The 494,327-nt window shown below is 48.3% G+C and overlaps 141 protein-coding genes across 141 annotated transcripts; 80 read left to right on the top strand and 61 right to left on the bottom strand.

Annotated features, from left to right (window-relative positions):
• Window positions 1-1,946: 1,946 nt before the first annotated feature.
• Window positions 1,947-3,115, top strand: PG994_011895 (tat pathway signal sequence; the record flags this gene model as incomplete). The annotated part of the gene is made up of 4 exons (XM_066863304.1): window positions 1,947-2,090; window positions 2,158-2,452; window positions 2,511-2,820; window positions 2,905-3,115. 4 exons carry the CDS (start codon window positions 1,947-1,949, stop codon window positions 3,113-3,115), a joined length of 960 nt encoding a protein of 319 aa, XP_066712414.1.
• A 2,272-nt stretch (window positions 3,116-5,387) lies between these two features.
• PG994_011894 (L-asparaginase 1) lies at window positions 5,388-6,488 on the bottom strand (the record flags this gene model as incomplete). The annotated part of the gene is made up of 1 exon (XM_066863303.1): window positions 5,388-6,488. One exon carries the CDS (start codon window positions 6,486-6,488, stop codon window positions 5,388-5,390), a length of 1,101 nt encoding a protein of 366 aa, XP_066712413.1.
• Window positions 6,489-7,857: 1,369 nt separating this feature from the next.
• On the top strand, window positions 7,858-8,646 carry PG994_011893 (uncharacterized protein; the record flags this gene model as incomplete). The annotated part of the gene is made up of 1 exon (XM_066863302.1): window positions 7,858-8,646. The coding sequence occupies one exon, from the start codon at window positions 7,858-7,860 to the stop codon at window positions 8,644-8,646; it is 789 nt and encodes a 262-aa protein (XP_066712412.1).
• An 826-nt stretch (window positions 8,647-9,472) lies between these two features.
• PG994_011892 (uncharacterized protein) lies at window positions 9,473-10,164 on the top strand (the record flags this gene model as incomplete). Its single annotated transcript, XM_066863301.1, has 2 exons — window positions 9,473-9,717; window positions 9,795-10,164. Coding segments are annotated over 2 exons (615 nt in total), but the record flags the coding sequence as incomplete, so codon positions are not given.
• Window positions 10,165-10,886: 722 nt separating this feature from the next.
• Window positions 10,887-11,923, top strand: PG994_011891 (uncharacterized protein; the record flags this gene model as incomplete). Its single annotated transcript, XM_066863300.1, has 6 exons — window positions 10,887-10,920; window positions 10,995-11,040; window positions 11,101-11,115; window positions 11,169-11,203; window positions 11,279-11,519; window positions 11,611-11,923. Coding segments are annotated over 6 exons (684 nt in total), but the record flags the coding sequence as incomplete, so codon positions are not given.
• Window positions 11,924-16,875: 4,952 nt separating this feature from the next.
• Window positions 16,876-18,343, top strand: PG994_011890 (uncharacterized protein; the record flags this gene model as incomplete). The annotated part of the gene is made up of 3 exons (XM_066863299.1): window positions 16,876-17,477; window positions 17,569-18,130; window positions 18,188-18,343. 3 exons carry the CDS (start codon window positions 16,876-16,878, stop codon window positions 18,341-18,343), a joined length of 1,320 nt encoding a protein of 439 aa, XP_066712409.1.
• Window positions 18,344-51,392: 33,049 nt separating this feature from the next.
• Window positions 51,393-51,719, top strand: PG994_011889 (uncharacterized protein; the record flags this gene model as incomplete). The annotated part of the gene is made up of 1 exon (XM_066863298.1): window positions 51,393-51,719. One exon carries the CDS (start codon window positions 51,393-51,395, stop codon window positions 51,717-51,719), a length of 327 nt encoding a protein of 108 aa, XP_066712408.1.
• Window positions 51,720-54,987: 3,268 nt separating this feature from the next.
• Window positions 54,988-55,668, top strand: PG994_011888 (uncharacterized protein; the record flags this gene model as incomplete). Its single annotated transcript, XM_066863297.1, has 2 exons — window positions 54,988-55,035; window positions 55,084-55,668. The coding sequence occupies 2 exons, from the start codon at window positions 54,988-54,990 to the stop codon at window positions 55,666-55,668; spliced, it is 633 nt and encodes a 210-aa protein (XP_066712407.1).
• Window positions 55,669-56,117: 449 nt separating this feature from the next.
• PG994_011887 (uncharacterized protein) lies at window positions 56,118-57,653 on the top strand (the record flags this gene model as incomplete). Its single annotated transcript, XM_066863296.1, has 1 exon — window positions 56,118-57,653. The coding sequence occupies one exon, from the start codon at window positions 56,118-56,120 to the stop codon at window positions 57,651-57,653; it is 1,536 nt and encodes a 511-aa protein (XP_066712406.1).
• A 1,092-nt stretch (window positions 57,654-58,745) lies between these two features.
• PG994_011886 (regulatory protein SUAPRGA1) lies at window positions 58,746-59,684 on the bottom strand (the record flags this gene model as incomplete). Its single annotated transcript, XM_066863295.1, has 2 exons — window positions 58,746-59,253; window positions 59,317-59,684. The coding sequence occupies 2 exons, from the start codon at window positions 59,682-59,684 to the stop codon at window positions 58,746-58,748; spliced, it is 876 nt and encodes a 291-aa protein (XP_066712405.1).
• A 3,935-nt stretch (window positions 59,685-63,619) lies between these two features.
• PG994_011885 (uncharacterized protein) lies at window positions 63,620-64,384 on the bottom strand (the record flags this gene model as incomplete). The annotated part of the gene is made up of 4 exons (XM_066863294.1): window positions 63,620-63,768; window positions 63,831-63,964; window positions 64,025-64,112; window positions 64,213-64,384. The coding sequence occupies 4 exons, from the start codon at window positions 64,382-64,384 to the stop codon at window positions 63,620-63,622; spliced, it is 543 nt and encodes a 180-aa protein (XP_066712404.1).
• Window positions 64,385-65,273: 889 nt separating this feature from the next.
• PG994_011884 (exo1 protein) lies at window positions 65,274-67,693 on the top strand (the record flags this gene model as incomplete). The annotated part of the gene is made up of 3 exons (XM_066863293.1): window positions 65,274-65,286; window positions 65,344-65,491; window positions 65,548-67,693. 3 exons carry the CDS (start codon window positions 65,274-65,276, stop codon window positions 67,691-67,693), a joined length of 2,307 nt encoding a protein of 768 aa, XP_066712403.1.
• Window positions 67,694-67,964: 271 nt separating this feature from the next.
• On the bottom strand, window positions 67,965-68,786 carry PG994_011883 (uncharacterized protein; the record flags this gene model as incomplete). The annotated part of the gene is made up of 1 exon (XM_066863292.1): window positions 67,965-68,786. The coding sequence occupies one exon, from the start codon at window positions 68,784-68,786 to the stop codon at window positions 67,965-67,967; it is 822 nt and encodes a 273-aa protein (XP_066712402.1).
• A 2,158-nt stretch (window positions 68,787-70,944) lies between these two features.
• Window positions 70,945-72,721, top strand: PG994_011882 (uncharacterized protein; the record flags this gene model as incomplete). Its single annotated transcript, XM_066863291.1, has 6 exons — window positions 70,945-71,008; window positions 71,076-71,285; window positions 71,351-71,612; window positions 71,664-72,256; window positions 72,309-72,539; window positions 72,606-72,721. 6 exons carry the CDS (start codon window positions 70,945-70,947, stop codon window positions 72,719-72,721), a joined length of 1,476 nt encoding a protein of 491 aa, XP_066712401.1.
• A 2,363-nt stretch (window positions 72,722-75,084) lies between these two features.
• PG994_011881 (IBR domain-containing protein) lies at window positions 75,085-76,858 on the top strand (the record flags this gene model as incomplete). The annotated part of the gene is made up of 4 exons (XM_066863290.1): window positions 75,085-75,178; window positions 75,403-76,061; window positions 76,228-76,752; window positions 76,811-76,858. The coding sequence occupies 4 exons, from the start codon at window positions 75,085-75,087 to the stop codon at window positions 76,856-76,858; spliced, it is 1,326 nt and encodes a 441-aa protein (XP_066712400.1).
• Window positions 76,859-77,553: 695 nt separating this feature from the next.
• Window positions 77,554-78,395, bottom strand: PG994_011880 (peroxiredoxin (alkyl hydroperoxide reductase subunit C); the record flags this gene model as incomplete). Its single annotated transcript, XM_066863289.1, has 4 exons — window positions 77,554-77,582; window positions 77,649-77,814; window positions 77,892-77,937; window positions 78,025-78,395. 4 exons carry the CDS (start codon window positions 78,393-78,395, stop codon window positions 77,554-77,556), a joined length of 612 nt encoding a protein of 203 aa, XP_066712399.1.
• Window positions 78,396-80,203: 1,808 nt separating this feature from the next.
• On the top strand, window positions 80,204-81,342 carry PG994_011879 (DRB0094 family RNA ligase; the record flags this gene model as incomplete). The annotated part of the gene is made up of 2 exons (XM_066863288.1): window positions 80,204-80,822; window positions 80,870-81,342. The coding sequence occupies 2 exons, from the start codon at window positions 80,204-80,206 to the stop codon at window positions 81,340-81,342; spliced, it is 1,092 nt and encodes a 363-aa protein (XP_066712398.1).
• A 955-nt stretch (window positions 81,343-82,297) lies between these two features.
• Window positions 82,298-83,354, top strand: PG994_011878 (uncharacterized protein; the record flags this gene model as incomplete). The annotated part of the gene is made up of 2 exons (XM_066863287.1): window positions 82,298-82,677; window positions 82,769-83,354. 2 exons carry the CDS (start codon window positions 82,298-82,300, stop codon window positions 83,352-83,354), a joined length of 966 nt encoding a protein of 321 aa, XP_066712397.1.
• Window positions 83,355-84,356: 1,002 nt separating this feature from the next.
• Window positions 84,357-85,491, top strand: PG994_011877 (uncharacterized protein; the record flags this gene model as incomplete). Its single annotated transcript, XM_066863286.1, has 3 exons — window positions 84,357-84,807; window positions 84,897-85,267; window positions 85,345-85,491. 3 exons carry the CDS (start codon window positions 84,357-84,359, stop codon window positions 85,489-85,491), a joined length of 969 nt encoding a protein of 322 aa, XP_066712396.1.
• A 447-nt stretch (window positions 85,492-85,938) lies between these two features.
• On the bottom strand, window positions 85,939-86,774 carry PG994_011876 (uncharacterized protein; the record flags this gene model as incomplete). The annotated part of the gene is made up of 2 exons (XM_066863285.1): window positions 85,939-86,302; window positions 86,410-86,774. 2 exons carry the CDS (start codon window positions 86,772-86,774, stop codon window positions 85,939-85,941), a joined length of 729 nt encoding a protein of 242 aa, XP_066712395.1.
• Window positions 86,775-88,968: 2,194 nt separating this feature from the next.
• PG994_011875 (glycoside hydrolase family 16 protein) lies at window positions 88,969-89,907 on the top strand (the record flags this gene model as incomplete). Its single annotated transcript, XM_066863284.1, has 3 exons — window positions 88,969-89,529; window positions 89,595-89,741; window positions 89,806-89,907. 3 exons carry the CDS (start codon window positions 88,969-88,971, stop codon window positions 89,905-89,907), a joined length of 810 nt encoding a protein of 269 aa, XP_066712394.1.
• An 883-nt stretch (window positions 89,908-90,790) lies between these two features.
• PG994_011874 (uncharacterized protein) lies at window positions 90,791-91,267 on the bottom strand (the record flags this gene model as incomplete). Its single annotated transcript, XM_066863283.1, has 2 exons — window positions 90,791-90,952; window positions 91,055-91,267. 2 exons carry the CDS (start codon window positions 91,265-91,267, stop codon window positions 90,791-90,793), a joined length of 375 nt encoding a protein of 124 aa, XP_066712393.1.
• Window positions 91,268-91,707: 440 nt separating this feature from the next.
• On the bottom strand, window positions 91,708-92,962 carry PG994_011873 (uncharacterized protein; the record flags this gene model as incomplete). Its single annotated transcript, XM_066863282.1, has 3 exons — window positions 91,708-92,529; window positions 92,609-92,849; window positions 92,907-92,962. 3 exons carry the CDS (start codon window positions 92,960-92,962, stop codon window positions 91,708-91,710), a joined length of 1,119 nt encoding a protein of 372 aa, XP_066712392.1.
• Window positions 92,963-94,014: 1,052 nt separating this feature from the next.
• Window positions 94,015-95,776, top strand: PG994_011872 (DNA primase small subunit; the record flags this gene model as incomplete). The annotated part of the gene is made up of 3 exons (XM_066863281.1): window positions 94,015-94,247; window positions 94,338-94,982; window positions 95,077-95,776. The coding sequence occupies 3 exons, from the start codon at window positions 94,015-94,017 to the stop codon at window positions 95,774-95,776; spliced, it is 1,578 nt and encodes a 525-aa protein (XP_066712391.1).
• A 592-nt stretch (window positions 95,777-96,368) lies between these two features.
• Window positions 96,369-97,790, bottom strand: PG994_011871 (uncharacterized protein; the record flags this gene model as incomplete). Its single annotated transcript, XM_066863280.1, has 1 exon — window positions 96,369-97,790. The coding sequence occupies one exon, from the start codon at window positions 97,788-97,790 to the stop codon at window positions 96,369-96,371; it is 1,422 nt and encodes a 473-aa protein (XP_066712390.1).
• Window positions 97,791-97,813: 23 nt separating this feature from the next.
• On the bottom strand, window positions 97,814-98,298 carry PG994_011870 (uncharacterized protein; the record flags this gene model as incomplete). Its single annotated transcript, XM_066863279.1, has 2 exons — window positions 97,814-98,067; window positions 98,139-98,298. 2 exons carry the CDS (start codon window positions 98,296-98,298, stop codon window positions 97,814-97,816), a joined length of 414 nt encoding a protein of 137 aa, XP_066712389.1.
• A 532-nt stretch (window positions 98,299-98,830) lies between these two features.
• Window positions 98,831-99,295, bottom strand: PG994_011869 (uncharacterized protein; the record flags this gene model as incomplete). Its single annotated transcript, XM_066863278.1, has 1 exon — window positions 98,831-99,295. One exon carries the CDS (start codon window positions 99,293-99,295, stop codon window positions 98,831-98,833), a length of 465 nt encoding a protein of 154 aa, XP_066712388.1.
• Window positions 99,296-99,856: 561 nt separating this feature from the next.
• On the bottom strand, window positions 99,857-100,560 carry PG994_011868 (uncharacterized protein; the record flags this gene model as incomplete). The annotated part of the gene is made up of 2 exons (XM_066863277.1): window positions 99,857-100,276; window positions 100,342-100,560. 2 exons carry the CDS (start codon window positions 100,558-100,560, stop codon window positions 99,857-99,859), a joined length of 639 nt encoding a protein of 212 aa, XP_066712387.1.
• Window positions 100,561-102,747: 2,187 nt separating this feature from the next.
• On the top strand, window positions 102,748-103,767 carry PG994_011867 (uncharacterized protein; the record flags this gene model as incomplete). The annotated part of the gene is made up of 1 exon (XM_066863276.1): window positions 102,748-103,767. One exon carries the CDS (start codon window positions 102,748-102,750, stop codon window positions 103,765-103,767), a length of 1,020 nt encoding a protein of 339 aa, XP_066712386.1.
• An 832-nt stretch (window positions 103,768-104,599) lies between these two features.
• Window positions 104,600-105,651, top strand: PG994_011866 (oxidoreductase; the record flags this gene model as incomplete). Its single annotated transcript, XM_066863275.1, has 4 exons — window positions 104,600-104,669; window positions 104,808-105,014; window positions 105,046-105,184; window positions 105,213-105,651. 4 exons carry the CDS (start codon window positions 104,600-104,602, stop codon window positions 105,649-105,651), a joined length of 855 nt encoding a protein of 284 aa, XP_066712385.1.
• A 174-nt stretch (window positions 105,652-105,825) lies between these two features.
• Window positions 105,826-108,608, bottom strand: PG994_011865 (homocitrate synthase; the record flags this gene model as incomplete). Its single annotated transcript, XM_066863274.1, has 14 exons — window positions 105,826-106,160; window positions 106,224-106,326; window positions 106,394-106,434; window positions 106,740-106,825; window positions 106,878-106,915; window positions 106,972-107,018; window positions 107,080-107,097; window positions 107,154-107,217; window positions 107,407-107,447; window positions 107,554-107,749; window positions 107,830-108,155; window positions 108,271-108,346; window positions 108,436-108,461; window positions 108,539-108,608. 14 exons carry the CDS (start codon window positions 108,606-108,608, stop codon window positions 105,826-105,828), a joined length of 1,467 nt encoding a protein of 488 aa, XP_066712384.1.
• Window positions 108,609-110,929: 2,321 nt separating this feature from the next.
• On the bottom strand, window positions 110,930-113,242 carry PG994_011864 (translation initiation factor eIF-2B subunit epsilon; the record flags this gene model as incomplete). Its single annotated transcript, XM_066863273.1, has 3 exons — window positions 110,930-112,951; window positions 113,009-113,065; window positions 113,144-113,242. The coding sequence occupies 3 exons, from the start codon at window positions 113,240-113,242 to the stop codon at window positions 110,930-110,932; spliced, it is 2,178 nt and encodes a 725-aa protein (XP_066712383.1).
• Window positions 113,243-117,085: 3,843 nt separating this feature from the next.
• PG994_011863 (uncharacterized protein) lies at window positions 117,086-120,511 on the top strand (the record flags this gene model as incomplete). The annotated part of the gene is made up of 6 exons (XM_066863272.1): window positions 117,086-117,971; window positions 118,030-118,059; window positions 118,126-118,437; window positions 118,482-118,636; window positions 118,708-120,297; window positions 120,356-120,511. The coding sequence occupies 6 exons, from the start codon at window positions 117,086-117,088 to the stop codon at window positions 120,509-120,511; spliced, it is 3,129 nt and encodes a 1,042-aa protein (XP_066712382.1).
• A 664-nt stretch (window positions 120,512-121,175) lies between these two features.
• PG994_011862 (ent-kaurene oxidase) lies at window positions 121,176-122,987 on the bottom strand (the record flags this gene model as incomplete). Its single annotated transcript, XM_066863271.1, has 7 exons — window positions 121,176-121,550; window positions 121,582-121,613; window positions 121,743-122,465; window positions 122,495-122,516; window positions 122,596-122,712; window positions 122,767-122,790; window positions 122,826-122,987. 7 exons carry the CDS (start codon window positions 122,985-122,987, stop codon window positions 121,176-121,178), a joined length of 1,455 nt encoding a protein of 484 aa, XP_066712381.1.
• Window positions 122,988-130,359: 7,372 nt separating this feature from the next.
• PG994_011861 (uncharacterized protein) lies at window positions 130,360-131,170 on the top strand (the record flags this gene model as incomplete). Its single annotated transcript, XM_066863270.1, has 2 exons — window positions 130,360-130,822; window positions 130,887-131,170. The coding sequence occupies 2 exons, from the start codon at window positions 130,360-130,362 to the stop codon at window positions 131,168-131,170; spliced, it is 747 nt and encodes a 248-aa protein (XP_066712380.1).
• Window positions 131,171-133,517: 2,347 nt separating this feature from the next.
• On the top strand, window positions 133,518-134,156 carry PG994_011860 (Nucleoporin NUP37; the record flags this gene model as incomplete). The annotated part of the gene is made up of 1 exon (XM_066863269.1): window positions 133,518-134,156. One exon carries the CDS (start codon window positions 133,518-133,520, stop codon window positions 134,154-134,156), a length of 639 nt encoding a protein of 212 aa, XP_066712379.1.
• A 508-nt stretch (window positions 134,157-134,664) lies between these two features.
• Window positions 134,665-135,423, top strand: PG994_011859 (uncharacterized protein; the record flags this gene model as incomplete). The annotated part of the gene is made up of 1 exon (XM_066863268.1): window positions 134,665-135,423. One exon carries the CDS (start codon window positions 134,665-134,667, stop codon window positions 135,421-135,423), a length of 759 nt encoding a protein of 252 aa, XP_066712378.1.
• Window positions 135,424-137,862: 2,439 nt separating this feature from the next.
• On the top strand, window positions 137,863-139,894 carry PG994_011858 (uncharacterized protein; the record flags this gene model as incomplete). Its single annotated transcript, XM_066863267.1, has 4 exons — window positions 137,863-138,138; window positions 138,217-139,169; window positions 139,253-139,766; window positions 139,808-139,894. The coding sequence occupies 4 exons, from the start codon at window positions 137,863-137,865 to the stop codon at window positions 139,892-139,894; spliced, it is 1,830 nt and encodes a 609-aa protein (XP_066712377.1).
• Window positions 139,895-140,481: 587 nt separating this feature from the next.
• On the top strand, window positions 140,482-141,732 carry PG994_011857 (uncharacterized protein; the record flags this gene model as incomplete). Its single annotated transcript, XM_066863266.1, has 1 exon — window positions 140,482-141,732. One exon carries the CDS (start codon window positions 140,482-140,484, stop codon window positions 141,730-141,732), a length of 1,251 nt encoding a protein of 416 aa, XP_066712376.1.
• A 4,416-nt stretch (window positions 141,733-146,148) lies between these two features.
• Window positions 146,149-150,949, top strand: PG994_011856 (Sec7 domain-containing protein; the record flags this gene model as incomplete). Its single annotated transcript, XM_066863265.1, has 4 exons — window positions 146,149-146,929; window positions 146,994-148,943; window positions 148,997-149,882; window positions 149,905-150,949. The coding sequence occupies 4 exons, from the start codon at window positions 146,149-146,151 to the stop codon at window positions 150,947-150,949; spliced, it is 4,662 nt and encodes a 1,553-aa protein (XP_066712375.1).
• A 617-nt stretch (window positions 150,950-151,566) lies between these two features.
• Window positions 151,567-152,414, bottom strand: PG994_011855 (Methyltransferase type 11; the record flags this gene model as incomplete). Its single annotated transcript, XM_066863264.1, has 2 exons — window positions 151,567-152,146; window positions 152,176-152,414. The coding sequence occupies 2 exons, from the start codon at window positions 152,412-152,414 to the stop codon at window positions 151,567-151,569; spliced, it is 819 nt and encodes a 272-aa protein (XP_066712374.1).
• Window positions 152,415-153,440: 1,026 nt separating this feature from the next.
• Window positions 153,441-155,236, top strand: PG994_011854 (uncharacterized protein; the record flags this gene model as incomplete). Its single annotated transcript, XM_066863263.1, has 4 exons — window positions 153,441-154,038; window positions 154,075-154,871; window positions 154,950-155,034; window positions 155,097-155,236. 4 exons carry the CDS (start codon window positions 153,441-153,443, stop codon window positions 155,234-155,236), a joined length of 1,620 nt encoding a protein of 539 aa, XP_066712373.1.
• A 346-nt stretch (window positions 155,237-155,582) lies between these two features.
• PG994_011853 (uncharacterized protein) lies at window positions 155,583-157,440 on the top strand (the record flags this gene model as incomplete). Its single annotated transcript, XM_066863262.1, has 5 exons — window positions 155,583-155,827; window positions 155,880-156,043; window positions 156,102-156,192; window positions 156,249-156,968; window positions 157,119-157,440. 5 exons carry the CDS (start codon window positions 155,583-155,585, stop codon window positions 157,438-157,440), a joined length of 1,542 nt encoding a protein of 513 aa, XP_066712372.1.
• Window positions 157,441-157,894: 454 nt separating this feature from the next.
• PG994_011852 (uncharacterized protein) lies at window positions 157,895-159,517 on the top strand (the record flags this gene model as incomplete). The annotated part of the gene is made up of 6 exons (XM_066863261.1): window positions 157,895-157,990; window positions 158,057-158,201; window positions 158,294-158,868; window positions 158,948-159,046; window positions 159,168-159,347; window positions 159,467-159,517. 6 exons carry the CDS (start codon window positions 157,895-157,897, stop codon window positions 159,515-159,517), a joined length of 1,146 nt encoding a protein of 381 aa, XP_066712371.1.
• A 498-nt stretch (window positions 159,518-160,015) lies between these two features.
• PG994_011851 (GNAT domain-containing protein) lies at window positions 160,016-160,888 on the top strand (the record flags this gene model as incomplete). The annotated part of the gene is made up of 1 exon (XM_066863260.1): window positions 160,016-160,888. The coding sequence occupies one exon, from the start codon at window positions 160,016-160,018 to the stop codon at window positions 160,886-160,888; it is 873 nt and encodes a 290-aa protein (XP_066712370.1).
• Window positions 160,889-161,941: 1,053 nt separating this feature from the next.
• Window positions 161,942-163,011, top strand: PG994_011850 (major facilitator superfamily domain-containing protein; the record flags this gene model as incomplete). Its single annotated transcript, XM_066863259.1, has 3 exons — window positions 161,942-162,088; window positions 162,165-162,188; window positions 162,244-163,011. 3 exons carry the CDS (start codon window positions 161,942-161,944, stop codon window positions 163,009-163,011), a joined length of 939 nt encoding a protein of 312 aa, XP_066712369.1.
• Window positions 163,012-166,554: 3,543 nt separating this feature from the next.
• On the top strand, window positions 166,555-170,537 carry PG994_011849 (Peroxide stress-activated histidine kinase mak1; the record flags this gene model as incomplete). The annotated part of the gene is made up of 5 exons (XM_066863258.1): window positions 166,555-166,567; window positions 166,786-169,600; window positions 169,656-170,013; window positions 170,072-170,186; window positions 170,320-170,537. The coding sequence occupies 5 exons, from the start codon at window positions 166,555-166,557 to the stop codon at window positions 170,535-170,537; spliced, it is 3,519 nt and encodes a 1,172-aa protein (XP_066712368.1).
• A 711-nt stretch (window positions 170,538-171,248) lies between these two features.
• On the bottom strand, window positions 171,249-172,237 carry PG994_011848 (uncharacterized protein; the record flags this gene model as incomplete). Its single annotated transcript, XM_066863257.1, has 2 exons — window positions 171,249-171,639; window positions 171,978-172,237. 2 exons carry the CDS (start codon window positions 172,235-172,237, stop codon window positions 171,249-171,251), a joined length of 651 nt encoding a protein of 216 aa, XP_066712367.1.
• A 1,361-nt stretch (window positions 172,238-173,598) lies between these two features.
• On the top strand, window positions 173,599-174,711 carry PG994_011847 (uncharacterized protein; the record flags this gene model as incomplete). Its single annotated transcript, XM_066863256.1, has 1 exon — window positions 173,599-174,711. The coding sequence occupies one exon, from the start codon at window positions 173,599-173,601 to the stop codon at window positions 174,709-174,711; it is 1,113 nt and encodes a 370-aa protein (XP_066712366.1).
• Window positions 174,712-175,123: 412 nt separating this feature from the next.
• On the top strand, window positions 175,124-176,346 carry PG994_011846 (uncharacterized protein; the record flags this gene model as incomplete). Its single annotated transcript, XM_066863255.1, has 2 exons — window positions 175,124-175,420; window positions 175,492-176,346. 2 exons carry the CDS (start codon window positions 175,124-175,126, stop codon window positions 176,344-176,346), a joined length of 1,152 nt encoding a protein of 383 aa, XP_066712365.1.
• Window positions 176,347-178,318: 1,972 nt separating this feature from the next.
• On the top strand, window positions 178,319-179,608 carry PG994_011845 (uncharacterized protein; the record flags this gene model as incomplete). Its single annotated transcript, XM_066863254.1, has 3 exons — window positions 178,319-178,322; window positions 178,522-179,128; window positions 179,602-179,608. The coding sequence occupies 3 exons, from the start codon at window positions 178,319-178,321 to the stop codon at window positions 179,606-179,608; spliced, it is 618 nt and encodes a 205-aa protein (XP_066712364.1).
• A 254-nt stretch (window positions 179,609-179,862) lies between these two features.
• PG994_011844 (glutamate-1-semialdehyde 2-1-aminomutase) lies at window positions 179,863-181,186 on the bottom strand (the record flags this gene model as incomplete). The annotated part of the gene is made up of 2 exons (XM_066863253.1): window positions 179,863-180,224; window positions 180,292-181,186. 2 exons carry the CDS (start codon window positions 181,184-181,186, stop codon window positions 179,863-179,865), a joined length of 1,257 nt encoding a protein of 418 aa, XP_066712363.1.
• A 1,476-nt stretch (window positions 181,187-182,662) lies between these two features.
• PG994_011843 (uncharacterized protein) lies at window positions 182,663-183,391 on the top strand (the record flags this gene model as incomplete). Its single annotated transcript, XM_066863252.1, has 3 exons — window positions 182,663-182,839; window positions 182,999-183,122; window positions 183,246-183,391. 3 exons carry the CDS (start codon window positions 182,663-182,665, stop codon window positions 183,389-183,391), a joined length of 447 nt encoding a protein of 148 aa, XP_066712362.1.
• Window positions 183,392-184,611: 1,220 nt separating this feature from the next.
• Window positions 184,612-185,232, top strand: PG994_011842 (acyl-CoA N-acyltransferase; the record flags this gene model as incomplete). The annotated part of the gene is made up of 1 exon (XM_066863251.1): window positions 184,612-185,232. One exon carries the CDS (start codon window positions 184,612-184,614, stop codon window positions 185,230-185,232), a length of 621 nt encoding a protein of 206 aa, XP_066712361.1.
• A 1,410-nt stretch (window positions 185,233-186,642) lies between these two features.
• On the top strand, window positions 186,643-190,497 carry PG994_011841 (NRPS-like enzyme; the record flags this gene model as incomplete). Its single annotated transcript, XM_066863250.1, has 3 exons — window positions 186,643-187,258; window positions 187,308-188,620; window positions 188,665-190,497. 3 exons carry the CDS (start codon window positions 186,643-186,645, stop codon window positions 190,495-190,497), a joined length of 3,762 nt encoding a protein of 1,253 aa, XP_066712360.1.
• Window positions 190,498-191,640: 1,143 nt separating this feature from the next.
• On the top strand, window positions 191,641-192,000 carry PG994_011840 (uncharacterized protein; the record flags this gene model as incomplete). The annotated part of the gene is made up of 1 exon (XM_066863249.1): window positions 191,641-192,000. The coding sequence occupies one exon, from the start codon at window positions 191,641-191,643 to the stop codon at window positions 191,998-192,000; it is 360 nt and encodes a 119-aa protein (XP_066712359.1).
• A 195-nt stretch (window positions 192,001-192,195) lies between these two features.
• Window positions 192,196-192,450, top strand: PG994_011839 (uncharacterized protein; the record flags this gene model as incomplete). Its single annotated transcript, XM_066863248.1, has 1 exon — window positions 192,196-192,450. One exon carries the CDS (start codon window positions 192,196-192,198, stop codon window positions 192,448-192,450), a length of 255 nt encoding a protein of 84 aa, XP_066712358.1.
• A 332-nt stretch (window positions 192,451-192,782) lies between these two features.
• PG994_011838 (uncharacterized protein) lies at window positions 192,783-194,154 on the bottom strand (the record flags this gene model as incomplete). The annotated part of the gene is made up of 2 exons (XM_066863247.1): window positions 192,783-193,864; window positions 193,938-194,154. The coding sequence occupies 2 exons, from the start codon at window positions 194,152-194,154 to the stop codon at window positions 192,783-192,785; spliced, it is 1,299 nt and encodes a 432-aa protein (XP_066712357.1).
• Window positions 194,155-194,707: 553 nt separating this feature from the next.
• On the bottom strand, window positions 194,708-195,665 carry PG994_011837 (uncharacterized protein; the record flags this gene model as incomplete). The annotated part of the gene is made up of 3 exons (XM_066863246.1): window positions 194,708-194,715; window positions 194,875-195,460; window positions 195,663-195,665. The coding sequence occupies 3 exons, from the start codon at window positions 195,663-195,665 to the stop codon at window positions 194,708-194,710; spliced, it is 597 nt and encodes a 198-aa protein (XP_066712356.1).
• A 958-nt stretch (window positions 195,666-196,623) lies between these two features.
• On the bottom strand, window positions 196,624-201,985 carry PG994_011836 (uncharacterized protein; the record flags this gene model as incomplete). Its single annotated transcript, XM_066863245.1, has 7 exons — window positions 196,624-196,852; window positions 196,888-197,600; window positions 197,717-197,802; window positions 197,876-198,230; window positions 198,273-198,353; window positions 198,411-199,357; window positions 199,423-201,985. The coding sequence occupies 7 exons, from the start codon at window positions 201,983-201,985 to the stop codon at window positions 196,624-196,626; spliced, it is 4,974 nt and encodes a 1,657-aa protein (XP_066712355.1).
• A 592-nt stretch (window positions 201,986-202,577) lies between these two features.
• Window positions 202,578-203,379, top strand: PG994_011835 (NADH:ubiquinone oxidoreductase 20.1kD subunit; the record flags this gene model as incomplete). The annotated part of the gene is made up of 4 exons (XM_066863244.1): window positions 202,578-202,660; window positions 202,717-202,893; window positions 202,962-203,273; window positions 203,329-203,379. Exons 1-4 carry the CDS (start codon window positions 202,652-202,654, stop codon window positions 203,377-203,379), a joined length of 549 nt encoding a protein of 182 aa, XP_066712354.1. The 5' UTR covers window positions 202,578-202,651.
• An 858-nt stretch (window positions 203,380-204,237) lies between these two features.
• On the top strand, window positions 204,238-206,295 carry PG994_011834 (uncharacterized protein; the record flags this gene model as incomplete). Its single annotated transcript, XM_066863243.1, has 4 exons — window positions 204,238-204,334; window positions 204,396-204,594; window positions 204,655-204,914; window positions 204,986-206,295. 4 exons carry the CDS (start codon window positions 204,238-204,240, stop codon window positions 206,293-206,295), a joined length of 1,866 nt encoding a protein of 621 aa, XP_066712353.1.
• A 1,091-nt stretch (window positions 206,296-207,386) lies between these two features.
• Window positions 207,387-209,704, top strand: PG994_011833 (uncharacterized protein; the record flags this gene model as incomplete). The annotated part of the gene is made up of 4 exons (XM_066863242.1): window positions 207,387-207,860; window positions 207,926-208,564; window positions 208,635-208,916; window positions 208,973-209,704. 4 exons carry the CDS (start codon window positions 207,387-207,389, stop codon window positions 209,702-209,704), a joined length of 2,127 nt encoding a protein of 708 aa, XP_066712352.1.
• Window positions 209,705-211,019: 1,315 nt separating this feature from the next.
• PG994_011832 (uncharacterized protein) lies at window positions 211,020-212,222 on the bottom strand (the record flags this gene model as incomplete). The annotated part of the gene is made up of 1 exon (XM_066863241.1): window positions 211,020-212,222. The coding sequence occupies one exon, from the start codon at window positions 212,220-212,222 to the stop codon at window positions 211,020-211,022; it is 1,203 nt and encodes a 400-aa protein (XP_066712351.1).
• A 2,745-nt stretch (window positions 212,223-214,967) lies between these two features.
• On the bottom strand, window positions 214,968-216,971 carry PG994_011831 (uncharacterized protein; the record flags this gene model as incomplete). Its single annotated transcript, XM_066863240.1, has 5 exons — window positions 214,968-215,127; window positions 215,211-215,531; window positions 215,615-216,433; window positions 216,528-216,655; window positions 216,708-216,971. 5 exons carry the CDS (start codon window positions 216,969-216,971, stop codon window positions 214,968-214,970), a joined length of 1,692 nt encoding a protein of 563 aa, XP_066712350.1.
• Window positions 216,972-218,484: 1,513 nt separating this feature from the next.
• On the bottom strand, window positions 218,485-219,459 carry PG994_011830 (uncharacterized protein; the record flags this gene model as incomplete). The annotated part of the gene is made up of 1 exon (XM_066863239.1): window positions 218,485-219,459. The coding sequence occupies one exon, from the start codon at window positions 219,457-219,459 to the stop codon at window positions 218,485-218,487; it is 975 nt and encodes a 324-aa protein (XP_066712349.1).
• A 578-nt stretch (window positions 219,460-220,037) lies between these two features.
• PG994_011829 (uncharacterized protein) lies at window positions 220,038-221,466 on the top strand (the record flags this gene model as incomplete). The annotated part of the gene is made up of 4 exons (XM_066863238.1): window positions 220,038-220,084; window positions 220,143-220,172; window positions 220,618-220,994; window positions 221,186-221,466. 4 exons carry the CDS (start codon window positions 220,038-220,040, stop codon window positions 221,464-221,466), a joined length of 735 nt encoding a protein of 244 aa, XP_066712348.1.
• Window positions 221,467-224,738: 3,272 nt separating this feature from the next.
• On the bottom strand, window positions 224,739-225,583 carry PG994_011828 (uncharacterized protein; the record flags this gene model as incomplete). Its single annotated transcript, XM_066863237.1, has 3 exons — window positions 224,739-225,035; window positions 225,117-225,368; window positions 225,428-225,583. 3 exons carry the CDS (start codon window positions 225,581-225,583, stop codon window positions 224,739-224,741), a joined length of 705 nt encoding a protein of 234 aa, XP_066712347.1.
• A 776-nt stretch (window positions 225,584-226,359) lies between these two features.
• On the bottom strand, window positions 226,360-226,587 carry PG994_011827 (esterase; the record flags this gene model as incomplete). Its single annotated transcript, XM_066863236.1, has 1 exon — window positions 226,360-226,587. The coding sequence occupies one exon, from the start codon at window positions 226,585-226,587 to the stop codon at window positions 226,360-226,362; it is 228 nt and encodes a 75-aa protein (XP_066712346.1).
• Window positions 226,588-226,763: 176 nt separating this feature from the next.
• Window positions 226,764-227,217, bottom strand: PG994_011826 (carbohydrate esterase family 3; the record flags this gene model as incomplete). Its single annotated transcript, XM_066863235.1, has 3 exons — window positions 226,764-226,908; window positions 226,930-227,072; window positions 227,137-227,217. 3 exons carry the CDS (start codon window positions 227,215-227,217, stop codon window positions 226,764-226,766), a joined length of 369 nt encoding a protein of 122 aa, XP_066712345.1.
• A 113-nt stretch (window positions 227,218-227,330) lies between these two features.
• On the bottom strand, window positions 227,331-229,014 carry PG994_011825 (uncharacterized protein; the record flags this gene model as incomplete). The annotated part of the gene is made up of 6 exons (XM_066863234.1): window positions 227,331-227,565; window positions 227,612-227,633; window positions 227,868-228,107; window positions 228,242-228,465; window positions 228,601-228,778; window positions 228,960-229,014. The coding sequence occupies 6 exons, from the start codon at window positions 229,012-229,014 to the stop codon at window positions 227,331-227,333; spliced, it is 954 nt and encodes a 317-aa protein (XP_066712344.1).
• A 2,126-nt stretch (window positions 229,015-231,140) lies between these two features.
• PG994_011824 (uncharacterized protein) lies at window positions 231,141-232,049 on the top strand (the record flags this gene model as incomplete). The annotated part of the gene is made up of 1 exon (XM_066863233.1): window positions 231,141-232,049. One exon carries the CDS (start codon window positions 231,141-231,143, stop codon window positions 232,047-232,049), a length of 909 nt encoding a protein of 302 aa, XP_066712343.1.
• A 28,339-nt stretch (window positions 232,050-260,388) lies between these two features.
• On the bottom strand, window positions 260,389-261,405 carry PG994_011823 (uncharacterized protein; the record flags this gene model as incomplete). The annotated part of the gene is made up of 1 exon (XM_066863232.1): window positions 260,389-261,405. One exon carries the CDS (start codon window positions 261,403-261,405, stop codon window positions 260,389-260,391), a length of 1,017 nt encoding a protein of 338 aa, XP_066712342.1.
• Window positions 261,406-262,623: 1,218 nt separating this feature from the next.
• PG994_011822 (uncharacterized protein) lies at window positions 262,624-262,960 on the top strand (the record flags this gene model as incomplete). The annotated part of the gene is made up of 2 exons (XM_066863231.1): window positions 262,624-262,800; window positions 262,880-262,960. 2 exons carry the CDS (start codon window positions 262,624-262,626, stop codon window positions 262,958-262,960), a joined length of 258 nt encoding a protein of 85 aa, XP_066712341.1.
• A 484-nt stretch (window positions 262,961-263,444) lies between these two features.
• PG994_011821 (uncharacterized protein) lies at window positions 263,445-264,539 on the top strand (the record flags this gene model as incomplete). The annotated part of the gene is made up of 1 exon (XM_066863230.1): window positions 263,445-264,539. The coding sequence occupies one exon, from the start codon at window positions 263,445-263,447 to the stop codon at window positions 264,537-264,539; it is 1,095 nt and encodes a 364-aa protein (XP_066712340.1).
• A 2,256-nt stretch (window positions 264,540-266,795) lies between these two features.
• Window positions 266,796-272,301, top strand: PG994_011820 (uncharacterized protein; the record flags this gene model as incomplete). The annotated part of the gene is made up of 8 exons (XM_066863229.1): window positions 266,796-266,843; window positions 266,937-266,965; window positions 267,027-267,156; window positions 267,214-267,361; window positions 267,414-267,490; window positions 267,545-269,668; window positions 270,665-270,994; window positions 271,753-272,301. 8 exons carry the CDS (start codon window positions 266,796-266,798, stop codon window positions 272,299-272,301), a joined length of 3,435 nt encoding a protein of 1,144 aa, XP_066712339.1.
• Window positions 272,302-272,326: 25 nt separating this feature from the next.
• On the top strand, window positions 272,327-273,232 carry PG994_011819 (uncharacterized protein; the record flags this gene model as incomplete). Its single annotated transcript, XM_066863228.1, has 3 exons — window positions 272,327-272,677; window positions 272,751-272,920; window positions 272,989-273,232. 3 exons carry the CDS (start codon window positions 272,327-272,329, stop codon window positions 273,230-273,232), a joined length of 765 nt encoding a protein of 254 aa, XP_066712338.1.
• A 580-nt stretch (window positions 273,233-273,812) lies between these two features.
• PG994_011818 (uncharacterized protein) lies at window positions 273,813-274,592 on the top strand (the record flags this gene model as incomplete). The annotated part of the gene is made up of 1 exon (XM_066863227.1): window positions 273,813-274,592. The coding sequence occupies one exon, from the start codon at window positions 273,813-273,815 to the stop codon at window positions 274,590-274,592; it is 780 nt and encodes a 259-aa protein (XP_066712337.1).
• Window positions 274,593-275,107: 515 nt separating this feature from the next.
• On the top strand, window positions 275,108-277,192 carry PG994_011817 (Peptidase M20 domain-containing protein; the record flags this gene model as incomplete). Its single annotated transcript, XM_066863226.1, has 2 exons — window positions 275,108-275,469; window positions 275,917-277,192. The coding sequence occupies 2 exons, from the start codon at window positions 275,108-275,110 to the stop codon at window positions 277,190-277,192; spliced, it is 1,638 nt and encodes a 545-aa protein (XP_066712336.1).
• A 201-nt stretch (window positions 277,193-277,393) lies between these two features.
• Window positions 277,394-278,449, bottom strand: PG994_011816 (uncharacterized protein; the record flags this gene model as incomplete). The annotated part of the gene is made up of 1 exon (XM_066863225.1): window positions 277,394-278,449. One exon carries the CDS (start codon window positions 278,447-278,449, stop codon window positions 277,394-277,396), a length of 1,056 nt encoding a protein of 351 aa, XP_066712335.1.
• Window positions 278,450-279,141: 692 nt separating this feature from the next.
• Window positions 279,142-283,937, top strand: PG994_011815 (Trafficking protein particle complex subunit 10; the record flags this gene model as incomplete). Its single annotated transcript, XM_066863224.1, is given in 5 exon segments — window positions 279,142-279,175; window positions 279,237-280,255; window positions 280,288-282,120; window positions 282,173-283,586; window positions 283,597-283,937. The coding sequence occupies 5 exon segments, from the start codon at window positions 279,142-279,144 to the stop codon at window positions 283,935-283,937; spliced, it is 4,641 nt and encodes a 1,546-aa protein (XP_066712334.1).
• Window positions 283,938-284,314: 377 nt separating this feature from the next.
• On the bottom strand, window positions 284,315-285,118 carry PG994_011814 (uncharacterized protein; the record flags this gene model as incomplete). Its single annotated transcript, XM_066863223.1, has 1 exon — window positions 284,315-285,118. The coding sequence occupies one exon, from the start codon at window positions 285,116-285,118 to the stop codon at window positions 284,315-284,317; it is 804 nt and encodes a 267-aa protein (XP_066712333.1).
• A 1,848-nt stretch (window positions 285,119-286,966) lies between these two features.
• Window positions 286,967-287,673, top strand: PG994_011813 (DNA-binding protein; the record flags this gene model as incomplete). Its single annotated transcript, XM_066863222.1, has 2 exons — window positions 286,967-287,082; window positions 287,133-287,673. The coding sequence occupies 2 exons, from the start codon at window positions 286,967-286,969 to the stop codon at window positions 287,671-287,673; spliced, it is 657 nt and encodes a 218-aa protein (XP_066712332.1).
• Window positions 287,674-288,108: 435 nt separating this feature from the next.
• PG994_011812 (uncharacterized protein) lies at window positions 288,109-288,735 on the bottom strand (the record flags this gene model as incomplete). The annotated part of the gene is made up of 1 exon (XM_066863221.1): window positions 288,109-288,735. One exon carries the CDS (start codon window positions 288,733-288,735, stop codon window positions 288,109-288,111), a length of 627 nt encoding a protein of 208 aa, XP_066712331.1.
• A 693-nt stretch (window positions 288,736-289,428) lies between these two features.
• PG994_011811 (uncharacterized protein) lies at window positions 289,429-290,430 on the top strand (the record flags this gene model as incomplete). Its single annotated transcript, XM_066863220.1, has 1 exon — window positions 289,429-290,430. The coding sequence occupies one exon, from the start codon at window positions 289,429-289,431 to the stop codon at window positions 290,428-290,430; it is 1,002 nt and encodes a 333-aa protein (XP_066712330.1).
• Window positions 290,431-291,469: 1,039 nt separating this feature from the next.
• Window positions 291,470-292,292, bottom strand: PG994_011810 (uncharacterized protein; the record flags this gene model as incomplete). Its single annotated transcript, XM_066863219.1, has 2 exons — window positions 291,470-292,087; window positions 292,230-292,292. The coding sequence occupies 2 exons, from the start codon at window positions 292,290-292,292 to the stop codon at window positions 291,470-291,472; spliced, it is 681 nt and encodes a 226-aa protein (XP_066712329.1).
• Window positions 292,293-294,597: 2,305 nt separating this feature from the next.
• PG994_011809 (type-1 proteins geranylgeranyltransferase subunit beta) lies at window positions 294,598-295,931 on the bottom strand (the record flags this gene model as incomplete). The annotated part of the gene is made up of 2 exons (XM_066863218.1): window positions 294,598-295,774; window positions 295,798-295,931. 2 exons carry the CDS (start codon window positions 295,929-295,931, stop codon window positions 294,598-294,600), a joined length of 1,311 nt encoding a protein of 436 aa, XP_066712328.1.
• Window positions 295,932-296,865: 934 nt separating this feature from the next.
• On the top strand, window positions 296,866-297,541 carry PG994_011808 (uncharacterized protein; the record flags this gene model as incomplete). The annotated part of the gene is made up of 2 exons (XM_066863217.1): window positions 296,866-297,003; window positions 297,107-297,541. 2 exons carry the CDS (start codon window positions 296,866-296,868, stop codon window positions 297,539-297,541), a joined length of 573 nt encoding a protein of 190 aa, XP_066712327.1.
• A 920-nt stretch (window positions 297,542-298,461) lies between these two features.
• On the bottom strand, window positions 298,462-302,585 carry PG994_011807 (N-acetyltransferase B complex non catalytic subunit; the record flags this gene model as incomplete). Its single annotated transcript, XM_066863216.1, has 9 exons — window positions 298,462-299,298; window positions 299,359-299,477; window positions 299,528-300,371; window positions 300,433-300,727; window positions 300,781-301,289; window positions 301,346-301,435; window positions 301,497-301,577; window positions 301,632-301,919; window positions 302,442-302,585. The coding sequence occupies 9 exons, from the start codon at window positions 302,583-302,585 to the stop codon at window positions 298,462-298,464; spliced, it is 3,207 nt and encodes a 1,068-aa protein (XP_066712326.1).
• A 744-nt stretch (window positions 302,586-303,329) lies between these two features.
• Window positions 303,330-303,843, bottom strand: PG994_011806 (Cytochrome c oxidase-assembly factor cox-23- mitochondrial; the record flags this gene model as incomplete). Its single annotated transcript, XM_066863215.1, has 3 exons — window positions 303,330-303,371; window positions 303,440-303,665; window positions 303,743-303,843. 3 exons carry the CDS (start codon window positions 303,841-303,843, stop codon window positions 303,330-303,332), a joined length of 369 nt encoding a protein of 122 aa, XP_066712325.1.
• Window positions 303,844-304,645: 802 nt separating this feature from the next.
• PG994_011805 (uncharacterized protein) lies at window positions 304,646-305,811 on the bottom strand (the record flags this gene model as incomplete). The annotated part of the gene is made up of 3 exons (XM_066863214.1): window positions 304,646-304,933; window positions 305,227-305,434; window positions 305,504-305,811. 3 exons carry the CDS (start codon window positions 305,809-305,811, stop codon window positions 304,646-304,648), a joined length of 804 nt encoding a protein of 267 aa, XP_066712324.1.
• Window positions 305,812-307,654: 1,843 nt separating this feature from the next.
• On the bottom strand, window positions 307,655-309,681 carry PG994_011804 (uncharacterized protein; the record flags this gene model as incomplete). The annotated part of the gene is made up of 3 exons (XM_066863213.1): window positions 307,655-307,769; window positions 307,866-308,182; window positions 308,353-309,681. 3 exons carry the CDS (start codon window positions 309,679-309,681, stop codon window positions 307,655-307,657), a joined length of 1,761 nt encoding a protein of 586 aa, XP_066712323.1.
• Window positions 309,682-310,407: 726 nt separating this feature from the next.
• On the bottom strand, window positions 310,408-312,140 carry PG994_011803 (MFS general substrate transporter; the record flags this gene model as incomplete). The annotated part of the gene is made up of 5 exons (XM_066863212.1): window positions 310,408-310,877; window positions 310,936-310,945; window positions 311,075-311,674; window positions 311,783-312,019; window positions 312,075-312,140. 5 exons carry the CDS (start codon window positions 312,138-312,140, stop codon window positions 310,408-310,410), a joined length of 1,383 nt encoding a protein of 460 aa, XP_066712322.1.
• A 1,880-nt stretch (window positions 312,141-314,020) lies between these two features.
• Window positions 314,021-314,588, top strand: PG994_011802 (uncharacterized protein; the record flags this gene model as incomplete). Its single annotated transcript, XM_066863211.1, has 2 exons — window positions 314,021-314,166; window positions 314,252-314,588. 2 exons carry the CDS (start codon window positions 314,021-314,023, stop codon window positions 314,586-314,588), a joined length of 483 nt encoding a protein of 160 aa, XP_066712321.1.
• A 649-nt stretch (window positions 314,589-315,237) lies between these two features.
• PG994_011801 (uncharacterized protein) lies at window positions 315,238-316,272 on the bottom strand (the record flags this gene model as incomplete). The annotated part of the gene is made up of 1 exon (XM_066863210.1): window positions 315,238-316,272. The coding sequence occupies one exon, from the start codon at window positions 316,270-316,272 to the stop codon at window positions 315,238-315,240; it is 1,035 nt and encodes a 344-aa protein (XP_066712320.1).
• Window positions 316,273-317,578: 1,306 nt separating this feature from the next.
• PG994_011800 (S-adenosyl-L-methionine-dependent methyltransferase) lies at window positions 317,579-318,874 on the bottom strand (the record flags this gene model as incomplete). Its single annotated transcript, XM_066863209.1, has 1 exon — window positions 317,579-318,874. The coding sequence occupies one exon, from the start codon at window positions 318,872-318,874 to the stop codon at window positions 317,579-317,581; it is 1,296 nt and encodes a 431-aa protein (XP_066712319.1).
• A 2,449-nt stretch (window positions 318,875-321,323) lies between these two features.
• PG994_011799 (uncharacterized protein) lies at window positions 321,324-322,739 on the bottom strand (the record flags this gene model as incomplete). Its single annotated transcript, XM_066863208.1, has 4 exons — window positions 321,324-322,039; window positions 322,168-322,370; window positions 322,455-322,491; window positions 322,541-322,739. 4 exons carry the CDS (start codon window positions 322,737-322,739, stop codon window positions 321,324-321,326), a joined length of 1,155 nt encoding a protein of 384 aa, XP_066712318.1.
• A 612-nt stretch (window positions 322,740-323,351) lies between these two features.
• On the bottom strand, window positions 323,352-326,036 carry PG994_011798 (uncharacterized protein; the record flags this gene model as incomplete). The annotated part of the gene is made up of 9 exons (XM_066863207.1): window positions 323,352-323,726; window positions 323,773-324,186; window positions 324,276-324,793; window positions 324,848-325,367; window positions 325,425-325,436; window positions 325,505-325,609; window positions 325,764-325,833; window positions 325,887-325,913; window positions 325,969-326,036. The coding sequence occupies 9 exons, from the start codon at window positions 326,034-326,036 to the stop codon at window positions 323,352-323,354; spliced, it is 2,109 nt and encodes a 702-aa protein (XP_066712317.1).
• A 2,585-nt stretch (window positions 326,037-328,621) lies between these two features.
• PG994_011797 (uncharacterized protein) lies at window positions 328,622-330,276 on the top strand (the record flags this gene model as incomplete). Its single annotated transcript, XM_066863206.1, has 5 exons — window positions 328,622-328,798; window positions 328,910-329,163; window positions 329,255-329,453; window positions 329,513-329,626; window positions 329,698-330,276. 5 exons carry the CDS (start codon window positions 328,622-328,624, stop codon window positions 330,274-330,276), a joined length of 1,323 nt encoding a protein of 440 aa, XP_066712316.1.
• Window positions 330,277-331,992: 1,716 nt separating this feature from the next.
• Window positions 331,993-333,609, top strand: PG994_011796 (transposase; the record flags this gene model as incomplete). Its single annotated transcript, XM_066863205.1, has 4 exons — window positions 331,993-332,238; window positions 332,653-332,866; window positions 332,927-332,997; window positions 333,034-333,609. The coding sequence occupies 4 exons, from the start codon at window positions 331,993-331,995 to the stop codon at window positions 333,607-333,609; spliced, it is 1,107 nt and encodes a 368-aa protein (XP_066712315.1).
• A 3,026-nt stretch (window positions 333,610-336,635) lies between these two features.
• PG994_011795 (tetracenomycin polyketide synthesis O-methyltransferase tcmP) lies at window positions 336,636-337,658 on the top strand (the record flags this gene model as incomplete). Its single annotated transcript, XM_066863204.1, has 1 exon — window positions 336,636-337,658. One exon carries the CDS (start codon window positions 336,636-336,638, stop codon window positions 337,656-337,658), a length of 1,023 nt encoding a protein of 340 aa, XP_066712314.1.
• A 1,142-nt stretch (window positions 337,659-338,800) lies between these two features.
• Window positions 338,801-339,444, top strand: PG994_011794 (uncharacterized protein; the record flags this gene model as incomplete). Its single annotated transcript, XM_066863203.1, has 2 exons — window positions 338,801-338,942; window positions 339,188-339,444. 2 exons carry the CDS (start codon window positions 338,801-338,803, stop codon window positions 339,442-339,444), a joined length of 399 nt encoding a protein of 132 aa, XP_066712313.1.
• Window positions 339,445-339,988: 544 nt separating this feature from the next.
• PG994_011793 (glycoside hydrolase family 10 protein) lies at window positions 339,989-341,200 on the bottom strand (the record flags this gene model as incomplete). The annotated part of the gene is made up of 3 exons (XM_066863202.1): window positions 339,989-340,081; window positions 340,170-340,610; window positions 340,847-341,200. The coding sequence occupies 3 exons, from the start codon at window positions 341,198-341,200 to the stop codon at window positions 339,989-339,991; spliced, it is 888 nt and encodes a 295-aa protein (XP_066712312.1).
• A 2,535-nt stretch (window positions 341,201-343,735) lies between these two features.
• Window positions 343,736-345,883, top strand: PG994_011792 (Autophagy- protein 22; the record flags this gene model as incomplete). The annotated part of the gene is made up of 3 exons (XM_066863201.1): window positions 343,736-343,968; window positions 344,027-344,067; window positions 344,211-345,883. 3 exons carry the CDS (start codon window positions 343,736-343,738, stop codon window positions 345,881-345,883), a joined length of 1,947 nt encoding a protein of 648 aa, XP_066712311.1.
• A 1,939-nt stretch (window positions 345,884-347,822) lies between these two features.
• PG994_011791 (uncharacterized protein) lies at window positions 347,823-349,298 on the top strand (the record flags this gene model as incomplete). The annotated part of the gene is made up of 4 exons (XM_066863200.1): window positions 347,823-348,111; window positions 348,179-348,466; window positions 348,517-348,647; window positions 348,708-349,298. The coding sequence occupies 4 exons, from the start codon at window positions 347,823-347,825 to the stop codon at window positions 349,296-349,298; spliced, it is 1,299 nt and encodes a 432-aa protein (XP_066712310.1).
• Window positions 349,299-354,547: 5,249 nt separating this feature from the next.
• Window positions 354,548-359,159, top strand: PG994_011790 (C2 domain-containing protein; the record flags this gene model as incomplete). The annotated part of the gene is made up of 3 exons (XM_066863199.1): window positions 354,548-354,739; window positions 354,806-357,769; window positions 357,822-359,159. The coding sequence occupies 3 exons, from the start codon at window positions 354,548-354,550 to the stop codon at window positions 359,157-359,159; spliced, it is 4,494 nt and encodes a 1,497-aa protein (XP_066712309.1).
• A 1,206-nt stretch (window positions 359,160-360,365) lies between these two features.
• PG994_011789 (uncharacterized protein) lies at window positions 360,366-360,819 on the top strand (the record flags this gene model as incomplete). The annotated part of the gene is made up of 2 exons (XM_066863198.1): window positions 360,366-360,651; window positions 360,731-360,819. The coding sequence occupies 2 exons, from the start codon at window positions 360,366-360,368 to the stop codon at window positions 360,817-360,819; spliced, it is 375 nt and encodes a 124-aa protein (XP_066712308.1).
• A 2,406-nt stretch (window positions 360,820-363,225) lies between these two features.
• On the bottom strand, window positions 363,226-364,629 carry PG994_011788 (uncharacterized protein; the record flags this gene model as incomplete). Its single annotated transcript, XM_066863197.1, has 1 exon — window positions 363,226-364,629. One exon carries the CDS (start codon window positions 364,627-364,629, stop codon window positions 363,226-363,228), a length of 1,404 nt encoding a protein of 467 aa, XP_066712307.1.
• A 1,460-nt stretch (window positions 364,630-366,089) lies between these two features.
• Window positions 366,090-366,805, bottom strand: PG994_011787 (60S ribosomal protein uL5). The gene is made up of 3 exons (XM_066863196.1): window positions 366,768-366,805; window positions 366,555-366,693; window positions 366,090-366,484 (listed from the first exon to the last, which is right to left on the bottom strand). The coding sequence occupies exons 1-3, from the start codon at window positions 366,768-366,770 to the stop codon at window positions 366,108-366,110; spliced, it is 519 nt and encodes a 172-aa protein (XP_066712306.1). The 5' UTR covers window positions 366,771-366,805; the 3' UTR covers window positions 366,090-366,107.
• A 517-nt stretch (window positions 366,806-367,322) lies between these two features.
• Window positions 367,323-368,238, top strand: PG994_011786 (small nuclear ribonucleoprotein B and B'; the record flags this gene model as incomplete). Its single annotated transcript, XM_066863195.1, has 4 exons — window positions 367,323-367,346; window positions 367,519-367,590; window positions 367,651-368,048; window positions 368,103-368,238. The coding sequence occupies 4 exons, from the start codon at window positions 367,323-367,325 to the stop codon at window positions 368,236-368,238; spliced, it is 630 nt and encodes a 209-aa protein (XP_066712305.1).
• A 1,454-nt stretch (window positions 368,239-369,692) lies between these two features.
• On the bottom strand, window positions 369,693-373,753 carry PG994_011785 (pyruvate carboxylase; the record flags this gene model as incomplete). Its single annotated transcript, XM_066863194.1, has 8 exons — window positions 369,693-369,986; window positions 370,043-371,052; window positions 371,105-371,239; window positions 371,390-372,200; window positions 372,221-373,099; window positions 373,167-373,228; window positions 373,301-373,420; window positions 373,486-373,753. 8 exons carry the CDS (start codon window positions 373,751-373,753, stop codon window positions 369,693-369,695), a joined length of 3,579 nt encoding a protein of 1,192 aa, XP_066712304.1.
• A 5,193-nt stretch (window positions 373,754-378,946) lies between these two features.
• Window positions 378,947-379,781, bottom strand: PG994_011784 (uncharacterized protein; the record flags this gene model as incomplete). Its single annotated transcript, XM_066863193.1, has 3 exons — window positions 378,947-379,208; window positions 379,294-379,366; window positions 379,709-379,781. The coding sequence occupies 3 exons, from the start codon at window positions 379,779-379,781 to the stop codon at window positions 378,947-378,949; spliced, it is 408 nt and encodes a 135-aa protein (XP_066712303.1).
• Window positions 379,782-380,675: 894 nt separating this feature from the next.
• Window positions 380,676-385,912, bottom strand: PG994_011783 (clathrin heavy chain; the record flags this gene model as incomplete). Its single annotated transcript, XM_066863192.1, has 6 exons — window positions 380,676-381,035; window positions 381,085-381,585; window positions 381,623-381,943; window positions 381,990-385,322; window positions 385,382-385,753; window positions 385,826-385,912. 6 exons carry the CDS (start codon window positions 385,910-385,912, stop codon window positions 380,676-380,678), a joined length of 4,974 nt encoding a protein of 1,657 aa, XP_066712302.1.
• Window positions 385,913-387,317: 1,405 nt separating this feature from the next.
• PG994_011782 (CBF/Mak21 family-domain-containing protein) lies at window positions 387,318-390,622 on the bottom strand (the record flags this gene model as incomplete). The annotated part of the gene is made up of 4 exons (XM_066863191.1): window positions 387,318-388,635; window positions 388,684-389,828; window positions 389,896-389,985; window positions 390,059-390,622. The coding sequence occupies 4 exons, from the start codon at window positions 390,620-390,622 to the stop codon at window positions 387,318-387,320; spliced, it is 3,117 nt and encodes a 1,038-aa protein (XP_066712301.1).
• An 815-nt stretch (window positions 390,623-391,437) lies between these two features.
• PG994_011781 (prolyl-tRNA synthetase) lies at window positions 391,438-392,766 on the top strand (the record flags this gene model as incomplete). The annotated part of the gene is made up of 1 exon (XM_066863190.1): window positions 391,438-392,766. The coding sequence occupies one exon, from the start codon at window positions 391,438-391,440 to the stop codon at window positions 392,764-392,766; it is 1,329 nt and encodes a 442-aa protein (XP_066712300.1).
• A 290-nt stretch (window positions 392,767-393,056) lies between these two features.
• PG994_011780 (uncharacterized protein) lies at window positions 393,057-395,029 on the bottom strand (the record flags this gene model as incomplete). Its single annotated transcript, XM_066863189.1, has 5 exons — window positions 393,057-393,839; window positions 393,941-394,114; window positions 394,167-394,247; window positions 394,302-394,581; window positions 394,659-395,029. 5 exons carry the CDS (start codon window positions 395,027-395,029, stop codon window positions 393,057-393,059), a joined length of 1,689 nt encoding a protein of 562 aa, XP_066712299.1.
• Window positions 395,030-396,473: 1,444 nt separating this feature from the next.
• Window positions 396,474-397,351, bottom strand: PG994_011779 (uncharacterized protein; the record flags this gene model as incomplete). The annotated part of the gene is made up of 2 exons (XM_066863188.1): window positions 396,474-396,903; window positions 396,960-397,351. 2 exons carry the CDS (start codon window positions 397,349-397,351, stop codon window positions 396,474-396,476), a joined length of 822 nt encoding a protein of 273 aa, XP_066712298.1.
• Window positions 397,352-398,088: 737 nt separating this feature from the next.
• On the bottom strand, window positions 398,089-398,535 carry PG994_011778 (uncharacterized protein; the record flags this gene model as incomplete). Its single annotated transcript, XM_066863187.1, has 1 exon — window positions 398,089-398,535. The coding sequence occupies one exon, from the start codon at window positions 398,533-398,535 to the stop codon at window positions 398,089-398,091; it is 447 nt and encodes a 148-aa protein (XP_066712297.1).
• Window positions 398,536-399,974: 1,439 nt separating this feature from the next.
• PG994_011777 (adenylylsulfate kinase) lies at window positions 399,975-400,680 on the top strand (the record flags this gene model as incomplete). Its single annotated transcript, XM_066863186.1, has 2 exons — window positions 399,975-400,598; window positions 400,651-400,680. 2 exons carry the CDS (start codon window positions 399,975-399,977, stop codon window positions 400,678-400,680), a joined length of 654 nt encoding a protein of 217 aa, XP_066712296.1.
• Window positions 400,681-401,490: 810 nt separating this feature from the next.
• Window positions 401,491-401,792, top strand: PG994_011776 (uncharacterized protein; the record flags this gene model as incomplete). Its single annotated transcript, XM_066863185.1, has 2 exons — window positions 401,491-401,508; window positions 401,598-401,792. 2 exons carry the CDS (start codon window positions 401,491-401,493, stop codon window positions 401,790-401,792), a joined length of 213 nt encoding a protein of 70 aa, XP_066712295.1.
• Window positions 401,793-402,594: 802 nt separating this feature from the next.
• PG994_011775 (uncharacterized protein) lies at window positions 402,595-403,527 on the top strand (the record flags this gene model as incomplete). The annotated part of the gene is made up of 3 exons (XM_066863184.1): window positions 402,595-402,602; window positions 402,804-403,056; window positions 403,156-403,527. 3 exons carry the CDS (start codon window positions 402,595-402,597, stop codon window positions 403,525-403,527), a joined length of 633 nt encoding a protein of 210 aa, XP_066712294.1.
• A 319-nt stretch (window positions 403,528-403,846) lies between these two features.
• PG994_011774 (uncharacterized protein) lies at window positions 403,847-405,184 on the bottom strand (the record flags this gene model as incomplete). Its single annotated transcript, XM_066863183.1, has 4 exons — window positions 403,847-404,543; window positions 404,603-404,694; window positions 404,754-404,848; window positions 404,908-405,184. 4 exons carry the CDS (start codon window positions 405,182-405,184, stop codon window positions 403,847-403,849), a joined length of 1,161 nt encoding a protein of 386 aa, XP_066712293.1.
• Window positions 405,185-407,323: 2,139 nt separating this feature from the next.
• Window positions 407,324-409,887, top strand: PG994_011773 (uncharacterized protein; the record flags this gene model as incomplete). Its single annotated transcript, XM_066863182.1, has 2 exons — window positions 407,324-408,450; window positions 408,495-409,887. The coding sequence occupies 2 exons, from the start codon at window positions 407,324-407,326 to the stop codon at window positions 409,885-409,887; spliced, it is 2,520 nt and encodes an 839-aa protein (XP_066712292.1).
• A 3,733-nt stretch (window positions 409,888-413,620) lies between these two features.
• Window positions 413,621-415,271, bottom strand: PG994_011772 (F-box domain-containing protein; the record flags this gene model as incomplete). The annotated part of the gene is made up of 2 exons (XM_066863181.1): window positions 413,621-414,828; window positions 414,983-415,271. 2 exons carry the CDS (start codon window positions 415,269-415,271, stop codon window positions 413,621-413,623), a joined length of 1,497 nt encoding a protein of 498 aa, XP_066712291.1.
• Window positions 415,272-422,165: 6,894 nt separating this feature from the next.
• PG994_011771 (uncharacterized protein) lies at window positions 422,166-423,408 on the top strand (the record flags this gene model as incomplete). Its single annotated transcript, XM_066863180.1, has 3 exons — window positions 422,166-422,632; window positions 422,785-423,062; window positions 423,164-423,408. The coding sequence occupies 3 exons, from the start codon at window positions 422,166-422,168 to the stop codon at window positions 423,406-423,408; spliced, it is 990 nt and encodes a 329-aa protein (XP_066712290.1).
• Window positions 423,409-424,682: 1,274 nt separating this feature from the next.
• On the bottom strand, window positions 424,683-425,595 carry PG994_011770 (uncharacterized protein; the record flags this gene model as incomplete). The annotated part of the gene is made up of 2 exons (XM_066863179.1): window positions 424,683-425,238; window positions 425,342-425,595. The coding sequence occupies 2 exons, from the start codon at window positions 425,593-425,595 to the stop codon at window positions 424,683-424,685; spliced, it is 810 nt and encodes a 269-aa protein (XP_066712289.1).
• A 765-nt stretch (window positions 425,596-426,360) lies between these two features.
• On the top strand, window positions 426,361-427,314 carry PG994_011769 (uncharacterized protein; the record flags this gene model as incomplete). Its single annotated transcript, XM_066863178.1, has 1 exon — window positions 426,361-427,314. The coding sequence occupies one exon, from the start codon at window positions 426,361-426,363 to the stop codon at window positions 427,312-427,314; it is 954 nt and encodes a 317-aa protein (XP_066712288.1).
• An 850-nt stretch (window positions 427,315-428,164) lies between these two features.
• PG994_011768 (chitin deacetylase) lies at window positions 428,165-429,967 on the bottom strand (the record flags this gene model as incomplete). The annotated part of the gene is made up of 5 exons (XM_066863177.1): window positions 428,165-428,259; window positions 428,316-429,186; window positions 429,284-429,497; window positions 429,558-429,734; window positions 429,798-429,967. 5 exons carry the CDS (start codon window positions 429,965-429,967, stop codon window positions 428,165-428,167), a joined length of 1,527 nt encoding a protein of 508 aa, XP_066712287.1.
• Window positions 429,968-433,223: 3,256 nt separating this feature from the next.
• Window positions 433,224-434,688, top strand: PG994_011767 (lipid phosphate phosphatase 4; the record flags this gene model as incomplete). Its single annotated transcript, XM_066863176.1, has 3 exons — window positions 433,224-433,417; window positions 433,522-434,430; window positions 434,490-434,688. 3 exons carry the CDS (start codon window positions 433,224-433,226, stop codon window positions 434,686-434,688), a joined length of 1,302 nt encoding a protein of 433 aa, XP_066712286.1.
• Window positions 434,689-435,960: 1,272 nt separating this feature from the next.
• PG994_011766 (casein kinase 2 regulatory subunit) lies at window positions 435,961-436,904 on the bottom strand (the record flags this gene model as incomplete). Its single annotated transcript, XM_066863175.1, has 3 exons — window positions 435,961-436,425; window positions 436,505-436,750; window positions 436,845-436,904. The coding sequence occupies 3 exons, from the start codon at window positions 436,902-436,904 to the stop codon at window positions 435,961-435,963; spliced, it is 771 nt and encodes a 256-aa protein (XP_066712285.1).
• Window positions 436,905-437,643: 739 nt separating this feature from the next.
• Window positions 437,644-441,064, bottom strand: PG994_011765 (uncharacterized protein; the record flags this gene model as incomplete). Its single annotated transcript, XM_066863174.1, has 3 exons — window positions 437,644-438,345; window positions 438,396-440,576; window positions 440,651-441,064. The coding sequence occupies 3 exons, from the start codon at window positions 441,062-441,064 to the stop codon at window positions 437,644-437,646; spliced, it is 3,297 nt and encodes a 1,098-aa protein (XP_066712284.1).
• Window positions 441,065-441,728: 664 nt separating this feature from the next.
• On the top strand, window positions 441,729-443,087 carry PG994_011764 (WD domain- g-beta repeat domain-containing protein; the record flags this gene model as incomplete). The annotated part of the gene is made up of 5 exons (XM_066863173.1): window positions 441,729-441,841; window positions 441,927-442,000; window positions 442,154-442,392; window positions 442,451-442,820; window positions 442,885-443,087. 5 exons carry the CDS (start codon window positions 441,729-441,731, stop codon window positions 443,085-443,087), a joined length of 999 nt encoding a protein of 332 aa, XP_066712283.1.
• Window positions 443,088-444,773: 1,686 nt separating this feature from the next.
• PG994_011763 (uncharacterized protein) lies at window positions 444,774-447,870 on the top strand (the record flags this gene model as incomplete). The annotated part of the gene is made up of 7 exons (XM_066863172.1): window positions 444,774-445,095; window positions 445,171-445,525; window positions 445,589-445,666; window positions 445,738-446,007; window positions 446,064-446,727; window positions 446,790-447,032; window positions 447,085-447,870. 7 exons carry the CDS (start codon window positions 444,774-444,776, stop codon window positions 447,868-447,870), a joined length of 2,718 nt encoding a protein of 905 aa, XP_066712282.1.
• A 1,299-nt stretch (window positions 447,871-449,169) lies between these two features.
• On the top strand, window positions 449,170-451,384 carry PG994_011762 (uncharacterized protein; the record flags this gene model as incomplete). The annotated part of the gene is made up of 5 exons (XM_066863171.1): window positions 449,170-450,524; window positions 450,575-450,752; window positions 450,814-450,894; window positions 450,959-451,084; window positions 451,136-451,384. The coding sequence occupies 5 exons, from the start codon at window positions 449,170-449,172 to the stop codon at window positions 451,382-451,384; spliced, it is 1,989 nt and encodes a 662-aa protein (XP_066712281.1).
• A 2,104-nt stretch (window positions 451,385-453,488) lies between these two features.
• PG994_011761 (uncharacterized protein) lies at window positions 453,489-455,666 on the top strand (the record flags this gene model as incomplete). Its single annotated transcript, XM_066863170.1, has 1 exon — window positions 453,489-455,666. One exon carries the CDS (start codon window positions 453,489-453,491, stop codon window positions 455,664-455,666), a length of 2,178 nt encoding a protein of 725 aa, XP_066712280.1.
• Window positions 455,667-458,097: 2,431 nt separating this feature from the next.
• Window positions 458,098-459,359, top strand: PG994_011760 (mitochondrial cation transporter; the record flags this gene model as incomplete). Its single annotated transcript, XM_066863169.1, has 4 exons — window positions 458,098-458,201; window positions 458,303-458,436; window positions 458,506-458,600; window positions 458,670-459,359. 4 exons carry the CDS (start codon window positions 458,098-458,100, stop codon window positions 459,357-459,359), a joined length of 1,023 nt encoding a protein of 340 aa, XP_066712279.1.
• A 5,704-nt stretch (window positions 459,360-465,063) lies between these two features.
• PG994_011759 (uncharacterized protein) lies at window positions 465,064-470,873 on the top strand (the record flags this gene model as incomplete). The annotated part of the gene is made up of 9 exons (XM_066863168.1): window positions 465,064-465,750; window positions 465,842-466,196; window positions 466,266-466,613; window positions 466,667-467,138; window positions 467,198-467,285; window positions 467,344-467,537; window positions 468,077-468,124; window positions 468,489-470,017; window positions 470,074-470,873. 9 exons carry the CDS (start codon window positions 465,064-465,066, stop codon window positions 470,871-470,873), a joined length of 4,521 nt encoding a protein of 1,506 aa, XP_066712278.1.
• Window positions 470,874-472,089: 1,216 nt separating this feature from the next.
• PG994_011758 (Lactonase- 7-bladed beta-propeller-domain-containing protein) lies at window positions 472,090-473,535 on the top strand (the record flags this gene model as incomplete). The annotated part of the gene is made up of 4 exons (XM_066863167.1): window positions 472,090-472,297; window positions 472,351-472,460; window positions 472,584-473,045; window positions 473,182-473,535. The coding sequence occupies 4 exons, from the start codon at window positions 472,090-472,092 to the stop codon at window positions 473,533-473,535; spliced, it is 1,134 nt and encodes a 377-aa protein (XP_066712277.1).
• Window positions 473,536-474,021: 486 nt separating this feature from the next.
• On the bottom strand, window positions 474,022-475,427 carry PG994_011757 (uncharacterized protein; the record flags this gene model as incomplete). The annotated part of the gene is made up of 2 exons (XM_066863166.1): window positions 474,022-475,110; window positions 475,149-475,427. 2 exons carry the CDS (start codon window positions 475,425-475,427, stop codon window positions 474,022-474,024), a joined length of 1,368 nt encoding a protein of 455 aa, XP_066712276.1.
• A 32-nt stretch (window positions 475,428-475,459) lies between these two features.
• PG994_011756 (tRNA processing endoribonuclease) lies at window positions 475,460-476,806 on the bottom strand (the record flags this gene model as incomplete). Its single annotated transcript, XM_066863165.1, has 1 exon — window positions 475,460-476,806. One exon carries the CDS (start codon window positions 476,804-476,806, stop codon window positions 475,460-475,462), a length of 1,347 nt encoding a protein of 448 aa, XP_066712275.1.
• Window positions 476,807-477,843: 1,037 nt separating this feature from the next.
• Window positions 477,844-479,454, top strand: PG994_011755 (uncharacterized protein; the record flags this gene model as incomplete). Its single annotated transcript, XM_066863164.1, has 1 exon — window positions 477,844-479,454. One exon carries the CDS (start codon window positions 477,844-477,846, stop codon window positions 479,452-479,454), a length of 1,611 nt encoding a protein of 536 aa, XP_066712274.1.
• Between the last annotated feature and the right edge of the window lie 14,873 nt (window positions 479,455-494,327).

Here is a 494,327-nt window from a genome sequence, read left to right as displayed (position 1 = left end):
CCATTTCCATGGCAAAAAACGTGTAGCGTGTTTCCCCAGACAGGCCGTTTCACACTTGACGCCCTTGGCCTCGACTCCTGTCCTGACTACTATCTTGGGCTTGTCTGGTTCTGGGCTAAATCGATCGCATCAATTGCTTGTCCTCGTGCTCGCGTTTGGAATGGCGCAATGTCGCGAGTACCTAATTGTCCTTGTCGTTCATCCTTCCCAAAGACTCGGGACCAACAATAACCGTCGGTTTGATGCGCCATTCCCGCACGCCGAATGTACCCGTATTACTTGTGTAAATGCACGTGGCCTAGGTGGCCCCTCCAAGTTCCAACATACCATCCGGACCTGACACCATCAGATACCATTAGGAAATACCAACAGCAACACTTGCTTGCGGCTGAGCAGGTCGTCAGTTTCAATCATTCCAAGCCAAACACACCGGCACTCATTCGTGCATTCGACAGGCCTGTCACACCAATGGTGGCTAAGGGAGGAGGTTGTGCCCAGACCTTCTGCCAAATTTGCCAAGCACACCTTTGGGTAAAATGGCATGATTTCTTCGTTGATTGCCTCCTGGCGCGTCGCATCTACACGCTTCGCCTTCTGCCATCTTACCTCGAAGGGGGCTCAATTGAATCCTGCCAAGTCGGCCAGGAGGTGTCAACCATGCGCTGCATTGGCTTACCTCACGCTTACTCTTGGCTCTTCCCACCTCTTTCTCTGCTAGCCAAGCGCCGAGACTCAACAGAGGCCCTGATCAGAAAAGAAAGAAAGACGTTATACCTTGGCGATGCCGGACCCAACGTTGCTGTATTGATGGGTCTGTTCAGCAAGACTGCTTCAAACCGCTTCTTGGCCCGGGTGGAGATTCTTCGCGCGTCTCCTCTCCGACTGGCTGTTGATATCCCGGTCAGCGACGACCGCTTCACACGTCGCCGCCGCCTTCTTATTCCTCTCCTTCTCCCCCGTTCTTTTGTGCTTTGGACTGAAAGGCTCAATTTTATGGTGTGTTGTTTCTTGGGACACATAGATGGCCAGTAGTTCTGCCATAGCCTCATGTTCCTCTCGTCTGCTCCTACACCAGTCTAGTCTGTTTCCCAAGCCTCGTTTCCGCAGTCTTGACATCACAGCTGCTTTGCCACGTTCGCGTTCGTCTAGTCATCCTACATACAGAACGTTTAGCATTAAACAGGATGTTCTGCTACCGCTTCCGGGCTATCTGAAAATGCCCAGCCTTGGCCAAGTAGGCGCGGTAGAAGGAGACCAATTCCATGGATGCCTCTCATCTCCCTCTTGCTCAGCAATTAGCTCATGATACTCCAGATGCATCTCAACGTCACTTGGCGTCCGTATACGGGTAGTTTTGAGGATCTCTCGCTGGGGGGAACCACTTATTTGCCTGCTTCTCTCTTCGGCAGGGGGTTTCGGCCTTTGCCGAGCCCTTTCTGCTCGCAGTCCGGGGTAGTATCTGGATCCATCAACCTTGTCGTGATTCGCTGCCCAGCCCCAACATCGGAACCAAACAGTGAGGGATACCACTTCACACCCTGGCTCGAGCCAGGCCCCTCGGTACACGATGCGTAGGTTTCAGGACGATTCACAGGCGACCCTTGCCAGCTCGCATGCGACCAGACCTCTTGAGTACTCCCCGTATCTTTGTTCGAGTAATGATGTGTCGCCAAGCACGGTACTATCGAATACATATATGTGAGATTACGTCTCTGGGTATCATGGTTCTTGACTTGTCGTCGTGGAGCGCATTCTGGGTCTGGATATTCATCTCTCTTTTCTAATCTCACTATTACTATAATACATACTCGCTCCGTGAGCTTGAGTCTTTCTTTTGGTTCTGTCTTATCATTCAACACTCATTCGCCATATCTCTATATCTTTTACGCTCGATCCTTCCCGTGTTCTCTTCTTTCACCCGATCGATCACTCTTATCTATTACACAATGGCCTCCAGACTATCTGCCTTTGCCTTGCTGGCTATCGCTGCGTCTCCCGTATTTGGTTTCTGTGGGTCACGGACACACCTCCATACACGGGCCGAGGGAGGAGGCGTTGAGGTTGGCAAGTTCGGTTACTTCGGCGAAACTGTAAGTCGGGTTTTTAGAAGAAGGAATACTAGTGCCCCCTTGGAGACAGAACTAATCCAGTACATAGGGGCCTTTCAAGTGGGCCACATTGGACGCTGCGAACTCGGCCTGTGCCATGGGCACGAATCAGTCGCCTATTAGCATGGTCGATGGTCAATTCAACGTCATTGGAGCTTCCGAGGTCAAGCTGGAGATTCCTGACGCGCCCCAAGGTATCGAGTTCGAGAATCTTGGTACGACGATCGAAGGTGTCATGGAAGGGACCGGTGCCAAGATCAATGTGGGAGGAAAGGAGTTTGAAATGAAACAATTCCATTTCCACCAGCCTAGTGAGCATCTGGACAACGGCACCAGCATGCCGAGTAAGTTTCCTCCACTCTGGCCAACTACAAGCAACATATTTCTGACGATGTTCTACAGTGGAGATGCACATGGTCTTCCAGAGCGCGGAGAAGGAGGTCTCTGTCATCGGCGTGTACATTGACATCGACACTGGCGCCAACACTGCTGCCCTCCAGGCTCGCCACAAGGCCTTGGCAAACAAGCGATTTGCTGCCGGCATGAAGGTGATGCCCACCACCGCCACCAACACCACGGCATCCGTGTCTACCATGCTGGAGACCCTGTTTTCGTCCATTGAGGAAATCAAGGCACCCGGCACCGTGACTAAGAGCAAGCCTCTGGTCATGTCCGAGCTTGTTGACACCATCAAGGCGGGCAACTTCCAGGCGTAAGTCCAAGAGCATACACTCATGTCCCCCCGGCTTCTCCATCACAAGTACAAATAAACTGACACGCCCTTTTGTTACTATAGTTACTCGGGATCCCTGACCACGCCCCCTTGCACTGAGGGTGTCAGCTGGATGGTCGCTACGCAAAAGCTGAAGATCTCCACGGCCAGCTACGAGAAGGTCCGCAACGTCGTCAAGTTCAACTCGCGCTTCCCCCAGAACACCTTGGGCCAGGTCAACATGCTTTCGATGGGTGCCGCGACGGTGGCCTCGGTTTCGAAACCCGCCACATAACTGCCTCCACCGGTAAAACGGGGCCGGTTGTGTTGTTAATGACGAAGCTAGACGAGAATACGGAGAAAGATTTCCTTAATTCTGCTTTTTTATACCACGCAATAATTCCTACCGGCTGAGGCAGGAATGCGCTTCATGTAGACATGTCCGTATTCGCATATACACAAGCACAGCCGAAGACTAGACGAATATAAAACCTATGCGCCACCAAAAAGTGTATTGCTATCATCTTTTCTCACAAGGACTTATCTCAATCTACTTGCACACGCACCCAAGATTTGCCTCTCTAACCTCATGCAGAACCTGCCTCAGATACATTCAACCGAGAGTCCGGGTAAAAGGCTGCATCTGCGCTCCGCCGGGTCACACAGCACCCCCTTAGTCATCCTCTGAAACATCTCCTACCGGGTTTCATGTAAACGCTAGAGGCTACTCTCCTTCAGCCTTTCGAGGTCTATGCCAAGAATCTGCATAAAGGATTTGGGGGTTTCCCGTTCAGAATAGTTCTTCATTCAATGGTCTGCATACTACCCAGATAGGATCAAGCGTGTGTGTGTCTGTGTGTGTGTTGGGTCTGAAACCTCTCTACCGACTCCCAGTCTGAAATGTCAAGGCTTGACAGCCGAGTGCCTCTTTATTATCGCTTTGTCCCTTCTACGTATACTCACCCACAAAATATTCTAAGACATTATTACCAAACAGAAAGAAACACCCATTGCGGATCCATCATAGGTCTAATTTTCGCTACAGTTATAGCTTACGCTTTGGGGGAACCATTGATTGCACTATATTAATTATATAGAAGCAAAGGTAGAAACCCACCTTACGAGAGTACATAATCTGTTCATGAGATGCCCGATAGGCTAGCAGAGTCAGCATGTAAAAGTAGGTTGGATGCACTGACCGGCACTAATGTTTGGGGAAATAGAAACGCTTTAATAGCTCCGTGCAACTTGAACGAAAAAAGGGTTACTTAGGGTTGGGTCACTTCAATCTTCACAAGAGCAGTTAGTATAAGACTCTCTGGGTGAGGGGGTTGCTCTTGTAACCAGGCTAGGTCGATCGAGTCAGTAAAAATTAGCGAGATACGAATTCACCAAAGTAGTGATCGAGGTAGGGATTTGCAAAAAAAAAAAAAAAAAAAAAGGCATGTATTATGGAGGAAGCCTTGGAGGCTCGAACTGTGTGTTGTATGCCACATCAATAGATAGAATGACGGAAAGCATTCTTGGTGGTACATGAAGGGCGAAATATAGAAGCTACCCCTATTTGAAGAGAATCGGGGTCAAATAGGGGTAGTTCCTATATTTCGAATTTGTATGCGGCCATCTTTCACCATGCACGGTATAGGGGCCCACAAGCGCTTGGCCTATTCACCAGCTAGCTAGTGGGGGCAGAACCACTTCCTCTTCTATCACACCTCTAAGGCTGTTACTATACCCAGGATCGTCCCTCTTTGCTTTTGTAGAAATGCAGGCCTCTCACCCTCCCTTACCCCCCGTTCATAGAAAACAGGATAATCTCCTATTTGCAGGGAGGGATACAGAAGTGAGCGAGCGTGTTCATGATAAGGATAGAAGCAGTGTGAGCCAGGAGAGTCAAATTAGTAGCACACGCAACCATGCTTCACCAGATCACATTTCTCAAGAGGGGTCGAACATCAAGCAAAGTCTCGGATAGGAGCAGCGGGCAAAGACCGGCCCAGTCTACAAAAGCAAACTCACTGGTGTAAAGATTAAGCCTGAATACGAACTCTGACGACTAACGTTGCCATTAAAATTATATATAGTTAGTGCTCGCCTACCTAGCTGGACTCTTTTACATATCTGGCATCTTCTCGTGTATAGCCACCTCACTCACGCCAGCAGTAATCGCTGGCTTTGAGCCCTGTAGGTGCTTATCACCACCAGAAACATATTACTTCTACCCCTGAATGTGGCAATACCAAGGCCAAGACAACGTCTGGAGACTCCAGTCTTGTTGGACCACGAGACGATGGTACGATTAGAAGATATACGGAGAATCAGAGTCCCTCGGTACAATGAAGCAGCTATCGTGTCTTTGCATTAACGGATAAGTTGAACAATGCTCAAGTTTATTCTAATCTAAGATTATTAATTACTCAATTACTTCTATCAAGGTAGTATATCGTCTTCATGAACATGTGTGTAACTCGTAACGGGCATAAACAGCATCACTGCTCCATCGTCCTTCTGCTGTCGACGGTTCCTCCGTTTCTCTCCCCAAGTGCGGACCGATAGCCTAGATCCCACTAGGACGGACTCTGGGACTCGAACAGAGCGTGCATCTTCTCATCATCATAGCCGGCATTCAGAGCGAGCATGAGCGTGTACCGCGCCTTCTGGGGGTTCAGGAAGCCGCCGCCGTACCCGACCGACCCGGACTCGACGAAGCCGTCCATGGTGCGGCGGGAGAAGACGACGGCGGTGCCGTTCTCCTTGGCCAGCTGTGCGAGGGCCTTCTGCCCCGGTCTCGTCCAGCTGCCGGCGCCCATGCCCGTGCAGACGAGGCCCTTGGCGCCGTTCGCGACGGCGGCCTCGGCCATCTTGGGGTCGAGCCCCTGGTAGCCGTACAGGATGTCGACCTGCGGCAGCGCCTCGGCGGCGGCCGCGGTGACGTTGAAGTAGGGCCGGCCGACGGGCAGGGCGGGCTGGAAGTAGAAGACGGGCTTGATGTCGAGCAGGTAGCCGAGGAAGCCCTGCTCGTAGGACTTGAAGGTGTCGGGCGCGTTCGCCTGCGTCTTGGTGGTGTAGTAGGCGCTGGCGATGCGGTCGTTGAGCACGACCATGACGCCCCGCCTCGCGGCCGCCGGCGCCGCGGCGACGGTCACGGCCTCGAGCAGGTTGATGGGGCCGTCGGCGCTGATGGCGGTGGCGGGCCGCATGGCGCCGACGACCACGACGGGCTTGTCGGTGCGGAGGGTGATGTCGAGGAAGAAGGCGGTCTCCTCCAGGGTGTCGGTCCCGTGGGTGACGACAACGCCCTGGCACTCGGGCTTGTCCAGTTCTCTCTGGACCATTTGCGTCAAGTTCAGCAGGATCTCCGGCGTGATCTCCGAGGAGCCGACGTTGGCGAACTGGATGCCGGACGGGTTGGAGACATTCCAGAGTTGGGGCACGGCATCGATCAAGACTTCAACACCCAAGGCGCCGGCCTCGTAGCCAGTGGTCTGGTCACTCGACCCTGCGCTGCCGGCGATGGTACCTCCGGTCGCGAAGATGGTGATGTTGGGTCGGCTAGCATTGAAGTGGCCCGTCTCACGGCCTATCAACACAGGGCTGGGCGGAGCAGGTACGGGGGACGCAAGTGCAAGGCTGGCCCCGACGGACAGGAGAAGCTTGATAGACATCATCATTGCTGTATGAGAGGATCTTGTCTTGACTCCGGCAGAAATGAGTTGGGAAAAGAGCCGGTGAGTTGCTTGATCTGGCCTTACAGTGAGTGCGGCTGTGTTACCTTATATACTTGGCATCTGACAAGCTGAAAAACATGCGTTGTCATCTTCAAGTCGTACTCGGCGATTCCCACCGGATAGCGGATATCTCACTTTTGCTTCATGGTGCTGACAAGCCGGGATGTGGTAAAGACGAGAACGGCCTTATCGGCCACTTGGCGACTTGGCTATGCTATCGTCGATGCGGACCGCCCGCTGATAAGCAGAGGCTATGCCAGACACGGGAACTCTTCGAGTCCAAGCGGAGTCGGCCGGGGCGGGGGCTAGATATCGCAGAGTGGGTTATCCGACCGGGTGGTACTCCGAAGCTAATAGTTTCTTATCTTTATTGGCGACAACTGAGTCGGTCAACTAAGAGCCCACATTGGGTCGACTGGATGTCGATCGGTCCGCAATTGCAGCGGACGATTAAGAAAGCCGATGTCGGTTATTACCTAATTCTCTTTGACATCTCCGGCCATGTCATGGAATAGATCATCTCGAGGCCATGGCAACCACCACGACTGCCAGTCGAAGATATGGACTGAGCTATAATCGCATATGATTGTGCTACGAGAGGGAGAATATCTTCGGGGCGTGCCAAGCCGCCAAGTGGAATGAATTATCAAAGTGTTGATGGAGGGTTGCTTTTTGCCAGACCGAAAGTCTATCTAGACTTGTAGCATGATACTACCTGCCCTGGCGAGACTGAGACAGACAGATACATATAGGTGTCTTCGGTACGATAGCAAGAATTCGAGTTGGAGACGGCACGGAATGCCTTATTTTCCATTCGTCTTGCTTCCCCACGTTCCCCTTCACACCCCTCATCCCCCGCATTATCACCCGCTATCTTCCTTACGCGCGTACGCGAGCTGAGAGCATGTGGTGAAAGGGGAGAATATGAACCAACCCGGACTGGACGATAGGCTATGCGGAGTTCACCCTTTCTATCGAATGTGGGTAGTTAAACCGGGACGGACCTGGATGGCCAACACATGTAAGCAGCATATAAGAAGGCATACGCGCAAACTGTTACCCAAGTCTATGCATCTCGCTCTTGGCTGCCTGGTCATGCGAGTATGATCTCGGGAAAACCTGATGATAGCCTCTCGGCAGGCTGTTGGTGGTATAAAAACATGCTGGGCTCCCCCTCGTTCTAGATCTGAGACTTTTGCTAGATAATAATACAGAGTAAAGGGACTGCACCTGGTGAATCACAAACAGCTGAGATTTTGCATGAACCCCGCCTTCTCCTGCGTGTACACACTGCTCCCCAGATCCCAAAATGGACAACTTTGCCACCTACCCGAGCCTGCGGAACAAAACAGTGCTCATCACCGGTGGCGCCGAGGGTATTGGTGCAGCCGCAGTCGAATTGTTCTGCAGGCAGGGTTCCAAAGTTATCTTCTTCGACTACTCGGAAACCTCGGCTGCGAAGTTACTAGAGCACGTCAAAGGCATCCCGGGTGCATCACAACCAAAGTTTCTGCACTGCGACGTAACCGACCTGGACCAGCTCAAGAAATGTACCGAGGCGACCCTGGCCGAGCATGACGCGGTTGACGTACTCGTCAACAATGCTGCTTCAGCCGGTGCCAGTGCTCGGGTGCCGACAGCGGGCGTCACTCCCGAGTCGTTCGACCAGGACATCAATGTTAACCTGCGCCACCAGTTCTTCCTGGCGCAGTACGTCGTGCCCTCGATGAAGAAGCAAGGGTCGGGCAGCATCATCAACATGGGATCCATCACGTGGCGGATCCCCGCCACCGACGTCCCGGTCTACACGACGTCCAAGGCGGCCATCATGGGGATGACGCGGATGCACAGCCGAGAGTTTGGGGAATTTGGCATCCGGGTAAACTCAATCATGCCGGGGTCCATCGCGACGCAGCGGCAGATCGAGGAGGTGCTCACGAAGGAGTACGAGGACTTCACGCTGAACGCCCAAAGCCTGAAACGGGTTCTGGTGCCCGCCGAGGTTGCCAGGCTGATGATGTTCCTGGCTGCGGATGATTCCAGCGCCATCACGGGAGGCAGCCATGTTGTCGACGGCGGATGGGTCGGTGATACTTAAGAGATATGGACTGTGGGAACCGCCATCATCGTGCCGTCATTATGTTGCATACATCTTGAATTTGGCTCGGGCTTTGAATGCGATTGAGAGACATTCACTTCAACCGGGGGGTCAGTGTTGCAGGCATATGCGGGCAGTTCGGCCGAACATTGAGGAGCCTCGTGCTAGCAATTGCAACACGGAAGAGATGGTTGAAAAGAGCCGTGATGTATGAGAAATACGAGAAATTCTATATTCTCCCAGTAGAACTGCAAAGGGGTAGGTTGCCTAATGTTTTCAAGGTGCACAAGTCAATATGTAGAACAGAGCTCAAAGGCGGTGAGGTCTGAATTGCCCTTTTTGTCCAAACGCCCCGGAAACCAGGTTGAGGCTGTTACCTCCCTGTAGCGCCTGGACCTCGGGAGGCTTAAGCAGTTAATTGCCCCATCATCAGCAGAGATCGACCGACCCATGGATGGCATTTCTTATTTTAGGGATCTTAGGGGGGCCGAGAGTCGAGATGAGACCCTGAAAGTTGACTTTAGGCTAGTGCCTGGCCATGGAATTTATTGTATGTAATACGAGATAGCTCAGACGATTGACTGCCGACAGGGACCCCACGAGCTGTTTCATCATGATGCCTCCTGCTCAATAAACTTTTGCTCCTTTCGCCGCGACACAAGCTTCACTCCTTTAATCATTTCTCTGTATCACTTGTCTCATTCACCTCACATTTTAACCCCACCGTCTCGGCGTTGCATCGCAAACTCTCCCACTCCTGCCAGGGAGTACAGTCCAGATCGACGCAACGAAGTGGCCCAACAGAATCAAACCCGCACTAGCCACGATGGCACGCCATATCTCCATGATCGTCATGTTGGCGGTCGCCGCATTCCTCGGCCTATCCTTTATGATGTCTTCGCGAGTCCGGACGGATAGTGTACCTCAAGTCTTCACCCCGTCACCCAACGGCGGAAAGGCAGAGCCAGCACCGGCAGCTCTGTCCGAATCCAAGATGGCAGGCATTGATCTGGCAAGCAGTGTTATCTCGGGCGGCGTTATTGCGCCGAAGCTCGAGAATGCGACAATCAAGTACGTGGCTATCTACTGCCCAGAGTTTTGATGATTTGGCAGCAGTCAGTTTTCTAACGGATCTCCATCTACTGCAGGGCGGAGCTTGGCCGTGCCTCGTGGAAACTGCTGCACACGATGATGGCGCGATTCCCGGAGAAGCCGACCGAAGACGACTCGCTGGCGCTCAAGACCTACATGCAGCTGTTCTCGCGCCTCTACCCCTGCGGCGACTGCGCGCGACACTTCCAGGGGCTCCTGAAGAAGTACCCGCCCCAGGTCAGCTCGCGCAACGCCGCCGCGGGCTGGGCGTGCTTCATGCACAACCAGGTCAACGAGCGGCTTCACAAGCCGCTCTTCGACTGCAACAACATCGGCGACTTCTACGACTGCGGCTGCGGCGACGAGGACAAGGACAAGGACAAGAAGAAGAAGGAGGGCGCCACCGAGCTGAAGCTGGAGAAGGACTCGTGAGTAGCCTCTCCCCAATTATTCGGCGCAGTATCTCCCCTACAGCAACTGACACATTCGCAGACCTAAGGCTTGATTGATGCAAGCAATATATACCAATTTGGTGCACACCATTAGAGCATGGCGAATGGCGTTAGATCTTTGGATATTTGACATTTATCAAGGGGGCCGCATTTACTAGTATTTCATTTGCTATTTCTTGGATACATAGAGTATTTTACTGGTAATTCAAGACTTCCTCAAAGCTTCCTGGAAGAGTCTTATACAAAAAGGTACGTGATGAATAACTGCTTCTGCCTTTGGCAAGATAAGAGATTACCAAGGCCGCCGTAGAAACTGTTCCCAACAACGACTTCAAGGCACATTCAATAGCTACATGTGAATAAGAAGAATAAAAGGCCGTATTCAATCGTACAATTGCATGTGAGTAGGATGCATGTACGGGAGTAGCCTCGTACTCTTAGTACGTAGCAGTGCACGGGCCATGAGCTGGCAGGGCTGCAGTGTCATAATTGGTGAGCTAACGCGTCTGGAGCTGCCTGAGCTCAACGACCGACCTCAAGCTTCCAGGTGGGCGAGGCAGGCTATTCGTTTCCCGCTTTCAAGAACATCCAACCACACATCCCCCACACATCGGCCTACGGACGACGGTTTGACGACAGACTAGATTCTCTTGAAAGGCAAACCCAGCAAGCAAAGTCATTTACGAACCGATCAAGATGGAGTTCGGCAACACAGGCGTCCTGAACGAAGGTATGATGCACACCCGGCTTGGTCAGCCTCGTGCAAGGGAAACTACAGAGTTGCTGATACAAGCCATGCAATAGATGGCATCCACGTCGATATGGATAGACTGAAGAAGGGAGAAGTCAAGTAAGTCTCAATCCTGTCCCCTAGATGCTGCAATTACCATGCTAATGTACTGCCTACCAGCCTCGGAACCTCCATGTGAGTCGTCGTGCCTGCAAACAGTCCAACGATGTGCACTGACAATTACGTAGCATGGCGGTCACATTCAAGGATGGCGTTATCCTTGGTAAGAATCCCACGCTGCTTGTCGCATGATGATTGTTTGTCCTTGGGGGGGTTTGTAGCTGACAGGACTTTCTAGGTGCCGATTCCAGAACCACGACCGGAGCATACATTGCGAACCGAGTAACAGACAAGCTTACCAGAGTTGCCGACACAATCTGGTGCTGCCGATCCGGCTCGGCGGCCGACACACAAGCTGTGGCCGATATTGTTCAGTACCAGCTGGGCATGTTCCACATGCGCAATGGCAAGCCCCCGACCACACAGACTGCGGCTGCCATCTTCCAGGAGATCTGCTACTCCAACAAGGACCGGCTGAGGTTGGTTCCCTGTTCCCTTTATACATGTCGATGACGGACGAGGAAGGACGAAGTGCAATCCCTTGGCAGGACTAACATATAAACAAAACAGTGCTGGACTTATCATCGCCGGATGGGACGAGCGACATGGTGGCCAGGTCTACTCCATCCCGCTGGGTGGCTCATTACACAAGCAATCATATGCTATCGGCGGTTCCGGCTCAACATACATCTACGGTTACTGCGATGCGAACTGGAGGGAAGGCATGGAGGAGGCGGATGCGGTTGCGTTCGTCAAGGGAGCGCTCTCCGAGGCCATCAAGTGGGACGGCAGCTCCGGCGGTGTCATTCGCATGGTTGTGCTCACCAAGGAGGGAGCCGACCGGCACTTGTATCTCCCCGATGAGAAGTACGAGGTGCGCCACCAGTAAGAGACGCAAACCCCGATTCATGAGGCTCGATTATGGGACAAATGCATGACGAGAAATGTCAACGTGTATAATATCTATCATGACAGCTTGTGCGCCAACGAAGGAGGTGTGACTCTATGCCCCTCGCCGCACATCTATGGAGATGACGAGACACAAATAGAATCGAGCTGATCAGAGAGATACGGATGGGTTTTGCTACCAATATTATTTGCACGTCGTACAGCTTTACAGGAGTGATTGGCATCCACTCATGCGCAGTCCGAAGGGCATGTGGCAGCATGAGACCGTGTTGCGGGCTTATCGGGTTTTGCAGGGGCCAGGGATTCGAGGCACACGCAACAAGCGGTGTATGTCTCTGCTGCGGGCAACCTTGCCTATACTCACGAGATGGTGCTGAATTTTTGTGCACCAACCCCCGTGCGCGCGGGATGTCAGGAAGGATGCAGCGTCGCGCCTGCGAATCGGATCTGATGGTAGCCTACGCTATCATCATAGTTTTGCCAGGAGGCGATCCGTGCCGCCGTCGATATGGACACGTTAGCGCTGTATGTGACGTGCATTGTATCTTCCTCAGCCTAGTCTTCTGCCGTTGAACAGCTTATATGAAGGTAGCAAGTATATACGGTCTTGGGGTTTTACGTCTATCTACCTTTGTGGCAAAATGGCGCCTTTGTCTGATGTTGAGCGATAATTTGTGTAGGCGCCGTAGCCGGCCAGGGCAGCGGGATTTGTTCCCACTATGCAGCCCTGCGATGACGAAGCTTGGGGTGGTTTTGAGATGAAGAATGGCCAGATGAGCCGATGTGACAGGTCGCGCCTGGGAGCCGGATTGCATGGGATGCTTGCCTTACAGACATATATAGTAGCATGCATATGTGCACGATGTTTCTTGAAATTTGGTCTTTTTTACCCGGACGAGGCTTTTTCAGGGCTTGCTATCGTCTCCGGCGCTGTTGCATTACTACGTTGAAACCTGACCGTTCAAGCGACCTTCTCTGCGGGTGAGATCTGATGCAATAATCAGTATAACGGGCAGGCACCCGGCCGGGAAACATTCAAGGGCCAAGAGCCAAGCAGGCCGACTCGTGTGCGCCGCATGGGCACTCATTGGTCAACGCCATGAGGGCGCTCGGGCCAGGAGGCCAGCGATTCAAGTTAAGCATGCCTAATTTTTACCTGATATTTTTTTGGTTTTCCAGGTCACTGTTTCGCAGACCTCGAGTAGTGGTGAGTGATGTGCGATTGGGGGGTTTTATTAAGTGTCAGACCGCATAACGGACAAGGCGTGGGAGAGATGCATATCGTGTATCGATGAGAGCGTGGGATGATTCAAGGAGGGGTTGCGCGGAGTGGGACTGGAAGGGACGTGGCGGCAAATGGGAACAGCACTGCCGCTTGCTTACGTACCTCTGAGGAGGGCCATCTCGAGCCAGCGAAGCAAGGAGTATACGACAAGAATTCTACCCTAGGAGGAGAGCCCAGGAACTAGGGATCTGGCGGTGGAGGCGCTGCCGGATACTGACAGGCTAGCAGGTCCCATGTGCGTGGGATGGTGGAACCGGTATCTCTGAGGCCATTCCGAATGCGATTTGGTGTCACCCCTCCAGGGTGCACAAGACGGTAAGGACATCCTTCTGGCCTGGCTGGAAACCCGCAACCACCCCTGTGGCGGCCATCCCGCGATGGTTTCTGTCGATGGATTGGGCGTTCGGTAAGCCGTTGGATTAATAAGGGACTTGTTACTGTAGGTAGGCTGAGGGGTCATTTTCCCACCTGGGAAAATAATAATGATGATGAGCCTGTATCGGACTCGGACGCTGCATTGGCTTGACAGCGCCCAGTAACAGCTGCACGTCTCTCTTTCCGGCATCTTGATTGACCCGGCGAACGGGCGTGTCAGTTGGATTGGGAGGCAATCTGCAATGGCACACCCTCCCATCAATGTTTCGATTTCCTCCGATGTCGACATAGGTCGCTTATGTAGCAGTACCATTACCTTGGGGCATGATACGATTTGCCAAAAGCGATGAAAGTCAGTCTGTCGTCCTATTCTAGAAGCCGTTTAAGAATGTGGCTGCTGTGCTTACCTAGATAAAGAGTAGGTAGGTAATACAAGAACCAGCGCTATCGTAGGTTAAATGTTTCTCTTATTGACCGTATCGCACCGTGACATACTTGTATTTACATTCAACCTACATCGAGACGCCAATATAGACGAGAGAGACCCTGACCCTTGCGCAGGAGGTATGGCGCAGTGTGGGATCTTCCATTGAATCCAAACACACATCAATACTATGCCAAATTGCCAGGTGACTGGAATATAAACAAGCAATGAGGCATTGTCTCAATGTCTCAATGACACGAGTCGAGGCCAGCGAATATGTATCGAGGTCAAAATCGATAGTGATCCAGGTTCGTGCAAGGTCTATTTTGCTTAGGCATGTAACGGCATGTAACAAACTTAGTGGTATATCGTCGTAATGCCCGTAGACTGGTTGGTAGAGTCTAGGTCCTACTCCGTGAGCTAGTTACTTCAGTTACCTGATGGTTCCCAACCTAGTTCACTCACACGAACCTCCCAACGTCGTAACAATACTGCCATAGATACATAACTGCAGTGGCAACGTTCTGGTCCGTGATGCTATTTCGTAGGATAGTCTCCTAGCCTCATCGATCATCCATCTAATGGGCGAGCAAGGGGATCGGCGCAGTGCTACACAGCCCTTAGCCCACACGCACAACCCAGGGTCTGGCTTGTTTGCTTCTGCTGCTATGTATTGTCTCTGATTTGCGGGCGAGCTAAATTCCACGTGCGGTGATAGCGGACAAGGTTGACTGACCCGCCTAGCAGCCTTAGGTTGGGTTGGGTTGCTATGTAGACGGGAGTCACAGAGGCACAGCGCAGAGAGCACAGGGCACAAGAGCACAGGCGATTGCGAAGTGGAAGTCTTCTGTAATAACCTCCTCATCTTGTTACTCCGGGTACCTCGATGTAATTCGTCCCGGGCAGGCAGGGCGGTCATTCAATATGTACAACAAAACAGCATGCAATCTTCTCCGATTCAACTTCCGGTTTATTCCTTTGCCTCAGGCGCGCAACACACACCGCATCGCAGTATTCTAGGTCGGCATGAAAGGATTCCCACCCCATCTCTTACGCGGTTGAGTCCAATTTTGCCGAGGGGGGTTTCAAGTGTTTTGTTTTGTCTATTTAAAAATCTCCCAGGAAGTAGACAGGTCTGGCAGGCAGGCCCGGGAGGTTCATTGAAGTGACTTGACGTACCCTTCCATTCATTTATCTATCAAACCGACAGCCATCGATATATAGGTATTACTCTTTGCGGCCCAATTCGAATTTCCCAATTTGAAGTACTTGTAATGAATGGAGGAGGATCTTGTTTTCCCTTCCCTTTTCCTCTCTCTCTCCCTCGCACCCTCAATTCTGCCGGAGCCCACTGGTCGCTACGCGATTCGCCCTCCTTTGTTGTTGCCTGTCGCATCACGGCCCGCAGGGTTTATGTCATAACAAGTGGCATCGGAGCGCATCGCATATTGCTTTGGTGAATGATTGATTTGCCCTGACGTACGTCGACCACCCTGATTCAAACAACCTTCGCCGCCACCGCCAGACGACGCTACCGCTACGCGACGCTACCTCATAAACTTGCCAGACCCAAGCAAGCATCCAGCATCCCAGATCTCCCTCCTTTTTGCTCCTCTTCTTGTCTTGCGCTTCGCCGCTCTCTCTCAGTGGTGTACTTATCTCCACCACCGTAGAAATTCGGGGTCCCCATCACTGGACGCTGGAATCCACCACCACCCGCCCCTACCCAAAACTTCCGAACAATCACAGTTCCAGTATTCGTCTTTCTTTGCAACAAAAAGGGCCCGGTCACCTCCTCCCGAAAACGCCCAACGTTGCCCCTCGAATTCGAATATTGGCCTCGTTCCATCTGTCGCGGAACCACTTGCCAAACCACCAACCTCCATACGTTTTATCTTTCGACTTGCGAAGAGTCGGTCTCTTCTCGTATTACGATCCTTTCCGGTCGCATCGGCGAAACCAAGTTTCGGTCTATTCTATCCCCAGCCGTCCTCCAAACTGTATTAGACGAGACTACCAGTTCAGCGGCTTGCTTGTGGCTTGAGATATGACGACTGTGCTTTGAAGTACACCACGACAATATACACACACACAGTAAGCTCTCGCATCCTTCCTTGTTTCTATCCAATTCAATGAGCCTGTTTTTCCCTCTGGCTGTAATCTGCTCTTCGCATCCCTTATCTCTCGTCGGTCTGTCATCCTGCACTCCTTTCCCCTTCCCGTCCTGCGTCGCCTTTGGCATCACCTCCGTTCCAGAAAGTGGGATACAACAGAGGCTATGTGAGAATTGAAACACGTGCATTCGCATAACACATGTGGAAGCTTGGTGCCAATAGAACCTGGGGGCGAGCATCGATGCCCATCGACCAGACTGTCGCTGTCGTTTCCTTCTGCCCTCATTCTTCCCCAGACCCGTGTGTGCGATGATATCGTTCGCCGTAAGGTGCGTTGTCATGTATGTGACTACTGTAAAACCAGCGAGTTGGCCAGTCGATGAGATATGCCATTCAACCTCGGTGTTGCGTTGGGCTCATGGACTTCGCAGCGTGATTGATTTGTTGGTGCCTTGCAGCTACTTTCGTTCCTGCGTTCGTGGTCTTATTATTCTATTTTCCTTCTTCATTTCGTTTTGGGTTCAACGACCTCACCTGGGCGTGTTGTGAAGACAATGGACAAACCAACTGACCGGCATCCTCTATCTCACAGATACATAATACCCTGCCCGCGAATAACGTTGCCGACCTCGTCTTCGAATTCTTAATCTATCACGCTGCGACAAATCAATGAGATGGCGGCTGTAATCGGCGACTACGCTGCGGATCATTCTCGTTTCCATAATATAATGGCTTCGGGCTTACAGCACGATCATTCCCATACTCGCGAGTCCTCTTACCGATCAGAATCAAGAAGCCGCCCCAGGGAGGTCGCGCCTCCCCTCTCGACTCGTCCCTCCACCTCTCCGAAATACAAAACCCCCACAGTACCGAGCGCCACCCCGTCGAAGCGAACCTGGGACACAGCCGCACCTGCCGTCGCTACCGAAACAGATAGTCTGCCTACACAGGAACCGGTATCTTCAAGTGGAGGCGCATCACGCTTTCCCTCCCCGCCCGATTCATCTTCGTCGACTGGGCAGAGGCCGCAGCATGGGAGCGATAACTCGGTCGCATCCATGGCATCCCAAACACAGACTGCTGCATCTTCTGCTACATCGAGGTCGTCTTCGCATCAGCAGCAGCCTTCCCCGGAATCAGATACCAATCCCTTGTCGGCTGGGCCTCGTGCCACGCCGTATAACGCCTCTTCCTCACAAGGCCATACCATTGTCGTGCGGGATCTGGCTCACATACGGGAACTTGCCCAAGCTGATCTGATGAATGGCGGCAATGGGCCAGGTATACTCCAGGACCCCCCCGCTACAAGCAATGAAATACGAAATCAGCGGTATGCCTATCGGTGATATCATTGAAATGGTTGCTGCGCTCCTGACGAAAATCACAACCACCAACGACCTCCAGCACGATGCCCTACACAGAAATGCTGCGCACCAACAAACGGCCGCCAGCCACAACAATGACGGCGCGACTATGAGTCCTCTAAGCAGCTCAGTGCTTGCGTTTCATGGCAAGAATGTGCCTGCCATCACAATCCTGAGTTATCTGAGCAGAATCCACAAGTACTGCCCAACAACGTACGAGGTTTTTCTGAGCTTGCTCGTCTACTTCGATCGTATGACCGAGCGGGTAAATAACATGGTTATGGAAGCCGAGGAAACCCGGCGTAAAACGGCGGCGCAACATACCTCTGCTGCTAAGACAGCGCAGCCCGACTCGGAGGCTGACACAGAAATGAATGACGTTGAGGGCGAGCAAAGTGACGAGACGGACTCCGATCTAGCCGATGACGAAGATGAGGGGGGAGAAACCAGCCTGAAGCCACAGAGAGTTCCATCCGCGACAAGTTCCACATCGGTCTCCTCGCCCGCAACATACTTCGTTGTGGACAGCTTCAATATTCATCGGCTGATTATCGCTGGAGTGACCTGCGCCAGTAAATTTTTCTCTGATGTGTTTTACACTAACTCAAGATACGCAAAGGTGCGGCTTCCTCTTGTGGTCTCCATTGAACTCCGATCAGATGCTAACAGTGCTTAGGTTGGCGGTTTGCCCCTTGCCGAGTTGAATCACCTGGAGCTCCAGTTCCTGCTTCTTAACGACTTCCGTCTCGCTGTCCCGGTGGAGGACCTAGAGGCTTATGCTACGATGCTGGTCGAATTTTACGCTCGAGAAGTTGTTGCACAAAGGTCCTGAAGACGACGCGGAACATCATACGTTGCACAGCTTCGGCTGGTGCATTCCTTTAACTCTGGCTCTGGAGCTGAAATTGATGCTCAGAGCCGTTGGCAAGATCATCTGCCAACATGAATCCAATGCTCTTACACGACTCGGATCCGGCTAGTCGTTTCTTGACGCCTCCCCGTCTTGGTCACGGGACTTCTGACGCCGATATGATTGTTCGAGATATGAGATGATTATTAGAAGATTGGAATATATCTTCGACTTAGGGGCAGGCCGAGGTCTCGTTCCTTGGGAGCTTGGGTGTGCTGCACGTGATAATGGTGGCATGATTTAGAGTCACCAATTTGACCAATATTAATGATACCCGGATAGAATTTCTTCGGGGCGATGAGACCGCTACAGAACTGGTAATATCGCCGCGAGAAGGGGCAAGAAACTACATCTTGAGTCTTGCGGGTTCTAATAACATAACAAAGTTCCCGAGATTACTGAATAGGTCCCTCGATGGAAATGGAAATCGAATCTGTTCGTTACATGTGCATGGCGTGTGGGGGCGGGCTTCGAATTGTACGGTGTGGTAGGTTGCGAGTCAGCGTTTCGTCGTGGGTAGTTCTCACAATTGGCGTTGGAGATTGGTTGCGCTTCAGTGGCAAGGCAAGGCAAGGCGAGGTTGATATTATATGGTATAGCGTCGTCATATCTCATGTATTGCGTATTGACGTGTGTGTGGTTGTTACGTCGTGGTGCTGCCACATATATCTGAGCCCCTTTATTTGTGGTATAAGACAGGCACTTTTGAGACTGCCACTCATAGCTTGGAACGCATCTATCTTTCTCTGCCGCTGCCTCCGAAGTTCAAGAACATCCCTTGCATATCTCCATGGTCTCGTGACTTCGCTGCAGCCTTTTTCATTATGTAGTGAGCTCCTGTCATAACTGACTGATGGTGGTCTTAGTTCTTTCTATCCTGTAGCCAGCATGGCTTACATTTGAGCACTTACGGCCCTCATCTCTGTCCACGCCACCGCTAGATAACGTATCTCATATAATGTAGTTAATTAAGCTTAACGTGGTTTATTACTAAGCGGATTATATTACTTTTTAAACCACTTTTTTAATTTTCTTATATATTTAAACTTTAATACGTAATAACTTTATAATTATAATACTTAACGTATTTTATAAGCGAATAATATATAAGCGAATGTTTTATTCTTTTACACCCTTTTTAATAAAATATAAATTAATTTTATTATAACGTATTTAATATATTAAAATTAATCGGAATCCTTATCTCTAGATACTTTTATATTATTTTAATAAGTACGCGTATTATACCCGGGCTTTCCGTAGATTTTATAGCGTTATAAGCGTGTTTTAAACGTTTTCGTACGATTATTCTTTCGACGCGATTCGTTTTATAACTATTTATTAACGTCCTTTTAAAATTATAGGTTTTTTTTAGCTTATATATAAAATAATCTTCTATTTTATAGCCGTTTTTTTTTCGTACGGCGGCGCCGGCTAAGTATTTTATTTACTTTTTAAAGTGTCGCGTTCTTACTTTTTAAAAGAGTAATTCGGTATATAATATACGTTATAGCTTTTATAATTTAGTTAAGGCTAATTAAAATAAACGTTAAAAAGCTATTTTAATGCCGTATAATACGTTTTTAAACGTATTTAGTTTAAGATTAAGTTTTAATCGAGTTATTTAAGGTTTTTAATTTTTAAAGAATAAGTAGGCCGAAAAACGTTCCCGGAGGTGTTAAAATATGTAACTTTATATTTAATTATAAAATAATATATTCTAAATTATATAAAACGAGTCCTATTTTTTAAAAGCTTTTTTATATATTTGAAACGATAAAAATCGCTTAGAACGTTTTTAAAAACGCTAATAGGAAGTCTTCCTTTAAAATGTGGGTAATATACGCCCGTATAAAACATTTAATTTCTTTTTCGTACGCCTTTTTTAATGTATAAAAACAGCCGATATTAAAAGGTTAAAGCTTATATAATAAATAAAAAGGTATATAGAGTATAATAATCGAGTTTTTTTTATAATAGAGCTCGAAAGTTATCGAATAGTAGCTTTCGTGGCCGTTTAAAACTAAGAGGTGATAACGACCTTTCGTATAAGACTTAATATATTAATTAAAGTATCGAATTTAATCCTCGCTTCTTTTATTTATAGTTTAATTATTTTTAATAATTACGATTACTTAGTTTTTTAATAATAAGTTATTTTTATATTAAAAAGAGGTACGTTTTCTTAATAAAGATAATATACGGAGGGATGGCGTAACCGTGTAGTTCGACGCCTTAAATAGTTATAACTTATTTTTAATTCTTTTATTATATTACTTTAAGCTTTCCGCGTCGATCGAAAGTAGTTATAATTATTTCGGACGAGATTTAACTTATAAAAAAGCCGGTCTTATTAAAATTATAAATATCCTCCTTTTAAATCTTATATTTATAAATTATATTTCGTACGAGGGTAAACTACGCGTGATATGCGTCGAGATCTTTATAAAAGATTTTTTAATAATCGATTCTTTAATTAAAACGCGTCCGGAGGTCTAATTATTATCGTATAAAGTTAAAGGCTTAGTTAACGCCGACGCGTCCCGCGTTACGTAAATTAAATAATCGATTCGCTATATCTTTTATACTACTTAACCGGGGAAAAAACGCTCGCGTATTTAAATTAATAATATATCGAATAATCGTATCTTTTTCGAAATTTAAAAGCTTTTAAGAATTTATAAGTATTTCGCGTCGTATAGGTTAGATATTTCGTTTACGCTATAAAGTTTTCGATAAGACGTAATAAATTAATATAGCCGTTTATACGCTTAAAGTTAAGTCTTTTTAAAGCGCTTAAAGCGTTAAAATTATATTACTCTTTTTTTAAAGTTATAATATTTTCGGACGTAAAAGAATATAAAAAAAAGTTAAGGCTATAAGGAAATTTATAAAAGTAGGATATTCGCTTATGTGAGATATTCGCTTGTGAGATACGTTATTTAATTTTAAAAAGATTTAATTATTTTAATAATTTAAATAATATAAGTTTTTATAAATCTTTTAAATAAAAAAGTTATTATAAAAATATATAACGTTTTTTTATATTATTAAATTAATAACTAAATATTAAAACGCGAAATTCGATATTTATAATATAAATTAAATATAATTAAAAAAGCATTTTATAATTATATAATTAATTTAAATATAATTAATTTTTTATTATATTATATAATAATAAACGTATTAATAGATATTAAATTAAACGCTTTATTAACTTTAATTTAAATTTAAAAACTTAAATAAATTATTAATATAATTATTAAAAAGGTTTTTATAAAAGTAGAAATATTATTTTTAATTAATTTAAATTAATAATATATATTAAAGCGAAATATAATATTTTTAATAAAACTAGCTTTATAATAAATATAATTAAATTAATACTTATTATAACACGTATTAATTAATATAAAAAAGTAAAGTTAATATAATTTAATATAAAAAAGATTTAACGGTTATTAAATATATTAATTTATAAAGTTAATATATCTCGTTATTTTTAATTATACGATAAAAGAAATCGTTTTATTAATATAATAAGTAATAGTATTTAATTTATAAAGTAATAATAAAAGCTAATTAAAATAAAAGTATTTATAATAAAGTTATTAAGGCTATTTACTATATTAATTAATTAAATTAATATTTAAATTAAATATTAAAATTAAATACATTTATATAAAATATATATAAAACGTTTATTATTATATATATTTAATCTCTTTTTCTATTAATTTAATTAAATTATAGATCGCGTATTTTTATTTATTTAATTTATAGTTTATTAATATATTAAATTATAGTTTTATATTTTATAATTTAATAATCTACTACGTAATTCTCGCTTTATTATTAATTTATTTCGCTATATTCTTTTCGTTATTATACGAGGTAATATTATTATAAACGTTACGCGTTATTATAAGATAAATAAGTTTATAATAATATAATTAATAATTATAATATTATAACTCAGTTAAAGTATTATAAATTTACGTTAAAGATTATAAGTTATAATATTATTCTTTTTTTAATTATTTTATTTTTAAAGCGTTAAGTTTTATAAATACTTTAATTATTTATTATATTAAATCGTGGTAAGTTTTTCCTCCTCTTTTATTTTTATTATAATATATATTTATTATAAATAATTATATTAAAAAATCTTTTAAATTATTATTTTATAATAAAAAAGCGGCTTAAGGTTTTATTTTTATTTATATAATTTCGTTAAGTTTTATTAAAAAAAATGCCCGCTTATTCTCGTTATAAACGTTATTAATTAATGTGTTAAGTATTAAAATAAAACTCTTCTCGTTACTAAGAATATGTTACTCGTAGTTTTGCGAAATGTAACGTGTTTAATTTATCCCTTTAAGATATACGGGCCCTGACGTTTTAGCATTCGAAGTTTAAGGCGGATTTAGACGCCCTGGAGGAGGAGCGAGAGTTATTAAACGCGAAGATCCGTCGGGCGCGCAAGTAGAAGAAGATGTGGCAAGACAAAATTGCTCGTGCGATCGCTCGTGGCTTGAAGAGCGTGGAGGAGCTGGACGAGCTAGAGCGCCGCGAGGCGTAAGAGGCTCCCTCTCCTCTGGTCCCTGCGCTATCCTCGCCTTTAGACGTTGGCTGGCCTTTCGCCCCTCTAGATTTTGACGTATCTCTAGAACTTCTAGCCTCGCTGGGTATAGATTTTGCCCTCCCCGCGACTCGAACCTTTAAATCTTCTCGGCGGCGTTCCCTAGGCGTTTTTTAAGTTTTTACGTATTATTTTCTAGCGGGTAACCTTTTTATTAATCTAATTAATAAAGGCTCTATTTTATTATTAATTATTTTTTAAACTTTATATTTATATTAGTTTATTTTAATTTTTAATTATATATTAATTCTTATATTTTTTAAAGTTAATTTAAATAATAAAACATAAAACATGAAATATAAAATATAAAACATATTTATATTATTTTAAATAATAATAACTAATAGTTAGTTTTTAAAATAAATTTTATAATTTTAAATAGTTTAGTCTTTTTAGAATTTAATTTTTTACTTAATTATTTAATATTTTATTATAGAAGATATACTTTTTAAAGAAAAGGTTAATCTTTTTAATTTAATTTAATCGGCGTATATTTTTATTTATTATTAAAAAACAGTAAGGTTTTATTATAAAGTAATTTAAAGTTTTTTTTTCTATTTAAATAATCGCGATTAACATTAATTCTTTTTAAAATTTTAAAATTTTATATCTTTTTAAATCGTATTTATAGTTTATATAAATAATTAACTTAATATAATAATTTTAATATAAAATAAAAGTATATTAAAGTTTTAAAAAGCCTTAACGTGGTTTACTATTAAATCGATTATAGTATTAAATCGACTACTCTTTTTTTAACTTATATAATTAAACTTTAATACGTAATATCTTTATAATTATAATATCGATTTAATTAAAAAAAAGATCGTATCGTTTTAATAATTTAAGTAACGCGAGAAGGTTCGAACCGAATTAATTAAAGAGCTATTACGAAGGTGTACGACGTCCCCCGAGCTACTTTAAGCGACCGACTCTACGGTATCGAACCTGGACGTAAAATTCGATATTTCTAATATAAATTCAATTTAATTAAATAAAAGTGCTCCGTAATTATATAATTAATTTAAAAATTTAAAAAATACCTCTTAATATTAATATTATAAGAGATATAGTTAATTTTTTTTAAAGTCGCGCGGCGGCGACCGCGTCGGTAAGTATTACGTTAAACGCTTTATTAATCGTAACCCGGACTCTAAGACTCGAATAAACTATAAATATAATTATTAAAGGGCTTTTTATAAAATTATAGGTATTATTTCCGGCTAGTTCGCGTTAATCGCGAATATTAAAACTAAATACAATATCTTAAATAAAAATATATAGAATTTTAACGAAACCGGCTTTATAATCGGTATAATCGGGTTAATACTTGTCGTAATACGCGCCGATTATTATAAAAAAGCGAAATTAATTTAGCTTAGTAATCGAGAATAATTAATAACTATTAAATATATTAATTCGTAAAGTTAATATATTCCGCTATTTTTAATTATTTAAAGCTAATATTATTTCGTAAATTAATTTCGCGAATACGATTTATAAGGCGATTAAGTAATTAAACCGGCTTTTAACGGCTAAATTAATAACGAAACGAGCTTAAATTAAATTTAATATCTTAATAAATATATTAAAGCGCGGAAAAAAAGCTTTTATAGATTTTTAATTTTAAATGGTTACGAAAACTATATTTCGGCCAATTTAAAAACTATTATAAAAATAATAGCATTAATACGTTTAATATACCTCTTTACTTTTTTTAATACTTATTTTAACCTTTAAATATAATACTTTATTCGCTATTAAAGCGTATTTATTTAAAAAAAAAATTCGAGCTATTTATTAAAACGTCGATAAATTATATTATAAAGTTAAAATTCTTTATGGCTTTTAAAGCCGCGCATTTTATTATTTTTACAAAAAATAATATTAAATTTAAATTTATCACATCTAGTTTAATATTTTATTACCTGGATAAAATAATTAATAAGCTAAATATATACTTTCGAACACTTATACTTAACTCGTCGCGTTTAAAAACGATTAATACTTATAATCTTTAAACGCCGTTTAACCTTTAATAAATAATTAAATATTTTATTTTTATTAAAAATAAGGATTTTATTTATTAAAAAAGCTCTTTAATATTAATTTTAAATATTATAAATTTAATACCGAAATATATATATGTAATAATATATAAAATAACCTTAATAAAACATTAAATACGTACTTTATAAAAACTTAATTTCACATTTTCTAAACGCCGAAGAGTTAAAAAATCGCGCGTTTAACTTAAAAAAGCCCTTACTATATAAAAATCTCAAGGGCTATAAAACGAGAAAGTAGAAAAAAGCGTCTAATAATTAATAAATACGGAACGGGGGGTCGATTAAAATAAAATGCGACCGGTAAAAGGCGCTATAATATCTACGGCGAAATAAGTTATAATATACGAATATATAAAAAAGATATAAAATTAAGTAACGAATTAAATAAAGAGTAATTTTAATTAATTTAAAACATTAAGGTTAAATTAATTTATATAAAAGTAATAAAATATAAAATAAATAGCCGACTTAATAATATAGCGGACTTAGTAATAAACCACGTTAATAACTTTTTTAAATCCGCTTAATATTATTTTTTTATATTTAGCGACGTTCGTTTTCTAACCGATATTTGTTTTAAATAAATAAGAAAATCTTACGATTAAGCGTCGCGTTATTATTATCCTTACCCTTTTTTTTAATAAAGTATTATTTAATAAGCCGGTAAAGGTATTTCTATACCCCTCTTCGTATAAAATATTAATTTTAATATTTAAAATTCGGGTTTATTAAAAAGTTTAAAGGTTTATTAAGTTTATTAAAATTTAAAGCTATTTTATAAGTTTTTAAATATAATAAGCGTTGTTTTTCGAGTATTAAATGCTTTTTTTTAAACGGTTATAAGCTTACGATTCTTTTAAACGTATTTAAAGTATTAATCTTTAAAATACTCCTTTTAATCTCCTTCTTTTAAATAGTATTATTATAACTATTATAAGTCTTTTTATATTACTAAATACGTTTAGTATTTATTTAATATAAACGTTTAGATTTGTTTAAAAATATAATTAAGGTATAAATACGAAATAAGTTATTTATTAATTCGTTAAAAAAAACTATTCGTTTTCGACTTTTTTCGTAAAGTATTTAATATAAACGTTATATATATACTATATTTATAAAAAAGTAAACTATACGTTATTTATAAGCGAAATATAAATATTATTACTTATAATATAATTTTTATTAACTTTTTAATTTAATCCTATTATAATAAATACTTAATGTAAACGTTTTAAGTTTAAAAAAAATACTTAAAATAATTAATTATTTATTAATTTCTAAGTTTTAAAACTTAATAATATTATATACGAGCTCTTTTATTAATATATTTATTAATAATTCGTAATTTATAATTTACTTTTATTAATTAATTATATTTTAATTATTATTAAAACTATTATACGTCGAGGTAAATTTATTATATATTATTATAACGCTTCGATTATAAATTTTTTAATTTTAAAAGCTTTAAATAATTATTTAATTCCTTCTTTACTTATTAAATACGCGATATATTTATTATTATAATAAGCTATTTAAACTAAACTATTATAATATTATAACCTGACCTAACCATGCGGCCAAAAGACCCTACTCACCGGCATAGAGATACGATAACCCGGTCCGGCTACGATACCACAGCCAGCAATCGCACCGTTAGCTACATTAACATATACGCAGCTATACTCTAGCCTCGAGCGACAAGATAAGTAGCCCCAGCCCGCGTAGCGACGAGACGGGTAAAGGTAGACATAATGACCAGGTGCGAGGAGTCACGTAACGGGCCCCCGGGGCGACGAGAACACGACGCCCGAAGTGAGCTAACCCAGGTCGGATCACCGTGAGCCAATAACGGGATCACCGTGAGCTATTAGTAATCCAAAAGATTAGTAAAGGAAGAGGTTAGATATATAACGATAGATATTCCCTATATATTTTATATAAATACTTTTTATTTTAATAATTAATTTAAATATTAATTTTAATTTATTAATAAAATAAATAGCTTTAATAAAATTATTATAAATACTTTTAAAATTTACGTACTTTAATTACTTTTATTCTTATAAATTATTACTTATTATATTAATAAAAGCGATTTTTATCGCACGTTTAAATACTCTTTTATATTATTAATATAAACCTTAGTACGTCTTATTAAGTTTCTTTTAAAACCTGGATAGCGTTCGTTATATATAATTAATTAAAACGTTGCTTTTATTAATAATTATTATAAAAGTACTTTCGACTCGAATAATATTAATATATTGTTTTTTGAGAGCCTTTTAAAAATCCTTTTTTAAAAATCGATATTTTTAAACGTTATATCTTTATCTTTAATAATTATAATAAATAAAATTCTTTTCTTATTATATTTAATAATATTAAAATTTATAAGTCTACTATATTAATTATATATAATAATATTTTTAAATTATATATTATTATATTAATATAAAAGTCTTATATTAATTTAAGCTCGACCCCTTTATTATTTTAAACCGCTTTACTTTTCGCGATAACTTTTATATAAATATATATTAATTTTAATAATAAACTTTATATATAAAATAAATTTAGTTTATCTTTAATTTCTTCTTTTAATTCTTAATAATATCTTATAATTTTTATAAATTTTTATATAATTTAACCGGGTTATAATACTATTATAACCTAACTTAACCATGCGACTTAAACCTACTCCCGGCACGGCTCTATAATACCCCGAAATATATACGAGACCCAGCATAAGCCAGCCCTACCTAGTCAGCGTTTACGACCTATTAATAATAACGGACCCACCCGCCGGGGACACTATGGCGGTTATCAGGGGAAAAACATGAGACCGACTAACGACGGCAGCACTAGGCGGCTAGCACGAACTAGACAGCCAGGTCTAAATAGCTAGAACGGCACGGCTAAAGATGGATAACTAATTTAGGTCACGTGATGGATCTAGAGATCTGGGGGAGATCCGTAGATCTAAGACGAGGAAGGATTTAGAGAATTTAGGCAGCTTCGACAGATCCTCGAAATCAGTAAAGGAGAGACGAGATATATAACGATGGATATCCCCTATATATTTTTATAAATACTCTCTATTTTAATAATTAATTTAAGTATTAATTTAAACTATTAATAAAGTAAATAGCTTTAATAACTCTATTATATAATTTTATTTACTCGATTACTTTTATTATTACTTTATAAATTAAAGTGTTATTATTTATTATATTAATAAGGCGTTTCTTTTATCGCACGTTTAAATACTCTCTCGTAGTATTAATATAAACTTGAGTATATTTTACTAGATCTCTTTTAAAACTTAAATAGCGTTTATTATAATTAAATTAGTAAAATAATAACGAAAAACTACACTTTATTATATTTTTTTAAAAAAGTTAAATAAGTTAAAACATAAAAAAATAAAGATATTATTAAAGTAAATTAATAAAACTAATAAAAAAAGATTTAATTATAAGAACTTTATAATATTTATTATTATTAAAAATTTAAATAAATAATAAATATAATGGTTTAAATTTCTTTTAAGATTTAACTTTATTATTATTTATTAAAAGGGTATTAAAAACGGTCGCGCCGATATATTAAGCTAATGATTTAATTATTAAAAAGAAATCTCGCTTAAATTTAAACTATTTTAATAAAAAACTAAAGCGAAAACTTAATATTATTATAATATATTTAAATTACGTATTATATATAATTCTATAAAAAATAAATTTAAAACTTTCCAGGAGCGAATAACGGCCTTAACTTTATTAATTAAATACGAAACTACTTATATAAAAAAACGTCCTCGCTTATTATTATAGTAAGATTTATATCTTTAAATAATATTAAAACGAGTTTATTAAAAACTTATATAAATACCTCGTGTATAAATATTTAAGTATATTTAAAACTTAAGAATAAATTATTAAATAATTCAATCATAAGAACTTTAAGATAATTAGAATTAAAATAATTAATAAATATAATTTCTATAATAAAATTAAAGCCGTTAAATATCGATTATATAAAGAATTATAATTAATTTCACCTTTAAATAAAACGTAAAAAACTATCGTACTTAATCTTATAATTAAACTACTTTATTAAGAAATATTTAATTAAAATAAATTATAATAACGTTTTAATAATTATAAGTAAACTTATAAAATATATCTACTTTTTATTATATAAAGAATTTAATAATATTAATAACTTAACTTATATACTCCTTCGTGTTATCTCTAATTAAAATAAACTATTTATTATTAAGTTTTAAAGGTTATTAATAACTTAACTCGACGTTAAATATAAACTATCTACGGCTTATTACTTTTAAACGAATAAATAAACCGAGTAATTAAATTAAACTTTAAAATATTATTTATATTATTATATTAATTGTAAATAAAATAATTAAATCTTATTATTACTTATAACGTAATTCGTTTATAATAACGCGGATAATAAAGCTATACGTATTTTATTATTTCGAATAAACTACGAATATAATTCGAAAATTATTAAAAAAAACCTTTAAAAAAAGAGCTAGTATTAATTATAATTATATAAATTAAGAAATTAAAAAAAATTTAAAAAACGAATAAAGATAAACGGTAATGAAATAAAATTAAAAAGATTAACTTTTTAAAAATTAGAAAAAAAGTTTACCTTTTATAATAAAATATTAAAACTAAATAATTAAGTAATAAATTAGATTTTAAAAAGATCGAATTATTTAAGATTATAAATATTATTTTAAAAATTAATTACTAATTATTATTATTTAAAATAATACGGATTTACTTTATATCTTATATTTTATTATTTAAATTAACGGTTAAAGAAACCTCGATTAATATATAATTAAAAGTCGAAATAAATTAATATAAGTATAAAATCGAAAGAATTATTAATTAAAAATAATAAAATAAAGCTTTTAATACTTTATTTAATAAAAAAACTAACGTGGTTTATTATAAAGTCGATTATATTATTAAGTCGGCCACTTTTTTCGATTTATATAATTAAACTTTAATACGTAATATTTTTATAATTATAATATCGTTTTAATAATCTAAGCGACGTGAGAAGATCCGAATTAAATTAATTAAAAAGCTGCTACGAAAGTGTACGACGTCCCCCGAACTACTCTAGGCGACCGACTTCGCGGTATTAAACCTTAACGCGAAAGTCGATATTTATAATATAAACTAAATTTAATAATAATAAAAAGTACTTCGTAATTATATAATTAATTTAAATACTCGAAGAATATTTTTTAATATTAATATTATAAAAGATAGTTAATTTCTTTTTAAAGTTATACGGCGGCGACCGCCTTAATAAGTATTATATTAAACGTTTTATTAACCGTAGCCCGTATTTTAAAACTCGAATAAGTCGTTAATATAATTATTAAAAAGCTTTTTATAAAGATATAAGTATTATTTTTTATTAATTTATATTAATTATAAATATTAAAACTAAATATAATATTTTAAATAAAAATATATAAAATTATAACGAGATTAATTTTATAATAAGTATAATCGAGTTAATATTTATTATTATACGCGCCGACTATTATAAAAAAGCGAAATTAATTTAACTTAATAGTTAATAATAATTAACGGTTATTATATATATTAATTTATAAAGTTAATATATTTCGCCGTTTTTAATCGTTTAAAATAAATATTACTTTATAAATTAATTTCGCGAATATAACCTACCGGGCGATTAAGTAATAAAACTAACTTTTAACGGTTAAATTAAAAACGAAACGAGCTTAAACTAGATTCGATATTTCGATAAATATATTAACGCGTAGACGAAAAGCTTTTATTATTTTTTAATTTCAAACGGTTACGAAAGCTATATTTCGGCCGAATTCGAGGAATATTATAAAAATAACGGTATTATTACGCTTAATATACCTCTTTACTTTTTTTACTTATTTTAATTTTTAAATATAATATTTTATTCGTTATTAAAGCGTGCTTATTTAAAAAAAGTCGAGTTATTTATTAAAGAGTTAATAGATTATATTATAAAGTAAAAGTTTTTTATCGCTTTAAACGCGAATAGTTTTTTAGTTTTATAAAAAATAATATTAAATCTAAATTTAGCGCATTTAGTTTAATATCTTACTATTTAAACGAAATAATTAATAAATTAAATATACGTTTTTGAATATTTATATTTAATTCGTCGCGTTTAAAAATAACTAATAGTTATAACCTTTAAATATTATTTAACCCTTAATAAACGATTAAATATTTTATTTTTCTTAAAAATATAGTTTTTATTTATTAAAAAAGCTTTTCGATATTAATTTCAAATGTTATAAATTAAATAATAATAAAAATATATATAATAATATATAAATATTATAATCGGCGGGTTAGTCCCCCGCGGGGTAGCATTTAAGGCGTAGAATTAGATAGAAATAACCCGAAGAGTTATTTCCGAAGCTTTTATTTTATAACGTAATAATTAATTTATATATACTATAATATAATAACTTTTCGCCCCTTTTAAATAAGAAACGTTAGTTCGATTCTTATACTTATTAAATAGGAGCTCTCTTTAACTACCTAGGCAAGATCGCTAATAAGTAGGCAAGGCCTTATACGGACTAGTTACTCGTATAAAAGCCTTGGAGTTTCTCTATACCGAGCTTAAATAAATTATATAATACTAAGGGTTTATCGCCCTAGGTATAAGGGTATACCTTTAGAAAAAGGGTATAGTATTACGATCGACGGGTTAGTCCCTCGCGGGGTAGCACTTAAAGCGTAGAATTGGACAGAAATAACCCGAAGAGTTATTTCCGAAGCTTTTGCTTTATAACGTAGTAGTTAGTCTACATATATTATAATATAATAGCCGGGTCGTAATATAATAATAAAGGGTCGGATAAAAATATTTATATAATAGAGTTACTAAAGGTATTTATTTTAGTAATAAGTTAAGATTAATATTTAAATTAATTATTAAAATAAAAAGTATTTATATAAAATATATAAAGAATGTTCGTCGTTATATATTTAATCCCTTTTTTATTAATCGCGTTTATTTAATAATCTTTATTAATTATAATTAATATTATTTATTAATTATAATTAAGTTATTTAATATTATCTTATTAAGTTATATTTAGTTTTATTATTACGTAATTTACTTTTAACTATATATATAATTTTACCCGTGCTTACTTATTTATAACTAAATAATCTCGTGGTATTATTATTATAATATTAATTATCGTGGTATTATAACGGTATAGTAGGGCTTATTATTATAAGTAGGTTCGTCGGTATTAACCGGTGGGGTAAGTCTTAATACTAGTTTTCGTAAACGCCTCGAGATATAGTATTTCCGTGCCGAGGGTAGGTCTAGCCGCATAATTAAGGTTAGGTTATAATATTATCTTCCCTCTTTTATTTACTTTATTTTTAAAATAATTAGTCGTTATAAATACTAAGTTTTATTATTTTCGTCGAGAATTTTAATAAGTTCTCCTTTTTTATTATTTATTATATAGATTTAATTAAAGCTTTTAATAAGTTTAATTTCGATATTATACTTTATAATCGTTATTTTTTAAAAAGGTGGTTATATATTATAATAAAAGGTACTAATAAATATAAAGAGTGTATTCGTACTAATTATATTTATAATAAAACCGGCGTTGTGTTATTTTCCCTTCGTTGAGTATAGGATAAATACGATCGTCTTTTTCCGCGAGGAGTCGGCTGCGGAGACGTATTTTCTCGAGCTATAGCGTTAAATTAACGAAACCGTAGCTCGCTTAATTCGCTTTAAAAAGTAGAAAGAAATGGCTTATACTTAAGGTATAAAGTTAGTGTAGCGGGGTTTTCGTTCTTTAAACGAACTAGAGGAGTAGGAGCGTTAAAAGTTTAAAGCTATTTTAATTATTTAAGCTTAAGGTGGCTTTAGCGTTATTAATTAAAATACGACGGATTTTTTTTTCGATTCGATATTTAAGGTTATTATTTAAATACTCGTAACTTTTTAACGGCGTTCGTTAAATATTTTTTAATAAGTGACGTTTTTATTAAACGAGTTATTAAAATCTTTATTTAGTTTTCTTTTTATTAATAATTGTATTTTATTTTATATTCGTATTAATCCGTTTTAACTTCTAGTTATATATTAATTAAGGTATTTTTAACCGCTAGTTTAAATAATAAAATATAAAATATAAGGAATATTCGTATTATTTTAAGTAATAATAATTAATAATTAGTTTTTAAAATAACTTTTACGATTTTAAATAATTCGATCTTTTTAAAATTTAATTTATTATTTAGTTTTAATATTTCGTTATAAAAGATATACTTTTCTTTCCCTTTTTTAAAATTAATGCCTTTAACTTAGTTTAATCGGCGTATCATTTTATTTATTATTAAAAAAAATTAAGGTAGTATTATAAATTAGTTTAAAGTTTTATTAATTTCTCGACTTATATAGTCGCGATTAGTGCTAGGTCTCCTTTTAGGGGTTTTCGGGTGATTTTTAAGTTAAACCCGTAATTCGTTTAAAATAATAATATATATATAATTTCGTTATCCGCGTTATTATAAACGAATTAAGTTATAAATAATAACTATACTTAATTATTTTATTAGTAATTAATATAATAATATAAGTATTATTTTAAAGTTTAATTTATCCGCTCGATTTATTTATTTATTTAAAGTAGTAAGTCGTAAATAGTTTATACTTAACGCCGAGTTATACTATAAGCGATTTCTAAAATTTAGCGGTAAAAGCTTATCTTTATCGGAAATAATTATTTCAAGTAGTCCGTATTAATTAACGATCGTTCGAAAGAATATGTAAGCTGGGTTATTAATATTATTAAACTCTTTATATAATAAGAAATAAGTATACTTTATAAGTTTATTTATAATTATTAAAATATTATTATAATTAACCTTAATTAAAGGTTCTTTTAATAGAGGTAACTTAATTATAAAGTTAAGTATAATTATTTTCCACGCTTTATTTAATAATAAAATCGGTTATAATTCTTTATATAGCCGATATCTAATAGCTTTAGCTTTATTATAGAGATTATATTAATTAATTACTTTAGCCACGGTTAATTTAAGGTTTTTATAATCGAATTACTTAATAATTCGTTTTTAAATCTTAATATTTTTTAAAATTTATATATAAAGTATTTATAAAGTTTTCGTAATATTATTTAAAGATATAAATCTTATCTTAATAAAAGTAAGACCGTTTCGGTTTTTAAAGTAATCTTTTATATAATTAATAAAATCGAGGGTTTAATTAAATTATTAAAACTTCATAACTTAGTTATTATTATATTAAACGTAGCTTATAACGTTTAATTATTATAATAATACGAGGTTACCGTTTTAATTCTAAATTAGAATAGTTCGCGTTTCGAGTAGGACTTTTTTTAATAGTGTAGTCGTCGGCTTAATACGTCGGCGCGACCGTTTTTGTTACCTTTTTAATAAATAATAATAAGGTTAAATCTTAAAAAAATTTAAACTATCGTATTTATTATTTATTTAACTCTTTAATAATAATAAAAATTATAAGGTTTTTATAATTAATATAGACTTTTATAAATTTTTTAATTCGTTAAAGTAATATTTTTATTTTTTATAAGCCTTAATAATAATTATTATTATTTTTTTATAAATTTAATAATTAAGTTCTAATTTATTAAGCTTTTTTAAAAAAATATATAATAAAATGCGACTTTCCGTTATCGCTTCGTTAATTTAATTACCTTTTAATCGCATAGTTTAATACGTCGGTCTTAATTTTAAAAGGTTTAATAAAGTTTATTACGCGAAGTATTAATTCGTTAAAAATTCGTTCCTTAATATTATAAAAAGCTTTAACTTTTTTTTCTATTTATTAGAATAATTCCTCCTTTTTTATTAAGTTCGTTAAAAATATCGCTATTTTATTAAATCCGGGGATGAAAATCTAGTAATAATTAAGTAATTTTAAAAAGGATTTAACTTTTATAGCGCTTATAGGCGTAGGCTACTTTTTAATTATTAAAATCTTTAAAGGTTTTATCCGAATTTCTCCGGGAAATACTACGTAATTTACGAATATAACGGACCGTTAATAAAATTCGCTCTTTTTTAAATTAATTAATAAGTTAGTATTTTATAGCTTTTAAAGTATTAACTTTATATACTCTTTATATTATTCTTTATTTTTAAAATAAATTAAGATATTATTAAGATATATTATAATAAACTTATCGAGATATTCGTATAAAACGTGGTTAATTATCGTTTAAAAATTAATTAATACATTAATTAAACTAAACGATATAGCTTAATATTCGAAATATTCGTACTTAGTTCGAAATATAGTTTTCTATTCTTTTCTCTTTTTAATTCGGATTAGATTATATATATTAAAGAGATTAAACGTTATAAAGATTTTAACGTATAGTAACTTATTTCGTAAGTCGTTAATTAAGAATAAAAGGTACTAGTTTTTAATTATAATTTTATTAAGCTTTTAATAATCGATATATGTACGTTACTTAAGTCTCTCGTCTTTACTCTTTTTTAAGACGAAGAGGATAAGGAAGCCTGCTAGTAATATAAATAGTCGTATAACTCTTTTTTTAAAGTTTTTTATAATATACTCTTTTAAAGCTTATTCGTGCTCTTAATTAAATTTATATATTTATATAAATAAGGGTTCCTTTTTATTTTTAAAGGGTATCTTATAATCTTATTATATATAAAGCGGTAAGCTTATTTTTAATTTCTTATTTAAAAAGGTTTCGAATTACCGGTACTTTTTTAATATAATTATTATAACGTTTAACTTAAGTTTTTTAATAATAATATATACTTTAAGTATTTTAAGTTTATTAAAAAGTTATTTTTTAAACCTTTACTTATTAATTAAACCTCTTTTTAATATATTTTATTAAAACTAACTAATTTTTTAATTAATTTTAAAATTATTTACTCGTAATTAAGATATCCGTAAAATTATATCGTATCTTATAACATCTGTAATATTATACGTAATTCGTTTATAACGTCTTTCGATATTAATCGAAAGGTTCGCGATTTTCTTTCGTACTTCTTTATTGTTATAAGTTATAAATTCTTTATTAATAGTTTTAAATTAATATAGGGCGTTTTTCTCTTTTTATTCGAATTTAAAGCAATTAACGATTCGTAATAAAATATAGTTTCTTTACGCTCCGCTATCGAGTAGCGCTTTAATATAAACTCTTTTTATACTTATTATTAATATAATATATTTATAAATAGCTCGATTATTTATAAACAGCTCGATTATTTATTATTTAATATAGAGACTTATTTTAGTCCGCTTATTATTATCTTTTTATAATAAGCGGCGTTTATTTCTCGAACGCTGCTTTTTATAAGTAATTAATAACTTTTTATAATTAATTATTATATCGTTACTATTATTCCTTTCGTTTTTTATAAAGCGCGTTTTAATACGTTAACGGAGATGTTTTTATACTCCTCCCTATATAAAATGCTGTCCCTAGTACTTAAAATTCGAGGTTTTCGAATAGTTTAAAGGTTTATTAAGTTCGTTGAAATTTATAAACGCTTTATAAATTCTTTAATATAATAAAGGGGTTTTTTTATTTAATATATACCTATACGTTTTAAAAGTATTAAACGCTTTCTTTTAAACGTTTATAAGCTCGCGATTTTTCCTAGTCGTATTTAAAGTATCGATTCTCGAAATACTCCTTTTAATCTCGTTTTTTTAAGTAGTATTATCGTAACTACCGTAAGTCTTTTTATATTAATAAATACGCGTGTTATTTATTAAAGATTAATATTTAAATCTTTTCGATAATATAATTAAGGTATAGTTATATAATTAATCGCTTATTAATTCTCTAAGGGAATTATTTATACTCGAGTTTTTCCGTGAGGTATTTTATATAAGCGTTATAAACGTACGAAATCTATAAAAGTATAAAGTATTCTTTATATATAAGAGAGATTCGAAGATTATTTTTTATAGCGTAATTATTATAAATTCTTTAATTAAACCGGCCGTAATAAGTACTTAATATAAGTATTTCGAATCGAGGTAAAGAATACTAAGGATAGCTAGCTATCTATTAGTCCTTAAATCTCTAAATTTAGCGATCTCGTTTACTAGCTCGTTTATTAATATACCGACTAAATATTTATAGTTTATTAATTACTTTAATTAGTTTATAATATCGTTTATTAAATTATTATTTTCGTTATATAAAAGGGGTTATTTATTTCGCATTATAGCGATGCTTTAGCTATAGTTATTCTTAGCCTTAAGGGTTTTAGGGAACTATCCGGTGCCTTCTTTATCCGCTAAGTAAGAGGTGTACCTATTATCGTAGCAGGCTATTTAAAATAGGCTGCCGTATTTAATAATAGCGCTGCTACTTTTAATAGTTATTATAAGAGTGTTTTCTACCTTAGTAGCGTTAATATATTATTCGTTTAAGACCTTTTAGAAGTCCTTCTTTAAAGCTCGATATTCTTAGGCGTAATATCCTTATTTTTAATAATTATAATAAGTAATATACTATTTTTTATTATGTTTATTATAATAATTATAAGCCGTAATATTTTTAAGCGGTATATTATTATAATAACGTGGTGGTTTTATATTAGTTTAAATCCCATTAATTTATCGTTATTATCCGCCTTACTTTTTATAACGTCGTTTATATATACGAGTATTAATTTTAATAATAAATTCTATATACGAAAAGAAATTATTAAAAGTATTAAGCCGGCTAAACTCGTTTTTAATATTTTCTTTTAATTTTTATAGCTTTAATATAGTTTAGTCGAGCTATAATACGTCGGAATTCGGCGGTATAAAAAGCGGTTAATCTTTTTTACTTAAGGGTTTCGAGTTCCCTTTTTATTTATCGCTTTTTATTAAGGTTTTAAAAAATTAATTTAAAAACTTATTTAAAGCCGTCGTAACTTTCGAAAATCCGTTATACCTCCGTGCGGTATAATTTAATTTATTAATCGTTTTTTACGAGTTTATTTAAATAAGGTTTAAACTAAGCGAGTACTTTATTTTTAAAAAATAAGGTAGCGTAAATAACTCGCTAGGTAGCGTTTTAAAATATTCTTTTATAAAATCGTTAATAAGCTTTAACTTAAACGAGAAAGCCTCGAAAGTTTCCACTTATTTTATTAAATAGTATCGGCGTATTAATCTTTATATTCTTTTTAAATATAATAAGGGTTTAAATATTATTAATAGTTATACGAAGGAGACGTACTTCCTCGCGTAGCTTATCAATATTATAAGGTATTTATCTTAAAGTGTTCTTAACTCGGAGCTCGTTATACTTTCTTTTAAGCTAGGCGTAGTAGTGTTAGTAATTAATACTCTTTTATTCGAGTTCTTTAATTCGCTTAACTAGCGTTTACCGGGTAGGGCTATCGTTATTATTATCGCTATTCACCTTTATAACAAGGCTTCGCTATAAGGTATTTATAATAATAACGAGAGCCTTCTTAAGGCGAGGATTATTATTTAGTCTAGGTGTAGATATAGTTTTTATAAAGCTATTATTTAAAGGTTTAAATAATAACTCGTAAGAATAAAAGTAATTAAAATATAATAAACGTTATTTAAGTTTTAAAAGAAACCTAGTAAAACGTACTAAGGTTTATATTAATAATACGAGAATATATTTAAACGTATAATAAAAGTAACGCTTTTATTAATATTATATATAATAATATAACGAACGCTATCTAAGTTCTAAAAGAAACCTAGTAAAACGTACTAGGGTTTATATTAGTAATACGAGAAAGTATCCGAACGTGCGATAAAAGTCGCTTTTATTAATATAATAAGTAATAGTTTATAAAAACGAAGGTAATTAAAGTATATAAGTTTAGAGCTATTTATAATAATTTCGTTAAAACTGTTTATTTTATTAATAAGTTAAAATTAATACTTAAATTAATTATTAAAATAAAGAGTATTTATATAAAATATATAAGGGAACGTTTATTATTATATATTTAATCCCTTTTTTAATTTATTATAACTTAATAATCTCTTTTAATTATATTCGATATTACTTAGTAGTCTCTCTTGATCACGTTCGGTATTATTTAGTAGTCTCTCTTGATTACGCTCTACGTTATTTAATAGTCTCGCTTGATCGTTTATTATGCCACGTGACTTGCTGACGGTCGCCGCTACTTTATAGGCATATTCGCCTTATCGCCGGGCGCGGTGGTGGGATTGCTTATTATTAAGGAAAACCTAGCTTCGTATTAGTATAGCTGGCGGTACGGTCCGTAGTTATAATATTATAACTTATTCGGGGTATAGTAGTTTTGTACCGGTAAATAAAGGTTTTTTAATTATATAATTAAGTCGGGTTATAATATTATCCTCCTTTTTTTAATTACTTTATCCTTAAAATATTAACTTTATAAATATTTTAATTATTTACTTATTATAGTTTATAATAAGTTTTTCCTTCTTTATTATTTTTATTATAATATATACTTATTATAAATAGTCGTATTAAAAATTTTTAAATTAAACTTAATCGTTTTTTCACCGTTTATTATATAAACTTTATCGAAGCCTTTTTTAAATTTAGTTTTAAAGTTATACTTTATAATCGTTATTTTATAAAAGGGTAGTTTTATATAATAATAAAAAGCGTTAATAAATATAAAAAATATATTCGTACTAGTTATATATATAATAATACCGGGGTCCTACTATTTTCTTTACGGCGTATATATGAATAAGCACAACCGCCTATCTCGGAAAGAGTCCGCCGTAGAGGCTTATTTCTTAGAGCTCTAACGCTAAATTAATGAGGCCATTACTCGTTTTATTCGTTTTTGTAAATAAAAGGAGATAGTTTATATTTAGGGGGTTAAGTTAGTATAGCGTGGCTTACGCTCTTTAAACGAGCTAGAGGAGTAGGAGTATCGGGAGTTTGAGGCCGTTATGGCCGTTCAGGCTTAAGGGGGTTTTGGTATTATTAATTAAAATATGACCGACTTCTCCTTTAAGCCGATTCCCGAGGTTATTATTTAAACGTCCGTAGCTCCTTAATAGTATTCGTTAGGTGTTTTTTAAGTTTTTAAGTATTATTTTTTAGTAAATAGTCTTTTTATTAAACGAGGTATCAAAAGCTCCGTTTTTTCTTTTTTTTATTAATAATTCTATCGATTTCGTACTCGTATTAATTTATTTTAATTTTTAATTATATATCGATTAAGGTTTTTTTAACCGTTAACTCGAGTAATAAAATATAAAATATAAGGTATATCCGTATTATTTTAAATAATAATAATCGGTAATTAGTTTTTAAAATAACTTTTACGATTTTAAATAGTCCGATCTTTTTAAAATCTAGTTTATCGCTTAGTCGCTTAGTTTTAATATTTCGTCGTAAGAAGTAAACTTTTTTTCTTTTTTTAAAGGTTAATCCTTTTAATTTTATCCGGTCGGCGTATCTTTTTATCCGCTATTAGAAGAAGGTAAGGTCTTATTATAATATAATTTAAAGTTCTTTTAATTTTTTAACTTATATGGTCGCGATTAGTACTAGCTTTTTTTTAAAGGTTTTTTAATAATTTTTAAGTTATATTTATAGTTCGTTCAAAATAATAAGATACGCGTAGCTTCGTTATTTACGCTATTATAAGCGAATTAAGTTATAAATAATAATTATATTTAATTATTTTATTCGTAATTAATATAATAACGTAGGTATTATTTTAAATTTTAATTTATTCGTTCGATTTATTTATTTATTTAAAAGTAGTAAGCCGTAAATAGTTTATATTTAATTCTAAGTTATATTATAAATAATTTTTAAAATTTAATAATAAATAGTTTATTTTTATTAGAAATAATTATTTCGGACAGTTCGTACTAATTAACGATTATTCGAAGGAACGTATATATTAAATTATTAGTATCGCTAAATTCTTTATACGGTAAAAAGTAGGTATATTTCGTAAATTTATTCGTAATTATTAAAATATTATTATAATCGATTTTAATTAAGGGTTTTTCTAATAGGGGCAGCTTAATAACGAAATTAAGTGTAATAGTTTTCTATACTTTATCTAGTAATAGGATCGGTTATAGCTCTCTATACGGCCGGTGTCGGGTAGCTTTTATTTTATTATAAAGGTTATATTTACCGATTACTTTAGCCACGATTAGCTTAAGGTTTTTATAATCGAATTATTTAGTAATCCTTTTTTAAGTTTTAAATATTTTTTAATATTTATATATAAAATGTTCGTAAAATTTTTAAATAAAGTCTTCGCGGTACTATTTAGAGATATAAATCTTATTTTAATAAAAGGCGAGACCGTCGCGGTTTTCGAAGTAATTTTTAAAGTAGTTCGCGAGGTTAGAGGTTTAATTAAATCGTTAAAACTTAATAACTTAATTATCGTTATATTAAACATAGTTTATAACGTTTAATTATTTTAACGATATAAAGTTGCTATTTTAATTATAAATAAGGATGGTTCGCGTTTCGGACGGGACTTTCTCCTAATAGTCTGGTTGTCGGTTTAGTATGTTAACGCGACCGTTCTTGTTACTTCTCCGGTAGATAATAGTAAGGTTAAATTTTAATAGGAATTTAAACTATCGTACTTATTATTTATTTAATTTTTTTATAATAATAAATATTATAAGGTTTTTATAATCGGTATAAACTTTAACCGGCTTTATTATTTTATTAAAATAATATTTCTATTTTTTATAAGCTTTAATAATAGTTATTAATTCTTTATTATAAATTTAATAATTAAGCTCTAATTTATTAAGTTTTTTCGAAAAAAATATAACCGGGTATATTTTCCCGTTATTATTTTATTAATTAAGCTGTCTTTCGATTATATAATTCGATACGTCGGTTTTAATTTTAAAAAGTTTAAACAGGTTTATTATACGAAATATTAATTCGTTAAAAATTCGTTCTTTAATATTATAAAAAGCTTTATTTTTTTTCTCCGTTTATTAAAATAATTCGTCCTTTTTTATCAAGTTCGTTAAGGGTATTATTATCTTATTAAATCCGAGGACGAAAATCCGGTAATAATTAACTAGTTTTAAGAAGGATCTAACTTCCGTAGCGCTTATAAGCGTAGGCTACTCTTTAATTATTAAGATTTTCGAAGGTTTTATTCAAATTTCGCTTAAAAATATTACATATCTTATAAAAGTAACGGATTATTAATAAAATTCGCTTTTTTTAAATTAATTAATAAATTAGCGTCCTATAGCTTTTAAAGTATTAATTTTATATACTTTCGGTACTACTCGTTATTCTCGGAGTAAATAAAGATATTATCGAGGTATATTACAATAAACTTATCGAGATATTCTTATAAAATATAATTAATTATAAATTAAAAATTAATTAATATATTAATGAAATTAAATAATATAGCTTAATATTCGAAATAACCGTATTTAATTCAAAACACGGTTTTCTATTTTTCTTTTTTTTTAATTCAAATTAGGTTATACACGTTAAGAAGGTCGAGTATTATAAAAATTTTAATATATAATAGCTTATTCCGTAAATCGCCGATTAAAAGTAGGGGGTACCGGTTTTTAATAATAATTTCGTTAAGCTTTCGGTAATCGATATATATACGCTACTTAGGTTTCCCGTCCTTGCTCTTCTTAGGGACGAAGAGGATAGGGAAGCCTATTAATAATATAAATAGTCATATAACTCTTTTCTCGAGATTTTCCGTAATATACTTTTTTAAAGCTTGTTTATATTCCTAATTAAATTTATATATAAGTATAAATAAAGGTTCCTTCTTATTTTTAAAAGATATTTTATAATTTTACCGTGTATAAAACGGTAAGCTTATTTTTAGTTTTTTATTAAAAAATGCTTCGAATTATTAATACTTTTTTAATATAGTTATTATAATATTCGGTTTAAGCTCTTTAATAATAATATATATTTTAAAAACTTTAAGTTTATTAAAGGGTCGTTTTTTAAACCGTTACTTATTAATTAAACTTTTTTTTAATATATTTTATTAAAGTTAGCCTATTTTTTAATTAATTTTAAAATTATTTACCCGTAATTAAAATATTTTTAAAATTATATTATGTCTTGTAACGTCCGTAATATTATAAATAATTCGTTTATAGCGTCTTTTAATATTAACTAGAAAGTTCGCGATTTCTTTCTATACTTCTTTATTATCGTACGTTATAAATCCTTTATCGACAGTTTTAAATCGGTATAAAGCGTTTTTCTCTTATTATTCGAATTTAAGGCAATTAATGATTCGTAGTAAAATATAGTTTCCTTATATTCCGTTATTAAGTAACGTTTTAATATAAGCTTTTTTTACGCTTAATATTAATATAATATATTTATGGATAGCTTAATTATCCATTGTTTAGTATAAGGACCTGTTTTAGTCCGCCTATTGTCGTCTTTTTATAATAAGCGGCGTCTATTTCTTAGACGCTGCGTTTATAAATTATTAACGATATTTTACGATCGATCCTCGTGTCGTCGTTATTATTCTCTCCGTTTTTTATAAGGCGCTTCTCGGTATGCCGGTAGGGTGTTTCTATATTCCTTTTTGTACAAAATATTATTTTTAATACTTAAAGTTCGGGTTTTTTTAATAATTTAAAGGTTTATTAAGTTCGTAATAATTTATAAACGTTTTATAAGTTTTTTAATATATTAAAGGGGTTTTTTTATCGGGTATATACTTATACGTTTTAAAAATATTAGGCGCTTTTTTTTAAACGTTTATAAGCTCGCGATTTTTTTAAACGTACTCGAGGTATTAGTTTTTAAAATATTCCCTTTAATCTCGTCTTTTTAAGTAATACTGTTATAACTACTATAAGTTTTTTTATATTAATAAATACGCGTGTCGTCCGTTTAGGATCAATATTCGGATTTTTTTAATAATATAGTCTAGGTGTGGTTACGTAATAGGTCGCTTACTAATCCTTCGGGGAAACTATTCGTACTCGAGTTTCTCCGCGAAGTATTCCGTATAAACGTCGTGTATATATAAAATTTATAAGAGCGTAAAATATCCTTTATATATAAAAGAGATTTATAAATCGTCCCTTATTATATAATTACTATAAATTTTTTAATTAAAACCGGCCGTAATAAATATTTAGCGTAAATATTTCGAGTCGGGGTAAGGAATACTAGGGATAACTAACCACCCGTTGGTTTTAAGGTTTTTAAATTTAATAATCTCGTTTATTAACTTGTTTATTAATATACTTATTAAATATTCGTAATTTATTAATTACTTTAACTAGCTTATAATATTATTTATTAAATTATTATTTTCGTTATAAAAGAAGGGTTATTCCTTTTATATTATTACAACGTTTCGGCTATAGTCCTCCTTATTTTTTAAAGCTTTAAAGAATTATCCGGTATTTTTTTTATTCACTAAATAAAAAGTGCACTTATTATTATAATAAGCTATTTAAAATAAACTACCGTATTTAATAATAACGTTATTATTTTTAATAACTATTATAAAAGCGTTTTTTACCTTAATAATATTAACGTATTATTTTTTTAAAACTCGTTAAAAATCCTTTTTTAATACTTAATATTTTCGAACATAATATCCTAGTTTTTAATAATTATAATAAGTATTACATAGTTTTTTATTTTATTTATTATATTTAATAATATTAAAGTTTATAAGCTTATTATAATAATTATACGCCGTAATATTCCTAGGCGGTATATAATTATATTATTATAATCGCCCCTTATTAATTTAAATTTAACTAGTTTATTATTAAAATCCGCCCTATTTTTTATAGCGTTACTCGTATATACGGGTATTAATTTTAATAATAAATTCTATATATAAAAAAAAATTATTAAAGGCATTAAGCCGGCTAAGTTTATTCTTAACGTTATCCTTTAATTTTTAATAATATATTATAATTTTTATAACTTTGGTATAATTTAATCAAATTATAATACGCTAGAACTCGGCTATATAAAAAGCGGCTAATCCTTTTTATTTAAAGGTTTTAAGTTCCTTCTTCGCCTATCGCTTTTTATCGGGGTCTTGGAAAAATAACTTAAAAGCTTATTCAAAACCGTCGTAACTTTCGAAAATACGTTATACCTTTATACGGTATAACTTAACTTACTAATCGTTTTTTATAAGTTCGTTTAAATAAAGTTCGAATTAAATAAATACCTTACTTTTAAAAAATAAGGCGGTATAGATAACTCGCTAAATAACGTTTTAAAACGTTTTTTTATAAAACCGTTAATAAGTTTTAACTTAAATAAAAAAGCTTCGGAAATTTTCGCTCGTTTTATTAAAAAGGGTTAGCATATTAATCTTTATACTTTTTTTAATATAATAAAGGTTTAAATAATATTAATAACGATACAAAAAAGACGTACCTCTTCGTATAGCTTATCGATATTATAAGGTATTTATTTTAAAATACCCTTAACTAAGAGCTCGTTACGCTCTTTTTTAAGCTTAACGTAATAATACTAATAATTAGCGCTCTTTTACTCGAGTTTTTTAATTCGCTTAACTAATACTTATCGTATAAGCTCATCGTCGCTATCGTCGTTATTAACGTTTATAATAAGGTCCCGTTAGGAGGTACTAGGGGTAGTAATAGGAGTCTTTCCTTATCGGACAGTGTTACTAGGGCTAGGTATAAACATAGTTTTTATAATATTATTACTTAAAGGTCTAAATAATAACTCGTAAAAATAAAAGTAATTAAAATATAACGAACACTATTTAAGTTTTAAAAAAAACTTAGTAAGACGTATTAAGGTTTATATTAATAATATAAAAAAGTATTTAAACGTGTAATAAAAATCGTTTTTATTAATATAATAAGTAATAACTTATAAAAATAAAAGTAATTAAAGTATATAAGCTTAAAAGTATTTATAATAGTTTTATTAAAGTTATTTATTTTATTAATAAATTAAAATTAATATTTAAATTAATTATTAAAATAAAAAGTATTTATATAAAATATATAAAAGAACGTTTATTATTATATATTTAATCCTTTTTTCTTTAATTTATTATAACTTAGTAATCTCTTTTAATTATACTCGGTATTACTTAATAATCTCTTTTAATTACGCTTAGTATTACTTAGTAGTTTCTTTTAATCACGCTTTATATTACTTAGTAGTCTCGCTTAATCGTTTATCGTGCTACGTAACTTACTAACGGTCGCCGCCACTTTATAGGCGTATTCGCCTTATCGCCAGGCGCGGTGGTAGGATTGCTCGTTATTAAAGAAAACCTAGCTTCGTATTAATATAGCTAGCAGTACGGTCCGTAGCTATAATATCGTAGCCTGTTCGGGGTATAGTAGTTCCGTGCCGGTAAATAGGGTCCTTTTAACCGCATAATTAGGTCGGGTTATAATAAATAGCCGGGTTATAACGTAATAATAAAAGGTTAAATAAAAGTATTTATATAATAAAATCGTTAAAATTATTTAGTTTATTAATAAATTAATTATTAAAATAAAAAAATATTTATATAAAATATATAAGGTATATTTATTATTATATATTTAATCCTTATTAATTATAATTTATATTATTTATTAACTATAATTAAACTATTTAATATTATTTTATTAAATTACGTCTAGCTTTATTATTACGTAATTTATTTCTAGTTATTTATATAATTTTACTTATATTTATTTATTTATAATTAAATAGTTTAGTCATGTTATTATTATAGTATTAATTATTATAATATTATAGCGGTATAATAAAGCTTATTATTATAAATAGGTTTATTAATATTAACCGGTAAGGTAAGTTTTAGTACTAGTTTTTATAAACGCCTCGAGATATAATATCTTTATACCGACGGTGAGTCTAGTCGTATAATTAAGTTAAGTCGTAACACTTAACTATACGACTTAAACCTACTTTCGACACGACTTTATAATACCTTAGAATATATACGAGATTTAATATAAACTAACTTTATTTAATTAACGTTTATAACTTATTAATTATAATAAACCCACTCGTTAAAAATATAATAACGATTATTAAAAAAAAGATATAAAACTAATTAACGGCGACAGCACTAAGCGGCTAGTACGAACTAAATAGCTAGGTTTAAATAACTAGAATGACACGGCTAAAAATAAATAATTAACTTAAGTCACGTGATAAATCTAGAGATCTAGGGGAGATCCGTAGATTTAAGACGAGGAAGGATTTAGAGAATTTAAGCAGATCTAATAAATCTTCGAATTAATAAAATAAAAACAAGATATATAATAATTTAACGTCGGGGGAGACATCTATAAGGTAGATGCCTCTAGTCTCCCAGGGGGTATATGGACATGCCGAGCTAGATATTTAATTAACAACCTCGTGCCACCGGGAACTCACTAGAAGTTCGTGATAGCGTACGCTACTACTACGTTCCCCCTTTGTCCGGTGGTAGAAGAATATTTGTGACAAGGCCCTACGGCCGGTTAAGAGACCTTAGATGAATCGGGGGTTGTCCGTTACAGGACAGATTAGAGACTAGATAATTGTAGTTATCTAAGGACAAGCCCTTTGTTTTAAGTTGTGTTTCTTGCTAATCTAATGCCTCTAACGTACCCCACAAGCGAGCTGCGTACATAAGCGAGCTGCGCAGTTTTTATTATTAAGCTTTATTAATTATAAATTAATTTAATTATAACGCTTATAATTATTTAAATATATTAATAATTATTATTTTTAAAGGTTTTTATATTATTTTAATAAGTATACGTATTATACTTAAGCTCTCCATAAATTTTATAACGTTATAAGCGTATTTTAAACGTCTTTATATAACTACTCTTTTAACGCGATTCGTTTTATAACTATTTATTAACGTCTTTTTAAAACTATAAGTCTTTTTTAGCTTATATATAAAATAATCTTTTATTTTATAATAGTTTTTTTTTTTCGTACGGCGGCGCCGGCTAAGCATCTTATTTACCTTTCGAAATATCGCGTTCTCACTTTCTAAAAAAGTAACTCGGTATATAACCTATTATTATAAACCGACCTAACCATGCGGCTAAAAGACCCTACCTACCGGCACGGAACTACTATACCCCGAACAGGCTACGATATTACAGCTACGGACCGCACCGCTAGCTATACTAATACGAAGTTAGACCTTCCTTAATAACAAGTAACGATAATACTACCACGCCCGGTAAAGGGACGAATACGCCTATAAAATAATAGCGATCGCTAACAGGTCACGTAGCACAGTAAACGCTTAAACGAGATCATTAAGTAGTGTAAAGTATAATTAAGGGAAATCACTAACTAGCGTAGAATATAATTAAAGGAGATTATCGAGCAGCGCGGAACACGTTTAAATAAGATTATTAAGTAATAACGGATTAATAAAAAAAGGATTAAATATATAACTACGAATATTCCTTATATATTTTATATAAATACTCTTTATTTTAATAATTAATTTAAATATTAATCTTAACTTATTAATAAAATAAATAACTTTAATAAAATTATTATAAATACTTTTAAATCTACGCACCTTAATTACTTTTATTTTTATAAGCTATTACTTATTATATCGATAAAAGCGATTTTTATCGCACATTTAAATACTTTTTCATATTATTAATATAAACCCCCAGTACGTCTTACTAGGGTTCTTTTAGGACCCGGATAGCGTTCGTTACACCTACGTTATAACCTTTATAATCTAATTAAAGCTAATTAAAATAAACGTCGAAAAGCTATTTTAATATCGTACGATACGGTTTTAAACGTATTTAGTTTAAAACTAAGCCTTAATCGAATTATTTAAAGTCTTTAATTTTTAAAGGATAAATAAGCTAAAAAACGTTCCCGGAAGTATTAAATTACGTAGCTTTATATTTAACTATAAAATAATATATTCCGGATTATACGAAACGAGTCCTGTCTCTTAAAAGCCTCTTTATATATTCGAAACGATAAAAATCGCCTAGAACGCTTTTAAAAACGCTAATAAAAAGTCCTCCTTAAAAATATAAATAATATACGCTCGTATAAAACCTTTAATTTCTTTCCTATACGCCTTTTTTAAAGTATAAAAACAGCTAATATTAAAAGGTTAAAGCTTATATAATAAATAAAAAAGTATATAAAATATAATAATCGAATTCTTTTTATAATAAAGCTCGAAAGTTATTAAGTAATAGCTTTTATAATCGTTTAAAACTAAAAGGCGATAACGACCCTTTATATAAAACTTAATATATTAATTAAAATATCGAATTTAATCCTCGCCTTTTTTATTTATAATTTAATTATTTTTAGTAATTATAACTACTTAGTTCTTTAATAATAAACTATTTTTATATTAAAAAAAGAAATACGTTTTCCCGGTAAAAATAATATATAAAAGGATAGCGTAACCGTTTAATCTAACGCCTTAAATAATTATAACCTATTCCTAGTTCTTTTATTATATTACCTTAAGCTTTCCGCGTCGATTAAAGGTAGTTACGATTATTTCGAACGAGATTTAACTTATAAAAAACCCGGTCTCGTCGAAATTATATATATCCTTCTTTTATATCTTATATTTATTAATTATATTTTATATAAAAATAAATTACGCGTAATACGCGTTAAAATCTTTATAAAAAACTTTTTAATAATCGATTCTTCGGTTAAAACGCGTCCGGAGGTCTAATTATCGTCGTATAAAATTAGAGGCTTAATTAATGCTAACACGTCTCGCGTCGCGTAAATTAAATAATTAATTCACTATATCTTTTATATTACTTAATTAAGGAAAAAACGATCGCGTATTTAAATTAATAATATATTAAATAATTAATTCCTTTTTAAAATTAAAAAGCTTTTAAAAGTTTATAGAGATTTTAAATCATGGTTAAATTTCGCGTCGTCGGCTACGTAACGTCGACTTTAAGATATAATATATCGCTATAGCTTTTTGTATACTTAATTTCGAGTTATTTTAAAACATTTAAAGCGTTAAATTAAACCTTTTTTTTTAATTCTATACTTATTAAAAGAAAAAAGTTAATTAAAAGTGCGCAGCTCGCTTATATACGCAGCTCGCTTATAAAGTACGTTACTAGAGTTAAAAACCATTTATCTTTATAGATTTAAATATAGAAAAAGGGTTAAATATATAGGTATAGTTAACTTAAGCTATGGCTGAGTCAACATTCACTGAATCGATAGCAATTATCATGACGTCAACTAATTATCCATAAATGACCATCGCTGACTATTAGCGGATACCGAGGGTCAAGACGCTGCTTAGGCACACATTCGTAGTATTAACCGAAACAATACAGTCCCTTGTCAATATCTCAACGAAGCTTTCAGTAAGCAGGAAGTGAATATAGCAGCGCCAGTTATGATTCATATTGGCCTACGGGTGTAATGTAGCCTGCATAGAAAATATAAGCAATTCGGAATATCGAAGCTGTATCGAGCCAGCTGTATAGATCATGTCTATATAGAAGATTACCAGTTAGTGGATCGTATCGCCAACATAATTTAAAGCATTCTTGGTACGTGGATGATATATGACACAACCTTGTAGTAGGACCCTGTCTCCTGATTACCTGTGTTGGCATCACCGCCTGACCGCTGCGGCTAAAGGAGGCGTGTATGACGAGCTCGATGCTGAATCTATGGCTTGTTAGTATGGGTAGCCCAGGCCCTGCTGTAAAAATTGAAACCCTGACAGGAGGTCCCTCATGTACACTAGGGAAGCTATAAGGAGAAAGGATGGCTACTAATTAAGAAAACAAGGTGGCAAAGAGGCCAGCTAAGCAAACAATGTAAACAAATACAGTCAAAGCACATTCTTAAATAAAACTCAAAGATATTTGCATGACAAAGACTGAGTAGGAAACAAGTACAACGTTCAGGGGTTCCTATGTAGGAAGCACGTGAGTCGATATTTGGCCGAACGTATAAATATTAGCCTCTATCGCCATCGTGTCATGATACAGGTATACAGGTAAGATCTCATCACCATTATTACCCACCTGAACTACCGAACTACTCACGAACTATTCTACCAACGACCAAATCTTTCATCCTTGCTATTCCAGCAGCAACTTGGAATTACTGGCCAAAATGTTTTCCAACGCAGATAACACTTCTGGCTCTCAGAGCTACAACATGTACAGCAAAGATTCCTTAATACAGCTAGAGGAAGAGGAAGTTCCCGACGCCTGCGGCGAGTCACCGGAGCAACAGCTGGAAGCCGACTTTCACGAGCGTCGTGAACACCCCAAGAATCAAGGTAAGGGCACTAAGAGTCGTAATGACGACAGACCCGGATTGGAGAACACGCTCCTGGAGCGACCTTGCAAGTACTCTGCGTGTAATTCTCAGCCCAATCACCATCCCCGCCGTCGTCGGCCTACTCCACAGGCTGAGCTTGAGTCGCTACCGTACTAGAAGACGAACAATCGGCCAACAGCGACTGAGTTTAAATCGAGCAAGAGGGAGCCGAGCTTTAGAACCAGCCGGTACATACGTACCGAATGCTGAGGTTCCTTCTTACCTGAAATGACTTGGTCGCTATCGATTGTGTGCTCGGCTTCTAGTACAGTAGCGGTTTGACTCGAGAAATGGTTCTATACCGTGAGTTGCCGCGGAACTTGAAAGTAGGAGTATTTCGTTAGGTAATTAGTGAATACAAATCGATCTTCGGAAATCCTTTGCATTGCTTACCTCGTGCGTGGCCTCGGACCACCGGCCTAACCGGAGTGGCAGCTCGCTCGGGCATAACATGTGTTTCTACCGAGGGCACCAGAGCACTCCTACCCCCCAAGTTCTTTTTGGCATAGAAGATTGAGTGACACCAACACCGAACGGGACAAAGTCGGCTGATCGATGGCTCGGCTGGCTATCGGCTCCTCTATATCTTCTCGGCCGGCTTTCGGCTGCTCTATAACTTCTCGGCCGGGAAACAAGCACCCCATTGTCTGCGGAAGCCGAAGCAAACAACATGGCTGTGGCTTTGTCCAAGGAGAACAACACCGAATTGTTTGTTCTTTCTCTCACCTTTGCGCTGGGTTAAGTTGAGCCTCTTCAAAGACAACGATACTGGAGAAAGATGGTGGGTTTCGTCCCTGTATTGTCGTTGGGAGCAGATACCATGAGTGTTCGTATTTTGTTAGTTCCAATATAGAGAACTGTCTTATTTCAAGTCAAAACACCATGTGAGAAACAAACACGTTGGTCAGGGAGGAGCGTTGGTGACTTTTGCTCTGCAGTAGACGAAAAGGGGTGGTTTGATTACGAGATGTTACGCATGACATTACAGCTGACCGCTTGGACGGTGTCGTACATGCTGTTTGTTTGATCGGCAATGGATTCCAAATGGTTATCAGAAAAACTCCGTTTGGGGGCTGATTGTCCCTTACTTGCTGTCGGTGCAAACAACGGCCCTTTTCTCCCATAGGCTATGCCAAGCACGACGGCATGGATGTGGGAGACCGCTTCATAGGGCTACTAAAATAAAGCGAAGACAGCTATCAAGGTCAGAGGTCTCATAGCATCTGCCATATACAAAATCCAAAGAATCAAATTGTCTTCGTCCACAACGGCTCGGAAAAACGTAGTCTATTAGGTCACATCATAAGATCCCCATGACATATTCGAGGATCAAAATTGGGGAACGAAACCAAACGAGGCCTTGATGACAACGAGAAGCTTGCTTTAATTACTCTGCGTTGTGTTGCTATACTTGCCAATCTGGCATATGCTAGACTGGACAGAACATGTATGTAAGCAAACGCCACACTGCGGGATGACTTCAGTTTCGTACGGCCTGCCCTCTTGGAAAGCATCGAGGACTGTGGGGCTGTCATGCCAGATGATCCAACGTCCATGTCGTACGGCCAATGTTAAGAAGTTCGCATACTGAGTTACTTACAGAGAGAGATTTTGTCTGACTGCTTGTTTAGGAAGTAATAGCGACAAAGGAGAAGCCGCATGAATCATACCAGTGGCGGACGATTTGCTCCGCTAGGCCGGACCACTCAGGTCTTGTCTTGCCATGATATAAGATACGTCCCGCATATATTTCCAGGTTAGTCTTCGAATCTGACAGCTTTGGTTGCCGCGAAACTACTCAACAGAAGTAACACATGCAACGGGGTTCGAGGGCCATGCACTGGAAACCCGAAAGGGCCCGAGGGTGTTGATCCCTTACTCGGGCCATCAAGTTCCAGGGCCGAGAGCTGACATATCCGATCCGTTAGCATATCGAAAGAAAATAGGGGCATCAGTGGAACAGGCAAGACCGACTCGTGTGTTTCCCCAAGGCCGCCTCATGCGCGAAACCCTGGGGGTTCCCCGGCGTGGGATTCAGGGTGCCCACGTATAGGATCAGTGCCGCCGTCGCCGCCGCCGCCGCTGCTGCGGCTGCTGTACGGTGAATCGAAGACGATCCTTCGAAAAGGGAACCCTGCAGGAAGCAAAGTACCTGATCTATCTATACCCAATTTTATCCTTCCTGTCAACAGCAGGTCACATGCAGCCCTAATGTCTGACGTGGTGCTAGGAGAACAACCAACGCATATCTACATGCATACCTACATAGCAGTGCACATCTCTGGCCGGTAATTACACGCACGTTTTGGCTTTAGCCTAATTACTATTGGCTGTTGAGTCTGAGAGAGACACTGGCCGCCGAGTGCCGATGACATATGTGAGACTCTGTAGCGCAAACACGTAGGGATGATGAAGCTATACTGGCGTTCGTGGGCTCCATGTGTCACGGTTGAAAGCGCGAGCCACCAGTCTCCATCCCGTGCGGCGCGACCAAATCTCAGAACCGAGAAGACGGCGGGAGAGGAACGAGAGGGGAAATGGGCTAGAGAGCCAGAAAAAAAATAGCCAATGCGGCCTCACTCACGATCATGCGTGCAATGCAAACGCATAGTGGCGGAGCGCAAGTAACAGCTCTGGTTATCGATCTCTTGTTCTCTTCTTTTTCTTTGCTCCAGGCAGAGCAGACAGACCGCTGCTTCGATTTCTTGTGACTGCAGGTGCGTACAAATACGTACATAACCGAGAATAAATAAGTACAGGGCTGTCCAGCTAATGGCACGTGCAGAAAGGCATCTTGGTCCTGAGGCGCCAGAGGCTGGTTACATCGAGTCGCTAGACTTGATCGACCCTGGTCACGATAACGAGGATTCATTGGCGGCCGGATACCATCCGCAGCCCGGCTGGCCAAGCCGTGCGTGCCGCGGAGGAGAGAGGACGCTAAGGAAGGGGAGGGAGGGAGCGAGAGTGAGGGACCAGAATTAAAAAAAAAAAAAAAAAAAAAAAAAAGGCAAGATGTTTGTGTATGATAATGCTGATCATCCACGATCCCCCTTGCGTTTGAACTCAATATGGGGCTACGGAAACCGGGGTGGCTTGATTTGTGTTCGCTGGCGGCGGCTCTTTTTATCTAAATGATTGTCAAGCAATGGAAAGACGATTGAATGAGCAAACTGGGCAAGAAAAAGAAACGACATGGAAGGAAAAGAAAGTTGAGTGATTCCCAGGTCTCCAGATACCTAGGTACCCTTGCTCTGCCCAAAAAGCTACTTACTTTGTAGCCGAGACACCAGAACTACCCAGAGAGACCCCCCCTGCCCACCTCTAATGGCACTCGCTTGCAGATCATATCATCAAACTTGGCCACCAACAAAGACACAAACATGCAATGTGCGGCCATGGCCCGAACCATCAGACAGACTGTGCCCCAGCCTATGTACAGATAAGGTCTTTAGTATTACGGATTACAACACTACAGTACTAGGACTGCAAGTATGTCGGTATGCAATCCACCCTTCGACTGCCTGCCGCTAATCCCAATGGAAACCAAGCCGATGAACAGGAAATCGAACACGCGGGGCCCCGGGGCAAGACACGCAGACACGCAGACACGCACCCAGACAGCGATCGCGCACTGCGCCAAAAGAAACCAGGACGAGCTCCAATTTGGGCAAAGGGGCCCCCCCAGCATGGAAGCATCCCGGCCTTCCCTAGGCGGCTGAAGATGGGCCAGCATGAGGTTGCAGCAAACCAAAGACGGCGCAAATGCAAAACCCGCCTCTGCCATCCCACCGATCCGTGTCCTTTCATATTTGCCCTTGCCCACTGCCTGCGCACGCACTGTAGGATAGCTACGTGGAATGACGAGAACCTGCATCTGCACGTCGCCCGTTCGGGTAGACACGACCAGCCCAACGTTGCGGGCTCCGCCAAGCCACCCTTCGCTGGTGCTGCTATCTCCATGGGCTCGGCATGCAATGTGCACCTCGAATACTCGGTGTGCGCTCGACAAGCACCTTCGCATTGGGCCTGCCGCCGCAGATGTCGATACATGTCATCTCCTCCCTGAAACACTTTTGTCTGCTTTGGCCGTCGTTTATTGCGAGCTTGGTCCCAAAGTCTCTCCTTTCTCTCTCTCTCTCTTTTCTCTGCTGACTCCCAGACCAAGGCTCACCACTGGGTCAAGCTACCGCGCGCGGCAGATCATGTGCCGGATCTCTCAGAGGATAACCCCAGGTGCGAGGCTGTTTGCGGCTGGTACGTCACCAGTGTTTGATAATCAGTGGCGAGTAAGCAGCGATGATAAGTTTGTTTGGACGTCGACCGCCCCGAGAGATGATTGTCTGTCTACACGATAAATCAGCATCCCTCGCCTTCACCCTCCAGCACCGCACTATATAAGACTTCTCTTGTCCGCTACCAGCACCTCTTCTTCGCTACCAGAGCACACGCAACCCGCTGTCTGTGAACACACATCTCGCCATCATGTTGGCCGGAAACCGTTCCCAACAGAACATAATGAGATGCCTCCCGGGCTCAAGGCGCGCACAAAACCGGCCCGCATCCACTCAAAGAGACTCTTCTCCTCACCGGAACGGCCGTCAAGATTGGACTCACACAAACTACTCCCCACCGATCTCGCCCCCTCCAGAGCGCGATGATATCGAAGGCTACGAATGGGGGCCGTTGTCCATCTGGAACCAACACGCACCTAGAGTGAACATCTCGGTGGTGCTTTGCTTCCCACATGACGGGCAATCCGCCCAGCATACTATGAGCCATCTGGAATCGCGATTGGCCGTCCTCGCCCGCGAGAGGCCGCTCTTCGCCGCCCGGCTTCGTGTCGACCCTAGCTCCGGAGTGATCCTGATATCACAGTCTCCACAGAACGAAATTCCACTCGAGTGGTCTGTGGGAAACGAAGGAGAAAGGTACGACGAGATGAAGTCAAAGGGGTTTCCCCCCGATCTCTTCCTGGGCCCATCGACAAAACCGTCTGTCGGGCTCGATGACACGGAAAAGTGTACCCCGGCATGCACTGTTCACGTCCGGTTCGTCCGCGGCGGCCTCTTCCTGGTCTCCAACTTGCAGCATGCAGTGTGCGACGGAGAAACTCTAAAAGAGTTTCTCGAGTGTTTTGCTGCCGAGACAAGGGGTGACGCTCTGCTCGGGCCTTCAAACCAAAGCTTTCCCAATCTCGCGCGCCAACAAACAACCTCAAGTGATGGATTTCGCGATCTCGTAGCAAAATGTCCCGAGTATACCACGTTGCCAGACATGAATGGCCCCACGCAACCGAGGTATCTCGAGGGCGAAACCCCATTGCAGGAAATCGACAAGGTCGGCAAGATCTTCACGTTCTCGGTCAAACGAATCAAATATCTCCAACGGCTCACCTGCCCCGAGCCGAGCGACAACGACGTGTCTACAACTTATGAATGTCTAGCAGCCCTCGCATTCACTCATATCGTCAGGGCTCGTATAGAAACTGAAGAGTTTATAGGTTCGGCCGAGGAGATGGACGTCGCGACGCTCTGGAACTCGGTCAACTGGAAGACCCGGGCCTTCATTGATCGGACCAAGGACTACCTCGGGAATGCTACGTTTCCGACCTTTGCCACAATGCCCAAGACGAGGCTGCTGGAGGCGACAGACGACACCGCGAAATTGGCCGAAATTATCCCTTTGATAACGCAATCAGTTTATGCGATCGATGACAAGTACGCGGAACAGCGCCTGGAGATGCTCATAGCTTGCCCAGACCCCCAAATGATAGGCGTCAACTCGGATCCGAGGCAGTCCAACTACCTGGCCTTCAACACTTGGCGGCACTTTGGCGCCGATGCCAAGTGGAAAATCCCCGGGGTCCCCGTCATGAAGCCCGATGCGATCAGGAGGGGCCTGCCCACCTGGACCCTAAACACCGCCCTCATCCTCCCTGCCGAGAAGGAACCAGAGAGCCAGGAGCTGTTCGTGTGCTTGTCCCGGGCGGCCATGGACCGCCTATGTGCAGACCGTACCTGGTTGTCGTGGGTCGATCGTGTCATAGGTTAGCGACTCGCTCCTTCATGGTTAACCGCAACCGCCACCCCCGGAGGAGTTCCAGTATTTATCATTTATCCCTTTCCTTTTTCTATGTTTATTCCTTTATTACCTAAATTTATGTTTAATACCACAACAATGGGGAAGAAAAAAAAAAAACGAGGGCCGCCAATCGATTGGCATCGACCTTCTCATGGCAGGACTGCCGGCTTTGTGTTTACTACGATGATGATGATGGCCGTACGACCGATTCATAATCTTACATGTCTATCCGACAATGTATTTATCAGAAGAGACCAGTTGCACATGCAAAATTTGAAAGATGTTCATAAATGATCCGCCGTGAGCTTTCCGCCTTCGCAGACCGATGATGTGTAATCCCCCGTCGTGCGGTACCCTTTTCGAAGCGTCCTTGCTAGGCATCTTCGGAAGAGACGATAAGTAACGTGAATCCGTCTGCTCTTCGTCACACACACCCCGAGGATGGTGTCTACCAACAGTGTGCTGGTATCATTTAGGGAGGAGAGTGGACGGCGGGAAAAGGCACCGGAATAAAATACAGGCAGGTCCTGGTTGGCACCACCCTGCTATGAGAGAACTAAGAACTAAAGCGATGACACACCGTGATTATGTGTACGCGTCCTGGTTTTGGTCATTCACAACTTTGATCTATTCCCTCTGCCCTGTCGAGGTGGCATTTACTGTCTGTCTGACTGGTTCCGAAGCCGCGAAGCCGGGGTCAAGTTGTGTTTGCACACGATGAGAGTGAGCCCATAGGATTCGAGGCTGTCGTTAGCCTGCGCTGCCACTGGCCGTTCACTTTTCATGGGAATAGGTGAATCATTGGAACGATATCATATGGGGAGACGTTGATGTTTTGATTATTTATCAGTTGCGTTCCAAACCCTTCCACGGAATCATTTGGTCCTTTTGTCGTAGTTTGTCGTAGGTATTATACATATACTGTCGTCATGAGTGGAAACTTGCACAAGAGATTTTCCCTTCCATCCTACACCCGCACGGCTCTTGCCACCAGCTTTGCGTGCTCGCCCCACTTCTACTTGATCATACATACCATTACATCCTCAATACTTCTTCTGGGCCTTAGGCATCGATGAAGGACTTGACCTCCTTCAACCAAGCGTGGTACTCGCGCTGCTCCTTGGAGTCCATGTAGTCGGGCACGAAGACGGCCAGGGCCTGGGTGACGCCGCGCTCCTCGAGGTAGCGCTCCATCAGGATCTGGAGATCCTCATCGAGGCTGCCGAAGGGCGGGCCGGGGTAGGTGTCCTGGGCGGTGTGGCTGGCCTCGGCGCTATCGCCGTGGGCCAGCTTGGCGTCTTTGAAGTAGTAGAAGTTCTCGACCATGATCTGGCCGTTCTGGGCGACGGCCTCGATGTTGAGGGCGCCCTTGCCGTCCTTCTCGACGACGACGTTCAGGCGGCAGGGAACGGCGGGCTCGTCCTCCTCGCCCTCCAGACCCTCCTCGCCCTCGCCCTCGGTCTCGGCGGCGCGCTCACCGGTCTCCTCTTCTGCGAGGGCACTGTCCTCGTTGTAGATGTCATCGGGCTCGTAGTTGGCAAGATCAGAAATGGAGAAGCTGACGGTGATGCTGGTGCGGGGGGACAATGGTTAGTTATGCAGAAAATTAACTTCCAGAGAGTCAATGGCTTACTTCTCGTTGCCGAACTTGCGCTTAAGAATGACGTCCTCCTTGCCGGGGTTATCGACCAGCTCGAAGGCGCTGTTATCCAGGAAGTCCTTGATGCTGGCGGGCAGCTGCTCGTTCTCCTTCATCTCGCTCTCGAACAGCAGTTCGCTTTCGAGCTTCTGCGACAGCTCCTCATCGACCTCGCCAGCGGGGCCTCTGCGGAACTGGGTCGTGGAGAAGCTGGAGGTGAACTGGGAGGAGCGGAGGGGAGCCCATGTGGCCGCCTTGAGAAGAGAGCTGGAGCGGGCGACTGTGGATTGCCGAAGGGCAGCCGAGCTGAGGCGGCCGATGGAACGGGGCGCAGAGCGCGCAACGGCTCTCATAGACATCATCTTGAGTTGCTTTGTGAAAATAAACTGAAGAGGATTGGAGGGATGTGAAGTCGTTGGGGGGGAGGAGACGTAAAGTGCAATGGATGTCCAGTTTTGGGATATCGTGGGAAAAAAGACGGATGGAGGAGCTTTCAACCTTCTTCCAATGATGCAGCTTTCCAATGGGGCTCCATGGAAATTTTTGGCGCCCGCTAGCCCCGAAAGTCCCTTCTCAATCGATTGCGGCACGGGCCACATTCCTTGCTGTTTGTGGACTAGTGGCAGTTGGTTCTATCAGCCCGGGTTCACGGCCTACGGAAAGTACGTACCTCACTGGCCTTCAAGAGGGAAACCACTTTCCGTGCCATCATTGATGCTGATTTTGCTTGGTACTACTCATAATCCATCATTGAAATGTTTGAGCTATATCCAATGCCTACCTCCATAGTCATGGCGGTGCCAAAGTTGGATAGGCGGACAGAGCTGCACCATGAGATGGTTTGGGATACTCAGTCTATGGCAGCGTAAGCCTTTGATGGGTATCGATCTGGGACGTCCCTATGGATTTACATTTATTTACCCAAAGATAGCTCTTGGGTTGCTTTCCTTAGTCTTGGCCCTGGTTTGTATGCCGGAAAGAACTCATGAAGACGGAGGAGTGTTGCCTGCGTGTTTAGGAGTTGCAAAAGCATCGGGTGCGTGGACTTGTTATATATATGTATGCGAATTTTTTTATTTTTTATCTGGGGGAAACTTGATTGCTGCGAGTGTTTTGTTTCTGCAGGCCTCACCTGGCTTTGAGTCGAGGTTGAGGAGATAGAAGATCAGAGCAGTACTTGCGCGTCATAAATATGGCGTTATACCCAGACCTCGTGAAGACCATGAAAGATAAAGAAATATAGATCGATTAATAGTACGAAATGTTCCTGTAGAGATCCAATGGGCAAGATGATTCATAATGGACCAGTACACCGGAACTGATGCTTGTCCGGAATTAGAGAACGAGACGACACTCATAGTACAACAAACGCGCAGATAATCTGACTGTATGTAGGACAGTGGATCAGAACATCATCAACACTAGGTTCGGAGTCCAGCACAGCCTGAACAGACGCACCATGGCAGTACTCGAGGAGCTAATATTATGAGACTGTCTCCTGGGGATATGCCTTGCGAACTCAACACATGGAGGCTCAGGTGTTCCCCTTCAAATGCCATGATGAACGCTAAGGCACATCCTTAACATCCCCTTAGACAACTTGATCACTGTGAACCAAATCAGTATCTCCAGCTATGGATTGAAATAGAGGAGTTCCAAAAATGCACTTTGGTAAGTGTAGCAAACTCTCGAATTCTGTCAGTACTGTACTCGTATAAAGGTCTCCCTCGTTAGCAATATCCAGATATATGTATATAATTCACAAGGGGTGATACTAATCGACAGCTGATATCACCAATTAAAGTCCAGGGTTCTGTTCTCATACACCCCTTTTGGTGCGCGACTAGTCGTCGGGCAAAACAGCCTTTGCTGCCCGAGCCCTTGGGAATGATTACTACTTGCGTTCTCAAGGTGGCTCAAGGCTTACACGCGGAACTAGTTCCCTTGAGGCGGCATATAGCTACACAGCTTTATACAAATTGGTGGAGTGGAGTAATCAAGTTGCGATAGTAACATCTGTCCCACAGGGGCAGGCAGATCCTATAGTCGTCAAGCGGTGTAACGTAGCCACGTGCGGGAACGCCCGGCTGCCAGCCGTTTCACACATCGAGCTTCTGCTGCAGTACCATCCTATTTTATGCGATATGGGTGGGCCGGCTTCGCTGATGATTCCCCCGCCATCATGCCGATCGCGGGGGGCCGGGCATGGCGGTTGGATGCAGGACTCGCGGGCTGGAACACGTGGAGAGCGATGGGGGCATTCGGTCGTCTTATTTGGCTGTAGGTGCCGATATCGATAGCCTCGACGGAGCTCCGAGGCGGAGATCCGTAGATTGAGGACGGCTCAACAGGTCTCCTGATCGAGCCCGGCGGTCCCATACCTCCGAGTGGTAAATTTTCTTGTTCTTCTTGCGGCCTTCTATTATTATTGTCTTGCTGTTCGGTCAGATTAATAAGGTACTTTCAATAATACTTGCAGTTTCGTCTAATCAGAGACTGCCGGTGAGTAAGAAGGCAAGGCATGCACCAGTGATCAGTAATCATAGAACCTTACCTCCAGGCGCTGTCATGTGCAGAATACCAAATCTCCGTGAGAAATAATGTGATAGAATATGATATGACAACGGCCCTGCTGTTGTGGATGACAGCCACTGTCTGGGCACTGAGTAAAGACGCCATAGGCACACAAAGACCACCCACCCAAACCCGAATAATCACCATCCTAGCCCCTGAACGCCCTTTCGTGAATCATGACGGGGGATACACGTTGCCCAGTCTCAGACTGTTGCGGCGGTGTGTACCATAGACCCAAACGTCGTCTTATCTAGTGTACATAGCCGGTGCAATGGGGTATTCTTTGCACTTCCAGCAGTGCTGAGGTGTGCTCTTGGTTGCATTGCTAATGCCCCTTCCGCAACTTCCGAACAAGCCACTGCGTCTGGCGCGAGAGCAGTGTTTCTCTGAGATCAGGACTGTGTCCTCATGCTTGCAGACGAAGCAGACTCTCGAGTGGGTGATGTACTGGCACATATCTGTCAAATATCAGTTTGATGATCATTCGAACACCGATGGGAGTAGATTGCATGCATACTTGATAGGCTCAGGGTAATGTTGGACAGTTTCAGGTTTCCTATATGCGGTCTTGAGAGCGAACATATTCAGTGAAGATCGTCATGGGGAAGTGGAGCAGATGAGACGCGACTCTCATATCATATTATATACCACGAGGATTCCTTGTTTGCCATCTCATCCATGCATGAGATCGACATTCTCCTCCTCCCAGTGCCACCCCTCTTGTAAGATGGTTTGGAGGCAGCGCCGAAAACCAATAGAATCATGGGAAGAGCAACGAGTAAGTACAGATGCAGTCAAATGATTACTCAAGCTGTCAGTAAATGCCCAAGTACAAGCTACATGCTAAGGCTGCGCAGCTGCCACACCGGACGCCGAGGAAACGGTCGTTCGCTGCCCAGAGAACATGAGGATGGATTCGACGGCAGTACTCTGCGCATCTAGCCGTCTTTGGGAACTGATGGTGGTGATTGACTGAGGAGGCCTTTGTGCCATGTTTCACTTTCAACCCGACGTTAGCAAGACGCCGAGCTTATGTATGGGAGACAGCGTTCATGCGGCCGTGGCGGTTGAGAAGGTCTCGAGTCCAGGCTGCCGGCGCCGCAGCCTGGATACTGGATCCGGGGGCGGAGGCAGTGCATGCGGGTGGCTGCTGATTCAAATAGACGACCTTTCATCCAAACAAACCAATGGGTGGATGCGGAGGGCCGACCGACAGCAGCCGCAACGCTCAACTCACGTGTCACAGCAGGCCCTCGTGGGCGAGACCCCCATGGCAAGACCGGGTTCAGGTTGCGGCCGGTGCAGGCAACGAAAATGCCTACATACGCCACGCAGCGTGAAGGTGAAGACGACATGAGATGCACATCACGCATGACCCCACCGACAGCGAGGCGGGGCAATCATTATGCTGTGGCCAAAATGCAGTGTGTTATCGTCCCCTATCGGCCCTATGACGATGCCATGACTGTGATGGGAAAGAAAAGATGATGGCCGTGATAACACATGATTCTTATGTACCTAACCGCTGCCAACAAATCATCGTGGGGAATTGACAAGAAACCGCCTTGACCTGTCTCAGAAACGCCCTACGCCGGATGCAGCAGGCCATATGCTGGCAATGAACTGGAAAGATCAGCCGACGCAACATCGAGTCGTCAGAAAATGAAAATAAATGGAAGCCGGGTTTCGGTAGCAAGACGAGACTGCACTCGCCGGGTTCCCCTTAGTGGTCTCCTTTCGGCGGGAAGCTCGACGGCTGAACTCTGCCGCCCTCTGAGAGCTTAACCCATTTGAGGTTGGTCAGGTATGACCACGATCCCTCGAATCGATCTAATAGCATCACATTCTCCTCCGAGGTCAATTCAGGGAGTACTGGAAGCCGATTAGCCAGGCTGGAAAGAAGGGGGGCGTGGTATCAAGTGTGTGTAACGTACAGAATCCGTTCTCATACTCCTTCTGGAGAGTACTGATCTTCACCTTTAACAGGTCTTCCTTTGTGCTTGCAGGACGACCAGGGCGCCGCGCCTTCTTGAGGTCACTGAGCTCTTCATCGTATTGGTGTATATATCTTGTAGTAGAAGTTAGTGAAGGGGGGAACGGATTTCAGGTGTCAGGCGGATTTGCTCACGTCTTGACCAGCTCTTCCACAACTGAAGGCTCCAAGGGCTTCAGGTCATTCTGCTTGACGGCTTCTTGAAAGAAGAAGGCTCGATCGACTGGATGAGATCCGTCAGTATCGTAGTCATGAGGTGAGGGTGCTCTGAGTGTGAGTGAAAGCAGGGGGGCTGGATGCTGGATTGGTGGGGGTGGACGAACGGTATGGCCGATCGGCTTTCCTCCTGGCAGATGCGATTTTGTCGAGTTTGTCGTCTCTGGCTGCGGCACGGTGGAGTCTCTTGGAGTCCCTAGAATACTGGTGAATGGCGTCGATTTGGCCCTTCTTCTTGACGATGGCCTTCCTCGTTTTCTCTAATGTAGATTTCGGCATTTTGAGGGTAACTGGCAAGGTTGGGTTCCAGACTGGTCGTTCTTCAGGTGATGCAGATTGGAAATCTCTTTTCTCTCGTTCCCTTCTGCCAGAGCCGCCTTGCACATGGATGGGCATGGTGGGGCAAATGCCCAAAACCCAACCAATTTTCGGTCGACCTGGCTTGCCTGGCTGTCAGCCCCTCTGAGCACTGACCGTTGTTAACCTTACCAGGTTCAAAGGTCAGTACATACGCAGTACAGTACTCCGTACGCGTAGCGTTGCTGTGGTATCCGCATCTGCCACTAGACCTAATTTGGCTTGGCGTGGCTTCCAATCTCGGCCGCCTAGCCGCCCTGTGCCCTGGGAAGTCGCGGTCAACGCGGTGAGGACTTTGGCTCATCGACCCGGGCCAATTTCAATTTAATAGGCGCGTTGACAGTTGAATGACGGTTTCCTCATTTGTCCATCTCATAAGCAGCAACAATCGTACTGCCACTGCACCACCCCTCGAAACCTGACCTGCATCCAACATCCTCCATATTCCAATCTTTCCGCAGTGTCCAATCCACCTTTGGCATCTGTTGCCTCCCGTTCCCGACTCTTGCTGTGAAGCTTGTGAGGCTCGGTGGCTATTGCCAAGCCCCTGTGTTTTGGCGTTCAGTGTTTACTTTCGGCGCGTGTACGGACGGAATCAAACAAGTCGATCTAGGCCCGGGCATCGAAACCCTCCGATTATCAGTTGGGCCTTTTCACCGCAGTCCAACCTCGCTTTCAAAAACAATTGCCCTTTGCTACAAACATCCAGTCGACTTTATTCGGCCTCGAAGTCTGGTTAGTTTCCAATGGCCGCCTGAGGCACGGGAGTATCTTAGTGGTTAGTGATATCTCAGGTCTGCTGGTCGACAGCATGGGTATCTCAGGTAATTCTCACATGTTTCGATAATGCAGATAAAATACACGCTAACATCTACCTATAGGCCTTCTCCCGCTGCTCAAGTCGATTCAAAAGCCTACTGAACTCAAAAAGTTCAAGGGTGAGACTCTGGGAGTGGATGGTTATGGTTGGCTACACAGAGGGGCCATTTCATGTGCCATCGAACTCGCTGAAGGCAAGCCCACGCGCAAGTTCGTTTACCCACCCCCCTCTCACTGTTTTGAGCATCAGCTGACTCGATTCGCAGATATGTATACTACGTGATGAACCGTGTCCGTATGATGCAGCACTTCGGTGTCAATCCATACATCGTCTTTGACGGCGACTTTCTGCCTAGCAAGGCAGGAGAGGAAGCGTCACGAGCCAAGAGACGAGAGGAGAGTAAGGCGTCGGGCCTGGCTCTTTTGAAGGCCGGGAAACCTTCACTCGCACACCGCGAGCTCCAGAAGGCCATTGATATCACCCCCGAAATGGCTCGTGCGGTCATCGAAGAACTGAAGAAAGTCGATGTTCCTTATATCGTGGCACCTTACGAAGCCGATCCGCAATTGGTATACCTCGAGCGCCAGGGCATCATCAATGGGATTCTTTCGGAGGATTCTGACTTGCTGGTATTCGGCGCCAAGCGACTCATCACCAAGCTGGACCAGCATGGGGCTTGTGTCGAAATCAACCGCCGGGATTTTGGAGCTTGCCGCGAGATTACTCTGACTGGATGGAGCGATGAACAGTTCAGACACATGGCGATCCTTCACGGTTGCGATTACCTTGGAGGCATCAAGGCTCTCGGCTTGAAGACAGCTTATCGCATGCTGCGCAAGCATAAAACGCCTGAAAAGGTTGTGAAGATGCTTCAGTTCGATGGCAAATACCGCATTCCGCCCGATTACCTTCAGCTTTTTCACCAGGCCGAATTGACATTCCTTTACCAGCGCGTCTACTGCCCTAAAGCTAAGGCATTGGTATTTTTCACACCTCCTTCGTCAGACATTGACACCAGTGCGATGCCATTCATTGGTGGTCCCGTGGAACCGGAAATGGCCCGGCGCATTGCCGATGGCTGCGTCAATCCGATGACGAAAGCAGAGATTGTTGTTGCAGTACAGTCGCCCGATGCGCGGAAACGTCGGGCTTCATCAATCGTCGGTCCTCGACCTCAGGCACCTCGTCTGGGCTCGCAAACCAGGCCCGCTCCGCAGCCCCCAGCGAAACCAATAGATTCCTATTTCAATGGGCACAGCCGTATACCCCTGGGGAACATGGATACAAACTGTTTCTCAACAGATACTCAGCGGACCGCCTCATTGACGAACAATGGACAGCGCCCCATCGTTTTTCCTTTGCCACGACCGTATATCGAAGACGAAGCATTACCGCCGTCGCAGCTACCGCGTCCGTATACGAACCAGCCTGTCAACTCTAGATCACAAGTGCTCCGGCGTCGTACTGAACCCATCTCGAATCTCCTGCTCAACGATGGTGCCACGCTGGGGTCAACTTCGCGCCGAGAAACTGTGAACATCGGCAGAGTTGCAGAGGGCCAGCCTTCGACAAGGCTTACAGCCACTGCGCGACCACCTAAGAAGACCAGGCTGTGTGATGATGCCGAAGCAGGTGATGACAAAGAACGGAGCAAATTCTTCCCAGCTCCCAAGAAGGAAGCCAAGAGGCGAAACAGTTATTTGATGTCTGACGACTCGGTGGAGGAAGCCATGAAGGAACTTCCCGATATTGATAGCTGGCACTCGGCCAAATCAGATAAGGGGATTATGGTGTTCAAGGAGAGCTCTGACAAGGACAATCGTGCTATCTCTAAGGATGACGAAAAGGATATGCGAAACACTGCATCAGCTCCAATTACAGGAAAACTGCCCTCGGCAACACCATTGAGGTCCGCCATCAGTCGCTTCACCTTCAACCAATCCCAACAGAGCAGCCGCCCTACACCAGCATCGACCGCCTCGGCGTCCTCAACTGACTCAACGCCAATGTCCTCCATGACGTCGAGTACCATGCCTTCCACCAACAGATCGACTCCTGCCACCCCTCTCATGACACCCCTGCAAAGGATTGGATCCCAGGCTCTGAATCGGGCGAAGGGCCCTGCTACACCTAGCTTCACAGCACCGCGACAGGTGAAAAGAAGCAGTAAAGGACGGAAAAGTCTTGATAACCTTCCTGTCAATGCTTCATTCGTACCCCTGCCCCCAGTTGACTTGGAAGAAGTCGAGTCTCTACACCAGACTGGGGGAAGTGAGGACATGATCATACCAGATAGCGAGAACGAAGAAGCGGATAACGACTTGGTGGGACAGGAGAACATGGGCAAGGTCGCAGGTCGGAGAACTGTGGACTTGTCTAGATTCTTGTATCTTGATATTTTTGCTCAGTGAATAGCGACATTCTATAGCAAGCATGCCATCGTATTTGGCTGGAGTTTGGCGTGTGGACCGTATATACATGGTTGTGATATGCATAGCCTAGGAGTTCGGTTCGGATTCACATGGGGGTATGGGCTTGTTTCTTATTTTTGTATTTGACCACCCGCGCATGGGGCGTGTCGCGTGCATTAAATGAGGGTCTTGTTGTTAGAGAAGTCAGCAGCCTCTCTATATTGTCATATATATGGTTATACCCATGCTTGTCCAAAAAATGCCCAATGGGCTATTGAAGGTCTTTCCACCTCCACACGCTCCATTCATGTAATGGCTCATCGTCCAGGCCCTCGAAATCGGCGTACTCTTGGCCTTCTTGGGCGACTACTAAGCCCCGTTCTTCCATCAAGCGCCAGAACTCACGCAGAGGCTCTAGATAACAGACGCGTTGTGGCCAGCAGGTTATGGCTCTGGCGTCTTTGCTACGAGACAAACAAGTCGCAATAGTGCAGGTCAGGAGCTCCGGGTGGTCCTCAGTGTACATGGTATCCGCAGCCATAACAATAGGGAACTTGTTATCCTCGGTGATGCCGACCTTGACCTCAGACGACGAGGCTGGGTCGTAGATGAAAAGGTCGGAAGGGGCATTCCAATCAAGGGTACCGCATCCAGCGCCAGCGCCTTGGGCTTGGAAGAGGGACGAGTTGGCATCGATGTTGGCCTGCAGTCCAGGCACTATCGTGGGCAGGTCCGTTAGCAAAGCACGCGAGCCCCATATGCAGGCAGCGCTCAGGCCCGTGAGACCTGTACCTGCGCCCAGTTCCAGGATTTTGTAGCCATGGTGGGCACCGGGAGGAGTAGCAACAGCAGTCTTGGTTTCCTGGGAAGCGTCGGCGCGCAGCTGGGCAAGAGGAACTCCTAGCTTGTGCAGGGTATTCGAGATGACCACCGACGAGGACCATGTGGTCAGGGTAAGATTCTCAGCTCGGCAGGCCGTCTCGACGATGACCAAGGGGATCTTGGTTGAGGCGGACTGAGGGATTTGATAAGTGGACCTCAGCTCAACCGGCTCCGAGGAGAAGGGATATTGCTCTACTGCAATGCTGCCCATCCTCCTTGACTGGCGAGGTTGACGGATGCAACCTCTGAAATGGCCGAAGGGGGTTTAGTAATTTGTGCAAGGTTGAAATCCTTCTTCGGGAGGTCTGGATGCATATGTTGGCGCTGTCTGAAGGCGTACTTTTTTTTTCACGTGGTTGGGGGTAAAATCCGATCACAGGCTGACAGGAGCTGGGGAAAAGAGGGGAAAAACGGAAAATTAGCGACATTGGCGGGGACTGGGCTACTGAAACCAAGCCAATCATAACGAGAAATAGAATACCCCGGATTGAAGATCATATGTTCTAGCTCACCCATCCGTTTTCATTCTCCATTAGTGGTCACAGAATCCTAAGATGACACCACACACTAAAGGTTAAACCACACGACAGGGCGGGCGTCGTTCCCAATCAATACCACCTCGCAACGTAGCACCACTACTGCAGCGAGAATACGGATCCCACCTCAGGCCGCGACCCTGCCTGCGGGCCTGTGTCGTTAAGACTTGAGAAACATAACATGCCTTGAGCCTTGAGGATTGAACGGAACAGTGTTACGGAGGAACGAAGATATTTCTTTGGGAAGTTTAGGACCGACGACGTAAAAAGCAGAGAGGTAAGCCAGTTCGAATACTAGATAACGGAAACCTCGGGCTGAGCCTCCTTGCTGCTGCTCATCGTCTTCGCCCGGCTGTTCCGTCTGGTTTTCTTGGCCATGGCGAAGGATCCGCCTGTGTGTTCCAAAGACGGCAACTCGGGAGCCATCCCCCTTTTGACATCTCACGGATTCGAGCCCTGTCTTATCCGTTGCCTGTTTGACCCGACCTTCTGACCCGACGCCTCTCAACCCGAGCTTGGTCTGGCCCGACCATTCTCACCGATGCCGCGTTTCTGGCTCCTGTGCCACCATTTCGGCCCTTGAACTATCACCATCGTTGGCGCCGGCAAGCCGACCTTTCATTGGCAAGCCCAGATGTGTCGCCAGCGCCAAATCTCGACCGACATTGGGCTAGTCCCTTGCAGCAAGGTACTGTAGCCGTCAAATTAGCTGATCTCGCTTGAACGGAACGCACTTAGCCTATAATGGACATATCTTACCGGAGCATCGTGTAAACACCTTGCGGCACATATACCCGTTATAGCATTCACCTCGCAGCATCTCTTCCAACACGCAGGTGCCAAGGTACGGGCATTTGCGAGGTCTCTTGACAGAAGGTGTACTACAACAACTTTGTCGCCTCACCGCCCAGTCGGTAGCCATCCCGGTCGCAATGACCAGGCAAAAGGAGTGGCAGGCGATATATAATTGATTGGTACAATCTACTTTTTGCGCGGCTGACAACAGCTCATTCCAGCATCGTTGGTCGGAGGATGATCGTTCTGCATGCTTTCTATGCAAGGGAGCTAGCAGATCCATGAACGCCCTTGGCAGTCCAGCATACATAATTGAGCCCGATTGGGACAACGCCCAGCCAAGCCGGGAGCTTCTCAGCCACCTAGAAAGCTCCGATCAACAGCACTGCCAACATCACGGGAGAAGGTTATGATTTTCTTTGCTTTGATTTGGCCGAGTGCCCGTTTGCGATAAAAGTTATCTTCTAGGACTTGACTTGGTTGACTATTCCTACTTTACCTGCTTATTCCAGACGATTCCTTCCACTCATTCTCCATGTTGGAACCCCAGATTGCGGTGTCGGCTGACGGCCCGCCCTTCAATTTACCCGGTCACTCGGAGCCAATCAACCTTCCCGCCGCCCATGGGGCAGCAGTCCTATTCACGGGGAAAACGTATAGATTTACTTCTGCATGTCTTGGCAAGACAGCAGGGGTAAGACAGAGTCTCGATAGGCACCTATCGTATGAGCTGCTGAGTCCGAGACCATGGCTATTCGGCATTCCAGCGGCTACTGACTTTATACATAACAAGCGCGATGGTTCGCTCCATATCTTCCTTCTGTAGTGTCGTCTGATACTCCCGTCTCTCGTATACCTCCTGGAGCACCGCTCAAACAACATACCAAGCGTTGACACGATAATGGCTGTTCTCAACAAGGGGCATGGGGCTGATCCCCTCATCGCGACCATCGTCGCGGGGATAAGACGCCATGGTACAAGAAGCCCAATTTGCGAATTCTATACCTCTGGCTCTTTATATGTTGTATGGGTGTTGAGATGACGTCGGGTTTCGACTCCCAACTCATCAACGCGCTGCAATTCTCTCCTCCCTTCAACACCTGTACATACAGCCCATGCCGCATGAAGCGGTGCCTCCTGCTAGTTGCGTGATTGCTGACAGTCCTCAGATTTCGGCGAGGGACACATGGATGATAAGGGAAAGCCCGCTATCAAGCCCGATATTCTGGGGTTTGTCAACGCTTGTTACCAACTCGGGTCCATCCTCGCGGTTCCAGTAGCCCCATGGCTCGCACAGCGCTTGGGTAGACGATGGTCGATCATGATAGGTTCCTTGATCCAAGCTGTTGGAGCTCTTCTCCAGGGGTTCGCTCAACACGGTAGGGATGATCCCTGGCCTGACCCTAAGGGAACAAGCCGCGATCTAACGCACGTCTTCTTGCAGTCGCCATGTACATCATCGCCCGTATGATCCTCGGTTTCGGTATCCTCTTCTGCATCATCTCCGGTTCGTCTCTCATCGGAGAGCTTGGTCACCCTAAAGAGCGTCCTACTCTGACTGCTTTCTTCAACGCATCATACTTCCTCGGTGCTATTGTCGCTGCGGCAATCACCATTGGAACCGTCGAGATTGTCGGCGATTGGAGTTGGCGGTTACCATCGTTATTGCAGATCGTCCCTTCTCTCCTCCAGATCTGCACTGTCTTGTAAGTCAACCTGCGATGCGCCTCCGCTTTCGAGTGCTGACTGGTGTCAAGTCTACTTCCCGAGAGTCCTCGATATCTCGTCAGCAAGGACCGAGACGATGAAGCGTTGGCCATCCTTGCCAAGTATCACGCCGAGGGCGACGTTCACTCTGAACTTGTCCAGGCCGAGATAGCTCAGATCAAGACGACGATCAAGCTTGAGATGGAGAATAGCAAACAGTCTTGGGCCCAGCTTTTCGCCACCGCCGGTATGCGACGCCGCGTGTTCCTCTCTGTGTTCATCGGTCTCTTCACCCAGATGTCTGGCAACACGCTGCTTTCATACTACTCCAACGTCTTATTCGAGAAAATGGGCTACACATCCAAATTCGCCAAAAGCAGAATCAACATCGCCAACCAGTGCTGGAGTCTTGCCAACGCCACCATCATCGCCGTCTTCGTTGCGAGGTTCCGTAGACGCTTCATGTTCTTGCTTTCCTCAGTTTCCATGTTGCTTGTCTTCTTGGCCATGACTGTCTCGTTCGAGAAGCTGCAAGAAGCCTCCGATAAAGGGTTTACCAACCACGCCGCGCAGATCTCTGCGTTGGTCTGGTACTTTGCTTACTCGCCTACCTACAACATCGGTAATAACTCGTTGACCTACAGTAAGTCTTCCTATTTCCAACGAAGCTTGGTCTATGCTAACAGTCCTTGCAGCTTACCTCGTGGAAATTTGGCCCTATGCTACCCGGTCTCGCGGTATCGGTGTCCAGCAGGTCTTCGGCAAACTTGGTGGCTTCTTCTCTACCTATGTCAACCCGCTTGCCATGGATGCCATCGGCTGGAAGTTCATGGCAGCTTATACTGGCTGGCTCGCATTCGAGAACATCTTCATCTTCCTGTTCTACCCCGAGACTTACGGCCGGACTCTCGAGGAACTTGCCTTCTGTATGTCCATACCCCTTCTACCATTATTGATTTCATGGTGGCCATACTAACACAACACTCTCACAGTGTTCGAATCCGACGCACTTGTGGCCCAGCAGACCGAGGCCGTCGAGAAGGTCGTCCACGATATTGAGCACGACGAGCCCAAGGGCGGATCGACCGTTGCTCACCACCAGGTTTAGAAAACACAATTTTTGGGCAGTGGCTCAAGGGGTTGTTAATTCGGTGGTAATGAACCGGTTGAATTAAAGTCTATCCATAATGTGGATGCCTTTATAAAAGGATAATCTTCGTTGTCGGCTTGGAGTGTGTGTCTATACATCTACGACTTTGATACAGACAAGCTCACATTAGTTGCTATCTTCGTATTCAAATACCAAGATGTTATCATGTCCACCTTGTGTTGCACACTATGTTGACTTGTTAAAGCCAGGGGCTGCAGTTGAAAGTTGTTGAGCGTTCTTTAGCAATGAATAAGCATGTACCTTGACTGCCAAGTCACCTGTCCGGACTTTTTTCTTTCCTTTTTCTCTTTCATTTTATTTTCCGATTCATAGCAGGTCAGCCCAGCAGAATCAAAAGACTCACAAAGAGCGAGTTGCCACCTCCGCTCTAGAACCTGCGCTCCCTCCTTGATCAGCAAATTGGTTTCCATGGTGATTTACCTCTCCTTTTCAGTCCCTCTTACTTTTTGCCAAGCCAAACCCCACAGAACATTGGAGGCTACTCATCCCAGATTTACCCCCGACAAAATCCACGGTTTGCAGTGTAAACGAAGATCTAAGTAAGCCCCCCCTCCCCCCAAGAACCATCAGAAGAGAGGACAGCGGTCTCCAGGGCACTCAAAGCTGTTCTCTGTATCGCAGATTATGGTTGAACAACGTCACATACTGCTCCAGCCGGGTCTGTGAATCAGCCTTCAAGGGAATAACACCCCAAAGCAGCTGACCTACACAAATCCAAGAAGAGAACACATGAAGACATTCTGACATCTCCAGTTGATTATGTCCTGAAATACACGCAAAAGCCAACCAGGCCTCAGCCCCAGACCTAACGAAAATCACAGACAGTTGGCCATGTACATACTATATGTGCCTTCTATGATGTACAAACTACGAATATAATACGTTTACTCAAAGGAGGCGGGTTTTTACTTTTATATAAGCCACAACGGCTTCAACGGGGTTGTGGCTTATCCAGTCACAAGTTTCACCCGCCGCGGTCACACAGCGATCGACATGGAGGGCACGGACTCTCAGATTGATGCTGTAGGTTACCTAGGTACCTAATGTACCAGATGTCTACCACCCGACTACCGAATCGACCTCATTACGTACATGTAGAGTCGGGTCGGGTCGCCTGGTATCGGATCTTCAAACTCGTCACCAACGCAACATTCAATGCAACCAACGATCAAACACAACAATACCGCACGCTGACTCGAGTTTTGGTGTTTCATTCGACTGTGTCCTGTCTTCGCTTCCCCCCCACTCAGCCAACCTCGGAGGGCATCGGGAGACACCCACTTATCGATCCATCTGGAATCTTTACGTACCTCAAGATTTGCACCACTTTACGGAGATACCTACAGAACTCGTGACCAGGCATTTGGGTTAAATGCTATTACAAGGCCTGTCGCCCCTGCCTGCCTGCCTGCGACTGCCTAATCGTGATAGCATCCTGCTCCATTCTGCCGGCGTCCATCACCCCCGTCAGATATTGCTGGCTACAAGCAGCCATCACCTGCTGCTTACCTGCTGCCTGCTTTACTAATCCAGCACGCCAGGTGAAAACAAGGGATCTGTGGTAGCTCGATCTGCCCTGCTTGCTCACTCAGCACTCCGATGCAAAACACACATCAACAAATTGAAAATCTGATACGTGCTTTTCAGGTACTTTAGGTAGCCCAAAGGTCACCTACATGTACCAGCCGAGTGATTACCTAAGCTAACCTGTGCCGCGTTGGGTTCCGGAGGGCTACGGTTCTGGTGCTGACAGAAGTTTGCCCCTCCCTGGCAAAGGCGGCCAAAGCCCACCTGCACCTGAGCCGCTCCAGGCGGTAGCCACCTAGCGCCAGGTTGCCTATCAGCACTATCGTTCTAAGGTCAGGTAACCATCAACTCCGGTGACGCATCCATCGCATCCTATCTCACCATCCATCCTCCATCACACGCTCCCTTTCCGCTTTCTGCAGCGTTACAAATCCTGTTACTCGCAAAAACCCTCGAGTTTCAGGCTTCTTCGCCAATTTGTCTTCCTCTTACAAACTCAAACCCAACTCAGCCCATCCTCTCAACCAACAACCCGACCCTTCCATTCCGCCGGTTGTCTTCACGGTATTTGCTCGTCGCTTGCTGACGGGCATCTTCCTGTGAGACCACCACCCTGTACCGCCGACAAGATTCCTCCCATCACGAGGAAACGGAAGGCGGCGGAGGCCAAGATAATAGACTCATCTTCCTCGTCGGCGCCAAACAACAAAAGGCGGGCTGCTACACTCAAGCACCAGAACCCAGACCCTGCACCACCCACTCCAGCCACCGGTATGGACTCCGACGAAGACTTTCTGTCCACTCTCAGTAGTGATGACGATATCATGCTCGACGACAGCGAAAACGATGATATGTCAAATGGCGATGGTAAGCATCATTTTTTATCCCTCCTTTCTTTCGCTTTGTTCGTTGTGCACCCCTTGCTCTGTTCCATCTCATTTCCCCGTCGCTGCCCGCTGCCGGTAGACCCGTCCTTGTTTGGGTGTCCAACGAGAGGGCCTTCCCAACTGGTTCCGCATACTTGAATGCAGCAACCGTGTCGTATTCTTTGCATACTTCTAACCACGATGACTAATGACTTCGGTTTACAGAATTCGATGACGCTTTCGACGAGGATCCCGATGACGAACCGGATCTAGGACTGCAGAAGCAGAAGACACCAGTCGCCTACGATATCGGCTTCAAAGTTTATAGTCCGGGCGACATCCAACAGCAACAAGAGGACATGATGAACGAGGTCAACATGATCCTGGAGATGTCCAAAGAGGATGCCGCCATCCTGCTCCGACACTTCCGCTGGAACAAGGAGCGCCTAATCGAAGACTTCATGGACAACTCGGATAAGGTAGTCGAAGCAGCTGGCATTGTAACAAGTGTTGCAAACCCCCCGCAACTCGAAACTCTGGATGGATTCATGTGCGACATTTGCTGCGACGACGACGAAGGGCTGAAGAGCTTTGCTATGAAGTGTGGGCATAGGTACTGCGTGAACTGCTACCGCCATTACTTGACTCAGAAAATCCGGGAAGAGGGTGAGGCCGCTCGAATCCAGTGTCCTGCTGAGGGATGTTCGCGAATCATCGACGCTCGATCTCTTGATCTGCTTGTCACGCCAGAACTCTCGGATAGGTACCAGGAGTTACTGAACCGGACTTACGTGGAGGACAAAGACACGTTGAAGTGGTGCCCCGCCCCCGATTGCGAAAATGCGGTCGAATGCGGCATCAAGAAGAAGGAACTCGACAAAGTGGTGCCGACCGTAGCATGCGCGTGTGGATACCGGTTCTGTTTCGGATGCATCTTGAGCGATCACCAGCCTGCCCCTTGCGAGTTGGTGAAGCGCTGGCTCAAGAAATGTGCAGACGATAGCGAAAACGGCAAATTGGATCTCCGCTAACACGAAAGAGTGTCCCAAGTGCAATTCGACTATAGAGAAGAACGGCGGATGCAACCACATGACTTGCCGCAAGTGCAAACACGAGTTCTGCTGGATGTGCATGGGCCTGTGGTCAGAACACGGAACGAGCTGGTACAACTGCAACCGGTTCGAAGAGAAGAGCGGAACGGACGCTCGCGATGCCCAGGCTAAGTCGCGTGTGTCTCTCGAGCGCTATCTGCATTACTACAACCGGTACGCCAATCACGAGCAATCCGCACGCTTGGACAAGGACATGTATACCAAGACGGAGAAGAAGATGGTGCAGCTTCAGTCCGCCTCGGGCATGTCTTGGATCGAAGTCCAGTACCTCAACTCGGCATCCCAAGCGCTGCAGACGTGTCGTCAGACTCTTAAGTGGACGTACGCCTTTGCTTTCTACCTAGCCCGGAATAACCTTACAGAGATATTCGAGGATAACCAGAAAGACCTTGAGCTCGCGGTGGAGAACCTGTCCGAGATGTTCGAGAAGCCCATCTCGGAACTGGCCGACTCCAAGTTGAAGGTCGATATCATGGACAAGACTTCGTACTGCAACAAGCGCAGATTAATTCTGCCTGCAGGATACAGCAGAAAACCTCGCCAATGGTATGTCGCCAAACAAACTATGAGCTGGGAGAAAGTGCTCCAGGCGATTCGAATTTCGTTCAGTCATTTTCGACTACCCCTCCCTTACCTCCTGTGCTTTGATAGAAATTTGATGGTTTTCTTTTGTATGGTTCCCCCTATCTTCTGCTGTCTTCCGCTCCTCCCTTGGCGTAATTGTCAACTGTTGTAGCCAGTGCCAGTGCATTGATAAATCGCTCCGCCCAATAACTTATGCTCATGTGCACTAACTTTCCATGCCCCTCAGGCCGGTGGACTTTCAATGTTGATCTGAAAAATGGGCAAGGTGGACGACAGTAAAGCCTGGCCAGAACATAACACACTGCTAGAAACGCCTCGAAACGGAGGATCTCGAATTGACTATGCCTGTAGCGGGCAAGGCTCCTTAGCTGGGGGAGCATACATTGGTAGCGGGCCATGATAGATTTTGTTCAGGCATCGAAGTCCCCTACATGTTTGAGTGAGCAACTCATGAGCATGCAAGGTTCGCACATGGGTTTAGCGGGGTTACGGAGAATTATGGGCGTCCTGGGCGTTGTAGCTATCATTCGCTTCCTGTACTATGTGCGCATTTTCACACTTGACCGGTAGCATGCAGCTTTGCCAGCTGGGGATGGCTTCATGATAGAAATCTCATTTGCATGCGTTGCTTCTCATTTTACACTGTAATCTATGCTCTTTGTGGGCTTGATTGACTAAATCAGCCCAGAACCTTCTCCGCCAGGGAAACTACAACTCAACATTAGCAAACCCATTTTCTAATTACGGTGTAATACCGAGGAAGTGATATGTTACCATTGGTTCCGGTGTTGTCGGGCTCGACGTGGGCCTCCTTGACCTTGCCATCCTCAATGGCCAAGGCGTATCGCTTACCACGCATGCCACCAAAGATGGCGGGAGCGTCGAAGCCCAAGTCCAGAGCGCGAGTGAAGTCACCTGTAGGGTCGCCCAGGAAGCGGATCTATGGAAAATGGGCGGGTTGGATTAGCATGACGATGAAGAAAGGTATGATCAGCGCACGGAACAACATGAACTTACACCAGACTCCTTGATGGGATCCATCTGCTCGTGCCATGCGTTCATGCTGTTTGGGGAGTGATATCGTCAGTTTTCGTTTGCTCCTTGGGTTGGTGATATAATAGTAGCGAGCCGATCGTTAGTTAGTACTCACACGAAGGCGTCGTTGACGCTGACAACGACGACCTTGCCGCCCAGGCCGAGGATCTCCTTGGTCTTGGGGTGGCGGATGTAGCCGGGGACGTGCTGCTGGCTGCAGGCGCCCGAAAAGGCGGCGGGGACGCCGATGACGAGGCCCTTGGTGGTCTTGAACTCGTCCAGCAGGTTCACCTTGTTGCCCGGCGACCCCTCGCACAGCACCTCGAGGTTCGGCAGCGAGTCGCCCACCTTGACCAGCGAGCGCCGCGTCGCGTGGAAGCTGCGGGCCGTCGCGGGGGCCCGGGCGGCGGCGGCGGTGGTGGCCATGCTGGCGCTGGCGCTGGCGCGGGCGCTGGTGGTCAGGGGGCGGAGGGCGCGGAAAGCCATGGTGGTTTTCTTGGTTTGCTGGTGATTGATGAGTGGGCGTGTGAGCTAAGATTGATTACAGTGGTGGCAGAAACTCAATCGAGTACAGGTAGTCAATGAATGGTTGGGATGTATGTTGAGCTTGACGCCCGGAGCTCTCTCAGCTGGTCTCGGACCTAAATTGAATTGAATGGGGCATGACGACATAGCAGTGCAATTGGTCCGGGGGCCAGGGCAGAGATACATACACACACTGTGTTTCGAGTATTCAACGGTATTGTCTGGACAGTGAGCAATCCAGAGCACTGTGTGTTTGGTTACTTTACGTGGGGTGGGCTACCCTGTCAGGTACATCACTGCCAATTTGAATTTCACTCCATGATGAGATCTGAGATAGATGAAATGCGTCGTGAAGACAGTCTTAGGAGAAAAGATTTAGAAAAAATAAAAACATAAAACAAGAGACAGAGATATGACTAATAAATTCTGGTTGAGAATTGCTAATACTCGTGGCCGACTGACAACGAAACCCCAGCGGCAGATCTATAACTGACCCTTCTCTACAACGAAGCGTGTCCTCCCACACCGAACTGTTCTATCTATCCCCCGGTTCCATCGGTTCGGCACACTATCACTGGTAAGTCTCGCCGTCTCCCAATAGTTGTGCATGGAGAGTGCTGGAAGCAGTGTTTGGCACAATATCAATACGCACCGGAGGCTTCATATCGGAAAACACTGGACAGTACTACTCATGGTGCGTGTCTACATAAACATACGCATTGGTATGCTTCGTATTCCAAGTACTTCCTAGCATCAGCAGTATCACTCAAGAAGCCTTCTCGCCCACTTACACTCGCTAGTACGCTGCCTTCCTCGTACATTATGTCATGGCCAGGGTCCCCTTTGTATCTCGTTAAAGGAGAGAAAATGAAAACGCAAGCGAAGAATGACAAGGACCCCGTTCCATCACTAAGGAGAGATTCCAAGGGGAGCTGTGACTGGAGGCATAGATTGGGCCTGATCTAACAGTGAGCTATGTAGGTATAGCCACTGAAACACCAAAGAGCAGAGGAGTAGGGCCATTGACTACAGGCCCCTTTTCGAGCATTGGAAAACACAAAACGACAGAAACAATACTCACAGCCTATGGGCTGACCGAAGCACCAAGGGAATCACATCCCTCACACTGTACAAACATCACACATTCAAACACCGCTAAAGGTGAGGCCGGATTTACGAAAAGGGGCGTATGAAGGTTACAGAACTGAGCCAGAAAGCAAAAGATGTATCTCTGATCCAATGATCACATGCATATTATTAAGTTGAGAACTAGCTAGATGGATAGATGGATAGATAGCACGTCCCATACCCCTAGCGGGATTGGAGCGGCTTCGCCGCTTCCCAGACGTTAAACAATACAACAACAACAGCCCCTTTCGAGCACAAATCTGCATACTTTCAACTAGACTTCAGCCGATATATATTTGTAGTGCGTAGTGTAGGCTAAGTGTCAATGTTCCCTCAACCCTTTCATTCCATCTCATGTATGTGCGAATGCGGTCCCGATTCACGGGGTAGGTTGTTTCCTTGAACCCACCGCTGCGCCCAGATTATCGTCAGGGCGACTCATCCATCCTTTTAAGTACTTATCTCCTTCTTTATCAGTGCATTACTGCTGCCTTAGGCTTGCCATCACTCTTTTCCATTCACTGATCTGAAGGAACACTTTATTCATCTTCCCCAACATTCGTGTTCGTCCGAGTGAATAATATTGTCAGCCATCCTACCTACTTTTTTTGAACGACTTGCAAACCTTCCACACACTCAACATGACACGGAATTTGGTCAGTGTTCGACAAATCTCTCACTTGGAGCCAACCTCGAGAGAAAGCAATACTTTGCTTCTGGCCCATGTTGATGGCTGGAAATGCGCCGTGAAGCCGGGCACCGCCGAGGTCGGTGCTTACATCGTCTACTTCGAGATCAATTCCTTCCTGCTTGCCAAAGACACCCGTTTTGCTGAACTTGGCAAATCCAACAGCCACAATGGCAACCTCATCACATGGAATGGCCAATTTGGCTTCCATGTCAGGTCAACCAAGCAAGAAGTCGCCCTTTCACAAGGCTTGATCATGCCGCTCGCCTCCTTCCCCGAGATCACCAAGGTCATTGCCGAGTTGGAGGAGAACAACACAAAGGAGAAAGCCATGCAGAAGGTCATGGGCATGTCGTTCGAAGCCGAACTGAAGGTGCTGAAGTGGGAGCATGCCCCCGCCACAGAGAACTCACTCGGTCAGCCCCCGTCTTTCTTTCCGGCGACCAAAATCAAGCGAGTACAGAACTGCCCCAACCTATTCACCCCAAAGTACAAGGATGCTGTCTACCAGGAATCCGTCAAGCTGAACGGTTCCGCCAAACCATCTACTTCGTCAATCGTGCCTCTCCCTGGTACAGAACGCTTCGCCCCTTGGACGGCCGTGCCGACATGCCCGAAGGCCGCTTCGGCGTCTGCACCAGCAACAATGACCTCCCGGAGAAACCCGGCTGTCACTTCTGGGAGGCCGCCTTGTTCTACGGTCTCCCAAAGAAGCTCGCATCTTTGGGCCAGAACCTCGCCATCCAGGGCGAGCTGTGCGGATTCAGCATCTGCCAGAACCGTGAGGGATTTGCCGTGGGCAAGTATGACTTCTACGTCTACAGAATCTTCGACATCGATACACAGGCAGCCTTGGGCCCACGCGAGACCGAACAGAAAGCCCAGCAGCTGGGCCTCAAGCATGTCCCGGTGAACGGTTACTTCCGGCTGCACGACATTGCCACGAGCCGCGAGGACCTTCTGCAACGGGCCGAGGGAGCCGGGATCTTTGGCAAGCCGAGGGAGGGGCTTGTATACAAGAACTTGAACTTGGAGGATGGACGTTCCTTCAAGGTGATTTCGAATGCCTATTTGATCGGAAATGGAGAGTAGAAGTAAGCCGGAGAAGAGTTCATCGTCCGCAGCTTGGCAAGTGGCTTGGGCTGCAGCTTGGGAAATGGCCACCAAAGTAGTGCGAGCTCTTCGGGGACCCAAGGATAATTACATGTACATTACAAAGGGAAGATCAAGTTAAAGGTGTCAATACTTGGTCACGACAGAATATGAACCCCAAGATCAACAGATTGCTATACCCCTGTGCACATTTTGTGAAGGATACTGCCGTGCGTTAATACACTTGTGATTGATCCAATATGCTGGCTTTTGCTTTGTTCTCCCTGTCACGGAGGCTTGGTTGTTCTGGGCAGTTCAATCTCCTCATTGTCGTCCGCTAAGTTTCGCTTCTGTGAATATTTTGTATGAGAACCTTGTTCATATCGTGCAGTCTTGTATTAAGTCGCCATGATACCAATTTTGTTTTTAATAGCCCCAACCTGGTCCATGTAAACTGAAGACCATGTTTTGACATTAGCACTTGGTGCAATGAAAGATTTGTTTAACAGGAGTCAGAAGTTGCAGCTGTGAATAGAGGAATTGTTGGATATGTTCTGCTTTTGCAACACAGGCCTCTTGTTTCCTAAGTGTTACCTACCAGGATACCAATTTTCAAGAAATAAGCTTTCCTGGCCTTGAATCCAGTGCATGGAAAATGTTTATATTCACTCCTGTGAGACTGTGTTGGGGAATGAAAGTTATCTCCCGCGTAATGTAGCAGTAAAGTAAAAAGGGGGCGGCGAGCCCTGAGCTGGGCTTGTCAGTCAAGCCCCCATTTTAATGGGAGGACACAGAAAAACAATCGACCCCCGGATGCTTCTACTCATTTGGCATGCACAAACTTGTTACACTTCTTTTTTGTCGCGCCCTTTACTCATCTTTGGGGGTCTGTGAGAATCAAAGCCGCAGTTTACAACAAATCTGGCCTGCATTATTACAACAGAAGGCCGTGACCATGACGCAAGCCATCCTGCCCGCTTTTGCCGTAATCGAGCAGAACTCTGCTCAAATGGACAGCTGGAACATCGTTGGTCTGTCGATCGACCAAGATATTTTGAACATCTTGTCGCCTGGCGGGGATGGCGCGTTTAGTGGGTTTAGCAGTCGAGTCGGCAAAGCTCAGCCGGACCATGACTACCTCTCTAGGCACAACAGGGGGGGGACGGCCGAGCCACAGAGAAGCCCAGCAGATGAGATCGAGTTCGTCGACATCGACTCTGAACTGCAATGCGAAGACTACCCCCTACTTGGCTACGTCCTGCACCAAGAACCCCTCGTCATGTACATCCCCTCGTTCGTCAAACCATCTGAGGCGGCGCACATTATAGGAATCAGGTATGTCAGTCAGGTCCCACCAGACTCCTCTCCTCTCCCCCTCCCCTCCCCTCCCCGCCACCGTTTCCGTCTGCTGACAGCTTTGCTGTAGCGAGCCCGGCTTCGGACCAGCCTACGTGGAAGACGCCGGCAAGATCGTACCGGACCAGAAGGCGCGCCGCTCTGAGACCGCGATGCCGCCGCGCGACGAGACGATCCGGTGCATCGAGCAGCGGGTCCGCAACATCCAGCCATGGGACGACGACCACCACCACCAGGGACGCCAGAAGCAGCAGCAGCTGAAGCTGGAGGCCCTGGGCACGCAGCGGTACCAGGCCGGCGGCTTCTTCACGCTCCACTACAACTACTTTGCGCAGCCGGGCAAGCCTGACCGGGCCTCGACGCTCAACTTCTACCTTGCGGCCAACTGCACGGGTGGGGGCACGCACTTCCCGCGCCTGCCGCGGCCGCGCGACCCGGCTTGGTGCGAGTTCATCGAGTGCGACGACGACACGACCGAGGAGGAGGAGGCGGCGGCGGCGGACGGCGTGGTCTTCAAACCCATCCCCGGCAACGCCATCTACTGGGAGAATTTGCGGGAGGACGGGACCGGGTACGAACAGACTCTCCATCAGGGGCTGCCCATTAAGTCCGGGGTCAAGATAGGGATGAACGCTTGGTCTTGGATCTTCCCCTAGGAGCAAGATAATCTGCTAGTCCATGTGGTATTATATCCTCTCAGCCGATATGCTAACAACTGTCCTGATTCTCTCATACTAATATGAAATATATCAAATATGTGTATAATAAGTAGGGCGAGAATCCTAGAGTTGCTGTTTCAACACGACATGTTTTCGTGCGCTTGGAAAATCATATAAGGGAATTTTTCGCTACAAGCCTTGAGTTTTCACGTTCTTCCCCTTCATTTGAGTAAGAACAGGCTTAGATTATTCTTCTAGGATTAAATCACCTCACAAAGTGGCCATGTTTTATCTCTTCAAACAATAGGGGTATTTCTGGTGAAAAGTTACCTACCTTACCCCTTTCAACTTTTCCCCCGCTTCCCCAAAGGCCACTTTGTTAGAGTGAAAGAGATAAAATAATCCTGGCTGCATAGTAGATTCATCATCATGGTTCATTAACATGGTTCATTAATGCATCCGGGTGACCTCAGACTTGGTAAGGCTGAAAAGAACTCGGTGCCTGCCGACTTCCTTCACTGAATGACAGCATTTTCAAGGGTAATCAAGCCTCCCCGAAAAAGGTTTCAGGATGACCGCAGACTTACAGGTTGCACAACGCCTAATTATTACAGGTTTGAAATACAAAGCTTGAGGTTAACCTAGCATTGTTTCGTCATTGCTACGTCTCGACAATAGACAGGAATCTTTTTATGTGGTAATTAGATAGTGATCGCGAAGTTATAACTCTTCACGTATCCCACTCTAGCTATAGACAATCCCTCCTAGTTAGTCAGTCTTCACCTCTTCTACTTAATCTTTATTTTTGTTGCCACGGAAAATGGTACGTTCATCTGCGCGAGTAGGCATTGCCCTTGCCATCGCGGCTCAAGCCGTCGTTGGGCAATTCAACCCTAACGTATACGCTGCCGGGCAAGGCGCTATGCCAGCCGCCCCGGCCCCGGGCGCCGGCGGTTACTTCAAAGACAACCCCTTTGCTCCCGGGGTGGACAAGACCAGATGCCCCCGGCCGGCCCTCCTGCCGCTGGTGGGGCCGGTGGAGGTTTCTTCCAGGACAATCCATTTGCTAGTGGCGGTGGGCAGAACCAAATGCCAGGAACTGCACCACCCATGGATGGTGGTATCCCTCCTATGGATGGCGGTACTCGTCCCATGACTGGTGTTGGTGGTGGTGGTCTACCTCCCATGCCTGGTGCTGGCGGCGGCGGTGGCTTCTACAACGATTACCCGTTCGAGAACCCCGGACATCGATGCAGTCTGGAGGCAACCAAGGGGGATATCCAATTCCGGGCAGCTCCGGGGCCGTCCCCGGCCTCGGTGGTTGTCCTGAACACGTTCCCTAGCGAGGTGGAGATCCTGAAGGACAAACCCGGCTGCCCAGCCACCCGGGCGTCCGAGTCAGTCAGAATCGAAGACCTAAGCTTCGAGCTTGCTCCTATCTGCCCTGACCGTAAGCACGCAAACATATCCACTCAGGCCCAGTCGCCTGCTAGAGAGGAGGATATAACTAACGACTGACCATTCTTTGAAAAAACTTAGACGATGGAAAGCTCTACCAGAGCCGAGGCGGTGCCACGTTCATGGTGCAGTGCTGCTCCCATGGCGGCGGCGAGCGCATCCGTACCGTCATGGCCGAGGACTTCCGCCGGTGCATGGGCAACTGCCCGGCCACGGACGACTGCCACAGCGTCCAGTACACGGCCCGAGACTACGGCGAGCCGGTCGGCACGTGCATCATGAACAAGAAGGGCGGCTTGGCCAAGGCGGCTTGCGGCGTCCCAGACCAGCACACCTACGCGTTCGTCGTGGACCCGCCCGCCATCGAGCCTGCCAACCAGCATCTAACCGTCAAATGCTCGACCGAATGCCCCTCTGGTCACGGCCAGCCCTTCAAGACCGAGTCCGGCGAAGTAAGTTCTCTCTTTCATCTCGATGCGTGCATTGGCGGACCAGTGGAAAAAACTAACGTACGTCGCCAAAACTACAGATCTTCCAGCTCACGTGCGGCAAGCGCCACGGCACCAAGATGATCCATCGCGACAACCAGCCGACCATGATGGACTGCATGAACAGCTGCGGCAGGCTGATGCAGTGCGACAGCGTCGACTACGACATGCACCGGAACATCTCCTAATCGGATTCGACGTCCGTTGTAATTACTGGTACTGTCTTGGGGCAACAGTAAGAGGATTCATACGAGAGACTAGGTACAAATAAGAAAGCACGACTGCTATGGCCTGTCATCCTGACTTTTCACCTCTGGTACACTGTCAGACTTACTATTAGACCTGGCTAAAGAATGTACAGGAAGCACATGGGATGTATATCCAGACACTAGACACTTGAGAAAATCACCAAAGTATCACCTGATATATCCCGTAGAGGCTGTATGCAAGTAAAACAGGAGTAAAACCAAGAGTGACATCGGCCCTCTAAACTAGGACCCAGGCCCCAAGCAGCTACAAAACTGTTCCGATACCCAATTTTCCTTCCTCGCACAAATGGAAAAGAAGGATGGTGGGGAATACTCATGAGGCGAGTCGTCACAGGTCAGACACTTTTACTATAGCAGCTCTCCTTTTTACTCAACGCATTCCTCCTCTCTCTCCGCCTCTTCTTCTTCTTCTTCTTCTCGTTCTCGTTCTTCTTCTTCCTCCTCCTCTTGCTGCTCTCTCAGGACACGGAAAGCTTTCTGGATAATCCACCGCAGTGCGGGCGCGTGGAAGTCGAGGGCCGTCTTGTCACGGCCGTATTTCTCTTCGTTCACTTCCTCCACGGTAACCCACGCAAAAGATTGGTAGATCTCCAGCCACAACGCGACCTCTTCTTCTTCGGGATGGTCCACCTCGGCAACGAAACAGTAGCGCCGGCATGGCGGCCAGGGCGGACTGGACTCGTACTCGTAGTATCCGACTCCCCGGGTGATTTTCCGAACGATCTGTCCCCTATAAATATCACACGCGTGTTAATTACCTCACTCTTCATTATTTGCAATGGGGAGTGCCTAGTATTATTATATTATGGGGTAGGTAGATCAGCGTGATGAACGTACGAGCACTGATGTACCGTGCGGACGACAGCGTGGAGCGCACTCTTCTCCCCTTCGAATATGCTGAAGCTGGGCACCTCCCATGTGTTTGGCTCGTGGATCCGTTGTAGGAGGAGGACCTTGTCTCGTTGTGCGTTGAAGACGAGGGCCGAGACCTCGAGGGGCCTCCTGGTCCCTGGATTCAGCAGGTTCAGGGTCGGGATGGGCATTGTGAAGGCTGAGAGGCTCTGGTCAAAACTCGCCCTGATGTGGAGGAACTGGGGCCGGTAAGTGTAGCTTCGGACTTCCACCGTGTTGTTGTTGATGTCTTCATTGCTAGTACTGGCGCCCTTTGACCTCGGCTTCGTGGGAGTCGACTGTGTAAACATTGCGAGGAGAAGGATGACGATGAGGAAGGAACCGAACGTAGGTAATTGGGCTGTAGTTGAGGAGTCGTTGTCGTTGAGATTACGTTTCGTGAAATCCTGATATTAAAAATTGGCCAACAGATAAAGCTCACAGTCTGCCCACACAAGGGGTAGAAGACAATTTGGCGTGAGCCTTTTGCTTATTAGTATCATGTGGGAAATGCGTTGCTGCTTTGTTGGTGATCCTTTTGTGCCGTGTCAGTCATCATAAACGAAAACAAATTACTCCTAATCTCTGACATCCAGCTCGTGTGACCACGCATGAGAGATATGTAGTAAACAGATAACAAAAATAGCATACGTGTTTCCCATATGAATGTGTAAGCATATTTCTAGTCAGACCCAGCCACCCGCCAGTGGATAGAAAGCTGATAACTTAGTCACCTTTGGAATATCCTACTACGACACAAAAGCTCACATTCATGAGCATTGGTTTATAAGCATGGACATCATGATGACTCAAGTAGCCCATGTCCTCATCAGTCTACAGCTTCACCATTGTCTTACATGACCGCCAGAGCCGTATGATTCCTGATATTAACCGAGAACCTTCTGTAAATAAAGACCATCGTTCATTATAGATAGACAACGTAGACCCCTTGATCAGATAAGTTGATTCTCTTTGCACTTGTGATTGTATACATGGGTGTGCGCAAGTTCAAACAAAATGTCTGCAAGCGGGAGCCCAGAACCTGGCAGTTTTGTTCACATTCATCAAGCTTGAATTCCAGAGTCCAAAGAATATACTGATTTGAAACCACATCAGATAATCCCGTCTGATTCTGACTGCTGCGACTTGGATGAGATGGGGATGAATAAGAAACCACCAGATTACTACTACATGGACCCTTGAGTACCAGGGGTAGAGTAGGTATTCCCCAGAACTCATGGTAAGAGTGTTATCAGAGCGTAGGCACCTAAGCAATGTACATCAGTGCCAGTGCCAGTGACCCGTGGAGTTATTAGAAGTTTGCTAATGCCACCTTTGATCTGGAAGCATTCGTTGTGATGGTGATAGACCGTGTCGTGTATCCTTCTGCTCACCACCACAGTCAGTAAAAACTGCTGGCAATTTTGTTAACCAAAATTGGGCACAAGAGTTACTGGACATCAAAAGGCCGAAATAAACCATGGTAAGCGATGAGCCTGGATATAGGGATCATTGCGGCTACGTTCAGAATGAAATGGCGGGTGGCGAGTATCACAGCTCTGCCACCGGTGCCAGTGTAAGTGCCGAGCGGCGGGATTGCAGCGCCTTCTTTAGGCGGCAAGCCCCCGAAAATTGAGTGGAAGGAGCTTACGAGTGGCCGCTACAGCAGGCCGTCCGGCAGGGTCGCCTGCTCCGGAAACAAGGCCAGTCTAACAATCATCGTCTAAAAACAGGCGAGTACAACTCAACTCGGTGGTGCAACTTGTCGATCTAGATAGAACCGACGAAGGTTTCTCACCCCGTCGCATATTGAACGTTTGCATTGAAAGGTAACACAGACCCTCGATCCACACCCCGCTAGATAAACAGCTCATGACGTTCAAACTGCCGGGAGTGACCTGGCCTGCCTTCTTTTCTCGTCTTCGCGTCGATAAATCCGCGAATCAAAGACAAGGCTGCATAAACCACCGTGTTCCTGCCCCTGTGTGTATCCGGTATCTGCACCCGCTTTAGGCAAGTAGAATGATAACAGTTGATTGCGATGCGCCCTGGAGATGTTTATTCGTATTTCGGAACAGCCCGGACCATCCTCCTCGACCCATCATCAGCCGCTAGACCTGCAGAACCTCAAACAAACGACAGCATGCGGCAGTTGGCATCACCCCTGGCCCAGAGTTGCATCGTGCTTTGTTTCTCCTCTTGGGCACCATGCCATCCATGGTCCTATCAATTTCCCACCACCCACACGTCGAAACACCTCCGTTTCCATTGGGACGCTTGTGAATGCTATGGTTGTAGTGTCCCAATTAGCCGACTGCTACAGCAGAGTATGGAGTCAATCTATCATATATATAATGCGGCCATGATCATCGTCCCGTGCCTCATTGCCCTTCTACCCTCAAGGGCTTGCACCTGTCTTTCGCTTCATTTGACTCGACTGTGTTTCTCTTCTTTTGCTATATTGCCATCAGCCTCATATCATCGTGGTTGTTGTTGCTACTGATTATGCGCGGTTTCTCGCTCCTCGCCTCGGCGCTGCCGCTCGCCGGCGTCGCCACGGCGTACCCCCGAGTCGACGGACCCGGCGCGCAGTTCGTAAGCCGGGCGGCCGGCAAGACGGTGATCCCCAAGGACTCGTTCGGTGCGTTCGACACGTACTGGAGCCACAACTACCCGTGGGGGACGGACCACAACGGCGGGGCGCGCATGAACCCGTCGAAAGTGTCAACCGCCAACGACGTGCTCACGCTGACGGCGTCGCCCGCCAGCGGCGAGCCGCCCGCCACCAACGGCGGCACGCAGTACCCCGTGCACTACCTGTCCGGCACCGTGTTCGCGAAGCAGCAGCTCACAGTCAAACCCGGCGGCGGCTACGATCTCGAGGCCGATTTCAAGGCGCCCGTCGCGAGGGGCACCTGGCCCGCCTTTTGGCTCACCGCCGTCAAGGGCTGGCCGCCGGAGATCAACGTCGCCGAGTGGAAGGGCTCCGGCAAGATCTCCTTCAACACCTTCAACACCAGCAGCCAGGTCGCCGCCCACGACGTCACCTACCCCAGCCCCGACAACGTGAGTCGAGAATAGCAGCCCCCACCCGTTTCACACGTTTTACTTCATTTTGCCATTGGGACTAGATCGCTGACTCTAAACTTCAAGTGGCACACCATCAAGGCCCAGATCCGAACCGCCTCTGCGACGGACGTATGGGTCAAGTTCTTCATGGACGGTGGCGAGATCACCACTCAGTATGGCAGAACTATGTCAATAGCGCATTCTACCTGGTGAGTTGCCTAGATGACCCCCTCATCTTCGGTTGTTTCCTCATCTCCTAACAATCTTTCGCAGATCATTGACCTGCAAATGGAGGGCTCGTCGGGCAGCCCCGGTCCTAGCGCTGGGACGACGTTCCAGATTCGCAATGTTCAAGTTACTGGCTACAACCCTTGAAAAAGGGTGGTGATTGAATGATCTTGAGAGCAATCGAGATATGTTCTTGTATATAATTCAGAACGCGGTATATATGAATCAAGAATCGTTGGATCCGGTAGATTCTTTACCTTTGATCACCGGTACCCCTATACCTTTCTTTTGCATCCTGAGATGACTTATCCTTAGCAACACATGCATAAAGCCTTGCGGTCTCGCGCGGTGAAACACACCTCAGTGGCCCTAGGTGAAACCCCTTACTTCCATGATTTCCAGGTCTCCAAAGTAAACCCGTGCCACAACTTAAAAATGTCCCCAGGGGTGTCCATCCATACCAGACTCAGGGCCCCCATTCGCATCCATGCCATGTGCCCAAACCACAAGTGCAGGCTGTAGGCACTCCATGTCCAACTCCAGGTGGAAGTTTCCCATTCAGGCCCCAAGACGATAATTCGCGAGAGGAAAAAAGGCCAAACTCTTGACGGATGTCCAAATCATGACTGGCGTTGCCACTCAGGCCTACATCCGGCAGTACGCGTCATAGCACAGTAGAACCAGCGGAGGTCAGCCGCGGTCCTCGAAGCGCTTGGAGCCGTAATTCATTTCACATTCAACACCAGATTGCTCCAGGTAGTAGCTGGGCGCCCATAGGCAGTTGTAGAGCCTGAACAAGGCGATGGACAATATGAGTATCTTGCAGTACATGGTGCCGATTCCTTTGCGCAGGCGCGTCACCGCTCTACAATGTGCGCCGTGGACAAATGTGTTGTGGGAAGTAATGTTGAAAGCGGCGGAGCAGTGCAGCAGGACGCAGGGGTGGTTTGGTATGCCTGCTTGCTTGGGCGTCAACACGCAAAGCTGCGCCGATCAGCAGCCAGTATATATATATATATATCAGGGCTCCCTAGTCTGTCTCCTCTTGGAGACGCTTCCGGATGGCAGAGATAGCCTCCTGCTGTTTGGCCTCACCAGCCGCCTGGAACGACGGAGAAGAGAGCTCGATGGTCTTGTCCCTCGACTTCAAGCCCTGGACGATGCGGAGATCCATCTTGGGGATCTTCAGAGCCTGACGAGCCACGTAAGTCGGTACTCAACAGAAAACGACACAAAATCATAATGAAGGGTATTTTTATGTGCTACTACGTTTCTAACAATTGGCAAAACTTACATTGCTCAAGACTTGCACGACGGCTTTGTTGGACTCGCCATTGCGTGGGGCCGCCGCGACGCACAGTTCGACGGCGTCGTCCGACACGGCCAGGACACCCTCGCGCACTTTATCGGCTCCAGGCTTGACATGGCACCGAATGTGCAATGACGAAGGGGCATTGCGTTTGCCCTTGACAAGATATATGACAGGAATAGGCGCACGCGCTGCCATTGTTGACGATGCTGTAGAAAGATGTATGTAGGGTGGTCTGATACGTTAGGTCGTTCGCCTAAATTCTACAGAAGTTTAGTTGTGGGTCAACCACATCATCATCACATGCGTACAGATTTATCCCTATCCACACAACCCCTGGAATCATCTATCACGAACTGCTGCGCTTATGCCAAGTGAATGAATTACATGTATCGAGAAACACGCTTAATTGATTTACTTACGCCAGAATTCTGTACCAAAGGTCTTCTGGCCGCTGAAGTATCCATCTCTCCAAGTCTAAACATGGAGTCCGCCGAAGCGTGTCGCAACTAGGCTCGACACTCAAACAACCATTTCATCCTAACCTGCTCAACATAGGCTTCTTCTTGTAGGCTCAGCGTAAATCGTACATCCAGTCAGACCTCTCAAATCCTGAGGGTCACTCCTTGGCGATATCACTAGACTCGATACTGAGCCTCCTTGGTATGTAGGGGGGATTCCTCGTGGCTTAGGAATGCAGCGACGATGGTCATATCCTTCCTTCTTGCTCTAGTTACACCAGGAACAAATAGGCGACCTTCTTCTCTCAATTTTGTGTCGTTGAGAAATCTCGGGAACTTGGTGAAAAGCTGCTGATAGGCTGTAAGGTGCCCATGCTTAAGACTCGTAAAGTACGCATAGTCGGCCATGAATTGTAGTGTGATTGACTCATTAGGCATAAGCCGAGCAGCCGCGATGGTAGAGTACGCGAGGTCAATGTGGTCGTGATTGAGGGTTTCCCGCTTGATATGGATTTCACCATGGCGGTAGTTGTCGAGAGCATCGCTGAAACATTGTTTCCATCCTGCCATCTCTGCAAGTAGCATGAGTTTCAAAAGATTTGTTTGAGTACGCTCATCCATTGCTTCCGTCAAAGGTTTTGCAGGAAGAGGGTTATCAGGAACAGTATCATCCTTCTTGGCCGTGGTGTTCTGCTGTGATGCTTGTCGGGCATTGGGAGACTCAGCGGTAGCTTTTTCCTGACGGGGCTGAAGAGTCATGTTCGTCAAAGCTCCAGATAGCATATCCTCCCTAGGGGAAACGTGACTCTCAGGAGGGCTCTTTGCATCCGTCGTGGAGCTTGTGCTGGTGCGGGCAGCTGAAAATCTGAGCATATCTGCCAGGCGAATCTCCTCGGCCGAGAACTTGCGGTATGGACCATGGAACGCAATGTGATTGAAGCTAGATTTCGCCGAACTAACCTCGCTCTTCTCGACCCAGGGTTTGAGAGCACCAGAACTCTGGAGTTGGGCAGGCACTGGCACTTCACTCAGGTGACCATCATTCAGGCCAAGGGGGCTGTGGCCAATTGAGCGGGACCCGAGGAAGCTCGATGCCGTACAGCCATTGTGCGAAGAGATTGAAGGCTTCAGGGTCGACTGCATCCAACCGAAACTTCAAAAGCTCGTCGGCAAGATCAGCATAATCTTGTTGGAAAGCACCGCACCTCTTAAAGAGTAGGTTCCACTTGATGGACTTCTTGTTAAGCACTTGGCCGAGAATAATGAACTGGCGGCGCTCTGGCCCGACGTAGACGCTGACTGAAGACACGGGGGAATCACTACGAGACGTTACTATGAGAAGGCAGCGGAGTCTTAACAGAGGAAGCTGGACTTACGATCCAATAGACATATCCACAACAGCTTGCGTCGAACCAGAAGGATGACTGGTCATGTTGATGCGAGAAATGTAACGAGCCGTCCGCAGGGAAGTTATTCGTCGTGCTGGCAGTGCCGGCCTTGTGTGGACTGTAGGTCGGGGCTCTATTGCGGCCAGGCTTTTTTTGCTATGCCTACTGAATTATTGGAGTAGAAGCGCAGCAGGAATGGTCGTGGCCCCTAGTGTTGATACCGCACAGCGTGAGCCTCCGATGAGGATGAAGTTATTTGCGGGCGATAAACAAATGTATTAATGGATACCAGTCTGCCAGATATCGGGTAGAGGTGCTGTGTCTGGTGGGCTTCCCTACCTGTCTGCTGCCTCAGCAACTCATTCACAAAAGCCTGCTGCCTGAGCAAGTTGAGCCAACTCGTACAAACGGCCCTGTAAGTACGGCTGCTAGGAAAGTGTATTGAGGGTGACTCTCTTCTACCAGACCTACTTCACTTCATGTACACCAATGAATAACCCTAGTACCTTCTAGGAATAATCCAGCTGGTTCAATCTTTCCATGTGCCCAGATCTTTCATAGTCGTCACTTCTCACTTAACTCACTTGTAGGATCCCACATCCTAAGTTCTCCTCTGCAAGACTGCTCCAAATGAGTGGCCTTTATGAGGATGCCATTTTGCGAACTCATCCCTCAGTCACCGGCCACTGAAACTTCCTGCAGACTTCCTACATCAAGTCAGTCAATTTTTGATGAGATCCAGGTACCCTGGAGAGCCGCCTGGATAGTATGGCGGGGTCGAGGATCATTTGAGGTCACCTGCAGCTCTTGCCTCTGTATGCAAGAGAGGTGAAGTTGGTGATGTCGTCTTGATGGCGGGTGTGGAATTGTGGAGTCGTTTATTGGAAGCATAGGGTACGTACCTCGAAAGTGCCCATTTACGCGCGACGCGTCTCTCAGCTTCGGGCGCGTCTCGATTTCTTAGATGTCACACCCCACCATGAAGTAGATCCATGCATGCCACACTCTCCCGAGATCGACGACAGCCAATTCATATAAACCCATGCCGTATAACCAGTGACCGAAGGCACCGCAATCAAGCCCAAGACATCATATCATGGCCGACGAATCCATACAGAATGGCGATAGCCAGGCCTCCAACAACGACATCACCATGGCCGAGCCAGCACCCTTGCCCAGCGCATCAAATGGTGGCGATGTCGAGGTGAAGGAGGTGAAGCTTGAAGACCTGTTCGCAGATGTAGACTCGGAAGACGAGGAGTTTCCCAGCTCTCGGCCACAAGAAACACAACCATCCAGTTCGCCCACCGCGGCGCCGGGCTCTCCATTGTGCGCATCCAACCACACTCCCGCAGCAGCAGCAGCAGCAAGCAGCCCGAGCAACAGCCATCGATGCTAACCTTGTCTTCAACACAACAGAGAAATCGGCATATCACTAAAAGCCTCCGACCCCGAAATCCTCCGCTCCTTCTACCAGCGCCTCTTCCCCTGGCGGCACCTGTTCCAATGGCTGAACCACAGCCCGACGCCGACCAACGACTTCGCGCACCGCGAGTTCGCCCTGACGCTGCAGAACGACGTGTGGCGGCGCTATATGTCCTACCCGACGTCGGACCTGATGCGCAAGGAGATGCTGAACCTGCTGCCCTCGCGCATCGAGATCGGCCCCGTCTACACGACGAACCCGCGCGACCGCAAGACGGTGCGCAACGCGAGCGCCTTCAAGCCCGTCGCCAAGGAGCTGTGCTTCGACATCGATCTGACCGACTACGACGAGATCCGCACGTGCTGCGACAAGGCCAACATCTGCCAGAAGTGCTGGCGCTTCATGGTCATGGCCGTCAAGGTTGTCGACGCCGCCCTGCGCGAGGACTTTGGCTTCAAGCATATCATGTGGGTCTACTCGGGCCGGCGCGGTATACACGCCTGGGTGTGCGACAAGAAGGTGCGGACCATGGACGACCAGAAGCGGAGGGCTGTGGCAAACTACCTCGAGGTTATCAAGGGCGGCGCACAGGGCGGGAAGAAGGTGAACCTGAGGAGGCCACTACACCCTCATATCAGGTATGACGACCCGACCCCCATCACCACCACCACCACGTCCTTGATAGTAGTTTGTTCGCGGAAGAAGCTAACCTATACAACGCACACAAAACAGCCGTTCCCTAGACCTCTTAGCCCCCTACTTCCAGACCGACGTCCTGGCGACCCAGGACCCCTGGCTCGACGCGGACCGCGCGGCACACCTCCTGACGCTGCTGCCGGACCGCCCCCTGACGACGGCGCTGCAGAACAAGTGGGACGCGTCGCCGGGCCGCTCGTCGGCCGCCAAGTGGGCCGACATCGACGCCGTGGCCAAGTCGGGCGCCTCCAAGTCGCTCGATGCGCGCCAGCTGCTCGAGGCCAAGCAGGACGTCGTGCTCGAGTACACGTACCCGCGCCTCGACATCGAGGTCTCCAAGAAGCTCAACCACCTGCTCAAGAGCCCCTTCGTCATCCACCCGGGCACGGGCCGCGTCTGCGTCCCCATCGACCCGCGCCGCCTCGAGGAGTTCGACCCCCTCGCCGTCCCCACGGTCCAGGAGCTGCTGGCCGAGATCGACGAGTGGAAGGAGGAGGCGGAGGGGGGCGGCAGCGGCAGCGAGGACCATCATACTGTCAAGGAGGAGAACGCGCCGGAAATCAAGAAAGAAGACGGGGGCCCGGCCGCCAAGAGGACGAATATCCAGGACTGGGAGAAGACGAGTTTGAGGCCTTATGTCGAGTACTTCCGGAGTTTTGTCCTGACACTTATGAAGGATGAGCGTGACGCTAGAGTCAAGAGGGAACGAGAAGAAGCCGACGGGATGGAGTTCTAGATAGGGGAGCGGTGAGACGAATCACGAAACTACCTAATGGCACGAAATCAAAACTACCGACTCGTATGAAGCCATCTGATCGCCCCCCAATGCTGTCAAAGAGTGAAGGTCGATACTTACAATTGACAACCGTAATCATGAATAATATCGCCAATCAATGGTACACTGAGAAGCTGGGGGTGGTGGTTTGTGAGAATTATCAAGTATCATTCTTTGTCATATCCGAGACTGATTGAAGAAGCACTCGTACACTCATACAGATAATATCCATGCTGTGAACAAATCGACATTTTGTGTCATGGGTTTGCAGCCATCCATGAGTTTTCTTCCAGCCAAAATAACGCCTCGCGTACATGCGCCTCAGATGCGCAATGGGTATGTCGCTCAATCTATCGTACACATAGTCCATGTTTGCCACTGGTTTGCCACTGCCTTTAGATAACATTCATATCCGATTGGAATGATGACCAGATGTAAGAATACCCACAAGTAAGATAGAGACGCGATCGCTGGCAAAATGATTCTTCTACGCATGCAGGTGCTGCTCGCTGACTGCGCTTATAGACAGACTGAGGTCTCAAGTAGGTTCTGGTCAGTAAAGGTTCTGCAGGTCGGGGCCTCCAAATCCACTGGGTCCAGCCCCCGTAGGACGGCCCTGTGAAGGAGCAGCAGGTTGCCAGTTTGGTTGTTGGTAACCCATGCTCTGCGGGCCAGTAGGCGGTTGAACCTGGAAGCCGGTCCCGGGTTGACCACCCTGCGGCAAGGTGGGAAACTGATCATCATACGACACAGCCGGACCTTGGCCGTATCCTCCACCAGTCGAGAAGTCACGGCCGCCAAGGTCATCCAGCGATTTATAGCCGTGACCTCCGCCTCTGCCCCCACGACCGCCTCCGCGGTAACCTCCGCCTCGAGGACCGCCGCGATGTCCACGATTAGGCGTGCCGCTTCTAGCGCCGCCTCGAAATCCTCCGCGACCACGGCCCCCGTATCCTCCCGAATGGAAATTGCGGTCTCCATGCGAGTTAGCATGCGGACCACCATGTTGCCCGTCTGTCTCACTGTGTTTTCGCTTATTAGATGATCTGTTAAATGAGTTTTCGTAGTCATGTTCGTTCGAGTCTTCCGGTTCAATCCGCAGTAGAACCTTTTCGCCCACCGTCGTTTCAAACTCGAAGGCTTCATCTGGAGAGACGGGTTGCCAGTTCTGGATTTTGCCAGCATCCATGGGACGCGCTCCCTTACGCAGGGCAAGGACAACCAGTGGCCTGGGGTTGTCGGTGTGGTATTTGGCTGTTGGCGGCACAGGCGCGACCGAGGCTGCCCAGATACTATTCTCAAAGCATGCCGTGCCGGTTACCTTCCACTTCATCTTGGTGCCCATACCACCCACCTTCTCCATGACGCTCTCCGGGCACGGGCGAGGACAAATCATTATGTTGTTAGCATGGAATTTGAGCTCGGAGTGCGAGAGCTTGGGCAGGTGTACAAGCTTGAGTAACCGCTTGGAGTCCGCCTTGCCAATCATATAGCTAGTGAAAAAGACGGTCTTTTTCACCATCAGGCGCTCGTTTCGCTTGCCTCCAGGCGGCCGAGGACCTGGTTGGTCGAGCATTGCATTGTGGGCATTAATCAAATGCTGAATCTCGGCAACCTCGACCACGGGATCCAGGTTTGTGGAGATGTCGGCAACCTGAATGACCTCGGCGTGGATGGGACCGCGTGTCTTCTGGCCGTTGTGTCCCTCTTGTCGCCGGTTGAAATCGGCCATGAAATCGCGGAAGCCCTGCACGTGCTTTACACGGTCTTCGTATATCCGAATCTCCTCGGCGTTCTTGTAGGTTTCCATGAGTGACTCGAGGAACACCTGCTTGAACTTCATGGTACTGGAGAACCGTTCGTTATTCGGTCCAATGGCGGGCTTCAAGCCGGCCATGTCGAAGTCCAGACCCTTGCTGGCAAGAATGCGCTTCATTAGCTCGGAGAAGCCACGTTCAGATCTCCCGGTCAACATGACGCTCAAGGCATCCTCCTGCTTCATGCTGAGATGCACCAGCTCGACAATCTTCTCGTTCCACCATCCCTTCCATCCCCGTTTTCTTCGTGTTCGACGCCCTCGCCCGTAGCCGCTAGGATGCGCGAGTCGTGCCACCAGCCGCCATTAATGAAGATATCGGGAGAGCCCAAGGCACCAGTGGTTCGGCCGTTCCACAGTTTCTGGTTGGGTAGTGGCGTCTTGAACAAGGTGTTGTCGAAGTCGTAGACATGGATAGCCTTGATCTGCTCAACGGCTAAAAGTGAAGACAGAGATATATCAGCTGGTGTACGACAAGCTATTAGCATTTTCAGGCAGTTGACTTACGAGGTAACTTCTTATCCAGAATGGACCACCTGCTCAAAGCAGTGACGGTATGCGTGTTGGTGGCAGGGCCATTCTGGGTCCCATTGGGGTGTCTTGACGCCATCATCAGGCGTTGCAAAAGATCGCGCACAAACGAAAGTCGGTAGCTGGACACATGCATCCAATTACATTGACATGGTAAAGGTTCCAGGCTAGATGGGTATTGCGTAAGAGGTTGCGAGTCTCTGCTAGTTGATAATCGCGTGTCCCCTCGGTGCATTTGCTTCCTTGGATGTCGAAGACGAGTCGCGATTCCCAGGGCCAGTCACTTTTTGGCAGGCATTAGGTTAGATTAGTCTAGGTTGGTCGATCGGAAAGTTGCAGCGCAGCATCATCATTTATGGTCCGAGCTCCTTTCACTGGAAATTCCATGGTGGGCCCGTCACCTTCTATTATGAGTTCGGCATGTCCCCAAATCCCCTATTGTCGGTATTTCACAGCAGCACAGGTGCTACTGTACGTTTTTACTCACCATGTTGGACTTGATTCGGACTTACAAACGCCAGAATGATATATCAAAGACTGCCTTAGATAAGCATTTTTTTATGGAGTTCAGAAACACCGTACCCGCCTTGGTTCTACCACCTTTGGCTTGTCTCTGTCATGCGAACTTCTTTTAAGGCACTACCAATGTACAGTAGCAATGCCGTTCTCTAGTACCCCGCCAACAGGCACAACACGCTCGTAGCGCACCACGAGAACATCAGCCTCTCCAGCACCTGCGCCAGGTCCTCCGTCTGCTTCTGCGCGTCGTTGTAGCTGCCCATCTTGGGCAGCGGCACGCGCTTGCCGCCGCCCCAGTAGTCCTGGACGTACTGGCGGGCGAGGAAGAGGCAGCCGGCCATGAACGGTGACGCCAGCGTGCGCACCAGGAAGCCGTACGAGTGGCCCCGGAACGCAAGCAGCACCGACGCCACCAGCGACATGATGAGCGCGATGGCGCCCGCCGCCTGCGTCGCCCGCGTCTTCTGCAGCTGCCGGTCGGCCTCGTTCGAGTACTTGGCCAGCTTCTGCGTTGCCTCCTCGTACTTCAGCAGGTTCTGGATGGCGTGGAAGGACTGCTGTCCGCCGTAGGCCGCCAGGGCGGCTTGCGCGATGTGCAGAACTTGTAGAAGCATGATATGATCGAGGTGGTGGGGACTGACGAATAAGTCCGGAATGTTATTGAAGTGTCTACTTGTACCTTGTGAAACAAGGTCGGTATTGTGGATTGCGCGAATTGCGTGCAAGAGACAGTAAGTAATGATTGTTGCAATGCGAGTAGAATGCGGTCTCTTTCTCTCTATATTTGATTTGTTCCAGGTGATGACGTAGTTCAGCTCAGTCTTTGCCAAGGATATGTGTTAGCCTCTCTGGTGGTTCACTCATGACGCACATCGCATTGCGGCTGAACCTAGATCGAACTATAGCAAAGAGCATTTCGATAATTCATAATTGTGAGGCCTCAGGGTCTTCTAGGCCGTTTCGTAAGTCTACTCCGCAAGTCAAAGCCCTCCAGGCAGCTTGGTTGTCGACTATGGTGCATCGAACTGTGGCTTGCATTGTTACGAACACGCAACCTAACTCTATTTCCCCTGAAACCTATCCATGTATGAGCTGAACCAGTTCGTTGGCCAGCAGGGCGATAAAGTAGCAGTATACGATACATTCTCGGACGGCTATCGGACCATCTGCCGACATCACTCGTCATAATTGACACTTCTCAGGGGCCAGCTTCCCAACTGGATCACCGCCTCGCCCAGACTTCCCTCGCCTCCCCAGTACTCTCGCACAAAGGCGACCATGAGGTCCTGGCCGTTGAGCAAGACGCCACTGGTCCAGACCTTGCCGTCGCGCGCCCAGCGCTTCTCAACCCAGTTCGTCTCCGGGGCCTTCTCCCGCAGCATGGGGAGCATCGCCTGTGGCGCCGTGCACGTGAGGCCCTTCAGGATCCCGGCCTGGAGCGGCACCATCATGCCGGCGCAGATGGTCAGGAAGGCTGAGCAGTCTTCGTGGCACTTGCGAACGAAGGCCAGCTCAGCCTCGGTCGGCTGATAGCCTTCCTGGAGAACTGCCCCCATCAGGACAATATCCAAAGGTGGGCAAGTCGCGAAGGAGTCCTGTTTATCATAGGTAACATAGTCAGCCCAGATACACGTAGAAAGTGCATTGGTAAAGTACCTACCGTTGGTACGACGGACAGGCCGCTGGTCAAGCGGCTGGTCCTTTGACCAGTCTCGGACACCCAATGGAATCCGATATCAAGGGCTTTGGTCTTGAAGTCGGCTGGGGAAAACTCTGCCGGGACGTTGTCGAGAACCGCCTTGGTCATGCCATTGAGGAGGTCGATAGGTGCGACATCCAATATTTCGGTCATGCTCATAAACACCGTGTAAGTCTCCATCGCGATGTGCTCAAGGCTAGAGTGGTACCGACCCATTCATCAACAAGACGCCTACCTCGATGCGGCGGTTGGGGTTGGAGAGATCGATTGAGGAAGGCATTGCGTGAGAGTAATTCCTGTGAGAAGTAGAGGAAGGTAGGCGAGAAGTGACAAAGTGTAGTGTGCTAAGAGTCGATAACCGGTGTTGATAGTAGAGATCAGTGCGGATAACACTCTCAGCTGGTTCTGGCAGAATACTACCCGTATTTATATTTCATTCCAGCCTGTATACTTGAGATGTCAGCTTACACATGCCAATGTAATTGACCGTGGAACTCCGAACGCCACCGGAGTTATACAAGCAACGCCTCACCTAGAAACCACCGTATCGCCGTGTTTCAACGGTCCTCGAGGACTGAATGGTCAATCGCAGGGCTGGACGCTCCCAAGGCATGACATGTTGTGTGTGAAGCGCCGGAAAAGGAATATGAAGCATCACTGCCTGCATCGGGGCACATTCTGAAGCGGACTTACACCAAGTCATTACGTGCGTCGCCTGGGATTGCAGCTGCATTGGATGTCCGAATTGTAATGATTCTGATGAGTATCGTCAAAGAGGTATCAAAAACTCGGACTGCATAGAGGAAGGAAAACAACGCCATCTCATCGAAGTGATGCCGCAGCTACTTGGCCAAATGTCACAGTACATAACACGTGTAACACTGTTATGCGATTTTAGATAGTGACAGAAAGATTAAAATGTGCTGTATAACCTAGGACAAGTTCCGTCCATGTGCCTTCACTTGAACATTTGGTCGGCTCCGGATCTAGCAAACCCCCTTTTCGGGGGACACATGCCGGCGCGGCAGGTTACCTCTGCTCCCAGCCCTGGGAGATACGTGTGTCCGGTGGCCTTTCAGTGCTTTGTAATCACATTGCACTTGTTTTATCTACAAACCCTAGATAAGGGAGCGAAGGTCTATGGGAAACCTGCTTCTACATGTATCCTACATGGTTTTTATGATATCTAAATCCATGGGGCTAGCTCGCCACATACAAACCCACCGTCGCCAACTCGAACAAAATCCCTTACGAGACGGTATGTACCATTAGTGAGCCTTCAGACTCGACTTGCTCTGTGTTGCTATCACTGCCACGATATACAGATTATAGTAGGATGGCGTTGTCCATGGGTCAGGCCTTGGGGGTAAGTCTGCCAAGGAACAGTGCTTGTTACGGCTTGACAGCACGATCAAATCTGACCGTTGCTAGGTTATCCACTCCTATCATAATTTTTCTTTGCATTCTAGACCTTGTTCGAACGCTCAGCACGACTCCAGTCGAGATTATGTGTTGCCGACGAACTACCTGGAGCTTTTAGAGTTTGTTGACCCTGACTTGTGTCGCTCAACAGTGTATAACTGTGAAGCCTCTGCTTCGAAGGATCATTCCTGACGCAAACCATGCCACTCCTCAGGAGATATTGTACTGCCATGGAAGCTCTGCGCTGTTCTCTGCAAGGTTGGCACGTTGAAAAGATATGCGATGTTGAGGTCAACATGTCTTCACACATGGTTCTTCCCCCTAATTTTTACATGCCCGCATTTTGAGGCTAATCAGATAAGCATCGTGTGGTCTGTCATTTTGAGACATTGGGAGTCGTTCGCACATGACGTCGTTGCTTTCCCTTTAGGGTCCCATCGCTAACAAAAGTCCGAGACAATCTGTGTGTAAGACATCGACGCGGCCGCGGCTCTCGACCGGGCAGCCGGATCTCGCTGTTTCGGGGCTTTTGCTAAGATCCAACTCCAATGATGGCCAATGTTTGAGCTCTGCTCGTATTTCTCAATCCATCCGTAAAGCTTCTCTATTCGCTCCTACGCTGGATGGACTTAATCAGAGTATACTTTGTCGTTGGCCATGTTCATCAGATGGATACAATGGACCGTGATTTTTTGGGAAACAGACCCGGCCAAGACATGGCCAAATAATAATACTATGGCTAACTGATTATTTAAACGTACAAGAATCCATCGTTATTGACCGGTATCTTGCCCATCATCACTCGAACTAGGCACGCAATCTTGCCTTTATTCGCTTCTCTCCCTGGAAACTCCACAGAATCCTGGACTATCCTGTTCTGAAAGGGTATCCCTCTTCATTCCTTGACCACCGGTACAACTATATTACATTCTTTCATATTTCAGAATGCTTTGCCAGAAGGCCATCGTTCTGGCGCTCTTCGGAGGAGTAGCCGCTGCCCGAATCCAGCAACATGCACGGGATTTCGGTGCAGGAGGTGGTGCCGGCGGAGTGCACGGAGGCTATGGCGGCAATTCCCAGAGCGGAGGAGCTCAGGGAGGCTGGGGAAGCGACTCTGGAAGCAGCGACTATGCCAGTAGCATTCCTCACGACTGGAACACTGGTAGCCACGGGTCGCATGGTGGCTCCTCTCACGGCGACTACATGACCACCACCACGTCGACTGCCGATTACAGCATGCCTGCATGGACAGAGACTACGTCTAGTGCCGACTACACCACGACTACATGGTTGGAGGAGGCCACGTCTACTACCTTTACCGAGGGCTGGGGTCACAGTCACGGTAACGGACACCCTACTTACAGTGAGGCGGAGACTACCACTTCGGCTACATGGTCCGCAGCGTACCCTACGGCAACCTTCGCGGAGACTTCCACCTACGCAGAGACCACAGCTACCTACGGAGGAGAGGGAGCCCAGCCCACGTACTCGGCGGGTGATGCGCCATCTTACACCCAGGCAGAGACCACTGCTACCTACGGAGGAGAGGGAGCACAGCCGACGTATTCGGAGGGCAGTGCGCCCACTGGAGGTGAGGGCTACTCAGCCACTGCAACTGCTACGTACGGAGCCGAGACTGGATTCGGGTCCTCCGCGGATACGGAACTGCCTCTGGATACGGAAGTGCTTCCGGATACGGAACTGCCTCGGAATACGGGACTGCCTCGGGATATGCTACTTCCAATGGGTTCGGTACTTCCACAGGATACGGGGCTTCCAACACAGGATACGGGGCTTCCAACACTGGGTACGGGACTGCCTCGGGATATGCCACTTCCACAGGATATGGGGCTGCCTCAGGATATTTTACTTCCACGGGATACGGGACTGCCTCGGGTGATCAGCCTCTGGCCAGCAACTACGCTACCACGCTGGCGACTAGCTATGGGCCACGCTAAGCCATAAAATTCACACCAAGACGACAATATGGCGAGGGAGGGGATGCGGAAACGGATGGGGGCTGCGTAGTAAGGTCTAGTGAGAAGGGGATGGTGATTAGGTGGAGGGAGTATTGCGCACGGAATTGTGAGCGGAAAGTGTTTTACATTTGTTATAATATTTGGTTCTTTCGAGTTTGATTCCAATTCACTTCTTTCATTTGTATTAATATAATCTTGAACCTGTAGATTGGGCGAACGTACCGAAAAGATCTTGGAGCAATGCGGCGCCGTTCATTGTGGTGTGATTGGATATCATGCATAATTGGTACTGATAGCAACCAGACCAGGGTAAAATAAAGTAGGCAGCGTACTCGGATGCGCGTCGTGGAATTAGGCTACCATTTCACCGCGCTCGCCTGCCGGCCTCTCATTACTTACTACTGCTTACGTTCTTACGATTGGATGCCTGGTTGGGACTGACTGGTTAGTGGTGGCTTAGCCATGTTTTGCGGGCGTGACCCCTGAGCATCTAGATGTATGAGATGCTCCGTAGTCCGAACATACACACATATTCCCCCTTACATGCACCGCGCACACAGCGTTTAGTATCCGAGTGCTGCGTATACGCATCGACCAAAATGAGTATCGGGACCTCCATCAAGCCGTGAGCCCGGCAGGCCTTTCGTATAAAATGAAACGGTCCTTTTCTATTATGGGTGCTGTTGATGATTCAGTTCTGGGTGTTCACACTCTACCTTCACACACACACACACACATCCCTAAACGCTTGCACAGCTTCAACTGTTTGCCTAAGCAATTGAACCGCTATCGAAACTCGACGTCAACGGCTAACAGTCATGTCGGGCATCAAGTTCGACAAGTCAACAATACCCGACCTGAGCGGCCGCGTACTGCTCATCACCGGAGGTACGTCGTAAGAGAGTGGAGGGAGTGATATCCCGCACAGATTTGCTTGCCGACCAATGAAACCACCGTGGCGTGTCCCAGCTGCTGAAACCCACCACCCCCTCAATCTGACCCTCGCTCCTCCTCCTCTTCTTCTAGGTACCAGCGGCATCGGCGCCGAGCTCACAGTCGAGCTCGCCCAGAAGAACCCGGCCCGCCTCCTATTCACAGGCCGCAACGCCGCCGCCGCCGCGAAAACCCTCGAGCGCGTCCGGCAAACTGCCCCCACCGCCGAAGCCGTCGTAACCTTCGTCCCCTGCGACCTGGCGAGCCTCGCGTCCGTCCGCGCGGCGGCCGCCTGGACGTGTTCCTGGCCAACGCGGGCATCATGGCCAAGCCCGCGGGCCTGTCGCCGACGGCTACGAGGTGCACTTCGCGACGAACCACCTGGGCCACGCGCTGCTGACCCAGAAGCTGCTGCCGCTGCTGGAGCGGACGGCCGCCCTGCCGCCCCTGCCCCGGGGGCGGCGCCGCCGGTCCTCCGCGCATCATCTACACCACCAGCGTGGGCTGGAAGGGCGGCAGCCTCGACTTCTCGGGCGGTCTCCGGACCACCCAGGAGTCCGCCCTGCTGGGCCGCTGGGTCCGCTACTGCAACAGCAAGCTGGCCAACATGCTCTACGCCCGCGAGTTGGCAAAGCGCCACCCGACACTGCTCTGCTTCAGCATCCATCCTGGCGTCGTGTCCACGGGCCTGGTCACCGACCTCAAAACGAGCGACCGACTATTTATTCAGATGACGAACGTCGGCAAGATCATCACAACGGAGCAGGGCGCTTTCAATCATCTGTGGGCTGTCAGCGCTCCTCACGACTCTATCGAACAGGGTGGCTTCTATGAGCCAGTTGGAGTGCTGTCCTCAGAGAAAGGGTTAAGGCCAGAGATGCGAAATATGCCAGCCAGCTTTGGGACTACAGAAAAGGAACTGGAAAGGTTCATGTAAAAGATACCGTTGATGTTCACGACATTATGTGTGAGTGATGCCCTAGGTGAGTCGTTATGTTAAAAAAGAAAAACACGCTGTTTTAAGACCTTAATTGCATTGCCTTTTTAGTATGTACATGTGTGGCAATTGCCTCATTCTTTTTTTGTCCTAACTCCAGACCCTGATTGCATTTTACGCCTGAACACTGCCGTTCGTTTCCTGGACCACCGTCTTGTCTAATGACTTCTGCTCAGGCTCACCAGCAAGCTCCTTCTCAGCCTTCTCGAACTTGGCCTGCTCCTCGGACGTCATGTTGGGAAGCAGTGGCTTCTCCTGGTCCGCTGTGAGGTTCAGGTGGAAAGTACGGATGACCGAATCAGCATCGTCGATGGCGAGTGGCCTCACGTCAGCCATAGCCTTGACTTTCTGGGTGCAGAGTTTGACCTGAGCATCAGTCATGGTGAGACCGAGCTGCTCGACACGGCTCTTAATGGCATTCCAGCCGGTCAACCGGGAGGCAAAGTGGACTGAATGAGAAACAGTTCGTTAGCACCGATACCAACTGATGGATCGTTTCTTTGGGAACATACCATAGCGAGATAGACCGTAGTCTTCGGGCTTGAGAATCTCATATGTAGTCGGGTTGTTAAGGATAGCCTTGGCGTGGATGCCGGCCTTGTGGGTGAAGGCACACTTTAGACTATGTCAGCTGCAATCCACACGTGGGAGTCATCGGGAGCAAAAGAAGAGAGTTACGTACGAAGCCGGTGATGGGGTTGTTGAAAGGGATGTTGATTTGCACTGCACTCGTTAGCTGCTTTCCCAAAATGATCAACGTGATAAAAGTGGGAAGTTGGAGGGGTCGGTCTGGGGTATGCTGGGGTTCAACATCGTGGGTCTGAGGGTCGCTTGGAAAATTCCACCCAGTCTCCATTGTATGATGGTCATTGGAGCGGAATAATCCGTCATCTGATGAGAAAGCTGAAACTTCAGATTCCTCGACACGGCAGTATCCGATTCTCGAAAGTGAGAATGAAAATAGGCGCCGATAAGCTGCAACGCCATGGGAAAAGTCCCAAATTTGTCGATGTGAACCCAACACACACCAACACCGCCGCGGAAGATAGCGGAAGGGGACATACCGGCATCGGCCACGAGGTTTTCAAGGTCCTTGAGCTTGTGGAGTTTGTACCTGGGTTTCGTTAGAATGCGAATAATCAACAAGATAGCAACCCATAACCTACTTGCTCATGACGTAGTCGCGATCGGCAACCATCATTCTCTATATGAGATTGTCAGTATGCTGCAATAAACACATGTGCGCTGTGGGGGACATACCGCCATCAGGCCACCAAGAGTGGTGATACCATTGCGCTCACCAATACCTGACAACTCGGATCAGTAAGGCTGTCCACGAACAACCGACTTTGCGCAACAGCGACATACCAAGAACGGAGGTGTCCACTAATGAAGAGTTAATACAGCATTCTCCCAAGAGAAGGGACAGTGAGGTGACATACCATGTGTGGCACCAGCTTCGAGAGCGCAATAAGCGTTTGCTACGGCACAGCTGGTATCGTCGTGCTGATAAAATAGCCAACGAGTCAGTCACATAAAAGGCATAAGTCATAGGCAGCCCGATGCAGCTCGGGGACGTGGTTTTGATTGGCACTCATATCCCCATGGGGCCAGAAATAGTATGCTCCAAACTCGAGACTCGCTGACCCAATGAAATACAAGTCTGCATGAGCACGTGCAAAGAGGTGTACTTACGAAATGGGTTTCAATATCGCAGTTTACGACACCACGCAGAGCTGTGCAAGTTCAATCAGATTAGTCATTGGTTCCCCGTTTCAGCTCGTGAAGCAGAAGCAAAAAAAAAAAGGTGATGAGCAGCGATCATTGCACGCGAAAACTTACTTCTAACAAGATCGTAGACCTGTCTGGGCGAGGCGCATCCAACCGTATCAGCGATGCCGACGCGTGTCACTCCCACCTTGTCGACGGCACTGTATACGGAGAGGAGATCGACGAGGTTGGATCGGAAAGAGTCTTCGCTGGAGAAGCAAATCTCGAGACCCTTGGACTTGACGAATTCAATGACCTCAATCGCAGTCTGTCTACTCGTTAATATGGTGTCCGATATCGGCCGAGGATTTTGAAGAAAAAAAGGCCCCGCTTCACCAGTGCACTCACGTTGATGATGTAGGTCATGTCCTTGCCATGTGAATGCTCGCGAAGATACGACGATGTACCAATGACAACATCGAGACCGTCAACACCGGTCTCTACGGCCATGCGAGCATCGTCCATGTGGCAGCGGACATGGGTCAAGATCTTGGCCTTGAGGCCGAGCTTGCAGATGGCCTCGCAATCCTTTCGGGACTGCTCAGAGGCAGCCGGTGAGGTAAGCTCGATGTAGTCGACGCCAAAGTCATCGAGGGCCCGGGCGATCTGGATCTTGGTCTCGGTATCGAAGAAGGCATTGGCAAACTGCTCGCCCTCGCGGAGAGTTGACTCGACTAGCGTTAGGTAATTGTGTTAGCGAGAATCCGATATTGTCGACGCAGAGTTTGTGGTCGGAAGAAGTATAACTGGGGAGGATATCTTGCTATCTTGCTGTTCGGGTCGACTCACTGATCTTGAACCTGGAGACGTTGCTCAGGAAATCGCCGACGGGCTGGTAGGGGCTGGAGCGATGCGTACGCTGGGTCTATAGCGATTGCGATTAGAATATTCATTGAACTATTACCGGCCAAGAGGTTTTCGCCCGATCAATTGAGGATTAAGGTATAAACTCACAGCAATGCCAGTGAAGCCCGGGTGAGCTGAGACAAACACTCAAGTTAGCACGAAGTTTCTGCAGGCCAACGAGACGAGAGACAAATCAAAGGCAATGACCAACATGGATCAGAGGTATCGGTGCCATTAGCACGGCCATTCGTGGCCGGAGCGGCGTCTGGAGTAGGACACATTGTGAATAGTGGACTGTTGGTAAGGATGTATCAACAGTTGTCGGTTGGTCGGGTGGTGAGAATCAAGTATTCAGTTCGAATAGTGAAGAGTACCAATTTTTTTTATAGTAGATTTTTCCCTTGGTTACCGTTCATGTCAATTGAGTCACCACAAGCGGCCTGCGGAAGACCTGGAAAAAGATGTGGGTGAAGGGGTCTGTGGCTACTACACTGGGTGTGTAAGGCGGGGTAGTTGCAGGGTGCGTTTATGTGCTGTAACATTGGCTGGACGCAGTGGGCATAGCCAGATCCCCAATCCACAGTGACGTCCAGTCACGTAAATTGCCCAAGCTGGTAAATCCAATGCCCAGCCCACTGCAAAATTCGCTTGTCCCTTGTAGCACAGCCTGTAGGTTAGGCACTAAGACGCAGGCTTGCCAGGATCTTGACTCTTCACTCACCCGAAGCCGGCTTCAGGCTTCAGTACTGTTCAGGGCAACATTTGCCAATTCAATAATCACCATGTATATCGGAGGCTGTTCGTGTCTTGATCAAATGTCATGTTCCAAAGCAACTTGTAACGTATTGTTTGTGAACCCTACGGCACACCATTGGTTACCATACAAGAAGCCTTGCGTATTATTATATTATGTAGCACTTACATAATTTGCAGGTGTATGAGTGCAGGCTCTCCGGTTATAGCGGCCTCAAGAAAAAAAAGGATTGATGCCATGCCTGATACTAATAGGCCATTGCCTGTTCCGAGCATCTGGATCACTTCACGTTATTCTGGTGCTTTTGGGGGAGTCTGAGTGAAGATGAATAAACAACACTATACACAGCATCCGGTGTAGTACGCAGTACTGCAAGCAACTCAGTGGACGACCTGAGATCGCATCGCCAAACAGCGCATGGATTGCGTCATACTGTGGCGATCTGCTTACATCGCAGACGAGGGCAACAGATCAATTGCAGTTGAGTGGTATTAACATGTATTATCGCCATGCTAGCTTATTGGCCGGTCAGATGGGAAACCAAGAGATGGCCTAGCATACAAGCGCAAGTATGCGGCATCCGCCCTGGGCTGCTGGGCGCGCTTTATGCACCGTTTGTCCAAGCACATGCATTTCGCTGCAATGCTTATCTCAGCAGACATGGAATAGAACCTGCAACATGACTAATAAGAGCAGCTGCCGGCTGGAGATGCGGCTCAACCGCACGGCGATGCTCTACCTATCTCAGCACGTCGCTCCAAATGACCTAGGTTGATCTATAACTTCACGGAGGGACCGTTTTACTGCTAAATCTGAAAGCACGGAATCAGGGGCTGGCCATGAATCCTCCCGATATTGGTATCATGTGCTTCATCAGTGTCGTGTCGAGCTGACCACTGCTACAGACAAACGTGTGATACTTTAATACACACGTACGCAGGTACAGGAGTTATTTGCTATGAGAAATCACTGTTGATGGGTCATCGCAACGTACGGATCTCAGAGCCAGTTGGGAACTGTTCAACACTTGGCAGGAGTAGTTCCTGGTGGTCATGGAGTCACTGCGCCTAGTTTAGACGCGGCACGCGGGTCAGATACCGTGTGGTTTACTCTGGTCGGGTATACGAAAATATAGGCGGAAGGAATCGTTACAGGTAATATAACACCTCGATGGCGCTATCATGGCTCTATAGCAAGAACAGGGCGCATCTTAAAGTACGTGTTGGCTGTGTCACCACTTGCATGCTGGGAAGATAATGATGCGCGAAACCGATATGTGTGCCTATCTACCTGTTAGTTCGTCGCGAAAGCCCCATCACTGGAGCAACAACTAACTCCGAACAAAGAGCGCATTTGACTTCGCCAAAGGTCTCGCCAATTTTCTCGATTTACGAGCAAGCATAGTACAACAATCTTAGAAGGCCCATAGTTGAGATGAGTATCGGCTTTATGTACGCTCTTGAAATGGCTGTCTACTCGCTTCCGCGTGGCATTACTCGCGGCTAATCTGAAGGCCCGGCCGGCCGCCCCCCCCCCCGGCACAGGCAACCCTCCTCCCGCAAAAACGCAATGAGTTGTGGCTAAGGCGGATGCTGGTAGGGAGTTTCAAGGCCTACAAGAAGTGTCACGAGTGATATCTCTGAGCTTAGGCATCCCAATATCGTTGGTGTAGTCAGCTGGGTAATTGCCGCGCTCTGATGCGACATACATTCCAGAAAGGGGTACCCGTGGCGTGAGCCCCTTGAATATGGGCAAAGTTGATGTCTCACTTGTCGATTAGGATCCTTCCGCAGCTAACGGTATTCATTCATTGTCTACTACTAGGTAGTTCTAGGGTATATGATGTGCTTAGTCTTCATCACTTTCCTCATCACTATCCTCTTCTTCGGCTTCTTCTAGCCAATCGACGAGGGCCTTGCACTTTTCCCGAACCTGTTCCATCGCTTCCCCGCCCTCCTTAGCTCGAGCATCTTCCCACCATTTCAGGATGCCCTCTTCTTCTAAGATGTCCTCGCTATACATCTGCTGGAACAGAGCTGAGCACAGGGCTCCTGCTTTCTGGACCTCGATGACTCGGGAGATGCTAACGCAAGCTCGCTGGACAGCCAGGATGAAGTCAACTTGCTCAGGAACACTGTCTCCCCCAACGCCGACCTCAGACACAAATTCTTTGGCACCCTTGCGTTCGGTCAAAACGCACTTAGCAGCTTTGCTCGTCTCCATTCCGCCGCTTTCGGCGTTGATCAGCTCAACTGCCCGACGTACGAGTGCCGTCGCAACTGCCCGGCGGACAGCGCTATCCGAAGCGTCATTGGCCAATCGAAGCGATGTGAACTCGAGTTTCTCGGAGTCGAAATCGCCAGATTCGCCCCGCAACACCTCCAATAGACCAAGTACGGCTTCCGTCACGAAGTTGGAAGCGCCAGCGGTAGACGAATCATCGGAGGCGAATGACGTGGTACGGCCGCTTCTTACTGTGTCCCGTGCTTCGTCATCCGACAAAACCTCCTCGTCGCCTGAGGCTAGTGTGGAAACAGACGAAGCATATAATTCGTAGCCCTCGAGTGAGTAACCTAGTGACAACTGAAGCCGCTCAGGGTCATCTTCTCCCATATCCTCAATGTCTGGGTCAATAAAGAGAGTACCCTTGCCTCGAGGACCAAGCAGCTCAGTATTGGGTGTTGCCGAGGTGCCCATTGCAGAGAGCACAGAAATGATGCTGGATTTGGCAACAGCGATACCATCTCCCACAACAACACCAGAGCCTAGCAGACAGCCTGAGCTCACTTGAGAGTTCTTCCCGACAGTGCTGAATTCGGCAATTATTGAATGTTCGACAACAGCATAATCGTCTATGGTGACGTCTTCCCAGATAATGCTGTCTTTGATGACCACACCCTTGCCAATCTTGCAATTGCGCCCGATTATGCTATTCTCTATGCTACTTTCAAGGCCGACAGCAGTGTCTTGGCCAAGAGCAGCGTTAGAGATATCGCAGCCATCGTTGATTGTTACTTCGTCCTCCCGGTATACATTGTTATCCCGCAACTGATATGTGTGCTTCTTGATCAGATTGCTGTCTGGGGTAAATGGATGCGTCCATCCGTCTAGCACATCACGACCGATTGCTTCATACATCTGAAAGTTTGTCGCCCGTGCAGCGTAACCGTCTGACACAATTTCAGTGTGAATCATCTTGCCGTTAAGCTCATAGTCTTTGAGGACGCCATGTAGATAGTTCGCGCGTGGCAACTCATAATCGAAACTTTCGGACCACAACGCGAGCACATCGGGAGTGCAGATGTCAATCTGGGCATCGATCAAATCCGCTCTGATCTCGAGCTCTGGCTGCTTCAGCATATCGGAGTCTAGTTCGACGTGGTGATCCGACTGCAATGGGTTCATCTCCTCGTAGTGTAAGCAGCGCTTTGCTTGCGGGTCGACAGCGAATACGGGAGAGATGCCGTTGACTTTGGCCCGATGCTCGTCCTCGCCGCCTTCTCTCAGTACCATGGTCATTATGGAGTCCCGGTTGGCCTCTTTCCGCGCCCGATGCGCCGCCAGCGCGCCATCCAGGGAGATGTTGGACACTAGGTCGCCGTGTACTAGAATAAAATCGCTCTCGATCAAGCCGCGCTTGTCAAGATCACGCAGGAAATCGCCGATTGATCGAGCGTCCGAGACTCGAATGAAATCGACGGTGGAGAATGGGCATGACCTGGCTATCGGTGTCCATCGCGACTGGCGTATGTAGCTTTCGATCTGTTCTTGGAACGACGATGCGTAGATGAAGACCTCCTGGACACCGTTCATGGCAAGGAATTCGAGGGTGTACTCGAGCAACGGCGTGTTGGCCAGCGGAAGGAGGCACTACGACATCAGTCAGCGAACGAAAAGCCCTCGAGTCAAGAAAAATTGTAATCTCACTCTTGGCTTTTCTAAAGTGAAAGGTCGGAAGCGAGTTTGGAACGAATCGGCTATGATCTATAGGGGGTGAGGCATCACATGGTTAGTCAAGCATCGTAAACGCAATAAATTGCCCCGCGGTCGATCAAGACGTACAACTGCCTGCAACACATCCTCTCGTTTGTCCTCTGCACCTGGCTTAGTAGGCTTCTTGGCCTTGCCCGAAGCACCGGCCTTGGCGCCTTTGCTCGACATGTCTTGCCTGTTGATATGCGAAAGCGGTATATCGCGAGCAGTAAAGAAGTTGCTGCCGGCTCACGACCTCCGTGACGTTGACAAAGTACGAGCCCTGTGACTCAATGGCTGGATCGGCGCGGGCTGAGCCTGGAAAGCTCCAATGACTTTTTGGAGGGGCAGTTGTGGCACACGGACCGGACCTTATCAATTATCAATTCGTCATAATTCATAAGGTGTCTTATCTCATGCAAGCATAAAACCCTAGTCTAAAGTAAGTTGAGTATTCATAACTTCAACATTATGCATGTTTAGGAGATTGAGTCTGGCCCCGAGGCAAACACCAGTCGCATCTCCGGTCTGCGTACCTACAGCAGAGAATCGGAAATCTTGAAATGCTTCGAGTGACGAGAGTGTCTGCGGATCCAGGGGTGTGTGTATGGGGAGGCGGACGGACACGGCAATGACTGCATCGTGAAGCAGGTCACACCACCAAGCACTTTTTGGAGGCTGTAGTCAACTCGACAACTAGTCTTACACTCGAGGAATTGTCTGCTTCTTTCCTCTCGAAGAGAGACTGTGAAGACAAGGGCATGTAGACCGTCCGAGTCGGCTCCAATCCATGTCCAAGTGGAATGTGTCTTCGTTAACACGGCTTCTCTGACTGAGTATCACGCAATTCCCATCCCTATCCAGAGTGATGAAAGGGGTTGTTGAGTCTCGCTTTGAGCTCGGGGTCATCAAAACGTCATGGGCCATTGGCCCGGCATTTGACAGTCTTCAGAGTCTCAACAGTATGGTCTTTTTGCCCAATCAGTTACAGTGGCCTCAATGTCTGGAAAGACTACCAGATCAATCAAGATGCTTTCGACTGGTGGTTGGCACATATGCTAGAAGTTATTGTATGTATATCTTTGCTGTCTTTCCGTTCCTTTTCTTATCAAAGTCAAGCGCAGCAAACCTTCTTCCCGGAACATGGATGTGAGATGACGGGGCAAGAACGCGAACGATACTGAGAAAGTGCAATGTCTTTTCGCAGTGGTTTCCTTTGGCCCGAGAGGGCCGGCCACAAGCAACATATCATGCAAAGAGATGGGCCATAACGTCTGCATCGATAGTGTCGGAGGTCGACGTTTCATCGTCACTGGAAAGGACGCTATCATCCAAGTATGCATCTTGCCCAGTCCCCGTTTAATAAAACTGGCATATCAAGCTCGTTCGTATATGATATATCTCATATGGATATGCAATGACTCTCTCATGATCCTACTTGGTGGTTCCGAACCTAACGATTGCAATTATCAGCGCGACTCCGCATAGCTCCGTTATGGTTCAGCCGACCAGCGAATGTCTTATTGGGCAAACATATGTTCAGGGTAGGCATATGTGTTCAAGGTAGGCAGGATGTTATTTGCGTCGAACGATACTCATAATCCCTCAGGCATGCGCAATGATATACTTGCATCATATCATGTATTCCAGATTCAGTCGGGAATCAGTACTCGTTGAAGAGACCACGGCATCCTTGTTCCCACCATCCGCGTTCTAACCCATAAAGAAAAGAGAACAGCACGTTCAATATTTACGCGTCTTCTCAGACCAGACAATATAATGGTGCTACTGTGTACTTGTATTTGGGTGTGTAATGGTGTCAAAATAATCCATCATGGGTCCCCAAAAAGCCAGGAAAAGGGGCTGGCTCACGGATTCCCCATTGGCAAATTGACTCTACAGCCTTTTTCAGCCACCAGGAATTTGTTTCCAGGCCGACTCCGATATCTGCACGCAGACAACGGTTTGAAGCCCGGCTCAGTACCTACTGTAAACGACTTCGGCGCGACATCTGGACTCGCCTGCACGACGAGCTCAAGGCTACCCTTTACCTGCCCCCCCCCCCCCCCTTGGGCCAAGAACGAGCATCTAGACTCTCATCCATTGACCGGTGCTCCATGTCCGTCTGACAACTGCGCAGAGCTTGGTAATGTATATTGAGATTCAGCCGCCCAGCTCAACCACTATGTTTGTATGAGATACATATGTACCTACAGTAGACCGTGGGACAAAACCAGCGGATAAGGTTAAAACGAAACCAATGGCGAGTTTTTGTCGGTAAGCAGCTAGGCACGGCGGGAATCGAGAACGATGGAACATTCTGAAACCATCATCTTACCATGACTGACGTATGCACGTAGTACTGTGAGGGACAGTTAATACGATATAACCTCGAGGTCCGATCATTGCTACACAGGACGGAGGACGGAGCGGAGCAAAAACAGGAAGAAGAAATACCCATGGCGTGTAAATGTATCGAAGCCCATCATTGTCAATATCTGTCCAATGACCTTTCCCGGTAGTCTTTGATTGGCACAGCGCAAGACCTGAAAAGAAAATTAAAAAGCACTTGAACACAACAGCCAGGGTTTGGGGAAAGCTACATAAACAGGCCGCGAGGGGTTCAAAACAGGCCACCAGCAACCTCCACCTCTGCAAGCGGAATTCTTTCCCGTCAGTTGTATGGGTTCGCATGGATACATACAGGTAAAAAAGAGCAGCCAGGGGTTTTGACTCGACTCCGACACGACATGGCCCGAGGTCGTATTGAGACTTCACCATAGTGGGGGGTCAAAATGAGAACAGACGATCATCGCAGGGCTTCGGCTTCGGCAGAACTACCCGTCGTCACCAGTTACAGGGCAGTGACAGGTGCCCAACCGACTGGGCTGCAGCAGCAAACCCTTGAACAAAGACGAAGCCTTATTTCTGTTTCTTTCAGCTTGGAACACGATGCCGCAGCTAGAAGACTCGACGATCAACTGTTGGTGGTGGTGGTGGTGGTGCTAGGGAAATGATAGGTCAATTGATTGAGAAGACTGGTCCTGTCGCATGTCGGTAGGTCTGCCAGGTCCAGTACATTTACATGCCGGCCTCGCGCGCTACTGGCAATTATTAGGGCCTCTTGGTTACGTCCCCGCTCTATTAGTAGAAGCCGGATCCTCCAGTAACCCGTATCGATTGGATAGGGACGACGTGTTAGGCCCATCTCTTGCCGCATTCAGGCTTGTCTCCCTAGAATTTCTGGGCTGCCCGCGCCCGGATGGCTTCCCCGGCCATGATACGCAGGGTCGCTGTCTCCTGTTGATCCAACGACTCTCTCGTGGTGCGTGGGCCAAATGAGGGAGAGAAAAAACTTTGTTCATATTCCTTGCATGGATTGTTCAAGTTGTTGGAGAATGGCGCACACACCGCTTTACCGCTACGTACTTACCTCATACCGTCATGTCCCGTCTCGATTGACGATTGTACAGCAGGTAGCGGAAATAGGGCAAAAGTTATGCCTCCTTGAATCCACCTTTTTCCGCGGCCCCAGTATGGGAACCTGATGTTCCTCCGACAGCAACACAAAACTCACTTCCGCGGCAAGCCAGGAGCCATATAGCTCAACGGCGTGGAGAATGTCATTCGAATATCAAACCACGACTGGCTCGTTTCAACTTGGCAGCCGCTCCAGCAATATACACAAGCGTGACCAGAATGGCCCGGTGGTTCCCCTAGGCAATACCCTGGGTAGGGATGGTGTCCTGAAACGGATACGGGCCCAACTCAATGCAGGGATTCTGATTTATGACGGATCGGCCCACGACCACCCCGCGCGGCGTGGGATTGAGGATTCTTCGGGCAAATGCGAAGAGGAAAAAACACACACGGCTGCCATGGAGCGTACTGCTCACAAATAACCCTCCATCTTGCTCATGCCGCTTGTGGTAGAGAAGAGACGACACATACGAAATGAAGCGAGTCCGAGATACTTTGGTCAGGCTCAAGAGGGGGGCCTCCTCCGCCTCCCGGCCACGGCACCAGGAGGAAATGTCGGATTCGAGGGATTCCTTGTCGATCGGCTCGGAAAAGGTCGGTCGGGCCCCGAGCAGCAGCAGGCGAGTCCTCACCGGCGACGGGACGGCCTCGGGTGCAGGGCCAATGGTACTTTACAACGGCGTTGAGCCGGGTGAAGAAGGAATCGACATTGTCTTCGTGCACGGTCTGAATGGGCATCGCGTTGGGTCTTGGTCCAAGGATTCTATCTGCTGGCCGCGAGAACTGTTGGGCGCCGATGTAGAGCACGCAAGAATCATTACCTGGGGCTACGCCAGCATCTTAGGGGAGGGTAATGACATGTTCGCGGACCTGGCCGAATCTCTGCTTGTCGACCTTTCTCGGGTCCGAGAAGGCATCTTCCGCCCTGTTTTTTTCGTGGCGCACGGAATCGGAGGCATCATCGTTAAGGAGGCTCTGACCACAGCTGCCATGTCTCGCATCTACGGGAGCCACAACGACTTGGGCGACATATATCCCAAGACTAAGGGTATCATTTTCCTCGGCACGCCTCACCAACGCACCGGGAAAAGAAGCCTGGGGGAATGCGTTGCTTTAACAGCTCAGATTTCCTTACGGTCGCCGAACGACCCGTTACTGCGCTCGTTGGCGGAAAACTCAGGGTTCTTTGAGAACCAACATGGGACATTCCAAATGATATCTAGGGATATCCGGATCGTATGTATGCGCGAACAGTTTACTACTGGCTCGTCCCGGATCGTCCCCAAGGACTCGGCATCATATGAAGGATTTTGCGTCACGCGCGACGACATGGCCACGAGCCATATGGGTCTTGCTCGCTTTTCGACCAAAGATGACATGGGCTACAAGCAGATGGTCTCGCATTTAGCGAGCCTATCGGCCGGTCCCACGCAGGAAGGTAACAAGACGAATGTGCAGGCCTATCTTGAAAAGGTGCATGGCTGACTTATTTATAGAACTGGCCGCGATCGATACACGCACTAGAGGTAAGATCACCTCATTCTCGATAATGACGATTACCGAGTCCTTGCTTACTCACAGTTCGTGTACAGAAATACTAGCAATGCTGTACTTCGATCAGCTGCACGAGAAAGAGAACCGAATTGAAGATGCGCACGACGACACGTGCGATTGGCTGATGGCAGAAGACTCGTCCTTCCGCGAATTTCTGAGAAGCAAGGATGATGCCATCTTTTGGCTCAGCGGATGCGCAAGCTCTGGCAAGTCGACGCTCATGAAATGGGCTTTCCATAACGAACAAGTCAGGGAAGAACTTGAAAGTACCTGGGCCAAAGACGGCGACCTCATTTTCTGTTCCTTCTACATGTACGAAGGCGGCAACCAGTTGCAGAAGTCTGAACTCGGTCTGTTGAGATCCAACCTCTATCAGATTCTTGCCCCCCGCCAGAGCTCGTCCGAGTGGCTTTCCCTTCTTATTTTGGTGGGGAGTGGCCTCCGGAGAGACCGTTCTTGACTGCGACATCCTTGACCCAATCGATTTACAATCTCTTCGCCAACTTTTCCAATAAGTTACGGTTCGTTGTATTTGTTGACGGTCTCAATGTAAGTCTTATCTTGGCGCCATGTTGCCAATCTGCCAAGTCTTTGCATGAAGCTAACAGCGCAATGTGTAGGAGTTCCGTATTGTCAACCGGGAGCATCACTACTCACTCGCAGACACTGAAATATCAAGTGTAGGTGAGAATGGGGACGAGATGTGGGGGAGCAGCAAATTGGCCAGGGACTCCTACTCCGAGATATCCAAGATTTGCATGAGCTATGCGAACAAGGATTCCATGAAGATAATCGTTAGCAGTCGTGAATTGCCGGCTTTCGAGAAAGGCTTGAAAGGTGTTCCCCGGCTCAGGGTTCAAGAGCACACGGAGGAGGCCATGGCCAAGTATCTCCAGGACATTCTAGAGCAGGACGTCCCGGGCCTTCCAGATTCTCAAAACCTATGCAAAGAACTGGCACGACGGTCATGCGGCGACGTGTTATGGGCTCGGCTGGCCATGAAGACACTTCTCGAAGGCTCCCTGAGGACTTTACGACAGACACTTGACTCCCTGCCACCGCGGCTTGGGGGCAACGATGGCCTTTATATGCAGCTTCTGCGCAATATGCCACTAAGCGACATACAGCTGTGTTTCAGAATATGGCAGCTTGTACTGAGAGCACGGCAGCCGCCTTCCCTAATAACTCTATCCTTCGCCCTACAAGGTTACTGGGACTCTTCGTCGGGCAAGTTGATGGCTACACAGCCAGATCTTCAACCGAAAACACTGGAGGATTTGGACGCGCTTACACGGGATCTTCGGGAAAGTTTACAAAGGTTCGCTACAGGCTTCCTGGAGACTGAATCCGAAGGAAATCAAGCAACGGCAGCCGAGCAGCGCATTGTCTTCTGCCAAACAACTGGAAAAGAATGGGCATCCAGGAAAGACTTCTGGCAAGAGGTACCTGGGGTCCCACCTTCCGACCCATTAGAGATCGACTTAGCACTACTGAGCGGTTGCATTCGCCACTTGAAGTGTTTCGAGCTGATGCGGCCGCCCGTCTCGGCGTGGCCCGATGTACGCTTCCGACCTGAGGCGTGGCTTCTTGTTGCCAACGCGCTGCGCCTTTGCGCGCAAGTTGACGACAAGGTGCCAAATCTCGAAGCTTATCGCGAACTGCTTGACGATCTCGACAACACTTGCCAACGCGCCTGGGTCAAATCATTACAGAGCCATAAGCCTCTGTACGAAGACCCCGATTGGTATGAGAGGAAGTGCCCGACGCTATGCCGAAAGCACTGGGCAGGCTACGAGCCCATGGAAACCGGAAAACCCCCGAAGCGCAAGGATTTCCTCTCCCTGGCAATCCAGGCTAGTCTTACAAGCTACGTGTCGGTGAAGCTGAAGTCGCTCAAGGGCGATATGCGGCGGCGCAAGGCGGAAGAGCTTCTGGTCTACGTGGTCAACCCCAAGCCCGACGGCGTGTCCGCCTGCGGGACGCTGGTGGGCGACTACGTCGACTTCCACCACGACATGCCCGACCCGAAGGTGCTGGACGTGCTGTTCGACGCCGGCGCCACGGCACGGCCGTCCGAGGAAGGGGAGCCCAACAAGGTGTGGACCAAGGCTCTCAAGGCCGGGCGCCGCTTCTTCACGCACCAGAACGAGGTGACGCACATGCTCGAGACCAGCGCCAGCCACCGCCTGCTCCAGAACCGCGAGCGGTGGGTTTGCCGCGGTCAAGGCGCTGCTGGCCCATGGTGCCGACCCCTTCGCCCACATTGAGCTCAAGTCGGGCACCGCCGAGAACCAGTCCCTACGGCACTACTCGGCCCTCGAGCTGATCCGCGAGACCCTCGAGGGCGAGCCCGAGTACGCCATCGACCTCAACGCCATGGAGTCCGTCGTCCGGCGCGACAGCGAAGTGGGAGCTGCGATGTGAAGAAAGGAAAACAAAAAAGAAGAACAAGTAAAAGAGAAAGAAAAAAAACGAACGGAAAGATCAAGTTCGGCGGTCGTTCGGTCGGTCGACCGTCAAATCTGATGATGAAAAGAGAAAACGGAGAAACGAAGGAGGTTTGAGCTGGGAAGTTTCTGCGTTTCTTCCCATCGTTATTTTATTATGTATTTTTTTGGCAAGATACCCAAGCAAGTACCTCATTGATGTAAAAAGAAAGGAGAAAGTCAAACTGGCCCCCCGGGTTGTTGGTCAGCGTGGGAGGATGATATATATATATGGCGTTCATACATAATTAATGGCTGACGGACTGATGTGATGAGATGGCATTGAGTACTTTAGGTAGACTGAAAGATATAACCTACTTTGGTATTTGGCAAAGAGATCGGTTGTTATGTTACGACGTGAGACCATTGACGGTCAAGTGATCATACATGAACGCAATTCGAAGGAATTGCCCGGTCTTACAAGTTATATCTACTTTTTGACCGTGCGTCATTCAAACTACGTATGTACTCCATGGGACTTCACTCTACTTTACCATTCAAGATATATTTTTTATCCAATTAATCATATGCTTTAACAAGATATTTCAGACACTTCTTTCCATTCATTTTATCAGAACTCATGGTTTGTGTAGCTGGCCAAGTTACTCCAGATCCAGCTCGATCTCCTCCCGCCGCCTCCGGAACTGCACCTGGCCAGTGCGGCTGCCGCTGAAGCCGGTCTCGAAGTGGTCAGGCGCAGGGAAGCGGCCGTCGGGCCCGGGCACGAAGCGCCAGTCGTACTTGAGCAGCAGGTGGCACAGGGCGACCTTGTCGAGGTGGGCGGCGAAGAAGCGGCCCGGGCAGGCGTGCTCGCCGTGGCCGAAGTGCAGGTGCTGCGGGTTCGTTGTCACGAACTGCCACGCGTGCTCCTGCCTGGGCTCCTGCCGCCGCCGCAGGAACCGCGCAGCGTCGAACGTCGCGGGCGACGGGTACGCGGCCGCGTCCGCGAAGTTGGCCGCTACCATGATGCGGCTGCCCTGGGGCAGCACCGTGCCGTCCCGAGAGGACGACTTCTTGGTCGACGTAGCGGTTCATGCTGGCTACACGTGGGGGCGCGATGGTCGGGTTAGCGTTTTTAGTTCTTTCTGTGTCTTCGGCGTACCATATTTCTCCTGGAGTTGGATTACGAGGTGGGGGTTGGGGTGGTAGTGACAGAAAAGGGGACTTACTCAGGTTTAGTGGGTGAACCCGCGATGACTCCTTCAAGAAGCTGTCCATGAGCCTGAGCTTGGTCACGCTGTTCTTGGACCAGCCGTGCTCGCCGATGACCTGGATGATCTCCTCGCGCAGCTGCTGGGCGACATCGGGGTGCTCGCAGATGTCCAGCATGGCCTGGCTCGTCGTCTCGGTCGTGGTGTGGATGGCGGCCATGGTCAGCGAGAGCTGCGAGGCCGGGTAGTCGACGGCGCGGCCGCGGGCGACCTCGTACATCCAGCCGAGGCTGTCGGCCGTCTTGGGCGGCTTGCGGCCCGCGGCGCGGGCGCCGTCGACGGCGGCGATGCGCCGCGCCACCTCGGGCCCGATGATCTGGCGCGCGTCGCGCACGGCCTGGCGGATCGACCGGCCCTGCGGCACGAACCAGTAGACCAGAGGCCGCAGCAGCGTCGGCGCCAGCCGCATGAGGTACGCCGCGATGAAGGAGTCGACCGTGTACGTCTTGGCGATCTGCAGCCAGCGCTCGTTGCGGCAGACGTCCTGGCCGAGGAAGACGCGCGAGGCCAGGCGCGCGACGAGGTCGGTGACGCCGTCCTTCAGCACGGCCGTCGTCCACTCCGGGCTCTCGCCGTAGATGTCTCTCAGCGAGGCCGTGGTCTCGTCGACCAGGTCGTCGGTCACGAGACCGAGGGACTGCGTCAGCTTCACGCGTACGGTCTCTTGTATCATGTTATCGCCTGTCAGCCCTTGGCGGTGAGGGAGAAACCCTCATACTCGGTGAAGAAGTCCTAATGTCGACGCGTTAGTCCTAGGGCATTCCAAGGTACGCCATGACGACGTGCTCGTCTCCATTCGAGGCCATCGCACCTTTAGGAAAGCCTTCTGGAAATTGAGCGAAGGGTTGTTGCGAATTTCATCTGCGAATCGGTTGGGCAAGACGATCTTGGGGCCGGTTCCGGTCATGACCTGGAAAGGGCCGGAGTACTATCGGCTGTGTCAGCGGCATGCTTGGGCTCGACGACGATCTGATGAGCATACTTTGGCCAGCGCCTCGGTGATAGTCTGGGGGCCGTGTGACAGCCAGCTCTTCTTGGGACTTTGGCCTTGGATGACGGCCAAGGGAAGCCAGCAAGAGGTCGTTCCTTGGCCAGGACGCTGTAGATGATGCCTATCACAACAGTGGCTACGACACCGACCAACGAGAGCGGCAGTCCATCGGGGAGGATGCTTGCATACTGCAAGTCAGAGATGGACGGCATTGTCTCGGTCGTATGATCAGACTCGATCAATCGTGCGCAACATCAACAACAACAAGATAGCACGGCAGTCCGTACCGATGCGATGGCCTCGCTTTATAAAGGACATCATTATGAAGGGCGAACCGGCTTCTATGGCTCCGTTGTTCGAATTTTATCCGCAGGCTCCATCTCAACCCTTAGACTACGGTGCATATGTGTGCTGTTACATTTACTCGGTGCGGAGATGAGTGGTGACGCCGCTGGTGGTCATGTCATGTCTATTGCAAGCTGAACCGGCCAAGTCGAGCTAAAGAGAAGCTTCGTCGAAAACGGCAGTGCATAAAGGGGGAAGTGCCTCCACTACGCTACGTTAGTTAGGATTCGCCAGGGTTCGTAGTTGCAATTAAAGAGAAACGAAAACCGGGGGGTCCGCCCCGATATCTACGCTAAGGTGCGAATACGGTTACGGTTACGGTATTTGCGAAAACGGCCCAATGCCGACGAGACTGGGTTGAGTGCATTTCCGAATCATGAACCATCGTGACCTGGCGTGGGGATATAAAGGGTAGATAGATTGAGATCTCTCACTCCGTACGGTTGGTACTTTAGGTATCCATTGAAGATTCCATGGTTCCACACATATGTATGAGGGCAGAGTTACGCTTTATCCGTCCGTCCAAGCCTCCCATGCGTACCTGCACAATTATATCAAATGAACTTTCCGAATGGCAGTAATCTTCCGTCTAAAGGCAAGACTAGACGAACCTTCGTTATAAATTCACAGCTAAAAAGATGTCTACCTCGCGGTCAATGTCGAGCAGTAAGCAACATGCTGCTAGTGAATGAGTGCCAATCTGCGAGATTTCGTCTCCTGCTACTCAGTACATGTACATACTAGTTTACTGACTTATCGAGGGCACCTAAAGCATCAATATTGAGGCCAGCCTGCTGAGGATCACAGACTGAGTGAGCAGATTTATACAATGTCTTATGAAAGTAGGCGAGTCCGTGTTCATGCTAGGTGCCGGAACGTACGCTTGGAATTAATAATCTCCATATCTGTGTAATGGTCTTAACTTATTCTCGAAGACAACGGCAACTGACAGTGCGATATGCGGCACTTGTGTCGGATTCAACTTGGATTCTTGAGCACATTTGACCTCTCAACAAAGGCAACTTGGACACATCATGGCAGGTCCCAGCCGCGTATAAGGGGTAATTATAATATAGCTTTGCTCGCCTCTTCACGCTGTCTGTTTGTACCATATAACCCATTCGAGTTCTAGCCGGGATAGAGAGAAAATAAAGAAGCAGAGGACAGAAGAAAGTATACACACACACACACTGGGCTGGCTTAGAGAGTAGAGCTAATCTTGTAAGCTCGATATAGACACCATAACAGTATTAAACCCGTATTAGATATAAAGCTCACTATATATCAGTATCAAATGTATAAATAAATCGGTAAATAGATACAGAGTTTTGGTTCATAGAGGCCGCAAGCAGGTGAATAGGCACCTCATCAGGAAACACTCAGTTCGACACACTGATGAGCTCTTATATGGGCATGCAAGTCCCGGCTTTACTTGCAAATATACTACCCACTCTGAGGGTTTATAGCTATGCTGCGAACAGAGCACCTATCTGATATTCCCACCATTACCATTATGCAAAAACTTCATTCGAGGGATAACGCTAGCAGTGGTTATGGAGTCCTGAACCATTATAACCTACTGCTTGATGTTACTAACCCAGCCACGATGGCAGATGACACAAACCTCCATACCAGCTGGGGGCAGTTTCTGGAGGAGCCGGGGCGGTTTCGAAATCCCCAAGTCGGCGAGTTCTATCGGTGACAAGCAAGGGCAAACAGCTGCCAGGACTACTATAGTAGTCGACTGAGTGGAAGGGAATCATCTCCATACACAGTACACCACAACTCCCTGGGAGCTTAGTTGTGGAAAACAGACTCGTACTTGGCGTTGGGTAGACCAGGCTGGCAAATCTCTCAGGCTATACTGCTGCAGACTGAAGCAGCGAAACCAGGCACTTAGACCTAGGGTGATTTCAAAAACCGGAGGATAGGCTAGGTAGATACAAGGCAGCACTCAGGAAAATACAGGTTCTCCCCCCTTTCCCCCTTTCCTTTGGAGAAATGCAGAGGAAGGGACAGTGATACTGGTCTTAGCACACACAGGATTCCCGACTCTCTATCAGACCCAGGGAGATGCTGAAGCCACATATAACGCACCATCTACTCGGTTCTCGCGATGGGACGTCCTTCAGACACCATCCAACTTAGTACCATATCGAGTGCGATCCTCACTCTGGCTTGTTATAAGTGGTATGCATCTGACGGGAACAAAGAACGCAACCGACACATGGCACTGAGAGACCATGGAGTGCCACGTGAACCACAGAGGATCTCACGGTGTGCTATAACCCCAAACAGCACAGATTATCCAGCCGGTACATCGAGTAAAGATATACTCCTTTCTCAAGACGGACAGTGCAAGGTCTAAAGTAGAGTAGAGTAGCGCGTCTCGTCGAAAAGTCGATTGGTTAAGGGAGTCGGTGCATTCGGAAGCTCCTACGAAAAGGGGCAGAGAGAGCACACATAGCAAGCCAGAATACCCCCAACACGTAAGTATATAGACGAAGTCATTTCAAAAGTAGGGCGGTAATTATGCCGCCGTGTCCCGGAAAACCCCCACATAGGAGATCCCGGAGTCCACGACAGGCTGCATGGAGTCTATCTGCCAGTGCACGACACGCAGTGGGTTCGGGAGGCCGGGCTGACTCCGAAAGCTAGCGGGACGGAACGTGGAATGTTAATACATAATGCATCAATCGTGAAAAGCCAGCCTAACTGAAGTGAAAAAGTGTCCCTCAAGAGATGTACCATTTGCAGGACACATACAAGTACATGTTAAGAGTGTGAGAGACGAAAGTCGTGCCTCTTACTAAGACCTGGACCAGAAAGAGCTCTCTGAGCCGGCACTCTCCCACGTCGCCTTCTAAGGCTATTCTTGTACGTTGATGATCTGAATAAATCTCTGTCCTCCCCAAACTAGAGCATATGGCCCCCGCGGTTGTTGCCCGTGTTTCGTGTCTAACGCTCACGGGAGGTTCAAATAACTCTGATCAGGTAAGCCTGTGACTCCGGGCAAATGGAGAGGCGCTTCTAATCAACGCCAAGGAGCCAGATGATACACTGGCAGACGAGATTCAACGGCTTGGCTTCACGCCAGCAAGCTTATGTTGTTCGGTAGATTTCCCCGTGGTTAGACGACCTCGAATAGGTGGACTTGATGTGTTGTACAACAGGACCCTGATGCCCAGCTTAGATGAGAAGCATAGTGAAGCTGGCTAGCAGCATCTACTACTGCGAACTAGACGCGGAGGCCTCGACGGCAGACCCCTAAAAACAGTAAGCAGTGTACGAGAGCATTACTCGCTCGAGAGTCGAGGTGCATCTTGGAAAGCCACCTTTATTAGCCCCAGTGGAGTAACGATGAAGCGTAGTACTGCATGTACTGTACGATGTAGGGGTGGAGGCTGAAGAGGGAACGCCGCGTGTCCCTTGGCAAGCCCCCCGTCATTTCGACCCGAGGAAACGGGTCTGCGGGCGCCAGCCAATCTGTGGATTCGAGGGGGGCGGCCTGTTCGGCTTCTTCCCTTCACGCTTCAATGCTTGATTTCTTTTTTGTTTTGGGCTGGCCAACTGCGGGAATGACGGGAAAACAAGAAGAAAGATCTTTGCAAGCCTCTAACACGCCCGACATGAGCATGTGGCGTTTTTTGTCTTATCGTCTTCGTCCCCTCGGCGAAGAGCAATACGAAGATTTCTCACACCAAACGCAAGACGGTAACATAACATGCTGCACTCTCCCTAGATGCGCGCCGTACACATAACCAAAGACAAATTTAGAAACAATTTGGAGGATTGAGTTCCGATTGATTGATTGACTGATTGATGTCAGTAAGGATACTACTCTAAATATGATATGATGTGTAGTATGTTGGTGCGCCGTACGACGTGCCGCGTGCGAGCAGGCGTACATAGGGTAGGGTAGGGTGCAAATAACCAAACAAGGCTTTTCAAGAGGGGAGGGGTTCCTGGCATGGATTTCCTCCGTTGAGAACACAGAGACAGACCCAAAAAGATCTCTTTAGAAACCACCGGAACCACAGACAGCGAAGCGAAGCGAGATAGGGAGGGAAATCCGGGCGGCGGAGATGGCGAGCAAGGAACGAGAAGCGTCGTCAGCGTCACATTTGGAGCATTTGTCCGAAGGCCGGCGTGTCGATCAACGGCCGGTCGCTGCGGACGGAACCTGCCCTCCAGCTACCTAAGCTATTAATTGCTTATCGCACAGGCTATTGGCAAATTCTCGAAGCTTTCAATTCTAAATCTCGTGTCGGTAATGGGCAATCCAATATGCATGGCTACGATGAACGCCGGGGTCATTTTTTAATTGGATCTCTCCAGGCATTCCTGGAGAAAAGTCTTGTCGAGGGTGTCACTAATAGTAACGTGATCGAGGCTGTGCTGCCTTGACGTGTTCCGTCGTGCATGAAATACATGAAATACACGGACGCCAGCCAACATCGATATGGGGGCGGTGGCGCCGCGGCTCCAGTTTGGCCCATCCCACCCTTCTTATTAGGGAAAACAGAATCTTGGATTCAGTGGCAGGATCTTGCAAGGAATGGATTTGTTGTATGTATGGCCATGAGTCGGTCGTTGCTCTGTCCTGGTCCTCCTGTTCTGGTGAACGAAACATAGGTAGGCAATCATACTTGGCGGACAGCTTTGATTGAAGCTTCCAAGCTCAGACAGAGTCAATGCCATGTACTCCGTAATTACCTCTTGTTGAAGGAAGCTGGGTATTTATGCAAGCCACCTCCTAAACATATGTTATGTATGCCCGCATGCACAAGAAAGGAGGACGACAAGTAATATACGGGGTACGGTAGTCAGTCCGCGTATCATATCATGCATGCGGCCGCGGGATCTTGGAAGGGATACGAAAAACAAACGAAATCCCCGATTGTGTCTAGGCCAAACCTCGAGGTGGTCGGTCTCGATGGATGTCAAACGCGATCTTCACTCCTCCCGGATTGGCGTACTAACAGAGCTGGACGGGGTTTCATGTTTCGCGTTTGACTCGATTTGGAGACTGGCTGCTTTACTTGTGCTGTTATGTCGCGCGACGTTCAACAGGTCATCGTTCAGCTGGGTTGGATAAACCTTTTTTCTACGTCCGGCATCGAACCAGTCAGTCACTAGGCCAGTGACCGCATGCGCCGCTTTCGTTGGCGACCGCTTCCGTTAGCTCTTCGAGATAAGGAGTTGGCTTTGGCACCTGTGAAAGACATTTGCAAATACACTGGCAGTGGTCTTGTCAAATGTCACAAAAGATGTCGAGGTTCAACCACGACGGCAGGTCTGAGCGGACGGGGACCATCTTGGTTATGAATGTCTCGAATGCAACGCCTGTGCCTTGGTTTGTGCCCCCGAAATTGCTTGAGAAAGGCAATTGTTCCTGACGATCGCGAGGGCTCAGCATGTATTGGTGCAAGGTCTCCCGGTCGCAGCGATACGCATGAGGGCTTGGGCTCTTGGGTTTGTGCAAGTGCAGGATGCGGCCCATGGACCGACACCGTGCTGGACACTGTACGATGCCGGGCACTTTGTTTTCTTTACAGCCAAGGATGCCGCCTCCCTTTTTCCCAGGGTCTCACACCAAATTGATTGTACGGCCAATCAGGCGGCCGCCGGTGGATAGACATCTTATGATTTATCTTTTCAGTTACGACCCGTCTCGACCGTTAACCACAAACGGAAATGGTGGTGGGCACTACTGCAAGGGGTGGCATTTACCATACACGATTACAACCTAACCACGACCAGCTAAAAATGCCTCCGCTAAAATAAACCGCAGTGTGCCTGGGGATGCTGCCGCGGGCTGAGCTTAGTAGGGCCTGGATAGCCTGACTGCAGACTCTCACATACTCCCCCGGATGGCTAGCAGTGAGTACATAATCAATACTGTGCTGCTGTACTTGCATTGGCCCAAGCCGGGCTAGAAAAAAAAAGGAAGGATATGCACCTGACCCCCTGGTCGGTGTAATTTCCCGTCTCTTTCGCTTGTCGCTCTGGACCAGTCAAACCAGCCAGACCAGAGCCAGGCGGCGTGACGGCCCTCCACAGAGTTCCCACTTGTACTCTCGGGGCCTTGTTCTCGTCTGGCGACGTGGAGTGATGAGCGAGAATTAGGTGCTAGATGTGATTTGCCAGCTGGGAGTCGCTCTGTACAAAGCAATAAGTGCGTGGGGAGGAGGCGGTAGTCAGTAGTGGTGGTGGTGGTGGTGGGAGAAGCCAGACAAGTGAGCAGAGACAGCAAAGCCGCCTCCTCTCATCACTGCCCACCCACCCACACCCATGTCGGTCCTCTCTGGCCTGGGCCCCATCTCCCATCCTCCCATGTCCCAAGTCCCCTCCGTGCGCTCTCATCTTTCTCTCCCTTTCCCCCCAAGTCCCTCTTCTTGCGCTTTGCCGAGAATCCACTCACTCTTCTCGTCTGATCTCACCTGCCTGTCTCTCGTTTCGGCCACTTTAGATCTCTCCTTCCTTTCCTAACCCCGACAAAAACACCTCACAACTATCGTGTGTGTCAGCAGTCTTGTCTCCATTCCCACGCCAGACAACGTCAAAGGCTTCTCGTCGTGCCTTCCGCTCTCTCACCATACGACCTGCCATCTGCTCGTCGTTAAACCGCCAGGGCCATCGATTCATGAACCCGTCAACTACCCAGGCCTAGACAAGAGACCACCGTCGTCACCCAGCCATCGAATATCTGTACACGACCCGCCGAAGAAGACGTTGCACCATCAGGTTAGAGGACATTTGTTGAATGCAAAGGTTAGTGCCAATACCCCTTCAGCCAGAAGGGTTACCTTTGTCGGGAACGAGGACAATGAGTTATCCAATGGGTGCATTGTTATACTCTCGGCCCTTTCTTTCGAAATCTATCGTCTATCCAGCACAAAGGGTCGACGACGAATAAGCGTTGCCTTCATCTCACGTCCCCTCTTGTTTTTTTGACTCGAAGGCTCGGTCAAGGAAGGATCGGCTGGACACCCCATATCAACACGCCAACATATTTCATACGATCGGACCACGCCAGCCACCAGATATCTCATCGGGCCAATTAACTAACGCATCATAGAAACTTATCAAATTTCATTCAACAACCCTCTCCCCCAGCGGAGCCGACATTTGGTCACTTCGATATTTTATCGTTCTCGAGTCGCTGAGCGGTTTGAGAGCCTTTCATACCACATTCGCTAAATCCTATATTGAACTCGCCGTTCAATTCCCTTCAATATGTTGTTCAAATCTTTCGTCCTAGCCGCCGTGTTTGCGGCGTCGGCCGCAGCAGACGTAGGAGTGCAGAAGCCGGCACAAGAACCTTCGGTTGGACCCGATACCGTTCATGGGTGCTACTCTTCCAAGGGCTCATTGGAATCAGCCGGCAGCAGCCAGTTCCAGTCGCAAGGAGAGTGCGCCGCAACTTGTCGCAAGTTGCAGAAACCAGTTGGTGCCTCGCAAGTAGACCAGTGCTGGTGCGGAGACACATACCCACCCAAGTCCTCATTAACCAAAGACTCGGCTTGTGGAGAGCCATGCCCGGGTTTCGATGCCGACGCCTGCGGTGGTCTGAATGCCTGGACGGTTTACAACATCGGCATTCGTAGACAAGTAGCGGACGACCCCGACCCATCGACATCTTCGTCAAAACCGCCTACTAAGGCTACATCCACCGCTCCTGCAGCTGTTACGAGTTCTGGTAAGTGTCCCGCGGTCTTCCACATCCGGTTTTTTGGATTTTTGTCAGGTATTAACCTAGTTAGCTGCGGCTTCTTCAGCTACCTCGTCCCAAGATGCAGACTCCGGCAACAAGACGAACACTGTAGGAATTGCCGTTGGTGTTGTCGTCGGCCTCGTTGCTGTGTGCGCCATCGGTGGCGGTGCCTTCTTCTTCTACCGCCGTAAGAGAAACGCCGAGATCGAGGAGGAGCATAGGCGAAACGCCGCTGTCAACGCCTTCATCGCGGGCGGCAAGCCTCCATCCAGCAGCGGAGGCCTCTCCTTTCCGATCAGCGTCTCGACCCGGTTATGGCACAGCGCAGAATGAGCGACGGAAGCATTGCAGACAACGAAGATTACTCTCGCAGAATCCTCCGAGTACGTACCCCGAAATCCCACCTGTCGGCCGTTGTGAATCGTTCCCACTAACACGCCAGCAGGTCACCAATGCTTGAGCGACTCGTCAAGACGCATTCTTGAAGCATCAACTCATGACGAACGAATGACTTCGGCTTGTACCTACTTGTTCCACATTGGCATATTTGACGGCGTTCTCTGGTGTGGTGTCTGTTGTCGTTGGATGATCTCCTATCATACCCGACGATCCTTTGGCGTTATGTAGTGTCTTGCGGGCTGTTGGATAACAGCAATACATTGGGCGCACGAACCGGTACTCGACGCATCACCCTTCACCTACTACTACTCCGCCGATCACACAATGCCGTTCCCTCCTTACCTCTTATCTTCTGCTCGGACCCGAGCGTAAGCGCAGAGGCGCCTTACGACCAGCGCGAATCATTCGAACACATACACTTTTTTAAATTATTCACAGCGAGCACTACAACGAAGGCGGTGATGTCCTTCTGAGCAAAATGTCATAGATGGGGGGTCCTCCGGGATACATCAACCACGCGACTGGCTGTCTCGTATCAGTGATCTATCTATACACTGATGGGCCGTACTGCCTGGGGATTCTGCGATGTTCGAAGGGTATGCCCCTGAACCGGGATCTAGGACTGTAGGCAGCGTGAAAAGGTACTGGCATTGAGGCACTTTTTGTATATTTATCTGGATAGCAACATATCTGAACCTACGTTCACAAAACTAATACCCTTGTGCATACACCTCAAACGTCTTTCCGTACTTGTTAGTTTACGTCCTATCTGATGCACCAAGGATGACAATACGCAGTATCATATTCCCGGTTGAACATTTTGCCTATGGATCAATCGTTTTCCACCAGCAGCAAGGGTGGGTAGCACTCTCGAATAAGAAGTCTCTGGCTGGTGGCTATCCTGATTCGCAATGAGACAACCCGGCTCGGGTTCTGAGTGAGAGAAGTCATGATAAGATGATCAGACTAGTTGCATTCTCCCTAGCAACGGTTAGAGATGTTTCGCGATCAAGATTGTGATACAACGGCCTCATCGAAGGACAGACGATCACCATACATCCTGATTGCTGTGGTCGAGGACACAGCTGCACAGCTTATTGGAGCGCCTAAGCAGATTCAAGGCACAGAGATTAGGAGCTTCCACATGCCCACTTTTGGAGAAGCAGCCCGGTAACGTAGGACAGGCTGATAAGAGTCAGCAAAGTGACTGGTAACTGAGTGAGAACCGCCCCGGCAATGGACTCGCGGCTCGTTATAGACATGACGTGAGGATCGGCTAGTCTGAAACGTGGCACAGAGTAAGGGTTGTCTCGTCGTGTATTGATGCATTTACTTATCCTCTGTCTGCCTACAGCCACACAGCACGTGACAAAGATTTAATTATCTAAGGGGCATGAGGCATGGGAATTGACTTAATAAGAGTTAGACCCATTGCATGAATACCCAGTACTGAAAAGAGCAGCAGCGACCGACGATTCCGTTTGAATGGGGTAAAAGTAACGATGATGATAACGACGACGGGACGATAACCTATCTCTTCCAAGTGTTTTTTGCAAAAGTCTTGATACTTGACCCAAGTACGGAGTAGGTACTTACCTAGGTACCTATTGAAGGTTCGTTCATTGCCCCGGGTCGGGCTACAGCGTGTTTGTGTTGGTCCTTGCGCTGGGTCACATGACTTCGAGAGCTGAGAGCTTAGCTCGCTCTGGACATGGATCGCGTCAAGCTCCACATTCGACATTCATTCTGCGTGTTTGGGTGACGATGAACTTCTTACAGTAAAAGCGACTCTTTGCGACGAGAGAAGTCAAGCGTGACGGTATCCGCTTTCAAATCCAACGCCGCATCACAATCTCACCTGACAACGGTCACAATTTGCGGGTTCCTTCACGAGCCGAGATCTACAACAGCATCGCACTTTGTCAAGGTTCTCGCCGAACCAGAGCTGCTGCAATGGCAGTCAGCCTCGGGCCTCGAGTGCGCCGTACTGCGCAGAATACCCAGACCACGTAAGCTACGCTGAAGATACAAGCTCATTGATGTTTACTTATTGGCTAATCGACTTTGTGTCGTGTTCAGATACAATTTGACTCGCCGAGTACATACCATACAAACATACCCTGTCCTCTCTCCCCAGGGAGCCACCATCGTCCTTTACGGTCACGAGGATGGCGTTTCGATAATCTGGCGCGGAGGGCGTCCCTTCAAGGCCTCTGCCTATGAAGATGCTGGCCATGGAAAAAAGGGCAAACAGAATGGAAACGCACCCGAAGATTCCGTCATGGTCATTGACTCTGACGACGACGATGCTACGGCTCAAGACGGCGCTGCCTTCATGGACAAGCCACAATTCGAAGACGGAAATATGGACGAGTTCCCTCAGACTGATATTACGCAAACGCTGGACCTATCTATGGGAACGGCCGTCTTCCACATTGCCGCCTTACCTATGACACCATGTGCTGCCGAGGATGCTGCCTGGAACGGTGCCGATTTGCTTAAGGAGAAAATCGTCTTCTCTGTTTCTTGTGCAACGCGCGAGGTTTACTTAATTACTTTGCCTCTGACACCACCCTCGCCTCTGAGCAAGTCCCGGGAAGAGCTCCGTGTGAACTTGCTGGCCGGAAAGGCTGGCAACGGAAAATGGGGCGAGTCGATGACCCTATTGATGGGTCAGGAAAAGCATAGTGATGGGTTGGCCATGACCCTGATCCAGCCAAAGCCTTCGGCAGAGCGTAGCAAGTCTTCAGAGCGCTCGCAATCAACTGGCAGAGCCGCACCCCGGGCTGTGATAGCAGCACATTCAAAAGAGGCATCAGGACCCTTCGCCTCTGGGATATTCCGCTCGAGAAGACAACGAAAGATCGGCCAGTTGAGCCTTTCCAGACAGAATTCCTCACATCACCGCTCTCGTCCGTAGCATTCAACTCCACGCACTCAACCCAACTTCTGTGCAACACTTCTCAGGCCATCAGGGTCTATGACTACGCACAAGCATCCATGCCACTTGATGATTTCTCAGATACCCCTTTTCCTCCCAAGGCTCGTGGCTCATCTCTCTCTACCCCACTTTCGCTCGCCCCTCGTCATCACGTAAACCCATCATAGCAGCCTCTTGGATAGCTCATGGTAGAGCTGTTCTGGCCTTATTGGCAGATGGACAGTGGGGTATCTGGGACGTGGACGGCGTTTCACCACAAGGACCTGTCCTAGGCAAACAGGGCTCTGGCATTCGTGGTGCTGCTCTCACTTCTTTTAGCGTAACGGGATTTGTCGAAGGTACGAGCCCTCTGCGCAATCCCGGAACCCAGCGGACACCTGGTGCAGGCAGCGAGTTCGTGCCCATGACTCCACATTCCCGACGTGAAGCGTTGTCTACATTCTCCGGCCCCGACCGACTATTCTCTGTCAGAGGAGGTATCGCTGTTATGCCAATACCTGCACAAGCGACGACCACCGCAGATGAAAGTGCAGTCCTCTGGATTGGTGGCTTAGAACATGTCCTTGTGATTCCTGGCATTCTCAAGTTTTGGGACGCACAGCTGCGAAAAGGTGTCGGTGGAGGTGTGAACCTCTTCAGTGGCGCACAGCCCACGCGAATGTTCCGCCTGAGTGATCTTACCGTTGGCCTCATGGGCGAGCGCTGTACTGATGTTGCGGCTATCCCGAGGTTTGGAGGACCTCAAGCAGCAACCAACGAAGGTCTTCCCATCGATGTCGCTGTGTGTGGCGAGAGCCGGATTGTGGTGGTACGCGAGAGTGAGACAGTCGTCGGCCAACGGATTGGCGGTATAATGGGCCGCCGCAAGGGCTTGAGCGAACGCGCCAGAGAAAGCAGTGCTATTGTTGTACACCCGCGGCCGGAGCAGCCTGCCAGCCAGGCCTACAACCTCTCCATCAACCCGAGAAGAAGGTTTTCAAGCCATTCGGCCCATCGCGAACCCGAAAACAAGGCCGATCGAGTCTTGCCTTCAACCGAGACGGATGGAACGGCATTTGTGCCTAAGTCGACCAGCGGTTTTGCCTTTGCGGATAGCTTAAACGCAGCGGCCGATGTCATGCAGGACGAGGAGATAGAGCGAGACGTCGAGGTCGAAATGCTAGACCTCATGGAAATTGACCGGTCACTGGACGACATGAGTGATGGAAGAGGAAGGGGTCGGAAGAAAGTCGTTTTCGACTCATAGGACAGCTTGGTATCCGAGCTGGCCCACGATTGCTGAGGAAAGCCGATGCATATCCCAGCAAATACTAATGTACAATTCTGGCGCTGACACGGGGGCATATAGGAATGCTTCACGAATAAGATGACGAGGTGTGCCCGTTGCTATTGTTGCTTGTGGTACCACTGAAGTAACTTTCGCCAGTATATCGCACCCAGCCGAGACTTTGGCAAACTCTATCCAGCACTCTGCTGTGAACACCCACTGTTTCTCCGTTTGCTCAGTATGGCTACCCTTAAAAGCCTGGGCTGCTCTCAGCTGTTGAATGTATTTTTTACAAAACTCCTCATCCGCGCGGCAAGGTGGAGCACAAGGCGAGATCATTCCTTGCTGTTCTGTAATCCACGCGGTATATCAACTGGCCTCCGTGCCACGTGTCGCAACCTCTTTCTCCCCCTTTGCTCTGTCCATTTTCTCTGGAAGCCTCCGGCGAAAGTCGGTAGGCGGAAAGAAGAAAAAAAACGAGGCAGACCAATAGAAAAGGGACGGAGGGGGTTACGTCGTTCTTTAGACGGACACGCGCCAAGTTCTCTCGCCTCCTGCGTTCTCTGAACAAAGGAGGTTACTCACCATAGACCTGATGCTCTCCTGGCTTACGCTAGCCATCCTGTCTCGCCTATCCCTCGCGAGGGGGTTTCGGTAGGCAGGCTTAACTGGCTTCGTTTCTCACGTGGGCTGGGTGGTGAGACTACTTGGTACATTTTCCTCCTTGGTGACATTTTGAGAAAGATGCATGCGTGCGGCGGGTTCGGCATTCTACATATGCTGGAACTGATGTGCCTCTGTATAATCGAGACAGACCCCCTGCTGCTTCTCTTGGTCGCGGATAGGTGCTTCTTGTAATGAGGACTCTTGCTAGCTGCACCGGGACTCGTACTCTGATGCCCAATTGCTGCTGTGTATCTTATTGGATGCAGACAGCTTCGTATTTGCTACTACCTTGAACATTCTAGCTAAGGCAACACGGAGAATTGTCATGCCGCAACGATTGTGGACTACAGGGAGGGTTGACTCGGCTTCTTCAAGTTCCAGGTTTTAGTTCGAGGTTTAGCAAAATTGACTGAATGAATATACATACTTATCCCAGCTTGGCAATATCGGGTATGGGTCCATGGTTTGCTTTTTTTATGACTTTGAACTTTCTTAAGATGAGTATGAGGACATCCAAACTGGAAGCATGGCGCCAGGGCCAAGCAGTTGGCTCGTGGGTGTCCTTCGTTGGTGGTGGGTTCTTTTGCCCAAACTGGTAAACAATTGTAGCTGCTTACATCATTTCCTTAAGACTTGATCCCACCATGGCTAGCCCAACTGTGAAGATCATGACGATGGAATCAATCGCCCAAGCCGGAATACTAATTCCCCACGCTTGTGCAACTTACCTACCAGTAACTCGACATCGATACCAAGCGGTATGTCGGTCTGGCTTGACTCGGAAGTAGCACAATCTCAAGGTTTAGTCTTCATGTGCGTCATGACACGAACACGAGGTGGTGCTCGGTAGCTGGCTACGCTGAACGTGTCTGCCATGCACTCACTGCTTCTCATAATAGAACACAACTCTTCGGTTTCCGATGCTCTGTTTCTCTCGCGGCTGGTCGGATTGACGGGAACGAAGCTTCATCGCCTCTATTTGCTGTAAATGGATGATCTGTCAGGGCCCGATTGCATATTTGCATGCAGAGGATGCAGAGGATGGGTGCATGGCCTCATGGCCTGACTGAGCCTTTACTAGCCCGCCAATAAGACCACCTGGGATCGACAAGCTGCAGATACATGCCCGCAAATGGAGGATTCCTACATAATCTTACCCACCCCTCAACCCCAGAAAGCTCAGCTCCAGGGTCCAGGGTCCAGGGATAATCAACAGTTTTAATCATTGGATGAAGTATCTAGGCCTAGGCCATTAGTGCGCTGAGATCAGGTTCTAGAGCGCCTGTGGCCAACAATAGTCTCATATCTGGTATGCAATATTTGACTGACTGTTTCCTAGGCAGACGACAGGATGGAAGGGTCCTCTCTATTGGTGGTCAATTCGGGCTGCTGGGTGTAGGCTGGTATTTCTATCCGGCTGTGCCACCACAAGTCCCTTTGCAACCTTACGTTCCCGCTGCGGTCTGTAGGGGCCCGTATCACGCGTATTGCCTGAGATGATCTGCACGGCTGACATTACGGGGCTATATCAAGTGCTTACGGCCGTGGATATCTCGATTCGTGAGGAGGCAGAGTAGTAATCCGTTGCCCTGTTTCCTTTATAAACCCCCTTACTATTCGTCACTTCGCGGTCTGCCGTGGCGGTGATGCGAGCGTTGTTGACCACGACGAGAGCAACCACTGCCGCTAACATACGTGCCAACACACGTGCCGCTCAACGACGACGTTTCACTTACAGCTAAGCCGATCAGTATGGGCTGGTTAAAAGGGGGACTTCTACTGTCCGGCTTTATTGCCGGGCTGCTCCAAACATGCGCTGCCGCGGCTCAGGGTCCAGTCTCCCACGGCGGCTCGTGGGAGCCCGAGTATATACTCGTCGCGACAGCACAAAACATAACCATCAACTGTGAGTCGCGGTACTCGGTGGTCTTCAACGGCACATCGCCTGGCCCTGTCCTGCGCCTCCAGGAAGGAAAGACCACGTGGGTGAGAGTCTATAACCAGATGATGGACAAGAATATCACCACAGTACGATTCACTTCACCCTTGGATGGCGGCATCACGCCACGTTACTATGAACCAACGGATCGCTGACTGAACTGCTAGCACTGGCATGGCCTCAGCCAAAGGACAGCACCCTTCTCTGATGGGACCCCGCTCGTCTCGCAATGGCCGATAGCGCCTGGAATGTACTTTGATTACGAGATACATCCCGAGGTGGGAGACGCAGGGACCTACTTCTACCACTCCCACGTCGGCTTCCAAGCCGTTACGGCGCACGGCGCCCTCATCGTTGATGCGGCCAACGAGACCAAGCCGTACGACTATTACGACGATATTCCCATCTTAATTAGCGACTACTACAGAAAGCTGGATGACGTTATCGAAGCGGGCCTCGTCGCGAACCCCTTTCAGTGGTCAGGGGAGCCGGATGCCGTCCTCTTCAATGGCCGCTCAGGGAACGCCTCCTTCACTAGCGCCGCGGATGACTCCTGCAAGCCCTACATCATCACCGCCGAGCCGGGCAAGACGTACAGGCTGCGGTTCACAAGCGGTGCCGCCCTGTCCTTCGTGATGCTGGGAATAGAGGACCATGAAGAGTTGACCATTATCGAGGCGGACGGACAGTACACGAAGCCGGCCGCGACTGATCGTATCCAGCTGGGCAGTGGCCAACGCTTCAGTGTTCTCCTGAAGACCAAGACCGAGGAGCAACTGAAGACGAACGGCAAGTCGTCTTATTGGATCCGATACGAGACTCGGGATCGGCCAACCCTGCTCAGTGGCTACGCTCTCCTGCAGTACAAGAGCAAGTCCACCGGGTACAAGACGGTCGAGCAGCAAAACCTTCCGGCCGATTTGCCGGTCACGTCGCCAGTCAAGTTACCGACGGATCTGGTGGACTATACCACTTGGATGGAGTATACCTTGGAGGCTCTCGCACCACTGAGGAAGTTTCCAACGCTCGAGGAGGTTACACGGACAGTAGTCATTACGATGAACCAAGTCGTAGTTGATGGATTCTATAATGGCAGCATCAACGGAGTCTTGCAATGGGAGTGAGTTACCACCCGGGTCCAGCGACTTACAACTACGGAGACCGATCATCCACACTGACACAATTTTCCTTTTCTTTGCGCAGCGCGAACAATCTGTCGTGGCAAGAAACCCATCTCGCGGCCCAGAACTACGAGCCGTACCTCGTGAAGGCGTACAAAACGGGCGAGACGCCCGACTACGACGCCGCGCAGGCCAACGGCGGGTGGGACCCGGCGACCAAGGCGTTCCCGGCTAAGGTGGGCGAGGTGCTGGACATCGTGTGGCAGAGCAACTCCGGGCCAACGGGCGGGTGGGACGTCCACCCGATGCACGCGCACGGCGAGCACTACTGGGACCTCGGGTCCGGGAACGGGACGTACGACGCGGCGGCCAACGAGCGGGCCCATTTTGGGACGGGGGCGGGGACCGGCGGCAACAAATACGTGCCGGCGCTGCGCGACACTACGATGCTCTACCGGTACGCGGCCAAGGGCCGCGCGCGGCAGACGGCGGGCTGGCGGGCGTGGCGCCTCCGCGTCACCGAGGACAACGTCGGGGCGTGGATGATGCACTGCCACGTGCTCGGGCACATGGTCATGGGCATGCAGACCGTCTGGGTCTTTGGGGGCGCGGCCGACATGCTCGCGGGCATCCCCAGCCGTACGTCGGCGGCTACCTCGACTACGGCGGCAGCGCGTACGGCAACGACAGCTACGACCCGCTGGTGGTCCCGTGGTTCGGATGATTGGCGGGTGATGGAGTGGCAGATTGGTGCTCCATACCGCCGTGGCTTATATGTACTAGAAATTTAAATCGATAATATAGAGTTGCTAATATTCGAATGGCGTTGAGTAATTTACTGTCACTTTGAACCTCAGGGGTGCGAGACCATAGCAAATTAATAATACATTACACTCCATCTTGATCATATTTGAAGCTCATAAAGGTTCGATGTGGTTCTTGACGTAGAGATGCATCCCAACGTACATGGTCAGTCAGTCAGCTACTGGTTGCCCCATCAAGGGAGGTAGGTGCAGTAGGGACATGGAGGAGTCTTCTCAAAAGCACGTCTGGTTAGGTGAACCGATCGGTGTAAGGTGTCGGCTTTGTGAAACGCACTTGATTGAATCTGCATCAGTGCCGCATCGAAATCAGCAGCCATCACGGTGACGTCATATGCGACTGCCCGGAAGTAATGCTCCTACCTGGCCCTCTTACACATGTCGTAGAACAGCGACTTTCATATGGAACATAGAATAGCCCTCTCACTACATACAACTCAAGCCTACATCGTGAGAAACGAAGACTAAAATCGGAATTAACACCGCAGAGATGGGTAAACGCGAAAACCAGATCGCCAAATCCATCATCTACGTAATCATCAACAACGATGAAGATGGCCACCCCATTCAGCGCCAAACAGTTCTGGGCCGGATATGGAGCATCTTCAATCTATACTGGTTGACTTTCCAGCTGGTCCGCGAGGATCTCTTCCGAGATCTGCGCGAGTTCTGGGCCATCAAGTCGTCTGATTACAAGGACAGCTTCACGCCCGCGTCTGCGGCCAGCAGAAACAGCGACAAAGCGCCGCCGTTGCAGCCGATGGGCGACATGGGCTACAGCGGATCGACCTTCTTCCGCACAGCCGACGGTGCCTACCTGGTCAAGTCGGTGCCGCGCTCCTTTGAGCACAACTTCTTCAAGAACGACATGCTACTACCCTACGCTGATCACATGCGCGCCAACCCGGGGAGCTTGCTTGTGCGCATCACCGATTTCCTAGAATGTTCCCAGGGCAGTTTGGGTACACTGTTCGGCCTGGCGCCCAGTCATCACATCGTGATGGAGAACATTCTGTATGGTCAGGACGAAAAGAAGTCTTCTTCATCGACGTCGGAAGGATCTGGAAGCGGCCAAGATCTCGAGGGAGAGGAGCCGAAGAAGAAGTGGGAGTCTTGGGACCTCAAGCCCGTCTCATATTTCTTCCCGGAGCGTGACATCGCCGGTGGCAGGCTGACGTCGGAGGCCACCAAGTCGAAGCTCGCCGACGAGTTCCACGGCAAGCTGTACCTGACCCTGGACCAAGCCGAGGATTTCAAAGCGCAGCTCCAAAAGGACACGAAGTTGCTGGCCGACTGCAATGCGGTGGATTACTCCCTGTTCCTCGTGCGCATCTCGGTAGACGTCGATGAGGACGACCAAGAGGCCAGCTCCGTAGACATCCAGGCCCAGGCCCAGGCCGACAGCGAGACCCCCGTCGTCCCGCCCTCGCAGCCACCCTTCGCACCGCCCGGCCCGCCGAGCTGGTGCACCGGCGTCACGTCGAGCAACGGGAAGGAAGTCTACCGCGCCGCCGTGCTCGACTTCTTTTGGGCCAAGCACACGGTCCACGCCAAGGCCATGACGGGCCTCATCAACACGTACAACCTGGTCGACGAGCAGGGCCCCATGAGCGTCACGGCCGAGGCCGATGAGTACCGGCAGCGGTTCATGAAGATGTGCCTCGACATGATCGAAGTCGACGGGCGCATGTGGAATTTCGAGGGAGCCGAGGTGGTTGGGCCCGAGGCGTCTGGTTCTTGATCCGCGGCTTTACTCGTTATCTATCACAGCAGACAGGATCGGAGACGGAGCGATGTGACAATGGGGACAGAAGCTCGGGAATAACTGTTAGGGAGGCTTACGAGGTTGTATGATCAGTTTAAGATACCCAACACTGTTAATGAATCGCCTTGTGAATACAAGTCGCAATTCAGTCTACTCATGATCCAACTACGCGTCATGACCTACGTCGGTTCACTCTCTAAGAATTCATGGTCCCTTCCTCCTTGGGTGTTAACCCGGTCTGTAAGCACCCTGAGCCGTACTGATCAACATTGGCCCAGCACCAACGTATGTTGTTCTAGTTCCAAACACGAGGAGCTCGGGTTTCCTCAACATCTACAACAAAGTTGAGCGGAAGACAAGTCAACAAGACATGTACCCCCACGCTGCACTTGCCGGATTCTGGATAGTAGAGTCGTAGACGGATACACATTGGGAAAAAGAAAACCTGCGCACGCGGCATACACATAAGGATAAAGCCGACTGGTGCCGAGTCCCGTTTACTACGCAGCACTGAGGGAACTCCGGATGAGAAACATAAGACGGTGGTGATTCACGCACTCGGACTAGCCACATGTGATGTATGGAAATAGAACGCACTATGTGGAATGGACGGCTCGAATGAGCCGGGGGCGGAAAAAGCAACGTAAATAGACACACGGAAGGAGGCGAAGAACATATAAGTATCAATGACATTGTCTCTGTTTTAAGTGGCACCAGCACGAAGCATGGAAGGTGGCCGGCAAGGCGCATAGAATGTATCTAGATTAGCCTCCCAGGGAGGTTGTGGCCATCCTACTGGTGGGATGAGCCATGTGTTGTTACTTGAAATACAACAATAGCAACCATTCATATATCCACAAACAAACCTGGAGGGCCTTGAACGAGACATGCATGTAGTCCTGCGTGCCGCTCGTGTCTGCTGTCCAAGCGCTGCCAACTGTGCAGGATATGGAGAGTACCTTCATACGAGTGAGAGAGGATTGCAAGGTTGGATGTGGGAGACGCTGCTTGGGCGTCCATTCCGCAATCAATCAACACCAGCATTCTTCCTGCTGCATAACAGTGAACCAATAGTTTGAATAGAGAGCGTCTTGCGGCATGCACAGTAAAGGGGGGGTTGGCAGCAGACTAATAACAGACAGACTACATACATACTGACTGGCCGATGGGCACGAACCCGAACTTGTCCCCACAGATCACAGAAGCGCGGGGACGTTCGTGGCTCCAGGGGGGAATGTTAGCATCTTGGCATCTGCAAAGCCCCCCAGAAGCAGAAGGCCCAGCGGCTCCGACTACGCTGTGGAGGAGTTGCGACACCAGCGAATCACTCCCCAAATAAAGCTCCGTGGCAAAAGGAGGCGACTCTTGGAGTCTTGTTCGATTGTTTGTTCGAGAACGTGGTAGTAGGGTGGTACCCGGGTTTTCAAGGCCCCTCCGCTTCCCAATTTGCCCGCCGTGGATCCTACCGTAAGTCAGAAGAAGTGGCCGACGCCTAAACACTAAAACACCATCAGTGTCATTTGTCGCGGGCTGGTAGCGCAGAGGCAAAGCCCGACAAGACAACCAGCCTCTTACGAAATGGAGGCTTCGGGAGGAAAGCTAGCCGGTGAAGCAAGTGTGGGCGATCTCACAAAGATCCCAAGTAGTCGTCCGAGATCGAGATTCAAAGCGTCTGCCCGATTGTGATATGTACGTGTAGTTGTGTGTAGACGGGCATCCAATGGGAAGACATCCACGTTGAACAGAGCCCTTGTCCTGAGACTGCCCAGATATCTTTTCTCCTCTAGATAGTTCACAGATAGATCAGATGCACACCAGATCGTCTGACAAGCTGACAGCTGGGACTTGTAATACTTCGGATTGTTGCTACGTCCATACGTCCATGCTCCGGCTACTATGTACAACTTCGCCTGCCGCTGACATGAGGTCGACACGTTAAAACCTCCTGTCGCGAATGGACAAAAGGCAACAATGGCGCACTATTTCGCACTCCCCAGGTCGCTTAAGCCGTAAGAGCGCCACGAGTCATGATGGATAATCGCTAATTACCACACACGAGTGATGCTTGTTCTTCAATCGTGGCTGCTCTGACGTGTCACCTGCATGCTCACTTAGGTAGACTGGCTGGGCCTGGCTAAATTGTGATGAGTTGCTGCGCTGCTGCAGCTTACAGTCGAGATCCGCAAGTCCATGTGGCATCAAATTATCCGAAAGGTTGGCCCATCGAGGCATTGGTTACAAGTGTGTGTGCGTGTGATGGGAGGTTGTCGAACGATGACCCGGCGAGAGAGGGGGCGCTCTCAAATAGGTGGTTTAATATTAGTGGCTATAGGAAAGCAGCAGCTACAGGATTCAGTACGTAGGCAGAGGGTTGTTATCGCATTCATACAGGCCCAACGCTGCCATTTTTAATGCATCTGACCTGTCGTGTCATGTTATCCTATCAACGTACGTTCGTGTAGGAAGATCCCAGCAATTTCACCTCTCAAGTTACATATGCACTTATTAGGGTGAACAGCCGTTGAACCATTTAATAAGGGTGGTACAGTACAGAGTATGTGTGACGGGTAACGGCCTACAAGGCTGATGCTGTATCGTCATATCTCAGATGATAGGGCGTCCGTTACAATCCTAGGATTTCGAGATGCCATGTATGTACCTAATATCGATAGTGACAACGCTTATCCCATAGTAAACGCCATGAACAAAACAAATAGAAAGACACACATACCGGGGAGGACTGCCTGTCTTACCGTCTGTCAGTGGGACAGGCCTATCAACTGCAGGTAATGGCTGCATGTGATGGGGAAGGCTTCTGGCCCAAGATGTTCTACCTACATTTACCTACATGCACAGAATGAGCAGTGCAATGATGGCCTTGTGCAACAGAACTACGTAGAGCCCATCTCAACAGTCTCGCGGCTGTAGAAACAATGACTGCCTTTATTCCAGTCCTGTGGGTTAGACAGGGACATAGGGGTATGTATGTTCAATTCATCCCAAGGCTAATAGGTAATTTTCTTTCCGACCAGGACGAATTGCTTTTGACGATCCTACGGAATCCAATTAGGCTAGGCATGTACATAATTTGCCGCCTCCCCCGCCCTTGTACCTGCAGAACTTACTCGAAAAGTAGGGATCTCAATTACGATCGGACGGCCTACTTCCCAAGCCGATGGGCCTCCGACCACGATGGCGCGAATATCAGTGGGGACGCTTGGGACGGTGAGCCGGACTGCCACGAATTTGTACAGATAGTTTGGCCTCACCAATACGATGAGAGAGGTACATGCTCTTATCAACCATCTTCTGGCTGGCTACGTTCTTGTGTGTGTTGCATTTACATACCCAGTGTTTCAGGAGTATTCTGAGGTGTGGATTGACTTTTAGTAAGACAAAGATACTTTAGAGGGAAGCACGCCCGGACCCTGAGACAGTTGTCCATCTGCAGGTGAGAAAAAAGGGTATTGGCTGCTGGCCAGGGTTCATCTTAGTGGGCAGCGAACCCCGGCCATACGTGGCGTCCAGATTTGACGTGTACAACACAACCTGCTTCTGTCGACGGCTGTATGCACAGCGCACAACGGCGGCAGACGACATTATCCTATCGTTCCTAACGGTTTAGGCATTGGTTCGAATTGCATACTACATGCATGTACATACCTACCTCCCAAGGCCTACTGCTATGTCTCATTTTTTCTCTTCTAATACTGCCTGACTGCCTGTCATGGGCAACCTAGCATGCCAGTTTAGTTGATATGGACAATCTGCTTTTACTGGCCCAATTCGAGCAAGCCTCCGACGTTACAGACTTTAGTCCCCGTACGACCTCCATTTGAGACTCTCTCTCTAGGCAGGTACCCGCAGCTTACTTACATTCGTGGTGGACAAGATTTCTGTGGACAGTGGACACAGGCCTGCTTCATGCGCATTCGCGGCGACCGACAGCTCTTTTTAGTAGTACTAGTATCCGTACTCTCTGCCGCTGCCATTTCCGCCATTAATAAAACCAAGTTCACCAAGTAGTGAATGATAGACTCTTCCCTTTCCCGACTCCTGGCTGGGCGCGACAAACCAGGCACGCGCCGTTCGACCACGAACACCCCGACTGACTGATGGTGTGAAGGCAGTGTGTGCCAAGGAAAGTAATCATAATTGCGTGCACATACCCTACATTGCATTACATTACATTACATTACATTACATTACACATGTATGTATGTGCAAATTAGCGAACCAGGCTTTCTCCTATTGGATTAGGGACTTGCTCGCTTGTACGGCGGCGCCGTCTCTCGGCATTAGTGCTTCGCTACCATTTCTCGAGCTATTGGCAGCTCGGCTACGATTCGTTCCACGGTTTGCCCGTCCAGCCCAAGATCGTCGGGCTAAGCCATGTATCCCTCACCAGAGGGCAGCCGCCGCTCCCACAGGCGCCGGCCTGAACTGAATATCGATACCTTGTCATCATCTCCGCCACAGATCCGCGACACGAGACCTTCCACGCCGCCTTCCCTGCGAAGACCGCCTGTGCCTCCCAAGGGCAAGCCACCAGTGTCCGGCCGGGCGCTTAGGATGCAGCAGCCTCCATCCATATCCAGCACAACTTCGAGCCGCGACCGAGACTTCGACGAATCTTTCCTCGACACATTCAGCAGTCCCGTGGACATGACGGCCAACAAGGAAAACGAGCCGGATTTTGTGGGCGACCGCCTGAGGAAGACCAATTACAGAGACTCCCACGACCTGTCCCTGCCCTCGCGACAGATCACTAGAGACTCGCTCGTGACCAACATGCTTGCATCTCTCGACCAGTTCAGTCTCGGCCAGATCCACACGCCGGCCACTCCACAGTCGCCCTTCGACGAGCCTAGCACCTATAGATCTATGTCCCTGGGCGGGAGAAATCCGGCCAGAACCATCTCGAGTATCCCCCAACGGAATCGGACGCACAGCTCGTATAACAATCACGGCCACCACTACACCTACAGCTCCGACTTCGAAGGCACGGACGATGCCGGCAGTAGGATATCGAGCCCTTACTCACGCGGGCACCGGAGCAATAGTAGCTCGGGCTTCCAACCAGGGGTAGGACGGCTCAATAGCATGCGCGAATCCCCAACGCAACAAAGGGGAAACCAGATGGCGGGCGGTCGTGTTCTTCACTCGAGGGGTGGTAAGACGAGCAGGGGCAGCAGCACCAATAGTTTCGATGGGAGCTATGCACAAGTGCTGGGCAGTCAGCGAATTGCACACGGCATTGGGAATCGCTCGTCCAGCTTCGACATGGGCCAAAAACACTCTCCCTTATCCCCAACCTATGCAGCTGCACCCCGCCCCCAACAACGTTGCCGGCAGCAGCGCTTGTAATTTAGAGTTCTCCAACACTCTCTGGGCAGAAGATTATTATGAGCCCGCGCCTACGCCGACTGTGCATGGAGGTCCGCGTCGGCCAACCTTAACAAACGCCCCGACCGCCATCCCGCAGCCGCTCCCATTTCCCCAACAGCAGGAACATGAGCCAGAGCGCAAGAGTGTGTCGGCGTCGGATAGAAAGATGAGCATGCGCTCCAACAGGACGACTGGCACGGCGGGCCGAGGAGCTGCTTCATCCAACTATGAACTACCACCCCTACCACCACTTCCTACTACCGAGGACATGGACTCGGCACCGGCACCCCACGTTGGTTACGAAAAGGCGAAAGAGAAGGAGCTTGGGTTGGCAGGCGCGAACACCACAACACAACCCAACCAGCCTCGACCAGGGTTTTTCAAAAGGATGTTCGGTGGCTCATCCAAGGCTATTGCAAGTGCCTTTGACTCGGCCTCGACAAGCTCGAACCCGCCCCACGTTTCGCCAGCGGCAGTTGAAACGCAGCCGCGACCTAACACTTCTCGCCCACAGACGCAGCCGCCACAGCAGCAACAGAATGCCTATTCGGCTCCTCCATCCCGTGATTCGCAACAGGCCACTTCCTTCACGGGACAGCATGTCGTACAAAAGAAGTCGTCATTCTTCCGAAGACGTAAGAGATCTATTGCAGAGCCGCCTCCGCCCGTGCCCCAGGCGCCTGCAGCCCACATGTCGAGGTCCGCGGAGCATCCCGCCCAGAAGGCCAGACAAATGGACCCATCCGGTTACATGCCCGACCCGAGCCCGGTTAGTAGCCTGCGTCAAGTCATGAGCCCCTACCTGAAGGAGAGCGGTTCTGCATCCCCTCTGGGCCTTCTACCACCTCGGAATAAGCGTGACTCAGTCTCGCCACACTACAATGTCGAAGACCCTGAGGACGACCGAAGACGCAAGAGTAGAGGATTCTCCCCGGATTACGACCCCAGTCCAAAGGCGACAATACGGACCGTCAAGTCCCAATCTGCCTTGGTCACTCGCAGCCGTGATTCTGTCACTTCTCCCTCGAACCGTACACCCGTGGCAAGCCCTCCGATGCCGACACAAAGACCCAAGCTTACGCGCGATACCACCTTCTTCGAGGACAGCAGTGACACCGAAGGTGACAAGGCCAAACGATCCGGTAAAGCGAAGCGAAACCGACCTCGCAGGTCTACCAGTCCTACCGAGGATACATACAGAGACGATGGTGCTGCACGAAGCATACCCAAGCTTGCCCCGACCGATGGGGATGGTTCATACAGAGAGAATTCGTCTGCTAATGCGTCTCCGTACCTTGGCGGGTTTGAGGAGGAGAAGAAGGAACGGCCGGAAAGCCTGGGCCTTCCGATTCAAGACCAACCGAGCTCCGGGAGAGTGTCGGCCCTGAGCAGAAGTGGCCTCGAGCGGTCGACTGGCAGTCTGCCGAGCGTGCAAATCGATGGCGCGGAAGCGAATGCCAAACCCGTCGGTTCACCACTGGATGAGCCGGAAGTAACAGTAGGAGAGCCGACTGAGGACGACAGGTTGAAAGCTCAGCGCATTTTCGAGGGCAGAGAGGACTTTATTACAAAAGACCGGGCCGCTTCCTGGATGGGCGAAGAGGGCCCTGTGAGACAACGAACACTCAGGGCCTATATGGAGTTGTATGATTTCGCCGAGAAGAGCGTCCTCACCGCATTGCGAGAGGTTTGCGGTCGACTCATATTACGAGCAGAGACACAACAAGTGGACCGGATCCTGGTTTGTTTTTCCAACCGTTGGTGTGATTGCAATCCAAACCACGGCTTCAAGACCATGGGTAAGCTTACCCCTATTATGATGGCCGCGAGCTCTTACTGACAATAGGTGCAGACGTGATCCACACAATGTGTTACTCTATCATGCTGCTGAACACCGATCTTCACCTTGCCGACATTGAATCGAAAATGACGCGCTCTCAGTTCGTGAAGAACACCATGACCACCATCAAGCAAGCTGTAGAGGACTCGGCACCCGAAGCATTTGATCGGCCGAGCATTCTGCCCGGTAGAAATACATTGCTGAGCCCTACCGAATCCGAAATGCGTGCTGAGCCTGAGCAGAAAAGGGATTGGAGATCATCTTTCATCCCCCCAAGGGCTGAGTCGCGGCAAGGCGACCACGAGGAGAGCGAAGGCTGCGGTCCGTTGGTAAAAACGCCATTCCATGGTTCAATGCGCGCTTGGGAAAATCTGATGGAGGTTGTCCTGAAGGATATCTATAATTCTATTCGCGATGAAAAGCTCCCCTTATTCGGCGGAGGGCCAGAGGCAGCGCAGAGCTCACAACAGAACGGCAACCTCTCGGTGGTGAACATGCTGATGCGCACTCCCAGCGTTCTTAGCAAGGCGCCCTCCGAGTGTCCTTCCTCGAGAGGGCGAATGGATGGGCCCAACCGGCCCAACAACGGCCGGTGGAGCTCCAAGAGTCGGTCTCGCCCTCGACTCGGGACCAATGGGTTCTCGTCAAGCCGCACCAGTTTCGACGATGGGAATTCCCTATGGAGTCCTACCGTATCTTCTGCTACTTGGAGCCGATATTCGCTTGGTCGAACGCAGACTACTCCTTCCGTTGATTCACTGGGCTCCTCTTTCCTTCACGGCGATTATCAGCAGTCGATTGGTTTTGCCAACGCCCTTGCGCATGCCATCATTCGTGAGGATGGCCCTGCCACGAGCTCTCAATCCATTATGAGTGACGAACTTAACAGTGCTGCCCTGTTAGAAGATGAATCCCTTGAGCTTACAGGTCCGCCGTGGGCCAAGGAAGGGTATGGTGGTACATAAGCACCATCTGGACGGCGTCGATAAGAAGGCCAAAGATCGGAACTGGAGCGAAGTCTTCGCGGTCGTCCAGAAGGGTCAAATGAGCATCTTCTCCTTCTCTACCAAGTCCATGCGCCAGAAGGCACGTGGCAACCGCAAGCCAGCCCCAGGGGGTGTTGTTGGAGGAGGGAACTGGCAAGAAAATGCCACTAATCTTGGCACTTTCTCCCTCAGGCAAACCCTTGCCTCGGCACTCCCGGCTCCTGGATATTCGAGGACGCGCCCGCATGTCTGGGCTCTGAGTCTGCCTACCGGGGCCGTCCATCTCTTCCAAGTGGGGACGCCGGAGATCTGCAAGGAGTTTGTACTCACTGTGAACTACTGGTCTGCTCGGCTATCCACGCATCCGCTGGTTGGCGGTATTTCGAACATTGAGTATGGCTGGAGTGATGCCTGTATCAACAATGCTCTCGTTTCCGCCATCAACAACGAGAATACGTTGCCGCCCCGTCCCGGTTCGGCAACTGCAGGACGCCAGTCCGTGCATAGTCGGAGAGGTAGTCAAACAAATAGCTTGCGGTCCAGTTTTGATCTTGGGAGCTCCAGCAACCGGACGAAGCTTCCAGGTGACCGTATCCACATCGCCGAGTGGACGCCACCTGCGCAAAGCTTGCGTGCTTCTAATTGCACAGAGCCTGAGCAATTTGAGACACTGCTGGCTTATGTGCGCGGGATTGAAGAAGAGCTACAAAAGCACAATCAGCTGCGCTCGCCCATGCTACTGGCCTTCACACCTAGGGGGTCAAATGCGACGAAAGCCATGAACAACTGGGAGCGGAAGAGTAGTTATCTGCTCCGCGAAATAGTCAAGTTCAGAACCTACGTCGACTGCCTCCAATACGCCGAACAAAGACGGAAGGAGATCTACGATGAACGTCAGATCGCGCAACGCGCAGCACGAGGAGATGAGATATCTGACTCAGAAGACGAGCAAGGAGAGACGATGTATCGAGAGGAATAGAAGTGATGCCCCTTTTTGGCGTCGGTGATTCAGTGTTATTGTTGCACCGTTATTTTTTCAGGTAGCCTCTGCTGCTTGCATTATCTTGGGAAAAGCAATTGTTTTGGGGGTTTTAAACGGATTAGGGGTAGGGATTAAAGGGAAGGGCATACGACGCGAAGCGTCTGACACGGCATACGTCGCTTTTCCTTTCCGTCTTTTCTATCTCAGACATTAGGAAGAGGATTCATATGTGTTATTGATACCCGGGTTGGCGTATAACAATATTCTTCCAATGTCATCATCCTTTTCTTTGTTTTCCCCGGCGCTGTAGCAAGCGAGGAGCACCGAGTGCATGGAGCATATCCATCCTGTGGTACATATTGTGTTCGAGCGAGTATATATAAGTACCCACATGAATCGCACCTCTCTGCTGAGCCCCATCGTGCCTAAATCTGGTTCCTATTTTCCCAGTGATCGTACCGTACATAATCGATGCTTCGATGCCCTGGCATTTTGTGAGACTCCAAGTAAGAATACGCCACTAACTCTTTAACGAGTGACTGGTAGACGTTCTACCACACAGCCGGAAGGTACCCATCTATCCCATATCCTGCCCCTTACTCAGAGTGCACTGCTCAAGTTGGTGTAGTAGGGGGAACTCGATACAGTATCTCTGTACTCGGAACATTGAAGAACAGGTCCTCCTTCATGGCCCAGTCTGCCCAGGCCTTGGAAACCGCTTGCAGGCCCTCTTCCGTGCCCAACCCCTTGTCCTTGACCACCGTCGCAAAGCCGGAGTGCACGGCGCGGTCCGCCCACATCTCGCCCCACTGTCTCGCCCGCGCGCCCGTGTAGCACCAGGACGTGACGGTGGTCTGCGTGTGCTCCGGCGCGAAGCCGGCCCGCCGCGCCCACGCGTGCAGGCACCGCCCCGCGTTGGGCTCGCACCCGCTCGCCACCGCCTGCGCTTGGTAGAGCGCGCCCCAGCGGTCCAGCCCGGCGTCGGCCGGGTACCAGGCGAAGCCGCCGTAGTCGGCCTCGCGCGCGGCGACGAAGCTGCCGCCGCCGCCGCCGTCTCCGGGCTTGGCGACGCGCCGCATCTCGCGCAGGACGCCGACGGGGTCCCGCACGTGCTGCAGCACCTGGTGGCAGTAGACGACGTCGAAGGTGGCGTCGGCGTAGGCAGCGCGTTGGCGTCGGCGACGGCGAACTCGACTTTTTCTAGGTTGCGGTCGGCTGCGAACGCCCGGGCCTGGTCCAGCACCGACGCGACGGCGTCGACGCCCACGACGCGGCCCTCGGGGACCAGGGCCGCGAGGTCCGCCGTGATGCTGCCCGGGCCGCAGCCGACGTCGAGGATGTGGTGCGTGGGCTGGATGTGCGGGGCGAGGAAGGCGGCCGAGTCATGGACGGTGCGCCGGGCGTGGCTGCTGACGACGGACTGGTGGTGGCCGTGGGAGTAGGTCGCTTGCTCTTTAGACATGGTTCCTTTGACTGGACATCCAGAACGTGACGCTTTGGGTTTGTTTTAATTATAGTGTCTCTCGGTGAATTCAATTGGTGTTGCGGTCATGGGGGAACATATCTGAGAGTAGTACGAACATAGTTTGGGACGGTCAAGTAAAATCCGAGAACGACCCCAATGTCGGAGGAGTCAGTCCGAATCAACACAACATCATGTCGGATCATCAATTTGCGGGGTTGGGCATAGATATTTTAGGTACTCTCTGAATTATACTCGGTTACTTTCTAGTCGGGAATTTCTATTAAACATAGTTACTCTCACATCTATTACAGGTATAAGGGGGTAAGCAATCCCTCTACTACCTACCGTACTTGATTTCCACGTTCCGAAAAATGGCACTCATATCTAACTAAACTGCAATTCAGATTAATAGTAGGTAAAGTTAAGGATATACCATACAGTCGAGTGAATAGTATTCGAGCTTTTGATCTTGCTAAGATGCTGGTTAACCCCCCCTCCCCCCCCATATAATCGCATCGCCCCTATTCAAGTCGAGCCGAAGTGGCACCTACATAGAAGACTGAGCATTACCTTATGTAAGGATTCACTAGCATTAGCAGGTAAAACTGTACACACATTAGTTCAGAGACATACGACACGTATTGCCCGATCAGTGAAACCCGGAGCGACATAGCCCGAGCAACAAGCCCCGAAGCCTGCAGTCAAAAGGAACCAACCAGTGTGTCTCTGTGCGTGTAACGTAAGCTGCCACGGCATTGGCAAACTCTGATGCTTCGAATACTCGGCCTTTTGCCCGATCGAGACGGTTTGTCTCAGCTGATCAGTGTATCCGTTCTGAACCACGACGTTAGTACATCATCTCACGTAAGACGGAGATCCCCATGTCCTACAATTTTAGAAATAACAGTGAACTAGTCCCCGTACCCCCTGAACTTATGCTCTTAGATTACCCTATACATACTCCAAGCCTCATCGCCACTCTTGGAGAAATAAAGGAAAGAATAACAAGCAGAAGTCGTCGAAATGGGCTCCCACCAAGCTTGGCAAACACTGGCAACCGAGAAGCAAGCTGCACAGGCTAACAAGATACCAAAGGGATGGCGTCTCCCTTCCGAATATCTCGCGGGCGATGAGACTTCCGCACATGGTGTCATGGAAATACCTGCCAAGTGTGGTATCCTCAACGCGGAGGAGCTGCATATCACCCAGGATTTCAACGCCGTCACCTTGGCCATCGCCGTGCAGCGTGGTACCATCAAGGCAAAATCTGTGGCCACTGCATTCTGCAAGCGAGCCGCGATCGCGCAGCAACTGACCAACTGTCTGACTGAGACGATGTTCGACGATGCCATCAAACGGGGAGAGTTCCTGGATGAGTACCTGGAGCTGCACGGAAAGCCCATGGGGCCCCTTCACGGAGCCCCTATCAGTATGAAGGATACTTTCGACTATGCAGGTGTTCAATCAACCATGGGTATTGTGTCGTATTTGGGTAATCCCGTGCCTAGCGAGCATGGGACCTCGGCGGCCACACTCTTGGATCTCGGTGCCATCTTGCACTGCAAGACCAACGTTTCGCAGGCTTTGATGTCCTCAGACGACCACAACAATGTCTTTGGCCGTACTTTGAACCCCCACAAGCTTTAGCTGACTGCAGGCGGAAGCAGCGGCGGCGAAGGAGCTCTGGTAGCTCTCAGGGGCTCCCTACTCGGCGTGGGAACAGACATGGCCGGAAGCATACGCATCTCGGCACTGTGCAGTGGAACCTACGGCTTCAAGCCCTCAAGTGGACGTGGGCCTTTCTTTGGTTCGACATTCTGTCATCGTATGGGATCCCCTGGCTTCCCACCAGTCGCGGGCCCCCTTGCCTGCTCCTTTGACGACATGGCGTTCTTCCTGCAAGCCGTACTGGAATCGCACCCCTGGGACCGCGACCCAACTGTGCTCGCGATCCCCTGGCGTGCCGAGGTCGCTACCTCAACCCCCGAGAAGCTCCGTATCGGGTTCATCTTGGAAGACCCGAAATTCCCCGTTCACCCGCCGGTGTGCCGCACTATGGAGTCGTCGGCCCAGGTCCTCGCCCAAGCTGGACACGAGGTCATCCCGCTCCATGGATTCCCCTCCCTGGAGGTAGCCATGAATCTAGGACTGGATTCGTTCTCGTTTGTCAACACTGTCGAGTGGAGGAGGCACTTGGACGTGTCAGGCGAGCCCATCGTCCCGTCCCTTGTGGACAACATGCCCTTTATAACCCGCAGGATCGAGAAAGGGGGTTACTCTATCGATGAGATCTTCGCATTCAATCTCGCCTGTCTCCAGTACAAAGCTGCCTGGAATGCGGTGTTTGTTCGACACAAACTAGACTTCCTGATCTGCCCTGGAGCCGAAACCACCGCGATACCTCATGACACATGGGGCACACCGCCATACACTGTTGTGTGGAGTCTAACTGAGGTTTGTGGTTTTCTTCATGTCTAACTGTAATCGGTTTGATCCTTGTAAGAAGCCAAGTTATCTAACGCCCCCTGGCAGTGTCCGGCGGTTATATTGCCCGTGGGTCAAGCCATGAAGAACATGGATCGGAACGATCTAGCACCATCGGCAAGTCCTAGACCATGTAAGCTTCTCCAATATCCTCATCGAGCTGCCGGAATACTGACGAGACCGAAACCCGTGAAGACCAAAGCGAATTGGTTGATGGCGCTCCGACAGCTATCCAAGTTGTCGTTCGGCTCTACCAGGACGAGGAGCTTCTCGCAGCGGGTCGTGTGATAGACCGGTGCCTTAGAAAGGCCAACAACCTGAGGAGTCCGGAGTAACTGACCAAAGGCCTGTCGTCGTAATCTAGATCTTTAAGGTATTATCATGACTGCTCGCAATCACTCGAACCCTGCGTTTCTGGTAGATTTAGCTATGCAATAATGTGACCATACCATGTTTACCGTTGACATTATGCGGTGAAAAGCAACTTCTTCAAGAAGCTTGTAACCCCTGTAAGTTGCGGGGGTGGTCTCTTATCCGCGCCGAGAATCCGCGCCGCGCCTCTCAGCTGCAGATTGTCTTTACCCAGCGTAGGCATATATGTGCCCCGAGCAGCCTACGCGTGTCTCTGTAACATTAATAGCCCATTTTGCAACCCAAAGTCTTCACTGAATGTTTCTCAGCATGCAGTTGTACAGTCCATTCGCCGTGGCAGCCTCTCTGGGTGGCCTAGTGACAGCAGCGCTCGCCTCGCCAGCTCTGAGCCATGACGCGTCTCAGGCATCTCTTTTCTCGGCTGATGCGAAAAGGGATCTACCAAATTCCCTACGAGAGCAGAGTGATCAGGTCTGCGATGCCAGGAGCCGACAATGGACCGGCTGGATCAATGTGTCTGGAGGAGAAAAGGCTCTTCTTCTGTGGGTGATCACGTTCCCAACGTCTACGCAGTGTACCTAGGCTAAGATCAGTGACTTCCCTAAGGGTTTTTGGAGAGCCGATCCGCGCCACAGGACGACCCAGTCATGGTTTGGTTGAATGGGTACGTAACACAGGCCCCCTTCAATGCGTAAGCCTGGAAACTGACGTCCTCCAAAAGCGGTCCTGGCGGTCAATCCATGATGGGGCTATTCTCGGAGATCGGACCAGTGAGTGATAATGCCTGCCCCAAGCCGTACGTGCGGCAAGAAAAGATGGATAACTAAGGGTTCGGTAAGTGCCTGGCAGTGAAGGGAGGTAACGGAACGGTCCGCAACGAACACAGCTGGAATAACTTTGCAAACGTCCTCTTCATAGAGTAAGTGGTTTTCATCTACCCACAGAGAGATACTGTTAGTTGACATGAGCCGCTAGTCAGCCTGCCGGTGTGGGCTTCTCTTCGATGAACGGAGGGACGGAGGGAGGACCGGACAACATTGCAGAGGCGTCTGAGGACTTCGACAAGTTCTTATCGACCTTCTTCGCCAATATATTCCCGCAATACTCCCACCTCCCTTTCCACATCACAGGCGAGTCCTTCGGAGGGGTCTACGTGCCCTTTTTCGTGAACCACATTAGCAAAAGGCAGAAGCTGGGAGTCCCCGGTGTGTTCCAGACCCCTATCGCATCCATCGTTCTTGTGGATGCCGTCATCGACATGGCCAGCTCCAGCTATATCGGAATGTACGATCACATGTGCAAGTTCGGCCAAGACGGGAAGAACAAGCTGAAGCTCGGTTTCAACGAGATAACCTGCCGCGCCGTCGAGAAAGCCGTGCCGCGATGCGCGAGCCTCGGCTATCAGTGCGTGGAGACGTACAACCTCGATCTCTGCAGGGAGGCGGACGCGTTCTGCAACGAGGATATCGGGGTGTACCTCGACGTGCGCGTCGGAGGCCGCGTCCCCTACGACGACCGCGTCCTTCGCGAGAACGGAACGCTGCCCATGTGCGGCGCAGATCTCTACGCCGACTACATGAACCAGCCGCACCTCCAGGCGGCGCTGGGCCTGGAGGATTGGAACTTTACCTCGGTCAACATGGACCTCAACATGCGCTGGGAGGCAAGCGGGGGATATTTACACACCCTCTACCCGTGAGCTGAGCCATATTCTGGACGAGACGGACAAAAAAGTCCTGGTTATCAACGGCAACAACGATATTTCTGTGTATGTATATATACATTCCCACCTTTTGCGAGGAGCATTACTTCGCGCATACCGTACTAACAGGAGACTGCTGGCAGAACCACGGAGGGCAATAAAAGAGTCTACGATGAACTCGCATGGTCTCATCAGGCCTCGTTTTGGCTGGAGAAGTATGTCGACTGGGCGTGGCCCGACAAGTCCGGGGAGAAAACCCAAAAAGGGGGCGAGTTCAAGGCGGCCGACAAGCTGGCCTTCACGACCTTCGACGATGCGGGCCATGAAGCTGTCGGTCACCAGAGAGAGCCCGGTGCGTTTCTGGTGAAGTTTTGGTTGTCGAGCACCAGAGACGGTCCTTGCGCGTTCTTGGACCGCAGAACCGATACGATCTGGCCGTCTCCGGCCCAGAATATTGAGCTATGAAAGGGTCACATCTAGGTTACCGGTAAAGACCTGGGGAGCGAAATGTAGTTGCTCGTTAGTGTAGTCCACACAATATACGCTAACCGCCATTAACTAACTACATGGTATGGTGTTAATCGCTGTTGAACATCATCTCTGGGTCTTTCATCATATATCAAAAACGAAAGATTGAAGCTGCGAAGGGTCGACGATAGGAGTTGAACAGCTAATTGGAAGAATATGATAGGACTGACGTATTAGTGGTGTGCTCATGTGCTACCGCCACGACTTGCCTATCGGGGTAATGGTAGCCAGCAGCTAGACCGGCCCCGAGGCCGCAACGCTACCATAATCCGCGATCGGCATCTTCAGTTGGGTCCGCCTTTAGGTCCAGTCGCCAGAGCAGATGTACCATGGGAATTTACATTGTGATTTGAACAACTTCCCTGTTTGAACTCTGCAATAAGCTCACGATATGCTTCCCTCAATAGTTCTCGTGGCCCTTGTCCTACTCTGCGGGATAGGATGGACATTGCATGCTGTCCTCCAGAAGAGGGGAAGAAATGCTCCGGTGAGTATGACATATGTCCCGCCTTTGGCTATGAGCGTCAGGCTCTAACATGTATTGTACTTGCAGTTTCGAGATGTTGGCACTGAAAAGCAACATGGCGCAGTCAAGAAACCGGCGCTGACAGTCAACCCTGTGGCGGATGACTTCGACTGGGAGACCACCGAACCTCACAAATTCCGGCCGTTCAAGCCTATTTACCACATAACCATGGGTAACACACCACACGTGACCCCGTAGCAAGATGTTTCGTGCACCAGAATACCAATATAGATGACTGACGTGTGCGCGCCTCTTTGCTGCTAGCTCTACGGTCAAGCACACCTTCCGACTTGATCGCCATCGACAGCAACTACCTGTCGCGGATTCAGCTGCGCCAGGGCCTCATCCGCGACCACGCCCACCACGTCGTGGGCAGTCTCCCGTCCGGCGCCGACGCCGTGCGCGAGACGTACTCGTACATCCAGGACTTCCTGCTGGCGTGCTACCCGGCGCTCTTCTCGCGGGACGACGAGAAGGGACGGTTCCATAACCACGTCACGAAGCGGTCCCTGCCCCTGGAGCCGCCCGCGGACGACGGCGAAGATGCGGGCATCGCCACGCTCAAGCTGCTGGGCGAGATGGTCGAGGACGACCTGTTCCTGCTCCGAGCGACGCCCGAGGGCCATCTGTGCACTGCGTTCCTGTGCTGCTTCCCCTCGGGCTTCGACCCGGCCGAGAAGCTCGGCAAGGTGCTGAAGGACATCCACGGGCCGGTGCCCTCGTACGACAAGATCGGCGCGAGCATGGAGCGCTTCTTCAGCCGCCTCGAGGTCGGCAAGAGCGTGGCCCGGAACAACGTGAGCCGACCAGTCCAATTCGCAACCCCCGCTATATCCCGCGTGTGCTTGTTCGCTTACGACTACCAAATTTTTGCTTGTCACCATGGAATTTTGCTAACTATGTACATTGCTTCTCTAGTGGTCTGTCAATATGACACCAGAGCTATTCGTTGTCTCGGGAAACCACATAAATAAGGGCGACGCCTATGAGGAGGGCATGGACGTGGACATCTCAAAGGTTAGCATGCGCGCAGCACTCGCGACCCCCCTGAATCCTGAACCATTTACTTCGATTCATGAAAAGAACATTTACCCTATATCCTTGGGTCACTAACACCGGTGGAAAAAACCAATGACAGGCACAAATCCGCGTGGAGCTCCAGACCCTGACACGGCTCCCCAAGACGCAGGCGATTCTCTTCTCGTTCAAGACTTACCTGTATCCCGTAACCGACATCAAGGCCGAGGGATTGGGCCCAGAGGTCGCAGACGCCATCGAAGGGCTGCCAAGAGGAAACGCGCCAGGGATGTGGAAATACGTAAGTTGGTTCTCGTCGTCATCAGCCGAGTGGTGGATTGACATTATCTGTCTGTGTTTGCGCTTTCATCAACTCCTGGCTTTGATTTGTGCTCAGACTGATGTGATCGACCATTATAGAAAGGAGGTGTGCGCTGGGGCAAGAGTATCTGTGCATATCTGAGGTCGTGATGGGTAGTGTCAGGTCGTGGACGAGTTCCCGCAAAGATATAGGTAGTGATTTAATTCCAATGGTAAATGCGCATTTGGCGATCTGGCGATTTGGATGATGCTGCATCTTTCAGTGAGCGACCATCGACCATGTCGCGATTGAAAACTGAAACGTCAGTCATGCATAGTTCCCCTGTGAGCAATGGTTCAGCTCGCACAGAAATAAATAGCCCGATATAGGTGATGTATATTCTAACCTTGAGAGTCACAGAGCTGAGCGGCTGAGAAACCCCAAGCCTCATTGCTCACTAGTGGCACCCCATTACCGGCCTGAGTCACTATCCGACGTGGAGATTGAAGCTATCGCAAATCATCAAATCGACCAGTATAAATGCCCATAGTTTGGGATAATAATTGGAGCGTCTGGGAGTCAGTGCAGAATTAGTCTGTCCAGCGGCGCGCGGGCATTTATGATTCCTCACCCTTGTCATACTCACCGCCAGTCCCAATAAGACAACCATGGCAGCAGCAGCCGATGACAACACGAACACCATGACCGCCCCCGGCGCCACCGGCAACGACAACGACGACGGCGATGGAACCGTCCTTGTCCGCACCACTCTCCCCAGCCGCCCGCTCCCGGCCAACGACACGCGGCCCCACCACCGCACCGCACGTCTGCTGGTGCGGCCGCTGCGCCAATCGGACCTCGCGGGCCTGCACGCGCTGCGGACGCAGCCCGAGGCCATGACGGGGACGCGCCTGGGCCGCCCGGACCGGGACCTGGCCGAGACGCAGGTGGAGTTGGACTTCTTCCGGCATGGGGTCCGCGGCGGCAGCGGCGAGCCCCCGTACCTCTGGGGAGCCTTTCTATCGCCGCCGCAGCAGCAGCAGCGGTCAGCGACGACGTCGACGGGCGACGAGGAGGAGGGGGAGGAGGAGGTGGAGCTGCTGATCGGCGAGGGCGGCGTGCACACGCTGGCCACGGACGCAGTGGCGGCGTCGGGGTGGCCCGAGATCGGGTACAAGTTCCGGAGGGAGTACTGGGGCCAGGGCTACGCGACCGAGTTCGTCGAGGCCGTGCTGGGGGCCTGGTGGGGGCTGCCGCGGAGCACCGTGGAGATCCGGGTGAACAGGCGGGCGGTGGCGGCGGCGATGTCGGCGGCGGCTAATGATAGTGTTCCGGAGGATGGCGGCGAAGACGACGTGATTGAGGCCACGGAGCAGATGTATGCCAATGCCGAACCCAGCAACGCGGGCAGCTGCAGGGTGCTGGAGAAGCTGGGGTTCCGGCGCTACCACGAGTGGACGGAGCCAGACACGCAAGAGCACCGTGTCGGGAAGCCGCTTGATCTTGCGGGCTATCTACTTGCCAAGTCGGCTTGCCTATGACTTGGGGAGGTAATGCCCGAGAGACTGTTTTGACGTGTTTTCCCTTCATCTGATTTCACCTCTGTATATTTATTAGATGACGGGTGCGCTAAGAAGGGCCGGTCAATAGTCGAGACCACAGCTTGGAACCACATGGGATATATCTGTTGAGACCTGTTATTGACTCGCGTTGTTGTGCAAATAGCCTCCAGATTCGGAACATAATCCAGTCCAGCTAGATCACACCACTGATGACAAAATATGGCCTGTTTGGGAGATAACCATAAGAATGAATCTTTGTATAAGTTGTGAGCTTTCGATTTCTAGCGGATTACAGGTTTATTCACTGAAAGCACTGGAGCTCCAGCGGTTAGATAGCACTGAGGACTAGTAAGTAGCTCGCTAGCTCTAGGTTAGTTGAAGCAGGGGGTTTCACAAGAGAACCGGATTTGGACAGCGCCGAGCCTTACACATCGCGGTTATAATCGGTACTACTTCTCTGTCTTAGCTAGTAGAGAACTCATACCAACCTAAACCTATCCTGATGAATCGAATTCGAGAACGAAGACGTCTTATTAGTCGACCCGGCGATCGCTACGGAGTACGGAGGATCGCTAGGTTAAACCGAGCCCGGTTGTCGCTTACTTGGTGAGCCTAGCAGCAACAGTGGAGCAATCGCTGCAACTCGTTTGCGAAGCCGCGAAAAGCGCCGTGCATCATTGTAATGGGCAGTTGGCAGGAAAAGAAGCTACCTACTAAGTATTACTAACAAATACGCCGAACCGTAGGGCTACTGGGCAAGGGAGCGTTTATTAGTGCTGGCCAAGAGCTCCGGAGAGAAAACTGCTAGCTCTTGTCCAAGTTAGCAGCGTATCATCGAGCTTTTTGCTGAAGCGCGAAGATATGGACCTCCTTGACGACAAGTAAGAAGGGAAAATCCATCTCCATCTCTTTCTTTCCCTTTCTTTTCTCTCCGTTTGGTCGGCAAGGTCGCTTCCGTGATTGGTTATTGTTGCAGAAACTCTACTTTTTGAGGACAGTATCGTATAGTTCGCCGTACTCGATAGCGCAACGATGGCGACACCGGTAGCAGAACCTTCTGCTGAGAAGGATGTGGCTATTGAAATGGTCGGCGAACAGGTCTGCCCAATCGACCCCACCGTGGCAGCAAAAGCGGTTCGAAAGATTGACTGGTTCCTCATCCCAGCCATGACAGTTGGTGTAAGTACTCGCGTCTCCAAAGAGAAGAATACACCGGCCAAAATAATGTCTCCATTTCACTAACACGGGTTTACAGTATGTCCTGGTTTATTATGATAAGGTAGGAGCCCGTTTGACTACCAATTTTGCTGGGCCATGCAAGAGACTAATGATAGGGGGTGCAGGCCATTCTTGGTTCGGCAGCGCTATTTGGCATGACCTCGGACTTGAAGCTGAGCGTCCCTGACTCGCATATACCCTCGGTTGTCGATACCAGTCGCCTCTCCTGGGCCACCTCACTCTTCTACTTTGGTATGTTGGCCGGTCTCTATCCCATGTCATTCGCACTGCAGCGGTTCGACGTGGGCAGGGTCCTCGGCGCTATCGTATGCCTCTGGGCTTTGATCTGTATGCTCACGGCCGCCGTGACGACCTACGAGGGCCTCTACGCGCAGCGTTTCTGCCTTGGCTTCATCGAGAGCGTCATTCCGACTGCTTTTATGACCATCATCACCGGGTACTACACGCAACAGGAGCAGTCGCTGAGACAGAGTTGGTGGTTCTCCTCGACGGGGCTCTGGACCATTATCGGCGGCGCGCTCAACTACGGCTTCGCCCAGATCACTGGGGGCGGCCTCCATAGGTGGCAGTACATCTACCTCCTCGCTGGTTCTCTGACCTTTCTGTTTGGGCTGTGCTGCTTCGCCGTACCCAGCTCGCCAGTCTCTGCTTGGTTTCTTTCAAGGGACGAAAGGCTTGCGGCCGTGGAAAGGTTGCGTTTTGGTCAGACCGGAGTGCGATGCACCCAGTTCAAGTGGTCCCAGCTAAAGGAGGCATTGCTCGACGTAAAGATCTGGCTGATTGCCATCATGATGGCCTCTGCCTACACTGTCAATGGCGCAGTTAGCGGTTTTGGTCCCCTAATCGTTTCAACATTCGGATGAGCACCCTCGAATCCATCGTCTTCCAATTCCCCCTAGGCGGGCTCTGCCTCATAGCCATTCTCCTGACCGGTTGGCTTGGTTCACGATATCCTAACATCAGAATAATAATGCTGGTTGTGTGTTGCCTGCCGGTAATTGCCGGCTGCGCCTTGATTTGGCGGAGTGAATGGAGTCACCACGCAGCCGCAGCAGTAGTTGGCTATTCCATTACCGGTACCTTTGGGGGGGTAGTCAGTCTGATCATCACCCTGGGTATGTCCAACGTGGCTGGCCACACGAAGAAGAGCTTTACAGCCGCGACCATTTTTGTTGCTTACTGCGTCGGTCAGTAGTAGCCCCTGAAAGATCCAAGTCACACGTGTCCCAGTTCTGAGTAGTTGACCTGCCACACAGGAAACATCATTGGGCCACAACTGATCAAGTCGCAGACGAAGTCTGCCCATTATCCGGAGCTCTGGCTCGGTCTTATCATCTGGTGGGTTACGAATGCCCCTTCATGCTTGGTCCCTACTGACACTCCTCCAGTTACTGTATTACCATCGCGGCTGCCATCGCGCTGTATGTTGTACTATTGCGAGCAAACCGCAGCAAAGAGACGAAGTGCGAGGATGACATGGGCGAAAGGGCCAAGCTCGCATTCCAAGACTTGACGGATAAAGAGAACCCATATTTTAGATACGTGATGTAACGTTTGCGGTGGACCGCTCTGCACCGCAGAACTTTGTTGTTTGAATGAACCCATCATCTTCCCACCTGACCCAGCTACTAATCTATCACATTCTTGAAGAGAATTTGCTCAACGGCGTGATATTTGCAAACCGATCTTGCGTCAGAGCAGGCAAGAAATATCTGCTCAATGTATCAGGAGCCAAGGGACAGCACCAGCTGCTCCAACATTGTCGATGTGTGGCCACGAGCTCCTTGTGACACGTTGATGGTTTGGCACCATGATCATGGGTTTGGCCAAGTAACATCATCCCAAGTAAGAGGGAAAATACGAAGCGACCAGCGGGTTATATTTCAGAGTCTCGGTCTCGTCAGCCGCGGGCTCGCGAAGGTGTTCCATATTCGAGATCACCAGCTCCTGATGTCGTGGGTGTGCACGTTTCGAGTGCTTACCGAATGGATGGATCCTACATCATCTATGGCTTCGGTAACTAGGAATATCCATGGTACCCATGGTATCAACGCAATGGGCCGATGAAGCTCGATGGGAGGGGTTGAATCCAATGAGGCTCAGCAGAGAGTTGATGCGTCTTGCTCTGTCAAAGCCATCAATGCATACGTATGTACTCAGCTCGGTGCGAGTTATCCCGGGTTTTCTATCGAGAGCCAAAAGAATACTCCGGTGATAAGAGGCCTGTTCGAGACGATAAGTCGAGTATTACTCATCGTGATTGGTTCTTGGCGCGGATTAGTGTTTATGCCAAGCACGAGTAGATCAAAAAGGAGGGGTGACGTTTCATGACCGTTTTTAGATGGAGGTTTGCCCTTGGGTTTGGAACAGCCATACCGAATGCCTTCTGTAATAAATCAATCTCGATGATCGGTGTTTCCTAGGCTGGGATACAGAGTTTATACAGATCGACGTGAGCCCCTGATACGATACAATTAGAGTTGAGCGAGGTGACTAGGATGTTTACGTTTCCTCGGATGACACCTTACTCAGGGCAACGAGAGCTGAATGACTGGTAGAGTGACCCGTGTGGACTGCCGTGTTTCCCCGAACAAGGCCCATTATGAGAGGACGATATCGTGCACTGCTTTCAGGATAACAACGGCGAGATTGTCGAGGTGCTTAGCTAATAAAGATTCACACAGACCATGTATTGGACCAGTTTGAGGCCCTTCTCCTGGTCGGGCCATAGGGCTATGAAGCCTCAATCGCCGTTGTCTTGCAACCGACTCGAGATGGGGCTAAAGTCACCAAGCTTTGCCCCAAAGCCGTGCAAAGGCCGTGGGAGGTCGGACCAGACTAGGATCATGGCTGTCGGCAAGCCATCACGAGGGTTATGGCGAGCTGACTCCACCCGTCATTTGTGTGTATTGCTTCCGTTTCTTGCCATTGCCTAGCGAAGGGGAATCCTTTGCTGGTACGGGCCGGTGGCCGAGAAGAGGTGGCAATATCCGAAGCTGCTGGGTGTCTGAGTCTTGTTTCCCTCTGGTTCCGGCTATCAGCAGGCTATAGAGTTCTGCCCAACACGCGGCCGCAGGCGCCGAGACGAAGTTGAAATGCAGGCACGAACAAACTCGGTGGGTTCCAGGCCAGGCCATCGTGTGGATAACAGAGGAATCTTGCTGCAACTGTCTAATCCACCCGTTAGGTCTTGGAGCGATAATCCTAGTGTCGATGCAGATTTTAGATAGCAAATAAACTGGGAATAGCAAAGTGGGTTGTGGACGAGACGACAGCGAAATGGCTGTGTATGACATGAGCCGCAGATAAATTGTTTCGCCAAGCTGATGTGCCAATGGACGGGACGAGGCCGTCTGGGGTTGAACAGTGTCAAATTGTCAATTTGCAGGCGACAGAAGAAGAAAAGATGGTCCATATGGACACGCGTTGCAACTTGCTATGATCCATCCCGAACAGAGCAATTATTCATACGTTAGCAATGCCATTATCGAAAGATGCGTGCAGAAGAAAGCAGTGATTTGGGTTAGGTGAGCCAGGTGATGTTAGGTCCGTAGGGAGCCAATGCTCAGATGCTTTAGTTTAGTTTCCATGCTCCCATACTTCGGCTCTAGCTAGATAGAGGCTGACATGGCTTGGGAGCTGATGGCGGCGGTAGATGGTGGACTTTTAAGCACTGGCCAGTGCAGGCTAGTCCTGGATAGCGGCCCCCTAAAGCAGCTGGAACAGAGGCATTAGAGAGGGATTAGTGGCTGGCTTACGGGTATCCCACCCCTCTATGGGGGCAATGGGGGGCACCTATTCTAGGCCGCTCAATTCAAGGAGGGGTCCTCTCTTCTAGCGCTCCTTGGTCGTCAAACCACCATCGCGACCTCTCCACCCCCCACTGAACCCACTTCCCTAGGTAAGTATGCGTGAGGGTGTCTATGTTCTTACATGAAATCACTTGATCACGGAAATTCGGAGCGAATCCGCCAGCTTCCTGGCTACCCGTTGACAGAAAGCCACTACCTGCCTGCTAGGTATGCTATCTATCTCGCACTGAATCGCCCATGTCCCTGCCCTGGTCCTTCTCGACATATCCCTATGTTACGTTACCGCACAATGCTTCATAATCATATCTTTCCCCTACACTTAGTTCTCGTTTCCGTGAGAATCTGTGCCGCTGCCTGTCTTGATCTGCCTCTTACTTGGGGTATAGGCGTAGTAGGTGTCATGGACCGTATTTCATCCACTGCTCAGAGCTAGTATTCGTCATTACCTCGACCTAGGTCGCCTTCTCTACATCTACCCAAAGTCTTTCGCCTGATACGAGTAGGCTGCCTGTTCTTTTCTCTGAGCCGCTGGCGCTTTGCCTCAGAGGATGGGTAGACTGTCCGAGGTGGCCCGCGAGCGGGAGGTTGTCAGATATGCTTCGCATCTGTACGTAAGATTCTTGCTGGGCTTTCTGTTTGCCCTTTTCGGCCGTTTCCTTCCCTTTCCCAGCGCGTTCGTGATATGTAGCATGGGCTGCTTGATATGCGCCCCCTCCCCTCCAACCTCGACGTTTTACAACTAACAGGCAAAAAGCTATGAGATCGCACACAAACCACAGCTGGCGACTGACTCTCTTTGTGGACCACTCCCGACTACATGCGCAGATCCGGTCTTGACAGGACTTGCTCAGCTTGGCGCTCTCCGGTTAGACACCACACGCTGTTTGATATCCATCTTCGACAGAACACACCAATATGTTGTTGCCGAGGCTACGTCCAATTCTGTTCTCGCGCCTGGAAACAAGGGCCAAAACCTGTGGTTGGGGGGTACTGCGATTGCGAGGGAACAAGGCGTGTGTGAGCACGTATTAGTACCGGACTCTGATGTCAGGGAGACTAGCAGCGATCTGCCTATATCTTGTGTACCTGATCTGCAGGCCGATCGTCGATTCAAGAACCTCTCACACGTCGAGAATACGCCCCACAACCGATTCTACGCTGGCGTGCCGATCAAATCACCAAAGAACATCAATATAGGTGTTTACAGTGTCTATAGCGACCAGCCTCGAGGCTTATTGGACGATGCGCAGGCACAGTTTCTGCGGGATGTGTCACAAACCATATCGGGATACCTTGAGTCTAGGAGGTCTGACGAGAATCTGAAACGCAGTGATCGAATGGTGCGAGGGATTGGCAGTTTTGTCGACGGAAAGTCCACGATATCGAAGTGGTGGTTGGGGGCGAATACAGGACCTACCCCTGACATTGGCGCTCCCGCTACAACTCGACAACCGCAAAAGCGTCACGGCAGCGATGTTAGCCCCCATTCTCGCGAAAGTGCACCACTGCGGCCACACCCATCACCCTTGCAGCCAAGCTTTCCAGGCGCTCTGTTCGATGCTGCGAAATCCGATGACTCGATAATATCGAGTACCTCGTTCGGTGCAACGGCCACTATCACGAAGACGAAGTCGAATGTTCTTGTATCGAGTCCGATGGCCAAAGCACCAGCTGATGATGGGCACACTTTAGAAGTCAAAGATGTCTTTGCCGAGGCTGCATCAACAATACGAGATGCCCTGGAAGTAGAAGGGGTGGTCTTCCTTGATGCAGTTATCGGATCATTTGCTGGCCTTGTACCCGGTGGAAAGAAGCATTCTGCGAATTCTTCTATCGACTCGACCGTCACCACCCCAGGTGAAGAAGGCTTTTGGAAGATACTAGAGAACTACGAAGGCCAGTCCTGTAAGGTTTTGGGCTCGTCGACTGCATATGACCGCACTGGCGACAAGGTGTCTGACGGTATTCATCGTATCGATATCCCAGAACGATTCCTTAAGACGCTCTTGAAGAGATATGCTAGCGGCAAGATATTCAATCTTGAGGAAGACGGTTCTGTGCATGCTGGCGATTCGTCCGAGGGGGAATGGACCTGGTACGCAAGGCGTGACTCAGTAACCTTCCCCTCTCCCTTCGAACGGCCGTCGCACGGCGCTCATTTGCAGCAATACGAAGGCAAAACCCTCTCCACCATATTTACAGGAGCTAGGAGCGTTGCATTTATTCCACTTTGGGACTCTGGCAGGGAAAGATGGTCTTCTGGCTGTTTTGTCTGGACGAAAGATCCTGCTCGAGTATTTACGGTGGACGCTGAGCTCAGTTATCTACGTGCTTGTGGGATGACGATCATGTCAGGCCTTGCACGTGTCGACACGATGATGGCTGAGAAAGCCAAGTCTGACGTTCTCAATTCCCTGAGCCACGAACTGAGGTCTCCGCTCCATGGCATTGTCGCGGCGGTCGAGCTGCTGGACGGTACCGACTTGGACGCTTTCCAAGGTGAAGTCTTACACTCCATGGAATGTTGTGGACGCACCTTGCTTGATGTTATGGACCATTTGCTGGACTACAGTAAAATCAACAAGTTCATGAAGGATTCCAAGGAGCAGTATAAGAAGGGCGCTCAACTACCGAGCGTGAAGAATGAGATCCAAGAATCATTCGAGTCAATGAGCCGCAAGAAGAGTTTGTCTTTCAGCTCCAAGATGACCAACTTGTCTACAGACATCGATCTCAGTCTTCTCACTGAGCAAACCATCGAAAGTATCATGTCTGGTCACAACTTTCAGAAGATGTCCATCCCGACTGGGACTAGCAATATTGAAGCATTCGGGCAGCCTTCCAAACTGGCGAATCCAATGGACTTTGGTAGCGACACACCCTCTGTGTATCTTGACATCGACCCGATAAATGAGATCTCGTGCCGCACTGAAGCAGGAGCGCTTCGGCGGATTATCATGAATCTGCTCGGAAACTCTCTGAAATACACGACGAGCGGATATATTTATGTTTCTTTGAGGAAGCAAGATCCCAATAACGTACTGCTGGTTGTTGCTGACTCGGGGAAGGGAATAAGCGATGACTTCCTCCATCATCATCTGTTCAGTGCGTTCTCGCAGGAAGATGCCTTGAATCCCGGCACTGGTTTAGGTCTCAAATTGGTGCAGCAAATCACCAAAGTCTTGGGTGGCTCTATCCATGTCGAGAGTCAGGTGTCCCGAGGCACTGCTGTCTCTGTCACGCTACCTCTACTATCACCATATGGGACAGTAGAGAGGGACTCGGTATTCAAGGAACGCGTTGAGAAAATCAGGGGTCTTCGAGTCAGTCTCCGTGGCTTCAAAGACACTGTAGAAACCGTTGGGCTACCAGGAAGGACGCCGCCTTCTGAGATGTACTTGATGCATGCGCTATGCCTCCATTGGTTGCATCTGGATGTATTAGAGCCCGATTCGCGAGATATTCGACCTGATATCATCATGTGCACAGATCAGTCCCTGGGCGAGCTTGCAATCGAGGGTGCAAGTGTCACTCTCCCTCCTGTGGTTATCGTTTGCCGTGACTCACTAGCTGCCCACCAACATGCGATGATCCAAAGAATGGGGAAGGAGAAGAACGTCCTCGAGTTCATATCACAGCCGTAAGTCCTCATCTCCCATTAAAATTTCCGCGAGTTGGTGGCTAACCTACAACAGGGCGGGCCCTCGCAAGGTCGCTCAAGCGCTTGTCCTTGCTCTGAGCAGATGGAATGCCACTTTGCCTCCAAAACCCGACTTGCCCATTACTCCACCAGATTCTGCCTCTTGGGCTGAGCTGGGAAGTCGTTGCGGTAGCCTGCTTCATTCTAGCCCTTCAGCTCAGGTCTCGCGGACCGCGTCTTTCTCCGAAGAACGCCGCTTCTGCAGGGGACCGCAGCAGCTCGAGGTCCTCACTGAGCTCGAGATCTGCCGCACGTCCAGAAGTGTGTCCCCGACGAATGACCAGAATAATCCTCAAGCCGACGCGACCAGCGGAAAGTACCTGCTCGTTGACGACAACAAGATAAACTTGCAGGTCAGTTCACCATGGTGTTCGAAACCAAAATCCCACCATCGCTAACCCTAGAGTCTAGATCCTGGTCTCTTTCCTGAAGAAGCTTAAAAAGCCTTACGCAACGGCCAACAATGGATTGGAAGCGCTGGAAATGTACATGGCCAACCCTGGCCATTACCGTTGCGTATTGATGGGTAAGCACTTCTCCATCTCAAACCGGTTCCCCTACCCCTTTTCCACAATTCCCACCTTTGGTTGGCCGCTTTTCTCGCCACCCTCGGTGTTCCTCGCACCAATGGCCATTCTCTAACCCACCTGTTTGAATAGATATATCAATGCCCATCATGGACGGCCTGGAATCGACTCGTCGCATCAGAGAATTCGAGCACAATAAAGACCAACGTCCCGCCACCGTCATTGCGTTGACAGGCTTAGCAAGTGAAGACGTACAGCGCGAGGCCTATGCGAGCGGCATCGACGTGTTCATGACGAAACCTGTCCGCCTGAAGACCCTCCAGGACACAATCTCTAACATTGGAGTTTAGTTTTTCTTTTCCTTCTATTTATTCAAGCAGAGACGTCTTTCTTTCTCGACTTGACGCCCCATACCTTTTGTTTTCTGGTCATCTCATGCAAGTCGTTTGCACCCACATCTTGCTTCCAGTTTGGAGTCGGCGAAAACGCGATAGAAGGACCGGGTGCTTGGTGGCTTTCTACATTGGTTTTGGGTGCAGCACCTCGAGTTCCATCTTTTGACATGGCGTAGGTGGCTTCTGCGAAAGCATTTTGAGCTTATTCGACTGTTGATGTATGCGGAGTTCTTGGGAAAAGCATGTTCATTGTGCTAGATGGGATGTACCTGCGATGGTTCTCGTCGGTTTGGTGTTATTTTCTGACAAGCCCCTGATTTAAAAGTAAGCAGTTCACATTGACCCCTGTATTATACGAACCTAGAGTGGACTGTACGTAAAATGTATGAGAAATGAAAAGATCCCAAATATTTTTATCCATATCGAGAGTTTCCATTATGCAAGAATAGCCAGCTTGATGTTGCCAATTATTATATTACCGTCTATCTCGTCCCTGATTATCCCTTATCCAACCCGACACCGAAATAAAGTCACATAAACGGACATTAGATTATAGTGATTGTCGAATTGTAATCGCCTGGTGTCGCTGCATACATTATCCGTGAATATTAAAGTGTCTCAGGGATGTATTGCTACTGCCTGGCACTCGAGTAGTCCTGGTGACCCTTAGAGGGCCATGGCGCCTCCCATCAGCGCAGCAACTCCGGCCAACACGGCGTGCTGTGTGATCTGCGGCAAAGCAGCCCCGCCCGTGCTGGAACTCGTCGGCGCAGCACCACCGCTGCTGGGCGACGCCGCCGCCGAAGCAGCTCCAGAGGAGGGGGAGGGCGAGGAAGAAGACGCCACCGTCTGGGTGGGCTGCGAGGCGGCGCTGCCACCGGTGGCGGCGGCGAGCTTCTCCAGGCCGGCCGTGATGGTGACGGCCTGGAAGAACTCGTCCGTGTTGAAGTCGGTCATGGTCTCCGTCGCCGTGCCGGGCTCGTTGGCCTCGGGCCCGGCCGCCATGTGGGTGCAGACGGCGGTGTCCTGCTCGACTTCGCAGTTCACGCTCATGGTGCTGGGTCGGGGGGTGTTAGCGTGTGGTTTGGGTCCTAAGGCAAGGAAGGGGCTAAGAGCTAGCTAGGCTGGGAGGTGAGTGGGCTCAGGTGTTTGGGCGGTGACGACACCACTTTGCTAAGCCCTTAACTTGATACCAAACGGGATACATACAATATCCTGTAGGCAAGTGAAGGGGTAGCATGGAACCGCATACATGTGCGTACCAGTATTGTAGACATGACTCAACGTGTGGGAAGATGCAACAAAGCCTGCCCACCTACACGGAGCAACGAGACCAGGAGACGTGGAGCAAAAAGATTCAAAGAAAAGAAAGGAAAGAAAGAGGCGGCTCCTTACAACGCAGACCCTTCATTCAGCCCAAAGGCGTACGAGCCGGGGGCCATGGTGACGCTCGCGCCGGGCCCCAGTCCGCAGTCGTCAGCGTTCGGGGCGCACTTGACGAAGTACTCGATCATGGGGGGCTTGGTCATGGCGGAGATGACGGACGCCTGGAAGTTGTCGCCCTCTACGCCGGGGAGGAACAAGTTCATGCCGGTGGTCTGGGCCGCCGCGAGACCGGCAGCCGAGAAGAGCACGAGGGCGGTGATGGAGGACATGATGGTGCCGATGGTTTTCTATTAGTCCTTGGGGAATAATGATAGATGGAATGGCGTATCTCAAAGAACGGAATATAAGTAAGTACTTTATTAAACGAGTGTAAGTGATGGCTTTTTTTTTTTTTCCAAACGAGAGACTGGGATGAAGATATTTTCAAAATGATGAACGGGCGTATCCTGCTAGTTAAGTACAGCGAGTAGAGACTCGTGCGGGATCCGGAAGATGATAAAATAACGACTTAGGTCAGAAAAGTAGCCCTTGGCTCGTTTCATTTCTGCCTGCTACCGATATTAGCTCAGGATTGGAGGATACCCGTGCCGCAGCGCTGGCGCTGTCTTTGATGCTAGCGCACCTTTTCTGCCTCACGCAGAGCGAGATTGGGTGCTTTTTGGCTGCTTTCCCCCCCTGAAGCGGGCGGCGCTAATGCTCGTCGGAGATTCAAAACCACATGGGGGTCTCTTTAGCAGTGTTCCAATACAGCATCGTATCGTACCACAGCGCTGGGTCGTCGGGGTTCCCAGACCCCAGCGGCTGATCAACACTGGAGGGCATGCAAAACGGTCATTCTGAATATCATCAGTTAAGATCAAGCTCAAGATCAAGCTCATGCTTACATCAGGTGCTTCGTGGACAGCCATGTGGCACTCTTGCCTGATGCGTCCCGAGAATGGTCGGCATAAGTCCATTGCCGGGACCGGATCGGCCCTTGCGAGACTGCTGACTTTGGAAAGTCATGATCACGATTACTCAACCGGGTGTTGGAAGAAGATACCGCAAATAGAGTCTCAACTTACTATGATACTTATTGGCTATTTAACTAGAGCAACGCCTTCGAAGGGTTTGGCTCGAAACACGTACCTAGCATCGCCTATTATCGGAACTGTTCGGGAGCTATAATCCGGCTGCCTTCAAGATGGAAAACACGAGTTCTTGTGCCAGATCGAGCGGGCGAGGTATAAATGAACGCCCTGCAACACGCCTCGTCGTGATGCAAGGCTAGGGAAAACGCACGAATACACTGTTGCACTTACCAGACGCATTGTCCATGATCTGACCGATTTGGTCGTGTGTAACATCTTGTGCTGCAATTGGTTTGGTGTATGTAGTCGAGTCACCCGGCGAAGCTCACAGATCTTGGCGGCGTGGCTTGCAACGACGAGCCAATGAGCTTTGCGTGGCCGTCTGCTGCCTAAGTGACTCGGCACCGATGACTCGGAGTATCGAGGCATTGAGCAACAGTATAGCTAGTATATTTACATATATTATAGAATGTGGCAATTGGCCTCTGCCACAAGGCGGGTCGTTATTGATGGTGACTATAGCGGCAGCGACAGTATAATATACCCAGGCCCAGATCAAGATGACATCGATACAGCAGGCAATTCGGGACACCGCCGCCCGCACCAGCGAGCTCTTAATACAAATTGCCCAAACAGACTATGCGCCGTCAGCTCTGGAACAGCAGAAACGCCGAGTCGTCAAGTTGAGTGAGGCCTTGGACAAGCTGACTGCCCAGATCAAGTCACTCGACCAAGATAGGGGCACAGCTTTGATGGGTCACCAGCGATACCGAGACAGCATTGTCCGACGCCTCGTCTACCGGGCCGCATGGCAACACAACAGATACCAAGCCAAGGCTGCCTCGGTAACAGAAGAATACTACGAAGTACTTCAGCAAGGACACAAGGCCAAGGAAAAGAAGTGCATGCTCGGGAGGCAGTGCGAGGACGCCGTGGCTCTACTCGAAGACCTCGAGCATGTCGCTTCGCAGCATAACCAAGCCCAGGCAGAACTCGGCTGGCTCTGGGAGAGTGTTTTCTCACGTTCCGCTTCCAAGTACCAACAGGAGAGCGCGCTGCGGCAGAAGGTGGGTTCAGCGCAAGCAACCCACCGTCTGGCGCAAGAGCGATGCGATGAGTCGAACCACACCGTAGAGGCGCTGGCAGGAGCACTGAGCCGAATCGCAGCCGCCTTTGATGAAGCAAAAAAGGCACTCATACAAGGGCAAATGAGCGGTGATGGAGCAGAGACCAGGTTCTTGCAAAAGGCTCAAAGCCAGGTGGACTCAGCACAACATCTCCTGGGGCAAGCGAAGTGCGACCAAGAGTCGTCGGGGGCCATCGATGGTTTACGAATAGCCTCTAGGTCCCAAAAAGGGAGTCAATGGGGTGGGCCCTACTGCAAGACTATCTGGCGCGACAGGATTCGAGTGTCCAGGAAAGAGCTTGAGATGTGTCATGCGGTGCTTAAGCGAGGTCTGGATATGGCCAGGGTGCAACAAGAGGAGGCCGAGTTGGCCGTGGAGGTGTCTGATGAGGCATTGAGGGTCTCCAAAGAGAGTTTGCGTATGGCTAGGGCAGTGATATACCTCGAGGTTGCTGGGAACGAAGCGTTATCGATTGCCAGGTTGGAAGACATCAGCAGGGGATCGTCACCCATAGTTGAGGCTCCTCCGCCATACTTGACAGCATAGGTTAATTCGGTTGATTCTGCGGGGTATAGCATCTAATTAGATGCATGCACTGGCCAGTCGATCAATTACAGAAAGTATCTTGATATGGCAAGTGGCGGTTTCTTTATCGAGAGGTTATACGAATTCGTCTGTGGTTGTATTTGTTGAACTCAGCCCTTGATCGGTCGACGCTGAATTGATGGCGATGGACATGCCGGATGTTCCCGAGGTTTAGCCCGGCCATGATGCGAATTTAGCGGCGACCGAAGTTGTAACCGGGAGCTTGGGCCCACATAGACTGACCTCATCAAAATAATTATTAGACGGAATGGGAACCAAGCTCCAATTCTAGTCTGGATCGTACCAAGCGAGCAATCCGACTTCGATTCAACACCGCGGCCACTCGTGCCCTTGACACTGCCGACTTACCGCCATGCGCACTGCCTCTGCTTTGATCAGAAGAGGTCGGGCAAGCCAATTGGCCGGTCAGAGCAGCCACATCTGCCGGCAATGTAGGGCAATCCAGATCAGCTCATCGCCCACGACCGATTCGCCCCGGCTTGGCGGGGATGCCTTCGGCACCTCGCTCGACACCTCGAGAGACGTCGCAGATGCCCGCTTCGAGGTCCTCGGCTCGCCCTATTCCCTTCTGTCTGTCTCCCTAGCTGCCTCGCAACGGCTCTACACAAGACGGGGGACTCTGGTGGCCGTCTCGGGCAAGGCACAAAACGTAGGACAAACATCGCAAAAGTACATCCATGGTATATATCGCTCCTTGGGACTGACGTTTGACCGTAACAGGCTCAATCAACACTGTCTCTTCTCTCACCTCTAAGCCGCGCCGCGACAGGCGTGCCATTCCTTTACCAATGTATTACCTCTACGTCGCCCATAACGGCCCTCATCTCGACTAAGTCGCCGACCACAACTTTCACCGTCTTACATCTCGACGGAACGACAGACTGGATGGTTGCGCAGCGGTCCGCGCTGCTGGCATGGACTGGTCACACCCTGCAAGTCACGCCGCGCATCCAACACAGCCTCCCGCTGGCAAACTGGGGCTCGTCGGAGCTGACGGGTCGAGGTCTGGCAGCGCTGTCAGCGCCGGGTCACACCTACCAGCTCACCTTGGGGGAGGGCGAGGAGTTTGTCGCACATCCTTCCAACGTGGTGGCTTATACGATCACCCGCAACAAACCTCTGCCATTCCGATTCAAGAGCACCGGCATCACGTTCCAGATACCTTCTGTAACCAACTGGTTGGGTGATGCCAAGTTCTTCCGGACCATGCGGCAGACGGATTGGTACAAGCTGATGTCGCGGATATTCTTCAGTCTGCGCACGACGGCTCGACGAACGATCTGGGGCGATCGGCTGTTCTTGCAGTTCAAGGGCCCCATGACGATCCTCATGTCGAGCCGAGGCGCAAGAATTAGCGACGTGCTCACCAGGGACGACGTGAATGAGATTGCCGATTCCCCGGCGGGTTCAATTCCTGCTGCCGTCGATCTCACGACCAAGCCCAAGCTGGATATTGTAACGCCTAAAAAGGTCGTTGAGCCCACGGTCAAGGTCAATGTCGCGAGTGTTGGCCCAGATGGGAAGGTACACATTGCGGACGCCAAGAATCCCGAAAATTCCGAGAAATTGAAATAAACGGGATTGAAGATTTGTGTCAATAGCATCATTAACAAAACGACATGTAATGAAAAACACTTAAATAACAACCCCCTTGTCTCGTACCTAGGTCGAACAAGTGCTTCGCTTCCGGCTTGGCTGTAGGGGTTTACTACTATGTACGCGGATAACAGCGATAATTAATGAGAGTTCTCCCGAACTGCTTGCTCATGAACCGCACCAGGCGTACACCTTCATACTACGCGATGATGACACTATACATCAAGTTCGACGAGATCTTCCTGTCGTAAATTCATAACGGTGGCGGCAGGGGTCTGAGGGCTGTGCTTTCACGCTGGCTACCTTAGTGTATTGTTCAGATGTTCGACATATGTAGTCATGATGTCATTCTTGGATTCGCTATAGCCACTGCCAAATCGAATATCCATGAAAGTCTTCCACTATGACATCAACTATTTCCAAAAACATTGGACGTTATCCAAGTTGCCCCACATGACACCATTCCAAGTATACGCCACGTAGTCCCCCCTGACATTCATGTCCTGTGCGGAAATTCCAGGTGAGGATACCTGTAGACTGATCGCCGCCACAGTAGGTCTCCGAGGGTGGACAAATCCCTATGTGTGTGTGCTCTGTCAGTCTTGACATATGTCCGAGGGGGTAGCTGAGAAGAGACTCCTGTGCTCAATCTCGTACCGTAACTCAGGCTGCCCCACAGGCTGTTGCATGTTCCGGCAATGTCGGGGACGTAACCGCCTTCCAGATGGTATTCCATAGAGGCAGCATCACCAACTATGCTGCAGGATGAGTAGCCTTTTGCATATACGATGGAGGCGGCTGCCACGTGGAAAAAGAAGTCGGCAATCTTCATATTCGAAGATGAAGTGGCTGCTGCTGTGCACCTTTGCTTGATGGATCAAGTCTTTTGGTGGATTTCAAGGCAGTTCGCAGGTAAATATATAGAACTCTCATCCAGGCTAGTGTGACAGGAGTTTACAGAACTATCCCGAGTCATACTATTTACAGCTTCGCTTGCGCGGTTCTAGCATGTGTTAACTCGGCGTACACCTGAGTTGAGCCATGTGTGTATCACGGGCAGGGAAGAGAAAGCTAGATCAGGCTAATCGTTTGTCAAGTTGGACGATTGCTCTAGCGGTGGCGGGTCACAAAGGGGTAGTAAACAGCAACCTTGAGTGACCGGAATCTGGATAATATCATGGTGGTATACCATACTTTTATTGCCCACTGCTGATATATACTCAGTTAACAGGAGCATCGCATTCTTATTTTCCCTATATTACAGCAAAGGCATACAGAGATAAGGAAGAAAAAACTCACAGAATGGCGTATGATGACCACTGCAAGTCTGCTTTCCAGCTTAGAGGTGTCTATCCTTCGCGTTTGTTGCTCTTGACAGCCCCTGATAAGTAGCGGACTGGATTTGAATAAGGTGAGACAAGCTGTCATTCAAATTGAGTATTACCAAATTTCAAAGTTATGTATCATTGGTCAACGATACATTCCCTCCCGGGGCAAGGGGTTGCATATGACCGTGAGACGTGAGACAGTGTCTCACCACGACTCGAGTCTTACATAGTGCGAAGTGTCAACAGAATACGAGATAATTACTTAAGCGTTGTAAACGAACTAGTATATAAGCCATAGGCTGTGCAATTGATGCTTCTTTTTCTCTTCTTGCCAGGTTTTAGAGTGCTCTGGTTAAGGTGATATAGCAAGGTAAAATACAGATTCTATTTTTAGAAATATGGTTACAATGTATTACATAACAGAGTAGACTCAACGATCTTAAGAATACGAGACATTCATAATTCTTCGCACAGGCAATCTCAACGCTTATGCGACTTTTAAACTCAAACCACCTAACGACGAGACCGCACTGTCACCAAGTCTATCTAAACGGTCGGACTGCTCATCACCCCAGAAACAGAATGGTTAATAAACAACTGCAAACCTAGGGCATTAAAACCACATGGGTGAGTCGAAGGAGTTTCTAGTCAACTAATATAACCAAACGTGATAATAATGTCTTTTATCCTCTTCCGCGACACAGAATGTGGCCGCCCGTCGGCCAACCAGCCAACATATCTTCCACTAGGTAATGCTTTCCCCGTGCCACTCTCACTACTCACTCCTTGGCTAGTTTGTGGGGGTATAGTCGCTAACAAACACCAGGGACATGTCTCGATGTGCCGGTAGGGACGGGCTCCATCTTGGTGGGCGCGTTGCCTGGATGCCCGAACAGTGGATTGCCGACACTTTTCATATCGTCCAACCAAGGCTGCGCCTTTCCTACAGAGACATCGGGTAGTGGCAGCGGTAGCGGCAGCGGAAGCGGAAGCGGGAGTGGGAGTGGGAGTGGCGACGGCAGCACTTATAGCGGCAGTGGAGGCGTATCTGGAGGTGGCAATAGCTCGAGTAGTACCGGTGGTGGTACCGGCGGCAGTGGAAGCGGGGGAGGGGAGGGGAGTGGTGGAATCAGCAGTAGCAGCAGTAGCAGCGGCGAAGGTGGCGAAGGTGGTGGTGAGCACACCAGCCCGTCTTGGCAGCCCACTCCTTCCACCTTCACGCAGGGCCCTCGTGCTGCCGTGCGAGCCGATGCTTCTGCTGCAACAGAGGGTTTCACTGGGGTGAACATCACGGGGACTTGCACTCAGTTCAAGGGCCAGAGCATCGGCAGCGTGCAGTTTGCTTGCCCCGAGTTTGAGCGTCAGCCGGGCCCGACTGCGACGTCGACGACCAGTGGTGGCGAGAGCCTGCGGATACAAAGCCGTGGTTGGTCGTATGGGGCGATGTGGTGGACGCTGATTGGGAGCTGGGTCGTGCTTGGGTTACTCGGAGGAGGATCACTGTGACAAGGGCAGTGAGGGCTTGGTTCTGATTCAGCTAATAATTGACTATGGCACTTCTAGGGGCTCTGGTCTGTCTGTCCTTTCTTTTCTTTCGGGAAGGTGATTCGTCAGGCCTATATACACCTTGTCTGGTATCCTTCAGACGTCCTTTTATCCCTTAGCCGCTGTATCCTTCAGGAATGCAGTTATTCGTTGGGACGATATGCATGCCTCTGCTGGTATGCGTGTGACAATAACCCTATACCTGCCATGTTGTTGCTCGCTTGCCCTTTCAACCAACCGCTTTCATGGTCGTACCTAATGAGGATGTCACTGGAAAAGGGGGATATGATGATTTGCTTGCCTGCTGGCTTTCTTTGCACAACAAAGCTGATACCCAATACTTAATTATCTTTTTCGTAAGGAACTAAATTTTGTGAAAGGCCGTAGAGCGGCGCCGGACTCGCTGACTTTTCATCCTAGTTGTGAGGCATGGTATTGTCAATACAAACACTCCGTTCCATGTTTTGTTTGATCGTCTGCATACCATCTTTCTAGCGTTTTTGAATCATACGTCAGGCCTTCGACCTTACTTGGGGAAGTCAATAAGTTGGATATTGAGTTAACACCGCATTTGATACTTGTGCCTGTCTCGTGAATCCTACAACGATGCTATCTATCCGCCCTATTCGGATACAAGGCTGACATACTTGCGGAGGAACCTCTGTACAGCCTCTACAAACCCGTCAAGCTCCGTGGTCGTTAGTTCCAACGAAAGAGCAATGAATCCACGACGCGCTATGTAGAACCCTTGACAGAACATATACAGGTGCAATATATCAAACAGCAAAGTGTTTTGATCCTCAAGATCGCGAACGTTGTGTATCTTTTCGAGAGGTTTGGCAATGAAATGAAAAGTCATAATAGAGCCGCATCCTGTGACCCTCAGGGTAGTGCCTTTGGCGATAGCATTGAGCTTGCTTCGTAACTCATCACCACGAACGTGTAGGGCTCGGGCTGCATCAGGAGAGAAGACCTTCTCCAACCCTGTTGAGCCGGCAGCCATGGTGAGGACGTTGTTGTTGAATGTGCCGGCGTGAGGAAATAGAAGCACCTTTTCTCGCAGTGCTGGTCGCCCGGGGATCGTATATCGACATGATATCGGCTTTCCCGCCAAATGCGCCAAAAGACATGCCACCACCAATGTACTTGCCCAGCGTGGTGATGTCAGGGGTAATGCCAAATTCCGACTGGACACCGCCTCCGGAGTAAAGTCGCGAAGTCATGACTTCGTCGAAAACGAGAGTAGCCCCTATTTCAGTGGCCTTCTCTCGCAGATGAGCCAGGAATGCGAGTTCTCCTGGGATGCAACCCCCTGACCCTATCATGGGCTCAACAATAATAGCAGCTATGTCTTTTCTATTCGCTGCTATCAACTCATCGACCGAATCCGTATCGTTGTACTGCGCCGTCAAGTACTGGTGAGGTACATTGACAGGGTGTGGACCGGACTTGAACAAGAAGCCACCGCCATGATAACCACCTTCGAAAACCATGATCTTTGACCTGTTCGTGAAGATCTTGGCGGCGGCTAGGGCCATCATAGTCGCCTCCGTGCCAGAGTTGGTAAATCGTACCAGCTCTATGCTAGAGAAGCGATCCCGGATCAGCTGGGCGAGCCGTGCCTCGTCGGCATGATGACTTCCAAAACTGAGGCCGCGTTTCAGAGCAGCCTGGATCGCCTCCAAGATCACCGGGTTGGAGTGGCCGTACAGCCCTGCTGTGTACTCTCCTAGCAGGTCGACGTATCTGTGCCCGTCGACATCCCACAGATGACAACCCTCTGCCCTCTCAGTATAAAGTGGGAACGGCTCGTAGAAGAGGACTGTGCGAGTGTTTCCTCCTGGGAGGCTTTTGGTAGCAATTTCGTATGAGGCTTTGCTCTTGGGGTTGTCCGCAGCATAAACACTCGCCAACGCGTCATATGCTTCTTTAATTTGCTGTTGCATTGTGTGTATATAGCCGTTGTGAGTTATTGATGTATGGCACAGATACTAAGTAATTAGTGCATCATTTCGGTGCTTGGTATCAATAGCATTTAAGTACAATACTTGACGACGAGTTGGGGTTATCGGACCATCTCCGCTTCCTGCCCCTAGCGAGGTAGGTGGAGATAAAGTATCGAGTAAGCATATAGCCCATTCGCTACCCAAATCACAAGCCGCATATTCCTAAGGTACCTTCCTCAAACGCCGCCGGTTGTGTATCAATGCTAGGGCCCGATTCCGATATCGCAATCAACCCGGACGATCTGGCTTTACATCCACAACCGGCACCAGCCGGACCGGATTATCGGCTGTATTTAGTATCACGGGCCGAGTCGGGTAAATATTCAGGTCCGGAATCGGAAGGTATAAGTAATGTATTTTATTTTATTTTTATGTCTTACCTCAGTTGATGGAATACATAAGATATCTCGAGTGTATAACTCGCCATGGTTCTTGATACAAGGATGGGTGCTTCTTGTGCCCGCTTCTCTTGCTGTATATCTATCTGGTGGCTCTCTAAACAGCTTCTTTATTTCCTCTGATGCCTAGGCTCTCTTTCCCCAGTTTCTTTGTCTAGGCGTGACTCCAGATACCTACTACATACCGGTCTTGAACGTGGACTTTCCTGGTGCAGTTGTGACAATTAGAAGAGCAAGGCTGTCAAGTTTTGTTTGGATGTTACTGTTTGGGAACTTGGGGAAGAGCGAGCGATGGTTGGAAGCTGCTGGTCATCATCTGCACCTGCATTGGAGTCCCCAATTCAAGTACTGTTGCGTCATGGATGTATGACATACGCCTTGGTCAAGCATATCGAGCTATGCACATAATGTAATAACCTTGCTGTTCCCCTTCTTGCAATATGCCTGGAAAGGCTGGATACCGCCTCTAAGTCCCTAAGTAGATAAAAGGTGCAGCGAGAAGATGCATAGACGTAAGGAAGCAAGGCCACTTTGATTCCGTTAAACTCATCAGATGCGTATTTCTCGAGATCGTACATACATTGATCCTTCTGCGCTGCACGAGATTACCCCCAGCGGAGGTAGGTAAGTACCTCAGTGCTCTATTCCTCTACCAAGTGAGACTACAGGTCGTTTTCTGAAAGCCTCAAAGGGAAGGAACAACCAAAAGGCATCGTGGCAACTCATGTGACTCATAAGGGTTGCTGGTTTTCACATATTACTTGTAGGTATGTTGGAAGTCAGGAAGCAACAACCAGATACTAAGGTAACATTTTCAGGCACCCAGCATTTGGCCTTGACAGGAAGTATTTGAACATATGACTTTTCCATTCCGTACGGTCTCATATTCCGTACATAACATCTGCCTCCTACTCACAGCTTGAAACTCATCTGCACTTCTGCTTTATCCCAAGACACACATCAAGCAAGACAACAAACATTAAGCACTGTCCTCGAGGTCGGGCTACTTACACTCACGATGTCTACTGGTATCAAGCTTACCTCCAAGAATCATGAGGCTGCACATCTCATGATGCAAGTCCGGCCTTTGGACTGGCTTCGCCATGGTCCCATCGACCTTCGGGACCTGCAACTCATCAATGCCAATCCCGTCCCATTTGTTGAATACGGCAAGTCGAGCTTCGTTCGGAAGCTGGTACGTTGTAGTGAATGCTTTGTTCCATTTGTCATGCTAACTAGTACGTTCTACAGAATTACCGTAAGACGGGAGATCTGAAATTCTACGGTGTAAAGTGGTCTAATCCTACCTAGCGTCTGGCACCAGGTTCAACCGACTTATCTAACTGTAATTTAGTTGGAATGGTTCGTCGAGAACAACCAGGAATACATGAATATTGTCGCCCAAATGGGTGCTAATCTCGTCGGGTTCGACCCTGGTGCGGCAAACGGTGCTGTCACTGGCCTGGACTTCACTCTGGGTAAGTGTACCGATGCCTGTCAACTGCTCCATACTTGCTAACGGCGATGATTCACAGTGAATGTCAGCATCACGACTACACCTAACCAATGATTCTCTTGGGGTTCCTTGTCAACCAGAGCAGAGAATGTCCGCATCTTTCGTGGCCCACGCAATACGTGCCCCGACCACCCTTGGGATGCCATGATCTTGAGAGACTGCACTGCCAGCACCGAGGGCATGGTTGACAAAGAGGAGATCTCGTCGCGAAAGTGGGATATCTTGCCATGAAGATGTGCGAATATTACGATTGTAAGTCTCGTCATGATGTCGCTCGCAAAACTCGGCTAACAGACTATATATAGCTCCCTGGCTGGTCGTAGCTGTCTGCGACTCCGGCGCAGCAAGCGATGCATACAACCTTCCCCTGTCAGACTGCCTCTGCGCCTGCGGTGTTCATCCCAGTGTCTGCGTTAATCCCAGTGAGCATCGACGCACATCCTGTTAGACATCGGGGTTTCGCGAGGAGAGGCCAGCTTGTTATTACTTGTGATTTGCGCCGCTAAGTTTGCTATTTGCTGGGCCACAAGAGGAATGATACGAAAGAGAGATACTCGTTGCCATCAAGCGGTAATATGTTCGTTGGAGAAAACGTCTGTAGTCAATATAGCATATATGGTGCTCTGCCTTTTGTTGAATGCGTGATGCTTCAGGCCAGGTGGTGTCCCAAACCACATATAACTGTTCACTATGAAGACGTCCAGTTGGTCAAACTACTGGATGATTAAGTAAACTGACGAAAAAAGAGGCTTCTATGGTCGGCTAGATTGTTACATACATATCCCTCAATCGAAGTCCCTGCGAGTGGATAAGTAATGAGAAAGTACAATGTTTACGAGAAATATGAAGGTCGGGCAGGCAGGCAGGCAGGGGATGAAGCTGTGGGTTGATCCCAACTCTAGCCGATCCCGCGAGGGTGGACCTGCTTCTCCGCAACGCCGGTTTGGTCGCTGTTTTGGTCCGCGTCTGTTCAAAGGCTCGGTCGTATACTCCTCAATAAGCATTGGCAGCAGACGGCCACCCGGGAAGTATGAAAACCTGACCTTGGCCTGAATATTGTTGTCCTTCTGAAAGTCGAAATAGGAATGCTTCCTGGGAGACGCATGTTGCCAACGTTGAAGCTAAACCAGCGTTGGATAGAACTACGGCAGGCTGTGCGTAGGGCGTAGGGCGTAGGGCGTAGGGCGCGACAGGGCGTGATGTGTCAAATTACAGACATACAACATGGTCAATTGACACTCTGCACTGGCAAAACCCCCAAACCATTGAACCGTTAAGATCGTGCAATTCCACCTGGAGATATCGAGCATTGCGACACTTATGCAGAAACTGTTGAATATTGCGCATAGCGACAATCCTAAATACTTACCTACATACCTAAGCGACTTCATCCGGAGCACTCGGCGCTCTACCCTCTACAATAGTTCCCTCAACTTGGTTTATTCGCTGCTATGGCGGTATTGGCAGAAGAGGTTGAAGAGGTTGCCGACGTGAGTCGTTCCACAACGACCGTCGTACAGTCAAGTTCTAGAGAAAGGTCGCCGCACAACATCAAGGTCGAAATTGCGTCAATCAAGGACGCAAACGCTATGGCGGATGTAGGCGCGCGGTCCTTCGGCAGCATGATAGGTCAATCTGTGCCTGATGCTGACCTCGAGGTCTTCATGGTTGCGAACTACACGGCCACCGCCATGACTGCAGAGCTCCAAGACCCAGGCAAGCTCACCCTAGTCGCTCAAACTCAGGACGATGAAGCCATCGTGGGGATCGTCCAGCTCGTGCGTAAGCAGACTGATGCCTGCTTGCAAGGAGACGCAGCAGAGAAGTGCTGCTTGCAAAAGCTCTATGTCGACACTTCTGTACATGGAAAGGGCGTCGGCACAAGGCTTATCGGTGCTCTCGAGGGAAAAGCCCGCGCCGAGGGTTTCAAGGAGATATGGTTGACTGTGTGGGAGGAGAATTCCAAGGCACACATGTTATATGAGCGTCTTGGCTACAGGAAAGCAGGCGAGACGAGGTTCTCGCTGGGGACAGTTCACCAGATTGATTGGGTGTACCTGAAAGCTCTTTGAGGGCAAGCATTGGCTGGTCCCATCAAGGAACGCTGCTTTTATCATTTCTATTTTGGTGCTACGCAGATCCTTGGGCGATATGTCAAACTCAAGACTGATGCTACCTTGCAACAGAGATAAGCAAGACCACTAACGTGGGGCAATTGAGAGGGCTGGACTTTGACGGACATGTGCTTTGGAGGGGTTGAGGGGTTACATGCAATAAAAGATCCCGATCTGCCCACCGGTCGATACTGTAGTACAAACTTACAGCTGGGTTAGGACCAATGAACATGGTCCGAAATCAGCCTCCTTTGCTGCGCGGTTCTTGGAATTTCTTGCACTTTACGTACACCAGATCTTCCTATCTTCCAATCACAATACTGTCTATTTGCCGTCCACACCCTCTGCCTCCGTCGATGTGGGATGTTGCTGGAATGATGACACAAGGATGGAAGGATGAGCATTATCTAGATGCCGATGCAGGCACAAGAAGCGCAGTACTTCACTGCCCTACGAACCATGCCAAGGGGTTAGCTTACGTTTGCGGCACCCACTAATGGAACCAACCCGCTCCGGCCGTCGGCGGACCCAGTTGTTGGGAGAACGGATTCTGGAACGGATACTCCTAGTTGATCGTGGGCTTCGCTTAGACAAGGAAGTCAAGTTGCACGAATGATTGAAGCTGCCCTACATACATACAGTAGCCCGCACATCATGGGACACCTTCGGAAATGTCTCGCCTGGGGATGGCTTCCCCAGATTGTTCACTGTCAACGTCACTAGGTTCAATGTTGGTTGGTGAGTGCTGCCAGACCTTCTCCCTACGTAGGTAGTCAAGTAGTACACATCGTACTCGTACCTGCCCAGAACCACGTCATGCCTACCAACAAGCGGATAGTACATATATTTATTTTACTGACGTCAAAATCCCAGTAGCAAGAATATTTCATGTGCCTCCGGTCGCAACGTACCCAGCTACTTTAAAGAGGGCTTCCCTGTGTGCCTGGAAAGGTGAGCTTCTAGCTGGTGGAAAGGTCGATTTCCCAAATTGTACTAGCGGCCAGCGAAGAATCTCGAAGAATCTCAGCACACGGTTGTGAACCACACGGTGTGACTGCCCGTCTTCTTCTGTTTGTCCCTCTTGCCTATCTGAGTACGAGTTAAATCTTCTGACCCGGAGAAGCCTCTTTCTACTTATCTAGCCATCCCTTCGTTGTTGTTTGCTCAGCATATTGACTTTATATTTGTCACGGCTTTGGGGGTTCAGTAATCCGAGCAAGCCACGTGGGATATCGTGGGATATCGTGGGATCCTGACACGGCGTCCAAAACCGTTCGACACGATAAGAGAGCCTAAACCTTCCCTCGGCAATCCTGTTGCCCGGTTTAAAACTTTCTTTCCTCGATCTTCCTTCCTTTCGACGGAACCATGCCTATCCTCGATATCACCAAAGACCTGTCGGCGCTGTTTCGCCAACAGGCAGCTGCTACCCCTGACGCCCTCGCACTGGAGGATGAGACCACAAAATGGACTTATGCCGAGCTGGAGCGTGAGACGAGCGTTCTAGCTGACCGTCTACGCCATCTCGGAGTTGGCCGCGATAACCTTGTCGGTGTGCTCCTGGGCCGCAGTGCAGACTATATTATCGCCTGCCTGGCGGCTTTGCGTGCCGGCGGTGCTTTCCTTGTCTTGGAGCTCGCATACCCTCCTGGACTCCTTGCCGACGTAATTGACGATGCCAGTCCTGCTGTCGTGGTGACTCATCGAGCCTATGCTGGCTCAATCAAGCCCGAGATTCCGCTCATCCTCCTGGACGAGGCTAAGGCCCATACTAATGGCGCCCCGGAGCCTGAGGGACAGGCGAAAGAGCTTCCGCCGCTGCCTTCGGACGATGACCTTGATCGTCTCGCTTTTGTGTGTTACACTTCCGGTACTACGGGCCGTCCCAAGGGTATCGCGAATCCCCATAGAGCCTCGGTCCAGTCTTATGACCAGCGATTTCACTTGAGCGATCTGCAGCCTGGGGGACCGCGTCGCGTGCAATGTGTTCTTTATTTGGGAGATCTTGCGCCCGCTCCTGAGAGGCGCGACAGTTGTTGCTGTCCCTGACGAAACCAGCTACGACCCAGAGGCTCTTGTTGACTTGCTCGCTTCCCAAAAGATCACCGAGACTCTCATGACTCCGACACTTTTGGCCACGGTCTTGTCGAGACATTCAAAGCTTGGCGCACGGTTGCCGGACTTGCGCAGACTTTGGTTAAACGGTGAGGTTGTCACCGCCGATCTTGCCAAGAGAGCCCTCAACGCCTTGCCGAACACTCGGTTACTCAACTGTTACAGTGCAAGTGAGACTCACGAGATCGCCTGTGGCGATATCAAGGAAATGCTCACCGATGAGTCAACAATCTGTCCAGTGGGACCTCCCATGGATCCCAAGCATACCTACATCCTTGATGAAAACTTCAACAAGGTTGAAGACGGCTCGAGTGGCGAGTTGTTCCTCGGCGGTAATTTGCTGGCTCGCGAATATCTCAACCTGCCTGAAACGACGGCTAAATCTTTCCTCGCTGATGCCTTCGATAAAACGCCAGAAGCACGTATGTACAGGACTGGTGACCTGGCAAGAATGCTTCCATCTGGTCTTATGGAGATCACTGGTCGCGTTGGAGCCATGATCAAGGTCCGCGGCTACAGCGTGCAGCCAGGCGCTGTCGAGAGTATCATTATGAGACAGTTGGCTGTTCGTCACTGTGCGGTCATTTCATATGGTGAAGGCCTACGGCGTCAGCTTGTCGCGTACTTCGTCAGAGACAAGGAAGAACCAGGAGATAGAGTCATCCCGGTGGTGGAAGAGTCTGGTTACAGCCCGGTAGCTCGAAAGACTCTGTCAGCATACCTGGCTCACTATATGATTCCAGCTTTGTGGGTTGAGCTTAGTGAGCTTCCTACCCATCAAGTTTCTGGCAAGGTCGACTTGAAGAGATTACCTGGCCCTACCGGCACCAAATCACCTAATGGAAACGGTCAACAGACAGAAAAGGACAGAGAGATCAAGATAGAGGCCATCACTAAGGCGTGGGCTACTTCTTTGAGTCTTCCGATGAACGTTATCACACAGGAGCATGACTTCTTTGACCTCGGAGGTCACTCTCTGGCCCTTGCTGATCTGGCTCGTCGTTTGACCGACAACTTTGGCTTTCCAGTGCCTTTGGCCCGCTTAGCAGGGAACCCGACTCTTGAAGGACATCTGGAAGTCGTGCGGAACGCACGGGACGGTCACACTGCGAAAGTGCAGGCTGACCTCCCCGCCGTATTGCGCGCAGACTCTGCACTTCCTCAGGACATCATACCCACGAATACTTCGATGTGCTCGCTGAAAGACGCCAAGACGATCCTACTTACAGGTGTAACTGGGTACCTCGGTGCCTTCTTGTTGACGGAGCTGATCAGGTCAACCTCCGCGCGTATCCTTTGTCTGGTGCGTTTTACCCAGCCGGCACAATCTACCTCTCGTTCTGCCGGAATGGCGCGAATTCGCAAGAATCTTTTAGCTTTGGGATATGGGAACCGTCTATTTTGGATCGGATCGACGTCGTGCCTGGCAACCTGGGCAGGAAGCGACTGGGTCTGTCGGAGGAGGACTTCGAGGGATTAACTTCAAACCTCGATGTCATTGTCCATTCGGGCGCTACCGTCAATCTTGTCTATCCTTATGCTGCCATGCGTGGAGCTAATGTGGGCGGCACGAAGGAGATACTTCGCCTAGCTGGCCGAAGCGGTGCGACTGTGCACTATATCTCTACGAACGGCGTCCTGCCTCCATCATCGGAAGGCTGGAGTGAGGACACAGTTATTGATGCAGACTCTGTCCCTGAGAAGCTTGTCGACGGCTATGGCCAGACAAAGTGGGTAGCGGAACAGCTTGTTCTGGAGGCAGGCCAGCGTGGGTTGCCTGTCAGAATCTACAGACCCGGTACCATCAGTGGCCACAGTGTCTTGGGGTCTACGAACACCTATGACTTGCTCACTGCCTTGTTTGTCGAGTCAATCCATGTTGGATACGCACCTGAGATCCCTGCCTGGTTGGCAGAGATGACGCCTGTCGACTTTGTCACGCAGGCAGTCGTAACATTGGCGAACCATGTGGATACGGACCAGCGCATCTTCCATATCGGAGACCCTAAGCCCGTGACAGCCACCGCCCTCCTTGGCGATCTCACACAGCTCGGCTATCCCACGGATCTGCTTGGATGGGACGAATGGCTCGCGCTCTGGAATGAAAAGAGAGGCGCTCCCGGCACAAGCGGCGACGACTCGTTTACAGCGGGCATTTTACGCCGGGGCATGCCGACCGTCGACTTCTTGGAGGCTGTCACTGTACTGAATGATTCAAAGACCCAGGAGGTCCTCGATATCTATGGACTCCAGAGACCAAAGATTGACTGCGCGCTTCTCGAGATCTATTGCCGGGACTGGTATGCTCGCGGTTGGCTGTCTCATGCGCCTCGCCAGGGCGACGCATCGATACAAGCAAAGCCCAAAGGCCCTCTTGCTGGCCGTGTTGCTGTTGTGACTGGGGCCAGTTCTGGCATTGGCGCTGCAGTTGCAACGGCTCTGGCTCGAGAAGGTGCACATGTCGCTATCGCCGCACGCCGCACTGAGGCATTGGAGACTTTGAAGACCAAGCTTACTGGTGTAGGTAGTAAAGTCCTCGTCCATAAGACCGATGTGACAAACAAGGCGCAGGTCGAGTCACTTATGCGTACTGCTACCGAGGAACTAGGCCCTATCGATATTCTCGTTAGCTGCGCTGGTGTCATGTACTTCACCATGATGAAGAACATCCAGACCGAAGAATGGGACCGTACAGTTGATGTCAACTGCAAGGGCCTTCTTCACTGCCTGTCTTCTACTGTGCCAGAGATGCTTTCAAGGGGCAAAGGTCACATTGTTGCAATCTCGTCAGACGCAGGCCGAAAAGTCTTCCCTGGCCTCGGTGTCTACTCTGCTAGCAAGTTCTTTGTGGAAGCAACGCTCCAAAGTCTTCGATTGGAGACTGCCGGTACGGGTCTACGAGTCACCAGCATACAGCCAGGCAACGTTGCGACAGACCTCTTGGGCATGTCAACTGATACGGAGGCTCTTAAGCAATTCGGTGAACCATCTGGCGCCAAGGTTCTCGAACCCGAGAATGTGGCTAATGCGATCGTGTTTGCATTGAAGCAACCGGAGCATGTTTCTGTCAACGAAGTTCTGATTGAGCCACGGGATGAGCCAATTTAAAGGGATAGACGACTACATATGGGGAGGTATTCAAACAATCAACACGGCTTTTGGGGAATGGTGTAAGGACAAGCAAACGCAATTTTCCTCGAGCAGACGATCAAATCATGTTTTCTTTCTTTCCTACCAAAACACGAAATAGTGGCCAGGCAGCATGTCTCGGGCACACCGAAAGAGAGAGAGAGAGGAGGAGAGATGCATCACCTCGGGGAACGATATACATAAAACGCCCAGCACTCGACTAATGTCTTCCGTAGCATTCGTTTCTTATATCTCTCTCTTTTCTTGGCTTGAACTACAACAAACCTGGCTTTTCCTATTTAGGTACCGAAGCGGTCTCTACGTATTTGAGACTAGGCACGCAGCAGTGGCAAGCAGCTTTGTTGTCGATCCGCCTTTTTCCATGTGTCGATGGGGCCAGCCTTAGAGCATTGCCTACAATCCTATTCCGTGTACCCCCCTGATTATATGGCAAGAGACTCCAGCCCCAGGGTTCGCCATGGTAGGTTTGTATGTTCGACTCATAGCAACGAAGGTGGGCCTCGAGACGATGATTGAACCCGCCCTTGAGCCATGCTCCTCGAGTGTTAATACAGCGCTCGAGTCTTGTGGTCGCTAATCTGCAGGCTCTCGTCGTCTCTCGTTATCTTATTCCAATTCCACGAACTGTAACGAGTCCTGAAGTCGCCTCCTCAAGAGCCGTGAACTCGGCCGTTCAGGCATCCGCGGCGTGGATATAGCAGCTACACGGTAGGCTCCCTTGCTTTTACTTGATGATACATGGATATTCCACCTCGAATCAGAACAGAGGGCGAGTGATCAGGCATGCACTGTGATCAGCTGTGCATCAAGTATAGCGGGTACGTATGATGCACCGATAACCCCGTCCCTCCAATCGATCTAGGTAGATTGTACGATGGTGGGAATCGGGAGGGAAATGGCGGTGATTGAAGAGACGAATAATAAATAGGACAGTGTCGGGGGTAAGCAATATACCTATTGCACCTCCTCTAATTGGTGGGCCAAGTTGAAGGGACCGCTTCAGACTTCAGAACCCCGCAGCTGCTGACAGCTCGTCTTGTGCAAAGGCATATTCCAATGTTTGTGTTGTTTGAACGGCCTACTTCTAATCCTATACTGGTCATGACCGCCGCAGTAGAGTCTGAGAGCGGTAGTGATGAGGCTCGAGTCGCTGATCAGCTAAGCCACGATGCCACCAGTGACAGCAAATGGGCGCAGGCTGCCCAAAGCCTGAGCGCCGACGATCGCGAGCGATTTGGCATAGCTCAGTCATCGTCCGGCCAAGACCCTCTCCGGCTGCTTGAAGATATCCTCACAGCGACACAGGCGAAGAAAGAAGAGTCGCTAGAGAAGCGGTGGAAGGTCACACTCAAGGGCCGTACAATCATCGTCCGTGATGTATTGGAGAAGATGACACTCTGGATCAGCAAGTTCATGGCAAGTACCAGCCTGTATTGCCATGTTCATTCTTGTAAGTGCTAATCGAGACGCAACTTTAAGGCGATCGGCAACCTAGCACTTCAATACGACCCGACAGGCGCTGCTTTACCTTGCGTACGGCGCTGCATTATGCCGCGGAAAAGGGACACGCAAAAGTAGTGGCGGCGCTCCTGGAGAGAGGGGTTGCCGCGGAACGTATTCGATCGAAGCCGAAATACGCCGCTGCATCTTGCCACTATGCGGGGACGCGATGAGTGCGCAGCACTCTTGCTTTCCCACGGTGCCGACGTGTTGGCTGAGGACCAGGATGGGAACATTCTGCTAGACCTCGCCGAAAAGTATCATAACCCTTCCATGGAACGCATCATCCGGGAGCATATGGAATCTTTAATAGAAGAGCTTCGATCGAAGGCAGATGAGGAGCGCGGTCGATCACAGAGCGTTCCCGGGCAAGAGGGGATGGCGGTCCAGGTAGCAGTCCCCGTAGAATAGCCCCCTGACGCTGGCTCCCAAGATCGCAACGGCGATTGTGAGCTTGACAATGATAGAAGACACGAAACTTGAGTTTATATTCTGGAAAGGAATCAATGAAATTCAACAGCAGGTGGCGGGATTTGTTAGCCTTACGCTTACAAAAGGTGGTGAAATGCTAGATCACTTGGTACCGGGGTTGCAGGGTGGTAACGTAACAGGGGATTTGAGAGACTCCTATCTGATATCAAGCATCCTATATACGTAAAATAAGAACGTTTTCCAGTACGTGGGTAATCGCCTACTATGGGTATTTGATCTTCCTCGATTAGGCCAGTGGCGTGTCCGCCGCTTTAACCCTCCCAAACAAACTCCTGCTTGACCTCGCCCTCTCTCTTCAGACCCCTGAGCGCGAAACCGTAATCGCCAGCATTGGGCGTGCGCAGCAGCGTGTGGATGTGGAAGCGCTTGGGCTCCTGGTTGGTGAGGAAGACGCCGGAGTGGTGGTCGAACTCGACGACGACGACGGGGCTCTGGATGCGGAAGTAGAAGGGGTCCGCGGCGCCGTGGCCGCCGATCCACGAGAAGTACGTCTCGTGGTACCAGGCGCGGCAGTCCGCGAGCTTGAGCTCCCGCGCGCGCCGGGGCAGGTACAGGAGGTACTGCCCGAGGATCCGGGACACGGTCTCCTGCTGCTCGGGCGGCAGCGAGGCGACGACGACGCCCTCGTAGGGCACGACGCGGTTGTCGCGGTACGCGCCCAGCAGGTGGCGCTGGTCGTCGTGGTTCCAGCGGCCCTTGGGCATCCCGTCGTCCTTCATGTGCTCGTAGATGCGGGCCCGGGCCTGCTGCTCCGGCGCCAGGCTCTGCATGAGCTGCAGGCCCAGGCGCTCCTCCTCGTGCAGGATGCGGGTGCCCTGGTAGGGCCCGTCGTCGATGAGGTTGGGCTCGGCGCCGGTGAACCAGGGGCTCACGACGATCTGGGGCCCGCGCAGGAAGACAGAGAGGCAGAGGTGGTGGCCGTAGAAACTAAAACCCCAGGGCTGCTCGGAGGAGTCAGCGGGCTCGCCGAAGACGCAGAAGTTGTACGAGAACTCGTTCATGACGGCGGGCGCGCCGACCAGGGCGCCGAGGAAGTGGTTCACGCGCATGGCGGCGACGGCCTTGGCGTAGCCCTCGGGGCTCAGCGCGGCCGCGAGCACGGCCAGGACGTCGGCCCGCAGCGCCGGGCCCAGCTGGTCCAGGCGCACGCCCTTGTCCGACAAGAGGAACTCCGGGTTCGACCACGTGCGCCACTGCGGCGAGTCGATGTGGAACAGCGTCTTTTGCCGCTGGGCGTCCGTCAGCTGGTCCAGCACCTTGTTCGTAGCCTGGACGATGTCGGCGATGGGGACGCCCTCGTCGCGGGGCTGGAAGAGTCCGGGGCGGACCTTGCCTGTTTCATATTGTTAGACATCACAGTATGCATTTCTAGATGACAGTCAGGGGCGAGGGGGCGTTGAGAATACCGTCATTGGTCACGCCGCGAAATGGCTCTTTGAGGAGCTTTAGCCAGTGCTGGTACAGAGCATACAGCCACGGGGGCCGTCGATGGTCTACCAATTCGGCGGCATGAGAGTAAGCATCACACTCGGCTATACGGGTGAACCGGGGCGTGGCGAGGTCTGGAAGGTACTCCCGGAAGGTCTGCGATTCGGCGACGAGCTCTTCTTGTCCAGGCGCCATGATTAGGTCCTGTCGAATCCCCCGCCTTGTACGAACACGCTGGACAAAGTGTCAAAAGGGCTGGAATAACAGAAAGACACTGACCACTTGCAATTGATGGTTTCGGCAAGAGGAAAGAGATATGTAAATGTCGACTTACTTTACCTATGTATCAATCAATATATCGGCTCCCGAAGCGGTGGTTCGATCACGGCTATCTTCTTCGGCATGGCGGGGGTGATCTTCCAGGTGGGCCGCATCAATCTTTCTCCTACATACTTCTCCCCCACAAACCCAAAATCAAATAGCACCGACGCGGGGATGTCACTGTCACTACAGAATCGATCGGTTGTTCGATGGGAAGCGATGACATGACCAATCAAGAAGTCCCAAACCCCGTCTATAAGGTTAACAACGACGTCCTAGCTATCTTGAGGCACAGCCAAATGACACTATACGGAGTATGTCGTCGAGTGCCGGAGAATATTCGATTTGCTGCTGCCGGGCATAGTTTCGGCCCGCCTATTTTGCAATCGCTCCGCGTTCTGGCAATCACAGTTGATGCAACCACAAGTCAGTCGCCTTTACGAGAGAAATTCGTAAATAGAACAATACTTATACTTATACAAATCATTATTCCTATAAAACATATTGAAAAAGAAGAAGAAGACCTGCTCACCATTCGATTCACTACGCATTCTAGATGAGCTTTGTTATTCAAATGCACGTCGGCACACGAACGAAAGCCGCACTTGCCCAGCGCGCAAGTGAAGAAGACGCGGCCCGACGGCCTGCACCGCGTCGTCAGGTCCGCTCTCGACGGCAGCCCGCACAGGCAGGTAATATTGTCCTCGTAGATGCCCGTCGTGTCCGCCCACGAAATGAAGCTGCCGAAGCGGTTGTCTTGCCCGCACTCGGAGCAGGTGAACTGCAGGCGGCCTTCGTTGAACAGGTTGGAACGGGCGGCCGGGACGCGGCGCACCGTGTCGGTCTGCTCGCAGTGGCGGCATCGCACGGGCTGGTTCGGGAACGCCGGGTGGTAGTATCGTGGTGGCGACGGTGGTGGGGTAAGCAGGCTTTCGCGGCCGGCTTCACATATCGCTCCATCTTCTTCGTTCTTGACAGGAGACTTGTCTTGGGGATGTTCGGGAAGGGACAGTAATGCATTTTGATCATTGTCTGGTTCCTCTTTGATTACACGACGACAAGTACGCTTCCTCGATGCCCTTTCGTAGTCCTGGACGCTCGCATCGTCATCGTCGGTGTCATCACCAATCAGCTCCCGTTTTCTTTTAGAATCTGGGCCTGATCCATCGTTTTTACCAGTCTGCTGGGTTAAGAGTTCGTGAGTCCCAGCTAATAAGAGTTAGCAACAACAAAAGAGTATTGAGAGAGAACATGTAGTTATAGTGATTCAGTACGATATCTCTTCATGGGGGGCCGAGGGGTTTTATTTGCATGATTCAGTAGCTGTTTCGGACGGCGATTTGCATAGCCAGTGCAGTGACTGAAGGTCGAACCGAACGCACCATTTATCCCGGTTTGCTTGCTTCCAGTATTGCCCCTCCATCCCCTCACGATGCCGAAGAAATGCGCTCAGATCTTGTGGGACGTCCCGTTCTCAATGGTCAAGTGACCAAATGCGAGCATATCTTGCAGTACTGCGTGCCTAACATTAGGTTTATACAGTGGCACGGGTAAAGATACCGCACAGCTGAGTTGCGTGGGGCGAATCTGCCAGCAACACATTATCCTTGCTACATACGTACGAGGTAAGCAAGATGAAACACCAGGGAAACACTAAAGCTTCGAATGCCAGACTATTTTATACAGCGATGGAAACCGGTCCCTTTCTAACCGTTCGCGTGACCGACCGTCCGAAGTTGATATCTCGGCTCTCGCCCGCCTCCCCCGTACGTATGCTTCGTCCCAGAATGTGACTCCGAGTCCGAATACTTTGGTGATATCTGGCTTCCAATGGATAAACGCCCTTAATGATTGTACGCCCCCAATAGTTGTACGCCACTGATAGATATTTCGACACCGTGAAGGCATCCGATGCCGCTTGTGGCGGAGTGTTGCTAGTCCCTGGAGATTGAAATACGTTTCGTACAGCGCCTCGCGGAATTTCCAAACAGTCCAGCAGAAGTTGTACAGCAATCTGAATAGATAGGTCGCATGAGCTGCGTAATTGTCATTATTGGTGCTATGTACAGTACGGTTCTCCATTTTGTTATACGCCCATGGATGATAAGAGGCCATGCCGAACACACGCTCCCGAACACCTGTTCCCAATGCTGTTTAGTCTAGGGCTAAATTCTCTGCCCCTTTTCAGAGGGAGCCTCCCTTCCGTTTTCCCCCAAAGAAACTCGCCCATCTAAGGCGAGCACCACTGCTGCGGTTGAAAATGGAGCATACTTCAAAACAATACAAAACACGCTCCTCACTCCCCGTATAATACAGTCATCGTAATACCTCGGCCGCTGCCGTTTACCGTTTTCTCGTGTCTTTCCCCTTTTTGGCCTTCCCCTTTTTCTTGTCTTTCGGCAGCTCCAGGGCTGTGCCTTCTAGCATGCGTCCCATCGTCCCGAGCATGAAATCGTCGATATTCCGCATCTGCTCGCCCCATGCGTTGAGCTCAACCTCCACGGCGTCGTCGGCAGATTGCTCGTACAATCCAAGATTCGAACGACCGATGCCCGGGGCCGTCGACGCATCCCTGGTAGCCGGTGTGCCTTGTCTTGTGCTCGATGCCCCGAAGCGCTAGCAGTAGGCGCCTTGTCATCGAAGTCGGCCTCGTCTTCTTGGATCTCCTTTTCGGCTTCGTGGGCGGCTGCGACGTCTTCGCGGTCTTCGGCTTGTTCGAGAACTCGGCCAACAGCACGTTCGCCTCCTGTTTCGGCGCCTCCCAACACGCGATCCATGGCGTCTCCAACAACATCCTCTACAGCATCGTCCACGACATCTTTCATGACGTCTTGAACCCTCATTTTGTTAAAGTAGTCGGTAGTAAATCCTCCTTCCTGGATGACCACATCGTCCAGCATTTGCTTCTGTGACGCCTTGCGTAGAATATTGGCCTCGATGGTGTGTTCCGAGATCAGACGATAGATATGTACGTCGCGAGTTTGACCAATGCGATGGCACCGATCCTGGCACTGCTTGTCCATGGCTGGATTCCAGTCTTGGTCGTAAAAGATTACAGTATCAGCACCAGTCAAGTTGATGCCTAGTCCTCCTGATCGAGTAGACAGGATGAAAGCAAGAATGCGGTTGTCGTTGTTGAAGCGATCAGTCAAGATTTGGCGTTGCTCAACCTTGGTAGCACCATCCAGACGAAGATATTTATGGCCGTGTATGTTGAGGAACTGCTCCAGGATATCCAGCACCTTGGTCATTTGCGTGAAGATGAGAGCCCGGTGCCCGCCGGATTGGAGTTTACGCAGAAGACGGTCCAATGCCTGCAACTTGCCGCAGTCGTATTGTAGCAACCGCTTATCAGGAATTGGATACTTAAGCGCATGCGGGCCTCATGCCATGGGTCAATAGGCGCCTCCTTAGGCATGAAAGGCGCATGGCGAACGGGGGCCGCGAGCCGAAGGTTCTCCTCATCGAACACCTGGACACCCTTAGAGCCCAAGACAAATTGATCGGCATCTCGTGTGATGACTGCGGGTGTGATGCACGCGAATCTGGAGATAGTTCTCTTCATGCTTGCTGCACGCTGGTCTAGATCCAATACCATGGAGCCCAGGATGGGCGACTTCTTCAAACCAGCTCATGATCTTGGCCGGGACTTCGGGGCGTGGCTTGCGTGGCCGTTTATCAGTACCAATTGTTAAAAAGTCTCGCAGGTTTTTGCCATAGATTGGTCTCTGCTGTCGGCGAAGAGCGTTGATGTAGACGCAATGTTGTAATTCTTCGAATCTGCCCCAGCGAGCTGCACTCTCGAGGTAGACAATGTTGGACTCAACAGCAGAAGGGTCAAGATTTGAATAAGCAGACTGAGCTCGTGTCTTTTGAGCTTCCCTTAGGTCCATAAGCGAGCGGTGGAAGCTTAACTGAGAAACTCGGTCGCAAACAGCACCAGACAGGTCCTCAGAATGGGTCGGCAACAAGTTGAGAAAGCTTAGGCTTACGAGACTCATCGGCTTTTCCGCCAAGAGTTTGTCCTTCACCAGACGATTTGTGAACTCATAATCCGCAGCCACCGATCCGCGCTGCCGAAAGGATGTCATGATCGGTCGTTCAACGAACAAGTCTGGGTGATTACAGACTTTTCGAAGTTGCATGAGACAGTTGATGACGGATATGTAGTTGCCTGATGCCAGCGCTTCTCGCGTGTCAGTCCGGGCAAGAAACCCGTCATACAGCTCGCGCTGTCTTCGCGATAACCGACAGAACTCGACATGTTCGTATTTGGCAGGCATTTGCTTTTCGACATCGGCCTTCAGACGACGAAGCAGGTAAGGTCGGAGGACCTTGTGAAGCTTGGCAATGATGGCTCGAGCCTCGTCGTCCATCTGCTCCCTGCCACTCTCCAGAATCTGGGACTCTGGCTTGTGGAACCAGTCTTGAAATTCAGCAAGATCCGCGAAACCACCGACTCCATTCTCCGAAGGCATCAAGAAGAAAAGCAAGGACCAAAGCTCCGTCAGGTTGTTTTGTAGGGGCGTTCCGGTCAGCAAAAGGCGGGCTTGTGTGTTGAACGTCAGCAAAGTCTGCCATCGTTTGGACTTGAAGTTCTTGATGTTGTGAGCCTCGTCGAGAATCATGTAATGCCATCTTCGACGCTTAAAGACTTGCTGATCCTGGAGGACAATCTGATACGATGTGATGCAGACGTTCCACATGTCGTCCGTCTTCCATCCTTGACGCTTCCTTTTCCGCTCCTCTATACTACCGTAGTATGAGAGGACCTTGAAGCCGGGGCACCATTTCTTGAATTCCATTTCCCAATTCAGCATTACACTCGTTGGAACAATCACTAAGTGAGGACCCCAGACTTCGTGATGGCAAGCCAAGTGCGCCAACAGTGCAATTGTCTGGATCGTTTTGCCGAGACCCATTTCATCAGCGAGGATGCCGTTCGTCTTGTTACGATAAAGGCCCGCAAGCCAGTCCAGGCCATAATGTTGATACTCGCGAAGTGTCCCTCGGAGCAGGAAAGGTACTTCGGTCTTGGGTGTGCGGCCTGCTGGCGATGATGACCTACTAGGCCGGACTTGACTACCGATGAAGCCGTATCGGCATCTGTGACCTTCGTCTCGGATGTTCTGGGTGACTGACTAGGATCCCGACTCCCTGTGTTGGTTACTGCATCGGTGCCGGGGCTGACATTCGCAGCGACAGAAGTGGTGGTAGCTTCGACACTGCGGATTACTGGCGGCTCTTCACCGGCTTCGATCATAGTCAAATCGACATTGCTCTCCAGTTGTCCGTGTTTAACGGCGTCAACAATCTCATTACCGACAGTTTGGGCATTGAGAGGACCTGGTATTGTAGCCATGGCGTTTGGTGTATTGGCTTGGTACGGATTGTTGGGCGGGTCGACTTGCATTGGCTGTAGCTGCGACGTCTCAGCGTCCGTCGCTTGCTGAGAAGTCGGTCCCCTGTTCTCCGGTTCGACTGTAGCGTCGCCATGGCTTGGTTGCAGGGCAGGAGATATATCGCCCAATGTCTCGTCAATAGGCTCAATCCCGTTAGGTTGCTCCCCGGCCTCGCTGTGGTCCGGCGGCGGCGCATCTCCCATTTCAACGTCGTCGGCAGGTGGGTCTGGTTGTTCTCCGTTGGCATCAGTCTTCAGTTTCTCCAATTCAGACTTGCCAAAAAGCAATCCGAGAAGACCTGAGGGTTCTTCATCTTCCTCTTTATCTTCCTCATCCTCCGAACCATCATCGACATCGCTTTCTGAATTTTCATCACTTGAGCCAAGATCGTCGTCCATGTCGACGGATTCATCACTTGTTTCGTCTCCATCGATGACTCCAGCACGCGACTCCTCGTCGCCAGGGTCCTCCTCTGCGTCTACCTCATCACGTGGTAAATCAGGGACATTGGCGTACTTTGCTATCAGCTGCTCTTGAGTCAACTGAGCATCTGATATGTCCGACTTCGCGTCGTCTTCGTCGTCCGATGAGGTCATATTGTCCTCGTCTCCACCGAAGGTCCTATGAGTATCGGATCCATCATCTGATTGCAAGTCACCAGCAAGATCAGTAGCCGCAGCATCCTCTTCATCTTCGAAGTCTTCCTCATCCTCGTCGTCCTCATCTGTAGCATCGTCCTCTGCATCGCCATCCTCCTCAGATACAACTTCAGAGTCGAAATGAGCACGACGGGCTTGAAGCTTGAGCTCTGACATATTGACTGCTTCGTTCAGAGCTGCCTTCACCCGTTTTTGTTCGGCGGCCTCCCACTCTTCTAAACGCCTGCGGTTGATTTCGACCCGCACATTTTCCCAAGTACCAAACAGCACTTTTACCACAGTTTTGTATCGCGCTATCCAGGCCTCTCTTGCCTCAGCTTCGATTTGTTCGGCTGTTTTGGGTTGTCTCCGGAGCCATTCCTCTCGACAAGCCTCCGCTAGTTTCCGCGCTGTCGTTCTATGTCGGTGGTGCTCAATGACCATGAGTTTTCTGAAATTGGTCGCAGCCTTGAGCATGTGATCCATATGTGCCCATTGTCGAGGAGGCTCTTCAGCCGCTTCCGGAACAAATGCAGCGCAGGTGACTTCATCAAGCAGGCCACCAGGTCTAGCCTCCACTTCCACGCGCGCAAGGACCTTGGCCTCTCTCTCTGCCTGCTCATCGGTGTAAGACGGTCCATCGTCAACCAAGTCCCGCCACCCGCCTTCTTGGATATCTATGATTGGCGCCTTCTGCAGAAAGTCGGCAAAATCTTCACCCACTTTGGGCCGAGCTACAGTCTGGCCTGGTAGCACATTGACTTGGGCGGGGTGAACGATGGGTATAAACGCGGACTTAACGCGTAGTCGAATCTTTGTCGGACGCGCATTCGAACTATCCTCATCATCGTTAAGAGGTAACTCCAGGCTGTCGCGTCGGTTACGGGAGCTTCGTCGCGTCCTGGCTGAGGTACGTCTGGGTGTGGTTTGAGGCGGTGGTGAGGGGGATAGTCTCCTACGGCTCGTTGTTTTTGGCACAGACCGGGTGCCATTCGTAACCGGCTTCTTCGAAGCACTTTTGTTGGCAGAGACTGGAGTCTTGGAGGCTGCGGCTCTGCTGCCGGAAGCGGACCTTAGAGCCCCATTCAGGTGGCCATTTGCTCTAGGAGTGTTTGCTTGCTTGGCCTTGGCTGGTGGTGTGGCCTTCTGGTCCTGTAGAGCACCTCTAGTGAGCCTTGACTTGACTGCTGAAGGCGGCGGGCCTGAAGGTAGAATGTTGACGCGGCCAGATCTCCGTTTGCCATTGTCAATGATCGTAGTCGGGCCCTCAGCCTCGAATTTCTTCCAGGGCGGTGACACGGGATTGGATTTGCGCTGTTGGGAACCAGGAGGCGTCGACACTCTACGACGCTTAGACGGTCTTCCATCTTCTTCGGGCTCGGTGTTCGCTTCGTGGTTCAGACCATTCGGCGTGACCTGTGATAATGAGGGCTCGGCAAAAGGGTTTTCTTCGAATTCATCGTCCGACTTTATAGGAGTCAAATCGGAGTCGCTGCTATCGCCAGAAAGATTTTGAACTTTGGGCGGTATATTGGACGTGTCAATTTGCAGCCTCTCGTCCTTTACTGCAGCCGGATCGGTGTCGTGGTGATTTGAATTCGAAGTTGCATCGAGGTCGTGTGCGGGAGCAGGCGCATTTGCAGCAGTTGGAGAAGCATCGGCCATGACGCGGTGGTGCCCAGGGTCTCGGAGGGACAAGAGGGTCTCGAACTCGACGAATCTGGCATTTGGGGAGGCAAAAAATAGGTCTACGAATAGAGAAGAGCCGAGAGATTATCACTGCAAAGTCTGGACATGCTCAGGGAACCGTGCCGGTGGTTACGATGGAAAATGTGTTGAAAATGCTACTCTCCAGCTAAAAGTTTTGATGAGTGACCCCGTTGCTCTGGAAATTTTGCGCTTGCTGCCTTGTCGCGCGGATTAGAAGGGCAGAGAAAAGGCAGCAAAGTTACCAGACACGTCTTGGACTCTCGGGCGGTGCTGGAGCTAACTGCATCACTAGAAGGCGGGCGCTGTACAAGCAAGTACCTGGGCCTTCTGGGCCTTCCTGGGCGGGCCAGTGGCTAAAACTGAATTGAGAGTGGAAGCTTGGGCCTATGGGAATTCAAAGTTGGGGGCCCAACTGGGTGGCCCACAAAAGGCCTGCACGAGAATGCCGGGGGTAAGGTTGAGACAGCCAGACTCCAGAGCCCGGCCGAGGAAAAGTCGATGCCTGAGGCCACAAGTGAGCTCGACATCGAACCAAAGCTTGAACCACTCAATTGAATGACCTCAACCTGTTGGACAGCATAAACAACCGCAACGCAACTTGGCAGGCATTGAGGCTCGCAAATGGCCACGGTACGTTCCAATTGGGTTTCGAAGCCGATTCCCCGTACTAAACCTGTGTCTCGCAGATGCTCCCTCGTCGAATTGCGCAGGCTCCGGCCCTGCGATCTGCAGCACAGGCTTCCCGACGACTACCCATTATCCAGCGACGATGCTTTCTCCCCAACTCGATGAACAACAAGTCCATCATCGAGGAGAAATACCCCGACCCACCGCAGCTGACTGATGCTGAGGATCCGAACATGGTCAGTGATGCAGCCCACAGCGCACCCGTCTGGTTGCTTGTCGGCGGGAAACTGACTTGAGTGGGCAGAACGGCGGCTTCATTAACCCTCCTCGGGTCAAGAGGCAATTCCGCGACCCGCACGGCGACTGGTGGGACAAGCAGGAGCGACGAAACTTTGGCGAACCCGTGCACGAGGACCATGATGTGCTCGGCATGTTCAGCACGTACGAATACACTTGGGTCTCGCCCGCGAAGGGTGCTGCCCAGATTGGTGCCTTCATTGCCTTCTTCTTGGGTGTTTGCTGGGTGATTGGGCAAGTCTATCCCGATAAGCAGTCATATCCTCGGGAGTATGAGGGCGGATTGGAGCGGGAGCTGGGTGGCAAGGGCGCCGTCAGGGTAAGATCGACAATGCACTGATCATTAGATTCTTGAAGCTAACTGAAGAACATAGGCGAGAGCTCCTGGAGACCCCGAGCCCTACCAGGCTGCTGAGGAGGCCTAAATTGTACATATTGCCGAGTTTGGTGCAGTCACAGCGGAATTAGACAGAAAAACGTCAACATTAGGCTGCTGGACCGTCTTAGAAGATGGAGCTCTGCTTGGGGTTGCAATGTATGGCTCCGAGCCACATGTGATCTACATGTAGTATACTTTAGAGCCAGCCCCTTTCCTATGTGAAGAAAAACATGAAAAATCATAATCATCGCGATTGATCTTCGCCGGAGTCATGGTCCTATATGAGAACATGTTTGTTTAGCTCACATCAAATCGGATGGGTCAATGAAGCAGGAGCCTTTGGGGCTGGACTAATCATGCACGCTTGGCATCGTTCTTGTTGTCGAAGCCGGAGTGATATTCCGGGTACCCATTCATGCCCATTCGTAGGTATGTACCGATTTATTGGCCTCGATGGCAGTAATAAAGATTGGCGGGTCGGTCTTCCCATATTGGCCTACAAATCGCACCACCACTGGAACCTAAATGCACTGGGGTTTGCATACTTGAAGCAGGTGGTTTGTACCGACATACATGCTGAAAGAGGGATGTATGATGTAGAAGGGCTCTAGAAAAGGCAGTCCCAACTGGCAAGCGACGGAGCCCAGAAAGTCCGTGACTGCCATCAGCAACCATATTGCATATCCTGTGGGAAGGACTTTGGACTTGACCGAGAGCTTCGTTCAACCATACACCCTACTGCTCTGTTCTTTCTTCTACCATATCCCAATGTGCAGTATCCAGGCTCTTTGAGAAACGTCCCTGTCAAGCTTTTTGGGTCATCATACCCTCGTTCTATCATCCAGCTTCTTATTTTGCTTGTTTCTCCCTGTATCTCGACACGCAGTTTGGCCCGGTGATCACAATGCGTTACGAGGACTGGGATCTTCTTATCTTTCCTCAGGATTCCAAGATCCCTCTGAAGGAGTTCAAGACGCAATGCCATGTTGTTCACGATCCAGGTAAGGTTGAGAAAGATGTCGAGCATGCCTTACAATCCATATTAACACGTCGTGATCTCAGAGTTCGCCTTCACCTCTGGGTCGTATGGCCTGCCCACCCTAACCTGCTTCGTACCTGGCCTCGCTGGCGGTACTCCATTCCTCATATCACTTCACAACTGGCGAAAGCCTGAGATTAGCCCGTACACAAAAGGCTACAGCCAGCATCTGGATCTTGTCAAATGGGAGGCTCGTGTGACCATAGACGGGCGGCTCATAGCGTAAGCCATCAAGGTTGTGTGCTCGGGGCAATCTTGACTAACCAGTGTGTATTTGGTTAGATCATCTTCTTTCTCTCAAGATGCAACATGGCCCCAAATACTGAGTCGAAGCTTCGAATTCACCAAGAATGGAGAGCTCGAGCCTCTCAAGTTCCCTCGCTTCAGGGAAGAACTCCTCCAACAGGACTACTGGAACCCTTCTGACGAACTCGGACGCATCAAGATTGTCATCAGTGAGGGTTTTCCACGCGACTCACTTACAGTTCCAGTTGAGCGTGTGAAGAATCTCGTTACATTCTCCTTTCAGCATGCCCCCATGGGTAAGTCAGGGTGAGGTCGTGTCGTGATTGCGGTATTAAGAACTTTGCACTAATCAATCTCGATCTACTAGACATCCTCGAATCTTCGGGAATAGCCTGGCCAAACCAAAGCATGTGGTACCGCAGTCCTGTTCAGAACCAATCGATGCCCGTCCCAACACAACTTCACAAGGACGGTTCGGAGGCCCATGTACACTCCCCACGCCGTAGCAATGAACATGGGGTCTGCAAGTCGACGTCCTCAAGCCACGAAGCTTACATGCCCGGATGGACAGCTGCGCAGGCGAGCAGCTTCCTTGGGAATATGCCTCGCACGCAGTCTGTGCTACAACGTGGATCTAAGGGAGTGTTCAACAGCAGCGTCAGCTCTATGGATGCGTTCTGCCACCCCTACTCGGATTCAACGTCGTACCTTGGCGATTGGACGTTCCCAAACTTCGGTTCGATGGGCCAATCTCCAAGTACTCAGCAATCTAAGCTGAGTTCCCGACAGGCAGCAGGACAGAAAGCGTTCAGGAAATCTCGAATGCTTACGAGCTCAGACACCAGCATGCCTGACTATATAAGCAACCCAGGTAGTAGTTCTCAACACGTGGCAGAGATGCAGCAGACAGGGTCTCATGCTCACAACTCGAATATCAACATCGTTAATGGAGATCCTGAGAATGGCCTGCACCATGCGAAAGCGACAATCAATACTCCAAATTCACTGACTGGGCCGAGTCTTGTCGGAGATATGATGACAGAGGTGTCAAAGAAGTCGCCTCGCCTCGATCTATTTGCCAACGTGACCAAGACATCTCGCTTCGCACCGGAGCTGGCGACGCCTTTAACATACTCATTGTTGAATCAGCCTTGTCCACTTCCTACCCAAGCTGGTACCACGATGACAGTTCCAGCTGCCGAGATCAAATCTCGGAAAGAAACCCGGCTGGGAACTAATCGGCCAAATTACAACAACCCAAGTCTTCTTGACCACCTGGACATGCGTAAGGTGTCCCAAGCTGCTTTTGGAGGTCCGTCGGACAACTTTAGCCAGAGCCAGTTATTTGAGAATAAGGAGGGCAGCAGTCGCGAGGCAAGCTCTGGCGTTTCGCCTCAGCCGAGTTCACGTACTTTCTCGGGGGTCTTCAGCCAGCGTTCCAGCTCGACCGGAGACCTCGCCAAGAAGTTGAACGGCAGCAGTTGTTTCGCCCAGGCAAACCTGGAGGTCAGCACGCCCGCTAGTATGGGCGACATTGGTGATGTCGACCTGCCAGGCAGCGGCAAGGGGACCAAACGGACCAGACACTTGACTCCAACCGGATCCGATGCTGACCAAGACGAACCTCGCAGTACACCTCAAACCAGAGTTGGATTTGGAGATGCAATGGCAAACTAAGCACATTCGCGATTCACGGTTCATACCAAAGGGCTTCGAAAGCCCCCCAAGACGCTCCAATTTCCTCGCTTAGCCGTTCACTGACAGACCTGGCTGAGCTTCTCATTGCCGACATAAACTAACAACCACTAGTTGAAGGTTACGAGGTGTACATATATAAGTACGCATGGTCTAGGATTATTTCGATTGCTACACTCACTTGTGCAACATTACAGAAGATGAAAACATGGTGACTATGGTCTGAGTGTTGAACTATCCCTTTCTTCTGCATATGCATAAATCGAGGCGAAGTGCACTTGGTGTTTTTTTGGTTGTATAGAGAGGCTTTGTTGTGGTATGTTAGGCTCCAAATGGCGAAAACATGTCCTCCTTTTTCTGTCTATCTTAGGTGGCGTGTGTTCTTCGCGTCAATCAAACCATTAAAATCTTTCTTCAAGCACGACTCATCGCGTTCAGCCCGATTAAAAAAACTCAAGCCTGTATCGATTATTTTGTTTGGCTAACTTAGCCCTCATTAAGCGACTGAACGTCAACAACAAATCAGCCTGTCTGGTTTCAAGGGTTTCGGTCTTGTGGTTTAGTGGTATAATTCTCGCTTAGGGTTCACCCTGATGCTTCATGCGAGAGGTCCCGGGTTCGATCCCCGGCAAGACCCTTCATTTTGCCTTTTTCCATAACCCCAGATATGTATCCCTCTGTCGATTCTCAGTTGATACAATATCTTTTTGCAGATTTCGGTCTTTTCGTACTAATTGTCTCAGTATAACAGTCCTCCATATGAGTGGAGTCCCTCTTTGTGTCGGGTGCAGTCGCCATTTAGGTAGTAAGCTCGACCTCGCATAAGCTTATCCGGCAAGCGTCCGCGAATGGCGTTGCTTGACATCATTCTGGTTGGACAGAACGACGTAGCTCGTTGTGGGTTTATTACTATGGCCGCGCCTCTGGTGCACAATACCCATTGCTTTTACCCTACACACAGTGTTGTATAACTATTTGTTGGCCCCTCATCCGTATGGAAACGTGCAACTCGTTCTCACTGCCTGGCTTGTCTTCGCATAACCGCATAGTCGCGCCGTCACATCACTCTCTCGATGATGGCAGCGCCTGGACCGATCACCGGTGGTGATACACTACCAATATCAGCAGATGTCTCTGGTGGCCGGAACCTTCGCAGTTGCCAGTCCTGCCGAGCACGTAAGATCAAATGTGATCGTCAACAGCCATGCTCAAATTGTGCCAGAGTCGATGTCAACTGCGTCTATCCTTCGGGCCGGGGCAGAGCGCCCAAACGGCCCCGGAAGGCGACCGAAAGCTACGTGGCTGACAGACTATCGCGTTTAGAGGCCGTCATCCGGGAATTAGACAGTCGATCCCATTCGAGAGGCCAGGTAGCCGGAGAAGGTAACGGTCTTGGTAAGCCCGGAACCTCGGCGGCATCAGGCATAGGCCAAGGCCAGTCGGGCACGGATCAGTCCGCCAACGAAAGGTCCAGTCGGCTCATGGTTCGAGAGCAGACAAGTTATTACGTCAATAACAATGCTCTATGGGGTAACCTAGCCGACGAGGTGTGTCTTCCTAGCGCAATTGTCTGTAAACCCACGAGACTTGCTGATAACAAACAATACAACAGGTAGAAGAGCTCCGCGAAATGCTACTAGACCCGGGCTCTGGTGATGAAGTCTTGAGTCCATCCACGTTAGGGGGCTCGAGCTTGGCATCTTCATCGTTGGGGACGAATGCGGCAATCTTCGGGTACCGCTCAGTGGCACATTCTCTACACTCGCTGCACCCTTCGCTGGCCCAGGCCGTGGCGCTATTCAGAGTATTCACGGAGAACGTGGCGCCCATGGTTCGCATCTTCCATCTGCCTACCCTATCAAGAGACTATTGGGACGCCCTGGCCTCTCTCGATTCCATCGGCAAGGACACCGAGGCTGTCCTCTTCACAGTCTACTACACGGCAGTCATAAGTCTTTCTCCTCAGAAGTGCATGGAGGTCTTGAACATGCCACGGGAACAGGCGCTCGCACAGTTTCGGTTCGCGGTCGAACAGTCCCTGGCCCGGGCCAACCTTCTCAATACACAGAGCATGACTTTGCTCCAAGCAGCAACATGCTTCGTATTGGCGTTACGCAATGAGGATGACTCTCGCACGCCGTGGTCGCTGGCCTCTCTCATATACCATACTGCGCAGACAATGGGCTTGCAACGTGATGGCACACGGTTTGGGCTTAAACCGTTCGAGACCGAAATGCGCCGCCGGTTATGGGTAAGCCATTCTCCATGAGTCAGCCGTCAAGTCTTATGGAGTATTAGATGGCTAACGTGGGATATCACAGTGGCACATCTGTCTGTTAGACAATCGGTCATCCGAGTATCACGGTTTCGAGCCATTTGTGAACGACTTGGCGTTCGACACGAAACCACCTTTGAATATCAACGACAGTGATATTGACCCAAATACGCCGGAGTTTCCTCCTGAGCGGAACGGGGTTACGGAAATGACCTTTTGCCTGATCCGAATCGAAGTGATGGCGGCTGTATGGAAGATGTTTCGAAAACCTGACGCCGCATCCGATGCCAAGGGAATGCAGCAGAGGATGTGCTGTTGCTCGAGCAACGTGAGACAATGTTGAGGGAGCTCGAGGAGAGACTTCAGGACAAATACCTGCGCCAGTGCGATCTCTCTATTCCCTCCCAACTGATCGTTTCCTTGACGCCACATCTGATCCTCAAGCGTCTCTGGTTGATGATGCATGCCCCTCGCACCACAAAGGGGGACAGCAGTAGTCAGCTACAGACTTCTGGGTCGTATGACGCCAGGGTCCGAGACCAGCTCTTCCGCACATCCATCGAAATCTTGGAGCTGTCGGGCCGCCTGCTCTTGGACCCGCTTCTGTCTCCGTGGCATTGGCATTCTCACACGTACATCCAATGGTCCGCCGTCGCCCTGGTGCTTTCGGAACTGTGTGCGCGCCCGCCTTCTGCCGACTGCGATCGTGCGTGGGAGTGCGTGCAGAAGGCCTACGACATCTGGAAGCTCAACGAGCGTGCGCAGAGAGGCACGCTCTGGCGGCCCATCCGGAGGATGATGGCCAAGGCCCGGTACATGAGGGAGATGCAGCAGACGGAGCCGAAGAAGCGAGACCAAGACAGCTCAGCACAACTGAACGCTTCAGCAGCAGCAGCAGCAGTGGATCCTGCACTTCTGTCGGCGGCGAGCTCGACGCGACCGCTGGAACCGGGCTCGGACTCAACGCCTTCCTCCGCTTATACAGCGGGAGGGGACTCACAACTCGAGGCTCTTCCCTGCCCAGGAGATTTGGGTATTTTCGGGGACATGTTTGGGGACTTGTTCTCGATGGACTTTTCGGAAGACTTCTTCAATACTTTAAGAGGACTTACCTGAGCCAGTCCTGGTTCTGGAAAATCAATCACGAATCCATCAATGGAGGCTCCAGTGCTCTTTCTTATCTTGGCCCCTGTCTGAACCCCTAAAAAGAATAATACGAGCCATTATGACCCGCCCCGCTTCCTAACCTACCTACCATACAGTAAAGGAGGATCCCTGAAAGTTTGTCTATTTCGCATCCTTGTGTGAGAGCCCTTGTACAGGTATTTCATGCGTCTGTAATACCTCTATCGTGTAGAAACGTATAAAAGTTACCCAGTTATGGCATATTTTTAACGTGGTATTTCCCTAATATTTCTATATTTCGAACGGGACGTCGATATACTTCCTCTAGGAAAATGGCCTGCCCATACTTCATCTAAAGTCCGAAACGGTATCCGTCAATTAACAAACTTTCAGAAGGGCGTGTGTACTGTATTCTCGGGCTCGAAGCCTGACCCATTGGAACCATATCTCAATGACGGAAACGGACTGTAGAATGTTCTTCGGGAGACTGACTCGCGCATCTATTCCGGGCACGAGGCACTGGGGCCGAAACCGGTTGCTGCCGAATTCAGGGTTCTCTGGAGGTTTCGCGCAACCCGTAACCTCTACTGTCTGTGCCCTGGCGCCTTGTTCTCATGTTGGTCGACAAGAGGAAATGCGACTGAGAGGACTTCTCTTCGGCTGTGGATGGATTGCACGTGCCAAGTGCGTACGTGCTCAGCTGGAGGTTACATCAGCCCCATATTCCAATTGCAGAGACAGGGGGGCCAGCTGGAGCCTGGCCTCTGGCCTTCCAATTGGGCATTAATCGAACAGATCCTGGTCCCTAGACCCTGGCACGCCTGGCCGAACCATTTCAGAATGCAGAGTCGACCTAGCCATAGCCGTTATAATCTGCAACAGGCGAGATTGGGGACGAGCTGATCACCACCTGACTGCTTGGCTAACTGCTTACAACTCAAACCACTGATAATTAGCGCTTCTACTATGTTGCATGTTACCATAGCAGAGGCACGTCAATCTCGCTTGCTAACAGCCAATTCAGCTCACCACAAGCATCCATCTCCGCGTTCTTTCGATGCGGTCGGCGTGATTCAGGCTAGTCGCTTTCAGGAAAGGCATACTGTTAGGCTCAGATGTGTGCATTGATTTATCTCACTCACCAACTAGGTGCTGGTGCGTGAATGAAGTGTTTCAGAAAATCTGGTGTTTGCGTCTGGTACACTAGGGATTCTAGTCACACACAGGCGATGGAATTATATACACATAAAACAGAACCGAGCCCATCGTTTAATCATAACGCTCTCCATCTCTGTCCCCCTATCGCCTAGAATAACACGACAGCGAGAGCAGCAATGGCCAGGCCGAGCTTGGCGCCAGCGGCGTTGGCACCGCCCACGGGAACATGGGTGGGGTTGGTGGAGACTGCAGGCCCAGAAGCCGAAGCAACAGCAGGAATGGTGGCGGTGGCCGTGTTGGCGGGGATGGAGGACAGGGCCGCGGCGTCGGTGGTGGGCGCGGTGGCCTCGGGCAGGGGCGCGGTGTGGTAGTGCGAGTTGGTGTGGTAGTCGGCGGGCTTGGTCACGGTCGTCGGGTTGACAACGTACGACGAGGCCGGGTAAGCGGTGCCCTTGGAGCTGGCGGCGCTGGCGCTGGAAGTGACGGCATTCTCGGCCGACGAGGTGGGGGTGACGATCTTGGTCACGGCACCGCTCGTCACGGTCGTGACGACCGACTGGACGGTGGAGGTGGCGGGCGCCGAGGTCGAGGTGGTGCTGGGCTTACTGCTAGGGCTGCTGCCCTCGTGGTCCCGGATCTTGGCCTGCACGTACTCGGCCGCCTCGTTGGTGTAGAGGTCGAAGTAGTTCAGGTGGTCCTCGACGTTGTTGCCGCCGGCGCAGATGGGCTCGTCGCCGGCGCAGTAGTCGCGCCAGACCGAGGCGTAGTTGGCGGCGTTGGCCAGCTGCTGGCTGTCGCGCGGGTACAGGCCCCACTTGTCGGCACCGTCCAGGTAGTTGTAGGGCTGGAAGGCCGTGTGGCGGACGTCGCCGAAGGTCAGGATGGCGGCGATCTGCTTGCCGGCGGGGCTGTTGATGTCCAGGTTGGGGGTGGGCTGCTCGACGCAGCCGTTGAAGAAGGTGCCGCCGCCGCCGCCGAAGATGTCGCCGACGACCTGGGCGCCCTGGGAGTAGCCGCTGACGACGAGCTTGGAGGTGGGGCAGCGCTTGTTGTAGGCGACGATCTGGTTGACGCCGTTGGTCGACCCTTCCTGGACGGCGCCGCAGTACTCGTCCTCGAGCATGTTCTGCATCTGGATGTCCTCGTAGTCGCACGAGGACAGGCCGTTGCAGATGGCCGTCACCAGCTTGCCCTGGCGGCCCGGGTAGGGCTCGTTGTTGCCCTTGCCGAGGAAGATGTGCGTCTCGGCGCAGGTGGTGGTGGTCTGCTGGCGGGCGGCCAGGGGCAGGCTCGCGGCGCTGGCGACACCGGCCATGACGGCGGCGCGCAGGACAGATGTGGTGGAAGGCATTATTAAAGTAGTAGTAGGTAAATTAAGTAAGGAGTATAATAAATTGGTTGTGAGTGGGAAAAGCGAGTGTGATACGGCTGGCCAACTTGGGTATATATGGAAGCAAACGGGCGTGTTGGTGGATTAAGCGATTGTTGGTGGTTGGACCGTAAAAGATGAGGGTCGAGAGAATGGAGAAAACCAAAGTATTAGATACTTAGTATATAAAACTAACGACACTCGTATTAAGTCGACCGAGAACGGAAATAAGATACTGCTGCTGGAGTAAGAGAGAAGATCACGAGGAGGTCGACCCGAGGAACACGGCCCTTTTTCATTCAGCAGTGTTGACACAAGCAGTAACGCCGGCCAGCAACACGGTCTGACTGACAGGCCAAGACCGTAAAACCGTATGGGGGCTTCAGGGGTCATCGCTGTCGCTGTACGGGAGTGGATCTCTGCTCATTTCTGTCACGTCCACAATTGGTGAAGACAAGCCAGACCCGTTTATCTAATCCCCCCGGTTCCTACCCTTTTCGGTGCATGCTAAGCCAACGGTGTTCAAGGGCAGATTCGGGCACATGGCCGACAGTAAACACGATGCCCATCAAAGCCCGTTGGTCCGTCCTGCCGTTTGCGAACCCCCGGCCAGTCGCCTTAAAGACGGTGCTTTTGTCGATCTCGGGTTGTTTACCACTTTCGCCATTGAAAAAAAAAAAAAGAAAGAAAAAAAAAAAAGTCGGTTGATAAGAACCGCAGAAGCAGTCAAGCTGGTTGGCCCTACCGCACCTGGCCTCGTATCCAACCCCAGATCCACCTTCTATTTAAAATACATTTACAGTACATAGATCCCTCCGTGGTGTGAGAGGCAAGGCCACCAGTTGGACTAATCGCTTAACTCGCACGACACACACATACCCAATTTGCCAAATCCCTAACCCACAACATCCTGTGTCGATTGCGACGTTGCTGTGCCGTCGTGCCGGAAGGAGGGCCCTCGATTTGGCAGGTTGTGTAGTCAGATTGCCCACGACTGCTGCCGTTGCAACCCGTAAGAAGGAGAAGGTGGAGTGCAGTGTGGTTACAGACGTTCGATACCGCCTGGGGGTCCTCATGGGGACCATGAAGATCCCTATGTGCCTTTGCTTACAGCTAGAGGTGAATGCATTCATTCTGGTAGCTCTTGATCCGCAATTGTCACGACATTGCGGGTGCGTTCAGTCCCCTCAGGACCCTTTCAGCGCCACATGGGAGATTTCTGAATTTCGATGCATCTCATACAGCGGATCTACCGACCATGCATGCACAACACAGGAGAGATGTGTGTCAAGTGTGTGTGTGTGTGTGTGTGTGAGTGCAATCTGCCTCGGGTCAAGCTTCTTGATTGGCTGACGGCGTACATCTCCTCGCTAAAAGATAAACAACCCCTGGTGCCTGAGGGCTTTGCTGACTGCGCTGCGATGCGAGACTCCATGGACCGGCCAGTAGCCCGGTCAAGCTACTACTGCTGCGTGGTACTCCGTACCTGGCATTGGTTTTCTTTGAATATTTTCCTGGTGAACTCGCTTCTGTCGTTTCTTCTCCCGCTTCGCAGACTCCGCTTGGTCATGCATAACATGACGATGTTATGATTTGGTTAACATTCCCTACTTGCATACTGTGGCAACCGACATCAATCGGCCATCACGACTACCACAGCCACTTCGCATGGGGGAGAAGGCCCGTAAACTCGGTTCCCATAGCCGAGAGAAGGCTCTCGTGGCTGTTTGGTTTCTCGTCACTGACATCATGTGCCACTTCACGATGCTATTTGATAGTGAAAACCTCGTATACCTCGCTCGGCCCACCCGGATAACGCTTAGCTACATCTTACTAACTTTAGACTGTCAGTTATCTTCGGCTCCACCGGCTGTCTAGTAGGGATCCCCGAAAGCTTCGTCCAGGAACAAAGCTAAGGTCACCAATTCCCATAGACCGGGGCCCAAACTAGTAGTAGCAACGCTTCTATCGGCTAAGACGATTATTAATTCTGCCTCAGCAACAGACATACTTATATACTGAAAGCTAGTCAACGGCACAACCTGGACAATAAACCCAGAATCGCACCTCCTCTTAGGTACCGATGATAGATGTTCTCCGTGCCGTTGGTTTGCAGATGCCCTCTCTCTATACACACGACTCAGGATCTGCCCAGGTTCTATACGATTTCCCCAGTTCGGTGGACAGAAAACAAAGTCGTATTGATTCTAGACATTGGACCCGAACTTTCTGCCGGGCATGATATTTATAGACACTTGGGCGGGCAGAAGTGCGGCCGGCTACGAAGATACCAAGTCAGGGGCTAAGTAGACGCCACGAACTATTGCTCTCTAGCAGCATCTCGGGTGGTGAAGAGTCAGGCCAGCTACATCAGTAGCAGTCAACTGATTCAGGTCAGGCCATGGTAGGCTCACTAGTTCCTTCTATATCAAAATTGAACAATGGGGCTGAGGTGAGAATTCGCGGGATATACCAGTGTCCGTTCCCCTATCACGTGGAAGATATTACAATGGTCAGCTTGGCTTCATGAAACTTACGTAAACTGTTGTATGAATTATCCCTATTGGAAATTTCCTTTGGTAAAATCAGATTCGATACGCGTGAGGGGTGAGCTCTTGAGATACAGGCCCAACATGCTCAACTTCCAGGTCCGAATCTCGTATCGTGTGCTCATATTCCCAACACAGATTCTTGGCCCGTATTACGAGGGCCTTGTTTCCAGTCTTTTCACTTGTAGAATGTCGACATGCGGTACTTCGTTTCGCCCCTATACTGCTCCAGGTCCACTAGGGCTTGTCTGCCCTCACGTTGGATCGTCTCGGCGATCTCTGCTGAGCGGGGCGTGATGCTGCATTCAAACGGCTGTGGGCGCCAGTTCAGCCCGTTTCTACGTTTTGAATAAGATTGTTTGTCAGTATGTAGTCAGCTGCCACGGCGAGAGTTGTTATTTCGATCGTCCATCCAACTTACGTGTAGTCGTTGATATCCACCTCAACCACACTCCCGTCCGGGCGCCGCGCCTTCTGGACCCTGAAGCCCCAGAGGATGCGCGCAATGGTGATCCAGGTCCCCTGCTCGGCCAGGACTTGTCCCGAGCAGGCTCTGCGGCCCCATCCGAACGTCATGTACCCTCGCTGGCCGGGAAAGGGGCGGCTGTCGGGGCTGTCGGCCAGGAACCGCTTGGGGTTGAAGCGGTCAGGCTCGGGGAACTCCCGCTCGTTGTGGTGGATGGCCCACACGTTGCCCTGGATCCAGGCGCCCTTGGGGATCAGCCACCCTTGTAGTAGTCGTCTTCGGTCGGCGCGTGGGGCTGGCCCCCGATGATGGCCACCGAGCGCCAGCGGAAGACCTCTTTCACAAAGGCCTTCACGTACGGCAGGTTCTCCTCGTCCTCCCACGTCGGGCTCCGGTACGCTCCGACGACGCGGTCCAGCTCCTCCCACGCCGGGGCCAGCGTGTCGGGGAAGGCGCAGCACGCGAGGATGAAGGTGATGAGCGTGCTGCTGCTCGTGTCCGAGCCGGCGCCGAACAGGTTGCCAGTGAGCGACGAAATCTCCTCGATGCCCAGGCTCTGCTTCTCGCTTTCGGCAAAGATGTGCTTCACGAACGAGTCCTCGTGCCCCTCCTGCTCGCGCGCCTCGGCGGCGAGCGCGTAGAAGAAGTGCCGCCCGCGCTTCCGGCCCAGGCCGTGCTTCCAGGGCGCGACGGGGTTGGGGAAGCGCGCGAGCACCGGGAAGGTCTCCATGAGCATGGGGAAGGACTTGCCGGGCACGTTGAGGTCGGCGGCGACGTGCATGGCGGCGATGACCTCGGTGATGATGGGGTCGGCGCTGGTCTCGACGCGGCGGCCGAAGGCGATGATGGACACGACGCTCGTGGCGTAGCGCTCGAAGTGCGCGACGTAACCCGCCGGGTCCGCGAGCAGCGCGCGCGCTACCAGCCGGCTCTCGTCGTTCTGTAAGGCGCGGTACCGCCGCACCGCCTGCACGCCCACGCCGTGGTGCATCAGCTTGCGATGCGCGCGCCACCGCTCGCGCTGCGCGGGGGTCGTCGTGTACATGTTCAGGAAGTTGCTCTGGCCCGCGCCCAGCTCGGCGAAGACGACCATGCGCGGGCGCGATGAGTAGATGCCCGCCTTCTTCTCGAATAGGTCCGAGGCGGCCCAGGCGTCGCACACCCAAATGGTGGGGTTTCTAGTGATATCATGCGTCAAAAGGTCAGCCAGTCCCTGTCGTCGGTCCAGGATCGGGGGGGGGGCGGGAGAGTGTCCGCTTCTTCGGCACTTACCTTCCGATCCATATCGTAATCAGTGGCGCGTTGTGCTTCTTCGAGAGCTCTTCAAACCAGAACCATGGCTTGGTGTCGGGCAGCATGAAGGTGTTGCCCACGATGGGCCATGGCCGTGGCCCCGGGGGCTTCCCCAGGTCAGCGCGTGCAAGACAGCCGTTCCGGGGTTGTGCAACTCACCAACTTTGATCGTAGCCATAGCATATGCCCATAGTCCACAAAAAGGCCAAGCAATGCCAGCAGAATGGCGGCAGCAGCGTAATGAGCTAGGTCATGGCCGACTCTCGGCGGAGATATGGCCGAGCCACTGCCCAGGTAATCAAATAATTTGTCAAACAGCATTGTATGTAGCCTGGCAATTTGCTTCCAGTCCAATGTCTTGGATGATGCCAAAGTAAACATGAGTTCAAGGCGCAAGAACTCATCAGTGTTAGGATCGGACATATTTCTATGCTCTTACCCCGGCTTAACTACCCCAGATTCCCCCTGGTGGATTTCTCCTCACGAACTATGCATATGGCTGGGGTAATACAACGATCGGCATTTACCCTCTCGGGCTACTATTGGCTGCAGAATACGACCGCGTGATGTGGGGTATGCAACCGCTCTTATCGTCTTTTGTATAGTATGCATAAGGGCGGGCCGCGTCTTACAGCCACTTGGTATTCTATAGCGAGCACCCTTCCCTTCCTTATCTAGTCACATGAGATTGCCACTCCATATTTATTTAAGTAATTCGCTAGCTCACAGCCACTATAATAAGCAATCCTAAGGAAAAGGCATATAGTAAAGTAGGATAGGGGCTTGCTTGAGGTTATGGGTTTATATGGTGTTACCAGTTTCTACGTTAGCGATGGGATTTTTAGCAAGCGAGAAACTTGTCTATACACGTTTTTTCAGCCCACTATATAATCCGTGTTACGTCTTTGCGTGGCCGAACAATTGATATGCTGATTATCGTGTTGAGAAGGTCGAGAGTGGATCGTAAAACTCACAAAGCAGTTGACAACGCCTCAGAAAGATATCTGGGAGATAACCTCTTATATGGGAGGTATTCGCGAGATGCTTCCATCGAGAACGTGACTAGGCTAGGTGGCATGATTGATAACAGCGGCTTCATCTTCAAGGGACCAAAGGAGGCCCAGTTCAAGGGTGCCATACTAAAGCAACGGAGTGACGAACATTTGGTTCGATCATTGCCGCAGTTATGGAAGCCCATCTAGTGACAAAGTACGAGGCAAGGGTTGTACTTGGTACCTGTGCACAAGCACCTCAGTTTATTAGGTACGTAGGTACCTACCTACCTGTACACGTGCAGGTAGTCATAAGTCCAAATAACAGAGAAATTCCCGTGATATCATTTGTGTCGGATGGCGGACCTAGGCATTATATTGAGGTCAAAGCAACGGGGTATTTGGATCATTGATATCAGACAGACGACCTGAGTTCGAATCTGAATTTAGTCTCGGCATTGGGCAACGTATTAACCACACAACGCACCGCCCCAAATATCTCCAGTGATTCTGCTTTCTAGAGGCATCACTCCTTTTTATTATTATTCTTTTTTCTTTTTGCCCGGTTCAGGATGAGTTTGCTGGCTTCAGTGTCACGAAGTTCGAGCATAGGAAATAAGGGAGATGAAAAAAACAAGCCAGGCATAACCCTCCATAAATATAAACTTGAACACGTCGACAATTACGCTCTACGTGCCCCAAATGGGCTCTGGGTGCAAGTGATTGCTCTTGTTCATATTCATCATCTATAAACCGATCCCTATTATTACACGCCATGTTTGCTTTGCTGCTCTTCCTGGTTGCTGAGCGGTGCAGGTGTACCCCAGCCAACCTGGAATTCAACTCTAAGAATATGACTCCCAAGAGCCCCAAGTCCTACATGTTATCACATGATCCATGATGATTTTGGATCTCATAGATCTCGATCATCTCACAATTGCGCTCTACTGGCGGTTGAGCAATGCCCCCAGCGCTCCCCTCAAAGTTTGGACAATTGCGTTGTCATGGACGAACTGTTGAATCGTGGCATTTGCCTGCTCAAGCTCTTCCGCTTGCCGCTTGATTGTGCTCTCTGAATGCTGAATCAGAAGAGCCTGGCGCTGGTTTTCGTTAGCTTGCTCAGCGATCTCTTCTTCCTGAACCTCGATTTGGGGCTGGTACTCCGTGTTTTGGTCATGTTGCTCATCAAGTTCTGCAACCTTGCCTTCCAGCTGAGTGCTCTTCGCCACCAACTGCTCTTCCAGATCGCTGATACGCTTCTCTCTCTGTCGATCAATGGTAGGCGGGTCGGACTTAATTTTTGTAATCTCCCCTCGCAGCTGATGGATGGTCTTGGTGTTTTGCTCGTGTCGCTCGCCCAGTTCTGCAACTTTATTTTGGTGCAGAGCGTCCTTCGCCAATAACTGCTCCTCCAGATCTCTGACACGCTTGTTCTTCTTTTGGCCAATGGAAGTCTGGTCGGATTTGAGCTTTGCATTCTCCTCTTGCAACTGCTGGATGATCGTGACATTATCCGCATTGGCAGTCTGCTCGAGGTGATGAGGCAGCTGAGATTTTCGAAGCTCACTCGGAAGGGTCTTCTGAATAGCAATCTCCTCTTGGCAATCTTGGATCTGGATGAATGATTCATTTGCAAGATCGTCAAGCTCGCTTATTCCAGTCTTTATTCCCTTCCATGACTGTCGAAGGCGTTTGCTGCCTAGCTTGCTCACTCGATTGTCGAATTCGTTGCTTTCGAGCGATGCGATGACGTCCTTTCTGCATTTGTCAAGGTCGTGTGGAAAATGCTCATCCGCGTCGGAATTGTCATCGGGGCGTTTTCGCTTCTGGGGTATGACGGGCTCTGATCCACTGGATGCAGCAGGCATACCAGCGGCCGAGATGCCTTTAACAGAGCGTCGAGACTTGTGTTTCGGCATTGTCATCGAAAGTTGGCGATCACGATGACATGTGGTATTTGACCAAAGGAATGGCAAGTGACTTGGGTTAGGTCTGGTAACCGTTTTTTTTGTTTTCAATCCATAAATCCAAGGTGCCCAGGTGGTTGTTTTCAATTTTTATTTTGGTATTGAATACAGCAAGGGCTTATGTATTGAATGTAACAAAACTGGCTTACTTACTGCAAGGTCCCTCCCTATTGACTCAATAGAGCTTGAGAGACCTGTCAGAGGCAGCTGGTTTTCATGCCTCGAGCACAAGAAGTAGGGCCTAAAGTGGCAAAACCTGAATTGTTTTAATTATTTACTTCCCTCTTGATCCCTCACTGCTGTACGTTGTATCATAAGAGGTTATCTGGCTTGACCTTTTAGCTTGATCTCAGACTCAACCACGCTCACTCAACTTTGGGCTTGACTTACCACGTCCGCTGTTCACCTCTCTTCCACAATAGCATCATATCAAGGATAAACAAAATGTTATGTTACTCCGTTACTTTGGTGAGTCACCCTTGACCTGGGCCTCCTCTGGTGACTCGAAGATACAGTTGCTATTGTTAATCATGCCACCTAGCCCAGTCACCATATTAAAAGCGTGGGGTTTGGCTATGTCTACAAAGTGGCCTGGGACGAAGAGTCAGCATCAGATACACTAACAAATAATGTAGCAAGCAGGAGAGGATCGCCCGTATAGATAAGTATGTATTTAATCAAGTCCTTCTATTGGTAGCTTAAGACAGAAAGGTTCATCTGTATCTACCTTTAGTCGCAGGAAAATGGTGTCTATTTCTTCTGGTTATAATAATCATATTGTGTAACCAATGTGAAGTGATCCTATAGATATCGACCTAGATAAGGGGGATTTCAATTATCCTGTTTATACATTACTGATCTAGAGAGGGGGGGCAGCATTTCAGGCCTTCGGCTCCTTATCTGATCTTGTATTCAATTTCCTAGTAAACAAATTCAATCTAGGTAAAGGCTGGCTCTTTTTGCTTAGTAATTTGCTTACGAGTGAATTCTGTTCTGTTCACAACACTCAAAACTCCGATCAGCTTCCTTGAGGTATTTTATCGGAATTATAAGGAAACATCCAAAGAATCTGGTTACTTTTCTTCTCTTTGTACATTGAAGTCATCAAAGGTTATCAAACCCAGCCTTCCCACCATCCCCTCGACCAAGCTCCCATACCATCGTCCTGGCTACCATTCGACAGCAAAGACAATGGAGAATCGTGGTCAACACCTCTTCGGCCGCTGGTTTGCCAACTGCGTTCCGTGGACGATACACCACGGTTCCCCAGAAGCGGAATCGGCCCAGTACAGATGTTGATGGGAAGATAGAAGCATTCAAGCAGATCCAGCCAAGCCAACAGGAGGTTGCCGGTCAGCAGAGCTTGCCGAACGAACTTCAGAAAACTCAGCTGCCCCCTCACCTCCAGCAAGCCATAAGCGCAAATCAAGCCAGAACTATCCAGCAGCTGCGAGAAGAGATCCGGGAGCTCAAGAAGGACAACACCGGTTCGTCTGATAGTAACCTGGAGGCTTTGGTAGAGAAGAGGTCGAAGGCCTTAGTGAAGGAGCAATGTTCACGATACAAGGATCTAATTGGCCAACTCGATATGCAGTTGGGGGAGAAAACTGTTCAATCGAGCAGAAAACTGCAGATCTTGATGACCAAGATGAACAGAACACCAAACTTCGTTTACAAGTCCAGGTCAAAGATGATGAAATCAACCAGCTGGCCGGTAAGCTCGGGGAGCTAGGCAAGAGGAACCAGCGTCAAGCTCTTCAGATTCAACAGTTAGAGGATACAATCAAGCGACAAGCCGGTCATATCGAACAGTCAGACTCCAGAAATCAACAGCTCCTGAGAGATAGAACAAATCTCCAATCCTCAAACGAAGGGTTGCGGAGTTTGTTCAACCAGGAAGTCCTGGGCCGGCTCGGCGAGACCCTTGCTTCTGTTATCCCACGTCAATCTGGACGCTAGTGATTACATGAATCCTCGCCGCTTTTGCTCAGGCTTCGCTCAGGTCGGCTCAGATTCGGCTTGGATAGCCTTGGCATTGCTCACTCCTGCTCAGGTCCCTCCGGTTTATCCATTGCGACAACGGAGCTCCTGAAAGTGAACTGCCACAGTATACCAGGAGCCATTAACCACTTGGGCAGATATGGATACGAACAAAGCACTGCTTTCAGACTTGGGCGGAAAATGGAGTCAGGGGTAGTCCTACACGCAGTAGAAGCTCCGAATGTAGCTCCATGGAGCGGAAGATGGATGCTTATAAAAACCTTCTTCTAATGAACTTGCCCTGTTTTTCCCTCCTAGAATTCTTTATGTTGGAACAGCAGGAACTGAGGTTTTCCATATTACTCCAAAAGGGGTGCCACGTGCCTGCGCGCACGAACCCCTTTTCTGTTTCAACAAGAGGGGCATACGATGCCCCTCGCAGCTAGCATTGGAGATAGATATGAACAAGAATAACAGCAATTTAGTACCTATTGAACCTACTTGTACGTATGTACTAAAGCCTATTTAAAAATTATAGATTATCGCTTAATAGGCTTTAAGGCTTCTTTTAACGCACGCTTAAGTACGAGAATTCGTCGAGTATATCCTTCGAGCTTAAAGAGACTTTAATTTATTCGAGAAGAAATAATTCTAAGCCTTTATACGAAGGAATTTTATTATAAAGGTTTTAAAGGTTCGAGCTATTAATTTAAGACGTATTAATAGCGCTTTCGTTAAAATAATTCAGTCCTGCTTTTAACGGCTCGAATAACTTAATATCCGGGAAATTAAGTTAATTAATCGTTATAATATAAATAAAGTAGGGGTTTTCGAAGATATCGAATCGAACGGTCTAATACTCGAAAGTTTTAAAAACCGGTCTATTCGAAAAAAATAGCTTACTTTAAAAGCTTAGACTTTCTTTATCGAATATATATTAGCTTTAAAGCATACGATCCCTCCGTTAATTATTTTTAAAGGTAAAACCGTTTAATAATAATAGTTCCCTTTTAATTTAAGCCCTTTTAAAGATTAATAATTTACCGCGACGGAAAATAGATAAATAACGGATAAAACGGCCGTCGAATAGCTCGAAAAAATCTTTAGCCTAAATACCGCCTTAGAAGACCCTTTAGAATACCGTCTACTCGTTGTAAACGGCTACGGAAGCTATATAACGACCGATTTTATATATCTATACTTCTTTTATCGTATTCGTCTTTTTCTTTTACCCTTTTATATATCCTACGTCTTATAACCCTTTAAAGACGGCGTACTAAAAGGTACTCGAAAATATAAACCAGTTCTCGAATTTAACGGTAATCGATAAGCGATACTTCCTTTAATATTATTAAAAGGCCCGTTCGGAAATAATTTTAAGCCAGAATATCCGAAGTAGCTAGAGGGCAGCCGGCCTTTAGCTGTCAGATGGAAGTACTGGTACATTGTCCTGACTTGCCGATAATTAGCCGATCTAGCCCCACAGGTGCAGATTAGTACTGGAACAACCAGGCCAGACTAGAGACGTACAACTTCAACCAATACAAGCATCCACACGTCTGACATTAGCCGGTAAGTATAGCAAAACTACTATTAAGCTCGTGTAACGAACCAAGTTTCCGGGGAAACCAAGTAGACGTACTGGGTTTATACTAGCGAGTGAGTGCGTATCTGGACGTATTGCAGAACTCGGCTCTGCAATGCAGTGGGCAATAACCGTGGGTCGAATCGTAGGCTCAATGATGCAATCAAGTATTCACAAGGGTCGTCAAGGCGGTTTGCCTCACCAATGGGTAAGATTGATGCTTAAATTGATCACTGAAGTAGAGAGTGTCTATAGGAAATATATAGGGAAGCGTCTATCGTTATATAGCCAATCCCTCCTTCACTGATCCGTTGGATCACCGTGTTGGTTGGTGATCCATTCCAGTGGGCTCACTTGGAGCGTCGTGATCCCGTAGCTCCTGGCTCACGGGGAGCGCTGCGCTCCTGTCGCTCCTCGTCACGTGACCACCGTCGCCATGGTTATCTTCCCGTCGCCGCCTGTAGTGCCCTATTCTTGGGTACGCCTCGTCTCTGGAGCATAGGTGAGTTCATGTTGGTGTAGCTGGCGGTGCGGTCGCAGGCTGTGGTGTCGTAGCCTGGTCGGGGCATTATAAGCCCGCTCCGACGAGTGGGGTCTTTTGGCCGCATGGTTAGGTCGGGTTGTAATAGCCCGCTTCTAGTCGGAAATACCCTCCATACGATATCTGATCCGGCTCTTACGGAGCCTGAAGGGTCCAGTAGGGCCTTCTTTACGCCCCGGAATACAATTCGTGGTTCGGATATTATTTAATCGACCTTAAGGAAATCGGTTGAATTTAAGGAATAAGTCCGGCTTACTAACCTATTAGAAAAGAATATAGTTATATAACGGCAACTATTCCGGAAGGTCCGGAAAGTATTCGATAAGAAGGACGTACAAGTAGCCGTTCTAAAGAGGCAGGTTAAAGCACTCCAGGCTCAACTGGAGGCTGTAAAGCCGAGGAAATGGAGGTAGGTGGATTTGAGCCCGAATTCGAGGTTCGCTACAATCGAAGATATACAGCGTACGCAAATGGCCATTGGAGAAATTGAAATTGCTTCTGATAAAGAGAGCGATAGTGAAATTAATAAGGCTGGCTCTTGTATAGTTATTGCAGTACGGACGAGCTAGATAGGCGATGTTAAATTGAAGGGGTTGATTTGAACGAACTGGCTGAGAGGGGCTCCGAAGCAGGGGGGCGCCGAAGGTGGGTCTCCAACGTTAGTACGCGAATATGTCTCGCCTGAGAATTGCTTATCCTTAGTTCAATACAGTACATTTTGCTCTCGAACCAACGGTCGCACTGGAATTGTGACATATATATTTATAATAATGAGATAATATAGCTAGTGAAAGTAAATAAAACTCGCTTTAAGTACGATTCGATTCCAAGTTAAAAATAACTCGGCCTGGAACGACGAAAAGAAAAGAAAAATATAAGGGGAAAGCTTATAGTAAGAAATAAAACCGATGGGTTAAATGTAAGCATGGAGGCCTATAATACCCAGCTTAGACAGCCAAAAGACCGAGGGCACCAATCGCATCATTAAGGCCGGGGCCCGGCATACTCCTGGATCTTGGCCCAGATGGTATTGGCCTGGGCCAAGTGCCCCGCGGACTTGGGATACAGTCCCTTCATAAAGGCTCGCGGAACTACCGTCGTGGTATAGGGGTCTTGGTGCATGAATTAGCACAGCGCGCCTCGGTAGCTTCCCATGCCGGGGTTGCAGGTCTCGTAAAACGCTACGAGCTCGTGGGTCTCGTCCAAGTCGGCCGGGTCGAAGCCCAGATCGCCGCCCGGCGTGCAGTAGCCCCCCTCGTGTTCGGGGTCGTCGTCGTCGTCGCCATCGTCGTCTTTCCCGGGCTCGGCCCGCGGGCGGTCCGGGCCGCAAATCTCCAGGAACCAGCCCTGCGACCAGCGCCCCAGCGGGTCGCCCGGCTCGCAGTGACGGTTGCCCTCGAACAGGGCGTCGGAGTCGATGTACTGTGGAAGAAGAGTGAGTTAGCTGGAGTTTACTGGGAGGGGTTTGGTTATCGGAAAGCTCCAAACTTCGGCCCGACTTACTGTGTAGGACTGGGACCTCTTCTGCGTGTCAGGGACGTCGGGGTTGTCCCTATCTCTCGGATAGCTGCTCTGCTCTTGGACCCATGCGACCGAGTCTTTAATGATGCCGTTGAGCCTTTCGACCAAGGCATTCAGGCGCGCACGATGCGCCTTGCCCTTTTTACCATTCAAATCGAAATTGATCGCATCACCAATTGCAGGTATGCCTCGGATTCTGCACCTGTCTGTCTCGGTATTGAAGAATTTCTCGTACTGTGGTTATCCCTGTCAGCGCTTTTCAGAAATATTAGCGGGCTTAAGGGGCTTCTTACCCCTGTCACAAACAGCTCCATGTCATGCCAGACTTTCGTTTGGCAACTCTCCGTGCTTTCGTTGGGGACACAATTCGCTGCGCCTTTCTCGTCGATCATGCGGCCGGCCCTCCATAAGGTGTTCTTCAGCCTTTGCGCAAAGGCGGGATCATCCATGATCGCTTCGGCCTTGGCGATCCTCTTGTCGCACTGATCCTGCCCGTTCGAGTAGAGGCACCATATCGCAATGTCGGAGAACCCGACATCGTTGCCTGTAAAAGAGAAGGTGCCCCAGCCAACAGACCACACCTTGAGTGCGACCGTCTCGGTTTTCTACTGTAGTAGTTGCTCGGTCTCGGAGTTGGCGTTGTAGAACTGGTCGACGATGGCCCCCGTGCAGGCAACGTGATGCAGCGTTGAGCCCACTTTGTCGCCTCTTGCTAGATACTGGGCGTATGCTCCTCTAAACTTGTAATACTTGCCCGTTGAGTCGTACTCGTTAATGATGTCTGTTTCATCTGTCCCGGCTTTGGCTCCAATGCCCGCCGCGTACGAGTCGCCGAGGCTGACGAAATTGGGACGACCCCAATCGAACCAGTCTGGTCCATTTTGGTCAGGATAAAGATACTCATTATAGATGCAAAAGCAGTAGTAGCGGATGACTTACGAAAGTTGGACGCGACTTTGGGCAGGACAGGGTCGCTAATGGGGCCATCGTCGCCCTGGACATCCTCGCTGAGACTGCCTCCTCCGCATCGATTAAACCATGTCTCGGCCTGGTTGGTCCACGTCCCGAGAATCGAATAGTAGTCGGCCCTTCCGTCTCCATCCAGGTCGGGGTAGTAAACGCAGGTGCCGGCTGTGTGCCCGTCGAAGAGTGTGCCTTACGGGAGCCAGTGAAACGTAGACCCCGAACCCGGGTCGGCGCCGCCGGGGAACTCGTCGTTGTTGTACTACACGGTGCCATGGCCGTCGAACTTGTCGATCCAGATCATGTCGGCGCGGCCGTCCCCGTTGACGTCTTCCCATCGTATGTTGGCGCGGTCGGCACCCTCGGTCACCTTGACTTGACCATAGTTTACCCACCCCTGTGGGCCGTGGAGAAAGGCTGTGGTTCGTCCATCCTTGTCCATACAAAGATAGTCGTCGTACCCGTTCCCATCCAAGTCAGTAAAGCGCATAGAGATGTCGTGAATTCCGGGCCCGTCCCCGTTGTTACATCGCAGAGCCGAGTTCGGATTATCAAGATGCTCCCAATCCCAACTACTACCCTGCTAACTGAACCGATGTGTCAGTAATTAATTGTGGCATCGCGAGACTGACAAAGGAAAGAACCAAGCAGCCTGGCGATGATTACTCACCGGTTGAGCCAGACATGGGCCACCGTATTGAGCGAATTGCCATCCACAAAGATGATGTCGTTACGGCCGTCGCCATCCCAGTCAGCCAGGTGGAGGGTTTTCCGGTCCAAGTTATACGCAGATCCCGGCTCGAATATAATACTGCTCTCTCCCTAAAAGGACTCGTCTCCCGAGATACTCTTTTTACCTAGGTTCGGATAAAGGGTCATTCGACCGCCAGATAGTGTCCACACATAATCCATCGCGCTATCTAGGTGGCCGAGCATGTTACCGTACTTATTACCGTCGGCTAAGAAGAACGATAGCTGGTTAATCAAGACGCAAGCGATACGGGGATAACACCCTCCCATCGAAGGGCTTCCGACTCACCTTCAAGTTTGGTTGCGCCGCTCCCGGTATTGTACCATAACCGCATCCGGAAACGATGCTACCCGTTATCGAGGCGTTCATGTTCCATAAAGACGTAGTTAAGCAAGGGCCTCATACCAATCGAGGTTTGTAGGGAGAAGCCGCCCATGATCCGGGCGAAATGAATGCGATTTCGCAGACCAGCTAATGCCGAGTTAGCTTTTGGCAAGGGATGATTTGGGGATACTCACTGCTCGCAAATCCTCCCATGCCGCCGTGAGTCCATCCTTCATTAGGTTAGTCTTTATTATGTCCCTAGCGCCAGGCGATATTGAGACCGTCGCCATCACGCCCCTGGGCACAGCTTCGCGAGTTAGTCCAAGTCGTAATCCGACCATCATCTGCGACCCAGAGCCAGTCGTCCCGACCTTAAAATCACCCGTATTAGCTCTGCATTATTATTAATACTTGATTATAGTTCGAGAATTATACGAACATCTCCGTTAACGTTCTCGAATCTTACACCCCTAGTATAATATGGTTAATTAGCTCTTGTCCGATTAGTGAGTTTTTATTGCCATTCGTAATTACCTGAGATCATCAAAGCCTTTCCTAGTGAACCGTGTCCCGAGAGGTTACCAGAACTCCGGCTTGTCCTCTGTCAGATTTGACCAAGGTTAGTAGGTTATAATACTTTCAAAATACGAAAAGAATAACATAAAGAAACTTGAAGGAGTAGAAAGTTTACTCACTAGTTCCGCCGTTGCGCCAGCAATCTATGCTGCCGTTGTCCTTGAGGACGCAATAGTCCGTACGTCCATCGCCATCGATATCTGCAAGGCGGACATTGGCCTGCGGCCAACCTTCGTTTTGCTTGATCATGCTATGGGACGTGAAGGACGGCCACTTGTCATTCGTACCGTCTCCATTGTTGATAGAACAATAAAGATCTCTATTGCCGTAAATGCAGCAGAAGTCATCGCGGCCGTCGCCTGTACAGTTCTAAGAGTCAGCCATGTGTCGGAAACGCAGTGCTGGAAACTTACTATTCAAGTCCACCCAGCGAACGCCCCGGGGATGCAGTAGAATGGCGTAGGCATGTCGCCGAGCTTGGTGAAGTACTAACCTACCGGCCCGCTACCGAACGTGTTCTTCCACACTACATACGTGATGGGGCTGTCGTCTGTCTCCCTGAACCATCCAAGCAGATCGTCCTGTGCCGATGACCACAGCCGTGCAAACATCCACTGGTCGCGATCCCAGCCGCTGTCCTGCTCCCAGATGATGCCTTGCTCGACAGAGGAATGCATGTAAATGCCATCGCCTTGGCCCGAGCCCTTCTGTGTCAAGCTGCCTGCATTGGTTCCAGACCCGGGGCTCGGCCAATACGAGGTGTCGCCCCCCTAGCCGTCGCCGCTGCCCTCGTCCCAAGGCACAGGGTCTTTGATCAGTCCTTGGAACCAAGCCTCGTGAATAGCGAAGTACCACATGCGTGCCATCATGGCGTAGCCGTGGTCGTCAGGGTGCACGCCATCAGGGCCGATTCCGTCTTCGAGCTTCATCCAGCTCAGGTCTTTCCAGATGATCGGTCGACCCGCATTCTGGAGTTTGTCCACCAGAGCAGCGTACTGCCCATTAACCCCGGCCCGCTGAGGCTGGCACACTGTATTGATGGTTAGCAGCACGCTGGAGAGGATGATTACAGTATCTTGCATGTCGGGGGCCCCCAGAGGTCATTGATCATGGCTTCCATCCTGCTGCCAATCTGGCCGATGGTATTCCCCTGTTGGTTGCAATCGTTGGTACCAGCGTTAATGAGCACCACGTTTGGCTTGTAGGCGTACGAGTTCTTGGATCGCTGATGAACTTGGGCGACGAGATCTCCTCCTGTCCCTTCATGATTCTGCCATCGCTTGTTAGCTGCCTCCCTCGAGTTTAAGGAAATGCTTCATACGTTATCTTTCATAGACCCGTCAGCTTTGCTGCCCACCATGTTTAAATTCAACCCATTAAAACGAAGTTGATCTCGTAGCGGTTTACGGTAACTACGTGCCGCTTTATTAGTTGTGATCTCTACCGAATGGGAATTTGTTTAGGATACTTTAGAAAATGGAGCAACTTACCCGTTCATGGTGCTGGACTTCTCTCCTCTGGTGATGGATGCTCCAAGGGGCAGGATCCGAAGCTCCGGCATGTGTATGGCCGGTATAAGAGTTTCTTGTTGCCTTGTGAATATATGGTTGGCGGAGGCCACCTCTGGGGACGCGAGTACCTCAAGAAGAGACACATTATAATATATGAGCTCCTTACTATCCAAGTGGACTGGCCAAGCTGATACAAGGCTAAATGACCATAATAACACAAGCCAGGTAATAAAGGCCCAGTAGGGCTTCGGAATAGGCTCGAGATGCATTTTTATAACGGGCGTTGAAGAGGTCGCGCTCTTGCTATAGTATTATAATTTAACTCGATAGATTTTAAAAACTATCTAGCCCCTTATATATTTATTCGTTATATACGTATCGTTTCTTTTAACAATTTTCTTTATTAGAGTATCGTAATTTAGGGCCGGACCTTCCGTTAGGAGTAATATCCCTAAATATAAATCAGGTTATTAGATCACCAATAAAGCACTAATGTAGGCGAGGATATTGCGGATGGACGGCGTTATCGCCCGATAATTTAGGAGAGGGCCAACAGTACGTTCCTTCAACTCCTTGGTCAATCTCTCGAGATATGCAACTCAGCGGCGAGCTGTATTCCTGGTAGCTGTACAGCTCCTCCTCCTTCCCTTTCTGGCTTCCCCGATGTCTGAAAAGATATGGTAGGAATACCATATCGGACGATGGGGGCGGAAGATGGGCAGCCTCGAGTGTTCAAGCATGCAAGATAACCAGCGGCGCTTTCGTTCCTCTTAATACATGTGACTAGGTATCGGATTCCATGAGTGGAAGTCTGCTGTCTAGCCCCATATTAGCCCTAAAGAAGGATTCGAGATATCATATAACCAGACCCCGTGCCGCGGAGAGACATAGAGTCAAATCTTAAACGCGGTGTTCAGTTCCCCTTTTGTCCCTCGATGCATGGTAATACTTCTCGGAAAACTGGCAGCATTGTTCTCAACCGGCTGTTATTAATTACTTACCGAATGGATCAACAAGGTGTGGCTGCCTCGTTAGGCAAGAGCATACGTATGGCCTAGGATAGTTAACGAGAAGGCGAATCAATCCTCATTGCCAAGTCTCGGAGCGTCCCTTCATAAGTAGATCGTCCCCTCAGCGTTCTCGGGTCGGTTAGTCCTTCCAAATTCTGTGTTTCCGTGCCCTTGGAAGACGACTCGGCGGAACATCTAGATTAGGCTTTGCATGCAGGTCGTACCGAGCACCCCTACGTCCTGGATTCCCCGACAAGGCGCATGATTACGTCACATCGTCCCCTCTATGTAATTACAAAAGTATTGCCTCTGCAGAACCAACATCTCTGCAGAACCAACATCTCTCCAAAACCAACATCTTTGCAGAACCAACATCTCTGTAGAACCAACATCTCTGCAGAACTAACACACATAATCTCGCTTTTGCTAACCTACAACCACTTTCAGCCAATTTATTACCCCGACTATGTTGGTATTACTGCTTTGCCTCTTATCGTTCTTCGGAGCATTGTCTGAAGGCGGAATTTATACCAGCCCAATATGGCATGTTGATCAGGACTCTGGCGGTCGCCAACTCAATACTCGCGCTGAGCAGCTTGTCCTTTCTGGTAACTCGCCTTCAGCTAAAGATGCCGACATGTGGGTATGAAAATACTCCTTCTCCTTGTCCCACAACGGAACCATGCCGTCTTAACCATCTATGGCTCAATTATAATTTTACAGTACATCCCTGGCCCGTTCGGTCTGGCCACCGTCGCGGCGCTGGGCAACCCGCCGCAACCCTTCCGCCTCTACGTGGATCTCATCTGGGACACCTTGTTCGTGCCCAACGCCTCGCTGAGCACGCAATACTGCTCCCCCGGGCTTCGAGATGTTCCGCTACCGCGCCAACGAATCCTCGACCGCCGAGCCCAGCGACCTGGGCTGGTACTACATGAATCAGAACCTCGTCGTCTTCTCGGGCCCGGCGGCGCTGGACACTTTCCACATCGGCGGCGGCGGGCTCCGCGTCGAGCGCCAGCCGTTCGTGGCCGTCGAGCACGCCCAGCCCGCGTCCCTGCTACACCTCTGGCTCAACTACGACGGCGTCCTCGGCCTCAGCCCACGGTGGAACACGCCCGCCGAGCCCACGGCGTCGTACCTGCCCTCGCCCTGGCCCCGCATGGTACGGGATGGCGTGCTGGACGACAACGTCTTCGCTATCGAGGTGCCGCGCGCCGCCCGAGGGAGCTTCGACTACGACGGCAGCAACGGCGACGTGGGCCCGACGGCGGGGGCGATGACGTTCGGCGGCGTCGCGGACAAGTACCGGGACGCCAAGTTCGCCGCCCTGCCCCTCGCGCGGGACGACGACCGGGTCTGGGCCGTTGCGGCGCAGTCGGTCCGCTGGGCGAACCGGACGCAGCCCATCGACTACCGCTTCAACGCCTCGACCATTGCCGACTTCTCAACCCAGTGGATCATCGGCCTGCCCCGGCTCCTGGTGGCGAGAATTCACCGGTCCATCCCGGAATGGGCGGGGAAGCAATGCGGTATGGGGCTCTTATGTATAATCGACTGCGCGGCGAGGAGACACTTGCCCGACCTCGTTTTCGAGCTGGCTGGCCAGAGCTTTACCGTGACGGCGTTTCAGTACGCCTACCGAGTGATGAACCCAAAGGGAGGGGATCACTGCACCTTTAATATTTTCCCCACGTCAGGATTTATAGAGGGAGGGGGGCCGATCCCGGAAGACGCTCTTATTCTAGGGAGCCCTTTTCTAAATGCTTATTACAGGTAAGCTATATCTTTAACTTAAAAACGAATCGCCTTATTAAGAGAAGCTACTAACTAACTTTATTCTTTTTTATCTCAGCGTATACGATATAGATAATATGGAAATACGGTGTAAGAACTTTATATTTAATATCCTCCTTCTAGAAACGAACGCTAACGTACTTGGAGGGATAAGTAACAGGAGTCAAAGATTGAACTGTGGTAAACTGGCAATTGGTGATGGGGATGGAGCGCTGGGGGCCGAAGGGTTAGCGGCTTACGGCAAGCATCAACGTATGAGTTTTCGATCCGGGCTAGGAGTCTTGCAATGGATTCGTCGGCATGACTCCTGAAACTGTAGAGCCTGGCTTCTTACGCAGCTCGTTATGTAGCTCGTTACTCTTCGTTAAGGGGCCTCGGGGTTTTATATTCTATTTAAAGTAATATATAGATACATTAGGTACTACCTCGAAATAAGTTCGAAAGATCGAGACTTGCTTTACGTTAGTTATAAAGGCTTTAAGAACCCCTTTTTACGCCTTTATAATTTACGCTATATTATTAAATTCTTCGATTAATTCGTTTAGTTCTTTTAATAAATTTCTTACGTCGGAATTATAAGGAATTATAAAATTTATAAATTTCTCGTTAGTGTGGATAGTGAACTCGAATACGGCGACCTATGCTTAATATCGCTTGATTAGGACTAGCTGGCGCTTTCGCTAGAGTCTGTTAATACGCCTTTATTTAGAGAATAGACTAGTAAAGGAGTAGTTACGACTTATAAGCTTCTTTATTTTTAAAGAAAACATATCCGCTAACTTATATTAGTATAAGATTTATTACTATTATAAAATAAAAGGAGGACAGTGTGTTAACTTATATATTAGCGCTAATTCTTAATTAAGAAAAGAATAATTAAATAAAGTTATATAGGTTTTTAAAGGTGGTCTATATATACGTAGTGAGAGAATGTTCTCGAATAGGTATTACGCGTATAGTGCTTCTAGAGAGTTCTCTGGTAGGGATGTGCCCTAGTAGTGATTACGTGATCGTGTAAGTCCTTAAAATTTCATATACCCCTTTAATAAAGTTAATTTTTTAATTAAGTTTATTAGATTTAAAATAAATATATAAGAGTACTTTAAAGCTTGTTTTTTATATCGATTAAATTATATATTTAGATAAAGTCTTTATACCGTTAAAGAGGAAGTGCTTTTATAAGACCGTCTGCGATAAGCCGTTTAGTTAAGGTTTAAGAGACGTCTATATATCTTCGAGAGTAGGTTTCCCGGAGTTAGTAATTATAAATATCTATATATCGTAGCTTTATAATAAGTCGAGCTATTTTAGATTTAATTAATCGAATTATCTAGGTATTATTATACTCGATTATAAGCTTTTTATAAATATTAAGATATATTATAGTAAATATATAACGAACGCTATTTAAGTTTTAAAAAAAACCTAGTAAAGACGTACTAAGGTTTATATTAATAATATAAAAAAGTATTTAAACGTGCGATAAAAGCTAGTTTTTATTAATATAATAAGTAATAGCTTATAAAAACGAAGGTAATTAAAGTATATAGATTTAAAAGTATTCGTAATAGTTTTATTAAAACTATTTATTTTATTAATAAATTAAAATTAATATTTAAATTAAGTATTAAAGTAAAAAGTATTTATATAAAATATATAGGGAATATTTATCGTTATATATTTAATCTTTTTCTTTATTAATTCGTTAAATTACCGCGTTAATTAATAATCCGTTTTAATAGCTCGCTTAGAGCGTTATAATCCTATAACTCCTAGCTCGTTTAAAGCGTCGTGATCTCGTGGCTCCTAGCTTATTAAAAGCGTTGTAATCTACCCGCTCCGTGTTACGTGATTATTATTATCGGTTTTTTTTTACCGCTTATAATATTTTATACCGGGGCGTGTTTTATTTTTAAAGTATAAGTGAGTTCGTATTAATATCGCTAGCGGTACGGTTATATATTATAATGTCGTAGCTTAACCGGGGTATTATAATTCTATTCCGGTCGGCGGGGTTTTTTAGTTATATAATTAAGTCGGGTCGTAATACTATCCTCTTTTTTTAATTATTTTATTTTTAAAGCGCTACGCTGTATAAGTATTTTTATTTACCCGTTATATCGGTTTTTTATAGTAAGTATTTTCTTTCCCTCTTATCGCTTTTATTATAATATATATTTATTATAAATAGTCGTATTAAAAAGCCCTGGAAGACTTGCGAACGCTTTTTTTTATATAATTATATTTCTTTTAATAATTATACCGCCGATATACTTTATTCTTATTATTTTAAAAATAAAAAAGGTTATAAGATTTTAGATCGTTCTTTTAAGTATAAAAAGTGCGTAAGTCGAGGTTATCCTTATAACGGGCTCCTTATAGCGTTTTTTTTAAAGAGGGTTTTTATATAACAATATAAGTTAAATAATAATAAAGAGGAGGCAAGCGAGCGGTTATTATCGCGTTATTCCGAATTAACGAAACTCTAATCTTAGCTTACTAAGGCTGCGGGTCGCCTTTCCCGGATTCGAAAGATTCGTCGGAAGGTGAAAGAGCGGGGTGCCGATTTGTTCGAACGCGGTATATAGGAGCTTAACTAAGAGGATAAAACTCTTTTTATATTAAAAGGTTATAAAATTTATTTAGTAAATAACCTTTAATGTATAGGGGTTCTAAATAACGTGGACTGGTCTGCCCTAGGCCTAGCCGATTTTCCAGGTTTCGGTCCGTTAATCTTAACGAAAGGGGTTTCCTTTTAAATTTCTAGAGTTCTTTCGCAGCGTTCGCTAGGTGTTTTTTAGGTTTTTAAGTATTGTTTTTTAATAAGTATCTTTTTTAATTAACGAGGTATTCTTATTTTTATCCGTTTTTCCTTTTTTTAATAATCTTTTCTATTTCGTACTCGTGTTAATCTACTTCGACTTTTAGTTATATATCGATTAAGGTTTTTTTAACCGCCGGCTTAAATAATAAGATATAAAATATAAGGTGTATTTGTATTATTTTAAGTAGTAATAATCGGTAATTAGTTTTTAAAATAACTTTTACGATTTTAAATAACCCTTTTTTTAAGGTTAGTCTTTTTAATTTAGTTTAGTCGGCGTACTTTTTAATTCGCTATTAAAAGAAGGTAAGGTTTTATTATAACGTAATCTAGAGTTCCTTTAATTTCTCGACTTAGATGGTCGCGATTAGCGTTAGTTCTTTTTTTAAGGGTTTTTTTAGTAATTTCTAAATTATATCCGTAATTTATTCGAAATAGTAATATACGTATAATTTCGTTATTTATATTATTATAAACGAATTAAGCTATTAGTAATAGTTATATTTAATTATTTTATTTATAATTAATATAATAACGTAAGTATTATTTTAAAGTTTAATTTATTTACTTGGTTTATTTATTTATTTAAAGGTGGTAAGCTGTAAATAACTTATATTTAACGCCGAGTTATATTATAAGTAATTTTTAAAATTTAACGGTAAATAACTTATCTTTATTAGAAATAATCGTTTCGAGTAACTCGTGTTAATTAATAATTATTCGAAGAAATATATATATTAGGTTATTAGTATTACTAAACTTTTTATACGGTAAGAAGTAGGTATATTTCGTAAGTTTATTCGTAATTATTAAAATACTATCGTAACTAACTTTAATTAAGGGTTTTTTTTAATAGGGGTAGTTTAATAACGAAGTTAAGTGTAATAGTTTTTTATGCTTTATTTAATAGTAAAATCGGCTGTAATTCTTTGTATAGTCGGTGTCGAGCGGCCTTAGCTTTACTATAAAAGTTATATTCGTTAATTACTTTAGCCACGATTAGTTTAAAGTTTTTATAATCGAATTACCTAGTAATTTATTTTTAGGTTTTAAATATTTCTCAGTATCTATATATAAGGTACTTATAGAATTCCTTAATAAAGTCTTCGTAATATCGCTCGGAAATATAGATCTTATTCCGGTAAAAGGTAAGACCGTCGTAATTTTCGAAATGATTTTTAAAGTAGTTCGTAAAACCAGGAGTTTAATTAAATTATCGAAACTTAATAACTTATTTATTATTATATTAAACATAGTTTATAACGTTTAATTATTTTAACGGCGCGAGGTTGCCGTTTTAATTATAAGTGAGGATAGTTCGCGTTTCGAACGGAACCTCTTTTTAATAATCTAATCGTCGGCTTAATACATTAACGCGACCGTTCTCGTTACCCTTTCGATAAATAATAATAAGGTTAAATCTTAATAAGAATTTAAACTATCGTATTTATTATTTATTTAATTTTTTAATAATAGTAAACGTTATAAAGTTTTTATAATCGGTATAGATTTTAATTAGTTTTATTATTTCGTTAAAATAATATCTTTATTCTTTATAAACTTTAATAATAATTATTAATTTTTTATTATAAATTTAATAATTAAGTTTTAATTCGTTAAGTTTTTTTAAAAAAAATACAATAAGGTGTGATTTTCCGTCGTCGTTTTATTAGCTTAATTATTTTCTAATCGTATAGTCTAATATATCGGTCTCGATTTTAAAAGGTTTAAACGAATCTGTTACGCGAAGTACTAGTTCGTTAAGAATTCGCTTTTTAATATCATAAAAAGCTCTACTTTTTTTCTCTATTTATCGAAATAATTCGTCCTTTTTATTAAGTTTATTAAAGGTATTACTATTTTATTAAATCCGGGGATAAAAATTTAATAATAATTAATTAGTTTTAAAAAGGATTTAATTTCCGTAGCGCTTATAGGCGTAGACTACTTTTTAACTATTAAAATTTTCGAAGGTTTTATTCGGATTTCGCCTAAGGATATTACGTATCTTATAAAGGTAACGGACTGTTGGTAAAATTCGTTCTTTTTTAAGTTAATTAATAGGTTAACGTTTTATAACTTTTAAAGTATTAGTTTTACGTGTTCTCGGTATTATTTATTATTTTTAAAATAAATAAGGATATCGTTAAAATATATTATAATAAACTTATCGAAGTATTCTTATAAAGTATAATTAATTATAAATTAAAAACTAATTAATATATTAATTAAATTAAACGGTGTAATTTAATATTTAAAATAATCGTATTTAATTCGAAACGCGGTTTTTTATTTTTTTCCTTTTTTAATTCGAATTAAATTATATATATTAAAGAAGTCGAGTATTATAAAAATTTTAACGTATAATAATTTATTTCGTAGGTCGTTAATTAGAGGTAAGGGGTACCGGTTTTTAATAATAATTTCGTTAAGCTTTCGATAATTAATATATATATATTATTTAAGTTTCCCGTCCTTGCTTTGTTTTAGAACGAAGAGGATAGGGAAGCCTGCTAATAATATAAATGGTCGTATAACTCTTTTTCTAGGTTTTCTGTAATATACTTTTTTAAGGCTTATTTGTATTCTTTATTAAGTTTATATATAAATATAAATAAGGGTTCTTTTTTATTTTTAAAAGGTATTTTATAATCTTACCGTGTATAAATCGGTAAGCTTATTTTTAATTTTTTATTAAAAAAGGCTTCGAATTACCGATACTCCTTTAATATAATCGTTATAACGTTCAGCTTAAGCTTTTTAATAATAATATATACTTTTAAGATTTTAAGTTTATTAAAAGATTACTTCTTAAACCGTTATTTATTAATTAAACCTTTTTTTAATATATTTTATTAAAGTTAATTTATTTTTTAATTAATTTTAAAATTATTTACTTATAATTAAGATATTTTTAAAATTATATCGTATCCTGCAACGTCTGTGATATTATACGTAATTCGTTTATAACGTTTTCCGATATTAACGAGAAGGTTCGCGATTTCTTTCCGTGCTTTTTTATTATTATAAGTTATAAATCTTTTATTGATAGTTTTAAGTTAATATAAGGCGTTTTTCTCTTATTATTCGAATTTAAGGTAATTAACGATTTATAATAAAATATAGTTTCTTTATGTTCCGCTATCGAGTAGCGCTTTAATATAAACTTTTTTTACGTTTATTATTAATACGATATATTTATAAATAGCTCGATTATCCGTTATTTAATATAAGGACCTGTTTTAGTCCGTTAATTATCGTTTTTTTATAATAAGCGGCGTCTATTTTCCGAACGCTGCGCCTATAGGTAATTAATAATTCCTTACGATCGATCTTTATATTATTATTATCGTTCTTTCCGTTCTTTATAAGGCGTTTTTTAATATGCCGGTAAAAGTGTTTTTATACTTTTCTCTATACGAAATATTATCCCCCGTATTTAAGATTCGGGTTTTTTTAATAGTTTAAAAGTTTGTTAAGTTCGCGATAATTTATAAATACTTTATAAATTTTTTAATATATTAAAAAGGTTTTCTTATTAAATATATATTTATATATTTTAAAAGCGTTAGGCGCTCTCTTTTAAACCTCTATAAGCTCGCGATTTTTCCTAAGCGTATTTAAAGTATTAGTCTTTAAAACACTCCTTTTAATCTCGTTTTTTTAAGTAATATTATTATAACTATCGTAGGTCTTTTTATATTAATAAATATACGCGTTATTCGTTAGGGATTAATATTTAGGTTTTTTTAATAATATAATCCGGGTATAGTTATATAATAAATCGTTTATTAATTCTTTAAAGAAATTACTCGTACTTAAATTTCTTCGCGAGGTGTTTTATATAAACGTTGTATATATATAAAATCTATAAAAATATAAAGTATTTTTCGTATATAAAAGAAATCCGTAAGTTATCCCTTATTACGTAATTATTATAAATCCTTTAATTAAAACCGGCCGTAGTAAGTACTTGGCGTAAATATTTCGATTCGGGGTAAAGAATACTAAGGATAACTAGCTATCCGTCGGTCTTTAAATCTTTAAATTTAACGATCTTATTTATTAACTCGTTTATTAATATACTTATTAAGCGCTTATAGCTTATTAATTACTTTAATTAGCTTATAATATTATTTATTAAATTACTATTTTCGTTATAAAGAAGGGGTTATTCCCTTTATATTATTACGACGCTTCGGCTATAGCCCTCTTTATTTTTTAGAACTTTAAAGAACTATCCGGTACCTTCCTTATCCGCTAAGTAGGAAGTATACTTATTATCGTAATAAGCTATTTAAAATAAACTGCCGTATTTAATAATAATATTATTATTTTTAATAATTATTATAAAAGTGTTTTTTATTTTAATAATATTAATTTATTATTTTTTTAAAACTTATTAAAACTTATTCTTTAATATTTAATATTTTTAAACGTAATATCTTTATTTTTAATAAGTATAATAAATAATGCGTTATTTTTTATTTTGTTTATTATATTTAATAATATTAAAATTTATAAGTTTATTATAATAATTATACGCCGTAATATTTTTAAACGGTATATAATTATATTAATATAATCGCTTTATATTAGTTTAAGTTCGATTAATTTATTATTAAAGTCCGCTTTATTTTTTACGGCGTTATTTATATATATAAATATCGATCTTAATAATAAATTTTATATATAAAAACAAATCATTAAAAGCGTTAAGCCGGTTAAGTTTATTTTTAACGTTTTCTTTTAATTTTTAATAATATATTATAATTTTCATAGCTTCGGTATAATTTAGTCGAGCTATAATACATTAGAACTTAGTTATATAAAAAGCGGCTAATCTTTTTTATTTAAAGGTTTCGAGTTCCTTCTCTGCTTATCGTTTTTTGTCGGGGTTTAAAAAAAATGACCTAAAGGCTTATTTAAAGCCGTCGTAACTTTTGAAAATACGCTATACTTTTATGCGGTATAGTTTAATTTATTAGTTATTTTTTATAAATTTATTTAAATAAGGTTTAAATTAAGCGAGTACTTTATTTTTAAAAAACGTGGCGGCGTAAATAACTCGTTAAATAATATTTTACAACGTTTTTTTATAAAATTATTAATAAGTTTTAATTTAAATAAAAAAGTTTCGGAGGTTTCCACTTATTTTATTAAAAAGTATTAGCGTATTAATCTTTATACCGTTTTTTAATATAATAAAAGTTTAAATAATATTAATAACTATATAAAAAAAACGTATTTTTTCACGTAATTTATTAATATTATAAGGTATTTATTTTAAAGTGCCTTTAATTCGGAGCTCGTTATACTCTTTTTTAAGCCGGGTATAATAATATTAGTAATTAATACTCTTTTACTCGAGTTTTTTAATTCGCTTAATAAACGCTTAATAAGTAAGTTCGTTATCGTTATTATCGTTATTAATATCTATAGCGGGGTTTTATTAAGAGGTGTTAAAAGTAGTAATAAGGGTCTTCTTTTATTAAATAATATTATTAAAGCTAGGTATAAATATAGTTCTTATAAAGCTATTATTTAAAGGTTTAAATAATAACTCGTAAAAATAAAAGTAATTAAAATATAACGAACGTTATTTAAGTTTTAAATAAAACTTAGTAAGACGTATTAAAGTTTATATTAATAATACGAAAAAGTATTTAAATATATAATAAAAATCCGCTCTTATTAATATAATATATAATAGTTATAAAAATAAAAGTAATTAAAGTATATAAATTTAAAAATATTTATAATAGTTTCGTTAAAATTATTTACTTTATTAATAAATTAAGATTAATAATTAAATTAATTATTAAAATAAAAAGTATTTATATAAAATATATAAAGAATATTTATCGTTATATATTTAATCTCTTACTTTATTAATCCGTTAGATTACCGCGTTAATTAATAATCCGTTTTAATAGCTCGCTTAAAGCGTCGTGATCTCGTGGCTCTTAGCTCGCTTAAAGCGTCGTGATCCCGTGGCTCCTAGCTCGCTAAGAACGTCGTGATCCACCCGCTCCTTATTACGTGATCGTTATTATTAATTTTTTTTTCTATTACTCGTAAAACTTTATACCGGGGCGTGCTTTATTTTTAAAATATAAATAAGTTTATATTAATATCGCTAGCGGTACGGTCGCACATCGTAGTGTCGTAGCCTAACCGGGGTATTGTAGTTCTATTCTAGTTAGCGAGGTCTCTTAGCCACATGGTTAAGTCTAGTTATAATAATAAATTACGCGCGATACGCGTCGAAATCTTTATAAAGAACTCTTTAATAATCGATTCTTTAATTAAAACGCGTCCGAAGTATTACGACCTGACCTAATTAAACTTAAATTAATATAAGGCGATTACGTTAATATAATTATATATTACCTAAAAATATTATAACGTACGGCTATTATAATAAATTTATAAACCTCGACGCTATTAAATATAATAAATAGGATAAGAAGTTATACGGTATTTATTATAATTATTAAAAATTAAGATATTATGTTTGAAAATATTAAATATTAAAAAAAAATTTCCGACGAGTTTTAAACGGATAATAAATTAATATTATTAAAATAAAAAATACCCTTATAATAGTTATTAAAAATAATAGCGTTATTATTAAGTACGGCAGCTTGTTTTAAATAGTTTATTACGACGATAGGTATACCTTTTACTTAGCGGATAAGGAAGGTACTGGATAATTCTTTAAAGCCCCGGAAAGTAAGAAGGACTATAGCCGAAATATTGTAATAATACGAAAAGAACGATCTATACTTTATAACGGAAATAATAATTTAATAAATAATATTACGAACTAATTAGAATAACTTATAAATTATAAACGCTTAATAAATATATTAATAAACGAATTAATATACGAGATGGTTAAGTTTAAAAACTTAAAAACTAATAAATAATTAGTTATCTCTAATATTCCTTACCCCGACTCGAAATATTTACGCTAAATATTTATTACGGCCGGGTTTAATTAAAAGATTTACGGTAATTACGCCGTAAAGAATAACTTATAAATTTCTTTTACGTACGAAAGACACTTTACGCTCTTATAAATTTTATACGTATATAATATTTATATAAAATATTTCGCGGAAAAACTTAAATATAAATAATTTCCCTAAAAAATTAATAAACGATTTATTACGTAACTATACCCGGACTATATTATTAAAAAAATCCGAACGTTAATCCTTAATAAATAACGCGTATACCTATTAATATAAAAAGATTTATAATAACTATAATAATATTACTTAAAAAAACGAGATTAAAAGGAGTATTTCGAGGATTAATACCTTAAATACGTTTAAAAAAAATCGCGAGCTTATAAACGTTTAAAGGAAAGCGCCTAACGCTTTTAAAATATATATTTAATAAAAAAAACCCTTTAATATATTAAAAAATTTATAAAAAATTTATAAATTACCGCGAACTTAATAAACTTTTAAATTACTCGAAAAACCCGGATCTTAAGTATTAAGAATAGTACTTCGTATAAAAAAAAGTATAAAAATACCCTTATTAATATATTAAGAAACGCTTTATAAAAAACGAGGGGGAATAATAATAATAATACGAGGATCGATCGTAAGAAATTATTAATTACTTATAAGAGTAGCGTTTAAAAAACGAACGACGCTTATTATAAAAAAATAATAATAGGCGGACTAAAATAGGTCCTTATATTAAATAACGGATAATCGAGTTATTTATAAATATATTATATTAATAATAAATATAAAAAAAGTTTATATTAAAGCGCTATTTAATAACGGAACGTAAAAAAACTATATTTTATTATGAATTATTAATTACTTTAAACTCGAATAATAAGAAAAAAACGCCTTATATTAATTTAAAACCGTTAATAAAGGATTTATAACTTATAATAATAATAAAATACGGAAAAAAGTCGCGAACCTTTTAATTAATATCGAAAAACGTTATAAATAAATCACGTATAATATTACGGACGTTATAAAATATAATATAATTTTAAAAATACCTTAATTACGGGTAAATAATTCTAAAATTAATTAAAAAATAGGCTAATTTTAATAAAATATATTAAAAAAAGATTTAATTAATAAATAGCGGTTTAAGAAATAACCCTTTAATAAACTTAAAATCTTTAAAATATATATTATTATTAAAAAGCTTAAACTAAATATTATAATAATTATATTAAAAAAGTACTAGTAATTCGAAACTCTTTTTAATAAAAAACTAAAAATAGGCTTACCGTTTTATACATAATAAAATTATAAAATACCCCTTAAAAATAAAAAGGAACCCCTATTTATACCTATATATAAACTTAACTAAAAGTACAAATAAGCCCTAAAAAAATATATTATAAAAAATCTCGAAAAAAGAGTTATATAACCATCCATATCGCCAACGGGCTTCCCTATCCTCTTCGTTCCAAAAAAGAACAAGGATAAGAAACCTAAGTAGCGAATATATATCGATTACTGAAAGCTTAACGAAATTACTATTAAAAACCGGTACCCCTTACCTTTAATCGGCGATTTATAAAACAAGCTATTAAACGTTAAAATCTTTATAATACTCGATCTCTTTAACGTATATAATTTAATCCGAATTAAAAAAAGAAAAGAATAAAAAACCGCGTTTCGAACTAAGTACTACTATTTCGAATATTAAGCTATACCGTTTAACTTAATTAATATATTAACTAATTTTTAATTTATAATTAATTATATTTTACGAAAATACCTTAACAAGTTTATTATAATATACTTTAATAGTATCCTTATTTATTTTAAAAATAACGAGTAATATTGAAAACACGTAAAACTAATACTTTAAAAACTATAAAACGCTAATTTATTAATTAACTTAAAAAAGAACGAATTCTACCAATAATCCATCACCTTTATAAAATACGTAATATTTTTAAGCGAAATTTAAATAAAACTTTCGAAAATTTTAGTAATTAAAAAATAGCCCACGCCTATAAGCGTTACGGAAATCAGATCCTTCTTAAGATTAGCTAATTATTACTAGATTTTTATCCCCGAATTTAATAAAATAACGATACCCTTAACGAACTTAATAAAAAAAGACGAACTATTTTAATAAATAAAATAAAAAATAAAGCCTTTTATAATATTAAAAAATAAATCCTTAACGAACTAATACTTCGCGTAATAAACTTATTTAAACCTTTTAAAATTAAAACCGACGTATCGAACTATATAATTAAAAAATAATTTAATTAACGAAATAATAACGGAAAATTATATACGATCGTATTCTTTTTAAAAAAAACTTAATAAACTAGAGCTTAATTATTAAATTTATAATAAAAAATTAATAATTATTATTAAAACTTATAAAAAATAAAAACATTATTTTAATAAAATAATAAAACTAATTAGAATTTATACCGATTAAAAAAACCCTATACCGTTTATTATTATTAAAAAATTAAATAAATAATAAATATAATAGTTTAAATTCTTATTAAGATTTAACCTTATTATTATCTATTAAAAAAATAACGAGAACGGTCGCGTTAACGTACTAAGCTAATAACCGGACCACTAGGAGGAGGTTCCGCCCAAAACGCGGACTATCCTTACTTACGACTAAAACGGTAACCTTACACTGTCGAAATAATTAAATATTATAAACTACGTCCAGTATAATAATAATTAAGTTATTAAGTTTCGGCAACTTAACTAAACCCCCGACCCCGCGAGCTACTTTAAAGATTATTTTAAAAATTATAACGGTCTCACCTTCTACCGAAACAAGATCTATATCCCTAAGCAGTATTACGGAAACTTTATCAAAGAATTTCATAAACACCCTATACACGGACACTAAAGAGTATTTAAAACTTAAAAATAAATTACTAAATAATTCGGCTATAAAAACCTTAAGCTAATTATAATTAAAGTAATTAATAAATATAACCTTTATAATAAAATTAAAACTATTCGATACCGGCTATATTAAAATATTATAACTAATCTCACTATTAAATAAAATATAAAAAACTATCGCACTTAATTTTATCGTTAAGCTACCCTTATTAAAAAAACCCTTAATTAAAATTAATTACGATAGCATTTTAATAATTACGAATAAACTTATAAAATATATTTACTTCCTACCGTATAAAAAATTTAACGATATTAACGATTTAACGTATATATTTCTTTAAATAATTATTAATTAGCACGGGCTACCCGAAATAATTATTTCTAATAAAAATAAACTATTCACCGCTAAATTCTAAAAATCGCTTATAATATAACTTAATATTAAGTATAAATTATTTATAGCTTACTACCCTTAAATAAATAAATAAACCGAGCGAATAAATTAAACCTTAAAATAATACCTACGCTACTATATTAACTATAAATAAAATAATTAAATATAACTATTACTTATAACCTAATTTATTTATAATAACGTAAATAACGAAATTATACGTATTTTACTATTCTAAATAAACTACAGGTACGACCCGGAAATCACTAAGAAACCCCTAAAAAGAAATTAACACTAATCGCAACTATATAAATTAAAAAACTAAAAAAACTTTAAATTACATTATAATAAAACCTTACCTTCCTTTAATAATAAATAAAGGGATACGCCGACTAAACAAGATTAAAAAGACTAACCTTTAAAAAAAGAGAAAAAGTCTACCTCGTATAACGAAATATTAAAATAAAGCGACTAAATAATAAATTAAACTTTAAAAAAATCGGACTATTTAAAATTATAAAAGTTATTTTAAAAACTAACTATTAATTATTATTACTTAAAATAATACGAATATACCCTATATTTTATATTTTATTACTCGAGTTAATAAATAAAAAAACCCTAATTAATATATAACTAAAAGTCGAAATAGATTAATATAAGTATAAAATTAATAAAATTATTAATAAAAAAAAAAGGACGAAACTTTTAATACCTCGTTTAATAAAAAGGGTAACGTATTTTATAAGCGAATATCCTATATAAGCGAATATCTTATTTTTTTATACTTTTTTTAATAAAATATAAATTAATTTTATTATAACGTATTTAATATATTAAAATTAATCGGAATTTTTATTTTTAAATACTTTTATATTATTTTAATAAGTATACGTATTATGCCCGGGCTCTTTATAAATTCTATAGCGTTATAAGCATGTTTTAAACGTTTTTATATAATTACTCTTTCGATATAATTCGTTTTATAATTATTTATTAACGTCCTTTTAAAACTATAAATCTTTTTTAGTTTATATATAAAATAATCTTTTATTTTATAGCCCTTTCTTTTTTATACGGCGACGCCGGCTAAATATCTTATTTATTTTTTAAAGTGTTATATTTTTACTTTTTAAAAGAGTAACTCGGTATATAATATACGTTATAACTTTTATAATTTAATTAAAGTTAATTAAAATAGATATTAAAAAGTTATTTTAATATTATACGATACGGTTTTAAACATATTCGGTTTAGAATTAAGTTTTAATTAAATTATTTAAGGTTTTTAATTTTTAAGGAATAAATAGGCCGAATGATATCCCCGGAGGTATTAAAGTATATAGTTTTATATCTAATTATAAAATAATATATTCCGGATTATACGGGACAAGTCCTATCCTTCGAAAGCCTTTTCGTATATTCGAAACGGTGAAAGTCGCCTAGAACGCTATTAAAAACGTTAATAGGAAGTCCTTTTTTAAAATATAAATAATATACGCCCGTATAAAATATTTAATTTCTTTTTCGTACACTTTTTTTAATATACGAAAATAGCCGATATTAAAAGGTTAAAGCTTATATAATAAATAAAAAGGTATATAAAGTATAATAATCGAGTTCTTTTTATAATAAAGCTCGAAAACTATCAAGTAATAGCTTTTATAACTGTTTAGGATTAAAAAGCGATAACGACCTTTCGTATAAAACTTGGTATATTAATTAAAATATCGAATTTAGTCCTTACTTTTTTTATTCGTAGTTTAATTATTTTTTAGTAATTACGATTACCTAGTCCTTCGGTAATAAGTTATTTTCGTACTAAGAAGAAAGGTGCGTTTTTTTAATAAAAATAATATACGAAGGGATAGCGTAACCGTGTAATCTAACGCCTTAAATAATTATAACCTATTCTTAATTCTTTTATTATATTACCTTAAGTTTTCCGCGTTAATTAAAAATGGTTATAATTATTTTAAACGAAATTTAACTTATAAAAAAGCCGGTCTCATTAAAGTTATAAATATCCTTTTTTTAAATCCCGTATTTATAAATTATATTCCATACGAAAGTAAACTATACGTAATACGCGTCGAGATTTTTATAAAAAACTTTTTAATAATTAATTCTTCGATTAAAACGCGTCCGTAGGTCTAGTTATTATTATATAAAGTTAAAGGCTTAATTAATATCGACACGTTTTACGTCGCGTAAACTAAATAATCGATTCGCTATATCTTTTATACTATTTAATTAAGAAAAAAAAATGATCGCGTATTTAAATTAATAATATATCGAATAATTGTATTTTTTTAAAAATTTAAAAGCTTTCGAGAATTCGTAAATATTTTATATCGTATAAATTAATTATTTCATTTACGTTATAAAGTTTTTAATAAAACGTAATAAATTAATATAGCTTTTTATACGTTTAAAATTAAGTTTTTTTAAAGCGCTTAAAGCGTTAAAATTATATTTTTTTTTAAAGTTATAATATTTTTAGATATAAAAAAATGTAAAAAAAGGTTAAGGTTTTAAGGAAATTTGTAAAAGTGGGATATTCGCTTGTGTGGGATATTCGCTTGTAGGATACGTTACCTATTAAAAAACAATACTTAGAAATTTAAAAAACACTTAATAAACGCCGCGGAAGAACTTTAAAAGTTTAAAAAAGAACCCCCCTTATAAAAATTAACGGACTAAATTTTAAAAAGTTTACTAGATTAAAAAACAACTAATTAATATCCTTAAAAATACCTAAAGAACGCAGGTCGCCTAGAATAAAATTCTCTTAATTAATAATCGAAAAAGAAATACTATCCTCCTTATCTAGCTCCTATATTCCCCGACGAAACGCTTCCGAACGCTTTTCTACTATAACCTTCTTTATATAATAAAAGCGGGCTGGATAACCTAGGGCGGTAAATAGCTACGTCTATAATAGAAACAAGGCCTCCTCTACGTCCGATTCCTCCGCCTCTAGCTTCTTCTATCGAGCGGCCAGCTTCGTTAAAGCCGACGCAATAGAAATACTATTATAAAAACGACCAACCCGAATATACTCCGAGTAACGAAACGACTTCTCGTTTATACGATAAGCTAGGTTTTAACGAAAATAACGAGTATAAAATATATTAATTAAATCGCTTAAAGATTTTATATTAATAATAAAAACTAAACGCGTAATAATTTTTTTAAACCGAGGTTTTTTAATATAATTATTTATAATAAATATATATTATAATAAAAAATAATAAGGAAAAAAAACCTATTATAACCCGGCGTTATAAATAATTAAAATACTTATAAAATTAATACTTTAAAAATAAAATAATTAAAAAAAAAGAATAATGTTATAACCCGACCTAATTATACGGCTAAAAAACCCTACCTACCGGCACAAAGATATAATAACCCGATCTAGCTATAATATTATAACTAATAATCGCACTATTAATTATATCAATATATACGTAGCTATACTCCAGCTTCGAACGGTAAAATAAACAACCTTAACCCGCGTAATAACGAAACGGGCAAAGGCAGACATAACGATCAAATATAAAGAGTCACGTAACGGGCCCCCGGGGCGACGAGAACATAACGCTTAAAATAAACTAACCCAGGTTGGATTACCGTGATCTAAAAGATGGATCACCGTGAGCTAATAATAGGATTACCGTGAGCCACCGGTAATCTAACGGATTAATAAAGAAAGAAATTAAATATATAAATAATAAATATTTCTTATATATTTTATATAAATATTCTTTACTTTAAAAATTAATTTAAATATTAATCTTAATTTATTAATAAAGTAAATAATTTTAACGAAACTATTATAAATACCTTTAAAATTTACGCACTTTAATTACCTTTGTTCTTATAAACTATTACTTATTATATCGATAAAAGCGACTTTTATCGCACGTTTAAATACTCTCTCGTATTACTAATATAAACCCTAATACGTTTTACTAGGTTTCTTTTAAAACCTAGATAGCGTTCGTTATATTATATTAATAAAAGTAAGCTTTTATCGCACGTTTAAATACTTTTTCGTATTATTAATATAAACTTTAATACGTTTTTATTAAGTTTTTTTTAAAACTTAAATAATATTTATTATATTTTAATTATTTTTATTTTTATAAATTATTACTTAAACTTTTAAATAATAATACTATAAGAACTATATTTATATTTAGCCTTAGTAATACCGTCCGATAAAGGAAGACCCCTATCGCCACCCTTAATACTTTTTAACGAGACTTTATTATAGATGTCGATAGCGATAATAATAATAACGAACTTACCTAATAAGCGCTAGCTAAACGAATTAAGAAACTTGAGTAAAAAAGTACTAGTTATTAGTATTATTACGCCCGGTTCGAAAAGGAGTATAATAAACTCTGGATTAAAAGCACCTTAAAATAAATACCTTATAATATTAATAAGCTACGCAAAAAAATATATCTCTTTTATATAATTATTAATATTATTTAAACTTTTATTATATTAAAAAAGGGTATAAAAATTAATATATTAATACTTTTTAATAAAATAAGCGGAAATTTCCGAAGCTTTTTTATTTAAATTAAAACTTATTAATAATTTTATAATTTTTTTTAAAACACTATTTAATAAGTTATTTACGCCGCCTCGTTTTTTAAAAATAAAATATTCGCTTAATTCGAGCTTTATTTAAATAAACTTATAAAAAACGATTAATAAATTAAGCTATACCGTATAAAAGTATAACGTATTTTCGAAAATTATAACGGCTTTAAACAAGCTTTTAAATTATTTTTCTAAAACCCCGATAAAAAATAATAAGCAGAAAAAGAACTTAAAACCTTTAAATAAAAAAAATTAACCGTTTTTTATATAGCTAAGTTCTAACGTATTATAACTGGACTAAACTATACCGAAATTATAAAAATTATAATATACTATTAAGAATTAAAAAAAAATATTAAAAATAAACTTAGCCGGTTTAATACCCCCAATAATTTATATATATATATAAAGCTTATTATTAAGATCGATATTTATATATATAAATAACGCCGCGAGAAATAAAACGGACTTTAGTAATGAATTAATTAAATTTAAATTAATAAAAAACGACTATATTAATATAATTATATATTATTTAAAAATATTATAACGTATAGCTATTATAATAAACTTATAAAGTTTAACGCTATTAAATATAATAAATAAAATAAAAAATAACGCGTTATTTATTATAATTATTAAAAATAAGGATATTATATTTAAAAATATTAAATATTAAAAAAAAAAACTTTTAACGAGTTTTAAATAAATAATAAATTAATACTATTAAAATAAAAAATACCCCTATAATAATTATTAAAAATAGTAACGCTATTATTAAATACGGCAGCTTATTTTAAATAGCTTATTATAACGATAAGTATACCTCCTATTTAGCGGATAAAGAAGGTACCGGATAGTTTTTTAAAAGCTTGAAAAGTAAGAGGAACTATAGCCGAAGCGTCGCGATAATACGGAGGGAATAACCCCTCCCTTATAACGAAGATAATGATTTAATAAACGATATTACGAGCCAGTTAGAGTAGCTAATAGATCACGAGCGTTTAGTAAGTATGCTAATAAACGAGCTAGTAAATAAGATCGCTAAATTTAGAGACTTAAGGACCGACGAATGGTTAGCTATCCCTGGTATTCTTTATTCCGACTTAAAATACCTACGCTAAGTATTTATTACAGCCGGTTTTAACTAAAGAATTTATAATAATAATGTAATAAGAAACGATTTACGAATTTCCCTTATATACGAAAGGTATTTCACGCTTTTATAGATTTTATATATATATAACGCTTATATAGAACACCTCGTAAAAAAACTTAAATATAAATAGTTTTTTTAAAAAATTAATAAATAATTTATTACGTAACCATACCCGGATTATATTATTAAAAACATTCGAATATTAATCCCTAATAAACGACGCGTATACCTATTAATATAAGAAGACTTACGGTAATTATAATAATATTATTTAAAAAGACGAGATTAAAAAGAATATTTTAAAAATTAATATTTTAAATACGCTTAAAAAAAATCGCGAACTTATAAATATATAAAAAAAAACGCCTAACGCTTTTAAAATATATAAGTATATACCCGATAAAAAACCCCCCTTAATATATTAAAGAACTTATAAAGCGTTTATAAATTACCGCGAACTTAATAAACCTTTAAATTATCTAAAAAACTCGAATCTTAAGTATTAAGGATAATACTTCGTACGGGGAAAAGTATAGAAACACTCTTACCGATATATTAAAAAACGCCTTATAAAAAATAAAAAAAACGATAGCGATAATATGAAAAACGATCGTAAAAAATTATTAATTATTTATAAGCGTAACGCTTAAGAAATAGACGCCGCCTATTATAAAAGGATAATAATCGGCGGACTAAAACAGGTCTCTATATTAAATAATAAATAATTAAGCTATCTATAAATATATCGTATTAATAATAAGCGTAAAAAGAGTTTATATTAGAGCGCTACTCGATAGCGGAGCGTAAAAAAACTATATTTTACTACGAATCATTAATTACCTTAAACTCGAATAATAAGAAAAAAACGCCCTATACCGATTTAAAACCGTTAATAAAAGACTTATAACCTATAATAATAAAGAAGTATAAAGAAAAGTCGCGAACTTTTTAATCGATATTAAAAAACGTTATAAATAAATCACGTGTGATATTACGGACGTCGTAAAATATGATATAATTTTAAAAATACCTTAATTACGGGTAAATAATTTTAAAATTAATTAAAAAATAAGCTAACTTTAATAAAATATATTAAAAAAGGTTTAATTAATAGGTAACGGTTTAAAAAGCAACCTTTTAATAAACTTAAAGTTTTTAAAATATATATTATTATTAAAAAGCTTAAATTAAACGTTATAATAATTATATTAAAAGAGTATCGGTAATTCGAAGCCTTTTTTAATAAGAAATTAGAAATAGGTTTACCGTTTTATATAACGTATCCTATAAACAAATATCCTATATAAGCGAATATCTTATTTTTTTATACCCTTTTTAATAAAATATAAGTTAATTTTATTATAACGTATTTAATATATTAAAATTAATCGGAATTCTTATCTTTAAATACTTTTATATTATTTTAATAAGTACGCGTATTATACCCGGGCTCTCCGTAAATTCTATAACGTTATAAGCGTGTCTTAAACGTCCTCGTATAATTATTTTTCCAACGCGATTCGTTTTATAACTATTTATTAATATCTTTTTAAAACTATAGGTCTTTTTTAATTTATATACGAAATAATCCTCTATTTTATAGCCGTTTCTTTTTCGTACGGCGGCGCCGGTTAAATATTTTATTTATTTTTCGAAGTATCGCGTTTTTACTTTTTAAAAAAGTAACTCGGTATATAATATATATTATAACTTTTATAATTTAATTAAAACTAATTAAAATAAATATCGAAAAGTTATTTTAATACCGTATAATACGGTTTCGAACGTATTCGGTTTAAAATTAAGCTTTAATCGAATTATTTAAAGTTTTTAATTTTTAAGAAATAAATAGGCTAAAAAATATTCCTAAAGGTATTAAAATACATAGTTTTATATCTAATTATAAAATAATATATTCCGGATTATACAAAACGAGTCTTATTTTTTAAAAGCTTCCTCGTATATTTAAAACGGTAAAAATCGCTTAAAACGCTTTTAAAAACATTAATAAGAAGTCTTTCTTTAAAATATAAATAATATACGCTCGTATAAAATATTTAATTTCTTTCTCATACGCCCTTTTTAATATATAAAAACAGCCGATATTAAAAGGTTAAAGTTTATATAACGAATAAAAAAGTATATAAAATATAATAATCGAGTTCTTTTTATAATAGAGTTCGAAAGTTATCAAGTAATAACTTTCGTAGCCGTTTAAAACTAAAAAACGATAACGATTTTTTATATAAAACTTAATATATTAATTAAAGTATCGAATTTAGTCCTCGCCTCTTTTATTCGTAATTTAGTTATTTTTAATAACTACGATCACCTAGTCCTTCGATAATAGGCTGTTTTTATACTAGGAAAAGAGGTACGTTTTCCCGATAAAAATAATATACGGAGGGATAGCGTAACCATATAATCCGACGCTCTAAATAATTATAACCTATTCCTAATTCTTTTATTATATTACTTTAAGTTTTCCGTATCGATTAAAGGTGGTTACGATTATTTCGAACGAAATTTAACTTATAAAAAAACCGGTTTCGTCAAAGTTATAAATATCCTTTTTTTAAATCTCGTATTTATAAATTATATTCCGTATAAAAATAAACTACGCGCAATACGCGTCGAAATCTTTATAAAGAACTTTTTAATAATCGATTCTTCGGTTAAAACGCGTCCGGAGGTCTAATTATCGTTATACGAAATTAAAAGCCTAATTAACGCCGACACGTCCCGCGTCGCGTAAACTAAATAATCAATTCGCTATATCTTTTATACTACTTAACTAAGGAGGAAACGATCGCGTATTTAAATTAATAATATATCGAATAATCGCATTTTTTTAAAAATTTAAAAGCTTTCGAAAATTCGTAAATATTTCGCGTTATACAGGTTAACTATTTTATCTATACTATAAAGTTTTTAATAAAACGTAATAAATTAATATAGCTTTTTATATATTTAAAATTAAATCTTTTTAAAGCGCTAGAATTATATTATTCTCTTTTTAAAAGTATAACATTTTCGGACGTAAAAAAATATAAAAAAAGGTTAAGGCTATAAAGAAATTTATAAAAGTAGGATATTCGCTTATGGGATACGTTACGATAGGATTATAAAATACCCTTTAAGGATAAGAAAGAACCTTTATTTATATTTATATATAAACTTAATTAAGAGTATAAATAAGCTTTAATAAAATATATTACGGAAAATCTCGAAAAAAGAGTTATATAATTATTTATATTATTAATAAGTTTCTTCATCCTCTTCGTCTTAAAAAAAATAAAGACGGGAAACTTAAGTAGCATATATTTATTAATTATTAAAAGCTTAACGAAATTATTATTCAAAACCGGTACCCCTTACTTTTAATCGGCGATTTATAAAATAAACTATTATATATTAAAATTTTTATAATATTTAACCTTTTTAATATATATAACTTAAATTAAATTAAGAAAAGAAAGGAATAAAAAACCGCGTTCCGAACTAAATATAATTATTTCGAATATTAAGCTATATTATTTAATTCAATTAATATATTAACTAGTTTTTAATTTATAGTTAATTATATTTTATAAAAATACCTTAATAAGTTCGTTATAATATATCTCGACGATATCTTTATTTATTTCGAGAATAATAAATAATACCGAGAGTATATAAAATTAATACTTTAAAAGTTATAAGACGTTAACTTATTAATTAATTTAAAAAAGAGCGAATTTTACTAACGGTCCGTTATTTTCGTAAGATACGTAGTATTCCTAGGCGAAATCCGAATAGAACCTTCGAAAATTTTAGTAGTTAGAGAGTAGCCTACGCCTATAAGCGTTATAGAAATTAGATCTTTTTTAAGACTAGCTAATTATTACTAGATTTTTATCCCCGGATTTAATAAAATAGCGATACTTTGAACGAACTTAATAAAAAAAAACGAATTATTTCGATAAACGAAGAAAAAAGATAAGGCTTTTTATAATAATAAAAAGCGAATTTTTAACGAATTAATACTTTACGTAATAGATTTGTCTAGACTTTTTAAAATCGAAACGATGTATCGGACTATACGATTAAGGGGTAACTAAATTAACGAAACGATAACGGAAAATTATACCCTATCGTATTTTTTTCGAAAAAAATTTAACGGATTAAAACTTAATTACTAAATTTATAATAAAAAGTTAATAATTATTATTAAAACTTATAAAAAATAAAGATATTATTTTAACGAAATAATAAAATTAATTAAAATTTATACCGATTATAAGAACTTTATAATATTTATTATTATTAAAAAACTAAATAAATAATAAATATAATAGTTTAAATTCTTTTTCAAATTTAACCTTATTATTATTTATTAAAAAAATAACGAGAATAGTCGCGTTAACGTATTAAGCTAACGACTAAACTATTAAAAAAAGGTCCTACCCGAAACGCGAACTATCTTTATTTACGAGTAAAATAATAACCTCGCGTTATTAAAATAACTAAACGTTACGAGTTACGTTTAATATAATAATAAATAAGTTACTAAGTCTCGGCAATTTAATTAAACCCCCGATTTTACGGATTATTTTAAGGATTATTTCGAGGACTATAACGGCTTTATTTTTTACCGAGGTAAGATCTATATTTTTAAATAGTATCGTAAAGACTTTACTAAAGAAACTTATAAATACCTTGTATATAAATATCAAGGAGTATTTAAGACTTAGAAACGAATTACTAAATAATTCGATTATAAAAACCTTAAACTAATCGTAACTAAGGTAATCGACGAATACGACCTCTATAATAAGGCTAAGGCCGCTCGACATCGATTATACAGAGAACTATAACCGATTTTATTACTAGATAAAGCGTAAAAAATTATTATACTTAATCTCGTTATTAAACTACCTTTATTAAAAAAACTTTTAATTAAGGTTAATTACGATAATATTTTAATAATTATAAATAAACTTATAAAATATACTTACTTTTTATTATATAAAGAGTTTAATAATATTAATAACTTAATATATACATTTTTTCGAATAATCGTTAGCTAGTACGGGCTACTCGAAACGATTATCTCTAATAAAGATAAGTTATTTACCGTTAAATTTTAAAGATTATTTATAATATAACTTAGTATTAAATATAAGCTATTTATAACTTATTATTTTTAAATAAATAAATAAATCGAGCGGATAAATTAAACCTTAAAGTAATACCTACGTTATTATATTAATTATAAATAAAATAACTAAGTATAGTTATTATTAATAGTTTAATTTATTTATAATAACGCGAATAACGAAACTATACGTATATTATTATTTCGAATAAATTACGGATATAATTTAAAAATTATTAAAAAACCTTTAAAAAAAGAGCTAATATTAATCGTAACTATTTAAATTACGTTATAATAAAACCTTACCTTTTTTTAATAACGAATTAAAAGGTACGCCGATTAAATTAAATTAAAAGGCTTAATATTAAAAAAAGAAGGAAAAATATATTTCTTATAACGAAATATTAAAATTAAATAATTAAATAATAAATTAAACTTTAAAAAGATTAAATTATTTAAAATTATAAAAATTATTTTAAAAATTAATTATTAATTATTATTATTTTAAATAATACGAATATATTTTATATTTTATATTATTTTATTTAAATTAATTTTTAAAAATATTTTAATTAATATATAATTAAAAATTATAATAAATTAATATAAATATAAAATTAAAAAAATTATTAATAAAAACAAATTAAATAAAGCTTTTAATACTTTATTTAATAAAAAAATTACTTATTAAAAAATAATATTTAAAAATTTAAAAAATATTAAATAAATATTATAAAAAAATTACGGAAATTTAAAAAAAAATAAAGTTAAAATTTATTACGTTTTAATTTATTATTTTAAACGCCCCGAAAAACTACGCCTCGATAACTATCTCGGACTTAACGTGCTCGGCCGCCTCTAATTCGTTTAAAAAACGGAAACCACGCCTAGCTATCTCTACGCCACGCGTTACTAAAGAATTCCGCTGCTGCCGAATCCGCTCTAAGCGTTAAAAAGCCCTTTAAGCCTCCCGGTAAACCCTTTTTAAAGCCGCGCTCGCCTCGCGTAGAGAGTCGCTAGCCGCCTGCTCTTTAAAGCGTAGACGGCGGGACTCGTCGATAACCCGAGACATCGCGGAAATAAATAAATTAAAATTATCGTAAGACCGACTACGGCGAATATATTCCTTATAGCGAAAGATATTATTTAATATAATATACTTTTATTTTTTTTTAAATAAAAAGAGTACGGTATAGTTTTGAAATTAAATTCGTTAAAAAGGGTAATTAAATTATAACGTTATTTAATTTTTTTAAATTTTATATAAAGAATAAATTTTTTAACTCGATTTAATATAATAAATAAATATTATAATAAAATATAATAAAAAAAAAGAAAGAATTTATTAAGCTTCGATATAATAAACGAGTAAAAAATATTTAAAAAACTTAACGCTTCGAGAATAAAATAACTAAAAAAAAAGAATAATATTATAACCTAACCTAATTATACGGCTAAAACTTATAAATTACCGGGCCGGATTTACGATACCCCGCCTAGGCTATAATATTACGGCCACCGACCGCGCCGCTAACTATATTAATATAAACTTACCTATACTATAAAAACGCGCGATAACCACGACGACATCCCGAATAACAACGGGCTGGACACGACTCGAAGGAGCAGCAAAAACAACGTCACGTAATGGATCATTAGGATCACCAGGAGCGACTAAGTGAGCCGGTGATCTAACCGATAAGAGGATCACTAGGATTACTAAAGTATAAAGGTAAGCTAAGTAACTTAATAAATTAATAAAAAAAGAAATTAAATATATAATAATAAACGTCCCTTATATATTTTATATAAGTATTTTTTATTTTAATAATTAATTTAATATTAATTTTAATTTATTAATAAAATAAATAGTTTTAATAAAACTATTACGAATACCTTTAAATCTACGTACTTTAATTACCTTCGTTTTTACGAGCTATTACTTATTATATTAATAAAAGTAAGCTTTTATCGCACGTCTAGATACTCTTTCGTATTATTAATATAAACCCTAGTACGTCTTTATTAAGTTTCTTTTAAAACTTAAATAGCGTTCGTTACACGGAGGTCTAGTTATTATCGTATAAAATTAAAAGCTTAATTAATGCCGACGCGTTCCGCGTCGCGTAAATTAAATAATCGATTCGTTATATCTTTTATATTATTTAGCCGGGGAGGAAACGATCGCGTATTTAAATTAATAATATATCGAATAATCGCATCTTTTTTAAAATTTAAAAGCTTTCGAAAATTCGTAAGTATTTTACGTCGTATAGGTTAATTATTTCGTCTATATTATAAGGTTTTTAATAAAACGTAATAAATTAATATAGCCTTTTATACGTTTAAAGTTAAATTTTTTTAAAGCGTTTAAAGCGCTAGAATTATATTACTCTCTTTTTAAAGTTATAGTATTTTTAGACGTAAAAGAATATAAAAAAAAGTTAAGGCTATAAAGAAATTTATAAAAGTGGGACATTCGCTTATGTGAGACATTCGCTTATGAGATATATTAGTTAAAAAAGAATTAATACTCGATTTCCTTGCCGAATTAATTTTAATACTTATTAAAATACTTTTTAATAACTAAGAATTACGAAATAGCAGTTAAAAATTAATTATTACGAACCCTACTTTTAAATTATCCTCTTAACGGCTCTTTATTAAAAAGATTAATAAAGCTTTAAATTAAAATATTAATAAAATCGTGTATTTTAAAGCTTAAGTCGATTATTTTTAAACTAAACTTAATAATAAAACTATAAAAATACGTTAAAAAGTAAGAATTATATTAAGATAACGATTTATTCGTATAACTAATATACGCCGGGCTAAGCGGAGGCTAAAGAGTATGGTCGTATACGAGGACGAAGCTAGCGACGTCGAAGTGCTAAGAGGGCCTCGCAACGCTATAGAAGCTATAAAAGATGATAGCACAGAGGCGGAGGACTGTATTATTATTAAAAACAACGAAAGATAGTGTATTTACGTCAATTCTAGCCGTAGAAATAGCTTTAATTACAGGGGTAACGGTAGCTCAGTAAAGTGGCCCGTAAGGGGGTGGCCCGTGAGGGGGTGCTTTAGCTTATATGCATGTAGGACAAAGGGCTTTTTCTTTAAATCGGGCTCCCGTCTCGCTATAGTCCTCACTCCTATAGCTACAGTGAGAGGAAAGATGCGCACGGCGCAAAGTAATACAGATTCGTTTTGCAGTACTGAAAAGCAAGGAAAATACATGCACATACTCACTCCAGCTGCCTTGTATGTTTGGAGCGTGTGTGCTGGGCGTACTAGAGCCTCCCGACATCTTGAAGGGCGCTCCTCCTAAAGTCGTACTAATAATTGAAGCCCAGAGCTTGGCTACAATGATGCACTTTCCTGGTCACACTATTCAAGATCGAGTGGTGGAAGATCGGTGACTTGTGCAGAACAAACAAAGCACTTGAAGCTGTAAACGTTGCTGAGACCTCTTTTCTGGATGGCTTCTTGGAAGAGCCGGATTACTGTTAAGACCTTAGATTCTGAGCTTCGTGCGTTGGCAATCTGGCAGTACTGAAGATCGAGGGGATATGCGTTGAGCAGGGGAGTTTACAGTTCCCTATAAGCTGAGGTGCTTGTGCCTTGCTTTATAACCACTTACTACAATGTTTACTAAATTACTTACATTGTGGTCTTCGTCGACTGGCCACGTCATTTCTATCTGTTACACTCCATTCGGTAGGCCTGGAATTTGTACTCGGTGCTTGGGTGCTGTCTCAACACCGCGATGGGTTCTTGGTAGTTGTCTGAGAATGTCCCCTGGTGATAGTAAAGACAGCCAACCTCTTGACTACAGGCGACTGTTGAACTCAGAAGATGGCTGCTACTTGCTTGGATTAGAGATAAACATAAAAAGTAGATCTCGTATGTGGCCAAGATGAACATCTTCTTACATGAGTGTTTCTGGTCGAATAATCTACAGTGGACTATCGGCTATGTGTGAGTGTGCCACACGCGGTGTTGTTACCCTTGGACTTTGCGTGAAGGATAACTCAATCAACGTACCGACATCACCTCTGCAAACCACTGTAGCATCCTGTTGCGAAGATCAGTATAATCACGAGTTGCGAAGGAATAAGATTGAGGGCTCGTAGATGAACTAGAATTTCATGGTATCATATCAAAGGTAGAGCAACGTAAACACAACCAGCTGAGCTCATGACTGCTCTGGCACTATTTCCATCATATCTAACCATTCCAACGTAAAGGCCGTTACTATCTTGCACCAATCCCTCACAGTTGGCATATCTAAGTGCTCACCATCATCCTGGAGAGTATGCCAGACATCGGGGAAGCTCGAGGGGAATAAGATGTAAGATGGGAACACCACGTTTCATAAACGGTTCGTGGTCATCCCCGACGAAGCTTTTGGTGAATTGATTGGGCACTTTGCCCGCCTCGTAGAGGAACGGCCGTGCTGGTTTCGTCTCGAGTAGACCCAGCTTCCGCATCCGATCTTCGACACTCGCCATGTTCTTGTACGCCCAGTGCGTGGGGAGGAAGTAGGACGGGATCCGGGGGTTCGCGGACCCCAAGAGATCGAGCAGCACGAAAATGCTGATTTGGTTCAAAGGATCTCGGTAATTTGACAAGGCTGGATTCATTGTATGCTCCCACTCCTCAGCAAGAGACCTGGATCCGTAAAGAGAGTCGGTTGACGTCCAGGCCGGGCCGAACGCTTCTTCTCCGTCGAGGAAGATGATCTGCAGCCCCATATCCATTGGCACAGTGCCTCCCAGCTCGCCAAGAGCCACCATTTCCTCGTGCATCTGCTTCATGTACTTATCCACGAACCTCGCAATGTGCATGAGAATGGCGCACGGCACCGCGCTATCGATCGCGCCGATGAAGTTATCCGGCTTGAACTTGCTATCGTAATGCGCCACCAAGGTCAGATAGTTGGCCTGCCCCGGTTTCGTCCACGGCGGCTCTTTTCGAACGATCAGATTCGAGAAGGGGATCTGCCTGTCGCCAGTCACTGGCGTCGTCCCGGTGGAGTTCTGCCATAGTAGGGTCCAATCTGGCAGCTCCTTGCGGAAGAAGTTGACAAAGTGCTGCTGCGTCTTGGCCTGGCCGGGCGTACCGGAAACTCGGGGTATAAGGATAGGCGCGAGAAGGCCTTCTTGGTTATGGATATCGAAATCGGATTCGGCCAGTGTCAGGTTTCGCAGAAAATCGTCAGAGAGTGTCTGGTAGGCAATGGTGTAGGCGAAGAGCAGCTGAAGGACCAGCAAGTAGAGCAGATGCCCCCTTGAGGATGGGCGCTGTGAATGCTGCATTATTGTACAAGCTAGCTACCTCGAGCCAGCGAGGTTGTAAATGCGCAGTCGGCGCTTGAAAACGGGTATGATTTGAATGAGAGAATGAGTAAATTAGCTAGCAGCGCATAAGCTCGACATGTTGTGCCGACAAAGTTGAAAACCGACTTGCCATCGACCCCGTCTCCGAAACTGTCGCGCTGTTCGATTTAGCCATCTACCCAAGACACCGGGCCTCAATTGGTCTCGGTGGCTCATTCTGGAAGGAGTTTACTCCGGCAGAACCGCCCCATTCTCCGTGTGGCTGGACTCCATCAGTACTACCGGGTAGCTGAGCTTGGCACACCTGCAGATGGATGGCCAAAGCTCACCCGCATTCAGGTAAACTTATCGGCAGTCCACCATCAACACACGCACCAAAAGATATGGAGTGCTCCTGACATCTCATGATAACCTCGCCAGTATTGTCCTAGTCCTGATACCGACGCTGTATGATCGGCACTCGGAAGCGTGCTTCAAGACTTCCATAATCGCCACCGGGGAAGCCACTTTTTCGAACGCGCGGAATCCTATCAAATTGTAATGCGGCCTTGCAGACGTGCATATCGATGACTTGTTCTGGTATGAACTTGCCTCGACTTGTCCTACAACACTATGTCGTAGTATCTATCACTATGTCTATTATGGACCTGGATTGGCGATCCGGTAATCTGCTACCTCGGTATTAAAATGGCTAGAACCTTCATTTCACCCCTTTCACGTCCTGATGAGGTGATTGCGTCAAGCCGCACCGAATGATATTGCAGAGACATGAGCTGTAACACTGGTTGATAAGCAGTCAGGTGGTACATCTCTACGACTCTGGCAGATCTGGACTCGGGCGGTCTTCTCTTAACACTCGTTCTCTTCGTCGAGCTATCCCCTCGTGTTCTCCAATACTCCAACGGGATCAGCACCGCATGACGTCTGAATGAGCAGTTGGCTCACACCATCGACGAATTGGAACATCAGATCATGGCAGTACCATTACTCACGATCCAAATCCAAATTAAGTTGACGTAGGAGGGCTATGGGAACAGCCGAACAGGTCCTTCCTGAGGGGTATCAGCTGGTATATAGTCGCGCGAAGTACGCTGCTGAATTCCGCAGTCTCCATGACTGGTCTGCTTGAGTGAAATATCACCTTTCAAATCAGAAAACCCCTTCTATCAGATACGAAAGCTTCCAAAACCGTATACCATGTCGTCTCCAGACAGCCACGGTCTCCCTGACCCCGCCATCAAGGCCGCCCATGACGGGATGCATCATGTCGAACAGGAGCAGCAAGAACATGAGGCGGCTGCGAAGCGTGGCCTGCCTGATTCGGCCATTGATGCTGACCGAGAGTTCATGCAGGGCGTTGAGAGACGAGCATCAGTAATTCCTTCTGGGTGAACCTGATATTTCCAGGAGGTTGGAAGATGCCTAGTGCGGAGGACTAACAACGAACCCACAGGAGTCGTCTCAGACCAGCGCTACCAAGTCCGGGTCCAAGATCAAGAGGGCCATTGATAAACTGATGCCTGGAAAAAATTGATGATCTTGAAAGTCATTCTTGATGGATAATTGTACATTATTAGGAAGCAGTTTTTGCTACTCTGTACCAATGGAAGATTAAATGAAACCCTGATCTGGTGTCTGTCGCTTGCTTACTGTGTCGCACCTCCAAAAGTTGAGGAAACCCATCATTACTCCACGATCAGAGCCTGGAGTCACTACATTCTGCTAGCTATGCGTATTGTAAGCTGAGATGCTCCATGCAGTTGCTTGTTAACTGAGCCACCCTTGCGGCCAAGACCCTCCGCGAACCGCGAAATGACACTAACGGGATGATGCTCTTAGCTCGGCTCAGCCACCAAACCAAATATGTCTGCTACGCCGCCCGCCTACATATGGAGGTAATGACTTAAATTCCACGTTATTACAAGCAGAGCTCGAAATCACGTCTTCTTTCCTACAGTTTTAAGGCTTAGACTTCCAATTCATATTCATTGCCTTCCCTATTCTGTTTCGTCTATACCATGGCACCCGGCACGAAATCGAAAGAAGCGGAGGCCGCCGAGGAAGCCTTGCCGGCCTACGAGGCCGTCGCCAGACCTTCATCGGTCAGCGACCGAGCTGGCGCATCTTCTTTTGCCCATACCTCTTCGGGGCCAGCGGAGCTTCCTGCATATCACGGCGACCAAGATCGTGCCTCTTCTTCTGCCCAAGCTTCTACCAGTGCTGCGGAACTTGCTGGTTCGACGGTGTCAGATAGTGGGGGCCAAGGTCTTACACCATCGGAACCTTTCAATTTCCCCACGGGCGACGCGTTACCACCGTCATACAGTCCACCAACCCCTCCAGGCGGTCAGCGCCCCATTGCCATACCACAATCTTCCCCAGACAAAACAGCCCCTTTCCTACAGGCATACCCGCCATCACTTTTGAGCTATGGAATCCCCAATAACACATGGACGTCCTTCGTGAAAACCACCAACGCTTTCCTGACAGCCAAGGTGGGCGACCAGGCCATCCAGCATGCCGCGGATATGGGTCGCAAGATCAGTGACCTGCCGAAGCGGTACGGCAAGGAAACGGTCGCCCAGGCCAAGCAGATCGGCCGCAACGTCAGCGGCCAGGCCAAGAAGGGCAACTATATCTCCGCGGGCATGGGCGCCCTCGGCAGCGCCATCGCGCTCCCGGTCGGCACGGCGCTGCGCATCGTGGGGGCGGCCGTGACGCTGCCCTTCGCCATGGCGGGCAGCATCGCCGCCAAGCCCAAGACGCCGCGCGAGCGGGCCGCGGCCTACGTGGCGGCCGCCAACGGCAGGTGGTTCCACGGCCGCGGGCTCGACGCGCGGCTGCTGGACTCGGAGGAGCTGGCCGACGCGGTCGGCCTCGCGCCCGGGCGCATGGCGGACCTCGCGCGCGAGCACCGGAAGGGCGGCGCCCAGGCGCAGATGGCGGACCTGGGCGAGTGGATCGCGGACGTGGAGGTCGGCGCGGCGGAGAGCATCGTCACGCTCGACTGGGGCGCGAGGACGCTCTGGCTGGTCGTCTTCGCCGGCGTTCCTGTTACGGAGACGACGGAGACGACGAAGGGCAAAGGAAAGGGTCAAGCTTCAGCGACGTAGCATTGGCCGTGGCCCCCCCATGAGGGCTGTCTGTTACATACCTACCAATAACTGAGCTGTTTCAGCAAGTTCTACGCCGCAGGGCAGTACGATGCCATCCATCCACTTCGATGCGCAACAGGCCTTCTACCGTCCAACGAACCATCCATGCACCATGATGACATTGTGCCATCGGTTGCTCGCCGGGACATTATGTAAAACCCCCGATATATCTACTCGGCTCTTGCAGACGCCCACAAATCCTTATTCAATCTTCATGACGACCTACCGTATCCGTCCTAGTTTCCAGTGCCTATACCGACCTCATGACTCGGGGGCCAAATTTGGGTTGCTTTTGAGAAAAGGGTAGCAGTTAGTAGTAGTAGAAGAAGTGAAAAGGGGGATTCTGTTCAAAACCAAGCATCAAACGCGGTGCAGGGGGTTTCTTGGGGAGGCGAGGAGAGATGAGGTGACTGATTAAAGAGTCTAGGAAGTTATGAGATGCACAGACCTTTAAAACTTCCCGGGTGTCCACCTGGCGCAACGGTCCATTCATTTATTTGGCCCATCAAGCCTCCTTGTAGGTGCACATTTCGAGCGTCCAAGAACGTTCGGTACGGTACACACTTATTACGCGGGCAGGAGGCCGAGTTATGTAGCAGCTTGTCACGCAGTCTTGTCTCACTTTTCGATACATACTGTACACCAAGCAAGTCGTTACCAATGGACTGTAGCTGTTTCGGTTGCATACATTACCTAATACCTAGGTAATTTTAGGTACTTAAGTAGTAGTAACTGGATGCTCACAGACGGCCCGAGAAAGAGAGGTAGGCTGCAGAGAAAACAAAAGAAAACAAGAAAATATCACATACTACAGTACTATCCGTATAACGAACGAGATTGCCGTAGTTCGTCGATGCTAGCTACCTACATATCCGAGCTTGTGGAAGGATATTTTCCTTCTGCGCAAGCAAGCTCGCAAGCTCGGCATCCACTAACCTGCATAGCTCAAGTGCTACTCTTAGTTGCCAGGTTCAATCGGCTAGCGTGTACAGTGCAGCTGCGTAGCGTAACGACTCAGGCCAACCACCCGCAATTTGCAGAAACGCCTGAGGATCAGCAATCAGCTTACTGACCTCATTTATTATGTCAGATTGGTTACGGGGTTGCGCGCACATACCAACGTCCAATAGTTGTATTGGCAGGTAATAATCTAATCCAGACGTCGTTTTGGGTAGCTAATCTATGTGAGGCCATTGTATCTGCAATTACCCCCGTCTTTCTCGATACCTTCATCCTGAGGAAGGGGAGAAGAGTCAGTCAGGGTGAGGTGAGGGAGACAGCATGTGCCCTGTATCCAACCAGAAATCCAACGGAGGAGGTACATGCAGAGTACTGTGTGCTGCACACTGTATTCGACTGTCCCTCCTCCAATATCCGGTTGAAGCAGCCAGTGCAGGCTCCTACTTTCACGGCCCCTTGACCCCTGTCCTCCCGCTCTGGTCGCATTTCGTGGGACCATGATCCATTTGGTCTTTCCCAAGGAACATTGCCATGAACTCGGACTTGTCTTGGTGTCACGTCCAGTATGACATGTTTTCTATTTTCTCCCTATCCGTCTCTTGTCGTTTTCCTATTACCATGTCGTTTTTAGTTTTCTACTATTAATTCTTGCAATTTCGAACCATAGCAGGCCAGCGAGCGTCGAGTCTACCTACTCAATTCCTTTAGTTATCCTACCGATTCCCTTCCGAAAGCTCGAAAGCTTACCCCGAATCCTCTATATCCGAAAAATTCGATTCCCGGCGAGCGACCAAATGATTGGAGAGTGGTTGAGGCATCATACCACCCAGTGCTGTTAGCTGTCTGGTTCGGCACTATTTGGCTGTTGTTCTTCCTACAAACGAGATCACCAAGGCGACGATACGAGTCTGGAGCTGCACATGACATAGGCCACAGCTGCTTTGCGACACGGAATAGGGGCTGTTGCAGCAATCAGGGACATCTCAGCCGGACTACGTACGCTATCTATAACAGCGGTATAGATACCAAGGCCTGAACAAACCGCACGAAATCTGGCACAGCAACTGCTGCACGGCCTCGACGTTTCTCGAGAACACCCGCAACCAGGCACGAAGCGAACGCCAAGACGAAGAGTCGTGGTCCCTCGAGATTTTTGAATCTTCTATTCGAAGCGACTCGCTGTATCGATTGAGCCTCGTGGCAACCTGGGCGCGGCTGGAAGAAGTGGTCGCAGTGGCTGAGGCAAAATAGGACATGCAGACAAGCAAAGCCCGGGCCGAGGCTCTGGGACGAAAGGCCAAGGTCAGTCACGATCAGCCTGTACTAGGTTTCGCAGTCCAGCCTACTGTCCAGATCATCTTTACCGCTAAAAACTAACGTTTATGCAAATTGCAGCTCGCCAACTCGTACCAGGAACTTCTCGAGTAAGCTCCTTCGCTCTTAGCAAAGTAACCACCCCGACAGTGAAACTTTTGATGCTAACAGCTTGCTCTACAGCGAGTTCTCAAATGCCGATTTGAAGAACGTGGGCAACTACGGGCTTGGGAAACTGATAGGGAAGGGTTCCTTTGGCAAGGTTTATCTTGCGACGCATAAGCTCACCAATGGTTCCAAGGTTTGTTTGCTAGCGCCGTTGTCAGGTTTTGATGATACTGACTGGTGTTTGTATCAGGTTGTGCTCAAGTCGGCCAAGAAGGATGACTCGAACTTGGCTCGCGAAATTCATCATCACCGGCAGTTCGTCCACCCACACATCGCAAGACTCTACGAGGTGATAGTCACGGAATCCCTGGTGTGGTTGGTATTAGAATATTGCCCAGGTAAGAGCGACTGGCGTTATTCAACTGCTTCGGATAATCTAATGTGCGATAGGCGACGAATTATACAATTACCTCCTGAAGCATGGTCCATTGCCAGTTGAGAAAGTCCAGAAGACGTTCACACAGCTGGTAGGTGCGGTATCTTATGTGCATCAGCAATCATGCGTACACCGGGATCTCAAGCTCGAGAACATCCTGTTGGACAAGCACGAGAACGTAAAACTGGTCGACTTTGGTTTTACACGCGAGTATGAAGGCAAATCGAACTACCTGCAGACCTTCTGCGGGACGATTTGTTATTCAGCACCCGAAATGCTCAAGGGGGAGAAGTATGCTGGTGAGAAGGTTGACGTGTGGAGTTTGGGCGTCATATTGTACGCGTTGCTCTGCGGCGAGCTGCCTTTCGACGATGACGACGATAATGTGACGAGGAGACAGATCCTTTCAGAGGAGCCCAAATATCCCGAACATTTGTCTCCTGATGCGGTGTCACTTATCAAAGTCCTGCTTTCGAAACGGCCGTTGCTCAGGCCGACGCTTCCGGATATTCTGCAACACCCATTTCTGTTGGAGCATGCTCCGCAGCAACAAGCCATTCTGAAGCTACACCAGCCTGCCCCCTTTACCACGGCCTTGGAGAAGGATTGTCTCCATCGAATGCGAGGCGCCGGAGTTGATATAGACCAAGTCATTGAAAGCGTACTGGCACAAAAATGTGACGCATTAGCGGGTTGGTGGACACTGCTTTTGGAAAAGGAGGAGCGGAAAGCCAAGAGAAGAGAAAGGAGACGGAAAGAGAAGGAGGCTGAGAACAGAAATTCTCGTCGGTTTTCGGCAGCCTCGAGCAAGCTCGAGCGTATGGCACCAATAATGGACGAAGACGGTGTCTACAGACTTGGCGAACCCCCACTGCCACGGACTCGAGGGCGAGCAGAGAGGAGAAGTGCTCATTACACTGATCTCAACATCAGCGAGCTGCCTAATCTCCCAGAGTCATATGCTAGAGGCAATTTCAGCCCTGATAGCGATGTGCCCCCGCCGCCTTTGGAAAAGGATTCTATACGGTCAACCAGTACCTCGTTACAGCGGAGACCGGTGCCGCCACCAAAGGAGGGTATTATCCGCAGTGCAAGATCTAGAGGCTCGACTCTGCACCTGGTAACTACTCCGGATGTGCTCGGGGTCAACCACGACAACAACAACGACAAGTCGCAACAGGAGCCTCAACAGAAAATGCGCAAGAAGCCGTCGCAAGCCATCATACAGCACTGGAAGACTTGGAAGCACTGGATTGTGGACACTACTCGACGCCATACGCCCAGCAAACGACCAAGTTTGTCAACTCCGAATCTTAACGGCAAAAACGGCAATAAGAACAACAAAGATGTCAGCCCACGACCCCATACTAGCAAACACAGCACCTCTGGGAATGCCCAAGCTGAGACGGCGAACGAAACAGCACAGACCAATGGCCACGTGACGAGAAGTGCTGGTAACACCCGAGGCGGTAACGTCACTACGCCCACGATGTTATCTCACACCCACACGAACTCGGGACAAATGAGCAGACGTATGCCGTCTTCGGCATCCTCGTACAAGCGACATTCACTATCTCCCGCTCCTATTACCCCTCGAGCACGCCGACCCTCGGGTGGTCTTCGTGGCCGAAAGTCAACTTCGTCTTCACTAAGCTCCATACATACCATGCCCCGTCACCAGCATACTCATTCGAAGGCGAGCTCGACTTCTTCTACTGCGTCCATGTCGACTACGAAGACTCCACTAGCAACTGGACGGTCGCCGCATCGTTCCGTCAAAGTTCTTCCTGCCACGCCGACCAGCTCAGCCTTTCCATCCAATATCCGGTTGGTCAGGGGCCCTGCGCTCTCTCTCAACTTCAACGAGGGTATGCCGTCTGCTAATCAGAACCCACCACTTGGGAGCCCAAACCCTTTCGCATCCCCCAACATACTGTTTGCGAAGAGGAAGAAGAACATCTTCAAGGGGCCAATGCTCTCTCTCGGTGCCCAAGGCGGTGGAAATCGCAGCCGAGAGAACAGCCACAGTCGCAATGCTAGCGCTAACGGCCTCGGACGACGAAGTGGTGAAATGGCTATACAAGAAGAGGATGAGGAGGCCGATGTAGGGGCCGACTTGCAAAGCAAGGGAGACGGAGAGCACAGGGAGATGGATGAAGAAAGTATCGAAGAGGTCGAGCAATTCAGCCCCATCATTAGCGTGCCGGGCGAAAGGGTCGAGGAAATCTACGAAGAAGATGGTGGTGCAGCTGATTACTTCTCAACACCGGTAAGTGAGCCACAGAAGCTTGCAATGCCCTCGGCCGTTACCCCCGCGGCGGTCTAATGTGGTCTCGTCGGTGTTTTGCGCAATGCCCACTGGGCTGGCCATTTAAATGTGGTCTTTATAATCCAGATCGCACAATATTCTTGAGGGTTCTGATCAGCTTGGCGCAAGGTGCTTTGAAAGAACAATTTTCTTTTTACTCTTTTTACAATAAGATATCCATCTGTTATTTTGCTTTTGTACATAGTCTGGCGCGAGATAAAAGATTCGTTATAGTAGGCGTGCTGGTGCATGCCCGCAGTTCCATCTCGACTCCCTATGACCCTTGCCACTATTCCTTTCCACGTGCAGTTTACATTCAATGGGATCTTGCTCAAGCACTGAGTAGTGCCTCGACGAGCTATGTCAGTATGTGGGCACATATTGCGTTTACTTGCTGCACAAATGCCGTCATGTTCTTGTTGTCGAAAGTAAACACATGGCGTCTTTCAGTTATTATCATGACTCAGGGGGTCCTGTCGTCACTTCTTGAGCTGTCTCTAGTCCTACTCTAATGAACAATCATCTCGTGACCTACAAAATCCATCTTCCAATCTTCTTGAGGATTCTGTATCTTCCCTACTCTTCGAACTTGCATCATAACCTCCCAGCTGCTGTGTATCCCTGCCCCATTGGTACTCAGTACGATCCCGGTCAACCAGCAGAGACCATTCGGCCGCCTTTTTAAGGCGTACTGTCCGGGGACCGAAGCCAGAATGATGGTAACGTTGTGCCAAATATACTATAGAGTAATTGGTCGCTGATTTTGCCTCCAAAGCTATTGGCTTCCTTCATTGCATTACTGACTCCTTTCGTCGCCAGCCTGCCCGCCTGGAGACAGCGGGTAGTGTCGTCGACCAAGCTTCCCCCCTTCATTCCGATGTCTTCAACAAGACCAGCTCGCTTGGCCTTGTTAATCGCCCGGTTTCTCCCTCCATAAAGACATTCGATGACGACTAGCCTTACAACCCTAAGAAGCCAGATGGTACTCGTGACCCAAATGGAGATAGCACTAGCCCAGATACCTACAACTGCGACGCGTTTGCTGGCATACACAACAAGATACCGCCCCGTATTATGGTCACGCCCGAGGTCACGGGCGGCGTAATTCCTAATGGCTGGCTAGGTCCCCAGACCTACGAGGACGAAGAGATTTATATCACCTTCAGAAACTGCGCCATGAGGATGATGCAGATGAAGCAAGACCCGGATCACAGCGAAGATTACCAGATCGAATTTAACGGAGAAAGATTTCCTCGACAATATATTCATCGCCATGAAGCGGACAATGTGTGTATAGGTCTGGGAAATTGGCGACCCCTGCATCGAAACCGAAACCAACCATTCGAAAGAAGATGGACTGTAGTTTACCAGTATCCATTGATTGAGGGTGGCTACTATTCCTTCCCGGACCCCGCCAACCCCAACAATATAAACAGGTCGCCTGGATTTGACCGTGTCTTGTTCCAACTTGTTGAAGGCCGTCCACTGTATGTCGGCGTCGTCACTTCTCGCCTGGCTCACGTACCACCGCCCGGTGGACAGTTAACTAACGCCAAGCTGTAGCTGCGTGACCGGTAAGTCTGCTCTTGCCAAACACCTACCTTTCAGTCGTGCTGACTACTCTACCTACTAAAAGCTGGGGCTTCATCGTGAACGGGGCGAACTTGTTCCGAGATTAACAAGCGGTCAATAGCATGCTTTACCCAGGCTTTGACAACCCCCCCCTCCCCCCACCCTCGCAATCGTATGCCCGTATAAGTACCCAATACCGGCTGCGTACATTTCCTTGGTTGCACGATTTCTTCGAGTTACCATGGAGCTAGCTTAGCAGGCTACGAGGTACGATATAAAATATGGAGATAACTTCTGAGCATCTTTCTTAGGCCTGCCTCATCACCATCGTGATAACCCTCATCAACCTCGTGCGTTTTCCTTTGAAATCCTTGAGGCCTAGAGACTACCCTCCAGGCCCGCCGGCGCTTCCCTTTATTGGGAACGTCCATCACTTTGCCACACCCAAGCCATTCCTCAAATTCACGGAATAGCGATCCAAGTACGGAGACATCATCGGCCTTAAAACCGGCCCAGGCAACCTTGTCGTTCTGAACAGTGCCCGGCTGGTTCGCGACCTGCTGGACAAGCGGGGCTCGATCTATTCGGGCCGGCCAAACGACTACATTGTCAGGAATCATATCGTCTTCGGGGCCCAGCACATCCTCTTCCTCCCCTACGATAGCTACCTCAAGCAATGGCGCACCGCCGTGCTCCGGCACCTCCTCGGGCCCACCAGCGTCGAGCAAGCGCTGCCTGTCGTCGAGGCCACGGCTGCCCATCTCGCGTACCGGCTCGCCGTGGACCCGGGCCGGTTCGCCGACCACTTCCGGAACTGGGCCTTGGCGACCCCGCTGCTCGCCATCTGCGGCTACCGCGGCGAGCAGAAAGAAGCCGCGCTCGTCGACTTGTTCTACCGCAACCAGGAGAGCTGGCTGACGCTCCTCACGCTCGGGGTGGCGCCCCCCGTCGACATGTTCCCGGTCCTCAAGTGGGTGCCGGCGTTCCTGGCCAAGTGGAAGCGCGGCGCGGGACTTGCATAAGAACCAGCAAGGGTTCTATGGCATGATGCTGGACTCCGCGAAGGAGGAGCGTAGACAGAGGAAAGCTGTCGCCTCGCCATCGCAGAAGCCACCCAGGTACGAGTCGTTGATGGCGAGGATACTGCGAACGCAGAAGGAAAGCGGCAAGCCCGAGTTTGACGACGGACAACTGGCATACCTCGGAGGCGGTCTTCTGGATGCCGCAGTAGACACCACCTATTCGACCGCACTGACGTTTGTCAAAGTCCTCGCGGCGAGGCCTGAGATCATGAAGAAGGCGCAGGCCGAGGTTGAAAGCGTCTGCGGGTTGGAAAACAGACCCCCACAGCCCCAGGACATTAACAAACTGCCATATCTCCGAGCTTGCTATTCCGAAGTAAGTTCCCATTTGATTTTACTCTTGTTACAAGGATTCAATGACAGTAAATCTTATTTCGTCTGTATGACAGATCCTGCGCTGGAGACCGCCCGCCCCCAACAACCTGCCGCACGTCCTCGACGCAGATGACACCGTCGGTGGATATCACCTGCCCAAAGGGACCATATTACTACAGAACACGTGGGCTATCGAGCGGGACCCCGAAATCTACCACGAGCCCGACGTCTTCGATCCCGAGCGGTATCTGAGCAACGCCTTCGGGGGCAAGCCCAGCGCCGGGGCCGCAAGCCCAACTGCGCGTTCGGCAGCGGCCGGCGGCAGTGCCCCGGCGACCTGTTCGCGGTCAGCAGCGTCCTCATGGTGGCGGCCAAGCTGGTCTGGGGCTTCGAGCTCGAGCCTCGGGAGCCCCTGGACCTGAGCGTGGAGAGCGGCTTCCACGGGGGGCTCGTGATGGGGTCCGAGGATTTCGAGGTGGCTTTCGTGCCGAGGAGTGAGGAGCGCCGGAAGGCCATGGTGGAGGACTATGAGAGGACTCGAGGTCGTCTGCAGTAATGCAAGGGGTTAGGGGCCATACGATGGGTATTTTGTTAGGGGGGGGGGTGGTGCTATGTAGGGGTTGCCCATAAGCATTGTGTGTTACCTGCCAAGCAAGGGATATCTTTAACTACAGACTAACAGTTTTCTTGGCTCTATTCAGCAAGGGGTTACCGGAGAAGCTCGTAGCACCCTATACAGTAAGCAATCGTTCCATTAAACGAACCATGTGCACACTAGGGATGTTCTACTTATCTAGAACTGCAGACCCAACCACATTTGATCTAAATCCAACTGCATAAATCAAACGCGGTTGGGTCTGGCTGAGGTTACAATTGTGTTAGCTGTACTGCACAGGCTATGGTTGCCTGGAGAATACCCTCCATGAGTGCTGCCCCGCATGGTTTCACTCTCGGTTCATGAATATATTGAATGTATATAGCATTTTCTTTAGCATGACCCGAGACTCGTCTACACCGCACGGATGAGGCGCTCTTTATAACTCAAAATCAACCCTTTTCCAGTTGGATGTTCAATTTTTTCGGCCTCTGCCACGTACTCATCCTCATTGCTGCTCAGGTCTCTCCAGTCCGAGATCATGCCTATCACCATCAAAGTAGCCAAGCATGACGCGAGGAGTGTCGACACAGGCCGGGCGGTAGAGCCGATCAAGACTCGGACGCTCTTGCAAAAAGCAACACCCAGGAAAGTGTCCGAAATGGGACACATCATCCAAACCTCCTTAACCGACGACCTTCTGTCTCAAGGTCATGTCACGCCGTCCACGAATGGGTTTGTGGAGTCTACATGGAAGGCTTATTCATACCATCATAACCTTGTAATCCGACCCGAGGACGTTTGGTTTGCCATTTTGACCCAGTTCAGCTTCTACGTCAACGTAAATTCGGAGGAATTGCGCGGGCATTTCGTTTCCTTCGAAGGGAAACGGACTCTCCAGTTGAGCCAAGAGTTCATCGACAAACCCGACTTCGGGTCGATGTGTCGCAACATGACGAAGCTCATTGAGCAAAACATCGTGGACCCCAAGCTTCGGGCGTGGGTATTGCCGTCGTTCACGACGACCACGCCTACAGACGAAACGGTGGCTGCCGTCTTGATGATGGGCACCTTGCAGAAATACTTTGAGTACAGGTTCGACCCCTGTTCTTGTGGAACTCCTTCCGTGACGCTCCTGGGGGAAAAGTCGGATTACGAAGACATCCTCCAGCGCATCGAGAAGCTTAAAGAGTACGGGGAGCAGCCGACACGATGGTATGGGCTGCTTCGGCCAGTGCTCAAATACATGGCCGCGACCTTTACAAGAATCAGCAGACGATCTGGTCATTATCGACTTCTGGAGTCGCATCGTCCGGTATAACAGCGGCAGTGGTGCGGCCACCTTGAGTGGGTGGATGATGGCCTTCTGCTTTTGGGATGTAAGTTATCAAGTACCTAGCTGGTTAAACCCACTGCTAGCCTGACACCGAAATGAGGCCACGTCAACGGACAACTTTGGGAGAAGTAACATCGATACTAACGCCAAGAGAAAAGTAGGAGGATGGGAAGCTCATGGCTCGTGATATGCCAGAGTACATGGTCAACGTTCTGAAAACGGCCAGTACTACGCTACCCAAATCGCTTTCGAGTGAATTGGATGAGGTGTATTACCATGATATCGAGGTGGCAGAAATGCCTGCTGGTTGGGTGTCAGTGCCCGTCACCGTGTTAGGCGAAACTCAACCAGTGAGGACCCAACTGCTGGCGCGATCTGTTGGCGTTGCCGTCACGGACGGGCGAGGGTTCCAAAACACTACGCTTCAGCCATTGGCAAAGGGGAGTGCAACGGCATCGCCGCGAGGAGACACAGATTCATCAACGACTGAGCTCAACACCATGCAGTCGCTATCAGGCTGGTGGATGTACAGGGTCATTGACGGGGTAAGCGAGATGGCCAAAGCTGATTTTATTGCCAAGAAAGTAAACGAAGAGTGCCAGGCCGGGCTCCGTATAGGGCAAGTTGCTGGACCGGACGAAGAAGATACGAGCGTGCTGGTTTCGAAAGAAGAGGCTCCGAAGACGAAGGCCACGAACGGAGATGCCGCCTCTACGGTCGATAGGCCGGTTGAGTTGGATGTGAAAGACTCTGGTGACACTGGTCATGATCAAAGCGATATTGTCCATCCTGAGCGCACGAAAAAGGGAACGAAGCGGATTTCACTTCAGTTGCGACACTTCCTCGGTCGATTCCATTCTGGGTCGGGATAATTATGAGATTCATTCTGTCGAGGTGTTAAAGGTATCTAGGTTGATTTCCTAAGTAATCACCACCAACAGTTCATACAGAGTTACAGCGGCTGCGTCCACATTACGGATGGTATTAGGCAATCCAATCAAGGGAATAGATAAGACCCGCCGGTTGTCGCAGAAGCGACAGTGGGTCGCTTCGGGGGGCCACCGATCCTAAGCAGGCCCACTACGATGTACCTAGCGGCCGCCCCCGGCGTCATTCTTTAAGAGCATTGAAGCTATGTCAACATGCATATTTCCATCCCAGATTAATCTTCCAAAGACAGAGCAAATAAGAGACATTGGCACCCATTCAAGGTGTGCATTGTTCTGGCCCGTATGAAACTGGCTGATACTCGTGAAAACCAATTGACGGCCTGCTGAACGTACACCTCCACCATTTCTTCGCCATGAAGCTACCGCTCCTCCCCTGCATGGCTTCTCGGGAGCTCCGCAGCCTTCGCCAGCTCGTTGCAGAAGCCACTGAGCAACGGGTTTACCGCCGTCGACCGACCTGCCCACATCTCCTCGGAAGCTAAAGGGGCACCAAGCTACCGCGATGCGCTCCTGTCCCTCCACAAGAAGCTTATCGAGATCTCCTCGGTGAGCGGCGACGAGAATGCTGTCGGCACTTTTCTGGTCGACTACCTTACCGAACGCGACTTCCACGCTCAGCTCGAGTTCATTCCCCCATCCTTCAACTCTTCTTCTTCTGCGACGTTGGCCCATACCGATGCCTCAAAGCCTCGCTTCAACGTGCTGGCCTGGCCAGGCAAGACCCGCAGCCCAGAGCCCAAGCTGCTCGTCTCGAGCCACATCGACACCGTCCCGCCCTTCATCCCGTATTCCTCGTCCGATGCCGAGCCGAGTTCCGACACGGTGATAAGCGGGCGTGGCAGCGTCGACGCTAAGGCCGCGGTCGCGGCGCAGGTCATCGCGGTGCTCGAGCTGCTGGAGGCCGAGAAGGTGAAGGGGGAGGACGTGATGCTGCTGTACGTGGTGGGCGAGGAGGTGGGCGGCGACGGCATGCGGTACTTTAGCGCGACGCTCGACGAGCTGGAGCCGCCGCCCCGCTTCGAGGCCGCCATCTTCGGGGAGCCGACCGAGGGCAAGCTGGCGTGCGGCCACAAGGGCTTCCTGGGCTGCGACATTGTCGCCCGAGGCCACGCCGGCCACAGCGGCTACCCGTGGCTCGGAAAGAGCGCCACCGAGGTGCTCATGCGCGGCCTCGTCAAGGCCCTGGACACGGATCTGGGCAGCTCCGAGCGCTTCGGTAACACCACCGTTAATATTGGCCACATCGAAGGCGGCGTCGCGGCCAACGTGATCCCCGAGAAGGCCCAAGCCATGATTGCCCTGCGCGTGGCCATCGGACCTCAAGACGGAGGCGGCGTGATCGTCAAGGAGCGGCTCTGGGAGACCCTGAAGAGCGTCGATGACGAGGCATTCGAGATGACATGCCACAAGCCGTACGGAGCCGTCGACTGCGACTGTGAAGTTCCTGGTTTTGAGAACATTACCGTCAACTATGGTACTGATGTGCCGAACCTGAAGGGAGATCATACTCGGTACCTCTACGGACCTGGCTCGATCTTGGTAGCTCACGGTCCCGACGAGGCGATCAAGGTGAAAGAGCTGGAACAGGCTGTCGAGGACTACAAGAAGCTTGTGCTTCATGTTTTGGGAGACTGAAGCCTCGGCCATAACTCAAGGCATGGTTGGTTCAACATAGGTTGAGAGGCTTTGTACATTTGTATATTTGGTATATACCCTTGAATCACTAATTCGTTGTCATTAACCCGCGCTATGCAGTCCAAGAAGCTCCCACCCCTGCCCAGCTGAGATGCCGGCCTTTTTTGTGTGTATCCCCGTAGCCCAAAGTGTCCGTCTTCTTTAGTTTCCAACGACCTCGGCCCATCTCTCCGGCATAATCTCCTTGAAGTCAAATCGACCATCGGCACCCTTTGTGACGACACCACGCTCAGTGACTACGGCATCGATCAGCTCGGCAGGAGTCACGTCAAACGCCGGGTTCCAGACACCAATGGTCTGATCAGCTGTTGCCACTCTGACCGACTTGCTGGCATTCACCTTGCCGTCAACACCCACCACGGCGCCGCTGATTTGAGTCAGCTCCTCTGGCTTGCGCTCTTCGATCTTGATGCCTACACCGCTATCGGTGTGCAAGTCGATCGAAGTCGTAGGGGCAGCGACGATGAACTTGATTCCATGGTGCTGGGCCAACACGGCCAAGGCGTAGGTGCCAATCTTGTTGGCCGTGTCGCCGTTACGGACCACGCGGTCGGCGCCGACAATGACAGCCGCGATGGAGTCGCTTTGCTTTCTGGTGGCGAAGAGCGCACCGGCCATAGAGTCTGTGATCAGGGTAGAGGGGATCTTCTCGAAGGACAGCTCGAAGGCAGTAAGACGGCTGCCTTGGTTGTAGGGCCGGGTCTCGGTGCAGAAGGCATGGGACAGAGAGCCCTGCGAGTTGAGCGACCGGACGATGCCAAGAGCGGTGCCGTGCCCCGAAGTGGCCAGGGAACCCGTGTTGCAGTGTGTCAGGACCGCCACTTTGCCCTCGGCCGACTTGATCGGCGCATTCTCGAGGAGCCACTCGGCGCCGTGCGAGCCGATCTTCAGATTGGTCTCGGTGTCCTTCCGGAGGATCTCCTCGGCGGCCTCGATGTAGGCGTTCACGATGGCGGACCGCGCTGCATCCTGATCCAGGCTGGAGACGTCCACGCCCCTCACGACCTTCTTCAGATTCGTGATGGCGTTGCCCAAATCCACAGCCGTGGGCCGGGACTCGTACAGGTAGTCTAATCTCGAGTCGATGTAGGATATGGTGTCCGCCGCCGACGACGACGGCCCGGCGCCGTTCTGTAGCTCGACGGCGTGCGCCAAGGCGGCGACAATGGCGATGGCGGGCGCGCCACGCACGCGCATCGAGCGAATGCAATCAAATCCCTCCTCGGCTGTAGTTACCGGGTCATAGTGGTGCTCATGCGGGAGACGGAGCTGATCCAGGACCTGCAGGGAGCCCCGCGAGTAACGGATGGCTGTAAAGAAGCCATTTTCGCTCTTCACTCTTTTCCTTTTACAAATTGACGTACACCCAACGAAGAGTAAGAACCAAGATTTCACTCAAACGATCCGAAGCAATGGGCAGAAAAGTTGATTAAATATAATAGCAGCTTTTTTTTATGCCTGAATAAATATCTCTCTAAAAATATACCTACCCGTTAGCCGTTACAAGTATCCCACCTTTGGCAGGGGATCTTCAGCTTCTTCTGATTCTGCCGGGACCCCGCCATGAAAACGCAATGGCGACATGCCCGAAGATGACTCGCTTTAGCCAATCGGTAACGGGCGTGGCGTTCCACCGCCTTCCTCTATTTGAAATATAAAACAGGTAGCTCTGACCGTGCATGCATCGGTACCTGAAGTAGGTACCAGCCTAGTCAACAGAACAGCACAGGGATCAGTCAAGATCAAAGGCCCGACCACTCAGCAAGCAAGCAACGTAGCAACACCACCGATTTCCCAATTGACGCTACGAAGCTATCTACAACCCGTAGACAATTGCGTATCCTCCAGTCCAATAATGAAGTCATGATCCATAAGTAAAGCTGTTCACCATGGAACAGCCCTATTCTACATCCAAAGTAACCGGTATGTCCTCAGCATCACACCCATGAACAACCTGGCGCATCTATACTAAAGCACGCGACAGTCGAGTACTTTGACCCCCATGGCGTCTACAAGCTGCTGGCACCCGGCTTGATCCCCCGACTCCCACTACGCAACCTGCACTGGCAATCTCATGCTGGACCGCTTCGATCGATCGATACCTTGCACGTCGAGCTTGCGCCTGAAGGCTCTGTCGACCCGCGTCCTCTCTTCTCCCCCGACCCCTTTTTCCCGTCCCGCGAGCGATCGGAGAGCGCCGTTGCTCGCGATGATGGCTTCCAAACGCAGATTGGCAACGGAGGGGCTACCCAGTCAATAGACACTACGCTAGAAAAGACTGCCGGCCACCGGACCAATAAACCTGCCCGCCGACATCAGATCCCTGGACTGCGACGAACCCCTTATCTCAAGGTCCTATTCGTACGCTGCGATGACAACGACGCCTACAAGTACAAAGTGCGCCAAGAAGTTCGGGAATGGATCAAGACCCATACACCTGGAACGAGCACCAAGAAGAAAAACACGGCTGAGAACCATGACGCCTTCGAATGGATTGTCCTCCATGTCGTAATACCGAACACAGTTGCCGCCACTCAACCCCCTGTGACGGGGAAAGGCGATTCGGGGGTTGCCGAGAAAACATCTGCAGTTTCGAAATGGAGGCCAGGGTCTAGCACTCTCTTGGAGAAACTACGAAGCGACTTCAACTCGGGCAGCAAGAGTGATGTCGACCACATTGCCCAAATCCGTATTGGAATCAACGATGTTCCCTATGACAGCTTGCCGCGTGTCGTGCCTGCCGTGCCCAGCGGATACAAGGAGACTGCCGAAGACAATGAGGCCGCCTGGGAAGATCTTATGGTGAAGATGCGAAGCCTGATTCTGTCGAGCTTTGATATGCGCGTCACTCAATACGAAGATGATATCAAAGAAAAAGATAATCAGCGAAGCTTGCCAGGCTGGAACTTTTGCACTTTCTTCATCCTCAAAGAAGGGTTGGCTCGAGGATTCGAGAGTGTAGGCTTGGTCGAAGATGCTCTAGTCGGATATGATGAGTTGAGTGTTGGGCTTGACATGATTATCAAAGACCAAAGAACGGGGGCAGTCTGGGCACGACAGCTAGCGCATTACTGAGCTTCACAGACGAGCTCAAACAAAGTGCTCTTAAAGCTCAAAAGCTCATCTCTGAATCTCAAGAAGACGACGACGAGGTTGTGGATATGCAAGCCACAGGGGCCAAAGCCAGCCAAGCTGACGACACCTTCGATGAGATCCCGATCAACGCATCCAAGAAGCCGTATCGCGATCTCATTCTTGAAAACAACGTATCGGTGTTTGATTTTAGATGCTACATCTTTGCGCGACAAATTGCGCTTCTGCTGCGTCTCGGTAATGCGTGGTCTACTAGAGAGGAGCTTCTAGCTAAACTCAAGGAGCAACAAGATTCAGTAATCCAAGGTGTGGCACCGCGAGCACTGCCGCCGAAACACACAGAGAATGAAAGCGAAAATCTGTCCATGCTGGCAGAGATCTGCAGGCGGACGCTAGAGTTCATCCCTTCTGTATCGCAGGTTATGCGAAGCGACGTGCAAGCAGCTTTGGCAAAAGAGGCCAAACCTGAAGATGATTCCCAGGAAGCGCCATCCATAGATACCGCAACAGCCGAGGTCATAGATAACCTGGTCGCCTCATATGCTTTCTCTATCGCACAGCAGGTTCTTGCACAGACATCCACGAAGGCACTCCCAATTCCTCCCTCGACCTTGGCTACCCCTGACGGCCCTGAGCAAAAAGCAACTATACCGGAACCAAAGACGATGATGCACCCGGCCCGGGAATCGTCTTTGAGGGTAAGCACCAGTGGTGCTGGGTCAGGACGTCCGCCCCCGAGCCCGATTTACTTCCCTGGGCCAGGGGCAGGCAGGGCTCAATCGGAGCACGAAGTAGCGAAGCACAACGCGTTCTTGAAAGTCGGACTGGAAGAGCTGGCTGCTAGGAGAGCCGAGCTCCACACCCTATCTCGAAACATATTGGAGGAGTGTGGGAAAAAGCGAGGATGGAGCGATGGTTGGGCGTCTGTGCCTGTCGTCGGACAGTCTTCACTTGTAGACATGGTCGAAATTAATCTCGATGATGATTCTCCATCAGTACCGGAAGGTCAGCAAACATCGACGGAAACAGTGGTATCTCTTGCTGGTATCGAGAGCAAGCTTTTGCGGGCGGCGTTAGATAACAGTGAGGATTTCTACCGGCTTTACGAGTCTCTAACGGACAAGGCATTGCGGCATTACACCGTTTCCAACCATACACACTCGGTTCAGGCCAGTATGGCCGATCTGGCTGTACTGAAGTACCACATGCGCGATTATGCAGCGGCGGCGTCGTTCTTCTACAGGACCACTCCCTTTTTCGGAGAGAGCGGCTGGAGTCTTCTCGAGTTGTCAATGCTCGTCATGTACTCGGATTGCCTCAAGCAGTTACAGAGGAAAGACGAGTATATCAAAGTCGTATTGAAGCTGCTGTCCAAAGCAGCTTCAGCTGAGAGAGAGAGGCAGCATCAACGGTCCTCATTTCGGATTGGGAAGAAAGAAGACGAAAAACCGGAGTACCCCGACAGTGATGCCATCAAGGGATTTCTGGGTGACCTCCTACCTGAGACGAAAACAATAGCCAATGAAGCCCGTGTGCCGCTTGCGAATCTCTTCTATGGCATAGAGGTTGATGCGACGCCTGAATATCACGACGGTCGAGACAGCTTCTCTATTCTCGTCAAAGCTACTAGTCTGCTGGTAGATGAGCTGCCAATTGAGAAGGCTAAGATGCGAATGATTGGCCATGTGGGCGGTACACAGAGAGAGATCTGGCTCGAGCTAATTGATCCTGTCGTCATCAAGCCAGGGCGGAACCGGCTCAAGCTTGACAGCAAAGTAAGTTTACATACTCAATTGAGCAAAGACAGTATCACTAATCAGGTACCAGGTCGTCATTCCCGGCACATACGATGTCGATAAGATCGACTTCATAGCCAGCAATTTATTCCTTCACTATGAGCGAGATATCAGCCAGCCCCTCGCAAGCGGTGATTTCTTGAGATCGCCCAGGATTACAATCTACCATCGCGCCAACACACTCGATGCACGCCTTGCTGCAGCCAGCACCGTGCAACTGGATCGCAATAACAGTGTCGATGTCGAGTTTGATTCGGGCTGGAACGAACTGATCAAAGCCGAAGTTCGCGTCAAAGCTGCAACGAGTGGTCTGCGCCTTCTGACTGCTGAAGGAAAATGCATACAAAGCGCGGACACCGAGTACAAATTCGCCCAGAAACCTGAGGGTGGCTTATTCAAGTTTGACCAGTTACCCAAGCATGCTGCATTCAAGATTCAGTTTCCGTTTACTGTGGAACAGGAGGTTCTGAATGTATCCGTCAGGATCGAGGTCACTTACACCACTGAGCACGGGACCTACCTGTTCTCAGTAACACCTAGTGTTCCTGTCTCGTTGGCTCTGGGTGTTAATGTTCAAGACGTTTTCAAGCACAACACATTATTCTCTCGATTCACCGTGTCTACCGCCAGCCATAGCCCTTTGAGGTTGTTCAAGAGTGAGCTTGTTAACTCAGATATTTTCGAGTCGCACTTCGGGTTGCCGATGGACCAGGCAGTAGTCGTCTTCCCAAAACAGCCCGCCAGTCTATTATACAAAGTTATTCGGAAGACGGGCGTAAAGATAACCAAAACGACGTCAAAGACGCTGTACTTGAAGCTCCAGTACAGCATTATCCACGATGAGATCATCAATCTTGTAAAGGAGTCGATCACCCAATCGCTAGCGGACTCCCCTCTAGAGCCCTACAGTCGTCTTGTTTGCGACACTGTTATACCACGCGTGCGAAATCAACTAAACGCTCAAACGTTGGAGCGGGTTACACTCATTGGGGGTTTTCCCACGGACTTCCTCAGTGACGTCAATTGGGCAAGATCCTTCGCGGGCTTGGGGAAAGACTCCGAAGGGAAGGATCTCTCCGGGACCCTGGCCTCATGCATCCAGACGTGGCAATCGGCGCATCCTTCACTGGCTCTTCCCCAAGAAGCGCCGGCGGAACCTCGATCGATTTTGATTCCCGTGGATATTCCGCCGGTTACAATTGTGCATACCGCAGACATAAGCCTCCATCCGAATGACGCTGCAGCAGAGCTCCGCCAAGGACCGAGATCAGAGATTGCCGCTGTTGTGACCAACCAGCTAGTCCCGGCTACACTGCACCTGAAATGGACACGCATCTGGGACATTGCTACCCCCATAGCGAACATGTCAGATATGGAGTTTAGCTACGAGGTCTTGGCACCAGGCGACGCATGGCTCGTTGGCGGCCGCCGCAAGGGGGCATTTCGTCATCCCAGCGCCCACTAATGATGACGAGCTCAGCAGTACGGATGCTACTGAAGCGGACATTCCATTGCTCCTGATCCCGCAGCGTGAAGGGTGGCTGCCGTACCCTACCCTCGACATCAGGGAGGTCCGGTTGGTGCCAGGCGAAGCGGGTGGCAGTGGTGCTCTCACACCGGTTGACGGGCCAGGCGGGCAGCCCTGCGAAATTGACCTCCGAAATCTTGGCGAAACGGTCAGGGTCATCGATGACCGAGAGAGAGTTACTCTGAGTCTCGATGCCAGTGGCCCTGGCGGTGGCCCACTGATCCTCGAGACAGTTCGGAGGGGCTTGACGGAGCGAGTGGTGGCTTAAGATGAAACGTCGAAAGGGACAGGCAAGCAGGAAAAAGATATCTTGATGGTAGAAATTATTGTACAAACAAGACACTAATGGACATGGCACACGCTTGTCTTGTTCTCCTATTGTATGCTCTCCAAGAGAGGTGGAAATAACGCCGCCGCTAAAACGCCGCCGCTAAGAAAAGAAAGAAGAAAAGGAGAGAAAATGGATTTTTTAGCCAGACTTCAACATGGTACCGAGATCACTCAGATCACCACTGTCTGTAAACAGAGAAACTCCAGGGCCTGTGTAGCCGTTTGCATTCTTGGGCCGGGTGGCACCAAACCTTTCCGAACGTTACGTCAGTAAGATCTTTCGGCAACAGCTGCTGTTTTGGAAGGGGAAGTTACTCACCAAGCGTACGCCTCGACGTAGTCCTTGTTCTTGAATAAGGTGCGGGCCGTATCCAGGAGATTCTGGTTGTCGCCTTCGGTGCCCTTGCCCTCCTGGCCGGTCTTGGGGTCGCCCAGCTCGGTGAACCAGAACTTGAGGCTGCCGCCGCCGCTCTGCTGGTAGAAGTCGTGGAGGCTATCGACCCACTGCCCCAGGCCGCCGGCGGGCCCGTACCAGTGCACTGAGACGAAGTCGGCCGGGCACTCGGCCCCGCCGTTCTCCTGTTTACAGGCGTCTCGGAACTGCCGCAGCCAGCTCAGGCCGGGCGGCCCGGCCGACACGACCGGGTGGCTGATCTGCCACCCCTGCTGCCGCAGCGGCATGACGGCGTGCTTGTAGTACTTGGCCACGACGTCGGGGCTCAGCCCGATGCCGCCGTCGGATACCGGGATGTTGGGCTCGTTGAAGCACAGCAGCCGCTTCGAGCCGCCCTGCTGGAGGCTGCGAAGTGTGTTGGCACTGTCGGCCAGGAGGACCGGCTTGTCCGGGTTGCGGAAGTCGAGGTCCTTCGGGCCAACTTGGGGCAGGAACTCGGCGTCCGGGTTGGCGGCCTTGATCACGGGGCTTTCCTTGAGCTCCCACGTGTAGTACCAGTTCACCTTCGTCTGCCCGGTCACCAAGTTCTCGAGGAGGTCGAGCGTTTTGTCGGACACGGCTATGCCGACTCTCTGGCCGCCGCTTCCTCGCGGCTGGACGGCCGGGGCGGCTTGGGCTAGGCCGCTGAGCAGGGAGAGGCCTAGGATGCTGAGGAGGATGTGCATGGTGGCGAAGGGTGTCTCTGTGTGCTGGTGCTTGTGTGTTGGAGGATGCGTAGAGAGGTGAGGGTGGTATATCACAATCGTGGCTGGCCGACCAGCTGTTATAGAATATTATAGAGGCAAGGGGATGGATGGAGATCACTGAGCTGAGTATGAAGCGGAACGATGGATGGCAAGAGATGGAAAACGGGGGGGGGGTCTTAAAATCGGGGCCTGGAGACGAGGATTATATAGATAGATCTGGCGTGATAGTGATGAAGCGGCTAGGTTGATTAGTAGCAGTATACTTCGTCTTCTTATTACCTTACCTGCCTCTCTTTCATCTTCACTGGCGGAACACATGCCCAGGGCCAGCCTGGTCATATTTACCCTGTACGACAAAGGGGGACCACTACGTCAGGTGTGAAATACTGGGCCATCACCTAGTAAGCCCAGGAGGCACTCATTCTCCTACATAGGGGCCAGTCCCAAGAGCCATGGTTCGCCCGAGTCCTAAGCCAATGACGATGTGGAGGATGCATATATAATCTGCCCCCAACAAGGGTTGTACATTGGAAACCCGATGCTGATTTCTGAGGTCTGCATCCAAATATAGTACCAGAGCACCAGAGGGAAGGCAGGAGGTCTGGTACTACAGCGGCAGCGGCACAGGCATCATAGAGAGAGACAAAGGCGCCCTCGGCCTGTCGTTTTTCTCTGTACATGATCAGACCTGCTCGAGTTCTGCAGCGGATGACAATGGGAGCTAGCGGGACAAGCAAACGCTGATCAGCTGACAAGGGGGTTTGTTTCAGAGGATGGATTGGGCTCATCAGTTCCGATTGTTCGTTCATAGAAGGCTTAGCCCCAGGGGGGGGGGGAGGGGGGGGCATGATCCTTCGGGAGCAACAAAGGCGTTGTGGTTGATGATCCGTGGCCTTTGTCTGTGGTCGTGGGCGCCTGGCGGCAACAAAGGGCACACAAGCGGGTAAGGATTCGTACCCCTGTAAGCCATTACATAGGGGGCCCTAAATTTAGAGGACAGAGGCATCCCTGTGAGGTCACTGGGCTTACTGGTTGCTAAGTACATATCTGTTACCCTTTCTCTATTACTGTTCCTGAAATGTACGTCAGCTAAAGATGGTACTTACGTGGATCGGGTAAAAAAAAAGCCACGATATCCCGACAACACACATAAAACATCTAATAAAGGGCACCCAGGTCCCGCGGCACAGTACAATTCTCTTGTTTCTGCCAAGGTACACAGATGGATACTTCTTATCCAACAGCTTAGTGTAAGTAATGGAACATGTCCCCATAATGATTTTTAGCCGACCTCCAATCTATCATCATATAAGTAAGTGCTCGTGTTTAAAGATACGCCAAGATGCGCGTGCCTGGAGGCGTTATATTATAGTTGAGGCCAGGGTGCTCTAGCTTGCGAGATGAAGGCGACAACCACCTAATAAGAGGTATCCACCACAGCGCGTAGTGGAATTCTTCCATCGACATCAATTACCGGCCGGTCGTCTTCACACTTCATTGGTTGGAGCGTTTGGGACAAACAGGTTGGTTAGCATGGCAGGCTCACAATTGATGCCTGTCCAGTCAGTAAGAGACAATTGCCAAGCGCACGTGAGACCTACATGCATTTCATTTCTAACCTGTCGGACTCCCAATGTTCAGCAGAGAGATCTGCCATTCCGAATTCATCTATCCTCTACAGCCACATGGCACCTAAGGTACTCCGATACGAAACAGCCTGCCTTGTCCGGTCACACCTTACAACAGCTTCACTTTGAGAAAGCATCACCAGTCCCTCACCGAAAACCTGTTTCCTGGCAACAAGGGTCATACCATGCATGCGATGCGATGCGCCTTCGGCTTGGTTCGTGGTGGTCCACTTCACTACGAAGACAGAAACAAAACTCGAGTCCGAACTCTGGGCCTGCGTCCGGTGAGGAGGAGCAGTATGGGGCCGAAGATATGTTCGTACCTTGTGCCGATGACTACCCTGTGTTCCCGCCGCCCCACCAAGGATCATCCTCGAAGATCCAGCGCAGTACTTGTCTGTCATTTCAAGCCGGAAGTCTGCGGCGCCCCAAGGTATTCTCAAGGACAGCCCTTTGTTTGCTCTCTACCGCCTTTACGAATTCATCGTCCTTGACCGGGTGCTTGACTACCGGAACTGCCTCGAGGCATTTTGGCGAAGGCGTGATTGGCCCGTCAGTGGGATTGCCGATCCAGCAGATGATGACCCGGAGAGATATGCGTTCCTCGCTGGTTGCACATACCTCATGGCGAGGTCTTTCAACCAAAGAGTAAAGTTGGGCCTCAACCGCAATATGCCTACCTTGATGATCCCAGAGGAGGCCGAAGCTGCCCGGAACGTTCCAGAGCATCTACGTCAATGGGAGGAGGTGCCGCAATGGGCAAAGAGTGTGCCGCCGTTGAGCCAGCCTTACGCTCTGCCAACCGACGACGGAGAAGTGTTAGAGACCAGGCAAGATCCACGGGCTGACCCCGACTTCTTAGCAAAAAACACCGTACTCTGGACTCCCCATATCTTCTTCACTTGATGCTATATACAGAAGTTTTGACAATCGAAAAGGGGGCAACCTTTACTATTCAATCTATTTGGGACGCTCGGCCAGCGAGCACGACAACCTATCTATTGATACAATGATCGTACATATTACACAGTGCCGGGATCTTATGTCCTTACAGCTTCGCTCCCAATGACAACACATCATTCCAGCCTCGACACTGACACCGAACCTCACACTGCCCATTCCGCAAAGCCTTGCCTCTCTTCAGGGGTACTCATCATGTGGCTATTCATCGATCAAGTTAGGCAAAGGCAGATGTGCCATATCGAGATCTATATAACCGGTTAACGCGATCGCGCAGGATGTTCGCCGTGGCTTCATGATGGAATTGCCTGGCCCATTGAAGAACAGTGGCTATGGGAACCGGCCTGTTGCCGTGCGCACGAATGTACTCGTGTATGTATGTCAAAGCATCGTCCATATCATATGACCTAGCCTGGTTTCCCCCGTAAGGATGCGGCTGATCTTTGCGGTGAACGCATAGTGCCACGGGGCGGCATAGATGGTCAAGCCGGGCTTCTCGAAGATCTTGACGTTTTGGTTTTTGGCAACGCGGGTCAATTCGCCATGCAAGGGGCCCGGCATCCACATCTGGGTCTCGGTGTTGAGCCAGTCAGTCCCCAGAGCCGGGAATCTTTGTTGGGCGGCATGCATCGCCTGGTCCAGTAGCATGCGGGCGTCGTTGTTGAAGTCGGAGCCGAAAATGTCGATGTCGTGCGTTGTCCCGTGCGACCGCAGGTACAGCGTGTTGACGGCTCCACCGACGGCCACGACCGTGATCTGCGAGCGACGTTGGCTGATGTACTGTGCGATATACGCTAGGGCGGCAGCAAGTCCTGCGCGGCCAATCTCCCGAGAAACTTGCTGTAGGAGCTCGCCGTGCTGGTCAACCCGGTTTCGGGGGACGTGGATCATGACTTGTTGCGGTGCTCCGATATTGAGACGCCCCCCAGGCTGTTGCTGTGGACGGGGCGTTGGTCTTGGACCAGCTCCAGGGCTAGTCCTCGCTTGCTTGGACCCTCCACAGCCCATGATGCTGTCGTAAATGGAGATGGTATAGAACTATATGTTTCAACGAGACTGGGCAGAGGTGGTTATAGAATCGCTATAAGATTTTGAAGATGGAAGAGATGTTCTGGACTGTGATGTTTCCCTAGAGTCACCTTCTGTTTTAATAATATATATATAAACACGAAGAAACACAAGACAACCTCGCACGTAGCGTGTGCTATTCCTGTAAGCCATCATATTCATCTGTTGAGCATGCCGCCGAGAGCATCACCAAGTTGGGTTGATCGATATCTTATATTAGGCGCGCGCATTCATGGCAGTTCCCAGTGAATGAGAAGAGGCAGCAGCAATCTAGGTTAGTTTCTCTTGAAACCCCATTGCGTTATGGTCTCGGAAAAGGCCCCAGGATGAGAATAGTGGCCACTGGCATCGTCTTGTTGGTTGAGCTGAATAGGTAAGCCCAAGTTCAGGGGTACGTAAGTAGACCTCACGTTGGCCCAGTGCTTGGGTGGCTGAGGTGGGGTAGGCATGTTTTACAGGCATGTTTGCTGATCGGTATGCAGACATCCAACATCTACGCCATTGACAATCATTGAGTATCGTCATGTTTAGGTATCTATAATTATCGATAAACCCAGCTTTTCTCCTCTACTTGGATCCGTAGCGACTTTGTTTCTCAACCTCCAATTCTGGAATAAGCCTATTCTATTCTTCATGCCTGCTTCGGCACCTCTTACAAATATAAAATCCCGGGGCCGGCGCAAACGACAGGTCGCCCAGGCACGCTTGACATTCCATCGCAAGAGTCAAAACCCGTCAACCAAAACTGCATCTTCTTCGGCGCCGGTGCGGGTAGTATGCATCTCCGACACACATAACAAGCAGCCCTCCTTACCGCTCGGCGATGTTCTCATCCACGCGGGAGACTTGACGGAATCGGGCTCCTTTGATGAGATGCAGACTGGCCTAGCATGGCTCTCTTCCCAACCGCACAAGCACAAGATTTATGTCGCTGGAAACCATGATGTCCTCTTGGACGAGGAGTTTCTCACGAGATATCCCGAGAGGCGCTATGGCCAGACCAAAACCAAAGCAGACCTTGACTGGGGAGATGTTGTCTACCTACAGGACACGAGCGTCATTCTTGACATCGACACCGAGGGAGCAGCAGGTGACCAAAACGGTACTCCCAGCAGCAGCAGCAGCAACAGGGAAAGAAAGCTCACCGTTTTCGGTAGCCCGTGGACCCCTCAGTATGGCATATCCGCCTTTCAATACCGACCTGACGCCCTCGATCACTGGGAGGAGAAGATGGCTCTCATGGAGCAGCCTCCAGATATTCTTATCACACATGGTCCGCCGCGCCATTACCTCGACCAGCGGGATTTTCACCGAGCGGGATGCCCCTATCTAGCAGACATGGTACACCGATTACGACCCCGCTTGATGGTGTTCGGTCACATACATGCGGCTTACGGGCGCGATGACCTCATCTTAGATGCCGTGCAACGAGCGTTCGGCGGGGTCATGACGGGATGGGCTGGCTGGGGTATGCTGGCTTGGATGGCCATTTTGGTGGCTTGGGGCCGAATCAGCTACTATTTACGCAATTTCACGCCCCTGGGAGAGCATAAGATCACTACGTTCGTCAATGCCGCTGTAGTAGTGGGTCAGCAGAACGAGCTGCGCAACCCGCCAATCGTGGTAGAGATCTGACTACCAGCTTCGAGATCATGTTTCATGCGTCCAATTTGCAACAGGGAGCTGCTCTATGTTTCTAGGGTATCTATTGACAGACTAGTCTCTTTACTTGCCGGCGTCTTTGAAAGTAATCCCTCGTTAGAATGATTTCACTCATTGTCTCCATGAGCTGACCGGCATGATTGGAGGTTTGGATATCAGCCCGAAGGATTTATGCCTCGGTCTACATAATTCAGACCTCGTATCGCTGATAATTCGCGTAATATTAATATCATTAATCCTCGTAGGAAACCAATTTTCTCACCATTCATTATTCAAAGCGACCGAATTGCCGTCACGGAGACCCCGAGACCCCTTTTCTACCTCCAGACGAAAAGTTACTACAGAAGCGATATACCGAGCCATTTCTCCACCTGCATCATCGCCCACAGCGGCACCTGTTCACACCCGGGCGGGTACACGTCGCCGGCGTATCGGTGCCACTGCTTCGTGTCGGCGTAGTAGCCGTAGCGCGCCTTCTTGCGCGTGATGGCGTTGATCACGTCGGGCGGGGAAGGGGGGCCATAGTGTTTGTGTGTGTGTGTGTGTGTGTGTATGTTGCGGTACCCGAATTAATAAATCCTGCAGAATGTCAGAAATGCGATCTTCGGCTTCGGATCTTGAGCCCAGGAGATACTTTGTGCTGTTGAGGACTGAATGGCAATGGGGAAGTCGCGGAACAAGCGAGCCTCGAGCGCGAGCCGACTGAAGGATGCCCGGCTGTAGACTTATACGCATCCTGATCTCCCGCTTTCGCCTCTCAGAATTGTATTAGCCAAGCACGGAGGAACCCCTGCATACAATGCGACTGAAGCGTCCGTGTCGTCCAATAGGGGGCATGGACCGCGTTACACTACATATGTGGTGAGGGTAGGTGTGAAAGAAGCCGCCTCCTTTACCGTGTTTGTGTGTATTCATTCCCCTATATCATCTTCATAAGGTGATGCAAAAACATCGTGACTTATTCTTCATAACCCTCCTCTGCACTATTACTCCTGTGGCCCGTATGATACCTTCAGGCCCAACGGTAGTGCTCTCTCCCTTCCAAGACCCAGCCGGCCTTGGACATCGCATTTTCAACCCGCAGCTCGTCGTCCAGAAATGCGTCAAACTGCCTTCTCCAACTTTCATATGGGTTGACCCACACGGTGATCTTCTTCAGGGAAGGGATACTCTGAAGGTACGAGCTGAGTCGAAGAAAGGCCTCCAAAACCTGTTCGATCCCTCCCGACTGATAGTTGCTACCGCGGAGTCCGACATCGCCGAACTCGATCTCCTCGATGTGCGGGCAGTGCTGAACCAGAACACTAACCATGCCAAAGGTGCCGTCGTGGCTGCCGGGGTACGGGGGGTACTCTTCCCACTCAGGGAATGGCAGCGAAGCACGCCGGGTGAAGCTCACATTCTTGGCGCCGACCGTCGGGAGTATGTTCTCGGTGAGGTCCAGTGGGTGGCCGAGGTACAGGGTATTCTCGCGGTATAGGATACTTCTCGCCTCATCATATATGCGCTTGTTCGTGCGCAAGATAGAGATGCTATAGCCCCCGTTCTGCTCGGACGAGTTCTCGCCTGAAGTGTGAACGGGGCGGGACCAGCCTTCGGTATCATCTGGGGTGCTCAGCACCTCTAGGTACTGTGGGAGAGAAATGAGGTCAGCCAGGACTGGGACATGGAGTAAACACATTGCCGTAAGGGCAACCTTGTCAACTGGAACCGGATAGCTTGCTGGAAAAGGGGCTTCCGTATACTATCGTCGGGGGGGGGGGGTTGCTTACGATCTTGTTTCTGACCTCGCCAGGGAGGTCAAGCCATCCCAGTGGTTTCTCGGCCTCCGCCATCGCCGATAGGGGGAAATTGTTCGACAAGTGGGCTTCGATTTCTCTTCTGTAAAAAGGAGGCTTACAGCAATAGTAGCTCAATGCGAGGTGCAAGTCGATATAAAGGGACTGCAGGATGATTCACAAGAGCAGAAGGGGCCAGAGGTGAAAAGATGGGTTGCACCATCGAAGGTGGTCTGGTTTGCGGAGAGCGGAGCCAAATAAGTACTTAGGTAGAATTGCATAGTCGGCGACTATACAGTGAATACAATTGTCCTTGTTCAACTTGGAATAATCAGACATTCCATTCACATGCTCTTGCCCGTTCTAAATTTTACGGGACCCAGGTGTTGTATCATGTTAATCAAGTAACACTCCCTCTTTACATGGCTCTATATAACTTTTTCCACCAATTTCCGGTCATGGTTTTGATCACATTCAGTCCTTGGTAATCACAGGGTATAAAGACACAGGAGTTGATCAAGGCATGCCGAGTATTAATTCTCACTATTATATTGGTCATGACAGTTGCTATGAGGATAACAACGAATAGAGAACAGTCTTCCTCTAGAAATCTTCTGAAAGCTGTGGCAAAGCCTGCTCTCTAAGACGGCGACTAGGCGAATGGATGCACAGGCGTCCCGTTTCTGCTTCCCTTCAAGTAAGCTTCTGCCCCAGTGCCAAGTCTGTAAATACCAATACATACTTTTCCCCCTCGACAGGTCACAGTATCCTGCCATTCTCTTTCACCTTCTTGATGTTACGATAACCAGCTCAATGCGTCCATGGACTGGTTAAACCTTGCCAACGGGACGCCTGATAAATTATCCACAATGGCTTAAAGTTCAGACACGGAACTGGACATGTATAAGCTGTGGTGTTCAGTCAATTATCCCTACATCCTTCCTGTACTAATGGTTCCGACAGCGTATCTTTGAAGTTCAACGGCAGCACACAACTTTACCAACTCTGCTCTATCAGCCACAGAAGGCCTTGCTACGATTGACAAGGACGCTCTGCGCCCAACTCGGCCGTTTTCGAATCGCTTTTACCTGCTTCCTACATCTAGGATGGACGATGCCAAGGAGCCCAAGGGCTTGTTCGACCTGCCCCCCCCCCCCCGAAATAAGGAACATGATAGTATGTCATCAAGCCATGACTTGACTTGACTACTACCGTCACTCAGAGATATAAAATTTCAGAATGGCCCATGCCAAAAGAGCACTGGGTTGGTTAGAAGCCCATCCTGATATTCGGAACGCTCCGAGAAGTATTTCTTATGTTTTATCTTACGGGAAGAATCGATGCACTGAATAACCCTACGAAAGGAACCTTCCAACCCCTTCTTAGCTCGCGTTCTAAGGCCGCCTGATTAATCAAAAAGGATGGTGATATACCCGTATTGAATACCTAGCCTGCTTAACATCCATTGATCTGCTTCGTAGTTGAAGAATTTTACCGGCGTTCCTGGGTATTTGGCCAGCTGCGCCATCATTGCGCGGGGCTCCGGAGGGCGACAGGTGCGAATAATAGGATATCAATGACGGGAGGGACGACGATAATGGAGATTCTGGTAGCCCCTGAGATAGACTCCCTCCCACAGCATCAAAGCCGGTTCGAAGTACTCTAGATTATCAATAACAAGCATACACCAGCTGTTGGATATCGCTACTTTTCTCGTCACCGACAGTTAAGGAATTACTGCCGACTTGAGGAAATAGCTAAACTCATCTAGGAACCGAGGACAGAAGCCAGAAAACCGTATTCAATATACTAAGAATAAAATGAGATCATAGGAGATCACAGTAAGAGAGCTTGAACATGAAAAAGCATTTCGCTCAAGTGCACCACGGCTAGCTTCAAGTGCCGGACGAAAACGGGCGTGCTGGACCTGGAATTCGTCAGGTCGTATGGCTGTCCTAACAATGGACTGGGAGAGGTTACCGAACCCATCATGACAGCTTTAAAAGCGACAGGATTGGCATTTCTAACCGTCGAACCAAGCCTCAGAATCATTCCAACATGTTGGGAAGCAATAGTCAAAGCCAAAGGCATGACGTACAAAGAAGCAAGACCCCGCACCTCGGTCCAGACGTCTACAATCGACATTTGGATGTTCTCTGTCGCCTGAGACACGATGCTGATCGTATTCTCTCGGGGTACGGACCCGTCACAAAGGTTTGCACGAGTGGCCTACCTGGGCTAGTGCTGTATCTGTTTTCACTGGTGGACTGCATTAGCTACTAGACATGATTTATCGTGAGATATGACCTGGGACGAACAAGCATGTGCTTCGCCATTTCTTGTTCTCTTATTCCCTTCTATTCTAAGCGTATGTGGTATCATTTCCTGATGCTGGAGCCCAAAACTGCCTTGCTCGGTCTACTCTGGAGGCCGCCTCCTTTCCAAGACAGAGCCGAACATCAAATTGGCCTAAACCCTCTTCAGTCTTGTTCCCAGCCATCGTAGCGAGGGCCGCCAGTCCCAGGTATGAGTGGAACAGATCCGGCGGTGCCCCTGCGTCCTTTCCGAAGCCTCCATAGGCGTTCTGCGTTTTCTGCAGCAAGAATTCACGGCCAGACGCTCCGTTCAGACTTGCGGCTTCGGGCAGGGCATCGTTCAACACATGCAGCGCACCGGCTACCCACCAGGCGTAGCATGTATCTGCAACCTTGTTTGGGCGGCCGTTGAACCCGCCCAGTACCGGGCCCGTGACACTCAGCGATGCCATTTCCGAGGTCGGTACTGCGGTCATCTTATCTTCTGCTTCTTCTTCGCTATCACTTTCATCGCTGTCCGTAAAAACAATCTGCCGAGATACGAGCCAGCGTACCATGGCGGCTATGTTGGGTATTCCGGCCTCTAGATAGCGATTTGGCTTGTTTGCATCTGCTGCTGTAAGGTCCAGCATGGACAACGCGGCAACGGCGCAGTAGGCATAGCCTGCCTGACTCTCGCCCATGTGGCTCTCGGCAAACCCACCATCGTAAGCCTGGCTCTTTCTGATGTGCCGCACCATGCCGTCGATATCAATGTCCAGGTCCTTTCCCACTTCGTTCCCGCGTAGTACCCATCGTATTGTCGCCGCCATGTAGCAGTATCGCATATCCCGGCCTCCGGAGATGGAGCCGTCCGCATTGACAACCTCACCGAAGCTGCCGTCAGGTCTTTGGAGTCGCTTGATCCATCGTAACGTCCCTATCCTGTTCACGCCCCGAAACGCCGTTGCCACGCTGTTTGCGTCCTCATTTGCCAGCAGCCCCAAAGTGAGCAGCGCGAAGTATGTTCCGGGTAGGCTCACATTCTCGGTGTCGTTCACTGCCGGGTACGAAACTGCCTCATTCCAACCTCGTTTTATGATGTCGGGTTGCACGTGGCCGGGACTGCCGCAGAAGCCCCCCTTCCGGTGTTGTTGCGCCAGCACCCAGTCGCGCAGTCGCTGCCGATCCGCGGCCGGTATCAGAGACTGGGAGGGGCGGGTGTATTGTCTTCGTTGGTTGATGCTGAAGCAGAAGAAGGAGATGACAGAAGGTCGAGCCCGGCGAGGGTGAAGTAGCCTAGGAGCAGGCGATTGCTGTCCATAGATGTGTAGACGGATGGCAGGACTGTGGTGTAACAGCGCTGGAAATACTGCACATGTCTTGCTTTCTGGAGCTCCATTTTGGGCAGGATGAGGTCGTACAACAGGAGGAGAAAAAGGCCGAGTTTCTCTTAGAGCATGGCCAGCAGAATCTAGGCTTTAGCAGGTTCTGGTCATAACATGACTCGATTTGCGAATGTTTTTGTTGTTTCCTCAAGCAGCCAACCCTTATGCTGGAAGCCAATTGATTTGCGAACCCCCCACCTTTTGGGCTCAGATGAACTTCAGGTCTTTGACAGCAGCCATCCCGTCGGATTTCAGGGAAGAACCCCGCAGTACACAATATTACCTACTTTACACAAGTAGCTTCACGTAGCTTCGCGTTCCAAGCCAGAGAGTATTGGATAGAAAGGGGATCTTGGTGACATGTAAAGCAAGCGAAGACATGGAGCCTTGCAATTGGATTCTAGCTATTATGAGGACAATTGGGTCTGGTATGATCAGGATAAGTATTGGAGTATTGGATACTTAAGCTATCATGGTCAAGCTTCAAATTGGAGGGACCATGCTAGATTCTAGAAAGTTAGGGGCCAGTTACGCTTTAGCTCTCCCGCTTCCCGCGATAAACGATAAGCAAGGTTGAGCTGAAGCATTCATCATAGCGCAGCATCTGCTAATGCAGGGCCCCCCGAAAATTGGAACAGCGCCAGCTGCAGGGGCTCGCGATGGACATGCGTATCCATCAATCTTTTCGAGACACGGTCACCAGCACAGCCCCGAAGGCAACAGGACAGCCAATGTTTGTCAACGCCGCCATACACGGACATCCACGTACACACATACATCCCCTCCTGCATCATCTATATACCCAATATAGAATGCGCTGATCGATGAACCACAACCCTTCCCATCATCAACCATCTTCACTCCGGACGGAGACAAATGCGCCCCACGATCACTCACGACGATAGCTAAAAGTCCGCGCGACCCGAGAACAACCGGAGCACCGCAACCATGGCACTCATATCCGCCAAGACGATCCTGACCTCGCTGTCACTCTTCCACATCACCCTGGCCTACTTTTTCTTCACGAACCCGGAAACCATCGCAGAACAAGCGTTGGTCTATCTGCTGGGTGAAGCCATGGGCGTGGTAAGCTTTCCCTCTCCCTCCTCTCCCGCCAGCTCAGCCTATCCCCTTCTTTCTCTCTAAGCGAACAAGTCTGCTAACCTAGCCCTGTTCTCCCTCCATATAGCCCATGACGACCAAGTTCAGCTCGCCGACCCCCGTGACCTCCCTGCTCGCCATGATCCTGCTCCTTGTGGGCCTGTCCGACATCCTGTCGCTGTCGTTGCCCGAGGAGATCTGGCTGGTGCACCACTGGGGCGCGCAGGCGCCGCTGCGCTTCCTCTTCTTCGCCGTGGTGCTGGCGACGACGTGGTTCACGACGCCCACGATGCCCCGCCGCGCCGGCGCGGGCGGCAAGATCATGTCGCGGCCCATCGCCGTGCCCGGCACCGGCAGCGGCGGCGGCTGGGACGGCCTGCGCAACCGCGTCGTTTTCACCCTCGCCTTCATGGAGATGCTCAGCTGGTTCTGGGTCTGGGTCACCCTGCGCGAGGAGGCCCGCGCCCTTCAGGTCAAGAAGCAGCGGAGGCGCAACAGCTCCGGGGGCGACCGCCACATGTGAGAGGAGAAGAAGGAGAGAGACGAGAACACAACACGATAGAAGAAAAGAAAAGCAGAAAACTTGAAGTCGCGGGTGATCAAGAAGGGATGTGGGCTTCGTAAGACCTAGATCTGTAGCTAGAATTGAACATCATTTGCGCCCCGTACAAATTAAAGACCCGAGGATTGAAGTTCATGATTCTGACCTGGGGACGTATCGAGAAGAGAGAAAGCGTTCCTCCCGCCCCTTTTCGATAGAGGGATAGCATCTTAGCTGAGCATTCTTCATAAGGTACTAGGCGTGGCTGAACTTTATTCCTGGCTTAGAACTCATATGAGCATAGGAGCAGATGGGAAAGCGCGGGTGATCTGCTGCTCAGTATGGCAGATGCACGCTGCCCCTTTCTGTAGGGGTAAAATGATAACATCTCTGATTTGGTCCGACTACGATCACGGTGCACTGGTCTTACATTCAGTCCATCATCTCATATTACATGGCTTTCTTCGCCATGGATGAGCTATCTATTTTTCTCTCTCTTCTTTTTTTCTGGTTGCTTTCTGCCTTGTTCTTGGGCATCGAGTCCAGGCAAATGTAAACTCATCCTGGAGATGAGATAGGTCCGGGCTACCGTAAGCATGTAAAAGACATCCTTGCTGTCATCTTGAGAAGTTTGCAAAAGACCTAGACGAGCTGGAGATACCTCTTAAGAGACCCAATGTCTTGTCATTCCGTTCCCCTGTTTGTAGCGAGTCAAGACCACCATGATTCGAACGCGACGGTTTGTCAACCGTTACGCTTTTCGAATCCCTTATAATCTCTTGATATCCCTTAGAACCCTCGACCATTTGAGAGCGAGCGCCGCAACAGACATTTCGGCCAGTCCACCTTTGAGCAAGTAGCAGGGCGACAGCAAGAGCTAATGCGGTCATCGCGTTGGGAGTTTATTCGATGAGCTTGACTTTGCTCCAACCCCGGGCGGCGTCTCCCCACGAATGCACGATCAGGTCGATCGCCATCGTGAAGTTGCGCTTCGGGCCGATGGCCTTGTACAGCAGCATGTCGATATCGCTATTCTCATACGTCTCCTCGGGGTCGTCAGACACGCCGCGAGTGCCATTGGCCAGGTCACCGAATGCCCACTCGGCGATCCGATCGGCCCAGCCAGCCGGATTGACCGTCATCGAGAGTCTCTCGATACACTCCTTCAGGTGGTGGTTGACAGCCAAGGAGACTGTTCTTAGGATCTTCAGGTGTTCGATCATCCACTGAGGCATTGGGCTCTTAGCATCCGCGCCCCGTGTGCGCTCGAGGTAGCGGACCACATGAACAGTCACCAGTGCAGACTCGCGCAGCATTCCATTAGCGTGCAGCGCAGAGATGTCATAAAATACATCGCCTTTGGCGGCGTCTGCTTCCGTCGTCGTCTTTCTGCGAACCATGAGTCGTGCCAGCTGATTGATAAGTTCGGAGCGGATCATCTCGACAAGTTGGTCAGGCATACCGCCCTTTGGCTTCGTCAAAGATAAGACAACGTAGAAACCCAATGCTTGGACGTGGCAGTAGTATTCGTATTCTGGGAGAGTCAGCTTGTCCCGAACATCCATCCGTTGCATGATCATGTTCATCGACGTCATCATATCCCGGCAGGCCGGGACTACAATGTTACGGTCACGATCCTTAGCCAGAGCTGCATTGACGGGCTTGTACTCTTTCGGCTCCTTGTATGCGATGAGACTCAGGAAACGCTCCGAAAGGAGCGACAGGTGTGCTCGGTCCTCCTATTTGCCAGGTTAGTTGTAAAGAGCAGCAAGGCTTGGTCTCGGGCTCGGGAAACATACCGATAGACCAGGACCGATACTAAGAAAGTCTTGAATAGGACGATCCGGGTTTGCCTCAATGTTAGGGAAAGGGCCATAATCTGTAGTATCATACAGACGCATGCCCGGCTTGATGTGTTCTAAATGACTATTAGTGGGTGCTTTTCGTGGATGGAAGAGTTTCACTTACGAGAAAGTCGGTTCTGCCAGGTCTCCTGCATAACCTCGCCATCAACCGATCTGATGCCTCTGTAATGGTCGACTAGGGCCATCACCAAAGTACAGCTCTGCTTGTGTTTCGTCTTAGTGCTGAGATTGCCCAAAACACTCGCATAGTTGCCGTGGTCGAAAGACAAACGCAGGCTATTGGGGATATTCTTGTCGATCGCACTTCTGTAGTAATGTAAGTACTGCGACGTAGGCGTGTTACCGTGGACATGGCTTTGCCAGAGCCCAGGGGCCATGGTACCAAGACGATCCGCGAAAAGGGGTCCCAGGCAGTTGAGAGTCACGTTTTTGACTTCAAGGGTGTCCCAGATCGATTTGGCATGCGATGCCGCTCCAATAAGGATATACAGCTTGACCAGTAAAACAGAGAGATCCTGCCTCTTAACAGACTGCGAATGGTGCTGCGCATCCATCCAGAGGATCGCCTGCATTACGCGCTTGCGATCGGCCCACGCCAAGGGAGAACTGTCATTGCGCCCCCAAAGGCCATCAAGTCCAGCGAGCTTCAACAAGCACACTGACCCAATGATCGTCAAGTCGGTATAAGGGCTGGCACCTTCGATCTTTAGCTGCTCCAGGAGGGCTTCATGCTTGAAGCCCGCTTTCCAAGTCCAAATGCATGCCTTCGCGATCTCCTTCAAGCAAGCCTCGCATCTTTCAGGAACAGAGTCGGAGTTACAGATCCCACAAGTAGCCCCGCGGTTGGTAGAAGAAGGTTTGTAGCACTTCGAGAATGTGGTGAAGAAGTATCGCAATCGAAGACGGAATGTCAGTAACATGATATTTTGGAACTGCGATTCCTCGGACTGTATTGGTCAGCTTTGAGTCGTTCCCGAGTAGATGTTTCAACGTAGACGGCAGACTTACTTGGGAGCCATTAGTGCCCAAACGTTCAAGCAGAGCCTTGGCCTCGCTGATAGAAAGCAAACCGAAGAAGCGCCTGAGATTATCAAAGCAGCTCATGTCACGGTAATGCGAGCGAATGTAAGCCATAATTCCATCAATACGGGCTCCTGAGGCAAGCGACTCGTCCGACTCTGACTCGAGGGGCGTCTCGAACATGATTATCAGTCTTGCCATGTCCAGTTGGGTGCGGTAGATGGCATGCTGCGGGCCAAAGTTGGTTATCATCGTGAAGTACTCCTCCACCTCCTTCAGTGCCCTTCGATGAGTTTAGTATCATTCTTGGGGAAAGAAAACAATAGTGTTACTCACTTTTTGGCATTCGGTTGCTTGCTTGCAGCAACGATGAAGCTTTCCCACGTTTTCCAGTCCTTAACAACGGAACGTGTGGCGATAGACTCAGCAGCCAGTTTGGTCTTATGAAGCTCTTGGGGTGACTTGATGCTCAGGCGGCCCATAGCCGCCATCAGCTCTGCTGCTTTCTGTTCGAGCGACTTCTCTTCTGTTGGTTGCGCTTCCCGTTTGGCCTTTTCTTTGGCCTCGTGTTCTTCCACAAGCCAAAATGCAACACCATTCTCGAAGATCTCCTTGCAGATGGCATAGAACTCATCCCAGGCGCCCAGTCTCATCAATTGATCCATCATTGTGGAGCAAACGGTCTCGAATCCATCTTTGAGAGCACTAGGAGCATTGTACTTGGGATCTGCAAGGCACTTGACTAGGTCCTGTCCTTTTGTCTCCTTTATGGTCATCTCGAGCCAGAGCATCATCTCATCTTGGGTTGCAATAGCGCGAGGGGGCAAAGGCTCAGAGCTCGAGTCCTATGTTATGGGGTATTAGCACATAAACCACTTTCCAAATTTGATCCTTCAAGTACCTGATGGCGGGAAGCCTTGGCTTTCTCGATCTGCCGCAAAGCCAAAGTACGGAACATTGGCTTCTTAGCATCGTTGTCATCAAGCGAAGTCTATACCCAAGGTAAGTAAGAAAACCACATGAGTGAATGATTTGTTGATTCGAATTCTTACTGCATAGATATAAGTGGTAATGATGTTGCGGAAGTGGAAGCGTCGGTCAGCTGGGAAGTTCTTGTCCATGACGGCAGCAATCTGTCAGGGGAGTTAGTCGAAAGGGGTAAAAGGCCATGATAGTCGGAATCGTACCTGTTGAGCATGCTCCCAATCAGAGTTAGCAACACAAGAAAAGAAGCTCGTCTTCGCGATCTCCTTTAGCTTCGGGTTTGCCTTGACCACGTTGACGCGCATCGCACCGATGTACTTGGGATACTGATCATTGGTCATCCCGGTGCTGACGAGCGCCCAGTCATACAGATCTACGGTTGTAGGGTCTTTGACAACCGTCTTTTCATTGATGATCTTGTCAACAGCCTGCCAGACAGCTTGTCGGTCAATGGGAGTGTCAAGCTGTGATCGAGCAGCAAGTTCAAGGGCCTATATCCAGTCAGCAGCTTATTACCAACATTGATGATTTTCTCCCCCCTTGAATGAGACGGATTTTGGGAGTGACAATAATCATCGAAGATACATCGGGCAGTCCCATGCGCAGCAGGTGACCACTCATATGTTCCGCGTCATGATCTGAAGATCATCGCCCTTGACGCGAGTCTTTGGGTGAAAGGCCGTCTCATGGGGCTCGCCTAGCAAGCAAATCATAACATCTAGCAGTGAATTGAACAATACAACAACCCCGGAATGAATTGGGTTCTGGTATATGATGGAGGGGGGGGGGGGAAGTATGTGGTAGTGTGCTGGAGTTGTGCGGCGACTATGTGGCTTTCCAGCCCAAGTCTATGTAGAGACTCGGCGACTAACACAGAGTCCTCTTGAGCACTGCAAAGCCACCGAAACTCGCACACATATCTCACCAGAGTCAACCAGCCAACACATGGTTCCCAGTTTGTTTTCAATGGTGTTGGAAGATAAAATGAAAACCAAAAGACAGATGCAGCTTACCTCGAAGTAGGGATCCTTGGTGGCCTTGGACTTTGACTTGGCCATGTTGATGATAATAGCCCACAGTCCATCTTGCCAAGCACGTTGGATCTGCAGGCCGCAGTCATCACGAAGCGATGGCCGGTGGGCCTGGTAGCTGTTCATCGTGGGCGGTGTTGCGAAATATTAGACGCCGCCCGGTGTGGTGATGGAGTTGTTTGGTGAGACGGGGTTCGACAACAATCTCGGTGGGGGATCATGGCAGGTGGAAAATTCGAAACGGGTCGAGTCACACACAGATTAGATAAACCAGCTCACGAGGCGGCCGAAGCTTGAAATTCTCGGCGATTCTACTCATCAATGCATCGCGAGTCTCTACAGTGTCTCATTGTTCTAGAGTCTTGAATACTCCGTACCTATCGCATGTTTACAGCTGAGCGGCCTTGGTCGTGCCCCTCGACCATTTGGTGGGGTTATTCTCTTTCTGCCACCGTTGGAAACCCCCCTGCAGGGTGGTGAACTATAAACGTTGTACTCTGTACAGGTAGCCCATATATTGTGCACTTCCAAACTTCTAAGCCAGCCACACTTGGTAGGCGGTGACAATGTCCACAGCTGGACACAGGCTCAACACAGGCCTGTTCTTGGAGGCAGGTACGACTTAAATTATACCTACTTATATACATCAAATGTGTTCATTGATAAATTGGATTCGAAGTCAAAGCAGTGTTAGGTAAACGCGTTTGTCGTGCGCTCTCGTGATTCATTAGTTCTTCAATGTACAATATTCTACAACCGGCCACGAGGCAGTAGTCAGGGCTGTTTTCAGTGACTCTAGGTCGCTTTCGTCATGATAGGATTTCAGCAGCCCGCCCACCGCATGTTGTGGTCCGTCTAACAGCATGGTGGCTACCAGAGGATACCGGCGTTTTCTTTCCTTCGCCTCTCGGTCTTGGAGTTTGTCAGCCAAGTGATACTCTAAAGAAGGAGGATACCATTTATCATGATCTCGTACTCACCCAATCCTTCTTGCAGTTTCGGTATGCCCTGTCCCACGCCGTTAGTCCCTGATTTGTATATGTTATGGCTGAGGGCCAAGGAAGAGAGTATTGCGCTGCAACCCGTAGCTCCCGAAACTCACTCGAAATAGTCTGAACACATCTTTCGGTCGCCCCCGTTTCGGTTAAGGCATCGTATGCTTCGTTGGGCAGCTTCTTGGCAGGGATCGAAGTATTCGCTTCTGGACTTGCTGTGGCGGCGAAACAGGATTAGAGAGGCCTCAGAGGTGGGAGGGTACGGTAATGCGAAAATTGGAGGCTCACTTCTGGAATTTGTTCTTGTTCTCCTTGTTCCAAGGGCCCTTGCCGTCCTTGCCTTCCTGGCTGACCTTGGTATCCTTCACGGGTTCGCCTTGAGTTGACATCTTGACCGTTGCGATGCGCGACAAGATTATTGACGTGTTGATTGACTTGATGGGGAGTTGTTACGAATCGTGCGTGCTCTAGGCGGTTCGCGCTTAATCCCTGCTGTCCCGGGCATGCTAGGTGCAAGTAAGTATCATCGGCTGGTCGCAACATTAATGTGCCGACCGAGGCTCATTTAGTGGACTGGACTTACACGCCCGCCTAAGAAGAAACCTCGGAGTATTGGCGCAGTTCCCGTCCTGGATACAAGTCGGCATTCATCATTCATCCATGTTACTTATGGGAGGCTGATGATTGACGTCCGGCAATTCTCAATTCATGAATCGCATAGAGATGTCCAATACTGCTCAATTGTTGGCATGCCGCGAGCGCCAGAAGACTCCTCCGAATTACGAAGGCAATGGCATCTGCCATCGCATTCAGTTTACATTCATTCACCGGTAATACCCGTGTCTCCCAGCTCTCCTGCAAGGGTCGTTCAATGTTGAAGCCGAGCATACTGATGCCATATAATATACACACGTATTTATAGAGCATGATCCGAACATTGCATACTCACAATATTGCTGCCTAGTGGAAAAGTCGTCGAGGAATAAGATCCTTCTTTATCACATTTCCCATCTACAAGGAGTTGGTACGCATCCTATCAACGTCATCGCGATGCATGTCGTCTGACAAGCATAGTAATAATCATATCTGACAGCACACGTTGGACCTGGTCTCCCAACGGGTCGGTACAATCCCACGCTTGGAAGTTGGAATAGGATCTGACAACGGTGAACGTTGCGAGCAAGCACCCAGCTATGTCACCGTAAGCATGCATGACTGTTGCAAGTTGAGTTGCCACTGCACAGCTATTGTAGAATCTTGGGGGCGGGTGGCCGAGGTGGTGGTGTGGGCGATCCTTTGGCCCTCTGGTTCTGGGCCCTTGGCTACATGCCGTCCTGCAGGCCAGTTCTCGGCATGAACTCTATCCTGCTCGTTGTTGTTGTTGTTGTTCAGCTCCATGGGCCGCATTTTGGGATCTGACGCAACAAGAACGGCTGGATTGCAGCACGACTCGAGCACAACACGGATCAATCTCCCGGGCTCGTCAGTCTGGGTAGTGCATCATATTCAACAAGACTGATAGAACGACATCGGTTGTTTGACGTTTGTATATATTATCTCTGTGAAAGTATTTCGAGTATGTACATGAATTTTGGGTATCAGATCAGATGTATCGACCATTGTATATGAATCTTTTCCATCTCTAAAGCTCATGGGTTTCCTTCTCATTGCCGCACACCAAAAACCCAATTGGGCGCAGGCTGGCTGGATCCCAAATGCGACTTCAACCAGCAACGTGTGTTCCCCTGGTATACCCCCCATCCGGCACCTACGCAAGCGTCGTTTGCCGCACATGCATTCAGGCAATCTTCGAAAGTGGCCGTCTGGAAATCGTCCATGTCCTGTGTCCCGCGCCCGCTGTTGTAGTCGAGGTTACAAGCGACCCGGAAGCGCTTCTTGTTGTTGCCCTGGGAATCATAGAACGATCCATTGTTCGCCGGACATACTACAGACGTGACGACCGTCGGCGACGGTGTAGCGCTGTTCAGAGGATGTATGTTAGTATTTGAGTCAGGCTGCGGGGAGAAAATGTTTCTCGAGTGTCTTCACGAACCTTGAAGAGTCGTCGCTGCTGCCATGCTGTGTCCCCAGCCAACGCCCAAGCCGACGGCCACTCCGATGACGAATATGGCGATAAGGGGTCCGACGATGAGCCAGAACTTTTTCCTGCGTATCCCCATGATCGTCGGCTCGCGCGCTGCCCTCTCCGACGGCGATGTGCCAACCGTCCCGTTCCAATCCGACATGGCTCCCGGGTGGCTAGACTGAGGTGGTGGTTGTTGGTATGGCGAGTATGGAGATTGGTCATAGCCTTCGTGGACTGGCGATGCGGCCTGGTACTGCTGATGATACTGCATCGAGTTTGGTGACGGCTGATCCCATGGTTTCTGGTGACGTCGGCCACGACACGACTTGGGGCGCTTCCGGTTCGGGCACCACTTCAAGTCCCGGCTGAAGCTCCGGCTTCACCTCCAAGCCAGGTTGATCATCGTGAATAAAGGCCATGTCACCTTTCCTTTTTGCCGGGGTGCGCTCTCTGAGTGGGCGGCTGTTCGAAGGAACGAATGAGTTCTTGGGTATAGTATGCTTTCCGTGCCCTGCCAAGCGAGAAAAAGATGGTGAAGGAGTGTGCGTATGAAAGGAGAAGGGGAAAGTAGAAAGGTGCCTAAAGACTTAGCAAGACTTCGTTCGTTTTTCTCCATCCCGACTACTCTTACTAGTCGCCCGCAGCCCTCAAGCCCTGTACGTCCTATCTCATTTACAGACAGTGGCATGTCTCCGGCTCAGCTCGTTATGGGGCCGTGGGGGCTTGTAGAGCGCTGATTCGATTCTTCTTTGCAACAGAAGCCACAAAAAGCATATGACCCCTGCAAGTGCTTACCATTGCTCGAGACTGAGACCCATCCAGGCGTACACACCCATTGGCTGGGTATTGTCATCGAGGTGCATATTATTGCATTGCTCCCCTGCTGTTTGCAGTCTGCTGCCTATGTAAACGATTGCGAACGAGTACGGAGTATGCGCACCCCAGATCCGTCTGGTCTCTGCACGGAATTTGCAGCGCAGATGTCTTGGGGGCCGAGCTGCAGCCTGCAGATGCAGAGAAGAGACCATAACGATTTGTCAGGCCAGACCATTTCTAGTTCCTTGCATTACAAGAAAGGAACTGATTCGTCTTCCGAAATGTCAGCCTTCATAGTAAGCGCATTCCCCCATGTTTCCTATATAAATGGGTAATGTAACCTAAGTAGGTTTTCTGGTTCAGGGCCCCAGCAAAGATCGATCGGCACCACAGCCCGTGGGAATGGCACAGCAGTTCCCAGTACAGCTCTGGTTCGAGCGGACGTCACATCGGGTGGGCGCAGTGACTATTTATATCGCAATCATCCCATCCATGACATGGCCCACCCAACAGCCAGTTGCACTACATAAGAGGTGAATATACATCTTTACACCTATGACGCTCGCCACTCGCCATCTTCCTGAGCGACGAAAGGCCCGAAATGTTAGCAGTGGCCTGGGTTAGGGCGTTTCGTCGGTAGTGGGCAGCTCACCCGGTGTCCTGGCCAATTCCCCAAGGGCCTACCGTACTTCACACGCCACCACTAACTCTACAAGATGCCACTATGCCGGCCCTGACTAGGATTGGCTAGCAGCACCCTTAGGGGAAGGAATCGATTTCCATAGCCAGACGCCAGCCTCGAATTGTTTTACCTGTTCGCCGACCTTGAACTGTTCTAGTGCCCGAAGCTTTCCCGGTTGTTTCTGGGTGATGGCCTTACGGAGTACCGCCTGTAGACTTGCGTTCCCGCACAAACTCAAAGTTTTCGGGTAGCTGTGGCCATTGCGCCGTTCCTTTTCGAATGCGCTTTCTCCTGGCTATCACCCATGAGGTGTGTGTATCGCTGCTCCATACTCTATGTATTCCACGGATCAGAAAGTCCCCTGACCGAACGAGGGCCGTTTGGCTGTAGTACATACTCCGTAAAGTATAAGTATGTAAGCAATTCATCCTTGCAGTCTCTTTCGGGACACCGCGGAAACCGATTAGTGTCAATTGAGCTTTGAACACATGCGCCAAGTTACAAGATTCGGGGTCTTACGAGACAATGGGTCTATTATATCCAGAATATTACCGAAATTCTCCCACTTCGAACATCGAGCCAGCTTATACCTCCCATGTTTCACGAATTATTCACTTCAGAGGACGGCTGAAAGCGCCATTGACCCAAGTGCTCCCGCGGTGGCCCAGGAGTACCCGACAGACTTGGCAGCCACGCTTTTCGGGACTTCAGGACCGGTGGAGGCGTGACCCCTATTTTCGAGTAATCAGTACTCAGGATCCAGATCATATATCGTCGTTTTCATTTCATCATCGTGCAACGGAATTGAATATAGACAAGTGACTTACTCGCAGCGCCAACTCTCCGCGGCATTGACCTCGCCCTCCCCGTCCCAGCGCGCCGTCGCCGGGTACGGACACAGCGGCCGCTGCCTCCGCACGGGCGTCGACGCGTTGGCGGAGGCGTCCCACGTCGTGGCGACGACGGCGTCGACGGCGGTGCCGTTCTCAACCCAGCCCATGAGCGCGAGCAGGACGTCGTGCCTTGCGTCGCGGTAGCCCGGCACCGACCAGCTGTCGTTGCCGAGCGTGCCGGCCTGGAAGGGCGCCGCGAAGTTCCACGGCGCGTCCACCGCCGTGCCCCCGCAGTGGCCCATGCCGGGCACCTACCGACTCTCGGCGTTAGTATTACTCTCTTTGGAATAAACGGGATGTCTCAGGAGGGGATTAAGGTAACTCGTCGGAATAAACGGCGAGCCTATATCCCCCCTGAGACATTGGGATAACGAGGGATAACGACTGGAATAGGAAGGAATAGACCCCGAAAGTCGCTTACCGTGAAGTACCGGAAGAACTGCTGCGTCGCCGTCGCGTTCCCGCCGCCCGTCGCCGCCACGACCCGCTCCCAGTACAGGTCCGACCCCTTGGCCGGCAACAGCCCGTCGGCGAGGCCGTGGTACATGATCATCTTGCCGCCGCGGTCGCGGAAGGGCGCGAGGTCGTAGTCGTCGGCCGTCGCGCGGCCCGGGTCCGTCCGCGCCGCGTACGCGGGCGCGCTGTCGTTGTAGTCCTGCCACTGCCAGCCCGGGTCGTCGTACAGGAAGTAGCGCGCGTAGTTGAGCCCGTACAGGCTCGTCATGTTCTGGCCCAGGACCAGGGCCCACTGGTCCTCGCACCCGGGCGACAGGCCCGGGTACAGCAGCGCGCCGTCGGCGGCGCGGTAGTCGCCGTAGGCCTTCGCGGTCGTCGCGATTTGCGCCGCCGTCAGGCACGCCGACTGGTTGACGCCCGGCCGGTTGCACGCCATGACGGTGTAGTCCGGCGTGCAGGCGTCGGGCGCGCTGATGATGCCGTCCTCGACGCCGTCGAGGCGGTCGCACTGCCGGACCACCTCTTTGGCCATGGCGGGGAACAGGCTCGCGTTGATGTGGTTGGGCGCCGTGAGGGGCAGGTTGTAAGTGCCCACCTTGGAAACCCACGTGTTGAGGTGGCTTGTGTACCAGGCTGCCGACCCGACGAGCACGCCGTCGAAGCTTTCCGGGGAGATCTGGACCTCTTTCAGACCCTGGCGTCCGCCCGTGGAGCAGCCGCTGTAGTAAGAGTAGTCGATTTTCTTCTTGTAGTACGCCTCGACGACTTTCTTCCCAATTTCGACGGATCCGTGGATGGAACGCCAGCCCCAGTCCGTCTTCGTCTCGGGATTGTTCAGCGCCCACGATATGTCGCCCGAGGTGGAGTTGTGGCCTGTGTCCGTCGAGATTGCGGCAAATCCGTACTTGACTCCGGCTCCCATATCCAGCCAGTTGATGCCGCCGCCAAACCCGCCATTGCCGTAGGTGAGGATCCTGTTATTCCAGTCTACTGGCAGAAAGAGGCCGAAGCGATAGGCCGAAGCGGACGAAAACTTGACAAATATGGTCACGGCACACAGGTCTGGTAGGTTGGTGGGCTGGATGGGGTAATTGAGATTGCGCAGTCCTTCGCCATATGTGTTACCGCTCTCGACGAAAACCACCTTCTCTACCGAGACATTGGGCGGGAGTACATTCACAAAGCTATGGTCGTTGCAGGCCGGCGGCACATCACGACGCCCGACGGCCGTCACAAGGATCGGCACGAGAGCGACCCAAAGGAGAAGTCTCGTCGCCCAGGCTTTCCTTGACATTATGTGATGATGGTGTCGTCAAATGGGCGATCAATAAGGATAATATCGAGATGTTTAAACTGTAGTACCTACGAACGAGCACTCCAAGAATAAGGGGTGGGTCGTTCCCAAGCTCTCGGGAACGTAACCGGATCACATATTACTAACTCGTGGCAATGCTTTGACTCTTTGTAGTAGGATCTAGATACATCGTCGGGTTCATGCATAGTCATAGTCGGCCCAGAAGTCGGCCGATACGAACAGGAAGGTTACACAGAATTGCAACCAGCTGTCAGGTTTTGCAGATTTGCCGTTGACTTTGCCGTACTCGGATAGACGGGCTGCATTTGGCCGGGCAGCCGGGTAAACAAGGGTCGAGTATTACTTTTGGAACCAAGGCTCGCGGTATGCCGATTCCCCTTGCTTCCCCGCAGGAAACCCAGGAATAGGACCCAATGCAGGGTCCGTTACCCCAGATCGCAGGAGATGGATTTGAATCTAGTCTTGGTCTTCACACAGGGGGTGACAGCCACATCTCGGGCTACATGGGACGTAATACGGTGGTCTAGGGATGGGCGAGTGGTATTGCAAATTAAGTATTTGGATGCTCTCCCGTCCAGGATTACTCGTTTCTATGTGCCCAGGGTTCGACGCCATCTTGGTTACAGACCGGCTTCTTTAGAACAAGCGCTTGAGAGTCACACTGTTGCCTACGGCTACGGACGCTTCCACCCGCCGGGGGTGCACTTAGAGCTTGTACAGTCTAACCGCATCACCCTCAATCGCCGCTCTCTGGATGCGCTTGTTCTTACGCTGGTAGAAAATGACCAGTCCAACGGCCCCGATCGCCACCACAAACAGCATAGCACAGTTCACGCCGTGCCCAGTGGGGTAGCCTTTCTCGGCTTCATCTGCCTTATAGATCCAGACTCCGGGTATCTGGCCCAATCCGGCGCCAATACTTACGTTAATAGCGATGGCGAGCCCCGTCGAGGCCGTGGTCCATATGTTGGACGAGAGCCATCCCAGCATCGGCGGGACGCATGCAAAAGCCCCAGCAGAGCCAATAATGAGGGTGGCATAACGGCCGCCGTAGTTATCGGGAGGTAGCACGGCGGATACTAGGAAAGCGATAGCGCCAACGAAAGCAGCGCCTGCGCAGTGGTAACCACGGCGGTTAAAGTGGTCAGCGGACCAAGAGACGAGGATCTGTGCGACTGTATCCCCTTCTGTTAGTTTCGCATCAGAAAGGAGTCTTCGACGGATTATGTTTACCATAAGCTGCCTGTACAAATCGGTTAGCACCTCAACATATCATCGCTAGACTACGATTTGGCACTTACTACATAAGGCGGCACAGACATGAGCTGAGCCTCGAGATCTTTAAACCCCAGTCCTGTGTGATCGATGGCACGAACAGCGACAAGGAACTGAAAGGCAGGGAGACGGCAAAGTAGATGGCGTAGTGCCCGTACAGCCGCCAGTCCATGATGGTGGCCTTGGCGTCCTCCCACGTGACGCCCTTGCCCTCGCCCTTGCTGCCCTCGAGGTACAGCCGCTGGACGGCGAGGTCCTTCTCGGCCTCGGAGAGCCAGCTGGCGCGCTCCGGGAAGTCGGGCAGGAAGAAGAAGACGGCGACGGCGGAGAGGCACGAGGGGATGCCCTCGAGCCAGAAGAGCCAGCGCCAGGCGGCGTGGCCGGCGACGCCGTTCATGTGGCCGATGCCGTAGGCGATGGCGCCGCCAAAGGCGCCGGCCAGCGTCGCGCTCGCCAGGATGAAGGCCACGCGCACGCTGCGCTCGTCGCTCTTGTACCAGAAGGTCAGGTAGTACACCAGGCCCGGGAACAGGCCGGCCTCGGCGGCGCCCAGCAGGAACCGCACCACCGTCACCTCAGCGTACGTCTTGGTGCCGCCCAGGCCGATGGTGATGACGCCCCAGACGAGCATAATGATAGCCAGCCAGCGTGACGGGCGGAGCTTCTTGAGCATGATGTTGGATGGCACCTCGAAAAGCTAACGCAGAAGAAGGTCGGCTGTTAGAAATAATCGTTGACTCTTTACGGGGATGGGCTCTGTCTCTTCCACCCTTATCCTTATATATGCAATCTGGCGAGAACTTACGAAGTATCCAATGAGGAATATCATCAGGGCCACGTTGAACTGATAATTGGTCATGCCATTTTGGGTCTGCATATCATCGTGGCTTGTGTTGTTCAGGATCTTGGCGTTGCCAATGTTGGACCTGTCGAGGTAACAGAGGAAGTAGATGCCGGCCGAGAGCGGGATGATGCGCTTGTCCTGCCTCCAGAGTAGTTTGCGCTCAGCAGCGTCGGAGGCCAGAATAGTGCTGACGGCGGTCTGGTTGAGGATCAGTCTACCTCCAGCTCCCTAGCTGCCCACGTCTTTTACTTACATGTTTAGGATGATCCCCCTCGACATGAGTCCCAGTAGCTTCAAACTTCTCCCCACTGTCTGACATTGTGTCTTCTTCTGCCAGGCGTTCTGTGTTAGGTGGAAGGGAAACGATTGCTTGACAAAGAAGGACCAAGCGCAAAAGTCTAGAGAAGCTGGGGGCGGCAGGAAGAGACTATGCAGCCTTCAAATAGTCTTCGCGATGTTGATGTAAGCTTTTAGTCGCTACGCAACACAAGCTGCATGCCTTATCAAAACATGCCCTGATCCCCCAGACTCTCCATTTGGTGAGGGCGCGGGGAATACTCCTGGTCAAAAGTCTGGGGAAACAGCACATTGACCGCCAATCCGGTAGGAGGTAGGAGTTGTTGCATCTGGTCCCGTGGGCTTACAACTTTGGTGTCACCTTCCCGACGGAAACGTTATGCAAAGCGAACTCGGTGTGGGCGCGGCTTGAAGCTGTCAAATCAAGAACCCCTGAGTTCGCACCATAACCCAATCAGCGACAGGAAAACAGCCCGGAGCCTGAGGGCCTCCTGCACGAACTGCGGGGAAGCGGCATCAGCCCAGTCCTAGGGAGATGTTTTTGATGATGAGCCATTTCTAGCGAATGCAAGGGTGAACACTGAAGGGTGCTTACCTCGGGAGGCCGCGGCGAATGTCGGTTAATGGGAGGAGTTCTGTCGGTAGTTGCTTTTTGATAAGAAACGTGTATCGGCTGTGTCAGCCCGGTCAGGCGGCTTCAACAGCAACATCTGGTCGATGGAAGAACAAGAACAACGAAGAATTCTTTTCTTCCTGCGTATTATGAGCCGGGATTGCTGCAACTCTCTGCCTGCCTCCTGCAGCTGAACGTTCCGCCCTGCAGCCAACAAAAACCAACCCCCGATTGCGGTGCTAATCTGCAGGAACTAAAGAAGCCATTTCTTGTCAATCAAAACAAACAGTCTACATTATCAATCATATATAACTAACTGCCTTATGGTTTTGGCCTGAAGTCTAAACTTTGGGTTTGCCATTCCGTGACGTCTGATTGGTTCTTGGAGTAGCATGCCTGATCTTCCCGTTTCTGCCCGGTATCGATTCGGATGGCAATTGCGGTCAACCTCCGATCTCCTTGAATCTAAGCGTGGCTGTGTCCACAAGTGCATTCCGACAATGCAGTTGGCGCTATAGCCGCAGGATTACTCATTTGAGAGCTTGGGCTCCCTAATAAGGGAGAGCAGGGGACTGGGGCGACGTACCCCTTTGACGATACGAAGTCGTCCTAAAGGAGAGCCAACAAGATGACACGAGGATTCCGAGATTCTGCGCACGTACGAGATCACATTCGCCAATGAGGTGGGCATCTCATGATTTCTCGCCCTAATCAGGGAGACGGCCGACTCTGACGGATAAGGCGGAGCTGAAGGTCAGCTGCCTGCCGGGATGCCGTGAAACTCCAAGGGAAGGGTCCCGATTGGCCCCAGATGCTCGGGACTAGAAAACTAGAAAATCGATACATGTTCGTGCCTGCCAACCCGATGTCCATGCTGGCACGGCTGGGATGCACTATGTCAGCAGCCACCGCCTTCGCTCTCACTTGATACATATCCCAGCCGGGGCAGTCGAGGCCGCGTCAAGGCTTCCCTCCTTACATGGGACCGCGCCACCACCACAGGGACCGCAAGGACCAGAACGGAATGAACGATCATCAGTCATACGACGTTTCCTTTTGCCAAGGGAAATCACGAAGAACGCCGTGTATAAAAAAACGTTCAGCCTTCTCTCGAAACGGAAGCCTGAAGCTCAACTCTATTGCTAGTTCTTCCATCACTGTGATCGATTCATTTCTTCCAAACGTCTCCAGCAAAAGCCTTGTTCGAAACACTGCAAACCACTTGCATCTTTCCCACTAGTACTCGGAAACTCAAATTGTATACTGACAATTTCCAACTATCCAACAAGATGAAGGTCCCCGCAGCCATAATCGCTGTTCTCAGCACCAGCATCTCCTTCTCGGCCGCCGCACCACACCCACGGGCCGCCATCCCACCCGAGCTGGCCATCGCAGGGTTTGCTGCTTCCACCGAGTCTGCGAGACCGGCCGCACAGTAAGAAAGCCTTTTCCACTTTCCCACCGCATCCAACCCCATCGTCCCCCTCTTTTCACTAATGAAATTCCACTAATGATAATAGATTCACCTTCACCGTGAGCATCCCCGGCGAAGACGCCACCACCACCAGCTGCTCGTTCCACGGCCGCGCCGCCGAAGGCGGCCTCTTGCCCGACGTCGCCTGGCGGGCCTGCGACGACGCGGCCTTCCAGTGGCAGTTCCGGCACGAGCCCTCGCGGCCGGGCGCCAGCGGGCCCTACCTGCTCGTCGTGACGTACCAGGTCGACGCCCAGACGGGCCAGCGGGTCGGCGGGTTCAAGGAGTGGCAGGCGAGCGCGTTCCCGACCGAGGAGTCTACCGACGGGACTAGCCAGGCCTACCAGGGCGATTCGGACTTTTCCATCACCAATCTCTCGTAGAGTCAAGGGGGGGGGGGGCGAGGGAGTTGGCTGGCCATGGAAGGATGTAAACTGGGGGGCATGTGAGGCCAGTCGTCGGCGAAGCGGGCGCTGACTTGTGCTTTCTCAGTTTATGGCTAGGGTGAATATTTCTATAGGTGTTGAAAGTGAGGTGCAATTATCCAATATTTATACCAGTTGCTCTATCCTTACTCTACAGTGGCCCCTATTCCAAGCCCATTTGCTTCTTCAACTCCTTTATACGCGGAGACTCCAGCTCGCTGGGGCGTCTCGCTACCACTTTCTTGTCCTGGGGCTTGTACCTCAGCGGGCTGCGCTTTCGGTTATCCGAAAAGGATGAGAACGCCGAGACTGTGCGCCTGTGACTTCCGCCGCCTCCTCCTTCGCCGTCGTGGGGCCTCAGTACCAAGGGCCTCAGGTATAACTCTTTCCTAGCTATGGCCTTGGCCTGCTCCTGTACCAAATCGAGATAGGGGTCGAAACCCGTCGACTTATTGGTGGTACCTTCCGGGTGCTTTTCTTCTACTTCTTCTTCATTACCACCCTCTGTTGCTACTTCTGCATCCTGCGCTGCCCTTATCCGTTTCTCCTCTTTCTTCTTTCTTGGCACGCTCCAGGGCTTCCGCCCTCTCTCGAGAGCCCTCTGTCTCTACTCTTCGATCTGTTTGGCGCGGCGTGCCTCCGACGCCTCTGTCATGGCGGCTACCTTGAGTGCCTGCGCCTTCCTGCTATTTTCCCGCAGGTCCAGGTGAGCCTTGAGAAGCTCCAGAGGTGCCTTGCCGTAGTCGCATTTGGGCATGTTTCCCAGGAGCAGCTCCTTCCACTCCCGATGCGACGGCGAGTTGTACCCGATGCAGAGACCGAGATGCTCGGCCCAGACGGGCAGGTACGCGGCGCGGCTCCAGCCCACGATGGCGGTCACTTCCCCGTCTTCCACGAAGATGTGGTCCAGGTCCAAGTACCCGTGCGTCAGGGTGAAGGGCTTCGGCTCCGGCAACTGCTGGAGGGCCTCATCTACCTTCTTATGTTCCATTTTGTCTGTCCCGACTGCCATCAGCTCCTCTCGTAGCCTCTGCTTGTACTCTGCGGCGGTGTCGAACCTCATGGGGCGACTGTCGTCCAAACCGCCTCCCGGGATGTGCGCGGACTTAATGATGGTCCCCCCATCGATCCCCTCCATGCCCGGCGACCGCAGCGCCCGCCACCGCGCAACGCATCGCCCAACCTGCCGCGCATAGCGCTCGCGCTCCTCCCGCTTGAGCCCGTCCCACTCTTCAGCCAATGTGCGGCCGCGGGCGCGCTCCATGATAGTGATAGCGACCGGGCCTTCTCTCCACGCCGCGACGACCTCGGGGACGGGCACCCCTCTCACGCCGGCCGTCTCGGCCCTCCGCCGCAGCAGGCGCGCGGCCTCGGCCTCGGCCGGGAGGCGCGCCGGGTGCAGGGCCCAGTCCTGGCGCTCGCGGACGACGTAGCACCGGCCGAGCGACCAGGCGTAGTTCTCGACATCGCAGTACTGCAGCGTGAGGCTGCTGCTGAAGCCGAGGCCGGGCTCCAGCACCGTGTCGGCGAGGTCCGGCGGGCTGGCGTGGCACACGACGCAGGGGTCGTGGTCCGGCCCGAAGGCGCGGCTCGTGTTCGACGCGCGTCCGGCCGGCTGCAGACGCAGTGGCTTGTTGGGCATTGGTGATGGCTGCGGGCCCGCTCCTGGATGTCGAGGGCCTTCGTATTGGGATTGGCGCGGCCCGTGGCTGGGGAGTCTGGACGAATATCCCCTATTGAGTCTCGGTAATTAGCAATCGTCTTACTCTACAATAAGCCGAATCTTCAACCTTCCCCGAGGCACACTGGTGGGATCCGGTTCCGAAAGTCACTTACCAAATATCGAGTAGTACAGAATGCCATTATCCTCTCCTTGCCCGTTTGAGTATCTATCCCGGCTCTCTTGAAAATTGCTACCCGGAGTACTCGGGATTCTGAACTTGAAAGTCGGAGAACTCGCCCTTCCAGGGAAGTTGCTTATAGGTGACTGTCGATCAAGTCTTTTCTCCCGATTCTCTTTCCTCTGATCGTTCGACCTTTCTCGCCATTCCTCTATGTCAAGGCTTTGGGAAAGAGGATCCGAAGACCTTTGGACACCCGGCCAAGCGATGGTAGGCTCAACATGCTTAGCTATATCATCCAGCGACTTTCATATTGGTGGCAACACTATATCACTGTCCGTGTCATTCAATTCGTGATTGGGGTCCGAATAATGTGAACCGTCGGGATTCGTAAGTTCCATCTCGGACGTCCCAGAGTTGGCGAGGCAAACCTGAAAACATATTTAAGACCAATTACACCGAACAAGCGTAAAATGCAACAGCGTTCAAGGCCATTCAAACATTACGAGCAGATTGGGCCGGCCCGCATTATTGTGGCAGAAGTTAACAAAGATGCTGTCTGCAAACGGCGACCTCAGCCGATGGATCAGCACCAAATCATACAAGACAAAGCAGACAAGCCAACGTAGAGGATTGAGGATTTGATTCTTGACGACCTACGGAGGCCCCTTCCAGGTTACTTGGAAGATGGGATGGCTGTAAATGCATAGTGTCAACCTTGGGAGACATCTACAGACGTGATATATCCCCAATCCCTCCAAAGCAGTGCAACAACGTCGCTCACGATGCAGACCAACCGTATGAGCAGGGGAGTTTTGGTAAAAGCCTATCTGGTAGAAGTCATTGGCTTTTGCCACAGTCCAATTGTCGCCAGTAGCGTGACTGCATGACAAGCATCGTGAAAGTGCGGCGTAGTTAGCATGAGATATTATAATAATTGATCCAGACGCCGAGCTGCTGTATGATGCGAAAGAAGAAAGAAAGAGGAAGATGAGTCCCGCGTAAGGAGTCTTCCCCCCAAGCATTAAAATTAGACCAAGTCCACAACACACAGGACCTGACATTCCGAGAGAGCCTAGTGTAAATGGCTTGGGCGTCTTTGCCATTCTATGGCTTCTCCGCCACGATGCGGTATGTAGTCGTCGATAGGCGCATTCTGTCCATCTTCACGAAAGCTTGACCGTCGAGACAGAGTCGGTTGATGAGTGTCTTGAAGTGGTACGGCACCAGGTGGACCTTCACACCGGCCAGAATCGCTTGCCGCATGGCTCGGAAGTAGATATCCACCTTGTCGATCAGTGGAGCTTGGAGGTCGTCAATGCTGGGATTATCGGAGCGCGAGACGCTAAACCCGGCATTTCGTAGGGCTGCTTCGAAGCTGGTAGGGGTTGGGGTGCCGACAGCGCCAATCAACGGCTTCACCCGGCGCATGAGCTCGGCATGCTCGGCGTTCTGAGGGTCGTATGCCGGCAAGCTGACCCAGTCACAGAGGACGAACTTGGCACCTGGCTTCAGTATTCTGAAAATTTCCTTGAAGAGTGCTCGCGGGTCTTTGCACAGGCTCAAGGCTTGAATCTCGTAGAATGCATCGAATGATGCGTCGGCAAAGGGCAGAGGAAGATCGTTCTGATCATGCTCCACGAATTCGTTACTCAGCCCGAGTTCCTGATTGAAGCTGGTGGCTTGTGCGATCTGGTTGGGGTCAATGTTTAACCCCGTCACTTGGGCTCCAGTGTACTTGGCCATATGTGCCGCAACACGACCACGGCCACATCCCAGGTCCAAAACTCGGTTGCCTGCCTTCAGACCCAACTCTCTGGCAACGGACTCCTCAAAGAGCAGTTGATTGTCCAACACGGATGCTTGCTTGTCCATTTGCGGTGGAATGTACATCTTCTCTACATCGCCAAGGGGCGCACCTGATGTGCTGTTAGTAACTTGAGTCCCGCCTGACGCACTGAAACCTTGCGTCCAACGCAACAGGCAGCCCGCAATGAGCGCCAAGTAGAGGGGACTCACAGATGATTCATGATGCCATAGTAGGATTTGAGACAGTCGCCTACGCGTTGTTGGTAATCTGGGCCCAGGGCATCGATCATTTCTTTTCTCATTTTCCCAGTCTAGGTTATAAATGACATAAGAGTCCATGAATTCCTCGACCTCCTTGGGCGTCAAGTTCCAGAGGTGCTTGAAAGAAGCGCGAAACGTCTTCCATCGTTTCGTCGATGCCGAACGATCTACAGAAGCGGACTTCTTGTTTGACGGTGCAGGGCCAAGGGCAGGTGCTAACGCATCGACCTTTTCGTTACTGGTGTTGCTTGATCTGGGACTCTCGCTGCTGGATTTGGTGGCGACATCTAGAGGAGGCAACTGCTGTGGTCGCGTAGATGTGACAGCGGCCATGTTACCTGGTGCTGGAGGTCGAAAGGGGAGGAGAGAGATGGTGTGTGCAAGCGGGAAAGTAATGGGAGCGAGAGACTGGGTGGTATGCGTGGTGATTGGTGATGCAGTGTTACCTAGAACAGAGAAGGACAAGAGGATGTGCAGGAAAACTAGGTTTTACATTCAACATTGCCCGATCGTCCGAAGGAAATCCAAACAAGGGAAGGCCCGGTCACGGAAGTGTGTAAGTGCAGGTTATGTCATATAACTTGATCGCCCTAAGGCAAGGCCTGTTATGGATTGTCCTGGATTTCTTCGTGACTCGGATGTTGCGGGACCGCTGCTTACGAATGGAGGGCGTAGTGTCCGAAAAATGATATGATGGGCACAGAAGACACTCGAGCTCTTTATAAATACGCCCCAACGTCATGCACAGCACATATAATTACAAAGAACACACAGCAAGCCCAAGGGGGGTGGGAAACTTTTTGTATTCTACCCGGCAGGACCGGGGGAAACGCAGGGTAAAGTACATGTCTGGGAGTGTTAGATCAATTTGATGGAATGGAATCACAGGGACGACCGGTGACTCCCGTCGGTTTGCAGTTTCCTGTCTTCTACCGTGGAGCATTGGTGACTAATAGAAGCAATATGAAAGCTCGGTATTGAAACGAAGCATCATGCGGTCAGTTCATTTCAAGTTTGGTACGCCTCGTGTGTTTCCTGGAGATGACCCAATGCAGGTCGATAGGGCGTGGTTAGTTTGTTGCGAAGTACAGGTTGGGAGTGTGTCTGGTCTGGTGGGGGTGTGAGTGGGCGTGGACTAGAGCTGGTAGAACCGTCTGGTAGTAGAAGGCACGGCCGCAGCAGATAGGTGGACGTAGATGTTGTTTCAATGCGTTCAATGCGGGTGTTCCCCCATTGGCCCATTGGGTGTCAAAGACAATGGCGTCACTGAGGACGAGAACGAGCGAAAAGCTGCACGGCCAATACAGACAGCCCGAGAACCTTAGGAAGTAGAAAAAGCAACGCGTCAGGTGCGTGCAATTAAGATTGGAAGTCAATAACATGGACAAATAACATTGGGCCCAATCTTGGGAAGCACATGTTGTCATGTTGATGGTGCCACTTCATCATTCCTGCCCCTCCTAAACAACTGACAAGATCTGCAGGCACCCAGTTTCCCCTATTGATTCAATCAGGTTTTCCCTTGATTGATGTGCCCTTCGCCTTTCACTTCAGGCCGGTCCGATCCCCGGTACCCCAAGTTCTTTTCGCTTGCGCCCGGGGCATTAGTCAGAATTACGCTTTCCTCCCAAGTGAACTCTCACGCCTGCGACGCCTGGAATAACTGAACCTTCATGGTTGGGTGTCGCCGTTCTCAAGCTCGAGCGGGACCTCGTCCCAAACATGTCCTTGAAACAACAGGCCAGCCACAGGGCTACTTGCTTTCCAACGCACCTACGAGGTGCATACTAACATAGGGTGGACTATGCTCAGGGCAGCGCAATGACAAATCGTCAAGCCGGAACAGACTTGCGAAGGGGTGTCGTCTCGTGAACACGACTGCGCAATGCCAAATTGTATGACTTCCCACACGCTTGCTCTTGGTAGAGAAAGGCCTGTTTCGACTTTCGGTCCACGGTTCACGACAAGCACTGCTTGCAACAAACAGTACAACCGCAATTGGAGGGTTGCGGTTGGCCCAAGAGCCATGTGTTGTTAAAATAAGCTTCGAAGGAAGCCGTTTCAGTAGTCTAGGATTCGCTGCAAATGTCATCCAATACGAGCCTCTGGGCATGTAGGCTTTCTTGGCTTAGCTCAGCCGGCGCCATACGGAGAGAGAGAGAGACTGACTCGTACCTTTCAGGCCGAGAAGGATGAAAGCAAACCACGTGGTGGACGGCATCCCGCTTATGTACTATTCATGGGTATGGAAATGGGGCGACAGTGTCTTATCTCAGATGGTCTCCTGCCAGCTGCCACGCCTTGACATTCGACACCCGCCAACACTGGCGTGAACACAGATACATGTCTGGTACGATGACACGCAGCCGACTATCTGCATGCTAACAAAGTGTGCCTGTGTAACCACCGCAGCTTGTTTACTACAAGTACGAACCAACCATATCTGTGATTTGTTTTCGGGCTTAGGGGCAGCGAGTGTTCCAGTATGAGGTGGGATCGACAGATTACTTAGCTAGCCTCACTATCGATCGAAGTAGGCACCACATCTTATCTACATTTTCATTTGCCCATCTCGCCCGGATCATTCGGGGATTGGAACGACTCGTTGGGTGAAATAGTACCTATATGTACATCAATGCGCATTACCGATACCTCCGCAGGCCGGTTCGAAGTGAGTGTTGTTCGACAATGTATCATCGATATACGCTCGCCCCGGGATTGCTTGCGACATATAGCAAGGCGGCAAGGAACACCCAAGTGCTAAATCTTCCGACTGGAAGATTCATCTCTCTGCTCCCACCCGACTCTCCCATTCGACTGCAGTGGCGCCCGAGTGGCGTGTTCTCTTTCCACCCGCTTCATGGAATATGGCTTCCAGGACCCTTAGTTTGCGGGGCACGCTATCATGGTCCGTCTGGTTGACAGACTCAGCCGCGAAATCGAGGCAGTCTTCGAATTCACCGTCCTTTCCCGTCCAGCACTCTTCCATGTAGAGCTGGCCTCTTTGCCCAATCATCGCATCGGTCTCGGCAAAGTAAGCACGTATCTTGATCCGTGGCCTTCCTTCTCCGAGACCCCTGCTCCCCTCCAACTCGGCCAAATCTCGAATGAAGGATGGGTAATCGTCACACTTCCCCCACGTCCCACCGGCCCCTTTCTTCAAACACTGCAGCGCCTCACTATTTCCGCCTACTGTTTGCCCGCTGAACATAGCCTTGGGTATCAATTCATCTAATTCTAGTTGTAGATCGCGAGGCATCCCATACTTCTTCACTAATCTCCGAGAAGACGAATGGCCCTCATCATTGCTGATATCTGCTTTCCCAAGAATGGCGCTGGTGGCTTTGGTGAACACGGCTCCGCTTGAAGCAAAGGCGGGCTGCGCCTTGGTGACAACCAGTCGCGGGATATGATGCCAGGCACTGAAAGCTTGGGATGGTATCCACTGGGCCATCTGCAGAGATACGACCCGAGAGTGTGTAGGGTGCACGAATGGTGCTACATGGTGTTAGCACATACCAAATGATGGGTGCCGGGTAACTCGTCATTCTTTCAGGTTTGACCCAGACCAACTTGGCATGTTCGAGGTCTGGAAGGAACGCCAGTGGGTGTGGGCAGCAACCTACCAAGTAACGCGACGAATGGTTTGGTGGGACTCAAGATATCACGAAAGTGGTACAAGAGGTTCAGGCTGTAGATTGTACCAGCACTGTGTGACACGAGGGCGACGTGGTCGATGCCAAGGTGCTTCAGGAGTGCAGGCACTGTCTCGAGCCAGACCGCGAGCCTCTGTGGAAGTGGTACATTGGTAGAATAGCCCATACCAGGACTATACGGCGGCAGGGTGGTTGTTAGATTCGTGCCAACGACTCGGCAACATCAGTCTCGTTGCAGGTTGAGTAAGTACACATACCGGTCAATGGCTAGAACACGCACCCCTAGCTTCTGCCCTATTGCATGTAGGGGAAAGACTCCGAAGAGCCGCGGAGGAAAACATACCGGGCATATACAGCATGGTCGGCACCGCTTTGGGGTCGTCGCCAGCATCGCGTCCGGCGTCGGAATAACCCACCACTAGGGCATCGTGGTCAGCCGTGGCTGGCAAGGTGAATCGTTGGTGGAAGCGCTCATTCGCCAAGTAAGCAACGGCACGATCATGTGCCGAAGCCGCTGTGGCGTCGCCCGCAGACTCTGCCATGACTTTCCTGTCTGTTGGGAAACGGTCGAGTGAGAAAAAGACTCATATATTTGTGGTAAAGAGCAGTCGACTCGGCGAGTGCTGCCTATCGATGGTAGAAGTAAGATATGAGGTACGCAACCCCTGGACGCCCCACATCCCTGACGACCATCCAATCATGCCACGCCCTATCATGTCATTACTGTACTTACAGGCAGCTGCAGCGCTGTACTACTAAGTATCAACGGGATAAGGCGCACAAGGGTTGCACTGTTGACGCCAACTAACGCTGTCAGCAATCAGATTTAGCATTTCGGACGACCAGAAGAATTTCAACATCATGTATTCACATTGATCCTGAGACGCCACCATGTACGAAAAGGATGTAGCCCTTCTTGTGACATCAGGGCACTGATATTATTACATGCGGTTCTCACCCGTGATAAGACCAGGAGCGATATACAAAGTTCTACACTTAGTGAGGGGGGCCTTCGGAGGGACCTCCCGGGCGATCTTCTGTAAGTGGGTTCTTGTCGCAACGATGAAGACAAAAGATCGAAGTTGACTACCAGAATGGTGAAGCCAACATTTCCTTCTTCCTGTAGCGGTGCAATGACCTACCAGCGCAACAACTCATCGCACAGTAACGGAGATGCCGTCAGCAGCAGCCACACCCTCAGGGGCATTGACAGCGACGGATGAATCTACCCCGTTCGCATAATCCTGCAGCACGAGGCACCCTTCAAAGTACGCCTGCACCTCGCCGAAGTCCTCCAGATCCCCCACCCACGCGACGTACTGGTCCGGCCGGACGATGACGACGCAGCCACGCTCCTTGTCGACGCCGTAGTTCCTGTACGCGTCGCCGAAGCCCTCGTGGTAGCTGACGTCGTCCACGTAGACCTTGTCGTAACTCCAGCCCGTGGCCCGGCGGAACGGGTGGAGCACCTCGGGGAAGTCCCGCAGCAGCTCCGTGTCCCAGCGCTTGGCCGAGTGGACGGTCAGGATCTCCACCACGCTGTGGATCCTGTCGCGGCCACCGTCCCTCCCCCACGACACGGTGCAGGAAGCTGCTCGGCGCATCGAGCTTGGCGCAGAAAGCCTCGACGCGCGCTTTCTGCTGCGCGTGGTGGATGTCACCTGCGAACAGCACGACGCGGAACCGTCCGTCGGCCGGAAGCCGCTTCTGCAACTGCCACGGCCGCGCGTCCGACTGGTTCAGAACCTGAAAGCTGTTGAAGCGCATGCCGACGGGGATGCCCGTCGCTAGTGCCTGCTTCCGATCGAAATCCGCTTCCGACATGACCACCGCGGGTGGCGCCACGGCGCTGCCGTCGCCCTGCTCCCCGGCGTCACCGGGCTTGAAAACCAGGTTGCTGGGCCCATAGTTCACTGAGAGACCGCAGGCGAACATATTGCCCTGGACGAAAGCCTCCTTGAATTCATCCATAGAGACACCCTCGGCATCCTGTAAATGAGCGTGAGTTAGTGATTACGCTAGCTTCTACGAGTTGAACGAGGCGGGTTTGGGTGACAGAGGAGAAGTCGCTTTCTTACCATGATGTCCTTTGCTGGCCGCCCCGAGAAGAGGCGGGCGAAGCGGTTGTCGAACTCGATGAGGTCCCGAGCGATCCGCCGGCGCTCGCTTTGATATGTCTTGAGGATACTCGGCTGGGCGATACCCCGGCAGACCAGGCCAAGCTTCCATCCGAGGTTATAGCAATCCTGCATCGAGATGTTCATGCCCTGGCCTGCCTTAGGTGAATGCGTGTGCACTGCGTCGCCGGCCAAAAACACACGTTGGTGGGCGTCGAAATTCGTGCCTACGCGCTGCCCGATCTGGTACGCCGTCCACCAATCGCAGACCTCGTAATCGATCTTGTACGGGTCGAGAATCTTCTTGGCTGCGTCGAAGATCAATTCAGGGGTGATCTTGGATCGGTCCGCGCGCCCAGAGGCGTCCGGCTTTACCTCCACAAGTTGGATGTACAGCCGGACCAGGTTGTTCTCACGCGGGATACTCATGAGGCTACCATGAGTGGCAGAGTGGATCGCACATCGGCATCGAATATCAGCTTAGCAATCACGTGTCAGTATTAAACCCTTCGCTACAGGCTTGGTGTACTCACGGAAGTCGGTAAAAGGGATGACATCCATGACACCCCATATCATATCACTGGCTTCGCCCTCCAGTTCAAAGCCAAGGGCGGTCCGAGTCCAACTGCGCGCGCCGTCGCACCCGATTACGTACTTCACATGGACTGTCTCACCGGCTCCAGCCCTCTCGTACGTCTGCTTTATGAGGGCATCTTCATCCGCGTCTTGGAATAGATTACTTCGGAAGAGACCATCGGAGACCTTGCTGCCTCCATGCTGTTTCGGGGCTGCCTCTTCTTCTGTCAAGAACCGCAGCTTGACCGTGACGGGGTAGGCACTCTGGTCTTCGACCTTGCTCTGGTCAATCTCGAGAGATTCCGGGAGAACTCTTCGCTCGACTTTGATGGTGTCATTGGAATACTTCTTGATATTATCGAGGAAGAAGCGTTCAATGCGACCTTGGTGTAACGTGCTCTGTTGTAGCCGTGAGAGGCCAACAGGGGTATCGGGTACACGGTCTGAACGCCTAATTATGCCGTTCTCGTCCGGATTCTGGGGAGCAAGTCAGTTCCGGTACGTCACGATCGTGATATACGGGCCCAAACTTACCCATAGACATATCTGCATTGTAATAGCATCAGCATATGTGACTCAGTTGGCTGTGGGAGAGGCTTCAGTTCGGTACATACCTCGATCATATGATTAGCCTCCTTCCAGGCTCTGTCGCCAAATCCGAGACTATCGAGCATCTCAAGACTGCGCGCATTCAACCCATCCGCTTGGCCGCAGAAGACCTTGTTGTCCGTATAGTGTCAGTCAACTTTTTCACATCAATGCCGTGGACGACTCAGAGTAAGTCAGTGGAGATTCTTGGCCGTACGCCCTGATTGAATCGAGGGGCCAAGAATGAATTGTCCACGAGGGCCAAAGGGTCCTCTAAACCCTTACCTTGGTGTTCCTTTTATCGATGATGCGGGTCTTCAGACCCATACGGGCCATCCAGGCTGCAGCCATGATACTTCACGCAGTCAGTTACTGCGACTCGCCATATTCCAAGCCATGCAGTCTTACCCCGCAGGCCCTGCGCCGATGATCAGGCTGGGATAGTGTCAGCTCCAGAACAGCTCTGTCCAGTTCTCAAATATGTACTCACACGTCTACATTGGACGTAGTCTGGGCGCCGTTCATCGAGCCCGTAGCGGAAGTACCGTTCGTTGCCATGGTGTTTAGACGAGGTGTCTCTTTTTATCCCAAGAGGATGAGTTCTTACGAATCGTCCAAGGAGGTTTGGAGTTTATGGGAAGGAGAAGCTCGGGGAGCTGTCAGTTGGAGATGATGGCAACATCTACGAGTCGGAAGAGGTGCCCGTATACGTCGTATGCATGCCCACGCGACCAATAGAGATGCAGTGCAACCCTCCCTCGGTGTTGCTTCCATTGGGAGCTCGCGTTGGTAGCGAGGCCTTGCAGACACAAGTTTTTCACCATCACCCAGCATACACGGTTGGTGCGGTGGAGGGTTTGCGTTGTTGGTGCTGACCCAGATGATACGAGTCAATGATGGACCAGTAGCAACCCCGGTTCATACAACTGGAGTAGTTAGTCAGAAAATGTGCGACATCCGAGCCCCGGAAAGGGACCTTCTTGGCAAATCGAGCAATGGTTCACGCGAATGTGGCATAGGCCCAGTCGGGGTTTTCGAGATGGTCGCCATAAGAAGTCTAGGATGCCTTTGTTATCCAAGCTAATCTGCTTCCGAGGCGGAACGGTGCCAAAAGCATGCGTTGTCATATCAGTGCTCATTTGAAATGCGCATGCGCAAACTGAAAGAGCGGTGCGGCCGTCGTCGCAAGTACATGAATGTCTGATGGAACCAGTATGGAATGATATGTCCCGAGGCGAGGGAAGAGCAGACACAGCGATGCATCACACTACCCTTATGTACCCCCAAGTGAGGTAATTGCCAAAGTACCGAAGTCTTTGAATCAGCGAGCAGAGCCAAGCTTGTGTCCCCCATCTCCCCCAGCCCGTGTCGTAGCATCGGGTAACAGCCACTTATATCAATATAGCCAAGTAGCTGATGCTACTTCGTACACAATCCCGTGGGGGAGGGGCCATTTCGGCCCTCCTCTTCAAAGCTGGGCCTCTGCTTGGGTGCGGGGAAAGGCGGGCGGCCTGCAGCGATTTTCAATCTCGGCTGTTCTGGGCCTGCCAACTGCCTATCTTGTTGGGTCTGGGAATCGAAGGTGGCAGAGGCGCCACATAACGCCCCTTTGGGGGAGCTCGATTCGATAAGCGTTCTCGGACGCCGGCATGCGGTGAGTTAGGTAGGCTGACGGCACAGGGCGTGACCGTTGAGCTTTGTGACGTGGCGGGAGCCTACATGAACATCAAGGTAGGGAGGTTATTTTGGCAGTTTGACAGCTCTGCTGATTAAGTAAGGCGCTCAGGACATCTGAGACATACCTACTTTACTTGCAGTACCAAATTAGTATGTCTTATGTAATCAGTCGGCTGGCTTTCTGCGGATTGAATGGAACTGCAAGAGGACGTGGTATGAAACACGGCAAATTATATAATTTGGTGACTGTGCAAAGTGATACTAGACTCAGTCAATTTCGCTATATTACTGGTTACCCCTTGCTTACTCAAGTCAAACATGCGTTGCTTGATTCCAATGTTGGCTATCGTTTTCTGACTCTTGTCCCAGCCAAGACAAAGCATCTAATACGTATCACCGGGTAAGCCAGGGGGCCGGAGCCGTCGTCCGCGTCCGTGTCATGAATCTTCCGATAGGTCATTTTATCTGGCGGACATGATGGGTTCTTCTACCCAATTGCGATCTTCGGAATCTGGTTCTGATCTGTCCGTGTTACTAGACCGTATCGGACATCCCTGTAGATATAACTTCCTAGCCCACTGTCTGGCTGTTTCTCACAACCCTCTTTGCACGCCGTTTCACTAAGGTAGGAGGAGGAGGGAAAGGCTACGGCCAGAAAGACTTTGCTTTTGATGGATTGCCGTGGCCTATCGCAACGGCTTTTGGTCCAAGCAAGCACATTTACACACAATGCATTGTTATTGCTCCTACAGCATGTGTTGTGCAACGGTGATGAACCAGGGAAAAGCAAGGTTTGCTTCTTTGTACTGTCCAATATAACTACCGTTCCACCTAGGTGCCATCATGAACGCTGTTGGTGCCGAGTAAAGATTACCATATGAGAAGACTCCGCCCCTTGCTTTTGCCACCCCCGCCTTTGCCGCCCCGGCCTTTACCGCCCCTACATATCAATCTTATAGGTGTGACGGAACGTCTTTATTAGGTCCTATTCTTTTCTTGGAAGTCGTAAGTAGATGAAGCCCCAGGGACATACGATACGTCACTCCGGTTCTCTTGAACCCACATGCCTCTGATACTGGCGCCGGGAATGTGCCTTGTAAGGATCCGTCTCGACTACCCGACCAACACTCTGCTCACGGTATTTCTGATGCTTCACAAAACGGGGACTTGCAGGACGCTCAGAATGAGTGATAGCTTCTACCCTTACTATCAAGTCGTACCACGCTGGTCGGTATAATACGACTGATACGTCTATCCAACAACTTTGCCCGGCATCTTAAGATGACTTGACAACACAAGAGTTTGCAGCTCTGTATGGTGCTTGATGCAGAAGATTCGAGGATTTCGCTTTCAGTCGCGGTCCTTTAGCACAATTCTTGTTGGTATTTCAGGCAATCGACCTTCCCCTCCTCACCACTCTTCTCGGCCTTCCCCTTTCGACGCCGTATTTTCATTGAGTTGCCAAGATGGACCCAGCATCAGCAGCCGCTGCGAAGGAAAGAGAAGGAGAACTCTTCATCCGAGAAGTATGGGGTTTGACTGGAACAGCCATCTTCTTCGTTTTCCTACGCTACTACGCGCGCCTGAAAGCCGTGGGCCTTAAGGGGCTTACTGCAGATGACTACCTGATGTTCCCGGCCACTGTAAGTTGACTCCTGCCGCCTTTGTATTTCTTCTGGCCCTCTCGGGTAAGATGGCAAGGTTGAGTTTGAACGGTAGAGAGATGACAATGTTTGACCTTCTATATGTACTAGGTCGTCATGTCGATCGAGTCGATGGCGGGTTACGAGGTTGTGGCCTGGTGGAAGGGCTTCGCCAACAACGGCATCTCCGACTCAGACCGAGCCACTCTTGCGCAACAAGCAAGGATCGACCCAAATGGTGCAGCTGCCGAAGAGCTGCGATTACGAATAGGGGGCTCCAAGAACCACGTTGTTGGTCTCCTCATGTACACCACACTCATGTGGCTGCTCAAAGGATGCTGGGCATTGTACTATAACCGACTAACGTAAGTGATGGGCCCAAGACGATCCGAGGCTACTCTACTAAGACGATGATGTCCAGTGACGGTGTGCGGAACCGCCGATTACTGATCAAAGGCTCGGTTATCGTCTTGCCGGCTACCTACATCGGGTGTCTGCTAGTCGCCTTTCTCAAATGCATCCCTTTCCACCGCCATTGGCAGGTGTTCCCAATCCTGGCGTGAACTGTATGCCCGCCATCTCCCCTCTGCAGACTATATTCGTCATGGTAATGAATACGGTGACGGACTTCTACCTCATGGCGATTCCGATCCCAGTAAGTTCACACAGCCCTCCCGAACCAAACATTTCGCATACTCACCACCGCGGCTTAAGATGATCTGGAAATCCAAGCTCCCGCACAAGAAGAAGCTCATGATCATACTGATGTTCAGTGGCGCCATTTTGGAGATGATGTTCGGCATCCTCCGCGCCGTAGCCATCCTCAAGGTGATTAAAGTCCTCCAGCAAATTCAGAAGTAGTGGCACCCCTTTTTCATTACTAATCACCGACGTGGCAGGATGGCGACACCAACCCAGCCGAGTCCGGATACTGGTCGATCCGCGAGTCCTTCGTCTCCTTCGTGCTCACAAACCTGCCCATGGTGTACCCGCTCTTCCGCGAGTACTCCAACAATCTGCGCGGCAAGACCGGGTCCACGACCGGCAAGTCGACGGGCAAATCGTACCAGCTAGGTAGCTACCCTGTCAAGAGCAAGAGCAAGTACAACAACAACAACAATGGTAACAGCGATAGCCGGGACCCCCACGTGATCCCCAACGAGACCATCACGTTCGACTCCAAGGAGAACATCTGCGTCGACACCGCCGAGCATCCTCCAAGAGGCGACTCGGTGGGAGAGGACAGCTCATTGGATCTGCCTGAGCAGGAGGCAATCCAGGGGGTGCTGGTCGCGCTTACCGGTCTCGCGGTGACCCAGAGGCAGGGGCGAGGAGGCTATCAGCCGTCGTCGTCGAAGCGGCCCGTTGATCCCCGCCAGCAGAAGTCGAGCTCGACGCAGATTACCATCACTACTGAGTACACGATCTCCGACGGTGGGAAGAACAAGGCTCAGCCCGGCTCTGCATATGCTTTCTAGTCGCTTACCCACTTTTGTTGCTAATTTCCACGTTGGGGGTGGCCGGTGAACTTACCCCTTTACAGGTTATGGTCACCTTGGAGCAGCAGCAGCAGCAGCAGAAGCGGGCAAAAAGAACAGAAAAGAGCGAATGATCACCTCTTTAATTAATTACATACTTATTCACCTAGTTTGAGTATGCTACAACGGGGGGATACGTCTCTATGTAGCGGTACGACGTACATAAATAAGAGATATACTACACCGACTATGCTCTGTTAACAGCTGCCATGCACGGTCCTCACGCCACACCTATTTTTAGCTATGTACCTGAAGATTCACATTGCCATCCCTCACCACCAGCTAGGGTGCAGCACCAAAAGGGGTACAGCACCAAAAGGGTGCAACACCAAAAAAAACATCACCACAATACAATTCGCATCGATTACCCCTTACCACCAGCTAGGTTACAGCACCAACAAAAGGGGTGGAGGGCTAATCGATACGCTTGTCGGTACCGGCCAGGCGAATGTACTGAAAAACTTCGGGTACAAGGCAAAAAACAGGTGTGGCGTGAGGACCGTGTATGGCAGCTGCTGACAGGGCATAGTCGGTTTAAGCTAAAAATTTACATAGTCGGTGTAGTATATTTCATAAATAAGTGTGGCTGGCATTCATTTAAATAATATTAAATCTATAGTCACTGTGACCTTAGGCATGATGTGCCCATAATTCATCCTTCTATCTACTCTTAAGGATTACCTATATACTAGTATAAGATTGAGTCAGGGGTGGTAAGCTTGAGGGCCATCATGCTCTGTAGCTGTTCCCTTGTTTGCTATTTAATAACAGGAAATTACTATATTAATTTATAGTATCTAACACAGCATGCGTCTTATATAATGCCCGATAAAGAGCTTAATATTGAAATAAAATAAAGATAGTCCTCGTACCTGTCATATCCCATATCTTTTACTGCTTGTGGCATCTAAAGCTGGATGTGAAGAAGCTCTCATTTTCCATCTCTCCATCTTCTATTATGCTCCGGACAAGCTTGAAGGTACCTAATACACTCACGCTATTACAACGCCCAGTTTCAGCATATAATTAGTCAAGACATTGTTGTTGTCTTCGATTCTTTGGCTGACTAGTATCGCACAATATTCAGAAGAAAAATATATGGTATTCCCGGTTAGCAGACTCAAATTCGTGACATCTACTAGCCTCCCTGTCCCCTTCTTCTGCGTAGGGGTAGCAGATACAAAAAGGAGAAGGGAAAAAAGGGGGGGATACGGAAGTTAGACAAGTACAATCTCAACAGGTGTTTTTCGAGCTGAATGATTCAGATGCTGGGCGTGCAGATGTTAACCCCTGTTGAATACCTGCAGTTATCCGCATCGTCGTTTATATCTAGCTTAACGGGAACAATGGATGCCCTAATGTTATGGCCTGGACACGAAATACTACAAGGGTATCATTATTGCTAGTAAACAGTCCTTGGAGGGCTCCTTTGCATCGTTCTACTGGTCGTTTGCTTGGTCGTTTGCCATTTCTCCACCACACACACATACACACACTCTCTCTCTAACGTCAGGGACCCACCTTTCGCGCCCCCCCTGCTTTCGCGCCCCTGTTAACCAGCCACCGGATTTTTCAACCCCTTCAATTATTTCGATTTCCTCCACCAATTTTTTATCGTTTTCCTTCAAACTTCAAATACAGTGCCGATAACTAATTATGAAGCAGTATACCGAAAAAGAGCTCCAGGAAGCCTTAAATTATATCGCAAATAGTACTCCGATTAAACAGGCCGCTCGTGAATACGGTATTCCCGAGTCAACGCTCCGGAGCCGACTTCAGGGCCACCAGTCCAGATCGGAGGGTGCGGCAGATCTTCAGAGGCTCAGTCCTAACCAGGAGAAGCACTTGGTATCATGGATTATTGCTCAACAGGCTCTAGGGCTTCCTCCAACCCACGCCCAAGTACGAGAATTCGCCGAGCGCATCCTTCGAGCCCAAGGGGACCCTAACCCAGTCGGAAAGAAATGGCTCCAGGCCTTTATACGAAGGAATCCTGTTATTAAGGTCCTAAGGGCTCGAGCTATTGATTCAAAGCGTGTTAATGGTGCTTCTGTCGAGGTAATTCGGTCCTGGTTCCAGCGACTCGAACAACCCGACATCCGGGAGATTAAGCCAGCTAACCGTTACAATATGGATGAAGCAGGGGTCCTCGAGGGTATCGGATCGAATGGTTTGGTACTCGGAAGTACTGAAAACCGGTCTATTCGAAAGAAACAACCTGGTTCGAAGGCTTGGACCTCTTTTATCGAATGCATATCAGCTCTGGGGCGTACGATTGATCCATTAGTTATTTTTAAGGGTAAAACCGTTCAATAGCAATGGTTCCCTCTTGACTTAGCTCCTTTTAGGGGCTGGCAATTCACCGCGACGGAAAATGGATGGATAACGGATGAAACAGCCGTCGAATGGCTCGAGAAAGTCTTCATCCCGAATACCGCCCCGGAAGACCCTTCGGAGTACCGCCTACTTATCGTCGACGGCCACGGAAGCTATACGATAACTGATTTCATGTACCTATGCTTCAGTCATCGTATTCGTCTTCTTTTTTTACCCCCTTATACATCCCACGTCTTATAACCCCTCGATCTAGCCGTCTTTAGCCCTCTAAAGACGGCATACCGGAAAGTACTCGGAAATATAAACCAATACTCGAACTCAACGGTAATCGGCAAGCGATACTTCCTTCAGTGCTACTAGAAGGCCCGTTCGAAAGCACTTTCGGGCCAGAATATCCGAAGTGGCTGGAGGGCAGCCGGCCTTTGGCCGGTAAATGTAGCAAAACCACTACTGAGCCCGCTTCTAGTCGGAAATACCCTCTATACGACGTCCGATCCGGCTCGTACGGAGCCTAACGGGTCCAGTAGGGTCCTCTATACGCCCCGGAATACAATTCGTGGTTCGGATGTTATCTGGTCGACCCCAAGGAAGTCGGTTGAATTCAAGGAGCAAGTCCGGCTTGCCAACCTATTAGAAAAGAATACAGCTATACAACGGCAACTGTTTCGAAAGGTCCGGAAAGCATTTGATGAGAAGGACGTACAGGTGGCCATCCTGGAGAGGCAGGTTGAGGCACTCCAGGCTCAACTGGAGGCTGCAAGGCCGAGGAAACGGAAGAAGGTGGATTTGAGCCCGAATTCGAGGTTCGCTACAATCGAAGATATACAGCATACGCAAATGGCTGTTGGAGAAGCTGAAATTACTTCCAATGAAGAGAGCGATAGTGAAATTAGTGAGGCTGGCTCTTGTATAATTGTTGCTGTAAGGTCGAGCTAGATAGGCGACGTTGAATTGAAGGGGTAAATTTAAACGAACTGGTTGATAGGGGCGCGAAAGCAGGGGGGGCGCGAAAGGTGGGTCCCCGACGTTATCCCTCTCTTTCACACACATTCCTCCCTCTCCCTCTGCCTCCTCTGCCTCTCAATAAATCATCACATTACTACCAGCATCGAATATCACAGAATGCAAGCAAAATGAAGCTTCCTTTGACTCTTTTCATTTGTTTCGCCATTCTGGGCAACTGTTTCATGCAGCAGGCATAGGACGTCATTGTTCATATCCGACCCTTGTTGCTTGACCCCTTCCCATTCTTCACCAATGTAAACGTGCCTCATAACCAAGGCTTTTGACTTGATCTTCCGCAAGGAGCAGGTAGAATGTTACATAGGCTTCTCGATTTCGTCCAAGATGCCGAGCACTACACTGAATACACAGACTACGATGTGGACACTGAATACAATGAGGATCCGGAGCCCAAAACCGACGAAGATACCTGCTTCAGGAAATTCCGGGATTAGTGGGCAAATTCCTTGTAAAGATTTACAAGGAAGCTCTGGAGTGGATGAAATCAACCAAAGCAAAAGCTGGACGGTCTGGAGCGAATCAGATGAGACGTTTCCTCAGAAGCTTGGTACCATGGCGACAAGGATGGTTATCTAAGTTGTTGCGAAACATCCTCGAGATTACAGAAGACATCTCAAAGTGGCTGGAGCGCTTAGGCACTCGTCTTACTGCCCTGACAGAGCCTTTTTGCATATTCGGTGGCTTTTGCAAAATCCCGGAGCAGCTGTTGCAAAAAGTTGCACAATGGTTGCGGCAGCAAAGCAAGGACTTCCAGGAAGATACGGCGCAGGAATTTGTCGACGCAACTGTTTCTGCAGCTTGGTTGTTGTACACGACGGGGCTGATGTTCACACCGCAAGTGGTCTGGGGTCCGGCCTTGAGCAGTCTTGGTTAGGGGGCTGGAGGAGTGCGTCAAGGTAAGTAGGTAACTACTCTGGCACTTTTCTTTTCATACAAACTCCTACGATACGACGTACAATATAACTGATTGACAACTAGGTAGCGTAGCTGCAGCTATGCAGTCAAGACTCAAAGCCGTGGATGCCGGGAGCTGGTTTGCGATGTCACAAAGTGCAGCCCAGAATGGATATGGAAAAGTCGTCTTTGACTATATCGTTCGGGTGCCCACGGCAACCAAATGGGCTAGAGAGCAAGTTGACTGGGAGGATCTTGCAAGATGGCATGAAACCAACGTGGCTGAATGAGGCTATCACACCGTATATCTAGACGAGGCATAGCTTGCGCCTTGAAGACTGGCCAGCAAACCCATGCTTGTACATTCGGCTAGCGATCTCTATCATTAGTCGATAAGCATATGTATGTATTGCACGGGCTAGATAGTACACCCCAATTACATTTGCATTCTCCCGAGTCACATATGCTTGCAGGTGCTTGTTTCACCCCTATAATATAAGCCAAATTGCTCACCTCTTTCTAATCTCGGGCTTAGAAAAGGGGTTTTCAAGTCAAGGTAGCTTGCAAACTTTGAGTCTTTATAGAGGTACAGCGAGGGCTACCTAGGAATGGCTTGTAATAACCGAAAGATTGCAGTAGACAATAAGCAGCTGTTAAGGTTGAACTTGATTTAACCAAGTTCAAGGCCTTCTGTATAAGCAGAGCTTCCCCTGAGTGACTACATTCAGGGTAGCGCTTGAACTGTTTCCAGTTCGGTTCAATGGCAAAGTCAGCCCAGTTTGGAGGAGCATAAGTTGCTAAAATACATACTATGGAGACTGTGCTGACGTAGTGGGTTGTCTGATCTGCAGCCTTCATAAGATGTGCTTACTAAAATATGTATCCCATGTAGACCGTTGAAGCCCAAATGACGATGGCAGTGTCAGGCTAGCGCATGACCGACTGCTGCCCAGGATGGATACCTACGCGGACATCTTGAGTGATCGTTGAGCCCTGGATTGTGTCTAACAACAAATTCCAGTATGGGCCATGTCTTCACAACCGGAGAATGACTTTTGGACATGTAGACTTGGAGCCGAGTCCCCTTAAAACATGGGTCACTTGCGATCTGAGGAAAACGAAACCTTGATCTAATGGATGCGAGCTCCTATGGCAAGAAATGGGTTTCTGCCCCATGTCGAGGTGGCACTTGCGCCAAGGTTGTACATGGAATGGATTGATCCTTGTTGGGCTGATCTAACCAACCCAACGATCGGGTCTGAATTACTGTGGGAACGCGCTGTGTGCTATTTGAGGTCTTACTGAGAACCTACAAATGTAGACCAACATGAGGTCAACCAACAATTGGACGTTGTGATTGCTCAACCAAGAGTTACTTGAGTTGCAGAGCCAGGGGTTGAAGTAACCCTTCATCGATATGAGTCTCGCTAGTAGCAGTAAGTGTCAGCACTGCGGTCACGAGTAGGTAGCGACATGTGAAGACCATAAACGCGGAATGGCTCCGGAGGATCAATACCCACCTACCTGAAAAGTAAACACCGACAGGGAGAAACCCACAAATGACCCTGGCCAATCCGTTTTTATGTCCAAACAGGGCTGGCTTCTGAGCCGATTGTTGCGGATTAGAAATCACTGCCGTTGAGGTTTGCACGGAGATGGCAGTCCTTAGTGCAAGGAACAACGCTTCTGTTCTGGCTAGGTCCCGAGGAAGACCGCGGCTTGGTAAAACTACCATTGCCACAAAGGTATAATTGGCCGCTCGGCCTCCTTACCCTGGTGGATCTATGGATCTCGTTAGGAAGCCGAAACAGAAACAGCATAAGCGACTGGCCAGCACCGCTCATGCAGTTCAAGATTGTTCGGTTGAGAGAGAGCTCGCACCACCTGTCATTGGGTCGTGGTTGGGAGGGTGCTTAGCAGCGACCACGAGCTCGCTTCTGGCTTAAATCAGTAGAATCCTGCATCAAGTCAAGTCATTCGGACGATTTCTACATCAACCCAGATTCCGAAGCACCTGCACATCCTTGATTAAGTACTTAGTAATCATGCCTTTGACTCGCCAGGGAAGCAAGAGGCGTAGTGTCGACACATTTCGTACGTTTGCGTCGCGAAGGTCGACAGGTACGACGGATTCGCAGACGCCAGATGACGGACCCAGACCCAGGAGGAGCAATACTGGGAGCGGCACCAACAGCGAAATCAACATCAACGTCGTGCCAAGTCTGCCCAAAGAGAAGGTCATTCTCGCCGGATCGGAGCAAACATTGTTGCCGATGGTCATGTTCAAGCTTCGGGATGCCCAGAGCCCCAGTCCCATACTCGCCGACCCATACGCCAGGCAGCTGCTGGAAAGGTGCGACGTCGATATGGATGCAAGTCACTTCAAGTTCACGACGGACGAGCGATATGTGACTTGGATCGCTAACCGCGCCAAACGGCTCGATCAGTGGTGCCAGGACTTTCTGGACGCGCATTCCGAACCTGTCACGGTCGTGCACCTTGCCTGCGGCCTCGACTGCCGCTTCTTCCGCGTGACTAAGAGTTCGCGGGTGCGATGGATCGATATAGATCAGCCCCTGGTAGTGGACTTGCGGTCGCGCCTAATACCACAGCCCGAAGGCGACTACACGCTGCGCACGCTGGCAGTGGCGGCGCCGGGCTGGTATAGGGACATTCCGGCCGACCGGCCGACACTGATCATCGCCGAGGGTCTGACGCCATATCTCGAGCCAAAGGACGGCAAGGCCATGATGCGGGATTTGGTGGAATACTTCGGGGGCAACGGCCGCAGTGGGCAGCTGATCTTCGACTCGCTGGGCAGCCTCTCGGTGAACCTAACGACGTTCATCAAAGCGCTGCGCACCAGCGGATCGGCGTTCAAATGGGGAATCGATGACCCCGAAGAAATCGCTTTACTTCATCCCCGGCTGAGGATGCTGGATCGCGTCCAATGGCGCGAGTTCATGGATAGTCATCCGCCTTTCTTCGGGCCATACGGGACAACGATGGCATCGATTCTCCCTTCCTTTGAGAAGAACATCCAGATCTGGCGATTCGACTCCTCGTAGTTGCAATGCGCGAAACTGAAGGTCCGAGAGCGAAGGATTGGCGCACCATCAACTTGAAGAGATCTGGTCGTGTCAAGCAGACAGATGCTCTAAAATACCCCGTTGTGCGCCTCGCCAATCCTTGTGTTGCTCGATAGGCTGGGAAACATCAAGAAAACAGCGATTATCGCATCAGGAATATATAAATTTGTATGTAACATCTGTACATGCTCACTAGTTCAAGCGCAAAATGCACCTTGAACTTGGTATCTACAGTGTTAGATACCAGTGAATTAATTGACTTGTACTATCTAAACTGAAGTCGTGAAAGCCAGCGTTCGTCCGTCCGATTCAGGCCACTGAAGCTGTCGGCAGCCACCGGTCCTTGGCAGGCGGCCGCCCACCAGTGACAGCTCGCTATCTTATCATGCGATGAGCAGGCCAGAATTACGTCACGTCCCAGGAACCAAGGAGCTCTCCTACCTGAGAACGCCTTGGCTCTAAGACTGGCCGAATTGATGGTTTGACTTCCCGGTAAAGCCGAATCGAATCGTCTTAACCTTTATAGGCACAGTACCATGCGGGTGGATGGAAAACACAGTTGCGTCTGCTCTGTACTTGTGCTCTTATCATGAGCCGGTGGACCTGACAGACGTACAAGGATAGAGCTACTACGTTATGTCGTCTGTAATCTTGGGATGGCACGGCTGAGCAAGGTAAAAGACATCCCGATGAGAGACCGTCGGCAGGCTAATTGAGAAATCGTCTGATACTTGAATAGGTATTTATTGCATGCTGCATCTTATTACAGTATTGCTCGCGTAATATCAGGTACGTCTCTTGATTCGCCCACCGTCTTGGGGTTTATGGGATGCCGAGCCTTGGGGGTTCCATGTCACATACGGAGTACATCAACGTTCAGGTTCAGCTCCTCCCCCAATGACATGATGCAGGAGGTTCGACAAGGGTCTGTAGATGAAATCATTCCACACACACACTCGCCGGTCGCCGGGCTTGACTTTACTTTTGACCACGAAGCTTCTGCCAAAGTTGCAAAGTACTAATCGTTTTGTTGAGACCCGTCCAACCCCGTGTCTAATCGATATTCACTCTGCTCAGAGGTTTCCCTATCTATCTAATCACCTCCTCCGTAACCAGCAACTATGTCAGCTCCCGAAGTGTCGCACGGCCGTGGAGGCGCTGGTAACATCAACCCCGACTCTACCCCGTATGTCGACGGAGAGATCACTCGTCAGGGCGAAGAAGGCAGCCAGAATGCTGGACCGTACTCCACTGGTCGAGGAGGTAAGTCCAAGTGCTTTCAGATCCATTGATCTCACATGCGCCACGGTCCAATTGCGTAGTAGAGCACCCAAAAGAAAGCTCTCGAGTGTTGATGCTCTATTATGTCCAACCTCAAGCCCAATCTTCAACCTTACTCATTCGATCGCCCACCCTCAGTCAAAGCACCCATCAGTCACTCACACACTCTCTATATCTCTCCCACACAATGACTGCTGCTAATACTCCCTCTTTCCCACGTCATCCAGGCGGTGGCAATATAGGCGAGCCGGGCAAGGAGCCGGGGCTGAGGACCGACAAGGACGTGGTGCCCGTCGCGGCCACGCGCAAGTCCGAGGAGGAGCCCTTCCACACGGGCCGCGGGGGCGCCGCCAACGTGCACCTGACTGACGACGAGGAGGGCAGCATGAAGAAGGTGGCCGACTCGTCGCTGCCGGGTGCCAAGCCGCAAACCAGCACCGCCGACAAGCTCAAGCACAAGATATTTGGCATGTTCAAGAAGTGATAGAGAAAAGATAAGGAGCATATGCTTGTGCCTCTTAATTTGAGATGCATACAGCTTCATGTCGGATGTATTTTGCTTCTGCCTTTTGTTACTTCGGCGCTGGAAATTAATTATGATGAGGAGCCGGCGGCGGCGCTACTGTTGCTGTGGCTGCTGTGGTTGGTGTGGTTGCTTTCTGGAAATACCCTTGCTACCTAGCTTTCGTGGAGGTTAGGTGACTAGACTTTTACGCAGTTTTATTCACATCAGTCTCGAATGGAGACGTAGCACTACGGATATAGTCATGGTGCAGCTACTGTGTCAGGAGGGATGCTCACACAGTTGATGCGCTCAGATTCGTGATTGGGCTCAGTACTGGTTCATTCTTTAGGTGGTATCTTGAACTACCAACCGGTTTGATACAACCATTTCCACCATTCATTTTCGAAAAAGACTATCCTTCATGTGAGCTACTCATCGTTTTCCATCAGACAATGTGCCTCTCAATATCGGCAAGTTACAGCACGAGCTCTGACGAGCTCCCCCAGTCCCCCTGTCTAGATGCTTATTGCAAAGCATTGGCGACAGCAGTGTAGGCAGCCTTGGGTTGATACTGGGCGTTGAATAGAAGAGGGTTGTTCTGGGATCGCCACGAATCCTGAGGTTAATGAGCCGTTAGCACATATTCATGGGCATGTTCCCAACTCAAGCGAGAAGATAAAGCAACAAAGGGATTCCAAACGTACAGGATCACGGACACCCCAGACAGTTACGCCAACGCAGGCCTTCACATTCAAGCACCCGTTGACCACCGCAATGTAGTCGTTACTGCCAGCGTTCACGATGTCGAGCTCGGTGATGGCGACCTCCTTGACGCCGGTGGCGGCGAGCGCGGCGAGGGCCTGGGCGTTGGCGGACCCCTGGCCGGCTTGCAGGTGGCCCTGCGAGCCGATGCCGTCGATGGGGACGCCGGCGGCGAGCCACTTCTTGACGTGCGCAACCATGCCGTTGGTCAGCTTCGCGTAGCTGGGGCTGTCCAGGTTGTAGTCGTTGATGTAGAGGATGGCGTCGGGGTCGGCTTTGCGGGCGGCCTCGAAGGCGATGCGGACAAAGTCCTCTCCTAAGACCTGGGAGAACACCGACTGTCGAAGACCTCCGTTCTCGTCAAAGATCTCGTTCACGACGTCCTATTGATATGGTCTTAGTATTTCGAGAAGCCCTCGAGGAAGGAATCATGCTGAAACCTACCCAGGCTCGGATCTTTCCCCTTATATCGAGTGACAAGGTTTGTAACATCTTGAGAGTACCAGGTCAGCAGCTACTCCGATGAGAACATCTTCTACCTTGTCTGGAAGCCACGGGAGAAGGACTGACGGTTTTGAATGACGGTGGTCAGGGTCGATTTGTCCCTGATGTTGCTCACCCAGCCCGGAAGCTGCGAGTGCCACACGAGGGTGTGGCCTCGAACTGTCTTGTTGTTCTCCTGCGCCCAGTTGACGAGGTAATCAGCACCGCCGTAGCTCATGGAGCCTCGCGAGGGCTCGGTGGCGTCCCACTTCATGGAGTTCTCTGGGGTGAGCTGGCCAAAGTCGGGCTTGATCACGCCGGCATTCTGGGAGTTCGACAACGTGCGTTGGTCGGCGCACGTCCCGAAGTAGAGCTTTCCCTTGGCTTTGATCAGCTGGTCGATACTCGGGTGGGACTGGCGTTCGGCCAGCTCAGCGGGGGCCGCAAGGGCGGACAAGGGGGCCAGGAGCAGAACGAGTGCGGACTTCATCTTGATGGACCAAGTTGATCACCGAGCTATGTAGACAGTGTGAGGGTGCAGTTGCTTTTGGTAATGCATGATAGAAGGCCGGCTCTGGGCGTGGGCTTTATAGTTGGACGGCAGCCAGCACGGAAGATAATGCCCGAACCAGGGATGGCCATATTGTCCCATACCATAGCGCTCGTTCGGCCCATGTTCTTGGAGCCGGACTCAAGACGCTAGAGGGATGAGGACGAAGGTCCCATCAAGCAAAGTGCGGAGCCGGGAGCTTACTCCTGAGCGCCTCCTGGCCCGAAGGCAGGCTTATGTGTCCAACAGCATGGGGAAGCATCGGGGGCAGTTGACGGCAGCACCCAATGGGGAAAATGGGCATACAGATCCACGAATGAGATCTGATTTGCTTAGGCGACTTTTGGGATAGATGCGACCCAGGAACATGTCAACTGTGGGTGAAGATAATAGCCTGAAAGAATAGCATTTGGGTCAGGTGCCATAATATGTACCAGGACACACGGTAGTTGAAAAGGGTGGGAAATAGGCACCCCGGAATGATCGACGACAGGGTGTCGGTCTTGGCACCGATGGCCCCAACGACGGTCACCGTAATTAACATCGTCATTGTCCAGGTAGAACATGTGCCAAGTTGGGTCTTGTGCGGATGAATGGAGCTTATATCGACCTCTAGGGCGTTTCAGTTACCGGGTTCGGTATAATCCACGAATTCCATCATCTGGATTGACTCGCATGATAGGAGGGTCCAAAGTTGAATCCAGTATGGATTTGATGCTTCAACTTGTTCCCGTGTCGTTCAGGGTGCAAAAAGTACTTCCAGCAGGTCTATAACATCATCTCTCTTAAGCGACCTTGGCCCTGGTGTGGACTGATCTGTTGTGCGTTGCTGTTCCCCTAATATCGAGGATCGGTGAACGAACTCCCGACAACCGCAATCGTCGACCACAAACCAACTAGAATTTGTTTCCATATTGCTCGTAAATTAACGGTTACGGGGTGTTACAATATCGCGTGTTAGAAACCACCAGTGTTGCCATTGTTACTGATCTTGTCCAGTGGCCGTCTCATTGAGTTAATAATTCGAGGTGATCTTGGCATACGTAGCAGGCTCTGAGCCTCAGATCAAGCTGCCTCTAAAATAAGTATGCAGTACGGATACACATAGACAGACAGTGTGGTGAGAGGGACATAAGCTTTGTGACAAGTTAGGCGCTTGTTACGTAAGTAATATAGAGATGTGTGTCGGATTCACTCTTGCCCCAGGCGGAGTCTGACGGATACATTTCCGTCCCCGTTACTGGCTGTCGAGAGTTGCATCCTTATGGGTCACCTGCAAGCAAGAACCGTCCCGTGGTTATCAGATTCCATCTAACAAGATGGCATAAGGAGCTGAAGATACAAGGCCATCCGATGCTACGGGCTATTCGCATCAAGATTCAAGATCCCACCCTGAGAACAAGCACTAGAACGCGACAGTCCGATCAGCAATGCGATGTTCACGACTCGGCCTAGGAGTGGGATCACTGGGATAACTGTTCGGGAGCCACCATGACCCCGCGTTCTCGCCCTTTGCCTTTGGGGTGGAGTCGTCGCAGCAAAGCCAAGCTCAAGCTCCTTGCCTCTGCTGCGGGGAGAGCTTCAACTGGCGTTGGCCTTCTCTTCTCCAGGGTCTCAAGGGTTTGCATTAAGAGGATACGCTAAAGTGACCCAGTGAAAGAGAAAGGAATACTTGTTTGTACCTTACGAGTGTTTCGACGTTGCGGCCCATCATCCACATTAGGCACTCACAGGATGTTTCAAGAATGCTGCGCCTAGGAAACCACGATCGTCGTGTTGAGTGCGTGCCACAGATAAATTTGGCGGATGCGTCGCCTATGTAAAATCGATACGATATATCCGTACTCCGTACGCCGAGAAGAACTACTCACAAAGCCGGGTGCGACGAGATGAGCCCCCTCGAATCATTTCCTGCCAACTTCGACCCATAACAGCTTTTTCTGTCCTCTTTCATTGAATAACGGTGTCGTGGTCAACTCCATCCGCGGTAAAGCCTTGTTGGTCGTTGAGCCATTCGCCGCAGCCAGCACTCCAAAGAACCTGTCAACACTGCAGTTACCAGCTATTTCAAAGTATACTCAAGACACCCCCACCCGCCTGCACGTAACCGATTAACGCGCAACTTTGGATACTATGAAAGCAGCGCATACAACTCAGTAGGCCAACAAGCAACCAAGGAACTGTTCCCTCCGTCTTCCGCGCTGCTATCCTACACCTGCAGACCGGTGGTGGAAGGTTTTTGGTCGATCAACAATACTAATAATAGTAATAGAATCTCAAGCTAGCAGATGACGGGAGTCTGGCGCTGAGGTTGTTGCTTTTTGTCTTGCATACATACGACTTACTTAAAGTACAGAGAGTTCCGGTAGTGTGTGTGGCGTGGCGGTGTATGGGTGTGCAGTGAGCTGGACGGGACTATTGGTGGTGTTTATTGGTGGTGTGTGCGACAGCTCGGTTGCTGGCTCGGAACCCAATATGGCCCCGCGAAACGAAGAACGCTTACCTCCAAGACCTCCCTTCTTGTCCATACCATCGTTCGCCAAATCTTTTAGATCTCACACATCTTCCTTTGAAGCCGACGATGAACGATCGACATCCGAATCCGACGCTATGAGCCCTAGAGCGAGTATCGAGAATGGGGAGCGCGACGGGGGTCGCTATCCCGGGGAAGATACGCGCCCTACCACCGGCAAGGAGCTCGCTGGATGGTAAGCACAACATCATGGCTCTTGAACGCCGGAGATGCTAATCCCGAGGTCCAAAAAGGTACATGTACGCCTTTGCCGCAGAAACCTACATGATATGTGGTAAGTTCATCTTCCGGTGCCTGTGCGATACAGACAGCTAACGTGCCAATGCGACAGCCATTTGTAAGTTCGCCCGCGGTGCATGCACGCGACATTCTATGCGCAGCCTCGAATCGGTTGCGACTAACACCCAACTTCCACAGCGTCATTTATACCAATCCTACTCGAAAGTCTTGCAAGAGACAATGGCGTGCTATTGTCCGATCGAAAGACGCCATGCCCGAGCAGCGATACCAAACACCCCAAAGGGGAGGAGTCGCAGTGTATTGTCAACGTGATCGGCATCGAAATCAACACGGCGAGCTTCACCATGTACACTTTCAGTATCAGCGTGTTGCTCCAGGCCCTTCTGGTTGTCAGCATCAGCTGTGCGGCCGATCACGGAAATTACAGGAAGCGGCTGCTCCTGACGTTTGGCTGGGTCGGCAGTATTTGCGTTATGGCCTTTATCTTCGTCTTCAAGGAGATCTACGTCCTTGGGGCTCTGCTCGCCATCGTCTCCAACGTGTCGTTTGGCGCGTCGTTTGTCCTCCTGAACTCGTTTCTGCCCCTTTTGGTCCGTCATCATCCCAAGGTGCAAGAGGCAGCCGTCACCGATGTCCTCACATCTGACCCTCATGGGACGGAAGCCGAATTGCAGCGGCATGATCGCTCAACCACAGGCGAACAACCACAGGACGACTCAACCACAGCTTTATTGCCGCAAAGCGACACCGAGTCTGACTACAATGAATTGGTTAGGACCCCCACCCATTCAGAACTCACATCCATCGAATTGGAACTGTCTACCCAGATATCAGCCAAGGGTATAGGAATTGGATACGGCGCTGGCTTGTTCGTGCAGTGCGTGTCTATTCTCATACTCCTTGCGATGGGAAGCTCGACGTGGTCACAACGTGTGGTGCTCTTGGTCATCGGCTCTTGGTGGGCCATCTTCACCATACCTGCTGCTGTGTGGCTGAGACCCCGACCTGGGCCTCCGCTACCAAAAACAAACGGGAATGGCCGCTGGGCGTGGTTATCATATATCATGGATGCCTGGAAGAATCTTTATCGTACCGTCAAACTCGCCAGGCGCCTTCGCGACATCGTGCTCTTCTTGGCAGCGTGGTTTCTACTATCAGATGCCGTTGCCACCACATCCACTACGGCTATTCTATATGCGAAAACCGCATTAGGCATGAAGCCATGGGCGCTGGGCATGATTAATGTCATATCAACCACAACTGGTGTACTGGGCGCATTCTCCTGGTCGTTCGTCTCGCGATACTTCAAACTCGCGCCTCACCATACCATCCTGGCTTGTATAGCGTTGTTTGAAATCATTCCTATTTACGGTCTATTGGGCTACTTGCCGTTTGTAAAGCAATGGGAGGTTATCGGGCTACAACAGCCATGGGAAATGTATCCCTTGGCTGCCGTTTACGGGTTGGTGTTGGGCGGGCTCGGGGCGTACTGCCGGTCATTATATGGCGAGCTCATTCCTCCGGGGTCGGAAGCCGCATTCTACGCGCTCTATGCCATCACTGACAAGGGTTCCAGCGTTTTTGGGCCAGCCATTGTTGGTGCCATCATCGACGCCTCTGGCGAGATCCGGCCCGCTTTCTGGTTCCTGGCGGTGCTAGTCGGCCTTCCAGCGCCGCTCATCTATTTTGTGAATGTGGAAAGAGGCAAGATTGAAGGCGAGAAGTTGGCCGAGGTGATCGAAGGTTTTAAAAACCAGGGAGACGTATCTGATCTTCCCCACGCGGACGATGAATCCCGTGGAATGCTTGCCTCCTACAACGACGATGGCGTTGATGGAACAAGGACGTGACTCTGAGCGACAGGGTATTTCTGTATCTTGAATCCTTGGCTGCTCCTTTCTTGCATTTTTGCATAGCGGCGGTGTTGGTTTCCAAGACTACAACTTACGTACTTAATAAAGTAAACATATTTCCTTCCCTGTCGACCATAGTCGAACCACGTCGAGGACAACCATCAATTATAAACAAATAGTTTAGCATAGCTGATCAGATGCGCCCTGGCAAACCCAACAGGCAGCTTCCTAGCTCGGAACTGACGACGCACGCACAGTTATGCCGCGGTTAAACCCAATGGCATGCAAATTTAGCTTTTGGCATTCGTAGTATTGAACCAACAGCATTGGTTGCGTTGGGGTTCAACTGCTTGGAAAGTCACTACTACCGCACACTGTATTAGCTATTGCCTATACGCGTAGTGTTGGTCCTTTTTGTACGACGAACATGGATGTACATGGTAAACTGTGGAATGCGTTACACGTATGGATTGGCACGTTTTATACGATCAGTACAGGAGCTACTGGTATTACGGAATTGTAGTTGTAGTAACATACATCGCTACATGGATGTATGTACGTGTTAACTGTTTTCGGCAGTCACTCAAGGCTCTACGATATCTGCAGATGAGATAAAGCAAGATGAAGCTATGCAAATCACCAAACCACATGAATACATACATGCATGTTTATGGGGGGCTAGACTTGATCGGTGTTATGGCCAGGAGAAGAGAAGTACACCCGCGTCATCCATCGGCAGCCGTATGAGCCACATTTACTACTTCAAATGTTTCCGAGCCACTATCCGAGTAGGTAGGTTAGTCGCTAGTTCCCCCGTCCCCAGCCCCCCAATCAATGTCTGAAGCTGGCGTCTGTCTGGCTGTTCTGGGAGTCTCCAAATCACGTGCTGGTGCTTGTCGAGCAGCTAGGCAGGCATTTTTTCTCTTCCCCTTCCCTGTTCCTCCTCCGGGCTCCATCTAATAACGATTAGAGGGGGAAAAAAAAAAGCAGGTGGCTAGGAACTTTGGAGGTAGTCAGTCCACTGTCCAGCACTGTCAGCAATCCGCGATCGCGAAGACCGACCCGACCGATACCACCACAGCGCCCAATTGATCGACCTGCTACCGCTACCGCTACCTTGCCTACTGTGCTGGACTGTATCAGGCAGACGGGGATTGAGCGAGGTTGGCAGTTCCAGTTCCATCCTTCGACAGTGCGCATCCATCTTCTCCATCGCATCACAACCTTCACCATCGCATCCATTGCTCTTGCTTTCTCTCCACCGGCTCGGCAATTGGAACCCAACATCCGTTTCCCCAAATTATTAGTCGCGTCCTGTCAGAGCAGCTGTTGGTCTCCAAAACACCCCCCGAATCCGACATCTTCCCCTTCCCTCCATATCACTTGCGTTCCCCGTCAGCAAAAAAAAGATAGCTAGCTATCCTGGCTCTCTTTTGGCTGAGCGTGCTTGATTTGGATTGGTGATGACCTTCACCCGCCACCGAATTCTCCATTGAGCGACCGGCGGTTTCGATCGATATCACCACTCTTCTCTCCACTAGGCGCGCGACTTACAAATCCATCAAAGCTTTATACTATCGAACATCATTTATTATTTTGCTTTATCTTTTCTTTTCCGCCTGTCCGATCCAGTTGCTTTATTACCTTGTTGATTGAGGGTTGCTACTCGCAATCCTCACATCGTATCACACCACCTGCGCACACGCGCTCAAGGGATATACACCCACCTATCAGCTGGTTTTGCGACAAACTGTCTTCCTCGCCCCGGGCGCCTCCATTGGGATTTTCATCACACCTGCGCCTCAACCTCGCAAAACGCGCCACTCCTCCGTCTTGAGGACAAGCTGCCCATACCTGCTGTCACCTATCGAATCGACTGTTTTTCGCCCACGACTACTTTTTTCTCAAACGCGCCCACTGCACAGAGCCTCTGACCATGGCGACCGCACGCAAGCGACCAAGGGCCGAAAAGGACGAGAGTTGGGCAGAATGCCCCTTTAAGGTAGAGCATCCCACTCCGGGCGACAAGGAGAAGAAGCAGAAGAAGAGGAGGCGCCAGAATTCAGAAGACCATGCTCCTCAGCAGCCGCCCAAGATGCCTCTGCAGGTGTCGCCCTTTGCGCCCACGGGCAAGTTCAAGGATCCTAACAATACAATGGACCGGCATTTCCTCGTCACGCCGAACCAGGACTGGGTCGACATGACCAGATATAATAGCTTTGTCTGTACGTATAGCGGCAGCTTCTTTGCGCGTTCTTGCAGCCTCCAGACTAACGCGGCTACTTTTTATAGTGAACGGGATCAAGTACTACAGCGAAGGCTTCATCTTCGTCGCCAACAGCTCGACCATTCAGCGCCAGAAAAACCCAGACGAAGCGATGCAGCCGAGGAAGCGATCGGATGATGATTGGGTTGCTCGGATTCTTGAGATTCGTGCTAGTGACGAGCATCATGTATATGCAAGAGTATACTGGATGTATTGGCCCGATGAACTGCCCTCGGGCACCCAGGACGGGAAGAAATACGTCCAAGGCAGGCAGCCGTACCACGGGCGTAACGAGCTTATTGCTTCCAACCACAGTAAGTTTTGTATGAGTATACCTCTCGGCAGTCTTCTAACAAACCAATAGTGGACGTCATAAATGTTGTCAGTGTCACTGCTTCAGCCACGGTAAACCAATGGGACGAACAAAACGAGGAGGAGATCCAGTCAGCTTTGTACTGGCGACAGGCTATAGACGTGCGAACCATGGAGCTATCAGTAAGTTCGCAACTGCAAGCATCCAATGAAAGAACGCCCCGCTAACTTCCTCGACTACAGTCTGTGGAGCCTCGCTGCCGCTGCAATCAGCCCGAAAATCCCGACAAGACTCTGATTGGTTGCAACAGTGAAGGCTGCTCAAGCTGGCTACACGACGACTGTCTCCTTCGCGAAGCCTTGATGGCCACCTACGAACGCCTCGGTACCGATAAGTCCCACAGATCGAAGCCTGTGAAGGAAGAGGACGTGGATGGTGAAGGGCTCAAGCGACCTCTCAGCCCGAGCGAGTCTGGTGCTGCCCAGACAACCCAGCATTCGATTGACGTAAAGCCAGAAGACCAGAAGACCATCAAGCTTGCCGATGTGGAGAACGGCGAGAACATGGATGTTGGCGGCAAAGACAACACTACCATACCCGTGGCTTCCTCCAGCAATAAAAACGAGCCCAAGAAAAGGGGTCGTCCACGAAAATCAGACGCTGCTGAGTTAAGCGCATCCAAGCCCTACGAAGGTCTCTTCGAGGGCGTCATCAGAAATGATTTATCTCCGCCGGTAGTGGAGATCACAGACCTCCGGCAAGACGTTTCTGGCGGTGAAAAATCATGGACAGAGCCCATCAAATGCCTTCTGTGCTCAAGAGTCATCCAGTAACTGACGACCTCGCCTTTTATGGCACACGCCATAACCGCGCCGCTCCTACTACTGGGCCGATTATCAGACCTGGGCGATCCCACCCGCTAGCTTGACACTGGTCCCACATCTATATACCAGTATCAAGTTGTTATCCGTAATGTGCTGCGCAAATTGGGTTATGATTTTTTTCTTGCCTGGCGTTCGGGGATATTTGTTAGATACCCTGCAGTTTTTGTGGGGTGTCCTTGTTCGGAGGCATCTGGAGGCGTGGGATGAAGCTGATGAATTTTGGGGAGAACGAGACCGCAAGAATGGGTTGGAAAAGCATGGAGATAAGGGCAGTTGTGGTGGTGTTGGCAGCTTCCGAGGACCAGACCATACAAAATCTTTGGGCTCTTCGTGGAGGGAGCACTTGGCTGATGCAGAGAGAGGATTATGGCCCTCGCTGAGTATTAATACGGCAACATCCTTAAGCTGAAGAGGGCCACGAGCAGGTATTCCGAGCATCTGAACGAAATACTGCGGAATGTCCAGATCATTCTTAATTCAGGGGCGGACGCAAGCCGTGGTTAGGTCCGGGCGAATGGGAGTTTCACATCTTAGGCATATGCCCTTACATGTACATAGTTGACCAGTTAACTCTCGTATTTTTCTACTGTTGAGATTTGTCAGACGTGTTCGTTGTTTTGTAAGACGTATAATCGTATGCATTCTGTGATGGCAGTAGGTTATTCCCTTGAGCGCCAATTACAATAATACAAGTGGAGTACTTTTTGAACCAATCACACAGCGTGCATGCTGCTCAAAAAGGCCGTGAGCCGCCAGCACGTAGCACTAAGTGAGCTGTGCGACCAATCAATTCACACAGATTTTGGCCCACTTCTTTTGTTGTATATGGCGCTCAAGGGGATACAATCAAGTCGACTAGATAAACTATACAGGGGTGATACGAGACGGGATTTCGAATGCGTAAAAGCAAGTGTAGAGTAATACTCGTTGGAAGCGGTGATCTAATAAAGCAATTATACTGAAACGTTGAAATAATATCACAACGGTGATAGAAAGGGTTGGTACAACTTATATATTGCTACCGGTTCCCTGAGAGCATGAAGTGCAGCATTAGACATCCTCAGAAAAGAAGTATTGAGTTCATAGTTTGGGAAAAATAAAGCCTGTAAATAGTTTGAAGTAAGCTGTGTGTTTCAGGGGCTACCTGAAGCCACAACTTGCCACTCGCTGGCGTGCCTCATCCGTCGAACAAAGCCTTGTTTAATGCGTGTGAGATGCAGTCTCGTTAGCATTGCATTTGTAAGAGTGTGGGAGTTGTGATTCTCACCCTCCCTCTAGACGTAGCTATGTGGCCACCGCCCCCTATTTTTTTCACCCTCCCCCACGCTCGCGTGCATTGGCCGAAGCATCCCTGGGTGGAACGACCATAGCTAATTGGATGTCATCTCGGGCATAGTTTGGTCTGCTTACTGGCCTGCCTTATGCATATCTGAATAGGACTAACCTCCGGGAATCTCGTGCTGTATCTATTTTGTTTGATACGATTGTGTCAGTGTGAGGTACGGAAGTAACTTCTATTAGTTTTATAGAAGTGATGTCCCTAGAATAATAGTATATGATTCTCCTAATAAAACAATGGTCTCTAGTCCACCAGCAACATGGGATTCAATGGTGGTGTGCTACTGGGCCGGTCAGCGTAATTGGATATTGATATCAGGTCCGCCTTAAAGGGAACTGGGCAATACCTATAATTAGGGCCTTGGTATCAAGGCTAGTAGGGAGGAGGCGTTTAGGAAGAATGCGGCCAAACCATTTCGAAGATGGCCTAGGGGGTTAACAGTGGTGATTACATTTTCAACGTCAAGCGGGTTCAACATAGACGAAAGTCTGTTTAGGGGGTAGAAATGGGGGTCTTCGAGCATTTGTTTGTATGACCAGCTTCATATTTCAATACCGAGGGCCTTTAACTTGAAGGAAGACCGGGCAGAGCGCGTTGCATATCGAGATAATGGTGGTTGTCTCAGGGCTGCTCTGTCATGCATACATCTTAGTCTGCTCTCCCTTTTCTCTTATCCTCCAAAGTTTCGTAATCATTTCACTTGAGCTGAGTTGCTCTTGATGATGCAGCTCTTATTTCTTGTAGGGGCTGACAGCACCTGGACCCTCAACAAGTTGACCTGTCATGGCACCTGCTAGCCAGACGGGCAGTCATGAAAGGAATCTTCCAGCTGAATGTGCAAGGTTGGCAATATATCGTCTTGCGCCTTTGAACTTCTACATAGTCTGTTTCTGAGAATGTCAAGAATTGGTGATTGGAATTTTATGCCCCCATTTTCTATTACCCGACTATATCCTCTAGGACCTCACGTGACCTCCCTCTTCGCAGCCTCATTTCTAGTAGCTAGTTTTATATCAAGGCAAATGGGACTAGCTTAGAAAAAATAAACCCTATTAGCTAGGGTGGACTAAAGGTGTTAAATGCTAGCTAGTTAATAGCTATGGGAGCTTCGACGGACGCATGATCTCTATTAAGCTTTTGATCATAAACGCCTCTATTCAGGTACTATAGGTATTATCTACGAGTGCTGAATACGAAAGGTTTGATCTATAGCAGCAGCCTGCAGGTTGCTGAACCGAGTTCTACGAACGCTGAACGCCATGGCTGTAAGACAACGATGCCTCTTTCTCGGAGAATGGTGCGTAGCAGAGGGAGTGCGGATTCCCAGTTCATTGCTCTTGCAGTGCATATCACACACGCGAAAGCGTCGCACCGCGTGGGTTGAGCTGTCAAGCGTTGGTTTTGTACGCAAAAGCACACCCCTGAGGCTCCATGAACACGTACTCACTCCGACCGAAGCGTCCCAGCTGGGCGGGTTGTGTTTGTGCTACAGGGCAAATGATGCATCTCGCGAGCTGAAGGTGTTGTTGAAGTAGGATAATGGACGTCATGTCACGAATACCGATAAACCCTCCTCTGGTCTGAAGACCGACTGGGGGCAGTGTTTTGAGTGCTCGCACAGTAATTCCCAGGGCGGTTGTTCCCTCACGACCCTGGATTATCAGCCACGCCTGGAAGTGAGCGACTGGCGAGTGGCACAATACTTATAGACAGTCTGACCCTGAGACGCTCGGGGACGGATGCTGGGCTACACTTGTACTAATGGAACCCGATCGCCGGCGGGGGAGTGCGTAATTTAGTGCAGTCTACTTCGGCACAAGCTGGGTCCCTCGGGAACGGCTCTGTCAGTCTTAATTCACATGTGGAGCTGATAAAGGAGAGGCAGCCTAGTGCCACATGGCTCAGTATGGCATTGGACTGAAGAAAGAATAGCCGCCGTCGTCCTATCGTGCAGAGGAAGCGGGCGCGGAATGTTCAGCTGAGTCTCTCAACATGCAATGTACGACCGAAGCTAGTCGGCTGGGTGGCAGATATGTATGTGTGCCCGGTAAACAACATAAGACGTGCGTCAAGGGTGTTATTAGTGGGTTTGGAAGTACAACAAATAAAGCAAGGAAACAGGAAAGGAGGCATATATACATATACACACAGATGTGCTCCGTACATATGCGAGATATGCTAGAGGGGGCAACGATGGGCTGGTGCTACTAGCTTTTTGGTTAGGTCGCGATTTGGCTCAGATCATCTTCTTCCTTCGAGTTGGAAATTGGATCACTTCCAGCCGGTCCACAGGCACAGAAGCAAGCGGAGAATCGTAAGTTTGGAATGTCTCCAAGTGCCGTGTGCCGGGCGTCCGTTGGGTACGTAATCAGTCGGCCTCAGGTACGAGGATCCGGAAGGTTACATATCGAATATAACCTAATAGAACCGACCTTTTTATTTATTTATTTCTCTTTCGATAATCATTACCATCGAAACAAGCCGCGGACGGACGTGGACTCATAGGTGCCAATGACGCCGTCGCGTACCATTGGCTATGGAGCCACGCCGTCGCGTGTCGCTCTGTATGTGCCGGTGCCTTGGAAGTTATGTATGAGGATGGAATGAATGCAAGATATCCAACAAGAATGGGTCACGGCATGCTTGCTTATACCTGGACCAAGCCGTTGGGTCGGGTCTTGCCTTCTGCTGCTGCTTGATGCCATCGGATTCTACCTAGTCAGTCCACAATACCGGGAAGAAGTAGATGAAGAAAGAAGTAAATATCCTGGTACACAATTAATGTCGCTGGTATGGAGTGGACTAGCGACCCGGGTACTAGCCAATAGCCTGCTTAGGTTAGCCCACTACAGCAAGGTTAGGTTCAATTAGTAGGCACATTGTCCCTGGAGATATGGCCTGTCTAATACTCTTCTGCTGCTGTGATTGGAGCAAAATCGGGCTTTGGGTGGAAACTAGTAAGACTGAAGTGAAGCTGCTACGCGCGCACTGGAATTGAGGGAAAGACGCACGTACAAGTCCACCCCACCCGGCAAGCATTACGTAGTTGGGGGCTTGGAGCCCACGATCTGGATCTGGCAACTTCCCAATGAGGTAGCCGAGACCTCTGTGTGGTGCTATGTTGTAATGAGCTGGATTGTGCCGCGCTGTACCGTGCTGTACCGTGCTGTGCTGTGCTGTGCTTGTATGTGCTGTGCAGCGCAGTGTGCAAGTGTTGCGTCGTGCTACTTGGGTACCTCCTCCGTGGTCGTTGTAATTGGCCCCGGGGGGCTGTGTGTCGTGTTGCCTTGGATCTTGGAAAAGGACAGCTTCTGATCGCTTACCACCAAGGAGGCCGAATGTTGGCCATTTCGAAACCTCTCATTGACTCGTGGAACTTGTTTTTTTCTGCTTTGACTCTTCCACTACTTCTGCAGCTATCGCCAACCTCTACGCCTCTCGTTTACCAACCCCTCTTCTTCTTCCTTTCCTCTCTTCTCCTCTACTTCTGCCTCCCCTTCTATACGTGCTGTCCCGTCAAAGCTACCGGGGCAACCCGTGCAACTCGATTCACCCTGTCTTTTGGTCTTCTTCTCTTCTGTGTGACTTCGAGAAGAGCTTCTCCAGCTGTTGCCAAGGTGAATCTATCCATTGGCCTCCAATAGGACGACCCAAGGCAACAATTTGCAGGCGCCTCGCAGCATTACCGGAATAAGCTTACCACTAGCTCTACACTACCCAAGCTTACAGAGAGCAACGCACAGTATATGGCTTGAGCCACTGCCTGCCTCCAATCCCAGTCGATTCAGTATTTAGTTTTCCGAACACCAGCCCAGGGCCTGCGAAAGCGCTTTCTGCTTTGCACAAGCACATTGTCGCAATGGCGACCGAACAATCAGCCACCGAGCTCAAGCAGCAGGGCGCCATCGAGGCGGCCGGAAACCCGGACTCGAGTGTTACTGCCGAAGATGCCCAGAAGAAGATGGTGGAAGAGAGCAAGAATGCTGGGGTAGCTGCTTACACCTTCGACCCGGACGCCAGTCCCGAGGAGAAGCGGCGCCAAGCGAAAGCTGTGAGTCTCCCAGCCTCTCTCGCGACCGCTGACTGAGTTACTGACTTTGTCCTTCCCCACCCTCAGGCCGTGCCGGACGAGCTGCGGCGAAAACACAAGGCTGTGGCCGTGGTCACTGACGCCGACGACGGATCCAAAGCCGATTACGAACTGCCCTCACCCTCCCGAGCTGGTGCCATCGACGTTCCAAAAGACAAGGAGGGAAATCCATTTGCAGACGACGCAAAAGACGAGGAGAGGCCCGAGGACATCGCGGCCCGAGTAGGATGGCAGCAGCGGTACGGCTGGCCCCACGAGAGCCCCATGACTGGCGAGAGTTTGCTCGACCACCAGACATGGCTGGAGGGGAGAATACCCGCCCATCTGTACGGAGATTGGTACCACAATGCTGGCATTATCATCTTCGCCTGTCTCTCCTCTTGGCTGGTGGCCGTCGTTGGTGGCGGTCTAGCCTGGCTCTTTATCGTGATGGCGGTCTGCTCGACTTACTACCGCACTTCCATTCGAAGAGTTCGCCGCAATTTCCGAGACGATGTGACGAGGGAGATGTCCCTTATGAAGAAGACGGATATGGACGCCGAGTCCTTGGAATGGATCAATGCTTTCATGCTTAAATTCTGGCCCATCTACCAGCCAGTACTTGCTGAGACCATTATCAACTCGGTCGACCAAGTCTTGAGCTCGGCAACTCCGGCCTTTCTCGACAGCCTGAAGCTGAAAACTTTCACCTTGGGATCGAAGCCTCCGCGTATGGAACATGTCAAGACTTTGCAAGCCGAGGATGACATGGTCATCATGGATTGGAAGTTCAGCTTTACTCCTAATGATACCGCCGACATGACTGCGAAGCAAATCAAGAACAAGGTCAATCCTAAGGTTGTCCTGGAAATCCGAGTTGGGAAGGCCATGATAAGCAAAGGTCTCGATGTTATCGTTGAGGATATGGCATTTTCCGGCATTATGCGCCTCAAGCTCAAGCTGCAGTTTCCTTTCCCTCACATCGAGAAGATCGAGATGTGCTTCATGGGACGGCCCGAGATAGACTATGTTTGCAAGCCTCTGGGCGGAGAGACGTTCGGCTTTGATATCAACTTCATCCCGGGTCTTGAAAGCTTCATCCTCGAACAGATCCACGGAAACCTGCAGCCGATGATGTACCACCCCAACGTCTTCCCCATCGAAGTCGCCAAGATGCTGGCTGGCACGCCGGTCGACCAAGCAATCGGCGTCGTCGCGGTCACACTCCATGGAGCTCAAGGCCTAAAGAACCCCGACAACTTTGCTAACACTGTAGATCCATATGTCATCGTCTCGTTGAGCCGACGTGGAGAGCTTGCCCGGACCAAGACAGTCAGAGACACCTGTAATCCTCGTTGGAACGAAACCAAATATGTCATTATTAGTTCGTTCCATGATAGTCTTGATCTGGAGATTTTCGACTACAACGATATTCGGAAGGATAAGGAGCTTGGGATTGCTTCTTTCCAGCTGGATCAACTGGAAGAGATGAACGTATTTGAGAACGAACGCCTTGAGATCATGTCCAACGGAAAGGCTCGTGGTGTAGTCTCGGCCGATGTTCGCTTCTTCCCAGTTTTGGAGGAAACCACCTTGCCTGACGGGAAGGTGGAGCCGCCCCCTGAGACAAACACTGGTATTCTCCGCTTCACGCTTCACCAAGCAAAGGATCTTGACGCCAGCAAGAGCATGATCGGACTCCTGAACCCCTATGCTGCTCTGCTTCTCAACGGCAAGGAGATCCATCTCACCAAAAAGCTTAAGCGCACCAACAATCCCATTTGGGATGATGGCTATAAGGAGATTCTTATCTCCGACAGGAAGAACGCCAAGCTAGGTATCGCGATCAAGGATGACCGAGAGCTCGCCGGCGACCAGCTTGTCGGTACTTACCAAATCAAGCTGGAAGATCTGCTTGAGATGATGGAACAGGGCAAGGACTGGTACAACCTATCGAATGTCAGCTCTGGACGTATCAAGGTTACTGCCCAATGGAAGCCCGTTGCCGTGTCGGGCGACTTGGTCGGTACTGGTGGTTATCAGACGCCTATTGGTGTTATGCGTCTGCACTTCAAGCAGGCTCGCGAGCTTCGGAACTTCGAGACTATGGGCAAATCGGACCCTTATGTTCGCGTGGCCCTATCTGGCATTGAAAAGGGGCGGACCGTAACGCATCGCAACACGCTCAACCCCGAGTTCGACGAAGTCGTATACATCCCAATGCACTCGTCGCGGGACCGCCTCACTTTGGAAGTTATGGACGCCGAGAAAATGGGCAAGGATCGCAGCCTGGGACTCGTTGAGCTGATGGCTAGCGATTATATTCATCAGGACAATGGCGAATACCTCGTCAACGACAGAAAAGCACTGCTAGAGGATGGCCTCCGCTTGCACGGAAAGGGCGTCGCTAAAGGTGTCCTTTGCTATACTGCGTCGTTCTACCCTTGCTTGAACGTCGCTGATCCCGAGGATGAAGAGGAGGAGGAGGAAGCGGCTGCAGCCGAAGAATCGAAGAACTCTCTGGAGCTCACTCGCTCAGTGGACGCCGGGAAGATCACTTCGCTGGAGAGGAAACCGACGCAGAATGGCCAAGGCGCACCCTTGTCCTCATCCATGCCGCCGATAACGCCAACATCTCCAACATTCTCGGATCGCAAATCCCGTGATGCTCCCAGACAAGCCCCGAAGATCCGACTTACACCGGAGGAACTACTTAAACATGAGTCCGGCTTCCTCATCTTCCATTTCATGGAGGCGGAAATGCCCAAGAGTGGCTCTCACGTCGAGGTCTATGTCGACGACATGCTGTTCCCCTCATACGTATCGGGGTCAGCCAAGCACAAGTCACACAAGTTTGACGAGATTGGTGATTGCTTCATCCGTGAGCTCGACTTCTCGAGATTGACGCTCAAGGTTCGAGAAAAGAAAGAGAAACCAGGAGAAGAGCGTGATGAGGACCATACTATTTCCCGCCTCACCGGAAACACTCTAGATACGCTCAAGCAATGCCTGGTAAGTTGGAAATCGTCCATATATATGTTGCGCTGTCACTAACCCATAACAGAACAATCCTACGGTCTTGAAGTTCAAGGATGAGGAGAACAGAGGAACTTGGGTTAAGGTCAGCCTGAAGTACATCCCTGTGCAGATGGAACTCGATCCCAGCGAAAGTATCAACAATATGGGCAACCTCCGTGTCGACGTTCTGGACGCCTCTGGACTGCCTGCTGCTGATTCCAACGGCAAGAGTGACCCTTACGCCCGTTTCGAACTCAACGGTCAAGATATCTACAAGACCAAGGTACAAAAGAAGACGCTTGATCCGGTCTGGAATGAGTTCTTTGAAGTGGCCGTGCCATCTCGTACTGCTGCCAAGTTCCATGTCAATGTATACGACTATGACTTCGCAGACAAGCCCGACTTCCTCGGCGGAGCAGACATCAACCTGGAGCAACTTGATCCTTTTAAGGCAAAGGAAATGAAGCTTCTCCTCGACGGAAAGTCCGGCTCAATCCGCATCCGACTGCTCTTCCGACCCGATTATGTCACGCGCACACGCATGGGGACGGGCACCTTCTCCGGAACATTCGGTGCGCCCGGCAGGATCGTTACCGGAGTGGCAGGTGCTCCCATCAAAGGTGGCGTTGCGGTAGCTGGCGTCGTTGGACACGGTGTTGGCAAGGGTGCTTCGTTCCTCAGGCGGGGATTCCGTGGAAAGAAGGAGGAAGACACCAACGGTAGCCTAATGCCACCCAGCAATGCCGACGTCCCATCCATCGTTACCAATGGGGGAGAAGCAGCTACGCCTGCTCCGGGCCTGAGGCGATCTACCGGGCCTCACCTCGATGGCGCCGAGTCGCCCGAGACCCCGCCTTCTTCCTCACACGGCAGCCACCATCAACGCACCACAAGCATGGGTGGTGTATCCGTGCATAGTATGGCACCAGGTGCGGCCGGAGCAGGCACTGCTACTTTCACCGTGGTCTCCGCGACCGGTTTCCCGCCATCAGCAGATGCCTACGTGGTGATTCGTCAGCTGGCACCCAAGGACAAGGTCGTCGGGAAGACTAAGCACCACGAGTCGGCTACCAGTCATATTCAGTACGACGAGACTTTCAAGCACACCTGCACTGCCGACACTCAGTTCCGCCTCGAGGTCAAGGGCCATCACACCTTCGGCAGCGACGACGACCTAGGCGAAGCACTGTACTTTGTGGACGACACGCAGTCCGGCGGAGAGAAGGAGATCAAGGTCGGGACTGGAGCCGTCATCATTAAGAGCTCGTTCGTGGAGAACCGGCCCACGACCAGCAGCGACAGTCCACGCAGCGGGAACGCGATGAGGCGCAGCTTCCTCTCCAAGAAAGAGACCAAGCCTAGTCGCGAGACCACGCCCAGCTAGTTGCGCCGTGGATCGCCGAACAGTCTTGGTCCGCCCCGGAGACGGGGTCCGAATGAAGCAGATTGAGATGGTCAAGTCTCACGGGCTCGATTAACACTAGCGAGAATACGATTATATTCTAATAAGCGCCGGGAGTTGGGCCCCAAAAGGAACGGGTTGGGGGAAATATGGATGAACGGAGTTCTAATGGCTGGTCTCGTATACTATTCTTTTTCTTTATCGGTTTGATTTTCTTCCTCATGCTCTACTACTTTCAAAAAAGGTCCATGATACGAGTCTCTTATGTAGCTGCTGCTTCTGATACCTTCACTACGTTTCCCTGCGGGCGTGACTTATAATACATCATCGTATCCCAAGCCAATATAGGCCCGTTCCAACTAAGATAGCTGCGCCAAGAAGGAAATAGGCCACATTGGCCGTCATCTTCTCGGCCCATTTGATGCGTGCCCTTTTTCTCCTTCTCCCTCTTCCCCAGTAGGATCTGGGAGGTTGCGAGTCCATACGTACCGCTCTCCCGCCCAAGGAATCGTCGTCGGTGTACAGGGTCGTGCAGGGGCGTAGAGATATAAATCGTCACGCCCGTCAGGAATGCGAGGACGGAGTAGGACAGCAGCATCATGGGCGCCTGCCACGTGAAACCCATTCTCCATCGTACGAGTGCCCGTGCCGGCGGCGGTGGGGAGTTGCGGTGGCGTTGTTGCTCGACGGACTTTCCCGTCTCCTCCTCCCCATGGCTTCGGTCGAGGCGTATGATCATCGATACTTCTGCCGAGAGAGGGGAGAATGAGACTGACTGCTTCTCGGTCCATGTTGGCCCCGGTGCCCTGAAGTTGCTGAAGATGAAGGCCTCGAAAAATGAAAGCGGGATGGCGAAGAGGGGAGAGAATGAGGCAGGCGTACCAGGCGGCCGGTCCTAGCTAGATGGACTGAGGGGAAAAGTACTCGCAAGTCAGCCACACGCTCGAAGCTCATCTGCTTAGGCTGCGTGAAAGAACAGCAGCAGTCTGGATACATCTGCACACACACACACTTACCCAATACTCTTTGTCGCGGGGCCTCCATGAGAAACGTCCTATGACTGCGCCGGGCAGTAGAGTTCCCTGTCAGAGGGTTGGTCACATCAGTCATTTGCTCCTTCATGGATAGATAGGGATGTTGCAGTTGCTAGTTGGTCTACCTCGCCGCAAACTGGATGTAGTGCAACTCATGGAGCTTCCTCGCCCGCCACCGGGACATCATAGAGCGAATATCCTCCTCATCCCTGCGCACATTGATGGCCTTGGCGATGGCTTGGATGGGCAGCAGGTTATTATGCCGGAAGAAGCGGTAGTAAGGGAGGGTGAGGGTGCGCATGAGGGCAAAGCCCAGCCTGCTTACGACGCTGCTGACGATGGACTGCTGCCGTCGTTTCTGAGGCATGTGAGCAAGCGAAAGCAAACCTACATGAGCGTTCTCATTACTAACCTTCCCTCTCTCTCGGAAAAGCTTGGGGGTAGTGTCCTTCATAACAAGCAGAGACATAGGGCAAACCAGTGTGGTGGTGTGTCATACCGTGGCTACTTATGCTATAGATTGCAGCAAAGCAGGCCTTGGTGTCGTGACAGAGCACCTTGATTGGCTGGCCCTTTGCTTACGGGCACCGTCTCTGCGCCCCAAATGATGGGTTAGCAAGCAGCGATGATAGAACAGACAACGTCGAGATGTGTCTGGTTTCTACACATTATATACAGGCGTGTGTCGTCTTTCAGGATCTCCGAGCGTTTTAAAGCGGCCTTCTCACCGTCGAGGACAGTGCCCGGTTGTTATCTATGCCGAAACCGGCACCTATCAAATGGGGATTTGTTCCCTTCCGACTTGGTCTGCTGTAATGACGATCTGCTGCGTGCGGCTCAAGAATGATTCAATTATCTGCCTGGTTGAGGCCACTGCAAACACGTCGAACCCGACCAAAACCCAAACGGACATTGGAGGGTAGCTTGGGTTTTCTTCCGAGGCCCAAGCCAGCAAAGAGAGTCATGATGTTGACCATGATATCGGAAAAGCATCGTGAGCGTGACGGATGAAAGCTGGAGACTCCCTCGAAAGAGCAAGATGGCGACAACTGGCGGCTGTACCTGAACGAAGAAAAGAACGTGGCATCCGTACAAATCTCCGACAAAGTGAACCAGACTGTAGCACGTGTATGTCATTGGTGTCATAGACTACCTAAAGTAAGTAGTGCAGTGCACATACAGCTCTATAAGAATTACTCATGATGCCTCCGCAGCTGTTCACCAACCAAAGAAGTGAGTAATTCCACCAAGCAACATCGTAGCAACAATTAAACAGCCTGTAAAAGTCTCTGGCCGAGTCTCCTTTCGCCTCCTCCTTTCTCTGTTCTTATGGCACAACTCTATACTTCAGTCCTGTCCAGATGGATACATGATATATCAGAGCAAGCCAGCCAGTCCTGTCGCTTCAGTGCGCCGGTCTTTGGCGCCAGTGGTTTACGCGGTCGACAAGCATTTAGCGGTTGACAACCTTTCGTATTCAACCCCTGCCTGGTTCGGCCAAATTCTCTCGAATGGTTTCTCGAATTTTGCACATATGCTGCTTCCTTTTCTCGTGGTTGTTGACGAGCACGTCTGACTTGCTAATAGCAGCCTTTGCACCTTCTTCGATACCTTGAGCGGCTCTTGCAAATGTCTTCGACATGGTTTGAAACCGCTCATGGAACGTATTGATTGTTGGCTTGAACTCGTCTTGTTGGCGCTTCAAGAGGGTCGCAGTAATCTTGCTACCACCACGATCATACTCTTGGACAACGTCATGGATAATGTCTTGTTTTGGAGCAAGCTGGCGGTGGATAATCTGTAGACACATTTAGAAGCCGTCAAGCCAAGTTGATATGTATAGCTTACCGTGACAATATCGTGCAACATCGCTGCTAGCCCTTCACTGGCATCATCTACAAGAGCGTCACACCGGCTTCTTTGATATTCTGTTGAGTTTCTTGCTTGTCCGTTACCAGCATTGTCCTCATTATTGTGGAAACTCTGTCTGATTTGACGGCCAAACCGATCTTGGATCTCGGGGGGTATGAACTCCATTGGTGTTATGTTGAGGTCAAGAGAATTCCTTCGCTGAGGGGAGGAGGTCACAAAAGGCTGACTTTGGGGCTTGCTACGACGAAGGGATTTCGCAGCTGCGAATCTCTGGCTGAACTCCTTGGTCTTTGAATTCAACTGGGCCGAAAAGTCTTGCTTTGAGGTTGGCTGTGAAGACCGTGCTTGGGCGTTTCGGACGATGAAGTTGTCCCGTTGCTGCTGTAAACGCTGCTCCAAGGGGTTGCAACTATGTGGATGACCGTCATGGGCACGTCTCGGCTGAGAATATCTTGAAGGCATTTCTTTTGGCCGGGACGCTGCGAGCTGGGTATCGAGCGAAACCCACCTGTTGGCAACGGCAAGAGTACCGTTGAAAGGATTGGCTTGGATCTTGGCTGTTGTGGCTGCTTCCCGAGGCCGTGAACCATATGATATGGGTTGTACTACGGCTTTGGGGCATGGGGGTTGGTCTGTATACCTCCTGTCTGCTTCGGGGTCGCGAAGACTAGCAAAGGAATCGTTCGAGGTCATGTCTTTTGGTAGCGGTACAGAAAGCAGGGTGCTCCTGTCCTCGTTCGCTGCCATGCGAATTGGATCTTTGCCATTCCAAACCAGCGGCTGCTTCTGTTCTACAACTACACCCTCGTTATTGCCTCCCGTTCGGTGGACTGTTGTTACCACTCTTGATTGTTGTGGATCGTTCATGATAAAGTCATCGTCCGCGCTTCCCATGAAATTATCATTGTCGGAATTCGATGGAGCATTCAGTTGATCTTGGGGGGACGAACGTAATATGTACGGTGATGTGCTGGTTTCCTTCGGTTCCTTGACCGGGGAATGGAGGGACTTGTTGACTGCAGAAGAATCATGAGCTGTCAACTTCCGCTTTTGCTGCAGAACACGAGGATCGGTGCTATTGGCATTCTCAGGTTGCAAATGTTGTTCAGCCGCATCTGAGCTTGGCAAATCTGATGAGATTTCTATGAGGTCCGAGTTTCGGCCCGGGAGTACTGTTTCGAGTCTGTACAATCTTTGGAACTGGATTGTGCAGGATTACCTCCTCCATCCTCGCAAGGAAAGTCGATTTGTGGGCCTTTGGGTTTCTTGGGCCGTGATCCGTAGACCTGCGGGGAGCTTCGTCTCTTCTTCGAGTTCGGTTTTGTTATTGATGTGCCTAGACGTGAAGGAGGATCATCGTCGTCTACAATATCATTGTACAGTATCTCCTGCGTATGTTTCAAGGCCGACTTGCCTTTTCGGGATGTCGCTGTTTTGGCACCCGAAACAGCGTGTTGGTTTTGAGAAAATCTGCGTACCCCTTGACTATTCGCTCTTGGATTAGCTGTCTTGCGTGAGCGTCCAGTTGCAGGGCCCTGCTTGTTGTCAGGCTCAGGAGAGCCCTCAATTTCGAAGGGGTCATCTTGGTTGATAACATCCGGCCCCTTCTGTAGGGTACTGTGAGTCTGAGCCGCTGCGGTTTTCTTGCCTTTGACGCCAGTCTTGGAATCTGTGGAGGCCAAAATTGTTGTGTGTACCTTGCTCAGGGGCGCCTTATCATATCCCTCGCTGCCTGTAAACGGTTTTTTCGCAACCCTTCTCTTGAAAGGTAGGGATCTCGCGCCCTGTTCTTCATGCTGTTGCCTCTGTGTAGTCGGGGTATCATCGATGGAGTGTTCGGATGATGTAGCCCTGGCGAAACTCTGCGAGGCCGCCTTTTGTGGTTTTCTTCGACCTGCACCGGCTTTGCCAGCCGATGTAGCCTGCACGATATCCGGTTCCTCTTTGTGTCCTCTTTGAGTTGATGTATGATCTCGATCCTTGGAATTGCGGACGTCCCCGGCTCGCACCGGATTCTGCTTCGCACTGCGGGTAGAGACTCGCTGCGCCTTCTGAGAGCTCTGGGAGCGAGTGCCTGTTAACCGCTGTGACGGCGTATATTCTTCATCCCCAAAACTCTTAATAGATTCTTCACTCTTCGAGTCGTCGATATCATCACTGAATTGTAATTCTTCGGACCTGACCAAGTTCTCGTGTACATCGGACTCACTTGCATTCATCGAGGCTTGGTCTTGTTCATGACCTAGACCTGGCGGATTCGACGTCTTCCCAGACGTGATGAAAGCTCCTGCTTCATCTGAAAAGTCTTCTTCTCGAGTTTCTTGTGCTGTAGGAAGTTGGCCATTGGCCCTGTCCGCATTGGACCTAGAACAAGCACTTCGAGGACTTGATATCTCTGAAGGATGCCATTGCAAGTTTTGAGGTCCGTCAACGTCGTCTTCGTCTGATATAGCACTGCTCGCTCGACTGCTGTCTCCCGGAGGCTTCTCCTGTGAACTCAAAAGACCACCCGGCCCCAGTACGTGCTTCATCTTGCCACCAGGCATACTGTGACAGTGGAAACCGCAGTTGACACCTAGGGAAGCAATTTGTCAATATATTGCTTCACGGCAGTAATGAACGTCTCTGCCCGGTAGGCTCGCCTATCTAAGCAAAGAAGCTCTGATCAAAGATTACTCACAGACTCAATGAATATGAACATCGATTTTCTCAGTTGCAAACCCCCATTTTGCTTTGGTGTAAGAAATATCTTGGGCAGCTGAGTTCAACTGCAAACACAGCCTGATGCTGGTCAAACTTCTCGGAGTCAGCAGGTATCAAACTGCCTGCCTTCTATGCAGCTTGTATGGAGCTGAATTCGCAAGAAATGCCGTTCACGCTGATCAAGTAACTATGGAGCCAGTTTTTGGGCCTTGGTTAGGATTATTGGTAGATTCAGCAGTGCAGTGGGAACAGTATCGACAAGCAGATGCACTCATACGACGAGTGGAAATACAAGAGTCGAGATAGTTTTATGATGGGAACAGATCTGTCGAGTCGCAGATGTGGGATCATAAGATTCGGAGGTCCCTTAAGTCTGGAGTCACTGTAGATCGACAGTGGGATGAAGTGATGTGAAGCAGAATGTCACATGAGCTGACCATTCCAGCCTACAGTTAAAGTGCCTCAAGCAGACTTTGGAAAGAAATAACAGAAAGAAGGTACACTCCCAGTCGGTATGGAAGGAAGGTACTTCCTCGCATCACTTGATTTGCACCTTAAGTACTGCTTGTTAGGCAATTGCCTACATCCAATTCGCTCCTTCCAACTTTTGGCCAGGAGTGGGCAAATGTCACTCAGCGCAAGTTCCTGTAACATCGAGTTCTAGCAGGTACATATTGATTGATTTGAGTAATTCAATTGACTTGACTTGATAGATAGGATTGCATTATTTACAGAACAAAGGCTATATAGATGAATAAGTGCTTGTGTGTCGTACCTGTGAGGGAGATGAGTCTGTCAGAAACCACGCAAGAGAACTTGCAACAACAAAAGGTAGGTAGTCATCCTGGTCTTAACCGCGCCAACATCTGTGTTGAGAAACACTTGCCCCGACAACTGTACCACGCAAAGTCACTGTTCATATTTAATGTCCAGAGCTGCCGTGATCCATCTCTTAGTGCATAGACACAATAACAGGTGCCGAGTACGCAATACTAGTGGTGTCAACGAAAAGCGTGCAAACCCCCAAAAGAGCCAGAGTCACAGATTGTCAATTAATTCACGAACGGTGGAATAATTATGTAGGGAAGCCGGCATGATGCCGGTCGGTCTCTGAGGCCGTTGCTGACTCGATTAAAGTCTGCTGGGTTGGCGAGATGAACTCGCCGATAGATCGCGATGTACACGAGAATGCAATGGTGTCCCTCAAAATCCGGGCGCATCAAAGGCAACAAATCCAGCCAACGCCATGAGCCTCCGTGTTCAATCATTTTTTTCTTCTTTCCTGTTCGTCATCCATCTTCCCATGCCAGGGCCGGGTGATTTATCGGACAATACCATCGAAGCGAGACTTGAACCACTTGACGGTCTCGTCACGGTTGATGCGGTGAGAGGCACCGATTCTGCTCTTGCAGCGGCGGCGGCGGGTGACGCGCTCACCAGGGCGGGTCATGCAGCAGTAGAAGTCCATGCCGTAGATACCGATGGCGGGGTCGTACTTGATACCGAGATCGATGTGCTCGGAGATACCGAAACCGAAGTTGCCAGTCTCGCTGAAGTTGCGCTTGCGCAGCTCGTACTCCTTGACCTTGAGGCCACGCTCGAGAATTTCCTCGGCCTTGGGGCCACGGACGGTGACGTGGACAGCGATCTTCTCATTACGTCGGATACCGAAGGTTCGGACAGTGTAGCGGGCCTTGCCTAGAAGGAGAGAGAGAACGTTCAATCCATGAAAACAATTCAAGGTCAAAGGCACGATGGGGAAACCTACTGTAGACAGGGGTCTGACCGCTCAGCTGCTCCAGCACCTTGGCGGCACGGGTGAGTCTATCACCAGACTCACCCACGGAGATGTTGAGAACAAGCTTCTGGATGCGAAGCTCGCGCATGGGGTTCTGGGCCTTCTCAGACTGCAGCATTATCGAATTAGTATGCCGGATCGACTGGCAAGTTTCCTGGCAAGTTTCAATTGGCATGTACGTACCATTTTGGCTGCTGTGTTAGTGGTTGACGAGCGGTGGTCCTGGTGATGTGATGTTTTGCGGTGCTGTCTGTCCGATCGATCGGCCTTAACGACAAGTTCCAAAGATCACAAAGTTGCAGTTTCTGGATCCCGCGAAATTTCTTGGGGGGAAGGAGGGCTTCTGTACCCTGTGGCTCAAAAAAGTGGCTTTGCTGATCTGGAGCAGCAATTGTTAACCTAGGTTAAAGCGGTGGGCGACGAGCTATAGCCACTAAGCTCAGAAAGGTTAGCCTACTTAGGAGCTTCTAGCTAGAGCTTTGAGCAAGGACCTGGCCAATTGCAAGCGGACCCTTTTTCAGCCTTGCTTGCTTGGATCTTAACTCGTCGTGTGCCTGGCCTTGCCTTGTCCCAATATTTTATCTCGGTCTCTTCATACCAACCAAAGTCGCGATCTCTCAAATTGCCTGCCAACGCAGTCCGAGATCGATCTCGCAGAAGTCAAGTACGGCTTCGCAAAATACACATCCCAGTTTTTTGAAAAGCTAGAGAAGTCCCCCGGGGCAACTCGTCGCAAACATGTCGAACAAACAGGGCAAGATGGTGAGCTGCTCCCCTCCACCGCTTCAAGGCTTCGACGTTGACATCACAGGCTGACCAGACATGTTATTATAGGCCGGTTACGTACGTACCCTCTCGCAGGATCGGATTCGCGTCTGACAACGCGTCTTTTTGCAACCCGTACCCTTCAATCGAGACTGACAACTGCTTGCAGATCAACTACCGGATGAGAGTCACGTTGATGGACGGCCGCCAAATGACTGGACAGATGCTTGCTTTCGATAAGGTACCTCTTCCTCAACTCCGAACAGCGCTTGCCTAGCAAAACCACTGACTGATCTCTCAGCACATGAACCTTGTCCTTGCCGACACCGAAGAGTTTCGACGCGTAAAGCGAAAGCAGAACAAGCCCCCAGCCCCTGGCGCATCCGGCTCAGCAACACAGACCATTGAGTCAGAAGAGAAGCGCACACTTGGTCTTACCATTGTGCGAGGTGCCCAGATTGTCTCGTTGTCGGTCGAGTCTGCACCCCCCGCCGATCCTAGCACACGTCTCGGAAAGACCGCTGCCACCAGTCTTCCTACCGCTCTTACTTCAGGCCCAGGTGTAGCACGTCCGGCTGGCCGAGGTGCTCCCCCTACATCTCTCGCAGGACCTGCCGCCGGCGTTGGTGGTGCTGCGCCTGCATTTCCTCCTCAGTTCCCTGGTGCTCCCGGCTTTGGTCCGGGCAGAGGTGGTCGTGAGTCCTCCCCGCTCCCGCTAGTACCCCTTTTTGACACATAACTAACAACGCACAGCTCCGGCTCCTGGCTTCCCCTCCTGGCGGCTTCCCACCCGCAGGATTCCCCCCCGAATACTGGCTTCCAGCCACCACCTGGCTTCCCTGGTGCGGGCGCTCCCCCGCCAGGTTTCAACCCCCCTGGACGACGATGAGTCATCTAATGCGGGAAGTTGGCTACCTCAAAGAGTTGGATTGGTCCTGTAATGATGGACAAAACAGATACCACCGGCGTTTATATTGCAGGTACGAAGAAAAGTGTATCGAGCTGCATCATCAATGCGCCACCCGCATGCTGGGATTAGTTCTCAGTCTACCAAATGAATGAAATGATATCACAACATGCCTTGACGTTCCATCTGCCCACTGTTGCTCTTGTAATAGAATGGTTTATACGCATATGTAGCTTGCAACATATCCGAACCCTCTGGTGTTCATTGTATGGAGGGTATGTGTCGGATATACTGAATTACCAAGATACCAGCCCAATAGTCACGACCGCGTACAATGATATAAAGCGAGATTTCGTAGGCTAACCTAATAATCCTATTAAAAACTACTGTTGGAAATTTGTTCTTTCCTTGTTCCTGCAGAGCTGAAATCCTTTCTTGGGTATCTTTCGAATTGATATTGTTTGGGTGTAACAGTTTGGCTGTGGCTTAATATCGACCGACCCCTAAAGGCAATGCCAAGCAAGCAAGAGCTACTTCACAAATCACCCCTAGATACGAAACACTTTTGACGAACAGGGATGGCGCTCCCAGTACTGATCTGGGCTGTTCTCAGAGGCTTCGATCAGCAATATGCAAGCTTGCAGCTGGAGAGCCCTGGATTACCAAGACAATATTTGGGACGTCTCTTGTTTGACATGCTATATCACACCGGCACGGCGAAAAGTATATTGCGCTGAAATAGTAGTTCTTTTTATCTATGAAGAGAACCTCGAGTCTATAGCTGCTATGGGGAGCGGTATGCAGAGGAAGGATGGATGCGGCAGGAAGAATAGGTGAGATGTGACAAGGTGCCATTAAATAAACATGGGGGCTGGTTGTAGTTATCGATTCAAAAGTGTGCATGTAATATGATCATAATGAAGTTACGATATGAATAGACGGAATTCGATTGTGTAGTTATTCATTTTGTATACATATTACTTACCTAGGATTGCGGCCATTGAAATCTAAGCACCAGTCAACACCTTACCTACCTATCTTCTCCGCCGAACCATAAGACCAGTCAGAACCCGTTTTTGCGATCTTATCTAGGAGACAATTGGCAGTTGCGTCTGGTATGCTTCTAAAAATACAAAATACCTCTTAATTGGAACCACAGCCGAAAGAAAGAAAGAAAAAAGCTACAAGGTTCTGGGCAAATGAAGACGAACAGTACTGTGCAGTATAAAGCTAGGACTAGGTGATATACGATGAGCAGTAGCTCTAGTGGGACGAGGTCTGCTGTGTTTATACATAAGATCACTGCCGGGTAGCATGAAATAGTCACGGGCTATTATTGCATTGATTGGCCTGCAGTAATATCGACTTTTCTTGTTCATGACATAGGCTAGTTAGTAATAAGTATGAAATCAAAGGGCATAATTCATCAAAACACCTCAAGCCTTCGTGATCTTGCACACAAGGTCACTGCCATCCACGCTGTCACCCTCCTTGACCTCCAAACCACTGACCTTGCCGTTGTGGGGGGCGGAGATGACCATCTCCATCTTCATTGCGCTCAAGATAGCAATCGGATCTCCCTTGCACACATCAGAGCCCTCCTTAACGCGGAGCTCAACCAGAACACCAGCCATGGGGGCACCAACATGGCTGGTGTCGGTTGGGTCTGCCTTGGGCCGAGTAATGTTTTCGACACTGGCCTTGTTGTCCGTAATGGAAGCTTGACGAACCTAAAGAGTATATGAGCATCTAATCGACATATTACTAAAATCATGGAATAACTTACTTCACCGTTGACCTCGTAGAAAACTTCCCGTTGGCCGTTGCTCTCCGACAATGGACCGACAGCGAGGAGCTTGAGAATTAGGGTTTTGCCCTTCTCGAGTTCGACATGGAACTCCTCGCCAATCTTGGGGGCAGTGAGGAAATACTTGGTGGGCAGAACGGAGAGATCGCCATACTTCTGGATGAATTTCTTGTAGTCGTCGAAAACCTTGGGGTACATGATGTAAGAGGCAAGGTCGCACTCGGTGACAGGACCCCATTTTTGGGCAAGCTCGGTGCGGACCTTCTTGAAGTCGATGGGTTCGAGGTACATCCCAGGACGCTTGTCAAACTTGCGGCGGTTGCGAAGAGCCTTGGACCGAAGAGGTTCGGGGAATCCGCCGTAGGGTTGGCCCATCATGCCTTCCAAGAATTCGAGGACGGAACCGGGGAAGTCCAGTTGATCAGCACGGTCGATGACATCTTGGGCAGATAGCTTGTTGGAAACCATGAATTGGGCAAGGTCTCCAACGACCTTGGAAGTAGGTGTAACCTTAACAATATCGCCCAAGAGGTCATTGGCATGCTCGTAGGCCTTCTTGGTCTCAGCCCACTGCGAGCCAAGTCCAAGTTGTTGAGCCTGGAACATCATGTTGGTGAGTTGACCGCCAGGGATTTCGTGCTCGTAGACCTCTGGGTCAGGGCCAGCAAGATGTGCCTCAAATGGTGAGTAGAGAAGGCGAAGCTGAGCCCAGTAGGCGTCGAGAGTTCGAACATGGGCGGGGTTGAGGCCAGATTCGAAGCCGCTACCCTCGAGAGATGAAATGATGGCATTGATACTGGGCTGAGAAGTCATACCACTCAGACTATCTGTAGCCGCATCCACAGCATCGGCGCCAGCATGAGCACAGGCAACCATAGAGGCCACACCGGTTCCAGCAGAGTCGTGAGTGTGGACATGGATAGGGAGATCTGGGTACTTCTTGCGAAGGGAGCCAACGAGGAGAGTGGCGGCATGAGGTTTGAGGACACCTAATTAGTAGTTAGCCAACATAACTCCCGAGCAAGATCAAGCAATACAGACCGGCCATGTCTTTGAGACCAAGGACATCGATATCCATGTTGACGAGCTTCTCGGCGAGGCCCATGTAGTAATCGAGATTGTACTTCTTCTTGGGGTTCAGCATATCCCCGCTTATACAAATAGTAGCCTCCAAAACTATTTGACTTAATGTTAGTTCTGCTCTTTCAAGAGATAAATCACGTGCCTTGAGATGGAATGTAAATGAAGCAACACCATAATGAGCCGCATACATAACTCTCCCGAGATGCATTGGAAAGGGGGGAATGAACTCAGAAAAATGCTTACCTCCTCCAGCTTTTCTGACAGCTTTAGCTCCGACCTCAATCTGGTCAACGTCGTTGAGAGCATCGAATACCCGGAAGATATCGACACCATTATCCTTGGCTTGCTTGACAAAGTGATCGATGGCGTTGTCGGGCAGCGAGGCGTATGCAACACCGTTGGCTCCACGGAGCAGCATTTGGAAGGGGATGTTGGGTACGAGCTTTCGCATCTTTCGAAGTCGGTCCCAAGGATCTTCGTAGAGGAAGCGCATGGCGACATCAAAGGTGGCGCCACCCCAGCACTCCAGGCTGTACAGGTTTGACAGAGCATGGCTGGTCTCCTTGGCAATGCCGAGCAGATCAACAGTTCGCACACGAGTAGCCAGAAGCGACTGGTGAGCATCGCGCCAGGTGGTATCCATCAGTAGGGTGCCCTTGTAGTCGCGCACAGCCTTGGCAAACGCCTTGGGCCCTTGCTCCAGGATAATGTTTCGCCAACCCTTCTGGCAGGGCTGCGAGACATCGAGCTTGGAACCGTCGTCGTTGAAAAGCTCAGGGATGATAATATCACTCTTGAGCTTGGGCTCGCCGACTTGACCCTTGATGCTGCTTCCATTGACGGCAAGGTCGCCGAGGTATGCCAGCAGCTTCTGGGCTCTGTTCTGGCTGCCAATGAGATCAAACAGTTGCGGGGTATCGTCGATGAAAGTGGTCCAGCAGTTGCCGTCAATGAAGGTAGGATGGGTAAGCAAAGAGGCGAGGAAGGGAATGTTGGTCTTGACTCCACGGATACGGAACTCAACGAGAGCTCGCAATATCTTCCGGCGCGCGATCTCGTAGGTAGAACCCAAACATGTGCACTTGACCAACATCGAGTCGTAGTAGGGGTGATGACAGCACCAGCAAAGCCATTGCCACCATCAAGGCGGACACCATTACCGCCAGCAGATCTGTAGACTTCAATCTTTCCGGTGTCAGGCTGGAACTGCTTCGCGGGGTCTTCCGTTGTGATTCGGCATTGGATTGCGAAACCCCGTGTGGAGATTCTGTCTTGGGTCAGTCCAAGTTGTTGGAGTGTGGCGCCAGCGGCAATCTGGATCTGAGCGGCAACGATATCGATACCAGTGATCTCCTCAGTGATTGTGTGCTCAACCTGAATACGAGGGTTGATCTCAATGAAGTAGTAGCGGTTTTGCTGGTCGACCAAGAATTCAGCCGTACCGGCATTTCGGTAGTTGACTGACTTGGCCAGCTTGACAGCATCGTTCAGGATGGCATCCCGGGTTGTAGCCGGAAGGTCCTTGGCCGGTGCAATCTCGACGACTTTTTGGTGGCGACGTTGAACCGAGCAGTCACGCTCGAACAGATGCACGATGTTTCCATGGTTATCACCGAGAAGCTGGACCTCGATGTGCTTGGGCTTGTCCAAGAAACGTTCGACGAAGACAGTGCCATTGCCGAAGGCAGACTTTGCCTCGGATGTAGCTCTCTCGAACGATTCCTTCAGACTTGCTTGTTCTCGCACCACTCGCATTCCACGACCACCACCGCCGAAAGCGGCCTTGATGATGATGGGGAAACCATATTCATCTGTGAAACCCTTAACTTCCTCGAAAGTAGCAACTGCACCATCGGTACCCGGGACAACGGGAACATTGGCCCTGATAGCCAGTGTTCGTGCCGAAACCTTGTCGCCGAGGGAGTCAATGACATCGGGAGAAGGTCCGACGAACTGTAGAACGCAAGCGAGCCAATCAGTAGTGCCCAGCCAGATAAAGGTAGGGTTTCTCCAAGCTTACAATCAGACCGTTTTTCTCGACATTGCGGGCAAATTCGGCGTTCTCGGACAAGAAACCATAACCTCGGATCCAAAGTTAGCAGCGTACCACAAAAAAAAGAGCAAATATTGCCTAGGTAAATGCAGTCCGCTTACCCGGGTGAATCATTTGAGCACCATGCTCCAGAGCGATCTTGATGATTTCGTCGCCGGCCAGATAAGCACCGACCGGGGTGTACTGTCCGCGTTTGCCAATGACGTAGGCTTCGTCGGCCTCTGTGTGGAAGACAACAATTAGCGCCGTGCGGTTGGCATGCTAATGGTATGGCAGCAATACTTACTTTGCCGATGCATGCTCAGCCTGTCTTCATAACTGAAGACTGCAATTGTGTGAAGGGATAGCTCGTGGGCTGTTCGGAAGATACGAATGGGGATTTCGCCACGGTTGGCCACCAGGAGCTTCTTCAGCTGCATGATGGAGCTGTTGGCACGAATGTGGTGTACCGTTTGGGCTTCCTTGGGTGCCATGCCCTCCTCGAAGACATCCTCGTCGACGGCCGCTTCAGGACCGGCCGCCTTTAAGCCCTTGAGGTCCGGGTGGTCCGCCATCTTGTCTCCCAAAGATTTGATTTGGATGAGGCTGGAGGAGGATAGCGAGCGAACAACTTAGGGAAGAAGAAGTCAGAAGGCGAAGCCCGAAGAGGATAGAGAGCCTTAAACAGACAGGCCCTACGAAGTGACTTGAGTGGAGAAAGGAATAGGTAGGCGAGTAGAGGATGAAATACCTAAGATGTCGTCGTGTTGTTGAGGTCTCAACGGCCAGCCGTAGGGTTTGTTGTTGGTGGGGGTGTGTCAGTCAGAGCGTCTCGAGCTCGTTGGTTGGTAGCTGACGTTATGCGATTTATGTCGAGATGAATGGCTGAACACTAGCTAGTCAGAGTGTGTGTAGCTGCTTCACCAAGGAGGGGAGGAACGTGGGGTCACGCAAGTCCTTCTTGTCTTCCTCAAGGTGGTGGTGCTGTCTCACCAAGACAGAGGGCAATTTCTTCTTTCCTAGGATGGAACGGAAGGAAGCGTCTTCTCTTATCTTGTGGGACTATTACGCAAGAAAGACCCGAGTTGAATGGTTAGAGCAAGAGAAGAACGAACGAAGGATAGCTTTGGGGAGGGGGGAAGGGGATCTTATAATCTTTAACAGCTAGGGCGATACTAGTCACATCGAGTAGAGAGGTAGAATCACCCTCCTCTCCGCCGCCGCCCTTCTTCTCTGCACAATCCATGATACAGTACAGACGGATGGACCCATTTGATCCATGTAGGCACGTAGGGACCCTGGTTCCCACCTGATAAATCCTGACTATACATCCATCTCCTACCACCTACCCTATCTACATGATAACCTACATACCAAGGTTACTTACATACACAACCAAACATAGCAAATGTGAGGCATGCGCGTGGCAATGCATGGGGGCATGGGGGATGGCCGGTGGGACTTGCTTCCTGAGCTCCCTCTCTAGCTGGCCCTTTCCACCCCTGCTTGACACAGTTGCGCAAACATTCAAGGAAACATGCCGCATCTGGTGTCTCTATCGTCGTCTTGAAATAGCAACTTCCAACGATGAATTTGTTTCTTCCCCGTGACGGACAGCTCCACCGCTATATATGGCTGCTTCAGGATTGCCCCTCCTAACGGTCGGTACACGGTCTTAGGTACCTACATGGCTACATACGAAAAACACGTGGAAATGACTGCTTCCAACATCTGATTTTTGAACAACGGAGAGCGAGGAGGCAATGGGCAGAGTCTTTGCAGATAGCATCGGTACACGTATCTACTCGGAGAATTGACTTCAGGATTCAATATATCTTTGGCTAGGCACATAGCCTAGTCGTACTAGATTTGATGAGGGATTATAGCCCTTACCTTAACCTCGAGCTGTCTGTTCTGTCAAGAGCTATGCCTGCAAACCCTGTCCAAGCTCCAAGATGGCGGGGTTTCACAACTCTAGACCTGCCTTATCTGGCTCTCTCATTGCTCAATTCTTGCTGTGGTGGGTCCCGGGCCTGAGTATGCTTTGGCGGGGTTGACCCCTCGCTCACCAGCTTGCAACGCAACAGGAACGACCACAGCATAAGCATAGTCGGTCACTATATTACTCCATAACTCCAGCCTTTCTGACTCCCCTGGCATCTCGACCGCCCCTGCTGGAAATTATTCTGTCTGTCATTTTCGGGATTCTGCTCGGAGAATCGGAGAGAAACACAGTTGAGAAACTCTATTTCGTCACGGAGGTCTTGGCTGGGCACCACATCACGGACAGTGCGTAACTCCGTCCCTCCAGAGTCCAGAGTCCAGACTACCTGGCAAGCTGGCTAGCTGGTCTCTTCGACGTTGCCTAAAACTGCATTCGCTTCTGCAGTCGCGTCATGCTGCACCTAGTGGTGCTACTAGAGAGGCAGGCAATAAGAATAAATTGGGGAATCTACCAGTCCCTTGGTATCCGCGATTGACTTTGCCGTCTATTCTCCAGCCAATCAGCCGAGGTGTTGATAAACGTTGTGGTTGCTTTTATGTCTCAGTGACGAGACTCTATTATGTGCAACTAATCCCACACCTCCGCTTCGGACGGCCTAGTTCACTAGACTCGGTCTACTTATGCTTGCTATGGACTGTCCAATGGTAGGTAACTCATCGAATCCATCTACCTCGCCCGTGGAGGGGTCGAGCAGAAGTCGAGTCGCTCGCTCCGCTGCGCAACACTGCAACTTGACTAGTAGACACAGCGAGCAACAAGGATTCGGCATGGATTTGCATCATTTTCCTCTGCTCTGCCATACTGCTCTACTACATACGGCAAGGACCCATCACCTGGGACCGAGACGCAAAACCTTTGATAGGGGGTCGACTTTTAGGTATTCAGCCGAGGAAACACAAGCCAGTGGCAGCCAAGACGAAGTTGTTAAACAAGCCAAGAGCCAGCCCTCGGCATAGCTAATTTTCTTGGCGGGCGATCGTGTTCCTGGTCGACGAAGCAGATACCTTTCGATACTACATACCTGGCTACCGACCTACAGTACGTACCTCAAAACCAGGGATATGCGCTTAACAAAAAAAAAGAATCTCAACCTTGACTCATCCGTGGTCACCAGGTCCATAGCCTTCTACATGGCCGTATTATTCGACCCTGTATCCGCGGATAACAAGCGAGCGATGCCGTAGCCATGGGACTGTTTCGGTAGTGGACAGAACGGATCAGAAAACGGATCAAGGATTCGCTTGTCGATCTTACATGGCTTTCCTCTCCGGCGGTATACGTATCAAATCGATGCAAGCTCGTTCAGCCCGTCCCTTACCATGTTACCTTATTGGCACTTCCTTTGTCAGTATCAGGCTGTCAGTTACCTCATGCGTACAGTACCTCACCTCCACTGCCGATGGCCGCTTGATGGGTAAAACACAACAGTGGGGGGTTTCTATGTGCTCCGGGCGTCGTTTGTTTCTATCAATGCCTGTTTCTGCGCTATTTAAAAACCTTCGTCCTGATGGATCCATCTCAGTGGCATCGACAAGCTAGGAACAGGCCTGCTTCATCATTCGAGCGGCTCGAAACTCGCATCTAACCTTGGCAAGCCGCGGCGTACCCTCTGCCAAGCACCATCCAATGCATCGAGCCGCGCCCGCTCCTATCTTGCACAGCTGAGCGAATATGGACAACATGTCAACAACGTACGCACACCTTGTGTAAAAACTTTCTGCTCGCCCATCTGACCACCCACCGCTTCGCCCCTGTGTGCCTCCTCTCAACTATATCGTATATAGATGGTTCGATGGTGGTGACTTTGTTCACGGAGCATCAACCCTCGAGACCGACGATGTTTAGGCCCGACTTCGGGGCTCGGGCGGCGGAACCAGTCTAGTAAGGCTGATGAGGAAAGTACTGTGTAAGTGAGCAACGCCGGCCACGGCTCAAGGCAAGTTCCGATCATGGAGTTTTTCTCACCACAATGACAACCATCGGTCTCCGAGCCGGCGCTCAAACACGTAAAAGATACCAACCAATACTGGACTGGCTTGCAAAGACGCAACGTCGATGCGCTGATGACATTGCGCACATCCGTCCAGCCCGGCTACGCAGATCCCTACCTGAGAATTAACCAGATTGGATGCATATCTAGATATGCATCTGCATGATGACCACCAACCCAGATGGGCTATAGCCTATAGGCACTCATCCCACGCCTAGCCAAGCAACATCGGGCATGCGGAAGGCGGGTAGGGCCTTCCCAACCTGCACTCTTAGCTCGGCAGCCCAGAAGTAAAAATCCAAATTCCGTCTGGTCGCTGGTTGGTTTCCTTCGCCTTGCAGAGCAAGCCTTCCAAATTAGTACGTATCTACATGTATGAGCCCGAAGCACACCCACACATGTGTGTATGCGAGAGGCGTTGGCTGTCAAGCCAAGAAAAGCTCTCCTCGAGGCAAGATAAAGACTGCCACTAATCTGCCGGAGGTGGGTAGGAACGCACGCTCGATAGTCTTGGCCTTTTCTACCCAGACATATGCCGCCAAGGCTGGTCAGTTGCTACTTTGGCCGACACACGACTCGCTCCTCGGTGATTTCAACGTTGCTATTCCATGCCCGACCAACAACATACATGGCCAAGAGGCCACCGTGTCTTATCTGTCCACCACAAGTGCCGTGGAGTCTGCCGGAAGAAAGTATATTCAATGAAACAAAAAGCAGACCCAGTAAGTGCAACAGGAGATGAGGGTTGGTCTCTCCCCTCCCATGCCTCCTCATGTCTTCCAATTAGCTGCTACTGTTTTCGGAGGACGGACTCATGATATCTTCCCCGGGCTCCATCTTCTATTCGTCTCATGCATCAATACTACTGTAACTCAACTACCTACTTCAATTATTTGAACCCCCTGTCCCGCGGGCTACAAATTCCTGATGAAGACACTGATGGACATGAGATGCGCATACATCTTTCCAGGATGATATGCGCCCAAAGATCTATCTTACTTCATTTCACCTTTTTGGCCGGAGGCCGAGATAAAGGAGTGGGGGTGCTTTCTCTTGGATGTCCTCGAAACGTCAGTGCGGCGGAATTGTCCATACCTCCTATACTGCACCATGGAGAGCAGGAGCCAGTCTACAAGGTATAGCCAAATAGCTCACAGGCCGCGCCGAGAAATCACTCACTGTAAGCGAGCTACAAGCTACGAATACGAAACAGCCCTGAACAGCTTCGTTCCTGAGACTGCGGCACCATCGTGGGGAGGCTCCAGATAATGACCGAGGAGCAGGACTTGGCTACATATTTTTGGACAAGCCGGCCTTCTCAGATCCACGAATGAGGTTGTCGACAGCTCGTTCTTGAGACGTTTCCCCAGATAGCCTCGAGGTGCGCGATATTCGCCTCCGTCGGGGACAAAGACCTCGATTGGTAAGATACTTGATGCGAAGACCCATTACCATTCCTCGGCAGAGAGAAACAGACGGGTTTCCAACTAGGAAGGAACTTATTGATGTCGCTCATAGAACAGTGATGTACAGGACCACAAAGTCGTCCGCCCCGGTGACCATAGTCTATCTTCCTCGGCACCCTGCAGCTCTATATCATGTGCGGCCTCCCATCTTGGGAGGGGTTGACAACAACATTATGAGGGGAATTGCCTCCTTTTTCGGTCGTCATCATCACATCGCCTGGTTTGTTAACCTTCGCCCATTGATAGCCCATTGCCCTTTTGTGTCTTGAATAGAGCGCACACGGTTCTTCCTGCCAGATCGGCTCGTCTATTTCGAGACGGCATCCTTGACCTTATCACCAACGGCAGCGACCTTGGCCTTGGCCTCCTCTACGGCGCCCTGGGCTTGGGCCTTCTCCTTGCCGCCCCAGTTGTGCCATGAGAGGTAGCGGTATCCTTGGGTAAGCTGGGAGCCCTCGTTGATGAAATGGCACGCGAAGAGGAGGTAGTTCTTGGGCGAGACGGCGAGGGAGTAGCGCATGAAGGTCGCCGAGTAGACGCAGAGAGCGGCGGTCATCTGGCCGGAGATCCTGGAGGTAGCACGTTAGAAGGAAGCGCAAAGTCGGGATCATAGGCGCGCGAGCAACAGCTCTCGTCAGATCAGGTGGTGCTTACAGGTCGGGGGACTTCTGTGTGTCCATGACGGCGGCGACGGGGATACCGAAGTTAGACACCGGACCCCAGAAATCTGTTGCGCACAGTTGTTAGTAATCGACCAAAATTAACCGTAAGTTGGCTCTAGGCATGTTGAATATGGTCGTATAATATCACACGACGGGGCTGCGATCCGGGGCTCCGGTTACGGCTCGCCAGCAAAAACGGCAAGAAGGCGCAACACGATAGCTTGTGATTGCTGTGCCTTAGTCACAAGAGCCTTCGCATGCTTGCGTTGCACATCAATGCAGACCGAATATTATTGCAGAACCGCACCGTCTCCGGTCGTGTAGTGTCGTCACCGTCGGACTTAAACCTAGCCAAGACCGAATACGAAGGGATATATAGGTAGACAGGTGGTGGTTTGAGTACGTACGGGTCGAGCAGAAGTAGCTCACGGTCGGGTTGGACCGGATCTTGGCATTGACGGCTTTGAAGAAGGCGGCCATTGTGAATTGCGAGGGGTGAGGACGGGTCGAAGTCGAGTTCGTCGTGGACAAGAATTGGCGGGAGGTTAATTGAAAAGCTGCGGCACGATCTTTCTTCAATTGAATTTCCCCAACTAATGGCACCGTTTGCTCCGATCCTGGCTGGTCGGGTCTTGGCTTTGCGCGCTTCCAATCCTTCCAACGGCAAAATTTTGGGGGCCCGACTTTCCAGATTGAGTCACGTGTCGTCGTAATCCCTTCTCACCTCAGCATCCAATCCAAATGGTGCGTCAAGATAGCATTTAAAGCATCAATTGATTATGTAATACTTGATCCAGGTCATGGGTTTGAAATACAAACTTCCGTGTGAAAGCAACGATGCTACAGCGAAGGTTTATCGTATGCGCCGTGGTTGGATGACTGGCCGACTGGACCCCCCCACAAGACAGACGCCCTGGTAGACCTTCTTCACGACTCACAACGCCGTAGACAAGTTCAAGAGATAATTCAACGACAAATAGATGACTCCTTATCTTACTATCATACAGCCCTGCTGCTACTTAAGCGCAGGTTGAGTCTCGAAACTGTAAAAATGTCTCACGATATGGGGTAATAGGGGGCCTGAAGATATTCCCAAAAACCCTCCCCTGCCTGACGGTAGATGGGAACAACGTCTTTCCCCCTGGCGTGTCCTATCCACCGTCTAGCTTATATCCCCAACGTCTCAAGAAAGCACTTTTCTTTATTGCGCGTACTTCCATCCATAATTATAGCATGGCCTTTGTCCGTGCTGTAGCCCCCCAACAGGCGTCGAGTTCATGTATGGCGGCGGCGGTGATGACCTGGCTTGAGGATACAGCGGCTTCAAGTGCCCTTGTGCGGGCATGCCTATCACTGGTACTAAAGGCGCCGGTGCTAACTAAAACCCGTAGGCTGAGACGTAAAGCCGTTGGTCTGTCCGAACATGGCAGGAGATGCGCGGCCACCGGCAGCGCCACCAGGACCGGCCGTGATCATGAGCCGGCCACCACCAAGAATCGGGGCTTCGCTCTCGTCCTTCTCTTGTGCCTTATCCTTGGCCTTTCGGGCCTCACTGTCGGCTTTCAGGGTGGCAATCTCCTTGGTCTGTTGGCAGAGCATGTTGATCATGTACGGCATGGCGAAGTCCGTGAGGCCATGACGCCACGATAGCTCCAAAACGAGATCGGGACGGATGAGGTCATAGCAGGCGTAAAGCATGCCCACGTAGCACTCCTTGCTGCCAATGTCGACAAACTGTGGTTATGTTAGCAGGGCCCAGCCAAGGGAGAATAGTGCGACTTACGTATCGGAGGAGCTCCTCGACTACCTCGGACTTGCCAGAAATGGCAGCGGTCTCAATGGCATCCTTGAAAAGCTTGTCTTGCTTCGAGAGAGCAATCGACTTCTCCCATCTCTTCGTCTTGCGGTAGATGTTGGAGGCAATTTGACGGAAGAAGACGAGGTCATGCTTCTCAAGACGTGAAGCCAGGTCCGTGGCATCGTAGTTGTCATAGTTCTCGACCGAGTCTCTCAAGGTCTTGTAGTCCTCCTCCTCAATCAACAGGTCGTTGATAGCGTCGTTGACTGTACGCTTGTTCTGAGTCTGCACGTTCAGAAGGAAAGGCTTGATCAACGGCAGGTTGTCCGACTTCTGGAACATCTTCACCACGCGGTTGACATCAATACGGGGAGTCAAGGCCTGGAGGAGATCAGTGATGAGCGACGGGTGCTGCTCCAGGTAAAAGTTGATGGCGCGGTAATAGATCTCCAGATTGGCAACCTTCACCACGATATCCTTGAATTGCTGGTGCTCCCCAAGAGTTTTCGGCGCGCTCCATGACGGCCAAAGCTGCATTGTCGAACTCATCATAATGGTAGTAGCAGAAGACCAATTCTGGCCACAGGTTGGCTTCTTCGCAGGCACGGATGAGCTTGGGGAGGTTCATTCGGCTCCAGAAGAGCTTGATATGCTCCATGAGCCTCTCGGGGTGATACTGGGAAAGAGCAATGCCAAGTTCTGTGAACATGCCCATGTGGGCACGCTCGAGGCCAAGACCTTGCTCGAGCAGGTCGATGAGCTCATCAAAGTAGCCTTCGTGTTCGTACTGCTTGACGAGGGTTTGCAGCTGTTCGGCATCCACAATAAGGTTGAGTCCGCAAATCTTCGCAAGGCGAAATTCCCTTTTTGTTGACGCAAGCCCCGTGTACCTCGCGCCAGACTCTGATGTTGTTGGCCTTGCGTGCGCATTCTACAGCAGCCTGGTAATCCTCGAGGTGAACGAGGGTAGTGGCGAGTTTAGCCCAGTTGGAGATGCTGGTGTAGAAGATCTTGGCCGCTTGGTGGAAGCCCTCGTTCGATGCCTTGTCACCAGATTCTTCGATGTTAGCAACGTTAGTACCTCGAAGGAAATCCTCGAGCTCGCCAAGCTGGTCAAGCCTGGCAAAGCAGAAGGCCAACGCAGTATCGATGGGAGGCTCTCTCATCGTTTTGCGAGCCATGCGCAAGAATTTGACCAAGTCCTCATCCTTGCCAGCGTGAGTAGCAACCTCGATGACCTCCTCGTAATTGCGAGGATCACCGGCCTTGATGTATGACTCGATGGCATCAGTGACCCGCAGGCCATCCAGCTGTGCCTTACCAACTTTGCTCCACACCTCAGGCAAGTCAACGTCTTCGGCAAAAGCACTGGCACGGTCAATGCTGACAACGTGTTCCACGAGGACGGCTGCAGCTGCGGTTGGGTTGCCAGCCTTCTTGTAAATCTCAAAAGCCTCTTCATGGAGGCCGACGTTGATGCAGAGCTGGGCGCACTCCTCGGGATCATAGGCATCGAGACGCTGGATGTAATCAGCGACTCTGCCCTTGTCAGCACGAGCGGCAGTCAATATGAGCAGGTTCTGCAGACTTGGGTTGTCGTTGAAAGGCGAAGGCTCAAGCATGATCTTCTCCAGAAGCTCGATGAGCTCGGACGGGAGGTCGGCTGCCAAGAAAGCAGCGACAGCCTCCGATACCTTGGCCGGGTCAGTGCACTCAGGCACGGCAGTAGCCACGACCTGGTCGATCACTGAACGGCGGTGTATGTTGTTTTCACTAAGAACAAACATCCATAGTTCGCGATCACTTCGCTCAAGCAGGTATCGTGCTTGGGCTCGGTACATCGAGTTCTCATTGGTAATGTTAACCAGTTCCAGATCGTTCTGGCCCTTCTGGTAGGCAATGTATGCCAAGTTCGGGTCTCGCTTCTCGCAGTACTTGCCCACGCCGAGAGTGTCATACTGGTCGTTCTCCTTCAAGAACTTCTCGGGGTTGTTGTTCGAGTCGATGTAGATCTTCGCGAGAGCATTGAAAACAGCCTGTTGTTGGTTGCCAGCAGCCAGGGTAGCTTCGAGGAACGGAAGCAACAGCTTGAGTCGGTTGCGGGTTTCAACCTCGGACACCAGAGCATCGATAGGGATGGCGGTTGGGTCAACAGAGTTCAGAAGTCCCTTGATGACTGACTCATCGCAATCAACGTCCAAAAGACCGCCAATGACCTGGGGCGTTCTACCGGGGTTGACGCGTTGGACGTATGTCTCAATCGACTGGAATTGTTGATTCTGGTACAGGTAGAGTACCAAATCATGAACGAAGTCGAAGCGGTCGCACACAATAATCAAGGGAAGTTGTTCGGGCAGGCGAGCTTCCTTCAGGAAGTTCTTGACCTTCTCGGGATTGTAATGTTGGCTGTCGCGGCAGATCCTCTCGACCTCGCCAGCTTGACCCATCTTAGTGGCAGCCTCGATGTACTTGAAGTGAACGTCAGGATCTTCCGACATGTTAACGACACTACCAAGATAGTAGAACAAGCCTTCGAAGGTCTTGTATTTCTCAAAAAGATCGATCAAGTGAGTGGGACCCAAAAGATCCGAGTACTTTGTTGCAATCTGAACCACAGACTGAAGGTTTTGGCGGATGTTTTGCTTCATCATGGCGTCTAGGCAATCAAGAGACTGCTCAACAGACATTTGGCCGAAGAAGTTAACCAGCCAGTCAATACTGAAGTTCGGCGTGCCCGCAATGTTGACAATGACGTGCTTCACGGCAGCCGGGTCCTCGTAAAGTTCCAACGCCTTTTGGAGAAGGCCTTGTTGCTCACAGAGTGAAGCAATTCTGGCCTTGTCGAATTGAGTGAACATCTGGTTGCTCAAGATAGCATCTGCGACCTGGGGAGCCTGGGCCAGGTTCATCTCCAGGAGTCTCGTTTGGAGGTGTCCCTGGTCGGGCCTATTATCCTTGAGGACGTCGAGCAAGAAAGCGGTTGCCTGTTGGATCATGCCCTGAGCCTGGAAGACATCGACAACGCGCTCAATATCCACCAGGGAACCACCCTCGTTGTTGGCTAGAGAGCTGGCAAACTCGGCACCCTTCTCAGAGTTGACGCGGACAATATGGTTGAGTAGACTGATCCAGTCAGGCTGGTATCCGGTCTGACTGACATAGGGCAGGATCTTCTCAAACTGGCCAGTCTCGGCGAATGCGGCGACAACCTTATGGGGGGCATTGCCCTTCAAGTATACTGCCAGGGCCATGTTAACGTCGTGGGGTCTAATCTGGTCACCAAGCTTCTCCGAGAAATCCAGCTTGCCCTCCTTGAGCCACTTCTCCAGGAGATGCTTGCGGCCCTGTTGAAGCACAGGAACAGCGAGTTCCAATGTCTCGAACTCGTTGAGAGGGGTGGTTTTGTCGAGCAGCATTCCAAAGTACTGGAGGATGTACGACATCTTTCCGGGCTCCTGGGGGAGGGCCTTGAAGCGGTTGATCGTGTCAGGTGTACGGAGGAAGCCTCGTGGCGAATTCGCGGCAACCTTGGCGGCACCCGCGTAATCGCCTCGCTGGAACAGCGAATCGAACTGTTGAGCGTAGAGCTGATCAGCGCCAGGAAGACCAGCCCTAGAGGCCATCTTGATTGCCATCTCAGTATTAGCGGGATTTTGCAAAAGATACTGGACCATGTTGTTCTCGTCAACAGCAACCGCCAGGACCTGGCCCTTCCGGTTGATGCCAACAATACCGGCCGATTCGGAGTCGGAGCAAGTGGTGAAGATGGTTTCGCTCGAGATACGGTTCATGAAGATGGTAGCGCCAGTTTCAAGATCATAGAGATGGATGAAACCATACTTGGTGACCATGTAGATAACGCCGTACTTCTGGGAGACTTGCATGGCGACCGGGAAATCGTTTGTAGCCTCGGGTGGGAAGTAAATGTCGACGGCCTTCTTTTGGAAAGCAGGGTTCGCGTCGGGCTTGTCGATCTCGACGATATGGAGCTTGGCACCCGTAGCAGTCCGGACAGCAAAGGTGAAGACCTTGGTATCGGCAGGCGCACCCTCAAGTCGAACAGTGCCGAAGCTGACGGCATGACCCTCGATGGCCTGGCTGATGCCGCGATCCTTGGAGTAAAGCTGGAGACTACCAACGACGCGACCTTGCTGTTGCGAGATACCAACAACCGCCATCCACTTGCCGTCGCTATTAATCCGGTAGTTAATGATTTGGCAGCCCTAGCAAGCTTGGTTAGCACAAGATCCAGGGCATTGATCAGTGGATTTGGTGCCCGTACGTTCATATTGGCATTCCGCTTAAAGACCTCCACAGGGGCTGCTTGGGTAGCATCGTAGATGTCCCAGTGGAAAACGGCAGTGTCTGTTACCAAGCCGAGCGTTGATTCGCTGATCCACTTCCAGAAGACGACATCTTCGTTCATGGTCGCTGACTTCAACTTTTGCTTCTTCTCCAGGTCGAAGATCTGCAGCGTTCTTGACTGTGCACGCAAGGCGATGATCTGCTTGGTCCAGTGCATGATGGCACTGTCGGCCTTGATAGGGCGCCGCGTGACATTGTTGCCCTGCTTGAGATCGACGATGACGACTTCGGGTTGTGCTGCCTCGTTCTTCTTCTCTCGTATGCAAATAAAGTGGTCGGACTCTAATGTCTGTCGTCGGGCAGTGTCAGCAAAGAGATCCTAGGGCGAGATGTGCTAGTGAAAGGTGAATGGGCCACGTACGCAAGAATTGAAGCTTATGCTGGTCGTATCGACACCGACTGTGTTGAGCATCAACAGCTCCGTGAACTTAATGGGAAGAGGCGCCATGGTTGCTGTTTACATGGAAAGCTGCTATGTGTGGTCGAATTGGGCCGATCGCAAGAGGATCTGAGGACACCTTGACGGGTTGGCGAGCTCGATGGCAGCTGCGCAGTCGTGTTTTCGAGGTCGTAGTATTCGCGTTCCACTGGGGAAGAAATGATCGGATTAGGCGCAGAAAAAGGTAAAGAGAACCCCAGGGACCGTGGTGATTATGTAGTGTGGGAGTGTAGAACCAAGTCTACATCAAATCCAAGTCAAGGCAAAGAAAGACCGTGAGAGAAGCACGCGCTGCAGAACCTCAGGGAAAACAACCACTGAGATGCGAGGCCCGGCAATCGCGATGAGAGTACTGTACAATGCCTGATGGAAGGGCGAAGGTAGTGTGGTATTTGTTTGTTTGTGGGGGGAGAAGAGGGAGGGAAGAGAGGAAATAGAAGGAGATTGTGTTGATGTGGGAAGGGAACAATAGGCAAACGAAGTGTGTGATCCTTTTTCCCAGATCTATGTTCGCTCAGTTTAGGAGAGGCATTACGCTTACCTGTTCGTTCGCAAGGACCTCTGGACCTCTGGACCTCTCCGTCAATCAAGCAGCAGCAGCAGCCGGGCCAGTATGGTTAGCGTCGTGGCGTCTGGTGGCAGCAGCAGCAGCAGCAGCAGAAGCAGCAGCAGCAACAACAACAACTCAATTGGAGGCTTGAATTGATTTATGTGGGCCAAATTCAGCAGTACAATACCCAGGTGCCTACATGTACTTACGCATACGTCTCGTATTTGCAGGCAATGATTTTAGCGCTTGGACCAATTACAGGCCCCAGACGTGCGTTGCATAGGAGTCGTACAGAGTAGCTCCCCTGGTTTTCAATTCTTCTTTGCGCTGCGCGGATGCGAGCAGGATTCCATAATCCCGTCAGGCTGCAATTGAATTGGCAAGCTTGCCTTAACGTATAATAAGCCTTACATATTAGGCCCCCGTTTTAATGGATGGGACTGGGTCAATGCAGGTACTGGAGCGAAGGTGCTCAGCTCCGTAATAAATGGCAGTTTGGAACCCCTGAGTCGGCTTTGGATTCTATACCTACAGTACCTGGCCACAACACATGGATGATAATAATACAACATGCATTGGAAGATAGCTGAGTTTTAGTTGCCTACCACCAAAACGACAGCGGAATATAATCATTCTTCGGATGGCAGCTTGAATTGTCGCAAGGAGTTCTTGCAGGATCTACGCTATGTTTGAGCACTGATTTGTATGAATCAAGCAATCATGTTGCCATGGGTTTTAATAGATATTTTGCATCTTATTTGGGAAGCTTCTCATTCGTTACTGCCTCCTTCCCCCCTCTCTCATCCACGTACGACGATGATAATGCTACATAGATATCTGTCTATTAGGTAAACCACATACCGACTAACATCTCCCATCATCCTCTTCGGCCAGCATTGCCGCGTAGTCGTCGGCAGTGGCAAATGTCGGAAGGCTTCTGAGCATCTTCTTCCTCTTTGTGCGCTCAGACTGGGGCTTCTTGTCATCCTCCTTGTCTTCTGCGACAGCTGCGCCACCTTCTTCGTCGTCGTCGTCACTGAAGCCGAGTGATGATACATCCGAGAAGTCCGGCGCGCTGCCTTCAGACATTCCGTCCACGTCCATTTCCTCTTCCGCATCGCCGCCGGCTTCTTCGTCAGAGCCGTCGAGACTCATCAAGTCCTCGAAATCAGATCCCACATCACTCTCATCGTCGATCTCCACCTCAGGTCGCGACGCTGTAAGCGCGTTCCAGATCTCCTCTTCATCGCCAGACTCATCAGCCTCGGCGCCATCCTCGGCGCTCGCCTTGGCCTTCTTAACCCGCTCGGCTTGAGCTGGCTTGCCGATCTGGTTGAAGTACTCATGGAAGAACACATCTTCAACCGCAACATCGCCGGCCTTCTTGTTCCAGAAGGATGCCGAGTTCAATGGCGCACCAGTCTTGGCGGATGACTTGCCTGAGAGCAAGATCTGGCCTTGTCCAGTGGCGGCCACAGGCTGCATGAGCGAATTGCCCTTCATGCCATCGGAAGCCTTCGGGTTGCGGTACACAAATTTGTCGAGGAAATGAATCAGCGTGTGATTGGACAAATCAGGCTTCTGCGCCGGCTTCAGGCCATTCAGGAGACTCTTGGCATAAACATCAACAGAAGGATGGTAATGATTCAGGAAAGGAACCACTTCCCAGAGACAGCTGAGATGAGCATTGCTATATTCCGGGTTTCGTTTACGTCCGTCATAAGCATCCTTTGGACGAGCGGAATCAGCGATCAACCCATCAGTGACTGCGTCATCCTCTGGAGAGGCATCGGGGACGTCATCGTGTTCCTCTGGGTCGGTAAGCAGAGACTTCAGACCAGGGAAAACCCCGTAAAGCTCCATGGTGAGGTACAGAATACCACAGACGAAAGAAGGTTGCTGCAAGTGCAATATTTGAAGCATCCTCTTGACGAAGGCCTTCACTCGCCGCACATCCACGTCCGCTTTAAGACTGCGGTACAGCAGGTTAAGATAGAGTGCCTGTTTCGAAGACGTTGCGAGGCGAGTATCCAGAAGCGACTCATATAGAGTTCGGTAGAATCGCTCCGTAGCAAGGTGCTTGGTAGCAACAAGCTGTTGAATCAACATCAAAGCCTGTATGCTAGTGTTGAAGTTGGATGAGTGAGTAACCCTGAATAACGTGTCGAGATGCGATTCAAGACTGAGATTGGTTAGAAATGTTCACTGTAATGGGCGAGACCGAACTTACGTAGAAGAGTCTGTTTCGGAGAAGGGCACCGCGCGGTTGATGCCGGTCAAGATGGCAGAGACTAGCTTCTCGGCAGCCTCTCGCTCACCTTGCCCAACGTTAGCATCTTTGTCGGACTCCTTAGGGGGGCCGGAAGACCGCCGCTGTTTCCTCTTCTTCTTCTCAACTTTCGACGTGGCCGAGAAGTCGACCTCGGCCAGTGCTCCAGTCTTCAGTAGAGAAACGAACATCCCGAAGTAAATCTTCAGAAGCGAGTCCGCAATTTGAGGTTCTTTGCTGCTAAGAATAGTCTGGTTCAGGGTGTTGACTGCGTAGTATTTGGCACGGACGCTTTGGCCGGGTTTGAAGATGATCTCTTGCTCCACGGATCGAATCACCACAGCCTTCATGCCCGGATGAAGGTTGACCAGCTGCAGGAGCAGATACGACGCTCTGGAAGCAATCTTCCTCTCGCGATCTCCGAGCTTGTTCACTAACAGCCTCAGAAGATTGGCCTCTTGCTCCGGCTTGTCTTTCAAAAGAGCGTACACCATGTCAATTGCTCTGACACGTGAGTATTCGACCTCATCGTCGCACCAGGTTTCGAGAGTCTGGATAAACTTGAAGTAGGCATCTTTGAGCCAATCCTCGAACGCCCAGTAGATCAAATGCTCTTTGTTGATCTTTCCAGGCAGGGATTGGTTCGAAGACCAGGTCTTCGTGTTGAACTTTTGCAGAGTACCGATTAGGCCACTTTGGGATATGAATGGGCGCAAACGGCGATTTGGCGGCAGGATATTGCCAAGGCCGAGTAAATCAACAAGGGCTGCTGCTGCTGCCAGAGCCTGCCCACGGCTGCGCTTAGCGGCAAGACCCATTAAATTCTCCAGGAGCTTGATGCTGTGAACAGGAGACTCTTGGATGGCCAGGGTCAATGCAGACGTTTTATCCGAAACAGTACCGGAGGACATAATAGTAGACATGAATTTATGCGACGAAGATGCGGATAACGTCTTGCTGTAGGCGGCGATATCTTCATCCAGAAGTGAAGCGGCGTAAGCCTTAAGACTGTTGAGGGCAGGGAGGAACGGAGCGACATGGTCAGATTTGGGCTCGGGCAATTCCCTCAGCTCTGTGGCGTGCCAGTCGGCTCTGGCTTCGAAGATCTGTCAAGAGTATAATGTCAGAGAGAAGTCCTTGCAGCTACAAATGAATACGGTGAGGCTTACTGACCGTCTTCCGCTTTGCCTTCTGTGCCAGCTCGTCTTTGCTCTTCGGTTCGTCCTCCTCTGAGGAGGATGCTTCTTCCCATTCCTCATCTTGCTGGGGGGCTTCCTCCCTCCTCCTCCTCCTCCTCCTCCTCCTCCTCTTCCTCTTCTTCCTCTTCTTCCTCGACCGCCTCCTCGGGCTGCACTTTCTCAAAGCCAAGCCCTGAAGCGAACTTGGCCAATTCAGCTTGGAGGGCCTTGTCTCCGCCCTTCTGGTCACCATAGGTTTCATCTTCGGAGTCGACGTCTCCGACGAGTTCCAGGTCCTTCTCGTCTCCTCCTAATGCCATGATTTCGTCGAGGAGAGCATTGGGGCCCTGTCCCTTCTTCGGGGTTGGTGGTTTGCCATTTTGCTCACTCTTGTTCGGCTTGTTTTGCTTCCCCGACGGTTTTGATGATTGGTCTTTCCTGTCCTTCTTATTGCTCGCCTGTTCCGTCTTCTCTTCCTGTCGTTTTCTCTTCAGGTTGGCTTGTGGCTGAGCAGGTTGAGACGGCTTTGGCTTGTCCGCCGGCTTTGACTTATCCGTCGACTTAGGCTTGTCTGTTGATTTTGGGTTGCCCGCTGACTTTGGGTTGCCCGCCGGCTTGGTATTGTCAGCCGACTTGGGGTTGTTCCCAGATTTCTGCTCCGACAGCTTCTTGTCGATCTTGGCTGTCAAGCTCGACAGGGCCGCATCAGTGAAGGCGGACATTGTTCTTCTGCGTAAGACCGACCAAGTCGCATTCGATCCGGGATATGTTATGGGTTTCCAGGGCCTAAGTACAAACAAAGGCAGTTGAAATTGGAGAAAGCCAACAAGAATACAGTCCCTACGAAATTTCGGGAATTGGGACTCGGGACTTGTCAGTTATCTCAAGTTTGGAAGGTACTGCCAAAAGAATTAAGAAAAATTATTGCGGGGCGATGCAAGGCTGACGATAGTGGGAGTGGGTGATAAGGATGACCAATCACTGAGGTTGCGCAAAGTTCGTCCGTTCCACTCCATACCCAATATAGCAATGCAAGGCTGTGCCAACGGTTCCCATTTTCAAGACGAATCCCATCCGTCTTGAGGGATCTCCTTGAACCCCATCAATAATCAAAACACGTATGGTGTCTTATTTCGTTCGTTATATCTGCAGTTTATCTTGGCCCTACGTTTTTTCAGTCTTGATAACATACTTCGGTCTTGAGCTTTTTCCCCCTTCGATTGGTGGGTTGGGCAATGACATGATGTTTCAAACATGTTCACCCCAGGTGGCAGCTTTGACTAGAGTCTCCCTCAAAGGTTCAAAGCAACCTCACTTCAGGGCCAGCATCTCTAAATCCAGTACGCTAGCTCGTCAGAGAGCATGTTTGTCAAGAACTTGGCTGCCCACAGGTGGTCTTGCTCAGGCTGACAATGGGGATGGACATTCGAAGCTGGTCCGGGCTGGTTACTTGCGGCAATCCCATCCCGGTGTCTTTCACATGCTTCCACTTGGCCTCAGAGTGCAGGAAAAGCTCGAAAAACTGATAGACAAACACATGCTTTCGGTTGGCGCCTCCAAGGTGTCACTCTCATCTCTTTCGCCCCAGGCCCTATGGAAGAGGACAAATCGGTTGGAGGCATATGGCCCAGAACTGTTCCGTCTTAGCGACAGGAAAGATGCGCCATTACTACTAGCCCCCACTCATGAGGAGGAAATCACAAATCTGGTCTCGAAACTCGTCACATCCTATAAGAATCTTCCGCTCCGTTTATACCAGATCGGACGTAAATATCGAGACGAGCTACGGCCGCGTCAAGGTGTTCTCCGTTCAAGAGAATTCCTCATGAAGGACCTCTACACTTTTGATGCCAGTATCGATGCAGCGCTGCAGTCCTACGAAGAAGTTCGGGCCGCATACTCTCGACTCTTCGACGAGCTCAAGATCCCGTATGTGGTAGCTGAAGCTAGCTCTGGGGATATAGGCGGCGATTTGAGCCACGAGTACCACCTGCCCTCGTCAATCGGCGAGGACATGGTGATAAGCTGCAACAGCTGCTCATATGTTGCCAATGAAGAACTTGCTCTTGCGAGGCCGCCTTCGCAAGAACAAAGTGTCGCCAAAGCACGGGTATGGCGTGGTGTATCCAAAGACCGCACTTCACTAGTCAATGTCTGGTATCCGAACGTACCTGGATTGTCCGAGTCCGATATCAACACCCATGCAATTAAATCAGTCGTACCGGAGCTAGACTCTAGCATGGAGGACTCGATAGCCTTCTGGACCCAGGACTCGACACAAGAGTCTGAGTCATCCAGAAAGGTGCTGAAGCTCATCAACGTCGTCGATAGGAGAATGAGCCCAACCGTCAGAGAATCTATAAAAAGGGGTAGCCACCCGCAACAATTACCAGCCGGCTCTAACCTCAGTGTCTCGTCAATCAAGATCGAAACTATTACCAGCAGCGAAGGTGGCCAGCTCATCAATGCCCTCCGTATCCGCGATGGTGACAACTGCGCTCATTGCGAATCGGGTAAGCTAAAGGTAGAGAAAGCTGTCGAGCTGGGCCATACATTCCATCTCGGCGCTCGTTATTCGAAACCCCTCGGTGCAAACGTACAGCTGCGCGAGAACGTCTTGACCCCCATGCAGATGGGTTGCCACGGCATCGGCGTCTCACGAATCATAGGCGCAGTCGCAAACCACCTGGCCGATGAGAAGGGGCTGAACTGGCCGCGCGCGATCGCACCCTTCGAGGTCGTCGTCATTCCCGGCCGGAGCGTCCCAGATGAGGATGCAAACCTCGTCTATGATCAACTCGTCGGTGAGCAGCAGCAGGTCGACGCCGTCCTCGACGACAGGGCGGAGTCTTTCCCTGGAAGATGAAGGATGCAGACACCGTGGGCCTCCCCGTCATCGTCTTGCTTGGCCGCAGATGGCCCTCGGACAGGATGTGCGAGGTTCAGTGTAGGAGGCTGAATGTGAATGAGGATGTGGCGTTCGATGAATTGCCCATGTATACCAACAATCTGTTATCGCAACTCTAGTATACCCCTAAGTATGTATGTATCACGTCATGTAAGATATTATTATGCCCTTCCATGGTCTATGCCAGCTTAGGTGTCACTCCCAGAACGCTCCTCCTCGATACGGCACAACGGCAAACATCCATCTCGTCACACGTGACGTCGGCGAGCCCATTGCGTGAGGTACTCCCTGCCAGCCAACCTATATGTATCCTCTTCCACATGCGATCCGCCCTGCCCCTGAGTCTGCAGTACCAAGTTCAGCCCCTTGTCCCCATCTCCGTAACGCGGCCACACGGGCAGCCCCTCGCCATTGGGGTTCCCATGATGCGCGAACCGGATCCACTGGTCCTGCATCTGCTCGCTGAGGGCCCTATACCCGGGCCAAGGCCCGACATACGCGGGATTGCCGAACACGAAGGCGACCTCGGTGTAGTGCGCCACGCCATTGTAGGCGGGCGCCAGGCTTCCTCCGCCGCCGCCTACCGTTCCATTACTACCGCCGCCACTGCCGTTACCGCCGACATACCCGCGCGTGTTAAAGCGGTAGATGTAGGTGTCGGGCGAGTGCCGCGCGTAGTATCGCGCATCGTCGAGCCGCGGCGCGTGGTAGAACACGTCGCCGACAATGGCCGCGGCCCGCTTGTACTGCCAGCCGCCCGCGTCGGCGAAGCGCTCGGCGCCCGTGTCGAGCGGGATGCCCTGTGCCGGGTCGTCCGGGTAGAGCTCCAAGATGCGCGCGACGGCCGGGGCCGGGAATCCGAAGCCCACGCCGTGCTCCAGGTAGTCGCGCAGGTCGGCGTCGGTGTTGATGGGCCCCTTCGGGGCGTTGTCGGTGCCCTCGTCCGAGTTGGTGCCGTAGAGGTGCGGGACGTGCGCGAAGCGGCCGGAGTGGAGGAGCTCGGTTGGGTAGTTGGGTATGATGTCTCCGTCCTACACCCATCGGCGTTTCGAGTCAGCACTCCTTTTCCCCCTTTGCATTTAAAAACGCAGTATTCAGGGGCTCTTCTGTAATCAATCACTTTGACACTTACCACTGTGGGATAGAACCCAGGTCCGCCCACTTTCGACGATGCCATGAAAGGGTAGAGAGTACCGTAGTCGACAGTTCTTAAACAAGCCAATGTATCGGGAGTATCACTACAGTTGACCTGGTTCACGATTTTATCATAGATGGGTTGGTACCAGTCAGATCCGTTATACCAAGCCTGGCGACATAATCAGTTTCATGACTTTAAATGAATGAGTTTAGCCACTTACTGTTGCTGCGGAGCCGCTTTCCTGTATCGACCGGTGAAACAAGCCATCCGTACGTCCTCCGTAAGTCATCAGCAGCTGGCCCTGTATTTATGTCAGCCATCCAACTTCTCGCTTTCTTCCTAGTGTCAGCCATACCACAGCAAAGGAGCCCGATGACTCTCCCCATATGGTGACGTTTTCGGGGTCGCCACCAAATGCCTTCACGTTCTCCTGGATCCAAGCAAGCGCCTTGCGCATATCTCGTAGCGATAGGTTCGTTTGGCCGGTACCTTGTATTTCACGAGAATACATATTTCCCCATCCGCCTTTTCTATAATTGATACTGGCACCGATCATCGGCAGGCCAATTTCGACTGCTCTCTGAACAAGAAACGTCAGGTTGTAAGTAGGGAGGCCCGTTGTCCCGACCTGGTAGCTGTCGATGGTAGATACATCCTCAAGTCAGCTTGACCACCTGATTCAGGCCCGATCGAAACACCCGTTTGTACATACCTCCCCCCGTGTATCCAAAGCATAATTGGCAGTTTGGAGCTGTTGTCAACCCCGACGGGCCGCACAATGTTGATGCTTAAGCAATCCTCGCCCATGCCATAGATGCCGTCGGAACTCACGTTCTCATCTGGACATGCATGCCCATACTGCTTTGCCGGACGAGTCCCATCCCAGGTCTCATTCAAAGATTGAGGTATACGGAACCGGTTAAGTCCGCCCGTATCCCGCGCGTACGGAATACCCAGAAATACATCCTGCTGGAACTCAGGTAGGCTAAGCCCTTCGTAGGTTCCATTGAGTACAGTTACTGTTGGAGCTGCCGGAGCTGCTGAAGGCAACAAAATGAGAAAGTAAAAAATTAGGTTCTTCATAATGCAGCTGGAAATTGGCCAACAGGATTCAGGCTTACCAGCTGAGAAGTCTGACAACAAGTGGACATAAGTAGCCAGCGCCTGGATGGGCCAATATATCAAGGACGAGTAAGACCAAGAAGACATCATCAAGGACTGGGGTGGGGTTCAGGGCCTGCATGGTAGATGCGACGTAACCAGATCCGAGCTAACTGAGAGCATTGATGAGACCTTCTTATCCGCATACTTATCTTGTATCTTGCAGCTCTAGCGGCATCGGCGCTCTGATGCTAAGAGGTGTATACTCTTCTAGAGTAGATATAACAAGTATAAGTCGATACAAGCTAAAAGGGGCAATACGTCTTCATTAATATTTTTCATTGGCAGAAACAAGGTATTGAGCATTGGGCCCTGGCGAATAGTCAAGTACTTAGAGCGATACCACATTAGTCTTGAGTTGGGCGATGTACATTACTGAAAGCCCAAGAACCGGTCTCGCCAAACACTGGCTCTAGGAAGGCACTTTTCCCCATCTCATCTTGACTGCAACCGATCCATAGCATACTCTTGAGATGTTTCTTTGCAGTAATCCATGATAGTCCCGGCGTGAAGATGTCTCCGTCTTGCTAGAAGCTAAGGCTCGTCGCCTTCAAAGACCGAGATCGCACCTACAACGAGAACCCGCATTATAAACAACGGCTTTCCGGGAAGTCGGACTCCGTACCGAGGATCTTGAATAGGTAACAAGACCATGTCTTGATGACGGCAGGGGTATAAGTGGTTCGGTCCCAAGGAATATAGGGGAATGGGTTGTTACGCGCGTATACTTACCTCTCGATTCTGGAATGGAGCTTTTGGTTACATCGCAGATAGATCTCAAGAATTGAATCACAGAAAGTTTATGGAGGCTAACGACACAGCTGAGTATTTCGAAGCATTCTTCATGTCGACATCCGTCGTAATACCGACTATGCGAGATGATGTGCCAACAAGATAGTCCTGTCAGCATGCAGCATGCATAGCCACAATGATTTTCCTTCGAGGCAAGAGGCAGATGCATCCCAACTGCATGGAGTTCGCTTACAGATTGAAGCTGGCCATACACTGCTCATATCTTACTACATCGCAGCAGTCTACTGGTTGTCCATTCGCCCTGTCGTTCACAGCAGATCGTACTTTAAACGTTTGTTTGATTTCGCTGAAATATAGCAAAGGTACAATGAAAACTTCTAGTACAGTTGTATGCGTGATTGGGGTCTGATTTCCCACCCATATTTGATCTAGGCCTTGATACACTCACTATATGTATTTCAAGACACATCACCGCTACCCTGCCATAGCAGCCTAGCAACTGAATGTTTGCATCCACGATACCCTTCGTATTTCCCGCATACACCACCCAGGAGTGCAAAGTGGCAACTGATCAGGAAGAAACAGGGCAAGCTCATCTGATTTGACTCTCGTCTTACATAAGGAGTCTCCAGGCACCAAGAAGCAGAGCAGCGAAACCAGTGCATACACCCATAAGCCACTGCAGGGTTTGGAACTTGACCTGCTCCAGCTTCTCCCGCAGAGTCGCGACTTCCTGCTCAATCTTTGTTTCTGTCTCCTTGATCTTCAGCTCTTGGTTTGCGGCCTCCTCCCGTATACGCCCCTTTTCCAGGTTGAGATCAAGCCGCACAGAAGCCTGCGTGCGGCCGATTTCGTCGCGTAACCGGCTGTTCAGCTTGGTGATGTCGTTGGTGAGGCGCTCATGCTCCACGCGCGTTGTACTCGACTCGGTGCTGTCCGCCGAGAGCAACTCGGAGCGCAGCTTGGCAAAGTCTACTTTTTGGGTGTAGGTCGCCTTTGCCGCATCTTCGCGGAGGACCATGGTTCGGGTCAGGTTTTGTATGCTTGGGGGTTGTTAGCAAACTGCCGCTCCAGTAAAAGCGATATCGGCCAAACAAACCTCTCCTCGATGACGTCGTTGAGGACCTTCATCATCGCCGCCGACTGATCCTCGGTGAAGCCTTCGCTCTGCAGCCGTTGTACAAACTTCAGGGTATCGAAATGGTGGTCACGCATCCGTGGCACCGTCGAGTGGAAAGACCGTCGGAGAGCCGGGTTTCGGAGGATAGAGGAGGGGCGCTGAGGTTGCGACCTCGTCTCCGAGTGAAGAGCTCGCCAGCTTGTGCTTGAGCCCGAGGCATTGTCTGGCTGGAAAGTCGCTGCTTGAATATGTTGTGACAGTATGATGCCCGATTTAAAGCCCCGTGAAGTCGTGGCTGGCCCTTGCCAACTAATACGAGGCAATAAGAACCTCGGAAGCGATTGCGCTGCGTGCATAGTAGTATTTGCCATAGCTGGAACGGATCGAAGGGGTAAGGAATTAGTAAAACAAAAGAGAGAATATGTACGATATGGAGAAAATGCGGTATAATGAGTGATATGGGACGTGGACAATCAAATCAATTGGCATGGAAGACAAGCATGCCAGCTTCGGGCCTTGCTGTCCAACGTCAAGTGGACGGAACGGGTGGATGATCGGTGGACAGGGGCTTCAATGTTAACAAGTGGGTACGGCTACAGTCGGCAGCCACTAAAGCCACTAAAGCCAATCAAGCCACAGCTCCACAGAGAACGCAGTGGCTGAATTGGGTGAATAAAAGTCTCGTGGACCGCGCGCAAATATTTTTTTCTTTCCCTTCTTTCCATATTATAAATGAACAACGCAAAAAAAAATACATTCGCGAGCAACAAAATGTTCGATGCGAGGTAGCTGCTATCTTAGGAGCGGCCCACGACCATTGAAGTTCTCGAAGAAATGAAGAACAACTCCCAGCGCACAATCTTGGGTGCGGCGCTTCTCTGTGAGGTGGGAAGGGTCGCAATGATTGAACGTACATATCATATTAACACATCAGCATGCATGTTATGGCGGAACTTGCTCGAGTAGCCATCTGCTTGATTACATAGCTAGCTGACTGCACAATATCGTATCAACGTGACCATCGCTTGCGTTGAACCAGACCGAGCCTGCTACTACTGGAAATTTGCTTCTCAGCCCACCAGCACGGCCAATCTTATCGCTAGCCTTCCTAAGTATCGAACCACTCCAGAGGGTCGTCCTTGGCGAATACAGCTTTGTAGGAGAAGCCTCCGTCTGGCAATTCCGCCCGTACGGTGTGAAGGGAATGGACCTCGGCCGTTTTGCCTTCTTCTGGGCCTGGCTCAAAGGCCCTGAAGTGAATATAGCATGGGCCAGTCTCGGGCATGGTGGGAATGCGTAGCTTGCCGAAGAGGATGTGGCCGTACGCAACCTCTGCGTGGCGGACGGACACAAAGTCGTCGACCGTAAAAGAGGTCAGGTCCTCGTCGGAAAGGTGGGCGATGGCCTCGAAGTATGGCAACTCATGCTTGGCCTTGTCTCTGCGTTCGTGCTTGAGAAGATGCTTCAGGTCCTTCTCGAATTCCAGGAAGGCACTTCTGGATGCCTCTTTGGGCGCATGAGGCTCACCGAGCTTAGCTGTCTCAGCCGTGGCCATTGCTACCTGTGTTGGAGGGGTACTGGCTTAAATTGCGTGTATATACTGGCAGCAAGATTGGTGTGATGGATGTCGAGGTAATATGAAAGGTGGGCCTTAGGAGATAGAAATGTTTGTTTTGTCAAGACATCACAATCCAATTACTTATATGTACATGACTTGTGTCGCCAGGGAGGATCGACATTAAGGGTCACACGGCATGATTATGATGCCAGCAAGATGCGTAACCGTTCGTATGAAGTTGCAGTGCAAGCAGGTTTGAGGAGTTCTCGGTGAGGGGTTAGTCAGGGCTTGGGGCAGCAGATCATTGGCCTGCCCATCTGCGAATCGGGAATATTCATTTCTGCTGCCACGTACTTGGTACGACCACGTTTGTTTTAAGTTTCTAGCCTCTGGTGCATCAACAAGCTGGAGAGCAATCATCAACAGTGTTGCTTGCTGCTCTCCACTCATTTGGGTGCTACCCTTAAATGACGTAGAGTGGGAATTGTCCCCTAGATTAGATCCCCTAGATTGCATCTACAGCAGGCTTTCAGTTGTACACCGCCTAACCGGGCCATTCGTCACTTGCAGTGCCTACCTTACCTACAGTGGGAACACCCAATACCGATTCCGGCAGCTTGGTGATAGGTATTCAGAGATATCTAGGTAGATCCTGTTAGCTTCAGACCAAGAGAACATCTAGCTTCGAATATTAATGACATGTACTTCCGGTTTGGCTTATTAAAGTCATAACTTGACTCAATTTGAGCTATCGGACCGTCGGATGAATGTCCCACCGACAGACACCGACTATGCCTCGGCATCTTCCTTCTCTGGGTCCTCTTCCAATACTGAACATTCCTACAATAGCGTCCTTGCGTGTCATGCAGGGAAATCTTGAGCCGAAATCGTTGGGAAAGCCCAGCTGTTCTAGCCCCTAGGCGTCTGGGAAGGCCCAGGTAACTGGTCTACCACGTTGCCCATCTACAATCCCTGCTCCGTGCTGCTCGACAGATAATCTCCGGGGCGCATCGAAAAAAAAAACCTCCACATCGTCAACCTCGGGCCCCTTCCGCGAGCAACCCAGCACACCAGAGATGGACGCCATGCGAATGCGATGCGCTGCCCTAGCGGCTCGCCCTCCTTTTTCCGCGCCGGCGCGCCGGTTCATAAGTACACCTAGGCCGTTCCTCAAAGCACAAGCTACGAGAACATATTCCCAGTCCGGTACGTTATCTACCAGCGCATCTTTCCTGATCACAATATTCGCTCTTGCTCGAGTCAGTTGCATACTTGACTATATTATACTAGAACTGTGTTGCCGTGTGCAGTCTTCACTTGCTCACCATCGTTTGCTATATCATACAGCCGCCGCAGTACAAGCCAGACCCTCGTTACTCCGAAGAACAGTCAACTTTGTAGCGATCGGTGCCGTCTTCACCTCCCTCGGTTTCGCCATGACTGCCGCTCCTGCCTTACCGGCCCTCAATGGGATACTCCAGCCCGCTACGGATGCGGAAACTCTCCTTATGTTCACGCCGGAGGACCAACAGGAGATAGAGGTCGAGGAATACATTGCGAACCACTGGTTAACGCGAGAGATGCGGACGAAGACGGGGTACTCTGAATCGCGCCCACATTTGAAAATACCGGAACCCTTCCGAGTCAATAACCTGACGGCTGGCACTTTACGCGGGCCCGGCAAGGTTGTGGTTCCCCCGTTTGCCTGGGTCGAGGCTGGCGGCAAGTCTATCGTTTCCATCTCGTACCTGGGTTCGGAGCTGTGCGGACACCCCAAGATTGTTCATGGTGGCTTTTTGGCCACCATGCTGGACGAGGGACTGGCCCGCTGCTGTTTAGGCGCTCTGCCCCACGGTGTCGCGATGACGGCCAACCTGAATATCAACTACAGGGCACCTACACCCGCAGGCACATATGTTGTCCTGAGAGGCACGACGACCAAGGTTGAGGGCCGCAAAGCCTGGGTCGAGGGCCGGATCGAGACTTTAGTCGGCGAGGGAGAGACACCCGTTGTGCTTGCAGAGGCGACAGGATTATTCATCAGCCCCAAGCAGGCAGCCGTGAGTACCTTCCAACTCCTATTGAGACTACCATGCTAACTATAGATCAAAGATGATGGCGAATGTTATGCCTGTCGAATAAGCGATATGAGACAACGACGTCTTGTGTTGTAGATACGAAGCGATTAGACTTGTATATAAACTGAAGTGTACACTACATAAATCTGCTCGACGAGCGAATCAGGACGAGGAACCTTGTTCAAAAGCCAGCCTTATAGGGGCTTTCCGAGACATATTTCGAACTAGCTATTTGATTTTGATATAGGCGTTGATGAGTCGTCTGGATCACCCACATGCCTGAGATATGATGGCTTGTGACCCGATCTTCGTATCAGTCTTCACATAATTTGAACCACGCAAGGAACAGAGGTGTTGATTACTATTATCTATTAGATCCAAGTTCATGAGCCCTACCTAAAATCTGCAAATGACGTATATTTCTAGTGCTATATACACTGCCAGTCTTTGCTGCCGTTCTAAGCGAAATGGTGGCTTAGCAAACGGCAAACGGCAAACGGCAAGTGACGGCAGCTAAAACGGGCTGCGCCACAGCTTACTGTGCATAGGACCGGAAACCTTGTCCGTCATACGAATTGCACTTTCCAGTCAGAAGGACCGACTGGTACAGGGTGTATGCCATTGGGCAATGAGGCTGCTCGGTTGCCAGTCACACAAGTATGGATTACGGCAGCCTCAAAACACATTCTGGGACAATTAAAACGTGACCGTCGTTCTTGTGGTAACCCTCACTCTCTCTACACTCGCCAGTACATTATTGTTGATTTATGATCTCATTCTACTGCGCCTGTACTGCCCGTTGCCTCTGCTGCGAAGCTCGCTTTTCTTCTTCTATATACATCTACGTTATGGGTACACCCTGCTTATGAGCACCATGGTGTGGTTTTGCGGCGTAAGTCCCTTGCTCTGCTCTGCTGTACTTAGATTTCCGGGAAGAAAGAGATAGAAGGATCAGAGATGCTGATCAAACTTCTTGTGCAGCTCTTCTCCTCTCACAAAACGAAGTGGCAGCGGCAAAAGCCACCGTCGGGCTTTGCCAGGTACGAAGGCGGTTGGTACGTCAAGCCCATCCACAAAGACCCGAAAGCCTTCAAGAATGCCAAAGCCAAGAGGAACATGCGCAAATTCGGCTGGTTCAACGACAATAGGGCCGGCGATGGAGATGTCGTGTCGTAATGGGGTGCGGTATGACCGTTGTGCGAGAGGGAAGATACGCTGGAGAAGTCACGCGCTCATGGAGAAGGGGAAAGGAATGGCAACAGAAGGACGGGTGTGTTGAGTATAGCAATCCTCTGACCCTGTGAATGAAACTTGTGGTATACTCTAATACGGCACGACATCTAGTAAACTAGATGGGGCAACCTGGGTCGATAGGAACAGCTAGCTGTTGGCGAATAACGTTGCATGGTGCATTGTCCTATCTTAGTGGTAGGCATCGGTACCTACCTTGATTCCATCCGCCATTCCTCCTAGATATGTAGGCATACACTTTCGCCGTCTCTACAGTAAAGCAACGGTGAATCTATATCTGTGTAGATCTGGCAACGGTTGCTTCAGTGCCTAAAAAGTAGTATTAGAAACCATGGGCAGTCTAGTGTCATGCAAGGAAATATACCATTAGCAAGTATAGATGAGCCTAGTTTTCCACAATATTACCAAAGAAAGAGGTGGTATAGAAGCAGGTAAAACTGCCTTGAATCGCGGCGCGCCAATTACTTACAAAAGCCCCCGCGGGTTCACGCAAATCACGTCATACTCCAGGGCTTTTAGTGTACCTAGTTGCAGTTCCGGTGCGGAACCGGAAATCTGGATATGGATATTCTCCATTGGTAAGATTCTTGCGGGAAACGGCACTTTGGGGGAGAGGTTCCTGACATGAGGTGTTTTCTGGGAAAGTAATACCACCTTGCAAATACTCTCCCTTCATCTCTATTTTCAGTGGACAAAATCGGTCGAAAGTCATATACTAAAACACAAAATGGCATCGTGAGTATTCTCCCACCGTCTCTTTCCTATGCGCGTGTAGTATTTATCTATTGCCATTGCCCCTCCAAGACATTCCTATAACCCCACCATCTATCTATCTACTTTATCATTTTACCCCTCCATCATCGGATCATCGCGCCCCCTAGCAAGACAAAAGCAAAAGCGTACGCAGGCGGCAATGTGCCAATAACAATGATACAGCAACATCACATGGCACCCGTCGCTCTCGCGCAAGGAGCGCAATGAGTTCCGCGGCCAGAAGGGCATGACCATCTGGTTCACCGGCCTCTCCGCCTCGGGCAAGTCCACCGTCGCGACCGCCCTCGAGCAGCACTTGCTGCACCTGGGCCTGGCCTCGTACCGCCTCGACGGTGACAACGTCCGCTTCGGCCTGAACAAGGACCTGGGCTTCAGCGAGAAGGACCGCAATGAGAATATTCGCCGTATCGCCGAGGTACGTTTTTTCTTTTCTTCTTCCACTAGAGGAGTTACACATGATTCCTCCGCCACCTAGAGAGAGAGACTAACGAACTTCCCCCTCCCATACGAACAGGTAGCCAAGCTCTTCGCCGACTCGTCGACCATCGCCCTGACGTCCTTCATCTCGCCGTACAAGGCGGACCGCCAGACGGCGCGGGAGCTGCACGCGGCGTCGCCGGCCGGCAGTGCCGACGAGGCCATCCCCTTCATCGAGGTCTATGTCGACGTGCCCATCTCGGTGGCCGAACAGCGCGACCCCAAGGGCCTGTACAAGAAGGCCCGCGCCGGCGAGATCAAGGAGTTCACCGGCATCAGCGCCCCGTACGAGGCCCCCGACCACCCCGAGATCGTCATCAAGACCCACGAGAACAGCGTCGAGGAGTGCGTCGCCCAGATCGTCGAGTGGCTGCAGGCTAAGGGCCTGATCGAGCTCAAGAACAAATAGAGCGAGACCTATCTGTCTAGACACGTTAGAGAGGATCTGATAAAATAAATCATAACATCCACCGGCTGAATCCGTAGCGCTGGGGCAAAATGTCGTAGTTAATCTGGCAACCAACGGTAACTTGAACGATTGCAATGGTGATGCTCATCTACGCGACGTGGCTACCGTCTACGCCCAGTAATTGCCACATAAACAATACCCCTGACCCCTTTTCCAAGCGTCACACTGCGAAAGACAACTTCCATTCAATCTGGCGCCTGCTTGATTTGCGTAATGATACTACTTCCTGTTCGTCGCCTAACAACGAAACTCTAAAGCCTTAGAGCTCAAACTCGTAGTACACGTAGGCCGTGTACTCATTGCTCTCTCCGTGACCGAGACCTGCTGCCGCCATCTCAGACGTCAACGCCGCATCGTCTTTGGTGATCCTCCCCTTCTTGTCCCGGCCGACTGCATTGCCGCCTAGGTGCGAAAACGCCGAGTCCATGTTGGACTTCATTTTCTTAGAGAGCTTCGGGTTTGTAACTACCAAGGCAGATACGAACTGGAGCGGCAGACCGTACCGTAGCACAGTTTCAACGAATACCCGAAGTGTCAGAACATGTGCCCATATCATGACGCTCTCACTCCATCCGGTCCGGCTGAGTCGCAACGCTTCGCCCCATACCTTCTTCTCTTCTCTTGCGACACGGTCGAACTCCTTCTGCTCCTCCTCTTTACCGCCTTCTACGTACTTGTATTGGCGTGGAGTCCACTTGTTCTCTCGACATTTCTGCAGAAACTCGGCGCTGTGCTTCTTAAACGTCGTCGCTGTGAACAGTACAAACTCCTCGTCTTGGGCGACTTGTGTGGCTGACCTAGGCACGACCATGGGCGAGAGCCCCTCGTAGCCTTTCAAAAAGTCCTTCTTCAGGTTGGAGGGAACAACGATGAGGTGGGTTTCAAGGTATTCGGAATCTTGGATAAGTAAAGAGGGATCGACGATAGGTGTGAGGGATTTGGTCGTGAGATTGCCCCTGAGTCTTAATTAGCGCACTGCAGTAGCATGGACAGCGAGGGAAGACCGGAGACTTACGTCTGCTTCCTCTGCAGCGTAGCGAAGTTTGTCTTGACCTGGTTGTATTGGTTGAGCTTCCCCTTGACATCGTTGTCGACAGTGACAAGCTCCTGCGGGAAACATGGGTCAGTTACGGCAAGCCATGGGTGATTGGATGCGTCGGTGTTACCTTCTGAAGTGTGTCGATCAGCTCGGCAATAGGTTTATCTGCTCGGTATCGGACCTTATTCCAGTTGAATGTGCGTAGATAGTTGTCGGTAGGCTCTGAGGTGTTTGTGAGTATGACCATCCTGGCTACTGAAGGGGGTAGGTTGCACGCATACTGTCATTCACAAACTTCTGCTCGTCGACCTTGTCCTGATCGTCAAGTAGTGATTTGAGGGATTCGGCAACCTTGGCTACCAGGCCCTCGCATGAGGCATCGAGCTTGCCGAGGTCATCGGCCTGCTGTACAAGGGCATCCAGGGTCCCGATCTTGAAGTCTGGCACGGCGAAGGGGAGGACCGTTCCGTTGTCGCCTATGATGCCTTTGAGTGCATCAATGGGCTCGTCAGAAGAATCGACGGCGTCCAGTGGAACAGAGACTAGACAGTACTTCATCTTGGCGTAGGGAGGTCGAAAATATGTTGAGCGGTGATGGCGATGCTGTGCCGAGCTGTAAGGCGGGATAACCGCTCAGCAGGAGGCTTGTTGTTCCTGCGCAAGAAGCAAGCAAGCAGTTGAGGAAACTCTGACCGGCCTGCAGGTACAGAATAGGAAATGCTATCCAATGTCAAGACTGCCGCTGAAGCGAAAGGAGCGTATCGTTGGTGAAGGCGGAGGTTGAGGTAGCCGCGAGCTCTATGTGCGGCGGGCGGTCGATTGAGGTTGACGTTATTTGGACATAGCGCACTTGAGGTAGTTGGAGCTCCTAGGTTCAGGTTCAGGCTAGGTCGTCAGAAGCAGGCTGGGCTTGGGCGAGCAAGGCCCACTGGACAGGTGCTTTGATAGGCTGGGAACGCCTTAAGCTCATCTAGAATACTTCCCAGCAGCCAGATGCAGACACATATTACCCCACGATCACAACCAGCATTGATCATTGATGTATCCGATCTACGACTACTGAATGAGTCGCTCTATGCACCGATTGTTTTACCTGCCGTTCCCCATGCGCCTGCACCTAGTCGTTATTTCGAATGCCCGGCAATTGTCTGCTGCGGCTGCGACTGTGCCCAGGTCCATAAACCCATGGTAGCCAAACGCACTTGCACGCAACAACTGCATATTTCAGTAGGTACAGAAGGTACAGTAAGGCACGAAGGAAGGTGCAGCATTGGAATCCCTCTGGCTGGTCCGAACTGATCAAGCATCCCAGCGCTTGAGCAGGTCGGGTACCTGATATGTCGCTTTGGAAATGGTGCGCAACTTGGAGATCGTACAAGTAGGAGATCATCATTGCTGAGTGTACTGACCTGACCTCTGGGGCGATGAGAACCAAGTGGAACGAACTCCGGTCAAGTCAGTCAATATATACATGGGATACATATAGATGTATCAAAACTTGTACCATGCAGGGTTCAATGTTCAGGATGCTTGATGTACCTACAACAATCCAATTGATTTACCTCCCTGCCGGCTCGAACATCGGAATCCAATGACTTCTCCATCCTGCTCGCGCCAGACATAGAACATCGTTCTCTTTAGATGCACAGCAACACCATGTCCCAGCCCACCGAGCGAACTGGAGGACCCGATGGTGGATCAGGGGTATCGGGGCGTACACACAGTTAACCACCTAATAAGCACCTGCATGTATCGAAAGGTTACGGGCGGTTCAGGTTCAGGTTCAGGTTCAGTTGAGTTGATGCGCCAGCCACCCGACTTCTTGAAAAGTGTTGCTCGTGTTGCCGACCAGTGATTGAGCCACACTAGGCCAAAATTAGCATCTTACGGTGACCCTGTGCCCAAATGGAAGGGTTGGACTTGGACCTGGGAAATCAAAGCAAGCACCGCGCACGACTGTGAACACCACCTGAATATCTGGATGCTACATACATTACATCTTACATACATGCCTACCGACCTACTAATTCAACTCTAGCTAGCTCAGCAAGCAACCGAGCCGGCCATTCGTGGTGAACCTGATCCCAGGATTCAATTGTTGATCCCGTCTTCCAACCAGCTGAACCCCTTCTCGGCTCCCCTCCCCTTCTCACATCGTTGGGGTTGTACGAGATCTCCCCCATTCCGTCTCTGTAGCCATCATCCGATATCCTCCAATTCTCTGTTTACCACCAACAGTGGCCGTGTCATCTGTGCCGCCCTCATCGTCCATCGCAGCTTCCACGATCGTTTATGCCGAGTCCGCACTGCAGCTAGCATTCCTCCATATTGAGCGGGCACTACACTCCAGCGCTCTTAGCGTTCGTTCCAAGTAGTAACTGGTCATAGACCGGACATATTGTCGCTGCTTGCACAGCCTACTTTTGGGTCACTGCGACGCGACTATATAGTCAGTCCAGCGCTGCGACCCCGAGAGCCAGAATATATCAGTATATGATCGAGCGTTGAATCATTCGAACGAAATATGTTCCGATAGGGACGTGGGGACACGTATTGCGGCAAATCGTCCATCTCCAAGGACCGTCATTGGCGCACGCCGAGAAAACACAATCGGCAACAATACACAGATACGTTCTGCAGCTTGGGTTTTCTAGCCAAGGTTCGCCTCTACGGCCATGATCGCGGCCGCTGGATCCAATGGCCACTGCCGCGAGTAATGCGTCACCAGCTCTAGACTCTCCTCAACAACTACCCGCTCCCGGTTCCTCGTCTGTCAGTACTGATAGCCAAGCCGATCCCACGGCTGCCCCGAATGAGGCGCCCTCCGATGTGCCCGGCATCAGCCATTCGGGCCTTCGAATAGACAACCGAGCCTATAATGGCGCTCACTCGGACGGCCGTGTGCGAAACCCGATCCCTAGCAAACTGAAGGGCAAGACAGACCTCATGAAGGGGAATTTCAATGTAATGCACATGGAACTTGCAAACCGAAATGAGAGTCAGGCGAGGTACGAAGCGGCGAAGCGAAATAGTGAAAGTACCGCCCTACAGGCAAAGCTCGCTGAAACACCCCATTATGTATCACATCACCGACGAGCCAACTATGCGCGCCCACGACCGGCCAAAACTCCCACCGACGCGGATACGGCCGCTCCAGCTGCGCCGGCCGCTCCTGCTCCAACAACCACTCCTGCTCCAACAACCACTCCAACACCTGCCCCCGAACCACATCAAGCCCTTTCTGCGTCAGAAGTCAAGGCAGAGCAAGCTCGCCTCCTCACACTGATCCGCAGCTTGCCGCACGCAACAGTTGTGGACCAGGTCTGCAAGGCATTGGCTTTCTTTGGTGGTATCCCTGACGCACCACCTCCCGCCGATGGGAAGTTTCCTGAAAGTGGCGAGGCCAATGGTGCTGGTAACCTTTTTGTTGGCTGGATTTCCGAGATCTTCCCAGACCTCACCCGGCCTCAGAGGCCCCCTGCTGCTCCACCTGCCCCAGCTGCTCCGACAAGACGCCCAAGAGGCCGACCAAAGGGCAGTAAGGCGACCAAGGTGCGGAGAGACAAAGGATTGAAGAAGGGCTCCAAAACGAGTGGTCAAGTTGCTGCGGTTGCGCCGGCTTCGCAACCCGCCCAGCAAGCGAGGAGTGACCCGGAAGCTGCCCACGACGAGAGCTGGGTAGATGTAGATGTAGATGTGGATGAAGAGCCGGTGGCAGCGGATCCAGATGGGGATACTGTTGAGAGGAGGGTGTTTGATCTCCTGACGCCTCCGCGTGTTTCTGATACCAGGCCGGACAATGTGACCCCGGCGGCTGGATTCACGTCTATTAACCATGAACCGGGAGACCCCGGATCATCTTCAAAAGGAGAGGTCGCCCGAAAGGCTCCAAAAACCGACCCAAAGCCGCAGGCTCACAGGAGTCACCGCAGCAAACACCATCCTCGGCCGGACCTAGTAACGCTCAGGCTGCGCCTGGCATGGAGGCGACCACGAGCTCGACTCCGAATAAAAGTAGCACAGGACGGTCCAAGGGGTCCAAGGGGTCCAAGGGGTCCAAGGGGTCCAAGGGCAAAGCTAATGCAGCAATCAACTCATCAACCCAAGCATCCAAAAACCTGCAGCAAACACCAGTTCCTACGCCGCAGACTAGTACCTCGTATATTCCACCACCAACTCTGCCCACACCCAATGCAGGTACGGTTGCTCCTGGTCAAATGAACGGCGGTGGAAATAAAAACAAGCGTACGCAACTACCAGCTCAGAATGCTGCCCCGGATGCGGTTCCGCCTCAAGATGCTCAAACAAGTACTCCCCAAGTGAAGGCATCTACTATTTCCGGTGCCAAACGAAAGCGCCAACCCAATAAAGGGGCTGAGGCCACCACGAACGGGAATGGCACGCTTGATACAACAGCTCAGTCAACGTTTTCAGCTCAGCAACCAGAGACTGCAGCAGTCGATGCAATCCTGGGGATGAACAGGCAGCAGAACATGCCAGTTGAATCTAGTGGCACGTCTGTTCCGCCTGCAAAGCGTCCCCGAAAATCGAATGGCGCTGTGGGAAAGCGACAAAGCTCGGGGACCGCAGTGGCAGCAGCGCCATCTGTAGAGAACATGGCGCACACAATGTCATCTACAGTTGCATCTCCCGACTTACCACATCAGACGTCACAGCAGTCGACGGTAATGCCAAGCCCGTCTATGGACAAGTCCCTCGATGCCGAGTACGACCAGATGAGTGCTCTCCAGGTGCGCAACGAGCAAAATTACCAAGCTTACGGCAGTCACCAACAGAGGCCGCAGCACCAGCACCAGCAGCACCAGCAACAGCAGCAACAGCAGCACCAGCAGCAACAACAACAACAGCCATCAGCAGCCAGTAGGCATTCTATCCCTGCTGCGCCGGCTGAAGGCTTGGCCGCACACTATGAACAATTTACAGCATCTATGCAAAACCGCCAGCAAAGCGCGCAGAGCAATAGCAGCAATCACCCGCACATGCAACAGATGCAGCAGCGCCAACAGCAGCAGACGGCACAGACGGTGTCCCCCACCCCGTCACATATTTCTAAGCCATCTCAGATGACAACCACCTTGCCTTCCCAACAAAGTACCCGGGCGACGGCGAACGCACCGAATTACTATGGGCAGAACCAGAGTCCCTCTTACACAGTACAACAAGGGGCTTATTCATCGAACCCGCGCCAGCAACATAACTTGACGACCAACTCCCCGGGACTACACTTGTATCCCACGTAACCCATTCTCCGCAGTTTGGGACCCAGAACAACTCGCCCTTGATGGGGACCGAGAACTCGTTTCGGGCCTCGCCATCAATCAGTTCCGTCCACCCGAATGCCTCCTTTGCCGCCCCACGACGAACAACTTCGGCGTCATCCATGGAGAATCCATACCGGGCAGCCAGTAACGCTGCACATGGGGTTTCGACGCAGTCACCACACTTCGGGACATCACGGGCAACCCCCGCGAGCTCACATAGTGGTGTAGCCTCATTCCCCTCCTTTTCTGACCAGAGCTTGTTCGACATGCAAGCGCTAGACTCTAGCACGGCTCATAACAGCATGAGCATGGGAGGCGCAGGGGCATATGCCCTGGGCAGCAGTGTCCAACGCACCAACAGTGGCTCAAGTGCGACTTCATATCCAAACAGTGCCATGACGAACGGCGGGTACGACACCAGCGGCTTAAACAAAAGCGGTATAAACACGGGCTATCGAAATCGGTGGTCTTGATGATGTAACGACGAAAACCTTGTTTTGCTTGATCATGTCTGCATTTTGCACGGGGCTTTGCAGCCTTTCTATCTGCTATTATCTAGTTTTGGAGCCACGAATCATGAATGGCGTTTTTTCTTTTTTCTTTTTCCCCTTCAGGGCGGCGATTTGGGGGATTCCCTAGCAGTTTCGACGTAATAGCAGACGCAGCTGGAGTTCTACACCTAGGTTCTCACTGCGCTACGAAGGATGAATAAATGGAATATCTGAGCAAACATCAGCCATGCCAGTTCCTCATCCGCGATGCTGCTACTTGCAATTCTTCTCTTTGCGACATCTTATTCGTTACAAATCTCACCAGGGACCCTGGTGGGAAAAGTGAACTGAAGCGAGGGAGAGCCGGGGATGGAGGTGAATATACCACTGCAGTAGTCATATCGCCGGTTTTTTGCGTCTCTTGTTTCCTCCCACTACCCCAATGTATTTATAGGCATAACGAGCGATGTTGAGTATAGGCAGGCTTTTTCCCCATTTGGCCAAATATCCGGCTTCTTGCAAAGTACAATCTCGAGTAGCCGACTGGATGACAATAGAGGAGACGTGCAGTCCGCCTTCATCGACCGTACGTATCGTGCCATGTGTGGAGGCCGAAGAAGCAAACCGACTCCCGTTTCCTCATCACCGACAACGTACTCATATTATTAGGGTAGCATGCGTGTGGATAAGTCGGTCACAAATTCACAATCACGGGTTTGCTCTTCCCCAGATTTTTGACATGTCCCCCCTGAATGAATAGTATATGGGCACCAAGACGGCTTTAATGACCGAGTCATGAGAGCCCCCCGAGCCGAGGCTCATGATTTCTAAGTCCCCCATTGCCCTGGTGCGGCGCTCGTCAGCGAAGTTTGCTTACAAAAACCGAAACTAGTCATTGGTAACCGGTTCGCCGTAGGTGATATGGGGTTATATCGGCCAAATTCCCACTTTAAGCTGTTAGTAGAACGAACCTATTCTATCTTTCCCTCTATTCGAATCGAACTTCTTCTTCTGTTGCTTCCTTTCGGTTTTTCTCGCGGGCGTCGGCCCCCCTTCCCCGAGGGGTTCCGTCCTGTCTCCAGCTTCTTCCCCTGCATTTTCCGCTTCTTACCCCCTGGGGTTTACTCTGGCAGTTGCCTAGCATCTGGAGAACCCAGGCCTCGGTCCCAGGCCTCGGTCTTATCATTTACGTAGACCTCACCACTTATCGTCATCGTCGTCATGATGGATCGGCAGCCGCATTGTCTTGTACCTAGTATAATGCCCACCCCGATAGGTAGTAGATTCATCTACTACTATGGAAATATACACATGACACCAATTTGATGCGTTGTTGGTGCTTGTTAAGAGAGCCACGGTCTTGACCTAGGTGGCCTCCGTAGCAGCCTGTGTTTGGAGGTCGTCCTTCAGCTATGATGCTAACCAACGGACATCACTGTACTACTAACGTGTACTACGTAGTCGTTGGAGGAATTTATTAGAGTTTAGCTAGGGAAACAGACCGGTGAGGCTCTAGTGGAAATACTACGTGGTAGGTCTGTTTTTTTCTTTCGTCCTCTTCCGTTTGTAGTAGCTCCGTCTTGCCTCCCCCTTCTTTTCCCTGCTAGTTGACCTACAGTGTCACGCTATCGAGATGCATTCCGACGCCATGGCAAGGACACGCGAGTTAGACTCCACCGTTTCACTTTTGCCGTATCGGCTGTAAGGGCTGGGACTCCCCAAGTGCCAAGCGATGGTACACACGATCATGGGAAGAAGAACAACAAAAGTAACCATAGTAGAGGCTGGCTGTATACGTATGTAGATGATAATATTGGGAAGCCAGTCTAGTAGTGCATAGTAACAATAGATACACGGCCGGGTTTGTACTCTCTTTCCTCCGGGATTGCCTCTCGCTTATCGAAAGAATCTAGCAGCCGTAACGAATGCGCATGAGGAGAATCAAGGGGCGTGTTGTGACAAGATGCTGGATAGTTCCTGTTGTGGTATCGTCTACACTCTTCTATTCTTCTCCGAACTCCATTTGCCTCCCCAGCCAACCAACCCCCTTAGTTATTCGTTTCTGGGGAGGTTCCCGCGTCAACCTCAGACTGATTGACCCGTGTTTTGGTGCTGGATGCTGGGAGTGAAGGAGAAAGCCAAAGCGCCGGATTGACCGTCGGGAAACCGACCGTGGTCTCTCTGTATACAGTGCGCCTACGCGAGGCAGATGGCAGAGGCACAAAGCAACGGTGGAAACCCCGAAATTACACTCCACGACGAAGAAAAAAAAAGTAGGTTAGAATGGTACAGATCACGGGGTGGGCGAGCATCTCTGTCCTGGTGAGATGATTGTGTGGCAACGGGCCGAATATGGGGTTTGTACGTGACAGCAAGGAACAAGGGAAACCAGAAAGAGAGCCAGACGCATGCTTTTCCGACAGTGGGGGGCCGCCGACCCCATGGGAAAGCTGGCAGAAAACAGGGTACTACGACTTTGGTCTTGTCATTCCCCATATATCCAGTGGATCTATCTATGTAACCCATCGTCCGATTCCTGGGCTCGGCAGATCGGGGTAGGAAAGGCGAGACGTCAATCAGAGATGTCTTTGGCTGTCGTCGGCCGACGTCAGTCTCCCCTAAGAGAGTGGTACGATCGAGGTCTGACTATACTCACCCAGAAACCAAACCCACTTTCCCTTTTCGGGTGGAAGTCATGCACACAAGATATAGACAGTCTTGTGAGAGTTGAAGTATACGATTGAGGCACACCGATGTTGCCTTTGCTTCGAATTGGTATCATCTATCTGGTCCGCTCAGCCAACCCCCTTATCCAGGCTTGCCTTGCCCCGCCCACCAGCCCTCTCCTAGGTGCCGCGCCTATGCATACAAGTTACGCTGCATGGAGAATTCCATATAAAAAAAATGTCAAAAGAGTCCTGAGTTTGACCATCTGTCCCCTTCATAAGACAAAGAAAATAACTCCAATGTGGACGCCGCCGCTTCTAGGGCCGCCGTGCTTTCCGACCCAAGCCTCTCTTGACCGGAACGCCTGCAAATGCCAATGACTTCTCGTGGGTATAAAATAAACAAGAGATAGAGAGAGATAGAGAGAGATAGAGAGATGATGATGATGGTGATAATGATGATAATGATAATGTAAAGTAGGGAATGTTGCGTCAAACAATGTAGTTCGGTAAGGGTGTATTTCGTGCCATTAGATGGAATCGTATCCATGGCCGTTATTCAATAGGATCTTCGTCAATCGCTTCCAGGGGTGGGCGGACCGATTCGGGCGCTACTCGGCCATACCACCACTCATCCTGAATTGCTGCGCCATCCTCTTGAATGAGGTCTAGCATCACCGCAGCATTTCTTTTGATATCTTGCGGCCGTTGAACGATCTGGCGATCCAGAATGAGAGCCTCGGCAGTCTGCGTCCATAGTTGTTGCAGAACGGGGAGATCCGGTAGGATGAGCTTCAGTTGCTCGCGGGATAAGGGGCCCATCGGCATCCCAGCTGACATGCTGGTGTCGAAGACCAGACTTTCCAACATTGTACCATTAGATAGTGGTGGCGTGGCCTCATTCGATCGCCGGGCCGCATCGGATGTACGTCGGCCCCAAGTATCTGGAAGAGGTGGTAACGGTTCGGTCCCTGGGCCAGAAGCGTCTTTCATATTGTAAAACGACTTCTTACGGCTCAACCCCAAAAGCCCTCGGCGTGACTTCCCTACTGGCTCAGCCGGAGTCTTCATAGCTGGGCTTTTGGCAACGGAGTTGTACCAAGCGTCGACGGTGCCTCGTCGTGAATTGTAGCCTTTTATCTCCCAGAAACGCTCGCACTGTCGAAGGCCACCGACACACAGCGCAGTCACGTAAACCTCATCACTAGGCTTCCCGTGCATGTAACCGCGCAAGGCTCCTTCGACACGGCCGACATAGGAAGGGGGGCGTAGCCTCCGGCAGAATGACGACACTACCATGGGGAATACTTGGTGGACATGTAGCAGCGTCTTGTCGTCGTACATACTCATGATCTTAGCCTCTATAGGGTTTACCGTATAAGGCTCCTTCATAAGACCGTGACCGTGCTCTTCGATATACTGTAGGTGAAGGGTTCGATATGTCTCGAAGAAATGAAACAAAGTGAACAGCAGAGGTATCAAGCGTCGCCGCATGCGCTCACGCTGGACAGAGAAGTCCCGCCGTTGCTCTTCGGTCCTCCTGAGAAAAAGCTCCTTCGTAATCCACTCGCATATCAGGAATGCGAGTTTTGCCGCAACATGTAATCGATGCCATATTCCACAAAGATAATGAATGTTGACGGCCGCTCTATCTTCTGGCACCGGGTATAGCCGTGTCGCATAAGCCGGTATGTGGTGTTTAAGGTGATAACGAACGATCGGCAACTCATTCAAAGAAATCATGGCGTGCCACGACCGAGATGCTAGTCTTAAATTTAATATATCGGATAATGGCAATGATGCCACGATCTGGATCTTCAATTCATTAGGGAGCGCCAGAAAAAGCTGGTCAAAAGCCGCCCTGCATAACATGAGTTAACAAACAATCAAGCCAGGTCGACTGGAAGCTCCACAAACCTCTTCTTCTGGTCGGGGACAGGCGGCGCTGATCATGCTCGGTTGATGTTCGTAGCGGTATTATAGAACGGAACTTGAAGGGAAGACGCCGCTTGTCCGCTGTCTTGAGTTCGGCGTCGGTCTGCTCCGGTAACTTGGAGCCACCAATGGGAAGGATGAAGGTCGAGGTTGGGCTAATCGACCCGTCAAGGGCGGCATTTGGCTGCTGCCGATCTTTCGCCTCGGCAAGCTGTTTGAGCTTATCAAAATATCGCTGAGAGGCGAACTCGGTTACGTGAGGAGGATCCATGGCGGAGGATAGGCAGTGACAACAATCGTCTGTTGACGGTGTAGGAACCTCAATGCGTAGCGGAGGACAGACAGGCACTGAGTACTTGCTAGCCCTCTACAAGGCAGGGAAGGCCAAAGGAATGAACCTGGTACGGGCGACAGTTGTCGGTCGCGAATCAAGCATATTGGGACATCGAGTACTCGGTCTGAAGCGGCGGTAGGTACTTCAGGTAGACTGTCGAATCGCGGCGGAACGAGATACGATCGGTAGCGAGTGGACGGGCGAGTATGAAATGTTCGGCAGAAACACGAGGTTCTGAGTCTCCAATCGGCCCAACCTGCACACCCGGGGCGCCAGTTCCACCGTCTGTTCTCCTGCTGTCAAGATGGTGCGGTCCAGGCCCAAAATGCCTGTCGCTAGTCTAGTCTCGGCGAGATGCGAGGAATGCGAGCGAATCCTACACCGGGTTTGAGGAAGTCGTCGAGTCGTCCAGAGAAGGGGCCGTCTTTGGAGAAAGCCAGATCGTCCTGAACCGTCACAAACGGGCGGTTGGGTAAAGGGCGTCGAAAGCGTTGGGCTGTGTCGCACCGAGGGGGGTGATTGGCGATGGGATTCCTTTAATTGGGATGTGCCCGCCACGTAGTATTAGTGGCAGTGATGGGAATCACTAATAAGCCGGCAAGTACCAGAGCTGAGCTGGACAGGGAACTCAGGTGCCGAGACCAACAAAGAATATACTGTCAGGGACGCAAGGGAGGAGGGGAGGACAAAATTGAAAGCGGGAGACTTGGAAAAGCGAGGGTAGGCAAAAGTAGTATTCTTCTAGTCCGTCTGGGCCAGAAGGGCAGGTCTTGGGGATCTCTTGGGACTGGAGAAAAGAGACGAGAGACTACTGGAGAGACTGGGGGTCGGAATGGGAAAAGAGGCCGAGTAATGGGTAATGGGGGAAGGGGTGGAGGGGTGTGTGTGGAAGCACGGGTGGAGATTCTGGGGCGTCTGGGCATCTGCTTCTTCGAGCCAGGACGCGGCGAAAAAGAGAAGAGACGGACGGGGAGCTACGGGAGCGTGGAGAAGTTCTTTTCTTTCTATTCTTTCTCTTTTGGCCGACATTTCACCATAATGCTACCAAGCCAAAGCTTGCCAAGCGGTGGGTACCGCCGCGTGTGGCCCGCTGGGCTCAATGGCCTTTTGGCTTTGGCCGGGTATTGATCGTGGGACAGTCTGTCTCTGCTGGCCTGAACTCTCTGTGGGTGACGACAGCCAGGTATCACATTACCTACCGCTGCTCCGTTTCCAACTGGCAACCGGTGCAGTTGCCATACACGTACTGCGTGGTGTGCGTGCTTGTTTGCTGTAAGTGCTACCTTTGACAGTATTGATGCACAAACGATACCTCACATCTATCTTTGCAAGTCATATGGATATCACATTACTACTGTAACTGTTGTGCTGTACGTACCTCATAGTAACCTCACTTGCACACATGGAACCATGACAGGCACCCAACAAACATACCTCATTTTCTCTTGCGTGATCGCGCGCTGTGTACCCACGACGTAGTAGGTAAGGAACATTGAAGGAAAGGGTCTCCAGCCTGTAGGTAGGTAGGTAGGTTAGAGTTCGTGGCTACTGCAACACCTGTAAGTTGTCGCCGAGGGGCTTGCGTCCGGCTGGCTTACACAGGCCCCAGGTTGGGTACATACATGTAGTTGGATCTACAGTCATCAAGGTGTACACCTCTTCGTCGACCATGCCGGTGCCGGCTCTGTTGTTGTTGTTGTGTTCAAACTTGCGAATGGTGTACCGTACAGCAGGTCCCACGGCAGAAATCCACCAAGGCACTTTTTTCTTTCTTCCTTCTCTTTCTTCTTTACCGTCTCGGGGCTATTCTCGTGGGCAAGTAGAAGAAACGTAACCAGCTACCACCTCCAGTGGCCGACGGTGGTCATGTCTGGGTCCACGGAGCACTACTTGCGGCGTTTGGCCGGCCAAATAGTGGAGTGCAACAGCACGCCCGAGCGAGTGATCTTCCCGCCTGGAAAGCCCTTCAGGCCCTTTCTACAAGCACACAATCCAGTACATGCCTTCTATCAGCGGCGTGCTACCTTTTAGCCTTGCGTGAATCAGTCAGTCGGTTCCCAGCATGACGTTGGTACGTACAATTTGGCGCCAAAGCACAGATTATCTATCGTACTGAGTAGCACCTATCTACTGTCCCCCGGCGGAGCCTTAAGTCACTTGTCGTCGTCAAACCCATGCGAGTCGGCCCGTAGAAGCCTCAGAAGAACCCTTATCAAAGACGATTATCAGCCATGCCGGCGCTCCACCTCTCCGTATGACACACAGATAGATACACAAGAGATAGACAAGGCTGGGCTGTACACGTCCGTCTGGTGCCTGGTCACACCTGAATGGGAGTTATCTTGAAAACCAAAAGTTCAACAAATTGCAGTCTAGGGCTGCCAGCAGTCGAAGAGCCGCCCCGTTCTCGACCTGGCCCTGCTGAGGCCATGTGTGTGCCTGCTTGCTTCTGTGGCCTATCTGGTCTAGAGCTCGCGTCTGCATTTAGCCGGCAGTCTGACTCGGCTGAGTTGGATTGGGTTGGGCGGGAGCATTTTTGGTCCAAACCACGCCATGGCTTCCTGGCCCAAAATGACTCCTTTAAGCTCATGCCCTGCAAGGCCACTTGGGTTTTGAGGGCTGATCGGTGCCGTGTCAAAACAAGCATCACACACGACAAGCACCTTGAACGTTGCTCTTCTCGGCCACCGCAAGATTGGATCCTCGCAAAAGAAACGTTCCCACAGACGCACAATGGCAGCATTCAGGTCACGAGGGTGAGCCTATGGGTCCTTGAGTACATACAGATGACTACCTACATGTTGGATGCTATTACCAAACGATCTGCATTGCGACTCGGCACTTCTTTCGCGGCTAGCCTGCCCACTGTCTCAGCAGTTAGTTGCTGGTATAACCCGGAGCCCGTCCTAGAGGATGCGAAGCTTGTCGGAAAGCTTACGAGGCGATGGCGACACTGCGATAGGAGCCGCAGCTAATGTGCGAGGTGTTGTCAATCTCTCTCCACGGGCGTACGTAGTATGTCAGGTCAGGTAAAAAAGGCCATGCAGATCGCGACCTTGGGTTGAGCCGACCTGGCTGCTTGCTTGTACATAATCTGGCCGATGTGAAAGTTTGAGCTCGCCGCTCGGCATAATTTCACGCGTTTCCACGAAACTATCGTGAACACGTACCCTCTTAGAACAAATCGCGGACCGATTGCCTACTCACCCTTCGTCACTCGCCTCCGGGAAAGCGGGAAGAGGGCTCCTCTGCTTCTTGGCAGACAGTGCGTGCGACTAGAAGAGATGGAGTCCCCGCGACGCAACTGAGATGGACAGAGGGGTCCCACCGATTTCTTACCGGGCCTTCTCCGGTCGTTCTCGCAAATTGCTAAGACTGACTCCGGCTTATCTCATTGGCGCTCTTATACAACCCTGTCATCGCCCTCTCCTTATCATCACACACAGAGACAGAGCACGAAATACGACCGACAAGTACTGAAGATGGATCGATCCCCGTTCGTCGGAAGCGGTGCCTATCTGCAAACTGTATATACGGTAGTAAGTAGCACCAGCAGATCCCCCATCTGTGCCGATTGCGTTTGTTTCTTTGTCTGCCCGTCGTCAAGGTAGTGGAATGGGTGAATATTAAGGTGCTGCCAAATATGGAATTTGGTTCCTTTTCGCATCGCGTCATGTATAGAGGACGTGTTATAAGACAGCAATGCGTTTGGCCAACAACTCAGCTCCGAGTTGGAAGGGATCGGCATATCGCATCCAGCATTCCAAGAGGGTTTGTTTTGCATATCATATCATCTCGAGCCATTCTACCTCCTGATCTCAACACATACTCGAGGCTTTTCCTTGGGGTTGATGTCATTCTTTCAGGACAACCATATTCCTTCCTGTTCTGTGACCCAGCTGCCAGCCCAGAATGTTCTGCCCAGGGATGGGCACGTCCCAGTCACGCCGTGTGAAGAAGCCATCCGGCACGGAAACCCATCCTGGGTTAAGGCTTCGGACCGGAACCGCCTCCTGCCCCTTACCTTCCAGCCTTCCTTCCTACCTGGGTTCTTTTGTACCTGTGTGGGGGTCACACTACTAGCCACTAGAACTTCTTCTCCCCCTCTCGACCTTCCGTAAGATGCTGGGCAGTTCCAAATCTGGGGAACTGGCTGTTACTGTAGGTATGCCATTGGCCTTCCTGCATGGCTGGTGGTACATATGTACATGCTCTATTTGATTTCGATATGTACAGCTGTAGGGCGCCGTCCACGTATAGATGAACAAGATTCGCTCAATCTTGACTACAAGCCAGCTTTCCAGCTCTTTGCCCGGTCTCCGTAGCTGTCGCGCGTTGCGTCAAGCCCTACATACACACACCTTTTTAAAGCATGCGTTGTTCTTTAGGCGAGCCTCGACCTCCCCTCTCACCGTCGGTATTGAACCCTGTTGAATCGGTTGTTGCCCTACTCGGTAACCGGAAAGAACAGCGGGCAACTCGTGTGTCGTCCCGTGTCCCAACTTCTTCCTAACTCGCCAGTTAGGCTCGGCATTTGCGCTTTCGGCTGGCTCGGCTCGTTGCGACAACTCCTGAAAGACTTGTATGGAGTAATTAGACTGCAACAATGCGATGCAATCCGAATGCCGAAGTAGGGATTGCTACTCCATGACGTACTCAAATCTCCTTGCCAACGAGATCTACTCCGTAATGTGCCATGTTTCAAACATGGCGACGGCCGATACAGTATCTACCCCTGAAACTGCATACGGGGGAAAGTACATATGTGTGTGTAAGTGCATATTTTTTCGAGCCCGACTCACTTTTTGGTGGGAAAGTGCATATCGTGCATACTGCATACGACTTTTGAAAAGATGCACTTTCAGGGGCCTTGACAGGGGGTTCCGGTACCGCTAGCAGGGGGTTGAAGCCTACATTTCGACAATGTTGTGTGTATTTCCCTACCAAATCTGTCGTTTAGGGGACTGCCTGTCGACCTAGGTGGTGGAAAAGTGGGTTAGGCCGGTCGGATCGGGAGCTTTTTGGTGAAGTTTTGGTGGCAGACAGGTGGCCCACCTATGAGCCCCAAAGTGCATAAGGAAAGCGAGCCTGAGTCGTATGCAGTTTCAGGGGTACGTACTGTAGTCCGTCTGCCCGTATAAAGAAATGATTATCTATCTGGGGCGACTGCTGTGCCCTAGTACGAACTGTTGTTGCGTCTCCAGTTCATCAGCGTTACGCACACAACACAGGGCAAACATCTAGAACTCGAATAGCATTCCGTAACCCAATAACGTCCATTCTACGATGCGCGCGCGCCGTATCGGCCCGCTCCTGTGCATCAATCAAAGTCGAGCTGTACATATCTATTCAGTATGCCCAGTCGATCCTTGCAGGTAGAGGACAGGAACAGCAGCAGAAACGGGTGTTAGCTTATTAGCTAAGCATACTTAGACAGCAGCCATAACTAAAAATACCTAACTCTTCCGACATTAGTTCCATCCGACCAACAACCACGAACCGAGCGCGGCTCATCAACCTCGTGCGAGATACTTGGTTTATTTTCCTTTGTCGCCAACACAGCTCTCTACGTTGATCAACTCTGCTGACTTCAACATATGTAAAGAAAAGCTCCAAATATTACTCAACGGTGTGTGAATGTGCGTGTGCGTGTGCGTTAACGTGTGACAGGGGAAGAAGGGAGGGGAAGGTCATCTATCTGGCAAGCTGGACGCTGTCGCCGACAGTTTGGTTGGAGATCGACGCCAGTCATCCTTCCCAATCCGTACAGGATCAAGATCCCTCATTCTCGCGTGGGGACTCCACCCAGCGCGCTCGCCTCTCTCTCTCTCTCTGCCAAATCTGCCAACGGCCCACAAGTTTGTAATGCCGCCATTGCGTGTGGACGTTCTGGTTCTTAGGCATTCTATTAATAGCAAGGAAGCTCTCTCAGGGCCCTGGCCTCGTCGCCGACGCTCATTCGACTACGGATGGGAAGCTGTTGTCTGACGGTAAGGCGGTACCTTCGAGTTACATGACAATCTTGGGCAACCACGCCGCACACCGCAATCACCCTCGGCCGGGAGGCGACTCTATTACTCATCTTGAACTTGTTCCTTGGCCGTACCGTAATCATCGCCCGCCAAGATGTCAAGGGTTCCTTTTTGGGCCAGGAAAATCATACCCATGACAAGTCAAATAAATGGACTTTCTCGCTGCTCATCCACCCCCGCCGCAAATCGCTGCTGCGTGGGCGGTTCTTCCGAAGAAACACTGATATACAACGACATCCGGCAGTATCCTTTCCTTACAGAATCAAATAATGCCGCCAGCCATCATAGCTTCCTAGCCTCGTAGGCCATCTAGTCTGCATTCGTCTCTCATCACTTGAGCCTACTTGCTCCCTCTCCCCCCTCCTTTCTGTAATCTCCTGTGACCATCTCCGCCTCACGAATCGTGTTGCCAAAGACCTCATCGGGCCCGTTCGATCAAACAGGTGGGATTTGTTTGCCGACGCTTCACTCCGAGACAGCTGGCTTAGCTAGCTACCTGTGCTTGCTGCCCTGCAGGCGCGCACCAACGGCATCCGATATAGCTCTTATCTCCAAACAGAGCGTATAGGCGTCCGTCCCACGTCGCAGCTGATCAATCCCACGCACTGCCAGGCGCAGTGAGTGGTTGTGTTGCTTTCTCACTCCGCTTAGCCAGTGCTTGTTCATTATTGTGTCGCCTGGAGTTACATCGACCCGGGCTTTGCGGCTAAAGTGGTCGGGTCTTCACAGAGTTACCTTGAGAGGCTGGCTTATCGTAATCACTCCTGTCTCTCAGAAGACTACTGTCTGGCCAGCGCGAATGGCGGCTCCAGCGAACGACGTCCCCGAACCCGACATCCCCGCGGCGGATGCGGGTCCTATAGACTCTCCAGCCACGCCGTCGTCGCAGGATGCCCTAGCCCGCTTCGAGTTCGAAACGGGGAGCGGCAACGAGGGAACAAAAATACTACTGGTCGAATGGAATCCGGCAGCAGGTGATTCAGGCAAGCCGGGCGCTCCCGTACGTGGCGAACAGGAGGGCTGGGAGGTGTCGTGGGAAGGTAAAACAACCAAGATTCCCGCCCAAAGCGAAAAAGAGGGCAGCGAAACACAACGAGTATACTTTTTAATACCTTCCGACATCGCTGTGCCGCCTGTGATACGGATTTCGCACTCCCGAAGTGGCCGTGTACTAACCACGAAACCGATGCCTGCGATATATACCCCGGCGCTCGGTGTGGACACGAGAAAAGATGTAGGGAAAAGGGGTGTCCTGCATACAATCTGGTTCGTAAGGTCCCAAAGCACAATCAGATATGCGTCATGGGTCTCGAGTGCACCGGGTAGTTTCGAGACCGGCGGCAATGTCTGACAAAAGACAGGCGGCAGCGTTATCCCTGAAATGAAGAATATAGGCACTGACCTTGCATCAAATCTAGGGCCAAAAAGCGTATGTCCCAGTTACAGGATGAAATTCGCCGCGAAATGGAGGACAACAGCGAAGGCATAGCCTTGGTCATGGTGGTGCAGGAAAGGGACTGGATTGCCGAGCATTTTGGGCTACCGAACCCTGACGGCGCTGGACAAGCTCCTGACACGAGGCATATTCCGCCTACTCCACAAAGCCCAAGATTCCCGGTAGCAGGCCGACTCGGTGAAAAGCTGCGGGGCCTCAAATTGGTCATAAATACGTCCGATTTTACCGCCTCATCCCCTGGTAAGTCTCCCAAGACCAGACACAGTAGCGGTTTTGTTTATTTCCCCTCCCCCTTTTCCCCTCCAGCGAGGAGAGATTTATTTGCTCACAGTTCCCATTAGGTCATCAACAACATCATTTATATTCACTGTCTCCCGACACTTCGGACATTGCGATTCCGTCGCAAACGGCCTTTGCCGCCGGGGTGGCAAAAATGGGGACGCCGGGCCCGGTTGGCTCTTTGAACGCCATCGTCAGTGGAGACAAGCCCGGCACTAAGGCTCAGGAAACCGAGGACGAGCTGTTCATGCTGCCTATGAGCCCAAGGAGTCCGGAGATGAAGAAGAGCCCCTTCAGTTTGTTATGAGCAAGCCGATGGTTGGATACATGAGAAGGAACGATGGATGAGATACAAAATGTAAGGCATAGGGTGTGCTGAAGGCACCAGCTTTGGTGGTCGGGTGGTGCAGGCATATAGTTGCGTTACAGCACGCCCACCCTACACTACAACGGCCGACTTGGCTCTGCGATTGCTACTCCAGTGTCCTTTTCAGGCGAGTCGGTGGGTAGACGGTTTGAAGATGAAGACCCACGGTAGAAAAGAATAAAAGCGTCAAGATTAGTTTCTTGTGATATTTAATCTGTAGTAATAGCCTGCATACCACCGTGGTTTGTCATCGACCGGTGTGATATCAATAAAACGCATGAAGCTCAACAAGATGTGGCACACAATCTTTCAAGTACGTAGGTAGGTACTTTGGGAATGTAACGCTGACTTTGGTCATTATATGCGCGGAAGCATCGGCCTGCTGCCGAGGCGGCACCGGATACCTGGCTATATGAGAGAGGTGATAGTCATTGTATGCGACCTTCGCGCAGCAGGAACCAGGCAATGGCCATCTGCAGCCTGCAAGCACTCTTCATCAGGGTCCGCCCGGAAGCGCACACGTAGCTCCCGGTGCATCTGGACGGATTCTGCCTTTGGGGGTGGCAGCTCTCTCTGTGATGCAAAAGAACGAAAGCGTTTGAACGATGATGGTGGGAGGGGCCACAGTGTTCGGAACCGAGCGTACGCACGTACATACACGCACCGCGCTGGTATCGGACCGACTACAAAACGCAGCAGGGTTTGGCGCTGATGTACAGCATATCGCAACACCATGACGCCGCGGTATGTATGTACACGCGTGAGATAGTGAATAGAAGATGGTCGTGGTCCGTCGCTGGCGCGGAAAAGATGTGGTATGTGTGGGCAGTCATCTCTGGTTACTAATCGACTTTTACTGCATCATGCACCGGGCTGGCCCCGACGTGGTCTGATATAGCTACCCATGTGCGTCAGAGTGAAACCGACCTTGTGACGGCGCATCTTATCGTCGTACAGGCGACTCCGACCAGCTCATGATTTATTGGGATCGCTTGTGTTTTCATATGATATCATCCAATGAAGCTCACTCATCATCTCACGCCCGAAGAGACTATGGGGGTCTAGACGCGGGCGCTGCTGGCGCTCCGCCTTCAGCCCTTTCCGCGGACTGTGCCGCAAGTCCCGTAAGCCAATCATATCCGTAGCGCAACAGGAAGTAGCATCAACGTAGCCATGTCTCCCCCGTAGAGTGGCCGATGGAAGAGGAGGCATCATCACCTCCATCCACCAACACGGCGCTCGTTCCACCTCTCCTTGCGCTCCTGCCGCAGGTAGTACAGTTTCCTGGCCTCACGGTACCGGCGCACCCAGTCCAGCACCTCGCGCTCCGTCGCCAGGCCGCCCGCAGCGTCGTCGTCGTACGACGACGACAGCGCCAGCGACGAAGGCGGCGGGGCCCCGCAGCCGCCGTCCAGGAAGCTCTCCTCGAGCGCGTCGCAGATCTGCTCCTGCTCGGCCAGCGCCTGGGTCAGGCGGCCGTACAGGGCGGCGGGCGCGAACGAGGCCAGCGCCGCGTCCATCTCGGCCTGCTTCTGGCGCCACTGCCGCTCCAGCGCGTGCGTCGACAGCAGCTGCGCCTGCGCCTGCGTGCGCTGCTGCGAGACGCGCGCCTCGAGGTCGACGAGGTGCGCCGCGAGCGTCATGTTCTCCGTCAGGGCGGACTGCAGGCCGGCGTGCGAGGCGAGGAGGGACGGGTGCCCCGCTTCGGGCGCGTGCGTGAGGGCGTTCAGGAGGTTCGGGTCGGAGAGGATGTCGGCCAGGTCTTGTTTACTGCAGTGGTGGCGCAAAGTCAGATGTACTCAGTATTATGATCATGTACAACACAGCGGCAATAGGAAGTCATCACCAACAGCGGTGTCAGGATAGGACTTACGATTTGTCTTGCAGGACCTTGGGCAGCCATTGCTCGCCCGGGTCTGGGATCTCCTCTGGAGGCTGAATCTGGCGGGCGGCGGGGATCAGACCGGCGGAGTCGGTCACCATAGCCCTCCCTTTGCCATCCATCCCGCTGTCTGGTATCGGCGGTGGGCGCGGGGACTGAGTTGTTGCGGGCGTGCCCAAGCGGCTGGTATCATGGCTGCTGGGCTTCGGCGGCGGTATTGGGGGAGGCGGCGTAGGGCTGTACATTATGATGGCGGTATTTGGTAGAAATCCCAAGACGTGCAGATGATGCGTTCGGTTTGTGCACTTCCACTTGAAGGATCGATAACGGACAGACAACCGATTGTGACGTCTCGGGTTGCGCAAGTAAGCTATGACCCAGGCACCATTCTTATCTTATCAGAACCCGTCATATGTAACGGATTCTCATCAAAGCGGACATATGTATGCCAGAAATATCGCCTACCAAAGCCAAAGCTACTATTTTCACACAGGACGGCGACAATCACGTACGCGAAGCCCAGTCAAGCTCTCATTACTTTGAATTGAAGGTATCATTGTCGTTGTCGGCTGCTGAAGTTCCCGGGCTACGAACGGGTCCACCAGGACCCCGGATCCCCAGCTTTTAGCCCATTGGCTTTACCTAAATTTAGGCTTGCTCTTCCCTGTGTGTTACTCGCTGACTCCTGGCTGGTAGGTCGGTGGAAAATGCTTCATTACATCCATAACCGACATGAGCTGCCGGAGGGGGTGCCTAAGTATTTAAATTGTTGGTACAGGAAGCAAGGAGTTGATGATAACCATACGCAATTTCTCTTCTCATAAATGACATGACCTGTAGGGTCTTGGCAAAGTACCACCTCACCGTGCCACCCAACAACCAACAGGACATCAGTTTGTCAGTCATCTTCTCTAGAAGACACCACAGATTTGTTTACCATAGTGTGCAGCAGCAGATGTCGACTGATGGTGCGCTGATCCATCATAAGGAGGGAGTCTTAAAACCACAAGATGCCCAGTACAAACTTTGACCCAGAAAGAGATCTCCCCGATCTCAAGGGAAAGGTCATCTGCGTCACCGGCGCCAACGTAGGTCTAGGAAAAGCCTGCGTCAAACATTATGCGCGGCATGGCCCAGCCAAAATCTGGCTCGCCGCCCGCAACGCTGAGAAAGCCAAGGCCGCCATCGCAGATATCCAGAAGGAGCTGGGTCCAGACATGGGCGGCGCGACCCCGATCGAGTTCCTGGAGCTCGAACTCGCCTCTCTAGCCACGGTCCAGAAGGCGGCGCAGCGCCTGCGCGCCGAGTCGCCGCGCCTGGACATCCTCATGCTGAACGCGGGGGTCATGTGCAACCCGCCCGGCCTGACCCCCGACGGCTACGAGATGCAGTTCGGCACGAACCACATGGGCCACGCGCTGCTCGCGAAGCTGCTGCTCCCCTTGCTCCTGCAGACGGCCGCGTTGGGGGAGAAGCCGGACGTTCGCGTCGTCGTCATGTGCTCGGAGGGCCACAAGTTCGCCATTGCGAAGGGGGGCATCGACCTGGGCCTGCTCAAGAGCGAGACCATGAACGTCTCCACCGCGAGGCGGTACGGCGTCAGCAAGCTCGCCAACGCGCTCTTTGCTCGCGAGCTGGCGAGGCGGTTCCCGCAGATCACGGTCGCGGCCGTGCACCCCGGGTTTGTGTCGACCAACCTGGGGCACTCGATGGCGGATTCGTGGATGAGCCCGGCCGTGCAGGCCAAGATCATGGCTTTCCTTACCTATGTGCCACCTTTTCAGACGCCGGACCGCGGGGTTAAGAATCAACTTTGGGCGTCCGTCTCCAAGGATGTTGTGAGCGGCGAATACTATACTAGCATCGGCAAGGGGGGTACGCAGAGCGCGTTTGCCAAAGATGACGACTTGGCGCGACGCCTGTGGGAGTGGACTGAGGCGGAGCTTGCGCGGTTCGAGGTATAGTTGGTATGGCGACGACTTCTTGGGGATTGATTTCGCATAAGTTTACTCCATCGGTAACTTTCACTCCCGTGGTATCATCTTAGACATTACGACGGCTCCTCGCAGTTTAATATATCATCGTGTTTTATAGTTACCCACGAACAATGAGTCCTACCGGGTCTGCTTATGTATAATGGGAACAGTACGACAATACTATGTGAAAACAAAATAGGGAGAGACGAGCATTGATAATCTATAGTCTAATATGCGATATGTTCACAACAAGAAGCGAACTAAGTCTTGGTGGCTCAGTTGGTTAGAGCGTTGGTCTCATATTTCAATATGACTGAATTAAAAGTTCAGATATCCAAAGGTCGAGAGTTCGAGTCTCCCCAGGACATCATCTTTTGTTCATTTTGCCGGTCAAGGTCCACGGCTTGGAGACTTTTTTTTAGTGGTCGTCTTGGTTTTCGTGTGTCAATGTGGGATTGGTCTAGCTCGGAGCTAAATGCTACGAAGGTCTCTATAGACGTCGACTTTGACACTGTAACACGGCTAATCACGACGCTACGTATATAATATGCATCATTCCTATACATCACCACAGGTGTGGGCTTATACGAATGGACTCAATATACAGGAACTCTAGCGCCGACTATAGTGTATTTAATATCCCTCCATTGAAATAATATATATGTATACACAGGTTTTCTCGTGCATTGCCGTCAAGACATCATAGTAATACAGTCTTATTAAATAGGTTCGTATAGGAAAGGTTCAGATCTTCAGGAATCTCGCACACGTACGCTTGGCGGAGCACGCATGAAAGTTTCTTCCATGTCTCCCATTCATCCCTCATGCTGCTGTTACACTAGTGGCCGCGCCAGTAGTTGCTAAGGTCGCCCAGCTTATCCTTCATACCTGGGAACCTCGACTTGAGCTCGTCAATCCATTCCTGGATCATTTCTGGTCACCTTTGTTAGCCGTGGACGCACATGAAGGATGAGAGTAGGGCAAATTACCCTGCGGCGTCTTGGGCTTGGGCGGCGTGGCCAGGCCGGGAGCGGGCATGCTGGGCTTAGGCGGTGCAGGCCCGCCGGAAGGTCCAGGAGGCGGAGGCGGCGGGACTCCTGCTGATGTCGTGGGAGTAATAATGGTAAACGGCCGCGTGGCGCTGCTAAGGGTCGTGCTGCTGGCCTTCACGGAAACCGAGCTGGTGGTCGAGGCGACAGGCACCTTGACAGATGACGAGGCCGGGGCTGGGGCTGGGGCCGGGGCGGAACTGTCGTACCGGTACCAGTTCTCGACGGGGTCATTGAGGCACTCGCCGACGGTGACGAACTTGTACCCCTGCTTCGAGACGGTCTGGAGCATGAACTCGGTCAGGTTATAGACGGTCTGGAAGTGGATGTCGTGGCCGATGGACAGGGCGTCGAAGGCGGCGCTCTGCTTACCCTCGAAGAACTGGGTCACGATGTCCTTGGACGTCTGGATCTGGTCGGCCGCCGTGTGCAGGTAGTCCTGCGTGTCGAGGTCGAAGTAGACGACGTGGTAGCCGAGCGCGGCCATGTCCTGCTCGCAGCCGCTCTCGGCCGTGCAGGACGAGTAGGGCGGCCGCATGTAGGTCGGCACGAAGCCGAGGATGTTGCGGACCGCCATCTCGAGCTTGACCATCTCGTCGCGGCGCTGCGCCGGCGTGACGGCCGACAGGTCCGCGTGCGACCACGTGTGGGACGCGATCTGGTGGCCGTCGGCGTGCTGGCGCCGGATGACGGCGGGGAAGGGCGTCGCCGGGTCGTCGATCTGGCCCTTGTTGTTGTTGACGCCCGTCATGAAGAAGGTCGCCTTGGCGTTGTACTGGCGAGCAGGTCGAGCAGGTCGTTGGTGTAGCCGCTGGGGCCGTCGTCATAGGTCAGAGCCACGGTGCCTGTTTAGGAGGGAGACCCTTTTTGTCAGCAAACCGGCGATCCGAGTACAAGCTGGCGCACACGCTCATTGGGGGGCAGCAAGGTAAGGAGAGTCTGAACATACCCGTCTTCGCGCAGGAGTAGATACCGGCACCTCCATAGGCGACGCTGCCAAGCTTTGATCTCGGCACGGTTGTCGTGCTCGTGCCGGAGGGCACCTTGTTCGCATCACAAGCTGGTCCGAACTCGAACAGGCAGTCGGGTGCCTTGCAGTGCTCAGGGGTAGTACCACAGTAGCTGACGGTTGTTAGCAGGTCATAGCTCGAAACAGCTGGTACAACTAGCAAGCACACTCACCCCTCTGCCGAGCAGCACTCCGTAGAGCCACAGACGGCATTGCCGTTCTTAGGGCCACAGAGTCCGGAGCCCGATCCCGAGTCGCCACCACCAGTGCCGGCCGTGCAGGCGGCACCGAATTTTGGTTGGCAGCCCACATCGGCACCACAGTAGTCGTTCCCGGTACCGCAATATCCGCTTTAAGTCATAGGTCAGCGTATACCCTTTTTGTGCTCGAAGTTTTGATAGTGTTTGACTGACTGTGACGAACAGCACAGGTTGTCAGGGCACGTGTAGCCCTTCGTCCCGGCTTCAGTGTTTCCGCACGTCATATCAGGGGAAACCTCCCGCTTGAGCTGGAGACGAGATGAGGCAGAGGCAGCAACGACGCTGCTTGCGAGGGCGTAAGACAGGATAGAAGAAGCCCGCATCTTGGGAATGGAAATCTTAACGAAAGTGATGGATAACCTAATATGAGGGTAGGTAAACGAATGTAGTGCCACGAGCAGGGGCGGATGCGGATGGGAAGAGTAAGGTATTCGGGATGCAGTTGGGCGACGTGCCGCCCATTATGTATCCAGCAATCGACCACCCATATAGCACTCAGAGTGAAATATGATAGTAAGCTGTAACAGGAGCAGGGTAATATTGCCCCCTTCGTGGTCTGACGAGTATCGCGAGAGGATCTAGTCCCAAGATACTACTTTCTCAGCCGCAGATCTTCACAACAACAACAACCCCCGTCCGCCACCACGAAAACGCAGCAGACCGGGATAGAGACCATGACGGTGTGTATGACCCATGATGCCTATCTCATATAGGCGGCCTTGGCATCCGATGACTTTTTGCTTCCCATTGTAGCTGGGAAAAGCAAATCTGGTCACGAGAGAACGAGCGTGCGCGATGTTCCGAAACGATGGACCGCTACCAACCCATGCAGTGCTCGAGATGATTACCCAAAGGAGAAAGATGGTGGGTGTACTACTGCAGATGCTGGAAGAAGCAAGTCCAGCGCGGCAGCTAATTATTAGCTGAATGGATCACGGATCCGAGCATCGTGGGATTATTATTGGTGAACCGTAGAGCCCAAGTCGGCCGAATCTATGCTATGATGCGTGGAAGAATTGCCAGCACACGAGTTTGCTCTCTTATTCTTCTCCCTCCCAATGCTACTAAATTGCAGCAAAGAACGCAGAACGTGTGAAAGCTCCCCTTCTTATTCCGATGGAACAACTCATCGATGCAAGGGTTCATTGTGAGTATGTGAGCAGTTACTTTTACGCTGCCAAGCCTAATCCTCGTATCTATCGATGCTCTAATGTTGGCTTGCAGTTACGAACAACACATCCGGATTGCAGAAAGACTGGTGAAGACACTTTCCTCTTAACTACTATCTAGGTAGTATAATGGCCCGGGAAAGGGGAAATAGTCCATCGGGTACCTGCATAGCCTGATATCAAGAACGAAAATCTCCGTTCCGCTGAAGATCGGATCCCTACCCCGAAACGACGGTCGCTGCTGAGCTACATTAGTGACGGTCCCGGGCCGCTATGGTCCGCTAAAATCGTTTCTCGAGCGGAATGGGATGAGCTGAGCCTGCTTGCTAGCTGCACTCCTATTCATGATATCTGATAAAAATGACTGAGCTTGCCGGAGAAATTCAGAGACCCGCACTCCTCCAGATCGACTAACATCTGGCCGGGGGGGGGGGGGCGATCCCCCTCGAGGACGGACCCCTTCGGTAGTTGTTTAGTTTGCCTGATACCCCGGGCGAGCATTTTGAAGAGATGCCACCTGAGACGACAACCGCAGAAACGGTGCAGCGATCGCGGAGCAATTAAGGCAGGCTCTCGGCTCTGGCTAGATCATCGATCGTCTGGGGAAAGGGTACAGTACAGTAATCCGCCATCTCACTCAGCCCCTGCCAAGGACATCCTGCCTGCCTGTGCCGGCGTCGTCTGCCATATTGAAAATTTCGTCTAACGTCTATCTAGCTTCTAGTAAGCAAGTCTGAGCGAGCAGCTGGGTTCCTCAGGCTGTCAGGCCACTGTGGTGGCTATTAATAAGGATCTACGAATGCCAGTCTGAAACACCCCGAGAAAGCAGCACCCTCTGTTCTGCAGCTGGGCCACGCCAAGCAATCGGCGAATGGCCGTCTATCCGCGCAGCTTAAACACCGAAGTCAGCCTAATCGGGGGGATGCAGCTCAGCTCCTTTGCTTCTCCGGCCCCCAGCCAGCTATATAAATCAGGGCGGTGAGTGCGTGCACAAGCTAGTTGTCTACCTCCTTTCTTTCACTCTGTTGAAATGCCTGCCTTCTTCCTGCTTGGGCGATTCACTTTTCCTTAGGTCTCACTCACGGCTTATTCCTTTAGGTCCTTTGGGGGCATGAACAATGCTCCGCCCTTACCGGTGGCACATCCAAGCAAAGACGGGAAAGACCCTGGTTGCCTGGAAAGGTCTCGGCTCAGATACACGGCCATGCTGTAACCTACTTATATTCTCACTGAGGCCCAAGGGGAATGTCATTGCATCCAAGTTCTCTTGCGGAGGGCGTCCCGGAGTTCGGATGGTTTACTCCGTAGTTCAGACAATGCCCCGGCATATCGGCAAGTCGGAAGATCCCTTTAATGAGAGGATTGACAGCTCAGACACAGACCGACAGCAAAGCGCGCATCCATTTGCCTTGGCTGCCAGATTGCCTTGACATACCCGATGCAGATGCAGATCATTTTGTTATTTCTCACCATGTGCAGATGTGGTAGTACATTCCTGCTTCTTACATGCGCATTCTATTAGGTGTTCGATTTTGTACTATTGATTTTGCGGTGTTACTGACCTGCTGTACACGTAACCGCCGTAGTGGCTGAGCCTGGACGGCGCTTGTAGCGTATCCTTGGACGTATGCCAAGTGCTTTATTAGGGGCTGATCCACGGTGGCACCAGACCCTTAACTGTTTCTGTCTCAGCGTCTTAGCGATCGATACCCTCCTGTTGCCCAATTGCCGCCCTCCCTTTCCACACTTGTCATGAGCAAACCTTAAGTTTTATTTGATTGCAAAGCTTCCTTGTCAGTCGCGACATCATCCATCTTTTTTTGACTTCTGTTCACAAGTCCCCCAGCTTTGCACTGCCCAGAAGGATTGCGCAACAGGGCTATATCGCCAAGCACCGCCAAGGCAACCAACCCCCGGGCAGTAACACCAGCAAAGGGCGGACTACTCGGGCTCCGTTTAGGCGTCTGTTTTGACTGGCGAATGGCATTGTGAGATCAACAATCAATCCCATTTGAACCTTGACTTAACTGCTTGCGACTGCTCTGCTCAATCTTTCTCTCTCGGCTTTGATTTCTTTGCACGGAGACGCTAAGAACCGAATCCGAGTGATCATCCGGTAACTGGCTAGTTCCTCCAACTACAATTGCACCTGTCGGCTCCCCCTGCCTTACGTCGGACTGTCGTTCCTTTGTCGACAGGCGCTTTCACTTCATCTGATTCTACTAGGGTGCTTGCTGTTTTTTCTCGGCTGGTTCGTATTCTTTGGGCGCTGTTAGGTGGCCAAAGATCTAGACCGTGATTTCCAGAACAATAGAGAATGCAAGAGGACTACTCTTACCCTCAAACGCCACCCAAAACTACCAGACCACAGTCTTTCTTGACATTTCCCACCTATCAAGCCTACCGCAAGATGTCCGATCTGAGCGGCGCTCCTCCTGTCCGGGGCAATAGTGCTGGTCGCAAAAAGCACAACGCCTCGTGGGTCCTGATAGCCTCTTATGCAACAGACTGGATTGTCTTGATCGCGGCAGACGCTGTTGGCTTCTACTTGGGCAACATCACGCCGAATAGGAGGCCCTTCAGCTTGGAGGACCCCAACATATCGTAAGCCCGAGTCCCTCTCCCTCTCCCACCCTTTACTCGCTACACTATGTATCTTGCTTGAGCCACTATCGGCCGGGTCCATCTAACTTAGGTATGCGCCAGAGTGCTGACTGCAGATATAGATTTCCTTTTACGGTGAAGGAAACTGTCGACTCGAAGCTCCTTCTAATCTGCAATGCTGTTATTCCCATTGTTATTATTCTTTTCGTGGCCTTGGTCTTTGTTCCCGGCAATACCGTCCCTAAAGGGACACCCAAATCGCTCATCTGGAAGCGCAAGTTGTGGGAACTTCATACGGGATGGCTCGGCCTGGCACTGTCGCTTACCGGCGCCTGGTTCATTACCAGCGGGATGAAAAACCTGTTTGGGAAACCTAGGCCAGATCTCCTAAGCCGGTGTCAACCAGACATTGCGAACCTTCAACAGTACATTGTAGGTGGCATAGCCAACATGTCGAGCAACGGACAGCTCGTGTCGGCCAACATCTGCAAGAACCCCGACACGAAACTTCTCGAGGATGGCTTCCGGAGCTATCCCTCGGGACACTCGAGCTCGTCCGCCGCCGGCCTGATCTACTTGTCCTTCTTCTTGGCCAGCAAGTTCTCCGTTACGATACCCTTCCTGGCGTCCGGAGGCTATCCTGATGATGCCACTGCCATGTCATCGTTTCCGTCCCGCCTCGCAAACAACCGCGGGAATGCTGACGAGGCCATGGGCTTAACCGCTTCGAATGCCACCGAAGAACTTGGCAACCCGGATGATCCAGCCACGACCAAGCATCTTGCCTCTCATACCAAAGCAGTCTTTGCAGTGCGGCGCCAGGCCGCGGCACCGCCTATTTACCTGCTAGCTATCACCTGTGTCCCCTTTTTCCTGGCCATTTTCATTGCTAGCTCCCGCTGGTTCGATTTCCGCCACCACGGCTTCGATATCCTCTTTGGTTTCATAATCGGCACCATCACGGCCTGGTTCGCATTCCGCTATTACCATCTCCCTATTGCGCGCGGCGCTGGGTGGGCTTGGCCCCTCGTAGCCACGACAAGGCGTTCTGGGCCGGCATTGGGTCATACAGCTACGCCACAGAAAAGAAGGACTGGGTTAGAGCAGGGGATGAGGACGAAGGGTTCGGACATGCGCCCACCGACATCGAGATGGGCGTACGCAACAGAAAGCCCGAATACGACACACAAAACGATCGTGTCGGAAGCAGTTCGGCTCTCGGTGGGTCCAGAGACGCAGATCACCGGTCGTTACAGGGCCAGGCCTTTTAAGATCCTTTCTTGGGTATGGCGTTGGATTGGGTGAGTCTGGGAAATACGAGACGTGTCTGTAATGGCGTTTCAGGGGGGCTCTTGTTTTGCTGCAGACATGGGTGGCGCTTTTGCTCTTGGGCCTTCCCACGGTTTGGCCGTGTGGGATTCGCAAAAACAAAAATGGTGCGGAGGCTTAGCGGCCTTGCAGGCTCGCAGAAGTTGGATCTTTGGACCTTCTCTTGAGGTATACTGCTTGTCGATGAAGATTGTCTTTCTTCCTCTGCACAGCCACCTGTTGACGGAAGCAGACTTGGCCATGGGTGCCATGATGTTGGACGATATAGTATGATTGTAGAAGTCATCACGAATAGAGGAATAACACTATTCACTCGGGACAAAACAGAGCAAATATGGCGGATGATGTATTCCAACGATTACCCTCTGGCTTTTTGCATATGACGAGGTGTGCTTGATATTGGAAATATCAAACTGTGGCGCTTTGTTACGTTTCGTGACGCTATGATGAACTCGTTGATGGTACAATGGGCACCCGAGATATGAGTACATCCCTACACATACAGCTCAGGGATCCTTATACGTATATGTACCTACAATGCTATGTATATAGATAGTCACCGGATCCCATCTCGTTGGGTGGTTGAAGTAGGTTCTTTTAAACCAAGCTTAGACATACCTGTATGGCATTTGTATACACCTTATTCGTTATAGGGGTACGGCCAACTTAATGTGACCCTTGGTCTACGAGCTTCGGATTTGAAGGAGAAAAAAAACTTTACAACAATTCAGGACTTTCTTTATTTCATGGTTTCATAACAAGACCTAGCATAGAGCGATCGATACGAGTCCGTCCACGCCCATCGCGGCGCTACGCTTCTTCTTGCTGCCAAAACCTGGCAAGATCAAGCATCTTCTTTCAAGAGTCACACAAGCAAGCACCCCCTTCGCTACGGACGAACTTCATTCTAGAAAGTTTCATAATACCATTAGCTCCTATGACATGCTCGCCGGAGCATAGAATGAGACTTGGGGAATCACTCAAAATAAACGCCATCGCAGAAACAAGCCAACCTTTCTCTGGAAACGCCGAGATGTGCAAAGCCGTAGGCGGAGGCAGCATTTTTGCTCGCCTCTGGACCCCCATCCCCTGACGCACGGCCAGTCGACGAAGAGAGCGTGTGCGTCTCACGGAAGATCATGTTCGTCCACCTCTCCTCGTAGGGCTGACCCAGCATCGTCACGGGTTCTCTTCCTCCCCTGTCGATCTTGATCCTAACCGACGACGTTGGTGTCGCCCTCGACATCGATCTCGTCCTCCTCTTCGTCCTCATCGTCCAGATCGTCCTCGCCCTGCTCTCCCTTGAACCCGCTCTCGACCTCGAGCTTCCGTAACCGTCGGAGCATGTCGGTCCGTTGGATGTTCTGCCAGCGGATCAGGGCGGCCGATGAGTGGACGCGGAAGCCGTAGACGCGAGGTATGTAGCGTTCGGCGCTCTTGGGCGGGACCAGGGCTGGGTAGACCTGGAACATGATGTTGTGGAACGATGTGCCGAAGTAGGCGCCGTCAATGGCGGCGTGGCGTGAGGACTTGGGGTTGTACACATCCTCGCAGCGCACGCAGTATAGCTTGACGGGCTTCTGGTTGGGCACATCGGTCTGGCCCATGGGTAATAAGGGGTGCGAGTGGCAGAAGACGCGAGGACATTTACCGAAGTCGGCCTTCTTGTACTTGTCGAGCTAAGCGAGGTGTACAGATTAACAATTAGCTCAATGCAATACGGGCTTGGGATGGGGATGGGACTTGTTGGTGCCATACCATCTTGGCTAGACCTCTAGTCGTGACCACGTAGCGTGCATGGATGAGACCGTACAGGTGGCGGGCCGACTTCTCAATGGTCTCTCGCATGTCATCGTCGCAGTCGAGGTCGAAGACGTCGGTGATTAAGTCTAGAGCATATTGATAATATTGGACCTCGGTGTTGAGCCCCGTCAAGTTGAACCGATCCGTGAGATAATCTTCGTCAATTTCGCAGAAGTATTCGTTGCCGCGCGAGGAGATGAACTGAAGGATTATGGCAAGAATGATCAGTATTTTGGATCCATGTATGTTGTTATCTATCAATGATAACCGTGGAGGGGCGGTTGTGCCAACATACCCAGTCGCGCCAATAGCTCGTGTAGTCACTGTCGGACTCGGAGGCAAATTCGTCCATCATGAATGACTTCGGGGGTTGTCGTTGGCAGCGTGGAGCACTGCCAGCAGCATATATATGGGTTGCTGGAAAGAAGTGTTGTGGCGGCGGGTGGAAGAGGGAGCGGGAGAGGGCGTGAGAATAGAGTTTTTGGTATCAGATATCCCAATGCGCAACCATCACGTAACACGCAAGACAGTAAGTAATAGTAGGTAAGGCTTTTTCCTTCTTCTTCTTCTTCCAAAGTGGCACCGTCTCGAAGAATTTGTGTGCCAGGCGACCCAACCCGACCCAAGACAAGACAAGGAGAGACACGGCAAGGCAAGCGCAGAGGCAGGCGAGGCAAGGCGAGGCGAAAGAGTTGGGATAGAGAGATGGAAAAATGGCGGGGTGGTGACTGGATTGATTGATTGGATTGAGTGGTCGAAATGGGCAAAAGGCTGGATTCAGCGTACACTACGGAACTGCCTGGGCGGACCACAGTTGATACGGTTACGGGGGTTGAATTGGGCTGAGGGACGCAATGTAAGTACCTGGTAATCAGTGTGCGGGCGCGCGCCTTATGGTGGGGTTGCAGGCCAGAGCACTGGGACTAGACCAGGCGGAAAAAAAGGAGACGCATCAAGATGGGCACATCAGACATGCGCCAACCACATATACCCAAACATTAGGTACTTAGGTATGTTGAACACTATTCACACATTGATGCTACTCAGGTATGGGTGTTAGGCAAACACTTCACTTCCTCTGTATTGTTACATAATTACGAATTACTCGCTGTCCCTAGACTACTTCCACTCGCACCACTCGTCGTCGACTGAACGTCAGACCCCGAGTCCCGTCTAGAGCTTCCGTTGCCGTTGTTGATTCGCGGTGTGGGCACCTCTAGTCTGGTCAAGATATCCACGTCCTCGCTGTCCCCCTTGACTCTCATGTTCACCAGATTCATCGCCTCCCGCAGCGTCTCTCCGCTTTCGTCCAAGGCGGCGAGGAAGCGTGCTAGCTCCTTGCAGAGCTCCCAGTCCTCTTCCCGGATCGCCCGCGAGAACAACCGCACCGACTGCTCCGACGCCGTTGCCAGCTCGTCAAAAGTGTGTAAAATCAGCAAGTAACCACCGGCCGTCTTGAGCGACCCTTGCTGCAGTGACTCCTCGAATAACTCTTGAGGCGGCGGCAGGTACGCGAACAGCGTCCGCCACGACCGTACCTCCGTCTTGCGTGTGCATTGGACCACAATGTCATGATATTGTCGGAAATGCGAGAGTAACGAGAGGACCCGCGGCAACACGGCTGCATCGGGCGCGGGTGACGAGTCCACCTCCTCGTCGAGCACATGATGAAGCAGAATCTCGAGCGCGTGGGCAAAATATTCCAAATCCTGGTAAGCCCGTGCCAGCTTGAGAGCTGCTGTCAAGTTCTTGCCTGCGAGTTGGAAGCCCAGTATCTCGGGAAGGAAGAGGTGCGTCTGCATTTGTCAGCAATACTGCCAGATTGGGCGGTGGTCACGCGACTTACCCGGATGGAGAAGCGGAAGTACGAGAAGTTCACGTCTCTCCTTTGCACCAGATCAGGCTCAACCCCGAGTACAATACCCTTCGAGAACAAGGTAGATAGCGGATAGAAATCCATCGGCATCGACACCGTCGGCGGGAGCTCCCGTGTCGCATCTGTGGCCGCCCGCAAAACTTCCTGAACCTCTGGCCAAACCTTCAGCTCATTGCCTTCGAACACCCATAACGAGTTGCGAAGACCGCCGTCTTCTACCTCCGTAGGGAAGTGTGTACTTGAATGGTTCCATAGATGAACGGCTGCCTGATCTTTCATGCTGATGTAGTACTCAACGCTTTGCGATATCACACGCATGTCATATTTGAGATGACCCTCGTCGTTGAGTGACGGCTGGAGCAGCACAAGCTTGCCATCGACTAGAAATACTACCGACGCCACGGAGACGTCCTGCGAAGGATCCCCGTCCAAGAGCTGGTTCTCGGGCAAGATCCAACTGAGACCACGGACTCTGGCCGGAGACCTGACGATTCCGTGGAAGGCAATCTGGCCGACTTGTATTGGGCGGACTGCGCCGCCTACAGGGGCGAACACAAAGTGATAAAGTTGGTTGTCATAGGTGTAAACCAAAAGAGAGTCTTCGCCCGAAGGGGTAATCAGGACGATGGGAGCCGGCATCTGCTGCGTGAACATGACAGTGGAGCTTTCCAGTGCTGCCTCTCTTGAATAAAGGCGCAGCTCGTACGACCGATTGCTGGCCTCGACGGCGGCAACAAGGATGTGTTGATACCAGCACATACCGCCCCTCACCTGGAACTCGTTCTCCGCTGCCTCATTGGAAAAGGTTTTCCACCTGCCGCTGTTGATGCTATAGTGTGCAAGACCACGCCGACCTGCCACAGCTACATATCGACCATCAGATGAGACCACTGTGCACTTGATGGGCCACTGGTTTAGCAGATAGTTTTCGGGCATTCGAGCCGTGTGCCATAGAAACGGCTCCGCAGATATGCTAGTCAGATCCGGGAGATCGTAGCCCCTGTAAACCATAACGCTAGAAGACGTCTGCAGAACAGTCCGGAACAAGTTGGGAGGGCTATAGCAGCCGGTTACTGCGCTTCTGGCCATCTCCAGCAGCCATATAGATTCGCTTCGTCGGCTGACCAGAAGCATTTCACACGCACCACCGATCCATGAGGCGTCGTTGACTCCGTTCAGCCACTCTTCATTGTTGGCGGATGTCACGGAAGGATTGGCACCGAAACTCTGGCTGGTGGGTTTTCCGAACACACTCCAGCATGCCCAGCCATTTTCGTAGCCCGCAAAAAGGCAGTATCCGTCTGGGCTATAGCTTAAGACTGTTAAGCTACCTGATGTTCTGGTCGTTACGGGGTTCCTGTGGACGTGAGAAGCTGGTATGTTGCCTGCATAATCTCTTACCGAATAGACGCAGATGCTCCCATCGGCACACCCGACGGCAATAAGCGAGAACCTTGCGTTGATTATGGCCCTGACGGCCCCATCGGCCTCCCCCTGTGGCGTATGGAAGCAATAGCCCCTGAACAGTTTCTTTGGATCCACCTCGCCATTGTCTTTTGACTGAGAAGCCTGCGCCGCTGAAATTCGTTGCACGGCATAGGCTATTCCATCACTGGTTACCCATGTCGAGAGATTCATGGGCCGATCATACGTCATCTCCTTGATAGATGTCTTCTTCTCGACCCAATTCATACGACTCAGAATCTCGGTGCTAGTTTGATTTCCTGTCTTGTCTGGGGTCCAACGTATACACTGAACAGCTGCAGGTTTTCTCGTCGCGACCACCAGCTCATCATCGAGAGCCAGTGCGCACTCAATGCCAGCATCCACTTTGATGACTCTCCTAAAACGCACACTCATATCACGAACGCCTGCTCCTTCGCCGGGTCCCAAAAAGATCTGGTCAGGGGCGGAGTTGCCAGGCCCTCCAAAGTGGCTTTGGCGCCGCCTGACGATATTGGTATGGTCGGCGAAATGCGGTTTCAAGATGCGGGACTCGGTATCAGTTGCCAGGGAGTACGTGATGAGAAAGTCGGAACTGGTGCGTACGACAAAGATGGCCGAGTCGGGGCGCAATAAGATGGTCACATTGGTACCATAGGACCTCAGAGAGGCCTCGGACCGAACAACGACAGCAAGAATAACAGTTGGCTGAAGCAGAGCGGGTCAGTCTGACGAAGCGTAGATTTTGGTTTGTTTTTGTTTTCTCAAGAGCCAGTGCCTACCTTGGTCTGCCATATTGTTATAGTAGTTTCGGTTAAGACGGCGAATAGATGACCAGTCCTGGACACCCTCAACGCAAGCACCGGCTCGTCCGATGGGATGGACAGAGAGGGGTCCTGGGAGTGATGGGCCGTAGCATCATGGAATACGTCGTGCTCGACCGAGTTAACAGCAGGCGTTCTAGGGGTGAAGGGAGTCGGGGGCGGGTTCAAAGCAGCAGGTGCATCGTAGGCGGCGTCGCTTTGGCTTCCATCGTCGGTGGGCTTAGATAGAACGGAGTCTACACTCAGGAGGGAACGGCTATCTGCGTTGACGTTCGGGTCGAGGCCATCGTGGGAGAGGAGAACGTTTGATTGCGCTGGAGCTGGGTTGGTGCTTGTTGCATAGATCCGAGGCGTTCCTATGGGCCAGTACATGGCTTCTGAAAGCCAATTGGGGCCACATCAGCGTTGCCGCATGCCAACCAGATGATCGTGGAGGTAGGAAGCAGAAATTCGGTGTACTTCAGCTCACTAGTACATTCCAATTGTGTTGTAGTGATATCAGCATGGCACACAGCGACATAGGCAGAGTCGAGGTTGACTGCTTGTGGGCTTGGAGTTGACGTTGCGCTGCTGCACATGCACCGCACGCCCCCGTCCATCAGCTCCAGCTTGCAGGTGGACGGGGATCAACGGATACACAGCTAGCTGTACCTGATCTACTCTTCTGGGTAAAGTAATATCCATACCTGGTAATTGAATAGAGCACAGCCCTGTCCCGCCTTTGCGCCCACGCTTCAGCTTGTGATTTATGCCAGGTCATTCATTACCTTAGGTATGTATGTATTTACGTAGCAGATTGCATCAGATGCGATTGATGCTTTCAGAAATTAGAATCATCGAACAAGAAAGACAGCCAACTCCTCGTAAGAAGGGGATATTGATTCAATTCGCCAGCGTCTCGGGTTTTTCAAACGTCCTTCTAAAGGCGATGCTCTGGTAGTGGCAGTAAACCCCCATACCTTCAAGTCGCGTGCACACCGCAGAACTTCCAAATTGTAAACTTCACCGGGCTCTCACACACTTGACATTGGCCAAGATGGCACGCATACAACCCAAGGTATCCGTTCCGCCGGAGAAGTTCAAGTCGGTCTTTCCGAATTTGAAACCCACAACCTACAACGATACCAATGCGGCCAGAGGCGTTCACAAGTACGTTATTGCAACCGGAAAACTAAAACTCACCCGCCCCCTGTGGGCAGATGCCAAGTCTTTATGCTGACTGACCTGTCTATAGCTTACGTTCCATAGCATGGAATCCTCTAGGTACTTGGGTCGCGACAGGATGTGCGGATAAGACTCTTCGGGTTTGTACGTTTCCAGTGTCGTGAAAATGGGATCGTTTGTTGACGATTTATCGTTATGTTCCCCGGGTATCCTACACATGAGAAACAACGAGCACGCCGAGGGGTTTCCTGTTGGTTTATTAGCGACTGTATCGGCTAATGTGGCATTAAACGTTAGGGAATGTTGACAAACCCAATGTCCGCCAGTCAACTGAGCTCAAAGGCCATACTGCCTCAATCGAGAAGGTGGCATTTAACCCTGTCAAGGAGCTTGAACTCTGCAGCGTCAGCATTGATGGTACGGTCAAATTCTGGGATGTCAAGACCAAGGCCCTCGTAAATGAAGTCAAGGGGCTCGGTGAGGCCTTCACTTTGGCATGGGCGCCTGACGGTGAACACCTTATTGTGGGCAACAAGGTAATGCGAACCCGCCTCCAGCAGCGTCAGGTCATGCCGTGCTAACAACCCTCATCAGGCAGACAACCTGTTCGTACTCTCGCCAACAAAAAGCATACCCATTTCTTCTCACCAGCAGGATATACCGACGAACCAGGTGGTGTTCTGCTGGGGCGGAAAGAGGATATACGCTACCACTGGCGAAGGCCGCATTCGAATCCTGGATTTCCCAAGTTTCGAGCCAGCATTCCGCTACGACTACAAGCCTGAGGAAGAGGCAGAATTCATGCTGAGCGGGCATACATCCTCGTGCATCTCGGCCGAGTTGCACCCTTACAACAGATGTTTGGCGACAGGAGGGACAGATTCGTTGATCTCCCTATGGGACACGGCTGAGTGGAATTGCGAAAGGACCATCCCTAAGATGGTTGGTCCTGTTCGAACAATCAGTGAGTTTCTTGTTTTGGTCGTATATTTCCCCGTCAATCTTTTTAGTACTCACCACAGAATTAGGCTTCTCCTTTGACGGCAACTACATTGTTGGTGGAAGTGATGAAGGCAACGGGCTTGAGTTCACATATGTCGAGACAGGAGAGCACTTGTTCACATTCAAGACTGCATCGCCGTGTCCAGTCGTCGCATGGGCCCCGAATAGGTATGCTCTCGCCTACAGCGACCTCGGGATCCTTCGCATCATCAGTGCAGGGGCAAAATAAACTATGCGTTTGCCTCGGTACCAAATTCATTCCATATCTGTAATACCTATCTGAACTGCTAGGTAGGCAGATGCAATTCCAGTACTATGCCCCTGGTGGCTGAGTCCACTACTATCTCAATGCTGATTCCATCAGAGCTTTATTATAACTCCCAACATGCATAATGGTGCAAGCGCTTTTGTGACGACGAACAACGCCAATGTCGAACGTATTCTGGAGAGTGGCAGCACCTAAGTGAAGGAAATTTGGCATCCTGGATGTCTGGCCACTGTACTTATTATTGAAGAAAGGGAAGAACTCTATAAAGAAGTGCTGGACAATAGACCATATCAAACTATAGACATGGCTACTGAAAGAAGCAGGCCAGGATGGGAAGGAAACGTAATACCATAGCTGCGACACTAATAAGGGGGGAAAAGTGATGGCTGTCAGCACGGCGCAATTTCAGCCCGACTTACGAGCCTTATGTGACGTCTCGAAGTGCGCGAGTACTTAGGTTAGCTTCTGAGATAACGACAGGCCACGGTCACCTGGAAGCCCAAGCACATTCAGCAGTCAATGACTCTCGTTAGAGGAATGTCTGCAAGTACATTTAAGGGGAGCCGACGAGGGCAGATACTCCCACTGACCAGCAATTGCTTCTTCAGGTTCCCTGAGATAATAGTCAATAGTTGGGGCGGGGCGGGACGGGTGGCTACGTACTTAAAGTAGCTGGAGGTATTAGTCAGTATACTTCTAATCTGTTACTAACCTAGTAGCTTGACTCGTATAGTATATGGGTAATATGAAGGACATGTAGTAGATACACCCTCTCTATATCTCTAAAGGAGGATTTTTTCTCTGCCCGTTGATCATTTCTATTGCTAGTAGCAGTACATTTGCGGTCCAATTGAGAATGTCATGGGAATTGGTGGTGTTGTGACGGGGGTGCCACGTCCTTCGTGGGCTCGCTCTGCATCAACATCACACCTGCATACATACATGTTATGTTACCCTCCCTGGCTACATCTGCTGTAGTCTTCAGCTCATCGGAATTTGTACATCCATGACGACTCTAATGCTGCCTAGCAGGCACATGAAATTGTCAGTAAGTGGTATCAGACTTATGTAGCTTCTGTCTTGCTCCCTGCGCTGGGAGTCTGAAATCGAATTCCACCTACATACATACGTGTAGCTCTCGACTGCCTACTGCCTAGGTATGGGCCAAGCAGCTTCAGCCAGCTTCAGCCCTACTATTTGATTGTCACCCCAAGTCCCCGCTACTACACATGCCTGTCTCCCCTAAGTGCCCCGTTCTGGACCCCGTCTACTACATAGGTACCAACTAACTGGGTCTGCTATCTCACGCTAATGCCCCTGCGTCTTACTGTGCCTTCAACGATAACAGTCAGTCAGTTTCGGAAGAACAGCAACACGTTCTTCCTGACGTATTAACGACTGTCTTTTAGCGAAGGACACTGAGTCCATTACTCGATATTGCAAAAGCGTTTCCCAGAATCCAGGGCCCTGCGTTGCCTCCAAGATAACCAAGTGAATTCGGACCTAGCACTCGATTGAAGGCGGACAAAGACGCTGGCGACGAAACATTTGTCAGCTCTCACGTAGCTACCAATCAACTCGACGGCTATCCGTCGCACTTCGGACACGCGACGCTCACGTACCGGGAAGTTGCCGAAGATAGTGGCTATGGCTTCATCCGTGCCGAGCGACTCGCTTGGTCGGTCGGCATCGAGGGACGAAGAAGGGAACGGAAGTGATCAGAGCCCCGTCACGGAAGGCAACGGTGATAACGCTGCCCAACCGGTGGGTGCAACAACAACCAACTCGAGTGTCCCCAAGCCGAAAAGACTTGCCTGCATGATATGCCGCAAACGCAAACTGAAATGCGACGGGGTCAAGCCGAGCTGTAGCACCTGTACACGTTTGGGACATACATGCGCCTATGATGAAGTGCGGAGGAAGAGTGGCCCAAAGAGAGGTTACGTGAAAGCTTTGGAAGAGCGATTAAGTGAGCAACGCCCGCTCCTCAATGCTGTCGTTCTTTGGCGGATAGCATGTTAACCATGTACTACTGCGAGTATAGAACTGGTCGAATCGATGTTGCACACGCCTGAATCATCCTCGACCAGTCCCAATAACGCCACCACTGCGCCCAAGGAGTCTTCTAAATCCTCCTCTAACCCCGTCGAGCCCCGAAAGAAGCCTCCTGCTACCACGGCAAATCTCAATATAACAAACCCAGCCATTGCGATTGCTAGTGACAATGATATGGACCGGTGGCATTTCAACGGCGACTCGCCGCAGCCCGGGGCTGGCGACGACTTCAACTTCAATACTGCCATGCCCATGGGGATGAACCTAGATCCGAGTTTTACGTGGGAAATGATTGGTCTCGGCTTAGAGGAACCTCTTCCGCCGCAAGAAACCATAGATGAGCTGTAAGTATATTGCGATGCAGTTTGACTGAGTTTCGATCCCTTCTGACTTCCATGGTTTCCCAGGCATCAAATTTACTTCGAAAAAGTCCATCCATCTTTGCCAATGATGCATAAGTTTAGATATCTGGCGGCGATGAACTTGTGAGTGTCCTCGTGGATTTCCAGTGACAGCTGTAGTTGTCTACGAGGAGGGAGAGCTAATCTTAAGCCAGAGCTCCGAGCCAGCGTCCCCCTGTTGCGCTACGATACGCAATGTGGACTTTGGCTTGTTCCGTGGCCGAGAAGTATGCAGGTATGATGGACTTGTTCTATCAAAGAGCTCGAAAATACGTCGAAGCCGACTACATCAAAGGCTATGGGGAACACATGATCTCAGTCGCACATGCGCAAACCCACATCTTACTTGCTTCATACGAGTTCAAGATGATGTACTTCCCCCGGGCTTGGATGAGCACCGGTTCTGCAGCGCGTCTAAGTCAGATGTGCGTATCTAGCCCTCCCCTAAGATCAACTGGCATTGGAGCTAATACCCTCCTAGGATCGGACTACATCGATTAGATGGCTCGGGCTTAGATGTCAAACAGTGTCTGCCACCGCCTCGAGACTGGACCGAAAGAGAGGAGAGGCGAAGAACATTCTGGATGGCCTTCTGCCAAGATCGTTATGCCAGCATCGGTACTGGATGGCCCATGACCTTCGACGAAAGGGACATCATGACAGACCTCCCTGCTTCGGAGGAAGCATTCGAGATGAGCCGTCCTGAAAAGACCTCAACGCTATCTGAATCCATGACGCCGACGGGCGCTGCAAAGCTCCAGCCGTTTTCCAGTGTTGTGCTTATGGCCTGTCTCTTTGGTCGGAACTTGGTCCATCTACACCGGCCTGATGCCAACGATCGCGAACACGACCACAATGGCGAATTCTGGAAACGCCATAGGAACATGGACAATATCCTCCTGAATACGTCCTTGTGCCTTCCTAATTCGCTAAAACTTCCAACAGGGCTTAGCAATCCCAATGTCATCTTCACCAACATGAATATTCACACTTCGACAATCTGTCTGCACCAAGCAGCTATTTTTAAAGCCGACAAATACAAACTGTCGTCATCGATAAGCACTGAAAGCAAGATGCGGTGTATCACCGCCGCAAACGAAATTGCAAGCATTATGAGGATGGTCTCCCACATGGACCTTTCTGTGGTAAGTGGTTCAGCGGACAGTGCAACAACTGCGATTGGTCTTTACTAATAGCGGCTTCACAGATGAACCCCTTTCTCTCGTTTTGCTTATATGTTGCCGCCCGTGTATTTGTACAGTATCTAAAGAGCCGGCCAGACGATAGCCAGGTAGCGGACTCGTTACGATTTCTCCTGGCAGCTATGAATGCACTCAAGCGCAAGAACCCTTTGACCGAGTCATTCCTTGTTCAGCTTGACGTAGATCTGGAAGCACTTGGTGCGAGGATACCAATGCTAAGAGCCGCCTTTCCCCGGGCTAGTGAGTCGGTATGTGAGAAGACACTGTGGCTCCTGCGAACTATTAACTGACTCGACTTAGCCCATGACATCTCAGGTGAAGGCCAAATTGGAGGATCATGCAAGGCTAAACCAGCAATTTGAGAAAGCTGGGATGAAAACGAACAAATACAACGCCGACCCCGCCTTTCCTGGCGCCGGAGGTGATTCTGGGAGTTCTGCTCGTCGACCGGAAGTCGTTGAGCCAGAGGGCCAGAACACAGCAGCAGGCGGGGGAACAAGCGTTGGTTACGACATGTTACCCTGGGACTCCATGCCGACACGGGATTCGAGCACAGGAAGGCACAACAATGAAAATATAGCATTACCGGGGATGCCTCTGCATGCATATTCCATGGGCAGCAATTCTTTGAACACGAATGGGTTTGTTGAGAGTCAGGAAACCAGCTCACATGAGCTGTCGATCTCACCTCACCCAGAAAGCTTGTCAAGCCGGCCGACGCCCAACTCAAGTGGCGCCTCCGAGCAACCCAACAGTGGCTCAGCGCGTGTGACGGGCTCTGGTAGAACCTCTTTTGAGGCTAGCCCACAGGAACCGATGGGGATGCAGTCCGATATAGACGCTGCGGCTACGTCGTTCTTCACAACTTCAAACGGGTTTGGTTTAACAGGAGCCGATTCAGGGATGACACCGGGCCGCGGTTTTATCATACCGGAGATGACGGGGAACGACTTTACGATGCCAAATGACTGGGGCCAAACACAAGATCAGTCAGGGATGACACCTGTGGCAGAAGGTGTCCTCCGGAATCTTATGAATATGCCACCAATGGATGCTATGGACTTGGAATGGGATAGCGGGGTGTAGGGAAGCAGTCATGCACATTAATACTTATCTAGTCCTTGAACGATTCCTTGCTGGTTATTGAGGTTTGGGTTTGGTGTACGGCGCAGAATCTCTCGTTGCTCTGGCGGTAGACGAGAGTTTTGTTATGACCTGGGCATAGCGACTGGAGTTTCACGGGATTGAGAGCTGAGCTCACGGAATTGGCAGTGGACAGATACCGGGCTTGCTGTCTGTAAGGTACTATGCATCATGGGTCACCGGAAGGTACAAGAGCGGACGGATGCCCTCACTGTCTACCATTACGATATACCGGCTGGCATGGAAATAAGCCATGAAATACAATCGAGTGATACCCACGCTAGGTCAGAGATGAGATGTCGTACATGCAATGCGCTCGTGCACCTACTTACCTACTCTATCTTGCAGCTGTTCATGTCGGTCGTGTGGGAGGCGGACGACGTACCCCTACACTACCTGCCATGTTACGGCTGAGACATGGATGGCACGCCGTGGGGGTCAACCGAGATCTTCAGGGTTTTAGGTTCAGGCTGGCTCGGTCGGACTGGAGTGCCCAGCCGGGGACAGGGCTGTATGATTCGCTAGCGACCTTGCGAGCGGGAGCGTCCTGGCTCCTGGGCTCCTGGGCTTCTATCGATAACTGATCGACCCCTCCCCCGGGCCTCTCTCCCTTGCCGCTAACCCTACGACATGTCAATTGAAGACTCAACCTTAGGTTAGACTTGTCTTGCCTCAGAAACCCTTGCAGGGATCGGCGCCCAAATGCAAGTGCGCTTTCGGATTGGATTCCTCAATGTGTACATTCTTTACTGGCCACCCACCACCGTCGGCTCTGTACCTACCTACATCCTCTGTACCCTACTGTACCGTACTACACCACATGCCTTACGCCTCACGCGGGGCCATTTCTTTTTCGCGATAGCAGCAGAGTCGCATCTGTTATTCTCACAACAAGCGTCTTTTCGAGTCTTTCTCCGGATCTGTGTCTTCATACAGGCATCGTTGGGCCAGTGTCTACCTTCTCTCCTAGCTACCTACTTTACGTACCTCTTAATATCCAATCTATAATTTGAAGCTTCTTATCATATCTTTGCGGTTAGGTACCCAACACTATACCCATCCATCTATCCGTTATTTCTGCTTATAGTCCCGGCAAAACAACAAACAAACAAGGCCAAACTACTGCTACATAGTCAAGGAAGAATGGACTGGTGTCGACAGCTCGCCCTCCGCTGCGAGATGGTGTAAGAAGCGGCAATTAGCAGTAGGACCAGTGCAACAGTCGTCTCTTGAACTCGCAATATGGACATGGACCCTTCGTCAACCACTTTCGCAACCCCGCACCCTCTTGTCGCCCATACGCTCCATCATGGACTGCCTGATCTCGAATCGCACCATCATCACCAACAGCAGCAGCAGCAACAACAACAACAGTACCATGGGCCGCCCATGCAGCACCAACATGCGCACCTCGCTCACCACCACCACCACCATCACCAGCATCATGCCTCTTCTCCACCCCCGCCACCGCCCAACGAGCCGCCACCGCCGCCGCACTTTTCCCTACCGACTCTATCATCGAATACCGATATAGGCCTTGTACTCGACGGGCCCGACCCATCCTTCTATCTCGACCATGCACACTCCCATGCGCATCTCCAGCGCCTACAGACAGCTACTACTGTGCCTATCCTCCAACATGGCCCTCAACAGCAGCAACCCCCGCCACCTCCTGCGCAGCAACTTCACCAGCAGCATCACCATGCGTTGAGTGCCTCTCCCGTGCCCGTTACGGTTGGTGCCCCTCCTCCTCCGCCGCCGCCGCCGCCGCCGCCAATGCCGCCTTCAAGTCACCCCCAGCCAGCGAACCATGGCATCCACGTTAGCCAGGGTCCCTTCAATATCTTGACCCCGGGTCTTATCGCTCAACTACAGCAAGAGGAGGATTATCTGGGGCCAGGGATGGCTTCGTCCTCATCGCAACCCCCCAAGAACCTAGAGAATCGACCTCACGGTCAGCTGGTCAATAGGATCATTCCCGATCCGCCAAATCTCGAAATGTGGCGGGAGAAGCTGTTTCATGTGGATGATATGATCATTTTGACCAATGATGAATTCGAGACATATTTCCCCCACATTGATAATGTTTATTCCCATCGGTCGACCCAAAAGTATAAGCGCAAGCCCTTCATATCGCATTACTGGGATTGTCGCATGAAAGGACGGCCGCCTGGGACGCCGAAGTCGGACGATCCGTCCAAGAAGAAGAGGAAGCGGAATGCGCGGGAGAGAGATTTATGCGACGTCAAGATCAAAATCACCGAATACTTCGCCGGGGCCACCATACAGCTCGACGACGGCATAACCATAGATGGGACTCAGGCTCCACTTGTTGGTGACAAGTTTTGGACGATCCAAAGAGTTAACGGAAACGGAGGTAACGGAAAGCAAGACGGCGTAGCTGGCCCTCATAAGCATTCCTTGGCCAAGAGCGACGAGATCAAGAAATCCACCGTCCAGCGCTTTATCCAAGCACAGGGAAAGGAGGCCAAGAAAACCCAGAAGCCTACCCAGCGAAGAGCCACTGGCGCAGCCCAGTTGACTGTCAAAAAACATTCAAAGGAACACGAGCTGAAGCTCTATGCTGCGTGTTTCTGGTACGTCTTATGATAAATCTTTCCTTGCAGTGGACTGACTGGTTGTGTAGCCCCTTTTCGCAAAGAGTCTGGATTGCTCTGGAGGTCAAAGGAATGCAATACCAGTATTGTGAGACCGATCCCTTCAAGCGACCTACTCACTTGCTAGAGGCGAATCCTCGTGGTATGGTCCCTGCAATACGCGAGGGAGACTGGGCTAGTGGCGAGAGTGCTGTGATCCTCGAATATGTGAGTTTCTTTTTTACCAGAAAGCGGCTGAGATGTCCCATGCCTTATGAATCAATTGCAGCTTGAAGACCGCGATCACCATGTGCCCCTCCTCCCTACGGATCCACGACTGAAGGCAAACTGTAGGTTGTGGATAGACCATGTAAGTTGAAGTATTCGAGGCTTTGCGAGCCCCCCGTGAGTTTCAGCCATCTAATACCGTCTAGATCAATGCCAAGATTGTCCCCTCGTACTTCAATCTTCTACGAGCAACAGATACATCCAAGCAGTCCGAAGGCATAGATCGCTTGCAGACCGAAATCAGGGCGCTAGTGCAGGCCGCTGATGAAAGGGTACGGATGTAGCCAGGAGTCCTCTCGCTTGCAGACGCTTACGTTATATAGGGACCATACTTTCTCGGTGCCGATCTTTGCTTGGTAGACATCCATTTCGCGCCTTTCGTTTTACGTTTGTCGCGGATGCTCCGCCAGCATCGACACTGGAGCGATCCTATGCCAGGGACACGGTGGCATATGTGGATAGAGGCTCTGGAGCGGAATCCGCACATCATGGCAACGACAAGCTCCAGCGAGCTATACCTTGAAACCTTTGATCTCTTCATGAACAGTCGTCTGGCCAATGGGGAAAGCTGAAGGCTCCCAAGGAGTCATACTCCCTATCGCCAGGGGCATGGTGAGGACGCTGTCGAACATATATGATTCCCAGCCAAAGTTCCAGTCTAGTTCTGTAAGATGAGTTGAGAAGGTGGCAGACGCGGGTGGTTATTCGGATTACGGCACTAGAATAATTGCTTGGGCGTATAATTGATAGGGGGCGAGAGCTGTAAAGGCGTACAGTTATGTGACTTTGACTCTACATAGAAATTGGAAATAGGGGGCTTGGAGTTTTGTTTTTTTCAGTAGCGATCACGGGACGGAGTTGCGGATACTTTGCTGATGCTTTCTGAAAATTGTCTAGCATATATGAACGTATGCGAAGTAGGTAGAAGCTGTATCTATTCGAAGATATATAACACCCTCCACAACTCGCCTACATGTCAAGTTGGTTTGCGTACTGGACGTGAGTGGACTAATGACTACCTTCGGATGCACCTGGACGGAGCATGATGCCTCGTGGTACGTCCTAGACTACCGGAACGCATATATTCTATCCCGTGCCACGCACAATCCGTATCTCATCTCCCGACAAGTGATTGAGTGGGCGAGACTTGGAGAAATCTAATTTCCGAAAGATGTAAACTACCTAGTCAGTTTGGTTATAGGATGACATCATCTGCTGATCTGGCTCTCACATACAAGAGACGGAGCTTCGAGAAACATTCGGCGAGTCGGGCGGCGGAGGCGGGGCTAGTCTTTACCTAGGTCAGAAGGTTTCTCCCTGTGTTAACAGTAGGCCAGGCACTGAAGACCGAAGAAGCCATACGAAGATAGCATGCATTTGATTTAGCATATACTGTAGTTCTCACATACTTTTCGGCTGTACCTGTCGGACCACTTGCTGAATCGTTGCACCGCCTCCGGCCATCTCCGTTTACGTACATGCTCTACGCGAGTCTAGAAAGCACAATCACCTGCAGGTGAGCTGGACTGGACATCTGCCCAACCTCTCTCATCGCTTGATGCAGCACTGCCACTAACACAACGTACGTCATCGGCGGGCAGACTCTCTGTCCCCCAACAAACGAGAACAAAGCGGCGGCCTCTCTGCCTCTTGAACTGAGTTTGTCGCATATTGATGTTTGACAACACGTTCGAACTGGAATACAGTTTGATAGACGGTCTCGCGCACCCTCGGCCGGGTACATGTACTGTAGAGCAAGCACAAGAACAAACAAACATATTACTGCCTCGTGGCGGACCAGTGTGCCCACAAGAATGTTCCGCAGCAAACAAGACCCCGCCAACCGCCCCGGTGCTTTGGGCTGGCAGCACGGGGTCTCATTCGGGCAAGTTTGTAGGTGCCCAGCCTCAATGCGTCTTCCATGTCATAGGCCATAGCCGGGAAAGAGTCTGCCCCTCCAACCACTCTGGCACAGCCATCTTCCTGGGAGCCAGCCAGGCCTACTAGTGACCTAGTGCCAATTTCGCATTTCGCTCTTATGCGGCAGCCCAATAAGGACGAATAGTGAGCCGTAGTTCTTGGGCGTTGAGACAAGGTCGGTGTGTGGTCTGCTGTTCAGACTCCGAGAGAGAGAGCCCGCTGCTGCCGCTACCCATTTCTACCCGTCCCTGTCCTAGCGATTTATTTCCCTGTTCTGTCGTGGTAGTTTGTGAATCTTGCCCCTCAGCACCCTGCCACCCTACACCAACCCTTTTACAAACCCCCAATCGCGCATCTTGTTTGAAACCACTCTGCTTTCTTTCTCTGCCCAGTTTGCTATCCGACCAAGAAAAGGTTGTTTGTTGCCGACTGCCCTACGAAACAAGAGCATACCTCTACATCCATACCGGGTTGTTGCGACTCAAGCGACCGTCTTCTACTTTACGTCATCGGCCCCAGTCATAAGGCAGCGACTATATCCAGTTTTTCCTGCTTTGCTACTGCGATACCTCCAGGCTCAGCTACCTGCCCCGCTTCACCGCAACACCCACGTCCTTCTATGCTCACTCACTGAGCTTACTCTCTCCATCACTTCTTACTGTCCAATCTATCCTATCCTTATACTCACACACACACACACACGACTTGCACCTGATTTTCATCGGGCCTATAGACATTTGTAAAAAGGTGTAAATCATGTCGACTTACGACCCCTATGACCCCCCTTCACGGGGCCATTCCAGGCGATACTACACCGAAGAACGGCGCGAAGAGCGGCACGATGGCAGAGAGCCACGCTACGTTGACACGCAAGAGACATACTTGAGAGTGAACCCTTCTAGCCGTACCGACCTCGTCCCTCGGGCTCGCGAGGACAGCGACCTCTCTATCGAGGAAGTCAGGCGGGACTTCCCGCCTCCCGGATATAATGGTTCGCGGGATGTCCGCCGCGCTCGCTCTGCAGATCCAGGCTACTATGATGACTACTACGATCCTCGCCACGACGGCCGCTCAGCCCGTGGTGGTCACCGCGGCTCCAGGAAGGCCGGCAGCGTCTACTACGAAGAGGAGGAAAGAACTCGCAAGCGCGTCCTCAACAAACAGGAGAAGATTATTGCTGCCGTTGTCGGCGGCGTTCTCGCTGCTGGCGCTAAGGAGGTCTGGGATCGCCGCGAGGCTCAACAGGAGGGCCTCCACGAGCCCGACCGCAACCTGGTCGCCTCAGCTGCGCTAGGAGCAGCAGGTGCACTTGCCGGTTACCAGGGTGCTGACGTCTACAACAAGTACGCCGAAAAGGACGAGAAGAAATCCACTTATGTGGTCCACAAAGGTCGCGACGGGCGCGTTTCTGAATACTATTCCGACGATGAGGAGGATAACAGGAGCCGCAAAGGCAACAAGTCCTTCCTTGAGAATGCTCTGTCCGCGGCCGGTCTCGGCAGCGCCATCAAAGCTTTGACAGGTGGCGGCGGGAGTGACAAAGACAAATACGACGACCGCCGCTCAGAGAAGAGGAGCCGCCGCGGCAGTATGGACTCGCACAAGTCCAGGAATGACCCGGCCGGTCGCATGCAGAAGGCCGCCAAAGCCTCTCTTGTCGCAGGTGCCGCTGAGGCTTTCCGTGTTGCCCGGGAGCCCGGTGGCTGGAAGGGCGAGAAGATGAAGCGCATCGTCACTGCTGCTGCTGGTGCTGCCACCATCGACGCTGCTCATAATCCCGATAAGGATAGCAAGCGGCACCTCATCGAGTCAGTCATCGGTGGCCTTGTTGGTAACCGCGTCCTGAACGGCTCCAGGAAGGATATCGAGGAGGACGGGAAGACGGGCCGGAGCCGATCTCGGTCGCGCGCCCGCTCTGTAGGCGGTGGCGGTGGCGGTGGCAATGGCCTCGCAGCTCTCGCTACTGCCGGTCTCGGCGCCCTGGGTGCTAAGAAGTTGCTAGACAAGGGAGGCGACGATCGGGAGTCTCGTTCTCGGGGACGCCGTGGCAGCGTTGATTCGTATGACAGCCGTTATGACAGCCGGGCCGGCTCACGGGACAGACGTCGTAGCCGTAGCCGAAGTGTTGTGGACGGAGCGCGCCGCAGTCTAGCCAAGCTTGGCCTTGGAAGCGCGCCTGCTGAAGATAAGGACGACTACGATGACACACGATCCCGGAAAAGCCGGAGGAGGAGCCCCGACGCCTACGATGACGACTATACCTCCAGGGGATACATGCGAGGAGGAAGAGGTCCGGACGAATACTACGACGATGACAGGTCCACTGCCAGACGCCGCAGCAGGTCTCGATCGCATACACGGGGTGGTCGATCCGGCTCCGTCTCGAGCAGTGATCTGGGAGACTCGGACGATGACGAGAAGACGGCCAAGAAGATGAGAGGTAAGCAAATGATTACCACGGGCTTAGCCACCGTGGCAACGATTCACGCCGCACATAATGTCTATCAGAGTATGGAGAAGCGCAATGCAAGACACAAGGCGGTCAAGGAAGGGAGGCTCACTCCCATGGAGGCCAAGAAACTCAAGTCTAAAGCCATCATGCAAGATGCTGCATCCGTGGGCATCGCGGCTATGGGTATAAAAGGAGCCATTTCCGAAATGAAAGAGGCTCGTGAGCAAGGTCAACAGGTCAAGGAGTGGAACCAAGAGAAGCAAAGGCGACACGAGCGGCGCATGGAACGGCTCCAGCGAGCCAACTCGTCTCATTATGGGAGGTCCAGGGATGACGACTGGCACTCTCCAGCTCCCGCGCGCGAGAGCCGGTACGATGACGATTACGGTCCCCGTTATTCTGATGGGAACCCGTACTCGGTCACTCTCCCCCGCGCCTCCTGTCGGCTACGACAGGAGATACTGAGGAACTTCGCGCCTTAAGTCATGAAGAATGCACGGCTTTTTGTCCTCTAGCCCTGCACCTTCACTCGCTTTCAACTTCCTTGGATAGCTGCCGGCAAGAATGGAGCTATCAGGATATATCACGACTTTACGACATTGACGAAGATGGCTCTGGGAACCATCCTTGGGCTGGCGTTTTTGATACTTGGTTCATGTTGAAGCCTTGGCTTGAATTTCGAGAACCGAAAGTCAGCCAGCGTGTCTTGTGTTGATTGCTTCTTCAACTTTCTTGAAAATAGAATGCCGTTTTTGCTGTTTCTAACTCCCCCAACCAGCATCGAAGAATTCATATGTATACCTGAGCAATCTCAACTGATCTTACTTATTTTGTGACAGACGGGCGCCGCAGACGCCACCATGACCGCTAAGCGCGTGGTGGAGACGGGCTGTTGACTCCAATGATACTGGCCGGATCTTCACGATGATGACTACTGCAGTTTTGTATGGGCCTCTACGATTACTGGGGTTGATGGTACAAGGACGTGCGTAAACTCATTTCCCTTCGATGCACCGATGACGCTGTGTCACCTAGCGGCATGCGGTATCCTGGTGCGCGAGAGGGTGAGTTCACAGGAGAAAGAGAGGAACATCTCTCGGAATAAGCGCAACGGAAACCCCGGTATATAAGTGTGTACCTACGGCTGCAGGTGTCATCATTGTGGAAGCTGGTCGATCAACGGACGTGCATCTAGCCCCCGAGCGAACAAGCGACGATGTCCGAGAATCGAACCTATCAGACCGCAAACCGAAACAAGGAGGAGCGAAAGGACGAGGGCCATTTGTCAGTCTCGTGCGTGTGTGAGTTCCACACGGAGTCTGCAGTTGGAACGGATGCAATGGGATCGGAGTCTGCATATAGTAAGTACATACATACAGTACTTACTTGCATGGGGGGGGGGGTTGGGCGGTGAAACTTGTCTTTCGCGGGGATTATTTGGCCTGGTATAGGGAAACGGATGATGTGTTGGATGGGTATTGGTTTCACGTTCTTTTTCTTTTTTTTTCTACAGTAGAGAAGGGCATCGTATCGGGATTGTGGGCGGCGTGTTTCCCCCCTCCTCCCGCGTGGAGACTGGGAGCCGCTGCAGGATGATGACATCCGAAAGGTTATAGGCGGGGAGGTTGGGAGCGATAGAGACCCGAGCGTTACGTTACGTTGGCAAGATGGCATGAGACATAGGAATCACGATACGAACGTTACGAATCTCCTTATTAAATATTCAATCACCATCTCTCATTATATTCTGGAGTATCGCGGTTCTGTTTGCATCTGTGTAATCACTTACTTTTTCACTCTCTGATATTGCCAAGCCCCGTCAGGCACAGATAGCCATCAGAGAAGAAATGACCGGGTTTGGGTAAGATCCGCCCGCTTTTCTCCTCCATATCATCAGCACATGCAGCAATACCATAATTATTAATAATAATCCATCATCCGTGAACCGACGGGATTTCCAGGTCCCTGGTGTGTTGGGCCTCATTCAATGTCTCAATCAGGTGAGCTAGGTCAGCAAGCATCGGAGACGGAGAGGCAGGATCACTAGGTGACATCATATTGGTTCTTATTAGGGTCTCGTCCTTCTTCACCGCCATAACTCTTCATTCCGGGAATAAAACAATGTCGAATACGACTGATAAGGTATAAAACCGACATATCCTAATAATGTGGCCACACCGAAATAAATAATTTTGGACCAGTCCATGCCTGAGGTCCTTCACGACAGCAAGCCCTCAGCTCAACCGTTTCTAATTTCTGTCTGTCGTTTCTCTCCATCTTTTTCTTTTCCCCATCACTTCCTTTCCCTCTTTTTTATCGTCTCTCGCAGTTGGTATAATAGTTTTATTATATTATAGGCTTCGGCTTATTATAGTCCATGGCTGGGAAGGTGAAAGGTTCGGACTAGGGACATCAGTTATATACGCCAAGAGAAGATGACTAGAAACGTTCTTGGTATCACGGTATAAAAATAGGACATTCAGGACAATTTGGCCCAAAAAGAGAACTGCCAATTATCAAAAACAATGCATCTGCAACCTGTGCAGATGTTTCCCGCTTCTGTCACAACATCTACATGCATCAACTCTTCAACGCACTTTCTCATGCCTCGTGGTATCCAGCAAGGATCATGGCGCAAGTGCTAGATTGCAGTGATCCGCGATCTGCGGGGCGGTCTATTTTTTTTTTTTAGATAGCGTGGTCCCCGATCTCGGGCCGCCCACCACCGCAGGGACCAAATTATTCCCTTCGCACAGTCAGAAGGGCACGACGTCGCAAAGAGTAGTAGAGCATTCGTTACCGGCTTGGAGTTTGTCGCATTCGTTAGCTGGTTTTTACTGTCCCTCGCTCTATCTCTGCGTCTGTTGCACAGAGCACACGCGACACTTCCCGGCATTTGCAGCGACCGACAACATGTCGGCCTCTCTCCCGGGCAACCGTGAGCTGCCCGAGTCGCAGCACGACCTCAGCACGTACTGGGGCCGTGTCAAGCAGACAGCTGGTATCACAGACCCCAGGTAAGTCAGCGAATAAATCTGAGGCTACGGGGATATGGCAGGCACAAAAAATTACAGCTTGCTGGAGACGTGTCGCTAATATCTTGGGATGTTGATTGCAGGACCCTACTTGCCGGCAAGAATGGCCTCGAGCAGGCAAAGAAGCTGGTGGTCGCATACAAGCAAGGCGAGATCCAGAGCATGACACCGGAATTATGGAAGGCCAAGAAGATTGTGGACGCCACGCTCCATCCCGGTACGGAGAATGACTGAAACCAACCATTCCCCTCGAGCTCCCCGGCGCTGACTTGAGATATTTTTGCAGACACTGGCGAGCCAGTTCTCTTGCCGTTCCGCATGTCCTGCTTCGCATTGTCTAACCTGGTGGTCACGGCGGGTATGCTGACCCCTGGGCTCAAGGTAGGCGGCCGTTCTTCCCAGATTCAGCTAGGAAGTAGATATGCTGACGATCCGACTCCATCATGACAGACGGCGGGAACGATAGGGTGGCAAGTCGCTAACCAGTCCCTGAACGTTGCCATCAACAACGCAAACGCCAACAAATCCACCCCTCTTTCGTATGGAAAGATCGCACAGTCCTACTTCCTCGCCGTTGGCGCCTCCTGTTCCGTGGCTGTGGGCCTCAACTCGATCGTTCCCCGTCTCACGCGGGTATCGCCTGCCACCCGTACAGTCCTCGGCCGACTTGTGCCCTTTGCTGCGGTCGCGTCCGCTGGTTTCCTGAATGTGTTCCTCATGCGTGGCGAAGAGATGCGCACGGGCATCGATGTGTTCCCCGTGCTATCGGAGAAGGACAAGGCCAAGCTGGCGGCCGAGGGCAAGGCCGAGAACGACGTGGCCAGCCTGGGGAGGAGCAAGAAGGCGGCCACCCTGGCCGTCAGCGAGACGGCGTTGAGCCGTGTTCTCAACAGCAGCCCTATCATGGTCGTGCCGCCGCTGATTCTCGTGCGGCTGCAACGGACCGAATGGCTGAAGAAGAACCCGCGCTACACGACCCCGATCAACTTGGCCCTGATTCTGGGCATGAGCTACCTCGCGCTGCCGTTTGCGCTGGCGGCCTTCCCCACGAGGCAGCGCATTAGTGCCAGTAGCCTCGAGGAGGAGTTTCATGGCAAAGGTGGAGAGGGAGGCATGGTTGTGTTCAACAGAGGTATCTGATCTTCTGATCTGATAGGGATTTCATAGAAAAGCCGTCTTCTGCGGATGAGGAGTGGCTGCATTCTCAAACTACCTGCATCGGATGGCGTTGGGAGTCGGGTGTCCTGCGAGTACTGCGTTCTCTGAATTCCTTTTATAGATTCATTACAATATATGCGTAGAGTTTCGTTTCTTTCCATAGATTCTTTACAATACCTGCATAGCATTTGGATTCTTTCTTACCGTGGCCGATTGTCGCTGCATTCCTGCCAATGACAACATGCGATAAATAGAAGCAGATCTGGATGCGTGGGCGTTTGTTTAGTTTCGCTGATCGCCAGACCCCGTCCAAGGCCATCTCCCACCCGTCGATCCGGTTCGAGATGAGGTGAAACGCGCATCACTTGAACCCTTAAACCCGGGGAGGCCTAGGTCCCCATCCCGAGAGAGTAAAGTGGCTACTTGACCCGCGCATCATCAGGGTCGATTAGGGAAACAGACTCGTACAATAGGAGGAGCCGAGTCCGCGTCTCTTTCTCTCTCTCTTTCTCTTTCTCTCTCTCTCTCTCTCTCTCTCTCTCTTCAATAACCATTGAGGAGTTGTATGTACTTCACGTTCTACCAGGCCGGCAAAACCTTGGATGCGGACGAAGTCTCATGTTTCAGTTATACGGAACGCTGTGAGTAAAAGGAAAGAAGTCGGGATCGGAATCCATATAATCCCAGTCTCACCCGTCCGTTTTATGATACGGAGAGTGTCGAGATAAAACGACAACCTCCTGTTTGGGCCAGGCTTGCGTCTGTGACATTTCCCGTCGTGCTTGTAGCACTCGGTGCTTGGGAGCCCTGGGCGGGCAAGTTCATACAAGATCCTCCGTATTACCCGGAAGTGTGACTACATGAAATGATCATCATGCGAAGAAGTCGAATTCTACATACAGGACTTGTACACTTCTTGGGTATGTGCCATCGACGTGTTGTACGTGCCCGTCAGCTTGTCCGCACGTGCCTCCAAGTGAAAGCCACAGTGGAAAGGGAACAAACATGGTAGCAATAGCCAGCGATGATCGGGGCGGGGAAGAGTAGGCTCTCCGGGTGCTGGATCCTTTCATCTCATAAGACCTAAAAAACTGCTAACTGTGCGCGTAGGATCTTCTATTATGTATGGAACAACCTTGAGGTCGATGTCACGTTAAAGATCCATACAGCGTTGGGATGGACCCTTGCGGTTAGGTTGGTTGTTGCGGATGGGCGAAGTCATATGATGAGTTATCTCCGTGAAGGATATTGTCGAATTTCTTGATTTTGTGGTAGGACGGAACTTTCCTCTCTAAGATTTTCCTCCGACCAGAAATAGCCCGAGATGACGCTGTAGGTTGTTAATCTGCTGTACCCGGCACCCTGGCACATCTGTGTGGGAAAAGGGTCCGCTGCCCCCTCAATTACGACGTTGGCTGCCCTCTGAGCCAGTCTGCCAGTTGCCAGAAACGTGGTGATGGGCTCTCTCACGCCATGTGGATCAGCTTTCGCAAGGCAAACGGCGGGGGAATGGCTGGACGGGATGGGATGCGTCGCCGTCGCAGGAAGAGACGATTGTCGAACGGATAAATGGCCGACAAGGTGCCATTGATTGCTGGACGGACTTAATTACTGGCCGTACGCATGTAGGTAGACCATCTGGGCGGACCGCCTACGACGACTGCGTACCACCTTACATGATTAGATAGTGCTTACAGTACCGAGGAACCCATCCACTGACCGCAACGGATGATCAGAGCCGCCCACCATCCTCAAATAAGAATTGCCACTTGGACGACAAACCGGTCATTTTGTTTGAGGCGAGTAACCTAGGCAATGAATGGGAGGTGGAGAGGGGAAGAGGGATTTCATGGCCATGTCATCCTGCGTCGCAACGGAGGCATTGGCTGTGTCTAAAATCCGCCTTACTCCCTTACTCGATACACTGCCATTAATAAAGGTTGAACGACCGACGAAGGGCGGCCTGACTACCAGAAGGCTGTACTGAGAGTGCTAGTAGTAAAAGAGCCCCAGTGGGTTGGCAAAGTGTAGGGTAAGCAGGGGAGGACGGGGTGGGTGCCTGTGCTTGTCCATCAAAATCAGACATGGCACAGTGCAGTCTTAGGGAAGCAAAACAAGACCTTGCCGTACCAGACTGATCAACGACCGAATCTTGGACGCGGAAGGAGAGGAGAGAAGAAACAACTAGATATCTCCCACATACTTCACAGTATTCATGGTTGAACGATCTGAAGTCGACAGTGTAAGATCTGGGGATCTTGAAGCCGCCAAAGACTCCAGTAGGCAGCAATGCTTGCTTGGGGCGAACTAGTCTCGTTACAAAGCGCGTACGTACAGCGTACATACATTAGCCCAGAAGCGTCGCGGACTCCGCAAACTCCCAACTCTTACGAGCAGGACTCACATATGTAAGTACGGAATAGAGCACTGAGAACCCCGAGTCAGCTTTCAAAGCTTCATTGAGACCCGGTGCAAACTCCCTGAGGAGGGACAATCGACAGCAGCGATTCCATTCGTTCTCACAACCCAAGCCAAGGGTCCTGCGAAGCGGCCGTGGGCACTACTGCGAGACCTGCATAGGCGGATGTCAAGCCACTGGGATGCCCAGGTACTGTAAGCCAGCCTGCCAAGACCGTCCTGCTTGTTCCCTTTCTCGACTTATGTCGGTCGCTCGCGTTGGTTCTTGGGGGTGATAGGAAGAATGAACAACTGATTGACTCATTTCAGTAACCCAAGAGCGAGCACGAGAATCCCCCATCCTGCCATGCCTTGTGGAATGAGTGTGATATCATGCTGTAGGGGTGGTCGTTGCCGGCCAGCCAGGTCGTCCCAAGAGGGTCGTCAGGCGCTTTGGCTGAGTGAAGAGGGGCTCTTGTGCATACGAAGGAGCAAACCGTAAACTTTGCCCAAATGAAAAGTAGAGGCAGGGGTCCTGACGAGGTGCGAGGGCTGTTTCTAGAAGAAGGGAAAAACAGGAACATCAAGTGGTTAAATCCTTCGATTGGTTTTCCAATAAGCCTTGGGTTGAATGAAGGCGTGCTTAACCTGGAGACCCAACAACAGACTGGAGGATACCTTCAGTGATAGGTAGGTTTGTACCTCGTCTGAAAAGAGACACCCAAATTGCCGCATAAACTGCACGCACATACATAGGTCCCTCCCTCTGGTCGTTACTTTCATGTTATCAAGTAAACCCTGAGGCCTCTGACTTGGCACTGTAAAGTCGCTGCAGGGTCGGCGACCTTGGCTGCGGGTGCTTTGTCTGGCGTGAAAGGCAATCCCGGATTGTCATAGAAACGGACAGCAACATCAAACCAACAGACTTCTCTCAAGCTCTAGCTGAGATGGTGAGAAGGCGGAAAGGAAAGGCATACTTACGAACACACATAGACCACGCATGATCAATTACGCAGGACACATACCTAATATACAAGAGAAGCCCAGTAACCGAGTTTGGTTGCCATGATACCACAACCTACTAGGCAGACATGTTCCGATAGGTGTCGTTTAATAGGAACCGATGACAGTACATAGGTAGTAGGGCCATCTGCTGCAGAGAAAGCCACTAACCCCAGAAGAACGAATCCGAGGGCCGTGTGCCATACTGCCGTTAAAGGGACTTCCTGAATATGGCGAGGTAAACGGATACAGAAGGCACCCAGCTTCAGCAAGACGTCTCTGAACCATGAGCGAGGTTACCATCTATGAAAATTGGACGTTCAACCATGAAGTCCACAGGGTTCTGTGCTTTTTTCTCATCGACGGGTGACTATTCTCCAACTAATATAAGAGAGACCGTAATGCTAGCCTTGATGATACCACTTACTACTACTAAGGTTAGCACTCCTTGTACGGAGTACACATGAATATATTCGAAGCCAAATGGCACCTAAGCAGCGTTGTATACTGAAAATGATGACTTTGCTCGAATTTACCTGCAGCTCATGTGTGCCGCTGTCCTATGTATGTAACCTACCTACCTACATCGGTGGTTAGGTTTGTGCAAGCAGGGCACCCAAGGTTCTGAGTACGATGGTATGCCTTCACGGATATACACTGATTATACATGGCCACTCCCCATTTTGTGCTGGGTAAAACAGCCCAATAAGCGTAATAGAGCCCAGGTTTCTATACGCAGAAACGTGCAAAGCGAATTGGCTTTGGAGGCGTATTGGAGAAAGCCAAGCTGGAATACCACACGTTAACATATATTAACATAATAAGATAGAATGTGTGCAGACAGCGTTAACCAGACGAACAGCAGTGGGCACCAGAGTGAACAACATTAGCGACATCAGACCCCACCCAGTAAGCATTTGGGGGGTGTATGTGACTATGTGTGCCATCGTCACTGAGCTACTTGCGGTCGGCCGTACAGTGCGGTGCAGCACTACTTACCGTACAGCTCGCGACCAGATACCATGCTGCCTCCGTCAATGTTACCACCCGACATCACAGGCCAGCTTGCTCTAGTTTGACGACAAAGGCGGCGTGAAGAGCGCACATCACACGCTATACCCCTCCCCTCTCCGTCGAATATTCACTTTCCAACCGACTCGTTCCCTCCCATCTTTTTACCAGATCGAACTCTGTGGACTCGAGACTGTTTCCTCTCCGTTGAAGCTCACTTCTTCTCTACCACACCAACACCTTGCTCCTCAACGTAATGCACTTACTCTGAGGGTGCCATCTTCGCGGAGGCACTGGCTGACTGCACTGTACCGAGCTGGTTCAACCTCACTGCAGTGCATGCACCCTACTTCCTCGACCATAACCATCAACCCGTCAATTTCACTGGCAATTGCACGGTGGCCACGCCTTCCATTGCCCAGCACTTCCATCGTCGTGGAATTGCCGAGCTCGAGAATCGAAATATTCAATTTGTCGCGACTACTGCGCATCAACATCGATCTACAGTAAACGCCCATATCCTCTTCCATGCACCATCGAAAAGCGCGTGTCTTGGTCCCACCAGCATACCAGCCTTGAGCATACCCTGACACCTACGGACAATCTCAAGCCGGACGATACACGTATTGCACAAACAATACACTTCCTTCTAGCAAGATAGCCTTTGCTATTATCACCGACTCGAAGAGAGAAGAATCGACATAATCCGACATCCCCCCATCCAGCACCCAGAACTTGGAAGGGCACGTTCAACTGCTTTTTAGCGAACTTATCCGCTAGAAACGCAAGCCTTATTCTTAGGTTAGTGGTCCGTTGGGGCTACCAGTGCCCTGAAATCTCAACTGCTGGCGGCCCTGCAACTGTGCCTCCCAGCATAGCACCTGGTGTTATTTTTTTTTCTCTTCTCTCTTCACAACCACTGGGACTCGACCCCATTCATTCCAGTGGAACGTCAGCCACCCAGGTCAGACAGGCCAGAAGACCCTGCCGACGTCCGACCCGGAAAAAGGCTGCCCCAGCGCCCCCAACTTGGCCTTGGTACTGGCGCTGCGATTGAACGTAAGAGAGACGCAGCGGCAATACATACTTGCAATCCCGCAGTTGGTAGCGGAGTAGGACGTAGAGGGCAGACATCATCCATTTCGAGTGGGCACCTGCTAACTGCGGCCCTTTCGAAACACACTTCCTCAATCTTCCCTTTCATATCACCACAGCCGAGGACTCTCATCAGCCGAGTGTCCTTGCAAAAGGCGCCGCCTGTTGTTATTCCACAACAATGTCAACGCCGACTACTGCCACGGCCACTATTCCTCCCCATCATTATCGTCATCACCACACACATCATCACGCCCATTATCCGCCCTACCCGCAGTTGCAGAGTCCCGTACACCCTGCTTCCTACCGAACTGCCGGCGCGATACCTTCAACCCTCCCGGCAAACCAGCTTCCTCCTTCTCCCTCTGGTGTCCCGCCGCCGCCGCCATCGACGATATCCAATTCTACCGCGTCTAGTCGTCACGCCCCTGCTTCTACCGCCTCCTACTCAACCTACATTAGTGGCCCTCTGCAACCGTCGCATAGACGGTCAGCAAATGGAGCCACTGCCTCGGTAGCTTCCACAGGAGCACCGGCGGCTAGACTGACCCACGAATATCACGGAACAGACTCGGAGTCGGCGTCAACGCCACGATCAGACGCAAATCTCGACACAATGTCCATACCATCTTCGAGCCAAAACGTTGCGCGGAAGCGGAGGCGATCTAAAGGTCCCGACTGGACCGAGTTCTACAAGAACGGAGTGCCCTCGGAAGTAATCGTCATTGATGACACGCCGGAACCTGACGGCGATGGTAAAGACATAGCGTCTAATTACTCTACAACAACATACACGAACGGCACCGGGATCGGGTCGGATGCCGGTGTTAGTGTTCGACATGTGGCCAAGAAGAGAAAAGGACGACGGGTATGCGAATGGTGGTAGAGTCGTCAATGGATCGCACATTGCTACTCCCAATAGTACTACTTCATCGACCGATCGAACTACATCCGCGCAGAACACCACTGCCCCTACATCCCTTGGCTCACTCTCATCCAATGGTCATTACGACTTCGAGGCTTCTTCGGCTACCGGCCAAAAACGGAAACGAACGCGTCAACAACATGCTCAAGAGGCAAAACGCAGAGACATCGAGGCCCTTGGTGATGCCTACATCAGCTACAAGCCGCCCCAAAAACCAATCAAGAAGTCGGCTGAGGTAGCCGTGCGAGTGATTACCGATGTGAGACCCACCACCTCTCGTCGATTCGGAAGTACCCTGCTGACACCGAAAAAGCGATACTCAAATGTGAAGGTCGACGATGAAGACGGTCACTACATAGTGGTACCCGACGCTGATATCACCCAGCAGTGTAAAGTTCCATCCTAGACACCCGGGGTCTTATATTTTCTACGGATCGTGCATACTAACTGGTAACTAGATCAAATCATCAAGCTTCTCGGCCAAGGAACCTTTGGCAAGGTCGTACAGGCTCGCGATAGGAGACGAAACAAGTTGGTTGCCATCAAGATTATTCGATCTGTTCAGAAGTATCGAGATGCCTCCCGAATCGAGCTGCGGGTTTTGCAGACTCTCAAGGCGAATGACGAGGAGAACCGGAATCGATGCATCCATCTGCGAGACTGTTTCGATTTCCGAGGCCACATCTGCATTGTCATGGACCTGCTTGGCTCTAGCGTCTTCGACTTCCTCAAAAGCAACAACTTCGTCCCGTTCCCCAACAGTCAGATCCAAAGTTTTGCTCGTCAGCTGTTGACGAGTGTGGCTTGTAAGTGGCATATCTACCCGATTCTCTGTCATTGTATACTGACTCCTCTCAAGTCCTTCATGACCTCAATCTGATACACACCGATCTGAAGCCTGAAAACATTCTTTTATGTGACAACGCTTATCAGACGTTCACGTATAACCGCAGAATACCTTCGTCCTCAGCTGGTACTCCACGACAGGCCAACCAGCGGAAGGTTTTGCTGGACACCGAGATCAGACTGATTGACTTTGGCTCTGCAACATTTGAGGATGAATACCACTCCTCCGTGGTCTCAACTCGTCATTACCGTGCCCCTAAGATCATCCTGGGGCTTGGTTGGTCGTTTCCCTGTGATATTTGGAGTATCGGTTGCATTCTTGTCGAGTTTTTTACAGGCGATGCCTTGTTCCAGACGCACGATAACCTCGAGCATTTGGCGATGATGGAGAATGTTTGTGATCGGCGGATCGATCAGCACCTCGCACAGATGGTCACGAAAATGAGCAACCGGTCTAGTAGCTCCAGCGGCAATGCCGCAGCCAAGTACGTACTTGGGAAATATTTTCTCGCAGAAATGCCTTGTTGACTAACCGAACCCCCAGATACTTTAAACGGCTAAGACTGGACTACCCTACTGCGGATACAACCCGTGCCTCGCGGAGATTCGTCAAGAACATGAAACGTCTGAGTGTAAGTTCAGATGCTGGCATATTACAAGCTGAGGTGAAAAGGACTAATGACCATCTAGGACATCATACCTACACATAGTCCTTTCCTGAGGATGTTCCTTGATCTCCTCGAAAAGATCTTTGTATATGATCCGGCGAAGCGTATCACAGCACGGCAAGCGCTTGAGCATCCTTGGTTCAAGGAGGCAGCAATTGCCGATGATGGCACAGAGGCGGCCAAAATCAGGCTGGAACGCCTGAGGGCTGACCCGGAGTACGCTCACTCCAGAGGACCGCCCTCGAGCCTTTCATAAATAATATGAAGCAAGGATAACTACCAGCATTGATACCACGGTGGGCAGCGATACTTATGATGCACATGTCTAGTCATATTTTCTCCGCGAGGCTTTTCATGAATGCTTTTGTTTTTTTGAGGGACAGGCGTTGAAGTGGTTGTTTTGGTGGTGCAGTAACATGGCATTGGCATTGGAAGTACCCTGCATAGAGAAGACAATCTCCCTCGACCGTGGCGCAGAGGCGGTGTGGCGATACTTCCACAGTATATAGGATTGCATTGGGAGATATCCCTGGTTTAATGGAAATGCAGGCCATTCTCACCTGGTTGAGTTGACTGCCACCTAAGCTGCCACTTCCCTCCCTATCTCGGCCCCCTATTCACAGCATTCATTACCTATACGACCAATTACCCAGCACATTAGAACCCCCCACGTGACAGTTGACATACCACATGTAAGTTTTAGAGATTCTCTTGCCTGGTGTTCTCAGATCTGCGACCGCTACTACTTTCTGCAGGCTCATATCTTCTTCACCGTCCTTTGTACTCGGGCCTATGACAGCCACGTACGTATGTATACGCCTGGAACAATACCCTTGTTAGCGAAATGGCATCGGGGAGGCTGTGGAAAATGAAAGAAGCCGACAAAGCACGAGCACTGACGTTCGCGGGCCTGCCCGATCGAAGCTCTCTCTCTCTCTCTCTCTCTCTCTCCAAACGTTACGGATGTTTTGCCCTTCATTGCAAACAAAGGCCCAGGTCGTTATTGTACAAATAGCCTGCCGCCGCCTTCTGGCTACACGATTTAGCCAACTTTCATACTACATGTATACTGTAACTGCATTTTGTTGTCAGGTACAGTAGCTACCTTCCCGTATAATCTATCAATTGAGTATCTCATAGAGACAACTTGCACTGTTTATTGCGTAGGGGGCAGTACGCCATGGATGTGCCATTGAGGAAACTTACGGATGAAGAGATCGATGCTTTAACCAATCTCCTCTCGCGCCGGCCGAATTATGGCATCGCGATCCCTTCACAAAAATGGCTGTCTCGTCAGCAAGAGAAGGTAGACGGTTTACCAGACATCTTGCTTGAACCAAAGAGTCGCCTCCTGAGGCAGGTCAAGCGCTTATCGTTCAATGCCCGGAAGGTACTCGGCGACCTGGTCCGTCCCCTGCCTGAGAGGGCGATCCTTTGTCCATCGCACGAACGGCTCAACCCCTTCCTCATACGAGAGTGTTTTTGGCTGTTCTGTCTCGAGGTTGGTGGACATCTAGAATGTCTACGGCGCTGGCCGCACAAAAGCACCGTCATGGCGTCGTGGCTCACAAGACTCGACTCCACCACGGCGTATTTCATGAGCAAGGAACACTTCGACCGCATGTTCGGCTGCGCCCCCCACGACAATCGATTCGTTAGGGTCGTGAGTGAGTGCGAAGCGTGCATTTTGGCGGCAGTCGGGGCCAACGGCCGCTGTCTGGCCGACCTGTTTACTGCCCTGATCCTACGGCAGGATGACTACCGTGCAGTCGACGCTCGGAGGAAGTTCAAGCCGCGCCTCCTGCGTTTCGTCGACAGCTGGATCAGACAAATGAAGAACGAGGAGGAGGGGACTATTCGACAGTGGATCGAGGAGCTCTTGGCCGAGATCCGCCCAGGTCATCTAGAAATTCGATCATACTGGCGTGAGTATCAGAAGACGGAAAAGAGAAAAAAGCGAGAGCACCGGAATCGCGAAAAAGGCAATAAGGACGCGGACAGTCGCAGTGCTAGGAACAAGCGTCATTCGCGTCATGCCACGGCCGCGTCCAAGGTCAAGGTTGACCGTGCATCAGCCTCGGAACAGAGGAGGCTCTATCGGGAGCCCGAGGTGGCACAGAGCGTCTACCGGGATGACAGCATTGCCAACGAAGCCAATATGGCCGCCCTAAAGCTAACGTCCTCACCTGCTAACTTCGATAATGCAACTTACGATGGTGGGGATTCCTTTGGGGAACGGGAGCAGGGATTTGGCCAACCGACGCCTTTGCCGGGAGATGAGGAGGACGAGGATGGTTCGAATCGATACCCGGCAGTCGGGAGCAGTTACGACGATAGTTACGAGCACGAGGATGAGATCGCTAACAAGCTCGATCAGGACCCTGAGGATCGAGGTGCCGGCTACAGTGCGCACAGAAGTCACCGAAGAGTATCAGAATGGTACAACCAGTGCCTAAAGGTTACTGGGGGCGGCGAGCTCGACCCTGAGGATGTACATCCAGCGATTCGCCAGGAGAATAGCCAAGCCAAGAGCCAAGCCAAGAGTTATTTCAGTGTAAAATCAGCGGTACCACAACCTTTGCGGAAAGGCAAAATTCCAGAAGAAGAAAAAGAAGAAGAGTATACGCCTGTCCGCACCGGCTGGGCCAATTCTGGCGGCGCCGCGCCCCCGCCACCGAAGGCTACGAAAGGCACAGGTAGGCGAGGGAGCATGTCCAAGTCCGAATGGACTGACCTTACCGTTCACACGGAGCTCCCAAGGACATGCCCGCCGCGAACGCTCCGCCGGTGCCCCGAGTGCCGTCTCGGTTTGGGCAGGGGGCTTCTTCTTCTGTCTACGTCGATGATGCGGCAACACCTCGGACCTCTACGGCAGTGCCTTCGACGCCAGGCTCGCCAACGCTGGCGGCGACAGCGACAAGCCTGGACCCGGATGAGTATCGGCCGGTGTCGCCCCTCACGTCTGATGAAGGCAGTCTGACTCCGACCCGGGGCAAATTCAGGAACCCATGGACGCAGTCCGAACACAACTTCGGTAGCTCCGTCGACCGACCAAAGGCTCCACCGCTTCGCCAGCCGGACAATGCTGACGACGGGTCAAGACAATCGGCCCGCCCGCCGTTATTTGACCGCCGCGAGCTGGCGTACCCGGATTCGGAAGTAACCGTGATGGATGGTAAACACCATGGCAACGACTACAACAAAAGCAGCACCGCCAACAAACGGTACCTCGCGGAAGCCCGTGGGAGCTTGAAAGCCGTCGATCTCGATAAGAACCCTTTCATCCGACAAGGGAGCACCAGAAAGCGCGGCGGCGGCGCTTATCAGGGGTCACCGATACCGATGTCGGCGGACCAGCAGCAGCGGCTAGACCGTGACGAGCAGAGGAAACTGCGCCGCGATCTCTCGCTGAGTCGCCGCGCCGATCCGGACTTGCTGGCCGAGGACTCGGCGTCTTGCGTCGCGCCCCCCTCGGACGCGGCGGCCAAGAGCGACATCACAAGTTGGTCGCAGATGATGAAAAAGGGGGCATGTGAGGCGGGTGGCATGTAGATTGGGTGTGGGTTCTCGTGGCTTATTTTAGATGAGTTACTAGCATGCTCTCTCCAATTATTCTTGAATATAGCGAATGGTGGTTGGATAAGAAGTAGGTATAGAGTCGTAGTTGGAGGTGACGATTTATAATAGTGAAATGTTCATACGAGGACTTTACGATATTCTCAGGCACCATATCATGGTCAATACTGTTGTTAATCTCATACTGAGGCTATATAGGTATGCTGACTGCCGCATCGAGTCTCCCACCAGCCCACCATTTTACGTGGTTATATGGAAATCAGCAATGACACAACAGGGGCATCGGCCAGCCATTGATTGTATCATATCATAGTGGTTTGATGAGTCATATTTCCACCAAAGCACACGTACCTTTCTCAACTCTGGTAGATCTTGATTAGGTCCTGAGAAGTGCAGATGGCAGACTCCTGCCAGGTCTGGTACAGCGTGGGGTTCGTAGATAGATGTGTGGGGGCGCCGGGGGAAACGGGAAAAAAAACCTCGATACATGTCAAAGTGCCCGTCGGTCGGTTTGCAGAAAAGGACCATTATTCGGTACACTCCGCTGCCCGATTGGGTATGCATGATTCTGATTGGTTTCGCCTGCGTCATCTGCCAAGATGAACCCCTGGCGCCGACCCTTGGGTGATGAAGAAACCTGGGCCTCAATACCCCAAATCTACCATGATCATGCGGGGAAAGCAGATGTGTTCATCAATACAGTCCTGTGTCCGTAGGAATTGCTTCCCGTCTGTTCCAGAGAGCCGTGAGCCGACCCGGTTTTACCAGTAGGAAGCATCCAATGGGGATAGAAGGAGCATGTTGTGAACGTCTATAGCGGAAACATGCCACTTGTTGCTGTTTTTTCCCTCGCTCGGCTCTGAGTGATTTGTGCTGATCGATTCGTGCGTGGTCCCTTCCGTTCATGTGAGCAAGGCAAGACACTGACTCGTGGAATAAACGCAAGCCCACCATGCATGGCGTGATCCAACCCGGCACGCCTCGCAGCTGACCGAACTAGGAAATACAAGGTTCGGAACCTCCAGCCGGCGGATGATTATACCAACCGTCCCGTCTCGACAGCCGAGTAAGACATTCCCGTAGATGAATAAATACCTTTGCCAATGGCCCCGGGACCATCGTGGCAGCCAGCCTGTCCTTCTCCAGTAGCAAGCAGTCTGTGTAGAGCAGTGTTGCTCACTTCGTCGCCAATATGCTGAACGACGTTACTCCCAGAGGGCTGCTTTCCCTGCTGCTGATAGCATCTCCCGCGGCCGCCGTCAAGCTCTGGGCGACCTCGTACAACGACCACGCGCTCTACACCTTAAACCTCGCCTACGAAGGACTGACGGTCACCTCCAAGTCGCTGGACTGCGGATCCGAGCCAACCTGGATCACGCTGGACAAGGGAAGTCGACCCTGTATTGCCTGAACGAAGGTTGGGGCGGCAAGGGCTCGTTGACCTCGTACAAAGTCAACGACGACGCGACTCTCGAGACTCTCGATATCTTGCCCGTTCTCAAGAGCCCCGGTCAGCGCCGAGCTATATGGGCCGAACAACAATGGCTTGGCCGTCGCTCATTAGTGAGTGCCACCCTTCTGGAGCATAGGAGAAGACTGTCTGTCATTGCTCATAACCGGTCCTCTTATAACTGCATTCGGTGATCCGAGATGAATATGCACTAACAAGCTATCCCCCTTTATTAGCGATACGTCGACCTTCAGCTCCTTCGACGTCAAGAACACGTCGAACCTGGCCCTGTCCCAGAACGAGACCTACACCATGGCCGCCCGGGCCCCGTCCCGGACCGCCAGGACGTGCCGCACCTTCACCACACGATCCTCGACCCCACCAAGAAGTTCATCGTGGTCCCGGACCTGGGCGCCGACCTGCTCCGCGTCTACGCGCTCCAGCAAGGTTCCATCGAGTGGACCGAGATCGACCCCGTGAAGGCGGTGCCGGGCTCGGGCCCGCGCCACGGCGTCTTCGCCACCGCCGGCCCTAAGACCTTCTTCTACATCCTCAACGAGCTCAGCAACACCATCAGCGGCTACAGGGTCACGTACAAGCGGGGCGCGCTCAAGATGACCCGGCTTTTCGACTTCAGCAGCCACGGTCCCGGAGGCAGCGTGCCGGCCGGCACCAAGGCCGCGGAGCTGAAGATATCTGTAAGTTTACTTATTTGCCTACCTTTTCAAACCCACGCAGGCCGCTACATCACAACTGCCAAGTTGTATTGTTTCTTTCTTCAAGTGTGTCGCATCCGTACTGGCTGATACTGACAATTCTCTCGTTCCGCAACAGCCCGACCAGCGGTTCGTCATCGCCTCGTTGCGCGGCGAGAACTCGCTGATGATGCCCAACCTCGACCCCCGCAACAGCACGGCGATGCCGTCGGATCCGCTCATCAGCTTCCGGATCGACCGGTCGACGGGCGCGCTGGCCCACGTGCAGACGGCGGCGGCCGGCGGCCGCAACCCGCGCGGCTTCAACATTAACAAGGCCGGCACCCTGGTCGCCTCGGCGCTGCAGGACGACAACCGCGTCGTCGTCTACGAGCGCGACGTCAGCTCCGGCGAGCTGATGGGCGTCGCGGGTTGGGCCACCGTGGGCGAGGGCGAGGGCAACGGCCCCAACTATGCCTTGTTCGATGAGTAGAGGGGGAGAGGAAGGAGGCTTCTTCCCCCTTGCCATAATCAATAGTCAGTGCTGCCTCATGGAGGCCTCAAAACTTTTATAGATGCCATAGCCATAGAATCGGACCGATTATGTTTGGTAAACAAAGACGAGTCTCACACCAATTAGGGGGCGGGTGCTGTTTGTATAGTGGCTCACTTTTGGCCGAGACTGGTGACTGTTAATAATGATGACGTTCCACAACTGGACCGGTTCAACGTCATCGGCACACTTGTTGATATGAGCTTGCAATGATTCGTGGTCTTCATACCATGGAGACCCGAAATGCAGCGATGATGGCCTGGACCGACCAACCAGAAAGCGATCAATGCATCCTGCGCAGCAAACAGGCCGTACTGGAGTGTATCCAACTTCAAGGGGCTGTCACATTTCACGGATGGGCCTGTGTACCAATATTACAGGAGTTGGGGTTTTTTATTCACAGGTCTGGGTAGTAAGTACCCATGTCTATTGGTCTGTTACATTATCGAACAGCTTCTGTATAGCCGGAAGGAAGGCCTGTGCTTTCCTGAACTCCCCAAGCTTTACACGCATGTAATCAAAGGCCACCAGGATGATTTCGTCGAGCTTTGCCTTCTCTTTACCATCCGCATCAGGCTTAACCTCGAAGTTCTCCTCGAATATTGGCACCTTTTGATACCTCTGGGAAAAGTGGGTGAGAAGAATGCGTCTCGCGCCCATCCTACGGCCGACGTCAATAGCTTCGGACATGGTGGAGTGCTTCTTGGCGATAGCGTCGCCCTGAAGCTCATCGTCGAATGTGCTCTCGTGAATCAGCAAGGTAACACCCTGGCCAATCTTGACAAAACTGTCGCTGGGTCGGCAGTCACCCGAGTAGGCGATCTTCAGACCCGAAGGCCAAGTGAATACTGTCGCTAAAGCCCCATGGCAATGGTCAACAAAGCAGGCATCAATGCGCTTAATGCCATGAACTTGCGTTTGTTCCGGACCGAAGATACGAGGGCTGGCAAGTCGAGTAGCCGGGTCGAAGTTTCTGAACTCGGTAAAGGTCAGGCGGTTGTAGCCGAAATCTTCAACTTGAGCATATTCGCGGAGCCAGTCTAGCATGTGCATATGGGCCGCAACATGCAAGGTTGCCGAAGGGTGGGATTTGCTCGTCTCCTTGTGCCATGCCCCTATCACACCGGCGGTTCCCAGGTGATGGTCAGCGTGCAGATGGCTAATCCACACCCCCTTGAGCTCCTGTAACACCGTGGGTAGTTCCTTTCCGAACACTCGCCGCATTTGACCCATTGTGTTTTCGCCGGCATCAAACAGGTAGTTACCGTACCCAGGAACCTTCACAAGTGTTGCAGACACGTTACGATACTTCGAAGGCAACGCAGACCCTGTCCCGAGCGTGATGACCTCTGCATCGCGGTTTGGTATGTCGGATTCCACCTTCTCGATCTTAGCTAGGAAGTCGGCGTCTTGTAATCGCTGTCTTGCTTTCTCGGCCAACTTAGCAACCTCAGGGAACTGAGGCTCGTTCCCTGCCAGTTTTTGGAGATCTGGGAATCCCACAATCTTTTCATCCTGATGTAGGAAGTGGGGCGCGAACTGTATCGTTTTACCTGTTCGACCAGTCTGATACCAATCAGGGATGGATTGATCCAATCGCCGTGAAGCGTCCGCACGTTACTATAATAGGGCAAAGGGAACCTTTCCGGGTCGATGCTGTGTAGCTTATATGCCTGTGTCGCCACAGATTCCAGGGCAATCATGTTTGGAGAAGTGTCCCCTGAGCAGACAATATGGCGGATGTTGGCTTGATCTTTCATGAAGCTTTTCAACCGGGAATCGGTGGCGACGTCAGGTCCAAGCAGCCAGAACATCACATACACATTGCCCATAATCTCTGCATTGGACCATTCTGGCCGATTTATCAAGGGTTCGATGTAAGAAACGTCAGGTATGTCGACAACGGCAAAGCCTTTTCCAAGAACAGTGTCTCCAAAACCATTGCCGGGGTGACCACTTTGCCATCTTTGGCGGTGACACTTTCACCCCTGGTAAGCCTGCTGTAGTCTTGCTTCTGTATATCAAATTGTGCAGCCTTCTTGGGGTCGAATTTGCCCCGACGGTCATGGTTTTTGACAATGTAGCACATGGACTGACGCGCCGGTTGTGTGTGGGGGAGCGCAGGTACCATTGCGGCTGGCCACGGTAGACGAATCAAAACTGGTATATTTGGAACGTCTCCGTCCCTGCCTGGTAAGGGTCCTTCGTACATCTGAATGTGGCCATTCTCATCGCGTACAAATAAATTTGCCGGGAGCTGGGCCTCGTGCAAGGTTGTCTCAACCAGAGCGTCCATTCTCCAGTCGGAATTGAACATCTGGGTCACCACGTGCTGAGTAGCCTGGAAATCCTCGTCGGTGCTGTCGACTTTCACAGGGTCCGATGTTGACGAGTCATCGGCGCTTCGCTTCCGAGTCGCATCAACGGGAGCCTCGTCCGTGGGCTCCAATGGCACATACCAGACCTTGATGTTTGTGTCCAGCCAGTCGGGTTCGTTTGAACCCTGGTTGAGTACGCGCGGGTCGCTCCGAATCTCATTTGGCTTAAGCGGCAAGCCTTTCCGGAAAATGAATCGCCGCGCAGTAGCCAAGAACTGGGTCAGATTTTTCCCTCCGTGTATGCTCAACCTCGACAGGAGTTTGTCCGTGGCGGTAGATCTTCCCTTGCTCTGTCGCTCAGCGTTCTCTGCAACCAAGCTCTCCCTTGCGTTGGCAATCATATCGGCAAGCGTGAGAACCATACCCAGCAAGCCACCAGCACTGTGCCAATCCACAGGACCGGTAACGAAGATATCTTCTGTCTTGTTTAAGGCGATCTTGCGCTGTACCATGGCCCGCTGTGTGCCTTCTGAGATGTTACCAAACACATAGCGTCGGTCGTCATAGTGAAGAAGTAAGGATGTACCCGGTGTATCGGCAGTGGGAGTAGTGACGATCTGAATCCAGTTTAACATTTTGGCTCCAAACGCTCGTGCCTGCGTATCGGCCTTTTCCTTTTTCTCGGCCTCGAGGTCTCTTTCGGGGACATCCACCAAGAAGAAAAACGGTTGCTTCTTCCCAAAGCGAAAAGTCGGAGGGGCTGGTATGATCTTGAGGGCAGTTCCCTTTTTCGCCTCGAACAGACCGTCGGGGATCTGAGCGCCCTCAAAGGTTGATTTCTGGTTGGACTGGAAGCGGTGCCTAGGTGGAAGAAAGGGTCTCTGGGCGGGCATGGGGGAGGATTTGGCGCTCAAGGCGGTAGGGTCACCGGCTTCGCGATGTCGTTTTCGTGGTTGTGAAATCGCCTTTCGGGTTTTCTGAAGGGTGGATGGGTAAGAACGTAAGGGCTGGCCTTTTGCACGTGGATGTAGCGCTGGAGTGCCCTTCAGCGCCTTTTCGATCGTGGGAGAAATCTTCATGAAGCCTCGTTGCGCATTCTTTTAGGAAGGAGAGAAATGAAAACAATGTCCAACCCAAGTAGTTCGCTCGCAAAGCTGCAAGTCACACGAACTGCATGAGATGATTCTATCGGCGAGACGGTACCTACATAGCTGAACCAGAATTTAACAATCTTATCTTACTTATCGACGCGCCTTGCGCCCTGCTAGCTCCAATCGAAAGCCGCGCTAGGCCCCCTGTAATATGGGGGAGACCCTAGGCCTAGCCCATTTGTTAGGGGCCTTATCCTTCCTTTGATCTCAAGAGTACGGAGTACAATGGGATTCATCAGTCGCATACCTCAACTTAGCTTACAGCTGGAGGTTAAGCTGATCTTGCGACAAGCACTGGAAGTCAACAGCATCCAGCCCCGTTGAAGAACTTAATGATAGGTAGTTTAACCTACTACATGCTCTACACGAAAAGGGACGCCGTACCCGCTGATCAGTTATCAACTGTACCTACACTCTGATCGTCGGCTTTTGCCACTACAGCCTCTTCAGAGCTACCTAGCAAGGTGAGTTCGAGGGGGACAAAAGAGAACGAATATGTCAATAGCTACCCAGAATTTGGCCGATGTTATCAATGCCGCTATCGCAAGCTATGACTCTACGACGTAGACATGGTTTCTTTTACGGGCCATGCCACGGTGTTTCAGACCATCGGCAATGTCGGCTGTTTTCATCTGCCGGCCGCAGCTCGGCGGGGTTGTAGTATCAAGCAGGGGCTCTATTAAAACACTCATCTCACTCTCTCACTCTCTCTTCTTGGTTTGATCCATTAGGTATCTATTCGTACAGCGCATGAATCCCACGGCAGTATAGACTTAAAAATGAACTACACCAGTGCTCCTTACACGCTTGATACCCATCAGCTGGGCTCACTCACCGGTCTTGTTCTATATAAAAAGTCGAAGCCCGCCGGTTACTACTTTGGCGGCATCCCGTACGCCTTACCGCCCCTTGGATCTTTCCGATTTAGACGTCCTAGGCCCCTTCCGCCCCATTACCAATATGGCACGAAATCAAATCCAGGAAACTTCACAGGGAACTGTGCTGTCTGTCCGCAGCCTGCCTGGCTTGACTCACGGAATGAAGAGAATTGGAATGAGGACTGCCTTCACCTAAACATCTACATCCCGACAGGTTCGGCTCCAAAGAATGGATGGCCTGTGTTTTTCTACATCCATGGAGGTTTCCTGCAATGGGGAAACCCGAATATGACACCTGAGTCCATTGCACATCTCTTGGATGATTCTGCTTTGCGATGTATTATTGTGCAACCGGCGTATCGTCTAAACGCCTTCGGCTTCATTGCCAGCACCGAGCTACATGACGAAGCTGCTCGCGATGGTCATGCGGCTGGCAACATGGGCTTCTGGGATCAACGTTTAGCCCTGGAATGGACGCACTCCAACATTCGAGCATTTGGTGGCGATCCGAGCAATATCACCGTCGGTGGCTACTCGGCCGGTTCCCACAGCACTTTCCAGCAACTTGCACATGAGCTCTACTTCGTGCCTGATGACAAGGCAGTCATCAAGCGAGTCATTATGTGGAGCAATGGGCCAGGGGTTCAGGCCAAAGGCATTGTCGAACAGCAGAAGCAATTTGACGAGTTGCTTAGAGTCCTCGGCATACCTTCGAGTCTGTCGGCTGAAGATAAATTGAAGCGCCTACGAGAGACACCCGCCAGGGCGATTATTGATATCCAGAAGGATATGAGTATTACCGAGTTCCGCGCAACTACAGATGATGCCTTCATCTCCCGCGAAACTATAGCTCATATCAACTCAGGCGACTTTGCCCGCCGCATGAAGAGACGAGGAATGAAGCTGATGAATGGTGAATGTCGAGATGAACACAACCTTTATCGTCAATGGAGGACAGCGAAGAACTCCTATGATGGCGTTTACACCCGCCTCTGTGCAGATTATCCCGAAGTCGCTGTATCAAAGCTACTGAAAGACTACTGCGGAGCTTCCAAGACACTGCCTTCATGTATGAAGGACTGGCAAGACTTTTTCGGCTACGCATATGCAAACCTGCAGGTCCACTGCTTGGAACGTGGTTTCCACAGAGCCTTGGTAGACCATGGTCTGCAGCCTGGAAAGGACCTTCTGCGATATCGGATTGAGTGGCGAGCTGATTGCTGCGGATATCCCCCGGAATGGGGCGTAACGCATGCGACAGATATGGCAATCTGGTTCTGGTACCCTGGCTTAACAAACGAGGACAAGCGGATCTTGAAGCCATGGAACGAGGCTCTGGCAGCATTTGTTCATGGAGAGGATGTAGAATGGGGGACTAAGGGGGTCAAAGAGGCGAGACGGCTGAGAAGTGACGGTAAGACGGACGTGTGGAATGATAACCGATGGGAGGAGGGAGTACATGTGTGGCAACTTCTGAATGAAGAGGCCGGCTCAATGAAATCCCGTCTATAAGGCTACAAGCCGGAGGAGGTATAGAGCTTGAAGACATAACGGGTTTTTTTGTTCTATCCTTCGAGGGAACCCTTCGCATATATTTAGTCTATAATTAGTATTATAATAATATTAGGATTAATATAGTACTTATATATATAATATATAGTAATAATATATAAATAATTTTATTATATTTATAAAACCTTTTATACTTAATATTATTTTATAAATAACGTATCTTATAAGCGAATATTTTATATAAGCGAATGTTTTATTTTTTTATACCCCTTTTAATAAAATATAAGTTAATTTTATTACAACGTATTTAATATATTAAAATTAATCGAAATCTTTATTTCTAGATATTTTTATATTATTTTAATAAGTACGCGTATTATGCCCGGGCTTTTCGTAGATTTTATAGCGCTATAAACGTGTTTTAAATGTTTTTATATAATTACTTTTCTAACGCGATTCGTTTTATAACTATTTATTAACGTTTTTTTAAAACTATAAATCTTTTCTAGTTTATATATAAAGTGATTTTCTATTTTATAGCCGTTTTTTTTACGGCGGCGCCGGCTAAATATCTTATTTACTTTTTAAAGTATCGCGTTCTTATTTTTTAAAAAAGTAACTCGGTATATAATATACGTTATAACTTTTATAATTTAATTAAAACTAATTAAAATAAATATCGAAAAGTTATTTTAATGCTATATAATACGGTTTCGAACGTATTCGGTTTAAGATTAAGCTTTAATCGAGTTATTTAAGGTTTTTAATTTTTAAGGAATAAATAGGCTAAAAAACGTCCCCGGAAGTGTTAAAATACATAGCTTTATATTTAATTATAAAATAATATATTCCGGATTATATAAAACGAGTCCTATTTTTCGAAAGCTTCCTTATATATTCGAAATAGTGAAAATCGCTTAGAACACTTTTAAAAACGCTAGTAGGAAGTCCTCCTTTAAAATATAAATAATATACGCCCGTATAAAACATTTAATTTCTTTCTCGTACGCTTTTTTTAATGTATAAAAACAGCCGATATTAAGAGGTTAGAATTTATATAATAAATAAAAAGGTATATAAAGTATAATAATCGAGTTCTTTTTATAATAAAGCTCGAAAGTATAACGAACGCTATCCGGGTTTTAAAAAAAACTTAGTAAAACGTATTAAGGTTTATATTAATAATATAAGAGAATATTTAAGCGTGCGATAAAAGTCGTTTTTATTAATATAATAAGTAATAACTCGTAAAAACGAAGATAATTAAAATATATAAATATTTAAAAGTATTTATAATAGTTTTATTAAAGTTATTTATTTTATTAATAAGTTAAGATTAATATTTAAATTAATTATTAAAATAAAAAGTATTTATATAAAATATATAAGGAATATTTATTATTATATATTTAATCTCCTCTTTTATTAATTCGTTAAATTACTTAGCTCACTTTTATATTTTAGTAATCTAGGTAATCTCTTCGTTAGTTAAATTATTAGCTCATTTCGTCGTTTTTAATAATCCTCGTGATCCTTCACGTAACGTTATTTTTACTATTTTTTAAGGTTGTGTCTAGCCGGCTATTATTCGAGATACCGTTATTATAGTCGCCGTACGCTTTTATAATATAGGCGCGTTTATATTAATATAGTTAGTAGTATAGTTAATAGCCGTAATATTATAGCCTAGGCGGGGTATTATAAATTTAGCCCGGTGATTTATAAATTTTAACCGTATAATTAGGTTAGGTCGTAATATTATTTTCTTTTTTTTTAATTATTTTATTTTCGAAGCGCTAGGTTTTTTTTTAAATATTTTTACTCGTTTATTATATCAGGGTTTAATAAGGTTTTTTTTCGTTATATTTTTATTATAATATTTATTTATTATATTAAATCGAGTTAAAAAACTTATTTTTTATATAAAGTTTAAAAAAACCGAATAATATTATAACTTAATTACTTTTTTTAATAAATTTAGTTTCGAAGTTATATTATATTTTTTTTATTTAAAGAAAAATAGAAGTATATTATATTAAATAATATCTTTCGTTATAAGGAGTATGTCCGTCGTGGTCGGTCTTACGACGGTTCCGGTTTATCGGTTTTTATAATATCTCGAGTTATCGATAAGTCTCGTTATTTATACTTTAAAGAATAGGCGGCTAATAACTCTTTACGCGAAACGAGCGCGGCTTTAAAAAAGGCTTACCGGGAGGCTTAGGGGGCCTTTTAATGTTTAGAGCGGATTCGGTAATAGCGGAACTCTTTAATAACGCGCGGCGTGGAGATAGCTAGGCGTAGCCTTCGTTCTTTAAACGAACTAGAGGCGGCCGAGTACGCCAAGTCTAAGGCGGTCGTTAAGGCGCAGTTTTTCGGAGCGTTTAAAATAATGGATTAAAACGCGATAATTTTTAATCTCGTTTTTTTTTAAACTCCCGTAATTTTTTCGCGACGTTTGCTAAGTATTTCTTAAGTTTTTAAGTATTATTTTTTAATAAGTAATTTTTTTATTAAACGAAGTATTAAAAGTTTTATTTTTTTTATTAATAATTCCGTTAATTTTATATTTATATTAATTTATTTCGATTTTTAATTATATATTAATTAAGGTTTTTTAACCGTTAATTCGAATAATAAAATATAAAATATAAAGTATATTTATATTATTTTAAATAATAATAATCGGTAATTAATTTTTAATATAATTTTTACGATTTTAAATAATCCGATTTTTTTAAAGTCTAATTTATTATTTAATCGTTTTATTTTAATATTTCGTTATAAGAGGTAAACTTTTTCTCCTTTTTTATAAGTTAATCTTTTTAATTTTATTTAATCGGCGTATCTTTTTATTCGTTATTAAAAGAAGGTAAGGTTTTATTATAATATAATTTAGAGTTTTTTTAATTTTTTAATTTATATAGTTACGATTAGTATTAGCTTTTTTTTAAAAGTTTTTTAATAACTTCCGGGTTATACTTATAATTCGTTTAGAATAATAAAATGCGCGTAGTTTTATTATTTATATTATTATAAATAAATTAAGTTATAAGTAATAGTTATACTTAATTATTTTATTTATAATTAATATAGTAACGTAGGTATTATTTTAAGGTTTAATTTATCCGCTTAGTTTATTTATTTATTTAAAAGTAATAAGCTATAAATAATTTATATTTAATACTAAGTTATACTATAAGCGACTTTTAGAATTTAGCGGTAAATAGTTTATTTTTATTAGAGATAATCGTTTCGGGTAGCCCGTGCTAGCTAACGATTATTTAAAGAAATATATATACTAGGTTATTAATATTATTAGATTCTTTATACGGTAAGAAGTAAATATATTTCGTGAATTTATCCGTAATTATTAAGATGTTATCGTAATCGATTTTAATTAAGAGTTTTTTTAATAAAGGTAGTTTAATAACGAAATTAAGTATAATAATTTTTTATATTTTATTTAATAGTAGGATTAGTTATAGTTCTTTGTATGGCCGGTATCGGGTAGCTTTAGCTTTATTATAGAGGTTGTATTTGTTGATTATTTTAGTTACGATTAGTTTAAGGTTTTTATAGTTAAACTGCCTAGTAATTCTTTTTTAAGTTTTGAATATTCTTTAATATCCGTGTGTAGAATATTTATAGAATTCTTTAATAAAGTTTTCGCGATACCGCTTAAGGATATAGATCTTGTTTTAGTAGAAGGTGAGACCGTTATAATTTTCGAGGTGGTTTTTAAAATAGTTTACGAGGTTAGGGGTTTAGTTAAATTATCGAAACTTAGTAATTTAATCGTTATTATATTAAACGTAGTTTATAACGTTTAATTATTTTAATAATATAAGGTTACCGTTTTAGTTATAAATAAAAATAGTTCGCGTTTTAAGCGGAACTTTTTTTTAATAGTTTAGTTATTAATTTAATACATTAGCGCGACCGTTTTTATTACTTTTCCGGTAAATAATAATAAGGTTAAATTTTAATAAGAATTTAAATTACCGTATTTATTATTTATTTAATTTTTTAATAATAATAAACGTTATAAAGTTTTTATAATCGATATAAACTTTAATTAATTTTATTATTTTATTAAAATAATATTTCTATTTTTTATAAGTTTTAATAATAGTTATTAATTTTTTATTATAAATTTAATAATTAAGCTCTAGTTTATTAAGCTTTTTCGAAAAAAATACGACCAAGTATAATTTTTCGTTATCGTTTTATTAATTAAATTATCTTTTAATCGTATAGTTCGATACGTCGGTTTCAACTTTAAAAAGTTTAAATAAGTTTATTATATAAAGTATTAATTCGTTAAAAATTCGTTTTTTAATATTATAAAAAGCTTTATTTTTTTTCTCCGTTTATTAAAATAGTTCGTCCTTTTTTATCAAGTTTATTAAAAGTATTACTATCCTATTAAATCCGGGAACGAAAATCCGGTAATAATTAGTTAATTTTAAAAAAGATCTAATTTCTATAGCGCTTATAGGCGTAAGCTATTCTTTAATTATTAAAATTTTTAAAGGTTTTATTTAAATTTTATTTAAAAATATTATATATTTTATAAAAGTAACGGATTATTAATAGAATTCGCTCTTTTTTAAATTAATTAATAGGTTAATATTTTATAACTTTTAAAGTACTAGCTTTACGTATTTTTAATATTATTTATTATTCTCGAAATAAATAAGGATATTATCGAGATATATTATAATAAACTTATCGAGGTATTTTTATAAAATATAATTAATTATAAATTAAAAGCTAATTAATATATTAATTAAATTAAACGGTATAATTTAATATTCGAAATAGCCGTATTTAGTTCGGAACGCGGTTTTTTACTTTTTTCTTTTTTAATTCGGATTAAATTATATACGTTAAAAAGATCGAGTATTATAAAGATTTTAACGTTTAATAATTTATCTTATAAATCGCTAATTAAAAGTAAGAGGTACCGGTTTTTAATAATGTTTTCGTTAAGCTTTTAATAATCGATATATATACGCTACTTAGGTTTCCTGTCCTTATTTTTCTTTAGGACAAAAAGAATAGGGAAGCTTATTAGCGACGTAAATAGTTATATAACTCCTTTCTCGAGATTTTTTATAATATACTCTTTTAAAGCTTATTCGTACTCCTGGTTAAATTTATATATAAGTATAAATAAGGGTTCCTTCTTATCTTTAAAGGGTATCTTATGATCTCACCGTATATAAGGCGGTAAGCCTGTTTCTAATTTCTTATTAAAAAGAGCTTCGAATTACCGGTACTCTTTTAATATAATCGTTATAATATTCGGCTTAAACTTTTTAATAATAATATACGCTTTAAAGATTTTAAGTTTATTAAAGGGTCGCTTCTTAGACCGCTACTTATTAATTAAACCTCTTTTTAATATATTTTATTAAAGTTAACCTATTTTTTAATTAATTTTAAAATTATTTACCCGTAATTAAGGTATTTTTAAAATTATATTATATCTTACAACGTCCGTAATATTATACGTAATTTATTTATAACGTTTTTTAATATTAATTAAAAGGTTCGCGATTTCTTTTCGTATTTTTTTATCGTTATAAGTTATAAATCCTTTATCGACGGTTTTAAATCGATATAGGGCGTTTTTCTTTTATTATTCGAATTTAAGGTAATTAATAATTCGTAATGAAATATAGTTTTTTTATATTTCGTTATTAAGTAACGCTTTAATATAAACTTTTTTTACGCTTATTATTAATATAATATATTTATAAATAGCTCGATTATCTATTATTTAATATAGGGACCTATCTTAGTTCGCTTATTATCGTCTTTCTATAATAAGCGGCGTTTATTTCTCAAACGTTATTCCTATAAGTAATTAATAATCTCTTACGATTAATCTTTATATTATTATTATTATTTTTATTATTATTTATAAAGCGTTTTTTAATATACTAATAAAGGTATTTCTATACTCCTCCTCGTATAAAATATTATCCTTAATACTTAAAATTCGGGTTTTTCGGATAATTCGAAGGTTTATTAAGTTTATAATAATTTATAAACGCTTTATAAGTTCTTTAATATATTAAAGGGGTTCTTTTATTAGGTATATATTTATACGTTTTAAAAGCGTTAGGCGTTCTTTTTTAAACGTTTATAAGCTCGCGATTTTTCCTAAGTATATTTAAGGTATTAATTTTTAAAATACTCCTTTTAATCTCGTCCTTTTAAATAATATTATTATAGCTATTATAAATCTTTTTATACTAATAAGTACACGCGTTATTTATTAGGGATTAATATTTAAGTCTTTTTAATAATATAGTCCGGGTATAATTACGTAATAAATTATTTATTAATCTTTCGGAGAAACTATTCGTATTTAAGCTTCTTCGCGAGGTATTTTATATAAACGTTATATATATATGAGATCTATAAAAACGTAAAGTGTTTTTTATATATAAAAGAAATTCGTAAGTCGTTTTTTATAACGTAATTATTATAAATTCTTTAATTAAACCCGGCCGTAATAAATATTTAACGTAAATATTTCGAGTTGAGATAAAAAATATTAAAGATAGTTAATTATTTATTAGTCCTTAGGTTTTTAAACTTAATAATTTTATATATTAATTTATTTATTAATATATTTATTAAACGTTTATAGTTTATAAGTTATTTTAATTAGCTCGTAATATTATTTATTAAATTACTATTTTCGTTATAAAGTAAAGGTCGTTCTTTTTATATTATCGCGACGCTTTAGCTATAGTTCTTTTTGTTTCCCGGGGCTTTAAAGAATTATCTGGTACCTTCTTTATTCGTTAAGTAAGAGGTGTACCTATTATTGTAGTAAGCTATTTAGGATAGGCTACCGTATTTAATAATAGCGTTATTATTTTTAATAATTATTATAAAGGTATTTTTTATTTTAATAATATTAATATATTATTTGTCGAGGATTTATTAAAAATCTTTCTTTAATATTTAATATTTTCGAGTATAATATCCTAATTTTTAATAATTATAATAGGTGCCGCGTAACTTCTTATTTTATTTATTATATTTAATAATATTAAAATTTATAAGTTTATTATAATAACTATACGCCGTAATATTTTTAAGTAGTATATAGTTATATTAATATAATTATTTCGTATTAATTTAAGTTTAATTAGTTTATCGTTAAAGTCCGCTTTATTTTTCGCGGCGTTATTTATATATATAAGTATTAATCTTAATAATAAATTTTATATATAAAAAAAAGTTATTAAAGGCGTTAAGCGGCTAAGTTCGTTTTTAACGTTATTTTTTAATTCTCGGTAATATATTATAATTTTTATAACTTCAGTATAATTTAATTAAGTTATGATACGCCGGAACTTAATTATATAAAAAGCGGCTAATCCTTTTTATTTAAAGGTTTTAAGTTCTCTCTCCGCTTATTATTTTTTATCGGGGTCTTAAAAAAGTAATTTAAAAGTTTATTCGAAGCCGTCGTAACTTTCGAAAATACGTTATACCTCTGTGCGGTATAGCTTAACTTATTAGTCGTTTTTTACGAGTTCGTTTAAATAAAGCTTAAATTAAGCGAGTATTTTATTTTTTAAAAACGAGGCGGCGTAGATAATTCGTTAGGTAGCGTTTTAGAACGTCCCTTTATAAAATCGTTAATAGGCTTTAACTTAAATAAGGAAGCTTCGGAAGTTTCTATTCGTTTTATTAAAAAGTATTAACGTATTAATCTTTATACCCTTTTTTAATATAATAAGGGTTTAAATAATATTAATAATTATATAAAAGAGATATACCTTTTTACGTAACTTATTAATATTATAAAGTATTTATTTTAAGGTGCTTTTAATTAAGAGCTCGTTACGCTCTTTTTTAAATTTAACGTAATAGTATTAATAGTTAGCGCTTTTTTATTTAAATTTTTTAATTCGCTTAGCTAACGCTTATCGAGTAGGTCCGTTATTATTATCGTTATTATCGACGTTTATAACAAGGTCTCGTTAAGAGGTGTTAGGGGTGATAATAAGAATCTTTCCTTATTAGACGGTATTATTAAGGTTAGGTATAGATATAGTTCTTATAGTATTATTATTTAAAGGTTTAAATAATAACTTATAAAAATAAAAATAATTAAAATATAACGAATATTATTTAAGTTTTAAAAAAAACCTAATAAAACGTATTAAGGTTTATATTAATAATATAAAAAAGTATTTAAACGTGCGATAAAAATCGCTTCTATTAATATAATAAGTAATAATTCGTAAAAATAAAAATAATTAAAGTATATAAACGTTTAAAAGTATTTATAATAATTTTATTAAAATTATTATAAAAATACATCGATCCTTAGGTATTAATAGTATACAGGTGTGATAGAATAAAGTTAACGCTTATTCCGTATATATTCTCTACGGGAATATGGGATATTATAAAGAAACTAGAAGGAGAAGGGCCCGGGAGTTATAAGACGTACGGATGTTTCCTCTATCCTATTATAATTATCCCCCCTTTTATTTAATAATCCTTATTATATCTTTAATATAAAATCTTTAAGTAATAGAAATAAATATATCCCGTAATTTTCGCGAAATGCCTTAATAAGGGGTAATAAAGGTGTAGGGTAAGTAAAAATAAAAGGATCGCGTACTATATTATTAACGCGTTAATGAATATTTTTAAGTAAATATATAAATAATCGTAATAAGCCCCTCGTAATTTTAGAATAGGGTTATCCTAAGATTTAATTAATTTTTTCCGTTTCGATTAATAATAATCCGTCGTTTTATATTACGATCTCGTTATTTATTTATACGCTTTTAAATAAAAACTATTATAAATCTTTTTTTTATATTATAATAACCGCCGCTTTTTAATATACCTAGTTATTTAATAGTTATAACGGCGGTATTTTATTTATCGCGCCCGATTCGTCCTGCTATCCTTACGTTTCGTTGTAGACTTCCGCCTATAAACCTTTTATTAATAAGCGCCTCGAGTTTAGTTACTTTTTAATTAATTTTTGATCCCTAGCCTGCGGCTAGTTTAACTTTAAAATAAGCTATTATAATAGTAATAAAACTTATGAAACTATAAGTTCGTCATATTAATTCGTTTTCGGGGCGTTTTAGCTAAGCTTTCCTGATAAGTTTTTAACGCGTTAATCGAAAACTTTTAAGTCGTCGCTATTATATTTTTGGGCTTAATAGAGTATTTTTAAGAGGTTAATAACGATAATACTTTTATTTTTTTATCGAGCTCCGTCGCCGTATAAATAATATTTTATACCGTTTTATCGTTTCTTTTTACCACGTAATAAAGGGTTATAAAACCGAGTTCGGAATTTCTAACTCGAAAAAGTTTATCAAAATAATAGGATTTCTACGGCAAGCTCTTAAATCCTAACCCCGTTTTATTAACGGTAGTATTATAAATAAATAAGCCTGATCGCTTACCGCTAAAAGTACGCCTTACGAAAAAACGCCTTATATAAACGTTTCGCCTTTTTTAATATTAATATTATAAATACCCTATACTTATTAATTACGAGCTTATTCCGTTAATATTTCGTTAAATTATAAAAAAGGCCGACGCTTTTAAAACTATAGTCTTATTACGCCTCCTCCGTTATAACCGCGGCTTTATTATTTAAAATATAGCCCTTAATTTTATTAAAAAGCGAGCTTTTATATTTCTCACCTCCTTTTATAAAAATATTATTAAAAACTAAGTTATTTATTTTAAAAACGAGTTAAACCTTTTAAATTTAACGTTTTAAATAATTATATCATTAAATTCTCGTTTTAGTTTTTTCTTCGTAATAAACTAAATTCCTCGGCGTAATATAAACCTCGTAATTAATTAATAAGGCATAGATTTTTTAATTTTATTATTTAAATAAATAAGTTCGAATCCTATCGGGGTCCGGCTTCGGCCTCTTTTCGAACTAATTAAATAAGTAAATAATAAAAGTTTCGAGGCCGGTTTTACTTTTATAATAATAATTTATAAAACCTGCCTTTCCGTTTTATAATTAATAATATAACCTAATTCTTTTTTTATATTAAACTACTTTTATAAAAACGTTTATTAAATTTTCGGCTAGTTTTTATTAATTATATTCGGCAAGCTAACCCTTTTATTTTATTAATTAATATTATCGCCTTTCTTAACGCATCTTTTCCTTAACCTTTTCTATTTCTTACTCCTCGTTATCCTCTAGCTCCGGTATCGGCAAAATATTAAAAGATATTACTTTCTATAACTTTAATAACTAAATAAGGAATATATTATAAAGGCGGGAATACTTCTTCGGTAAGGCCAGCCGGTATATTAACGTCCCGATACGCTCGAGAACTCGAAACGGACCGACGAACTTTAGGGCTAATTTCTTATTCTAAACTTTTAAGTTCTTAATAAAGAGCTTTATTATTTATCCGATTTTAAAAATAATTAATTTATAATAAGAATTATAATATTTTATTTAAAAAAAACTTTTTTTTTAATATTTTCTTATTTTTATTTATAAGTTTTATAGTTTTAATAACTTATTTTTAATTATTAATACCTTTCCCGCAAGAGAGTCGTTCTTAATAAATATATAAAAATCTAATTAATAATTATACATAGCTTTAAATAGCGATAACTTTATTATTAAATTTATCGAAAAATTAATAATATAAAATGTTATATGTAATAAATTTAGATATAATTTAAAGTATTTTACTACGTAGTATTTTAAATATATTTCGAAAACCTAGTTTATTCTCTTAGTTTAGCCGTTTATTTATAGGTGAAATACTATCAAATACCTTAGTTTTATTTTATTTTCGAAATAAAGTTATAACTAGAAATTATTAATAAAAATCGAGCCTTTATTCGAAAAAGCCCCTTTAAGTTATTAAATTAATACTCGATCTTTTTATAAAATAGCTATATTAATTTAACGGTATTAATTATTTTTAATACGGGGAAGAAAAAGAATAATTTATTATATTAGTTTATTATTATAAAGATAGTATTAATAAATTATTATTTAAAAAAAAATTAAGTAAGCTTATAATAAAATCTATATTATATTCTTTTCCTAAACGGCTAAATTAAGGTAATTATTACGATCGGCGGGTTGGTCCCCCCGGGGGTAGCACTTAAGGCATAGAATTAGATAGAAATGACCCGAAGAGTCATTTCCGAAACTTTTGTTTTATAGCGTAGTGATTAATTTATACGCACTATAATATAATAACTCTTCGCCTTTATTAAATAAGAGACGTAGGTTCGATTCTTATACTTACTAAATAAGAGCTCTCTTTAACTGCCTGGGTAAGATCGTTAATAAGTAGGCAAGGCCTTATACGGATTAGTTACTTATATAAAAGCCTTAGAGTTTCTTTATACCGAGCTTAAATAAATTATACAGTACTAGGGGTTTGTCGCCCTAAGTATAAGGGCATACCTTTAAAGAGAAAGCATAGTGTTACGATCGGCGGGTTAGTCCCCCGCGGGTAGCACTTAAGGCGTAGAATTGGACAGAAATGACCCGAAGAGTCATTTCCGAAGCTTTTGCTTTGTAGCGCAGTAGTTAGTCTATACGCACTGTAATAATAATAAAGTAAGTTCACTATACGAATAATAATATTTCGCTTTAGAACCGAGATATATAATATAGGCCTTTATATACGTAGTTACGTTTTTTTATAAATCAGGTTAATAAAACTTTTTTTTAAAGAGTTTTATTATACGATCGCGTTTAAAATAGCCGTTAAAAAAGTTATCGTAATATATTTATAATAACTATATTTAAAGCGACGCTTATTTAAAAATATATATTTTTTTATTAAAATATAATACTTTATTTATTATTATCGCTTATTAATATTTCAAGTCCGCCTCGGCCCCTAAGCTTTTCCGCCTCCGTTAATAAGCTTCGTTCTTTTCTTAGGCTTAATTAATAAGGGTTTCCAAGTCGGGACTAATTTTTAACGATAGCGAGTCTTCTCGTTATACTAAATCTCTCGCTTTTTAACGGGTTATCGCTTAGGTTAAAATAACGCGTTCAAGCATTAATCTTACCCCGTATACTATTTAAATTAATATGCGAAGCTTATTTTTTAAAGAGTTAATATTTACTACTAGCTTTTTTTTTAAAATAAGTAATAATATTAAATTATTACCCGTACTAATAATATAATTTAACCGTTTTAATGGGTTATTAACGAGGTTATTTTTATTTAATTAATAAATAATTACGAAATTAAAAAAGATTAAATATATATATTAATATATTTAGCGATTATTTAATTTATTAATTTTTATAAAGCTTTATAAGTTTTAATAATTCGAAAATATTTCGATAATATATTTTACTTTTTTTAAATAATATTTTTAATATTTAAAGTATAATATTATTACGAGTATTTTTTAATCTAATATATTATAATTAAGCTCCGCCCCGGAAAACTTTTTAAAATAAAAGGAAACCGGGTATTAATAACCTCCGATACCTTTTTAAAAAAGGGTTTTAACTATTACGAATTTAAAAACGTTTATTTCTAACCGTATTAGCTTTTCGGGGTCGAAATAGGTTAGGAGCGGCGCCGTTTAAAAGGCTTACTTTAGGAGTATAAAAGCTATTTTAATAAGGTTATTTAAATAGAACGCTCTTGCTTTCTATCCGGTTTCGCTGCCTTTAAATAAATTTATTAATAGGGTAATAATTTCGAAATACCTTTTTATAAAGTAACGGTAAAAGTTATAAAATTTTAAAAAGATTTAAATATTATAAATAAACGTCGGCGTTAATTAATCCTTAATTATATCGATTTTTAAAGGATTTATAAATACCTTTTTTATAGAGATATAATATTTTAAAAACTTTAAGGATTTTTAGAAGAATTAATATTTAAATAGTTTTATATATAAATTAATTTTTAAAAGCTTTTTAATTATTTATTATAAATATTTCGTATAGGTTTTTTTATTTAAAAAATAAATTAAAATATTATTAATATATATTATATAATAAATATTTATTAAATTCTTTAAATATTATAAAATATAATATTAAAAAATAGCCGGGGTATTAATAAAGCTTATCGTTATTATTAAAAACTCGAAATAATTATATCGGGTCCGAAATACCGTTTTTTATTCGTCCCTACGCTTAATATAAATGCGGTAATATGTATTTTTAAGGTCGATTTTAAAAAAGATTATAAATTAAGAGATTCTATTTAATAATTCCGAAATAAAACGTAAAATATACCGGTTTTTAATAATAATGCTATTTAATCTTTTATAATTAATATAAAGGCGTAAAGTTCCGTCCTTTTTTAAAACGAAAAAGATAGGGGCCCCCGCTAGATTTTATAATTCTTAAATCTTCCCCCTTTTTCTTTATTTTATTTAACTACTCTCGTAATACCTGAAGTTCGGAATACGATAAGGGGTAAATAGGTTGGTAAGGGGGCTCCGTTCCGGGTTCGAAATCGATAGTATGGCTAGCTCCTCGGTCTGACGGGAAAATATCACATTTTTCGGTCTCGAAGAAGGCAGTTAAGTATTAGATATAGCTAGAGATAAAAAGTAGGGCCCTTTTTTTAGGCGTTTCTCCCTCTTTTTATACTATTTTTTACGGAGATATAATAATATAATAAAAGGTATTATTTTTATAAACGTAATAGAAAAGGCGAGGGTTTATAAGTTAAATTTTAATTATATTAATAAAAAACTATTAATAGTTCTTTTCCGCGTTAATAATTAGTTTTAATTTTTATATAACTCTATAAAATAATAAGACCGGGGTACCTTTATAATAAAAATCCCGGTCGATAATAACGTAAAAGCGTCGGATTTATTTTATAACTTTTCGGAAATTAATAAGATTAAACTTTATTTAATAAACGCCGTAAGTAAAGATATATAAATTATTAATAAAATTAATAAATATTATTTATAAAAAGGTTTAAAATAATTTAATTTATAAAGCGAAAATATAACTAATTATATTTATTTTAAAGTACGTATTTAAATTAAAATAAATAAAAATTAACGTTATATATAATAAAAGAATAACGATTATAATAAAGGCTTGTAAGGTTTTAAATACCCTTATAAAAAGATCTTTACTTAAAAAGAGCACACCTTTATTTAAAACCTTCTCTCGTTTCTCGAGATTCGTTATATTAATACTTAATTTTTAATAAGATATTTATTAATATAATATCCCTTCTTATTATATTAATAATAAATAATATAATTTAAATTCGGGTAACCCGCGGTACCGTTCCGTGCCGGTCTGGCTTACGCGTTTTTAAAGTAAAACGGTAAGGTAAATACGTCTTATTTCCCGTTATAATTCGGTGGGCCCTGCCTTTTACGCTTAGAATCCCTAGGCTCTAGATTATTTAAACTAGCGTAGCTTCGCGGGCTTTTAACGGGCGTTATTATTATTCAGCTTTTCGTATTCCTTTTTTTATTAAATCGACTATATTATTCCGTTATTCCGGAATATTATTATAATAATTTATAATATCGTAACGTAAAAGCTAAAAAAGCTTGCCGAAGAAGTAATATATACGTTCCTAATCGGAGCGCGGGCGGACCTAGCTTTTTAAGGAGGCTAGGTACTTATAAAACTACCGCGGATCCTGGTTTAAGAGTTAGTACGCCTCCTTTAATTAAGAACTAATTATAACGGCTTCGTTAGTAAGGCTTTAAATAACCGCCCGCGTTTATTTTAAAAAAGTTATTTAATAATATTTTAATTATTTTAATTCGTACTCGGAGGCGTATTATTTTTTTAAACGAAATTATTATTTTATTTCTTAAGTTATTTAATTATATATATATAAAATCCT

This window comes from Apiospora phragmitis, assembly GCF_038363925.1.
Source record: "Apiospora phragmitis strain CBS 135458 chromosome Unknown utg000010l:1.0-9815664.0:1.0-9183399.0, whole genome shotgun sequence".
NCBI classification, from domain to species: Eukaryota; Fungi; Ascomycota; class Sordariomycetes; order Amphisphaeriales; family Apiosporaceae; genus Apiospora; species Apiospora phragmitis.
Note: the sequence above shows the minus strand (reverse complement) of the source record. Positions and strands in the feature narration are given on the sequence as shown.

What these genes read in the sequence shown, in the direction of transcription:
- PG994_011787 (XM_066863196.1), bottom strand. An exon ending in CGGTCAGACCCCTGTCTACA is followed by an intron (nt 366,485 to 366,554) that starts GTAGGTTTCCCC and finishes CTCTCCTTCTAG; the next exon opens with GCAAGGCCCGCTACACTGTC.